The 576,716-nt window shown below is 41.9% G+C and overlaps 2 protein-coding genes across 3 annotated transcripts; one reads left to right on the forward strand and one right to left on the reverse strand.

Moving 5' to 3' along the window:
- Nucleotides 1-315: 315 nt before the first annotated feature.
- Nucleotides 316-68,984, reverse strand: ATF7IP (activating transcription factor 7 interacting protein). 2 transcript variants are annotated; one of them, XM_033162206.1, is made up of 15 exons: nt 68,717-68,984; nt 42,267-43,357; nt 34,531-34,611; nt 31,414-31,559; nt 29,931-30,068; nt 29,440-29,505; nt 27,937-28,010; nt 26,942-27,030; nt 23,319-23,969; nt 23,001-23,086; nt 10,262-10,331; nt 8,181-8,333; nt 7,481-7,666; nt 6,977-7,089; nt 316-5,022 (listed from the first exon to the last, which is right to left on the reverse strand). In XM_033162206.1, the coding sequence occupies exons 1-15, from the start codon at nt 68,731-68,733 to the stop codon at nt 4,606-4,608; spliced, it is 3,378 nt and encodes a 1,125-aa protein (XP_033018097.1). In that variant the 5' UTR covers nt 68,734-68,984; the 3' UTR covers nt 316-4,605. The 2 variants fall into 2 exon arrangements, with proteins under 2 accessions (XP_033018097.1, XP_033018096.1); XM_033162205.1 differs by having other exon boundaries at nt 8,181-8,336.
- Nucleotides 68,985-216,561: 147,577 nt separating this feature from the next.
- Nucleotides 216,562-484,140, forward strand: GRIN2B (glutamate ionotropic receptor NMDA type subunit 2B). Its single transcript, XM_033162191.1, has 13 exons — nt 216,562-217,284; nt 272,942-273,370; nt 349,021-349,619; nt 402,975-403,089; nt 447,410-447,618; nt 448,198-448,369; nt 449,765-449,918; nt 451,476-451,601; nt 455,485-455,714; nt 475,104-475,264; nt 477,747-477,934; nt 478,461-478,699; nt 481,028-484,140. The coding sequence occupies exons 2-13, from the start codon at nt 272,960-272,962 to the stop codon at nt 482,924-482,926; spliced, it is 4,503 nt and encodes a 1,500-aa protein (XP_033018082.1). The 5' UTR covers nt 216,562-217,284; nt 272,942-272,959; the 3' UTR covers nt 482,927-484,140.
- Nucleotides 484,141-576,716: the final 92,576 nt, after the last annotated feature.

Genomic DNA, 576,716 nt, shown 5'->3' on the forward strand with positions numbered 1-576,716 from the left:
TTAAATAGAGAGGTATCCAAAATAAAGTTTAACAACACATTTTTGTGTCTGCCTCCCTACATTTTTATTTGCATCATTGCTAGATATAACATTTCGCATTTGACTATTAAAAATAAATTCAATATATTTAGCTTTTTAGTACACACATAATTTTACTTGAGCACCTTAAAGAGAATATTCAAGTTAAGAGAAAAAAGGAGTGGGGAGCCTTGAACACAGGTCAAGTTGCTGTCATAGGAAGGATCGTGGTCAGCTTTTTAAAAACAATCCAGTACTGTTTTGATGACGAGAACCAACCACACAAGACACCGAAGGTTAAAAACCCAGTAGTTTATTTCAAAGTATAAATCTCAGGCTTGTCAGACAAAACCCCACTACAATTAACACGTATACAGACACTAATCTACAATGCATACAAAAGTCTGGGAGAACTTGCCATTGCCCTGCTTAAAATGGACTTTTTGGTACGTCCTACATTATCTTTATTTACACGTTCTTCTGTAGAAGGAAAAAGGGGGGAAAGAGTGCAAGTTTCCATAAGGAGTTTTGTAGGAGTTTATTTGCCAGTGGCTGATAAGTTACTGAAGTCCAACAAAGTACCTCAAGGTTTTGGCTGTCCAATTACTTTATTTACAGATAAAACTTCAACTTAGACAGCACTTAAAATATATTTTCAAACAGGGAAAGCCAGCACAATAATGTGAGAAACCATGTGTTATAAAATATTGATTAAATTCAATGATAAAATATCACATTTTAATTTGTACTCATGTCTACATTCACCTCGACATAAAACTGGTTCCAAGAAGGATGGGATCACTTGTTTTTGGCAATACTAAAAGACTTTCCTCTGTGTTAACAAAACACTGTGTGCCAAAACACACTAAAAGAAAGCAGTATTTTCAATATATCAAGCTTTTGTTTTCAAAAAATCTAGGTTTTTTTGCTGTTGACTGAATAAAAATACTAAGGGGGTTCCATGTAGACTTTTGTGTACTGCAATTGTAGTTCTCCTACTTAATACTGTAATGTGGCAATTTGAGGGAACAAGGTACTTATAGGCTGACCTTACATGTAACATGGGTTCTCAGATCACAGACCACTTAGTATTCAACAAAGAGCTTTAAATGAAAAGGTGAACCAATGTGATTTATTGCAGCACAACTTGCATTGTAATCCCAGCAATATCCCAGACAGCAATAGCTTTGCCACTATTTCTCATGAGTCCCTTTTGTGCAAAATGTACCTTAAGTAGCACTGTAATCATGCTAAAAATGCAACCCAGAGCTAATCTTAGTGCTTCAGCAATCCCTGAAGCACAAACTTCTTATGTTCAGAGAACACTTGCCAACCAGCTTGAACACTCCACCTTTCCCCATTAAGTGGCAAGTACAGAAAACATATGCTGTACATCCCACCCCTTCCAAGTCTCCAGTCTCCTAGCCACTGAGGTCTTCCTGAAAAGGCTTTCTAGCTGTAATCTGAGAAATAAAATGGGAGACACAAACAAACAAGTTAACCTAAGGGACTCACAATAATTTAGCAGCAATAGTCACACCACTTTCTCATTTTAAAACAGTGAAAACATTTCACTTGTCCTTTCCTAAGACATGGAACTTGTTACTAACTAGAACATGGATTCTCAAGTATTAAAGGCAAAGAAGAGAAAACAGCAGAAATACAGATGGAGACATACTTCAGTATCACATTTAAATAGAAGTAGAAAACAGAATTTTCAAGCATGGGCCAGCCATATACTGCAGTAAGGAAAACATGGTGGGTGGGTGGGAGAAATACTGACACAGTAAAGTGTGGACACTGAAATCCCTCCCTGCCCCCTTTCTTTTCTTTAAGAACTTTAGGTTTGCCTAATCCATAACACACAGAGAGAGTGCTAAACTGAACAGTTTCTCAATAAGCACAGAGTAGTAAAATTCCAATGACTCTGCAGCTTGGTATTTGTGCAATCCAGTTTAGCTTATAATACTTTGATAAAAAGGAAAGATTATTTTCCAATGTCTGTTACAAAGTTTTGTAAACTCTAAATTTCTTTGGGGCAAAAGCAAAAAGAAATACAGCACCAGATACAAGGCCAAAAAGTCACTAATTATGAGCTCCTGATGACAACTAACTCAATTCAAGCCTGTTTCTGCTTTTCCCTCTGTGGTGCCCTACACAATTTGCCTTACCAGATCAATTCTGCTTGAGAAAGTGGAAGTCCCACTCCCACAATAGCCTGACTGCCATTTTCTATTCACAGATCTGAAGACAAAGTCCCAAGGAACGCATCTTGGATCCAACTTAACAGAAGCTGTAATTAGTACACATTATAGCTGATTGATAATGGAACAGTATCTAGTCCTAGAGAAAGAAGAGTAAGCAACAGTAAAATCTTAGCTAATTATCTGCTGTATCTCCATAACAAGGGGCAAGAGGTACAAAGTATGCAGATGTACTTTTCTCAGACCAGGGTTCACATTTTTCTCCTGCATATATTTAGGGAATATTCATCCAGGTTTTTGTCCCCCTTACTGGTGGCAGGGTCTTGAATAATTGCTGTTTAAAATGTGACCCAGCTTCCTCCAGTGTTGCAAGCCCTACAAAAACACATTTCTCTTCAAGTTGCACCCAGGCTTGACTTTATTGCCCCAGTTCAATTAAAAAAAGTGATGAGGAACTTCTCCAGAGCTAAGGACCCAGTGCAGATAATAAACTACATCTTTGGCTATACATAACTGATATTGTTGAGTCAACAGCAGAGTGGTAAGTCCCTTCCCCATTAAATCTATTTTTGTAATGAAATTCTCCCTTGATTTTTGGTATACTTCCAATGGGAGTTGATTCCGCCCCCCCCCCCAACATTATACTTATTAAAATTAGAGGTGGTCCTAAAATACCTGAAACTGAGAGAAAAAAATATCATTTTTGTAGGTGATTGCATCACTGTTAGGCAAGTGAGACAAAGCGTTGAAATGCCAGCTGTTTGCTTTGGGGGTGAAGTATTCCATATACATACGATCTAGCTCTAAGATAGTTCTTGACTTTAGTCATTAGATAGATAAGCCAGAAATTTACAAGAAAAGCTTTCATGTCACTCAAAATGAATATAACTCAGAGGACATAAGGCGTACCATATAAAAAATGCAAGGAAATTTACTTGGTGTTCTCACAATAAGAGAATTAAGACCCTGTCTTTCCAAAACACACAGCATCAACAAACTTTAGACCATCCTCTTACAAACCTTAAATTTCAGTTTCAACTCTTATCAGATTTGGAGTAACAAGTTAAGGAAACTGCTGGAACCTGGGCAGTCAATGAAGTGGGAACAGCTGCCACCCACTTCCCAACTGGAGCTGATACACCAGGAAGACAATAGATGTGCTGCTTTTTTCTGGAAGACGGCACAGTGAAACTTTCTTCAACGTCTGTCAGGTGTGGTTCAAGTGTTCGTGGTGGGCACTAACTCTTGTTGGGATGTAAGGACGTGGAGGTACTGTATATTGTGTTGGCTCAGCCATTGAAAGAATGAAAGGTTCTATTAGAAGATTGAGTTGATTGCTTTCTTTTAAGCGACATCAGATTGGCTTAGCACAGCAACCAAAGTGTTCGTGTATATGAGGTGAATGAAGTGTCTTAGGCTGGCCACATCTCCTTTGGCCAATCCACAGGGCGCACCAACTTCCCAAGGAGAATTGTCAAATACTGTCTGCATGACCCAACTTCACAGACCAGTCAGAACTAGCAGGTTAAATGATGGCCTGAATGATCTCAAGTGGGAATTAACTCAGGAAGGTTTTGTGTGCTACACTTTCGGGGAATCTATAAGGGAAGGTTATGACATTCTGGGGCTAAGAAGAAAAAAATGAAAGAGCAAAAGAAGAAAGAGCGCACATGATGTGTGCCTACATTTACTTTTGAAATTATTGTTTTAAGGCACAAATAATTTTTTTTAAAAAAAGAGGACATAGAGATGAGGATCAGGAAACTACTGGAAATGCAACTGAAGTTTTCTATAAATCTGTTTTCAGACTGGCTTCAGATTGCTCCCTGGTTTTGGTGGCAAGTATTCTGCAAACTAGCCAGAGGGCTGCTTAATCCCCTACCCCTCAAATAAGCAGACACACCTACATTTCTCAAGCAATGGCCACATACAAGGTCTTTTGCCTTCTACAGGCTGTGCCTTGTAAGACTAGTCACTGTGTTCCAAAACAAAAGAAAGCAAGACCCTGAAACTTGACTTCCCTCCTAACCTGACCCTTGAACACTCCTCATGCCCTTTGGCCTGCGCATGACACTCCTGTTCAGCCCACATCAGCTGGAAGCCAAATTCCCAGGGGTCAGTGTCTTACGGCTTAACAGGCAGAGCAGCTTGTGAGGGAAGGGGAAAGAACTTCGTACTTCAAGAGCTTATCAGAAATACAGGCTCTCCCACTGCAGGCTAGGAATTTATTTTGGTTTTGGTTATGGAGTTTGTGTAGTGTATGACATTGCTGTCCAAAACAATCCTGCAGGGGGGATTTTTTTACAGTGAGTTTCATGCATGAGAATAAACCAGAGTAAGCCACAATTGTGGGGCAAAAATAGAAGCCTTCAGAGTCTGAAGTTTAACTGCTTTGAGAAGCAATCACATCTGTCGACTGGGGGTCACAGAAGGGTCCAAAGCGTCCATAGATGTCTTTAGCACGAACTGCAAAGTAATATTTGCTTCCAGAAACAAACTGTGTAAGTGTGCATGCCATAGGCAGGGGGAGGGCCTTTACTTCCCCTATCTTTTTCCACTGAGAGGGCACAGTAGCACTGGGGTCCTCATGGTATGCATACAGATGGTAGCTATCCACACTGGCACAGCTCCGGTCCACTTCCAAAACACTCCAGGAGAGCACTATGCCATTCTGACTTTGTACACGCGCTAGCTTCAGGTGTGGCTTCTGCGGCAGAGAGGTGTTGGCAGCTTCAGGAGGCAAGCGTGATGGCTGTGGGGCCTCTGGCAGTGGGGCTGGGTGCACAGGCCGCAGTGGCTCCTGAGAAATAATGAAGAGGCGCAATGAGGTTGGCAGAGGAGACTGTCTCATCCTATTGTCAAAATATACATTACTGCTCTATACCCTCTATACGTATGATTGTACAGCTACCCATCTTAGCAACAAAATCATCAAGTTTGCTGATGATACCACTGTGGTGGGGCTCATTTCTGAGGGGGATGAGTACGCCTATCAAGACGAGGTGGAGCGGCTCTGTGGTTGGTGCGGAGAAAATAATCTGGTTCTTAATATCGCTAAGACCAAGGAACTGGTAGTGGACTACAGGGGGGGAAAGGTGGACATTCAGCCCTTGTATATTGGTGGGAACTGGGTGGAGAGGGTGGCTGTATTCAAGTTTCTGGGTGTTACTATCGAGCAGGGTATGACCTGGAGCGCGAATACCATTGCTCTGGTAAAGAAGGACCAGCAGAGACTCTATTTCCTCAGACTTTTAAAGAAGAACAATCTGAGTGAGAGACTGCTGGTGTCCTTCTATCGAGGCAGCATAGAGAGCATTCTTGCATACTGTATCTGTGCTTGGTTTGCCAGTTGCACAGTTACCGGTAGGAAAATGCTCCAGAAGGTCATAACCACAGCCCGAAAGATTACCGGTCATCCTCTCCCATCTTTGGATGAACTACCGGTATATAGCTCCCATTGTCTCAAAAAAGCAAACAACATTTTACAGGATTCATCTCATCCTGGATATAGTCTGATTGCACGGTTGCCTTCGGGCAAGAGATATAGAACAATTAAATCAAGAACAAATAGACTAAAAAACAGTTTTTATCCAAGAGCTATAACTATTTTAAATGCTGTAACCAAATGATATGATCTTGGGGAGTCATGATGGATGGTATGTATGTGTGGCTGTAAATGTATAAATGCGTATATGTGGCTGTAAATGTGGGATGGGATTCAATTTTGTTGTACTATGTACAATGACAATAAAGTATCTATCTATCTACCATCCAAGCATTCCCAAGACCAATTCTCAGAAAACACAAGATTACGTTTAAAACTAGCAAACCTGAAATGACAATAAAACACTCCTGTGTTTCAAGGTGGAGAAGGAGTAAAGGCTGAAACCTATTTAATAGTGGCCTATTCTTCAAAGTGGGAGTAGCTAACTCTCTGCCCACCTCCAGCCCCTCTAAAAGCTTCATTATGGCTCCCAACTCCTCTAAAATTTATCATTCTAAAAAAATGCAAGAAAGAGCTGCAAATGATGTGTCCATTAAAGTAACCAAATTAGTCTGCTGCAGTGTGTGGTGTCACTTTGAATGAAGAGCTGACAAATATGCAATGGGGACTATCAGTATACACTGCATATTACACCTTGTGGGGAGTAAATGTATTGTGTGAAGAAACACTATTTTGTCCACCCTGAATCTCCCCACATGCAGCTGCACTAGATGACCTCATTTCTAGTATTAGAAGAGAGGGAGAAAAGTTTTGCTTTATTCATTTTCTCCACACTCATACAAGGGTATAATTTTTATACCCTTTTATTATTTCCCCCCTTACTTACCTTTCCCCCCTAAATGACACAGCCTCCAAAGTTGTAATCTTTCCTCATTAGGGAGTTGCTCCAGCTACCGATTATTATGGTTGCCCCTTTCTGCGCTACTTCAAGCTTTACAATATCCTTTTTAGGATACGTGAACCAAAAATGTACACAGCATTCCTATTGTGTGGTTTCACGATAATGGAGTATAATACTTTCTTTTAAAATTTGTTTTTTATTGTTTTATAATAGTTTCCCACCTAGAACTCTTTTGAGAAAGATAGGGTAATATTAAATAAATGAATGAATGACCATTAAAATAGGGACTGTCCAGCTGTGCCAGTTCCACATTGCTAACAGATACTGCTAACAAACAATAGCATATATGACATGGGAGATAAACTCTTCTCCAAACATTCATCTCAAAAACTGGACACAGGTGCTTACTGAATGTACTTGAGCTGGCCGATGGTGAACTGTGAGTTGAGGTCCTCCAGATCCCAAGGTTAGCCCATTGTTTACAACATACGCAGTTGTCTGAGGCACTCGTACTGTCACACCTAGAGCAATACCAAGGGAAAGGCACAATATGTTAAAGAAGTTAAAAATATAATTATACATTGTGAGAAATTTAGCTCATTTATTTGCTTAACACTGCAAACCATCACAAAATATATTTGGAAGACACAAGAAGATAGCATTAAAACTTGCCATAACTATACTTTCTTTTACATGTACATAGGACGTTAGAAAAACCCAGTCAAATATCACATACACCCCAAAGTCAAATCTCAAAATGCTTTGAATATGTATGTTTGCACCTTGCTTTCTGGGCAAACTTTCTGCTGCAATATATTTGTCTAATTCTAACAAAATTGGCAGCTCCTTTCGAACCAAGGTACAGCTGCACATCTGCTAAAATATAAACCTTTCTCTGATGGATGAGCTTACCAGAGTTTTGTGGGTTGACCTGCCTTAAACTAGGGCTCTGCATGACTGTGGTTCGCACAGGATTCTGTCCTGATGTTGTAGGAAGAGTAGTATAGACTACTTGATGGTTAGCAGGGGCTCTTGGTACTGGGAGCCTGGCAGGAGTCTGAGTCACTGGACGATGGGTTACATTCACAGTTGTCTGGGCTAGAAGCAAAATTGTAATAAAAAGAATATAAAATGTTCTCAGCCTAGAAAGCATATGCTGCACAAAAACAAAGCATACAAATCAAGCAATTTCTCATAGTTCATTGACACTTAAATTTAAATAATGTGATTTACCGAATAAAGAAAAGATTAAAAAGATAGCTTTCAAAATTACTGAATAACTACAGTAAAAAATTTTTTATAAAACCCAACTGGATTCTTCAGAACACAGATCAGTCTTGTGGATACACACAAATGTCTTTCTCCCCAATAATTTTCTGACCCTCAGTCTGTAAGTTCACCAACCCTTTGGTGATTAATGGACGGAAGCTCTTCAGAGCTAAGTAGGCATTCTCATAGTAGTTCCCTCCAGGTCAACAATATTATATTGCATCATTTAAGTGTAAAAATAACATTTTCTATAGCCACCTGCAAATACTGCATCCAAGAGGCAATTCACTGTTCTGGAATCTCTCTCCTTCCATACTGAACTATTTCCTTTCCCTAGTCTTACCTGTGGGGAGAACATGTATGGTTGTCTGAGACAGGCCAGTTGTTGGCATGCCTGCTTGTTGGAGAGGGCTTGTCTGTACTGGCTGCAGAGGACGAGCTAAAGACTGGGTTGACAGACTCAACGCAGGTACAGATTGGTTCTGCTTCTTGCCACCTGCTTAGGAAAGAAAAAAAATCAATGTGAAATTATAAACAGAAACAAGCAGCTGAAAAACTGCTGAAAAATTTGCTGAAGTGGCAGTCAATTGCAACACAGATTCTCCTTTCAGTTTTTACACTGTACATGAAATAAAAACATCAATTAAAGGATCTCACCTGTACAGTTCACAGCTTTATTTTAAATGCTCAAATTGGGGCCAACAACTAAAATATTGTAACCCAAATGGGCTTTGAAGGAATAGATATAATACCTACCCCACTGTCTGTTCCCTGCTCCTCTAAAGATAGATTACCTAACAGAGTGGGGTTAAAACTTAGGGAGTTTTGTATTGCCCATACATATAGACTGAATAACTTTCCTGGTGACGATGAGTTTACTTTTATCTCATCAAGGGGTCATAGTGTAGTTGATTATTGTATCTGTTCTCTAAATCTACACTCTGATGTTAACTCCTCTTCTATCGGCCCGAAAGCAAGATGAGCACTGCAACCACATAGTTGCCTTTGACTGGACTTAACTGTCCAGGAGTCCTGTACCTTTACTTATTGGAGTCCATACAGAAAGTGACCACTCCTCCTTACTTCTGACTATATAATGTGACCCAGCAAATAAGATCTTGAAGCCTCGTAACTCAGATCAGGCCTCTCATTGTATTCTGAAAAGGATTATACAATCCCCGCAATTTGAAGGGGTGGTTGCCAAATTCCTGGTCTCATACAAAATATTACATTTGAGAGCAACCGTTACTAACTCACATTCTATTAATGTAGTAATAACAACATTTGGATGACTTTGTATGATTTTATAATTTTACTATTTTAACTTATGCCAATAAAGGCTAGCAGTAGTAGTAGCTTCGTTTTATAAGGTTTCAGAATGTCTGTGAATGGCAGCAATGACCACAGTTCAAGAATATTACACTAGTCAAGTATATGTATGAAATTTCTGAAATCCTCAAGACATTGTGTCAACTGCCTTATTTAGAGTTATATAGGATGTAGCAAGATACACTGGGAGCAAATTCCACATTTAATTAAACATAATTATGCCAGCCAATTTCAATGGGAGTAAATGTACATGACTGTAGGCTCATAGCTCCATTATGCATGTGTTTAAGGGATTATTGGGTACTGCTCTACAAGGTACTCTTGTTTATTTACATCTTCTAAACCAGGGGTGGGAAACCTCCGGCCTGCAGGCCAAACATGACCTGTCAGGGGTTCAAATGTGGCCTGCAAAGCTGTGTTCTCCAAACCATGCCTGTCTCACACCTGAATCCACTATGTCTGCACATTTCATCCAATATAAAAATGGGAGAAAGTTTGATATTTTCCACTGTGAGTGAGGGTAGGAGGCACAAAACTTGGACTAGAATAGCATGAATATATTCACATAATGTATGGCTAATGAATCATGGGTTTATTACCTTTAGGCACAAAGACACAATATAAGGACTAGCACAAAATTATGGCTAGAATCAGCTACAAACCACAACATTAAGACATCTAATTTAAGAATTGATGAACACTGGTTTTCAGCAGCAAATGTGCTTAACCCAAGTCATGAAGATAGAAGTATTTAAACATATAAGAACCAATATCTAAACACTAAGTTCGGATGGTGGGAACAATCCTATGCACTCATGGAAAACACATTCAAACAGGACGGTAGGATATCTGCCAAAACTTGAACATACTTTAATGATGTAAGGACACACTGCACAAATGTATTACTAATACCTACATTAGAATTGCTGCCTAGAACACTGGATGGTATTTTAAGTTTAAAACTTCAATAGTGCCGTCTGATGGAATCTTTTGACTTGGCAAATATTTATGATCTTTGGCAGTTAATATTCTTCAAAAAGCAGGAGAACCAGTTAGTCAAAGTCCATCATGATTCATGCATATCTTCTAACTTACCTTGAGAAGAGCCATCATCTTCATCATCCAGTGTGAGATCAATTACTCCACTGCCTGTGGCCTTTCCACCCTGGAAGACAAATATTTATTTATTTATTTTTGTTGGTTGGTTGGTTTTTTTTACTTCTCCGCTCCCTTTCCAACGAAGTGTTAAAAGTAGCATGCAATAAAATCTAAACTCTTCACAAGAAAACATAAAACAAGCTCAATAAATCCCAGCAAATGCCTTGACAAATCTAAAGGGTTTTATCTGACAGTTGAAACTATAGAAATAAGCAGACAATTGAAGGAAGTCCTTTACTTTTCAAAAGACATCACTAAGGTAGTTTGTTCTACATATACGGAGGGCAACATAGATCTAAAGCAGAGTAATGGAAGAGAGATTATGTGGCAGATTCAAGTTCTTTAAGGAGGAAGGAAAATATATGATAAATACTCATGTTTACAAAACTATTTTTTTAATGTTTAAACATTATAGAATGTTAGCATATCTCTACACAGATAAGAGTGGAAACTTCAGTACCAGAGACGGAAGAACCAAATAGAAGCTTCCGTCCCTCCTTTCTCATAACATGAAAGCATAACAAAAGATCAGGCGGTTCCTGCAATGTGAGAGGTGAAAATGCCAATAACCTCCCCCTTTTCCTATCAACCATTGCAAAATCTAACACGTTTGCAATTTATGTACATATGCACTCAGTTGTTCTTTGTTAACAACTTTAGTCAGTGCATCCTGGCATGTAGGACACTTTTACAAATTCCTCTTTGGATGCATTCTCTTGCACGATGAAGCTTAATTTGTAGAACCACAAGAACTATGTATGATGTTTAAGGAAGTGAGGAAAAGCAAGCGACCTCTAGTGGACGCTGAGGGTAAAATATATAAATTAATTAACACAGAGAGACAGGACCAATTTCAAACATGCCTCACAAAGGACCAAAAGCTGTGACATCAAGTGAAAGAAGGTTATCAAAGGCAGATATAGAAGGAGAAGGGGATATGGCAAAAATATTGGCAGAATTAAGAGAAATGAGAGAGATGAAAGAAAGTGAGAAGAACATTGGGTAAAAACTGGTAGAACTAGCAACAGAACAATCAGGTCAAATGAAGGAATTGAATAATAAGATACACACAGTTGAAGAACAAACAAAATGGGTTCAAAGAGATGAAAGAGGAAATGAAAAAGGGGGGAAATTGAAGGGGTGGATAGAGGAGATTATTAAAACACAGGAGTCCACGCTAGATAAATTGGCGTTGGTCGAAATGAATCAAAAAGCCCAGTTCAGAAACCATCTGTATATAACTATGAAAAATAAGATGTAATAATCAGATGTGTTTAAGTTCCACTTCGCACAAACTTATGCTTACTGTTGTCTGTTTTCTACAAGACCAATAAAATAAAAATTGATTATACAAATAGCATACACCTGAAGTGCTTTTGCCATCAGCTGCATCGCTACCAAAACTGGCGTGGGCGTAAATTTCAAGACCTCCAGATTTTTTCCTTGTAAGCCTTAATCTTACAATGTGGGTGGAGCTGTAGGTTAAACCACAGAGCCTAGGGCTTGCTGATCAGAAGGTCGGTGGTTCGAATCCCCGCGATAGGGTGAGCTACCGTTGCTCGGTGCCTGCTCCTGCCCACCTAGCAGTTTGAAAGCACGTCAAAGTGCAAGTAGATAAATAGGTACTGCTCCGGTGGGAAGGTAAACGGCATTTCCGTGCGGTGCTCTGGTTCGCCAGAAGTGGCTTTGTCATGTTGGCCACATTACCCGGAAACTGTATGCTGGCTCCCTCGGCTAGTAAAGTGAGATGAGCGCCGCAACCCCAGTAGACATGACTGGACCTAATGGTCAGGGGTCCCTTTACCTTTACACCTTAATCTGTAATGCATAGTGCCCTTTAAATGTCTCATTATGTGTTTCAGCGCCTTCCAGTCTTGAATTGTGGGGTGATTTGCATATCTGCTGAGCAGATTCACACTAACAGCAATGTCTGGTCTAGTACATCTTGCGATAAAACTGAGTTTACCTAATACACTTCTGAAGAACGTGGTATCAGGAAACTCATCAGCAGTATTGTCATGTTGGTAACCTGTAACCATGGGGGTGTCTATAGCATTGGCATCAATCAGGTTCAACTTTTCAATTACATCATTGACTTTTCACGTCTGATGTAGTAAAACATAACCCTGTGCATTCCTCTCTACCTCTAGAGAGAGATAATTGCTGACTTCTCCGAGAACTTTCATATTGAAGTGTTTCTGCAGCTTTGTGAGTGTTTTTGTATATATTTTCATTTTTCCACCAAAACAAGGTATCATCTACAAAGCATATGCAGTTACAGGTAGGTAGCCATGTTGGTCTGCCATAGTCAAAACAAAATAAAATAAAAAATTCCTTCCAGTAGCACCTTAGAGACCAACTAAGTTTGTTCTTGGTATGAGCTTTCTTGTGCATGCACAGTTCTTCAGATACACAGCATATGCAGTAGTTTGTGCTGTTTACACTCTTGCACAAAAACACAAGAATCAGCCTTCGCTTGTTGAAAACCTAAGGAGAACAGCACTTCTGTCAGGTTGGTATGCCAGCATCAAGCGCTTTGTTTCAAGCCATATGGGGATTTTTTTTTAATTTACAGACATAAATAACAACAAATAAAGTGTTACATATTCCAAATAAGAATTCCAGAATTCATACATATTTCATCATGATATATCTTTTTCATATATCATATATATTTCCCCTCCCTCCTACTCCCCCCTCTGCTTCCCCTCGCCCATGTGTGATCTCATACCTGATAATTCCAGTTATTGTTACATTTCCAGTTGCATTGTTTTTAAGTATGTCTATTTTTGACTTCAGATTACTTTCTGTCTTTCTTTTCCCATGCGCTTTCACACCTCATTCTACCACAATTTTAATTCAGAGTAGTACTTCTCCATGTAATCTTTCAGCCTTTCCCACTCTTTAATTAAATCTTGATTTGAGCGGCCCCTGATGTTAGATGTCATTTTGGCCATTTCAACAAATTCTATTAATTTACATCTCCATTCTGCTAGTGTCGGGATCTTATCACCTTCCCAGTTTTTTGCGACCAGCAGTCTTGCCGCCGCTGTAGCATATAATAATTTTTTTTCTTATTTTTTTGAATACTTTCTGGTAAAAGTCCCAACAGAAATAGATCTGTTTTTTTATTATTAAAAGGGAGTTTTAGTATTTTCTTTAATTGTTCATATATTTCATTCCAGAAGGGCTTTATCCTCTTACATTCCCACCATACATGAAGAAATGTACCAACCTCATTTTTACATCTCCAACATATATCCGATTGTTTCCTATAAATCTTGGACAGCTTTTCTGGTGTGATTACTAGCGGTAAAACATTTTTATCATATTTTCTTTTATCGTGGAGCACGTGGTGAAATTCATTTCAATTGTCCATAATTTTTCCCATTTTTCCAATTCAATTACCTGACCTAGTTCTCTTGCCCATTTTATCATAACCTCCTTTGTTATCTCCTCTTTTAATTCCCATTCCAGCAAGAGATTGTATAATCTAGAAATGGTCTTTTTTCTGGGCTGGATGCAGTCCAGCGATACAGAGATTTTTGCAGCTTACAGACCATTCCCTGTTTTATCTGCACTCCATCTGGCGGTAACATGTAAATATTTTCATCAAGAATGCCATATAAAAATGCTGTATTAACATCATGATGACTAATAGTCATACCTTCCTCAGCAGCAATTTTAATCAACAGTCTAACACCTTCAAATTTCACAGTTGGTGAGTATGCTTCATGATAATCCTGATCAGGTATTTGAGAAAAGCCACATGCCACTAGCCTGGCTTTGTACCTGACTATTTTACCGCTCTGATGAGTTTTCGTTTTGAAAATCCACCTACTATCAAAAAATTTCATGCCTGGTTCAGTTGGAACCAATTCCCATGTGTCATTCTGCTTTAGGGAATTTAACTCGGCTTTCACTGCATTTAGCCAAGGTTCGGCATCCTTTGCGGATAAATTTTGAACCTCCTTGAAGCTGGTTGGTTCAAAAACTGAATCTGAGTTGCTAGTAGCAGCTACATCAGTAAAAGCTGCTTTAGCAAACTCTTGTGAGTATTGCTTCAGTGGTTTCCCCTTGTAGCTCTTTTAGAACTACGCAAGATTCTCAGGTCCTCTGGGTCTGGTTTCTCCTTCAGAAAATGATGACCTACTGTAAACAAAGGTGCTATGTACAAATCAGTGTCAGACCCATCTGATTGCTTAAGAGAGGCCTTTACACTTTGATAATCTGTGTCAGTGTCAGAATCTGGATTAACACTAGCATCATCATCAACAGAATCTGCCTCTTCCTCACTTGCATCTGCATCTTCATCACCTGAAATGGGATGACACTGAAAAATGCCACCTTTGTCCCATTTCAGGTTGCAATCCATGCTTCTGGTTAACGTATCACTTTTGTGTCAGTCATCAACACGCGATAGGAACCTTTTATGTAGCCTAGAAATATGCCATGTTGGCCACGTTTACTTAATTTATTGTCCTGCAGAATATGCACCCATACATCTGAACCGAAATTTTTTAGACGTTTCACATAAGGTTTCTTCTTGTAAAGCATCTCATATGGGGTTTGATTATACAGGTATGAAAAACAGGATAAGGCTTCAGCCCAAAAGGGATTGGGTAGGCCAGAATTGTGCAACGGAGTCTTTATACCTTGTTGCAGAGTTTGATTCACTCATTCGCACAAACCGTTCTGTCACGGAGACCTGGGTGTAGCAGTCATGTGCTCTATGCCCTGTTCAGTAAGGAAATTCTCAAACTGCTCTGAACAAAATTCTCCACCCCTATCAGTAAACAAGCAGTGTACGTGCTCATCATGTATGTTTCTAAGTCATGCACAGAATTGCTGAAACTTACGAAAAAGCTTCAGATTTCTTTTGCAGTACATAGACCCAAACATATTGAATAGGAATCTATTACCGTGTTTCTCCTAAAATAAGACACCGTCTTATATTTTTTTTCGCTCAACAAAACACAGTATGGCTTATTTTCAGGGGATGTCTTATTTTAACCGTGTCGCATCGGTACGCTGCATAGCCACGCCTCTCCAGGCTGTTTTAATGGGAGGTACCACGTCACTATGGCTTATTTTCGGGGCATGGCTTATTTTTGGGGAACGGCTTATATTTCGCAAATGCATAGAAATCCTGCTATGGCTTATTTTATGGCCATGTCTTATTTTAGGAGAAACAGGGTAGTACCATGAAGAAACCTCTAGAGAGTGCTAGAGGACCAACTAAATCAGCGTGCATAATTTCAAAACGTTTCTTGGCCTTCTCTACCAGATTTTACACCTTTGGGAGCTTGCTTGATTTTGTTCTTTGCACATGAAACACATTTCGTATGATAAGGACATTTCTGCAATTTCATGCCCTCAACCATGCTTGGTATTTTGGCTATTGCCTGAAAATGTAGGTGGTCAAATAAACTATGATATGCATGTATGCACTGGTTATGTAGTTTCTCATTCTTGCCTACAGAAATATTACATGCCTTGTCAGTTGCTTCAGCATAAAGCAATAGAAACAAACCATTAATACATTTGGCATACAGAATAAGTTTGTTGTCTCGAAGTATTTCACATCGAGACCTAGTGAAAACCACTCTAAAACCCTGAAAGGTAAGTTGAGAAACACTCAAAAGATTATCCAGAAAATGAGGAGCATACAAGACATTCTTAATTGTAGCATTAAGGCTCTTTAAAAACACAGTTCCATGAGCCAAGCTTTTTAGAACAGTTCCATTCGCCTGATGGATCACTCCCTCTTCTTCCTCAAGATGAACAAAGAGATCTTTATCTCTAGTTAACAGGTACAACCAGAGTCGACAACAAATGCTGAACGTGTACGCAGACTCGAGATCAAAGTCTTTGATGCAGCTGGCCCTTGGGGTTTTTGTCCTCCCCCCCCCACCTCTAAAATTTCTTTTCTGCTCTGAAGACTTTTTACACTGATTCTGAAAATGTCCGACTTCCCCACAGGAAAAAACAGCACCACGTTTTGAGAGCTTTAGCAGCACTTTCACTTTCCCCTGTCGGAAGCTTGGGAACATTTTCAACAGCCTTGTCCCGGCTTTCACTAACAGCCTATCGGTGGTCCCACTCATTTAAGAGCGTGCCAGACACATGATCTTTTGTTAACTGGTATGTTGGCGATCTTTTGTTAACTGGTATGTTGGCAACGTTGATAACTGCAGCTATGGCATCATAAGAGGCATTAAACTATTTATCATAATCATCGAAAACACAGCCTCTGAAATCTGCAGGTCTCGTTGAATATGCTCCTGTCTGAGACATTTTAATTGGGTCAGATGGCTGGGCAAATCGCCATCTTTCTCTAATTGCAGCCTGCATAATTTTTTAAAGAAAATCACACTGGAGCCAGCACCTTGCCTCAAATGCATATTCTCAACTTGTCCCAAACAGCCTTTGCAGTCTCTTGACCTTCCAATTTCACCAGCAAATGGTCTGAGACACTCAGAATAATCGTCCCCCTGGCTCTCATGTCTGCAGCATGCCACGCTGGCACTCAGCCACATCTCCCTGGGGGAGGGGTCTTCTATCGTATGGTGTAGCTTCTCCCTCTGCAAAAGTGCTTTCATCTTCACCTGCCACGTTGGATAGGTCTGGGGCATGAGGAGAGGAAAAGATAGGGCCATTTGGCCAGAATGTGCACAAGCCATGTCTGCTTTGAATTAAAGTCAAGACACTTCTCTCAGTGCAGCACAAATAAGCGTTGGCTCCTACAAAAGATTTCTCTTTCCCACTCACGAGAAATTAACAGGCAAGCAGGGACGCTATCTTCTTCTTGGCAGCAACATACCTCCATAAATCAAGCAGTGACAGCTCTTGGAAAATAGCTCCTGCAGAACAACTCCAGAAAGCAGCCACATTGCAGCTCACAGCTTCTGGGCCCATAACTGATGTTAGTACGCCCTGTTCAGCCCACATCTTTAGCGCATGCATGGGCTAGGTGACTGAAGCACCTTCACCGACCTTCCGATCACAGGAACATAGGCACAGCATTCCTGGAGAACAGGTCCTGGTGCAGTGGACTCACATCTGCTCATTGTGAGCACCTCAAACTCAGCAGAGTAACGGAAGCAAAACTGTGGAGGTTTTGAAGCATACCTAATTTATTTATAACAGTCACTACAAATCACTACAGACATGCATGAGAAGAGCAGCTCTCATACAGCCATCTTATCTCTACACAGGTAAGAGCGGAAACTTTTCAGTACCAGAGAGGGAAGAACCAAAGAGTAGCTTCCACCCCCTCCTTTCTCATAACATGAAAGCAAATCAAAAGATCAGGCAATTCTTGTAATGGGAGGGGTAAAACTGCCAACAAGAGGACGAGATGGTTGGACAGTGTTCCTGAAGCTACTAACATGAGTTTGACCAAACTGCGTGAGGCAGTGGAAGACTGGAATGCCTGGACTGCTCTGGTCCATGGGGTCACGAAGAGTCAGACACGATTAAACAATAACAAAAGTTCGTCTATGTTGGCCAGACTACTAAATCTGCATTCAAATAAACACTGCCAGCCCACTGTACGATTTTAATCCTTGAACTTGGCTGTTTCTCTATTATGGATAATGATTCAGATCCTATCTGAGGCTATTAAAATTGGTATAAAACACGGATAAAGGACAGAACTTTTGAAATATTCTATTTACACTCCACTGAATCAAATGCTTTTTCAGCATCTAAAATAAAGTGAGCTTTCTTTTATATTATGAATGTTTATTAGGTCCCTACTTTCCAGATATTGCTATTTTACTACTACGGTAGTACTTACTAATACTACTAAGTATTAGTCTTATTGATGTCGGTTAACTGGAGACATTGTTCAGCTCAATATGGTTCTTTCAAGGCAGACATTTAGCTTGGCCAATGACCAGTAACTGCTTCATTCTGTCTCACTTTGCCTATATATAAAAGTATCAGGAAAAGAAAATATTAATGAAAAGGGTTATAAATCTTTCATCTACATGGGATAAATCTTTGCAGACTAGTAACTGCATTTCTATTACTTATCCAATCGTATAGAAGGTCTGGATACTCAGCTCACATATCTTACTTGCTTTAACCCATATATACCCACCCACTCAACTTGATATGTGGAACTGGCAGTTTTATAAGTGTCACATAATGTCTGTTCTGCATTTGTGAGGAACCAATCTTTCATTGTGGTAGCACGTACACACTTGAACTCCCTGCCTATTGGTATTAGGTAGGTACATTTGTTCCACTACTTCTGGTGCCCAATAAAAAAAATGTTGCTTACGGAAGCCTACACAGACATGTTTTAATATTAGTACAAAGGTGGCTTCCGGTTCCGGTCTGAATAGAGGCAGCTCCCACAACAGGGGGAGATCGTTGGCGAAGGAAAAACAAGGATGCTTGAGGGTAATTATCCTTGCAAATTCCCGAGGGACAAGGGGGAACGGGCTTCACTTGCAGTTCATCTTGGTGCCTGGCTCTTGCTCTGGCATGGATTGTGGGAGGCAGGGAGGCGCTGAGTGCAAAAGCACTTTGCCTGCTGAAAACCCTGCAACGCCATTAAAAAACAGAGGTTCTCCTGTTAATTAATAATAATAATAATAATAATAATAATATTTATTATTTGTACCCCGCCCATCTGGCTGGATTTCCCCAGCCACTCTGGGCGGCTTCCAACAGAAACCAAATACAACAATATCAAACATTAAAAACTTCCCTAAAAGTTTAATTGGACTAAAGTACAGGCACATGCTAGAAAAGATGAGATCATAAACTGCAGAACATAAACTGCAAAGACTTTAACGTTTGAATTTGAGATTTACTGAGTCATTTGCAGTTCAACAGATCACTCTTCTTCCCAAACTGAGAGGGGAAATGGTGAAAACAGGTTATTTATTGGGACAGAGTCATTTTTGCAGCTGTTGTTGAAGTTGTAAAACAATGGAGCAATGGATAATTTTTTCAAACAACAATGGAATATCATCTTCACCCAAGGCAACAACCAGTGGAAAGAAAGACATAACATCTTACCAGGACAGAAAGAAACACCAGAGACAAAATAACTGCCACACACAGAAAGAACAAGGATATTGTTGCGTGTAAACCTGGGAACCTTAGCTCAATGGTGTGTCAAAGATCAGACGCAGTAGTTGGAGAAATGGAAAATAAGTTTTATTGCTGACAGCAACAGGCCCAGTGGTTTTCTCCCAAGGACTGAGCCCCGAACAACAGTGCCCTGGACTTATATACCTTTTTCCAGACAGCTTTTAGGCATTACATATTCATATACTGCAGCAAAACCAAACCAATCAGCTTGGGCATCACCCTTCCTTTGTCCTTTTAAAGATTACTTCTCTTTTAATAGTTCAGCATTTCAGTTACATTTACCATATTAGGCATTTCCTATGATATAAGCAAGCCAAGCCAAAAATCCCCTTCTGGCAGGCAAAGCAAAAAGCCCCCTGCTACCAGACATCCTGTGTGGAAAGCACCCAACTTTGATATCCTGTTTTGAAAAAACATCTTGTGACTATGAGACAGTTATGACTGTGATCGATGTCTTCCCTTGCAGACTGAAAACACAGCTAAATATATATGTTTTTTCAGCTAAATATACAGCAGGAAGGCACAGTGAGAGACACAGCAATTTGATTTCCTAAACAAGGCACAATTGTAAGGCATAAAGAGTTTCTGAAATAAGGCACAAGAGTGTGAGGTAAGGTAAAGGTAAAGGGACCCCTGACCATTAGGTCCAGTTGTGTCCGATTCTGGGGTTGCAGTGCTCATCTCGCGTTACTGGCCGAGGGAGCCGGCATACAGCTTCCGGGTCATGTGGCCAGCATGACTAAGCCACTTCTGGTGAACCAGCGCAGCGCACGGAAACGCCGTTTACCTTCCCGCTGGAGCGATACCTATTTATCTACTTGCACTTTGATGTGCTTTCGAACTGCTAGGTGGGCAGGAACTGGGACTGAGCAATGGGAGCTCACCCCGTTGCGGGGATTTGAACCGCTGACCTTCTGATCAGCAAGCCCTAGGCTCTGTGGTTTAACCCACAGTGCCACCCGCTGTGTGAGGTAGAGGTATAATAATATGCTTTCTTCAGGTAGCCTTGCCACAATATAGTTTGAGTTCCTCACTTGTAGTTTTATAAATCATTCAATGTGTCAACATGAATAGAAGTTATTAATATTGTAATTGTTGTATAAGGGATTATTATTATGACCAGAATGTTATGCAAATTAATAAGATTCTGGAATGCAGAAATAAAGCAAATAATCAAGTCATCAATTCTAGCACATTATCTAAATTATGTAATTTTGTATTTGAACTATTGGTATTAATAATTGTATTATAAATTGGTATTGTTATAATGAGGGTATTATTGGATTGTAATTGAAAACTAATAAAATTTTATTATTATGGGGGGAAATCAGTACAAAGGTCTGGTAGCTTGTCACAGTTAATTAATACAAGGTCTAGGCAGGAACATGTGGCTGCTTTAAATTTTGCTTGTGAGCAACACACACATGACCACATGCACTATACAAAATGAATATTGTTTTAAAATAAAGAACAAAAGAGGGATGGGGGCAAATGAGCCAAGATAGTCACTGGTCCAATATTGCAAATTTCCCTTCTTCCCTCTTTAAAAGAATTTGTCTTTTAACGAAGGATGAAGGAAGGACTATGCCACACCCACCCAATTCATTCATTGAAATCAGTATCTGAGATACCAGAATGGAAAAATAATCTTTGACAGTACACTCATATTTTTACTAGCTAAGACAGTCCTGACTTACTTTATTTGTCTTGACTTCTCTGAACTTTTTAGAAATCAGCTATCCCAGAGATATATTTTCACCCCTTTAACGATATCCAAATCTTAGTGTAGTTGCTCATTGTCAGGGAACTGCCATCGGGCAGTGGGAGGGGGGCTGAGGCTCTGTCAGAGTACAGAGAGCCCCAACGCCTCCTGGACAGCAATACCTCTTCCAGCAGCAACGCCTCTAGTGGGGAGGAGAGGGAAATGGGCAGCCAGGTGGAGAAGGGGCTTGGAGACGCTGTGGAGAGCCCCAGCGCCTCATCTCGTCTGGCTGACCAGGAGGGAGGTACGACATTTCCGTCGCCCCAGTTGCGCAGAGGTGAAATGCAAAGAGGGGAGGAGGAGACTCAGGGTTCCGAAATTCTTGTGTTCGGGACATAGCCAGAAGGGGCCACTCCCAGATTCTGTGAGTGACTGAGACGGACATGAACTTGTTTGCTCTGCAATGTAAATAGTTTGCACAATAAACCTGATAAAAGACATGCCAGAGTTTCTGCCTTGTTACTCGTGAGTAACCACCACTAGATCTCACACTCATGTTTTCTACTCTTTCATTTTAATATCCAGCAATTTAATTTGATTTGTATTTGACTGATATAGCAAAAGGTACTAATCTGTAAGAAATCTACTTATCTGTAAAGAACATTAGTCTCAGCTAATTACTCTGTTGGTTTACAGAGTTATCTCATTCCTTGTAAGAGTTTCAACAAAAAATAATATTTAGAATATACTGTCCCCCATTACACTTGTTTAAAAAAGGGCTATCTAAGGTATCTAACTGTTGGTGATGTAATAGGGACAATGCTTCTCTAAAACATATTTTTCCATTGTTCTATATTGAAAGATTTTTGGCAGAAGGTAACTGAAACGATCAACACAACTGTACAGAACAACCTTACATTTACAGTGCACAATATCCTTTTGAATTATATACTCAGCACATGGAACCTTACAAAAGGACAATATGAGTGAACTCTCTGCACCCTTACCACGGCTAAAAGACTGATACTGATGAACTGGAAAAATAAAAATGCAGCTCCCTTCTATGATTGTATGGAAGACTTAAACTAACTCACAACACATGAACAACTTGCATATAAACACAGACTTGCCATGGACAAATTCAATGATATTTGGAATCCATTCTTACAAATACTGTAATAGGTTAAGATCTGGTGAATCACATTAACAACTTTGTTAAGAAAAGAAAAAGAATACTCTTGTAATAATTACATTTTAAATGCAACCCTAACATTTTTAGTTAAGATCTTTTCTGTCCTAAAGAAAATGCCTCTGCAGATTTTTTATCTCTGCAACCATAGGAGTCTCCTTTTAATGCCTATTTTTTCCATTTTAATGTTGTCCTTATATTTGTTGTTCATTTTTACAGTCAATAACAAGTTAACTTTTTAACTTGCAGAGTCTCTTGTTCTTCCATATAAACACACATTTGCCTCTTCTCATAATTTAGGGTACATATACAAGCAGTGACCATTTCACACAGGAGTTCCGTTTCCGCCCCCCACGCATGTAGGTGGAGCACACATAAGGTCTTATATTCAATTGGGTTAGGGCTTTTCAAGCTTTAGATAAAGATCTGTGTTCCTTCACAGATGAAGTCATTTTGGCATGTAAGTGGTAAATAAAATAAATATAATCTTGTATATCAACTACTTGTCACATACTGGCATAATTTTTTTAGTAACATTAATTTTCTGCTAGCATTTTGAAAAACAAAATCTATATACTATATTTTTATTTGCTAAAAATGTAACAACATCCAAGTTGATTTACTGAATGAAGAAGAAACTGAAACCATATAAAGAAAAATAAAAACCAACCTACCTGTGCAGCTGTCTCAGGTGCTTTTTTATTTGCTGAAATATCTGCTGGTGGCAGCGAAGGTGGTAGCAACCTGGATGTTTGACTCTCTGAAGGAGGCGAGAAAAAAACCACATTTCATTGGCTATTAAGCAATGTACTTTATAACACATATACTTAGTTTAACAACAATCATCGCAAACACTTAACTGTCAATCATATATGGTGAACTGAATACCAAATATGGAACTTTTAAAGTTCCGATTTCTTTTAAAATCAACATGTTCCCCTGTACACCAGTTTTCTACCCGAGTGCAAGTTCAGTGGACATATAAAACTTACCAACTCTGGGTGTTGCTGCAGTGCTTGTTTCAGAAGGAGTTGTACTGCTGAAGGCTGACAGAGGTATCTTCATCTGTATGGAATTCCTATTGATGGGAGGAGTAAACACCCCTGATGTGCTTACAGTTGCCAAAGTAGTCCTTGTGGCTTGTGCAACAGGGTGTGCTGTTGATACAGCCTGCACAGCTAGAGTTGTCCCTATAGAACACCCAACACTGGCTGGAGAGTTCCTCTGAATGTTAGAGCTGGGTACAGATGAGCTGCTTGGTTTTATTGAATTAGTCGATGACAGAGACAATGGAGTTTTGGTCAAGTTACCAACATTAGACTGACTTTGTACAGGTATAAATTCCACGTTGCCAGATTGCTGGTTAGTAACCAAAGTACCAGTATGGCCTTGCAAGATCTGAGGCTGGGAGGACATTGCAACAGGTACATGCAGTATTACTGGCAAAGACTGCAATGAAACAGACATTGGCTGTGCGCTCCCACCAGTCACTTGACTCGTGCCAACTACTGTTGCTGTGTTGGTCGCAGGTAGAACAGGAGTTGACAAGGAGCTAGAAGTCAATGGTGCAGAAGTGACAGGAGTCTGTGGTTTGGGATGTCCACTGATGGTTGTCTGTGGAGTACTAAGAGTGGTAGCAGACACTACAAAATAGTAAAAAGATAATTGTTGTAAAAATCTGTGCCAATTGAACTACTTCCATCAATACAGTAGAATAGATATATGAGGTCAAGATGGACTGAATAAGCCTGTACAGGATTGGAAACAGGAATCATGATTATAGAGAACATTCTTTGGAATTCACTCATTAATTTGAACCTTTTTCTGTGGTTTATTTCTGTAGATCATGGCACCAGTAAAGATGCCATAGCTTAATAGAAAATATACCCTTCAATTAACTATTTTAACCTTAGTACAAGACCTTATCTTAAAATGTATTCTGGAAGGCACTCTAAATATCCTGATCTCTTAATGCTTAATTTAAAGAACAGCACAGGAAGCTAGTATTATCAGTAAACTTAATTATCACACCCCCCCCCATAGTTCTGCATAGACAATAGACTCTTCACCTAAAAGTAATCTCAGGATTCAGGAAACATATAGATAAGCAAAACAAAACAAAATAAAAAATTCCTTCCAGTAGCACCTTAGAGCACCTTCCAGTAGCATGCACACGAAAGCTCATAACAAGAACAAACTTAGTTGGTCTCTAAGGTGCTACTGGAAGGATTTTTATTTTATTTTATTTAGTTTTGACTATGGCAGACCAACACGGCTACCTACCTGTAACTGGAAATATAGATAAGCAATTAGTCATTTCTCACTGGGGTCATGCCCTTTCAAACTTCAAAATGGCCATAGTAAAGAAAATAGCAGATAGAAACTTGTAGGAAATCTATCTATCTATCTATCATGTAAAAGGTGGATGTTTGTGGCCGATTGATCTTCTCCATAACCGCTTGACCGATTCCGTTGAAATTTGATCACAACGTTCCATGGCCATATGGAGTTGAGCAAGTCCTGTCCCGAAGCGCAATTTTACTGTGGAGCTCGAACGGAGGAGGCGGCAGCGACAGGAGCAGCAACTGCAGCGGGAAGGGCTGCCAGAGATGTGCCGCCCTTCCACTTCACCCGGTTCCTTCTCCTCATCCACCCAGCTGGCCCGGCTCCTGGCATGAAGAGCAGGCGGCTCAGGCAGCAGAAGCGCTGCCATTCACGTGCTGATGGCGGCGCAGCGCGGCTCCAGGAGCTTCAGCGATTCCACACGGGAGAGGCCCCAGCTACGCCCTTGCCCCGCACGGGACCAGGCTTCGCCGCATGCTGACGTGGAGGCCCCAAGAAGACTGCTCTACCACCGAGATCGGTCCAGCTATGCCATTAAAAGCCGCGCAGAGGCCGCCCCCGCCCCGTTTATATCTAAATTTATATCTAAATCTGAGATATAATTCAGATGGTAGTCTGAATTTTTTGAAGGAAAAAAGGTTTCCCATGAATGTTACTTCCTTCTGGCTGCTCGTGGCAACAAAGCCTCTTTGCAATGAGTGAGGCAGATGTTTTGCAAACTGTGTGCAAATGGTGGAAACTGAGCAGTAAAAAAGTTTTAGCTCTAGAAAGCTCTGACTGATTCATGTTTCCCCCTTGATTGGCAACTTTTAGAAATTTTTGAAAGATCTTATGACCAACGGTTTACAGCTTTGAATTTGATTTGTATGATTGAGGGCTTGAAGCCCCAAACCATTAAAATCTGTCCCTGGATTGTTGGCAGCAACATCTGTGAATCCCTAAATTTATGTAACACTCCCCTTCCTTGCATGCAAAGCCTTGGTCTATTAAGTTTACGCTTAATAGAACAGAAATTGGTTTTGCAAATTCACAGGGTTCTTGTGCTACCTTTGTGGAATTCCCAAGTTTCATTGTTTCTTTAAAGTTTGGGTGACTCTGTTCCTGTGGTTGCCTTGACACATTATTGGCCAACAGCATTCGTTGGAAGCCACTGGAAACAGAATAAGACTAGCATTCTATATATTACAACACAGAGGTGTATGTCAAATGTTTTCTTTGAATATGTACTCTATCTGAATATTTTCTATGGGTCTAGGTTTGGTAAAGACTGTGGCTGTTTCCATCTATAGTTGTGCCCTCAAAAGCTCTTCTGGTCACAAAGCTTCTGATGCAAGAGCTGTCTGTTGCATCAGTACCTGCATTGATATGGATGTTTTATTGGTTTCAGAATTGATATGGACAATGCTCTTAGGTAAACATTTGTTGTAGCAGTTTGGATGAGTACTATTTAATTACACCTGAGGATGCAGGCAAGAGCAGACAAGTTTCTAACAGAAATCTTAAGTTGCAACCCTTGTCTTCCTTGGCTTCTAATGGACTAGTTGGCATACACTGAACCTCTTAGTGAGCAATGGAGCTTAATGCATCCTTCTTGGAGGATGCCAGAAGAGAGATGTAAGGGGTGCAACCCTGGACTTTCCAGTGGTTTTCAATACTACAGTTTTCTTCTAGGTTGGAAATTGGGGGGGGGGGCGCTGTGTTGTGGTGGTTCTGCTTCTTTTCTTGACAGAAGGTTATGAGAAGTGGTGCTAGAACAGTATTCTTCCTCAAAGTTCTGTTTTTTTCTTCTGTGCTCTGAAACAGCTACATGAAACAACTGATAAATCTGAAGTATAGGGCTCTGTGTCATTAGAATCCTTATGGCATGTAGCTCTTTCATTTATTTCAGATGAGGTGGTGGCATCCCTAAATACACTATTGATATCAGGACTGATGTATGAAAGGAGAGGCTAGGGGAAGGGACGAGAGAGAACACAGGAGAGCAGAAGTGTCCCGCACTAAGCAGAAAAACTGAGAGCAAACACTTTGCATTTCTGTGTTCATTACATCTCTATAACAATAAATGGTGATCTGTAGTAGTGAATAGACATTGCTTCTATAATAAGACATCATATAGTGCCATCACTGAGTTCAAAAAGGAGAGCAGCATCTGCTGCTTCTTTTGATACTCATAACTGTCATCTGAAAGATTTATTCTAAGGCACTTTTCCCAGAAAAAAACGGGGGGGGGGGGGAGGTTAAATACATATCTGAGATGTGAAAAACATTCTACCTGTATTCACAGGGGACTGTAAAGTATTTGATGTGGTATCTCCTACATTTCTCTTGGACTCCAGCATTTGTCTCACTGTGCCGGCATTTCTGTGGAATAAAAAATCATGTTAGCTGTACCAAGTACTGGAGGTGAAGCAAAGAGCAGTACAGAGGAAAGGTTTTTGGAATTTGAAGTAATTTATCTCTATCCATTTATTCAGCAGTACCTCACAATATCACTGGTTCCATTGTATACAGTATGTGCAAGAGTGTAATAAGCCACCCAGAGTGGCTGGGACAACTCAGTCAGATGGATGGGGTATAAATTATCATTATTATTATTATTATTATTATTATTAAGCTGAATTCCTGAAAAATTGAGAACAAAAACTATTATTGGCTCTCATTTTATACAGGTATGTTAATTGTTGATGACTGCATGAGAACTGATAAAAACATTCATATTTTTAACAGCAGAAAAGAACAGGGCACAACTACCCATTTCACATGTCATTATACACCATAGTGAAAAACAAACTATGGTTTAATGTGAACTAGCAGCATGTTCAGTGGTTCTTGCTCTGTCTCTGTGCTGCTGGCCTGCCATGAACCTAGACTTGTGGTTTGTCTTCCTCAAACAAACCATGGGTAGTAAGCCAAGAACAGGTCTTAAGATATGCTCATGGTTTGTTTGGAAAGAAACAAGCTTGGATTTGGATGTCATGAAAAGTCAAACACTGGCTTGTTTCCCAGCAGAGGTGCAGCAACAGGGAGGAAGTGGAATGACAACATGTGCACAGTGTGCACTAGCATGCAGCTTGTTCACATTAAACCAAACTTTGTTTTTAATTATGGTTAAATATGATGTGTGAACTGGTCTAGTATATAACAGGAAAACTAGTCAATCAGCCAAGATATATTGTATTTTTATGCAAAAGTGTCATTCCAAGTACATACAAGGCAAGTTCCACAAATCCACAATATGAGTGTAACAGCTACATTCTCAAAGCTTACCGATACGCCACGCTGTTGATACTGCCTGTGTCACCCACTGCTTTTCCTGGGGAATGTGGTGTGTTTTGTAGATTCTAAAAAGTAACACAAACCAAGGTGAGACCTATGTCCTCAAAGTCACACAGCATACATGACCACTCCATCCACCAGGTGTACTTTTTTACTGTCAGGACTCCAAAATTATTAAGTTACTTTGTGAGAACTTCATTATACAGTTGACTCACAACTTGCATATATTTAACTTGTGCAATTGCAGCTTTATGTCAGTGATGGCTGGCCAACTGAAATTACACAAATTAAATGCACACAAGGGCCATCCAAGATCTTGTGAGAGCCTCCCAAGCACGTATGAGAGCTTCCCAGAGCATCCTCCTTCTTTTTTTTTACCAATTATATTTATTAAATTTTCCAATTATAATAATCACATCAAATATTCCAATTTTACATATGAATATCAAATAATCCAAATAAGTCCAAATAAACTGCCAAATTATTAATGTTATGCGACTTCCGACGCTTCAAACTTTTAGGAGTCTTAATCAACGTCAAATTTCCGTTGCCTTCCATAGTCCTCCGATGTTTTCCATACCCTTTCTGATGTTGTCCATTCTTCTTTCACGCCACTGAGTTGTTTCAATCCCACAGCATCCTTCACTGCCAAATCCAGAGTCCCACTACTCCCACCAGACAAGGCTGAAAAATTGGGTGGAGGGTTGCCTGGGGAGGATAAAATGCCTCTTTGCTCTGGTTGGTGCAGTGAAGAGGCCTAAACTGGGGCAGTTGGCTGTCACATGGCAGCAGGAGGAGAGTTCAAGATCTCACAGATCCTGTTCTGGCTCTGCCCCTCAATACCCCAATTCAGGGGTTTCCGCTGGTGACACTTCTGCTTTCCCATTTGGAAGGGGGCACTAGGGATCTCATTGCCATCTCAACCAAACCCCCTCCAGAGCAGATCAGGTGTTAAATAACAGAGCAATTCCAATCACGGACTATATTTTTGCATCTCAATGACATTCAACTTCTGCCATCCAGTTTCTGCTTTATATACCTGCTAACTAAGATTTCACTTCATCCATCTAGTGAAGTGGGCTTGAGTCCATAAAACTGAATAAATTTACAGTGGTACCTCTGGTTACGTACTTAAATCGTTCCGGAGGTCCATTCTTAACCTGAAACTGTTCTTAACCTGAAGCACCACTTTAGCTAATGGGACCACCCGCTGCTGCTGTGCCGCCAGAACATGATTTCTGTTCTTAACCTGAAGCGTTATTTCTGGGTTAGCAGAGTATGTAACCTGAAGCATATGTAATCTGAAGCGCATGTAACCTGAGGTACCACTGTATTAGTCTTTATTTCTCCTTCTTACTTCAAAAAGAAAACTGTGGCCTTTTGAGTTCCTCACTGTGAGCTATGGTCATTTCAATAAAGTCCAATTTGATTACCGCCAAGGTAATTTTTGATCTAAACAGTAATCAGAAACATAATAAAAATATCTGTCCTTACTTCTTGTCTTTTCTTTGAATCCTCTCTGGCTGCTCCAAAACGTCTAGTTAATCTTGCAATTTTAGCCTTTAAAAAGAGAAATATGACAAAGAAATCAGATACGATCTCAAAACGTATTTTAGTTTAATTCAATTTATTGCTTTAATGGTTAGTCATATCAACAAATGAGGTCAAAATAATAAAAATAAAATAAATACAATTCCTAGGCTCTGTGGTTTCTTCTGTGAGAGTGGTTAAACTGTAGCTCCTCATTCAACACAGCTTAACAAGCATTTCCTAAAAGAACCTTTTCTTTTGCCAAAAACTAGCACTAAACTGATATATAGATTTTATTTGAATACAAAGGATAAAACAAACACAAAACCAAAAAGAGAGTACCAGTATCTGAAGGAAAAATTACACATACCAACAAGAGCCTTACTTTTTAATGTTGAAAAAAATATTTTTTGAAAAACAATGCCACAAAGTCTTAAACAGATCTGCATATATACCTGTAATTCGGTAAGGACTGTTTTATGTCTCTTGCTACATTCAATCTTATCTACTCTGGTTTTCAGATCTGCTAGATTTTTATCAAACACAGCACACTGCAGTGTGTTGAACTTTTCTTCTAGCAGCCGCTCGATGACCTACAAAAACACATGAAAATGCTAATATTAACATTTTATATACAGTACAATTAGCACATATGTCACTCAGCATTACAAAACTCTTTATTAGGTTATCTAATTAAACTTTATTTTAGTATTTAAACAAAACTTAAAAGTCAATAATTAGGTTTTTGCTTGTTGATCCTGTAGTTTCATTAAACATGTCTATGAAAAATCTTTTTTGGATCTCAGTGTCTGCAAGCAAGTGAAGTCATTCTCTGCATTCCTTTTTTGGATCCACACCTTTAATGGTTTTAGAGGAAGTCACACTTGTTAGTTTGTCGTGTTTAAAATGCAACTATGTCCCATATTTATTTGTAGACTGTATTCTTTACAATACTGATTATATCTACACTTGCATTTGAAAAGGGATTTCCTCTTATAGTTTAGAGCACAAAATCTGCAACTTATTTAAGGGTAGCTATTTGTATATGACATAGAAAGTTACAGATAGACAACATCTTCCAGTGTCTTTCCAGCACCTACTAAAGACTTTCCTCTCCCAATAAGCTATTTAAGTGGATATATGTATCCCAGTTTTGATCACAATGTCAATGAAACTGTATTTATACATTTTTATTGTTATTTTGATTATTATATTATTATTGGGTGCATTATATAAATCACCTTTACTGATTTGCATATAAGCAAGCATCCACAGGGCTGTACTACACGTGGCATACAACTTGGATAGAGAACTCTCCAGATGTTGCTGGACTACAACACTCATCATTCCTAAACCATCAACCATACTATCAGTCTAGTCTGAGACTTTCCTAATCTCACATGTTTGGGATTATATTGCATGAGCATCTTGATACGATACAGCAAGACCCTACTTAAGCCATTTTATAAGATGTTTAGAATACATTCTTAATTTGTAAATTAACAAGTCAAATCAGTGGTGTTCTTAGGACTAAAGACTTAAACCAGCATTCTTTGCAAAAAGAAAAGAAAAAAACAACCACCACCCCCACAACAACCAACAGGCAGTCACCCAGAAACCGGCCAGTGGTCCACGGTCTACTCTGTGTTCACCACAGATATAAGGAGCTAAAGAGGAAGAATGTATTTCCTGGTTTGACTGTTGCCAAACTAAATATGAAATATTGGGCTACTCCAGTATTAAATATTTCTATCTGATGGGATCAATGGGAACATAATATCAGTACATTACAACAGTTTCCTTTCACTGAATTCACCAAAACACAGACAAATATTCTGATCTTCAAGACAAAATGTTTGTAAGTTTGATGCTGGTGGAAAAGAAGTGTTTGAAATTAAAAGGCCAAATGTGTGCAAGATAAGAGGGAATCAACTGTACCTTTTCTAGTTTCTGATTAATATCTCCTCTGGCTGTAATTTTTACTTCAAATTCTGCTTCATATTCTTCATCCATATGTCGACGGCGTTTAGAATGAACATTGTCCATATCCTCTGATTTGGAACGCTTTCTTCTAGATGCCTCACCTAGAAGGATACAGCACACTCTTCAAGGAACTCTACCGACCACCAATATATTCTTCATTCAAGACAAATAACTTGAAACATAAAGATTCATATGGTTCTCTCACTGCGAGAAGCAAAGTTACAGGAAACCAGGTGGAGGGCCTTCTCAGTAGTGGTGCCCTCCCTATGGACACCCTTCCTTCAGATGTCAAGGAGATAAAATAATTACACAACTTTTATAGGAAACATCTGAAGGGATTCCTGTATCAGGAGGTTTTTAACACTTGGTGTTTTTATTATGTTTTTAGATATGCTGCAAGCTGCCCAGAGTGGCTGGGGAAACCCAGCCAGATGGGCGGGGTATAAATTATAGAATTGTTGTTGTTCATCAGTTTAAAAAGGAATACAAAATGCATGGCATAATAACTTTCACTTATTTTACTGCATTGTTGACTCAGTGGTCCCACCTCATCAATTACTGCCAACACTATGTCACATATACTCATGAGGACTTGAATACGTTGTTCTGAGGTCTGTTGTAGCCCAGAGATTCCGTAGCAAAGTGGCAGTTGATTTGTCTGAGAACTAGAAGGAGGCCTTGAAACACATTTGCCTCCCAGCTACTCTTGTCCCAATAGCACATGCAACACACATCAGCAGCAGTTGGGGTGAGAAAGTCCTGTCCAGAGATTGACTTTAACATCTGGTTTGATTGTATTTTAAATGTATTGAAAGCCACTTGGAGAACTTTGTTAAAAGATGGGGTGTAACTATTTTAAGATTGATTGATAAAATAAAAACAATTAAGAGGGAACAAAGAGAGCCAGTGTGGTGTAGTGGTTAAGAGCGGTAGACTCGTAATCTGGGGAACCGGGTTCGCGTCTCCGCTCCTCCACATGCAGCTGCTGGGTGACCTTGGGCTAGTCACACTTCTCTGAAGTCTCTCAGCCCCACTCACCTCACAGAGTGTTTGTTGTGGGGGGAGGAAGGGAAAGGAGAATGTTAGCCGCTTTGAGACTCCTTCGGGTAGTGAAAAGCGGGATATCAAATCCAAACTCTTCTTCTTCTTCTTCAAAGAATTAGAAGGAGAATTGGTAGTTTCTTAACTCATATGCATAAAGAGTAGAGATGCTGGGAACTGGCAAGAATCTTTGCAGTCTATTTTGTAAGATTATAGTAATTTCCAGGCAAGTGTTAGTACACATCATTCTAATAACAAACAGGTGATTGAGCACCTATCAGATTGGAAGCAGAACTGGGCCACCCCAAAAAGAATTTTATACAGACTGATGGGGACTCCTTTAGTATACATCAGTATATAAAAGTGTAAGCTAATGGGGGGGGAATTAAACAGAAACAAAAAAGTATGACTAGGACCCATGAGCTTCCAAGCCATGTGGAAAATTGAGGTGTCAAATGATAAAGCAGAAGAAAAATTGAGGAGAAAATGAGAATATGAAACCTCTACATTTGAAAAGGAGCTGTTAGAAAATAAGACTAAATTACTTTCTAAAACGTATAAATTATTATTGGAATGGATACGAAAGATGAACAGTTCAAATCAGTGATGATACACTGGGCAAGAGATTTTGGTTATAACATCCAACTGGCAGCATGGGAGAGGCTATGAAACCAGGATTTAAAGTTTACAGCATGCTATATAGCAGGGATGTCCAACCAGTTGACAGGTCGATCCCCTGATGATCACGGTCAATCGTGGGATCCCTATCAATAGGTGCTAGTGAAAAGCAATGGAGTGAAAGTCCCCGCCCCCCTCCTCCGTTTCGTCAAATGGGCAGTCTTTAATTGTATTTTGCTGGTGAGTTAAGAAATGAAAGTAGTCGTTACCGCTCCGATGTCGTATAGGTGAACGATGCCCCCCCCAGAAGGTCAACAACTTAGGTTCCCCTAAACCGTAAGTTTTTCTTTTAGGAGTTTTGGTGCAGAGATTCCAAATTACCAGAAGGGACTATTTATGTATGCTACTACAGCTGCCCAGATTTTGTTAGCTCAGAGATGGGAAGAAAACACAGCACCTACCAAGGAAGAATGGCAGAAAAAACTGATGGGCTATGCTGAAATGGCAAAACTGATCAGAAGAATTAGGTACCAGGAAGAGTCAAATTTTAATAAGGAATGGGAAAGTACACAATGTAGCTGAAAAATTATTGTAAATAATTAAAATCATTAGTAGGATTGATATAATACTTGTAGGCAGTGCTTTTTTTCTTTTAAAAAATGTTTAAAGGTTCTCTCATTTTGACTCAAGAAAGCCACCATTTTATAGTTCAAATTGGGGAAAATAAATATAGTAAATGGACAAAAGCACAAAGATTCACAAAAGGTATGCATCCTCCCGCAGAAAAAGCACTGCTTGTGGGTAAAAGTTGAAGTATGGACTATTTAAAGATTTGATAAACTTGGAGTAACAGAGGAGATGCAGGAGAAAAGCATTGGCATAAGGATCCACAAAAGTGGGGAGGGAAGTCAAAGGGGATTTGTTGATTATATCTTAATTGCTTTCTGTTGTTTGTAAACCTGAAAATGCAAAATAAACTCTTTTTTAAAAGAAAAAATGAGAAGGGCTGCTCCATTCTCTTTTAACGATTTGCGGAATGTAAGGGTGGGGAGATGTATCACAAGGGTAAAAACTCTGCTCCCCTTTACCATACAGGGATGTTTCAGGAAGAAGGAACAAAAAAAGACTACCTTTTAGCCTTTCTCACTCATCTGCTATATAGCTCTGGAGCTTCTAGTACTATAACACATAGCAAAGCATGGCTAGATAGGGAAAACAAAGCGTGAACAGCACTACAAAGCTCCTGTTTCAAGTTGGCTGGCGAGAAGCACTGCTGTTAAGACGGTTGGAATATATGCCAACATTTTAGTGAAGATACTACGGATGTACACGATTTCCAACCGTGTCTGAATATAGGGATGCAGCAATTCAATTCCTTGCAGCAAAACTATTTCTCATCTTTGCCATACATACCTTTTTCTGGTGGTCTCTCTTCCTCCTTGTCATGCTCCTTTTCTTCTACTTTTCCCAGTTCTTTTTCATCATCTTTGACTTCTGCGAGAAAGATAAACCACTTTACCTTATTGAACAAAGCCTCACCAGTTATGTGTTGAAAAATATGTTCACAGCTAAACACACAGAAAAAATAACATGAAATTTTAGTTTTAAAAAACCCAAACACCATTACATAGTTACTGTGGGAATTAAGACTTTACAGTTATGCAGAAGAGAGCCCAGACCATTTCACCCTTTCCCCTGCTATAAAAACTAAAAAAACTCTCTTTTAAAGTTTAAATAAGTAACTTTTACTCAGTGTACAGTGGTGCCCCGCTAGACGAATGCCTCGCTAGACGAAAGGCATTCGCTAGCGGAAAGGCTGCCCCGCAAGACGAAAATGTCAATGGGGCTGCCTCGCAAGACGAATTTTTTTTTTCTTGGCGCGAAAACCTCTGCGCTGCATTGCCGCTTCGCTAGACAAAAAATTCGCTCTACGAAGACACTCATAGAACGAATTATTTTCATCTAGCGGGGCACCACTGTACTTGCACTTGTTAAATATACAAGACAGACAGGTGTAACTTATGTTACCAACACATATTACATAGATCTGTATCTAAGACAAAACTATAACAAACTCCAAGGCAGACAGCAGCACAGCAGTTCAGCTGCTCTCACACAAAATACTGTTATTAACTGTCATTACTGTACCAACTGACATAACTGTCTCAGGCATATGACATCATGGAGTTCTACAGTCCTTGAGAGCAATAACCCTTTAGTTAACATTCTGGATGCTTTCATCCCAGTTACATCAACCAGTAATATCTTAGCATTGCTCCTCGAGCAAATAAATCATTGATCTCGAAGCACCCCCAACTGTGAATTTTCTCCCTAGGGGAGTGCAACCCCACCCAGGGCAGGCAATTGACCACCTTCTTGGACCATGCATCCACAATGACATTTTGCCAGGATTAAAACTGAGCTTATTGTCTCTCATCTGTCCCACCACTGCAGGCAGGTAATGAATCCAGGGCCTGCACAGCCTCTCTGGATTCAGATGTTATAGGGAATTAGAGTACTAACAGCACCTTGCCCCCAAAAATATTAATGACCACTCCCAGCAGCACTATATAGATATTAAATAGCATTGGGTATAGAATAGTACCCTTGCACCCATAGCGTAACCACCATGGGGCCAAAGAGTGCTGCTTTCTGGACCAGAACCACTGTAACACAAATGTCCCCAATTTCCATTCTATGGAGCTGTTCTAGGATAACATCATGGCCAACGGCATCAAAAGCCACAAAGAGATTTAAGTTATCATAGCTTATTTCATAATGCAGGTTAACTGTTGGACTGGGACCAATCAAAGGGAGTATCTCTTCACTGTTTACAAGAGCAATTCAAAGTGCTCCTGCTTACTTTAAAATCTCCTATTCCAGGCGAACTTTCAGAACTACCACCTCTGTATCAGCACATTGGAACACAGAGGTAACAGTCAGAGGCCCACCTTCAGGTGCCTCCACTATCAACAGTGAAGCAAGAGCAGATTTTTTTAAAGGCAGGTGGTGACTGGGAAGAGGGCATTCTCAGCTGCGGCACCTTATTTATGGAATTCTTTTCCCCAAAGAGGCTCTTTTTCATGCCAGGTAGCGGCTTTCTGATTTTCTCAGACGCTTGACTGTAAATACTATAGGAGTCTTAGTGCTGCCAGTTTTATCTATTTAACTTTTAAACAGTAAATGTTTTGATGTGTTTGGCTTTTATTGTTATGAGCCTCCTTGAGAATGTTTTCACTGATAGGCAGCATAGAAATCATCTGAATAAATAATGTGTGAGTCTTGGAACAAATGTTCTTGTGTAGTTGAGGTATTAATCTCTCTCTCATCACAACCAGTTTGTTAGCTGGTTACAGAGTAGCTTATCTTTCTTCTGCACAACGTCTCTATTCCACCTTTCCTCAAAGGACTTCAAGGTGGCATGCATAGTTATGGCCTTTCCTTGCAACAAACTTGTAAGGTTAGTCTGAGAGGCAGGGACTTGGCCCAAGATCACCCAAAGAATTTAACAGCTGATCACTCAGGCCCTAGTCCAGATCACCAACCACCCCACCACATTGTCTCTCCTATGAACACAAACCTCATGAAGGTGTATGGGCCAATTATGATTGCCCACACACTAACAAAGTTCTAAGGGTGCAATCCAGGAGAATTCATGGATTTTGAACAGTGTGATGAAGCCAAACTGCTCAATTCTAGAGACTGTTTTGAGTTTCCTGAAAAGAATTATATAGATTCACTTCAATCCAATTTCTGTCCTTGTTTTGAAACTAAAATGGCAAATGGACAGGGAGAGTATAGACATCTTAATCCCCAGTAATTTTCAGTAGCTTTTGATACTACCAGCTATAGCTGCAGAGGTCAATTTCATCCTCCAGTCTGTTAAACATTTACAGTGGGGGGGGGGGAGTATTCAGAGATTGATGTGCATTATAATGAGTGAAATAAGTATTTGATCCCCTATCAACCAGCCAGATGTCAGGCTACCTGCTATCTTCACTGTATGTAATGAGCTGAGATTAGAAGCACTTGCTGTAAGGGAGAGGTCTTACCTGTAATCCCAGCTCGTTACAGTACCTGTACAAAAGACACCTGTCAAGAGAAGCAATCAATCCAGCAGATTCCAAAGTAGCCACCATGACAAAGACCAAAAAGCTGTCCAAGGATGTCAGGGACAAGATTGTAGACCTGCACAAGGCTGGACTGGGCTACAAGACTATTGCCAAGCAGCTTGGTGAGAAGTTGACAACAGTTGGGGCAATAATTCGCAAATGGAACAAACATAAAATAACTGTCAACCTTCCTCGGTCTGGGGCTCCATGCAAGATCTCACCTCGTGGAGTTGCAATGATCATGAGAATGGTGATGAAGCAGCCCAGAACTACATGGGGGGAACTTGTCAATGATCTCAGGGCAGCTGGGACCATAGTCACCATGAAAACAGTTGGTAACACACTATGCCGTGAAGGACTGAGATCTTGTAGAGCCCGCAAGGACCCCTTGCTCAAGACAGCACACATAAAGGCCCGTCTGCAGTTTGCCAATGCACATCTGAATGACCCAGAGGAGAACTGGGTGAAAGTATTGTGGTCAGATAAGACCAAAATCGAGCTCCTTGGCATCAACACAACTTGCCATGTTTGAAGGAGGAATGCTGCCTAAAACCCCAAGAACACCATTCCCGCCGTCAAACATGGAGGGGGACGTATTATGCTTTGCGGGTGTTTTCTGCTAAGGGGATAGGACACCTTCACCGCATCGAAGGGACGATGGACGGGACCATGTATCAAATCTTGGGTGAACACCTCCTTCCCTCAGCCAGGGCATTGAAAATGGGTCAAGGATGGGTATTCCAGCATCGTTAAATCGTTAAATCAAACTTTATTCACGTAGCCAACAGGCCATTGCGACTAAAAAATACAGATAAAACAGATAAGAATACTGGAGAAAGACCAGTCAGGTACACAAATATATAAAAATACTGATAAATCATATGAAACCCCCAGGCTAAAAGGCCGTTCAAAGGTGGCCTCGTTCGAGTTATCTGTCAAATTGTGGCCCTTAGTCTCATTGCCCTTTGTTAGCGGACCAGAACATCCAGACAACAGAGAAGGTCGCCAGATTTATTGAGAGGGCAATGAGACTAAGGTATTCCAGCATGACAATGACCCAAAACACACGGCCAAGACAACAAAGGAGTAGCTCAAGAAGCAGCACATTAAGGTCCTGGAGTGGCCTAGCCAGTCTCCAGACCTTAATCCCATCGAAAATCTGTGTAGGGAGCTGAAGGTTCGAGTAGCTACACATCAGCCTCGAAATCTTACTGACTTGGAGAGGATCTGCAAAGAGGAGTGGGGCAAAATACCTCCTGAGATGTGTGGAAACCTGGTGGCCACCTACAAGAAATGTCTGACCTCTGTAGTTACCAACAAGGGTTTTGCCACCAAGTACTAAGTCATCTTTTGTAAAGGGATCAAATACTTATTTCACTCCTTATAATGCATATCAATCTCTGAATTTTGTCTTCGGTTTCTGGGGGTTTTCCTGTTGTTATTCTGTCTCTCACAGCTACAATAAACTTACCATTAAAATCATGGACTGGTCATTTCTTCATCAGAGGGCAAACGGGCAAATTTAGCAGTGGATCAAATACTTTCCCCCCTCACTGTATATCTAAATTATTTATGGAGGCACTACAAACCTGGCTAGATAGTGCAAGGTGGGGCAATTTTAGACCAATCAGCTCCAGTAGAAAGTAAAAGAGTACAGGTGTAGTCTATAGGGATTTTATCCTTTCAGCCATGTATCCCCTATGAAGTATAACCAACTGTGACTTCATGCACTTTGCACTAGGTGCTAAGGAGGGCCTGGAAAATCTGTTAGCATACTGCCTGTTTTCTTGTCTAGCAAACTCTAGATGTATACAAAGAAGTGTGCAGCTTGTGTGAAGGTCTTTCCAAAGCAGTAGTTCTGAGAAACATCTACATCCACAGCAACTGACTGAAGCATTTAGCTTAGTATCTGATAGTTGCCATAGAACTTTCCTAATAAACTGTTGACATAGACTATTAATTTGTTTGTACAAGCCAAATATAGGATGATCAGTTGTAACAATGATACATTTATCATGGACAGATTATTTTCTGATAATCTTATGGTATAGTGATGATGGAAGTGGAGATGTTCTTACCTGCACCCACTGCATCCAAAGTGTCATTCATCTGATTTCTTCTAAATATGGTAACACAGGTTGTAGAAGTACACTAACCCAGAAAGTATGTCCAGATATGTAACTGGTTCACTGTTGAGATATTCCTCAAAGGCACTTCTTAACAGTTCCACCACTGAATGTGCAAAGGATCATGACCAAAACTGGGGTGATGTACTGAAAAGGCCCCGATTTTGGAATGCACTTCCAGGGCAGTGTTTGTTGGCTTTTTGGCATGAGATGGAGAACCTTTTCCTGGAAAAGGTGTTTTAGAACTTACTGATTTCGTCTAAGACTTACTTACCCTGGCTATTTGGTTTTTTGTATGCGATTTTTGTTACATGTTAAATTGTTAGCTGCTCCGAGTGCCTTCCAACTAGTGGAGCTCAAAAACAACTGTTTTATGTATAGAACTTCTTAGGATTTTGTTCAAACTAGATGCTACGATCATCACAGTTGTTTATATTAGTTTGTTTTTATTCTTTCCACTGGCTAGTTGCATCCAGTCATGAGACATAGTTCCAAGGGTTAAGGAAAATATCCCATTCTTTGGGAAAGGTATATGACATTAATCTTTAAAAAGCAGTGGTCATTATTGCTGAAGAAGTCAACTTGACATCAAGATTGTGGCCATCTCATTTACGTTTGGAGCACTAAGTAGGAAGTGGCTGTGGCTGAGGCATTCTTTGTGGAAATAATATCAAAGCAGAGACCATTCTAGTTGCACTGATTGCAAAGTTTAGTTGTGATCCAAAATATCTCACCTATATTTGAAAATACTGACCATTTGTTCTTCTGGGCTTGTAAAGGTCTAGAGATTTTACACAGTAATTTCACACCCATTAGTGTCTCAGAATATAGAATTACGAGATATTGTCCTGCATTCCTCAAGAGTTTGATACTGTCCCCAAACACATTTACATGAAGTCTGTAGTCAAATTTATGTCCATATACTCCTCAGTATGCTGATGATACCCAACTGTATTTTCATCTTCTGCTCATCCCAGAGCAACTGCCTTCACTGTGAACCAATGTCTAAGCCCTGTAATGCTGAGTGAGGGTAAACAAAATAATATGAATCCATATTAGACAGAGAAGATGGGTGGTACTCTTAATTTGAGGGAAGTTGAGTTCATACTAACTGCTAAAGCAAGTTTGCTGTCTGCAGTGCACATCTAACTTTGCTACTTGGTGTTCAGGCGGTGCTTTTTGTCGGAAGTCCTGCATATCAGCTTCAGGTAAATCAATTCTACCCTCTTCCTCAATAATTGGTATCTGACCACTGTAATCCATTGAACCTCAAGAACTGTCTTTTAAGCGCCCTTGAAGGTGATGAGTATCAGCAGATTGTATAGACCATAGCTACACAACTTTTGAACGATCTACAGTACCTGTATTATGGCTTCAAAATTTATCAAGATGGTGGTGGTAGTCTATAAAATACAACTTTGCACTGAATCCCTTTTCCTCAAAAGGGAAAGGAAATAGCATATATAGCATGCTTCTAGACAGGAACTTTGTATCAGAAACGGACTGTTTGGATTTAGTTTTTTCTGTGTGCACCACTGGAATGTGACTGCCCATACACTTCATGTTTCAGAATTTTCCATAGGTATTCCACTATTCTCACTTGCACCGATGGACAGTCCTTGATGAAATATTTACGCTGTTTCCTGGCCTCTCCCCTAAACTACTACTTCCTTGGCCTCTGCTGCCTTTTCCTGTTACGGGTGCATGTGTAGTTCTGTACCTGTGTGCAAGCATTTTCAAAAACATTTCTAGCCCGCCCCCTACTAGTTAAAACCTCACATGTGTTGCAATCTTAAGAATATAGATTCCCCATAACTGAGTAGTGGAAATTCAGACATGTTTTCAGCATAAAGTAATTAGTGAAACAGGCATGTTCCTATTGTTTAGACTGCTGGTAACAAAATAACTAGGTTGTGCTCATATGGTAAAGGCTTGTTTTTACTTAATGGAATTTCTGCAGGAAGAGGAAATTCCAATTTTAAATGTTAAAAAAATACAGGTTGACGTTTTCACGATGGTATGTGGACAATGTGAAAATCTTATGTGAATCAACAGCACCAAATTCCACAATAAACCTTGATCTGGAAATAGTCACTGAAGTATTGCAGCTGGCAGAATGGGGAATGAGATTTCCATCTCAGTCTATATCTATATTGGGTTTGAAATTACTCTTACATATGAAATTGTTTTATATATGTTTTAATGTTGATGGCTTTATTATTAAAATGCTTTGAGAAGATTTATAGGAAATGATTCACAAATGAAACAAAATAGCTAAGTAAACATTGAGTAGAGACAGCAAAACTAGAACTAATAAAACCCAGTCCGACTGCATTCAAATATTCTATAAAGCCAATAACTTGTCAACAGCAACAAAATCAAGCTTTCTATTATCCATGTGTTGTAACTAGAAACCACAAGTAGTAACCAGTAGCATATGTCATACATGTTTAGGACAGCCTTCAAACAGGACTTGTTCCAGGTAAACCAGCAGTTTGCTCTGTAGAACTCTTGAAAGAAGCATGGCTCTGTAGTCTTGTGCTGGCTTTCTCTCTTCCAATTCTGTGCTTGTTGTATGTTAAATTAATTTTAACTTAAAAAACAATATTTAAACCATCCATTAATAGTATAGCATAAAAGCAATAGATAAAATTCATACTAAATTTAACATTAACTTGTCCATTTCTTTGTTCCAGTTAACATGCTTTTTATATGATTAGCACCTACTGAACATTAGAGTATGTTGCTCTAATAAATTAATGTTACAAGTGTGTGGTCAGTATTGTACTGCTGAATAGCACATTCCCTTAAAAAAAACAACCAAGCAAATTTCCAAGAACACAGGCAGATAATTCAGAACAGTCTTGAAATGACTTATTTTTTAAAGAAAGGAAGAAAAAATATCACTCACCTGAAAGAGTTGAATCATTTGGCATTATCACTTCAGTTTCTTTAACACAACAGAGTTCCTCTTCATCTGAAAGTACCAAGAAAGCTTCTTTGGGCAAACTTTCGCTGCTTTCATGTTTGGCTAAAGGATTTAATGGGTTTTCTGCTTTATCTTCTGCATCAAAGTTAGGATTTTCTACTGGAAGCATAGAAGACTTGGGGAAACAACTTAATTCACCTGCTGGAGCCAGCTTTTCTAAAATTGGAATAATTTCCTCTGTTTCCATTGTGGCTGTATTTCCCAAAGTGTTTTCTGCTGGTTCATCTTCCACAGCTTTTTGAGTGCTGGTCTCCAGAGGTTCTGCAGATTGAGTAGCTTCCTCCTTTGGATTTACATCTGTATCAATACTACTAGATATTGCTTCCTCATCAATGTTCTCTTTTACAAGAGTTTCCTTGGTACTCTTTTCTTCTTCCATAGGTGTATCAGGAGCAAGAGCTAACTCATTTGTTTCTATTGGTTCTACTGAGCTGTCATTAATATCACAGCTTACTTTGCTTTCCTCTTCAGGCTCGCTTTGTGTGGCTTTCTGGTCCAAAACGTCTTTTATACAATTATCTTTGTGGTCCAAATCATCATTGACTTTGACTTTGTCCTGCAAGTCATTATCAATATTACAGTCAAGCATCTGATTTTCAAGATCAGAGCCTGGAGTAGTGCTAGCATCCTCATGTTCTTGCTCCGAAACAATGTTCTCAGGGGTTAGGGTTTCAAGTTTAGGAGTCACGTCACTAACCTGGTTCTCTTTCACATCTGGACTTTTGGCATCAGTGAGTTCTTCAGAGTCCATTTTTTGTCCTTCAGAGTCAAGGGATAAATCTTCTATGCCATTCACTTCTTTGCCCTCAGCACATTCAGAAATGAGTAATGGGGAATTAAGATCTGAATCCCCGTTTTCATGTTTCCCATTTAACATCTTGACCTCTGTGGTTTTCAGAAGTTCCTCCTTTACCTTATAGACACTCTCAAGCTGCTGTCTGTCACTTGCTTTCATGGTTTTGCGGGCCTTATAAATCTTTTTTTGATGTTCTTCATTGTTCTCCATCTTGATTCTGTAAAGGTATACATTTTTAAGAAAAATGAATGTTAATGCAACACACACACACACACACACTTTACAAAGACCACCTTGTTCCATTTTTCTGGCTTTGGTGTGGTTGGTACATCAAGAGCACTGGTATATATTTATTGTTACTGCAAAAAAAAGTCTGTATATTCCTACACTTATAAAAACAAAACATTACAAACAGTACACTTCTCACTGAAAAAGGAACAAGCATTTTACACATGTTCCCTTCATATCAACATCCTTTGTGGATGCTGTGACACAGCAGATCATATATTCTGTAAATTACGAATATTTAGTATGGGTCTTTGGTTTCCTTATCATGAGCAAACACTATTTTGCCCATTAACTACCAGCTGTTGATTCTGGAAAGTTCTAAGCACTTTAAACCTTCAAGTATGTGATCCTGCTGTCCTTCATATAGGAAAGAATCAAACAGAAATCTTTAATTTTCCAACTGTTCTTCTAAAGCAAATACACTCACACGCATATACAAAATGCATGAGGGCTGCATGACTAGAAGATTTGAAATATGCTCCCAAGGTAACAAATGTAATAATAAATTTCATACCATTTTAAAAAGTTTAAAATTGAAACAGAAAAATTTGTCACAGCAAAATGTATCTTTTCCCAGGAAATATGTTTTTAAGCAAAAAAAAAGGGGGGGGGGAACTGGATTAAACATGATTTGATTTGGTTTTATTTACCATCTTGACTTAAAAAATAACCCACAAAGGTCAGTACACAAATATGGTTAATTATTCTGTGAGCCTCAGTATGACAAATATATAATTATTATTATTTTCTAATTTGCTCTTTTGCAGAACGTAACTCCTGAAGTAGTCAAACAAGTGTAGGAACTTCAGACTTCACGTAGGCTGAGTTCACACATCACATTAAACCTTTCTGAAATTCTGCTTTATAGAACAAACCATGTTACAGCCAAGCAACAGATGGTCAAAGAAACTATGGTTTGCCTTGTCATACTCTGCTCTCCTTCCATCCCACCTACTTCCTGCCTTTAGCTATCTTTCCACCCAACTTCCCTGAACCTTTTGTGGTGCTTAACAGCTGATACAGCCTCATCACATCACCATTTCTCCTCCATGGGTTGTCTGTGAAAGCAAGGGTATGGGAAACTTGAATTTCTACAACTGCCATCAAATAGTTGCTTTCCCCATCTGCTGCTCCAAGAAAGAAATGTCCATGCTCCTTTGTAGTTTCTTCTATTCCTTTCCTCTGCAACAACACTTCTTATTTTTCTTCTCTCAACCAACCATCAGTTGTTACTATGAATTCATTCTGTTTAGTTTGGATCACCTACGTTGGAGTTACCAGATTTCTCTGCTGTCAGCAGGGTTGAAAGATTGCTTAATAAGAAGAACTTAGAAAAGATGGGAGTCGGTAAACGATTTCTTAATGGCATTAATGCCATTTATACTGAACAAAAAGCAAAAATTATAATAAACAGTGTGATATCGGAGGAAATTAAGAGTTGAGAAAGGAACAAGACAAGGGTGCCCTATCTCCCCTTTATCACAGTCCTGGAGGTCCTTCTGAATATGATTAGATTGGAGAAACAGATCAAAGGAATAAAGGTGGGAGAGAAGGAATACAAATTGCGAGCCTATGCGGACGATTTGATGTTATCCCTACAACAACCTGAAAGCAGTGTCCCCAAAGCTTTAGAGATAATAGAACTTTTTGGACGTGTAGCCAGCTTCAAATTAAATAAAGTGAAAACCAAAGTACTGACTAAAAACTTGAACCCTTTGCAGATACAGAAATTGCAGGACCATACTGGCCACAATTTTGTAAGAAAAGTGGAATATCTAGGAGTTAATTTAACTCCAAAAAAATCTAAACCTGTTTAGGGATAACTATGAAAAAGTCTGGGCAGAGATAAAAAGAGATATGGAGACATGGTCAAGACTGAAACTTTCTTTGATGGGCAGAATAGCTGCTGTAAAGATGAATGTGTTACCAAAGATGTTGTTCCTATTCCAAGTGATTCCAATTATTGACAAACTAGAGTGTTTTAAGACATGGCAAAAGGATTTGACGAAATTTATCTGGCAGGGGAAGAAACATAGAATTAAATTTAAGATTTTAACAGACTCTAAGGAGAGAGGAGGTTTCGCCCTGCCAGACTTAAGGATTTATTTTGAAGCAGCGGCCTTTTGCTGGTTGAAGGACTGGTTCAAGTTAGAGAATACTGATGTGTTAGACTTGGAAGGTTTTGACAATGTATTTGGTTGGCACGCATATCTTTGGTATGATAAGGTAAAGGCCCACAAAGCTTTAAAAAATCATATAGTTAGAAAAGCCCTATATCAGGTTTGGATGCGAAACAAAGACTTATTGGAGAAAAAGACTCCCAGATGGGTATCACCTGTAGAGGCCAAGGCGTACAAAAGACCTAATATGTCTGCAAGATGGCCGAGATATGTGGATATACTGCAGCAAGAAGGTGAGACTTTTAAGCTGAAAAGTTACGAACAAATGAAAGAAGAGGTTACCGACTGGCTGCAGTATCATCAAATTCATGAAACCTTTAGACTGGACAAAAAAAATTGGTTTTCAAATAGAGAAATCAAAGCTGGAAACAGAGTTAATTGAACCGAGCTCTAAAAACCTTTCCAGGATGTATAATCTATTGCTAGAGTGGCATACAAAAGATGAAATGGTTAAATCTGCAATGATAGATTGGGCAAAAGACATTGGACATAATATTATGATGGATGACTGGGAGAGGTTGTGGAAGGAAGGTATAAAATTTACAGCTTGTAATGCATTGAGAGAGAACATTCTGGAAATGATATACAGATGGTATTTGACACCAGTGAAGTTAGCTAAGATATATCATGCTACAAGTAATATGTGTTGGAAATGTAAAAAAGTGGAAGGTACCTTTTATCATATGTGGTGGACATGCCCAAAGGTTAAGGCTTTCTGGGAGAAGATTTACAATGAACTTAAGAAGGTAATGAAAATTACTTTTAGCAAGAAACCAGAGGCTTGCCTTTTGAGCATGACCAATCATGAGATACCCAGTCAGGATAGTGTTTTTTATGTATGCCACAACAGCTGCTAGAATTTTACTTGCAAGAAACTGGAAAGGCGAAGAGCTCCCGACAGTGGAAGAATGGCAGATGAAGCTGATGGACTTTATGGAACTCGCTGAACTGACCGCGAGACTCCGAGACCAGAGGGAGGAGATGGTGCAACAAGATTGGAAGAAATTTAAGGATTATCTTAAAAATCATGAAAAGCTAGATATTTGAAGCAGAATCGGTTTGTTTAATTGGCTTCAGCTAGATGATGTTAGATGAAAACAGTATACAAGAAGTAATGTTATAAACGGTTTAGAAATGTTTAAGGTTGATTAAGTAAGGAAATATATATGATTAGTCAGTATTTTATTATTAAGAATAATGGTGAATGTTAAGAAAATAGTTACAAAGTTACCAAAGTATATTAGTAATGAACGCAGTTGAGAGAATGGGGGAAGTCCCCTAAAGAAGATTTGAAATTAGAATTAAACAATGATTTATCTAGTGTTCCTGTTTAGGTATGTATAAGTTTTCTTTTCTTATTTTTTATGTTGTTTTAATGTATTTGTTGTGTTTTTTGGTGTTTTGTTAATTGTTTTTGGTTTTTTGTTTGATGATTTGTTGTTTATTGTAGAAAATAAAAAAAAATTATAAAAAAGAAGAAAAAGACTGCTTAATACACGCTTAAGTAGTTTCTCCAGTTTATTATAGTGACTGTAATGGAACGGAATATCATTTTGAACCTCCCCCCATATTTGACACCCATTCTTGGGTTTCTGCATTTTATTTTTGTGTGTCACTATCAATAAGTGCTACTTGGAGAAAGTCATTTGTTTTTAAGACAGCACTTCATCACCAGATTAATTTGCCCACCAAAGCCAATCAATCACCCATCATTCGAAACATCTCCAAAGCTATAGTTCAAAGAAGTTCCATTTAAGTTTTTAACTTCCTCTCAAGCCGCAGCAGCAAATCAAAGCAGGAATGGAAGAGTTGGGTTCAGAAAAGGGAAATTATTATATCAGCCAGTGATGTCGTACTCGGGAAATGTAAAATAAGAGTTGCTGAGAGCAGTTACATTTTCCAGAAACTCTTCCCTAGTGTCTATGTTGCTTATGGGGTGATTTGGACATGTCAATGAAACAAACCACACTTAAATACCGTATATACTCGAGTATAAGTCGACCTAAATATAAGCCGAGGCACCTAATTTCCCTACAAAAATGTGGGAAAGCTTATTGACTCAAGTATAAGCCGGTTCACCTTTGCCACTGTGGTAGAGGAGGAACGAGCAGCCCAAAGCAGCCCTTTGGGCTGCTCCTTCCTCTTCCTCCTTTGCCGCTGTGGAGCTCACCCCGTCGCAGGGTTTCGAACCGCCATTCTTCTGATCAGCAAGCACTAGGGCTCTGTGGTTTAACTCACAGCGCAATGTTCCCTTGTGTTATACAGAGAAGGCTGGGATCCTGTCCTGTTTAAGCAGGAGCCAGGGAAAGTGAGCACCTGTGGGGTTTTAATACTTCCTTGATAGGCTTTCTGCCTTCTGGGGTCTAAAGTTTGCATTTATGTGAGCAGTTCAGGAATGGAACAAGCTGCCTGGGGAGAGTAAAGAACCGCTGTTCTTGTACACTTCTTAAGGAATGGTTGACTTGAGTATAAGCCGAGGGCAGCTTATAAAGCACAAAAAGTGTGCTGAAAAACTAGGCTTATACTCAAGTATATATGGTAAGTTAAGGAGGTGCCAAAGCTCACATGCAATACTGGACCATAATTGAAGTCAGTAAAACAGCAACAAACCATGGTTTATTTTCCACACACAAACCATTTTAACAAAGCATAATTATGGTACTGAACTGAGTTAACACGGAACACTAATACATTTTTTATTCTAACATTTAATTAAACTGTGGTCTAATGTGATGTGCAAAACAGACCTTGGGAGGGGATTTTTTTGTCTTTTGTCTGTGCAAAACTCATAAAACCATTTAGTTGCACATGCACCAAATTGCTCATCTTGTAATTCTGCCACAATTTTTTTTAACAGAAACTCAGATTTGCCAAATGGCCCCAAACAAAAAAACATTGAAACAAGTATTGTAAGCTAATATAGCATTCTCCCACTACAACTTGCCAACTTGTTATTTATGTAACAAAAACTGTTATACATACTTAACTTTCCTAACAGGATGAATGTAGGTAATTTTCATTTTGCAGTATGAGTTAACAAATTCAAGGTTTCATGAAGAACATAATCAAAATTCTGGCTGGCTGCCTTAGACTTATTTAAATTTGCATTTATCATTAAGATATTTATCATTAAGATATTTTGACTGACACACATAAATATTTAAGCCTTATCATGACAGCCATATTATGTGACCTGTAACTGATAATCATAGAAGCTAAAACACTTAACAAAATAATTGTAATTTTATCTTTATTTTGTCATTCACGTATTTACGTAGAAATTTCTCTATCTTGCCAAGGATCTAGAACTTTGTTGAAGGTGTGCAACTCTGTCCATTATGCAATGTTTAACTAATAAGACAACAAATGAAAGATGTTTTGTTAAGCTACCTATATATCATATGCAGTAAAGACAGGTTTTACAGTACAATTTCAATCCACATCCACAAGGGTGCACACTGTAGCCACTTAATAGAACACAGAGTACTGAAGGGAATAGGACACACAAAGCTGTTGGGGATTTAGTCACACAGAGCACTTGAGATAATTTGGCCATATTCGTGCAAGCCAATCAGCGGTTCTCTTTCATATATTTTCTGGTTCTAGGAAGAATAGAAGAATGGTAAAATTATTTTCTTACCTGAAAATAGGTGTATATTCATTTGATTCTGGGAGATCACACTCATCTTATTCAGTGAGTAACAACTTCCATACTTTAAGCCTCTTCAAAATGGTGTTATGATGCACATGACCAAGTTCATAAGAAAGCTAAGCTAATTTATGCATGTACATAAGGCAGTAGTATCAAAAAAGATACTGCATTGTGAGAGTTTTGATCTCTTCTAGTGTAAGCGAGGATTCTCAAACTGCCCCAGAGACGACTGGTATTTTAATGAAGTTTATGTTCCAGTACTGTTTGCTTTGACTCAGTGCATCCAAACACACCTCTTATGGTTATGCCCTTATTGGTTGTGTGCCAAATGAAGAAGTATCACAGTAAAATTCAACAGCTTTCCTTCAAGAAAATGATGTTTTACAGTACCACGCATAATGCTCACTTTAGAAAAGTATATAAATGCATAAACAGTAGTGAATAGTAGTGTTGTACCTAAACACCACACATTCTCATTCCACAAGAAGTCACATTAATATGCTAAACATTTTATCCTTTTGTATAAAATCACCGCGACCACAAAAGATTCCTCAAGTCATTGCTCCCCCCACCCAGTGTTGTAGCTGCAAGTGCTTATATGGTAAAAGGAGTGTACCACTGGATCTTAAAATGATACCCAAAAGGATCCTTGCTCTACCAATGAGGTAGTTTTCCTTCCCCTCCCCTCCCCCATGTTTTTCCCTTAAGTGAGATCACTGCTGCATGGCAACAAAGAAAGTATTAGCATAGCTGCTGTGGATTAGCCCATAATCGTAAACTCATGTGAGGAGCTCTTGAGTAGCTGAAAGGGTTAGCCAATCAGCTGCTAGTATTTTGAGTTTTGCCTGGCAACAGGGGGGAGACTGTAAAAGGATTCTCAAAAGGCAGCAACATAAGCTAGAATACAAAATGACTGCATACAGTGGTTCTCTACATAATATAAGTACTCTAGAACAGCACTGCGACTGCATTCACAAAAGGATAGTGTTTGTCCAAAGCGCTAATAGAATCTCTACAAGAATAAAATTACCTATATAATCATGTAGCATTCATGGTAACCCTGCAATTTATTATTCCATATAATCTAGACAAGCAAAACTGACTTGCATGTAGTAATGTCTGCAGAGAAATTAAGGACAGTCATTGGCCAGTGTATCTAGTTCTAGATAAAGGGCCGTAAATTCCAGCCTTGCAAAAACAAGAGTACAGAACAAAATGTTCCCTTTCTAGAATCTGGCTGGAACATTTCCAAATTGCCTATTAAAATTCAACGTTATGCATACCACACAAAGAAGATCTGGGAGCGTGTTCAGTGTCATATGGAAGAATCAGTGTTCTAGATTCATTTTCATATTTAATTTCATCACATTCTGTAAATACATTAGTTTTTCATCAAAAAATGCAAAATATATATTTTTAATAAGCTTGATTTGAGCTTTTAAAATTATGTATAAATTTAGAAAAAATGAACAAATATCAATTTACATGGCACAAATGTTCTCTACTACATTAAATAAAAATGAAGTATATCTCTTTGAAAAAGAAAAGCATGCTTGTCGCAAACAAAGAGGAATTATGTCTAATTGCAAGTTATCGCTTATGTATCTTATTTTTACCTCCTAAGCATTTAATTGGGCTGTTTAAGCTATTGTACACAGAAAACTATTTCCTCCTTTACACAATATTCAGCATTCCAAAAGAACATTTATGAGGAAATAAATAAATAATGGTAATAATAGTAATAATAGTAATAGCACTCCTCCTCCCCCTTGTTCTTTGAGACCTTGTAATTTCTGAAACATACCCAAGAGGGAGCCAGCTGTAGCCACACTCTTAGTTTGTGTTATCTTCACACAGGGAAAATAAATGGACAGCTTGCTTCATTGTTACCGAGTTCTCTCCCTGTATAATTTTACCTTATCCGATTGGCTTGAGGAAGCAGATACTCAACTACCAATCAGGAGTATGCACTCTCATATCTGCCCAGCAACAAGAAAAAGATGTTACTGCTGAACATTTAGATAATCTCTTATTTTCAGACAATAACTGCTGAATAATTAGAAAACTTTAACTGCATAATCCTTTCAAATGTTTTTGTTAAAGGAGTCTGAAGACCACATTTAACTGACATTTTAAGCATAATGCTTAAAAATGGTTGCTTACAAGAATATACAGGAAAATGTGGAACTGGAGGTTTTCACTGCAATTGATTCAGAAATGGTGAGAAACAAGTAGCCAAGCCCAGAGTTGAACTTACGTATGTTTTCTATTACTCAGGGTGCAAACTGTTTTCACCTTGAAACCTGCACATTCCCTTTCAGTTAAGGAGACATGAGAACATTCCATTCAACAGAAAAACAAAAGAAAGAGAAGTCCAGAGGACAAGCAAACCATTTACACTTCATTTTACCTCAAAATTCAATAACAAAGTTGCTTTTGAAATTCTCAAATCTACAGGTGTTTTCAGACAACAGTTGTCTCCCTAGCAGTTACCCACAAAACACTACTACAGTGGTACCTCAGTTTTTGAACGTATAATCTGTTCTGGAAGACCATTTGACTTCCGAAACGTTTGCAAACCGAAGCATTTACTTCTGGAAAACTCAATACAGAAGCCATGTGGCACATTCGACTTCTGAAACATTCGAAAACCAAGGTACCACTGTATTTCTTACTTCATCAGAAGCAACAGCTATATCAGGCAGAAACGGAAAATGTCACTGTCCCTAAAGTTAAATACCACAAATAGCATGTGCAAAACTAATTATTTTCACACAAACATGCAGACATCAGCTCCCAGAGTTAAAAGAGGCATGGTAATACGTGGCTTTTTAAGTTTAAAATGAAAACAACTCTCTGGTAGGTTTTCAGTTCCTAATGAATATATATACTCATTTTAAAGAAGCAAGTTAATATTTACTTACATGATACTTAAAGCTATGCAATACTTAGCATTACCAATGTATTGCAAAATATGGTAATGTGCCAAAAGGGAGAACCTACTATTATGTACTCATACATTTTGTACCGATTTCTTCCATTCATGTACTATAAGCTGAGTTGATGCAAGTGTGACCTTTATATTTTGGTACTAAATATTTAAACTCACAATAGTCTGGTGTCATCTTTAGTAGCCCTTTGAGGTCACTAATAAAATTTCATGGGAAAACACAAGAGAAAGGATGTGCAAAAAATACAGAGATTCAACGTTAAGAAACTAGCATTTATAAAGTACCATAAAGTAACGGTAGTTTAAATATTCTAGTGTAGACTTTAATGTTCATGATCGAAAAATGCAATTTGAAAACCTTGCCCAAGTTGTAGCCAATTGATTTCTCAGAAACATCTTACTTGCATACTTCTTTTTCCCTTAGATTTCCTTTCTTCAAGGAAGTGAAATGCATCTGTTTGCGCATGCACAGTCAGACACTGAGGTCACTGCCAACCTCCCACCAAAGTCATAAATGTGTTAAGTAGGCAGGACTACAAGTTTGGGCAGCGTGACAAATTAAAGCCTGGTTACAATACTGAGTTAGCTTTTCTCCCTGGTATCTTACTTGCCTACATTAAAAAATACAGTATTTTGCACGTGTAAATAATATACCCTAATAAGGAGCCCCCTGAAGCCATGTTGTCATCTTATCAGCAAGCCGAGCAAGTAAACTTGACTAGTCTGATGTCAGACAACTGGACTGAAGATTTGCATAGTCACGCTGGTTGGCTCCTGAAGATCAGTTTGTAAAAGCCCATGAATACCAGAGGCTGAGAATCAGCAGGAAGCACAGAAGATCTGCCTGGCAACAAGGCTAAAAATAGAATCAGTATGAAGCACTGTAACAGTATGAAACCAGGAGCAGAGCACAACTCAAGCCTTCCTGCCTCTATATGCAAAGTTAAACAAATAGAGAGGCATACTCTTCACCAAAGATTAACCCCTAATGCTCTCTAAATAGCATAGGCAGATCAGCATATATATCATGCATGCACAGCAACCTTTTGTGCACAGTCTTCACAAATGTACTGAACATTTATTCTCCCGTCGTATTTTCTTTTTTAGAATTAAGGAAGGAAATACTTCCCAAACATCAGGTATGCAAATTATGTCAATTCCATTTGCACATGTGGGCCATTCCATTGTCACGGGTGGGACACTTGGACCATGTTTTTTGGTATTCACACATGTGTAACAATGTAAATATACATAAAAATTAACAACCAAAATTTAAACTATGTTCTTAATAAGATACTGAACATTTTACTAATTTTTTAAATTATTTTTATAGATATTTTTGACAATTTTATTAAATGTTAAAGTATTGTCACGGGTGGGACAAAAAAGGACACGGAGCTTGAGATACGTTTGATTTATGGAAACACTCTGTGAGTTGGGAGGTGAATCAATGGCAAACTCAGCATATCTGTTTAAATCAATGTTTATTGGTTACAACTATGCAATCAAAAATAAAGTTTAAGAAATTTAACGATACAAAATTAAGGGGAAAATGCTGTCACGGGTGGGACAATCATCAGAAAACTTTTAACTTGAACACTTCTGTGAAGACTACGTGGGTGGACTTTTGAAAAGAAGGTCCATAAACTAAACTTCTTTTGTCTTTAGCTTTTAAAAAAATGGTTGGACTGCACGTTTGGAATCTTCCTCACCAAAGTCCAGCGCTCATCTAGCAATCTTATCAGGCTCATTTTTCATGGAATGGCCCATGTAAAGAATAATTCCAATTGTTTTCATTCACCAGGAACCAATATTAGAAGAGTAACTAGCTGTTAATAGTCATGTTAATATGTAATCTTTGTACCATGTGTTTGAAATTAGCCAGGTGCCAGGAGCATTTTGCACCTGACCATCAGCTACTTGCGACCAAGTGAAGATACCTCGGTGCTAGGCTGGTGCCTGACATCTTCACCATCTGGAGGTGCATGCCTGGGGACCATTGGATCTTGACTATTTTCACACACTAATACCACATCCTGAAGAATTCCATCAGTTTTATTTTTACCTGCAGAATTAGAATGAACTTCAGGAACCAAAATGCATTTTCTGTGCAGCCTGAAGCTTATCTTCATCTTATCTTCAATAGTTTATCTTCACTTCACTCCTCCAGTCCTGGGGTTGGGATATCTCAATCCAATGGCTCCCCAGGATCATTAGCAGTCTGGACATCTGCTGGGGAATCCTGAACTCCATGTTGCTCTTTCTGAGGAGACCTCAGGTTTGAGGTATGAACAGCACTGAATCCTAACCAACCAGGAGAAAGAGGCAGCCTGCCGCCAGGGTGAAGGCTGAGGCAGAGGCAAACCACTAGATTTGCCAGTATGAGGGTACTTTTTAATTACACATTTCTTGGATATGAACATTCTTGTACTTTCTTAGATAACTGCTTATTTAATGAATTATTTGCTCATGTTTTACATCAAGCTCTCAAAATACTCATGAGGTTTGCGTACATGAAACAATTTGCACTGTAGTTTTCTTTTAAAACATGGGTTTTCTGTTTGTGTATCTGCACAAACAATGGAAATGCTGGAGGACTTCCGGTTGAGCGCGGAGCCGCCATCAGTCGCAGGTTTCGCTCGGCTGAGCAAACCTGAGTGCGGCAGGGACGGGGTGTCTTCTACAGCGCAGAAGACCACCAAGGAACCCCAAATCGAGAGTTTTGGGGGCATGGTCGTCCGGCGGGTGCTAGAAGGGTGCTCCTCCCTCCCCGCTAAGGCTCTGTTTTGAGCCCCCGAGAGTGAGGGAGTGGAGCCCCGGCACATCGGACATACCGCTTTCCCTGCCTGCACGAAGCTGCGATACTGAGGGGCTACAGCGTTTCAAGTAAACAAAAAATGGACAAATGAACAAATCTGAAGAGAAAACTGTAAGTAATTTGATTTGATTTGGCTTCGGAGGGGATTCTAGAAACGGAAGTCAATCCCTCTCTGCTGAGATTAAGAGACAGTGCGACTTTGTAGCTGAAGCTATTTTCAATGCGATTGAAACAAAGAAACTTTTGTATGGGTGTTTTTAGCTTTAAAAGTGGATTGGATCTATTTTCCTCTTTCCCAGAGGTCCAGATGGAGTGGATACTATAAATTTTAGCAATAATTAAAAATAAAAATGGCGTACTTATGCAGTAAGGATCTACGTAGCAAGAAATAAATTGTTGTGACTAGCAACTTGAAGCTCGACCTTGAGGTGACAAAGGGAGAACTGTCCTCGCGGTTTGTAAAGCAAGCTTTGGAAATTTTGCAGCAAGTAGCCGTGGGAAACAACAGCATTGCACAATTGGCACATAAAGAATTGGAGATTGAGACTGTGAACAATTTGGAGGACTTTACATTGGAACAGAAGGAAAAGGAAGAAGGGAACAGTGACAATGCTGAAAAAGAGGAGTTGGAACAGGATACACCAATTGGAGCTTTTACGCAAGAAGAATCTGACAGTGTTAAAGACTGGTTCCTGTTGCCACTGGATTGCGAAAAGACTACAGGCCTGCGATTAGTTGGACAGTTACAGGATTTTCTTTTTCATGTCTCATGGGCCGGGTTCTTTGAAAGGGAGGGTATAGGGTAAAATATTAGAATTTTAAAAACGAAATGGTATTTCATTATGGTTATGACAATTGGATATGGATACTGCGATAACGGACAATGCTTTGAAAGATAAACTCTGGGACCATAAGGTCGGGAGGTGCATGAGCAATATGAAAAATTTTGGTTAAGATAATGAGAAATTACAGAAGTATTTTGAGGCGGAGGTAGAGAAATGTTTAACAGGTAAAATGATGAGATGGGTTTTAAATTAGAGTTTAAAAGGTAAATAAAGCTGGAACTATGTAATAATTTGGAAATCAGTAAGGGGGGGGACTGAGGAAGTCATTGTAAAGGAATAAAGATTGGAATTTAATTGACTGGCCCGGGAGGAGGGTCAGCGTGTTGTGCTTTGGAAAGTATGTGGTTAAATGTAAAATGATTTTTGCTACCTCTGTGAGAGGGGGGTTTGGTGCGTGTTGCTCCCCCTCGGTGGGAGAGGGGGGAGTCTGGAATGTTTAACCATGTATTATAATGTATTGGCTTTAATTGGTTTTTTTAATTGGAAAATCTAATAAATTCTTTAAAAAAAAACAATGGAAATGCTGGCCTTGTGATGAAACATTAAGAGTTTTAACTGGAATTTAAAGTCAACATGACACTACCATCAACTTCACTGGTCAAAGCTAGAAGGTCCCTGCACTTACGTGTGCCCTACTTACACGTGATTACGTATATACTTTATGCAATTTCATTTATGTGCACAGGGGCCCCAGAACACAGCCCCCAAGTGGGGAGTCACATGTAATGAGCGTTTGGATAGTGGAAAGTCTGAGATCAGTCAAACTGAGAAGAATCAGTCGTGTGTTTCATAAATTGGTGGAAGCAGGTAAGTTTGTACAAATGCTTCTTCTGGTAATTGGTGGTAACAGCTTGAATCCCAGCTTCCACGAGCAGAATTTCACTTAGAAAACAGTTTTTTGTTTTACTCCCATGTGCCTCTCAAAAAGACACTTCTGATGGCTCAGGGGCTCTCTGGAAAAGAATATGTGATGTGACATGGAGAGATTACAGTAGAAAGGGTAAATCAGGAAGTCACTATCTGCTTGCCCACCACCACTTTTGGATCCAAGCTATAGTTAAAAATATGCTAAGTGAACAGCACACTTTTAGGATCCCATTGTTTTTATCTTTTTTAATTGTTGTAAGCTTGAACTATTTGTACAATTGCATACAGTTGCAGCGGTAGTGGCACTGGTAACAAAATCAGACACAGGATACAGTGGTACCTTGGTTTACAACCATAATCCGTTCCAGAGGTCTGGTTGTAAACCAAAACAGGTTCTAACTAAAGGCGCACTTTCACCAATGGAGCCTCCCCTCTCCCCCCCAAAATTGGTTGAAATCCCCCAAAAATGGGTTATAATCCAAAAAAGGGACACACACTTCTGGGTTTGATGTGGTTATAATCCAAAATGATTGTAATCCAAAGCGGTTGCAAACCAAGGTACCACTGTATTATGATTTATATGTTAAGGTGGCTTCTGTAACTGTTTTGGCCCTGACAAAAGGCACTATACATTACTTTTACAGTTTTAGTACCCAACTAAAATAAGCAGATGAACAAATAATAATAATAAAATTCAGAAAGAGGCCATTGCTGATTGGTAGAATATATGTGTTGTATGCAAAAATCCATGGCGTCTCCACTTAAAATAGCTCCAGTAGCAGGCCTGGGAATGGCTTTCTCTCTGCCTGAGACCCTGAAGAGCTGCCAATCACAATAGTTTCCAGTTTTTCCAACCAAAGTTCTCCAGATGTTTTGGACATCAACTTCCATGATCTCTTACCACTGTCAATGCAGACAGGGGATGATGTACATTTTAGTTTAAAGTATCTGGTGAGCACCAGATTGAGGGACAATGGACTACTAGGCAGTCCTGGGATAGATGAGGCATCCATCTTAAGGCAACTTCATATGAACTTTCAATTCACTGAATTTTCAAGAAAGACCAAAAAATGTACAAGGGTTTTCTCCTGTTCCACTATTTCGAATAATATTGCTCACATGCTTTTAATTCACCACTTTCCTTGATTTTTTTTGCCTGGTGCTTAGGCCTATATAATTTAGAGCCAATATTTACTTCCTTCCTTAAGAATACACAATCATATTTAGCTCAAGAATAACGAAAGGTTTAACCTGGCAATAAATCTGCCTACAAAATGAGTGGTTCTGATGTGTAGATGTACAGAAGAAAAGAATATACTCTCAAAGCTTGGCTGCTGCATAGCATGAACAGATTATGATGGCAGGATAATAGGCAATACTGAAGGAACATCCTCACAACTGGCTCAGGTAGCAAAGCATCATTTTTTTGCCCATTAAATGGATGGAATTACAAGTTTGCAGAAATGAACAACATTCTGAAACAAAACCAAGATTATTTCCATTTTAAAACAAATCAATATGATTTACCCATCTTTTTGATGATGCAATTTACTATCTTAAGAAAGAATGATGACAGAGAATCCTGCCCAGACCAACACAACCAGGGACTGAAATGTTCAGGGCAGAGATGGAACCAACCATGTTCATCGGTTAGCTTAGCTCTGGATCACCAAAACTCTTTGCAATACTTAACTTTAGCTTCTTTATGCTACCACATCTTTTTATGATTCAAAAGCTATTGTACAAAAAAGGGTCAGAAGAGAAATAAAAAATGTATCAATGTTGAAAAGTAAACTAAAATTAGATTCTAAAATAAACTAATAATTGCTTATAGTAATAAGCTTTCAACTGAGCAGCCCACGAAGGAAGTATTGCTGCAGCAAATAAGATGAGCAATTTGTATAGCATGAAGGGCCACAACACATAGCAGGTATATTGCCATAAGTAATTTACCTTTTACACTTGTTATTCTTAGACTATCATTTGGTTGATTTTTAAAATGCAGGAGGGGGACTGCTACTCTAAAGTGTGAAAACAGTAACTAAACCCTGGAAAAAACTTTGAGAGATAATAATCAACTTGGGCTACTGGTTTATTTTTTAAAAAAACAGTTTGCCGTCAAATTTCCAGTACTTCTTCATGCACTCTTGAGGGCTAGAAACATCAGGATAACCTGTGAATCTCAGAATTTTCCTGAGAAGCTAAAGGCCGAACATAAGCTTTTTGAGAGGGGGGGGGAGGATCAAAAGGTAGTCCATATTTTATCTCCCATGCCTGTATATCAACTCAGATACCATACCATTGCAGTCACTTTTATCATTTTTCTCAAATATACACAGCAACTCCCAATATTTACTATTATGTATGTTGAAGGACACTACAATTTCCCGCCAAATGGACTTACACTGATAACAATGTGGATTAAAGCAAACCCCCTTTTATGACAGAACCACTGAACTTGCTCAGACATCTTATATCAGAAGCATCACTGCCACAATAATCTGTGACTCACAAACAACCCCAAAAGCTCACACATATTCTCCTACAACACAGCAGAGCATACAGCTTTTAAAATTCATGATTTTTTTTTTAATGTAGCAAGTTTGCAGTAAGATCTTGCCAGGGCCTATGAAAATGTTATGAAGGAACTGGTTGTCTTACCTGGAGGCAGGTTGACATACATCAAGAGAACTTCCTCCTCAGCTCAGCAGCTTACATATCAAAACAGTAGAAGAACACTTCTAGGTCGGCCATCTTGAGAACAAACCTTATTTGTCTTCACACAAGCAAAACATACTGCACTTGCAAAACATACTGCACTTCACACAAACAAAACTAAAACCTGACTACTGTGTGACATTTCCTTTAGTCACCCACATCTATAGAATAGCACATGCTGAGATTTTTATTTTCACAATAAATGCTCCTAGAGGAATTGCATTAGCTATTATAAAGCACGTAGTCTGCAAATGCCAGCTGCAATGGAAAGTCTTCAGAATGAGCCTATTTGTACTGCTTGCTGCAGTGCTAGCAGTTGCCTGCCCAGAAGTGTGTGCAGTGCGATACCTCCCTCATGCCATGCAGAAACAGGGGAAAAATGCATATCAGAACTCAACAGAAAGCAGTACATTAAAGCAGATAGAGAAAAATCAGTGTCTGCATGCAAGTCTTACTTCTGGATTTATTACTTAATAAAACTAATATATCCTTAAACAACATACTATTATCTACTACAATGCTTCAGTTTAGGAAACAAGCTTGGGCTTTACAGACAAGGCAGAATCCATGACATAACTCAAAGCCAAGCAAGAGTGCAGTTATAGCTGTACATAAAGGGGCCTTCGTTCTGTAAAACAATTGCTGCAGAATATTGCAAGGTAAAACATTCCCTGTACTCCATGTCCCATGATTGGTTCTGAAGATATCATTTAACAGTTTGTTGACAAAATGCTCAAATAAGAATGCTATTTACTCAATACTTTCACATATCTAATAAGTGTTTAACACATGAAATATCTCAACATGCTTTGTATGAAAATGCATGGATTTCTCACTCATCTTTGATTCCTAAATATTCACATAAAATTATGTAATAATTATCAGTTGCCTCTAGTCTCAGAAAATTCCAAATATGATCTATTGCAAGACATAGTTTGAAGCTATGTATACTTTACAAAACAAGACAATTTAGCTTATTGGAAAATATATGTCCTTACTTTTCTCTCCCTTTATGACTAATAACATGGTATGTATCTCTTTTCCAGTCAGTTTGAATTTTGTAGGCTACCTATTTAGAAGTGTATTAAAATACAACTTTATCAAGGGTGTAATGTTGATGAAATATAAGCTATATTTATTTCAGTTAGTGGGTCCTTTTCCTTTTCAAAACTCTTGAGAATTCCAATGGTCACGACTTTTTGAAACAAGTTACCTCACTAAAACACCATTGTGGTTTGTGAAAAGTCGAGATCTTTGGATCAATTTTACAAAGATGTATACTGGGCGGTGTGTTATCATTTAACCACTGAATATTTCCTGTAATTGTCTAGGGCATCTTTGTGACATACCAAATAATGGGGGTGGGGGGTGGGGCCTGCAAACTGACCAGGGTTTCATTAATCCCTTTTATAATGGCTAACGGTCAGAGATTACGGGAGCTGAAGTACAACATCTGGGGGCCACCCTTAAAAGAATTCTGTTTTTTTCCCCCCCTTTCATGTAATTCAGCAGTGAGGTATAAAATTCTAATCCACTTTATAAACTCTTTGTGGGGGAAATGGATTGAATATGGGATATATTAATTAATCAGCTGACAGGAAATGACAAAAATTATCAATCTGAACCTATTTTATGATTTAAATATCAATTACCGCCAAGTTCAGAAAGGCAGTATCTTCAGTTACGGCATTTTCTGGTACCTATGTGGCCTATCTATTTTGAACACTTAATCTGTTGGATAGAATTACAGGATCCTTTCAAAAAGTTAAACTGCTGTGTGTAAATGCTTAACAGAACTTTGTAACAACTCAGAGAGATGTGGAATAGGGGATTAGAAGATATCACACAGCCTAAACAATGGAATATTACTTTTGAATCTATATGGAATGTTTCCTTAGACTTGCGATTGAGCAAGATCCAGCCCCCCCCCTCAAGATTTCAAGTACATTGGACTCCATCTCATTTGCATAGAAGTATGGGGATTGACAGCAGGACTTTGTGAGCCCTCATTGTCATTAAGAGATTTGTACTTCAAGTCTAGAAGGGTAAATATCCACTGTCTATTACATAATGGGCTGAGGATCTCACAGCACTAGTTACATTTGAACACACATCATATATAGATGTATATTATCTATCTGGACATTTGGAGAGCTTATATTAGCTTACATGTTTAATCTAAGATATATGTAATATTGGTTATTGAATTCAGATTGTAAACTGATGATGTTTGTTACTATTAGTATATACTACCATATATACCAGGGATGTCCAAGCGGTCATCCACAATCAACAGGTTGATCCCTGGGTGACAGTGGTCAATTGCGGGCTCATTTTCCTTCGCAGGGAAAATAGAACATCCAGGCCCCCCCCGCTTTGTCCCTCATTTGTGCACGATGTCAGAATGTTTCGTAAGCAATTTATGGCCCCCCATCACAAAGCACAAAAAGTTAGGCACGCCCTAAAAAAAAAGCAAGCTCAACAACTTTGGCCTGCCCCCCCCCCAACGGGTAGATCACTGCCAGTTTACAAAACATTGTGATCAACACTACTGGATGCTAATTTGTTAGAATTTAATACATTTTACTAATTAAAGCTAGTTTAATGTTTTAAAACTGGCTTAGATTTTATTTATTTAATGGGTTTACATCGTACCCTTCTATTGCTATAACATACAAGGTGGATTACATCACCTGAAGTAATATACCACATCCATAAAAAACACCACAAACAAACAAACAAAAATAAATTCATTAATCATTAGTGAAATTACACTCATTTATGAATGCTGGGAATTTTTTTAGTGACCAGGCTGACTGGAGTAAAACAAGGATATACCACATTTACTAGAGCCTAATACGTCATCAAATCTAATGTGCACCTCAATTTTCAGAACCTTGAAATCAAAAAATGTCTGGCATATTTAAATGTGCCATTGAATCTAATGTGCACTTAATTTTCGCAATGTTGGCCAGAAAAGGTGAGCATTAGATCTGAGAAATTCTGGTGGTCTGAGATTATATGAAATCTCAATCTGTTGTGTTTGAGCAATGTATTATTCTTTCAGGAAAAATTAAGCATATTATTCTTTACACTAATCCTGGGATCCAGTAGACAGGATTGGTTGAGTTAAACTAGGTTTTCTGATTTTTGATATGTAGTGTGTGCATGCCCCACCCAAGGGAGGTGCGGATGATTGTGATCTTTTCAGTGGTGGCACCCACATCTGTGGAATGTTTTTCTTAGGAAGTTGTACAGGTAATCCTCATTTTGCATGGGGTTATGTTCTGGAGCACGCATACGCCAGCTCCACCTCTTTTGTGAAGTCTTTGGGCTCCTTCCGGGTTTAGCACCATACATGCATGCATTATTGCGTGTTATTCAGATATACCCAAATCAGTTGTTGCCTGTACTTGGCACCATCGTTAGCACCAGGCTAATAACTTTTTGTTCACCCAGGAAATTGGTAATTAAGTTGCCTCTGACTGGTTCATCTTTTAGTTAGATGGATAGGACTTATCCTTATTAATATATTACTGGGTGAAGATATTTTATACATTTTGCACTGTTCTTTTTTAATTTTATTGATTTTACCTTGCTTTTATTTATTGTATTTTATCTTATTAAATTGCTTTGAGACTTGCCTTCTGTATAAAGTGACTGACAAGTGTAATAAAGTTTTTAGATGCTTTAACTACTGTTTTGTGATGCCCATAGTTTAATGCTGCTGCACACTGTCCCAGGCTCCTACAGAAAGAAGGAAGGGTAGTACATTAAACACAATAAACAAAAATAGTATCAAGGGATCTGTAAATAAATCATTATCATTGTGGCAGGGTAAATGCCTTTAACTCAAGTAGCCAATAATTTCCTCTAAACCTGTGGGAATACGCTTTAGCATCTCCCGTGCGACAGCCGCTGCGCTGATCCTTCCGCGCTGCCGCGCAGAAGGAAAAAGAAGATCCGGCCAGAATTGGAGTCGGGATCCCTCCGCTCCTCCAAAAGCGCGCCAGGAAGCCTCTAGTTAACGGCTGTTAAGGGTGTTTCCCGCCCGGAAGGGCTTGTTAATGCTGAGTTGTAATTGGTTGGTGTTATGCTGATGACAATGTACAAAACGCTAATAAATAGCCCCTGCCTCAGTCTGAGGCGACGGAGAGCTCGCTCGCTACCAGTGAGTGCACTTCACGAGTTGGCTGCAGTCTATTTTGTTTTCGGCCTCCTTCTGCTACTTCGGCCGCCTTTTGCTTTTCTTGCTGCCTATCGCTTCTTCAGCCCTCTTCAATTCCTCCAAATCCTCACGATCTTCAAGACCTTCATGACCAGCTGGAGTAGGTTACTCTAACAACTGGTTATCCCAACATAAACCTTTTCTTTAGAAGAAAGGTTTTGCTGGAGTAAAAGAATTCAACAATGCAGTCAAAGTGAATTTTGAAAAATGATCTCATCCCAAAATCTGAAAAAGAAATTACTTAATAATTCTGTATAGTCTAAGTAGGAGTGGTAATAATAATAATAGTAATAATAGTAATAATAATAATAATAATAATAATATTTATACCCCACCTATCTGGCTGGGTTTCCCCAGCCCTTCTTCGTGTTGAATCTTCAGCTGGGGGGCATTATTTAAGAGGGGGCTGTTGTTGATGGTGGGGTTTTTTGTATCTTTATTTTGGATCTTATTATTTACACAGAAATTGTTTAATTTGGTTGAGTACTTTTTGATGCTATGTTTGTAGTTGTGATTTTTTTATATATTGCAAGATGACTTGAGTGTGGCTTTAACTTTGGAAAGGCGGCCTACAAATAAAATGATTGACTGAATTTACCAGTAAATAATGGAATCTGGTCATTAGAAATAATTTCCATTATTTCTCAAAGGATTTCTAAAATGTTTATCAACTTTCTTACATTTGACTTTAATATGCAATTTTGTTCATTTAAATACTGCTAAGCTTATTGCCTAGCATATTTATAGCTCTGGTAAGTGTTGTCATTCATAATTTGCCCAGCTTGCAAGTCTCTCTCCTCTGGATTTTACCTGATGCCCACCTTATAGAATACTGTCCTGAATACCAGTAGTTCCAGGCAGAACTCACTGTGAAATGCCTGAAGAAGGGGCTTTGTAAATTTCTGTAGCTTTGCTTACTAATTCAATCTTAGATAAGCAATGAAGAAAGGCATCTAAAAGACATTTAATACTTTAGTTTAATAATAGTTTCTAATAATAATTCTGTCTGGAAAGTATTTGTATTTCAGCTGTGTTTCATCAAATATTTTTCTTGAAAAAGACTTCATGCCAGACTAGCAAGGAACCAGAAACCAATTGGAAAATACAACAGGCATTAAGCAGCAATCTTGCCTGAACACTTAAAATGCTCAGAACTTTCCAGAAACAAAGGGTGGTAATAACTAGGCAAACCTTTGTCTATGAAAGGAAAATCAAGAGGTCCACCCTTTCAGTTTAGTTTAAGAATCCAAATTTGCACAATAAACACAACACATGACCTATAATTTTCCTCTGGCTCATTGTTTTTTCTAGAAACGCATCAAAACAATGTAGTTGATGGAAGGTCATTGATTCAGTTTTGTGAGATGAGTGTATATTTGATTTTGGTCGTATTGATGCCATTAAAATATGTGAATGTATTTTAAAAGTTCTTAAAATTATGTTTCTTTTAAAAGGGAGACATAATATAACCCTTTAAAAATAAATCATGTTTTATTCAACCTAGTTTTAGAAGAGTAATCCAATAATGATTTTTTGGAAACCAGGAGTCATGTAACATTTTTGCAGTACTATTTTTAGTGTTGATGAAATGATCAGTTTGGAGACAAAACTGAATTAAATTTATTTGCTTTAATTTCCAGCAGAATTTTACCCCTCCCTTGGATACATCCAAATGAATATTATGAAGGAATAAATGAAAAACCTATGTGGATTTTGCAAGATCAGTCTACCATCCAGTTTCCTGCCAGCACCTTCTTGCATAATCCATATAGATTTTGAACAAGTCTATAGCTATTAAAATGGTAACTATTATGTTTGTTTGTGAATATCAGACGAATCAAGAGCAAACACGGCTTTTGAAAGTCAACGCCATCTCATTAACGGATCATGACAGCGGAAATGGTATTCATTCTGCATAAAGGGCAAATCATCTTGGAGTGCTGATGCTGACAATATTCTTTAATCACAGGAAAGATGGGAAATAATGCAAACCCCATAATCAGACTTTTACAAACACTCTCAACCTTAAGGCAAACTAATATTTCAAAGAAAAACATTTTATGACTGTCACTTTAAGTGTCCCTTTATATAGTCAGTTAAGAGACACAAGAGACACAAACAGTCATCAATCTGGTTGTGAAACATCATAAATATAGAATAAATTGTTTCACTATCTGCACTCTCCTTAACACTGTAATTGTTATGCTGGTCTTCCCTGAAAGTGTATATTTATGACATAAAACTCTTGAAAATAATGTGCAAGCGAGAAGATTTTGAGAAGCCAATGGCCCTGCAGTCAACATATTTGGGGATGATTTAATCTGATCTGATTGTCTGTCTCTCTCTGTGTGTGTATTCAAATGAATTCCAAAGTGGCTTACAAACAATAAATAATAATATGATAGAACATCACAAATGTGGCATAAATATATAGAATATGAATCAACTAACTACATCAGAGAGATTTAGGCAAAGTGGTGCCTAAGCTAATTATTTTATATCCAATAAAAAGTTAAGTGCAGCTGAATCCCATTAATTCACATGGTAGTGTCATGCTGAAATCAACAGCAATCAAAACACTTGGCCTCAGCTGCATCTCACACAAAAATATGTAACATACCTGAAATTCACTTATCCCATGGAGTAATAATTGAATCCAATTAGGCATGGGGAACCTCTAGCCTCTGGGCCACATTAATTACTAAGCTAATATTTCTTGAATACAGTATAATTAAAATAGTCTACCAATACGTAAGACAGCAAATGGAAACTCTAGGATTTTTTTTTACTATACCTGTGCATTGTCCTCATTCAACTGGCACAGTACTGAGAGTCAACAGGGGGGAAAAAACAGTGGCATAAAGATACAGCCAAGCAAAACCATTCTGGTCTGCGCCCTGATAATTATTCTCCTTGTTTCCAGTAGCTGAGATATTACAAAAAGTTCCAGATTTAATAACTAGCAAAGAAATCTAGCTAATTTTTACAAGAGACCTTCCAACATACCATTTTAATTATTTGCAATATTTAACAAAGAAATTCAACTGGCATATAGGTAAAAGTATGAACACGAAACTTAATGAATACTTTAAAACTTTAGTGAAATCTAAGATAATTTTTTCAGTAGTATTTTTACTATTTCAGTTTTATTACAACTATCAAATTTGCCACAAGACAGAGTGGCTGGGGAAACCCAGCCCAATGGGCGGGGTATAAACAATAATATTATTATTATTTATCATTTATCATTTATTATTATTATTATTCCCTTTCAAGGGAAAAAATGTCAAATGAGTCCAACTCACAAAGCAATATTATACAGAAAATATTAGTATGAGAATGCAATAAGCCCATTTAACAGTTACAAAGGAAACGCATTTAGTTCAGGGGGAAACTGCCCACTATACTACTTGAGATCCATAATTCTACAAATTAATGCTACCTACTGAGAAAGAAGGATCATCAGTTTTGATAGGGTAAGTAGAGAAGATATGGTTTGTTTCCCCTGAGCCTTTGAGGTGGCAAGGAACACAAACCCCATGGCTCCTCCCCAGAATGGTCATAAGAAAAAGGGGAGACACTGCCCCCCACTGTCAGCACCATGGTGCTTCTGTTAGCAGAGTCAAGACCATGAGCAAGTTTTCCCCAGGTACAGAACACTGCTTTGCTTTCCCAGCTACTCCAACTATTAAGAATTAGGTCCACTGAGATTTGAATTGTTTCCAAATTACAAAACAGTGTGACCATGTTGGGAACTCCGTTTTAGAAAGATACCTGACATTTTCCCTTTTAACTGTGGTGTACCTCTTGAGAGTCCCATGGACTGCAAGAAGATCAAACCTATCCATTCTCAAGGAAATCGGCCCTGAGTGCTCACTGGAAGGACAGATCCTGAGGCTGAGGCTCCAGTACTTTGGCCACCTCATGAGAAGAGAAGACTCCCTGGAAAAGACCCTGATGTTGGGAAAGATGGAGGGAACGAGGAGAAGGGGACGACAGAGGATGAGATGGTTGGACAGTGTTCTCGAAGCTACTAACATGAGTTTGGCCAAACTGCGGGAGGCAGTGAATGATAGGCGTGCCTGGCGTGCTCTGGTCCATGGGGTCACGAAGAGTCGGACACGACTGAACGACTGAACAACAACAACAACCTCTTTAAAAAATAAGTCTATGTTCTTATGTAGACTTCACTTACGGAGGACATAATGCGCGACATGTTGAGAGAAACATTCACACGAGAACATTCTGCTGTTGTCAACTGTGTACTTGTAGGTCCTGAGTTTAGGAGCAATATTCAGCTTCTGTCCATAAAGCCCATCTTTTTGAAAATAGTCTCCAAACTGGAAGCCTAAATGTTTCCTTTCTAAGCATGTGCTGTCACTTACTTCATTCTTTGGGCCAGTGAAAATCTTCAAGGTATACTTAATATATTTAAATAAAAATATATGCCATAATTTTTGTGTTTAAAATTAGCTCATATCTAAAATGGAACAGTGTCAAGCTCTAAAACTTAAATTTTATTTTTATTATTTCTTGTAATACAGTAAATTCTAAAATTATTATTTCTGACCAACTATACACTGGATAAATGCATAAAGTAGTCAAGTAATTATTTAGAAATACAATGGGGTTCTATATTCTTCCAAAATTACAATAATCTAAGTATCTCAAGAATTTAAGATTTTTAAAAAATGTTGGTCATTGCGCTACTGCTTCATCCTTTATACAAAGTTGAATACAAAGCTAGCAAAGATCCACTATTTTCTTTTTTTAAAAAAAAATCAGCTGATTCCGACTCCTCAAAATGGTGGCAACACCAAATTACAGCGCCTTTTAAGGACAGTGACCTTTGACCCCAGCAAGCACTTCCACAGTCCTTGTGAAACACGCATATAAAACTTACCTTCACCAACAGCTGAAAATTTAAAAATTACACACTTTGCCAATAATTAGGGTTTCTGGTCTCACACTTGGATACACACACATCCTGAACTATGTATAGAAAAGCAAAATCCAGAATTGTTTCTTACCTCAGAATCTGTAACATGTGACTTCACCAGATATGCTCATTAGCATACAGGCAGGCTAAACAGCTCCAGAGAACATTTCGTCAGCCATTTTGAGACTGCACTGTTTCAGCTACACTGAAAGTGCGACTAAGATGGCTGCACTGTGTGCATTCAACAGCAGCCAGTAACAACGCAGCAGTGTGTAAAGCACTTATCACAAAGCACCTCCCTCCTTACAGAGTAGTACACACACACAGTGGCTATTAGTGCACACGCTGCAGAGATGCTGCAGTATCTTGGAGCACAAGTGCTACAGACAGAAAAAACTCACAAGGCACAAAGACTGCCTCCGTGAGCCAGTCGGTAGATCAGGATATAACACTCCAATCCAGATCTGAATCCAAGCAGCTGCAAGTCCATGTCACATATTATTGACAACAGGAATGAAGCCAAATATTACTGGCAGGCAGGGAATGCTACTCAGGAGGAGCCAGATTTCAGTTCTTCTCTCTTTTCTTAAGGCATTAGAAACCCTACTCAATTCATTCACTATAAGCATTACAGAAGCATTTTTCAAAAGTTGTGCAGGGGAACAGGTAATTAGGTTTTTTCAAACACCAATGAACTAAATTCCTTCCTTAAATACGTTCTGGTTGAAAGACCCACAATAGACTTCTGTCTAACATAGGATACTATGCAGAGGTGCAAAATTGCTTTAACAGAAGCATATATGCAAGACAGGTTAAGTATTTGCAGTAACTTTTCCCCTTTCAGCCAAAAAGGACAGAATAAACATAGAATAGAACAGAGATTAAATATACCTCATGTCATAATAGTAGATTCATAATTTGTAGGCTTGTTGTTCATTCTAGGTGAAATCATTTCAGCATGATTTCGGTGACCAAGTATAATATAGTTTTCCTTTCTTTCTGCATGTATATTTTTATTGCGTATTTTCCTACCTTATGCATGGAGGATTAAAAACAAGAAATTCAACTAAATATCAGAAGTTAGCAGTAGCTCCCTCCTTATCATACTCAATGATTATGAACATAAGAATAATGTAGATAGTGTTTAGAGTGTTGCACCTAGAATCATAGAATCATAGAGTTGGAAGAGACCACAAGGGCCATCCAGTCCAACCCCCTGCCAAGCAGGAAACACCATCAAAGCATTCCTGACAGATGGCTGTCAAGCCTCCGCTTAAAGACCTCCAAAGAAGGAGACTCCACCACACTCCTTGGCAGCAAATTCCACTGCCGAACAGCTCTTACTGTCAGGAAGTTCTTCCTAATGTTTAGGTGGAATCTTCTTCCTTGTAGTTTGAATCCATTGCCCCGTGTCCGCTTCTCTGGAGCAGCAGAAAACAACCTTTCTCCCTCCTCTATATGACATCCTTTTATATATTTGAACATGGCTATCATATCACCCCTTAACCTTCTCTTCGTCCAGGCTAAACATACCCAGCTCCTTAAGCCGTTCCTCATAAGTTATCGTTTCCAGGCCTTGGACCATTTTGGTTGCCCTCCTCTGGACACGTTCCAGCTTGTCAGTATCCTTCCTTTTCACATGTACTGCTCTCAAGCCAGGTGTCACCCATCCTGTATTTGTGCCTTTCGTTGTTGTTGTTTTTTTGCTCCCTGTTAAAATTCATCGTTTGCTTTGGCCCAGTTGTCTAATCTGTTAAGGTCATTTTGAAGTGTGATCCTGTCCTCTGGATTAGCCACCCCTCCCAATTTGGTGTCATCTGCAAACTTGATCAGGATGCCCTCAAGCCCATCATCCAAGTCATTGATAAAGATGTTGAATAAGACTGGGCCCAAGACAGAACCCTGTGGCACCCCACTAGTCACTTCTCTCCAGGATAAAGAGGAGCCATTGATGAGCACCCTTTGGGTTCGGTCAGTCAGCCAGTTACAAATCCACTGAATGGTAGCATTGTCTAGCCCGCATTTTACCAGCTTCTTTACAAGAATATCATGGGGCACCTTGTCAAAGGCCTTGCTGAAATCAAGATCCACAGTGTTCCCTTCATCTACCAGGCTTGTGATTCTGTCAAAAAATGAGATCAGATTGGTCTGACATGACTTATTTTTCAGAAACCCATGCTGACTTTTAGTGATCACAGCGTTCCTTTCTAGGTGCTCACAGACCATTTGCTTAATGATCTGCTCTAGAATCTTTCCTGGTATTGATGTCAGGCTGACTGGGCGGTAATTGTTTGGGTCTTCTCTTTCCCCCTTTTTGAAAATAGGGACAACATTTGCCCTCCTCCAGTCTGCTGGGACTTCGCCTGTTCTCCAGGAATTTTCAAAGATTACTGCCAGTGGTTCTGAAATCACCTCTGTCAGTTCTTTTAATACCCTTGGATGTAGTTCATCTGGCCCTGGAGACTTGAATACATCTAAACTAGCCAAGTATTCTTGTACCACCTCCTTACTTATTCTGGGCTGTTTTTCCCCTGCTGAATCATCTGCTCCATAGTCTTCAGGTTGGGCATTGTTTTCTTTTTTGGAGAAGAATGAGGCAAAGAAGGCATTGAGGAGTTCTGCCCTTTCTGTCTCCTGTTCGCATTTCACCATCCTCTCCTCTAAGTGACCCCACTGTTTCATTGTTCTTCCTTTTGCTACGGACATACCCATAAAAGCCCTTTTTATTGCTTTTAACCTCTCTAGCAAGCCTGAGTTCATTCTGTGCTTTAGCTTTTCTGACTTTGTCTCTACACGTGCTGGCTATTTGTTTGAATTCCTCTCTGGTGATTTACATACATACATCATTGTAGAAATTATTGCTATCATCCCTGTTTGAACATGATAAGTCTGAGGCAGAGATCTAATGGTTTGCCTGAAGTTGCATAGCAAGTTTGTGGTTGTGGTTAACATTTGAACCAGAGACTTCCTGGCTGCCAGCTCACATTCTTTATTACTAGGCTACACCACCTCTCTCAAATACAGCAATCAAATTACAGATTATAGCTGTCTTCACTAACTGAAATATAAAAATTATAGATAAGCAGCACTTTCCAGGACTACTATGGTGCAAAAACATGGGTCCTTGTCGTTTTTAAGAGAGGCTAACTGAAAGAATCACTGATTGTTCAAATCATTGTTCTACAGATAAATTCTGTGATTTGCTGACAATTTGCTTGGCATCCTATGTAAAATTCATGAATGTCAATGAGATCATCTGATCCTGACTTCAGCAGTTCAAGCATCTATTGTAATGTGGAACGTTTTGCTGACTGTACCACTTCAGATTCTACCAGGGGGAGGAGCATATCTGAATGCTTTCCAGTTTTTCTTTTAACCCCCTCCCCAAACTCATCTCAAACTTTATTTCCATTGACAGGGAGGTTTTCTTTATTGAAAGAAATAGCAAACATCAAGACAGAGGCTTTGCCCAAATTTGTTTATGAGCCAAATGGGCGAGGTATAAATAATAAATTATTATTATTATTATTATTATTATGGAGAAAAGAGAAGGGGGTTATATCTATGTTTGTAAGAATACAGTGCTAATGCACCCTGCTTGCTTGCACATCACCAAAACCTGGAACAGGCACTCAGGTGATGAGCATGCATTGCAGACATGTCCATAAAAGATAATTTTAAGCAGTCTGTAGACAATCCAAGAGGTTAAATGTAAACCTACAAAACAGTTATTCAAAGGCTGTACAGGATTTCGACACTGTTATGTACTGAAGTTCTCACCCTAGGCCACTAGGGGTGTTGTGTATATAGTTTCACTCTGCCCACCGTGACTACAGTTCTCACTCAGGTCCACAACATGCAAATGAAGGATTGAGAGTGCCGTTCACAGATTGAGTAGCAAGAGAGTTGTTACTGTTGCATGTTACTGAGTATTATATAAGCAGGCTGGCTGAGCCCTTCAGTCCAGTTCTGTTCCAGCCTGAAAATAAAGAGAGCTGCTTGGAGAATCACTGTGTTGTCTGCTATGTCCACCCACTACTTAATAGACACATTGTCCCCTCAGTACAAAATGCAAGCATAGGGCAATGAAGTAAAGAAACATGTTCAGCAATTTATACTTTTTAATTACTTGCTACTAGCAACATGCTTTGAGCTCTAAGGTACTATCTTCAAAGATTTATCTGTAATTAAGTTTTGAATTCATTTTGTTTTGACTAAAACACCATTCAGCTTCATATTACAACCATTGTAAATATCTGAATTATTACTCAATTAATTTTGCTATTTTAAGATGTTTACAAATTTCATGTTTAAAGTATGCCAAGTGATTTTAAATTACAAAATCTGAATAATAATGACAGATATGATATGAAGCTGAACACTTTGAAAATCAAAACTGGTAAGTTTTTTCTTTAAAAAATCTGGTTTCAACATTTTAAAAGATTTATTATCTCTGGTCTTACTCTACTGCTTCTAGACCAGGCTTCCTCAAACTCAGCCCTCTAGATGTTTTTGGCCTACAACTCCCATGATCCCTAGCTAGCAGGACCAGTGGTCAGGGGTGGTGGGAATTGTAGTCTCAAAACATCTGGAGAGCCGAGTTTGAGGATATAGTGTCAGTTATTACAGACCAAATCTTGGCTCAAAACGTGGAGAAAAATGTGGGTAAAAAAACGATACACAAAACTCACTTTGCAACATGTAAACATGTTCAAAAGATACCCTCTCCAGGAATTCAGACTGTTACTGTGCCAGGTGTTTCTCCAAACAAGATTCAAAGCAACTAGCATTACTACACAAGCTTGTTCAGAGCACTATGGATTGTAATGCAAAATTCAATTCAAGGGTGTGGTGATTTGAGTTTTTAAAAAGCGCTAAACATAAATGTTGTATGTTTATCTTAAATCTTGCTTTTTGAACATGGCAACTGCTGACTCAGAGCTACCTCAGCCTTCCTCAATGAAAGGATTTTTATAAGCCACACAAATTGGCTACCCCATCACAATATCCAAAATTATTAACCTGAAACAAGCTACCGTGGACATCCTGCAAATGCAGCTCAAACTGCTTTCTACTATGCAACCAAATTTTGAGAGTTGGGGGAAAGAGTTCAGGCCAATCTAGAAATAACAAGGGTGTTTGGCCTTGATTCCCCTTGATCTCTACAACTTTCAATACCAATTCATTTTTCCTGAATTGATTATGTGGTATGGAAATGAGAGGCCTTGTATTTGGTGGTCCTACTTCTACTTTACTTCCAGGATGATTATACTTCAGTCTCATGGCAATTATACTGTCAGGGTTCCACCCTGTCCCCAAAATTACTGAAGATCTTATAAAGCAATCATTAGAAGATTTAGGCTAAGGAGTCATCAACACAAAGACAATATCCAACTCTATTTCTCTGCAACTTCCAAGTCAGCCTAGATATGACTACCATTTCAATAATTAATTTTCTGAAAATGTGAATGCTCGGGAACCAGCAGTATGTTATAAAGAAGATTAAGAAGGTACATTTCTGGATTTTGTTAAGCAGCTGAGTATGCAGTATAGCTTCCAAATGTGTGTGGCCTTCATGTTATCAAACCAAAACTATTTTTAGATTTGTAAATATCTTAATACTAGATACAAACTGGTTTGGATCTAGACTTAGTAATGCATGACTATGCCTGGATTCAACTCCATTTTTCAGAGTTTATGAACATGTCTGATTTCATTTAATGTGAATGGGTTTTAACTGTAAGGACGTTCAGTGGTTGCTCATGAGAAATCAGCCGAACGCAGAACTTCTAAAAACTAAATTCTTTATTGTGCAGATATTTACAGTGGAGCAAAAGTTCAAACGTCCATCTCATCCCTCCGCAGAGTCCAGGAATGAGCCCTTCCGGTTCTTGGTCCAGCAAAAGAGGCGCGGGATTCTGAACCCCCGCCTCCCCCTTCCACGTCTTTCCTGTCTGCGAACTCGGGGCGCGGGAACCTGTCCCTGTTCCCCGCTTCCCCCTTGGTGCTCAGGCTCTGCGATCCCTTCACAGCCCCTGCAACGACTTCCTGCCTCCAACTCCCCCTCCCCACTGGAGGAATGGTTGCTTCCTCCTGAGGAAGGGGATGACAAGCTGGTAAACAACAGGGGCGGTTCCCTGTACTGCAAGCGATCCCGGGATGCTACCTGCCGTGGGGAGGGGGGTTTCCTGACATTAACATTAAATAACAATGAATTACAAGTCTTTAATGAGTCTCAGTTGTAAACTAATCATTTGTGAATATGTGAAACAAAATAGAATATAATAAACACAATATTATTTTGAATCTTTTTATAGTGCTTTTTAATGCAACTTAAAATCTTGCATTTGTCTTCCATAGTTTTTTGGAGAAGAACAAAGCCATGGCATTGAATTATATAAGTCAGTTCTATTTTTTTTTAAAGTATTTCTTTTTCTCAGAGAAAAACAAAGGAAGAACCACTTCACAAATTTCGTATTAGTTTTCGTAGAACATCCACAGATACATGTGATACAGTAACAATGCAATGTGCATGATAACATCTGAGAAATATTCCTTCAGGGTACATTGCAGAAAAATCATTAAAAGGAAAATGGGTCAAACAAATACTAATGAACTCAATAAAATTAATATAATCAGGGCCAGCATTTCAAGCTTGGAATCCTGGTCTTGCACAGAGCCAAGTGCAATGGCACATTGTCAGATTCATTGAAAACCCTAATGAAACATGCATAATGCCATTTTTTTCCCTGGAAAATTTCCCAGTATCTTTACATTGTGGCCCAAACCAAATAATATACATCATGCTAATAACAATAGCTGAAAATATTTAAACAAATTTTTTGATGCGGTGTGTGGAAACAGAGCACATTAGCTTGGCTTGTATATTGTTTTTTTAAAATCAAAGTTTTATTCAAAATTATTTTTATTTGAATGCTTGACATGCATACATTTCCCTTGTTTACATTGGGAGAGCGGATGATTGTGCTTATTCACACTAATTTTAGCACCTCCAAAGAGTAGTGTATATTTTCAGTAGTATAGTAATCTGGAAAAAGATAATATATTTGAAACGACTCAGTTTGACTGGTATTGGATCAATTTATGAGGTTACTAATTAACTTTATGAAGAAATGAGTTTTCTGAAATAGCTAATTTTACATGAAAAACTACAATACAGTGGTACCTCAGGTTAAGAACTTAATTCATCCTGGAGGTCCGTTCTTAACCTGAAATTGTTCTTAACCTGAGGTACCACTTTAGCTAATGGGGCCTCCTGCTGCCGCCGCACAATTTCTGTTCTCATCCAAGCAAATTTCTTAACCTGAGGTACTATTTCTGGGTTAGCGGAGTCTGTAACCTGAAGTGTCTGTAACCTGAAGCGTCTGTAACCCAAGGTACCACTGTAGAGGAAAATTGCCCAGAATATGGGGGGAAGGGGGCTATCACGCATCACTTGACTATCACAGCCTGCTGATTTTAGATTACAGTAAGAAGTCCCAAATAAATAATATACAGTAGTACCTCAGTTGTGGAAAGTAATCCATTCCGGAAGACTGTTTGACTTCCGAAACGTTTGACAACCAAGGCGCAAAGGGCTGTTGGCAATTCCCATTGAGAAAATTGAAAGACACGCCACGTAAGCCGTTTGACTTCCAAGGCACGTCCAAAAACGGAAGCAATTACTTCTGGGTTTTCGGTGTTCAGCATCTGAAACGTTCAGCTTCCAAGACGCTCAAAAACCCAAGGTACCAGTATAATCAAGGGAGCAAGAAGTTCCAACTCACCAAAATAACACAGGCCACCTCTTCCCCAATTCCCACACATTAATATCATAGGAAATTGCCTTATACCACTGATCCATACATCTCAGTATTATCTAGACCAGGGGTCCCCAAACTAAGGCCTGGGAGCCAGATGCGGCCCAATCGCCTTCTAAATCCGGCCCACGGACGGTCCTCATGTTTTGACATGAGTAGAATGTGTCCTTTTATTTAAAATGCATCTCTGGGTTATTTGTGGGGCATAGGAATTCATTCATATATTTTTTTCAAAATATAGTCCGGCCCCCCACAAGGTCTGAGGGACAGTGGACTAGCCCACGACTGAAAAAGTTTGCTGACCCCTGATCTAGACTGCCTACCCATCCTCCAGGGATGGAGCATTTTGTATGCCTGCTAGGGAATAAATCTGGGGTCCTCTACATGTGGCACTATGGCTGATCTGTGGCTCTTCTCTTATGATTTTGTCCAATAAAAAACAAGAACAATCATAAATGGTTCCCTCAAAACTTTGTTGAGGAAAGGTATACAGGACTCATGTTACAAGGACAAGGCTATCTCCAGTTGCATCCAGGATGTTCCTGACAACTAAAGACAATATAGATACACTTGTTGATGATTACAGGATTTTCTTGGAATATTTGTATCCTACCTCTCAATTTCAAATTGTAGCTGATTTGTCATACAAGAAGTGGAAACTGGATTTGTCATACAGATAAATGTTACTTCATTGTCCGGGCTAAAACAATCCCAGGTGCCAGGTTGGCCAGGCTGTGTTATTATACTAGTGCTTAAGATATTAAACAATTGACACATGAAGCAGTTTCCTGAACTTTGAGTTCCTTAAAAACAAAAAACAAAACTTTCATACTAAAAATGAACCTGCTCTTTTTCTAGCATTCTCCTATTTAATATTCACTACTGAAATAATTTTTTTGAAAATTTTTCACTATTAAGACATTTGCGACAGCGCTACACAACACTAACCAAAAAGAGTCCAAATAGAAGGAACCTGAATATAATAACATCATTAGCATGATTACCTGAAGATTTGCAAGATGAAATTACTACCTATTCAGGATAAGTAATGTAATAACTTAGGTAATGATATAACAAGAATAGGAAAGAAAGTGAAATGCAAAGATGCAAAATTTAAGTTTGTAAACCATTAGGCGGGAGCAAGGGAAGTCATTAGGCTCAGTTGAGCCAAAGAGATTTAACAAGAGGATATGATGTTACGCAATGTGATTATATGTAAAACTAATAAAAATATTATATATAAAAAGAAAGAACCTGAATATAAACACCAAAATGACGATAATCTAGAGAGTGCAAAATAGATTCTGCACTATATTCATGATCTTCTCACAAAGGAGTTTAGGACAGGCAATCGACGGGCATGTTTTGGTTGGCATCCTTCTGTCTCAAGAGAGTGTGCCTCTGAGAGGTAAAGTCAAACTGCTGTGTTAGCAATGTGACCTCCTGGGGCACAAGCCTGCGCAGTGTGTGTGTGTGTGGGGGGGTCTTCTGCTAATACCCATGGGGGAACAGAACCCCTGCACAAAACAAGGATTGCCTGTACATTAAATTATAGAATCTTTTTATTGATGCCTATGAGCAACTCTATCTTCTGCTCCCAGAGTAATTTAAAACTAAATGACTTTAGATAGAAATGGCTTCTATCCAACCAATGAACTGATCTTTTCTACTCTTTATATGTTTTTGTCTTCCGGTTCCAGCCACACAATTCTACTCCACTGCCCCCACACAGTGTCTCAGTCTCCACAATCCATCCTATTAAGTCATTAGATGCTGGGGCAGGGTCCCCCCCCTTCCCTTAGATTTGTCCCTGCCTATTTTTTGAGCTTGTACCTCAAGTCTGGAAGTACTGCTGTCTTGTGTGTTTCAGTAGTACAATTTTGGTGACAAAAAGCACAAGAATAGGGAGACTACACAATGGTGTATTTTGTACTATGATGTCATAATAATGAACCTGCGTCTTGTATGATATAATCAAATGAAAGGTGGTTTGCAAATATTTAGGTATGATGAGCGCTACATATGCAGTCTTCAGTACATTGCATATTTTGATTCAGTCCATAATTTTTATTTATTACACAATACATGGCTTTTTGGTGACATAGCTTTATTAGTGACCCACTCTCCTCTCTTTACAGCTGTAGAAGTTTTCACTATTAACAACAAGTAGTTGCTTAATCATTGCAGTTTAATAAATTAACATTATAAACACCAAAGCTCAATGCAAATGGCCATTTAAGGATACTGATAGACTAGCAGGGGTTCACAAACATGTCCAGCCATGACAACTACTCTCCTTTGCCTCCTAGTTCTCAGCAAACTGAAGAGCACTTTGTGGAAGGGAAGCAACCACCTCTCATTTTATGCTTCAGATTGTGAAGGGGGCAAGGAACAGCAGAAATATCTTTCACTGCTCAGAAAAGACACCATATTTTCCCTACCTTCTCCAGACCACCCCAAATTCCCCTTTATAAGCCAGGACAATTTCGGAAAGGGAATAGAGTTGGTGCAAACAAAATAATGGTGGACAGTAAAGCAAAATTTGTGGGCTTCTGAAGAAAATGTGTAACAATTGCCATTTAATGAACCACTCATTATAAAGACAGTATAGTCATACCTCGTGTTGCGTACGCTCCGTGTTGCGTACGTTCGGGTTATGCACCTCTGCGACCCGGAAGTCCTCCGCAGAGTGCGTGCGACACATGGGTGCGTGCAAGCATTCTGCACACTTCGCGCATGCGCAGAAGCGCAAAAACCTGTGAACTTCCCAGTTTTTTATCTTTTTTTTTGTTCGTGTTAGGTACGCCAGGGTTACGTGGCGCGACCCAGAACGGATTCCGTATGTAACACGGGGTACCACTATAGTATCTACTTTTCCCCCCTCTATTAAAGTTTAGGAGTCAGAAATATAGACTATTAAAGTGCAGTCATACCTTGGGTTACGGCTGCTTCAGGTTGCTTGATTTTGGTTTGCGCGCTGCACCGAAACTGGAAGTAACAGAATGGTTACTTCCAGGTTTCAGCGCTCACGCATGCGCAGCACTAAATTGCACTTTGCGCATGTGCAACAGCACCAAATTGCGTCACGCAAGTGTGCAGACGCAGCAACGTGGGTTGCTAACACGCCTCCCACACGGATCACATTCGCAACCCAAGCATCCACTGTAACTGTAAAAAGTAAAGTATGTGTTTTGTTTGTGGGTTTTAAAAAGAAAAAAAGTTCAAATCCCATCAGTACTCTGGAATATCTAGATAAAGAGAGACATTGGGAGTGGTTCAGCTGAACAGCCACCTTAAATGCTCTGCGCTATTGTCAAGGAAACACCCATTCTAACCTCACTCTGAAATACAAAACAACTATTAGCTTTGGATACAATAGGAAGGAAACACCCAGTGTTAAAGGTGGGGTTCCCCCCCCCCCCGTCAATGTTTGGCAAATTGGGAAGAGGAAACTTGCATTCTACTCAGTGTTTTGTTTCAGCTTCAGATCCACCAGTCTAAACTGACAGAGCTGATCAGTTGGACCCTGCAACCCTTGTTTGATAAATCAAAGTTGTATTCAAAATAAATAAATAAATAAATAAATGAACTATAAATAAATAAATAATTGTCCAGTAGCACCTTATAGACCAACAAAGTCTGTTCTGGTATGAGCTTTCGTGTGCATGTACACTTCTTCAGATACACTGAAGCAGAAGTCACCAGAACCTTATATATAGTGGGAGGGTGGGGTGGGGTATTTCTCAGAAGGGTAGTAAGAGATGAGTGACTGGCTCAATGGGTATGCAGATGACCAAAAATAGCTTTAGCATATGTAATAAAACAAGGATCCAATATCTCTATTCAGACCAGGTCTCTCCATAGTTTTCAGTTTGGTAATAAGTTGTAATTCAGCAACTTCTCTTTCAAGTCTATTTCTGAAATTCCTTTGTAGTAAGACAGACTGTGTCAGACCAACATGGCTACCTACCTGAATCTAGAACCAAAATACAATATAATGGATAAATCAGAACACAAAGCCATCTCTGTTCAGTCATGAAGTTTAGCGAGTTTGTCTACTCTCATCACAAAGTGTAACCTACCTTACAAGATTGTTGTGAGAATTAAGTGGGAAACATCTTATGCATGTTGCTCTAAATCCCTTGGAGGAAGGGAAGAATATAAAAGGGGTGAAATAATTCTCTGTGGGATAGGCTAGTGCAGTGTTTTTCAACCTTTTTTGGGCAAAGGCACACTTGTTTCATGAAAAAAATCACGAGGCACACCACCATTAGAAAATGTTAAAAAAAATTAACTCTGTGCCTATATTGACTATATATAAAGTAATTTTTCAATTTTTCCCACGGCACACCAGGCAACATCTCGCGGCACACTAGTGTGCCGCGGAACAGTGGTTGAAAAACACTGGGCTAGTGGTTTTGCAACTGATATTTTCCCTTTAATTTCTATTATTTCTGCACTTTATATTACCGGTATGTACTCCAATCCAGATATATAATGCATATATGCACTGTTCATTGTTCTTGAAGGACAAGTAATAGTAAAACATAACACAAACTACCAAGTATAAGTTCTGTTTAGTGTGAACAATTCACACTGCACATCACATATCCTACGGAGTTCATTTAACTAAAAACTGAATTGGTATATTTAGTGAGAAAAAAAATTAAACAGTTGGATGATGAACAGACTTCCTTAAAAAGAGCATACAGACAGAAACTTGAGGCATGGTATTTCCCTCTATTCCACCTCCCCACTTGGAAGCACAAAGGCCCCAGGCTCTAGGCTCTTATATGGAAGTCAGAGGTATGTGTGCACTTCCCTCTTTCATTCCAACCCCCCTCCAAGAATCAAAGATGGCTTGATAGAGGTACGGAAGGCGCACACACTTCCTATTTCCCCATAATAACTTGGTGCGCTTGCCCATGTTCCCAAGGAGGGACAGTAACAGAAGAGTATTCTTTTGTGCCCCATGGGGATCCCTTCACATGTGGGGAAACTGCACTTGCGCATGGGAGGATTATGCTCACACCACGAAGCTTCATAAAAGACAGCCATTTTGAGCTTAACAGCAGTGCATTTTGCTCTACAAAAACTGTGTCCAGAATACAAGCTAGTTTTTTATGTATAGATATAGAAAAGCCACTCAAGACTATGAAAAGTATCAGAAGATGAGAACTGGAGTGTGGTGGGATTACTCAGATTTGATAATTTACAATTTTAGCAAAAAAACTAATAAAAACTCCATACACTTATTCAAAGAAGTGGAATGGTCTCCCCCGGGAGGGTTGTGGACTCTGCTTCCTTAGAGATTTTTAAGCAGAGATTGTATGGCAATCTGTTACGGGTGCTTTAGCCGAGATTCCTGCATTGCAAGGGGTTGGACTAGATGACCCTTGGGGTCCCTTTCCAACTCTACAATTCTATGACTCCATGAAATAGATTTTTATTTTCAATTTCCTGCACCTTCAATCTTGCAATAACTTTATGAGGGTTCTTATTAGAAAAGTTCTAATTGGGCAGTTCTGACATAACATACATTTATATAGTGCTTTTGAGTGTTCAACAAACTCAAAATACCTTAATTAATTTGGGATATAACCAGGCCAGACATTATGCCACCATGTAATAAAAGTATGCTTATTTATGCAGATCTCTCTATTTAATATGAAAGTTAATATGAATAGGTGTTGCTGTTATGTAATAACAAGGCTTTTCCTTCCGTTCTTCAGGTGCCAACCATTACCTTCTCCCTCCTTCAAACTCTGGCACAATATTTCTGTCAACATCATCACGAAGATATTTTTACTTTTACAAGAGCAGACTAAAGGCACACTCCCTAATGAACATGCACACAACAGCCTACTGCTATGTTGAACCAACAAACTGTATATCACAGTTGCTGCTTACAACAACTGATTTCCTGGATGCACATGCATAAATGGGGTCAACACATACATTCAGATTTTATTTTGTAGCCTATCCTGAGACAATAGACATCCTCAAAGAACTACCCTCCTAGTGGGCCATGACTTGCTTATCATATAGCCAGTCCCAGCAGCAAGCCTGTTCCAAAATTAAACTTGGCAGCTTGCAGTCCATGAAACCAGAAAGGCAGAAAGCCTGCTGTCATTAGAGTGGCCCCACCAGATGGGCGGGGTATAAATAAATTATTATTATTATTATTATTATTATTATTTAACACTACACAAATGGTGACTTAGATCGCATTTTCCTCTAGCACTAAAAGTATTCTGGAACTTTCTAAATGGGGACATGAAAGTAACCAAGAAATGTAGCCCAATCCAATTTTACTTCATTCACCCACTTGAAATAATCATTTTAGTAAGCTAACAGAAATAAAAAGGTCCTATGACAGCTGTCTGATTAATCATAATGAAGCAGCAGCAACGGAATAAAACTTTTCTTAAAAAAAAAATAAAGAAGACTACTTGCATTCAACCAACCAACATGCACAGAATACTTTAAGTTAAAACACTAACCGATTGCTCCGAATTCCACCTTATTCGTCCTCGTGCGCTTAAAAGCAAAGGGAACGGAAGTTCGCTCGTAAGCCTTAGCTCCTCGTGGCGCCTCTCCACCCCGCGAGAGCTAGAGACGAAGGCTTCGCGCGCGCTTACGCACTGCGCATGTCCGGGAGCAAGCACTTCCTGCCAGCAGAGAGGGCTCCTCCTCCTCCCGGCCAGACAGGCAGCGCGTGGGTGGGGGTGGGGAAAGAAGCAACCAGAAGCTACCGCTGGGGGCAGCAGAGCGCCGTAGGGAGCCTCCAGTGCAGCCGATATCCGTGAGAAGCAGGTTGGAGGAATCCTGGAGAAAAGGAGAAGCCTTCCCCTCGCAACAAAACGCTGCCTGAGGTGACTGACTCCAGTTGCTTTCTGGTAAAACAGCCGTTGGTTGCCGCCGTTTCCGACACAAGCCCTGACTTGTACCCAGCAGCCCCGCTCCCTCCCTGCCCTTCAGAGTCCGAGTAGTACTTGCGCGCGCGTCCGCCGCCGCCGCCGCCCGCGCTTTAGAGCTCTGCCCACGGTCGCTGCCGTCTGCCTCCGCTGCCGCCGCCGATTCAAAAAAACACAACCTACAGCATACGTTTGGCCGTTATGCAAATGAGCACCGATCTCTCCTCCCACTCCTCTTTGGCCACACCTCCTACCGAGAAGCGGGGGGCCGGATGCGCCGAGCTGCTTTTTTTCCGCCGCCGGCCAATCCGCATATTAGCCGTTTCAACAGTTATGCAAATGAACCACAATTATTTAGCATATTTTGCTCGTTGCTCCTCCCTCCCTCTCGGATTAAGGATATTATTGGTCAGAGCACCGAGAGGCTGATAAGGGATTTAAGGTGGAATGGCAGTGCTCACTTGCTCCCAGTTAACTAGTGAGGACGGGGGTGGTGTTTCTGGGGCTTATAAAGCGAACGGAAGGAAGTTAAGAAGTTCTCTCCTTCTGGCTCAGCAGGCGCTGCTTGCTTGTAACTGTATGTGTGAGAATAATGGTGTGTTCCTGGGGGGAAGCTCCACCTTTTAGTCGGACATCAGTCACTAGTCCTCAGCGCCTCTTCCCAATTGCAACTGCTAGATCAAAAAATAAAAGAAGGGGCACTGCTGTTCTGTGCAGGCATAACAAAAAAATGTTTGTTGTTAGGTACTGGTGTCCTAACAACACCAGTGTTGTGTTTCTAGCACACGCTTTTTACTTTTACTTTTATCACAATAGTTGGTGCCCTTAACACAAAATTGGCTATAAATATCGATACTGCAGCTAGGTGATTATCTAATTATTTACTAAGACTACTTCCATGTGTTTTATTTTATTTATTAAGTGTGACTTTTAAATTGTTTATCCATAATTACCTAGAGTTGGGGGGGGGAGGTATACTAGGACATGAGTTTTAACTGCCTGTGTAAAGTTTATTGTTTTAATTTGTACACTGACTTTATTTACAGGAGTTCTTTATGTTTTTCTCTGTTGCGGAGCTCTCATTCCCCAGCATATGAAGTAGTTTTTAGTGCTAACAAGCCCAGTACTTCATGAAGGAAGGCAGCACAATATCTCACAAATTTTACGGATCAGGATTGCATGAATGTCATGGGCACTTGCATGACTTCTGACTTACGGTATTTCGTCAATATTTTTTTATTTGTCCTGAGTTTATGAACTCTCCCATTCTATTTAGTGCCAGGAAAGGAGTGCTAATCTGGCAATATTTTTGGGGGGGATGCAATTCACAGCTGCTCAGTTTTGTTCAATCCTGCTTTGGGGTGGGGGCACTAAATAAAACCATTATTCCTCTACAAATCCTGTGTGCTTAAGGTTGCCATACGTCTGGATTTATCCGGACATATCCAGAATACTGCAGTTGGCAGTAGTGTGTGGGCAGAAATTGGGGAAATGTCCGGAAAATCTGGATGTATGGCAGCCCATGACAGCAGTGCCGTTTTTGCCATTTCTCCATAAAACTAGCTTTGTGTGTGTATTTTTGCCCAAAAAGCTCAACAACCTTTTTCAGTTTGAAATAAGGCAATTCTATGTGTGCTAGTTCACTGCCAAACCTCACCTTCAGAACTGCCTGTAGTAATGCTGTTGTAAACTGCTCTGAAAATCATGTCAGGATGAATTCAGCACAGTTAAGAAGTTGTGGGAGTATACAATACTGGAAAAAAGCATTTTTGGTGCACAGTGGTTGATCACGTGGAAAATAGTTGAGAAGCATAATTCCTGCCAGGTTCAGTATTGGATCAGCACTCCCAGCTGGCCTGCCCTATTGTGTGCAAACACATGAATGCCTCTTGAGAACAATGATTTCTTTTCTAAGCCATTACATGTTGACTTTTATCAGGGATTGGAGTATATACTGCATTAGAAATGGCCACCATTTAGAAAACTGCAGGTGTAACAATAGGAATGTTTGCTTACTTCTGCTTCTGTAGTCTTTACAAAGCAGTTCATACTTCAGAATAGAAGTCTCAAGTCAATTCTCAAATTCAGTAGGAAAAAGGAGAAGAGAGTACTAAAGCTCCGATCAGGCACTCCCTTCCTGGCCCATGTGATGGAATGAATTTTGGGTTGGTTTTAAATATGCAATAATTAGTTGTGTTATGGCTGTTGAATTTGTTGAATGTTTTAAATAATGTACCCAGTGCTTTTTTTTCTAGAAAAATAAGTGCCGGTATTTACCATGAAGTTGTTACGATAAGTGCCACACTTTTAACAACAACAAAAGAGCGGTGCCGGTACTGCATACACTTAAGTACTCCCTGATGGCTCAGGACCACAATACCTTAAGAACTGCCTGGATCCTGCAATCATCATATGAGGTCCTTCTTTGTCTGCCGCCTCTGCAAGAGATCAGGAGGATGGCAACACAAGAATGGGCATTTTCTGCAGTGGCTCTCCGATTATGAAATGCTCTCCCTTGTAAGACTCAACCTGGTGCCTTCATTGCATATCTTTAGATGCCAAACAAAAACATTTCTGTTCTTCCAGGCTTTTGGCTAATTAAACCATCTATGGCCTTTTAAACTGTGGTGGGGGGTATTGTTTTTGTTTGCTATTATTTTATGCATAGTTGTGTTTTTATATTGTAAACTGCCCTGTAATCTTCAAGAGAAGGCAGTAGTGAAATTAAATAAATAAATGACAAGATACAGCAGTGGTATACCCTGCCAGCAGAGCTGTTCCGCCAGTGATAGTATGCTGACAGAGTTGTGGGCAAAATGTAGGTGTACAAGGAAGAAACACTTATATTGCTTCAATGTATGGCAACGTTTTCCCTTGAACGGGAAGGAAGGAAACAAAATGTAATTGCCTCCATGTCAGCAACCACCTTATTTTCATCTGCATCCTGAAGAATAGGATGCAATGTAACTCGTCTCCCAGAGTGTACCATGAGCAGTACAGTGGTACCTCAGGTTACATACGCTTCAGGTTATAGACACTTCAGGTTACAGATTCTGCCTACCCAGAAATAACGCTTCAGGTTAAGAACTTTGTTTCAGGATAAGGACAGAAATTGTGCTCTGGCGGCGCAGCAGCAGCAGGAGGTCCCATTAGCTAAAGTGGTGCTTCAGGTTAAGAACAGTTTCAGGTTAAGAACGGACCTCCAGAACGAATTAAGTTCTTAACCTGAGGTACCACTGTATGTATAAGAACAAAAGAACTCTGCTAGATCAGAAGAAAGGCCCGTATAGTCCAGCATCCTGTTCTCACAAAGGCCAGTAAGGTGCTTGTAAAAATGCCCACGTCCAAAAGCTAAACACCCCCCCCCCCCAATCTTGTGATTCACAGCAACTGGTATTCAGCGATATACTGCCTCTGACACTGAAGGTTGTGCTTCAAAAGATTAGCAAAACAATACAATTCATTAAAACCAAATTTAAAGCATTAAACATTTCATACCCTAAGCTAATAATATCAAGGTTCCTTCTGAATGTTAATAATAAAAGAGACAGACATACTTCACCAGGGAGAGCATTCCACAAATAGAAGAATGCCTTACCTAGGTTAGCAAAAACTCGTAGCACATAGCAGCAACACCACTACCAGCAATGGTATAGGGAATCTTTACACAACCTTACCCACCTATCAATCACATGACATCAGGTAACCTCTTTCTGCCTGTGTTATTCAGAATCAACCTGTGAAAGAAGGATTTGGATTTGATATCCCGCTTTATCACTCCCCGAAGGAGTCTCAAAGCAGCTCACATTCTCCTTTCCCTTCCTCCCCCACAACAAACACTCTGTGGGGTGAGTGGGGCTGAGAGACTTCAGAGAAGTGTGACTAGCCCCAGGTCACCCAGCAGCTGCACATGGAGGAGCGGAGACGCGAACCCGGTTCCCCAGATTACGAGTCCGCCACTCTTAACCACTACACCACACTGGCTCTGCAAAATGCCTATGATCAGCTGGTAGTCTGAGAGTAGGGTACTATTTGCAATGCCTTGAGAGTAGGGTTCAGTATTTGCAATGCCCTGAGTACAGTGATTCCAAAGTGCCAGCAATCAGTTGATCAGCTTTTTACATTGGTGGTGCCTACAAAGCAAGCAGCTAATTGGCAGTTCCTAAAATCTTATCTATATGCCATCTTCACTTGACCCACACCAAATAGGAAGGCCTGGTGGGCCTAATTAGGCTAGTGGGTCAGAGTTCTTCACCCTGATCTCAATAATCTGCTTCCTTCTGGCATACCTGTTCCTGGCCAGCCACCAGCCTTTAGATCAGGGGTAGGCAACCTAAGGCCCATGGGCCAGATGTGGCCCAATTGCCCTCTCAATCCGGCCCATGGACAGTCCGGGAATCAGCGTGTTTTTACATGAGTAGAATGTGTCCTTTTATTTAAAATGCATCTCTGGGTTATTTGTGGGGCATAGGAATTCGTTCATTTATTTATTTTTTCAAAATATAGTCTGGCCCACCACATGGTCTGAGGGACAGTGGACCAGCTCACGGCTGAAAAAGGTTGGTGATCATATACAAATCTACATATAAGTTACTACAGATAAAGGTTTTTAATAGCCTAATAGGTGGGGAAACCTTTTTGGTGTTGCTATTGTTAAGCAGTTGCAAATTAGAAACACTTTCCTATCTGCTGCAAATTACACCAAGATCTACTGGTAGATCTGGATCGATCTTTCCCCACCACTGCTGAAGACATACTTGGTATGTATGTGGGAGAGGACCTTCTCGGTGGCTGCTCCCAGACTTCAGAGTTCCCTAGAGAAATAAGTCTGGCTCCCTCCTTGTCCTTTCATGGCATTCTTGTTCCAACAGGCTTTTGGGAACTGACTTATTTTAAAGAAATGGGCTGGTGCTATGATGATTTTATTGTAATGACCTATATGTTTTAATAGATTATAATTTAAATTGCTTTTTAATGGTTGCTCCCCCCCCCCAATTTTAGCTGTTTCTATTTTAGCTTTAAGCTGCATTGAATCAAGGGAAAAGGTAGAGTATAAATATAATAATAATTTATACTCTCAAATTCAATATGCATTTCTGTATGCAGATTTATTGCCATTTTCATGTGAGTAGCACATGGTGCTTGTCTTGTGAATTGCAACTTGCCTTTGATCTAATTGGAGATACTAGAAGAAAGCATCTTGCGTCTTCTGTCCTTTAGTTTGCAGAAACTAAGGCTATAATCCATCCACTTACTTTGGAGTAAGTAGCAATGAATGGAGTAGGTCTAGCTTCTGAGTGGACATGTATAGGATTGCACTGAAAAGCATTCATGCTCTTGAGATAATAAAGATAATATAGAATCATAGAGTTAGAAGAGACCACAAGGGCCATCCAGTCCAACCCCCTGCCAAGCAGGAAACACCATCAAAGCATTCCTGACAGATGGCTGTCAAGCCTCTGCTTAAAGACCTCCAAAGAAGGAGACTCCACCACACTCCTTGGTAGGAAATTCCACTGCCGAACAGCTCTCCCTGTCAGGAAGTTCTTCCTAATGTTTAGGTGGAATCTTATTTCTTGTAGTTTGAATCCATTGCTCCGTGTCTGCTTCTCTGGAGCAGCAGAAAACAATCTTTCACCCACCTCTATATGACATCCTTTTATATATTTGAACATGGCTATCATATCACCCCTTAACCTTCTCTTCGTCCAGGCTAAACATACCCAGCTCCCTAAGCCGTTCCTCATAAGGCATCGTTTCCAGGCCTTTGACCATTTTGGTTGCCCTCTTCTGGACACGTTCCAGCTTGTCAGTAACCTTTTTGAACTGTGGTGCCCAGAACTGTGGTGCCCAGAACTGGACACAATATATAACACAGTAAAGAGATTTTCTTTCCACTGTATAAATGGTGTTGCATGTACTGGTGCTCTTGCATAAAATTCACCTCTCCTACAGATCAGTCTACATCCCAATCCCAAAGAAGGGCAGTGCCAAAGAATGCTCCAACTACCACACAATAGCGCTCATTTCACATGCTAGCAAGGTTATGTTTAAAATTCTACAAGGCAGGCTTAAGCAGTATGTGACCGAGAACTCCCAGAAGTGCAAGCTGGATTTTGAAGGGGCAGAGGAACCAGAAACCAAAATGCAAATATGTGCTGGATTATGGAGAAAGCTAGAGAGTTCCAGAAAAACATCTGCTTCATTGACTACACAAAAGCCTTTGACTGTGTCAACCACAGCAAACTATGGCAAGTTCTTAAGGAAATAGGAGTGCCTGATCACCTCATCTGTCTCCTGAAAAATCTCTATGTGGGACAAGAAGCTACAGTTAGAACTGGATATGGAACAACTAATTGGTTCAAAATTGGGAAAGGAGTATGACAAGGCTGTATATTGTCTCCCTGCTTATTTAATTTATATGCAGAATTCATCATGTGAAAGGCTGGACTGGATGAATCCCAAAACGGAATTAAGATTGCCGGAAGAAATAACAACCTCAGATATGCTGATGACACAACCTTGATGGCAGAAAGTGAGGAGGAATTAAAGAACCTTTTAATGAGGGTGAAAGAGGAGAGCACATAATATGATCTGAAGCTGAACTTCAAAAAAACTAAGATCATGGCCACTGATCCCATCACCTCCTGGCAAATAGAAGGGGAAGAAATGGAGGCAGTGAGAGATTTTACTTTCTTGGGTTCAGGGAGGCAGTGGAAGACATGAGTGCCTGCCGTGCTCTGGTCCATGGGGTCACGAAGAGTTGGACACGACTGAACAACTAAACAATGTTATAGGAATTTTAAGGTCGTAGATACATAATAAATGCTCATAAATGTACCAAGCATACACATACATAAATATACAAACCACATGTCTGTAGCAGCACAGGAAGACAGTTCTGACACCATTTTGACTCCCAAAACTGACCAAATGTTTCTCTGCAAGGAGGGAGGAGGTGAAAGAAACCTTCCCATTGTCTCAGGAATTAAGTAATTACCACCCCAAAGTAATGGTCAGACTACCAGGAAAGGCAATCAGATAAGGCATTATCAGATTACCTGGCAGACAGGAAAAACAACAACATTCAAATTTCTGTTGTAGACCGCCTCTTCTGTGATGTAGGTAGGATGTATGGGGGGGGGGTTGATCTTGGGCTACACCCCTTCTGTGATGTAGGTAAGAGGTTTCTGGGGGGGTGGTCTTGAGCTCCAGGGTAGGCAATTTAAATGTCTATATAAGGGCAGGCACACCTTTGTTCTGGTCCTCCTCCAAACTCCTGTGTGTGAGGGGAGCACCCTGTTGCAACAGCTTTAATAAAGATCAGTCTTACTAGCTGCTTTGCTTCTCAATATTCTCTGGTTGGCCTCTGTTATTTTCTCCTACTGATCGAGAAGCTACAAAGGGCAACAACAACAACAACAACGAGATAATCTTCCTACTACAAGTATTTCATTTCAGTTCATTAGTCTTCTTGATCTTATAGGAGGAGGATGCTACTTTGCATAGGTAGCAGCTGCCCCCCCCCAGCAGAAGCCTTCACCCCCAACCAAAGCTTCCCCCCCATAATGTCCTGTCTTGGGGGGTATTTTTACCTGCTATCTTGCACTATCTAATGGTTGGAGGAGGACTGGGAGTAGTGGGTTGCCAAATTACATTCTTTAGAAAAATAGCATGAGACTAAGCATTAGGTACAGGATGGTACAACTGTTCTTTCTCATCAACCCTCATAAACAACAAGCCTAGTTGTTGTAGTTTCTCAGTAATTCAATCCAAAACTTTAACCTTGCAGTTTGTTAGGTTTGCTTAGTTTTCTTGTGGGTTTGATAAGTGAATTTTAAAAATGAAATGTATCACACATGTGGATGTCACACTGACATCCTACGCCCCCAGCTCAAAGGTCAAGTATGTTCTCCTTAATCTCAGACAATGCAGACGAGTTGCAATTATTCAGCTGTCCCGGCGAGGGATCCCCTGTGCATGGCCAGAGGTGATTGTTTTACATTTTCATGTATGAACCATGCCACTGAAAATGTACTCATGCTAATATTATTTTTCTTAACACAAACATACAGTCACCAGTTGTCACTATGAATACACCTTTAGAAACAAAGGGTGCACAGGAATTTCAATCACTCACCTTTTGGCACCATTTCCCACAATGAAAGCTTTATGCCATAAACGTTAGTCTTGAAGGTGCCCCCTGGCCGTTCTTTTTGCTGCAACAATCTACAGTGGCTACCTCTCTAGAGGTTGTCTCTAAAACCACATCCAGACCAAGCAACTCTTTGGGTTAATTGTACAGTTGGGCTGGTCCAGGGATTTGTAAAGGTATTGTGCAAAGGATACAACACATTTGGCACAGTTTATGAAGAATCCAGATGTGCCTCCATGTTGTCTGTGATGTTGTACTATCCCTTTCCTTTTGGTGATTCTTCTGGGAAGAAAAGAATGTTGGCAAATGCATGCCACAGCAGAATTTCTGAAGCATATCAACTTTTAGCATCTTACATCAAAGTTTCATTGTAAAGTCAGACTACTCTCGCTATCACTTCTGCTAGTGGTACTAGTTTCCCCCTAGGAACCTACTTTTCCTCCCCCAGGATTGTTTCCATTTTTCATTTTCCCCATACCAAAGACTGTTTCAGTGCTCTTCAACTCAATTTTCTCCCCTCCCCCAATCATTCCAGTTGTTGCTTTCCTAGCTCTCTGTGGAATGCTCATGCCTTGAAGCCCTCACAGTTGCTAAGCAACATCCCTCACTTCTCCATGTGGCTAGCTTCCATGGCAACATCTCTCTATTTCCTTTCTTTCAGCTGTTTGCTACCATAGTACCCCTGTCAAAGCAACCATCTGTAGCAGGGAGCAGCCAAAAAATACCATGAATTAATTCCATTTTCACCTTGCTCTAATGTTTTGCAACAAAATGTCTCAAATGTCTTGCTTTGACCACTATCAAAGAGACATAATTTTTCATTTCACGTGCAGTTGTTCTCTAATCCTAGTTTATTGCTCTAATTATCTTCAGTCATCACATTAAGTATGCAAAGTTTTTTTTTTAATCCAGTCTCATTCATCATCAGAAAAATTCTGGGGAGGTAGGTAATTTTTATTCCCATTTCACAGATTGGAGAACTTTGACTGATCCAAGGCCATTCACAGTTGACATAAAATCTAATCCAGGATGAATACTTGCCCCAGGGACTCCCAAGGAACTGGTACTCTGTAAAAAATGTTTCTCTGCCACTTCTGCCCCACCCTACCCCCTTGTAAGGCGGTGTTGGGTCGTTGTGTGAGAAAGCTGCCTCTGCAGTTCCCTTGATGCCAGAGCCCAGCCCTGAACGCCTGGCCCAGGTGTGGTTTCCCTCCCCACAGCTCTGGTCTTAATGAGGGAACCTGTCGTTGGGGCACCTCGCTGCACTTCTTTATCTTGAGATCAACATTAGCCTGTGGAAAACACCTGTTCACGTATCCTTTAGACTGAAAAACCCATGATGCAGTGTAACTGCATGACAAAAAAACATCCAGCATCTTCCATGTTCCGTATTTTCTGGCGTATAAGACGACTGGGCGTGTAAGACAACCCCCAACTTTTCCAGTTAAAATATAGAGTTTGAGATATACCCAACCGCAGATTCTCCACCCGGCGTATAAGACGACCCCCGACTTTTGAGAAGATTTTCCTGGATTAAAAAGAAGTCTTATATGCCAGAATATACAGTAAGTAAGAAATCAATCATTTTGTAGAAAAGGGAGCATACATCAGAACCTGCCATAATTCAAAAGAGCAGATAGCTTTTCTATGATATTTACTACTTGGTTTCTGAAAACATAATTGAACCCACATTTCTTTTTGGATTTTCACATCCCTCGTGCAGATGAAAGTAGTTTCAATCCTTTATTTTGTGATCTTGAAATACACAATTGTTAGACACCTCTGTACCCCTTCATCTTCCACAAAGCTTTTAAGGAAATGCTTGTAAGGTGCATTGTTATTCATGAATGGTGTGGCAAAGAGTAACTCAGTTCTGAAAATGTTGATGAACATCAGCAGCATGATTGACCAGAGAGACCTATAGTCATCTTATGACAGCTGGGAACCCTGGGAGTGTGACAAAATCAGTGCTGATGGAGCTTGAAAATGCTCAGGTGTATCAGAACTCCCCCAGTGGAAAAAACGCCCGAAAGCAGGCAGCATTGGAGAATGTCGGGGAAGGAGCAGAACTAAGAATCCTAAACTTCCACAGAACTTTGTCAAGACCCCAACAATGTCATAACGTTATGTTATGCTGGCAAAAGAGGTGGTGTGTTTACGCTCCCACTGAAGTAAATTGAAACACCAGAAAACACTGCCTCCACCAATTCCTATACAGCCATGACAGCACAGCATTGTAAGGATACAATAGGTGGAGGGAGAACCACCTTGAGCTACTTTGAGATAAGGCAGGATATACATGTAGTAACTAGTTCTACAGCTAATCATAGTATACAACAATAGCATATTAACCCCTTCCATGGGATTCTGCCTCTAATACAGGTGGCAACCATTTTAGATGCATCCAATTGATGCATGATTGCTAATGCACAGTACAAATGTCACTAAGTTCTCACCCTCTGTCCCTTCAATGTTGAAAACTGTGTAGGCTAAACAAATAACCCCCCCCCAACAGATAGTAATGGAAGATCCTACACAGGAGATACATGGTACATTTGAAACTAAGAGAAAGGTCACAACAGCACCCAGGACCCTTAGCCCTGCCAGTTAATGATTGGCAGAATGCTGCCTTGATTGCACTGAGGCAGCACTCACAAGGTACATATGTTTGGGTGGAAGTTAATATCCAATGAAATAAAACTTTGGGTGTAGGCCCAAAATGAAGACAAATTATTTTATAAAGGACTTATGAGACAGGTTGATGGATTTTTCATATGAGAATTGTTGCATTATGGGAGACTGGAACGGGGAACTGAACTGGGGACTGGAATGTCCCCAATACAGGACAGAACTTCAGAGAAAAATATTAAAATTTCCCAGGGTAAACTACTGAAAGTTTTCTTTGAATTGATGGATAATTTAGAACTTGCTGACATCTGGAGAATTAAAAATGGTGGTGTAAATGAATTTACATACTGTACTTCTCTGAAAGACACAAATCTTTCTCAATAATAAATACCGGTATTACATTGTTGTCTAATATGCTGGCTACTGGGGTGTACAAAGTTGACATATTACCAAAGACTTTTTCAGATCATAACCCAGTTATGACTTCCAAAAGGAAAAATTGTTTCTTTAGATTGAGGCTTAATGAAACACTTTTACAACAACAACAACAACAACAACAACAACAACGATTAAATGATCATTTGAGAATAATTTAGATAAAGACATAGGGATACAAATGGTTTGGGATGAGACTAAAGCTTCCATAAGAGATTATTTCAGATAACATAATTTTTTACTCAAAAGAAATACAGGAGAAACTACATTTTTTTTGTCTGAAATTAGAAAAAAGAAAAAGAACTGGAATGATCTCCAACTAAGATAAATATTATACTTTGCAAATTAAGATGTTGCAGAGACAGTTTTCTATGTTAACAATGCTGGAGAAAGAAACAAAATGAATTTTGCTAAACATTTTTTTTTTTATTTGCTAACAACAAACGGGAAATGGTTGGCATATAAATTTCGGAAGGTGAAAGAGAGGAAAGTGATATTGAAGTTACAATATGGAAATGCTATAATAACAGATAATAACAGATAAGACAAATATGAAGAAAGTATTTCATCAGTATTATTCTTAGTTGTATAAAGGTCAAGTAACAACAACAACAAAAGGCAGCAACTATACTTTGGAAGTCCCTGCTCAGTAATATTAGACAGGCATCCTCACTATGCCTGTTAAAGCTTTATTTCAACAAATCTTCTCCAAGACATAATTTAGTTATGTATAATAGTTTTTAGTATTTGCCACTGCCACCTTTGCTTTGTTGTTAATTGTCTTCCTTCTGGTCCTTCCTTCTGGCAAAGGTGCAGTGGTAAATCTATATATATATATATATATATATATAAATGTTCCCGTTGCATGCGCGGGTGTTACTAACTTGCTCCGTAACCGCTGGACCAAACAGCATCAAATTAGGACACGGCATTCCATGACCATCACACCTGACATACCTAAAATAAAGAATAAACGCCAAAAAAATTGGCGAGCCTATTAGATGACACCAGCAACAGCACTGACATCACAACCAGCAACCAATAGAAAGGCGCCACCCAACTCCCGAGGCGACAACTTACAGCCGCTGCCTCAAATGGCTGTCCGCCATTTGTATGCATGGTCCTTGCCCCCCTGAGAATGGGTTTTGTGCACATGCAAAATTATGAGCATCAGCTCCATGCAAGGCTGGAACCTGGGGAAACTATGTCCATTGATACACATCTAGAACACCATCACAAATGCGCAAAGGATGTGAGTGGTAGGGATGTGTGACCACCAGGTGCTGCAGAGTGAGGATCTGTTTTTCCCCTCCTGCATTTTGAATGTTTGTGGGAGGTTCAGATGAATCTCCTAAATATCAGACAGGTGAGAGTGCGGCAGAGTTCAATAATTCTGCAGACTGAGGCAAGGTGTAATATTGAATTCCTGGCAGAAAGGAGGAAAGTGTGAATGAACCATCTGCTGAATACTGCTTGGAGTTTCAGCCAAGCAAAAAGCCCCTCCCAGGAAGTCAGCTTCAATGAGTCTGCTTACAGTGGGTCTGTTTTCTCTCATCTCTCCCCTGAGATGTGTTTATTATGTTTGCAGGTGGGAGGTAGAGGAGGCGGTGCTTACAGGCAGCTGGGAATCTTGTTGCAAAGCTTGGAATGGAAGAAAATAGACTCTGTATAGCCATCTTTGGGCATTCTTATGAGTTTTAAGTACATATGCACAGGAGGGGCATGGGGTGAGTGTGCTACCTTCACCCCCTACTCCTTTGCGGTTCTAGTTGTTCTCCAACTCACAGAGGGCAAATGTATGAAACAATGAACACCCTGTACTTACCAGGTTTCAGGTAAAGATATAGCCCACCGCGATCATTAAAAAAAAGACATTTCAAAGCATTCTGTACTAAAATGAAACAATAAAAAATATTATGAAACAGTAACTGGATATGGGTGCCACAGCTGTATGAGGATTTGGGGATCACATGCCAGCCACCTTCTTCTGTGATAGGTCACTGGGGCTATCTTACTTGTATCTTAGCAGAGACCCAGCAAGACTTTGAGCACTTTCACTTGTAATGAAAAACCACGGTTCCTGGGTTATAGTTTACTACAAGCAAGGAGCATGCTGGTGCATAGTGCCCAATTGCTCCTGCTTCACTCCTACCCCAGCGTGAAGCAACAAAAGCAATCCAGGAAGCCTTCGCTTCCCATTATGTCCAAACAAGGAATCTTGGTTTGTTTCTCCCTAACAAGCTATGATCACTAGCCATCCTGAAGTTATCGTTTGGTATTGCCTTATGGATTAGGAAACAACAAATCACAATAGGTGATGAAGCAGTGGAGATGCTCATTCATGGAAAGCTACAAAAAGCCATAGACAAAATAATAGTAGCCATGCTGGCTAAGAGAAAAATTCCAAAGTCTTTATTACGGCAACAACTTTTTGACCAACCAAAATATCACAAAATAGTGTCTGAGCTTTGAGTTCCCCCAAATGCTTCCTCAAGTAAATAGAACAATGGGGGGGGGGGAGAGAGAGAGTTTGCTGATACTGAAGCCATGGGGTCTGCATCCATGCCCTCACAGTCTTCAGATGGAATGAGGGAGTTTCTAACAGACATTTAAATGAGGTTGTTTAGGTGCAGTGCAGATATCAGGTTGCATCAAGGCCTGCTGGGAACAAGAAGCATAACAATGGTCTGTCTCCCACCTCAGGAACTAAAAAGCAGGCAGTTACTCCATCCTTATGCAAAATACAGGTTTCTTCACAAGTGGAAAACAAAAGATCAAGAGAAATGAGCCAGGCTTTATGTTGGCAAGAGGGGGGAAATTAATTTAGGCGGTGTGCTAGGTAAAAAGTCAACAGAAGTCAAATTGGTTATCTTTACAGTGGTACCCCGTGTTACGCACGCGATCCATTCCGGATTGCACTACGTAACTCGGGCGTGCTTAACACGAACACCCCCCCCCCAACAAAACCCCCGGAAGTTCGTGCGTTTTTGCGCTTCTGCACACCCGCACGTCACACGCACTCCGGGGAGGACTTCCGGGTCGCAGAGGTCTGTAAGTCGAACGTACGCAACATGGAGTGTACGCAACTCGAGGTTTGACTGTATTCCCAGCAGGAGGGAATGTTCCCTAGTAGAACAAAGCCCCATCTCCAGGTGATGTAAAATCCACATGGCCATTAGGAGGATATGCTCAAAAATTCTGAAACTTTTATATTGAATGAGAAATATGAGCTAGTTACTATGCACAAGGAAATATGGGAGCTAGAGGAAGAAAAAGCTCAACTTGGTGACCATTTAACCATTTGTTTATGTCTTAATTATTTTATTTTATTTTATTTTCTGCAAATAGCTGTTGATAGAAACATTTCAGCTGTCTGAGACAACTGGATGACAGGCAGGAGCAGCCCTCCCCTGAACATGTTCACCTACTTTGCTTCAGCTCCGATAGGACAGGAATGGTTTTTGTATGGAAGGGTTCATGGGCGTAGCCAGGATTTATTTGGGGGGGGGGCAGAACTGAGTTATCTGTGAAGCAATTGGTCAGTAAAGTCTTTTTATACTTTACGCCCAAGGAAGGGTTGGTTTTCAAGTGTGTTACAATAACTAAAACTTTATTTTCCCTCTTCTCTACCACCCTTTCCCCTCATATGTCATTTAAGTTCTAAGCCTCAGGGGTGACAATATATTAAAACTAATGTTTTGTCTAAAAAAAATCTCGAGATGTAACCATGTTGGTAAATTGCAGCAAAAACAGTCTTATGGCAACTTAAAAGATTAGCATAAGCTTTTGTTGATTTAAAGTCCACTTTTATCAGATGCATGAAGTGAAATTGCAGGCGGAAGCTGTATTGAGGGGGAAATTGTAAGGTGGGAGTTGAATGGCAATGAGATGTAACAATTACAGCCAGTGAAGATCAGAACATAAATGTGTGTTAAATACTCTCAAATTGTACAGATATATCTGTGTTTCTTGTGAATGGTTCCCTGTCCCAATAGAGATGTTAACAGAAACTTCAACACTGCTGAGTTGATTATTACTACAGTGGTACCTCGGGTTACAGACGCTTCAGGTTACAGACTCCGCTAAACCAGAAATAGTACCTTGGGCTAAGAACTTTGTTTCAGGGTGAGAACAGAAATTGGGCAGCGGCGGCACGGTGGCAGGAGGAGGCGCCATTAGCTAAAGTGGTGCTTCAGGTTAAGAACGATTTCAGGTTAAGAATGGCCCTCCGGAACAAATTAAGTACGTACCACTGTAATCTGATACTGCTACTGCAAAAGGGTTGTTTTTTCTAAGATGCTCTGGGCTAAAGTGCTTTAACTGATAGACAAATAAACAGTTTATATATGTTATTTTGGGATGGAGTTAATATCAATGTACTTTTAAGAAAAACATTACTGCAATACCAGTACTGAACAAATTATCCTACTACAGAATAGCTCAGAATGGGAGTCAGTTTCTTTCCCTATTGAAGCCATGGGCATAGCCAGGGGGGCACCTGCCCACCCAATCAAGTAAATAATTAAAAATACTTAACTAAAAGTAGAAATAATCAGAATATTTAAAATTGAAATGCTTGCTGAGGTCACTTGGGATGATGTTGTGGTGCAATCTAGTGAGGCAACTGGAAACCCAGCTAAATGATAGGCATGGCTTCCGCAAACTGACCCATCGCATTGCAGGCTCGGTTCTGGAGCAAGACAGGTGGGTATCCTGCCCCCCCCATATTACGCTTTCCATGTGTGTCATCTACTTGCCCTAAAGGTAGTTGCAACATTCTGACATACACAAATAAGGAGTAGCAGGAAAGTCATGGGATAGATGTTATGTCGTGGGTTCTGGTAGCAATAAGTCCAGCAACACTTCTTAGTGAACAGCTCTTTATTGTAAGGATAGGACAAGACTGGGGAATAGGGGGTAGGGAAAGCTCTATTTATAGACACACTGGTACAGAGGGAAAAGATACATTTAAGCGGGAACCAATAATATTCAAACTTTCCGGCGGGACCCAATCAGGCTGTGGATTGTGCTTGTACTCTTTAAATTGACCAATGACATTACTCTACCCGGCTGACAGAATATCTTACTTAATACACAACAATAGATAAGAGGAAGAAGGAAAGGGAAGTGTTTTTATTAAGAACCATTTGGTTGTACCAAGGCAAGTTACAATTACTTTTCTATGCCTTTCCTGGAGCGAAGCATTTAATGGAAATAAAGCACAGACAGTCTGACAAAAGAGACCAGAAAATGTACAGTCAATGGCTCTGAACAATGTTCATGCTTTTGAGGGTCCTTTGTAATGAAATTGGAATTCTTTTGCTTGACAATGCAGAGCATGCAGTCTTATTTGTTTTGCAATTGTGTGCAATTCAAAGGAAGACTCACATTGTGAATGGAGAATGTTCTTTGTGGGTAGTTCATTGTATGCTAATTCTTTCTCCACCCCCTTCTTATTCTGAAGGGTTGCTGATGTTCCTCAGTTCAGAGGCTGGGATTTGAGAGAAATCTTGCATCAACAGCTCCCACCCATTGTTTATTTGAGGTTTGCTGTTCCTATTGGCCTGCACCTTAATGCTCCCTCTACTTTTCACTCCTTGCAGGCACGGCTCACTCTCCTATGCCCAAAGGGTCTCTCAAGAGGGAAGGAAAGAAGCCAGGCATTCAGAGGAAGCTGATTTACCCTGTGCCTATTGCAGGATGCTCTGCTTGCGCTAGCAGTTCTGTGCTTCATACTGAAAGCTATCTACAAACTGTTCCCTATATAGCACTGTCATAGGCGTGTCCCAATAGACATGCTACAGGGCCGTCTAGGATCATGGGAGAGATGGAGCCAGACAGGCTGGAGCCACAGGGTGGCGGGTGGCAGCCCAGTCCTTAGCTATTATGGGAAGCTGGCTGTGAAGACTAATTCATACAATCATGTATCAGATGAAGTGGGCTGCAGTCCACAAAAACTCCTGCCACAGTAAATGTGCTGGTCTTTAAGGTGTATCATGACTCTACATTTTATACAATCTGCTTCAGGGGAGAATCGCAGATTGAGGGCACTGAAGTAGGCTGAAATATCCCTGGCAAAATCAGTGGCTTTTTTGGTTACGATTTATTCATCTGCGCATAAATGTATACCACAGTGGCAACAGCACTCCTGCCACCAAGGAATTCATCACCATGATACCCTCATTCCATCTATCAGCTGTTTGGGAGGTTGTAGACAGGGGAGAAAGGTGCATGGGGATTTTGCCTCACAATCCTGCTTCCCTCAGCCAGCCCAACAGCTGTCTGGTGGAACAAGGGTGGTGTGGTGAATACAGTAACAGCAGGGGGAACAGGACAATTTATCTGCCCATTCCTGTCCTGCTCAGATTATTGGCACTGTGAAGGGCTCAATGACCCCTTCAGCAATTCCCAGTGCCAATCAGATGGGATTACTGCCCAGATTATTAGCACTGGAGAAGATCTGAAGAGGTCCTTCCAGCACCAATCAGCTGGGCTCCAAGAAAGGAGTAGGGAGGTGACTCCAGCACATGCCTCCCTCCTGCTTGCTTGTGAGTTTGTGTTTGTCTACCTGGGTGTATTTGTGTGTGGCCCATCATTCAATGAAACCCTCCAGGCCAAAAGGGTTACCGACCCTTGATATAAAGAATAGTAGGATTCTAGTTTCTGATATACAGAGCAGTGGGATGAAGTGGAAAGTTTGTACAGTGACCAGTGCACAATGCCCAGTGAATATGAGAAATGAATAATGGGTTTGGGGTTGAAACATACTGGAATTTTTGTGCCCTTTAAGCAGGAGGTGGGTTTCTTATGAGAAGAACCCCAAATAAGAACCTTTGACAGTGTTTTCTGATGCAAGGTTTAACCAGCTTTTCAAGCATTCTATAATGTACTTGTAATTACATTATTATAATTTCTATAATTACATTTTTATAATTTCACACACACACACACACACACACGAATGGTTGTTTGCTTTGTTGACACTTCACCGATTTAAGCATCAGATGTGAAAATGCTAGAGTAAGAGGTAAAGCAATTTCCCATATCTGTGTCCACCTACCCCAAATAACAACTTTCAGATGGGAACCAGAAGTAAGGAATAGTGTTTTCTTACTTCTGTGGTGGTAGCAACAATGGTTTCTGCTATGCTAGAGTCCATTATTGCAGCTTAGTCCATGCAGCAATTCAATAGTGTTATATGCATATTGTTTACTCATTAGAAAGTTCCATTAACCAAAGCTCCCTTTCAAGGTTAATTAGAATGTTTGTGTTCGTAAGGCCCTTCTGCTTTATTCCTCCTTGCTTATTGTAGCTGGAGGAAATAGTGATTAAATGCCCCTTGAACAGTCTCACTTAATTGTTCCAATGTCAGTTTCTCTACTTATGTGGGATGCAGTGGGGGGGGAGGATTTAACCACTCTCCCCCCCATTTTTAGCAAAAAATTTTTTGCTATATTTCACTATGGAAATATAGAAAACAGAAAGGGGAAATTATTCAACTACATCATTAATTAAGCTCACACTGCAAAACCAGAAATTGACACAGAGGTAATTAAGAGACACACAGCACACACAAGCTGCAATCAACGGGCAGCAATAAAATGGGCAAGACCTGAAAACAGGAAACATTGTTAAAATCACAGGACCTTTGAAAAACCTCAGTAGTGCTTTACTACTTGTTCCACACTGCTGTTCCAGTTCCCTTTTTGTTGTAGAAAAAATGCTACAAATCAGGTCTGAATAGTACAGGAGGTCAAACTAGAAAACACAGGACTAAAACAAGTTTACATCTGGATCCTCTGTATAAAGTGATTCAACAAAGGATGACAATTCATAGTACAAAGCAATTAAAGTTCCTTTTCGAAGGAATAATGCAAAACTCTCCTAGTCTTACAATCATTGTAAGCACACAACCTCCCCCTCCCTCCCTGAATACACAAGCAGATGGGATAGAACAGACTATGTTTAAGACTGATGCCTAAATATCCTATTTCTTTATGTGTGCTGAAACACACTGATGTTATGGTTTACTTCACATTACTTTCCATAGACTTTGAATCTAACATGGCCATGGAAGGTTTCGTCAAAAATCTCTTCATTCTTCTATACCTGAATGTACTTGCATGTGAATGTAATAGTGAAAGATATGTTCGATATGCAACCTAATGGACTTCATAAGCTTCAGCTTTTTATTTAGTATTTATTTGAAATATTTATAAACAGCTAAACATCATAATACCATAGAGGTATACAACAGTAAAAATTAAGCAGGTTGAACACTTAAGAAAGAAAGAAAGAAAGAAAGAAAGAAAGACTGTGAGTAAACTCAATCTCCAAGGAAAGCCTATTAAAAAATAAAAAAGGTTTTAGCTTTCAGTGAAATATATACAATGTAAGAGCATAGGCTCAATGGGCAATGTGTGCCACAGCTAGCAGGGGTCAGCAAACTTTTCCAGCAGGGGGCCGACCCGCTGTCCCTCAGACCATATGGGGGGCCGGACTATATTTTTTTTTGGGGGGGGGAAATGAACAAATTCCTATGCCCCACAAATAACCCAGAGATGCATTTTAAATAAAAGCACACATTCTACTCATGTAAAAACACCAGGCAGGTTCCACAAATAACCCAGAGATGCATTTTAGATAAAAGGACACATTATACTCATGTAAAAACACACTGACCGTCCGTGGGCCGGATTTAGAAGGCGATTGGGCCAGATCCGGCCCCCGGGCCTTAGTTTGCCTACCCATGACTTAGCCTCTATGCACCTGCATTTTGCTTGGTCTATCAGTCGCAAATCCTTTTCCTCTGCAGGTTGTGGGAACTCTGAGACTCGGGTCAATGCTGTATTAATTTTTAGTAAGATATATGTTTTTAAACTCTAAGCTCTTAATTTGGATAACTAGGCCTTTTGCACAGCTCATCTTAAACTGCAGAGCACAGCCTTGTGAATGTTTAACAACAATTTAGTCTCCCCCCCCAAAAGGCTTGATACTAGTTGGTTGGCTTTGGACAAAATCCATCTCCAACTCTAATTTATGCCACATCACAAAATATGCTGTTACATTTTTTGCATACTGAAATTTGTTACATAGCAATTTGCCTTGAAGAACTCATCACTATGTAAAGTGCTGAATGCAGATAAAGTTCAGCTCCTTACTTAGCCATCAAGACGGAAGCATACAACAATTCTGCAATGCCTGCAGTTTTGTCATGTGTGTTGGAGAGGGGATCCCAACCAACTTGTATCATAATCTCCATATTATCATATGGGGGTTGAAACCGATAGGTGATTACTTACAATTATTTCTTATGGGCTTTCAAACTGCCACCTACTAGAGCTTTATTAGTAACTGAGGGTAGTGCCCCTGCTCGTTGTGCTTGCCAGCTCTCCTGTCACTACTCTCACATACCTGCTAGAGCTTCCACCTCCCACCCCATGCAAATGCTAAACTCGCTTTTCACCTTCCCCACACCTTCAGGGTGTGGAGCCCTCAAATATTTTATAGTATTTACTCAAATATATCCACTTTACTCAAACCTCTACAGAGGTACCTCTGATTACGTACTTAATTCGTTCCGGAGGTCCGTTCTTAACCTGAAACTGTTCTTAACCTGAAGCACCACTTTAGCTAATGGGGCCTCCTGCTGCCGCTGCGCCGCCAGAGCACGATTTCTGTTCTTATCCTGAAGCAAAGTTCTTAACCTGAAGCATTATTTCTGGGTTAGTGGAGTATGTAATCTGAAGAGTATGTAACCTGAAGTGTATGTAACCCGAGGTACCGCTGTACTACTGTTTAAAACTGCCATTTCTCTCTCAGTTCCTCTGTCCCAGCTTTACTCAAACTTTTCCTGTTGTTTTAAACCACTGGCTTTCTCCTCTCAATGTCTCTCCTTTCTTACTCCCAGGCCATGGCCACTGCTGTCCTGCAACCTGCCTTCACTACTTTTCCTCCTACCCCAGCCTGACTTTATGCAAATCCATTGAATAAGGATTACAGTTAAAGTTCCACACTTGAAACTTTATAAATTACCTAATATACCAACACAAATGAAATCACAAGATTGTAGCTGTTATATAAGGGATTATTAGGCTATACCTGAATGGAAATGAAATTATTAAGATTTTGGAATGCAAAAGAATTGAAATTGTTGAGCTTTTCTAGGATTTTACCCCAAAGTTGTTGACCTTTTTTTAGAACCTGTGGGGGCCGGATTAAACTGACCGACGGGCCAGATTAGGCCTCCAAAACGGACTTTGGACATGCCTGCTTTAGCAGATCTTAATATAGTTTGAGTGATAATTTCCTCCCTTAAAGAGTCAAAGGGGTGCTTATAGTATAAGGCAGGGGTCCTCAAACTTTTTCAGCAGGGGGCCGGTTCACTGTCCCTCAGATCTTGTGGGGGGCCGGACTATATTTTGAAAAAAATATATGAATGAATTCCTATGCACACTGCACATATTGTATTTGTAGTGCACAAAAAACAGGAAAAACAATACAATATGACAGACACGCACACAGTTAGAAATCTATGACGATCAAATCAGGCAAGGAAATTCAATAGACAAGAAAGGGGACCCTCTTTGAAAATGGATCAACTGGAGTGGCAGATGAAGTTAATTGACTTTTTGGAACTCGCAGAACTGACCGCGAAACTCCATGACCAGAGGGAGGAGAAGGTGGAAGAAGATTGGAAGAAGTTTAAAGACTACTTGAAACATCGTGAAAAATTGACTTTTTGAAGTGAAATCAGAGACAGATATAGGCGACAGCAATTTAATGTGAGAATAAAATAGAAAATGAGAAAGTAAGATAAGACTTTTCTTTGCAATTAAAGTAATGGAAGTTTAGAATATATAATAAAGTTTATAAAGTTAAGATAAGTTGTTAAGATAAGTTGTTATAATGTATAATGAATATGAATAGTTAAGGTGAATGATTAATAAATAGCTACAAAATTACTAACGTAAATTAGAACTGAACGCTGGAGAGAGGACGGGGGAAGTCCCCCCTAAAGAATATGTAGAATAAGATTAAGATATAAAATAATTGTTGTTGTTTTTCTTTTTTCTTTTTCTTGCTTTTTTTTGTTTTTTTCCATTTGTATTTCCTATGCTGTATTGGTTTGTTATAAGATGTAATCAATGATTTTTGTTTTTTGTTTTTTGTTATTTTATAAAATCTAATAAATGCTTTATAAAAAAAAGAAAGAAAATGGATCAACTGGAGCTTCCGGTGAGGTGCCATACCGTTCAGTCGGGAGCTCTCTCAGCTCCAAGGGGGCTCCGGTGTTTTCGGGCTAGGAGTGACCGCAACCGCGCTGCGGGCTCCGTAAAAACTTCAGGAGGGGCGTCCTGAAGGCTTGGGATCCAGCGGGTACCAGACGTGCCGTCCCGGCTCTCGAGTAGACCTAGTAAGGTCTGCTTGAGCAATTGGGGCTCCGGTGCGGTACTGAGGATCTACCATTTTCCCGATTACACGAAGCAGCGACCGCTGACAGACTTTGAGCGCTTCGCTTTTCCTTGGATCTGAATTAAAAAGAAGGACTCTAAGTACTGAACACAATTTGTCTTTTAAATTTGAAAATTTGGCTTATGGAGAGAGATTTAAAGAGGAAGTCCGTCTCTCTCTGACAGCGGCAAGATCAAAGTAACGTCACTGAACTGAAGCCGCGAAAGACTTGCTTTAAAGCTGAGCGCTGATTTTGTAGACTGCTGAAAACCCTGTTAGGGGTATAAGATTGAAAGTATTTGTGATTTCTTCCTGTGGATTACAAATTTTAAGAAGACACCGCTCACCCTCTGGATTAAGGAGTCCGGGTCAGTTAGCGGGCGGCGATTGATACTTTCCAATTGATTGTTTCCGATTCTCGTTTCCGACTGGTTACTTTGTAAGTTTGGAATTCTGCTACTGTTCAAGTGAAACTTTTTAAACTTTCTGAATTTGTCACGCTGGAGTTTGGATTATAAGTTACAAGTTGTCTTGGATTGCTATATTTTTACCCTCATTTTCTTGACTTTTGAGAAGGGCAAAACTTTGAACTTTTGGAAGATATATCTTAAATTGTTGGAGTTGGATTGCATGGGACTCTTGTTTTGAAAAGACTGTATGGTTGACTGTTTGCTTTCTGGCTCAGCCTTGAAAGCCACCTGGAGTTATTTGAAGGATTGTTTTGGTTTCAAGCCTTCACAAAGTAAAGTGACCTTGAGTTCCCAGCAGCAGACTGCTTTGATATGGAAGCGGCAACACCACTTGGTTCTTCAAGAGCAATAACAAAACAGCTAAAGGAGGATAAACAGAAGGAAGAGCAGAAAAGAAAAACTTCTGCAACTAAATCTTTTGAAGAGCAGATGCTAGCAGCCTTTGAAAAAGTTAATGCATCTATTTGTGCAGTGTCAGATAAATTAGAAGAATCTACAGAAACACTTCAGAAATCCATTCAATCTGTGGATAAGACAGTGAAGGAAAATACTCAAGAAATTAAACAGATTGGAAAGGAAGTCAAAGTATTGAAGGAAGAATCAGAACAATTTAAAGTTAAAATCACAGCTGTGGAGAATAGAGTTGAAAAATTGGATACAGAGAAATTTCAAAGGCTTGAGAGTCAACAAAGAGACGTGCAGGAGTCTTTGGCTTTTTTGCAGCTAAGGGAAAGGGAACAGAACCTAAGACTGAGAAATCTTCCTGAGCTGGAACAAGAAAGCCTTAAGGAGTTTATAGTTAAAGAGTGTTCTGCTTTTTAGGAACTGGAAGAGAGTGATCTGCAGACATTCATTGTGAAGGCCTATAGATTTGGAGCCAAAGGCAAGAAGAATACAAAGACTGTGAATGATTGTATGATAGTGTTTCAGAATAAGCAACAGAGAGACCAGATCCTGGACTTTCATTATAAAAACAACTTGGTGGTACAACAGCATCCTATTATTATTTAAAAGGACATCCCCAGGTACTTCTTAAATTTAAGGTTTGGTTTTTCTGACCTGGCAGCCGAATTAAGAAGAAGGAATATCCTTTTCAGCTGGGAGTTTCCACAAGGCCTAACGTTCAGATAAAAAGAAAGAAGGGTAAGAATAAGATCGATTGAGGATAAACAGAAGTTCTTCACACAGCAGATTTTAAAGGCTCTTCATTAGATTTGACAAGACTCTACCCACCTGTACTAGAAAGACCGGCACCAGGAGAAGAAGACAGTGAAGAAGAAGAAGAAGAAGAAGAAGAAGAAGAAGAAGAAGTTGGAGGTACCGCCTAACAAAATGATGCTGAAATTATTGACGTGGAATGTTCACGGTCTGAACCAGAGGCCCAAGAGACACAGAATGAATTATATATTAGAAAAAAAGAATCTGGACATAATTTGTTTGCAGGAGACACATGTAATTCGACAACATAGAAAGATTTTACAAAATAAAAAATTAGGACAAGAATTTGTTTCTTCAGATAAGGTCAAGAAGAGAGGAGTTGTAATTTATGCAAAAGAGAAATACAACCCAAGACAATTGTTCAAGGATGAAGAAGGGAGATACATTGTGATTGAAATAACAGTGCAAGGTGAAAAACATTTTAAACCTTAAGTACAAAACTTATTCACTCCTAGAGAAAACAAATATCTCTAACAGGAGGGCTATTTCAGAGAGCTATTTCCGAGTCCCATTGAGAAGAAAGCGCTACCCAGGCTTTCTTCTTGTCACAAGTCTGACTGGTTGACCCTTTTCACAATTTGGGGCATGCTATGGGTGGCAGGTGGCGCAGTGGGTTAAACCACAGAGCCTAGGGCTTGTCGATCAGAATGTCAGCAGTTTGAATCCCCGCGACGGGGTGAGCTCCCATTGCTTGGTCCCTGCTCCTGCCAACCTAGCAGTTTGAAAGCACGTCAAACTGCAAGTAGATAAATAGGTACCGCTCCAGCAGGAAGGTAAACAGCGTTTCCGTGCACTGCTCTGGTTCGCCAGAAGTGGCTTAGTCATGCTGGCCACATGACCCGGAAGCTGTACACCGGATCCCTCGGCCAATAAAGCAAGATGAGCACCACAACCCCAGAGTCGTCCGCGACTGGACCTAATGGTCATGGGTCCCTTTACCTTTACCTTTTTATGGTTCTTTAAGGCGCCTGGCATTAAGACTTTTGAATTTCGACTTCAGGCAGGTACTCCCCTAAACTAGGAAACAATAACTTCAGGACCTAGTGGTCCTTCCAGTCTGTATCCTTCCGGCTAATCAACTGACCAACTGAGGTGGTCACAGCTGTTGGCTCTCTCCTAGCTACTAAGCTGTCAGTGGCATGGGTTTTCTCCCTTATTCCCCTTCTATATAGACATTCAATAGCCTGGGAGCCCACAGCAACTGTTTCCTGCCTTTTACAAGTTACAGAAAGGACTATCTTGCAATTCGGACGCCAAGGGCAGAAAGGTCCAATGACGGTACAGAGAAAATTAGGAAAAGGACGTCCTTAGGCTATGTCCAAGGGGGGATAGGACAGGGGAAATGGAAGCAGAAGAAATGCAATATTTGCTACCAAAATTGGCCCAATGGTTAGAGCCAACCTGGCATCAAGAGAAAATAGAGCTCAAATTCCTTGCTGTCAGGTTGACAGGAACGAGCATGGGGTTCTCTCTCCTCTAACATTTACTTTTACAATGCATGAGACTGTTGCCCCATGGGTTGGGTTCTCTTCTCACAAGTGACATTTACAAAACAGGAGACCCCTTCCAGACTTGGCTCTCTCTTTATACCATTGGATAAGCCAATACCAAGTCCGCAAAAAGGTAAGAATAGAAAAGGATAGTGCAGAGAGAGTTTTCCGTTGCTGTGGGTTGAGAGAACCCGCCTGCTACCCTTTATCCCATGCAAATTATACTCATTTCTGCATGCGCTATTCCTGGTGATCCTGGGAACTCTGACTGGTTGTTTTAGGCCAGCCCAACAAAACGTTGCTTCCTCTGGTTGAACTCACTGGAACTCCAGTTATTTCCAGACCCTGGGATCTCTGGAGGACTGGTGGCTCCTCCTGGCAAAGGCCTGGTGCGTGCTGGGCCACCAGTCCTTCCTTGCCCCCAGAATCTGGTCAACCAAAACTCCTTTTTTTTTTAAACAAAATTTTATTAGCATTTTCATAATATAACACAAACCCAACCCCACACCTACAAATACAAAAACAAATACAAATACACATAAAGTCAGGATTCTTCTTCTTATTTATATACCTTACAAAAAAAAAAATTTTCTAGTTCTGAATCTTGACGTTTGACTTCCCCCGCCTTTTCACCTTCGGTTTTAATTCAATATACTATTTCCTTAACAACTTTTCTCTATAAAAAGATTTAACTTTGCTTAAAAAAAAGAAAACATACTTATCTCAGTCTTTGCATTATAACCTAAATCATAACCAGATATTCTTGTAGCTAAACTTATTTCTTCTGTCCTTTATCATGCTGCTTTTAACTTAAAATTCAATATCTCCTTACTTATTTAAAATAAACTTGTAATTAACAGACTTCACACTCCGATTTCGGATACCATGGCAGACCATTTAGATTATACATTTAATACTTCAACCCACTCCCCCTCTATCCATTGTCTTTTTCTGTCTTTCTCCAAAACCAGATCTCCAATTGTCTTCCTCTGAGTGTCCACAGATCCAGGCAGCATCCACAACAAACCCAGCATCGAGCCTCAGGGCGTTCCTCATCTCCATTCTGGGCTCCTCCGTTCCTTTTTCTCCTTCTTCTTGTAAAAATCTTAATTCCATGTCCCTTGCCCCCGAGCTGCCACCTCGGAGTCTGGATATTGTAAATTTTCCCATTTCAGGTTCCTTTTCCCGGATTTGCCCAGCCATTTCAGACCATCGTCCAAGCGCCCCTTCCAGCTCTTTGCCAAGGCTTGATTCCATTGTGTAGAACTTTTGAAAAGCCTCCTCTGTGGAAAGTGAATCCTTTTTATGAATAATTCCACTCAAGACTTGTAGTTTCCGATTAAGCAATTCCATCTGCAAGACAGTGAGCATTTCCTCATCCTTTAAATCAGAGTTCGATACCAGTGCGAGCGCAAAGTCCAGCATTTTAAGAGAGAGGGTGAGTATCAGATTTCAGTTCCTGTCTCTTCCTTCCTTTGTTTCAATTTTTTCCCACGACAAACCAAGTCGCCGCCATTTCTCCGAAGCCGGGGTATAAAGACCAAAACTTCAAACGGAGATATTTTTCCCCCAGTTAACCCCCAAAGGGAGATCTCAACAGACTCAGTTTTCAAATTCCAAATACTTTCTATTGATTGTTGTAGCAGCAGTCACTTAAAGAGTTAATTTCTTTCACCACCCGAAGGGAGGGAGGCGGGCTGCCTTTCTTCTTTCCCCCAGATCGTTCCAAGAATACAAAGAGTCAATCAATTACTCACAGCCTCTGGGTTCTTAACAGCTCCTTAATGACAGGTAGAACTTAGACGCTCATCACAGGCTTTGTCGCCGCATTTACATCCCGGTTGGGGCATGTCCCCTATAGCCCGGCTCCGTCGTCCCTTCACCCCCACTCCCCCTTTACAGGGGGAGCGGGGGAAGGGTTCGGAGCCACAACGGGCACAGCCGGGGAGCCCAGGGTGCGGGACGCTCTTCCCGCACCCCAACCGGAGCCCCGCTATGCGGCTGCAGGGCTCCTAACCCCCGGGATGAACTGGGTGCTTCGCAGCCGAAGCATCCCACGACCACCCATAATGGCGTCAGCCGCCGGAAGTCGTGGTCAACCAAAACTCCTAGCTGGCTCGCCAAACTGTTATAAGAAAAAACTGCTCCTTTATCCCTTATGGGGTTTACAAGAGCCCACATAGAGTCCTTATGTAGGTTTTCTATTGATAGGAGAAAATAACAGAGGCCAACCAGATAATATTGAGAAGGAAAGCAGCTAGTAAGCATGATCTTCATTAAAACTGTTGCAACAGGGTCCCCTGCTCACCCCACGCATGGAGGGAGGACAGGAACCCAGAACAATGGTGTCCAAGCTCTTATATAGACATTTGAAATTGCCTCCCCTGTAGCTAAAGTCTACCCCCCAAAACATCATACATACATCACAGAAAGAGGTGGTCCCCAGAAGAAATTTGAGTGTGTTGCTTCTCTCCTATCTGCCAGGATACTTGATAATGCCTTATCTGATTGCCTTTTCTGGGTAGCCTCATCATTCCTTTGAGATGGTAAATAATTAGTTCCTGAATCTCTTACGCATATTGATAGTGTGCTTAGCTTAACAGATACTTGCCAGACTGTGTTTACAGGGAGGTGTAAGCCCCTGCAGTCCAAAGACAATTGGAAAGCTTTTCCCGTTTCCTTCCTCCTTGCAGAGAAATATTTGAGGTCAATTTGGGAGTCAAAATGGCTTCAGGATTGTTCTTCTGTACTATTTCAGACATGTGGTTTATATACCGGTAGTTATGTATGTATTTGCCTTGTACATTTATGAACTCTATTATATATATATATATATATATATATATATATATATATATATATATATGACCTTAGAATTCCTATAACACTTGGAAGTCGAATGGAATCCGTTCCAGAATGTTCAACTTCCAAAACATTCAGAAACCAAAGCGTGTTGCAGGAAGCTCCTGCAGCCAATCAGAAGCCACAGAAACGTTTGGCTCCCAAAAATAGTTTGCAAACTGGAATACTCACTTCCAGCTTTGCAGCATTTGGGAGCCAAAATGTTCAAGAACTAAGCTGTTTGAAAACCAAGGTATGACTGTATTTTTCTCCAGTGTAAGCAGCCCTAGTGTACTTTTCTCTGGTTGTTTATTGTGAAGAGATCCAGAGAATCCAGTGCACAGCCTTTCTTGCTCTTTTCTAGACAACCCCCCTTCTCCCTTTCCCCCTGTATTAACCATGGTATTCTGTCATATCGGCACCATAGTAAGCTTTAACCAGGATTTGCCAAGAAGCTTAAAACCTGCCTTCAAATTCTGACTGAGTGAGATCATGGTTAAAATGAACTCTGATGTAGATATAACACCACACTCTGGTTAACGCTGAAAGGTAGTAAGAGGGGAATTTGTGTGGCAGAGAAAAGGGAGAGGGAGCATGTAAGAAAACACAGTGTTCCCAATCTGTTATCAAGGTTAAAAGATCAGGAAATGTGCCTGCACTAGGCTACTTATCTGAGTTTGAACTGTTTGAATAGAAAGGCTCAGATACAGAAGCTGTTTTCAAAGCTGACTAGGAATAAACATCTGCAAAGTGTGTTTCTCTAACTATTGAGTTATGCTTTGAAACACTTGGAATTAGGGTGCAGAGTTTACAGGTCAAGCAGTATGTCTTCTAGAAGGGACCATATGGCAGTGGTTCCCAATTGGCTAATTACTGAGGACCCCCTATTTTTCAAAAGCCAAGTCATGGAACCCCTACTTTTGAATTTTTTTATAACTCTATGGTAGTTACCCGTGCAAGGCAATTTTAAAAAAAGAAAATGTGGGGTGGGCCTCTAATAAACAAAGGATTTTAGATAAAAAAAGAAGAAAAGTAAAGGTAAAGGACCCCTGGACGGTTAAGTCCAGTCAAAGGCGACTATGGGGTTGTGGCACTCATCTCACTTTCAGGCCGAGGGCACCGGTGTTTGTCCACAGACAGCTTTCCGGGTCATGTGGCCAGCAAGGGGAAGGGATCCCTTACATTTTTAAAATGATGAACATGAACCCGTCCCATGGAGCAAACCGTTTGCACTCTCTCCCCCTCCCCAATTGCAGGAGCCCAAATAAACTGTGTCAGAGGTTTTTGTCCAATCCCAGCTCACTTGCAATCCAGTTTCCAGCAACTTTCACAAGTTTTTCCCCTGCCAGCCAGCAGGCCCTGGTCAAGAGCAGAGCCTGGGTGATTGGTGGATCATCATTGGGGCTTTCATTGTGCAGTTAACAATATAAGTGAGTCCCTGGCAGGGGATGGTGCCGTGAACCCGCTGGGTGTGTTCCACGGACCCCCAGTTGGGAACCACTGCCATATGGCTTTTCATCTCAGAATTCTACACTTCCTATGTGCTGCCTGAGCATTGAAAACGTATGTTACTGACTGTCAAATGGGCAAGCTTACAGTTTAACAAACCAAGTTAATGTATACAAATAAAATCAAGTGATTTCTGTGCTGCTCTCAGCTCTTTCGCTGAAGGATAGGTTGCTCACAAGAGCACAAACGAAGAACAACGCACCAGGGAGGAGAAATACTGTGCATTTGGCTTCATCAAAAGCTTTTGCACACAGCCCTAAAACCTAGTTTTGCACACGGCCCTAGCAATTCTGTTGGCCAAATGAGAAAAGAGGCAGGGGAGAGGCTTCTAACTACAGTTGCCGTGAAACTGTTGGAGGCAGTTTACTTATGCTACTGGGAGTGGCTATGAGTTTCACATTCAAAGTACAGCATGCCAGTTTCGACAGCAGTTTTAGAGAGGTGTGGTCACAAGTAGCTTCAGCTGTTTTTAGCAGGGGGTGTGGTTAGATTTAGCTCTTGTCTGCAGTGGGGGAAAGGCTGGGGAGCAAGCATTCTACTTTGCATGGATTGCCTGATAGTTGCCAGAATCATTTTTTTCCATTACTACTATTATTTTACTGTTTCACTTGATAAAAACAATAGGTACACCATAAACAGGCTTAGAAAATGCCGTCTTCTCAAAATGTGACTGCTAGCTGGAAATCTGGATTAGCTACCCCTCCCCCCACTGCAAATTGTAGAACGGACGTTGCTCTCATAATACAGACATGCAGATAAACTTCCCCAGGGTCATGGTGAGATATATATATACTCATCCTGTACATGTCCTGAGGGGAGTCGCTCATCATGAGACTTGCTCTACCAGACTAATAAGTTATTACAACATTCATCTACCAGTATTGGCGTTGATCCCTGATCCAGTAAATAGATCATCTGGATGTGGTGCAACAAACCACTGTTTATGCTGAAATCTAGTTATTGCAACAATCAGTGTGAAAGAGCAAATAAAAACCAAGCATCATACGAGAATGCCAGGGGTGGCCTGAGGCATTTTGCATGCTGAAAGATAAGGTTTAAATATCTCCCCAGAATATATCATCCTGACAAAAATCACCTCCCTCGTTGTTACCCTTAGGGAGAAAACTCCCACTGGAGTGTCCCCTCCCCACATAGAGCTAACTGTGGGGGCGGGGGGTTGTTTTCATCAGGATCATATTGGGAGAAGGAAGGGTTAAATCTCTCCCTATGCACTGCAGTTGAAATGAAAATCATGTTTCATTACTTTGGCTATTAAATAATTTTTAAAGAATATTGACATACTGTCTAATGGCATGTTTGGCTCTGAAATAGTAGGTTTGTTCAAAAACAAAAAAACAACTGGACTGTTTATAATTATTTCACCATATATTTAAATTGGTGTACCGCTTATCTGTGTTTCACAACCAGCTTTTATGAAAACAGCAAGGACAGCATGCACCAATTACATGTCTCTTGCACAAGTCCCTCTATGACCATTAAAAGTGATTAATGAACACAATGTGATTGTGCAACTCCTGTGTACAATACAACCCTGTTAAGTGAATTGAACAGTGCAGAAATAGGTGGTGGCGACAGCACATATCCTTCTTCCAGCTGTTCACAATCTAGTTTGATCACTTCACAACAAAAAATCGGCTGAGGAAAACAAGCGACATTTGTCTCCGTAGCTAGGTCACATGGTGGGAAAAAAGCAGTGGATCAAGTGCTCTCTGACCTATTTATATAATCTTCAGAGAAACAGTGTAGTCCCTTGGAAGCCGCAAAGATCTCAAAGAGAATACTAAATTATACATATATCTCTAAACAAAACTTTTTTTAACAGTAAATAAAAGGGATTGGATCATTTATTTAACAAAACTTGTTTTATGATTCAAATAGCACATGGCTCAGTTAGAATTGAAGCTCCTGCACCAACAGCCTCTTGTTCCTGAGCTTCCCCCGTCATCTAATCGTGAACGGCAGATTAGAGTCGGTGAATGACTCATCATTTAAATATGCACTGTGGGAGGAGGGGAAGTAGTGAGCTAGCACTGGCATTGTGCATGCGAAGAGTTTTCACATGTTTGAGCAATGCAGTTTGAGCACTATTTCTGGGCAAGAAAAAGCTCTTCTTGCACAGCCTCCAAAATGATTCTTGCAAGGAATGACATTTTGTAATTTAATTAAATGCAAATACACTTTGCGCCCCTTTTGCTTAAAAAGAAATATGCATGTTCTTCATACGCTATTGAACTACTATTGATCCCTCTCCCATCTTCAGTTTGTGATCAGAGACCACAGTTTATCTGCAAAATATGTGAACACCTTGTTCTCCCTCTGTCTTAGGTATCATAAATTCAAGCATACTAAATCTTTTCTATTGTAGTTTTAATATAATGAAACAATGATGTATTAACACTGTATAAAAACCACAAACTAAACTTGCATTTTTATTTTTATTTTGCATATATGTAGTATCATGGCAAGAAATTGGACCTATTGGAACTAGAATATACCCTGTTTTGTAAAACATTGAATAAAATAGTTATTTGTCGACCCATGAATTCATAAATAGTTAAGCAGATAATGAATGGAGAGTAACCAAAGGAAAAGCACATCAAAATGCAAAATAAACTCTTTGAATCAAATACAGATGTTTCAGCCAGAGTTCATGTTAGAATAGGAAATCTAGCTGAATGTTCCCGCAGAATAAATAGGGGGCTGGGTGAGAGCATAACAGGAAGCCACAACATTTTCATTTCAGCAGGGCTTCCTCCCTCTCTTCCTCGCTCCCCCCCCCCCCGCCCGGTTAGTGCCGGACAAGCAGAGTACTGCAGCAGGAGCCACAGAAGATTGGCTCGCCTACCTGCTAGCAGTCACAATGGAAGCAGTAGTTTACTTCTTAACCCTCCCTTTGGAGAACAGAAAGAAGCCTGCAACCTTGGTACAAATTCTGCTGCCAATACAGGATCCTTTTGCCATTTAAAAATAATTACTGGGGAAAGGTGTTGATTAAAACAGCCATTTTGAATTTTGCGCTTCTAATCTGTTAGATATGAAACCAGCCATTTTGAGCAGACATATATCCATTTTGTGATGGCGTAATGTTATTGTCAGTGCTTTTTTTCTTGGGGTTCTTAAGGGTATGCTGTACCAGCACCTCCCCTTCCCCCCAAATTAAAAGTGTGGCACTTACTGTAACAACTTCATGGGTGAGTACTGGCACCTTTTTCCTAAAAAAATAAAAAAGCACTGGTTACCATGCACTCTTTCCTCGGAGTCATAGTCAAAACTATCCTTTAAAGGCATATCAGTTAGTCTTTAAAGCTAAATCATTTTGCCATTTTTGCCACAGAGATTAATAAAGGGGTAGAGCAGTCCTGGGATTAATTCCATTTACTTCCATAAGCAATCAAAACACGGTTAGTTGAACTAAAACGTTCTTCCATCCTCTTGCATTGCTAACCCATCATCCACTCCCATGTTGTCAGATTTCCACATCCCTACACCGTTGAAGCTACGTACCTCAGATCTTGGATGCTGTTGCACTCTCAACTGCCTGGCACCCTGCAGGCCTAAACACCATAGACAATGCTTGTTCTGAAGAGAACTAACTTTTTAATAAATAACTATGCAGAGTGCCCTTTAGGCCAAAGATTCAAATGGAAAGGTTTCCGCAACAATTTAAACTACCACAGAGAGTAGCTGCATAGTACAGCATAGGTAGTGTTCTGGACAATGTACAAATATGCTGTCCTCTTTGCTCTCTCCTCTTCTTCCACTCTTTTTAATTTACAGTGTGCTGTGGTGGATGGTAGGTTTGAAAAAAAGCAAGCATCTTTCCTGCCAGCTGCTTCCCAGGCTTTGTAGTGAATGGAAGTCTGGATTAATCCCAAATGTATAAAATCCTTTCACATATTTGTTAAGTGTCTCTTTGGTCGAGGCCATTGAATGTGAATCGGTTTAATTGGTTGAATGCTCAAATATAATCCTGATATTTTAACTTTAATTACCTTCCAGTTTAAATTCACCAAATATATTATTCAAATCATTGCAGTATTTGGGCTGAGTGTGATTTTGGCTAAAATTCAGGGCTAGGTTGACTTCCTGGTGGAAACAGAAACAGACACAAGGGGCCGAAACCAAGAGACAACTACTGAGGTGTATATAGGTCGGATAGAACATGTGATGCTGTTCATCTGGAGGTTGGATGTGTTCAAACATGCCCATGTGCATAATGATCTTCTCTGAACCCTCTCAAACACTGTGGGAGTGAAAGTTAATGAGTTAAAGAGCCTTTGTCTTTACTTTGTGGATATAAGTCAGTAGATTAAGCCTGTCTAGCTAGTCCACCAGCATTTCTTCAGTTCAAAATATGCCCCTGGTCAAAATTAGCTGCCAACCAGGGATTTGTTATTTTGTCTAATTGACATACAAAAACTCTACTAAAAGAAATCTGTAGCTGTTAAAATATCAGGGCCCTAATTATCCTATGCAAATTGCCGTTGGAAGGCTCTCTTATTTGATACCTCCAATAATCTATTATGGAAAAGAGGAAGGGGACATCAAATTTGTTGTTATTGCTGTTGTTTCTATATCACCCTTGAGGATCACAGCATAGTGTATAAAAAATAACATAGTAACAAACAAAAATAATAACCCTCACATGTTTGGAGCCCCAATCCAGTAAAAAGGATCAAAGTGTGTGTCCCGAAGTGCTGAAGGACAGTGCTTTTTGTCTTAAAAAAAATGTATAGGGGTACTGTACTCTCATTTTGACTCAATAAAATCACCATTTTATAGTTAAAATCAGGGAAAATAAATACAGTAAATGGACAAAAGTACAAAGATTCACAAAACGTTTAGGGGTATGCGTACCCCTGCGTTCCCCCAGAAAGAAAGCACTGCTGAAGGGTATGTGTGTTTCAGTAAGGAGAACCACCTGTTTCTGTGTGATTATAGCAGGAAGCATGTTGCCTTTTAAAAACTGGAGCCCAGCAGCTCTTTACAAATAATGTTATCACAGCAATTAATTCTGTTTCAGGATTATGAGTTCTTGAAACCAATATGGCTCAGTGCATAGTATAAAGTAAATTAAGGGCACTTTCACCAGTGCAAACATTTTTGTCTCTCTCTGTCCTTATATCCTTACAATAAAGTTAAAAAAAAAGATTCTGCTGAATAGAATGTGTATACTTGATTTAAAAAGTGACTCTCTTGTGCTTTCTATCATATACTAATATTCGCAAGTGATACTAGTCCAAGCTGCACATACACCTTGAAATATAGAGATAATCATAGGGATGTTAAAAAGTTGTAATGCAGATGCTAACATTTAGAATCTTCAGGTCTTGGGTTAAGTAAATTACCGTATTTTTTGTCTATAAAATGTCCCTATGTATAAGTCCCCTATTTTTGGGGACTCAGATTTAAGAAAATGGGGAGAGATGGCCCTGTGTATAAGACGCCCCCTAATTTTTGACATTATTTTTTAAAGGGAAAAAACCTAGTCTTATACACAGAAAAATACGGTACACACTGTTCACCCCTTTTAGGGGGAAAGTTTAAATCATGCCAAGCAGTTGTGTGGGGAGTGGGGAGCAGGAGGAGCTGAATCTAGCACTCCCCACTCCACACTGAACACATAGGATTTCTATATTTTTTCTAAATGGCTACATGCATATAGCTGCAGATGCTGGATTGAGCTGGAAAATTGCCCATGTAACTTCCATTTGCAAGAGTGACTTCCCATCCAGCTGGAGATTCACACTGAGAAAATGGGTTCTATGCAGTCATAGCTCCTAGCTTGAGTATAACAAATGTTTTCCTGTTATTTTTTCTTTGGTGATTTTTTTAAAAAGGTATTAATTTACAGAGAGCTACACATTTTATTTCTATTTAAGAAGTGTTTGTTAAGATGGTTTAGATGATAAACAGCACAATGCATTGCTTCTTTATTCAGAAGTTTCACTGGAGCTTATTCCTTTACAGGTGTGTTTAGGATTGCAAACTAATAAATCAAACCTTTGCTCACAAAGAATCACAGATATTGAGCTTACTTAGCATAACCAAACATGGATGTAATGCTCAGTAATTATACACACACACACACACACACACACACAGGTGGTGCTGTGGTCTAAACCACTGAGCTTGCCGATCAGAAGGTCGGCGGTTCGAATCCCCATGACGGGGTGAGTTCCCGTTGCTTGGTCCCAGCTCCTGTCAACCTAGCAGTTCGAAAGCACGCCAAAAAAGTGCAATTAGATAGATAGGTACCACTCTGGCGGGAAGGTAAACAGCATTTCCGTGCGCTGCTCTGGTTTCGGTTTTCCATTGCGCCAGAAGTGGCTTAGTCATGCTAGCCACATGACCTGGAAAAACTGTCTGTGGGTCAGTAAAACATTATTCAGCAGGCCTGCATAGAATGCTATGGATAAATAGTCAATGGGAAAGAGGTTCAGAACTAGGTGCTAACTGAAGGAATCAACAGAAGATGGCAGTTTGAAATGACAGAGTGACAGTTGGGACAGTGGTATTAACATTAGAAAGCTTAAGTATATGGATTATTTTTAACTCCATCTGTTATATGGCAATATTAGGTAATTAATATAATAAGATTTTTTATCACAAAGAATAAGAGGTAACATGGTGAGTTTTGGACCAATTTATCTTGGGGCAGTAGCTATGGAGATAATATCAAATTATTCAACCAGCAGGATGTAGTCATAGCTATATGTCTATTTGTACATTGCTGTTTTAACTGTTGTTTTTATTGTGATGCAATCCACCCCTCCCTGGGACATTTTGTGACAGGCTAGAAATAAATATGCTTAATAAAATAATTAAATATAAATATTAGCCTATAGTAGAAAGAACAGAGTCAATTATAAATGCAAATATTTTAGTTGCTTCAGATTATAGTGGCTTCATGAGGGAAATGCAGTGTTGTAGTAGTACCTCAGGATTGTTTTGTTCAAAGTATTTTGCCAATATGGAGATCCATTCATTTTGTACTAGAAATATGTGATATTTGATGTCAAAATCACATATTTCTGCAATATTTTTCCATGCTTTAGACAGCATCTCAGTGTAGCGTGGGCCAGCTGCCAGCCAATGAGTCAAAATCACTCATAAAAATTTTCCATGTAGAAAACTATTTTGCCAGCCTGATTAATACTGAGGGATGGAGACATGGAGTCAGGGGTATTTGAATGTGGGAGGGACTTAAGGCAAGTGAACTTAAGGCCCAAATTGGGGGAAATGAGTATGGTATTTGAGAAGAGCAGCATTGGTTGGAGCAGTATCTGGAAGGTTTGAGGATAGTGAGTGGAATCTCCATTATCAAATTTGATAAATGATGTGCCAAAAAACAGGCTCATGTGATTGATAAGGTTAGACTACCTTCCTTATCAGCCCCCCCCCCCAGCTATAATAAAAACAGAGAAATTGGGATAGTGGACATCTGTGGTCTAAACCGCTGAGCCTAGAGCTTGCTGATCGGAAGGTCAGCGGTTCGAATCCCAACGACAGGGTAATCTCCCGTTGTTCAGTCCCAGCTCCTGCCCACCTACCAGTTTGAAAGCACGTCAAAGTGCAAGTAGATAAATAGATACCGCTCTGGTGGGAAGGTAAATGGCGTTTCCATGTGCTGCTCTGGTTCGCCAGAAGTGGCTTAGTCATGCTGGCCACATGACCCGGAAGCTGTCTGTGGACAAACGCCGGCTCCCTCAGCAGTGGCGGAGCTTCATGCTCCAGCACCGGGGGCAGAGAGCAGGCGGGGGTAGGGCTGGTGTGTGTCTCAGGGGTGTGGCATTTGTTCTGGGGGCGTGGTGCACCACGTTCAGGGGCGTGGCGCCCAGTGCGGGCGGGGGGCGGCTGTGATGGAACCCCACCACCCCCTCTTCCTCCGCCAGTTTCCCTCGGCCTATAGAGCGAGATGAGCACCGCAACCCCAGAGTTGTCCGCGACTGGACCTAACGGTCAGGGGTACCTTTACCTTTACCACAGATTTTGTCAGACGTAACATTTTTGTGGTTGAATGGAAAGCTGTGCTTTAATTCTGTTATGGGTTTGCAGGAGGCAAGGATCCCCTAAAATTCCTGGGGGCCAGGTTCTCCCCATAATATTTGAAATTGGCTTAAAGAGGTGCCATCAAAGAACAAAGGCAAGTGGCCGCAGTGATGTGACCACAGGAAAAAGTGCTTTTCACAGGAGGCTTTTGAAATGGAGGTTGCCAGGGTAACAGAGGGGATGCTGGAAGCAGAAGGGGCTGTGTTTTTTTCTGCAAAAGCTGCTGGGAAGAATAAAAGTAGGAAGAACTACATGCACACTGGCTGGGAGAGGCTGCACTGAGAGACTTAGGGCCACTACAGGCTGCTGCTTTGGATCCAAGCTTGCTGAAGCTATGAGAGAAGCAAGAAGAGACACTATTAGGGTATAATGCACCCCCTCAGGTGTAAATATGTGTAAAAAAAATTAAGACACTAGTCTCCACTGTGCCTGCTAAACTGCCAAGACTCCTGGAATCTTGCTACCACTTGGCAAGATTAGGGTATATATAGAAAGTTCAAGATATAGGTAGCTTGTTGGTGTAATTTGAATAAGGAGTGAAATTGCACCAATTGCTTGATCTATGTCTTGAGCTGGCATGCCCCCCATGTTTGGATCTTGTTATCTTGTTTAGAGATAGAACCCCAGGTCTACTGGGTAGCATAGCAATATTATAAGGTCAAAAGTCTGGCTTGCTGACTCATCTACCCTCATTTTATCTCAGGAATGTGCATACATGCAGAGACGGGTATAAAAGTCAAGGTTGCATTGCATTCTCTATCTGGGGGTGATGGGGGAGAGTCTGGGAGCCCCTGTGTTAGGTGTACACAGCAGTGTGAGCTAGCATGGTAAAGTGCTAGTGGATCTCTCTGTATACTTGTTTCTTTACTTCTAAGACCAGAAGAACAGTATTATAGTAGTTAGTATATTTGTCTTGTCTCTTTAGACAATAAACACTTTATACATTAATCTTAGCTGAGTAGGGAAGGAGTTTTTTTTGAGTGGGAACTCTGGAGAAAGCTGACTATTGGAAATCAGGAAAGCTCTGGTGTTCTGCTGGAAGACTTTGCTGGAGTTAAGCAAACTCTGCTGGTCACACTGGTTGAAGTGTGGTGAAGTACCAGTAGATGGTGGGTCCATGTCTGACAGGTTATGGGCCAACTGACTTTCAGAAATTGTAACAGGTTATGGGCCCAGGACACATCTGCGAGAGCCCAAGCAAGCCAGCGAGACTCTAGAGTGCTCCAGTTGCAGCTCCCCAAGTACTGTTTGCTGGTCTGGTCTACAATAAGGTGAGAGCATAGCGGCCTGTTGGTGAAGTGTGTGGTGGTATCACTATGGCTCAAGGAATGCACTCCGGTTTGTTACTTGAGAGAATGAATGGTTCAAACTACTCAAATTGGAGTTATAAAATGGAGATATTCCTGAAGAGAGAGGGAATTTGGACTCTTGTTACTGACCCCCCAGATGATGAAGAAGCCTGGGCATGCCACGATGAGAAGGTTCAGGTAATCATAGCCTTGGGTGTTGAAGACTCACAGATATAAATAATTTGGTTCCTGCCAAGAGCTAAACATATGTGGACTGCCTTGCAAGGTGTTTCATCAGCTTGTATATTAGTTTCAGTGGAAACAATTACTGTATCTCTAAATTCTGTTGACCCATATCAGCTGTGGGTGAGATAAAACCTTCATAGACTAAAGTTACCTCCTATGTAGAATTAAACTATTTCTTAGTAATTTAACTGTTTTGTATCTTTATTTTGTATCTTATGATTTATGTGGAAATTGTTCTATTTGGTTGTGTACTTTTTGGTGTTTTGTTTATTTTTTATGACTACTAATTTTGTTATGTTTGCAGTTATATAATTTTGTATATGTTGTAAGCTGCATTGAGCATGGTTTTAACTTTAGAAACGGGGTATACAAATGAAATGATTCATTGATCTTAAAAATTACTCAATGTCAATACAGATGAAGTGCATAATTATTATACCCACAAGGTGGGTGTCTGTTGGTGACTTGTGAAAATCAGTTGGTAGTTCACCAAACCTCAAACAGTGTGTTGTATCAGCAGAGCATGAGGAGCCCCAGCAGTCTTCAGAGAGTTTTCAGAGTTTCCTGCTCCCAGCAGAACAGTTTCTTCCAGAGTCTCCTTTTAAGGGGAAAATTTATCTCCCACCAAGTTCAAAGTAACAAAGTGTTTATTGTCTCCAAACACAATACAAAGCTAAACACTACTATCTACTATAAGAAGTTCTTCTGGTCTTTGAGGTAAAGATATATATGTACAGAGATCCACTAACACTATTAACATGCTAGCTAATGCTGCTATATAAAACCCACAGTCTCTTCCCCTGATTCTCACAATTCAGAGTCAGACCCTGACAGCAAATAGGACAGGAAAGGGACAAGACCAGGATAAGACAAAACATAATGAAAGCAATAACCTAGAGACTATTATACCACCTCTACATGTAGGCTAAGGTTACCAGACATCCCCGTTTCTCGGGGACAGTCCCCGGATTTACAAATCAGTCCCCTGACAAAATCCATCTATTTAGTAGGAAGTTGAAAAGTGTCTCCAGATTCATTGAAAAAAAATCTGGTAACCTTAATGTAGGCATATTTCCTGAACCAATAGGAGTGTATGACTCAGTAAGTCATACACTCAACCTTATCCTACACCATCCAGACACGGTGGATGTGCTCCTCAATACATGAGACCAAGTACTGTGTAATTTAGCTCATTATATCGGGTGAGAGAATCTGTGTTGGAAAGAGAGATTCTTACTCTCTTGTAGCAGAGTCAGCACAATGGTGATTGCTCCATGCACAATAAAACTTGGTTCAATTTATATCTGCCCTTATCCACTTTAAACTAATGTTTCCCACAAAAATACTTAGGCTAGAATAAATCACAGTCATTTAGCATAGCTAGTAAGTGAATATTTTACTCACAGAGTTTTCAGAAGTTACAGCAAACAAATCTCCATCTGTGAGCAGAAAAAAATGAATAAGATAAAGGTTCCAAATATCTTAAGAAAATAACTTGGTCAAAAAGGATACTGCAAACTTTGGGCTAGTAAAGATGCAGGCTATAAAATTTAATTTTAAAGATAGAACCAGACAAACAAATACATTATGAATGACACCTGGCTTTATAACAGTACCCATGAAAAGGATCCAGGGGTTTTAGTAGACCACAATCTAAACATGAGTCAGCAGTGTGATACAGCAGCTAAAAAGGCTAGTGCAATTATTGGTTGAATCAACAGAGGTATAGTGACCACATCTCACAATGCAATGGTACCAATCTGTTCTGCTTTTGTCAGACCTTTCCTGGAGTATCATGTCCAGTTCGGGGCACTGCAGTTTAAGATTACTGGAATGTATACAGAGGAGGGTGACAAATATCATGAAGACCTGGAGACTACATCCTATGAGGAAAGGTTGAAAGAGTTGGATATACAGGTATATAGCATAAAGAAGGGTTGATTTGGAGGCAATATACATGTTGTGACCATTTTGCACGCATCCAATTGACGTGTGACTTCCAACACATGGGTCCTTTTTGACCCAGAAGAGGGTGGAATGGGGGACCGAACAGGTGGTGGAGCAGGTGTAGGGCAGGCTTATGTGCACTCTGCTGACATGCATGGGGGCTAGGAATGGATCCTCTGTGCAAAATTGTTGCCACCTGTAATAGCCATACTTGCATAGTTGAAGAGCTGTTACATAGATTTCTGTTGTTCCAGGGAGTGGGTCCTGAACCATTTGGTTCAAACTACAAGAAACAGAGTTTACGTTAACATTCAGAATAACTTACATTTGTCAGTGGGACAGAAGTTTTTAAGCAGATGTTGAATGGCAACCATCAGGGATTTCCTGCATCATTACGGGGTTGGACTAAATGACCTTTTGAGGTATTTTTCTGCATGCACTCTGATTCTATTAATCAAAACCAGATTTCACAAGACAGTTTCAAGCATTTTGCTCATATGTTACATCCAGGGTACAGGCAGTATTATCATAATGATATTGTAGAATGGCAATGTGACACGAGCTAATTCTTAGTTAAACTTGTTTGCTTTTTCTTTAAAAAGTTGTGTATGATTCCAGCAAGTCAATGGACTGAAAGTAATATTTGTAATAGCTTAATAATACTGTTTCTTCCTTAGGTATGGAGAAACCTGTACATAGTGAAAGCACAGTTAGATTAACACAAAGGAAAGAGGAAAACAACCTGAATAAATCAGTGATTGATGGTATCTGATAATGCTTCAGGGAAGAAATAGTGAGAAGGAGGTGAATGTATTAACCCATCCCCTGCCTGCTGATTCTTCCTGTCAAGTTCCCTTCCTCTGGCTATTTTGAGCCCATTTCCCCCTGACTGAGTTCTGAGACCAGAATAAGCTTAGCTAGGGGAAAGCAGTTGGGGTGTGTGTGTGTGTGTGTGTGTAAGTGAGTAGGAGAACTGGTTGGTATGAGAAGGGTTAAACACCTCACCTTCCCACTTTTTTGATTCTCCCCTATTCTTGTATTCATATTACCTCATCAAACATGGAACACATGTCTGTCAAGGTAATATGTAGCTGCATCCTTGGATGTGCGGGAAAAAATTCAAAATAGCTGTGGAATATCACACTTCAATTTTTTATTCATTCATGATGTAAAAATTCTAGTCTTTAATATGTGGGGTGTGTGCGTGTGCATGCGCACCTTTCACACGAGATTCTTATTTTTGTATATTTAAAATAAAGTTTGACCACTGTCTTGTGACTATTTGTTTTTGCCGGAGGCAATTTCGACTTTCAGTAGTTGTGGGCAATTGTTAAAACTTGAAACAACAGAGAAGGCATATCCAAGGGTAACACAAGAATATTTGCATAATTTAACTTTCGAAACAAAAAGGAAACACAGTCTGAGGAAATTTTTTGATTTTGTTAAGAATGGGGTAGACAGAACATGCATCTTGCCATACCAGTGAATAACATGTATTATTTTACAATATATAAAGGATAGTTTACAAGCAGAAACTTGTCTTTAGAACAGGATATTCACATTATGGCACAAATGAACAATTGAAGAATAAAAATAATAGACCCTTAACTTTCTAGATAATTAACACTAATGTACTTTGCAGTGTTTTAAGTTATATTAGGGGGTTTTTTTATCAAGAAGCGCATGCATCACTCTAAGGTATGTATATTTGTGTTGTCCCTATATTTGTGTCGGTGGAGCTATAAAGATATGCTTCTAATTCTGGTATTGCACACACATTTCTTGCGCATGATGCAATATGACCTTTGTTCTGCACATGGGCTTTCTGCCTGCCTCAGTGCTTTGGGGGAGGGGATCTCACCCACTGATGTTTAACCTCATTACTTTGCTTTTATGTGAAGATATGGGAGCTGTGCAGCCTGTATGTTGTTCACACATGACTATATGTGCAGGTGGGGTTCTTTGTGAAATGTATTTGTGGCAGGCCCTCTCCTTTTGGTGTCTGTACAGCACATTTCTATTGTGAATGCGTGTGAGAGACAAAAGGAAAATGCTCCCCTCCCCCCCTTTCCCACATTCACTCTGCTGGCAGACAAGCTGGCACCCCTCCCCCACACTTTGGTTCCACACCAGCTGCTCTCCCTGAAAACCGATACTTGAGAGGCCTCTTTTCCCCCTAAACCAGTTCTAGCTGGAAGACGGAGAGAAACAAAACCCAGGTTGGATTCTGAGCTGGAGCTGCTCTGGCTGCCCTTCCTGCAGGCAAAAACTCCATCTCCAGGCATAAAGCTTGTCCACAGCTTCCATGCAACCCTGCTGCTACTGGCACTTGCTCTGAGCTCTGGCTCCAGTAGCATATTCTAGCAGGGACTGCGGCTCCTGGATCTTCTGGGAGTGATCCAGTCCAGAGATTTCAGTCAGCTTTGGTGCGGCAGAACCTCAGCCTAAACAACAGTTGATGTCTCATTCCAGCTCAGTCTCAACCAGTCTCAACCGGCTCAAACCGGCCCTGGCCTGATAGAATGGCAGCTGAGTCTGAGCCGCCTCTTTTCCTCCCACGAATTTTCACTGCCCCACCCATAGAGAAACAACACTGAGGAGAAGCTTATTTCTATTTTTACGTGGGGGATTCGGTGCTGCCCTTGAACTACTTCGTAGCCCACCCCAATAATATGCAGAGATGCAGAATCCCCCACTACTCCTCTGAATAAAGTCATTGTTTTAACCCACAGGACCCTTGTGAGCAAGGCATACCCTGACTCCTGTCTTTTTCCCTCCAAAATCTTTGGAGGAATACTTGCCCACAAGCACAAGTGCTCCCCCCCCCCCACAAACTTCCCATAAAGCTGACCATGGTAGTGAATCTCCTTCGGAGGGGGCGGTTACTGGTGTTTACTGGCCCCTCTCCAGTGCATGTAATTTTTTGGTCCTTCAATGTTCCTGATAAATGATTGCATGCTATCTCATCTGCAGCGCCTCCACAGCCCACAACACTAGCCCCCACAGCCCCCCTTAGTAATAAAAACCTAAAGGATTTCCAGTGTCAGATGATATGGCATGTTTCCAGCAAGATATCCATTCTTACATAAGCAGCCCTCTATCCTTGCATAACTTTAGAGGAAAAACCTCTTAGCAGAACATTAAATAATGAGGCGGACTACAGTCTATGCTTTTCCTCTGGTAATATGTTCCTCTCTTGGAGGATGGCAGGAAATGAAAGTGCTTACTATTTCTGCATAAGAAATCCAGCAATGACACCCTCCTGAGAGAAATGTTGCACCTCCTTAAACAAAAAATATCAGCTCCCCCCCCCCACATATTGCTTCAAAGTAACCCGGAGTCCAGGAGGTCATTTACACAAACTATTACCCTGAGATAGCAACCGCTTAATTTCTTTCCATCTCAGATCTCTTTGTATTATCAAAGGGCGTATCAGAGATTGAAGTGGGTTTGAAAGCAAAGGAACAGCTCCTGGGTGTCTCACCTCTCTTGACCTTGTGAAAGCATGTACACTCAATACCTGTATAAGTGAGAAGGGGCTGGGTGAAATTTCCCTCCTCTGTTAGCTGATGTCTATGTGTTGTGTTCCTTTAGGGTTGTTACACTGACATTTGAGACAGCAAACCGGGTATGCTGATGTGAATTTGTTGACTCAGGGAAGCTATGAGTCAAATTAGCCACGTTTATAACAAAGGGTGGGTGGGTGTGCACATGATCATGTAAATGAGCCCAAGCTAGAACTGACAGACCCTCAGAGACCAAATGGGGGGAAATCGTATTTACCTCTCCACAGATCATCAGGCTGCTTCACCGCCCTTTCAACAATTTATACTCACAGCACCCCTTTGAGGTAGGAAATAGTTACTACATGATTTTACTGAGACATTAGGACCTGAGAAATGCCTATAATGTGGTTAATGTGCAACAACACACAGCCTTTTACATGCATTGCAGATTTCCTATATTAATTACCTGAAGCAGACCTAATCTGTATAGAACCAACCGTATGTGCACCTGAATTGCTGATGTAGAATTACTTAGATGTAGGAATCTGATTACTCGTAAAAAAATAATAATAATGTCTGTTTCCACACAAACAAAGAAAATTTGTGGCAGAACAAGACAAAATATAGACCTCCCAAAATCGAGGTTACAACCTCATACCTGTAACACTATCCTCCTCTGGAGAAAATAACAAAATATGTGGGTGTGATTGTATTGTAAAGGTAAAGGGTAAAGGTACCCCTGACAGTTAAGTTCAGTCGCGGATGACTCTGGGGGTCCGGCGCTCATCTTGCTCTATAGGCCGAGGGAGCTGGCGTTTGTCCAGCTTCGGGGTAATGTGGCCAGCATGACTAAGCCGCTTCTGGCGAACCAGAGTAGCGCACAGAAACACTGTTTACCTTCTCACCGGAGCGGTACCTATTTATCTACTTGCACTTTGACGTCCTTTTGAACTGCTAGGTTGGCCAGAGCTGGGACCAAGCAACGGGAGCTCACCCCGTCATGGGGATTTGAACTGCCAACTTTCTGATCAGCAAGCCCTAGGCTCAGTGGTTTAGACCACAGTGCCACCCTCATCCTGTTGATTGTATTGTAGCATATAAGAAAAAATATATATCAGAGACCCAAACTGGCTGAATGCCCACATCCACACTAAACCAAGGAACTGATGTTCTATATTGTTGTTGTTGGCATCCATCTGTCTCAAGAGACAATGGAGGCGAAGTCAAACTGCTAGGGTGCAAGCCTGGGCAGTGTGTATGAGGTTGCGAAGCTGATAGTAAACGGTTGCCATACATCTGGAATTTCGCTGTAATGTCTGGGAAAATCTGGACGTGTGGCAGCCCATGTCGGAAGTGTAGAATTTGGCTTCAAAAAAGCTCAAAAACTTTTTTTTGCAAAAAAGAGGAGGAATTTAGTGTTACTATATCAGTTATTCATGAAATCACAGATCATGAAATCACACCATATGTGGCACAGAAAAAATTGCATTGGGATTAGAAGGGTGGATTTCAGTCTATAAAGAAAGAGAAAGGGCAGTGGATGCTATGAAATTAGGGTTCAAGAAGAATAAAAGTACAGGAAAGGGAGTCCTTCCTATTAGGGTGGGAAAAGGGAAGTGGAACCCCATAATAAATGTTTATGGTGTATAAAATCTTATGATTTTTAGAGATGCTTCTTAATTTAAGTTCTTGCATGTCAAACTCTAGAGGATATTCAGATTTTGTCAGTACAGAACAAGGGATAATATCCTAATTTTACTTTAATCAACTCTGCAGAAAGCATATTAAGATATTTGTGTTAGTGTTATATATATATATTTTTATTAAAGATTTTCTTGATTTACAAAGGTAGTACAATCTCTCTCTCGTATTTTTCCATATAACATTTTTACTGATTTGTAAAAATGTTATATTAAGATATTTGTATCTGGGTCTCACAGTATTATTTTCACACATTTAGAAAAATAAAACTTAAAATTACAGGTGTGAAGTTTACTTGACTGCCATGTTATACATCTGTTTTAAACAAGGAAAAGCCTAGTGATCCTTAGTTAACTAGGTAGTCAATCTAATTCTATAAGAGTTTTTGACAAATGGGAAGGAAGCAACATTTTACTCTGTAACTTGACACCAGGGAGCACATATCCCAAGTGGTTTTATTTAAGAGGGACAACTCATTGGGAGAAAGATATTTCCCCCCCCCCTCTGTGCCTTGATTAATGTTATTGAAACAATATTTCTTAGATATACTGAAATACTTTTTATATGAAAAGATGGTGTTCTCTTATTATTCTTTATTATTTTTGTAGTGTGAAAATCCACTCTGGAGTAGAGAACTACATTATACCTGGTTCTAATCAGACACTTAAAGCTGTGGTTCAGGACAGGAAATTCTCAAACTTTTCTTGTCTAGCCCCATTTCTTCCTTTGCCTATTTCATCTTATGCTGCTTTTCATCTCTTGAATGCACCAAACTTCCATTTTTTTTTTACACAACTGTGCCATAGCCATGGCTTTATTTGGATATGCACACATGTGCATTTGCATGTGTAGTCAAAATATAACCCTGCTCTTGCACGTTTATGCCCCACACACCACCTCCCTAACTTCAATGCAGGGCCACTAAGCACACAGCATCTAAAGTTGCCGATTGCTAGGAATCATGATCAAGCATCATCTTTCTCTTGGGCAGCTTCCTCAACTGTGGGGGAAGGGGTGCCTCTTAAGCAGCAGCAGTTAGTTATGTTGTCTGTCTGAGGCAGTCACATCCTTGTAGCCAATTTTATGGTACTGTGGGAGACGCTGTGGGAGATAGATGCAGTTTCCTTGTGATCTGACTCTACAGTGGTACCTCGTGTTACGTACTGTCCCCCTTATGAATGCTTCGGGTTACGTGTTCCGCTAACCCGGAAGTAAATGCCTCTTGTTGCAAACTTTGCCCCAGGATGCGAGCGGAAGTTGCGCTCTGGCGGTGCGGCGGCAGTGGGAGGCACCATTAGCGAAAGTGTGCCTCATGTTACGAGCGGTTTCTGGTTACAAACGGACCAGAGGTACCACTGTATATAGGGGAAAGTTGTCTATCTTGCTCTCATAAGCAACAGAAAAAAGACAACATATTTAGAAATCGTAACAACTGTATATAGCACTTTCAGCATTCAAAGCTATTCACATACATCACCACAACAATTCTTACAATATCCCTTTAAGCCTTTAAGGTACTATTATTCCCATATTATGCTAGGGTGAGGTGCAGTGGTAAAGGTGAAAGGTAGTAGCTCGCCTAAGGCCCTCTAGTACAGGGAGGTCCAACTGTTCATACCAAGTGGGCCAACTCACTTCTCACACTGCCCTCCCAAAGCCAGGTAAGTGAGGCACTGGGCTTTGGAAAGGAGGTACGAGGCTCTGGCAGCGTCCCAGAGCTTTCCCACTTCCTTCCCCAAGTTGGAAAAGTGCTAACTGAGCTTTGGGAAGGAGGTGGGAGGACTCACGTCTCTGTCCCATAGCCCAACGCCTTGCAGTACAAGAGCTGGGGGCGGAGAATCAAATATTGCCGAGAGCTGCCCCAAAAGGCACTGAGGGCTGCATGTGGCCCTTGGGCTGCGTGTTGGACCACTCTGCTCTAGTGAGTTTGTGGTTATGATGAAATTTGAACTAGTCACCTCCTAGAGCTCATTCTTTTAGTGGTTACACTATACCAACTCTTTCAGTAAACATTTTGAAATTGACTGTTTTGTGTCTGGCGTTTTCTGCCTGATTTCTCTGAAAAGATCTATAGGCAGACTGCTTATACTATCACATCCTGCAGTAGCCAATTTGACACACTCTTGGAAGTTTTAATTTGTCTCCCTCTGCTGGCCAAAGGTACCCTTTCCTTCTATACACATTCCTAGTTATTTTATGTTGCAAATGTTCAAGAGTATAGTGTTTCCATTGCTTCATTGATGATTTTAGCTTTTTGCATAGGCCTATTCCAACACGCTTCAGCCTTTCATTGTATATGTGTTTTGTCTCTGTGTGAAGCTGTGTATTTAAAAATTAATGGGAAATGATGGGTTATCATTCACCTTCAGAATATTTTAATGGAACTTAAAATTAGCCATGTGTCAGAATGTAAGCCAGAGGGAAATTGCTAACTAGAGTGTTACATTTCAGTCATGCATGAAACACTGGAGAGATGCCAAACATAGTACAAGGCAAAGGTGAAAGCACGCACTGCCTTGGGGACTGAAGGAAGTCTAGATTCTGGCAAATGGAGCAAATTTGTCAGCTTCTGAAAACAAAGCTACAGGAAGCTGTGAGGAGCTGGGAAGCATCCAGTTTAGGACAACTCTCATCCGTTAAGGATGATAGTGTAAATGTTTCAGGTCATCAAGATGGGGATTGGGTGTAACTTGACTATAAAGAAAGATCACTGCAATTTAAAGTGATCAAAAAGTCGTAGGAGAAATTGCACATGTTTAAAAGGAATCTGGAGAGGGACACAGTGGCCTGGTGTTCACATAACACTAGGCTGTAATTTGTTTAGCCTAACTATGGTTTGTATAAAATAAAAAAATTCTTTCCAGTAGCACCTTAGAGACCAACTAAGTTAGTTCTTGGTATGAGCTTTCGTGTGCATGCACACTTCTTCAGATACACTGAAACAGAAGTCATCAGATCCTTAAATATAGTGAGGGAGTGGGGAGGGGTATTACTCAGAGGGTGGTGGAAATGGGTGATCAGCTGATAGGTGTGGAAAACCTGTTGACGACTCTTAAGGGCTGCAATTAGTCTTGCAGGGAAAGGCAAGGGGTGAGATGGCTAAAGATAGCTTTGTCATGTATAATGAGATAAGAATCCAATGTCTTTGTTCAGACCAGGTTTCTCCATGGTTTTAAGTTTGGTAATTAGTTGCAATTCAGCCACTTCTCTTTCCAGTCTATTTCTGAAATTTCTTTGTATTAAGACAGCTACTTTGAGATCTTTTATAGAATGTCCTGGGAGATTGAAGTGTTCTCCTACTGGTTTCTCTGTCTTGTGATTCCTGATAATGCCAACAGTGCCCTTCAGCTCTCTATATTGGACAAACAGGCCAAACCCTACGCCAAAGGATAAATGGACATAAATCTGACATCAGGAATCACAAGACAGAGAAACCAGTAGGAGAACACTTCAATCTCCCAGGAATTGTTTTAATTATGGGTTGGTTTTATATCTGAACCCAGTTACCTTGCTTAACCATAGTTTGTTTCTCCACCTCTATCCCAAACACCATGTCTACCAACTGTTGCCACTCTACAAGCTGGGATGGGACTCATTGTTCCCTTTCAGTGGCCACTTTGAACCACTTGCAAAGCCAGTTTCAAAAGGTGGAGAAATTAGGCATTTGCCAGGACTGACCATCCCAACAACACTACAATTTTCATTTTGCATGGAATACCCAAGAAGCAGTATCAGAAAGTTTGCAGACCTTGTTTCTTCCTGCTTGCAGGGGCCCACTATGGACCCCTCGCCTAAAAACCTCATAACTTTTGGAGCTGGCATTGCCCAACTGCTTTGCTAGCAAATTATATGCACCATCATCACTGCCATCTCTACAAAACTGCTGCTACTCCATCAGCTGGAACAGGTCCTGGATCTTTCCATAGCAGACTATGTAAGGACTATACTGTATTTTCCCATGTATTAGATGAGGTTTTTTGACTAAAAAATCATGTCAAAAAACTGGGTTTGTCCTATACGTGGATAGTGGCATAGAGGAGGTGCGCGCTCTCGGGAGCGTTTCCCACAGTGGTGTGGAGGCGAAGCTGCACGCAGCCAGCCAGCTGGTTGGTGGCCCGCGCTCTAGGGAGCTTCCCGCCCATAGTGGCATGGTGGGAGCGGCTGCCCACTTTGCCAATGGCCCTGCTGGGGTCATGTTGTTGTTGTTTAGTCGTTTAGTTGTGTCCGACTCTTCGTGACTCCATGGACCAGAGCACGCCAGGCACTCCTGTCTTCCACTGCCCCCTGCAGTTTGGTCAGACTCATGTTGGACTCATGCTGGGGTGATGGCGCACATGCAATTCCCCCTAAAAAAACCTCAACAACTTTGGGCATCTCCCCAAATTTTCTTTAAATTTAGTCTCCAAAAATAGGGGGCGTCTTATACACGGGGGCGTTTTATACAATGCATATGATATATGCATTTTATTAAAAAGTGTGGATTTATAGGGTGTGGCCTCCCCTTTTAGATGTGTGTTTTTGTTTGTAGTCAAAAATGTGCAAGTTGTATGGGAACTGAACTAGAATTAAGTATGTTTTGAGAAACATACTTAATGTTTGGAATGTATGTATGTTTGGAAGTAACAGGAGCAAGAAAAAGTGAGTCTAAAGAAATGTATTCATTTCATTTGCCTTATATTTCCTTGAGCCATCCAAATATAATATTTATATTGACAATGCTTTGGGGTCAGAAGCAGATACTGAAGAAGCTGCTGTTACAGGTAGGTAGCCGTGTTGGTCTGCCATAGTCAAAACAAAATTAAAAATTAAAAAAAATTAAAAAGGCACTCAGGGCAGTGTACAAACAAAGTAAAAGGTTTCAATAGCAGAATATTCAAGGGCCCTTCCAAAATTTGTGAATACAGTGGTACCTTGGGTTAAGTACGCTTCAGGTTAAGTACACTTCAGGTTAAGAACTCCGCTGAAGAACAGAAATCGTGCTCTGGCGGCGCAGCGGCAGCAGGAGGTCCCATTAGCTAAAGTGGTGCTTCAGGTTAAGTACGCTTCAGGTTAAGAACGGACCTCCGGAACGAATTAAGTACTTAACCCGAGGTACCACTGTACTAGCGATTTTCATACAACATACATAGGTAATTTTATAAAGTTTTCTTAAGCTAATCTTACAGCAGCATGTTCAAAGGTAGCAACCTCTCCACACAGCCAATACCCCTTTTGATGTGTGGGTGGGTGGCTTCCACCACTTTTGGGCTATTTCTTGGGAAGCCTTGTGAATGCAGATGAAATGTTTGCTCAATTTACTGGTCTCTACTTTTGCCTGGCACCATTTCCCCCCTTTTCTTTCCCCCAGCTATGCCAGAATGAGGGAAGGACATATAGCCTTCACTCTGATTTGGCTTCATTTTGATGATATGTACTCAGTCAGGTGTGGTTAGGGGATTGCATCTTCAGATCAAGGGCAAGAAAACACTGGTTTAATTTAGCTTCAAAACTTTCTAGTTCTGCTGGAACTTGCTTATTTTAGTTATTTTTTATATTCTGAAAATGGTGCAAGGATTAATTTAACTTAACAAACAACATTCCTTTAAAGATTAAGGGGTGAATGAAACAAAGATGACTTTTAATTTTATCTATTTAGCTGTTTATAAGCTACAGTAGCTATCCTGTATTCCCATAAAATGCCGGAGATAGCTTGCAAAATGTTCAGAAACAGAAATATATATAAAATATATCACATCAAAAAACCAAGATATCCCAGCAACAGAAAACAACAAAGTTTTAATCAAAGTTCAGTGGGTAACCTTGGGCCAGTGATGAATTCTCAGCCTAACTTTCTTCACAGGGCTGATGTGAGGATAAAATGGTGCTGGTGGGGAACCATATAATCTGCCTGGATCAAACTGAAGGAAAGATGGGATATACATGAAATTAAGAAATAAACGGCAGCAATAAAACACGCTGAAATGCTGAGCCTGGGTGTACAGAAATGTCTTTGCCTGGCATTAAGTATATGAATGTAGGAAGTGTGCTGCAACAGGAAGTCCTGTTCTACCCTTCACCAACCTGGTTCCCTTAAAATGCTTTGGATGGCGACTCCCATCTTGCCTGACCATTGGTCTTGCTGGTTGAGGCTGATGGAGCCCAAAATATCTGGAGAGCACCAGGTTGGGGAAGTCTGCCCAGCACAATGGATCTCAGTAAGTGGGGGGACCCAGAGAAGGGCTTCAACAGAAGGTCTTAAGATATGGGCAGATCCTTAATGTTAGGTCCTTTATCATTTTGTTTCGGCTATTAACTTCCACGTGCCTTCCTATGTGCAGATGGCATGGTATTCCTTTCTTTTTCTTCAGTAGTGTAGAAAAGACTGTAATACACCAAAGGCAATTACTGTAAATTATGTTTTCTGTCATTTGAAAACTAAAGTGGTAGCTTCTAGTCAGAGGCCAGGTAGCACAAACGGTAAATTGATTCTCGCGCAATTGAACAGGTCAAGTCTTTTGATATCTATGTGTTTTCCAGTTCAGATGGCTGGAGGAAACATCTGCTGGAACATATTAAATTTAAGTTCAAATGGTCTGTTGCTAGGACACAGGCATTCTAGAAAACAAATGGGGGAAACAAGTTTCCTGTGTTTAAAAAAATCCTAAAATTGAAACTTTAGTTACAGATCCTTTTTAGAACTGAGATTTTGGTTTTTGGCAGTACATGGAATACTTCCGTTTGTGTGCTAAATGGTGATGCTACCTGTACTTATGATTTATTTGTATGCATTTAATTATTTGGTCAACTTTATGAGTATGACAACGGATTAATGCCCTAAAATTTACTTCCTGCCCACTTCAATTCTGAGTTCATAGCTGCCAACCTTTCCCTTTTTTTGCGGGAAATTCCCATATTATAACATTGGGAAACAGCAGGGAGGGGTGACAGCTATGTATGTAGCTGACACTGATTTGGATATCTCAGTTGTATAAACTCTCTTTGGACTTCTAACTAGTGGTAGCAAAAACAGAATATTAAAACAGATTTTAAAGAGAACAGAAATGTTTAAGTTTAAGCATAGACTGTATATTCATAGATGAATATGAATATTATTTTTTTGCATAGTCAAAACCATTGCAAAAACCAAGATACCCAAAACAAAATAGATACATCTTTATGTATTAATGTCTTCATTAATATTAAAACTGTAATCTCCCTTGCAGGTGGTATATGACCCCAAAAGAGGTTACAAGTAGAAAAGAAACTGAATTGCCCATCAGCAAACAATTTGTATATTATTTAATTTAAGAGACTTATTCTCCCTTTTTTGTAGTAACGTCTCAGTTTAATTTTTCATGTTGCAACAGTGTATGTGGCTAGGAAAATCAACTAGTGCCAATAAAAATTAACTAGTGGTAAAGCTAGTTCAAAGATGAACTTCTGTGCTATTTTATTCTGTTTTAACCAGTATGATTAATTCACCCCCCGCCGGTTCAACCCCCCCCCCCCGGCCTTACTTACTGCTGCTGAAATCAACTTCACATTCCTTTGCCCATTGCATTTTTCCAAACCTGTATCTTGGATCTTGGATGCATTATCTTTCCTTTCCCTATTATTTATAAGCAGTGCTTCCCCCCCCCAAAAAAAAACGTTTAGGGGTACTCTCATTTTTACTCAAGAAAAACACAATTTTATAGTTCAAATCGGGGGGGAAATAAATACATTAAACAGACAAAAGTACAAAGATTCACAAAATGTTTAGGAGTATGCGTCCCCCACGTCCCCCCAGAAAATGCACTGTTTATAAGTAAGTAAGTAAGTAAGTAAGTAAGTAAGTAAACTGCCCTATACCCACAGGTCTCAGAGTGGCCCCCAAGCTGGTGCTTAGAAGTTATTCTGATTCCTAAGTTTTGCAAAAAAGAAAAAAGAAAAAGGCATTCCTGACTAAAGTACTGCATAAACACTGAATATTAAAACTTTATACAAATGATAGAATCATAAAATTGTAGAGTTGGAAGGGACTCTGAGGGTCATCTAGTTCAGCCCCCTGCAATGCAAGGAATCTCAACTAAAGCATCCATGACAAATGGCCATCCAACAACTGCTTAAAAACGTCCAATAAATGAAAGTCCCACCTTCTGAGGGAGTAAATAATAATAATAATAATAATAATAATAATAAATTGGGACACTATACTTTGGGTGATGCAGCATAGAATAGCATTAGCTTTTTTTTGCTGCTGCATCACCTTCTTGACTCGTGTTAAGCTTGTGGTCCACGAAGACCCCTTGATTCTTTCCACATGTGCTACTAGGAAGTCAGATGTCCCCCATCTTGTATTTGTGCAGATGGTTCTTCCTGCCTAGGTACAGAACCTTAAACTTGTCCCTGTTGAAATTCATTTTGTTACTTTGGAACTAGTTCTCTGATCTGTTAAGGTCATCTTGATTCCCAGTTCTATCTTTAGTGGCATTGGCTACCCCTCCCAGTTTGGTGTCACCTCCAAATTTGACTTCATCCAAGTTCTTTATAAAGACATTGAACAACAACAGGCCCAGAACAGAACACTGTGGCACTCCACTTATCACTTTATATACTACAGGATGTTTAATTGCCCTCTCCACAACTGAATGGTAACTTGCACAAATAAATTTAGCAAACTCATTGGCATCTTTGTGGTGACCAAATTGAAAACTGAAAGATGAAAGAATTTTCAGTGCATGCTGGTCTGTCAAACACTTTTGTGCCAATGCTGCCATCTGCTGGGCATATGTTGGCAATGCAGCTTCACAGACATTTTAAGAGGAGAAAAACATTTTTTAAAGCTTAAAGCAAAATAATAGAAAAATAGAATACAAGAAGTGACTAATAGGCAATGAATCATTCATGCTGCAGAGAGGATCAACAGGAAACAACAGAATGCTGAGAACTATGCATGCTTCCACTGGGCAACCCTAGGACTGGAGCACTCATGCAGTGCTGCTAGTTTTGAAGAAAAACAGGAGTCCTCCTTCCTCCTTGCCCCAGCCATGTAGCCCTACTGTTATAAACAGTATTTGCTTGCTATGCACTTTGACATGCAAAGCTAGCACTAGAGCAATTACTCCAGCCCATTTTTTAAAAGTTGTGATTGAATGCTGCCTTGGCTCTTTTCTTTTTGGCTCTTTCCCCACCCCCGGTTTCATGAGGCCAGGATATTATGCTACCAGCAGTCATTTATATCTTGTGGGAGTGTTGTGAAAAGTGCAAATAATGGCCTTTGGGATACATTTTACTCAACTTTGTTGATTGCAGAATAAACATATAGGCCAGAAAACGGCCTGGTAGATTATGGTTAAACATTTATTAACAATAAGAGCAGTTTGACAGTAGAATAAGTTACCTGGGGGGTGGGGGCCATCTCTCACTGGAGGTCTTCAAGCAAAGATGGGAGAACCAACTTGGGGATTGCAGTGGGGTGGGCAGTCTACTCTATGGTTCCATGTACCAAATTGAGCTTGGATCCACAAGCTTGCAGCCGTGGCGACAGTTGGTTGATATCAATCAGCCAGATCTGTCCTGGGTAAGCTTATTAAGTCTCAAGCAGGAGAGCAGAAAGGTTAATGCTTTAGAGTTCCTCCACTTTGGAAGCATTTCTATTTGTTTTTCAAAGGCTGCAAGGTGTTCCTAAAGGAAAAAGGGCAACTGTAAGTGAAGAAGGAATGGCGAATGGTGTAATCAGTGAATCAGAGAATTGTAAAGTTGGAAGGGATCACAGGGATGGCAATAAAGCAGGTGTTAGACATTTCTGTAATTCTTTTTATGAACATTCTGGGCACAGAGAATCTTTGCTGGAACAGTGCCACTTCTGAGATGGGAAGTATGTACTTACTTATTTTTTTTGCGTCAGCAATACTACAAAGAAAGTTGTGGCGGCAATATTGATTGAAGTAGGGAGAATCATTGGCCCATTGGATTGCTTTGTTAAACTTTGAGGAATAAAAGGTGTTTTCTCTCTCCCACTTTCTCCCTTCCACACACCAATACTCAGTGGTTTTATTTCCTTAAAAAATGTGTAAGGGTACTCTCATTTTCCTACTCATTTTGAAATACAGCACTGCCTCTCAATGAGGCCAAACTTAGATTCACAAACTGTTTAGGGGTATGCGTCCTCCCAGAAAAAAAGCACTGCCAATACTTGCTAATTTATTTATATGACTGTATATTTAAAGTTGCCCATTGTCAAACTGGCTCCAACATCCTTAACTGATGAATACAGGAGAATATTGCATCTTTACATAATACTACCTCAAATTTTTCAGACTTTGATTTTCAGTCTGGAATCCCCCCCCCCTTCTCTCTCTTGACAAGGCACACGTTTTTATCAAAACATTGCTGAAATGATTTCAAATCACAATCTGCTGCTAATTATTTCCACATTTCTCAGCACAAGGTATGTTTTCAAGTAGATCCAACATCATATGACATTATCTTTCTAGAATTAGAGATCATACAGTTCTACAAGCCAACAAGATACCACACAACACAGAGAATGATGTTATGTACATACATAAGAAGTAGCAATTGTCATGCTCCTAGTGCTCAGGTTCTAGGATCTGGGGTTTGCTGACCATCACTTTATGGTCCAAAAATGACAGGGTTCATACCAAGGAACTAATAGTAGGTCAAGAGAACCAGATGCAGGTACACAGCCCAAATAAGAGAGGGATCTTCTTCCAAATAAGCAACAGAATATCAGGAGACCCCAAAAAGGTGTGCAGAAAAGGCTAAGCCAGAGGCATGATTGAAGGCATCAACATAGGATTAGGGGTTTAGAAGCAGACATGTAGTTAGAATCAGCCAGGGGTCAAGGTCCAAGGCAGCCCTCAGGGAAGATGAGGAGACATCTACACACCAGAGAAGAAGGTTGGGGCTTTAGAGTTCTTGCTGTACAAGGATAGGTCCCTTGCTCAGGCAAGATGATGATGTAGCCTGGATGGCACTCCTAAACCACAAATCTCAGCCAGCCATGCTTGCAACAGCACTTGAGCACTCGTGGACCAGGAGGTAGGCACCAGAGAATTGAGCAGCTTGGAGCTCTGCCCTGAAACATGGGCTTTGGTGAGGGGGTTGCATATCTCTTATGGGAGTGGGTTTCCTTCCGTCTGCTGTGTTTGGTGGGTGTACTCAAAACTGTCTCCCCAGTTTGCCTTTTCTGCAGGTTCTTCTCCTACTTACCGGTAACCCTACAGGGATTTCTCTAGCTGGGTGGCTACAGATCCACAAGCATAGGGTCCTCTCCACAGGGTGGGGATATCTGCCATATCATAGCTCTTCTAGTTGGCACACCTGTAGGTTAAGATTGCACTGTTACACAAGGCTTAGAGCACTTAAACAGGAGATTAACAAGAAATTGATTATTAATATTACACTTTGTCCTTCAGCAGCAGGCCCCAGGATACAACAATTTAAAATTCAGAACTAAAACAGTTAAAACAAATTACTCTGGTAGGAAAAGGGTGGGTCCTGAAAACAGACGTGTCAGGCCTCAAAGGCCAGAGTATGCAATTTATGTTAGCATCTGATCCTTGTTAATGCAGAAGAGAAAGCTGAGGGGGGCATTTGTAATGCACATAAACACTGAGAACAAAGCAGATAGTTCAGTCCATAGAGTAAGAGGCTCTTAATCTCAGGGTCATGGGTTCGAGTCCCATGTTGCACAAAAAGATTCCTGCGTCGCAGGGGGTTGGACTAGATGACCCTTGTGGTCCTGTCCAACTGTACAATTCTGTGATTTACCTTTTCATCACAAACCTGACTGCAGCAAGATTTAATTTTAGCCTCCGTGTGTGAAAATACCTTTGATCCAGCAATAGTAGCTAGCAGAAGTTCAATAAATAAAACTGCATCCAGACACTTGCTTAGTTCATCTCCTGAAAAGTTGTACTCCATTGTTCTTGTATTTTAATAATGCACCAAGGCCAATCAGCAAACCATCTTATTGTACTAAGCACAATGTAACTGTACAGTTCAATAGCTCTAGGTATGGTGCTGGGAAATGCTGTGGTATCATGGAGTAGTGAGAAGTGTGGGGCAGTACTGGGGTGGAGAGGGCTGTTTTTGGCATGAGAAAAGAGGGAGGGAGAGGAGAAAGAATTCCTTCCCCCTTGCTATCCTAGCCTCTTGACATGCCGAGACAAAGCAGGCAGTGACGGCTTTGCTTGCTCTGTAATTTTATGAACAACGGAGTGTTGGCGGCAGTGTTTCCCTTTTTGTATCTCTATGAAAGTTTCTTAAAATGAGGATTATCCTCCCACCCAGCAGCTTATCCTTGCTTCAACCTCATGGCTGGTGAAGCCACGTTGTGGAGTCAGATCCCTCTGCTGCCTCCATGACAGTGAACCCCCCTGGCTCAGAATGCAGCGGGGATGAAGGGGGAGGAGGGCTGAGCAAAGGAGGTGCTTGGCGAGAATGGGGGCCCCTGTCAGGCTACGCCAAGAGAGGGAGGAATTCAATTTGAGCAAGTTTATTTCCAGCACAGCCACATCCCTTTGGAAGAGTTGAGGAATTGCCCTGTTGAATCGAGATGTGCCACTTGACACCTGCCAGGGATGGAGCCCATGTCACTGTGCCAAGGGCTGACCCTGTATAGGAGGGTGAAGCTGCCTGCAGGCTCAGCTGCGCTTCTTTTGTGACCGAGTGGAATTTGTTCAGTGGGAGGACTCCATGCAGTGCTTTTCTCATGTGGGATTCAGATTGCAAAATGAGCGAGAAAATGCTGGTTTAATCCATCACGATTACCTGCAAACCCTATGCTGGGCACTAGAAGGGCTTGTTCTGAAGTCTTTCATTAGCTAATATATAATTTGGGCTGAGTGACTGCCATGGCATTAAGTTACGAGCTCTGCTAAGTATATTAAAAGTTGCGAGTTTGGGTAACGCAGACCCAGTTCAGAACACAGTCGTGCCGCCTGAAACGACTTCAGATCATGATTCAGAGTCAAGCCTCCCATGTTTGGTCCGTGTTCTCAATGGCAGAACGATGAATAATTCCAGTGTGTGTAAAGTGAAGACTGGTATATTTTTGCTGTCAATCTGAACTCGGCAAATGAACTTGCAAGTAAAGCTCAATCAATGGAATTGCCCAACTGATTCATTTGGTTTGGCAATACTCATTCACAAAGAAGGATCCGTGTCGATTAGGTAGATTTGGCAAGAGGAATTGTAAACTGCTATGTTGGGGTTAATGCTTTTTAGATTTCTTCAAAAACGCCTTTCTATAGAGAACTGTTCTCTCATACCCAAAGCAGAAATTTGTCACCATGGCAACGCAACAGACTTTGTGGGTGCTCTGTGGCTGCTGCCTGTAGAATTATCCTTGAAATGCTCTTTATTTTTTAAAATTCTGACAGGCTCGAGACCTGTGGGCAACGTGTTTTATAAGGAGATCTGAGGAAGGGCTAAGAAATGAACCTCTCTCTTCTTCCAGGTGTTTTATAAGGCTCGGGCCAAAGTCATTAGCTGGATCTCATTCCCTATCTTGATGTATCTTCTATATGGAGTCCCTCTCCAAACTTGGGCAAGACTGTAATTTCCTTTCGAAATCTATCGATACCACTTTTTGACCCTCCTTTGTAACTTTCATTGTAGGCGAGCAGAAAATATTTCAAAAATTGAAAAGAGTGCTGCCCACATTGCCCAAAGCCACGAAACAACACGAGAAAAGTTTTTTGCTATGCGAATGTTATTGTATATTAAATGATTACTTTTTCCTCAGGGCTTTTATATAGCTTGCATGCTTAATGATCCTGATTGCTGGTAGTTGCTAGCAACAGAGAACATCCCACCAGCTGGGGCCAAAGGAAAAAGGCAGCTTTAAATGTAAGCCAGCATAAGAAAAAGAAGTAGGCAGCTGCCTGGCACAAAGGAACTGTGAGGCGGGGGGGGGGGTTGCTTGAGGGAACTACTGCTGACTGAGGTACTTGCCTTCACATCATTTTCCTCAGTGTACATTTGCAAACAAACACATTATTTGTAAATAAACAAAATGAAAGTCTCCAGTAATCACACTTCGACACTGTAGAAAAGCTTGAAACAAATTACACGTGAAAGTAGCCGGTCTGTATGTTTAAAATTCACCCCACTTATGCATAGAGTGTGGGATCGGAAAGTCTGTTCTTAAAAGCAAATATGGAATGTGGGTGAGGAGTGCTGAACTCTCCCCCTGCTTACCTGTTCACAGCTTTTATCTGAGCCAGGCTTCCTTCCAGTGATGGAGTCTAGCCGAGAGAAAAGGGAAGCTGAAGGCAACCAGGGACAGTGAGCCACGTGGAAGGAAGAATATAATGTCTCTACCTATTCTACCCTTTTTGCTCTTGAAATTGGACCTCCCATTTTCTGTAAGATTGGGTGATCTGGGTTTAAATACACACATGTGCTGCTATCATGTGTAACCAGTGGAGGTTGGTTTCATGGGGGAATGGGGCACTGACCCACCAGCTACAATCTGCCCTCAGCTAGCACCCTCTTTCTTGCCTACTTATCTAACAACAAGTTGAGGGATGACACTGGCTGCCAACTTCCTTGGTCTCAGTTTTGCTATTGCAGGGCCAGCCCAATACCTTTTGTGTTCTGAACCCCTGGCCTATCTGGCAGCAAACCAATATGTCAAGTCCAGTGCCCAAAGGCTAGGGGTGAAACCACACAAGTAAAGTCCAAAGGACAGGAAACAGTATTGGGTCAAGCCAAGCTGAAGTCCTGCAGTCAGGACACAGTCCAGTCAAACCTGAAGCACAGTCCCATAGAGGTCCAGCAGCATCCAAGCCAAGGTCCACCAACATGAGCAGTTGAGCAGAAACATCATCTCAGCTCCGCTTCCCTTTTGTACTTTGCGTGCTGATTGCAGCATCTGGGCTTCATGAGGCATGTGACCCTTACTTGTTCTCATCCTACTCCACCTCCTCCCAGAGCTAGTGAGCTCCACCTGGCCAGCTAGGGAGCTGTGCTGTGGCCCTTTGTCTGCCTCAGCCTCTTGGAGCATCACTCCTTCTGCTCCCCATGCCTCAGAGCCCACAGTGTTCATGGGGGCATGGGCCCATCTAGCTCTGGTGGTGGGTCCTGCTGCTCTGGTGCTGTGCATTGACCTCCATCTCATCTCCATCCTCTGTCACCCAGTGAGTACTTCCTTCCCCATCCCCTGCTTGCTCCAGTCCTGGATATACTCCTTGCCAAGATCCTCTTCCTCCTCCACATTGTCCTGCCAGTTCATGCCATTTTGGCACCTGAGGCAAACCACAAAACAGCACCCCACCCTTCCCTGCCAGGGAAGAAGGCGTGAGTGAAGATCTACATCAGGAATAAGAGGGCAATAAAGATCTACATTGGAATCTACTGCCCCTGTGGATCTTGCCGTCAGAGGCCAGTGCCCTGAAAAACAAAACTGGTTTTGAAGGTGCTTGGGGAGCTGGAGGGGGGACAGCAGAGGAAGAGGAACTTCAGTTGTGCACATGGAACTCTGTTGTGTGAGCAGATCTGCAGCATTGTATATAATCCTTTGTTTCCATCCTCACTACAACCAAGGGAGATATATTAGGCTAAAAGATGGTGCCCAAGGTGACCCAGTAAGCGTTGTAGCTGAGTGGGGGTTTGAACTCAAGTCTACTAAGACAAGTCCAAAATTGTATCTATTGCATGACACTGAATTCCACAGGCTGGATGCACATTTGTCCAACCCAACCTTGGAAGGTTACTGTCATTGGTTATTTTATCACCAAAGCTACTTTCAAAGATGTTGGTATGCAATTGAGCCCATCCATTTATTAAGATGAATGTCAAAGCAACCCTCACCTTTGGAGGCTAGTCAGGTCAGACTAGTGATGATTGGTAGCTGAAGTTTGTTCTGCTGCTGCTTTATATTAAATAAATAAACTGAGTACAGGTGATCTTAGAACAGGTTTCCCCATATAAGACACACTTTTCGCTTCACGTTGGAAAAAGAATGGAATGCAAGCAGCATTTTGTTGCCAAGGTGTGGGCAGCCATCTCATTTGCTACATTATTTTAAGTGTTTGATCATCCTTCACATTTCATCAAAAAAAATTCTGCTTCTCTATCTTTAGACTGAGAGATGGGGACAACTTCCGTTGATAAGGAAAGGCAAGCTTATTGTGACCGTTAGATTTCTGTATTGTAATTATGTTATGCACTAACCAAGTTTGTGCAACAGAAGCCTATGGTTTACTCAGAAGTAAGTTCTATTAAGTGAAACTAGAATCCCATACTTATAGATATAATTATATTTATTTATCTCACTGTAGTATTTCCTTCCTCAGTTGTAGTGTTGTGCACATGATTATTGTCCTGCTTTGCACGTCCTGCTTTATCCTTAAAACAATTCCAAGATGTAGGTTAGGCTAAGACAGGAATGGGGAACTTGTTGCTTTTTAGATGTGTTGAACTCCAATTCCCAGCCCTAAATAGCATTGCCTGTGATCAGCGATGATGAATCTGTAGTCCAGCAACATCTGTAGGGCCACACCCAACCCTGGACTAAAAGTGACATACCCAATATAGCCCAGTGAGTTGAGCAGAGATTTGGACACAAGTTTCCCTATACCACGATAACTTGTCACAATTCATCAATCCACCACTTATAACCTGGTGACAATAAGATGTTAAAGTAAAGATGGTTGTCACCGTTAGAAGCAAAAGCCCATAAAAGAGCAAATATGGATAGACAATGGCCGAAATATAGTGACATTTTGATACAAGAAGGAGAACATTTAAAATTGAAATCATATGGACAATTGAAAGGACATGTCACAGACTGGTTACAATATTATCAGATTAATGAGATATTTAAGTCAGATAGAAAAATTGGTTTTCAGTTAGAAAAATCCAAGTTGGAGACAGAATTGATAGAGCCAAAGATTTAAAATCTTTCCAGAACATATAATTTGTTGCTCGAGTGGCATACTAAAGATGAAATGGTTAAATCAACAATGATAGATTGGGCAAAGGATGTGGGGCACAACATCATGTTGGAGGACTGGGAAAAACCGTGGAAAACAGGTATAAAATTTTCAGCATGTAACTTGCTTAGAGAGAACATTATGAAGATGATGTATAGGTGGTATTTGACCCCTGTTAAATTGGCAAAGATGTATCATGGACAAAGTAATGCAAATGCAAACAAACAGAAGGAACTTTCTTCCATATGTGGTGGTTGTGCCCAAAGGTAAAAGACTTATGGGAAAAGATTTATAATGAAATGAAAAAAGTGTTGAAAAACACATTTAAAAAGAAACCAGAAGCCTTTTTACTGGGCATCCTAGGCCAAGAAATTCCAAAATGTGATAGAACTTTATTCATGTATTCCACAACAGCAGCTAGAATTTTGTTAGCTAAAAACTGGTAGACAGAAGAATTACCAATGATTGAAGAATGCCAGATGAAAATGATGGACTATATGGAGCTCACTGAGATGACCGGGAGACTTTGTGACCGGAGCGACAATGCGGTGAAAGAAGAGTGGAAGAAATTTAAATTATACTTTAAAAACTATTGTATGATTGAAAATTAGATATAATTTGGAAGAAAAGCTAAACTGTAGATATAGAGTTTGGTTATGATTGTAGGAATTGTGAAGGTATGAGTTAAGATACTAGATAAGATTAGTGATATTTTATAGTAAAGTAAGATATTTAATGATGGTAAGAAGTTACTAAAGATGATGGACAAGGAACGCAAGAAGTGAAGATGAGAGGAAGTCAAGATACAATGTAAAGGGCAGAAGTTAGTGAAAATAATATGTTTTTCTTTTTCTTTGTTTATAAATGTAGGTTTGCTTTTTCTTTTATGGTTGTATTATTTTGTATTTGTTTGTTTTATTGTTTTTTGTTAAAAAATTAATAAATATATTTTTAAAAAGTTGGTGCCAGGTGGGCCTTATTGGGGCAAGCATTCCATATGCAAGTTGCCACAACTGAGAAGGCCCTTTCTTGTGCTGTTGCCACCCTCTTCTTGGAATGGGCACATAGACAATGGCAGTGCTTTTTTCTGGGGGTACGCATACCCCTAAACATTTTGTGAATCTAAGTTTGGTCTCATTGAGGGGCAGTATTTCAATATGAGTAGGAAAATGAGAGCACTCCTAAACATTTTTAAAGAAAAAAAGCACTGGGCAAGGGTCTTAGAAGATGAACCTAGGGACCAGATCAGTTCATCTCATAATAATAATAATAATAATAATAATAATAATAATAATAATAATAATAATAATTTATACCCCGCCCATCTGGCTGGGTTTCCCCAGCCACTCTGGGCAGCTTCCAACAGAACATTAAAATGCAACAATCTATTAAACATTTAAAGCCTCCCTAAACAGGGCTGCCTTCAGATGTCTTGTAAAAGTCTGGTAGTTGTTTTTCTCTTTGACGTGTGGTGGGAGGGCGTTCCACAGGGCGGGTGCCACTACCGAAAAGGCCCTCTGCCTGGTTCCCTGTAAGGCATTTTGTCACGTATTTGGGCTTTGAGCTGCATAGCGGTTTGTAGGTTAAAACCAGAACTTGGAATTGGGATTGAAAACATATCGGCAGCAAGTGCAGCTGGTGTTATATGGCCAGGCCACTCTGCTCTCATCAGGAATCTGGCTGCTGCATTCTGCGCCAGCTGATGTTTCTGGAGAGTCTTCAGAGATAGCCTCATGTAAAGCACATTGCAGTAATCTCACTCAGAGGTTTCCAGAGCATAGATTAATGAAATCAGATTATCCCTGTCCAGACTAGGGCATAGCTGGAGACAGCTTCACTCTGTTTTTGGTATGTGCCTTACGCTCCAAGTTGAGATGAAGAAGCTTATATGGAAATAAGTAATGCTTTAAAAACATTTATCTGAACCCCAACCCCTACAATTTGATGTAATGTTCAAGCTTGTCCTCACCGTCTCTTTTATGCAGTTACATTGATTGTTTTCAGTACATTGCATACTTGTGTTTCTCCCCCAACCCCACTGGCTCATTAGTGATATTTCTGGAGGTCTAGTTTCCACAGTAACAAGCAATTACCATTGTTCCATGGACTGCCAAAGTTACCACAAGCAACACAGAGGGAGATGCATTACTTTTCTATATTGGGATAAAATGCTTGCACACTTCATGCTAGTCAGTGCGTGCCAGTACTGACGCATGTTCCTTGCTATTGGCACATCACTATCCTCCTTCTGCAGCCATCACAAGATGAAGATGCACTAATGCTATCTATCTAAATGCCGACTACTTTGAACATCAGTGGCAAAAGTCAATGTTCCCCCAAATAAATCAGGAATTCCTGAGGTGTATGGCGAGTTCTGGGCGAGATCCATAATTATTTCTGATTTTGAAAAAATGATTGTATATTGTGGGGACCATTTGTGAATTCTGGATCTTTGCTTTACACTTGTGTGCATTCCTGAGAAGATGCTCCTGGAGAGTTAATGGAGTGCAAATTTGCTTTCACCTGCTGTTACATCTCATATTGATTGTTACTGTTAGAGCATAGACATCACTGGGAAAGGGCTGTAGCTCTGTAGGGGAAATACCATATGTTTTGCATGCAAAAGTTCCCAGGTTCCATTCTGGCATCTCCAGGTATTTATTTGCTTATAGGATTTCTTACCCACCCTTCACCATAAGGTCCCAGTGCAAGTTGCAACAATATAAAAATACCGTACTAAAATCAGTTCAAAAGGTTAGCATCAGAAGAATATGGTGGGTAAAGGGGTGCATCTTCAGCATATGATGAAAGCTACATAATGAAGGTGCCAAGTGCACCTCTGTGGGGAGGGAATTTCACAACCATGGGGCTGCCACAGAGAATACACACTCATGGGCTGCCATTCCCCAAACTTCTGGAGGCAGTGAAACAGCCAGGAAGTCCCCCTCTGCTGATCTTAACACCCAAGAGGGTCTGTATGGAACAATGTCTATGTTTTAACATTGCAAACGCCCATAATATTTTATTGTGTGATGTTATAAAAACAAATAAACAAGAGGCAGTCTTTCAGATATTTGGGGCATGAGTAATTTAGGGCTTTAAACACAAATGTGAGCACTTTGAATTTGGCACAGAAAAAAAATGTCAACCTGCGCATCAGTTTAGAACAAGAGCTATGTGATTTCTAAATGGGACCCCAGCCAGGAATCTGAATTTTGGACTAGTTGAAGATTCCAAGTCCTCTTCCTGGGCAGCATCCTGTAGAGCACATTGTGAAAGTTTCTGGAGCATTGTGACCAAGTTGTGTCTGTTCAAAAAGGACTATAAAGGGTGAAGCAGCTGAAGCTGGCAATGGGTACTCCTAGCCACCAAAGCCCCCTGAGCCTCCAGTAAGAATGCTGGATCCACAAGCAGCCCCAAAGCTTTGGATTTGCTCCTTCCAGGGGACTGCAACCTTGTCCAGAACTGGCCATCTCTACACCTTCCCAGACCTGAGAACACATAACAGATGTGTGATTGCTTTTTCTGTCTATCTCAAAAGACAACGGAGAAGCATCAAACTTTATAAAAACCAAAAGAAAAGCCAAGCTTATCAACTTTTAAAAAAAATCATCAATCTCTCAAGAATTACTTGATGTGATAAGATTTAAGTGTTGCAATCCATGCTTGAGCACTTCCCAAAAAGGGTGTGGAATCTTTTTGCTCTAGCTATTGAAATTGGACTGCCTAGTCCCTATTGATCAGAGTAAAGTTGATGCCAGTTTCCTCTTTTAAGGAAAGGCTTGTAATTCTAAAGGGTATTGCTTAGTTTAGGACAGCCATTTAGAAAACAATAGACACCTTCTGCTTCTACACTTCATGCTTGCATAAAGCATAATAGATGTCCCTCATTTCAGAAAGTTACCAGCACTAAAGGGTCTCAAACTGGCACCCTCATTCCCAGGAGGGGGCTCATTGGCGGAAAACTTGTTGTCCCTTCCAATTATCCCTACCCATGGCATTTCTGCTTGACCACTGGTGACTCTTCTGACTTTGGTTTCAGCAACAGTCTACCGGTACTTGGCCTTGCTTGGGGCTGAAACTTCTCAGCCTGTACTTCCTTTCCAACTACCTGCAGCCTTGTGCCACTCCCAGCTCCCTGCCCCTACTCCCTGCTCTGTTTGGACAGGCTCTTTGGGGGCTGGCTATGACCTTGGCACTATTTGACTCTGGCTATGATTCTCCATGGCATCAGCAGCTGAGATTTGACTGCCTTGCCTCTCTCTGGAGTCTCCCAGCTTACTGGCTGCATGTCATGCTACAAGGGAGACCCTGCAAAGACTCCCAGGAGCTTGCATGTGTGAATCCCACAACTCCAAATGATCCCTGAACCCTGATTTTAGAAAGACAATCCAACATCTGACTGCAGACATAAAAATTGAATCGAGTATGACCAAGCAAGGCATTTGTCTCTAATCCTTGCTATATCTTGATATAAATTCATTTCCTCTGCTTTGTACACTTGCTGCCTACTGGTTGCTCCAGCAATCTTTGTGAAGCACCACCTTCCCTTGTCCTTCATTCTTGAAGAAGAGACAGGAACATTGCCTGGGATACTGTATCCTTCAGATTTCTGTCAGGATTGAGGATTGAGGAATAAGCACAGAACTTTGCCTCATATATGCATGCTAACAGTCAAAGACGGTTGGTCCATAGCACTGTGATTCCTGTCAGAAATGCCTATGTGCTACAGTAGTTAGAAAATGTAGTTAAAGCTACATATTGGCACATAGGCCAACTATCGCCCAGTCTCAAATCTACCATTCTTAGGCAAGGTGATTGAGCGGGTGGTTGCTGAACAACTCCAAGCAAGCCTGGAGGATGCAGATCATTTGGATGCCTTCCAATTGGGATTCAGGCCTCATCATGGGACTGAAACTGCCTTGGTCGCGCTGGTTGATGATCTCCGGCGGGCTAGGGACAAAGGTGATAGCTGTTTCCTAGTTCTGCTGGATCTCTCAGCGGCCTTCGACACCATCGACCATAACATCCTTCCGGACCGTCTAGAGGGACTGGGAGCTGGGGGCACTGTTATACAGTGGTTCCGCTCCTTCCTCCTGGGCCATGTTCAGAAAGTGGTGGTGGGGGATGAGTGTTCAGACCCCTGGGCTCTCACTTGTGGGGTGCCTCAGGGTTCTGTCTTCCCCATGCTCTTTAATATCTATATGAAGCCGCTGGGAGAGATCATCAGGGGGTTTGGGCTGGGTGTTCATCAGTATGCAGATGATACCCAGCTCTACCTCTCTTTTAAATCAGAACCAGTGAAGACGGTGAAGGTCCTGTGTGAGTGCCTAGAGGCTGATGGAGGATGGATGGCGGCTAACAGATTGACGTTGAATCCTGACAAGACAGAAGTACTGTTTTTGAGGGACAGGGGGCAGGCGGGTGTGGGGGACTCCCTGGTCCTGAACGGGGTAACTGTGCTCCTGAAGCACCAGGTGTGTAGCCTGGGAGTCATTTTGGACTCACAGCTGTCCATGTAAGCACAGGTTAATTCTGTGTCCAGGGCGGCTGTCTACCAGCTCCATCTGGTACGCAGGCTGAGACCCTATCTGCCCGTGAACTGTCTCGCCAGAGTGGTGCATGCTCTAGTTATCACCTGCTTGGACTACTGCAATGCACTCTATGTGGGGCTACCCTTGAAGGTGACCCGGAAACTGCAATTAATCCAGAATGCGGCAGCTAGACTGGTGACTGGGAGTGGCTGCTGGGACCACATAACACCGGTCCTGAGAGATCTGCATTGGCTCCCAGTACGTTTCCGAGCACAATTCAAAGTGTTGGTGCTGACCTTTAAAGCCCTAAATGGCCTTGGTCCTGTATACCTGAAGGAGCGTCTCCACCCCCACCGTTCAGCCTGGACACTGAGATCCAGCGCCAAGGGCCTTCTGGCAGTTCCCTCACTGCAAGAAGCAAAGCTACAGGGAACCAGGCAGAGGGCCTTCTCAGTAGTGGCACCTGCCCTGTGGAACGCCTTCCCATCAGGGGTCAGAGAGATAAACAACTACCTATCATTTAGAAAATACCTGAAGGCAGCCCTGTTTAGGGAAGTTTTTAATCTGTGACTTTGTATTGTATTTTAATATTTGTTGGAAGCTGCCCAGAGTGGCCGGGGAGACCCAGCCAGATGTGCGGGGTACAAATAGTGTATTATTATTATTATTATTATTATTATTATTAGTGTCCACATGCCATCAGCGATAAGAAGATAGCATCACATATCCACCATCAATTACCACTGAATACCCCACCATTTTCATTGTTATTCACCCATGAAATGGAGTTTTAGAAGAAAGCTAATAAAGCCCAAGTGGCTCCCTTATCCTAGAGAACATATCTGGTTTCTCTGGTTCACATTTTACTATTGTGTGTTATTACAAAATTCTCCAGATTTGCTTGAAGTACGACATAAGTGCATGTATACATAATCAGAAAACCACCTCAAAACAGTGAAACCAATGAGTTATCTTATGTCATATCAGTTATGTAAACAATTATTGTGCGAATCAGTCTTTATTCACAGATTTGCCTCTATCACATAAGCCACGATCATGGCTTAGTATTCAGATATGGTGCAGAAATGTATGGTTTCTACGCTTCATGCTTCCATAAAGCATAATAGATGTCCACAGAATTCTGGTGAACATGTAGGTAAAGCAGGAATATGCAAAATTTCACTAAAGAGAATCACACATATACACATAACGCAGAACACCAAGAGTATGTTTCTCTTCCCTCTACTCAAATTTTCATTCCTATTTCTCCTATGTTCCTCTTCCTTTATACTCAGTTATTGAGATGATTTAGCACACATCCTTCCAGTCCATCCAAGCCGGCCCATCTTCCCAACTACTGTCCTTTTCCTGTATCGAAGACCCTGAAGGCCCAACTATCATTCTCTGGTTCCCATGGCAATGACAGGGACAACTAATCCCAGAGTTCATTGCTTCTGAAGCCAAACATTTTTTTTGGAAAACTTCTGATGTTTGAGTTCCATATGAAGCCATCAATGAACTCTCTTCCGTCTTCTCCCAGAGAAAGTACTACCTCATCTGGTTATCATCATTAATGGCAGATTGAAAACACACACACACACACACACACACACACACAGCAATTCTGTAGAAAAGAAAAATACTTATTTTTAAAGTTTTGCATGCAAGTTTATAGAAATTTAAGGGCACCCAATATTTTTTCCAGATACTGTACAGTATTTTGCTTTTGAAGGTTTGGTGTCATGAATGCTAGTAGCCACTAAGTGGAGCTGTTGGGCCACAGTTTTGACCGATCTTGAAAGAACATATTTTGAAATTGGAAAGCAGACCATATGCTTACTGGGGGTTGGGGTGGGAGTGGTTGATGAGCACTCATAACGGTAGAAAAATGGTCTTCTTTGATACAGGGTGCACTGGAAAATAATCCATATGCATTTTTCATGCATGACAACTGTTCTTTCTTTGGTAGCTTTGGTAATTTAAGACTGGTTCAATGAGCGGAAGCTCTATTTTGGCTTTATTAGTTATCTGCTAAAACTCCATTTCACGGAAGAATAACAATGATAATGTTGGGCTTTAGTTCCAGGGCTTTAGAAAATTTCTCTCAAAAGATGTTAGAGAACCTAGTGAAGGGTCTCTCAGGTGGCTTGTTCTGTTGAAGGGCAAGTAACAACAGAACTAAAATGATAATGATGTCTTCTTAGTGCTTTGGAAGTTTCCACTTCCAACACAGAGCTGGCCCAAGACACATTGTTGCTGGAGGTGGCGGGAAAGCGAAATGGCTTCCTCCATGCCTGTGGTTAAAATCTGACAGCTGTCCATTTGCTTCTTTCTGTTGCCCCAGGTGGTGGACTTCACTGCTCCTAAAGCAAGGGTGGCCCTGCTTCAAATTTGTTCATAAAGAAGATGAGAGAGAAGAGTGGACCACAAATTGCCACGACTCCTGTGAGTGAATCAATGTGGGCAAAGGTTAGCTAGCAATAACATAGGAAGGTGATGCCAAAGCTCCAGAAAATGTATGCATTAGTTTAGGATATTTGGATTTCTAACCCATGCCATCAGGAGCACAGGGTGCCTACCTACGTATAACTATACTGATAAAATCAACACGAACAAGATTGAAACCAGAACCAGCAACAAAAATCAGTAGAGCAAAGAGTGATATCAAACTTCCTGACAGCTATGTGCCAAAGGCATGAGGGAATTAATATATTTTCAGCTGTCACATAAAATATGGTAATGTGGGGGGCAGCTGAATCTCCACCACGTGGGAGTTCAAGAGGGTTGCTACCCCATCCAGTAAAGGTCACTTACCTAATTCTTGGACCTGAGAACTACCCTGCCAGAGTGTCTCTGCCTCATCAGGATTCAACAGTTTATTGGCCCTCATCCAACCCATCACTGCCTCCAGACACCAGTCCAGCACTTGTATAGATTCTCCTGATTCAGATGGAATGGCAAGTTAGAGCTGAGTGTTATCTACATATGGTTGAAAATCATCACACACTAAATCTCTGGATGTCACCTCCCAGTGTTTAAGTAGCTTGGAAAATAGAAAAAACAACAACAATAAACTCAGCAAAATAAAATACCCAATAAAAGGGCAATATATCAAAGTGAAATTGTTCATACTCATTTAAGTAGCACAAGGAGAACCTGACGAGAATGCACATGTGGTTCTGAAAGTCACCAGTTCTGATTTATTTATTTTAATAAAGGAAATGTATTAGGAATAAGTGATCCAAATTAGATTAATATAATTCTTTTTGTAAAATAAAAAATTGATTTTTTTTTGGGGGGGGGGAAATCCAAGCCCCAGACAGTAGGGATGGCAGCATAAAGTTTGTGAGATAATAATTATGGCCAAATTAACCAATTTTACATTGACAAGAGATAAAACACTGTATAGATTTTGGATGGAAATAACTCCCCCCCTTTATTAAGTATTGAATGAGTACGCACAATTTAAAAATCTAACCACAGTGTTGTTTATTCATGCTGTAATAATTATTTTCTATTTAGAAACTGTTTTAGGGTGTGTAGTGTTGCTTTTTTGCTCCCCACCCCTCGCCTTCTTTTTTCCTGCTGTTAACTTTTTTAAAGAAAGATTTGATTTTTTAAAAAGTTGATCTGTCTTCCTTACTGTTGTGCAATAGAAGGAAGGGCAATAGATGTTAAAAACAGTATAGGATTCAAAGATTTAGGTGTAGCAGCCAGAAATATTTTTACTCTCTTTATCATGTCATTAAGGAGACAGCATTAATAGGTTTGGCAGTGTGTACTAAAAGCCCATGGGTAATCAACATTTTAGTTGCAACTTCAGGCATGGCAAACCTAATTTGTAATTTGTCTCGCAAGCCACGCCCACCCAACCCATGCTCTGACACCTGACATATGTGAGGTAGGTAAGGACATGGCTATAAAGGTGCAATGAGGAGTATAAAGGGAGCTCTCAATTGTTCCTTTACAAGTGGGGCTCATGGACAGAGTGCTGACAGAGAGCTCCTCAGTTCAGCTGTGCCAGGGAGTCCCCTATCTGGGAAAATGCCCACTTGCAAGTGTGGTTTGAATTCAAACCATGCTTGCAATAGGACAAAGTAGGTGAGCCCCTTTGCAGCGAGCCCCTTTGAAGTTGCCATAATGATGTCAGGTGATTGATTGATTGATTGATTGATGGGTGGCCCCGCCTGTCAGAATGGCTCATGGGGAAGCTGAGGTTCCAGCCCACTGGCCAGAAAAGGTTTCCTACCCCTGTATCACTTCATACATTGTCCTAAGTGTGATCTCACCATGGAAAAAATGTAGAGCAGGGAGATATGCAGTCAAATCCCAGCGTAACTGTATACACAACCATTACTGGAAGCTTGGACAGAACTCTGTTGCTTGTCCTCTTGTCTTCATCTAGATACATGACAAAAGAGACAAGCTACTGCAAAATCTGTAGGGCAGGTCAGAGGCTCAAACCAGAGGCAGTCTGTAATATGAGGTGGCAGGGAAGTAGTCAAGCAAAAATAACACAGAATAGCCTAGTAACTTCACTCACAGATGTTGCTTAGAGAGAGATATCAAAATATGTTATGTGAGAAATATAACAGGAAGTGGAGAATCAATGATTCCCCAAATCACCAAAGTCCCAGTTCATGAGAGTTCTGAGAGGCTCTCTTGCTAGGTGCCTGAAAGTACTGACAGAGCCCTCCTTTGACCATTGTACAGGAGACTGAGACTTATTCTCCAAACTGTTTTCCTATTGGAAGCACCTACTGGCTGATTTAGTAAGTTCTTCTTTGCTTTTCCTTAGTTAACATCCATGGTGCCCTCTCTTGCTGACTGGGAAATAACTCCATAGCAAATGGTATCTGATAGATCACTCAGAAGACATTATTCCTTTAAATAGGAAAATATCCACAACAGAGAGCCAACAGAGAGTCATTGCCTCTGCAATGTGAGGCACATTGCTGAAAATTTTAAACCAAGTTGGCAAGCAAACTAGAAGACTAGGGAATTCCTGTCTCTATTGATGCAAAGGGACTTGACCATTACTTAGACAGCAATTAACATGGAGAGTATTGGGTGTGTCAGAGATATCAATTTGCTTATGTTTGAAAGGATGTTAGCATGTTCAAACCAGCAAAAAACTGGTAGCAGTAGAAATAATCACATTGCATTTAGGCAGAACACCATGGAGATTTTAAAAATACTGTGTGCATGATAGCTTCTCTAGAAAAGTACAGTGAGTCATTTCCAACTGCATAAGAAAATATACTGGTACCAAGTGAAACAGTTGTATGTTTGCATGATGGAAGATGCAACCAAGACAAAACCCAAGAGGTGCTTTTCTTTATGTGCTATGTGTTACTTTTTGTGGCTGATGAAGTGAACTCTAGTCCATGAAAGTTAATGTCATAATACAATTTGTTTGATTAGAATTATCAGAACTTGGCAAGGTAGAGAATGAAACATGTGAAAGTATCATTTCAGGCCACCCCAATCCCTGCCAAGCCTTGCACAGGATTCCAGGGGTATTGGCCCCCAACCAGGGTCTCTGCTCCTCTGGAGAACTGAAAATGTGATGGAGGCTGTTGTAGCTTTAAGAAATATGGTTTATTCACATATTTACACCTGAGTTTGGATGGAGGGCATTTGGTCTTACAGCATGGTCATCTCAAGAGGGGCTTGTTCCCCACAGCAGTGCAGTAGGCCTACTAGAGTTGAAGGCACCTCTTCCAGCCTGCCTTCAGCCAGCTTGCCCAAGATGAATCTCTCTCCTTTCCTGTTCCCAGCACGCCTTGCTAAAGACACTCTTTTCCTTTCCCCTCTCTCACACACCCCATCACCTTGGAAACCTCTGTCTGACCAGGCCCAAGTATTTCTCTTAGATGGGTCATCAACACCTTTTGTCATGTTAATGGGTTTGCTCTTCATTAGCCCAGCCAGGCTGGTTTGCAAAAGTCAGCACTGAAATTGCTTGTCTGGCACAGTTCTGCAGCTTGTATTTCTCCCTTCCTATCCCAAACAATGAAAATACTACCATTTATTAATTTCTATGGTTTGGGGAGGTGTTCCCCACACCTATAACAGTGTAAAAAGGTAAAGGGACCCCTGACCATTAGGTCCAGTCACGGACGACTCTGTGGTTGTGGCACTCATCTCGCTTTACTGGCCGAGGGAGCCGGCGTACAGCTTCTGGGTCATGTGGCCAGCATGACTAAGCCACTTCTGGCGAACCAGAGCAGCACACGGAAACGCCGTTTACCTTCCCACTGGAGTGGTACCTGTTTATCTACTTGCACTTTGAGGTGCTTTCTAACTGCTAGGTTGGCAGGAGCTGGGACCAAGCAACGGGAGCTCACCCCATCGTGGGGATTCGAACCGCCAACCTTCCGATCAGCAAGCTCTAGGCTCAGTGGTTTAGACCACAGCGCCACCCACGTCCCACTGTGTACTGGTGGAAATAAAAGACCTTAAAGTCCTTAATATTGAGCTGGCTTGCCTTTAATGCAAAGCCAGAGGTGGGGAATCTCAGGCCTAGGGTCAAATGAGGCACACCATGCTTCTTTTTCTAGCTGCCACCAGAGCTAGAAGTCAGGTGAGATGGAACAAAAGAGGGTGCTTGGAGGGTTGTGGGTGAGATAGAGGTGGAACAAAAGCTTGTGGTGGTTGGGACGAGGAGGATCACCAATGTTACTATGAGAGGGGTTGGGCTTGTCATACTTCAGATGACATCACTGGGTGCATGATGGAGTCCAATGTGGGTTATAACAAGGTTTGGAAAAAAATGAACCATTTCCATAATTTGGGGTGGGAGGTAAATTCAATTTCTGAAACCTAATCCTGAGCCAATATCTCTCCTAGAAACTCAGGTACCAACTTAGTTTATTGCATGCCAAGTTATTAGTCTAACCAGGAGGATGGAAGGGAAACGCAGTATTTGTTCTGTCACTAATTCCTGCGCTTGTTGCTGTCATCTGCAGAATATCTAATCTGTTCAGTCAGAATTAATGGCAGAACATGGTTGGGGCATGCTATGAACCCTGTCAGAAAAGACACTAGTCGGCTGAGAGTAGGAGACTTCCAAATGAAACACAAACAGAATATAAATAAGAAAGGCCAGCACCAGAAGTTGGAGAGTACAAACTAGGATCCTTTAGGTAAATTGAAATGCGTTCAGACGTTATACAAATGAATGGAAACATGCAAGACCAAAGTGCTACCGGTAGAGTAAAGACTGGTGTGTATAGCAGATACCCTTATGGTGACAACTGTTTAAGTGTGTCTTGTGTGCAACATTACTGGCCTTATAAATGTATCGCCTATCTTCACCAATAGTAAGAACATCTTTGTGTCAGACCTTACTTTGTGTCAGAACTTACTTTGTTTCATGTTGTTTTCAGTTGTTGGCATGAAAAAGGTTATTGATCTGTGTAACTGTTTAATAATTCAGGCTTTCCATTCTTGAACTGTGAGCTTCTATGGTTAAGAGTAAAAGGAACAGGTGAATGAAAACTATTCATAATTGGTCATGAGAGAGACAACACTACTCATATCACAAAAATTCAAATTTGAAATATTATATTTGCATTGTTTGGAACGATAGGTACAGATTCCTCATGAGGCTGATTATATCAGCTCTGGACAAAGATTGAACTCAATGATTTGAAATGGTGGTATCAGAGATAAAAACGTCAGTTAAATGTGTTAAGACTGACCAATATATTTTTCTGAAGCAAAAGAAAAGAAAAGAAAAGAAAAGAAAAGAAAAGACCACTAAACTACAGAGAGGCATTCAGCAATGAATTTCCACGCCTAAGAAAAGGAAGGACAATATGCAATATGCAAATTAAGCCACTTAGATTTGGGAAACTGGAATCTGGCATTCCCAAGGGCAGTGAAGTGAGCACCATGAAATAATAAAGTGACAGTTCACCATTACAGTCGTACCTTGGTTTTCGAACAGCTTAGTTTTCGAACGTTTTGGCTCCCGAATGCCGCAAACCCGGAAGTGACTGTTTCGGTTTGCGAACTATTTTTGGAAGCTGGACATCTGACGGGGCTTCTGCAGCTTCTGATTGGTTGCAGGAGCTTTCTGCAGCCTATCAGAAGCCCCGCTTTGGTTTCTGAACGTTTTGGAATTCAAATGGAATTCTGGAACAGATTCCGTTCGACTTCCAAGGTACGACTGTGTTCAATATCTCTATTTGAAGAAAAAATTAAAAGTTGAATGCATAAAATGCATAAATTATATGACCGTATTTTTCACTCCATAGGGCGCACCGGACCATAGGGTGCACCTCATTTTTAGAGGAGGAAACAATAAAAAAATATTTTTTCTGGTTTTCCTCTTCTAAAAGCCCTGTTTTTTTGAGGATCAGCTAAAAGTTTTGCAGCTTTTTGCAAAGGGAAAGCCTTGTTTTTTTGAGGATCAGCTAAAAGTTTTGCAGCTTTTTTTGCAAAGGGAAAAGCCCTGGTTTTTTGAGGATCAGCTAAAAGTTTGGAGCTTTTTTTGCAAAGGGAAAAACCCTGGGTTTTTTGAGGATCAGATAAAATTTTTGCAGCTTTTTTTTTTTGCAAAGGGGGAAAAGCAAAGAGGAAAAGCCCCATTTTTTATAGGGTTCAACTCACATTTCTGAGGCTTCTAAAGGAAAGGGAGCCTTTTCTACAGTTTCCAGACAGATAATCTAATCAGCCAGTCACATGTCGCTGGGGAAACAAACAACCTCCCTCTGCAGCACATTCAACAATGGAGGGCGGGGCTGAAAGGGAGCCGGGACTCTTATCTCTCTCCGGATCTCTTGCTGATCAGCTGCTGAGCGGGGTCCTTTCAACACCCCCTTTTCTCTTTGTAAAATAAAAAGCACTATCTGCTTTGGGCCCCTGGGCAATTCAGCTCCAGGGACCACCATTCGCTCCATAAGACGCACAGATATTTCCCCTTACTTTTTAGGAGGAAAAAAGTGTGTCTTATGGAGCGAAAAATAGGGTAAACCAATATCCTGAATCAACTTGGCCAGTATGCTCACCATGCCACATTGGTTGTGTGAATTGGCCCCTAATTACGCTACTATAATCTCCAACACTGACATAAAAACTAAGGCTCAAACCAAAGCAGAATTACCAAGGCGAATCAGGGCCTTGTATCCACTCTGCAGCTTGTCAACTACCTGTGAAAAAAGGTCATGCTAATCATAGAGCATTTTCATATGTGAGGCTGAATCAGTCTGTAACACAAATGTAAAACACATCTTGGCTGCAAATGTAAATTTGGTTTCCAAGGGTTAGTAGTTGTGTTAATCACTTGCAGCAAAAAGAACCAAGAGTCTTGTGGTACCTTAGAGACCACACAATGTTTAAAACCTTCCTGTAGCCAACGTAGTCTATGAAAGCTTATGCCATAATAAGTTAGTTTTTTTTAGGTGTCACAAGACTTTGTGGTTTTTATATAGATTCAGTTTTTCTTCTTTCCTATATTAACATGACACAAATAGTGAAAAAGAAGTCAAAAAGCGCATCTAAGCCTTACGTATGAACATCTATTGCTGTGATAAATTTATCACCTGCCCTTCACCAGCAGGTCCCAGGTTGAGTTATAAACATTTAAAATTCAGAATTAAAAACAGTTAAAGCAGATTGCAATCAAAGGAACAGGGTAGGTCCTGAAAAGGCCAGCAGTGAGCAAGCACAAGATTCCCATGGGAAAACCACACATTCCACATGACCTCCACCCCCAAACCAAAACAGCACAACTCTGAGAAAACCTCCAAGAAGAAATAGATTGTTTGTGTGGAATCAGTTCCACAAACAGAGCTGATATTAAGATGGAACCTAAAGAGCATGACTATATTTTTGAGAGGGACATCCAAAGGAGAAGTTTGCCACGTGTCATTTCTATCAGTGAAGCAGTAGGATGGAACAAAACTGCACACGCTGAACATCTTGCCACGTAGTCATTGAAGACACATGTTCCTTAATTTGTTCAGAAGTTAGTAATCCTGGTACTGATCTGCAAATTCATTTTTAGAGTACTGTTACCATTTAGATCTGAGAGAATAAAAGGCATTAATGATCAGAAATCTGATCAGGAGATTAATACAATTGGCAGAACTTGGCAGGATTGTACTGACGACTGGTATGCCAAGTACCGTAGGAAATAATTTATCACTTGGTAAGCTGTTGTCTCCATTCACTGAATCGTGCACAACAGCCCTCTTTGGACTATATCACTTTAGAATGTAAGTGTGAAACCCATGGTGGAAAACTCCCTGCTACTGAAAAGTTAGCTAGTCAGGGAGAAGGCTCTAGCTTAGCTTCCTCCCTAGTGAGTTAGCTTTCTGCAAGCAAAGAATTTTATTCCTGTGCTAGATAATTCAGTCGTGTTTCCCTACCTGCATTCTGAAGTGGGAAGTTTCTGAAGTGATCAGGCAGACTGTATTGTGTCCTTTTTCTGAATGCAGAGATAACTTTCATTGTGTTCTGATGCTTTAAGTGTGAAAGCATCAGGTTAGACAGCTGGAAAACAGAAACGACAAAGGCCACCAAGTTTTCTTTCATAAATCTCCGAGAAACTTGTTTCTTTTAATGGCCAGAAAGCACAACTCAAACTCTCCACTCTCACCGCTTGGAGGACTAGCGGCTCGCATGTTCCAACTGAGGCATCATGAGGCAAAGCCAAAATACGTGCTTTGTTCTGGATCTCGAGCATCCCAGCAATGGCCTTACCAATGAGCCTTAATTTGTCTGTTAAAAAGTAAGATTGCGTGCATCTTTTTAAAAAGTCCAATTCTTTCGTTTCAAGCTAAAAATAGGGTGACAGAGGGACCGTGGGATAAGCAGCTGGAGCGGAGCGATTCAGTTGCCATAGTAACCAATGAGCCATTTAGCAGTACTTGCCTTGGTTGTATAGTTGCTAGGGTTATTTTCTTCTCTTCAGCTATGTGGGGAGAGGGGGGGAGAGGGGGCTTGCAAAGCACCATAAATGTCCAGTTTCCTCTTCTGCACCTCCATAACCAATAATGTCATCACCCCCCACCGCCATGCAATGATGTTCTTCGTTTCTGGCTGTGTCAAAGGTTCCAGGCAAGACTGGGATTCAAGAGATGCATTTGTGTGAGGGTGTGTGTGTGTGTGCATGTGCGCGCGCATACAGTGTGTCCCTAACCTCCCTTTCACAATTCTTTTATGAAAACTTTGCTGTTTAATCAGAGGAGGAGGACTTAGGGTGTACTTTTATGTATCAATGTAACTGCAGTTTCTGAATTAGAAATGTCTTGTGCAGATTTCTTGTTAAGCTTATTCATTCCTTGCTGTTCCCCTCCTTCACTATGTTCTCTCATTGCATCATAAAGGGTAGGCATCAAAGGTTGGCATTATCAGGCAGCTGCCAAGGCCACGATCCTGGCAGGTCCCCCACTGTTGACCTCTCAGACCCCATGGCTTGGCTGCTCTTCCTTCTTGCTGTTTGTTGTTGCCTCTTCCTCTGGCCTCTCCAAATTAGTGAGCAGTGAGAGGAATGAAAAGGAGAAGGAGCAGTCTCTGATTATACAGACTGAGCCAAGAGGAATAGGTCAAGCGAAGAGGCAATGGGCTGATGTGGTTTTAGTGTAGCGCGACTGGTTTAGCTGCACCGGGTGCTGGCACCACAGGGGGTGCCACAACAACAATGTAGAATGGAGTGTGGGAGGCAGGGAGGCAGCACCAAATTTTAGAGTCACACAAGGTGCCACTGAACTTTGAGAGCCTGACGTTCGCCACTGCAGTGGGGACAGTAGTGAGAAGGTGCTGAACCCACTCAGGAATGAGGCCTCCTAAGAGAATCTTGGCCACATAATGTCCATTGTCCACTGATGTCATGGCAGCCCCTCGAGTATTACCTGCATGTACTACTACAACATCATCATCATCATACTGTATTTTGTGCAGTGCTTTATCTAGGCATCACTTTTCAAGCTTGCGCACACAAGAAACAGTAACATTCACACGAAGGCCGGTGCTTCGCCATGCAAACGAACATTTATTCTGAGACATCCTTTGTCTCAGAATAAACTGAGGCTCATTTGAAGCTCGAGTAGGATAGTTTTATTGTAGGCCCTTTTAAGTAGCTACTTCACTGAGACTTATAAAATGCCCCACTAGCACTCACGCTTGCCATTACATAGAGAAAATATTGTTTCCATCATCAGTACACGGATGCCCTCAACAAGTCATTTTTCGGATCACAGCAGGTTCAAAAATTGCTGACTGTGTTGTGAGCAATCACAGCTAAGTTAATCTCTGTGGTCCTCTGGGGCACACTGTATTTTTGTATCTGTGTGGCAGTCTACCCAGTAATGGTCAAAAGTAACTACATGAAAAAAATGCCTCTGTGAACTGGGCCCCAGTCTCTGTGACCCTTTCAGTTCAAAGTTGCCTGGGTAGTTTGGGTAGTGTGGATAAATGGGACTGATGCAGTCCTCAGCCCCCTTTTCCAACAATACTGCAGGTCAAGACGGAGAAGAAGCAAGGAACCTGGCTGTCCCAATGTTGTTGGCCTCCAACTCCCATAAACTCCAGACCAGAGGGTCAAAGATTCCCCACCCCTGTCTTACAGTTTGGTGATTTTATGCTAAATTGGAAGCACAGGAAATCAGTAAAATGAGTGTCTGCACAAATGCAGGTACAATTATTACTTTGGGGTTTGTTTTTGTCTGCGTGACTGATGGCTGTAAATGCACAAGTGCCCTCCCTCTAAAGTTGCCATTGGGACATATATTTAGACATTTTGTCCTGTAAGAATTGCAGTGTCCTACCTGCTCATTTAATAATGCAGGCTGACAGCTGGACCTTGGCATCAATCAGGAACAATCTTCAGTTGCTAACAACCTGAGCAAGACTGCATTGAGTAACCTTGAGGTGCAAAGGCTTTGTGTCCCATCCCTAGCGGCCCTGATTGATTCCACCAGGCTACAAGTTCTTCATGAGCCTTATTAACACCAACTGCTTAAATGAGATGAATAATTATGAAGCAAATGAAATGCACTCCTTGGCAATACTTTGTGACCTCAATTTTGTCAGGTAATTGAATGGTATGCGGGCAGACCAGATGGGATAAAGCAAGAATCAAGCAAACACTGTCTTAAGATACAAATAGTTTTCAGGGCCATTCCTACTATATTAGACAACATGAGGCAACTGCCTCAGGTGGCAGATGCTGAGCAGGACTAGCTGTGGCTACTACCTGCCCCCAGCCAATCCTGAGCTCCACCTCTGGCTATTCACTGAGGCCACTCTGCAGAACTAGGGCCCCAGAGAAGGGGCTTGCTTGCTTCTGGCCAGAGCTGCTGCCAGGCTTGCCTAGTTGCCTTCTCCCAATATATCACAAACAGCCCTGTTGGGAAAAGCCTTTGAGCAAGACAGCAGCCGGCCCAGGCTGCACAACTTAGCAGGCATCACACCTGCACTGCTTTGCTCATATGCTTTGCATATTCTGGTACTACATCACTGTTTGTTTAGGTGGGCATTAAGTGGGTGCTGGGCAAGAGATTAGAGGACAGGTGTGGCATAGAAACATAGAATCCTGTTGCATTGTCACTAGTGCAAAAGCAAGGGTCAGCTCCTAGTAGGGAGAACTTTGGTTTGCTTTGCATTTTAATATAAACCTATATAATTCATACTTTCCGAAATAATATGCAAGCTGAACTGCAGTGATCCTTCTAAATTCACCCTGAATTTTTTGATGTACTTGTCCAACCAAAAAAAGTGTACAAAAATGCATGCACTGAGGTGCATACCATGTTAGTGAAAATGACATACAACAATGTATTACATTAGGGGGAAATAGTTTGCAAAAATGTAAATAGTATAAAATGCAGAACTGCATACAAAAATATGTATAGTAGGAGAAATGTGCACTCAAATGATGATGGATTTTCATGAGGACTTAAAAAAGAAAATCACACGCTGATGCGTAAATGTGGCGAACTGAACCTACTCTTGGAAAAATGAGGAACTGAGAGAAACTGAAATTGACAGATGGGGTTGGGGTGGGGTTGGGTGGATCTTGTCCTTTGCATCAGGCAACAATGTATCTTGAACTAGCATGCTCTTCTTCTTCTTCTTCTTCTTCTTCTTCTTCTTCTTCTTCTTCTTCTTCTTCTTCTTCTACAAAATGGTAAATAAACACTTGTTAATGTTTTCATAGCTATTTTTTTTAGTTCTTGGCTACATTAGCAGTTGGATGATGAATACATCTACTACTTTTGGAATTTAACTTTATCATTGTAGAGAAAAACTTGTTTTTGGAGAGTAGGAGTGCTTCTTGGGCAGAATCTTTGCAAATGCCCAAGGGTGTGCTTGGCAGATTCTAAGTCAGATCTTACAAAGTTGTTATTTTGCAGGCTAGTCCTAAACATGCTTACTCAGAAGCCAATGCCACCAAGCTTAAGGGAAGGGGTACATTCCTGTAGGCAGGGACAACCCTCCACAGAAAAAGCCCCATGAACTCCTGTCAGCATGGCAAATGGGCTCCCTGCATCCCCAGGCACTGCAACCACCATGGGATTATTGCTGGACTGTGCTGGGACTGCACACAAGAGCCCTATGGAAACAATATTTGACTAAAACCTGGCTGCATATTCTCCTCAAAGCTTAGGGCTTCAGGGATAATGCATTAGTTTTGCCTTGGTAGTCTTTAATACATAATGATATGATAATGTCAGACTTTAAGCGTTCAATTACTTTTGTTTCTTGATCTATTTATGGATCCACTTTTTTGTTTTTGTTTTTAACAAGCACTGGATTGTAGATAATCACTGCAGAGCCAGGAAGTGAAACTGTCACTGTGATTATTGTCAAAGAGGGATAGGTGGTTAACTCATGTCTGGGCAAAGTGGACATATAATTGTAAGTGACCCAAAGGAGCATATAAAGCAAGCGTCGTTGCTTCAGATGTTGTTGGACTCCAACTCCCACCAACCCCATGGCCAGTAAGTCATGGATGATGGGAGCTGCACTCCAGAAACATCTGGTTCTCCACCCCAAATATATAGTATCCCCACTAGAAGAATGGATTGGGAATAGCTATCTAGCATGGGTCTCTGATGAAGGACTCAGTGGTGAGGCTGAATCTTGTGTTGTAGACTAGAGTTATGTGCTGTATCCACCACTCTGAGCCAGCACAGTTTGTTGTCCATCATCTCTACCTCTCCATTTTTCTATATTCTGTATTATTATTATTATTTTATTATTTTATTAAATATATCGGTTGCTTTTTCTTGCCAAATGCAACTCAAAGCAACTTAACAACCAAAAAAATTCTGTAGTGATTCTGATGTGAGCAAGCAAAATGTAGCATAACAGGAGAGAGAGAGATGCTTAAAAGATCAGGGCCCCCAGGAATAGAGGAAGGACAAATGTGATTCTTAGTCCCTTCCAGCACATACACATCTCATGGAAGGAAATAAGCTTTAGGATGGGAAAAATGAATCTTGCATCACCAGCTTGTGGCTGTGATGAAGAAGGAGATGCTGAACACATTGAATGTCAACAACAGATGGATGTTCTGCAGTGATGGTACAGGAAAATGGATGGCTTCCCTGCAGAAACTGCTCATCCAACACAAAGGATAAACAATTTATCCCAACTCTTTCCCCACCAGTAATAACCCTGCTTCCCTCAACTCTTTTAATGAGTATATTTTGCTTCCCCAACTTTCCATTGGCCTGATGGCTATTCTGGTGAATGACTGTGATCCCCCTGTAGCAGAGAAAGAGACTGGTAGATTGTCCTTGGGTGAGTTTCCTATTTTTTATGCAACTGCTTTGAGTTTGATGCCAGTTCAGATTTGGTTCTGACCTGACATTGTGACATGAGCCTGGTCCTCTGTGGTTCTTGCTGTCTTAAAGCAGTGGTCAAGAATAGTCCTTAGGATAGACAAGCAAGTCAAAAGTGCATCCTAGAGGACAAATACTCTGGAAAGGAGTCACAGCTGCTAAATCAGTCAAGTGGCCCCAAGAAGTCACTGCTCATTGGATTAGGAACTGGGCAGTTTGCCTGCTCTGGACATGGTTGCAATCACTCTTAAGGCGCAGGTATGTCCTAGGTAGGTGCTCACTGAACCATCTTTGTCACTAAAGGCCCAAGTGTCTGCAGTGGCTAAAAGAGTACCGGTACCTTTTCCAGCTTTGGCTGGTGCAGCAGAAATGGCTGTTCCTCAGCAGTGGTGGCTTGGCCATAGTGATCCATGTTTCAGTAACCTATTGTAATGTGCTCTATATGGGGTTGCCCTTAAGGCTGGTGCAGTAGCTGCAATTTTTACAAAAATGGAGTGGTTAGGCTGCAAATGGAAGCAGAATGCCATGATCATATAACACGCTTGGGGATCCTCAGGCATGGAGGTCTTCAGAACTCACCCCAGGCTGTAGCTCCATCTAAGCCACACACCTCATCAAGGTTTTTTTGCCTGGCTGGAATGGGTCCTTGAACTCTGATAATGCTCCTTGCTTGCTTGGATGGTGGTTGGAGAGAAGTGTGTGTGTGTTTGTGTGTGTGTGTGTGTGTGTGTGTGTGTGCAAAAACAAGTTTACTGTACAAAAGTGAAATTCACATTTGTTGCTCCATGCACTTTTGGCTCTGGCCCCCACCCACCACTGACCTAAGGTTGCCAGAAGGTTGCTCAGAATTGAATGTGGATCTTGGGCTGAAAAATGTTTCCCACCTCTGCTGAAAGAGCAACACTGGCTGCCAGTTTTCTACTGGGATACATTTAAGGTTTTATGGTTGGCTTATAAAGCCCTGATCAATTAGGAGGTGGCACCTGTGGCGCTGTGGGTTAAACCACAGAGCCTAGGGCTTGCTGATCAGAAGGTCGGTGGTTCAAATCCCAGCAATGGGGTAAGCTCCCGATGCTCAGTCCCAGCTCCTGCCCACCTAGCAGTTCGAAAGCACGTCAAAAGTGCAAGTAGATAAATAGGTACCACTCCGGCAGGAAGGTAAATGGCGTTTCCATGCGCTGCTCTGGTTCGCCAGAAGCAGCTTAGTCATGCTGGCCACATGACCTGGAAGCTGTATGCCGGCTCCCTCGGCCAGTAAAGCAAGATGAGTGCCATATCCCCAGAGTTGTCCGTGACTGGACCTAATGGTCAGGGGTCCCTTTACCTTTACCTGTGCCCATATAGACCAGCTTGGCTACAGAGATCTCAAGATGTAGCCCTCTTGGGGAAATATATTTGGTGGCAACAGCTTATAGGCCCATATCCCACTGGAAGTAAGACAGGCACCAACCTTGTTGAGTTTTCTGCTTCTTCTGATAACACATTTATCAAACTTTTGCAGGTTACTGATATGTGGTGGCTCCATGGTTAACTTTTCCAGGTTAGCATCATTTATCAGTTCTGAAAATGTTGTCTCATGGACATTGTTTGAATCCATATTTACTGAGTAAATGCGAAAGTAGTTGCAGTTATACATGATTATACTATTTTTCTCCTTTGACTGTTTTCTTTTTTTTATAAATATATATTTATTATAAGGCTTTTAAATTCCACACAAATTGTCAAAAAATACAATCCCAAACATTTCCCCCTTTTTCTACCTCCCGCCCCCTACCTCCCCCCCAGGACTTCCCCCAGCTTCCATAACTGTTTTGTTAATTCAATATTCTTTCTGCATATTGTCCATTTAAAATTTTGTTCCATGTTGTTCCAAATCTTAATTGGTAATAAAATTTGTGTTTGTTTATTCAAATCCTGCCAACGAATCTACCTAAGTCTGTTTGTTGTTTTTTTCAAATAGTTTGTAAATATTTCCCAATCTTCTTTAAAGTCCCGGTTGTCCTTTGTTAATTTTGCCATTTCTGCATAACTCATCAGTTTTTCTTGCCATTTTTCTTTTGTTGGTAATTCTTCCTTCTTCCATCCTTGTGCTAACAAAACTCTTGCCGCAGTTGTGGCATACATAAATAAGTTCTTTAATTTCTTTGGGATATCTTGTCCTAAAATCCCAAATAGGAATGCTTCTGGTCTTTTGATTAAAGTCATTTTGAACATCCCCCCCAATTCATTATATATCATTTCCCAATATCTTTTCACTTCTCTACATTTCCACCACATATGATAAAAAGTCCCTTCTTTTTCTTTACACTTCCAACATATGCTTGACCCAGTTTTATACATTTTTGCCATTTTGACTGGCGAAATATACCATCTATACATCATTTTCATATAATTTTCCTTCAATAAAGAACAGCCTGTAAACTTCAGATTTACCTTCCACAATCTTTCCCAATCTTCAAATTGTATATTATGTCCAAAATCTTGTGCCCATTTAATCATCACTGATTTAACCTCCTCATCTTTCGTTTCCTGTTCTAGCAAGATGCTGTAAGTCTCCTTTGACTGTTTTCTTGATTTCTTTCTGCATCTCAAGAAAACCCTGAGAATTTTGGGTGGGTTGGGCAGTATCGCACCCCAACTACTAAATTGCTATTTATGCTCAGAGCAATTCTGTGAAGAATTTTGTTCTTCTTAAATTTTTTCCAGTTTCCTGGACTCTACACCCCCTTGACATACAGAGCAATATTTTTTCCTCCATATACCTGCCCCTGCCTTTCCCATAGATTTTATGTCCACTGTAACTGCATCCCACTGACTCTCTCAATTCTAAATGAAAGCTGCACTGTGTAGTTCTTGGTATTGCCAGCAGTCCAGTTCCACTGAGTTTTGAGTGGCATCTGTCTCTTTTGTAGAAGCTCAGCTTATCTAAAAGTGTTTCCTGGTACCAAACCCTTCTAAACCCTGCTTCTTTCCAATGTCATCAATGCCTCACAGCCCTGATTTTGTAGTTGGTCATGGGCGTGGAGTAGGCTGCAGTTCTGAATATGCTGCTTTTGATGCCTGTCACTTCAAGCTCCTATCTAGGTTAGGCTTCTGTGAGACTTCCTGGCTTCTTCAGAACTGGGTGATTTCCATTGGTATTCTATTGTGCAGCATTCTGAAATGTATAACAGCGTGGCTTAAGCCAGATAACCATCTAAAATGCATACGAGCATAAAACAGAAAATACAGTAATGAAAAATAATCTGCTAGTTGCTAAGCCCCTATCACTAATGCCAGCCAAAGTGCCCCCCTCAACAGTCTGATGTAGAAAGTCAATGAAACGCAGCAACTCCTCAAGATTTCTATGTTTAAGTTATGATCTATATTTGATTAAGTAAAGCTAAGTGCATCAAGAAATATGGTAAATGTTAATGGAATAAGATATAAAGCTACCTATAACATATATACGATTTGGAAGACAGTGGAGGGAACAGGGGAAGTCCCCTGAATAGAGAAGAATGCAATAAGTAAATTACAAAGATAAGTGTTGGTTAAGGTTAGTATATGTTTTTCTTTACGTTCGTTTATATTGTTATTGTTTTTATTGTGTTTATGTATTGTGTTTTTATGGTGTTTATGTTTATGTTTATGCTATGTTTTTCTTTGTTTTAATGGAAAACAATAAAATCTTTATAAAAAAAAAGAAACGCAGCAACTCCTCAAATACGATGCATTCCCTGCATAAACACTCTCGTAATAGAAAACTGTATATATATAATTATGTGTCAAATACGCACATGAGGTTGCTTTGCTACCTGCGTACAGAAAATATTTATCACATTTGAAGCGGTCCTCAGGCCTTCTAAGATTTTGCTTCATGATTTTGAAGTAATTACAAAATGGGGTTCTTCGTATTCTCTTATCACACCTTGCTCAGTGCTCCATGACTTGGGTTGGGCGTGAGGTGGTGGCAAGTGGTGCAGCCATCGGATAATGTCACCTCAGCATACATTTTCATTCTGGGAGAATTGCTCTGGTTGTGTTCCCATTTCCTACCTGTTATGTATTAAGATTGGCTGCAGTTCTCCTCACTCAGGGCCACCAGTATGAAGGATTGATAGCTGCCGTTCACTGATGAGTTAGTTGGGACTTGTTACTGTTGCAAGTTACTTAGTATTATATATGGCGGCCAGCTACGCTGTTGTGTCAGACACAAGGAGCAGTTCTAACTGCTGGAATAAAGAGCTGCTGATCTAAAGAGCTGTGTCCTTCATCCATCTTTCCCACAACTTAACACTACCAGAATTCATTCCCAGACTTTAGCTTAGCACCTGACCCCAGGAGCCTTTTCAGGTTTACTGTCTGGAGCATGAGACATGATCCATAGTCACCCATTTGTCATACACACTGTCTAGACGCCTTCCATTATGGTTCCACTTCTGTCGTCACAGGGACGTCACATTTCTCTACATGCTGGGCATTCTGCAGTAAATGTTAAAAGTTATTCACTGGAATAATTTATCCCCCAAATTATTGTATTTGTGGTCTAGGGTTCCTTCCAGCTCTATAATTCTATGGTTGGGAATGGCTTTCCTCGGAAACCCTGAAAATCCACTGCCTGTCAGTGTAGTCAATACTGTGCTACATGGATCAATGGCCCGACTCATTACAAGGTGGCTTCCTATATTCCTAAGAACACACCAAGCCCCCCTTTCCTTGTCTATTTCATTGGGGCACATGGTACAGGAAGGCTTTCCAGAGGATTGTGCCCATGAGTCATGTCTGTTGGCTATTGCTTCTACCGATTCCCTCAGTGCCCTCGCCCAGCCCACTTCCGCTACCTGAGGCAGCCACCTGCCCTGTGCAGTAAGGGTGCTTTTGATGAGCTGTGTGGTTCTTAGTTTTCAAAAGAGGTTGGAGGCAGAGCCCTTGGCGCTCTATAGGAGGGTGCTGAGATGTAAGCCATCATCAGCCTGAATCATTATTAGCTGGCCTATCCATAAGCCAGGTGAGAGCTGCAGCTCCTTCTCCCTCCGCAGAGCCAAGCGTGTGTGTATGAAATTTCTCCGTCAGAGTGTGCTTGTCACCAGCGGGAGGGTGGGAGCTTATCTTATTGTCATCTCTGCCAATGGGAGAGAAGTCCATTACTAGAGTGTGTTTGCGTGCATGAGTTACTGACTGAGTCAATTTGCAGTGTTGTAGAAGTGCAGGAGGAGATTTTAATGCCAACTGTCTCTCACCTCTGCCTCCCTCCGCTCTCTTTTGTTGCTTCTTTTATTTTTCTTCAGATGTTAATGGGCGATTGCTGATGCTTGAATCCAGTCGTACCATTTCACAAGTGGAAACTGCACCATCTAATTCTTTCTTGTCCCCCTCTTCCTCCCCCCCTCCAACTTGACAGCTTGCTGCCAAGTGGACAGATGATGGTCTGGGAAGGGGAGAACAATGCCAGACACTGGGATTATTTCATGACTTTTGTTGCGGTAAGAATTTTTTTTTTAATTGCTGTTTTAAAGCGATCATGAAGAAACTTCAAGTGCATCCAAGCAACCGACCGGAAATCTATGCTTCTCTGCTATAGATCTTCTCACTGAACTGCATTTCCAAAGAGGCACGAAAGGGTGTCACTTCAGGAGTGACCAGGAAGCAGCTTGGCAGGGTGAGCTGATGGCTTAAGGGCCTCACCTGCACAGCCATCCCTGGAACAGAGCTGCCGAACAAGCACAGAACAACAAGGTGTGAGATGCCAGCAGTCCACTGCTAACCCACAGTTGCCAGGACAAGATTACCATGAGATACTGTGGAGAGAACGCTACAGAAAGAGACAGAATTCAAGCAGAAAAAAGTCAGGGCACTTTTCTTTTGCTAAAATACACCATAGGAGCTTTTATCTGAGATGTGTGTGCTGGGAGGAACAATGTACTGTAAACTCCCAAGTATTCAGAGGTCATTTGTGTGTTCCAAAGCCTGAGTTTTAAAAAGAAAGGAAGGAAATATGTGTGTGTGTGGGCACGCACGCGTATGCGTGTGCGCGTGCGCGCACACAGACACACACACCTGCCTGTTTAAGGCACTACGCTGCATAAACAGTAGGTACTGGGGCCAAGGCATCTTTTGAACTTAGGTTGAGGGGACCCAGACAGCATTTGGCCCAAGCTGAAGTGGCCCTGAGATTGCTTCAGTGCCCCACCCCCAGGATAAGCACCAGCCCCGCCCCTGCCTGCTCTCCACCTCCCACCCTCCCCCCGGTGCCGGAGCATGAAACTCCGCCACTGCCTCTTCCTCAACTCAGATATTGTCAGAAAGACAAAGCCAGAGTTTAGAGTAGAGTTTGAGGTGAACTAGAAGTACAGCAGCAAGCTGGTGTCTGTCTGAATCCAAGGCTATGGCTATGGGAGAAACAAGGCTCTCTTGGGGTGTTAATGCTATGAAGCCCTCCATCGTAGGCTCAGGTCGCATATATGTGTAAATAAACCATATCTTCACTGTGCCTCAATTCCAAAGGAAACATGAACCCTGGGTAAGTGCCTGAAACCCCTAAAATCTCACACCACTCGGAGATTGGGGGTGGTGTGTTACAGTATCAACTTGGTCCTGGGAAAATCCCAAAATTATTGGATGCTTATGCTATGCTCAGTTATATTCTGGTGCTGTGGGCCTCGATGGAAGGACAATGTAATTAGTCTTTACATGCTCTTATTTGTGGCCAAAGACTAGTGCTGCAACACTGGAACAAGCATAGGTCCCCACCACCAAATTACTCACTGGTTGGAAGATTTGTCTATTCTTGCAACAGGGGAAAAAGCAGGTGGCATGAAGACAATGAACATTGACATTTGGGGTCTGAACTTGGGATTGTTGGTGTGATGTACATGCCCAGTGGGCTCTGCTGGAGCATATCCCCCTGTTTTTCTCCCTCCTTCCCCGACCCAACCCCCCTCCCTGCTTTTAGTTTTGTTCTGGTCATATTTACTTTATCTGTATGATACTGTATTCTGAATTTCTATGATCCATTGCTGGTCTTTCTCTTCTTTGTTTTTATTGTTTTTATTTTTTGACTGTACTGTTAAAGAAAACCCCAAATAATTTTTTTTTCAAAAGGGGGGGAGACATGGCACAAAAAGAAAAGAGATTTGGAGGGGGTGGCAAATTTAGGCTGCAATCCAAACCCTACTTACCTGGTAAAGGTAAAGGATCCCTGACAGTTAAGTCCAGTCGTGAAAGACTCTTGGGTTGCAGCGCTCATCTCGCTTTACTGGCCAAGGGAGCAGGCAGACGTTTGTCCACAGACAGTTTTTCTGGGTCATGTGGCCAGCATGACTAAGCTGCTTCTGACGAAACCAGAACAGCGCACGGAGACGCCATTTACCTTCCTGCCGGACCAGTACCTATTTATCTACTTGCACTTTGATGTGCTTTTGAACTGCTAGGTTGGCAGGAGCAGGGACCGAGCAACGGGAGGTCACCCCATTGCGGGGATTCAAACTGCTGACCTTCCAATTGGCAAGCCCTAGGCTTAGTGGTTTACACCACAGCGCCACCCTGCGTCCCCCACTTACCTAGACATAAGCCCTGTTGAATTCAATAGGACTTACTTCTGAGTGGACATGGTTAGGATTGCATTTTAGGCACTGCTTCTTAGTTAAAATTAATGTACTACTGAATAATACTTGGTTATTATTAATCTAGTTGTGCAAATTGCAGAACACAGAAGCCTGTGGGTTGTCCTAATGAAGATGTAACAGTATGCATAGCCTGCTTTGAGACTCTCCAAAATTGTTCTGCTGAAGGTATTTTCAAAGGTAAGACTCAATTCAGCTTGTCTGACATAAAATCATTTAATAGTGAAATATATAATCTACACTGGGTAGAGACTATGCGTTCAATTTGTCTTCTGCCTTTTTAGCAACAACCATGCTTTCCTCAAACATAAAAGAGAAGCTCAGAGGCATTTTTTAGTTTTACATGTAAAAGCATTCAAAGGGGTTACTGGGTGATAAAAGTGCACTTTCTTCTAATTCATGCCACAGAGTTCAGACAATGGGCCAGTTGTATGGATAGTGCATTTTCTAAGAACTGTGTCTATAACCATATTCTTTAGAACTTGGGAAACTTTTTTTTCTCTTGTGGAAAAGAAGCAACTGGAGAGATTTGGGAGAGTGGGAATAGCAGGCAGGCAAAGGGTTAAGTACTCTCTCTCTCTCTCTCTCTCTCTCTCTCTCTCTCTCTCTCTCTCTCTCTCCTTCCTCTCCCCCCTCTATTCCTGATTAGGCTACTCCTCTCTAAAGTGGAGTTTCCTGATCCATTTTTGCCAGTGTGATACTGTTAGATGCATTTGTGTGAAATGAAGACTCGGGACATTGGGCATCAATCAGTAATGCTCACAAACTTTCAGAAGAAACCATTTTTAAAAGAAGTGTATACAAATTTACATGGTCTCTCACCCCCCCTTAATTCTCAGCCTTACTCTTGTGGTAAAACCTCACAGGCAATTTCTTTACTTGGGGTTGATCCACATGCACATAACAAGCCTCATTAATCCCTTCCAAAATGCGTTCCTGTGTTTCTAGAATTATAGAGGTGGGAGGGACTTTGGAAGCCACCTAGGCCAACACCCTGCTCATGCTCAGCACAGGATCTGTCATGCAGGATGCGACTGCAGAGTCTTGTCACTTATGTATGTGCTTCAGCACCTCTCATGAAGGAGAGCTCACCACCCCCTGTGGCAGCCTGTTCCACTGTCACACAGCATTTTCAAGTTGGACATTTCTCTCAGAATGGTAGTCAAAATTTGCTTTCCTAATTAGATGGTGGTTCTCCCCCTCCCCAAATTGCACTCCTTGTCAATGCTGTTTTTGTTTTTCAGGTTCACACTCACACTATACACTTGACTTCCACCAAAGAATTTCCCTGGGAACTGTGGTACAGCAACAATTCTCAACACCCTTAAACAAACTACAGTCCCCTGGATCTGTTTGCTTTAAATGTGCTTTAAATGTATGGTGTGGATGTGAAAGCTACCTATTTTCATGAAATGACGTGTGTTGTTTACTTCTGACTGTTTGAGCCTAGGAAGACAGAACTTGTTCCTCCTCATCTCAGAAACAGCTGCACCTACAACTTCTCGCAGGTTTCTAAGGAACCACCCCCAACAGATCTTCAGGTAAGAATCTGAAGTTACTTCAGCAATAGAGAACAAAGCTAGTGGTCGGTCCCATGTTATAATCAGAAAGTAAAGTGCCGTTATGAATAATATAGCCAGCAGGACTTGTTTCTTTGGGGCTTTGTGTTTATGAAAAACTCTTGTCCTCCCAGCTCAAGGACTTAGAGGGGCTCGTTCTTCATAGTGATGGGAGTTATTAGGCCAGCAGGAACCCAAGATTCACGGCAGAGGGATTTTGCATTCAGTGCACACCAAATTAATTAAGCAGAAAAGAGCAAGTGCGTGATGGGAACGAAAACACACTTCCTTGTGGCTTGCAAGGAGCTTTGCTCCGAGTCACTGAGGTGCCACCAGAAGGCTTTGAACTGCAAATACAACCTCGTACAGGGAACACTTGTCTTTCTATGTACTTTGCTCCTTATCTATAATTTCTTGTGCACCAAGAAGGAACAGACAGGACTCATTTCCTCCCATGTTCTGAATGTGTACTTAACACAAAGAGGACGAGGACTCTAATCTAGAGCCCGGCTCCTGCCCTGCTTAGCAGGTGGCTGCATCTGACATGATCTCACTCCACAGCCTCCTTTCTCTGCAGAATGTAGGCTAAAAATCTCCTCCATGATGATTCTCTCGTAACTAAGCAACCCAGGAAGTATCTGCCTGGTAAAATATAAATAAATCTATATTTGTAATATGGAAAGAAAACTGACAGCCATACTTAGCTCTTCTCAGACACCTGCTCCTTGAGATCCCGAAGTGCTTCATAAGACCAACTGGGTTTCAGAAAACATATGAGGAGGGCCGGCACCATTGTCCCTGTCATACTGGGATGGAAATGCTGCCCTCTGGGCACTTGTAATCACCCATGTGGCTCCCCTGGCTTTGGAGATCTCACCAGACTTGGCCCACACTCCTGTCTCCAGTGGTCAGGGAGCAGTGTTCTGATTACATTGTCAGGGGAGAGAAAGTTGACCCCTCTCCTCAAAATGAAAGCATCTGATTTAGGTTCTGAGAGCTATACCCAATACCAGCTTCTGTGCTTTTTCGGCACTTTCACAAAACCATGGAAAGGATACCGATTTCTGCGTATATAGGTATGTGTTTGTGAAGACTCACTTTTTTTGCACCAGCGCTCTCCCTGCAAAAAACTCACCCTTTAATGCTGAATTGGACACGGCGCTTTAAAGTGTAGCCCCGTGCCTAGAAACACACAGCACAAAAGGAGGTCTGGATAAGCCCTGAGACAACTGTGGGCAAGTATCCGTCGAGCAACATTAGGCAGCTCTGATTACTGTGCCTAGCCAGTAGGGAGGAAAATGCTCTTCTAGCTGGTGCAAATTCAGAGCATTGGAAGCTGCTGTACAGGCCTCCCCTACATGTCAGTATGGGATGGACCAGAGCTCAGCATGAGCAGCCTTTTCTTGAAGCCATTACATATGCAAATGGTTGGGGCAGGGAAGCCCATCAATCTTTCTTACCATATTCTTGCTGCCCTTATGACTGGCTTTCCATTTCAAAATGCGCTCAGCTTACCTTTTGTTCTGCTTGGAAACCCTTTTCCTCCCTTGTTATCTCCTCTTTCCCTCCCTATTCTCTTCTTCTTCCTCTTCCTCCTCCTCCTCCGCCTCTCCCCCCTTCCCCTTTGTTATTTTGCATCTTTTCCTTTCTCAGCCCACCACCTTTTGCCTTCTCTTCTGTTCCTCCTCCTATACCCAGCACATACAGAACCTGGCAGAATTGCAAAAAACGGATAATTCCAAATGGAACAGCTGGTGTGTCCTCTGAGTTGGGAGTGAATACGGGAGAACATGAAAAGCACTTATTAAAAATGAGGTGAAGAGCGGGGGCGGGAACAAACCAGAAGAGAAACACAAGGATAGCTTTTAGAAAAGTAAAGGGGGAAAAGAAAGCTGCTGGCATTTAGTGCTTTCAAAGTCTCGTTCTCTCCAAGCAATAGGAGACCCAGATGCCTCCTCTGGGACAACGGGGGCTCTGGGCAAAAGGATGGGGGATGCAGCTGATAGCTGGGAAACCAGTCCTGCCATTTGATTGCCTGCTACCAAGCTGGGGTAACCATGATCTCTGCTACATCTACAGCAGGACTGGGAAACTTCAGGCCCAGGGGCAAATATGACTCTCTGGGTTTCTGTCTACGCCACAACTTCTCCTCTGGTCACACGGCTCATCAGCCCAGTTCCAACCTTTTCTCAAGTGCTCAGCTGATCACAATCCACAGACAAATAGCTGTGGAGAGGTCTTTCAAGTGGGACTCTCTGGAATTGATCGCTCCACTCTGGCACAAATCCCAAATTGCCGGCCTACACATTAGGCTAGCCAAGGGGATACCAGTGGCAACGGCAACTTCCATGTGGGACCGCTCCATACTGCAAGCGTAATAATATGTAGACTGGGTCATTACACCGATCAGCTGCATCATGCAGAGAATCTCCAGCCACCACCAGCCACTCAGTTGGTAGAGTATAAGACTCTTAATCTCAGGGTCAAGAGTTCGAACCCCATGTTGGGCAAAACATTCCTGCATTGCAGGGGTTTGGACTAGATTGCCCTTGTGGTCGCTTCCAACTCTACAGTTCTGTGATTCTATCCTCTATAGTACAGCAGAGGTCCACAAACTGTGTTCTGCAAGCTTCATTCAGGTGGTCTGTAGCGTGTCTGTGAAGAGCACTTAGATTCCATGGATTTCAAATGGTAATATGAAAAAGCACAATATTAATAAAAGCAGCAACAAAAATACAATTTACAAAATCATACAGCATTCTGCACAATGTATTACAATTGCCGCAGTAGGCTGAAAAGAATCATTTAGAGGTCCTCAGTAGTTTTCAAGCAGTCCATGGGGGGATTTTTTTTGTGGGGTCCACTGCATTAGAACCTTTGCATGTGATGCAGAGGATCTGCATAGTGAGCCACTCAGCATGTTGGCTTGCTTCCTCAATTGCTCCTCCGCCAATGAGGGGAGGAAGGAGGTCCCTCCCCAACTCTCCCTCCACCTGGACCCCCCTGCAACATACCCCACACTATTCTCAGGGAATAGCTTATTCCTAGGAACAAATGCTGGTGCTGGGCAAAGGGGATTGCAGAAGGAGAAGGGAAGTGGGAAAGCCTTGCTCTGTGAACAGAGCAATTGCCCCTTGCATGGAGCGGTCAGCTGATTCCTGTGTGATGTGTAGCTCAGCCTTAACTAACACTCCTTGGACATTGTTCTCCTTCGACCATAAAATGGCAAGAGAACATTGAGAAATTTGTGCTGGGCCGCTCTTTAATCAATATCCTTCTCCTGATGCTTCAGCACAAATGCCTAGGCATCCTCTAGATCAGTGAATTTCAAATTTCATACTCACCTAGGAAGCTTTTCTCCACAGATTTGTCTGCTGGGGCCCTTCGGTGTATGTTTGCCATGGCATCCCTGTGCATTGGTAAGGATTCTGGGACTCATTTAAGGACAGTCTCTCGATTTGCACAGTGCACTGACCAGCCCTATATTGTCCCTTGCTAGAGTCTCATGTGGAGAAGAGAAGACTCCCTGGAAAAGACCCTGATGTTGGGAAAGATTGAGGGCACAAGGAGAAGGGGAGGACAGAGGACGAGATGGTTGGACAGTGTTCTCGAAGCTACCAAAATGAGTCTGACCAAACTGTGGGAGGCAGTGGAAGACAGGAATGCCTGACATGCTCTGGTCCATGGGGTGATGAAGAGTCGGACACGACTAAACAACAACAACAACAACGTCATTGCACCCTACAACAGGCATAGTTCTTGTCTGCTGCTGCACATTGAGTGGAAAAATCAGTAAGGGTAAATAAACGATCTGCTTGACTATGGTTATTTATTTTATTAATGGATTTTCCAGCCCATCTTTCAGAGCACAGTCCTCCCAATGCTTTAAACAGAATAAATTAAATAACACAAATAACTCCACCCCCAAACTAAAAACAGTGGCACTTACACTTAAACAAAAAAGTATTCAGAGTGTTGAAAGGCCACTACAGATGGGGCCATATGTACCCCTCTGGAGAGAGAAATTCATAGGTGTGGGGACACCACTGGAAAGGCCTTGTCCCCAATATCCATCAGCCTGATGGGCCATTTCAGAGGGCCAGAGAACAGGGCCTCTGAGGTTTACCTTAAGACCTGGGCAGACTTGCATGGCAGTCTTTCAAATGACATGATCTCAAACCTTTCATAGAATCATAGTATTGTAGAGTTGGAAGGGACTCTGAGGATCATCTAGTCCAACCTCTTGCAATGCAGGAATATGCAGCTGTCCCATATGGGGATCAGACCTGCAACTTGTACCATGCTGTAACCAGCTGAGCTATCTAAGCTGACAGGTTTCATGGTATAAACATTAAAACCAACACTTAAAATTACCAATCTTCTCATTGGGAAAGCCTTTGATAAGCTGCACAGTTCTTGGGAACAGAAATGAAAATTGCTTCATTTGGACTGGAATGTTATTTGATGAGGTGAAGGGGTAGGCAGGGTGACTGTGTGTTAGCAGAAAGCCATATTTATTTATTTTTTGCATAGTGTTGCCTTTATTTAGATCTAACAAGAATTATGCACAAGATACTTGCTCTACTGCTCCCTTATTAGTGCCTCCTTTTTAGCAGCATGGTGGGTTGCAGCTGCTCATCTGACCTCTGGTCGGTGGCATTGCTGCTGCTTACTGGGAGGCAGTGGAGGAGGGACAAAGAAGCAGGGAGTTTGTGCCTTGCAAATGCAGACAGGAGCACCTGATTGGCTTTGCTGGCATATCTGCACTGTGCCAATCTCGCTGCTGCCTTGCCCCTTCCCCTCTGCCTTCTGGTACGCAGCAGTGACACAACCAATGGCCCCACTGCACCATCCACTACTACCTTTTGGGTTTTGCTTTACAATGTGCTGGATTTTTTTGGGCCAGCCCTGTTTGAGTCTATGCCAAATTTTTGCTCTTATGAATAGATTCATCATAAACCCAGATCGCTACAAGCCTGTCATAGGCTGCGTTAACTGTTTTTGTACACAACCGTTGACAGGTGTGCTGGTGACCTAGATGCTTGGTGAACTTATTGCAGAAACTAGTGACTGCATACTCATTCAAACTGGATCAGTGCTCTCTCTCTCTTTCTCTCTCTCTCTCACACACAGAAACAAGCTCCCACAAAAGATTGTTCGCTGGCCTTAATGTTTGAATATCAAATTTTGTAGCCATAGGGGGGTAGAATTCACTTTAAGAACCCCTTAAATAGGTCACAATTTGTGAAGCAATACTGCTTACAGATGTAATAGAAGAGAGAATCAAAACACCCATATTTCCAAAATGTTGATTAAAAATGAAATGTTGCTCAATGTGTACAACGGCTAAAAAAAATCAGTGTGGGAAGATGTCGTGGTTCAGCAAGGTCCGTTCTTGGGGTCCACTTGAAAGATTTTGTACTCCTAACAACAACAACAACAACAACAACAACAACAGAAAACAGGTAACATTTTTTAAACAGGAGGCTTTAAACATTAAACATGGATAGGCTTGTTTAATGTTTTTTGTTTAAAAATAAAGGAGTTAGTTAATCCTGTTGAAAATTGTAGAGAAATTAATTTAAAGCAAGCCTAAATTTTTGAATGTTATAAAGAAATAAGGGAGAAGCTTGAGACATGTATTATTTTCTCACAATCAGGCATGCCATATTTTCTACATCTAGATTTGAAATGAAACATTCTAGGTGCCATATTTTCCTGTCTATAAGACACCCCCAGAAGCCCCCTATTTTGGGGGACTCTGATTTAAGAAAATGGGGGGGAGAGAGATCTATCCATGTATAAGATGCCCCCAAATTTTGGACATTATTTTTTAGGAAAAACCCTAGTCTTATACATGAAAAAATATGGTATATATGGCAGTTAGCTGACAATTCAAACATGTATATACACTCCCATTTGCTACACCCTGTGTGCTTCCACAGCTGGTTTGGGAAGCAGTGTATGCACAATGTTAGCCACAATCCATATCTATCCTGTAGTTCCTTATGGGAGTCTGCATTTTGATGCATAATCCCGCTAAACCAGCTTTGTTCCTTATTGAGAAAAAGAACAATGTAGCTGCACTGTAAGCCATTAAATGTGTACATAGCCTGTGTGGGCAAGATGTCAAGGTTCAGGGAGGTTAGAAGATCTGCTGGCCAGGCCCGTCTTAGAGGGATCAGCCGCCCTGGCGCAGCGATCCCTCGGCGCCCCCAGCCTGCCGCCTCTCCGCCCGCCTCCCTCCCGCGCTGGCCGCCCCTCGGGAGGGGGGTGGTGGGCGAGCGGGGGATGAGGGGCGTGGCGTTGGAGCAGGCGCTCGCGCGCCGGCGGGCGGATGATGAGGGGCGGGCGGGCGGGCTGCAAGCCGGCCGCCCTCGCCTCCCAGAGCCCCAGCTGGAGTGCTGGAAGGTCGCGCAAAGCCCCGCGCCGCTCCAGCGCTCCAGCTGGGGCTCTGGGAGGCGAGGGCGGGCGGCTTACAGCCCGCCCGCCGGCGCGCGAGTGCCCGCCTGCCCGTGGGGGCGGGGGCGGGTTGGGGAGGAGGAGCCCGGGATGGCGGTGGGCTCGCGGGGGCGCCCCTGGGGCGCCCAGCGCCCTGGCGCACCGCGCCACCGGCTTCTATGGATGAGACGGCTCTGCTGCTGGCTGAGGAGCTATAGCATTTGATGAAAGCCAGGCTATATGAGATATGACGGTGCAGCAACAGTTTCATTGAGATTTTGCTCACTTCAGATTTGCTAGTGGAATGTCTGAAATGGAGTGGAGTCATGGGTGAGATGTGTCTGGCACTTAAAACAGATCCTATACCAACAACCATGTCCCTGTTGACAGTACCACTTTCTATTAGTAGCAGACTTGGTATAGCGGAAATTCCTCTTCCATTGACTTCAATGGGAGGGTGGAAATTAAATAAAAACTAGCTGTCCCTGTGTCAACAGTTTGCCTGCCATGTTGTAACATGGATATGGTGTAACTCGGCACCCACAGCACTACCACTATATAAACCCTATAGAGAGACCATAACCCAGGCAACAGGATACATGGTACGGAGTCCGTATCTTTCTGATCTCATGTCGTGCATGCTCAGAGCTCACAAGGAGGGAACTTTAGGGATGGAAAGCTATGGAGAAAGAGCGTTTTGCACAAAATAGCCTGGCCTCACAACACAGATAGGAACTTGATTACATTGCCAACACTTCTCTGGCTAGAACTCAAACAGCAAGGGACTGCAGACATGAACATCTAACACCTCTCCAACAAATGGGGGTTGCTAGGAGGGCTGAGCACCCCACACAGGTAAGAGGCAGCACATGCCACCAAGCATAAGTGTTGCAAATGTTTTCCACATCCCCCCTGGACCTTGGGTGAGAGTCAGGAGGCTGAGAGGGAAAGAAAAATGAACCGATACTAGGCTATATTTATTAGTAGCTTTGCATTAAAGTAGCGTTTTCACATTTAACTGTATATTCTTGCAATGTTTGTTGTTGTTTAGGTTGTCTTCTGTTGCTTTCATTTCCTGTCTACTTGCCTGCTGTGCAAGGGCACTCGCCACATGGTGGGTGCACCTGCCATCTTCTCTCATGGGTCAAGTTTCGGGAAAGCCTCTACTTCAGGCGTTCAGCAGAGCCAGACCTGCACAGTACCACCCAGGTGGCCCTGGGTGCCAGTGAGGAAGCCCAGTGGCAGAGCTAGCCGATCGGGTGCCTGGGGCGGCGCGTGTGGTGGGGTCAGCTGCCCGCGGGGCGGAGCGAGCCAGAGCAGGATGCTCCACAGGGCCTCCAAGGAGTCTGCCTGCTTCCTCCCCCTCAGCCGCCCTACAGCTGAGGGGGAGGTGGCGGGCAGACTGTTTGGGGCAGGAGAGATGCGCAAGCTTGGGCACGCTGCAGGCCCCGTGGTGAGTGCTGCCCAGCATCTTGTCACCCCCCCTCAGTGGTGACACACGGGGTGGACCACCCCCAGCGCACCCCCTTCCTCCGCCCCTGAGGAAGCCACAGTGCTTCCTTCTCAGAGTTGTTTCTCAAGCATAGAATAGTATGCAGAAAAACACATAAAAGGTACCCAGCTGATGTTTGAGCAGAAAAAGGTGCTCAGGAAATCACGACTAAGTAGGCTGCTCATCTCTAATATGCAGGGAGTGGGGATCTGTGTGCGCGCATGATGTGTCATTCACTAGATAGGGAAGGAAAGCAGTGTTTGCCTCGCATCTGAAAAATTTGCATCCACTCCTATTTGAAGACACGCCTAGGAACAGCCTGAGTTGGTTGGCTTTACAGATGCTCTTGAGGCATAATCACAGGTGGCCTGAAATGCAGGGGAGGGAGGCTGCCCCTGGCCCACCTAAATTGCACCCCTGCTCAGCTGGGTCAAAGGCAGAGTTTGGAGGTGAAGAAATGCCACCCCCTCCTATCAGCTTGAATCCGTTTAAAACAAATCCTGCAAATAAAAAAAAAAAAGGTAAAAGTCATTCTGGAAAGCAGTTCTATAATTTTCATTCCTATTTTTTAACCACCGGTGTTTTCCCCCTGCAGAAGGAAACTTTACAAATAAATTGGCTACAGAAGCAACCCTCTGTGCAAATTACAAGGGAGAAAGGAAAGAGGAAGGCAAGAGCTGCAGCAGGATTGCACAAAGAAAGGCAGAAAGGAGCACGAGAGATTGTTCATTGTGCAGGTATGCAGGAAAGCAGGGTCCTTGTCTGCTTTGGGCTATAATAATCTTCCATTTTAAATACTGCACACAGAGGAGCTGTTTCCACAGTTCTCACTGAGCTTAATTTGGAAACCTTCCTTACCTTAAAACACTCCACTGCTGCCAGTATGGTCTTATCTAGAGGACCTGGCCATGCCTCAACTGCATTTTAGCCTTCACAGGATGCTCTTCCAAGTTGTTATCCAGTCCAGATGATATATTGGATGGAGAATGTAATCTGCTGAATGATGTGCATTCTGGCCTATGAGAGAGGAGGAGCATCCAGCCTGGAAAGAGAAGTTAATTTTAATTTATGCAGGGCAACAATGCTCAACACAGTACATTCGGCTCTTTTTTTCCAAGGAAATAATTTGGCCATATTTTACGTGGCTGAAGAGGGTCTCCGAGTGTCAAACTCAGGCAACACCTCCTGTTGCAGCCCATTTGGAAAAGATGAAAAGACGACAGATGCCAAACTGTCTCAGCTAGGGAGGCCAATTGATGATATTTTCTTAAAGAAATGTGCTAACAAAAATGACAAACTATTAATTGTGCCCTTCCTTTTCCTTTCTTGCTTTGCAGAAGGGGGGGGGGGGAGTTAGGACAGCTGGCATTGCAGCTCTATCTACCACAAAACAAGGAAGCTCGAAAGGCTGTCAGTCACAGATGGCTTAATTAGTCCTCAGAGGTAGTGCAATTAGACCCTTCCTTCAGATTCAAGTTTTCCTCAGTAAAGATCATTCCAAAGCTAATAATACATAAAAGAGGAAGATGAAAAGGAAACTAAGAAGAAGGAGGGGGGGAGGAAAGAAAGTGGAGAGGGGGCAGTGAAAAAAGTAGAAAGCACTTGGGCAAGGAGTTCTTAGCATATAATTATTTCTTGAGCATTTCCTTTTCTCCACGGCTCTAAAGCAATTCAGAAGAACTGGTGGATGTTGCATGGAGAATGAACGCAAATTGGCTTGCTTGAAATCACAGCTTGTGGAACCTCTCAGGCAAAAATCTGCTTTAGGAGAGGAGTTTTTGAGGGCCTGTGCTGTTATCCAGCAGAAAGCACCCCCTTTATGGGGTGTTTCCTGGGTGGCGGGAGATGGTACTATTGGTTGCACATGGGATGTGGCACCCCAGGCCACACTGGTTACATATTTGGAATAATGCTTGACCCAGCATGGGCATACTCAATGGCGCGTGCAGCCAGAGGAAGCTTGAGCAGAAAGCAGAAGGGACTGGAGCCCATTTTGCACACAGTGCAGAAGCAGAGCCAGGTTTGTCACTCGAGAGATTTGTACCTGTGTGAGATGCCTATTTGCAAGTGTATTTGTATTTGTTTCTTTCAAAATGTTAGGTATACACTTGAAACATCTTGAGTACACACAAGTAAGAGAAAGCTCTTGTCTTGGGTAGAATTCAGGTGAAGTTTGTCACAAAGGGATTAGAAAAACTGAACCAGCCCTTTTCTTCAAAACAAAGATATGGCTGGAATGAGCCTTCTCTTTACTTGCATCAAGTCACCACTATAAAGCGGAAGCTGCTTGCCCCATTCCATAATTCTGACAGTGACTGCATCCCTTACCCTCTGCCCTGCTTGTAGGATGACTTATCCATTTGAAATTATGGAGGAAGTAAAGAGGCAGAGTAGTATTCCTTAAGGACATAACTTATTTTTATGTGGTGGTTTATTTAAGGCACTTCCAGGCAGCATAGGTACCAATGCCAGGATACAATGCCTTGAATATGAGGACTGATCTTTTGAAACTTTAATTTGATTACTCAAGCTTAAACAAGTGTTCATTGATGTAACACAGAGCACTACATACCAGTTTAGATATCTTCCAAATTTTACTAATCCTAGTATAGCTGCCTTTGAAAGACTGGTGTTAAGAGACATACAGAAAATAGAACAAAAGTCTTCCAAAAGATGGCATATTGATGTTGGCATGAAAAGGCTGTTTTGGATTCCTTGGCCAACAACTCAGTTATTAAACCAGCAATGAGGGTTCAGCAGCGGTGATTCTGAAAGAAAAAAAAAGGATGATTGCCTGGATATACACCACCAACGTATTACACATTAGAACCAGTAATTCATTGGTGTGGAGGAGTCATGTGTTAGAATCACAGCTGTTTCAACTCTGTTCCTATGTAAGACCTCTGTCAAACCTTACTCAATATATTCATCCTTCTTCTATGAATGGAAAGCTCCTTATTTCTGGATCACAGGTTTGGATTTGAATTCAGAAGATTTTTTTAAAAATAAGATACTATGTCCTCTTAGAAAACTAAAATTTTCATATTGATAATTTTATATATCCCAGTGCTTGAATTTCCAGCCTGCTTGGCTGCGCTTAGATACAGGAGTATGTAAGAGAATTTCAAGAGATATTTTAATCCTATTATTGACTGTGGCCTCATATTGTGCAGTCTAATATTGTTCAATAGGTGATTTTCAATAATATCATTTTAGGATTTATAGCAATTATACTTCTGTCCAAGGAAGAAAAATTGACAAAGAAAAATTGAGACAATAAAGATTTAATAGCTGCATTCCATGCATATTCTCCAGTTGGTGTCTGAAGAAGTACAGTACAAAGAGAGGCTCAGTCCTGGAGATCTTTTTCTGTATTGTTTGGAGAATTGTTTTATTGTCTGCATGTGCTGTATTGTTTGGGGAATTGGATTGTTGAATACACAGTGGCCGCAGCTTGTATCTTTTGTATATGTTTATATCAATATGAGTTTTAATTGGGTCCCTGTGACTTGATATCTTTGTTACCTTATACTGAGTCATATCATACAAGCCCAGTATTGTCTACTGGCAGCAGCCCTTTCCCAGCCCCTGGAAATGTTGGTGGTTCAACCTGGGGTCTTCCTCAAGCAAGGCAGATGCTATAATTCTGAGTAGCGGTTCAATGTGGACTTGATGCTGCACATTAAGCAAGTTCTTCTGTGAACATGTGTGGATTAAGTTACTGCCTATCATATAATATATTTACTTATTTAGTTTACATTTACATCCCACCTTTCTCTGGCCCAAAAGGTAGCTTAGGCATTTAAAAAAAAACTGTGGGAAACTGCAGTCAAACATAACTATGCATAAGTGCTAGTTAGTGCATGAAGGGGTTAAGACCATAGAACTCTGTTCCTAGACTCAGCTTGGTCACATCCTCTCTTCTTCATGAGGGAGGAAATGAAGTTTCTTCTCTTCCTGTTCCTCACACTCTCTTCTTGCCATGTAATGTACTAGGCTGGATGTGTCTGAACAGGATCCAAGTTCAGACTGCATGTTTGAAACTATGTGCTGCATTTTACACCCTGTGATCTCCTTGTTGCTGTGTGGATTAGTGCATTAACCAGACATTTGGATTTAGTAAGTAAATCTTTTAAACTTACTTAAAAGTGTGTGGTCTGTTCATTGCCAGAGGGGTAGAGAGAAAGGGGCAAGAGCTGTAAGGAGACCGGATGTGCAGAAGGGTTTGTTTTATTACACTCAATGCTGCCAGTTAACTTTGAGAGCGTTTTTAACTCTCTCCCACTGGAGGCCCTGTATTTTGAATCTAGGCGCCCAGCCAATACTTCTGTAATTATGTTGTGGAGGTAGGGGGATGATTAACAAAATCAATCCTCCTGGCAAACTGGGAATATCCCCTCACTCATCCAAGTTTAGAATATTCCACCATTCTTCAGCAGAGTTTTTTTTTCTTTGAGAAAAATAAGTGACTCATGTAAATGTAAACAAGCTTTAATAATAAACTAAGAGAAAACTGTAAAAAAAAATAACATAATGAGAGAAACAAAAAACAAAAACATGAGGCAAGTGGCAAGAAGAGGCAGTTGGTCCCTCTTAACTGACATTCTTAACTGAACACACACTGAACGGAGGGGCTGATTCCGGAGCATAACCCACAAGCCCCGCCCACCAGATATCAAGCATTCTACTATTCAAATTAGGCTTCAGTGTTAATTACTCATGTGTAGGTACAACAGTGCTAGTTCAAGCACTAGGAGCAGGGTCTACCATGACCTTGTGGGGCCACTGTAGAGGTGGCACCTGCTGTCCTCTGAATCAGATTCCACCTTGATTCTGCCTATCAGCCTCCTAAACTCCTCTTGCCATGCCCTGGCACTTCCACATTTCTTCACTTTCTTCTGCTGCTGTTTTATTTTGTTGGTGGTCCTCCAAATCAGGGTTTTTGTGTTGTTGTTTTTTTTTGCTATGAAGCAAAGTTCAAAGCTGGGTAATCCTTCAATCCAACTATCTGGCAGATTTCTTAACATTGAGAACAAAATTTAAAGTCATCTCTAATTAAATGTGGACTTGGGGACTACTTCATTTCAGTGAAGGCAGCTGAACTGTAAAGGTCCAAAACTGACTCCATAAAGAGGAGTCGGCACGTCCTACAGCCAAGATGACATGGCACAGGCTTTGAGTTTGGCCATTTCCTGATTCTTCTTTTAAGGCAACGTGTGAGTCATAGAAAGTCAAACCAAATTATGCTTGAATAGCTGAATCAAGAGGTAAAATAACAATATTCAATTAACTTGGATTTATTCCAAGTTGGCTTGGTATGATGCTTTACAGAGAACTTGTGAATCATTAACATTTGAGTGGTGGTGGTTTATGGTGCCTGGAACATTGCTGGAACTATATAAATGTTAAATAATAGGAACAGCACTGCTTGCAGCAGAGGCTGTACTATTGGCTGACCAAAACAACCTGTACGCATAAAAATATGTGAAGGGGTGTGTGTGTCCATGCGCATGTGCATATCTGGGTGAATTAATAGGGAGTGTGCCTCATAGTCTGGATCAGCTGGGACCAAATCTCTATTCTCTAAGTATACTGTTATAAAATATATCTGTGTTCCAGTCACCAAAACACTCATTAAAATAAGCCCCACTCACTTCAGTGGGTCTTACAGTGGGAGACATCAGTGGGGTGGCAGAAAGAATTTACAATGCTGTCCCAGGTATGTCTACTCAGAAGTAAGTTCCACTATGTTCAGTGGACACTTACTCTTAGGGGATAGGATTGTAGACTAAAACCAATTAAGGAGTTCACTTGAGGGATGGTTCTCTAAAGAAAAGGCTGCCAGGCCACTGAAATTATATCTCATTACAAGATAAAAAGTATTCTAGCGCAAATTACAGTGAAGCCTGCAAAATAAATATTAAAACACACTTTTATTGCTCTGTGAAAATGGCTTGTTTGCAGTAGTATTTTCTATACTCTACCTTTACTTAGCAGCAATTTGGATATGGTGAAGGAAGTATGTATCAGACTGCAAATATATAATAACTGGGAGCTATTAAATTGCCTTTTTGTTCTGAGGTAGCTGACCAGAGTTTGGCCTCTTTGAGGCATCAGTTTCAATCTTTTCTCTGCATCATCACAAAAGCTGAACAAAATAATTTCCAAGCCATTTTCAATTGCATTTTATGTTTCTTCCCATTGCCATGACATTTATTTTTTCACACATGAGATTGTTTGGGTTGTACAAAGGAAATGAATGCTTTTATTCATGGTTCTGTAGTTGAGACCTATGAGATGTAGCTCTGCCAAACAAGTTGATATGCATGGTGTTGGTGCAACATCACACTTTGTACCGTTGTGCTGGTGTTGCAGCACAGTGACTGGGATGCTGTGCTCATGCATTATCAGCAGCTATAGTTGCCGGATGTTACCTGGGACTGAAGAGCCGAAGGAAGGCACATGGTACTTTCTGTCACCAGCCAGGTGTGCTAGGGTCACCAGAGGCTGCACAAACATAACATCAAGGGTGAGGCTAACCTGGCATCCTTCAGCCAGAGAAGGAGCTAGAGGGTCTTTGCTTTGCCCCTCTGTGCAAGAAAGAACATTCTGCTCAAAGTTCCTGATGCCCAAGGACTGTGTTGCACCACTTCCCCTCAGCTATGTGGTTCTCTGGCCCCAGCATCTGACCTACCTCAATCTCCCTGCACCAACTCCTGTCTCTCACTAAGCCCTGAGCTGGGTTTCTGCTAGGTATTCTCAACTCTCTTTATTGTCACTGCCATCACAGATACCAAGTATCTGAATGACTCCACATCTAGGGTAGCCAGTCAAGAGGCCTGTGCATATGCTGCAATAGTTTAATTGATAACAGAAGTAATAAAAGCTTTGATGGTAATTCAGTGCGCAGAAACACAAGGTTTCAGTTGTACACTTTCTTGGATGTTAATTTGGTTCATATAAAGACTCCTATCTAGTCTACCCTTCCAAATATACCTAAATTAAATCCTCCCTCACCATTTATGCCCAAACCATGACTAGCAACAATGCTGATCTCACTAACCCTGCCATAACCAACCAAACACCCTCTCCCACATCCAATCACCTTCACTTCCAACTTTCCAAGCACTGTTTCTCCTCTTTCCAAAGGAACCCTTACCCTACTTCACCTAATATACTTACCTACACATTTAGCAGATAATACCGTATTGGCCCAAATATAAGCCGCACCTGAATATAAGCCGCACCTTTAAAATTCAAGGGGGAAAAAGAACAAAAAAGACAATACCCGAATATAAGCCGCTCCCTTAAAATTCCACAGGCACTCACACCCGTTTTACTGTATGTCTGTTTCAGCAGTGATATTGTAAAAGCCAATTTTTGTAAGGTCAAAAATTTAAGCCACACTTTAACTTTTCATGGTCGGAATTTGGAAAAAAGTGAGGCTTATATTCAGGCCAATGCAGTACTATCCCATATCTGTTTACCTTGATTCCTCTAATATTTACACAATATCATTTACATATACCTCAGAACATTGCAGACTTCAAAATTAAAAGGATGCATACTCCAGGCCCTGTCACTAACCAAGACACTCAGGGCCACTGGAACGCTCACCTCCATGCCTCCCAGAAAGATAATCATAGTAGGAAGACCAGTTGGGCCCCATTCATCACACACCTTATGGGGAAAGGGGATACAAACAAAAGGACTACTAAAATCATATGTAACATAAGATCCAGTAGGCACTTCCTTAGGGCTGCAATACATCCAGAACTTCCCAGAGATAGATGGGATTTGGTCATTGGAAGCAGTGTCTGGTCAAAAATCACTGGAATGTCCTGGAAGTATAGATTTTGGCAATCCCCCCCCCCCCGAAAAATAGCTCAAAAACTTATTTTTTGTGATTTTGCAAAAAAAAAAAAAAAAAAAAAGTTCAGCAACTTTTGTGCCTGGACTTTGACTTTTAGAAATATGGAAACCCTACTTAAACTAAGAAATTCACATCTGGACATGCCAAATGAAAAACTAAAGGAATGAAGAGTTGACACCATTGTTTCCCTTCCCCTTTCCTTTTTCCTTTTGCTTTGTGTCTATTAGATTGTGAACCTGTAGGCAGGGACTAACTTATCTTTAAATATACGCAGAGCACTTAGAAAATGTTAGGTGCCTTGTATTTTGAGGGATGGTGGTGATGATGATGAAGCCGTGTAGTGACGGCATGTGTTGCTATCATGTTGCAGAGAAGGGTGTGAAGACATTTGGCCAGTATTGGGGACAAGGGCAGGATTGGAGAGAACTTGTTTACATATCCCTGTGGAGGCAGCCTTGTCAGTGTAACCGCATGTATCTACAGTAGCATAGCAAGTTTGTACAACCTTTGCAACATAAGGACTCTTGTACCTTTCGGATGTCAGGTAGAGAGAATCGTGGCAGGTGTACCTTTTCAGACTTCTGTTGTGCTGTGAAATGACAAAGCTGCACCTGCTGAGATTCTCTCTCCTACACAACGGTGAAGGTACAGAGGCTCCTGTCTTGAAAGGCTGGCCATCCCTGTAGTATAATAAGTTGTTATAATGGGAGTGTAGCTACAGCAGCATGATGGATTTGTCCCATTTGCCTTGTACAGGATGCTACACTAGCGATGTCAGCATGTGCCGCTCTCTCTGCAATCGCAGTTCTGTGTATCGGTTGGGCTGGAGTACGAAGCTAGATGGCTGAGAGCACAGCTCCTTAGCCGAGTCAGGTCTGATACCTGCATTACTGGAACAGAGCAGTTCCGGTTTTACTGTGGCTCCATTTAATAAACCATGGCTTGGTGTTACTTGCAAACAAAACCTAAGTTGCTTCTGCTGATTTCTACATCCCGTTTTGGTGGATACCAGCCTTTTTTGCTTTTAATTGTGACCAGTAGATAGATATCCGACACATGAATAGGCCAAATCTCAAACTTGAGCACACATGCATGGCTCTTGGGAGCCCTTCTTTTCATACTGCCTACTGACCCTTGTGCATAATAATAATAATAATAATAATAATGGCTTAGTGCAGGTGTGGAGAACCTTTGCCCCTCCAGATTTTGCTGAACTATAACTGCCATCATCCTTGACTGTTGGCCATGCTTGCAGGAGCTGATGGGACTTGTAGTTCAGAAACATCTGGCACACCAAAGGTTTTCTATACCTGCATTAACAACAACAACCACCTGCCCTTCACCCTAAGGCACTAGAGTAGGTTTCAACAATTAAAACACAACCCACTCACAGAAGACACACATCCACATAAAATTTTTGTCATATGTAAACCTCTTTTGCAGGTAATAATGAAGGGCTCTACAATAAATCAAGGGCCACACACAATTAACAAGATATCTGAAAGACAGAATGTCAACAGGTGAAGTGGCTTAGCCTGTTGATTTTCTGCCTGTCACCCAGCTGTTAAAAGCACGAGAACCCTGCTCTCTCTTAATGCCAACTCTAAAACATGCTGTGAAGCCCTGGACCTCAATCCTAGCCCAAGCTGCATCACTGAAAACACACACACACACACACACACACACACACACACACACACACACACACACACAATGTGAAAGGCCATTCTAAGGAATAAATCTGATCTGTAATCACAATGAATCACACACAGAAGTCCCTGCTGAATTTGATTTGGTTGCATCATGGTGCATCCATGGTAATCTTGAGACAAATTAGGTTGAGAGGTTGTGATGCCTAGGCTACCCAGCAAGCTGGCATTGCTGATTTCAAGTTTTTTTTAATTTTTTTTTAAAAACAGCTGGAATTTGATCCATGATTCTTCAAACCCAACAGTTGTGTGTGTTTTTTTTTTTTTTAAAAAAACCCAAATAACCTTTGAAACACAATTCTAAAGAATATGCATCCCTATGTGGATTTTTAAAGAGGTATATATTTTCATTTATTTGAATGGCCTGGGGAGAATTAAACCAGGAGTACATTTTATATAAGTTTTCATTTATATGAGGCTTCACAAGGGACACAAAGTATATTTGGATAGCTTGAGCTTTTAAATAACTGTGGTTTGGGGAAGTGTTTCTACTGAATTCTATATACCATGACTGAGGGGGATCGTTTACACAGGAATAGCTATCTGTGCTATCCGATTATGTATTTGAATACTGTGTGTGCTGTTTGTCTTACTGTGCTGGCAATAGGTGCGAAGGAAGCATTAGCTACACCGCTGATATGACATGAGAGGAATTAGCTCTGTGTTGATTGTGTAACTACAGCTCCTAAGCATGGCAATATTTTTCTTCCACAGAAGAATACAGCTTGGCTTACTTATTTAAATCACCTGAAGCCATCTGCTCTGTAGATTCCAGGTTCATTATTCTTTGCCTGTGGCGCAGTGATTTGGATTTACTGCTAGCAAAATGTCTGTCATGATAGGTGTGAGTGGGTGGGTGTTCACAGAGGGCCTGTATATTTCAGGAACACAAAGGTGCAACGAGTCAACGTTCAACAATGTGTATATTGTACCTCAACACCTATGAAATTCCTATCACTGAAGTCTGCACCATGTGACAAGGGTGAGGGGATAATTTTGTTTCCAGTGCAGATGTTTCCAATCTGTTCCCATAGGAAAGTATAGCAGCCTCAAAGGAACCTTTATTATGTAGAGGGAAACAGCCCCAAAACTGGTGGTGGTGGGAAAGGTTGGGCTAGAAATCAGATTTCATCCCTATTGGCTGTACTTGTCTTCTGGAGCTCAGTGGGAACCTTTGAAGACCAAGTCAGCACCTATACACATAGTCGCAGAGTCAAAGAATCATAGAGTTGGAAGGGACCTTGAAGGACATCTAGTCCAGCCACCTGTTCAGTGCAGGATCTTCAATGCAAAATGCAACTACAACGCTCCTGACATGGCAACTGAGCCTCTGCTTCAAGTATCTCAAGCCAAGGAAAACCCATCATCTCCTGGGGCAGCCTGCTCCTCCACCGAATAGCTCTTACCATTAGAAAATCTATCCTAATGTTTAGATGAAATCTGCTTTCCTACCACTCTCCATTGGGACTCATCCTGCTCTATGGAGTAACTGAGAGCAAGCCTGATGCTTCATCTTTGGCATGAGAGCAATTCAGATATTTGAAGATGGCTATTGTATCTTCTCTAAATTTTACCTTCTTCAGGCTAAACATAGGCAGGCCTTTCATTGTTTCCACATAGGGCTTGTTTTCAGTCCCTTCGCTATCCTGATGCCCACCTATCTCTTGATCTTCATAACTTTGCCTCATTTCTATTTCTTGGTCATGCAATCATGGGGTGCAACCTGCGAATTGGCTGTATGCAAAAGAATATTTCTGTATCTCTTTCTGCTTCTTAGCTCAGGTAAGGCATCCAGTGGGCATCATGCCTTCCCACAAATTTGAACCTAGGCTTCCCTCATCTAAATTTAACACCCCAGCACTGCACCAACATTATTGTGTAGGTTAATCTGTTGAGAGAGCTGCCTTGAATCAGGAGTGTGTACTCAAGAACAATTTGCCCATTTCTATCCCTTTGATTAAATGGGATGAGGGCTTCCTGCTTTCATAGATGCTTTCACTGATTCAAGGGATGAAGCTCTTTGAATTAACCTTTGTAGAGATTTGAACCCACAAGATACCCTCTCTGGTGTAGAGACATTTGTTTCCTAAATGAACAAGTAGAGGAATAGAGCAACAGCGTAAAAATCATTTAAAAGGGAAATGAACAATCATTTATAGAAGCAAACCGGCGAAAGTAGCTTTGGGAAGCCAATTCTGCCCGGGTGAATGGGGCTGTGTAATAACCATGTCTAAGTATGAATTGAGTTATTTGCATTAAAGAATGACTGAAGAAAATTGCATAGATGGTTCTTCTCCCCCCTTCCCCTTTTCCTCTGTTAGAAAGGAAGGAGGTGAAATGTGTGAAAAAAGTAAGAGCTGCCAAACATAAAGCTCTTTGGGGAGGAAAAATATTAGACACAAAATGTGTCCAAAATGCATGAATCAACCTTGGTAATGAACTGACTGTCCCCATGCTTGAACTCTATTAATGCTACAGATCAGAAGCACAAAGACTCTGGGGAGAAGGGGGGCATTTTGGTTCTCCTTACTGGGAGACAAAGGGTGTGCTTTCTGAGAGTGAGTTACCTTTGATTGTCCTGCATTCCTAATCATTCCCAGCCTGCAACCCTGGCCCTATTCACATGCTGCTTGGGTCTCCATTTCCCCGGTGCACTTCCTAATGGATTCCAGAGCTCAGGAATGAGTGATGGACCCTGGCTTGGTATTTCCATCACTGCTTGTTTTTGCATTCATTATCCTTGAGAAACCAGCCCGCCTCATTACGATGTAACTGTCTTGCAGAGGGAGACTGGGAGCTAGCTGGCTCCTTAAGAGCGAAGGAAGAGGCAGGAGGGAGTCTGTTTCCCATGAGATAACATTATCTTTTTATTAAAAGAGTGAATTTAGTGCTGGTGAAAGGCTGGCAGACCCTAGAGGATGAAGTCCTTTATTTAGTCCCGTAACAGATTCAGCCCAGGCAATAGCCACGCTGCTCCTGTCTTTATACTTTAGCCAGGGGGCTCTGATGATTTGCTTCATGCTAGCTTTTCCATCACAGAGATTAATCTCCATGTAAGAAAAAAAGTGTTTACTTTGTAATGTATAAACTGGAGTGTGAATTGGCTTTCTTTTGTTCTTTGCTGTGTTTTATGTTCAGAAAAGTCACACAGGCAGCTTTCCTGACCAAAAGGACACTGACACTTGTTCCCCTGTTTACACATAATGTGGTGCCTGCCCCCCCCCCATCTTGGGCATGGGCAGAAACAAGCATGTGATGTGTCCATGTGGAAGACTGTCTTGAGTGAAGATGCAGAGAAATCAGACTCGATGTCCCTTCAACAGTACTAACTGAAGGGAGGAAAGGTAGATAGAAGCCCTGTGCCATGGGAAGTATATCAAGACTGATTTTGGGCATGTAAAAAAAGTTGGGACTTTAGGAATACAAACTGACTAAACTCTTGAATGCTCCCTTCTAATGCAGGACCTGAAGCAGGAACACACAAACAAAATGGCAGTGTTCATACAACCCTATTCTTCCATTCTGTCTCCATGTAAACTTACATCGGATGTTAATTAGGAATAGATCTGTATGACATATTTTTCATCCCTAACATAGACTTGTTTCCTACTTAATATTGTTAAAGTTAAAAAACACCACAACAAATAAATGAGAAACTAGTTGTGAAATTCTTTCACCATTTCCAAAACAAGATTTCCCTCTGCTCAATTAAGTCTCTTTTAATTTTATTGTGGGTGGATTTAGGGGGCTGGATATGTGCATGAGCTTTATATTGCTTTTTAAATGCCAAGAGAGAGGTATATTGCTGTTCCCATAGCTCTGGGATACCATTTAAAATGTCTTTCTGGGTCTTGGGTTGGGTGGGATTCTGGCACTTTCATTTCCAGTGCAGAACAAGTATTTCCCAACCTTAGAGACCAGGTTTTCTATCAAAATGACTCTGATAAAACTAAATAGAAACAGGTCACTTCCTATCCATCTAGATTTTAGCTGGCAGAGATCAAAGTGAAACTCATTTCTTATTTTCTAAATTAGACAATTGCCAGTTTAATAACTGGCTGTGATGTGTAGAGCCACATTTAGTTTCAACCATCATGTGATTTGGCCTGTTCTGGTTTTTATCATAGCTCCACTTGGAGAACCGCCTCAGGCAGCAACTTTTGGGGTACTATTTAAGGACAACAAATTGTCAATTAGTTTATTGTTTTACTACCATTACCACCATGGGGGTGGGTAATTTAGTTTTTCCGCCTCAGGCACTCAAATGTCTTGAGCCATCTCTGATATCACCCACATTTTAATGTGAAATTGCTATTACTTGGAGACAAACAACTGATTGGCAATCAGGTTGCCTGAAGAAAAATCCTCCCTCTTATGTTTTCCAGGTTCACAAAATAGCCTTTTGAAAATAATTGCCCCCCATAGCCTTTTGCAGGATTCTTAGTACTGAAGAAAAATAAGAACTACTGAATGCCAAGTAGTTTTGAATAATTTTGTTCTATATAAACTGTTTAAGAAATGCCACTTTACTTAAACTGTAGGTGGAAGCAGGTATAATTGTCCATGCTATCTAGAGAGGAAATGGTTCTTGGAGCAAAGAGAATGCAACATCCCTCCAGCCAGATGAAAGCAACAAATATATTTAATGTTTCATTGGAGCTGGAACTGTCCAACTTAATTTGAATATTCCACTAACAGCTTTCTGTAACCTGCTGCCTTCCATATATATTCAACAACAACTCCCACCAGCTCAAGTCAGCACTGGAGGGTTGCCATAGGGAGAAGGACTGCGGGAATTGGTTATGGTTTTAGTTAATTACTTAGGAGAAGGATCTTATGTACAGATGATCCCCCCTTTATCTGAAAACTCGTATTTATCTGAAGTCAATGTGCAGCCACATAGAATTCTGTGATGCTATAATTACGGGCCTCTTCAGATTGTGTTTCTGCTACACATTTATTGTATTACAGTTATTAATTTGTCAAGGATAATCCAGACAAGTATCACTCCTTTGTTGGTATATCACATTTTCCCAGTACTCAATGTGGAATAATTTGCTACTGGGAAAATATTATTTTCTCTCGTTGCCAGCATGTGAAGCACAATAGGGAATGCAATATGGAGGTTAGTTTCATGGGTATCTGTTGAATAGTGACAGTGGCATTGCCAGTGACTGAACACTAGACTTTGTGTCTGTACAGCTTTGTGAATGCAAATAAGAAGAAAACAGAGTATTTAAATTTCAGTCTGGGAAGAGAAAGCTGGATGGATCAGGTAAGCGAAATTTGGAGATTGCATCTTTTTGGGTGGGTGGCTGGAGGTTCAGTTTAAAAAGCACACACACACACACTTTTTCATATCTTAAAAACAAGATTTTATTTTTTAAATCAAAGCTATCAGATTATACATTAAAAGCCCAGGGGTGGGTGGGTGGGTGGGGGGAAACATCACTGGCTAGGGTGTAGTAGTGACTCATTTGTGTCAGGGCATCCATTCCCTGGCTACAGCCTTGCAAATAACCATCGTGAGTACAGCTCAGTAAATGAATGAAAAATATTTTACCAACTCCTGTAACATAAGTGTTCATGCTGTTTTCTTGAAATACCTGTTGCTGTCAGTTCACTGAAGAGGGCAAGTTGCTTTCTCCAATGTATGGTGCCAGATAAATGACATGGCATTCTGCTTGTCACTGGGGCTCTTGGTTCCTGGAGCAAACAAGGCCTCTGGATCTTGATGGAATTCTGTCCTATCCCTGGGAAACATTCTGCAGTGAACCTAGGATGGCCAAGTCAGGGCATGATAGCTGTATGCAACATCTCTGTGTTATACTCAAAGCTTTAATTCTCAAGTTTTGTAAACCCACTCACCCACGACCCAAACAGGACCTGCTATTGACAATTTAACTATGTCCATTTTCTCCTTGGCTTCTTCATACTGTAAAGAAGGATGAATGTGGAAGTAAATGGCTACGGTTTTGAAAATTTAGGTTGTAAACACATCCTCAGGGCCAATGAATATTGTCTCCATCAAGCTGCTCTTAGCACCTCTCCCCACAAGAAGTCAGTGTCAGATCCCTTCCACAGCTACTTTAAACTATATACCTCTCTGTTTCATTAGGCCAAGATGTTTGTTCTTTTATATGAAAAAGGTAATGGCTTTTGAGCTACCAGCAGACATGTAATCTCAACACAGCCAGAGAACTGAATATAAAAGCTGGGGACGATTTAGCAGCTGAGAGTTGAACTACCTAACTATATAATCTTATCTGAGTCAATCATTGGAGGTGCTATTGTATAAATAAGCCCCCCAGTCTCCCCAATGCTTCTTCAGCTGCCAACCTCACAGCTGGAGGGATGCCACTTCTCAGAGTTCTGAGGAGCAAAGGTATTTCTTTCATTTAGTTAGCCAAATTCACCCTTAAGATTTAAAATTCTACTACTAGCCAGGTCTGTGCGGTGGGAGTTGCCAGGGGCAACCAGAGAATTCACTTTAGGTAGGAAGCACCGGAGGACAGTTGAGGGTGTCAGTTGGTGCCGAAGAACTAAATAAACCATATAGGATGGTACAAGAGGAATCATTGTTACTCCTGTTTGGCTCCTGAGAAAATAAAAAAGAGGTAGACTCAAATTTACACCTGCTTCTGGGGAATGTCTGTCGAAATCTCTGAAGTGGCTTACAGAAGAGAAGAAAGAAGCAAATTGGGTGCTGAGCTACTTGAAGAGGACATGACCACTGAGAAGTGTAAATATAAATGTGCCTTTGACACCTGTGGGTCCCCTCAGCTGGACTCTCTTGAGCAGGGCGTCACGTCCCCTTGTTTTCAGGATCTTCCTTAGTAGCTTTTGTTAATGTGAAAGGGCCTTGAACCAGCTGAAGAAGAAAAAGCCAAATAAATTTAAAACCTCAAATGTTTTAAATAATTAGATGAAAAAGAGACATTTTAGAGGTTTCAGAAGAATGGGGGACAATATGAAAATTGGAAGCATCTTGGGAAAGCAGAGACATATGGTAACCTTAAAAATATACCTCAGAAATTCTGATTTCACTGTCAAAACAGGAGTTGTGAGCCTTCTGCAGTGATTAGCTCTTGGCTTTCTGAATAAATTGATCTTGCATCATTCAAAAGCAAAACTTTAATATGAAATTATCAGATAAGTTTGCCTACTTCCATAGCAACCCAATCATTTTGATAAAGTGTTTTTGGTAGATAATCTCGGCAGTAGTCAGCATCACAGTCACAGAGATTCCCCTCTCCCTGCACTGGTGGCATATAGCCAGGAAACTGAAGTGTTTGGAATAATGGTAAGTAATATTTTGTTCCTTTATACAAGCCTGGTTAGGTAAGGGCCTTTGTGTCAGATCCCTCTGGGTGCAGGCAGCAGCCCTCAGTAGCATGAGCAGCAAACTAGATAATTGCTTTGTTGGTTCCCGTCCAATAATAATTTGTTTCTTGGGAAAAACTTCAAAGCTTAATCCTAAACTTAAATCCTTCCTTCCTTGCTGGAATTTTGATTTAGTTTTCAATGCTCTGATGAAGCCTTCATTGTAGAACTCAAGGCATTTTTTAAATGCAACATAGAAATAATAAATGTTTCTTATTCCTGGTGGCTCTGTGGTATGAAATACAACAGTTGGAATCTGATCTGTACTACAGAATTTAAATATTATTTACAATTCTAGTTTCATAACGGCATTCCAGGCAAACTTATTTCCTTAAGGCTGTACTTCTAACTCTGACTAAAGTATTCCTGACAAAATTGTTTGAGGGAATTTGAACCTGTGAACTTCATAATCTGCTTTAAAATTTGCATATCATGGATATAGAGTGTTGGATATGGAAGACCTGGGTTCAAATCCCCATTCAGGCATGAATCTCACTTCCACTCCGTCTAACCTCCTATTAGATCTTCTTGGATTTGTAACTGGAGCCTCCTGGTTTGTGTACTGGTGTTGCTTGTGATTAGTCACTTGAAGCTATATCGTGGAAAAGAAGGGCCACTATTGTCCTCAGGTTCCAGGAGTGATTCACCATCTCTTAACAACACGTTAGTTTCTCCTTGACCAAGCCTACAAGTCAGACCTCAGGGTTTAGTTCTTTGGCAGCTTTGTTTTCAGCTTCATTGTCCATTTACCTACTTGGTCCTCCACTATATACCTGTCCCAGTCAACATTTTTGATGGACTACTTGGCTATGGCTATGAGATCAACTCTGCCCCTAGAATGACTCTCCTGCATTGCTTTAGGCCAGTTTCCTACATTATGCCATAACTCCAGTGCGCCATCCAATTCTGATTCCAGTTGGTGCCATTATCTTATACTTTCAGCCCTTTTTGTGTTTGGCTCTTGATTTATAAAATGTGTATACCACATTTTATAAATCAAGAGCTGGACCATAAAGAAGGCTGATTGCCGAATAATTGATGCTTTTGAATTATGGTGCTGGAGGAGACTCTTGAGAGTCGCATGGACTGCAAGAAGATCAAACCTATCCATTCTTAAAGAAATCAGCCCTGAGTGCTCACTAGAAGGACAGATCCTGAAGTTGAGGATCCAGTACTTTGGCTACCTCATGAGAAGAGAAGACTCCCTAGAAAAGACCCTGATGTTGGGAAAGATGGAGGGCACAAGGAGAAGGGGACGACAGAGGATGAGATGGTTGGACAGTGTTCTCGAAGCTACTAACATGAGTTTGGCCAAACTGCGAGAGGCAGTGAAGGATAGGCGTGCCTGGCGTGCTCTGGTCCATGGGGTCACGAAGAGTCGGACATGACTGACTGAATGACTGAACAACAACAACAACAAACTTTATGACCCATCCCTGATACATACCGTACCTCATGCAGCTGATGTGAGGATAAAATGTAAATCCTTGAACTCTTTGTATGAAGTGTTAGACACAATTGTGAGGAATAGTCTGAATTCCTCTCCAAATGTAGAACTATGAAACTATGAATTTAGCTCCTACTCTCAAAGACATCAAATAGCTGGGCTCCTCACATCCCCTTGCTGATAGCAAATGTTTTCAAACAAAAAGCTGCATATGCCACACCAACTTCTTATTTGGAATGAGTTTCATTCACAGTCTGAGAACCTTTATATTGAGATTCACTGAATTGAATTAACTCTTGCAGCCTTTCCTAGACCAGCAAAGCTAAACCTCCTGTGGCTTTGCCAAAAACCTCCAAGCAAAAATCATTATGTGGTTATTGGAAATGAACATATGAATGAAACAAGTATTCGGTGTAGTGAATCATGACGGAAGAAAGCAACCACCTGAACTGTCAGATTAAATATGACAAAAAACTTGGTGGTGGCATATGTAACAGACTACTTCATAACTATTAAAGCATAACCTCAACCTGAGAAAGTTTCACAGGAAGTTGTTAAGTACAAATGGCCATGTCTGACCTAAGCCCATAACATAAAAAGGAAAACAAAAATGCTTTCTGCATGTTTCCCTATTCCTTTAAAAACAAATAAAGCAAGAAATCTGTGAAAAATTTCCCTGTTTCAATATGAGCTTCAGGATTCCTCAGTGTTCATAATCTATATAGTGCAGTGTTTTTCAACCACTGTTCCGCGGCACACTAGTGTGCTGCGAGATGTTGCCTGGTGTGCCGTGGGAAAAATTGAAAAATTACTTTATATATAGTCAATATAGGCACAGAGTTAAATTTTTTAACATTTTCTAATGGTGGTGTGCCTCGTGATTTTTTTCATGAAACAAGTGTGCCTTTGCCCAAAAAAGGTTGAAAAACACTGATATAGTGCACTGACCGTAAGATTCAGTTGAGACCCTGATCCAGTGCATGGGAAACAACCCACCTTGATCCAAGGGGCTTTGTAGGCTGCTTATTTAGGCTGGAGTCTGTCCAAGTCTGCTTCATTTTCTCCCGTTCATTATGGTGATGGTGGTGAACAGCTGTGTAACTCCCCCCACCTTTTTGACTGAAGTGGATGAAATTTGCAGGCATACTAGCCCTCCAGTTTAAAGTTTGATTTTTTAAAAAAAGGAATTGTCTATAACTTAAAATTGTGTGTGGCATTAGATGAAATTTGCATGCAAAATCATTTATTCTGAGGGCATGAATCCCGCCAGATTTCAGACGTATAATTGCTGTGGGTTTTTACTCAATAGTACCTCTTACAGTTTTGGTGGGCTGCAAAAGGAATCACTTACTCTTCCTAATATTTTGTGGGCAATTGGTCTAAACATTATAGACATGAGAAAAGTGCCCATAGGAAAGAAACCTGTCAAATTGTTATAAATTGGTCCAGGGGCTTCTTATTCCAGGCACTCTAGGTTTTTTCAGGGGTAGAAGTAAAAAAAAAGCCTTGCTTTCTGCTGGGTAAAACCATTCAGTGACTTCAAACTGGACCTTTTGGTCACAAATGGAGTTCTCCCTCTGCCATTTCCCCAACAAGACAGCCTCCTCCAATTTGTGGCCTTCATATATTTTGGACCACAACTCCCATCAAAAATATTTTGGTCACTCCCGGACTGGAGGAGCCTTCTCTGTAGTCTAGGTGGGGGAAAAAACAACCCTGGCTAAGTAGATTGGATTTTAATTTACTTAATTTAATTATTATTATGGTAGGGTTTGCATCATCATCATCATCATCATCATTTCTTCTAAGTTGGGATTGAAGGTTGCTTACAGTTAAAAACAACTTTATAAAATACAAAATTATAAAAACAAACCAGTTAAAAACAATAATTAAAATAGATCAGAACACACTTATAACCAGCAATTAAAATAGTTTGCCCTTTCAGCAGCCCAGTGATCAGCACCATACCTTAGTTTTCAAAGGCCTCTCTGAATAGGAAGGTCTTAGCCTGCCAGTGGATAAGAGGGAGCTGATCTGACCTCTCTTGGGAGGGTATTCCACCAAATACTATCACCAGCAACAGAATATTATTATCATAAGCTCTGTAGGGCAGTTGGTGTGTGGCCAGAGGTTGGTCTCATGCCCCTTTTAACATCATAACTGTATGGCTTATTCAGATCACACACATACAGAAACACAGAATACTATCTAGTGCTGATTATTTTTTTTAAACAAAGCAGAAATTCATACGGGCAGGGATTAAGCCAATCCTTAATATTATAGCTTGGAATTAGATCTAACACTCTAGAAAGATTATCTATATCAACCTGCTCAAGAGTTTTCATTCATTTTTTAAAATGAAAAATGAATGCCTCTTGTTAGCCAGGACATTTCTTAAGATGGATCACAAGTCTGATTCACTATGGCAACTCTTACATTGCTATGTTTAACTTGCTGCAATTCATTCACTCTAGGTAGTTAAATGACAGCGTTTGTTCCCTATTTACTAACACTGTGCCATTATTTTTCGGTTGTCACAGAAAACATGTTATAGGAAGTAGACTCTATTGAACTAACCCTATCAACTGCTCTGTCAGCAGTTCAAGATTTAGGGTGTAGGCCAGCAATTGTTGCGCCTATGTACTGCCTATGGAACAGCTACCTTTTCTAAATGCAGCATAGAAATGCTGCATGAAGCTGTTGCGCAGCTTTTAAGTGAAGGGAGAGGGGCAGGGTAGGTGTGGGATGCAATGTATTGTTAGAAACTAGTTAAATAAGCTTAGCTAAAACCAGGAATTTCCATGTTTGGCACAGTTCAGGGGAACTGCTGCAGCCTGTATTTTTCGCTTCAATATTCTAAATGTTATGTAAATACTACCATTTATTGAAGGGACACGGGTGGCACTGTGGTCTAAACCACTGAGCCTAGGGCTTGCCAATCAGAAGGTTGGTGGTTCGAATCCCCACGATGGGGTGAGCTTCCGTTGCTCGGTCCCAGCTCCTGCCCACCTAGCAGTTCGAAAGCACGTCAAAAGTGCAAGTAGATAAATAGGTACCACTCCAGCAGGAAGGTAAACGGCGTTTCCGTGCGCTGCTCTGGTTTGCCAGAAGCAGCTTAGTCATGCTGGCCACATGACCCGGAAGCTGTCTGCGGACAAACGCTGGCTCCCTCGGCCTATAGAGTGAGATGAGCGCCACAACCCCAGAGTCGTCTGCGATTGGACTTAATGGTCAGGGGTCCCCTTTACCTTTACCATTTATTACTTAATATTCACTAAGAGACTCTGGGACCCTGGCTATAACTGTATTAAAGAGGAAACAGAGTGAAGGGTGCCTAGCCAGGCAACAGAAGATCCAACTGCTGTCACTCAGCAGTTCTTAGGAGGCCCAAGTGCTGTGTCTTGTTCCTCCTGCCCTGCCCTTGGACCGTAAAAAGTCCTGCAGTCTTGGGGGGAAAGGTGGGCATTGCTATCACTGAATCAGGGGCTTAGGTCCCTGGACTTTTGCAGCAGGCCCTCCCCACTTTATTACTTTGCCTACAGGGTTCTGGGTACATTGCAAAGCACAGTGCTGGTGAGACCCGGCCATTTATTTTTCCTTGAGGCGTGTATCCCTCAAAATCAGGATGTGCAATTGTGCATCACAGCCCTGTTGCCCTGAGTTCTTTAAGTACCTAGAAACACCCCTGCATCAATCGGCATATGTGCTAGAGGCAGTAGAAGCTGTTACAGTGTTCTTCTAGTACATTTTTTCTTTAATCTATATAAGCTGCTGTGGAGATCCTGCTGGACCCAAAGCTGGGATAGAAAACAAAATACTAAAGACATTCCAGTTTTCATAGGTCATACTGGTGCAATTGGCACACCTAACATTTAGTAGTAGCTTAATAGGACTGCAGCTGCCAGTGTGACATGATGGATGAACTACACTTGTGATGCTTAGGATACCTCTTTCACTGCATGACAATTAGATCTTCTGCGCTTTGTTGTAGCTTGGTGAGTCTTTGTGGGATTATATAGGATGCACTAAATCCCATTCAACAGCAATAAAATAAAATAAAATAGATGGGAATTTAATGATTTTCACAACGTTGGGTCATTTGTTTTTAGATGTTCCTTTTAATGCCCACTCTTTACACTACAATTCAGCCCCCCCATACACTGGGATGGGGGGCGAATAGGTCATTTGGGTGGACCTAGGTGTCGTTCCACCCAGCACTGCAGGTCTCTGCTGACTTCTGCCCGCGAAGTGACACCAGCATCACTCCACCAGTATGGAGCTCCCTGCTCTACCCACAAAAGTGCCACCAGTGGAATCCCCGATGGCAGCAGCCCACAAATATCCCTAGTTGTTGTGCCACCAGCCCCAGGCTGGTGCAACAATTTCCCTGCTCCCTCACTTTCCATCACAGCCATGAATGTGGTGGCGGCGGCCCCACTGCTCCATCAAACCCCACAGCTCACCAGCTGAAGTTTGGGTTGCAAGCTTAACTATTAGGAAGCACTGAAAGTGCTCTGTCCTCTGAAATTCCATATGCATATAGGCCTCCTGAAATTCCTACTCAGTCTTGATCTCTCTGTTTCTCTGACTGTGGAATACGCGTATGTTTCAGGTTTACAAGAATTGTGTCATTGTTATACTTTGTTTGATAGGTGGATAACAGAGTGGGAGTTGGTGATCTGATATACAGGGCACAAGATGGTGTTCCTTTATGACAATGGAATTCATTGCCTCTATGACATCTAAGTTAGAGAAGAAATACTTCACAATAAGCAAAAAGGGTGTACTATTTATTGGGATAATTTGGAAACTACCATTTTCTTATACCGAGCCGATTAAATTCTGGCCTTTACTTACGTCATCCTGTATATAATGGCACCAATGGACAAGTTACCGTTATAGAAAGATGGCTTACTGGACTGCTTTTCATCTAATATTTTCACTTGGGGGCGGTGGCTACTCTGTAATTTCAACAAGGGCAGGAGGTACCAAACTGTTTTTCTATGAAAAGTTGCCTAAGGCCCCAATGGCAAACACAGCGGATGAATACAGAAAGCTTTGGAAATATCTTAACTTCTCAGGAACAAGAATATGTGCAGTGATCTGTTTTCAGTGAGAGATCTGTAACCAGTTACTTCAGCTCTAGATTTCCTGCTTCAAGAAGGAAGTCCAGATAACCAACAAGGTCCCTCTGACGCTGTGGTTCCCTGCTCCCTCCTTCATAATGTTCAACCCTCCTCACAACCTGTTTCATTTTTCCATTATCTCCCCTTATCTCTGCTCTCCACCATTCATCCAGAATCTCTTCATAGCTCAGGTTGTGCACACACATGGGTGTAGCCAAGGGACAGGTGGGCGGAGGGGCAGCCCCCCATAAGTAAAACAATAGGCATACTTAACTAACTCACCAATCACGTTGGTTCCTGGCTATGCCCATTACCAGCTTAAAACACAGCCAAGTTGTTCTCTTTCTCAGTTGAGGTCCGATGGGTGGGGGGAGAGCACATAAAATGCAGTATTTCATACGAAACGACAGGATAGAAACAAACAAGTGGTGGGAGTGCACTGGAAGTAATCAGGAGTGGTTGGTGCATGGCCAAAATCCCCAAACCTTCCCTCATTAGCATACTGCCCCCAAAGCAGAAGCTCAGCCTTCAAGCACACCATACATTAAAAGCTCATGGCTTCCTGCCATTTAATTTTTTTATTAAAATTCTATACCACCCTTCACCTGAAGATCACAGGCGGCTTTACAATATAAAAACCACAAAAATATACAGCATTATAACAAACAAAAACAACACCTGTGGGAATATGTTTTAAAGTGCTCCTGCACTTGTTTTCTTTGAGGTAATCTTCCGTGCATTGCAAGGAAGGTAAAAAGATCCGGCAGAGGTTTGCTGGCTGGATCCCTCCGCGCTGGGGGCGAAGCGCGCCAATTTAGTTTTGTTGGCTGTCAGTTAAGAGTTTCCCGCCTAGAAACTAGCCTAGAAACAACGTTGTGATTGGTTGTTGTTAATGTTATGACGATGTTTGACTTCCTAATAAATAGCCTCTGCTCTCTGTAGCGTGTGTGGAGAACGCGCGAGACAAGCCAGAGAGAACATCAGTGTGAGACAAGCCAGAGAGAAACCGAAAGAGAAACCGAGCCGCACAGAGCAGTTGAGAGCTTCTTCACCATTGACTGCAGTCTCTTAGTCTTTATTTCTTTTATTTCAAAACGTTTATTTGGCCTTCTAAGTTTTGGCCGCTATTTTGTTTAGCCTATCTTTCCTATCCGGGAACCTCCGGAATCTCCGGAACCTTCAGAACTCATGACAACTAATCTTCGGAAACCTTCAGAAACCTCCAGAACTCATGACAACTACCTTCAGATCATAGCCAGCGGACCCTTTCACGGCCAGTGGGAGCAGGAACTCCGGGAATTACTGGTCGTCCCATCTGCTGGCTATCCCCACAAACACCCCCACAGTTTAAAAGGCCATAGATTTCAGGTAGAGTAGTTGTTTCTGCAGTCTGGTGATGGCCCAAATAGATGGTATTTTTCTCCTTGTGTGCTGGGTTTTTGTTCAGTGAACAGCAGTTGTGGTGGTGAGAATCTAGATTACGGTTGCCATCTTTCAAAAAGTAAAACCCAGACACAAGTGTTGTTGAGGTTTTTTTTGGCAAAGTTCTTAAGCTTTTTTTTCTTTTCAAAAATGAAGTTTTTGAGTTATTTTAAAGGAGATTCATCTTAAAAATTGAGACTTCCAACTTCAGTTGCCATACGTCCAGATTTCCCCAGACATTTCAGCAATTTCTGCCTAGACACTTCTTCCAACTGCAGCATTCCGGCTGTGTCCAGGAAATTCCGGACATATGGCAACCCTAACCTAGACAGGCAATGCAACAGCTGAAGCATCTTTCCTCCAAACCATGGTTCAGATAAAAATCCTTCCAGTTGTTCTTTAGTAAACAAAAAGTCAAGCCCACAATGCCATTCCTGGCAAGTGTCTGGAAAGTTGTGTGGGTTGCACTTTTCTAACACTATTCCCACAGAGGGCAATAGCTAATTAATTGTAACTGAAGAGTGAGCTAATCGTTTGTCTAATTCAGCAAGTTTGAAGTATCTCTGAAAGTGGCTAATTGTCAGATGAATATGCACCAGCATTAAGAAACAACCACAACCACCGTGCATTATAATCATACTATAGAAAAATGCCCAGCAATCGTCAAAGTGATCAAGCTTTAAAATAGCAGCAGTATTCTCCAAACTACCTTTATTCTGCCTACCCTGTTCTGTATGAGTCTCATTTATACTTTCTCAACCCTTTTTGAAAAATCTTAGTATTTTTCTAATCATTCATTTTTTTGTCAGTTAATTTCATACATAAATTATAGGTTGCACGACTGAGGTTTTGTTATATCTATTTTCCTTTAAATTTCACCACAAACCTTTTCTCGCAGCCTACTGGTCTTTGTATGCTATTTATTATTATATATATCCTCTTAATCTCATTTTCCTTTTCATCCTAAATTTCCCTGTGGTCAAAGCCTGCAAGCCTTACTCATGCTAATAGCACTAACTCAGTGGTCTACTTTCATAATTGTGGCAAAAGAGCAGTTAGTTGTTAATTTATTTAATAACACCACCACCCCAGTGCCATAACCCACATAATTTCCTTTAACCATTTTCCCATTATACTTACATACACATTGGTCCTTCTGATATGAATTCAAACCCCTTGCATAGCTATAATGGCTCCTGCCTTTGGGAAGGTAACAATCAAAATGTCTTTCTGCAATTTATTTTATATAATAGCTCTCTCTCTCTCTCTCTCTCTCTCTCTCTCTCTCTCTCTCTCTCTCTCTCTCTCTCATACACTCATAAACAAACAACTTAAAGCAGTTAGGAAAATCAAAATCTTTATGTACTGACTCAAGTTAGGTAATCAGACAGTTATGTAGGGCCAACAGCATGCAATGAGGATCATAATGTGCACCTCATACTTTTGAACACATGAAAATAAAGAAATAAATAACCATTTTTTATATATATATAGGCAATGGAAATGTTGGAAAAAAGAAGTCCAGATTGCTTTACCCTCCTTGAGAAAGCAAGAGCATAGCTGTGGTTCAGTGTGGCACTCAGAAGACAGGAGCTCCAGGTGTGAAGCAGTGGTGACAGTCAATAATTACAGACCTTGCTGCCTAATAAATATGCCATTGCGGTGATCACAGGTGTAAATTAAGACATGTCACTGCACACAGTGCAAAAGTGTTTTGTTTTAAAATAACGCCCTAAGCTGCTGTACACATATATTGTAAGCCTGTTCTGCCATGGTACTGCAGGGATGTAGTACCGTATATACTTGAATATAAGGCGAGTTTTTCAGCACATTTTTTCTGCTGAAAAAGCCACCCTCAGCTTATACTCGAGTGAGGTGGGCGGCGGTGACGAGAAAGGAGCCCTTTTGTGCCGCTGTCCCCACCGCTGCCTTTCGCAATGGCAGGGATCGCTGCGCTGTGCCTCTCCCAACCGCGGCTCCAATCCCTGCCGTTGCAAGAGGCGGCAGTGGGGGTGGGGGGTGGGGGGAGCAGCAGCCTGAAAGGGCTCCTTTCTCGTTGTCGCCCGCCTCTCGGAGCCCTTTCTGGCTGCTCCTTCCTCCTCCCTGCCACCGACACACTCACACCCTGTTTATGCTTGAGTCAATAAGCTTTCCCGGTTTTTTGTAGTAAAATTAGGTGCCTCGGCTTATATCCGGGCCGGTTTATACTCGAGTATATAGAGTATGTATTCAAAAAACAACAACCCCCCACCCCAACTCATTATAATTAAGAGTTCTTCTACCCCGGCAGCTTCTTCCTAGTTATGACAAAAGCCCCGGCTTTAAAAGTAGGAGTTGCAGCCCCACCACTAGCCTGTTAAAGAGTGCTTCCTGGCCGCTTTGCCCATTGCGCCTGTCTCATACCTCTTGTCATGAGTTTGCCAGCCCATTCCACTTATGCATCTTTCAGTGAACATCATAATGTTTGACGGAGAGCTGCATGTCTATAAGTAAAGTGGGACACACTGGGAGCTATGGTTAGTTCTAGCTTTCTGCTTAATGTGTCCATCTTGTTTACAGTGATGGGGCCTTCTCTTCACATGTTACAGATGCTTTCTAGAGGGATGTATGATCACCAAGTGACAACAGTGTCTGCTGTGTCAGTTGACCCTGCTGACAATCTGCTTTTGAAAATAGTGTCTGAAGGTTATTTAATTATTTGTTTAAAACACAAAGAACTACCCCTGCAGCATGCTCCACATTTTAGGCTACATACTGAGTGTGTGCCCTGAGTCAATGTCTGTCATAGGTGCCAATTCCCTGGGTGCCCGAGCACCCACAAATTCCCCATGAAGGGGCCGGGCACCCACAAATTTCAGTGCCAGGGCCATGCACTCTGCATGGCACCCACGGCCCCAGACACCCATGGTCGCGGGGCCGAGTTGCCACTCCTGTTGTCTGTCTGTTCCTTGTAGCAGAATTCCTTGGAAATGTCCCATCACCTTCTTAGTTTCTGGAAGAAAAAATATTACCATAACAGAGATCTTGAAAACTGAAATGAGCAAAACCATAATCAACCCTAAACCCCCTGCCTCTTAAAAAAGCTTTTGTCTGCTAGGACAAGGAAGGCGCTGCTTTGTTGCCTTGCCTAGCTCATGCGGAGGTAAAGAAAGGAATCTCTAGTTTACACCTTTACCAGATATTCAGCAGTCCTGGTCTGATGCTAAATAGTTTTCTATTAACTTGCAAACTGAGTGAACCATTCAAGATCCTCTCCAGCTGGAAGTTGACCCTTTTGGCCACCCACCCTTCCTTCATAATTGATGGCTTTTGGTCTCTGACGTCATGCACACACAAATGCGAAGTGCCTGACACGTGTGATTGCACTGGTTTAACAGGTGACATGGTGGAACATGCACCAAGTGAAAAGGTTTCTCTGTCACAGAACTTTGGCAGATTAAACATTCTACGGCCTTTTAAATGTGTTTGTGGAAGTGGGGGTTATTGGTTTGTTTTCATTTTGTTATGTATTTTGTGTTACCATTTTGTATTTTTATGTTGTTAACTGCCCTGTGATCTTTGGATGAAGGGTGGTACAATAATGTAATGTAATGTAATAAATGAATAAAGTAGGCATGTGGATGATACCCGTGTGTAGACCTTGGGTCACAGAACATGTTCTATATGTGGGGGAAGCACTTGCGATCTTGGGGGGCTCAATCCTGTACAGAGCTTAGTGTGTCTAAATCTACTGAAAAGAGTGTGTAGCACTGAGCTTCTCTCTCTCTCTCTCTCTCTCTCTCTCTCTGTGTGTGTGTACTAGAAATGTCAGGGGGCTGTGTGAACCCACCCCATAGTCACAGTCACCCAGTTATGCTAATTAGAGACTGGTAGGGCAGGTGAAACTTTCTGCACCTTTTGAGTGCATATTATGGATGAAGGTGGAATTCCTATATAGTCATGATTTTGAGTGTGCAGCCATACAGACCATGAAGGGATGGCAGTTACTTTATTTAACTAATATGGTCTACATGGATTTCTTGTTTTTATCTTGTTTTAATCGCATGAACCGCCTTGAGACCTGCAGATGAAGGGTGGTATACAAGAGTTAATAAATAATAGTAATAATACAATCCAGAGGTGTGGGAAGACGTTTTCCACAGGTGTGAAGATGCTCCAGATCCAGAGCTCCTTTGCCCACAATGCTACTGCTCTGTTTCATTTGGGGAGGGTGGAAAACTCCGTGTGGGGAAGGGGCCTGACTCTCTTTTCAGCTTTATTCCCCACCCCACCGCTTGGCTGCTTAATGTTGAGGGTGGCCATGATGTGCCCGCCTTATTGCAGAATAGCCGCGGTGGTCGCTGAGTCTTGCTGGCCTCCCTTTCTTCAACCGATCTCTGGATCGGCGCTAGGGAAGCTCCAACAGCAGCAATCCCCTCGGGCAAGGTAGGCAAGAGAAAAACCTAAGTGAGGACTCTGTCCTCTCCAACACCCCTGAGAAGCTCTCCGGGATGGCGAGCGGAGGCCCAGCCTAGCCCGGGTCACCGATTGCCCCCCAATCCTGCTCGCTGGCGCCGCTTCGCGGTTCTGCCGCTGTCGCCAGTAGGAGGCGCTGAGAGGCTTGGGCGAAGCCGGCGCTTTCTGCCGCGGGCTACGTGACTTTGGCAGCTGTCTCAGCCAGTGGCTCAGCAAGCGAGGCGAGGATGCCAGTCCCAGAAGAAGAAATGCCTCCTCCGCCTCCATTTCGATGCTGAACGCGCGTGCGCGCGTGCACACACACACACCACAGCAACACTTGTACACAACCAGATTCATTGCGTGGAGGCGTGTGAATGCTGGAGACTATCAGTAGGCGGTATGCCCGGGAGAGTGACTCTCCCCTGCCCACCGCCCTACCTCCCCCCTTGGGTACCCAGGAGCGTTTGCCTTGCGCCCCAGAGAGTCCACCTTACGCGAGACGTGGCTCCTTGGTTCCTCCCACCCCACCTCCTTCTCTCTCGCCATGGTTTTCACCTTCCTTCCTTTCACCACCAGCAACACCTCCGAGGAATTCCGTGGATTAATTTTTCCTGTTATTTATGATTGCAGAGGAGGACGATGCGCACGGGCATCTCTTTCCGGATTGCGCTGAGCCGCGATCGCTCGCCCGTTTGAAGAAGACCCGCGCGTGAGCTGCGCGGACCCGAGCGTGGTCATCTCACTGGCCCTCTGCCCCCCCCCCCCTCCCCAAGAAGAAGGAGAGAGAGAGAGAGAGTGGAAGGAAAAAGAAAACCACACACACCCCAGCCCAGGCAGCTCCCCCGTGGACTTGCCAGTTGTTGCTCGTGGGAAGAGGCTCTTGCCGGTACGTAATGGGCTCTTCTCCTCTAGTGCACGATGGCTTGTTGGCGGGCTCGTTGCTTTTTCAGCTGGGATTGGGAAGACCGTGCCCTAAGCAGCCCGTGTCTCGATCGCCTCCCCTGCAGCAACAACGCCTAGCTAACAGGTAACCGATGGACGCGGGGAAGGGGTTGCCGGAGATGCTGCTGCTGCCATTGCTCCCGTAGACGACACGTTTCAGGTGATGGCTATGGGCAGCAGCCCCGCGTGCCCGCCAGCGGCGCGTGTGGCATCTCCCCGCCACCTTTCCAGAACGCCAAAAATGCAGCCTCGCTGCTCAGGCCCGGAGACCCCCGCCCTCCCGCCTCCCATTCATTCATTCATTCATTCATTCCCGGGGGTTGGGGGTGGCGGTGGGTTGAGGAGGAGCAGGGGTAGGGGGTGGGGAAGCGACCGCCGACATGTCAGCAGCAATGCAGATGGGTTGGGAACGGCACTTGCTCGCCAGCGAAATGCTCCTCGGCGAGTTGGGGCTGGCTGTCGTGCGCACCGCGCTCGTGTGTACGTGTGGTGTGTGCGCGCGTTAGCGGGGTTCTTCTCATCGGTGGTTCTTCTTCGCTCGCACCGTTTCTCCAGTTCGCCTCGGTGCCCGTCCCAGCAACGCGCACAGCTAGAGCATCTCTGAAAATATTATAGAGCCGTGCCAGCTGTTGGCCATTCCTCTAGTGGGGGCTGATGTGGGGAAATGCGTTTCCTTGCCATTCTTGGAAACGTGCTAGTGCCTCGCTACGGGAGCGATTCGGTCTTTCTCGCAGCCCGCTCAAGACCGACCCTTTCCCCCCTTTTTTCCTTTTCAGGAGGGGACGCCTGGGGAGTAATCATGCTTCTCAGAGGACCAGCACCAACATCCTGCGACATCCAGAGCCAGCCCCTTCTACTAGGGCTCACAGGATATATATTATATATTTCTATTGTATTATCTGCATCCTAGAAGAACCATCACGATTTGGTGTTTTTTATGATCTCTATGGATCCTGCATTTTATGACCCTCCTCTCCACACGGTCTGATTCATCTTCGAAGCCGATCTCTCTCTTCCTCTATCAACCTCGTTTACATTTGCACCGCTTCAAGACACAAAGATTGCCAAAGCCGAGCCTTCTTGCAAGAAAAAAGATTTTTCTCCCCCTCCAATTAGAAACATATTGCATCGCCCCCTCCCCATTTGCTCCCCAAACCTCATTCTTCTTATGTGGATATGCAAGCAAGAAGAGGAGACTGGATACTCCCAACATGCTCACTCCCTTAATCTGTCCGCCTAGAGGTTCTGCTTCTACAAACCAAGGTAGGAGGAAAAAAAAAAAAGACTTCGCCTCTTCTTTCTTTGCAGGAAAGGTGAAGAGGGGGTGGCGGGGGTGGGGAAAAGAAAATCTGCCATGGAAAAGTAGCAACTCATGTTTAGGGCTCATTGGTACGAATGGCACGAACCACCCGCCCAGCAGCAGTAGCTCAAGCTCACAAAAGAGCCAGCCATGCTGTTAGGAGAGCAGGTACAATTTTAAGATGGGGAGCCGTGCAGACATGTTGATTTCTCCTTCGCTTGGCTCCTCAGATGAGGTGGAGCAAAAGGAGGCAAGCCCCCCCCCCAGCAGCTCCCCGCCTGTCACGACGGTGTCGCGGCTCCTCTGGCGCTTGCAAAGGGGGTGGGGGGTGGGGCAGGAGGCAGGTGTCTAGGACAGGATCAAGATGGACTTGCCTCTCCCCCTGCACGCCCAAGTCCCCTGGCCTTCGCGAGCCGCTGGGGCAGCCGCCTCCTCGCCCTCCCCCGGCGGCCAATCGCACTGTGCAACATGGTAGTGGGCTGGCAAGATGGTGCATTCAGTCTGGCTGGAGCATGGCAGCGGTGGCAGCAGCAGCAGGCCCTAGAGCTGGGGGGGGGGGGAGGCCTGATGCAGCGAGGCGACTTCTCCCGGGACGGGCTGCTGGCCACTGGCCTCCAGGGGGCTTGCCCTCAAGAGAAGGGGCAGGAGCAGAGCAGGCGGCCCAGGGAGTGGGCAGGTGCAGGAGGGCTGATCCACGTCCAAGCCCGCCAGGACAGGCTGCAAAAACCCACTGCATGCTAGTATGGTTATTTATTTATTTATTGAAAGCTGCTTCTGGTTTGCATTTCTGGCTGGTGGTTTTCATCCCCGAGGTCTCCGTCTTCTTCCACCCCTGCTCTTTGATCGAGCCATGCAGCCTGTCTCTCTTTCTTTCTCTCCACCCACCCACCCACTTCACACACGCGTTCGCGAGCAAACTGCTCCTCGCTAGATGCAAAATGGCTCTCTGGCTGCTCGGCGATGCCTACGCGACACACATCCCCCCAGTGCAGGCACGAGAGAAATTGGACGTGCTCGTTTTCCGTAAGATGGTGGCAAGACAAAGGAGGACGGGCTCTCTCGCGAGTGGGTGTGGATGGCGAGGCGCTGCTGTTGCTGCCTTAGGAGAAACGCGAGCCAGGCGTTTTAATCGCCATCCAGCCGAGGGGGCTGCCCTCTTCTCCGCTTCGGTTGCCCCTACGGACCGGTCCTCGGCCCCTTCCCCGTGCCCCTATGCCTCCCTCCACCCCACCCCAGCGGCTCAGAGTGGCTTTTTTCTATGGCCACCTTCTGAGCAGGGGTGGGGGTGGAAAGGACTTAACTTCCAGGCCCCCTCTGGCTCACCCCCAGATGGTCTCCCTCGGGCCCGTGAGAGGCGCCCTTCCCGGCCCCCCGCCGGCCTCCCCGCGCTGCCCACGTTCCCCGCAGCCGCGAGAGGCTGCTCGCATTCCGAGGAAGACGGGGGTGGGGGGTAGGAATCACGGCCGCCAACGGCGAAGCCGGCAGTGTGTAGCAAGGACGGCGGTGGGCCCGGTGGCCTGGCTCCGTCCGTGCCTACCACACCCCCTCGGGCTGCCTTTGGGCGAGACGAGTCGCGAAGGACCGCGCGGGGGTGAGGCGGGCGGCGGAGGCTGCGCGCTTCTTCGCGTCCCCGAGGGTAGCGGAGGCTCCTTCCTCCCTCGTTCCCCCGGGAGCGTTGGGCAGGAGGGCGGCGGGGCCAGGAGACGGAGCGCGGCTCCTCCGGCGCTCTTCTCCCGTCCCCGGCTCCGCGCTCGGCGAGGCTGGCGGCCTTGGTGGCGAGAGAGGGAGGGAGGGGCGGGGGCGAGGGAGGATCCCCCTCCCGCCACGTTTGCCTGGCGCGTCTATAAATAGCGCAGGATCTCGGTGACATCGGCCTGCGTCCCCCTCGCCGCGAGTGGGAGTCTAAAGTTTACCTGCGCGGGGAGAGCGCGCGGGCGGGCGGGCGTGTGCGCGAGGGGCGTGGCTAGCTGCCTCGGAAAGGGCAGGGCTGCCTCCCTCCGCTCTCTCGCTGGGCAGGTGTGCGCGCTGCTCAAGGGGCTGCTGCTGCTGCTGCTGCTGGGCGCCTTCTTCCCTCCTCCCCTGCCTTGCGGCACTGCTTCGGCGCCAGGGGACCGGGGTTGGATCCGTACCCTCGTCCGGCCCTTCGGGCTTTCCCGCCAAGAAGCGTTCGAGGCTGGCGGGACGGAGCGGACTGCCGAGCGGCTGGCGGGATCGGAGAAGCGCCGGCTGCCTTTCCCACGCCCCCTTCGTCGAGGGCACCTCGACTCCGGAGATATTTCTTCCTTAGGATTGCTGCGGAGCACAGGGCGCGGACTTGAGAGCGCAGCTCGCTCCGGGAAGGATCCCGCGAGCCGAGGGACGCTTTTCCTCTTTTGCTCGAAGGGCTGCAGGCCGCGCCACGTTGAGCGGATGCCGGCATGGGGCAGGAAAGCGAGGCTGGGCAGCGCTGCGGAAATTCCGCGCAGTGGCCGCCGCCGGGCGGCGGATGGGTGGCCTCAAGCGATGCGCTTGACTTGCGGAGAACTTTCCTCGATGCACCTGAGCTGCTCCTTCGGTTCTCCAGCGATTCGCGGTTACTTTTCGCTCGTCATTCCAATGCACGAATGTAGACGTTTCGATGAGGCGCTTAAAATATAGTTTGGAGCTTTCCTATTATTTGTGTCATAGAAGTGAATGTGGCGTGAGAGTTTAGAACGCAGAAAGGAAACTGGATGCACATTCTTACCAAGGTCTGAGTTTTAGACTCAATGCAAACTTATTTAAGCTTCACATGTGAAAATATCCCTATATGTGACTAGAATGCAGGTTGCCAGTGGTCATAGGACACTTAATGCACCTTTCCCCACATCTTCACAAACTGGAATGGACACAGTTTTAGAACTTGCCTCCCCTGCTTTCTATCTCCATCAGTAGCAATCACCCATTCAGGCAAATAGGATAGGAAGACTGAAATGCAAATCGTGCATCATGAGAGCTAATGTCACTTACTAGGATTCTCTCTTGCTTTAATAATGCTCACAAATGATGCTGTGGAAGGAATCCGATTGAAAGGTATCCAGAGCCTCACTTGTGAAAATGCCATTAGTCTCTAAATCCTCCAGTTCCAAAGCAGTCCAAACATAGGGATGGATGAAAGCAAGCAAGGGAGGGGGAGCAGCAGCTCCAGGTCCTCTGTACTCAGGTGCACAGCTTGACTTCTTCAGTTCTCTTCAAACATTGATTAAATGTATTTTCAGCCACCGCTTTAATCTATTCTACTTCATGCCACCATTATTTGCTAATTCTCTTGCTTGCATCAGTTACAAGTAGTACAATCAACCAACAACAGAATACATCCAACAAAATGTAGGCCTCTCAAATGACAGTATGGTTCCCGAATAGCTTGGGCAAATTGGCTGTGTGGGAAAAGCATACAAAGCCACTTCTATCCTTGGATCTGGAATAATCTGGTTAATAATCTGGACCTTCATTTCCCCCACCCCATTCCAATTCATTGGATGCCTGCTGTTAATTTGGTGTGTGGGTTGGTGAACTTCAAAGAAGCTTCAAAACATAAGAGCTCTGCTGAATCAGACTAAAGGCCTAACTTGTCCAAAAGTGAATTCCCACAGTGGCCAATCAGGTGCCTATGCTGATCCCACAAGCAGGACAATGCAACTTCACTGTCCCACTCATGATCCCCCAAAGTTTGCATTCACAGGCACACAGAGACTGATACCTAAACTATGAATGCCATCATTGGGACTAATAGCCACTGATAGCCTAATCCTCCATGAATTTGTCTACTTCCCTGTTAAAGCAGACCAAATTGGATGCCATTGCAACATGTTGCAGAAAACAGACGGGGTTATGACTGCAATAAAATTACGAACTAATTTGTACAAAGTCTGACTAGTGACAGAAAATGGGCAGGCAGATGAGGAAGTGAATGGTAAATCAAGGACAAAGGAGTGGCAGATATCTGTGGAAGGTCAAGGTGGGAGGTGTGACCCTATAGTTAGCTGTGACTGCATTAAAAATGACAGCAGAATTACCTGTTCATTCACAGTGAGAGATACAAGCATGCACATATTGATAGGCATAAACTTCAGATGCTATGTAGAATAAAACACAATGTGATACACATACATTCAGATGTATACACACATTATTCCTGGGACAATTTACCACATAGATAAAGAACATCCAACCACAATAGGTAGATGAAAATACGGAATACATATCATGCAACATTACCATGAATCCACTCTTGCATACTGACGACACAGAAAGAAATGTACACTGATACATGCACTCATAGATGAAGATGATTAACTCCCGAAGTGATCATATGTAAATATAATAGCTATTTAATGCCAAGGCCAGGCTTGAAATATTTGAAGTAATTGCCTTTGAATCTGCAGCATTTTTACAGTGATTACTGGAAGTTGTTACAGGACATTTATTCTATGCAGAGATCTCAGTGTAGAAACTACCACACAATGTCTGGCACCCATTTATACATATTGTATAAACTACTTGTTTAGTTTGCTGTGTTTCGACATGTTGGGAAGTCACAGGGCAAGCAGCTTCCAAAAACTGAAAAATAGATACTCGTGAATTCTTTGGATCTACACATTTTTTTCAGTAGATGCAGATTATTTCTATATCAGAAAAATCTCATCCGTGAAGTGGTCTTCAGACAAAACTCCAGATAATCTGGAGTAGGGAGGGATAAGGCTTCCAACCAAGTGGATGTGTGTCTTTCAGGGAAGTTTGAGCTGCAGCAGCTCTCATTTTAGAAATCAGGGCTGCAATCCTCTGCACACTTGGTAGTAATCCCTATTGGACTCAATAGGATTTATTTGCATGTGAGCATGCAGAGTTCTGTGCTGCAGGATTAGTACAGCAATGCATATCACAAGCAGTGCATATCACAAGCAGTATTACACAAAAAAATCACACACAGATGGCTCAAATCTAAAAAGTGCACAGAAATTAAAAGAAAAATAGAAAAATATTGACTATTGCTGCATCCGCTTCCCTGGAAGATCTTTTAACTGCAACACTAAAAATCACAGTAATTACCTTCATATTTTTCCATAATGAAAGAACCATTAAAATAATGTTTAAATGAAAATATGTGATGCTGACACACATATATTTTAGTTCATGTAGGTGCAGTCAGAATGTATATTATTGTCACCGGACAATCCAGTCTTTCCTGAGCAGTGCACAAGATTTCAGGGGTCCTGGAACTTAACTGGGGTTTGTGTATCCTTTGGAAAGGAGGCACAATGGAGGCTGTATTGTATTTATGAAATATGGTTTATTTACATCTGAGTCTACGATTGAAGGAGTTTCCAGCATTCACACCTCAGGAGTGGCTTGCTTCCTGCAGGAGCACCGCATTGGATTGAAAGGCACCCCAAGCACCACCTCTGTGTATCTCTTCCAGCTTGCCTCTGCCACTGCCAGCCTGCTCAAAGTTCTCCTGCCTGGCTTTTCAAATTTTAAAAGGCCTCTTTATTATTATTTGTTTAAAAAGACCACATTTTTTTCCTTCAGCCTACCGTCACTGTGTACTTGGAACTCCCCCTCCCAGCTTACACCATCAAACATTGAAATCCTAAACCAGGCCATTGTATCTGTGCCCCAACCCCTCATGTGAGGAGGGGCTCATACTCTTCTGCTTCAGCACAGGGTAATTGTTTGTGTCAGTCACACATTGCCTTCCTTTTACTGCATTATGGTTCTCCTCCCCAGGTAATCCTGGCTAGGAAACTGATTCAGCCTGCATTTCTACCCTGCTAAACTGTCTAACACTCTAGAAGATTATGGTAGCCCAGGACTTTTAGGGGACTCTACTCCCCGCAACTAATATCAATATATATACACTGGGAAATATTGTGTATCAAAATTCTGTTAGCTGTGGAGTTTTTAAATAGTTGTAAGGTCCACTTCACATCAACATTTCTGACAGAGATAACCAGCATCTACGGGAAATGTTAACATGTAGAGTTTATTCACACACACACACACACAACTTGTTGGGTACGATGACCTGCATTCCATGCCCCATCTTACATCCTTGTCCCTCCTAGGGACATTGTGGTTCCGTTCCGTAGCTGATGGGCTCCGTGTGAAACTTTTTCGCACCCTAGTGATGAAGCTCCTTGGCCACTGCAGTGCGTGTCCTCAACGTACCTGCTCAGAAGTATGGGCCACCGAGTTACTTTACTCCCGGGCAATTGTGCATATAGGATTGCAGCTGGATGCTCCTTGGAAGCAGCGCACGCTATAAATACCCCGAAGAGACCCCCAAAGCGACTCAGCGGGCGCCTTATGCGGGCTGGCAGCCACGCACGGCTTCCCTCTCGCCCAGGAGGCTCGTTTTTCCTTTCCCAGACGAGGCGGACCAAGCGAGGCCTCTTTGCCGTCGTTCCGGCCGTTCCTCTCTCCCGTCTACTCCAAGGCGATAAATTTCTGTCCTGGCAGGCCTGGCCTCGCCCAACCTCTTTCGTCCAGGCCCGGCCGGCAAGCAGGCGCTCGCGAACCGCCACGAACCCCGTGCCGAGCCCTCCTAGCGCCGCGCGCCTCTGCTCGCGCCGCAGTAGGGCAACAGCCCCTGGGGGCAGCTGGGCGGCGCTGTTGCTGCTGGGCACGTTCGCAGTGCCAGGCGCCTTCCTTTGCCGACGACCAGAGTCTCCCGAGGGGCTTCTTCCCCTTCCCACTCTTGGGTTTCGTTCCCTCACGCTACTGTCTTGCGCGCGTGCGTTTGCACTTCGTAGGGTCCACCAACTCCCTGTTTCTTTTTCCTGTCTCTCTTGTATCGAATATAGCCGTGCCTTACCCTCCAACAGTATCTTAATCATACCTTAATATTTATTATATACGCTGCTGAGGCTCCCGCAAATCCTTCAGAATAAGGTGAGGGTGATTAATCAGAACTCGTTTCCTTCCACACCTGCCACACCTGACCTTTCCTGCCTCCTCCAGGGCCTGCACAGAGTCCCCTCCCTGCAGCGCGTGCTGCGCCACCGACTGCCATACCTCGAGGGGATCACAAGGCGGTAGCAGCGCACTCGCGTCGCGTTCCCAAACTGCTTCCTCAGTACAGTACTGTTCACTCTCTCGTGCGCTCCACCCTTCCGTGCACACTTATCACTCCCACTCCTACTCCCCTCCCTTATACACATTTTATGCTGATTAAAAACAACAAAATACCCTATAGCGCCTTAACGACTAACGCTGACTAGTTGAAACACATTCTCCCCCGTTTGAGAGCTCACGCCAGAGCTGGCTAAATAGTAATAGAAAATATTAACAGCATTTTCTTTCATGTTATACATGAGGATGGCAGTAATTCGAATCCCTATGACTTGTGAGTAGGGGTCGAGGGCAGTGATCCCTTAGACTGGATTAATTCATCTGAAATAATAAGGCATGTATGCGGCCTGCCTCAGCTGTCCAAATCTACACCCCGGCTTATGCCTTCCCACCCCTCTCCCATATTCAGAGCTGCCTGTCCTTGGCATTTCACCTCCGGACTCGCATCAGACTCCTGACCCAACCTGCCCATCTAGCAGCCAGGGAAACTCTCTGTCAGAAACCTGAACGGCACAGTTCCCCTCTCGTGCCTTTGTCCGGGTTGTTTCATTTTTTTTTAATCGCCTCTATAAAGAGGAAAGCGGCTGCTGGCTAATCCGCCTCTGCTGGGTGAGACCGAGCGAGCTGGCCGCAGCCCAGGCAAACTGCTCCACCTGCTAGCAGGCTGCGAATGTGAGCAAAGGCTTCTTCAGTCACTGGAACAGTGAAGTTCAGGGGAGTCTGCTGTCTGAGCTCCTTGCTTGCTCCCTGGGATGATCGTGGACTCAAGAGACCAGTCAGAGGGATGTTGAAACCATTGGCTGTCTTCATGATCACGACTTCATTGATGAGGAAATAACAGTACTCTTCGGTCCATACTGAACTGTGAGATTTTACTTTCTTGCAAGCTTTCTTCATTTCCTTTTCCCTTTACCTTACCTGTATAGCAGGAGTCCTCACGACTCTCAGTCTTCAGCAGCACTGATTTGTGGGAGTCATTGCATATCTGATGCAAGCTGCCCTGGGTTGGTTGCACATACTCAACCTGCACAATGTGCAAGAAGTGCAGGCGCATGCATGGCAGTACTTGTTAGAAGTTGTATTGTTTCTGGGCGGCCCTGAAGTACAATCCTTCTTAGACAGGTACTCTCTGTTGGCACAAATTCTTTTTTACCCCTGGCAATAAGGTGGAAATGCTATAGGGTTTTGTTTCCCTTGGATGAAAATTCGTTGCTTGTTTGTTTTTACTTAGAAGCAGAAGCTATTGGAACCAGGCCAACTCCTAAAAGCAGCAGTCAGCTCCCCGATATCTGTACATCACATTTCCAGAGAGAGCTCTTTCACCCAAGTTAACTTACAGCTCTTAAAATTCCCTCTTTCTCTGTCTCCAAACCATTTCTCTGCCCCATACACTATATGTAGGGTGTTATCATCCTAAACTCTGATAGCATCACATTTGAAAACCTGGAGAGAGATTTCCAGGTATCAGGAAGTCACCCCAGCCAGATGGGTGGGGTATAGATAATAAATAATAATATAATAATAATAATAATATAATAATAATATAATAATCATCATCATCATCTCTTTTTATTGTTTTCCATTGATGCAGTAACAGCTGCTTCTCCTGACCTTAACAAGCTACCAGGTGCTCACCCTGTATCTGTAACAGGTGGAATTTTTTTTTAAAAAAGACAGGGAAGTTGGAATCCTGACCTAAAAGGAAAAATCCAATAGCAATGCCAGTGGTGCGAATTTTATGTTCTCTGACTCAAAATTCATTTCTTTTATTTTTGCTTCATTCAGGGATAGGGAGTCTGTGAGTATTTGGATGTTGTTGGGGGCAAGTCACAATCTCCAACTCTAATATGCCACAGAGGATTATTTTGATTTCTTCTCTCTCTGTGTGATATACATACATACATACATACATACATACAAAATGGTTGTTTGGAGTATCAGTGAAAGCTGTTAAACATTTGTAATGTTTCCCTCTACTTAAAGAACAGTTTGGTACCTTCCATTAGCTTTTTTCAATCTATTTCCTGGATATCCCATGCAGAAAGTTGCTACAGATACGGGCAGTTTCTTGTATGGAAATCCTGTGTTTCATAATTAATATTTGCTCAAATATTCCTTCTGATTATTCTATACTTTCTGTTTTTGTAACAATGGACCTCTTGTAAGCAGCTCTCCAGCATTGTATTAAGAGCAAACAGGAAACAGTTTGCTCTAATCATTTGCCTGCAACACAGACTTCATTAGGAAATGTTCATGGACTATGGAGAAAGGTAAATCTTATTTCCATTTCAAATACACGAGTAACTATTTCAGGGGAAGTGCCAACTCAACTGGCTCATTCTGAGGAAGACTATTGCTACAGTGAACAAATGGTCATTTTAACTACTTTTCTCTCAAAGAAAGGAGAGGAGGCTGTGATTTGAAAGAGAAATCTGACTCCAAACTATGTAACTAAGGATGCAAACCTATGAATTTTTACATTGGGAGTAGATCCTATTGAACTCACAAGTGAGACTTACTTTCAAGTAAATGTGCACACAGCAATGCAAACATACGTAGGGCTGTTCAGCTGTTTAACTATGCACAATGGCAATAAAATTTATGGGATTAGGATGCACAGTGAGAAACACACTGGTTCTATATAACAGCTCAATTTCTGATCTTTTCTACGTACAGTTTGTATAGAGTAATCATGTTAATATTTATTTCTGTAGTAAGCACTAAGAGGAGTACCGCTTAATGCTTACTAGGAATGAAAAACATAAACACAAGGAAGTTCTTGACTGACAGTTTCTTTCTATGAAAACTGAAATTCCTAGTTATTTCTGATGCCATAGATTTCTTTTGTTAGAAGGGTAAATGTGGTAGGTTTTTCATAGGATCGTGTTGCAGTGATTTGGCAGCAGAGTGCCCCCCTTCACTGCCTATATATATTGTAGAATAAGCAAAAACAGAGGTTAATAATTTTTCCAAATTCAGGTCCTGTGGGGAAAATGTGATGAAGATTCCACCCCTGCCCCAATTAAAATTGCTCTGCAAATGCTATACTAGGAGGGAAGAAGGAAACCAATATTAATGTTCTCATATAACAGAGAGGCAGCGAATGAGAAAGAGATACCATGTTATGCGGAGTGAGGGGCTGATGCTGAACTACGAGCTTATGGCAACCTTGAATTATGGGGTAGTTTAACACCCCCATACTGCATGTTGGGGGGGGGGTAAATACAAGGCTGATGGGTTTATGTGAACCTTGTAATCTAATTTAATTTAATATGATCCACTTTTAATAACACATATTGCAGATTGGGAAGAGACACTAGGAGAACCTTGTAATGTAGTCCACAGTTGATATCGCAGAATGGGGTGGGGACTTACAAGAACCCTACCCAGTATGATGACTTGCAGTTTTCAGATGGGGGCTGAGGTTGATAATGATCTAATAAAGGCTTGAAGAACTGTCACTTACTTGATCTTTATTAATGAAATACAATGTCATCGATACGGTTCCACACTGTGATATGAGAGCCAGTGTGGTGTAGTGGTTAAGAGCGGTAGACTCGTAATCTGGGGAACCGGGTTCGCGTCTCCGCTCCTCCACATGCAGCTGCTGGGTGACCTCGGGCTAGTCACACTTCTTTGAAGTCTCTCAGCCCCACTCACCTCACAGAGTGTTTGTTGTGGGGGAGGAAGGGAAAGGAGAATGTTAGCCACTTTGAGACTCCTTTGGGTAGTGATAAAGCGGGATATCAAATCCAAACTCTTCTTCTTCTTCTTCTATGATACTGAACAACACACATTTTTATCAAGATACAGGCAGACAGTGGAACAATTACATGAGATAATGATATTGACTGTGTACACACCATATATTTAAAGCTGATGGCTTGCCCCAAATAATTCTGGGAACTGTACCCCCAAGCTACAATTCCTAGCACCCTTCACAAACTAGAGTTCCCAGGATTCTTTGGGGAAAGTCATGTGCTTCAAATGTATAGTTTGTATGCAATCATGAACAAGTACAAAAAAAGTTACAGCATCTGACTCCTACTAACCCCAACCAGCATGGCCAATAGTCAGGGATAATATTGGTTGTAGCACAGCAACATCTGAAAGGCCACAGGTTCCCTATGTCTGGACTGAGACCTTTACTATGGCATAAGGTTTTTTTTTTGGCAGAAACCATTAAGTGTTATTCTGTGTGTGTGTGTGTGTTTGACACACACCACACACACACACACACACACAGTGAAAAACAAGGCAAATCAGGATGATTTGGGCCATGAACTTACTGTGAATAAGGTGTCTCAGTGGAGATGAACTATCCCCTAAGCTTTGGAATTAGCACGAGGCATCTGTTTTTCCAAAAAGTTAACATGTAAACCTTTCCCCTGTCTCTTTTCTGAGAAACAAAACCAAACTATCTGGGAAACACCCAGAGCTCCAGAGGGGAGGCAGTCAAGAGATATTTTGTTTTGGGGGACAGTTCTAGCTTTTAACCACAGTGAATTATTTCCAATGCAACTCAAATCACAGTGATTGGAGGTGGGATGTTGAAGTAAATAAACAGACTTGTTCTTCACATGAATTGTGATTCTCTTCTGAGTTTCGGACCCAAATAATAAAATTGGAATGCCACATAACAGATCAGACTTCTTCCAAATATTGTGGTCACTGTAGTAATACAGCTTTAACTCTCTCTCTCTCTCTCTCTCTCTCTCTCTCTCTCTATATATATATATATATATATATATATATATATATTTACAATAACTATATATATATATATTATTTACAAACATGCATTTCCATGGGCTGAGAGAAAAATTGTAGAAGGCCATAATATCAAGAGATAGTCTGTGATTTTTCTCATGCAAAGTTCAAATGTATATAAGGAAAGGATTGACTCCGTTCACAAGAGCAGCCATTGACAATATTCCTGTGTTTGCTGTGCTAATTTAAGGTCTGTATTGGGAGAGAAAATTTTGGCCTTGATTAGCTGAAAGCAACACAGTCAAACTTACTGATACATTCATATTCTTCGGTTTCACACTGGGACCCTCTCTTTGAAAGTCCTAAACTTTTGTTAGTATGTTTCTGAATGTAATATTTTGATGGCAAATTGTGTCCATTGGGACATATTTGCATTGGGGACTGTTTTTTCTTTTTAGACAGCAGAAAGTTTGGTTGGGCTGTGATGGGATAGATCATGTTGGTGGATGAGCAGATCAATGAACTCCTGGTTGCATATTGTTAGGTTATTAGCTGGCATCTTGGTATTTTGCAGGGCCTAATCCTTGGATTCTGTCTCTATTAGGCGGCCTCTCATTGCTGTTGAGTAGTCATTTGAGATTAGGCAGCTGGTTGTATATCAGGCTGCAACCCTAAACCCTTTACCTAGGAGTAAGCCCCACTGAATTCAATAGAATTTACTTCTGAGTAGCTATGGCCAGGCTTGCAGTGTAAATGTTATTGCATATGCATGTTGAAAACTTGAGCTCAGCAAAAAAAAAAAAATTCCACAAAAACCTTGGGCTGCAGCAAAGATGAATCTAGTTAAATTGCCACCTCCATTACCCACTCATCCCACAACTCAAAGCCGCTGCTCAGTTAAATGCAAGTGCCTTGTACCCCATTTATTTGCACAGACACATTGCGCTCTCCCCACTGCTAAAGGTGAGATCGCTGATAAAACAGGAAACCAGTGTGCACTGGTAGTCTTTCCATTTCTATGGTTAAAATTTGCAGCCCCACTCTGCACATGCTTACTCAGAAACAAGTCCTTCCGAGCTCAATGTGCAAGTGTGGAAAGGATTGCAGCATTAGTTTAAAATGGAATTCACAGAGTTTGAAAGCTAATGGTTGGTTTAAACAGTAACTATAAGGAAATTGCTGTCTGGACCCCTCTGTGACTGCCTTGGCACCAGGGCTTCATGTCCCAGGTGTTAGTGTGCTTGCAGTGCCATATGGAAAGTCTGCATTTTAAACCCCCATTTGCCCTCTCTCCAGTGGGCTACATGCTAAAAATATTGCAAAAACGTTGCAAAGATTAGTGTACAGTATTTTTGCAGTGAGTTTTATTCCATTTTACTTAATTCATTTTTCAAAGCTATTAAGTTTTGAAAGTTAGTTAATAAACATTGTTTAATACTGAGTAGTTGATACCTATTAATATAAATTAAAGTTGCTATTAACCCCAGTAAGACCTGAGTTAGCAACCACTTGGCCAACCCTGTCTCTTGCAAGTGCCCCTCTCAACTTAACATGTCTTTAAGATGTCACTGCTTGTAATATGCCGTGTCAACTATTAGGGGTTAAATAGCTCAGCTAATAATGTGCAGATAAAAATCAGTTAGGCTGAAATGGTTCTGAGTAAAGATAAGTTCTGTCCCGAGAAGCTATTAGAAGTATTTCCTTTAATGTAGGTTCCACTGCCAGATTGGTTGAAAAATACTGCAGAATTGGTGTATTGCTTTCATTTGTCATACTTTCCCCCTTCTGGTATTCCTTGTAACTAAGAGATGTGGCACTTTAGAAGCAGAGGGGTGGGGAGGGGAAGCAGGGCAGAAGGTGGGACTTACATGACAAATTTATCATGAAAGTTATTTGGGGAAGCTTCATACATTGTTCTCAGTGCAAGGACTCGGCCCTGGGATATATGAGGTAGGATATTAATACAGAAACTCCACCCCCGCAAAAGCACCATACACCATTGCATAGTCCAGGCTTCCTCAACCTCGGCCCTCCAGATGTTTTTGGCCTACAACTCCCATGAACCCTAGCTAGCAGGCCAGTGGTCAGGGATGATGGGAATTGTAGTCTCAAAACACCTGGAGGGAGGGCCAAGGTTGAGGAAGCCTGGCATAGTCTTTCAGTTCCTGTTAGCACCTTTTATTGACACTGGGATGATGCATGAAGAATAGTTAAGCAACGGTGCCTGCAGTCTTAACCAATCTACATTGAAGTAAACTCCTATGTACATGGGATTAGAACTGCAGCCTGTGTAAACCTGCTGTAGAATTGTGGAGTAAATCCCACTTTCCCTGCATTAAGAATAGTTAAGGTATAAAGCTGGCTCAACTTTTTGATGGAGGTTACTATGAGATTGGAAGTCATATGTGAATCCCAGTTAATGCTAACTGCAGTTAAAACTTGTTGCCAGCGCTTCCCTTAAGGTGGGAGGGAATAATCTATTTACTCCAGAAAGGGCAGAGGTTTGGGGAAGGTAAAGTTCGGCCCTAAGCTTGCCTTTAGCCAAGATAATGAGGGATCCTGTGTGATATCTGTGTGATATCTGTGCTCTATGTTACACACACATTAAGTAATTTTGCGGTGGCAGCACTGATGGCAGTGAAGCCACTGCTTTAATATCCCAGAGGAATGTAGTTGGCAGAAGGATCTCTGGGTGCCATTGGCTAAGCTTTTCCTATTAGAGCCCTGCCCTCTGTTTCTGTCAATTCAATAGTTGTGCAGAGGAGGGAAGCTAACCAAGAGCAGCTTTTTTCACATCTGCATGAGAAGTTGCACCAGCCCAAATTCCTTATCCTGTGCAAATACAAAGGGTATGGGGGAGCACTTGCTTTCTTTGAACTTTTCATCACAGGTTGATCTTAGAGAGGAGTAAACAAAAGGACCTAGGGAAGGATGATAATAAAAAAGCAAAGCTTTCGAAAAGAGAAAGCAGAAGGTGGATACATGACATTTTGATGGGCAAAGTCCCCAAACTGATGGGTATTATTATTGTTTGATATACAGTGTGTGTGGGGGGAAATAACAAATATACAACTGAACAGATTTTGAGGCAAAAGACTTGCAAAGAGAGGCCTGAATAGTACAAGTACATCCTTACATTCTGAAAGACAATTTAGAATTAGATTTACTTACAGTGTGTATGGGATGTTACTTATCAGTCATTGCAGGAGGCATATCTCAATTCTTGATTTGTGACCCTCAGATGGTCTGAAAGCAAGGGAGTCTAATTTGTGTTCCTCCAGATGTTGCTGAGCTCTATCTCCCTTCAACCCCCAGATAGCATTGGCAATAGTCAGGAATGATAGGAGCTGGAGGGCTGCAAATTAGCCATCCCTGTGTTAAAGAATGCTCAAGTCTATGACTTGCTAGCCATTGCTACTAGGAAGGGTGTAAAGAGTACAGGACTATTCGCACCTCTCATTGTATAGAAGAGGGAATTTTTGAATGATATGCTACATCTGCTGCAATTCCCTCTTATAAACAACTATTAATGCTGGAATCCTGTTCTCATCTGATCACCCTGTTACCAAATGCTGGTCAGGACTCAGGAATAGTTTTCCTGGTTTTGCTGTACATGGAAGTTTAACATATTGGAAGCACTTTTATCCCAGTACATTAGTTAAAGTAGATATCGCAGTGGTTTCTGCTGTAATTTTGTTCGATGTGTATTTATGCACTAATTGATTGGAGCACTTACTGAGATAGACCCAGGGTGAGTACATTACATTTTCCTTTTCCTGGACGAGACTCACTTTCTGCAACAACTGAGATGGTTATTATCTTTTACTTTATTTTGTAAATGTTTTACATTTTTAATTCCAGACTTATAGAATTTGCCAGATCTATTAACTTTTTAAAAAAAAATTAATAGGGGTTTGAAATTGTGTTAGTATGTTCTGCAAAATAAATGCCCATGATTAAAGCAAAGAGTGAAATAGGCTCTCAGGTTCAGTTCAAGAGTGCCCAACTACTCTGTTTGATAGACTCCAGTTAGGGCATTTAGAAAGGTGTAGCTTTTCTTCTATGCATTCTTCATGTTGTTATAACAGCAAAATCAACAACGTTATGTTTTCCATTACCATTCAGTATAGAATAAGGTCTGTAATTAATAGCTCTGTGATTATGCTGTTTGTTAGCTGGGGCAGTTCCTTGGCATCCCTGCTCCTTTGTTCGTTTGTTGGGACTGACCTTTCCCTTCCCTTTTGAAGCAACCTTCCAGTAGATTTGCTAGCCAGCACAAATAATTATGGACTTTTCATTCTCATTACAGAATTATTAAATGTTTAATTTGGGCATTGCATTTTAATAACATAGAACTACACAAATTTAGGAGAACGAGTCATCCATCCAATAACTTTGAAATCTCAGCCAATCACACTGAGCTTTCAGAAATGCTACTGTGGGCAGAGACATAAGTGAATGCACCACTAACTTTTTTTAAAAAGGGCAAGGTCCAATTATTTGTATTAGTCATTAAGAACAGATCATGAAGTAATGGGTTTCAGATGAGGTGGGAAACACTTAGACAACACAAAAGATTAAACGGTTACAGGAAGAATATGTGAGGTTGATAGAGCTACATCTTCTGGTGATATTTAATGTTAGAACTGGATGCCCTGGTACCCAATTACAGCTCAGCTCTCTTGTACATTTTCCTTGGTGGACATGGAAATTGAACATAATAATGGAGTGGGGGCCTGTAACAGTGATATCTGTCACTAGGAGAAGCATATCTAACAACGACAGTAAGTTGATCAACATAGGAAACATCAGGGGTTGAACTGTCTGATAAACTAAAATAACTTGCCTGTTTGATGTCACTCAGTATTGCTTCTCGAACTGTATTAACCATCAACTGGATAACCTCTTCACATATGGTTTTGCATAAGCATGATGACTGACCAGAGCCTTTACCTCCATACTGATTTATGTGAGCACACAGGAAGGGATCAGCTCTGGCAATTAATTCAAGCAATCCAAGAACATAACCATTGCTTGGTGAACCAAATATTTCATTGTCTCCCCTAAATACCAAGCCACATTCTGCTAAAAGGGAAATCACTGCAATAACTCGCTGAAGTACGTGCCTCCAGTAATCCTGCTCTGCTTTGATTTGCTGTCAGAGTTTTGATGTGAGCATTTGACCACACTTTATTGATAAGTATGTTAGCTTAGAGTCCATATGATTTTTAGAATTTCCGTGGGTTTGAACAAGAAAAGTGTGATGTCAATCATTAAATCCAGTAGAAGCTAAAGCTGTAGTTGAGGTAGTTTGGTTACAGAAAAGTTTGCACCAAAACAGGAGACCTTTCCTTCTTTTGGAGAATACACTAGCCATTATCAAGGGTAGGTTTCTCCATTTACTTGGGTGGAATAGAATACCGGTAAATTCTTTGAACAGAACCAGGCTTGGTTTTTGCATGTTTGTTTCAAAGTGGTAAACGCTGCAGCTGAGTGCTGACATTCCAATGGAGCTTTCTCAATCCAGAATATTTCCTTGTTATTTGATGTGAACCGCAAACCTGATTTCTCTGAAATCACTAGTAGCATGTGCAGTTGGTATTTTTGTGTCAGTAATGCGAGGTTTTTCGCTGAAATCATCTGCTTTGTTTTCCAATTCTTTAAGATAGTAATGCGCTTGAACGGCTTCTTTTGGTGTAACTATCTCGTGGCATGTTCCTTCAACACCTTGTGCTAATTCTTTGGCTGTAGGTCCTGTCACTTCATTCACACTTTTCTCCAGAAGTTTCTTTACTTGTAGAGTTAGTTACTGACAACAGTTCTCTGTGAAGTTCTTGGGAGGCCGCATTCTGTATATAAACTGATTGTTCTACAGTCTGCTCAGACTGGTCACTGTAGTTACTTTATTTTCTTCTTTTTGTAAACATAAATGTATTGTATCTGAGGGTTTATGTAGGGCTGTTTCTGCCTGCTGCACGAAGCCATATGGTGTGAGATTGGCTTTAAACTTTTGAGTATTTCCTTCTGTTATTTTTTGCGCTTTCTTTTACTAGTACCACTTCCATATCGTTTATTCACCATTTCCACCAAAAGTCAAAATTAAATATTGTGATTCACAGTGATATAAAAGCATCATCATGTGTTGTCAAAATGCATGCTATAATGATAGACAGTGATCTGAACTTGTGTATTGCTTCATTGCTGACTTTAAAGCTGCTCAGAATCAAATGATAAAGCCTCCACAAACTTTACTAAACAGTAAATATGCACTAGTGTAACTGTCATAGACTCCTACGTCAAGTGTTTAATGTTACTAAGCAACTGGGCCTAGATAAATCTGCCATTAAAAAAAAATGGACAAGAGGCAAAGGCTCCCCTAGATTATGAGGCCCTGGGCTGCGGCCTGCTCAGCCCTTATGTAAATCTGGCACTGGCTCTTGTGCTGAGGCCCTGCTTGCATGTTTTCCCCTGGCATCTGCTTGGTCACTGTGAGAAGAGGATGCTGGAGTAGAAGGGCCATTGGCCTGATCCAGCAGGCTCTTCTTATGTTCTTATGCACATAACAGAAAATCAACTTGTATTCAATCACTGCATTTCACCTAGAAATGCCTTTGCAATGCACTGTAGCAGAAGGAATACACACAGCAACACATCAGATGAATAGTTGTATGCATTTATAAAACAAATCCAAGAACTTGCGTACATGTGCCCATTTTCTAGTTTTGGCTCTAATTGGGGGGCGTCATTGGTTATTGCTTTCCATGGTCTATGGATGCCAGGGGAAATTCTCCTGTGATAGATGTGGTTATTGGAAACATCTGAGAATGATAATGTCCCCAAGGGAAAGCCTAATGAAAGTGACAAGATGACACATCTGTTCTTTTGGTCTTGCACTTCACTTGCTTACATTCTTTGTACAAACTGAAGCTGAAATTAATCTGCAATTCACAATGACTACAAAAAGGGGGGGGGAGTGGAAGAAGGAAAAGAAAAAAGAAAGTGGAGCATAATGGGACTTGGAATATCAGTGAATCAAGCAACACACCATATACATCCTGCTTATATCAGCATAGGAATTTCCCCAGTTTGCATTTGGAAATGCTGGGCAGTCTTGAGGAAAATCTTCTGAAGACATATGAAAATGGGGAAAGTTGTATTTATGAATAAGCTACAATCTTGGGTTTGCCTAAAACGCTAATGATTAGAAGAGAATTTCAAGACTAGATGTCTGAGAAAGAGGCTGTCAGTGTGGCATTTTGGAAGTAATGGCTGCCTAGGCTGTATGTCAAAATTGCTGTGAGTTTCTGAAACAACCTCATACTTCTCATGCATATGGCAGCTGTGTCAGGAGCGATAGTGCATTTTTAAATATATCAGATGAGAATAAGTGAGTTCTTGGAAATGAAAGAGTACACTCTTATAAAATATGATTTTAAAATTTATCATAGTGCTCAATCAAAATAATGCTGAACCAAACCCCACTTTGATTGCAAAGCTTTTCATTTTAGTGATGCCAAACTAGAGTTTTTCTAGATTTCAACTCCTGTATGGCTTGACATATGTTTATATTTTACGTAGGCATTTATTCACTTGCAAGCATGTGCACCAAGGATAAGAGCATTTTGAACATCTGGAAGGCATGTGATATGGTTTATACATAAACGAGCTTGGTTCTATTTTGAAAACATGTATTTTACCTTATACTGATCCAGACCGCTTGTACAGTCAACCCAGTACTGTCTAGTCTACTGTTTTAGGCAGCAACACTCTAAGGTCTTAGGCAGATGTGTCCAGCTCTGTTCCCAAATATCTTTTAACTGGAGCCATCTCAGGAGCATACCCAGAGGCTAACCGGGTTGGCCCCTGTCAAGGGTGCAGGCCTGTCTGTGTGTGCATGCAAAAAGCCCTCCACTCTGGCTGCCAGGTGAAGGGATGGGGGTGGAGGGCAGCTCCTTGCCAAGGGTGTAATAATAATAATAATTTATTTATACCCCACCCATCTGTCTGGGTTTCCACAGCCACTCTGGGCGGCTTCCAACAAAAGATAAAAAATACATTAAAACATCAGTCATTAAAAACTTTCCTAAACAGGACTGCCTTCAGATGTCTTCTAAACATCAGATAGTTGTTTATTTCTTTGGCATCTGATGGGAGGGCATTCCACAGGGATGCATGGGAGCCTAGGTGTGCCTCTGGCCCACCTACCTGCAAAACACATGCTATATATTAATGAGCCAGAATCCTTCTGATAGGGCAGTTAATTTTTTATTCTCTCATTTTCAAATGTAGGTTCCAATATAGTTCTCAGTTAGACATAGTGCTTGCTATAGAGTCCAGTATTGGCAATGTTAAAGTTCAGAATTGTGGAGTTGAGAGAACATGACTCCTCCACTTTGGAGCTTTCCAGCTGGTTATAAAGTCCAATTATCCAAACAGTTCAGTTTCGGCTTATACTTAACTTTCCTGGCACTGGCCCTACTGCCTTCCACACAGCTGCCCTCTCTCAATGAAACATACTTTTTGGTGACAATGAAAAAGGTTGCTGCCCTGGCCTTTGTTAAGGTCTTTGATCCTTGACATTTTGGGACTCAGAGTCCTAGCGCTGTGTTTCAGAGCCTAATGAAGGCCACGCAACAGTATCTGTCCTCATCACTGCCACAAAATTGTCAGTGAAAAAGTGAAGGAGATAGTGGAGGCGGGTGAGAGTTGGGAAGTGCACATGGCTGTGCAAGAGGTGGGATCTCTAGACCTTGCTGTGTTCATGCTCCTGATTGGCATTAGGAAATTTCACTGCAGAATGTTCCTGACCTTAAAATTAACTTTCAAGCCTGTTCCTAACCAACTTCAATTTATTTTTATTTTTAAAAACTATATCCCCGCCCTTTTTCCCAGATGAGCCCAGAGCAGCAAACAAGTGATAAAACAATAAAGCATCTTAAAAGCAATTGCAGTGCTGATGCAGACTGAGAAAGATCTCAAAATGCAAGGCTTGTTGAAAGAGGAAGGTATTCAGTAAGCACTCAAAGATGGACAAACACACTCTCAGCCACAACTCCCTCTTGGATATTCAGCAATGCCAGATCTAGCAACATCCCCAAGCTGCAAACTGGTACTTCAGAGGAAGTGCAATCCTATATGCATAGGTCTTCAACCAGTATATGGAGACCCATAGGTGGGTCACAAAGCCACACCAGGCAAGTTGTGGCAAAGCTGTCATCACCATGCAAACCCTTTAGTTGAGCCTGGAAGCTGCAGCCCTTTATTCCCCTTTAGCTTGTTTTAGGGAAGCCCATATTGATTTGAAGCTTGCTCATCGTTCAAGTATGCCTGGGATAGGAAGAAATGATAGCCATGCAATCCAGCTCTACTAGGTATAATCTCTTGGAGCTACTACTTTCCCCACTTCTGGGGAAATTACCATGTCGAAGCATCTTGGATAACTTTGGTTTTCCCATAAACTAGACAATTACATTGTGTCTAAAAGGAAAGTCAGTTTATGCAAAGCAGACAACTATGACTGTGGCAACAGTGTTGCATTGGGATTTCTAATAACCATTCCAATATCAGTTCATTTAGCAAGGACTAATTCAAATATCAGATTACCATGTCAAATTAAGTCTATTAAGTTCTGTCCTGTTTATGTGCGTGCATAAAATTAGACAGTGTTCTGCATGGAGCTTTTGGACAATGGGCTGCCCACCCCTGAACTTGAGATAGTTACAAATGGCATATTTCAAAGTGTGAATTTGACTAGAGAGTGTGCATATTGTTCAGAGAGTGTACAAAAACCTGTTGAAATATGCAAGTTCCCCAAGGCCTGTTGGAGAGTATATATAATGATTGAAAAATGTGCACACAGTTTCCTCTTAATGGGTGGGTTTTTCACACATTATTCTTGAGGTATGGTGAATGCACACAGTGACTGGTTATGCACATTACCCCTACCATACATATCAGTGGTGGGGAAACTGAAGCCTGTGGGCCTAATTAGGCCTGCCACAGCTGCCAGTTTGGTCCACAAGGCAGCTTCCCACAAACCATGGCTACTTGCCCCCTCTGCATTGTAGGGGGTTGGACTAGATGTTCTTTGGGGTCCCTTCCAACTCTACAACTCTTTGATTTTATGATATTTTCTTTGCAAGCAGGGCTCCCATTCAGCTCTGATTGGTACTCCAATAGGATCCATGGCACTAGGGAGCTCCCTAGAGGAAGTGCTTTGGGTTTAAAGCACTGGAGTAAGTGCTTTGAATCCAAACCACTTCTTCTGGAGATAGGGAAATGAAGTTCCATTTAGAAAAAAACCTCTCTGTTCAGAAACAGAGCGGTTTCCCCCCCCTTTCCAGAGCAAGGCTCTTTGAAGGTACCCTTTGAGTGACGCTGGGTTGGTGATTGGATTGGTGCTGAAAGTACATTTCAAATGAGGTTGCTGTAATTTCTAATCAGCTGATCGGCAGTTACCACCTTTGAACTTTGACAGATGTCAACCACTAGATGTCATTACAGTAGGATTGCAACTTATGCAGATTTCACTTGCTCTGTTGCGGTTTTATGCATGTGATGGCTAGCCAGATGCAGTCATTCAAATTAAATGCATGCAAGGCATAGGGGTTGAAACCTCTTTCTTTACTGGGTTTTCCTGGCACAGAAAGAGCTTTTAAGCTTCCTACCTTGCTTACTGGGCTCTGAGAGACTATTGCTTGGACTCTCAAGGCCATCGCAAGATCTTGCACCAACTCTAGAAGGTAAAATTTCTTATGCGGGTGCAATTCCGCAGGGTTGTTTTGCCTATATGTAGTTTTGACTTTTCATGTTAAACACCCCCCCTCCACCCCGCTGCTGCCCACATGTAATCTCCATGCAAGACATTACCTTACTGTACAATGTTTGGCGATTGATAGATTGGTAGTCTCACTTATCTGTCAAAGTTGACTTTGTTAGGGTTGGGGATTTTGGAATCTGGCCCCTTCTCTGAATCCAGTTCCTCATCACCACTCCACTGGTCAATACAGGCTGCATTTTGAAAATACAAATATGTTCCTTAGTGCATTAGTGATCTGTCTTTTCCCCCAGTGTAAGGATTATAAAGATATGAAGTGTCACATTTTCTGATTTTTCTAGTAATTGGTTCCTTGAGCCACGAGCTGGTGTAGTACGGTGGGTGAGAGGTGGCCCTCCTATCTCCAGTAACAGGAGTAAAAGTGCTCACTTACCATACTGTGCTGTTGTAAGGATAACAACTAGATAATGCATGTGAAGTACTTTGCATAATTTAAAGTACTACATGCATATTAAGTGCTATGTGTGTACAAATCTTAGCTTTATCCTTGCTGAGAAATTCAAGAGTAGTCTATAGCAGCAAAAGCAACCAAATGTCTTGTGGCAGTAGCCTTTAGATTGACCCTGTATGTCCTTGTCCCCCCTGCCTCAGTGCTGGCCATTTCCTATAGTTCATCTTTCTGTGATTGTGGTGTTTCCTCCTTTGGCTTTATGTACCACTAGCTGACCCAGCCACACATTGCTGTTGCTGATTTGGTGAAATGGAAAATAAAGTATAGTATAATAGAGAAAGCGTATAGTTTCGAATACCTTATTTTGCTGAAGTGTAGGATTTCCGGTGTCTGTTGTGGTGTTCCGTTTTTGTCTTTGTGCGTACAACTTCTTATTAATGTTATTCCAGTTTTGAGGTGTTTTGTTACGATTGTCTTTATGGGTTGTTTTGTCGTTTTTGATGTGTCTCTGGAGCTGGGCGAGGTGAGGCAATAAATGGTGGACAGGGCTTTGCCGGTCTGTGTGGCTCGGCTCTGTACAGGTGGTGGAGCCACCGTCGGAAACTCACTGCCTTTGGAGCTGGGCGAGGTGACGCCGTAAATGGCAGATGGGGCTTTGCCGGTCCGCGCGGCTTGGCTTTGTACAGGCGGTGGAAGCGGTGCTGGAAACTCGCTGCGTGTGGAGCTGGGTGAAGTGAGGCCACAAATGCGGCTTTGCTGCCTGGCCTGGCTATGTGTAGGCAAAGGCAACAGCAACGTCTCTGGGCAATCTGCCATTGGATGGTGGCAGTGACGTCCGAAGAGGAGGAGGGGGTAGAGACAGTTGTACTGTGCTGTAGCTTCTAACATCCAGTGGAGGGCGCTAATTTTTTTTGCCCCAAATCATATTTTTACCTATTAAAATGTGGTATCTGTACAATCTAATTACGTATGATCACTCCCATATGGCCATATAATGTTGTGTCCAAATTTGAGCAAAATCAGTCAAGCGGTTATGGAGCAAGGCGATAGCAAACGAACACCCAACTTGAACATTTATATATATATATATATATAGATAATTCTCTATTCCTACCTTTTGTGTCTGAACCAGGCAAACATAGTAGTTGCTTTCTATAAGACTTAACCTTGTCCAGCTAGAAGAGTTTCTTTTATCAACACACAGGTGATGCCAGCTGGACACAAAACCCACTGCTACTGTAAAAATAATGTGGAGGGGCAGCAAAACACACCCTTATAGGTCTTTTAAATTCCCAAACTGCAACTCAGCTACTCTCGTTGAAGTCCCATTAATTTCAGTAGAAATAGTGAGATTTCAGTTGTGAAGGATGGGAGCCAAACTGAGTAAAAGAATAGCTTTGAAGTTCAAAGTGCACCATGAGAATAAGCAAGATAAGGGTGTTAGAGAGGAGGTTTTCATTCAGAGCTAACAGTTAAATGAGTCTTGATGTGTATGCAGATGAGCTAAGCTGCAGCTCATATATTTGCTTTAAGCGCTTTGGCTTCATACTAGGTATGCTGGAGGGTGTTTTAAAATCACTGACTTTACACACCATTGCATCACGTCTTTCTCTCTGCTTTGCTTAGTATTTACAGCATTCTTTGCATTTCAAAATGTGTGTGTTGAAGTGTTATTTATATTTATATTGACAGTTTCGAGCTTTTGGAAACTTTGTTTAAAAAGCAAGCATTTGCTAAGGAAAATGCCACGTATACTATAGTAGTCTGCAGTGTAACTTGGGGGATATTTTATTATGAACATGGCATGTTGTTGTTGTTTAGTTGTTTAGTCATGTCCGACTCTTTGTGACCCCATGGACCAGAGTACTCCAGGCACTCCTGTCCTCCACTGCCTCCCGCAGTTTGGTCAGACTCATGTTGGTAACTTCTATAACACTGTCCAGCCATCTCGTCCTCTGTCGTCCCCTTCTCCTTGTGCCCTCAATCTTTCCCAACATCAGGGTCTTTTCCAGGGAGCCTTCTCTTCTCATGAGATGGCCAAAGTATTGGAGCCTCAGCTTCAGGATCTGCCCTTCCAGTGAGCACTCAGGGCTGATTTCCTTAAGAATGGATAGGTTTGATCTTCTTGCAGTCCGTGGGACTCTCAAGAGTCTCCTCCAGCACCATAATTCAAAAGCATCAATTCTTTGGTGATCAGCCTTCTTTATGGTCCAACTCTCACTTCTACACATCACTACTGGGAAAACCATAGCTTTAACTATACGGACCTTTGTCGGCAAGGTGGTGTCTCTGCTTTTTAAGATGCTGTCTAGGTTTGTCATTGCTTTTCTCCCAAGAAGCAGGCGTCTTTTAATTTCGTGACTGCTGTCACCATCTGCGGTGATCATGGAACCCAAGAAAGTAAATCTCTCACTGCCTCCATTTCTTCCCCTTCTATTTCCGGCTTGGGATTCATCCAGTCCAGCCTGTATTCAGGACTTATTACAGAATGGATAATAATTGTGCTAGGCTTGTTACTCAGAAGGATTCCTCAAGTTGATAGTTTGATTCAATTTGGGATGCTGGATTCTTATTCCAGCTTAGACCCAATTTGCTTAGAAGTGAGAACACATCTTTATCAAACATATTAAATGACTCTTTGACTGTTGCATGCCCACCCTTTTACAGTATGTTATTCAGTCTCTCTTGAAATAGTTGGCTGGTTCTTGTGTAAAAATAGTCACCATCTCTCCCCACCCCTCCCCACAATAAAAAGCCAGACAAATTCAAATAAATAGGCTCATGTGGAATTTGCAGGATACCTGAGTGCGAGGGGAATGAGCTGGATTTTACCCTGATTCCTGAGGCTTTTCATCTTAAACGGTCCTATGTGGTCATGGACTATAGAAACATTTGGTCATTTTAATACCTTTGCCTACTCTGAGAGTCTGGATGTAGAATAATTAATTCAGTCACTTGACAGCTAGTTGTGATGATGTCAAGGTTTCTATGCACGTGAAGCCACAAAGTTACCTTGGAAGTGACCTCATCTGTTCATCATTTATAAACACAAGATATATAGGGTGATATTGCTCTGTACATCACAGAGGACATAAGAGACCAACAAGCTAGGAATCCAGAAAGGGACAGACTTCTCCACAGAATCACTGTGAGTGGTAATGCTGGGCTCCAAGAGTAGTTAAGTACTGGGGACATAAAATTAACCCACTGTCCAAAAAGCCCAGGGTGATCTTGAGATGGGAAATGAAATCAAAGGAGGCATCCAGAGGAGGAAATGCTGTAGTAATGGGTGATTTCAATTACCCTCACATAGAATGGGTGCTTGTGTGTGCCAGTCACTGCAAAGAGGTAAAATGTCCAGATACCCATAATGGCTGTCCCCCTTGACTATTGATCAGGGATCTGAGATGTGGTGATACTGGATTTAATTAGAAGTGGTGCCCAGGAGCAGAAGTGGGATGTACCGGTACATGATGCTGTTGAACTGATTGGGGACAATGACCATAGTGCTGTCAACTATATGTTGACATATAGTCAACATATATGTAAATGGATAATTGCCAAGGAAATTCAACAGCGTCACACTGACCAGAAATGGACATTGTGGTCATGAAGATTTTCACTTAGTGTGCAGCAGCTCTGTGAAAGAGGCAAATTCCACATTAGAGATCATTAGGTAAGGGATTGATAATAAAACTGCCAATATCATAATGCTGTTGTACAAATCCATGGTGTGACCACTGTTGGAATACTGTGTGCAGTTCTAGCAGCTAAACTTAAAAAATAATATTATTACACACTACCTCAATTTCTGATTGGCAAGAGAATCCAGGGGTTCCAAGTGTTTATCCAAGATTCAGTTTCCTTGGGATAAAGGTCAGCAGAGGCTGCAGCGTCTTTAAGATATATAGTTATATATATAGTTTTGTTTACTCCTATACACTGAGCATAGGATGGAAGGGCTCACAGCATTAACACTCCCATAGATTTGGCTTCCCATTAGGTTTCCAGGGGAGCCCAAAGCCACAGCTTATGTTCAGCACAGAGCAAGGCATGTCTCTCCCTCCAACTCCCAGCCCTTCCGCTTGCACACAACAACTCTTACTGTTGTTCTCCTACATACCAGCCAGGACAAGATTATCAGTGGCATGGCATTGTTGTTCTACCTTCACTGTTGGAGGCAAGATGCCTCTGAATACCAGTTGCTGGGAGAACACAAGAAGGAAGAGTTGCTGTTGCACTTGGGTCCTGGCTGTGGTCTTCCTGTTGGCATCTGGACACTGTGAAAACAAGATGTTGGACTTGATGGACCTTTGACCTGATCCAGCCGAGCTCTTTATGTCCAATAAACAGCTCCTTAAGGATTTAGTTGATTTAAGCAACTTCCCTTCTTAGCAGTTGAAGCTAGAAAACTAAGCAAAAGTTTTTTTTTTATATAAAAATAGGTAATTTTAATGTCTAGACATAGCGGTCTGATAGGCTGCTGATAGGCTCTTTAGATGGTCATGTGAATTATCTGTACTGGCAGGGGCGCAGATGACCTTTGAGGTTTTCCCCTACTTTGATTCTACTTCAAAAGGTTGTCAGTCAGGCCTGCTATGTTTGACAGTCTTCCTGCTTACTCTGTTGAGTGAGGCTCTGGACTTCTGTCCCAAAGTCCTGCCCTCATAGCTAAGAGGTAACAGATAGATGTGGGGCAGCCTAATACAAAGTGACAAAGGAAAGCACTTTTTTTGCAGCTTATTTAACTTCCATAGGCCGTAAATTCCTTTTGATATCCCAGAAAAGCCTAGAGTATGATGGAATAAAGGAAACGGTCAATAAATCTCCATGCACAAGCAGTAGAGGTGCCTGGGATAGGAGATTAAGTGAATTAACAGTGCTTTATCTTTGCTGGGGTGAGTACAAGAATTATGATGGAATCTGTCATGTCTCAGTAGAATTTGCCTTAGGCACTACCCTGCCTTTCCACACCCTTTAGTGGGACAATGTAGGAATATGAACTGGCGAGGAAAGAACAACATAGTGTAACCCTCTGCACATTTACTTGGAAGTAGGCGCTACCGTGTTCACTGGGGTTTATTCCCTGCTTAAAAAAATTATCGTTTTAAGATATTATGTGTGTGGAAAACTGAAGTTAGGGCTTGGATAGACAAGGCAACAATTTCCAAGCCCTCTCTCATGATGGCTCATAAATGCTTAAAGCTCTGCAGTCACTAGGGGGAGAAATTTAGCAGTTTCTTCACATGTTGGTCTTCACACTGAAATGGAATAAGCACTATCTGCAAAGGTGTATATGAATGGCTAGTCCAGGCACAGGCAAACTCGGCCCTCCAGATGTTTTGAGACTACAATTCCCATCATCCCTGACCACTGGTCCTGTTAGCTAGGGATGATGGGAGATGTAGTCCCAAAACATCTGGAGGGCCAAGTTTGCCTGTGCCTGGACTAGTCATATATTTTTAGCCTCTCTTAATAGCTACATATATAGCCTCAATTTTCCAGTTGGCAGCAATAGTTCACCAGTGCCTGAAATGCTGGGATTAAGATTTCTAAGGGTATCTTGGCACTTACCAACAGAAACATTGGGCCCCCTAATGTATAAAAAGATTGTGCTTGGCGATATGAAAATGTTTCCTCATTTTATTTGTAACGTTTTATTTTATTTTTATCTCACACTTCTTAGATAGAGTTAGAATAAACACTGTTCTCTTGGGGTGGTGTGGTTGGGGGCCAGTTGGCCCTACTGACTTTTATTATCAATCAAACCCCCATTCCAGGCAATATGTAGAAGGGTGTATGCGCACACACAGAATGCACAGATCATTGTACCAAAATACTATGTATTTTGATAATATCACAGGGGGCAAAAGAAAAAGACCTTATTTACATCAATGGTCCATTTGTTAGGCCAATCATCACCACCATCATCTTCATTCACTCTGTTGGCTATTCAGCAGCTGCACACCTTTGTGGTGCAGACCCAGCTACCCCCCCCCCTTCCAGGAAGAGTCTGGGGTTGGTCTCCTCATCAATTGGAACTCAGTGGTCCACCCCTCCATGAGTCACAGTACACATGTACTGTGCACTTAATGAGATTGCCTTGCTCCACATGTGCCCACTTGACCTCTTTGATCAACGGAACTGGCACTACTACAGGTGCCACATAATACCTGCTCTGCATTTGTAAGAACTTGACCGTTTAGTGTGGCAGCACCTGTCCTTTGGAACTCCCTGCCAGTTGAGATCGGGCAGGTGCCTTCACTGTACTCTTTTTGGTGGGTGCCTGCAAAAACATTCTTGTTTAGACAAGTCTACCCAGATGCTTAGAGAGTTGAGGTAATTTTTGTTTGTTTTGGTATTTTAACCTTAGTATGTTTTAAAGTACGGTTGTGGCTTTTTCTTGATCTTATTGTTTTATCTTTTTGTAGAAATCACTTTGAGGGTGGTTGTTTTTTTTTTTTTTTTACAATCAAGTGGCGTATAAATTTTATGAAATAAATAATAAGAATGTAGCACTGCCTCATACTTAGGGCTTCATGGCACGCTTGCCAAAAACGCTGGCTACTACTACAGACTTGGAGTATAAGAAGTTGCAGAAAAATCTTGCAGTTGCTGTTAATAATGGCCCACAAATATGCATGCTAGCTAATAAAGGATTGGAGACTATGTATGTAGTATCTGATTTATATATTACTTCTATGGCGTAGTTGTTTTTACAAGGGACTGCTTTGCACATGAGCAAAGAAATGACGTGATTTGAGTGGAATAAAAATGGCCACGCACAAATTATACATAAGTCCCTTACCATCCTAGTAGGGGACAGTTTCCCGTTGAAGGGAAACTATTCTTTTACAGCGTTGGACAGTGAAGATGGAATGCAACAGCTATGCTATCATTCTTTGCCTAATAATCTTTTCTATTTCTCCACCCCCAGCCCATTACAGCCTTTCCATTTATTGGTATTTTTATGTCAGTGGATAGTATTTGTATGGAAAGCTTAATTTAATTCATATCCATTCTTAACTTTCTTTTGGTTTCCTGCTTCAACTATCCTGCCTCCCCTCCCTTCATTCTGCCACTTTTTGCCTTATTCAGCAAAGAGAAGCAATTTTAACCCTGGGATCATGGTGGAATTCCCTTGGGTGTTGTTATCACCTCAGACTTCTTCAGAGATAAGCACTTAAGAGAACACCCATGGGACTGCAGAGATGAAAAGCAGAATTGATTGAAAGGATTTGAGGGTCTCTCTTGATAGAAACTTGATCCTCAAGCAGCAAAGGAGGAAGTTAAACACTCTGGCTGATTTGTCAATGTTAGGATGGATGCAGCAGGAATTCCCAGGGCTGTAGCCAAATACAGGCAGGAGTGTGCAGAATGAAGGCAAACCCAAGGAGGAATTGCTTCATATATGTATTATGGGCATCCTGGAAGTCCTGCCCCTGTGGCCCCTAGTCTTACTGTGATTCAGTTGTATCACATTCTTCCTCCTCCAATCAGTCATGGTACCGTTTTAGCCTCGGAACAACTAAGAGAGATTAGGCTGAGATTTGCCCCATGCCATCCACTGATCTTCAGGGCTGAGCAGAAATGTGAACCTGAGTTTTCCATGTTCAAGTCCAACACTTAATGGCAACATGTAAGTCATGGCAGAGGTCACAGAGTGACTACTCCTTTGCATTATCCCCCCCCCCCCGTCTCACTGTGAACCAAAGAATATGATAGATACAGGCATTTCTGAAAACTCATTTGATTTCAGGTTTGCAGATTTGCTGAGAAATTACTATAGGCAGGCACTTTTGTCAGTGAGACTTTCAAGAAGATTGCTTTGATAGGTGAATGGGATGCATGATTGTGTTGGGCATTTGACCAAGCCTGTTAAATCACAAACAATACTCACTGGCTCCATTTTGTTCGCTCTTTTCTCTCTCTCTTTCTTTTAAGATGATGTACCTTCAGGACACCTCATGTTTCTGCTATGCTACCTCTTCTCTAGAGTACCCATTCAGTGCTGGTTTGAAGAGAAGCAATGTCATCCTTTCCTCAGTGCACTACCATGTCATTTCAGGAACTTTTCTAAGTTTTGTTTTTTTAATTTTAACTTCAGTGGTGGAATTTCATCCAGATAGTAGAATCATAGAATTGTAGAGTTGGAAGGTACCCCAAGGGTCATCTCGTCCAACTCCCTACAATGCAGGAATCTCAACTAAAGCAAACGTGACAGATGGCCATCCAACCTCTGCTTAAAAACCTCCTATGAAGGAGAGTCCATCACCTCCTGAAGAAGTCTGTTCCACTGTCAAACAGCTGTTACCACCAGAACGTTCTTCCTGATGTTTAGTTAGAATCTCCTTTGTTATAATTTGAATCCATTGGTTTGGGCCCTGCCCGCTGGAGCAACAGAAAAGAAGCTTGCTCCATTATTCATGTGAAAGGCCTTTATATATTTGAATATGGCTATCATATATCCTCTCAGTCTCAGTCTTATTTTCCAGGCTCAACATATTCAACTCCTTCCATTGTCATTCATAAGGCTTGGTTTCCAGACCCTTTATCAAGCTTCTTTTGAGGTGGTACATGCTGGTACCCCATACTGCCACCTCTCCCCCCCCCGCCACCATCTTTCTTGCCACTGCTTGCCCACCCCCCGCTCTCTCCCCCCTTTGCTTCTTCTGCTACTGCTTCCCGTGGCTGCAGGCACAGCTTCCCCGAGGTGCTTTGGTGCAACATCTCACTACCATAAAACAGTGTGCTCAACATGCAAGCCTAGTAGTTAGCATTTCCCCATACCCTTTTGGAGAGGTGAGCCATTGCTGTAGCTGCCTTGCCAATATGCTTGTCCAGCTTAGTGTCAATGGAGAGGTTGCTGGTTATGCATATTGGTGGTAGCCAGGTAGACAAAATCATCTACCATCTCATCTGTGTGGTCACCAATGCTGATGCACAGAGTGCTGGCAACATCCTGACTCAAGATGTTGGTCTTTGTCAGGCTGATGGTAAGGCTGAACTCCATGTTGGTTTGGGCAGGGGCGGAGCAAGGAGGGTGCATTGGGGGGCGGGCTGCCCTGAGTGCCACCCGGGGGTGACACTCAGCGCGCCGCTCGCGACTCCCAAGCCTACAGCGAGCGATGGCCATGATGGCCCGTCCGGGCCTCTGGCAAAACGGCAAAGCTCTCCCCCTTTCCCCAGGCTCGCTATAGGCTTGGGAGGCCGGGGGGGGGCACCGCTGCCCCACCGGCCAGTAAAAAGCCTCACTCGGCAGCTTGCTCGCTCACCTGATTGGCACTTTGCTTCCTTCCCGCACGGGCTGCGGGCAGAGGCGAGGGGTGAGCCAGGGAGAGGCATCAGCAGCCCAAGAGAAGCGTCCCCTCCTGCCCCTCTGCTCCGCCCGCAGCCCGAGCAGGAAGGAAGTAAAGCGCTGAGCAGGTGAGAGAGCAAGCTGTGGACGGAGCAAGGCTTTTTACTGGGTGGCAGGGCAACGGCGCCTCCCAAGTCGCTCAGTAAAAAGCCTTGCTCCGCAGCTTGCCGTTGCTGCCAGCAACCCGCTACATAACGCGCATGCGCAGTATCACTGTGTAGCGATGCTACGCAAGCATGCTATGTAGCGACGCCCCGCCCCCCGGGTGCACGTTGTGTTTGCTGCTCCAGGTGCCCGAGCGGCTTCCTACGCCTCTGGGTTTGGGCAAAATGGTTGCTAAGACTATGTAGAGCTTCCACAGAGTGTGCTGGCAAGGCTGCATCATCTGCAAGCAACATCTTTTGGATAAGGGCCCACCATACTTCTGTCGTGGCGTGGAGATGTTCTAGGTTAAACAGACCCCCATAGCTCCTTGAATGGATGTACACACTGTTTTAAATTGAGCTGAAGGCATTTGAGAGCAGCAGGGAGAATAATATGCCAAAAAAGAGAACACAGGCCTGTTTCACAACACTCTTTATAGGGAAGGCATCCGAGGATGAGCCATCATACCGGGTGGTGCAACACATGTTCTTGTGGAAGGACACAATAATCTTGTGGAGCTTAGGAGGGCATTCTATCTTATTGAGCAGTGTGAGGAGTCCTTTTGGGCTGACAAGGTCAAAGGCCTTCATCAGTTCTATGAAAGCGATGTACAAGGGGTGTCTCTGCTCTTGGCATTTCTCCTGCAGCTGATGCAGTGAGAAAATCATGTAGGCTGTTGACCTCTGAGCTCTAAAGCCACATTGTGACTTGGGATAGAGCCTGTCATTGAGGCTGGCTTTCAGCACTTCTGTTGGGATTCTCTCTTGTCTTGGGGCTTCACCACATGCATGGGAGTTGATGCTGTTCTTCAGCTCATTAAGGGGGAGAGGGAGGGAGTTCCAGCTCTTCCAAGGCAGGTAGAGTCTGGATGCTGTCAACTGCTGCATCAGCAATGATGTTTTGGGGAAGGACAGTTCATGATAGTGCTCTGCCCATCGGTTCATCTGCTTGCTGCAGTCTGTTGATTTTCATGAAGTAGTTTTCCTGACTGTTGATTCAAAGGCTTTCTTCATGCATTCATACATTTTGTGAGTGAAGAACATGTTTGTGATGCAGAGGCAGTGATACAAGCAGCCTTTGTCCGTTTTTGTTCATGTTGCCGGTGCCAAAGTTGCCTATGCAGTAGTCCCATGTGTGACACTTCCCCCCAACTCTGGCATTGAAATCTCCCAGCAGGGGCAGGTGTCTGCAACCTCGGTCCCTCCTGACAGCCTGGTTTACTTCTTCATAGAACTTGTCCATTGTTTGTATGTCAGAGCACATGGTGGGAGTGTAGATGCTCAAGATGTTAACTGGACGAGGTGGTTGAGAGGCAGAGGAAGAGCAAGTGTTCTGAGCCCTCTGTTGTCAGTTCTATTGCAGACAGAAGAGAGTTCCTACACCATATATATGTGGTTCTTCTCAATACCCTCTTTGCCATAAAAAGGCATAGTTCTTCTGTTGGTGGTTGCCATTAGAAGTGAGTCTATTTTCCTGTAGAACACTTAGGTAAATGTTGAGCATTTTCAGCTCACAGTCAATGAAGGCCATCTTCCATGAGTTATTGACCTGCAGCAGGTCGGTGGACAAGCTAGGACACATGGCCCTGATGTTCCAGCTTGCTAGGCGCAAGAGGGTTTGTTTCTGTTCTTTTTTGTCTCGTCTAGTAGTTTGGTCCACTTGTTGAGTCATACTCTGAGCTCCAAGCACCCATTGAAGCAGGCAGACAGTGACGGGCCAGCACTTTTTACCTTTTTCTAATTTCTCCTGAGCCCTGGGAAAAGGCATCACTTGATGAACAGTCTTGAAAGACTGTGAATAGCATGTTGGTTATTTTTAGAGAAGTAATTAATTCTAAGGGGGAGGGGGGGAACTTGTCCCAAACTTTCTGTTTTTCTCTCTGTGTCTGTATCTACATAGGGATTTAGCTGCCATTCCAAGCAACTCTGTAAATAGAAAAACCTTTAACAGGGTATGTAGTGAAACTTAATACACTTGCAAGCAATCTCACAAATATGATACAAAAATGGATCTCTGCATCGACTAACCCTACGGCACCAGCCTCATTTTCATGTCCCAAGTGAGAAGCAGAGTGAGAAGTAATTAGAGAAAAGAAAAAAATGGGTAAAGGAGGTTTCCCTTTAAATCTAAAAAAAGAAACCCCAAATGCTTCAGTCTCATTTCGGTGATATGCCCTTGGTGTTGTGAGTGCTCAGCACTGCTATTCACAAGTGCTGATGCATAATTGAACTTTAATTTTTAGTGATGTGATTGGTATACAAGGGGGTGGGTGAGCTCTCTTTGGGGGGCACACACACCATGTGTTTAAAGCAGGCTATGCCATAGACCCATTTGCTAGCAAGAGTTAATACAAATGTTATTTGGAGGAGAAAAGAAAGTTGGTACTTCCTTTTAGTAAAGCAGAGTGAGGGAGAGTGAAAATGTGTAAATGCTTTTATTGAAAATGTGAAATATATTTTTTATCTTTTCTATAAATGTATCCACAAACTTGGATACCTTAAATTGATATTGTGGTTCTGAGTTAAAATGGTTGATCGGGTTTGTGCAATAGGTTGTTGAAATCTAACTATTCATTTATGTGCAGTATACGTATTATAGTAATTCTAGCAGTGCACTTAAGAGGGCACCTACAGATCGCTAAGTAAAGGATCTGATAACAGTCACACAATCATACCTGGTATTTTTAACAGGAATATAATCTGGAGGGGACAGTTGGCTAAAGTATGTATGCTTTTAATTTATTAACAGTTTGTGATTTTTAAAAATACACATAGGGATCAAACCCACAAAATATTTTGAAGAATGTTAACAAATAATCAAGTGTCCAGAAGTCTGCTCAGTAAACTGACTAATTGGCTATAGACTTGTGATCCTACTTCGTGAATGTTGTATTTTCAGTTAAGTTAAAGTTATTAGACTGCTGCCTTCCTAAATGATCGGGCCACTACAGGGGCTTAAGGATGTTATCAGTTTGAATAACTGAATTTATTAAATACAGAATAAGTGAACCAGGAAGATAGAAAGGCACAAATCATACAAAAGTATATATTAAGAATTAGTTAGATTAAGGGTTAAAAGTCCCTAGATAGAAAGCAGAATTAATTATATTCTGTGGCCTAACTGCAAGCATTGCAAAGCAGAGCAGAGCACTCATGCTTACAAATTAAATTTAGTGAGGACATCTTTGATTTTAAAATGAGGCCCTGCAATGTAAAGTGTCATCAGTAATAGTATGTTATATCTGCACTATTTAATGAGCATGCTTATATCAAGAGCAGATTAAAATTTCTAGCAATCTAGGAGGTTATCCACTTTAAAGAACTTAACATGGATTATATAATTCTCTATCTTAATACTATGGTTTTATACCCAATGTTGGATAGGTGGTGGCCATCACAATGCTGAGTAGCGTTCCTGTCCATAGATTTTGTAAAAATATTGATTGTGTTTCCACTTGCATCGTTCATCTTAAATGTCCCAAAACAGACAAACTGAAGTTAGCGTTGGCATACCAGGAAAATTCTGCATATGTTCATCATCTCTAAACATTCTAAAAAAGGGGTCAGCAAACTTTTTCAGCCATGGGCCGGTCCACTGTCCCTCAGATCTTGTGGGGGGCCGGACTATATTTTGAAAAAAAATATGAATGAATTCCTATGCCCCACAAATAAGCCAGAGATTCATTTTAAATAAAAGGACATGTTCTACTCATGTAAAATCACGCTGATTCCCGGACCATCCGCAGGCCGCATTTAGAAGGCATTTGGGCCGCATCCGGCCCCCGGGCTTAGTTTGGGGACCCCTGTTCTAAAAAATGTTGTCATGCTATTGGGTTCTTCCCAAATGGCTTACCTTCTGAAAGAATAATAGAATTGCAGAGTTGGAAGGGACCCTGAGGGTCATCTAGTCAAACCCCTGTAATGCAGGAATCTCAACTAACTCATACATGACAGGTGTCTACTGTCATGGGACAAATCATTCCATGACAAAACGATTTTGTGTTAAAAGGAATACTAGAGTGTAGGCCAGTGCTCCTAACTTGGAGTGGAACAAGAGTTGCATCAGCAGTTGTATCCATCTGAAGTATAAATGGTGCTGCTGTGCAAAACCCAAAGTCTGGGATTAGAGTATTGCAAGCTAAATAGAGTTATTTAATCACTGTATTTTACTCCTATGGCAAAAAGCAGTTCTTGGGTCAGACATTTGGTAGGAAGTAGAGAAGAAAGACAGGGATTTCATGGAAGACACAGCACAGCTGGGAGTGGACCATTCATTAGTGATGAAGTCCAAGCACTGGAACATTTCTAGTTCCCAGATATGAATGCAGGAATACACAGAACAACTTCCATTGGTCTTTTATTTTATTTTTTCATAGTTTTTGGGCTTAGATTATATTTTAAGTTTTTAGATTATATTTTATTGTTGTTTTGGCCTTCCAGTAATGACTTGGTAATGCAGAACGGAGGATTCCCCCACCCCCCCAGGGCAAGACTTTTATCTTTAATAGCATTTTATTTTTCCCCACCATCGTTTCTCCACCCTTTACCTTGCTTAATAGAAGATTCCCCCTCCCCCATATTTTCCATCACAGTCCACTGTCACAGCTTTTAGCATCATCCTCTTCATGGGAATAAGCCCTGGAACTCAATGGTATCAATGACAACAAAGCAGCATTAGTGATTTATTGGGAGACTGGATGCAATGGATCTCTCTCTGTTTTCCGGTATGCTGGCCAAGCTTGAAAGAGAGATGTGTGCACAGTAGATGATTCTGCAAGGATCTGAGACCCGCATCTGCCAGGGAGGAAAAATATCCAATACATTTTTGGTGTATCCTGGGTTGTTCTATGTTAACTATGGACATAAACTTCATAATTTAAAAAATAATTCAAAAAATGTTTCTCTAAATATAAAACAAAGGTTGATGTGAATTGACGGCAGTTTTAGAAAGAGTATGTCCCAAGGTGAAGTATCATGACCATCCTTTTCTCTCCCATTTGTGACATTTTTAAATAAACACCGATCACAAAAATTTAGGGCAATAGGATGCAACAAACAAAAACAATTGCGTTTATGCCAATTACTGAGTAGGTGTCTCATTTGCACATCAGATGTTAACATTTTTGCTCTTTTAAATGTAACCAGTTTTAAAGTCATATAGCTGAATACAATGAAGACACTGAATTCATTTCAGATTATTATTAGAATTCAGGATCAATTTAAAGATGTACATTAATATGAGCTGATTTGAAAATTAAATATAAACGACTGGAGCGCAAAACATTTTGTTACCCTTGCCTAGATGGATGCTGAAATTTGAGATGCAACAAATTAGCTGGGAAGGTTGGCTCCCCAGGTGAAATACTCACTGGCTTTCCAGCAATATCTAGTCCCAACGTTGCATTGATAAACAACAGCAGCTTCTCCATCAGATTAAATATTTAGGAATTATAGGTACTGTAGTGGCATGTTATTCCTGACAGTATCCTTTACACATTAAGTGCTTTCAATGCTTTGGAAGTATTTAGCCACGGTCTGAAAATTAACTGCACCTTTCTAACATTGGGTCATCCCTCTCTCATCACTTTCTCTCTAGACCAGACATTGCTTTTATCCCACTTACTATTCTTCTGTTCTTCTTGGCTGCTTATGCATGTGCATGTCATGCATTAACCAGTTTGCCGCATGTTCAAACTAAACCTGGACTGACGAGAGTGCAGTGGAAGAGCAGCAAATGCTAGTTGCATGTTAATGAACCCGACTGAGAAGCAAAAGTAAAGCACTATCAGCCACGGAGAACAGAACTCCTGAAGCACATTTCATTTCTTTCCCTCTGTGTGGAGGTATTTGCTCAGCAGTTTCCTTCCAGGGTGTGCCACTCAGGTATTCTCAGGTAATAAATGAAGGCACAACCAAACATGTATCCTTTTAAGTTTGAAATTTCAGTCAAAAGAAGCATGTGAATGAGCTTTATCACATATGTATGTACCTATTCATCGCCCCTTTGACTGTGTGAGCCAGCGAATTCAGTTTAACCTGTTTCTATGCAACTTACTGCCTTAGGGTATGTACAGATGTACATAATTTTAGCAATGACGCTACTGTAGAAATGTGCTCACTACATTTTTAGACAGATGTATAACCTTTTCCTTTGAATCAAGCTCAGGAGAACCCTGTTTTACCTTATTGGAACAGAAATATAGAGCTGATTGGCCAGCTCTGTGACCATTCAATAGCATTCCCCAACTACCCTTGGAACAGTGTGACATTTGAAACAAAGGGATTTTTTTTTTAAAATAAACAACAGCAACAAAAAAGTGCTAAACAAACATTTGAATGAATAAGCATGTGAAGCCCATAAATGAAATTAAATAGACAATCCAACTAGAGCAAGGGCAAAGAGGAAGAAGTCACTCACAGCCACTTGCATTTGCAGGTACATCTGTATGCATCTTTGATTACGTCCAAGGCAAGAAGATTATTTGACAATGTGGCTGTAGATGTATGGAAAATGTTACACTTGAAAGTTTTGGTCCCCACATAGTGGCTACTGCAGCTGCAAAGGGAGCTCAAGTAGCACACGTGTATGTAGAATATAGGGAGCAATAATCAGGGCTAGGGTTAATGTCACTCAGTGCTACAAAGCAGTTTCTTTTGCATATTATGTTGCACTGTCGAAGCTGCTGAAATCTACAGCAGTTGCCCTTAATGACTGTGGCAAGTGAATACAGAATACAAATATATTCAGAAGAGAAAGAAGTTGCTATAACTGGTGATGAGTCTATGTTATGTGCCCACCATTGCAGATCATGCTTCAAATTAATCAGTCTTCTTTAAATTAATTTTGTTTGGCTCCTTAAATGCCATGGCTGTTTTAGTTGGCTTTGCATTGTTAAATTGCTTGACTGGAATATTTAGGCAAATGGGGCACTACTCCATCAACCTCAGTGTGCCTTCAGCCATCCAAGTGTGCCTGCCTTCATACTTACAAGCAGTCCAAGAGTGGCTGTCACTTTGCTCCCCAATCTCAGTGATGTCCTCCTGGTACTCAACGGATAGGAGGACAGGAACAAAACTAGAACTAGTTGGCTGTGCCTGCCATTGGTGCTAGCCCCACCTACTGTTTGCCTTCTGCCCTACCCTATGCACAGTAGCCAGTACTGATATTGTTCCATATCCTCTTGATCCCTCTATTTCCATAAGTGCTAATTAAGTTAGCAAAATGATTTCATTTGGTTATGTATGGCTATGTATCATTGTTGTTGGTATCCATCTGTCTTGAGAGACAATGAAGTGAGCCTCTGGGGGTGAAGTCAAACTGCTGCGTTAGCGGCATTGAAGTGACCTCCCCAGGACGCAAGCCTGGGCAATGTGTATAGAGGTTCCAGGCTGCCCAGACAAGAAGAGCCCCTTCTCAGCCACGCTGGTGAAGTCCAACAGAAAGCATAGCAATATGCTTGGCATCAGCTTGTCAGAAGGAGGCACACAAGGCACCATCCAACCATCTTCGGGACTCCACTCCAGATTCGTGTAGGGTTTACTCCTTAGCCTTTGCTTCTCCCAAAGATACCCCACTAGGTAGCAAAGGTTTAGGATCAGAGTATTTCTTCTCCTAGATGGGCTACTTTCCCAAGTTCTGCCCCTCACTTCCCCCTACAGCATATTCAGAACTGGCCTTCTTGAGCATTGGACCCACTATTGTTCTTGTCTCTTCAATCTGCCAGAACATGTCTTCTCATGAAGGGGACGTCCCATCAGCTTCCCTCACCTGGCTTAGCTGGCTAGTTGAAGCCATTTCCCGGGGTGTGGCCGCTGTCACATGCTGACAGCTTCTGGGAGCTATGGGAGAGAGCTGAGTGCAGGGTGGGGACCAAAGGTGGAGAAACTACCCAGAAGGAGCACAATGTGTCCCTCGCTGGAGGTATTACCTCTTCCCTAATACCCCATACACCCCACACCTATGTATGAGAACTTGTAATAATTATATCCTCCAGTGGGGTGTTTGTTGGTAGAGGCCGGGCAGTTCACTCTTGGGGTAGTGAGTGGGTTTTGCCTCCACTACACTATTATCTCTAAATTACATACATATGGCCCTCATTGGGTGTAAGTATAGGGATACACTCAGGGACACCACTAGGAGAGATCTTGGCCTGCCCCTGCCTCAGTGCCGAGGAGAACAGTCAGACTGAACTGTATCTCAAATTGCTGCCTGTTTAGTTTGCTCTGTAGAACTCAATGATTGCTGTTGAGAATGGAGCCAGCTGTAATCTGCATAGTTTTGTGATAGCCACATACCATGACATGTCTAAGCAGAAATCAGCGTCAACCAGTTTTCAGGTGTCTGTTGGTTCACAACTGGCTGACCTTGATTTCTGCATGGACATGTTGAGAAATGTGGCCTTTGAATAACTCTACCAACATGGCATGAATGACTTTTGCCTTGATACTGTAAGTGGTGCCCTGATGCATACAAATGCTAGTTATGCCACAGTTTCCTTTCCTCTCTTTATTTCAGTTACCAGACCCAATTGTCCTTATTTTAATTTACATTCACTGGATGTGAATGCCAGTAGGCTTAGGGAAAACATCTAAAATAATATATATATATTTTAAAAAAGAATGGACTGCTACACAAGAAGTACAGAATGAATTTAATTCAGAATGGAATAAAACAGTGTGGTGCACTTTACGATGGGTAATAACTAGTGATAGGCAAATGGGTATGATTTATATTTCATGGAATATAGGACTGGATTTCTGGGTTTGTCTCATGAGCACTTCTTTTCCAGAAAGGATGCCCTTTCTACAGTAATTTGTCACAACTTGTCTATAGTGGTTCTTTTGTAAGTTTTGCTCTCCATCCCAAGATGTGCACCTGTAGATTTTCTTTCATCTTAACCTGTAGGTGACTGCTCCCTTTTCTGTCTTTTTAATGTAAATATTAACAACAGAGAAGCTGTGGGATTGACAGTTCTGACATTTGAAGCCCTTTATTTAGAGAACAAGAACAGTATGGATGCATATTTCTATTTGCAGCCTCAATATGCTTCCCACTCACCTTGTGCGTGCATTGCCTGGTCAGTCCTGAATTTGGTCAGAGCAGTAGTGCAAGGGTACTGTCGTGTGTTTTGTAGTTTTGAGGCTGCATGAACTACTATAATATGCAGTGGAAATTGTGCAAAGGAAACCTACTTGCTTGTAGTGTTCCATTTCAGTTGGGTAGCCTAAGGTCACATTCACACATATAAATTGTTAGATATACACCTAAAAAGGTAAATGGTGAATGCAAAAATATGTTTTCAAATACATTACCGGTAACCATGCATTTTCTTTCATAGAGCTGTTAAGGTGTCAATGTGAGGAGAGGTTCACAGGCTGATCTTCCACTGTCCCTCCTGTATGTTTTCCCCATTGGGGCAAAAAGCAGGTTTGAGTAAGCCCCCCACCTGCCAGTACTGCTCTCCCTTGTCTGAATTGGATCCCCCTAGCTGCTTTTAAGAAAAAGTGAAAATATGTGGCACATTGATATAGGGTAGGAAATGTTCCACTTTTAGAAATGCATTATTTCATACGGTTCATAACATACTTAATAAAAACATGTAAGATTGTTCAACTCGAATGGATACAATACCAGACAAATCGAAAATCAAAAGTTGCACTTATCCTTTTGCAGGTAATTATCCCTATATTATAACTAGAATTTTCATTCTAATCTTGCCCTTAGGTTTGTTGCCACATAAAGTGTGAAGCAATTTTCGTTAGAGATGTTAGCGTAAATAGGAGCTTCAATTCTTCGTTTTAGCAGTTTGTATTTTTATTTTGAAAGGACTTGTTTGTGCATGTGTGTGGCCAATAGTGGTCTTTTACAACAGAACTCTGTAAGGACCTTACTTGTAAAGAAGCCGACCGGCAGTCTTCACCCTTTGCATTTGTAATAGTATAAGGCAGTGGTGACTGGTGCTACTCAACAGTGTCTTCAGTTCTGCTTCCCTCCCCTCCACTGCCTACCTTGTCCCTTTCATGTAAGGGTCCCTCAGTTTCTCTCCCCTCTTTCTCATATTCTTTTGTTTTGTTTTGTTTTTTGTTTTGTTTTGGTAATCACCAGATTATTCAAGTCTAACAATGTGTAACCAGGAATGGTGAATGGATTGATTATTATTTTGCATTTCCTGGGAGGCATTGGATATTTTCCTCTTGATCCTAATTTGACAGTCTTTTAGGTTGCTTTGTACGACCAGTGGAGAATGGGCAGAGGAATAATAAACCCTAAGGGTTGATTTTAGGAAAATTTTAAAAGCAAGATTTTATAAGATGGTACATTTTCACTGTGGTCACAAGAGTTTGTAAGGCAGGAGAACATTTTCTTCATGTCACCTGTATAATTTCTTTTTTTTACATTGGCATAGGAATACTTTATTGTAAATTAAGTCAGGTCTCTAGAATTGCACGAAGCAGTCCCATCTAAAAGTGGATCAGGGCCAATAAGAATTGAAGCTTCCTTCTGAAAAGAATGGGAAAGTGTGGAAGGCTGAGCAGGCTTGCTGTGTGTGTGAAAGAGACAAAGAAAGAAAAATGTGGATGCACATCTTTGTACGTGTCTGAAGGCAGGCAGAAGGGAGTGAATAAAGTAGGTACATTACTAGGAGAGATGACTGGAGCGGAGAGCATAAATGAGCTTGACAGGCAGCTCAATTTCTCTCTGGAGAAAAGGAAAAGGGAGGGTGCCTAATAGAACAATACAAGAAGGCAGCATTGGCCAGCTGAATCTGCACTTTCATATAACTCCTTTGAACGCATTTTGCCTCTCCCTTGCCACTCCCATTTCCCAATGTGCTGCTGTCACTGGCCATTGTGGCTTTGTGTCTTTCTGTGTGTGTGGCTTTATAAAAAGGGCATTGCTGTGTAGCATGGGAGAGGCTAGCAAATGCCACACCGTCCTTTTGAAGCTGGCTGTGCCTTCTAACTGCCACCAAGAGTAGACCTTGGAAAGAGCCTTGAATTGTCATACAATCACAGGTACAGCATGGTCCAGTGCATAGCCCTAACGTATAGTGAAAATATATCATATCCAGCAGCTTGACAACTTCTCTTCACTGATCATTATAACTGAAGGACTGAGAAAGAGACTGGGGAGTGGAAAGAGAAGAAAGGGAAGTGACGAGAAAGTGTGTAAGAGGGAAAATTGAAGATAAACGGAGGGAAAGGCAGATGGGAAGAGATTAGAAAGACTGCAGAGAACACAAATTAAGCAGTTCTTGCTGAATCAGTCTTAGAGAATCGGTTTTTTTAAAAAAAATTAAGTGGGCTAACTGGTTTTAAAAGGAGTGGTGCCCTAATCAGATGCATGTTTTTCACATATGCATTACAAAGATGCCTGCAAATGTGACATGGCGGCTGGCAACACCAATCCTTCCATGTGGGAATCCCTTGCAGATGACTGCATTGCTGGGAGAGGCAGCCAAGTCGTGTATCCGTAGAAGTGACCAGAGGAGAAATGACCGCTGGGAGGAACGCAGAGGGAAGAAATGCCATGGTGCATCTGCAGCAGTACAACTGGTTATCTTCATCTGCTTCTGCTGCAACAAAACATGTCTCACACACATCAGTCTCTACAGCCACAGCAAGCACTGCAACTGTACAAGAGCTTGACCTCACCCCCAAAGGCGCACTCCTCCATTGTCCCCAAGGCATATAGATAATCAATAACAACAAAGCTTTCCCACATATTGGGAAGAGCCTATATTCATGCAGTGGTTTCATAGTAGGAGACATGACTACCCCTGCAGCAAGAGAGGCCTCTTTCTTTTATCCCAATCTGCCCTGTGTTAGGGTCATGGCATAAGAACAGAATTGTTTTATTAATTCTGGGGAAGATTGCCACTACACTGGTACTTCTGGTTATGAATTTAATTTGTTCTGGAGGTCCGTTTGTAACCCGAAACCGTTCTTAACATGAGGCAGGCATGCTTTTGCTAATGGTGCCTCCTGCTGCTGCCATGCCGCTGGTGCGCTACTTCCACTCACATCCCAGGGCAAAGTTCGCAACAAGGGGCATGTATTTCCGGGTTAGCGGAGCTCATAATCCGAAGCATTCGTAAGGAGGGCGGTACACAAGGTCCCACTGTATTTTAAAGTGATTCGCAACTTGGACTCCTCCTCCATCTGAGCACATGATAAAGCAGCCACCCTATTCTAAACAATGTAGTCTATGTCATTTCCTTTCGTAGGGAGAAAAATGGAGCATATTGAGGGATGGAGGAGTAAGAGAGCTGATACAGGGACCAGGTTCATTCCTGGTATGCCCAAGATGGGTGCTGGACCAGTTTCCTATCATGCCACCAGCACCCATAATTTGCTAACATCTTTGGGAGGCCCCAGAGGTTCAGGGCCCTAGGATTATACTCTAAAGTCTGACCCTGACTGGAGCAATCAATGAGCCATGGGATGGCCTCAGGGTGAGCTCACTGCTCATACCTCTGAGATCCAACATGGTGTGGGTTTTTCACTTTCCTGTTCCTTGCATAACTGATCAACAGCGAAAAGGAAATATATGGTGCAATGGTATCCTATTGCACCCCTTCATGTGCTATACATTGCTGGGAAGAAAAAAAATACAGAGTGGTGGCAGTTTCACGTTTCTTGTAACGTCTTGTTCTGCCCTCAGTTTGCTCCATTATAGAGTGGCAGCTGCTGTAAATGAGTCCTGCCGAGTCAGGGTGGATTGTCCCCCCACCAACCACCTGGCAGCAAGAAGCAGGATTACATTGCTTCCTACTTATCCAAAGGCACGGGTCCTCCTGGCATTATGCATGGCAGTTCCAGTTTGGCCCTGCAAGACAAAATAGAGGAAAGAGCATGCTTTCCAAGCTGCTATCTCTTGGTATTTATGCACCAGATCTGGGCAGTGTCACAGTGACCTGCTGTTTCACTTAATGGCTTTTGTGTGTGTGTTAATTTTGCTCCAGCAGGTCAGTTGCTATGTGCCAGCTCATATAACCCAGACAGGACTAACCCCATCCGTAATGGTTTGGCACTTATCTTAATTCTCTCTGGCTTGTCATCTGAAAGACCAAATAAAGCTAGCTTACAAGAAAAGGTTAAGAGAACTAATCATCTTTGGTTTGGCAAAAAGATGACTGTATGTGTGGCTTGATATGACAGTCACAGATAGGTATTTTGAAGGACAGAATCAACATATGGTGAAATGAATTGTTTAAGCTAAACTACAGGAGTGTAATTAATATAATAGGATAAATCTGAGAGCCAGAATTTTTTTAGTCCGAATTATCACACAACAGTTCCTAAGGGTGTGCTTTATTAGAATGTGGGATAATCTTCTAATGGCAGCAGCCCTACTGCTTGAATCGTTTTAGACTGTATAACTAGTGAGGGAATATTCTATGGAGAACAATCCTGAAATTGACCAGGGGAAAAATGAGATTATCAAATGGAGGCATTTCATTTATAATTTCTGTGACACAAGCAGTGCTTTTCTCTTCAAATCCCTGGAAGCTGCTGCCAAAACATCTATTTTCCTATGTGTAAATTACATACATGGGGCAGGCTTGAAAGGAAGGATTAACTTTGGTTCTGTTACTATATAAATTATCCATGAGAAAATATGCATTCTTCTTAGTGTGTGTGTGTGTGTGTGTGTGGAGTGGCAACAAAGGGAAAGAGATACATGAAGCTGTAGAGAGAATATGAAACTTTGCAGTGTTTTCAGGGCTTGCCTAGTATACTACCTAGTGACTAAATGAAGTAAAGAGCCAAAGACATTGTAGTGTCTAGGACACAGAGAAGCTGGCTGTGGTGGTGGCATGGACTGGCCATGTTTATTTACAATGGCATTTTGATTTTGCAACACTGAGCTATGGTCATGTGGGCTAGCACAGTTTCTACTAATTTATTTATTCCATTCATTTATTCTAGCATTTCAGAGCAAAGCCCTCCCTGGAAGCAGATACCATAAAGCAAAAATAAAACAATTATTTACAAAATATATAAAACAATTAAATAAAAAACCAACAGCAGCAGACTAAAATAATATGCATAGAGCCTAAGCCCCTGAAAGCCTCATGATTTTTAAGGAACGTTTGGGTATTATTTACAGGATAGATTAACTGATAACAGGAATATACCGGTAACTAATGCCCACCCACCCACCATCTTCTCTCTCTCTCTCTCTCTCTCTCTCTCTCTCTCTCTGTCTCTCTGTCTCTCTGTCTCTCTCTCTCTCATGCATGCACTGGAACACACACACACAGACACACACACACGAGAGAGAGAGAGAGAGAGAGAGAGAGAGAGAGAGAGAGAGAGATTCTAACTTGTATGGTAGAACATCATACTTTTAGTAGCCTGTGCTATCCCTGCAAAGAGATAAGTAGGTCTAAGATGGACAAGCATTGACAAGAAACAGGTACAGGCTAAAGATAAGTCAGGACTCTGACAACCTGACAAGTTACAAGAATAAGCTGTGACAAGTGCACATGGATGGGTAACTAGCCTCATCTGAAATGCCATGCAGATTCTTCCACATCCACCTCTGCAGCTAGAGAATAGGTTTGCTGTAGCCTTATGGACTTGGAAGTTACACTTCTTGCTACATTAGCCCCACTGGCTTTAAAAATAAAAAAGGAGGCAGCGGAGGAGGGTGGCAGCGGGGAGAGACAGCTTTTTCCTGAATCAACCAATGACAAAAAGGGGAGATTCAAACCTTGTTTCCTGATCAAGTATCCCTGACCTCTTTAGCTTTTTGTCAGTCATTTAAAGGTTCTCCATTCCCCCCCCCCCCCGAATTGGATAGTTTCTCCCTTTCCCTGCTGTCTTCCGTTAGGGAGATTAGTATCCACAGAGCAGCCTTCACACATTTGGGAGCCTTGTTTGTCTTAGGTATGGAACATGAGAACAATTTTTTTTTGGTCAATTAAACTGTGATTGTTTCATTCAACATATATGAGAGCAGGGGCCCAATCCTTTCTTGCCTGAAGACATTTGAAGAGAAAATGCTATGATTTATATATGCACACAAAAATTCATATACAGGTACATGCTTTGTACTTAGTTTCGCTTTAGTCTTGTAAGAAGTGATATTTACAATACAATCCCATCAACTGTCAGCTACTCTGTGATTCTCAGGGAGGTCGCAGAGAAATTATTTGGAATTATGCAGCCACTGAAATAAATTGCAAACCTTTAGTTTGCTTCAGGAAGGCCATTTCTCAAACCTGGAACTCAGCACTGGTTGATAAGATAAAGCAATATAGTGTTCTACCTAGCCTTCAGGCACTTTGGGTCTGACTTGAAAACCGAGGCAGGTTTTCTGACCCAAGCCCTTTAGTAATTAAAAGTTTATGTAGTTATAGAGGGGGAAAGAGGGAGATAAAATGAAATGAGAACTGATGAGTATAGGATTCAATCAAAATCTCAATCAAATTTCACATGTGGTGGATATGTGAACATATAAAGCCCTTCTGGCAGAAAGCATTGACAGAAATAATATTACGGGTCAGCATGTGGAATGCACCTCAAGTTTGGGTTTAACTATTTTTAAAGAAGGGCAATCTGACCTTTCTTACAACAAACTCATTACTTTTCTTTTTGTAGCAGCACGCCTACTAAGAGGCACAGAAATGGAAAGGATTGGAACATGCATTGAATAATGCAAATGACGTAGATGATTTTGTTGAAATTGTGTTTTCAACATGCTTTTATAAAATACTTTACTGATAACACTGAAGAATAGCAGCCACCGAAATCACAGTTTGGACTTGGGCGAACTTAATTAGATTGATCCGTCCTTTAGGGGGTAAGTTGGGATTTTGTTTTGGTATCTTTTCCCTTTTTTTGTAATTGTTGTTATATATTGGAAATCAATAAAACTAAATTTATTTATTTTTTAAAAAGAAAGAAACTGGTAAAAAGGCTGATTCAGAAGAGAAGAGAGTCAGAGTTGATCCAGCATATTTCAGCTGATACTTTATACTGAGCCAGCACTGTGGGTATATCAGAGTCTGAAGCCACCAAGCAGGCAGGGTTCAAAAACCTGCTACTCTACCAAAAAGCTGGTCTAATAGAAGATTTAATATGTCAGATTCTTGAATCCTGGATCCTTTGAGATGTGTGGATATTTGCCAGGCTTTCATCCACACAGACAAGGGAAATGAACGGAGGGTAGAAGGAATGTTGCACTAAAGAACAGCTAAACTTAGCTAAATTGTACCAACCTCTTTCTAAAATTGAGGAACAGCTTGTGGGAGAATGCTCTCTAGTCCTCCAGAATGAACCATTTTAATTCCTGCTCTGAAGGGATCTTGCCCTTGCCACACTGTGTGTCAGGTTTGGTTACTTGCTTATAGATGTCAGTAGCCTCTTCTGCCCTGGCTCCTCACTGACTGAGTGTATTGTTATTCTTTATTATTATTAGTTTCAGTTATCAGTGCCCAAAGTGAACATGGCATTTTACAGACAAATAAAATATGTCAGGAATTTATCCCAAACAGCCTTCTATCTAAATGAGGCATTGCACTCTTACATGAACGACACTATCTTCTTGCATTTTTGTTTGTGTGGAATCCATTGCAGGGGGGTGGGGGGCAGGAAGGCTGGTCCTGGATAAGATTACGGAAATAAAATATAAATTTAATCCCCCCCCCCATGAGGCTTAGATTGCCGAAGAGTGAGGCAGACTTGAAAGAGCAGAATGATAATGATTTTCAGAGTGGTGGAGCTGATGGGGACTATCTAAGGAGTTATTTCACAGTTAGTCTGATATACCAGCTAAAGGTATTGAATTGTGTCTCCCAAACATAACTGCCCTGCTGAAAGTAACTCCGCCGTTTAATTCAAATTGTCCCCCCCCATTTTATTCAACATGTGCCCATGCCATTACCCCATGCCTTCTGCTATCCCACCCCCCTAATACCGGTACTTATGTACCTGCAACTGTGTATCATATTGTAATGTCTGTTAAAACAACATAACAGCATCTGATCCACATTAGAACTGACTCCTCCAAACTTCGGAAGATCTGTTAGTCCCTGCAGCCTTACTAGAAGTTGCCATTGTCCCCCAGAATCACGATGGATCATGTGCAAGAGCAGTGGCAGACTTGGTACTATGGTGCCCTGTGCAAGGCCAAAATTTGGTTCCCCCCAGTCATTCCCAAAGGCAGGTAAGGAGGCACTCAGCTTTTGGAAGGAGGTGCGAGGGCTTGTTAGGGTTGAAGAAGAGCCCGTCCACCCCCTTCCAAAAGTACTAACGAGACTTCGGGAAGGAGGCATAAGTACTCTAGGACCCTGCCAGAGCCTCACACATCCTTCCCTCGCCTAGCAGGCTTTGAGATGGTGCTCACTCGCACAGCCCTAAATCTGCCCCTGGCAAGAATGTGCAACCTGCTGCTACTGCGTTCTGTGGGGAAGGAATTTTTTTTGTTTCAGGAAACCTCTCAGTACAGCTTATTAATCAGAAGCACTAATAGCTATAACCTCCCAATCCTTCATTTTGTCAATTTATAACCATGCTGGAAAGTATTGCCAGTGAAAGAATCTTAAATACAGACCTCTACCCCCCAGTAAACACTTAGGAATAGGCCTGATAGGATTTTGGTATCTTGCATTTGCACACATTGGCCTCAAAATCACACCCCTTATTCTTAAATCATATCCAGTCATTATGTTACACAGATTTTAGAAAATGAACATTTCTATAAGAACAGGTAGTCTGTGGTCATCTCCAGTGCTTTTTTTCTAAAAATTTTTTGGGGGTACTCTAATTTTTCTACTCATATTGAAATACTGCCCCTCAATGAAGCCAAACTTAGATTCATAAAATGTTTAGGGGTATGCATACCCCTGTGTCCCCCCCAGAAAAAAGCCGCGGACATCTCCAAACTGAGGATCCAGAGCTCTCCAAATCTAGAACTGTGTTTTCCATAATGCCATTAGTAATAGGCCTGTGCATTCTTACAGTTTTATTGATATTTGCATTACAGGTAACCTTTATAAAAGTACAGTGTTAAATAAAGTTCTCATAGCATTTTGGTTTATTAGTTTGATATCCTGGCTAAATTCCAGCCTCAGTAATTCTGCTCACCGGAATTCTCCCTGCAGGTTCAATTGAAAAAGTTATTTTTCATTTCTTCTTGTGAGATAAGTTCAAAGTAATTGTGGAATGTTTCATTGCTGTACTAAACCAAGCTACCTTCTATCACACAGAAAGCTGCATTTTAAGAGCAGAAGGTATGTCATTTTATAGGAAAGGAATAGTGAATAATAAATATTTTCCCTAAATTGGTACTGTTGTGTCTTTGTGAATAGACATGTTTTGCATGGAGAAAACCAATTATTCAAATATATGCTGAAGCCAAATTTACACATATAATGCTATATATAAGCAAAACAGATAATTTCCTGTCCAGTTTGCTGTTTCAGCTTGATTGTTTTGGCCAGGAAAAGATCAAGATGCCACTTCCAAGTTTTTTTTTTTTAAGTGTCACATATCTAATTCTGCACAGATGCTGAGGCCCCCCCCCCCACTTGATGGGACACATGTTTACTTCGTATGTACTTAGATATGTGGTGCCTGGTTACAATAAATAAAGTCAGAGGCAAGTATTATTACATCTTCAAATATGAAAGGATCAATTGTTCTCCTTGTCTGCTGCGACACAAAACTGGAGTGAATGCTTTCCCAAGTGGCTACAGAGTCTGCACACAGAGGGACTGGCACAGATCATGTGGCCCTTCAGAAAGTGCTGAACCACTCCCACCTTGCTGGCTGGAGCTGATGGAAGTTGTAGCCCGCCATCTGGAGGGTCACAGATTCCTTGCTCCTGGCATGAACTTGTAGAGCCCTGTTTATCAAGTCCCAACTCATGATGCACTTTGGACTTAGAACTATAGAATTGTAGAGTTGGAAGAATCCCTGAGGGTTATCTAGTCCAACCCCCTGCAATGCAGGAATCTCAACGAAAGCATCTGGGGGAACAGGTGAGGTCCCTGCAGACTGGAGGTAGGCAAATGTTGTGCCCGTCTTCAAAAAGGGATGGGGGGAGAAGACTCAGATAGCTACTAACAAGTCAGCTTGATGTCGATGCTAGGAAAGGTGTGTTCATAGAACACATAATTAAACTGTTGGTCTGTGAGCACTTAGAAAAGGATGCTGTGATTACTAAGATCAGGGGTTGGCAAGGTTTACCAAAACCGGCGCAGTGCTGCGCGGGGACTCACTTCTGCGGCACCGGAAATTGTGTCTGTGCAGACGTGATTTCCGGTGCCGCGGAAGCGAGTCCCCACGCCACGCTGCGCCAGCTTAGTGCAGCGTGCGGGGGCTCACCGACAGGGCGGCTCGGGGCAGCTTGTGGGCTGGTTAAATGATCCCCGTGGGCCACTTGTGGCCCATGGACCTTAGGTTGCTTACTCCTGACTAAGACCTACCGGGGGTTTCTCAAAAACAAGTTATGCCAGATGTATCTCATTTCTGTTTTTGATAGAGTTGCAAGCTTGGTAGATCAGGAGAAAGTTGTGGATTTATTTTTTTTAATTTCAGTAAGGCTTTTTGGCAAAGTCCTCAATGATATTCTTGCAGAGAAGCTGTTAAAATGTGGACTGGATGAGGTACCGGTAACTGTTAGGTGGATTTGTAGCTGGTTGACTGGCCGAACCAAAGAGTGCTCATGAATGGTTCCTCATCATCCTGGGAAAAGTGACAAGTGGGGTGCCGCAAGGTGAAGAATCACACCCTTAATTTCAGGGCTGTGGTGGCTGACTTGAAAACATATTGGTAGGCAGCTGAATTTTTCTTTTTTAAAAAAACTTCTAATAAATTTTTTCATAACTTTGATTTAAACATATTAAACTGCTAGATAGATTTTTCCTGTTTCATATTGAAACTGTTATACCCTTAGGCTATCTCCACAAGTACCACAATATTTCTGGCTATAGATGTGGTTGAGTTATGGTTGCATTACAGATTTCCCTGTTGTCCATGTAAGTTCCTGGGCTGGTAGAATCTACCCTTTCTGCTTTAGAGAGTACTTCAATGTAGCTGCAGTGTGAAGAGATGACTGTCAAAGCTACTCACAGCATTGCAACTAGCCGTTGCATAACCAAGTGTAATACGCTAAGAATACTAAAGGGAGTCACAGGAGAATGGCAAAAAAAACATTAAATGTGTGAAAGAGCATGTGCGGTGTGCATTAATCAGCTGTCAGTAGTGAGGACTGCATTCCCTTGTAAAAGAACTTAATTTACTGACTTGTAATTAGAGGGAATAGTCTTGCTACAATGAAGTTAGCTATTCATTTTGTTACGTTCTCAAAGTCTTCTCCCCCCCCTTTTTATTAGCTTGTTCTATGAACAGAAGTCCAGAGCAGTAAAAATCAATGGATATGTCATCCACTCATTTCTTTCAGCCTTTAAGTGGATTTGGATCCTTCTTTGAATTGTAATTATGCATTTGTTTGTTTTGTTTATTAATGACAGGACAATGTGTACAGTCCTGAGAATGACATATTGAGGGTTATGGGTGAAGTGTGCGCATGTATATTCGCGTTTGATTTCAGGAACATTAAACTATAGCAAGGTAAATGGTAATTAAATGATCAATGCATTACTGTGTAAGCAAGATGCCTTATGAGTTCTGCTTTGAGCAAATGGAATGTTAAAAAGTTGTGTTAGGCTCTTTGTCTTTTATCCCAGGGGCTGCATCCAGACCACGATGCCAGCCTGCTCTAGTGGCTCCACCCCTTCTGCCATTGGTAGAGCCTGGTTAGTTAATTAACAAAGGAGTTAATTTGCAGCAACATTTAGCTGCCATTGCCCAGCAGCTGGTCACAGTCGGGTGACAGATACATAGGCCAAATTAGGTGCATGCACATGTTGACCATTACTGATACTGCCCAGTACAGTATACTGCTTTTTTTCACTTCATGAACCACTTCCTCTCAGTGTGTCTAAATGAGAAAAAATGGGGGGGGGGGAAACCACCATACTGAAACAGCTCTACCATCTTTTGTTAAGGGGAGGGGGAGGAGGAAGAGAAGGAAAGCTGGAGTGATGGAGGGTGGGAGAGGTGGGGGAAGAGCTGAGAAAGTGGCACAGAGAGGGGGATAAAGGGAGGGAGGGAGGGGAGTAGAGGAGAGGGAGAGATGAACCAGGTAGCTCCACCTGCTTTTGGCTCTGCCCATTAATGGCTTTGCCCCCCTGGACTTTTCTGTGGGTCAACTTCCTGAATTGAAAAAATGTTTCCTCACCTTGCACTGCAGTCCTAGCAGTTAGTTTACAGTGGTACCTCTGGTTACGTACTTAATTCGTTCCGAAGGTCCGTTCTTAACCTGAAGCACCACTTTAGCTAATGGGACCTCCCGCTGCCGCTGCGCCGCCAGGGCATGATTTCTGTTCTTATCCTGAAGCAAAGTTCTTAACCTGAAGCGTTATTTCTGGGTTAGCAGAGTATGTAACCTGAAGCGTATGTAACCCGAGGTACCACTGTATTAGTTATAGATTGCCATCAATATAAATCCAGTAATTTGTTACTTTGGCTGTTGACGTTTATCTGGTTTGTAATGGAAATGAGTGAAGATTTGGGTGTGGGTCATGAAGCCACGAATTCCAGCGGTTCCCCTTGCATTCCTTCAATCAGCTTCTGGCATAGCAGAAGGACAAGAGCTGTTTTAGTATGACGTAATGGAAATCCCGGCACCTGGGATGTTTTGTTAAACACAGTAGATATAGAATTACAGATTAGATCAGATCATAAATCTGAGAGGTATTTTTCAGTTATTTTAATTGGATGAGTAACATGAAACTCTAGTTTGTGCATATGACTAGACAATACTTCTGCTTTTGCTGATACTGACTGCATCTGCGTCCACAGGGCAAACCTCACTGCTATGATTTTCAGGCTGGTAAGACAATAGTAGCAACATGTACCTTACTGAGGAGCTCTGAGGATTAATTAGTTGCTGCTTGTAAAGTGCTTTGCAGATGAAAAGAGCTCAATGTTATTAAAACAAGACACACTAAAGTATCCTGTAGGGAGTCATCTGGCACTAGCAGGGTTGCACTGATGACCTCATAGGTCTTCTTCATCACTTCAGTGCTTAGAAAAAAGAAGCCAGCATTTCCAGGGAGTGAATCAAAATTATATCAGCAGCTCCATTAGCTTGAAGGCTTGGAGGTAACTGCTCTTCAGCCTTGAGAGCAAAAGTAATCACCCGAAGATGCTAAGAAAGGAAAATACGGTACATAACTGGCTGTGTCGCCTGCTGACTGATGTCTTCCTTCAAATAAAATTAGGATTGGCAAAAAGTTATCACTAGCAATTCTACTGCCTGAAATCTTGCATTTATCTCCACAAGAACTACTTTATGGTCATGTAAATAATACTGGAACAAAAGATACTTCAGATTGACCAGGAGCGACTGTGTTAGCTGGAGGGAGGCAAGTCCTGCCTTCTTCTGCCTTTTCCCTTATCTTTAGAATCTTTTGCATAAAGGCTGGTGGAAGGTTCTTTTACAAAACTGATTGGAAGTGGATACAGATTTTAGCATAAACAAAGTGTAGATTCCAGACACACTCATTTCAAGTGGATGAGCAGAGGACCCTGATGCTCTGTCACTGATGAACATGTAATTCTGGGTTAGAACAACAGTGTAATTATGACTTGGGTTTTACCACTGTTATTTAATTCTTTTTCCTGCTCTTATTAAGCTTCCAGATATAGGCCAACGTCGAAGAGCTTTCTCCAGTTACCACTAAAGTTGAAGCAACAAGTCCAGAAATTGAGCAAGAGATTGGGGAAGTGGGGCAGAATTCAATGGCAGAGCACATACACTTTCAGAATGTCCTGGTTTCAGTTCCTGGGACCTCTAGTTAAAAGGAGCTTAGGTAGAAGGGCTGAGAGAAGACTCCTGCCTGAAACCCAGGAGAGTCTCTGCTGTAGCCTTTGCTGAGCTAGATGGACAAATGGTCTGTTCTAGCATAAAGCAGCTGCATGTGTTCAACGTGGCCAGTGCTCTGATCCATAAAGGGAGCAAATAATAAGGAAGCTAACATGACTAATTTTCCTCTTTTTTGTCTCTTTCTAGGGAGTGCAAGAGCTGAAAATGAGGCCCCGAGCAGAGTGCTATTCTTCAAAGTTCTGGCTTATGCTGGCAGTCCTGGCGACAACAGGTGGTGGGGCCTGGGCCCAAAAGAACCACCCCAGCATTGGCATTGCTGTCATCTTGGTGGGTACCTCTGACGAAGTAGCTATCACAGATGCCCATAAGAAAGATGACTTCCATCACCTCTCTCTCACGCCTCGTGTGGAACTGGTGGCCATGAATGAGACAGATCCCAAGAGCATCATCACCCGCATCTGTGATATCATGTCTGATCGGAGGGTTCAAGGTGTGGTGTTTGCTGATGACACTGACCAGGAAGCCATTGCCCAGATCCTGGACTTCATTTCTGCCCAGACCCTCACACCCATCCTAGGTATCCATGGAGGCTCTTCCATGATCATGGCAGACAAGGTAAATTATTGCTTCTTCCTATCTCAACCATTAGAGTGGAGCTTGGAAATTAGCTTCTTCATTCACAAAATGCATACTGTTTGTTAAAGGCACTGCCAAACTTGGTCAACTGCATTGAAAGAATTCAAGCCCTGACTATCTAGATATTTGTCACTGAGGTTCTTGGAACAAGCAGCATCTTGTCCTTGGCAAGTGAGGCAGATCTGTCCTGCTTTGCTTTCTGTCAGTTATTACCAAATACCAGGTCTGCAGAATTGGGTCTATGTATTTGACTTTGTGGGAGTGGCAGAAAAACCTTCAGAAGCTCACTGTGCTGTCCCTCACCTTCTGTGACCTTGCACAGTTACAATTCAAGGCCGAGGACACTGTGTTGGTGTGGCAATCATTATGCCCCATTTTAACCACTCATTTGCCAGTGTTATGGCTCATAATACCAGGCTAAAAACAATTAAATGCATGTTGTTAAAAATAATGCATGAGGGTATCAACTGGGGAGAGTGTGTGTGTGCGCACTGGGTCTGCCACCAACATCCCTGCATGTGCTACCCTGCCACCTCCTCGCCTGATGTGCAAAGATCTGAAGGAGGGCTCTAAATGCCTTCAGTTGAACATGGCTAGAATCTTCTCCAAGATCTAAAATAAAGACCCTGTGCAACCAGTGTGCCCAATAGAAGAGAACATTCTAACTATGTTCATTAGTTAGCATCTTCTCCTGCAGAAGATTAGGACAGGATGGTTTAGGGGTGGCCTTGGTACATTTGCATGCCAGCATTCCCTATCCAGGGATAACTACACTTCCAAACCAAGAAAGAGTGAGCACATACATCCTGCAGACCTATGAAGAAGAGTTTGGACTTGATATCCCTCTTTATCACTACCCTAAGGAGTCTCAAAGCAGCTAACAACCTCCTTTCCCTTCCTCCCCCACAACAAACACTCTGTGAGGTGAATGAGGCTGAGAGACTTCAGAGAAGTGTAACTAGCCCAGGGTCACTGCATGTGGAGGGGTCCACTGCTCTTAACCACTACACCACACTGGCTCTCTATGACACCCCCCCCCCCACACACCCATAAGAAGCCTTGCTTATTTTAATTGCTTTTTCTTTAAGAAGAACATTAAGAAACCAGGATGATAAAACTGGAAGTGCCACAGATAATCTGAATTTCCCACCAAAGACCACAGGAATAAGTATTTTGATTTCACAAAACTGTCATGGACAAACCATTAATAAAACCAGCTTTCCTGCAAAACATTCATTAGTTTTTAACACATGTAAAAAACAGCAACAGAATATGGAATTGGTTTAATTTAACATTCCCCTGTCCCCAGGGACTGTTTTGAGGAAGTTCAGTGATAATCCAGAGCATCTACACATATATCCAGTGCTTTTTTTCTGGGGGGACGCAGAAAACATTTTGTGAATCTAAGTTTGGCCTCATTGATGGGCAGTATTTCAATATGAGTAGGAAAATGAGAGTACCCCTAAACACACACACACACACACACACACAAGCATTGCATATATCAGGAGATATGAGTAGTTTTCTTCTACTTTGTAGATTATGATGATAAACATGTGTTTTCAGAGAATCATAGAACTGGGTCCACAGATGACATTGCTCATTCTATCCCCAGAGGATTGTCAATCCACGTTATAGATATCAGTCTATATCAGGGGTCGGCAAGGTTTATCTTGCCTGGGCTGGATCGGTCCCATAGAGATCCCTCCATGGACCGGATTGTGTGCGCGCATGAGCATGCCTGCCCACGATTTTCAGCGTCTGTGTCTGTGCAGATGTGATATTTGGCATCTGCGCTTGTGCAGATGTGATTTTCAGTGCCGCGGAAGCAAGTCCCCGTGCCGCACTGTGCCAGTTTAACACAGCGCACGAGCAGGCAATTCGGTTCGGGGGCCCGTCAAACGACCTCTGCAGGCCGCTTCTGGCCCATGGGCTTTAGGTTGCTGACCCTTGGTCTATATAATTGGAATTATGATGTGTCATAAACACAGAGCAAGTCCACTCTAGAAAGTGTGGTCATTTTGTAGTCATTCATTCTTGTCCCCAATCTGCTTTAATATGAGAAGCTCCCCACTTTATGGTGTTAGCCCTCTCCCCCAATCATTTGTAGAGTACTACCATTGTATCTAAGATTAAAAAGTCAATCTAATAAGGTAAGTTCTCAGTTCTGGTATTCATCTGTTGCTCTTCTGTATACCTAGTCTACTATGAAGAGGTCTTTCTAGAATGTGGATAATGGTAAATGATATTCAATCTACCAGCAGTTTGTATACAGCTAACTTATGTTTTTGATCCCACTAGCAATACCCTCCTTAATATATCTAAGACATATGCTGCCTTGTTTCCTCTTTCCTCTTCATCTTAGTGAAGTTTTTAATGTGTGACATTTTAATGTATTTTAATCTTTGTTAGAAGCCCCCCAGAGTGGCTGGGGAAACCCAGCCGGATGAGCGGGGTACAAATAACAATTTATTTATTTATTTATTTATTTATTTATTTATTTATTTATTTCCCTTCCAGCCAAAGAGTCTCAAATGATAACCAACATGTTTATTCTTTGTGTCCCTACAGATTGGTGTTTTATTGTGGGTGTATTCCGTAACATGCTCTTAACACAACAATAGTGCATTAGTGCTGGATTTATTCTGCTTTATTCTCAATGCATCTCCAATACTACCACATTATTGCTTTCTGCTGGACAAAATAAATAAATAACCAGAACATTTGTGGTATGAAAAGTTACTGGATTTTTAGCATGAAGCTACAGGGAATGTGTTGATTGGAAATGAAGCAGTATGACCACTCCAAAACTGTTGCAGGAACAAACAATATTAAAACCAGTACTGTCTGCATAATGTTTAGCATTATGAGCACAAGTAATCATAAATGTGCAATAAAAAAAAATCTGCTGAAGTCTTGCGTCTCTAGTGCAATGCCATAGGACCCTTTTATACATCCAGTAGAAAAAAGTAGCAGAGCTTTTCTGGATTGCCCCACTTCAGGCTGTAGGTGGGGGAGGCTGTGTGTTTGAATGCTATCCTATGGGTGAAATTCCCTGAAAATAAGAGAAAACCCCCCACACCATGTCAGGGAGAAGGCTAGGTTGAATCAATCTCTGCAACATACTAATTTTGTATGTGCAATAAGTTTTAAAGATGGGAAGTGGTCAAACTGGTGTTTCCTGCCATCTGGACCCTAGAGTGATACAATCCTGGAAAAGATTTGCCATCTGATTTTGCTAAGCATATAAGATGGCCCATACTGCTTTGTATTACTGAATATCATATCACGGTGGGACGCTGAGGATAGCTGAGAGATGGAGGAGCTATGTTCCTTTGGACTGCCTGGCTGAGAGATAAAATGGCACTGGCAGCTATAAGGACTTGAGCCCAGGGAGCCATTGAAAGAGGCAGTGTATGCAGCAGTTCTGTCTTACAGTCATGTCCATTGTATAAGGTGGTGTCAATTTCATTTCTGGGTTAAGCACTCATAGAGCTATGTTCTCACCATGCTGCAGAGAGACAGCTTCCTTCCCTTCCCACCAGGACATGCAATGAACTGGTTGGGCAGTGGGCATGGGTTTTCCCCTTCTGCACACCTAGAAATGTACACCAACAGTTTCTGTGGCTCCTGCTAGCCACCAAAGGTGCCGAAGGCATGGGAAAGGAAAAAAGTAGGACCAGGCCCAAAGATGCTTCACCAAGAATTTGGTTGAGGTGAGGAAATACACACACGCACCCCCCCACACTGATTATTTAAAAAAAATCAGTTTGTGATTGCAGCTTCTTCTTTCTACCAGCACCATCAAAAGGAAAATAAAAAACACCAACTCAACCAGAGCATTTGTCTATTTAGTCTTATACTAGGCAAACTCATGTAGCAAAGACTTTTGTTGTGGGTTACTTCCACACACATTTGGTAATTTGTGGTAATTTGTTTTATGCTGCTTAATTGGGGTGATGGAAATTGATAGCTAAAGAGCAATTGACCAATGGGAGGCATGCAGGCAGGGGATGCTGGAGGAACAGGAAATACATGCCAGAAATTGCCCCTAGAAGATGAGAATTAGGATGAAGATGGGCATGATTTTTTCGTGTAGTGATGCAGAGTCAAAGGGATGCTGGTTAAGTATGTGACTGGCAGAACAATATGATATGGAGCCTGCTATTTCAGCCAACTATAGGGAAAATTTAGAATGTTAGGCTTCACAGGTTCCAGGATTCTTGACAGTTGCATATTATGGAGCCTTTACATTGCTACAGCACTGCAAGACAGCTTTAGGGCTTTCTCAAATGAGGCATGCATATTGTCCAAGAGAAGCCTGCCATAGATGTATCATAGTACATACTCCAGGGAAATAATGTTGGATTTATTCCCTGATTAAAGGAGCCCAAAGGAAATTTCTTTTTTATTCACTTTGCCCTGAAACTATGTTGAGTATAGGGTACGAACAGCAAAGGAGTAATGTTCAGGCTAGATGCCAGTTGTCATGACTCTCTTTTCAGGGGACTTGGGCCTACTGAATTTGATAGAATTTGATAGGCTATTAAATAAATAATCAAGGGTAGAATGTCCAGTTGCAAATCTATATGGAGAATTTGATCAAGTGAGACTTACTCTTCTACATACCTGTCCTTGTGAATGTAAATTATCACTCTTAATACTTTGTGTTGCCTGATAATTTTGATGAAAAATACTAGTAGAAGACAGGCTGCAAAAGAAGATGGAGGTGAAATAGCCCACTAACATTTGTCAGAGGAAAACATGTCTTCTTTTAAATTAAGTAAGCCAAGCATACATAGTGTAGTAATGAAAATGCCAACTTCACGCTAATCTAGTGTATACTCAGCCAAATGATTTATAAAATATTGGTTTCATCTTCAACACATTCTTGCAGCACGGTAAATATGTGAATTCCATGATACTTATGGATACATGTTAAAGGCATATATCTACAGTTGCATGGTTGTACCTGTCTATTACTATGTCTGAGATTTATATTATATTTCTTTATATGTGCAATTGTTAAGAGTTGTGATTATTTTTCAGCCGGTCACGTTTTGTGTGTTTGGCATAACGTCAGCTGTGATCTTGGTTCTTTTGTGTGTTTTTAGCACGGTAAACAGTAACAAATTTATTATGGCATAATCTTTCTTTAATCCACAAAAGTTTATAACATGTTAAATGTGTTGGTCTTTAAAGTGCTACAAGAGTCATGTTTTTGCTGCAACAGACTAATATGGCCACTGTTTTAGAAGCTGTTAACGTGGAAGGCACAATGTATAGTTTCCTATAGCCCACAAATACTTTTTTCATGTTTAGAATGTTGCAAATGTACGCATTTTGTATTGTCACTTGGCATGACATGCTCTTACGTTTCCAGATGAAAAACTTCAGAAACAGAGGCAGGAAGCAGAGCATGAAACAAGCAAACACTTTGAAACACAAAGTTAGATACCAAAGCAACATAGGGCTTGCCTACACTTCTGCTTGTCCCATGCCTAGAAGGCATGACTTTGAGCAGTTTTCTGCTTATCCCAGTGGTTCTCAAACTTTTTTCTCTGGGCCACACTTTCAGAATAAAAATAATGTTTTGCATTATTTAGGATGAAATTGTAAAATGGTGATTTTTATCTTGTATTAAATGTTTTCTCTGCTGCTGCTGAACCCACTTTGATTCAGTGAAGAAATGGGCATGTATAGATAGTGTTTATGTGAGTGTGTGAGCGCACACACACTACTGTTGGGGAGATTGGATAGGGGTAGTCAGGTGTCCTCACACACTGCAGTCCTTTTGAAGTGGCATTTGTGTTTAAGTGTGTGTGTGTGTGTATTATATGAATTGGTCAGGCCTCTTAATGTGGCTCTCAGTAATATCACTGAAGGTCATGGTGATGTCCACATGTGAGAAAGAAAATATTTGAGCTTGCAAATGGCTCTTAGCCAGTCAAAGATAGGATGGGTAGATCAAAGGTTGGGGAAGTGCAGCTCTCCTACAGTTCCCCAGCAAAGTGTTCAGAGTATAACAACCAAGACAACATTAACTAATATGGCTAAAGTGAACAAAAACCTCTTAAAAAACCACACATTTGCTCCAATATGGGACCCAGCTAGCATGAAACCCTACAGAACCACAGCTTCAGTTAATTTGATGGCCCAACGCTCAGACCTGGCCTCTTAAGTACATTATGAATGGGGCAGCCGGGCAGGAGGAGAAACTAGTCTTGTCTCCGGCTCCCACAGTGCATTGTCATGGACTCTGACAGTGAACCTGCACTATGTATTCTGTTGTATTGCACACCTTCCTGCCTGCCAAGCCCTGCAGTCAATCTACAACTGGATCTGCACATACTGGGTCTGCAGCAACCGACAGAGATTCCACACGTACCTTTTGCCCAGTCTTTCCAGGCACAGGTCCACGCTTAAAAGCTTCATGTCTGAGCATTGTTGCTGTTGTTTTTGCCCTGGAGCAAAAACCTGCAAAAACCCACTCTTTAGCACTAAAGCAGAGCAAATGTCAATTTGGGTTTTCTGTGTATTAACGTTTGCTCCGATCAAACTTTAAATAGCAGTTGTTCATAGGGAAAGCTTTGGAGCAAAAAAAAAAGCGTGCTCGGACATGGAGCTTTAAAGCGCAGACCGTGCCTGGAAAGAGCAGAGGAAAGGTACTGTACCGTAAGTGTGGATAAGCCTTGAGTCTATAACAAAGCCTGAATATGTGTGACTGGAATAATCACATATGTTTACTCCTGCCTTCACTTCCCTCCTCTTCCTCTGTTCTTTTCCCCATGTGAAATTACAGTTTGTAAGCTCCTCAGGGCAGGGAACCTATCCTATTGCGTTCTGTAGAGCACCATGCACATGGATAGTACAATAATAAGAGCAACCACTCTGATTATGCTGGTCAATTATCTCTGGTGGACTAGGGGATAGAGATGAAAGCTGTTTCCTGGTGCCTTCATTACATATCTTTAGGCCCTGGGAGAAAACCTTCTTCTCCCTGGCCTTGGGGTGATAAAACAATCTATGGCCTTTTAAATTTTGTGTGTGTGGAGGGGTATTGTTTTGTTTGTCATTGTATTATGAATTTCTGTGTTTTTATATTGCAAACCACCCTGTGAACTTTGAATGAAGAGTGAGTGGTATAGAAATTTAATTAATAATAATAATAATACAGGCACCTGATTGTTGACTGACCAAGAGCAGATACTTGTGGTCAGTTAGCAGTTTTATGGCTACATTGTGCTGACTTCACTATCCCTGCATCAAACGTTACCAAACGACACCTGCCAGTAAAGGCCTGGAACCCAACCTCCCCTCCCAATGCATGCATACATGCACTTACCTTGGTTGCTTATTTGTGGTGGCAGCAATTTATTAACATTGCACCACCCCTGACTGCTGCTGTGGACCATAGTCTACTCCTTCCATCACTGTCACAGAATTGGAGAGCAAGATGGATGCACTCTGCCTTGCTGCAGAATCATCTCATGTTTTCAGGCTATTAAGTATCTGGCTGAGTTTATTCGGATACATAAAAGAACTGAGAGTCAGCGAAGGATACTATCACCTCTTTCATAAATATATAAGAAGTTTAAGTGGGGAATGTCAGAATGTTTTCCCTTGCTTCTTATCACCCACTGGATGCTTAAAAGTGATTGTTAAGGCTCCACTAAGCAGACATCCAGGCTTTATCAGCATTGTATCCACTTAAAGCATCAAAGCATCCATCTGATGGGGGGCTTTGGGGCACTGACACTAATGTAGCTGGTCTCCCTCTCCCTTTTTTGTTTCATCCTATATCCATGTGCCTCAGCTTCAGGATCTATCCTTCCAGTGAGCACTCAGAGCTGATTTCCTTCAGAATGGGTTGGTTTGATCTTCTTGCAGTCCATGGGACTCTCAAGAGTCTCCTCCAGCACCATCATTCAAAAGCATCAATTTTTCGGCAATCAGCCTTCTTTATGGTCCAGCTCTCACTTCCATACATCACTACTAGGAGAACCATAGGTTTAACTATACGGACCTTTGTCTGCAAGGTGATGTCCCTGCTTTTTAAGATGCTGTCTAGTACTGGAGATGCTCTCTAGCTGAGGCTCCAATACTTTGTCCACCTCATGAGAAGAGAAGACTCCCTGGAAAAGACCCTGATGTTGGGAAAGATTGAGGGCACAAGGAGAAGGGGTCGGCAGAGGACGAGATGGTTGGACAGTGTTCTCGAAGCTACTAACATGAGTCTGACCAAACTGCAGGAGGCAGTGGAAGACAGGAGTGCCTGGCATGCTCTGGTCCATGAGGTCATGAAGAGTCGGACATGACTAAACAACTAAACAACAACATATCCACATGCAAGACTATAGCTCTCCCAATCATGATTGAAGCCCACAGAGGAGCTGCTGGGTGGCAGGGAAGGATAAGACTATAGAGCAGGAGTGAGGAACCTTTGCCCCCCCGACATTGTTGGAATCCAACTCCTATCTGGTTCAGTCAATACAACTAAGAGCCAAGGACGATGGGAGTTCAAATCAAGCAACATCTGGAGGACCATAGTTTCCCCATCCATAGTGTGGGGTATAGCAAATAGGGGGTTGTAGCAAAAATGTCATGGAAAGGGTGGGTTTTGAAAGAGCTAAGGCAGGTGACATGGTCTAAGAGTCAGTGCCAAGTGTATAGGACAGCAAGGGACTAAGGGCAGCTGTGGAGAGAGAGAGAGAGAGAGAGAGAGAGAGAGAGATGGGGGAGGCAAGACCATGGAAGGCTTTGAAGGTAGAAAAACACCTCACCGGTTGCCCATTTGTTGCCACTGGAGCTGCCTCATCTTGCTTCTGCTGCTTGGAAGAAAAGTGCTTTATGGCTGAGTGCCTGACATGGAATATGGCACAACCTCTTTCTTTCTCAGACAACTGGCTGCTGGATGGTTCATTCCTCAACAGGAGTAAGGAGGAAGAAGGGAGAAGGTGGCAGTGATGGAGGCCAGCTGGTGGGGAAATAGCCCTGGATTAAATGATAGGCTACCCAACATAGGAATCTGCTTTACACTGAGTTAGACAATGGGTCCATCCAGCTCTGTAGTATCTTCACTGACTGGCAGTGATTCTCCAGAAGCCTCTATCAGATGTGCCTGGAAATTCCAGGGATTGAACCTGGGATCTCCTGCATGCATAGCAGATGCTGTAGCACTGAACTACAGCCCTTCCCTACAGGCACATACTCATTCCAAAAATGATGTGTTTGCAATTCCATGAGCCTCTTTTTAATGCCCACCTATATCCAGCAGAAGGAGATCAGGGACTTGCAGGTGGGCAGAGTCAGGATTTCACTCTTCTTATCAACTTCCAGGAATATAAAAAGAAAGCAGTGCAATAATGAGCCTCTTCTCAAGCTTAGCCTTCAGTGGCATTCAGTCTGACGAGTTTGATTGCCACTGTTCAGTGCTAAGGACCCACAGGCCAGTTGTAGCTCATAGGCTGCCTATTGCTCACCTCAAACATAGGACTTCTTCCTTAGCCTTTTAAATTGACTTGGAATGAATGAAATGCAATTGTTGGTGCTTGTGTGTCTAAACTGTGAAATATATCCATTATATATAAACATCTCTCTCTCTCTCCCTCTCCCTCTCTCTCTCTCTCTCTCTCTCTCTCTCTCTCTCTCAGCAACTTTAGCTAACCATGAATCGTGATTGGTTCAGGTTGTTTAAGTCCACACTACTTCTATTAAAAATGTCTTTCAAGCCTAGATTTGCTCACTAAGAGCATGTGGGAAAACATCTAATCTCACAATTGCTTATTTAGCCAGATTGACCAACGCTTTAAGAGCTGTGCTGCCACTATTGCTAATAAGCATTATATGACATTTTCTTTTAAATATGTGTGTTTCACACACACATTTATTAAATCAATTTGCACTATCCACAGCTGGTCAAGTAGATTAGATTCTTGATTGTGGAATAGGCAAACCTTTATTATAATCTAACAATCTAAATTAATTTAATTCAATATTTCCTTTGCCCCAAATCGGCATCCAATTGAAATTGAAACTCTAGAGTGTGAAATTGACTTATCCTGCTTTCTTAGATCTTCAAATCATTCATTGGTAACTGCAAGACCATAGCTAAGTGGAAGAGCTTTGCATGCAGAAGGTTCCAGGTTCAATTTCTGCCATCCATACCTGAAAAGTATCTGTGCCATGAAAGGCCTCTACCTGACATCTCAGAGAGCTACTGGCACTTAAATCAGTGCTTAGATATACTGTTGATCTGACCCAATAAAATGCAATGCCTTATGCGCAACTCACAATTGTTTTTCAAAGAGTCACTTACTTTCTTTGCCTTCCTCCCATTATTAGTTTGGAGGGAAAGGATTCTAGAATCTAAGAGAATTGACTACTGTTGTTGGCATCTGTTTGTCTCTAGAAACAATGGAAGAATGTGTCATTTAGGGTAAACTTAAACTGTTGGAAAGTTACAGTGGCTGTAGAAAACCAATACGGGAGAGGCATGTTTTAATGCAAGTGGGGCAGATGAAGGTGTCTGGTTTCGTGGCTACAGGTGCACCATGACATTTCTTCTCCCTCTCCTCTTCCTAGCAGTCATTCCTCCTCTGATCACTGCTGTGGATACATGACCTCTCTGTCTGTCTATACATCACCTAAAAATGGAAGATACTGGGAATATGACAGGCTTGTGGCTATAATAGTAATATCTACTAGCCAAAAAGACTACTGTGGAAGAAATAGAATATTTAAGTGGAAAATTCTCACTATTAAACAAGTGTATTGTGATATTTTTCATCTGCTGGGATTGAACTTGTCCTCTGAGTAGTTTACTGTGAGCCATTGGCATGGAGGATGACTTTCCACAACCTTCTTACCACAATCCGGCCAGTAATATGTGTTTGTGTGGGTGTTATTTGGATAACTATTTCACTACATGGACACCCAAACTAGGCACAGAGGAAAATGGTTTGTCATCATGCAGTGTAGCCCTGTAGGTCAGTCATACTTTAAAATGCAGGATAGGAAGCAGGGCACAACAATAAGTTTTTTGTATGGTAGACCAAAACTACTAAGAACTTGCAAAACAAAACCACCACCCTGGAAATTATTGAACTTCTGCCATCTGTCCCAGTTACAGTTTCTGAACTATCTTCTGGGTAGCCTCATGTATAGGTCATAAAAGCAGTTCAGCCTTAACATTACAAAGAAGCCTATTCTTTAGCACAACATTTTATCTACTTAGTAAGTCCTTTCTCTTCTATTAAGGATGTTTTGCTGGATTTTCTGTTATTCTGAACAGCAGGTGACAGATGATTTCACTAACTGCTCTGTGGCTCCTTGTATTTTCCCCTAGGAAGCAGCTGATATTGACTGCTGAATAGACTGATAGTTTGTAGGGTTACTGTATTTCTAGGAGGTGAGATCAGATAAACTAGATCAGTGTACTGTTGTTTGAATGAAAAGTCACTGATGGAAAGATTATTATTTTTTAAATATGGGTTAAAATTGTCAAGGTATTCTGCAAAATATTGCCAATAAGAGAAACAAAGTTGAACAAAAACAAAACAATTATTTAGACAGGTTAGCGGAATGTGTTTCCTCATGGTGAACAGTGCAATCCTGCAGAGAAAAATACATTCTGTTGGAACGTAAAGCTGTTTCAAAATAGGAATGGACAGTGCATGAGAAACTGCAATGCAGAGACCAACTGATCCACAACCAGGGTGGGTGAGAGGTAGATAATAGGAAACTGCAAGGTGAGCAAGCTATAGATGCAGAAATATATGTGGAAAGGGCAAGTTGTAAAGAGAATCTGGTATGATCAAAGGGGGAAAGTTTCATTAAATGTAAAACCTGTGAGGCAATTTACAAAAGAAAGGGAGATAGGATTTTCCCCCCTTTCTGTGCTCTGATGTGCTCCAAGCCATCTTTCTGTGCTCCAAGCCATCTTTGTCAAGGTTTCACATGTGAATTATCATCTGAAGCTCCAGAAAGAGTTGGATGGGCAGGGGAAGCAAGATGAATGCAGGATGGGATGACAAGGAATAGAGAAGATAGAAACTTAAGAGAGTCATTGTGTCCAGAGTGTAGGGCCCAGTTCTGGAAATCATTGTCTCAGGAATCTCTCTAGTTCCACAAATGCCTTGCTGAACGTGACTGCATCAACTTCAGCAATGCACAGTTGAATACCTCAGGTGTGCACATAAGTTTATTTCTATCTGCAACAACAGAGAGAGAGAGAGAGAGAGAGAGAGAGAGGGAGAGAGAGAAGATGTGACGGGAAGAACATGTCTAGTTTCTAAAAGGGCACCATATAATAAATACTGACAATCATGTGTAAGCTTTCTTTATATTGTCAGCAGCAAGATTTGACCTATGCACTTCAAGATATGAAGCAAGCTTATGCAATCTGATTTACAAATCTATCCCTTGCACCTTGGCACAAATATGTAACAGTTCATGGTTTACCATGTATTCAGTAATATGATTACAGATGCCTTGGTCATGAATGCACATCTAATGCTCTGTAGGTCATAGCTTGTACCTCAGGATGAGTTATTACTTTTAAGGCTCCAGAATAGGCTGACAGCCATGGAAACTGATTTTTCTTGAACCTCTTCCTTTTGAATTCGCACTACTCTCTTCTCATACTTTATCAAACTAGTTTATATTTTTCTATTAACTTGGTTTGAACACACTTGTGCTATTTCTGTCTTGTGACTATTTCTACACATGTTGAGTCTAGGGACTTCTGAAAACAGCTTGGCCTATAATCTATCTATCTATCTATCTATCTATCTATCTATCTATCTATCTATCTATCTATCTATTTATCTAACAAGTTGATAGACTACTTTAAAAGTCATTGGGGTGGTACATAAGATAAAAGCAGAATAAAACACAAGTCCCAAAAATAGTAAAACAATTTCCATAAACTCAAAAAACCGTATTTACAAATTATAAAAATAGTAAAACCATCTATGCAGGTAATACAATTGGTATTCCATAAATAACTGGGTTACACCCCAGGGAAAGCTGTCTTAAACGAAAATATATTCAGTCAAGTATCTAAACATACCGGTAATGGTGCTAGGTGCCTAGGTATATATCAAATCATTCAAAAGGCTTGGAAAATATGTTCATAAAGTTGACTGAATAAGGATGCAATCCTGTATATACTTTCCTGGGAATAATCCTCATTGAACTTAATGGAACTTACTTTTTCTTAGACATGAATAGGGTTACATTATAAATTAATCTAAACAGAAAATTAAAGATCTTAAAAACAGACCAGTTGAATCTGCCCTGGACCTGAATAGAATAGATCAGCTCCTGTAGCTGTAAATCTGAAGTCTGGTTCATACAAACAAGTGGCACATGGTTTTTCTCTTCCTCACACCCTGCCTCTCCCTGTTCTGCCTGCCACCCTCTCCTTTTTACTAACTTAATTACCGGTACTGTTTGCATAGTGCTTTGAAAATGCGAAGTGCTGTATAAATGCTAACATTTCTTTCTTTCTGGCTCTTCTCTTTGCATATGGCTCTTTGTATTCACTTCCCTTTGTGAATGTGCAGGTCTAAATTATTTATAAGCTTATAGAGTAATTACGGAAATGATTTAATTACCGGTACTCAGTTAACACAGTTCTTTGCATCACAGGCTCAACCTGGGTGGCAATCTGCTTGCTGCAGAGTGTCATTGCAGAAGGGATTAAGTGGAGGAAAAGGTGTGGGGAAGGGAGAAAGGAACAACTGATACCCCACCTCACCCGCACTAACTTATCAGAAATGGCTTTTCTAATACGAAGGAGTGACTTACAGTGATTATGTTGACCACACTGGAATGATTAATCAGATATTTGTTGCAGCTATAGACAGCGGCCATTCTTTTGATTTCAGAGGTTGGAGAAGAGTGGCTGTTGTAGAGTCACTCTCTATAAGATTGCCATTACTCACCAAAAAGGGTTTGAAGGCAAGGGGGAGAATCTATCTGCCGTTACATTGGCACCTTGATCTAGTTTCCCTTTTGTTTGACAGTAAAGCAGAGGCGTAGCATGGGCGGGGGGCAGTGGGGCTGTGGCCCCAGATGCACAGGCAGGCACATTGGTCTAGTGGCCAAGTGGATGGAGGGCAGCAGGCAAGGAGCCTGTTGGAGGCGGGCTCTGTTCACCCTCTGTGCATGCCCTCCTGGTGCGCATCCTCACCCTAGCTGCCCAGTTCACTAGGAGGGTGCAACACTTGCCCGCCCTTGGCTCTGGCAACCCACACTATGCTGCTGCAATAAAGGGCTTATTTGGTGGGAAGGATTTGCCTTTTGGAGAGTGCATACTCCAGTAGCCTGGAAATACATTCCTTTATCTGGATATTGCTGGCACCTATATTTTTATATCATTATTATTAATGTTTGTATAACATTTTTGTAGGACTAATCCTATTCAAAGTGGCATACAATAGAGGGACAAAAGCAACAGAATTAAAACACTACAAACATAGACACACAATGAATTATCCCACATTAAACACAAAAGCTGCAGTATTCATAAAACAACTGAAAATAGCAGAGTACTAAATATTCAAAATGGTGATTTTCATAGTCCATCTAAAAAGCTTCTCAGTTTCATTATGTCAGTACCTGCTCTTCTAAATGTTTGTTTTCCTGTTGTTTCTCTTCCAATTTTAAATGTTATTATTACTTCTTTCCTTAACACTTTTTGTTAGTGTCAATATCCTGCACTATACAAGGTCTTTATAAAAAATGCAGAAGTGGAGATAACAGTGATTATATTTGTCTGGAGAACATAGTATAGAACGTGGTTTTTAACAGACCTTTGAGCCATCCTTTCCTTAGGTGAACTTGAAGGAATTGCAAGTTAGCATGATTTTACTGAAGAATTTTGTCTCTGAGCAATTTCATGAGAACATGTCATAGGTTATTTTATCATTCTTTCCTGGACACAGGTTATTTTTATAGGGTTTTTTCTGCTCTCAATATTTTGTCAGTTTAAGCAGTTGGATCTCTGTATGCATGTTGCTTTGTCTCAGCAACAATGAGGTGCCAAAGTGTCTACCTTAGGTGCTGTCCAAGTAGTGTGTGTGTGTGTGTGTGAGAGAGGGGGGGGACTAATTGTTTTTCATGTACAGTATGTCCACATTTAATAATTCTTGATCAGTGAAGCTTTTATGAACCCAAATTGTGTCCACTGGCTCCTATTCCCAAACTTGAAGAATGTCCACCTATTGCAACCTGCTCTAGAGCCCATTGCTATTCTACTGTTAAAGGAACCAAGTGCTGTACTGGTTAGTCAGTTTTGCCTATAAGGTTTCAGAGTTTGGGGCTTTGTCATTCTGTGTCTTCTGTATGGACCATGAGGTTTAAGGCAGAGATGGGGAATCTGCATGGCCAATTGTCAGGGATGATGGGAGCTGTAATCCAAGAACATCTGGAACACCACAGGCTCCCCATACCTGGCTAAGGGAAAGAAATGACTCTAGGGATAGCACTGGCTTTTCATCTGCTATACTGCCTTCACAGCACTGTGTGAGGAAGGGTCTTTTTTCTTACCTGTAGATTGCTGTTCTTTGAGATGTGCAGGGGATGTAGCTTTCCTGGAATAGTTTCTGAACCATAAATCTCAATTCTGAGATCTAGGTCAATTAGATAGCTTCAAACCTCAGGGATGGCTTTCTACTGTTAATTCCTTTAACGTTGTCTTTGTTCCTGGTCATTTCTAAAATCATGTACAATACATTTTTTTACTGGTTGAGCAGCGTTGATGTTTGGGCTTAGTCTGGGAACTTTGGTATCTGCTCACCTTAGTATCTTAGCAACATGATGGTGCCTCAAAGATGCCACAACACTCTCCCAGTGCTTCATTGAAGAATGGAAATTTCTTTCTCTTTCCCTGCCAAGAGGAGACAGTAGTTTTACTTGTAGCTGGGTAAAGTACTAAATTGCAAACTAAAGATGAAGAAATGATTATAGGGTAAGACAGAGGAAGGAAATTCAGATGGTGGTATTGACCCTGGCTTGCCACTCAAAATGATTTCTGTTTTGATGATTGATATTAATAAGGAAATGAACCACATTCAATATTGAAGAGGAAAAGTATAGGAAGCTTTAAGATAGAAGCCATACTTGTTTATATACCACTAAACACAACTTTGGATACATTGGCTAGTGAGCAACAACAGACTGAATTTCCTAAATATTTGTATCTTTGTGGACAATCATGTTCTATGGTATCTCTTCCAATCTGATGTATAGTAAATTGTAGTTCTGGCTAGCAGCTTCCAACTGCAGGGAAAAATAATAAAGAAATTAAGATTGCAGCAAGTAGAATAGGTGTGAGGATCTGACACCATTTGGGAACAGTGCTAATGTATTGTAGCCATTTTCTGTATTCTCTCTGTCCCCCAAATTCATATGACAACAGCCTATTTGCCTGCATCCATGTATGTTTGCCCGGATGTATGTCTGCAATGCTCAGAGGGTGGGAAGAAGCTGTTGCAATGTGTCTTATGCTACCAAAATGCCAGAAGCAAGCTGGCGGCTCCCTCTGTGCAGCAGCTATAAAATATAGACACTCTCTTGAATAATACATTGGCATTTTATTAACTAGCAGTAGCATGAGCTTTAGTTAGTTATTCTCTCTTTTCTGTTCCTCTAGTTCATGCTAGCGGGAGAGATATATCTTAAATTATTGCTAATAACCAATGTTGAAGGGGCCATATGCAGCAAAGGGTAAGACTGTGAAGGTGTTGTTCAGCTGCATTTCTCACGCGGCAGCACCACTAATCACTGTCGTCTTGGATATGCAGTTTCTGTAATTTGAAAAATACACTGAGTGCAAAAGGATTGTTTTTCTAAAATTAAAAGTAACTTCTGAAACAAATCTACTCAAGATGGTTCAATAAGTAGATCTCATCCTTCCGTCTGTAACTAAACATTTGCACAATAGGATACTCTATTGTTTTCCTAGAACATGTTGTTCCTTCAGTTCTTAACATGGCAAGCATTTTCATCATTTCAGGATGGCAACTATACGTAGCATTATCTTCAGTCTTTTCTTCAAACTTCCTTGTTTTATTTTGGTTCACAATAAACCCATGCATTGCAATGCTGATTCTTATATCCAGAGCTCTGTACTGCATTATTATTATTATTATTATCATTATTATTATTATTATTATTATTATTATTATTATTATTATTTCTTTGCCAGGACAATTCAAGTTCTGAGACTTCTACAAATGATGCACATTAAATTTACAGAGATTTGCTTGCTTTAATCTCACCCTCTCTTTTCTTGTTGCCTCTTTTACTTCTTCCCATGACTGGGATTCTATTTCCATTGTTGCCTATCTAAAAATTCCTTAAAATATAATCTTTTATCTTGTTTTTACTTCTATAATATCCCCCCCATTTATCATTATAAAATGGAAAAAATAAAAGGTTTATCAGCTTGATGTGCTTTATAAATTACACATTTGTACATCCTTAGCTCCCTTTCTGTTCCCCTGCCCTCTTCTACCTTGCTCATTTTTGTCCGCAAGCCTCTGAGCAGGGATGTGAAGTGCTCAGTTCTGTGAAGTGCTCAGTTTATTTTAAGCTTTATGCTGCTGCTGCTGCTGCTACTACTACTACTACTACTACTACTACTACAGTATTCATATGTTGCAAAGAGCTATTTAGAATAGAGTAGCCTCAAGGACAAAATTGCTTCAAAATCTAAAACAACAACAACCCGAAACGCATTAGGTCAATGAACACCCATATCTTTCCTTAAAATATTCTGAATGCCCACATACATCAACTTGTATTGGAACTCTCAAAAAGAGCAAACTGTTTTCTAATATCATGCTATATATTTTTAAAGCTACTTTTTAATAACACAAATTTATTATGGAGATATACACTTCACATTTCAAAAATATACTCGCATTATAAAAGTTTCATTTTCTTAAAACTTTATTTTTTGAGTGGGCCTAATATATGTACTAACCGCCACGAATGTCTATTTTATACTCTTTTAAGGTAGTTGAATGTGTAAGTTTTCAGGGCATTGAGGGATATAGATTTCAGTGGCACTAGGAGCAGTTGGTGTGATGGGTAAGCTACCATCTTCACCCAGCATTGCTGCAGTTCACCTGGATAGGGAGGTCTGTGCTGCCACAAGGGAAGAGCCAATCTCCTCCTCAAGCTGGTGCTCCTGCACAGCTCCACCTACCCTGTCCTAAAAAGCTGCAGTGATGCTGGTGTTGAGTAGGTGGTTCTGCCCTATCACACCAGGTAGCCCTGACTAAAGGATCGAATTCAAAAAAGAAATTCATCACATAGAAAAACTGAAGGTTATAATCAAGAAGAATCTAGATAGTAGGTCAGTTCAGTAGATGTACAATTATGGACATGCATATGCAAGGTCAGAGGAGCATATGTTTGGATATAAAAAGTATGAACAAGAAATATTTTCATTTGTCATTTCACTGAAGAAATCACTTGTAAGTTAGCAGGAAAAGAACTATTTATAGTTCTTGATACCAGTAGTGGATTTTTTTGGGCAAATTCGGATGAATGACAGAAGTTCTAGGTTCTGTACATTCAGTGCAACTTTTGACAGATAAAAGGTTTATAAGATTACTGAGTTTTACTGGATGTAAATCCACGAAATTGTTTCCAGGCAGTTAAAGAGCAGCTAACAAAAGCTGCTGAATGGAACTGAGTTCGTGAACCACTTCTTTGCAAGATTAGGTGCAGAAAGGCTCACCTATTGCACAGGCAAAAAATAAAAAATAAAATAAAATCTGTGCTCAAATAGGAAAATAAATATTGGTAACGATGTTGGGCCATACATAATTCCATTTATTCATCTCTGTAAAGTCAGTAATGGTGGAAACAACCCATAATCCACAGGAGCCATTTTTTTTAAAAAAATGTTTGCATTATATACTCCAAGGAATCCAAGGATGGTTACTAACATTAAATATCAAGCACAGGCAGACAGGTAACAGTTGCTGGTGGTCTATCAAGGGCATAGGTGAGCATATGAAACTGTTTGTAGCACAAGTGCCTGTGTGAGTCCAGGAAAGGTTTTGGTCACTGAGATACCTGTGGCTACATCATTGTTGTTGGAATCTGTCTAGCATGAGAGACAGTAGAAGAGAGCACCTACAGCCATTGCCTTAGCTGCCTTGCCAGTACACTTCTCCAGCTCAGTGTTCATGGAACGGTTGTTGGTTATGGTGGAACCCAGGTAGACATTTGGGTTTGTCTACCACCTCAAGCAGGTGGTTACCAGTGCTGACACATAGAGTGCTGAAATAAGGTGTACCAGATACAGTGTGTGTGTGTGTGTGTGTGTGTGTCTTACACACACAAAATCAATGCACACACAATGCAAGAAGAGGAGCAGGGAAATGAAACCCAGGACAGCAGCCATTTTAGGATCAGTTGTTGTAGTGTTTCACTGTGTTAAGTAAAGTTTTATTGGTTCCACACTTCAGTCTCCCTTGGCGTCATTTAATAAAGCTTGCAGCAGCAAATCTTGCAGTCGCAGCCCCAGGGAGGTTCAGAGTGAAAGTTGGTGAGGGGGATAGAGGAAGCATCATGGGGCAGAGAAAGTAAGAGTAATGTTTAGTGTCATTCATGGGCTAAAGCAAACAGAGTTTTTAAGGCAATATTTGAATAATTAATTAATGACCAGAGGGACGAATCTTGCTCTCAGAGCGATAAAATATGCATTGTGTGAGTTTTAGCGAACAGTCGTTCCTCCCCTCCTCTCTCCCTTTCCCTCGCTCCCACTTGGACCAGATGATTGATTTCAGCACCCACTCTGCTTGCTTCTAGCGCTGACACAGTTGTCTGTTGTGTCACTGAAATAATTTCTGATGCTGGAGATCGGTGACATTCTGTTCACTGTTGGAGTACTTACTATAAACAGCTCTAGCTACCTCATCTCAAAACAAATACAGTAGGAAACTGGAAAAAGGTTCAGAAAAAGAAACTGTAATAACCATGGGTATGCAAGACTTCCATACAGGGAGAGGATGCCTTAGGACAGAAAACAGGCAGGAAAGAGGTAATAAAATAAAACCATTTCTGTGTGGTTTTGAATAACAATGACAGGAGAAGAGCTGCTTATTCTGGTTAATATAAGAACCAGAGAGAACCTACTGAAATTAATGCACATCAGATCTAAAACAGAAAGGGGGTGTTTTGGTTCTGTGCACAGCTCACCAGTGAAACAATGAATGAGCTGATAGCCTGTAATATAATCAGATTTAAAATGGGCTAGAGGTATTTGTGAAAATCAGGAATATTAGTAGGAGCCAGCTAAAATACTCAGAGATGGCATCTGTATGGTTCTATGCAGACAGGATCCATCAGAAGCTCAAAGTGAAAAACGAAGTATTCTATTCATGTAGTTCTGAAGGACTAACTCACTGCTGGAGAAGACACATTGCATGTAGGTGGTCCCAGTTTCAAGCCCAGACCTCTATAGTTAAAAGAATTGCAGTAGAATAGTTGGGAGATTCTGTTAGATTTTGGAAAGTCCTAGGCACAGTACTTGGCTAAAAGAACCTAATATTTACTCAATGGCCCCATTTAGACATAACCCAAAACTGTAGCTTGTTTCAAACCAGAGGCTCTTGCATCCCCTTGTGCCTTTTCTCTTCTCCCACATGATAGTGCAGGATATTAGAATCTTCTGCTTCTAACTCACAGAAAATCACCGTCTCTATTTCTTTCCAAATGCAAACTGTAGCTTGGTCACAAATCAGGAGCCTACATCATGTTTCAGTTATATTGTTAGGGGAAATTATAATTTGGGCAAAATGGCAACCTATGGTTTACCTTAAGTATAAGCAGAAGCTTCTAATCCTTTCCCTCTCAACTGCTATGGTGCTGGAGGATGTTGCACTGCAAGTCCCATGTGACCCAGTCAGCATGTCCAATGGGGAAATATGATGGGAGTTGTAATCTAACAATATCTGGAAGTCCACAGGTTCTTCATCTGTGGTTTGAAGAGTTATCTGAATGTGACCAGTATAAGGCATTTCCTTTATGCTTTCTTGCCTATTTCATTGTTTGCATTGAAATCCTTTTTAGAGGCAATTCTCTGACTGTTGTTTTCATTGAGATAGGTGGTATTTATATTTTTGAATCCAGTTCTATAACTTACACACCCACTGTATTATTTCTACTGTTTCTTTACATGGTTATTGGCAATGTTTTGCTGATCAGTGATGAATGTGAGAGAGCTGTTTCTGATAACTTCATTAGATGTTGCTGGTTCTCAATATCTGCCCACTCTCCTTGAATTCACTTGCTGAGAATTGTGTTATTAAGAAAAACTAGGTGTTTGCTTATTCTAACACTTCATTCAGTCCTCTTTGATTTCAGCGTACTGCCCAGGGACTGACAAGCTAGAATAGCTTGCCCTTTGAGTGATAGAAAATGTGTGTAACATAGATTCCTGGACATAAACATTTCCCATGATAAAATGGACTAGAAAATCTGCAAGAAAGAAACCAGTTGGTACTATAATCTTTCACTGCATAATCCCATTTCCCCCCTCTTCTAGAAGTTCAACCATTTAACACCACAAATAGCCAGTTCTTTAAGCTGTGGGGTGATTCAGAGTTGCCATGGCAATGAGGGCTGTCGTTCCAAATTAGGACATGTTCCTGCTGCTTTTTTCTACATGAGCTTTCCTCTTGTCTTATCTCTCTCCTTTACTATTTTCTTTTCTTTTTTCTTTTAAAAATGATGCTATAGCTGAGAATGTTACCAAATTTCCCTCTCACCCCTTGAAAAGGACAATATTTTATGAGTCTGCGTGCATTAAGTCCCATGAATCTTGTGCCAAAACAGGCAGCTGTGCCAAATTTCACACTATGTAATTTAAATTTACTTGTCCTGTATTGAACTTGTGGAAGTGATGAACCAGCCCCCTTGTGATCTGAGCACAAGGGGCTTATTTAGAAAAAAAAATGGATAATTCAGAGCTGCATCCTGGACTGTTTATTTTCTGTGAGACCAAAGTTATTCTTTTTCACATAGCAGGCCTATCTGGTAAATAGATCAGTGGACGAGGGGTAGTTGGCGACTCCAAAAAAATGGAATACTAAATGTTCCATCCACCCTTCCCAGCCCTCTGGTCCACACAACTAAAGTTTGTCCTGCTTGCTCTAGAGCAGCTCTGCCCATGGAAGACAAATATTGTTTTCTGCACAATAGCTGTGTAAACACCCTCAGGCCTTGGGCGGGTCACTATTGGAAACAGATTACCTGACGAGATGAATGGAGAGAAATGGTGTGCCAAGACCACAACTTGAGTACACAGAATTTCACTGAACCACTCCTCTGATTCTGCATTTGCTGATATACCCCATACATGGTACTAAAGGCTAACTAGTGAGGTTGAGAGAGGCCACAGAATAATGAAATAAAGAGGTAGGATCTGAGTACAAATTACCAAATTCCAATAATTTCCCCATTAGTTAACTTACTTGAAATTATTTTCCCACCTAGATTCCCACAAATCAATTCTCTTTCAATTAATTTACCACTAAAATATTCTTTCCTCATCTCACCCAAAGTAGGACCCCCCTTTCCTCACACTCAAGCCTGCCAGAGCTCTCGTTCCCAATCCTCTATTCTCTAATCTCCGTTTTTCAAAGGGTGGGACTTAGAAAACAATGACTCGGATGAAGAATGTAAAGTAGGCAGTTGCTGTCCAATCAGCAGACATACAGTGTGGCAGCCTGTCCAGTTTGCCTCTACTGGACTCCTTCTCTTGGTTTCTCAACTTGTGTTGATAGTGTCACTATCTAGTTTAGTCACTATATGACACTGGACTTTGCTGCAGCTCAGAGGAGTGTGGGATTTCTTGCTGTTGTTCCTGTTCTTGTTACAGGTAGGTAGCCGTGTTGGTCTGCCATAGTCAAAACAAAACAAAACAAAAAATTCCTTCCAGTAGCACCTTAGAGACCAACTAAGTTTGTTCTTGGTATGAGCTTTCGTGTGCATGCACACTTCTTCACATACACTGAAACAGTGTATGTTCCTGTTCTTGTTTAAGAGGGGTAATACAAGTTAGTTCCCAGCTTCCTGACTGGTGTCCCCTCTGTGTCTTCTATGCAATCACGTTGTTGGCAGGGCGCTGCTCTGCTTTCCACTGTAGGGACAGGCAGGGAGTGAGCCCTGCAAAACTCTTTTTGGATTTCTGAGCTTAACATCAGCACCCCTCCCTGAATCATTTTACTTTCAATGTAAAACCCATTTTACATTGAAGAGAAGGAGGTTGGCTGAATCCCCCTGTGGCGTTTGCCTTTCTAGGGAATACACATGAGCAGGAGTGAGTAAGGGGTTAAGTGGCTGACCCTAGGCTGTCCAATAAACAGAGGGGGGGAGGAGCTAGGGGCAGCTGAAGAGAGTCAGTTAGAGTTGAGAGCAGTTGATGAAGAGCTGTTGATAGAGAGAGTTGGTTGGTGGGTGGTTGTTGATTGTGAGGGTTGAGGGTGGGGTATAGTGGTGAGCGTAGGCAGGGTTGTAACCAATATCTTAAGTTGTTGAAGTTTTAAAATAAACACTTATTATTTTGTTTAAAATTGCACCCTGACTGTGAAAGTTATTACCAGGGAGGGGATCCTGGTTGGTGGCAGCAAAGCGCCGTGGTGGCACAGGGATCAATAGTCCGTCAAACGACCGGGGACCCTGTGTGATCGGCACAAAACTGGCGGCAGCGACGGGATAAGATCAATACGCCGGCAGGAGACATCAATAAGCCCGTGGAGGGATATTGAGATCGTTGTGCCTGTTCACCACAAAATTGGCAGAAGCAGCTGGGGTTAAACAATACACCTGGAAGGGGAAGGGTAAATCTGTGAAGTGATAACCTAGCCCGGGGGGGGGGGGTGTAGTTGTGGTTACCCAAGGACGCTGCAAGGCTAAGATAACAAAAGGAGAAAAGAGAGCTCACAAATCTGTTCTGGCAGAGAGTTTTGACTTGGGGTCGGAGGAAGTAAGCTTAACGGGTAGAGAGAAGACCCATAGTAGAACTTTGAGACCCGAGTCTGGAGAAACCTAGCCAGGGGGAACAGTGCTGAGAGGAGATTTCTCTTATTTTGTTAATTTAACTGTCAATCCTCAATCACACAATATGCCACCTAAAAAGACAAAGAACCCTGTGAGGGAACCAGCTCAAGATAGCTCTGAAGGGGAGGAAAATGGGAATCCTCTGAGGGAAGAGCAGAGCTTAGAAGATGAAACTAATATTGTTCCTGAGGCGAGAGAGCCACAAGTTTCTATAGAATTAGAAAAGTGGAAACTAGAACAACAATATAAATTTGAATTAGAAAAAGAAAGAATTCGAGCTGAGCAGGAAAGCAAAAGGGAGAGCGAAAGAATGCAATTTCAGTTGGAAATGAAGAAACTAGAATTAGCAGCCATGGAGAATCAAAATAACAGTAATAACACCAGTAGTCAAACAACAGGGAAGGTAGATTTAAAGCGATTCCCTGAGTTCAAGGAGAAAGATAGCCCAGAGGCTTTTCTGATATCATTTGAGAGAGCCTGTAAAGATTTCCAAGTGAAGGATGAGGAGAGAATGGTGATCTTAAGGGCTAGAATTAGTGGGGTATTGGCAGAAATATACGCCCAAATGACAGAAGAACAGTCAACAGACTTTGAGATGTTTAAACAATTAATTTATACGAGGTTTGGAATTACCTCAGAACAACTAAGAAAAAAATTCAGGAGTGTGACAAAGTTGAGAGAAGAAACGTATGCTCAGTTGGGGGCAAAAATTACAAATTACCTCAAAAAATGGTTAGAGCAGGAGGGTGCGGATTCAATTCAAAAAATCAGAGAGGTTATTGCGTTGGAGCAATTTTATGCCACCATAACTGGGGAGCTGAAATATCTTGTAAAGGAAAGAAGTCCTAAAACCATCCAGGAGGCAGCAACCATAGCTGACCAAATTAATGAAATTAGGGACCATGGATTTGATAGTCCAAAATTTGGCGGGAAATTGTGGGGGAACCCCAGAAACCAATTTCAGTATGCTAAAGGAAGCTCTTCTCCGGTAATAAAAAAGGGAAACATACCACAGTCAAAAAGCCCAAGTGACGTGGGCCAAACTAACACCCATACCTCTGAGGTAAAAGAAAATAAATCTAATTATACTGGGGGAAGAGATATGAGGTGCTGGTCGTGCAATAAACTGGGTCACAGAAGCTTTGAATGTAAGACTGGTGAACAAGTTAAATCTGGGAGCACAAACACTCAAAAACACTCTTATTGTATCCACTCAGTAGGGCAGGGTGAGGCTAAGCAGGTTGCCACGGAAACCGAAGCTCTAGCTAGGCCTGAGACAGAGGAGATTCCTGAGGCTTCAGTAATACACTGTTACTTGATTAAACAGAATGATTTGCTCTTGAGAAAGTCAGGAGAAAATATTTGGATTGAAAACAAAAAATATCTAGGGTTAAAAGATACCGGATCCCAAATCACAATTGTTCATCCTGAGATAATCAATCCCGAGAGTATAATTCCAGGAAAAACTATAGGATTAAAAGGAATCGCCAAAGAGCCAGTTAGACTCCAAATGGCTGGGGTAAACATTAAGTTACATGACTGGAGTGGAAAGTGGCAAGTGGCCATTTCAGAGGAAATCCCCACTGCGGTGCTTATCGGTTGGGATCTCCTGGAGCATGTGCAGAGTGCGTTTGTTATTACCAGCTCCAAGGGGGGCCAACTGTCAACTGATACTGAGGGAAGCGAAACAGTTGCCAATGAGGGCAGGACTCAGAGTCCTCAAGTTGAAACTTTGAGTGAGCCAGGCTTCCTAATACCCTTTAAAAATACTCAAAAGACTAGTTTCTCTCAAGAACAAAAGAATGACATAGGACTAAACAGCTGTTTTGAGGCAGCAAAATCTACTGTTCCATTAACCCCTGATTGCCCAGAGAGGTTCTGCCTAGAGGAGGGGCTGTTATATCGTGAAGCCCTTAGCACACCTTATAAAGGGGGAGGAGGAAACCACAGACAACTAGTGGTTCCTCACATGTATAGAGAAAAAATCATAAAGCAAGCCCATAATAGTATTTTTGGGGCACATATGGGGATAACTCGGACCAAACAAAGAGTGGCACAAAATTTCTATTGGCCAGGAATGGGGAAGCAAATTAAAATGTATTGCCAAGCCTGTGACATTTGCCAGAGGCGGGGATCAGGTCAGCACAAAACCAAGGCAAAACTGTGTCCTTTACCTGTAATCTCCACACCAGTCCAGCGGTTAGGTCTTGATTTTCTGGGACCCTTGCCGCGGGCAACTAAACGGGGAAATAAATACATTTTAACGATCATAGATTTTGCAACTAGGTATCCTGAAGCGATAGCCTTAAGAAATATAGAAACTGAAACGGTAGCGGATGCACTAATTAACTATATGAGTCGCTTAGGATTCGCTAGTGAGTTGGTGACAGATCTAGGCCCATCTTTTACATCTAGGCTCATGAAACGGCTGTGGGAAGTGTGTGGCATCACCCACATAACTTCTAGCCGTTATCATCCGGAGACTAACGGATTAGTTGAAAAATTTAATGGGACATTGATGAGAATGATCAAAGCATATGTAGCAGAGAACCCAAACGATTGGGACTGTAAACTACAACCTCTGCTATATGCTTACCGTGATATTCCCCAAGAAAGCACTGGGTACAGTCCCTTTGAACTCTTGCTAGGGCGCAAAGTAAACGGGCCTTTAGATCTCCTCCGAAGGAATTGGGAGGTTCACCAAGAGAATGACCCAGAGTCAGTGGTGGAGTATTTATATAACCTTCAGAACACCCTACGGCAGTCTTTAGAATTAGCTGGGGAAAATCTTAAAAATGCCCAGTTAAAGCAGAAGACCTGGTACGATAAAAAGGCCAGAGAAAGAACTTTTAAACCGGGAGATGAAGTATTATTGCTACGACCCATAAAAGGGAATAAATTGCAACTAGCCTGGGAGGGACCATATCAAATTGTGGCCAAAATAAATAATGTAAACTACCTTATCCAGCAGGGGGATGAGGGGCGCAAGGTAGTTCACGTAAACATGATTAAGCCTTACCAGAGAACCGAAAGCTGGGCTCTCTATGCTATCCGGGATGACCCAGAGGAAGCAGAAATACCATGCTGGGAGGGGAGAGGGGAGCAAGAATGTAACATACAAGAAGTTAAGCTAGCCCCTACCTTAACCCACTCACAGCAGGAAGAAATAAGAAACATCCTACAAAAATTTAAAATGATTTTCAGTAACACTCCAGGACTAGCAAAAGGGGTAGTCCATCACATTGACACTGGAGAGGCTAAGCCCATAGCAGTAACCCCTTATAGGATTACCGGGGAATACGTGGCGAGAATTCGTAAGGAAGTTCAAGAAATGCTGAGAGCAGGACTGATAGTCCCCTCAGAGAGTCCCTGGGCAGCCCCAGTTGTACTTTTAGACAAGCCTGATGGCTCTGTCAGATTTTGCATTGATTATAGAAAATTAAACCATGTCACTAAAGCGGACGCCTACCCAATGCCCCGTTTAGATGACCTTATTGAGTCTATAAGCCGATGTCACTTCATTACATGCCTAGACTTAACAAAGGGTTATTATCAGGTACAAATGAACTCAGGGGACCAAGAAAAGACAGCTTTTAGAAGTCCCCTAGAGCTATATGAATTTACAGTCATGCCTTTTGGACTAAAAAACGCCCCAGCAACTTTCCAGAGGTTAGTGAACAAAATCCTGCAGGGTTTAAGCGAGTTCACAGTTGCTTATCTCGACGACATTGCCATCTATAGCCAAACCTGGGCTGAGCATAAAGAACATCTAGAGACAGTATTGCAATGGATTAAGATGGCAGGCCTGACAATTAAAGCTAGCAAATGTCAGATTGGGGGCTCTGCAATTAAATACCTCGGACACATGGTGGGTGGAGGAAAGATAAAACCTGTAGAAACCCAAGTAGAGGCAATCTCAAACTGGCCGACCCCCACATCTAAGAAAAAAGTCAGAGCTTTCCTAGGCCTAGCTGGGTACTATCGTAAATTTATTCCACGATTCAGCGAGTTGGCCGCCCCATTATCGGACCTAACTCGGAAAAAGGAACCAGATAGTATCAAATGGACAGCTGTCTGCCAGCAGGCGTTTGATGCCCTAAAAAGTGCCTTGATGACTGGACCCATCCTCGTCACACCCAACTACGACCTGGAGTTCACCATCTACACGGATGCGTCCAATGCCGGGATCGGGGCCGTGTTGTGCCAACCGGGAGAAGGAGACGACCTGCATCCCATCATGTATATAAGCAAAAAACTGTTGCCACGAGAAAAACATCTTTCTACAATAGAGAAGGAATGCTTTGCCATCGTCTGGGCGCTGCAAAAGTTAAAGCCATATATTTGGGGTCGAAAATTTACACTATGCACTGACCATTCCCCCTTGCTATGGTTAAGGACGATGAAAAATAACAGCAAACTAATGAGGTGGGCCCTTTTATTGCAAGATTATAATTTCACCATCAAGAACGTGAAAGGGACCCTAAATGTAGTAGCCGATGCGTTGTCCAGGAGTCCAGATGGAAAGGGTTAACCACGATCCACGAACATCCTCTTTTGTAAATAAGCTCGTTATGTGAATGTCTAATGTGGTACATGCTTTGGCCATAGATTACAGTTATTGATAAATATATTGATTTATTTGAAATAGGTACGTAAGTATAAAAATGTCTGATGTCAAGTGTTTTAGGCAGTTTGATCAGGAGTATAACTCTGTCCAGTTATCCCTCCTGAATCAAACTTATTTAAGGGGGGAGGTATGTGGCGTTTGCCTTTCTAGGGAATACACATGAGCAGGAGTGAGTAAGGGGTTAAGTGGCTGACCCTAGGCTGTCCAATAAACAGAGGGGGGGAGGAGCTAGGGGCAGCTGAAGAGAGTCAGTTAGAGTTGAGAGCAGTTGATGAAGAGCTGTTGATAGAGAGAGTTGGTTGGTGGGTGGTTGTTGATTGTGAGGGTTGAGGGTGAGGTATAGTGGTGAGCGTAGGCAGGGTTGTAACCAATATCTTAAGTTGTTGAAGTTTTTAAATAAACACTTATTATTTTGTTTAAAATTGCACCCTGACTGTGAAAGTTATTACCAGGGAGGGGATCCTGGTTGGTGGCAGCAAAGCGCCGTGGTGGCACAGGGATCAATAGTCCGTCAAACGACCGGGGACCCTGTGTGATCGCCACACCCCCCTTTAAGATGGTGATTTGTTAAACTGCAGGTGTCTGGAGCAGAATTCAGCTTGGTTTTTTTAAAAATTTTTTTTCTTGTTTTTACCTTTATGGAGATATCTCAAAAGATGTCCAGCTAATATGTATAAAGGGCTCCATTGTTAAAGGGGCAGTCTTCCAATAGCTTCTATGGTTGCATAGTCTTCCTTTATACCCTCCAATCATATTCCTGTACCCTTAAACTCCTACCGGCATGCTCCCCCATTCCAATTCTACTAATACTAATTGTGGGATGAGGGAGTGTTCAAACAGCATGGCGTTGTCTTATTGGATAGTGACAACTGAAAACATACAGTGTTGATGTCAGAAACAGAACAGCAGGACTTGAGGCAAGAAGCTCGGGCAAGTTGGCACTTTTCAGGAGATGCTGGGAGTTGATGTGGAAAATTTCATTGTACCAGCAGTTTTGGGTTCCCACCTGAAATTTAAATGCCATCAGGCTCTGTCCTCTCTCAGACATCAAAAAGGTGCAGGGGTAAAAAGCAAAACAAAACCACCAATCAAGAGTGAGAATATTTATGAAATGTTTGATATACACATGTTCTGAGGAATGTTCTTTAAGGAAATTTGAGAAAATAACTGAGACTTAATTTTTTTTTTGAAAAATTGCTTCTGAACTTAATACAATGAACTGCCCAACTACTTTCTTTAACAAAAGGCAAGCCATTATTTCAAATTATCAGATCTCTTCCATTTCTAATTGTGGTATACATATTTCATTTAACTTGTCTCCCTTCCCACAACGACAAGTGAGTTAGTAGAGAAAATCTCTTGATAATAGTTACTTTTTATATTTGCCATAAAACAAACTTGCACATCCCTTCTCAGCCTAGGCTGATGGTGGTTCAAAAAAGCAAAAGAAAAAAAGCAAACTTTATGGCAAAATTTTAAAATTAAGGACTTGCAACCCTTGGCTTCCAATGAGACTGTACTGTTGACAGGTGGGAAGGCTTGCTTTAACTTTTCCCTCCCCAGCTGCAATGTCCCACCAACATTGCTCCTTCTCTACTATTTACAGGTAGGTAGCCGTGTTGGTCTGCCATAGTAAAAAAAAAAAAAAATCTTTCCAGTAGCACCTTAGAGACCAACGAAGTTTGTTCTTGGTATGAGCTATCTGAAGAAGTGTGCATGCACACGAAAGCTCATACCAAGAACAAACTTAGTTGGTCTCTAAGGTGCTACTGGAAAGAATTTTTTATTTTGTTTCTTCTCTACTATTGTTAGCCTTAGGGACAAAAACCAATTGTACATGCATGGGGTTATTTTTGCCCAGGATTGCAGCTGAGAAGAGAAAAGTCACCCCTCTCTGTGCACTGCAGACTTGATGGAAACCAGACCTACCCCATGCCTAGTATTAAATAAGAAAACCCTTAAGATGTGGTTGCTAATAACATGTTTAGCATCACATGCCATTTGGTTCTTAAGGATGTAGATGCTGAGCTGCCAAATGGGTACTGGTATTTTTTCTATGAGTTGTTTCTGGCATGGTCTGGCATCTGGATGTCATAGTCAAAACCCCCAGCTTGCACCCATGGCTGGTTCTCATGGACAATGCTTGTTTGGTTCTTGGCTTGAGCCCAGTGTCTGCTCTTTATCCTTCAAGTGGATTCATAAGCCTCAAATCAGATTTGAACTGGTTCTGATGCAGCACATTCATGTAAAAATAAGCATATGGATCTATTATGTACAAAGCTTGAGTATTCAGGTTGCAAAATTGTGGCAGGTGCAGTGGAATCGTTATATACTTACGAGTTGATTTTTGTGTGAATGCCAAAAACTAAAGTGATGCCCATACTGTGATTTGGCCTTTCTTTTGTGAGAAGTTATGGCTGACATAATCTTTGTTCTGACATCACAAGTGCCTTTTGCTAATGTTTCCTTCCTGATGGCATGCCAGGTCTGCTCATGCAGCTGCAGTGGAGTAATATCTTACACACCCCCACCTTCAGGGAGGGAAAAGCACATTGCTTAGAGCAGGGTTCACTCAGAAAGACGTGGAAGAGAGCAGCTGCATCACTGAAGAAACTTTAGCATTGGCCCTGAAGAATGTCAGGAAAACAAATGCTGCCCAAATCCTTTCCTGACACCCCCCCCCTGCACTGAAGCATGTGATGAAAAGGAAAGAAAGGGACTGAATGGGATGATAAAGACAAAATCCGGACCTCTGACTGCAGGAGAAGTGGAAGTTCTTCTTACGGGGTTTATCCAACCCAAGTGCTTGCATTGATGGGCTAATCTCCATAGATTTGGTGAGCCAGTTCCAAAAGTTTAGATGCTTAGTCAGACCTTTCCTGATTTGAAGACAGGTTGGAAAACAGCCAGGAACAGACTTTTCTTACAAGATTTCCAGTGCTTCATCATTAAAGCTGTGCTTCAAGTACGCTGAAAATAGCTTTTCCTTGCAATACGTTGCTACCTTGACTTTCTGTCCCAGCTGGCATGCAGGGACAACCACAATAATGAAGTGGCCTGGGATTCAGGAGTGACTTTCTGGTCGTTTCTCATTTTAGTTTAATCTCTTCCTGTCATTCCAGATATGTTTTCATTCTGTCCTTGCAGTTTTGTGTTGTGGTCCTGTGTGCGTTCTCTGGAATTTGCAAGCTGGTAAACTACAGGGCTGAACATGAATGGAAGAAGTAGTAGCAAGTGGGAAATGTGAGCTTAAAAACACCTGTAAGTGAGAGACGGAGTATAAGAGTTGGAGAGGAAATGAAGCAAACAGAAAAACTGGTACAGCAGGGAAATTTGCGGATAGCACTGTTTCCAAGAAATTGCAGGGGATTATTTAGCACTTAAGTGCCAATCCTAAAATGGTTTGGGGACTTGAAAAAAAAACCAACAACCTTGGCAACACAGACTAAGGGCTTATTGATAGAATCTGAAGAACAACAATATTTACATAGCACCTTCCTTAAGTGCCTGAAGTGCTTCATCTGCATTATCTTAGTAATCAATACAGCGGTGTAATATATGCCAGTACTATCATCATCCTCATATTATAGACGGAAGATTGGGCTGGAGAGATAGTAGCTTGCTACTATCACTGGGTGAATTTATGACTGAGCTGAGATTTGAACAAGAGACCTCCTGAGGCACTTCCAGACCTGTCAGTAGTTTTGGGTGGGATTCAATCCCATACCAGCTACTTTAGGTTGTGTAGTTAAAGTTGGTTTGACACTCGTGTGCAACATATCCATTTATTCCCCCCACCCCCCCACCCCCATTATTGTTTTTGTGATGAGGAAAGTGATGGGGAAATGCCCTGGAAAGTGTGGGGGCAAACAAATCAGAACGGATGTTCAGTAAATACCGGTAGGTCATATGGGAGAGACCCTGGTGAAGTGAAGTCCATGCTTAGGAGTTGGTGCAGGTGAGCTGTGAGTAAGCAAGCTGATTGCTAGCTCGGCAGAGGCTCTTTTTATTAGCAAGAATATGCACACGTTTAGGAACAGTTTGACCTTTAGCACATTTACATCATGAGCTGACACATATGTTTCCTCTGATATTTGCAAGACTTGCTCCACCACGTCATGTTCCTACCAAGTGGAAAGTGAGCCATGCCTCTGCAAAAGGAGGCAAAGGTCACAGACAGGGCACAGCAGACCACTGAGAGAGCAAGAGGGTAGGTAAAGGACATGGCGTTCAGACAGCTGTGGCTTTCCTGTGGGCGGGGGTGTGCCTCGCGCCCAGATGCCTGGTGGTCAAGCTGTGGCTTGGGGTGGAGGTGTGCCTCATGCCCGGTGGTCATTCCTACACCATGGTTCACAGACTATGCTTTTTTAACTTTCCTGTTATGCAATCTCTTTCATCACAGTCACAGTGCCTGCACGTGGCAATGTTACATGTGAATTAGGCAGGCACATTCCCCACCCCATCCCTGAGCAAACTGTGAACAGAACCTGACAGAACCTGATGAGCATGTTCATTAATCCATCTGAGGAATGTTGTAGTCCCTGTGTAACATTTCCAAATGGAGGCGCTCATCCAATTGCTTTTAAAAGTCATTCTGTGAGCACAGAACATTATGTTGGAAGTGGCTCAAAGTTAATCCCAAGCCATCTTTTTCATCAGGCTGATGATGATGTAACAGTTTCCTTCATGGGAATGTTTTATTAGGGTTTTTTGTGGAGGAGCACTTAAATTAGAACTGAAAATACACATGGATTTTTTAAAAAAAGATAAAATCTTGTCTTCTTGCCTTTCAAATCTTTTGAATTATAAGTCTCTAGGCAGACCTTTCTCTTTTTATTCTGTTTGTACAATGCATCATCATTATTCCATTGTCTCCTACTCACGTATCTCTCCTAAATAATTTGCTGGGATTTGGAAATCTCACTTAACATTTTCCATGTACATGCAGAGTCCACAGGAGGAAGCTAAAAGCACTCTGGTGCTGTTGACATGAGTGTGCCCACAGAACATGAGTGCCTGTGTCCTACGACGGTAAAGCTGCCTTTCGGACCCAGGCTACTATTCTACTGCTGTCTATTCTGACTGGTGGCAGCTGTCAGTGAGCTATTCCCCATGCCAGTGACATGAATGCGTTTGATCAATGATCACCTGGATTTCCTGAATCTGCAGGATTTGGGAGCCATTTGTGACCTTGGAAACAGCTGTTGGATATGAGATTTAAATCCCAAACTTTCAGGAATTTACTCAAGTGTACTTGATTAGGCCTACATTTCCAACATCAGAGCAAAGTATGGATTGTTTTGTTCACACATGCCCATTTCCTTATCCTTTTATAATGTAATATATTTCCTCTTATATAGTACGATCCATTCCCTTCCACCAATTTAATACAAACAAATGATGAAAGCCTTCTGGAAAACATACTAAAGATTAGGAATAGCATCAGCCTGAGTCTTGCTAAGATGCTTGCAACTAGTGCACTTTGTTTGGAAGTAAGAACTGAGGGCTGGGTAAGCAAAAGCATTAAAAGCAATGTGCTTTTCTCCAGGAATGGACAAAATTCAAATAAACATTTGTAAAGGCACATCTCTCAAGAAGACTGGAAAAGTAAATAAAATGATTCGAAGGGCAAATCCATTCAAACAGGTCAGCATTCTTGTAATCCTTGCTGAATATTAAAATCCAGACTACATTGCTTTCCTGGACATTTCCATCGACATTAGTGTTGTTGTTCAGTCATTCAGTCATGTCCGACTCTTCGTGACCCCATGGACCAGAGCACGCCAGGCACACCTATCCTTCACTGCCTCCCGCAGTTTGGCCAAACTCATGTTAGTAGCTTCGAGAACACTGTCCAACCATCTCATCCTCTGTCGTCCCCTTCTCCTTGTGCCCTCCATCTTTCCCAACATCAGGGTCTTTTCTAGGGAGTCTTCTCTTCTCATGAGGTGGCCAAAGTACTGGAGCCTCAACTTCAGGATCTGTCCTTCTAGTGAGCACTCAGGGCTGATTTCTTTGAGAATGGATAGGTTTGATCTTCTTGCAGTCCATGGGACTCTCAAGAGTCTCCTCCAGCACCATAATTCAAAAGCATCAATTCAAAAGCATCAATTCGACATTAGTAGATGGCCCTTTATAATGACCGTGCATCAGTTGATAGATGCTGTAGGATCTTCACAAGGTATTAGTATAATTTTGAGTCATGGCCAGAGAATCTTAGCAGTCTGAAGGAAAGACAGTTAATATTTGAAGGGCATACAATTCTAGTTAAAGGGACGCAGAAAACTGCTTTATACTGAATCAGATTATTGTTCCATCTAGCTCCTTACTGTCTACGCTAGCAGTGGCTCCCTAGGATTTCAGACTAGAGTCTCCCCAAGCCCTACCTGGAGATGCAGGGAACTAAACGCGCGACCTTTGGCACCCAAACTAAGTGCTCTATCACTGGACAATGGCCCTCTCACTTCCCCCCACATTTTAAGCAAATCACAGAGGAGACTCTGTAAACAGGTAGATCAACTCTGTGTCTTATACAGCATTAAAGTTTCAATTTGGTAGTCATTTTATATAAAGAAAAATGAAGGTTGTGTTTAGGGGATTTCAAGGTCCAAACTAGATGTAATGGGGCTATGTCTGTTCACAAATCTGCCCTCTTATTGTATAAAGCGGAGATGGGATGGGGACTGAATTTTTACACCATATGTAGTGGCGCTGTGGTCTAAACCATTGAGCCTAGGACTTGCCGATCAGAAGGTTGGTGGTTCGAATCCCTGCGATGGGGTGAGCTCCCATTGCTTGGTCCCAGCTCCTGCCAACCTAGCAGTTCAAAAGCACGTCAAAGTGCAAGTACCGTAGATAAATAGCTACCGCTCTGGCAGAAAGGTAAATGCCGTTTCCGTGCGCTGCTCTGGTTCACCAGAAGCGGCTTAGTCATGCTGGCCACATGACCTGGAAGCTGTCTGTGGACAAACACCAGCTCCCTTGGCCAGTAAAGCGAGATGAGCGCCGCAACCCCAGAGTCGGACACGACTGGATCTAATGGTCAGGGGTCCCTTTACCTTTACCTTTTTATGTGTGGGTGAATGTGGGGAATTTTGGGAGGGAAATTAGACTCCATCTGCTGCTATACATATAAATGGGCACACACATGAATAAACAGTCCTGGATGTCTCAGTCATGTCATTAGTTTCCAGCACCGTAAAATACAAACTGTTGCTTGATTCTGATTAGATGCTGACTTCCTGCAGGTTCTGGAGTTTAACAGAGAGATGTCAATTTCAGGATCAAAACTCCACATGGGTGGGGAAAAAGATGAGTTTTTAAAAGGCAAACAAAAGGAAGTCAACATATTTCAAGGAGAAAAATGTAAAGAAGCAAATGAGAAATCAGTTAAGCTATTTGCGCAAGCTTATTCTATTAGAAATTAAGGACAGAAGTTGGTTGGATGTGTTCATTGGTATGTATGAGTGGATTTAACTTGCATACCTACATAGGTAGTTTCCAGTCGTTGTATTTCTAGTGCACATGCAGTGGTTATGTGTTATTAGCTTCAGCTCATGTTGATGCCTGGCATGAACATATCAAAGTTCCAGGGCTCGACTGCGCAACCAATTTCAAAGTGGTAGGATGCAAACTCCTGTGATAACAGTTTGGTCTGGTTCCCAGGAAACTCTTCCAGTGCTTGTGGTTTAGTACTAAAGCACTGACCCAAATATGAGAACCTGCTGTCTGATTACACCCTGACAGTGCATTGATTAATATTAAGTGTTTTCTGGTGCCCAACGTTGTACTAAAGATGTGTTTTTTCCTTTGCTGCTTTCTGGCCAGACAGTCACTTATTCTGGGGAACATAAAGCTAACATTTTGGAGATTATGAAATTTACACTTAACTAATATTTATGAAATTATGTATGCATCAGTACTCCCATACCAGGCTTGTTAATTAAAATGCATGAAATGGCTCTTACAACTACAAAACTGATACAAATATATTTTTAGAAAGTCGGAAAATCAGTAATTAAGTTCCCATTAATCCCTTGCAATATTTGGTTATGAGTTTTGTGGGGGTGGGCTGTATGCCTGAGACCCGTTCTGATTCCTGGATCCAGCAGGGATTCAATTCTTGGAATAGCCAGGCTCAGAGGGGTAGCGAGATGCTTGGCTGCGGGGGCGGCGGCAAGCCAAGCGGCACCCCTGGGGGCGGGGCATCACTCCTCGCTGGCCTGCCCGGCTCCGCCCAGGGAGCCCAGTGGCGAAAAAAGCCGCTGAAAAGGGGCTTTCCCCCTTTCAGCGGCTTTTTTTGCCGCTGGGCTCCCTGAAAGGAGCCAGGGAATGAAGAGGGGCGGGCCAGCGAGGACACCCCTCCTTGCTGGCCCGCCCCTCTCCATTCCCTGGCTCTGCTGAGGGAGCCCAGCAGTTTCCGCTCAGGGAGCCCAGCGGCAAAAAAAGCTGCTGAAAGGGGCAAAGCCCCCCCTTCAGTGGCTTTTTTTGCTGCTGGCTGGAGGCGCCGATCACGGGGGTTGGGGCCCTGCCCCGAGTGTCACCCCCCCAGGGTGCTACCCGGGGCGGAACGCCCCCCGCCCCCTTGCTCCGCCCCTGGCCAGGCTAGCTTCCTAGTGAGGTAATGGCCCTCTAAATATGGGCCTATAAGGTAACAAAAGAAGTGGCTCTGTGCCATATGGAAAATAGGTGGGTCCCCTTCAGTCAACTTGCTGGTAGTTAGAAAGACAAACAGCAGAGTTGAGATTTGGATGTGTGAGCTACAAACGAGAAGTAGAAGGCTGAAATCTGTGAGACAGAGCCATGCCTGATTTCTGCTGGAATCCAAGGCTGTGGCTTGGGAGAAGCAAGACCCTCTTGGGATGCTAATGCTGTGAGCTTCTCCATCTTAGTCTAAGGTTTTTTATATGTGTAAATAAATAATATATCCAAAAGACACCATAGTCTCTGCTGTTCTTCATTCGGAGGAAACTGAATCCTGCATAAGAACCAGGAACCCCTGGAATTTTGCAGTGCTCAGAGATTGGGGTGGCATGCAAGACTGGTGTCAAAAGTGGGATGCATGTTTTCTAGAGGAGGACCTGTGAGCAAGGTGTGCCTGAGGCAAGTTGGAAAGAGGAAGAGCAACACACTTTGAGTGGCTTGTGTCAGGGACTGGCAGGACTCTGAAGAGTGTGGGGCAGAGGCAGGGACTAGGAGAGTGACCCAGAAGAGGGGATCAGTGATTTATAGGATTTGACGCCACCCACAAGGCAGGAGCCAGGAGAGGAAGGAGAGTCAGAATAGTCCAAGGTGGAGGAAGGAGCCATGAGACAACAGACAAAACAGTGGATTAAAAGGACTTAGTTCTACATTCTGATAGTTAACTTCAGTTTTGGAAGACATCATTCCAAGAAAAAAAGGGCATTTCAAAGGGCATTTCAACAGATCCCTTGCCTAAGATTATTGTGTCTGTTAAGTAAAATAAAAGGATTCCTAAATGGAGATACATTTATTCCTTTATTGTGTTTTGAAGACACCATTCTGTATCAATAGCCAGGAAGGAGCTAGTCCAGCCCCCTTTTTTTTTGCCAGAGTATACAGTACCCTTTAATCATTTGGAGGGGGTGGGCATGTGATGTGAAAGTGGGTGTTGGGGAAGAAATATGCTTTAGTTGCAAAGGGGCCTGAAGGCACAGATTCACAGTGAGACGTTTCCATGGCAGTGCTATAGAAACCAGGTTTTGTTGCTTGCTACTTCTCAGAATGGAATTTCAATGCTTTGTGCAGCTTTGGTACTGTTATGAGTTTGTGGGTGCCAGACCTCTATATTCCTGGGTCCAGTAAGTTTTAGAATTTTATCAAGGCTTGGGGTATTTAAACTGGATATTAGACACTTCTAATCCCTGGATTCAGCAAGTTTTAACAGCTAATTAAGCCAGGCTAGCCTCTCCATTATGAGAATAAAGGACTTGTGCTAGACATCAAATTGGTGGGCCCTCCTCCCACAACAGATAATGACAGAGTTTAGAGTGGAGAGAAGGAGAGATGTGACCTAGAAGGAAAGCAGCAGGCTAGAGATAGAGTGAGGGAGAGCAAAGTTAGAGAGCATGATATTTGATACCTGTTTGAATCCAAGGCTATGGGAGAGAAAAAAGACCCTTTTGGGGTGTTAGTGCTGTGAACCCCTACATTGTAGACTCAGGTTGTATATATGTGTAAATAAGCCATATGTTATAAAGACACTGCAGTCTCCACTGTCCCTCATTCCTGAAAGGAAACATGAACCTTGGGTGAGTGCCTGGAACCCCAGGAATCACCACTCGGAGATTAGCATGGCATGCAACCGTACAAAAAAGAAGCAACTCTTTAGAATACAGTCTTTTACATGTTGTCTCACGCTACACTTCACTATATTCATCACCTAAGTCACTACTCTACTTGTGCTAATACAATCTGTGACAGAACACTTTTTTTCTTTTTTAAAAGGCCTATCTTTTTTCTTATATGTGGCTTCTTTAAATAAATGTCATATAATCCTAGAATTGTAGAGTTGGAGGGGACCCCAAAAGTCATTTAGTCCATTCCCCTCCAGTGCAGGTATTTCAGCTAAAGCATCCATAACAGATGGCCATCCAACCTCTGTTTAAAAACCTCCAATGAAGAAGAGTCCACAACCTGCCGAGGGAGACCACTCCACTGTTGAACAGTTCTTACTGTCAGAAAGTTCTTCCTGGTGTTTAGTTGGAATCTCCTTTCTTAATTTGAACCCATTGGTTTGAGTCCTACCATCCAAAGCAGGAGAAAACAAGCTTGTTCTCTCTTCCCTGTGACCGTCAAGGTTTTCAGTTTGGTTGACAAATGGATATATTCTTTGTTCTACCGGTAATTTGAATATACCATATTTTTCTTTTTTCTTTTTTAAAAATAATATTTATTAGAGTTTTCCAATTATATCCAAATACAATCAAATTACAACACCTGATTAAATTTTTCTAACCCCCCTTTCTCTCACCAAGGGGAGCATACCAAATAAACCCCCCTCTCACTGGGGTAAAAACTTATGATTTGCCAATTTAATCACTTACAGTTACACATATCATCTTAACCCCCCCCCCGGACTTCCCCGACTCCCACCCGTTGACTCCCAACTTGAACCTAATTTGCAGTTATTGCCAATTAATCCCCATACTATTTCTCTCTTTCTTACATTTTACTAATATTTCTTACAGAATACTTTCCCAATTTACAAATCCATTTCCTCATTTTTAACAATCCTCCACCCTCACTGTATTTCTAAGCATTCATTGTTTATACCCCAATCTATTTCATCAACCTAATTAAAATTAAATTTACCTTAAATCCTTCCCCCCTTTATCTCACCGTTCATTTTAAGACCATATCATTGTCCATTGCCATTCCAATTGTCAAACCATAGTAACAAAAGAGTTTCCACAAAGTTCATAAGACTTTTCAACCTACCCCCACCCTCTCAAATACCATAGTTCCACAGTCCTGGGAAACTGTCTTGTACTCCATTCTTATCTCATATGTCCTTGAGAGTTTTTCAACAATCAAAGTCTATACCGCCGTCTGCCAGGAACTCTTTTTTCCTACAGTTTTCCCATTTTTTCTTCTTGTTGTTTTCTGCCTCCTGATCTTTCTACCTTTGCTCGACGGGTTGAATCCACCATTTTTTCCTCGGATTTTCTCCTCTTCATTGTACTTTTCCTTATAGCTCTCGGAAAAGGTCCTAAATTCTTTTTCCTGCACAGCTAAGTTCGCAGCCGGTACTGTCCCCGTTAGCCGATTTAGCTGATTAATTCCATCTGTTAACTTGCACAAAAATTCCAAAACTTTAATTTTAAAATCCTTAGACCATTTCCTTTTGGGCATCCTCAGAGTCCATAAAGTCCATAAAGTCCATAAAGTCAATAAAGTCCATAAAGGTCAGTAAAGTCCTTAAAATCAAGCAAGCTTATGCAGTCCAAATGATATCTCAAAGAGAATGCAATAATCTCTTCAGAGCTTCAGAAATTTCCTATTTACAAAATCAATAATTTGCTTCGGAATTCAAAATTACACTGCCTCCTTCTTCTTCAACGTTAAGGGAACTGACTTCCGTTTTTAGAGTTCCCGAAACTCCGAATTTAAATCAAATTTCTTATAGTTTTATCCAAATCGGTACTTACAAAATCCAATTAGCTGAATTTCAGAAGAATTTGACGCTCTCTCCCCGCCGGCTGCCGCTACTTCCGGCTGTGAGGCTAGCGATAAATCCACAGCCCCCGCGCCTTCAACCTCGCTCGTCACGGCTGCCCTTACTAGGGCAAACCGGAGAGCAAGGGAGGCACCCTGGGGGGACCCGCCGGATCCCACGGCACCAGGACTCTCTACCTGGTGTTTCTGGGGCGCTGAGGCGCAGTCTCGACTCCCCTTTTCCCCCGCAGCGACGGAGAAACCTCGGACGCGAGGTTTCTCCCGACCAGCGAGGATGGCGCCAAACTGGAAGTCTGAATATACCATATTTTTCAGTAGGCCTAACTGCAACCTGAGTTTGTATATGCAATCAAATGCCAACAGTGCCCTTCAGCTCTCTATATTGGACAAACAGTCCAAACCCTACGCCAAAGGATAAATGGACATAAATCTGATATCAGGAATCACAAGACAGAGAAACCAGTAGGAGAACACTTCAGTCTCCCAGGACATTCTATAAAAGATCTCAAAGTAGCTGTCTTAATACAAAGAAATTTCAGAAATAGACTGGAAAGAGAAGTAGCTGAATTGCAACTTATCACCAAACTTAAAACCATGGAGAAACCTGGTCTGAACAAAGACATTGGATTCTTATCTTATTATACATAACAAAGCTATCTTTAGCCATCTCACCCCTTGCCTTTCCCTGCGAGACAAATTGCAGCCGTTAAGAGTCGTCAACAGGTTTTCCACATCTATCAGCTGATCACCAATTCCCACCACCCTTCTGAGTAATACCCCTCCCCACTCCCTCACTATATTTAAGGGTCTGGTGACTTCCATTTCAGTGTATCTGAAGAAGTGTGCATGCACACGAAAGCTCATACCAAGAACAAACTTAGTTGGTCTCTAAGGTGCTACTGGAAAGAATTTTTTTATTTTGTTGCAACCTGAGTTATTACTGTTGCAAAAACTGTGCATAGGATGGTCACTTAATAGGGTCTATTGGTATTGCTGCATTGTCAATCAGGTACTAACATCAGGAGTATTAGGCTGATCTTAGGAACTCTGAGTAGAGTTGTAGCTCATAGCACCAAATATTATTCTTTTGGTCACCAGCAAGACTAGAGAGGGATTAGGAGAGAAATAGTAGCTAGGAGCATCACTCTTCTGGAATTCAATTTATGAAATTGCCATGACATTATCATTTTGCAGACTTGGCAGCCATATATTCCTCCTTTCTGAAATGTTGTTTAAATTAGAGTCAGACCCACACCTACCAGAAATAGTCAGAATATTCACTCAAATTTTATATCAATAATTTTCAGCTGCCTGTACAAAACAAATGCATTCTTTTGTGAACATTGTTGATAGAGAAAGGCAGGAGAGACTACAGTAATTTGAACACTTATGGAAAACAATGACCGTGTACTAAAACTGGCAGTAAAATAATAAACACATATATGCAGATTCTAAAATTCTGCAAGTGAATCAAATCATTCAAGGGGCTATTAATATAATATCCTTGTTTCCACAAATTCCCAGTAATCTGATTACTAAATAGGACAAAAATAGTATGGTTTTCTGAAAGTTTCAACATAGTGTGTCAAACAAAAGGGAAATTGAGACCATAATGCAAAATAGTTCTTTTAGTGAAAAATGTACTGTAAATCAGATCATCAAAATTAGCATTCCCACTTTGAGTCTGCTTTTACAAAATTGTTGAATAGGATAATTTTAATGGAATGCATGGACTTAATTTCTTAACTTGTTTTGACATGTTTAAGAACACCAACTGATTTGCTTTTTAGCCTTAGAATCTGCTATTAAAACGAAGGATGTCAGACATATAAATAAAAACCTTCTTACAGTTGCCTTAAAAGTATTATATGTTACATTTAAGGCAGAATTGTTAGAAATCTCAGGTGTTTAGTATTATTAACTACCTGGTGCTGCTCAGGAATTCTAAGAAACCAATAATAATAATAATAATAATAATAATAATAATAATAATAATAATAATATCAGCACTCATTTGAAAGGTTAAGGCTGCCATCTTGATTCAAAATGTCATCTTTGCCTTGATCTTAAAAACCTTGCAGAATTTGGTTATTTTAAGAGGTGTCCAAGTACACAGCAAACAGTTAAACTACTTTTGAAAAAGTGTACTAGATACTAGCCCTTTGGTTAAGTGGATGAGGAGGAACCCACTGTAATTAAATTCAAAAGGTGAAGGTGTTGTTGGAAGGGAATGACTATGGTGTGGAAAAGATAAGCCTGCTTATCATCGATGGGTTTACAGTTATCCTATTTGTGCCTAGGGCTTCTTCCAGACCCAGCCTGTTACTTGAATGGAAAGACCAACCTTTGTGTGGAGCACTTCTCCCTCCTTAGAGAAAGTTTTAAAAGGCCATTCACAGGCGAGAACTCCCATAGCTGTCCCTATATAAGCTCACCTGCCAGGCACTGTTTACCATCTGCTGGGGACTAAGTTCACTCACAAGAGATGGCCAGATTGGGGTCAGAAAGAATCCCTGCAGACATTGCCAGCAAGCCACACCTAACTTGGTGCCCCAACAAGCTGGTTGCCCTGGTAATGGAGCCTGTATCTTGGAAGGGCAGAACTGGACAGGAACGCAGGTGGGAGGAGATACTCTGTTGCTATAGGAACAGAGATGCTGCATCCTTTGCTGCAAGCCCTGGCTCTCTCAAAGATGGGTAGCAGATACTTGCCAAGTCTTCTGGCAAACATTTAATGGTGGAGGCAGTGTGATACGTTGCAGCAAGGCAGAGACTGGAAACAGGGTGGTGGAGAGAGAGAATTCCTTCTCCCTTTCCCTGTTTGCCTGTTTAGGGAAGTTTTTAATGTTTGATATTTTATTCTGTTTTTAATCTGTTGGGAGCCACCTAGGGTGGCTGGGGAAACCCAGCCACATGGGCAGGGTATAAATAATAAATGATGATGATGATGATGAACAACAGAGAGACATTAAAATTCAAGACATAGAATAATTTAAGACTGTAGGACTCACCTTGTGTTTGAGGCAAACTTTATGAGCCCACAAGACTTGTATTTCTGAGCCCCAAAATATAAGTCTTGTTGACATCACTAGGAATAATGTTGTAATATAATTGTGTGCAAACCATAAGAGGAATCACTGGCTGTGAGCATCTCCAGATGTCCTGTTTATTCATCCTGATTTGCTTGCACAAACTACACTTTATTGAGCATTCACTCTGATTTGTTTATGGGGCAATTAAATGACAATGAGCATTCTTCCTGCATTCTTCATGATGCGCAGGGTGTTTACACATCTTCCGCTACACTTTTGTTCATCTCACATTTTTAAATGCACTTCCCTGTCATTTTCCAAACCACAAATTGTCCATTAAAAAAATAAAATAGATGTGTTCCAGTAAGGTAACAGTGTGCTTTAAGCTGCTTTAAATGTGCAAGCCTAAATATCCAGAATGCACTTGAATCTGTCTCGCAAAATACAGAGGCTCAGGGTGCTGCAGACATCTTTGGTAAGAACTGAAAGCATTCACAGGTATCTTCCGTTTTCCTTGGCTGTGTTCAACGATACCTTTTCATTCTGAAGGATGGCCTGTATTACATGTGCAGAATGTCTTCGGCACTGGAATCAGCTGTCTGGCCTTGTCTCCTTTACTCTCGCTTTCTCCTATCCTTGTCTGGAAAATTGCCTTCTGCTTGTGATATTCTGAAACAAGGAGGCTAATCAAAGGCCCCTTTCTGTGGAACAGGGACACTAAGTGACAAGATTAATTTTTGTAATCAAGCAACTTAATTTGGACAATTCCCCTCCACGCTTTTTGCTTGCAGAAAATAAGGCAAATCACATTCTGGCTAGAACCTTTCCCTCCGCATGCAGCAATTCATTTTTTTCTCTCTTGTTGAAAAGGATAAGGTAGTGATCCTTGGAATAGGGGTCTGAAAGCGGGGTGGGGTGGGGAATAGAGGAGACAAAGTTTCAAAATTAAAATGATGCTCTTTGGAAAGAGGACTGTATTCATCTGACTGATGAGGATTTTGTTCCTTTCCACTTGGAGTGCAGTCAGTGGAGCCATGGATGTAACAGTACAAATATGTAGCATTTGCAGTATGCTTTCAGAGCACTCACATACATTATCTCAGTAGCTACTTCAAAGAGCACATCAACATTACTGTCTTAGAGAATGTGTTTCACACCGAAATAACTTTATACAATCTGATCCCCACCTCCACCTTTGGCTGAGATAGGCCTGGAGACTTTTGGTGTCCTTGTAATGTTTGCCATAATTACAAATATGTAAGCAGAGCATGTAGGGACATGGGTGGCGCTGTGGGTTAAACCACAGAGCCTAGGGCTTGCTGATCTGAAGGTCGGTGGTTCGAATCCCCGCGACGGGGTGAGCTCCCGTTGCTCGGTCCCAGCTCCTGCCCACCTAGCAGTTCAAAAGCACGTCAAAGTGCAAGTAGATAAATAGGTACCGCTCTGGCAGGAAGGTAAATGGCGTTTCCGTGCGCTGCTCTGGTTTCGCCAGAAGTGGCTTTGTCATGCTGGCCACATGACCCGGAAGCTGTACGCCGGCTCCCTCGGCCATTAACCCCAGAGTCGTCCGCGACTGGACCTAATGGTCAGGGGTCTCTTTACCTTTACAAGCAGAGCGTAAGTTCAAGTAAGCACACATACCTATAAGTAGACAGCATCAGATTCCCAAAGAGAATCTGAAGCAGGCATCTTAAACTTCAAACTGCTGTTTTCCTCTGAAACATTATTATTATTATCAATCATTTTATCTCTATACTGATTTATATTTAAGAAAAAAATTCAAAGTGGTTTACAACCTACATTAAAACATCAAATAAAACAATCCAGAACTGAAGAAAGTCAAGTATACATTCAAACAATATAATTAACAGGAAAATAAAACATTATATGAAAAGATTTCAAAATAAGACACTGCCAAGGAAGTCAAATATAAAATGCACATTTAAAATGGCATCATTAGCAAGAGAATGAAATATTACTTGGGACTGCACTAAGAGACAGCGAAGATGGTCTCCAGCCTCTTCAGCAGCCTCAGCTTTTGTAGCTGGAGTCCATCAGAGCCCTGCCCTCCTAGGCATGGAGCAGGTCTTCCAGATTTCACAGCCAAGATGCTGTAGAGCCTAGGTCTGTGACCCCCACAGCTACAGAAGAATTGATCCTTCCCAGCACCATCCATAAACATTCAAGGAACATTAAAACTGTTTTGTTAAAGGTCCTTGCAATCAAGCTAGCCAAACCCAGGCCATTACCCTTGTTTGATGCTCCGAGTAAGGGCTTCAAAGCCTTCCCCTTCTGCCTTTTAAAGTCCTCCTTTTTAGTTTCTCCCTGCAGTGTTTGTAGCGTCTCTTTCTCTGCAGGGGGCATCTTCAACTCAGCTAGATCCCCTGCCATTTTTTAGCGGTCAGTTTGTTTACAGCAACAGCTCATGACATCATTTACAGCTCTCTCCATCTTTGTCCCTTTCTTTCTCCTGACCTCTTACTGTGTACCACAGTTGCCTAGAGAATTTAAAATAAGACCCCAAACTTACAGCAACTTCTTTTGGAAGTTTAAATAACACAATTTTTGTGGGGTTAGTGGCAGCAGCACCTGAAAAATATTGGGTTGATAAAAACTACACAACATCCACTTTGCACTTCATGCTAAACCATGGTTAAACGAGACATGTAGGAACAAGAAGGAGCTGCAGTAAACCTTCAGCTTGAATGTACTCCATCCCCTCCCCTTATCCCAGTTTCTCTGAATCTCAGTTTGCTGTGTAGTCATCCCTAGCTACAGTCAGTTTCAAAACAAGCTAACTTTACAATTTCTGGTTTAAATTACACAAGAAGCTGAGGTCCAGGGAAATTAAGTTATCACTGCTGAATTCCCTCTCCTGGCAGGAGGCAGTAAGGGGAGGAAAGTATGGAGTATGGAGCTTGTTCTGCACATCTCACTAAGCTAGGGACTTGGAACCTACACTAAGGCTCCATCCTCACTTCAATTTGTCCCACGACTTCAAGTGATTTCAAGTCACAGATCTGAAAGGTGTTGTTGTTGTTGTTTTGGTCCAGCTACTTTCCCTGGGAAACCCTGCTGTGTATTGCTGAATTGGAACAAACGTCAATCGAGTATTCTGCAGATTTTCTGCAGTAAATAATGGGTTTTCCCAGGGAAAGCAGTGGGACAAAAACTCGTAACCTCTCAGACCCATGACTTGAAATCACAGGAAAATTGTGGATAGGCCCTAAGATAATTATAGGACTGGAGGATGAGCTTAATTAGACCTGATCTATTGAAATCAATTGATCCAAGTTACATTCACTGATTTCAAGAGCCTGTTCTGAGCATGGGTGTGTACACAGTGTGATAATGTGCATTAAATGCTGGATGCAGACACCTTTTGTGGGATGCTGTACACATAACATCATCCTTATATCTTCTCTCTTCCACACTATTTGTCAGCCTAAAGCTCATTCTGCTGGAATGGTACTGTTAGACAGGGGCGTCGCTAGCCACTGGGCTGCTGGGGGCGGCAAGCCCAGTGGCACCCATGGGGGCGGGGCGTCGCTCCGTGCGCATGACGCTCCCCACAACGTCGCTCCCCACAACGCCTCCGCGCGGGCCAGTTGGCCCGCCCCTCTCCCGCTGCGCTCCGTGAGTGGAGCCGTCCCGGGGAAAGGAGAGGGGTTGGGCCAGCGGGCCTGCCCCTGTCCTTTTGCCCCGGGCTCTGCTCCCTGAGCACAGCGGGCAGGGAGCGGCGCGGCGGCGCGTGGGGAGTGGTGGGAGGGGCCGTCGCAAGTCACCCCCACGCACCGCCGTTCGTTCCGTCGCCCCGGGAGCAGCAGCACCGCACACACTGTGCGCCGCTGCTGCTCCCACGGTGACGGAGCGAGCGGCAGTGCGTGGGGGTGACTTGCGATGGCCCCTCCCACCACTCCCCACCGGTCACCCTGGGAGGAGCAGCGCTGCAGGAACGGGGTGCTCGCTCGGCCGAGCGAGCACCCCGTCTGTGCAGCGCTGCTCCTCCCGGGGTGACCGGTGGTGCGTGGGGAGTGGTGGGAGGGGCCACCGCTTGTCACCCCACGTGCTGCCGTTCATTCCGTTGCCCCGGGAGCAGCAGCACCGCACACACTGTGCGCCGCTGCTGCTCCCACAGTGACGGAGCGAGCGGCGGTGCGTGGGGGTGACTTGCGGCGGCCCCTCCCACCACTCCCCACGCACCACTGGTCACCCCGGGAGGAGCAGCGCTGCAGGAACGGGGTGCTCGCTCGGCGGAGCGAGCACCCCGTCCGTGCAGCGCTGCTGCTCCCGGGGTGACGGAGGGAGCGGCGGCGCGTGGGAGTGATGGGAGGGGCCGCCGCAAGTCACCCCCACGCGCCAAAATGTTACGCCCACCTAGGGGCGGCCCGAGGGGCGGCCCGCCCCCCCCCGCCCCCACCCTACGACGCCCCTGCTGTTAGATATAATTATCCTTTGATATTTATCTGTTTATTGACTAGTGCAGAAATTATAAACTTTTCTGCATTGAATAGTAGTAAAAAATAGAATATAAAACATAATACAGATAATAAAACAGTGCTTTAAAAAAGAATCCAAAAAGAATGAAAAGTCGCAGAAATAAAGTAGACTAATTTGGGAAGACTTGGGAGAAAAGAACTGTTGTCAACAAATGTCCAAAACATAATGTTGGGGAGGGGTTTGCTTCACTTCTAGGGCAAGGTAATTCTAGAGAGCTGGTGTCACAACACTAAAAGCCTGTGCTCGTGTCACAGCATGCTTCGTCACTGGGGCATGCAGCACCATTATTTGGTGGTTATGGCTGGGTTATTTGAAAAGTCTTGCCGTATCATTTGATTTGGAGACTGGCTATGCAGTAAATAAATTGTGCTTCTGTTTCTGCTTATGGCACACACAACAGTTATCTTAGCTTCCTTCTACTGATAGTATTAAAAAAAAAAAAAACCAACAACTTGGTATGTTGACAATATTCAAACTTTAGCCCTGGTTTTTAGTTAGGGCTGATTGGGTCATAAAGTATGAATTCTGTTGCTTTGTTGAATGAAAAAGGGAGATAATTTTGGCTTCAACACTTGCATGCATACATTTAGTTTTTGTGAGTACTCATGCATATAGTATTTAAATTTGCTTTCCATGAATGAGCTTGAAGTTAAAATGCACAAAATGGTGTTGTTGTTGCTTTTTGGCAAGTAAAATATCAGGTTTAATGAGGTCAAGTTAAATGCAAAAGAAACAAGCACCATTAATTGTTTTCCACTCCCTTTTGCACAACTGTGGTTGTAATCTGTTTAAAGGTAAAGATAAATGTACCCCTGACTGTTAGGTCCATTCGCGGACGACTCTGGGGTTGCGGCACTCATCTCGCTCAATAGACCGAGGGAGCTGGCGTACAGCTTCCGGGTCATGTGGCCAGCATGACTAAGCCGCTTCTGGTGAACAAGAGCCATAGCTGTGAACTTTTCCTTTTTTGTGGGAAATTCCCTTATTCCAGTGCCGTTTCCCATTGCAAAAAAGGAAATGTTGACAGCTATGGCCATTTCCCAATGCAAAAAAAAAAAGGAAGGTTGATAGCTCTGACAAGAGCAGTGCACAGAAACGCCGTTTACCTTCCCGCCAGAGCAGTACCTATTCATCTACCTGCACTTTGAGGTGCTTTCGAACTGCTAGGTTGGCAGGAGCTGGGACCGGGCAACGGGAGCTCACTCCGTCGTGGGGATTCGAACTGCCGATCTTCTGGTCAGCAAGCCCTAGGCTCTGTGGTTTAGACCACTGCGCCACCTGTGATTTACTCAGAAGTAAATCACATTTCTGACTAAATGTGGCCAAGGCTGGGCTGCACATTGCTGGTCAGCACCAGCAAGTCTCACTTTATAATGCCAGCCTGTTCTAGTTACTGAGATTTGCACATGACTCAGGTTAGTATGATTAGGGCAGAAGCAGCTACAGCATTAGTTTGAAAGACAAAATCTGAGCAGCTTGTTCAGTTTAATAAGCCACTTTAAACCTTCCTTCCAACTTCCCACACAAGCATCTGTAGTGTACGTTAAAGAGACTGTAGTGGGAGGAGACTGAGACCAGGCACAGGAAATCCATTTTATTATGTTCTCTCTACAAAATAGTCTGCTTGTTTTGGGTAACTGTGAGCTCAAGAACGTTGAATGTTAAATCTATCAGATCCAATGGAAGATTTTAGGACTGTGGTCCTACACATGTTTCCAGGAACAGGCCATGATGCTGAGTACCAAGATGTCAGCTGCCTGCTACTGAATAGCTGCTAGTTATGCATAATAAATTTTCAATTCTTGTGACTCCTTGGCAAAATGCTGGTCAAAGGGGTCTCTCTTCCAGCTTCTGCTTAGCTGGTTTTTGACTGTATGATCTACTACAGAAAGAGTTAGACTGAAACCATGTTGTCATCTGAAAAAAAAGAAAAGTGTTCCCCCTTGGTGAGAAGGTGTACATAAGAGCAACCTATCCTGGAAGTTGAAAATGAGAGTGGTTGCAGACTGGCTGGCAGTGCATCTTCAGTTGGAAAAGCTAGAAACACAAGTAGGTTATGTGCTGACAGTTGTACGTTGTGTTGCATGCCACTCCAATCTCCAAGTGGCGAGAGATTCCAGGGGTTCCAGGCACTTACCTAGGGTTCATTTTCCTTGGAATGAGGAACAGTGAAGACTGTGGTGTCTTTATGATATACGGTTTATTCACACATATCTACAAACTGAGCCTAAGATGGAGCTCACAGCATTGACACTCCAAGAGGGTCTTGCTTCTCCCACAGCCACAGCCTTGGATTCCAACAGAAATCAAGCATGGCTCTCATTCTCTGGCTTCTGTTTGCTTCTAGCCCAGCTGCCACACAACTCAGATCAGGCTATTGTCTTTCTCACTACTAGCCAGGTACCCCCACCCATTTTCCCTCTGGGTCAGAGCAGCTTCTTTGTTATACAAAGGACTGTACTTAGGTGGAAATGAGTACCCTTGCCTGGCTAATTCAAGGATGGAATCTTCCATTAGATTTTAACCCAGGATCCAAGCATTATGCAGCCTACCTCCCCCAACTCGCATCACATAAAGCCTTGCTGATAGCTCAGTTGGTTAGAGTGTGGTGCTGATAACACAAAGTTTGCAGGTTCAGTCCCCATATGGGGCAGCTACACATTCATTCCTGTATCACAGGGCGTTGGACTAGATGATCCTCAGGGTCCCTTCCAATTCTATGATTCTATGATATGGTTCCTGAGATTTGATTTTTCTTTTGTTGTAAAAATGAATTCCAGCAGAAAAGTACTGATAACTGGTAGGAAGTGAAATGAGTGTCTTTGTAATACTGTGTGTGTGTGTGAGAGAGAGAGAGAGAGAGAGAGAGAGAGAGAGAATATGTGTGTGTGTGTGTGTGTGTGTGTGTATGTGTGTGTGTGTGTTAAAATGAATAGAATTTGAATGTAATTTGCATAATAACTGGACATTGTGTACATTCACCAGGTCTCATGGAGAATGTGCACATAATCCTTCCATGAAGAGGGAATTGTGCACAAGTGGCATTATTCAGGGGATGCACACACAATCAGTCATTGTTGGTGTGTCCTGACAATAGCTGGTAGCAATTAAAGAATGTAACAATGCACTGAGAGCCCTCAATAGCTGCTTTGGAATGGACTTTGTTGCTGCTGTTGTCATAGTAACAAAACTGAATATCTAAATCAGGACTCAAATTCCACAATGTTCTTCTCTCCTCCTCCTTTCTACCACTCCAAACTGGCAAAAGGCTGAACAAAATTTAGGAGATTTGAGGATGAGTGGCATAGAGTGACAAATTTCTGGGCATTTCAGGCAGAGTATGATAATGGGAATGAGGAAATCATAGTGGGGAGTGTGGTTGTCACTTTATAAACCTACAGTTCACTCACCTTCCATTCCCTATGGGTGGGCAGACCACATAGCTGCCCACAAGCTGTGGAAATCTCTTTTTCTGGCAGGGAAGTTGGGTAACTCCAGCAGTCATTAGCACTGTGATAGCCCCATCTCATAACTTCCAAAAGGCAATAACCGCACCTTACCTGGCTGTGTACTGCTGGTCAGAGTCACCTATCAATCAGAACCCACCTGGGTCAGGAGCCCTTAAAAATGGAATGCTGCCAGCCGTCAGACTTCTGCAATTTCTTCTCACAATTTTATTAGTCAGGCTCAGAGCCTATGTTCTCCTCTACATATATCTTGAAATATTGTTTTCATTTACTTCTTCACATAGCAAACATAGGATTGTAGCCAGTAGTAGGATTGTAATGGCTGAGAAATAAGGTGTGCTTGCTCAGGGGAACCCCAAGTTTTTCAGAAGTTAAAAAACAAAATAAAAAACATAGCAGCCCAATGAAGACTGAGCATGCTCAGTAGCCACAGAGTATAGAATGACAGTTTAGTTCAGTTCAGGTAAAACTTTTATTGCTTGAGGTCAAAGGCCAATGCAAAAATTAGGAGAGGCTCAAAGGGTAAAACAAATCATGTTGCAAATAAAACTACTGAAAACAGTATGTATATAAAACACAGTAAATAAAAACCAGAGTACAGGATAAACAAGCAATAAAATGGGCTAAAAAGCAGTAAAATGAATAACAGAATTATCAAATCAGGGTATTGCCATTACAATTTATAGTCATCACTAGTGTCACTTTTGCACAGATCCCTGCAGCAGCCAGTGAAAAAGACACACCCTGTAACAGCAGTGTGGAATCTCCAGCCTGTTATTTGGCCAGTCCTCCCTATTTGTCTAGTGAGGTCAGCCAAACCACACCCACTTGCTCTACACCTGACATCAGGTGTGGAGCAGGAAAATATGGGGTTTGGAGGAAAGTGGTTTTGCAGTCATTTTCGATCAGCTGATTGACAATTCTTGCAAAAGCTCTTATGTAGCACTTCCCAAGTTGCCAACAACCAGCTGATAAATAGGAAATAAAACAGAGAAGAAATTTATGAAGAAGAAATGTATGAAGTGTATATAAATGTATATAAATTATAAATGCATCTTTATACATAAAATGGACATGACCAAGTTATAGTCAATGCAATTTTAATTTATGATAATGTAAGAAGATTTCTGGGTTTGGTGGACCCCCAAGATCCTTTGGGCCTTCAAGTACCTGGCTGCTCTTAATGGGCTGCTACTGGCCAAAATGATAAAGAAGGGAAGATGCTTCATGAATTAGTATTCCAATCTCTTCAAATCAGCTTGGTGGTTTCCCCCATCAATTGATATTTTTCTACTTGGAGTAGTAATTTGATAGCTATCTACCATATGAGCAGCTTGCTTCAGTGAAATCCTGAACATGTGGATATATAAAAGTTGTTGAGACTTTATTTGTCTATGGCTAAGGAATTCTTGTTTACTTTTGCAGAACTTACCATCCATTTCATATCTTTTTTGCTGAAGAAAGGAATCTTACTTTATTTGAGTATTCAAGGCTATGATTAGATCTCCACTTCTGAGCCCTAGCAGTAGACTCAGGTTAAAGCCCCAAACAGAAGTTGAGCAAGGGCATTTTATACTTTCTAAGAGGTCTAACCAGGACTTTATTAGTGGGATGAAACTTTAGTTAGGAGAGGATACTGAGCTGAAGTTGTCTATTGGAGACACTCTTGAAGAGAATCTAATTGAGTCTCCAAGGATAGTGCCCTTTCTACCTTAGAGCAGTTAGCTATCATGGTAAGATTGGACTTGTTAAGAAACAGACTTCTAAAACTAAAGAGAGAAAAAGACCACTTACCGTTTTTGATGACAGTGGTAATTGTGATGCTGTCAATTGCCCACAGCTGGTTGTGGGGGTTAATGGGATTTCCTACCAAAATTTGAATTGGCCAATCATGGCCTTTCTGAGAGGTGAGGCTCTGGGGATGGACCAGGTGAAGCTAGTCTTTACACAGGTCCACCTTCACAGCATATAAACTGGCTGTGCTGGGAGCAAGTAGTGCAGTTGGCACTGGACGTCCCACTTGCCCACCCCGTATATTGTGGCTCTGCCCAAAAGTGTGTGTATGGCTTTGCTGTGGAATTAATTGGTTGCCGTATTCAGGGCCAGGAAGGAATTTGCCTTCAGACAAAATGGGCCTGTCTGGGGGCTATGCCTTCCTCATAGCAACTTTCCCAACTTTTGGTGGAAAAAGACATTGTCTTTATCCAGGTTCAAATTTCAGGGTATCTTGGTAAAGGGGTCCAGGGGGAGGTTTCTGTCTGAAGGCCCAGGCAGAGACTAATGGTCCACAAAACTCCCCAAATGGCGACCTGGCAGGATTGTTCTATTTGATTTGTGTCATGGGGGGATACTTAACCCAGGATCGCCCCTGATGAAGTAATCAGCCAGCAGTTGGGCTGGTTGATTCAGGATACATACCCAATGCCTATGCCAAAGCCTACTGACATCTGTAGTCAATAAAGTTGTGGTCATTTTGATCCCAAGCTGTTATCATGTCGTTTTTGTTGCTTTCATGCCTCCCATTCCCCTCATGCCCTTGCCCTAGTAGCCTCAGGCTCACAGCACCTGCGCCCACAAATCCACTTTCTCCTCCCTTGGTAACTTCAAGAGTTATTCTAAGAATGATGTACTAATGTATCATTCGTAGAAGGTTTTAGCCTACTGAGCTAAAACCACCAGGGGGAGAAGTTGGATTCCGGGAAAAACGTTCCCTGCAAATAATATAATAGAAAATAATTAATGAGCAACCCCCTTAGTATTAAAAGAAGAATGGACACCCAGGTTTTCTGGAGACACACAAAAGATTTAACAAATTTAAGAAAGCTTTCTAGTAAATTTCCCCGATTCCTTTCCAGTCTTTACTGTCTCATAATGGAAGTGTATTTGAAAAGAAAATCGAAAATTCTTTCTAGTAGCACCTTAGAGACCAACTGAGTTTGTTCCTGGTATGAGCTTTCGTGTGCATGCACACTTCTTCAGATACACTGAAACAGAAGTCACCAGATCCTTAAATATAGTGGGGGAAGAACTATATCTGAAGAAGTGTGCATGCACACGAAAGCTCATACCAGGAACAAACTCAGTTGGTCTCTAAGGTGCTACTAGAAAGAATTTTCGATTTTATTTGAAAAGACTAATGGGTACCAAGATGAAATGATTGCTTTCAGCTGGGTTTAAAGTTTCTCTGCTGGAACCTTACGGGCTAGAATAACAAATTTTGTGATTTGGATTGTATTACTTTACTCTCTTTTTGGCCAAAATTTAATATTTTCTGCTTACTAGAAACACAGACCCTCATTCATTACAGGGGCATTGTTAACATGCAGTTCCTGTGGTTAAAGCTCATTTGGAAGTTGTAGAAGAAAAGAAATGGAACCTGGCAGGGGAGCGGGGAAAAGTGGAATGATTTACTTGGGTGGAAGGTCTGTTTGGAACCCTGAAGAGGAATCCTCTTTTTAAGGAGGATACATTGCAACATTTGGGTGCAGGTTCCACCTCGGTCAACCATTTCCCACTGAATATACCTTTGGTATATTAAGGTCTCTTTTGTTTTTATATAGTCTTATAATAATATTGCCTTAGATAAGTGCAATGCAGTCTAAGAGGCCTCAGTTATCCCAGAATGAGGCAACAAGGAAGTTATTGGGCTGTTGCCCATGGGATCATGTCACATCTACCCATTTCACTGGTTCTCAGTATGTTTCAGGGCACAATTCACCTCTGACTCTACTAGCCTGTGTTGCCTTTCTGGCTGGTGGAGGCACTTCTTGCTGTCCCTTGGGTGCATGCTGTTGCTTTGTGGAGGCATGAGATAGAACCTGCTCAACAGCTGCAGTCTGGCTGGGGAACCTTCTTTCTCCGGAGGGATGAAAGGCTACTTATTCTGTGAGTTTCTTTCTCTAGCTCAAAACATATGTTCACCTGGCCTTATGGTGACCTGTGCTTGCTGTGCTTTCATACTATGACTGTTCAGGGAATCTATTATTATTTAACTTGTGTTTTACAGTTTAAAATATTTATCATTACTTTCATGTGTTTTTTTAATTGAGTCTTTTTGCAACCTGCTTTGTGACCACACATTGGAGAAAAGCAGTATGCAAATATTGGTAATAAAAAAATAAACACATTCAAAGTATTGGCAATGACCTGTAAAGCCCTACATGGCTTTTGTCCAGGGTACCTAAGAGGGTCCTCCCCCTATACCAACCTGCCCTCCTGCTAAGATCTGGTGACCCTCTTGTGGTGGGGGCATAATTGGTTGGGGCAAGAGAAAGGGCCTTCTCAATGGACACACCTAGATTATCGGATGTCTTGTTCCACAAGGTTTGCTTGTGTCCCCCCACCCCCACCCCCCCACCCCATTGCCATTTTCTGCCAATTAGTGAAAATGTTTTTCTCCTCATTTACACCATAACTACAACTAGTCTGATTTGAGATTTATCCTTAGTGTTTCACAGGGCTTTGGTGTAATGTTTTAATAAGCATTTTTTTTTACCTGCCTTGTCACCACTGTACCTTTGCAAAACCTGCTGCTTCAAGCCTTTTCCCCAGTTCTGGCTGCTTGATCCCTCCACCAGTGCCTTCTCAATGTCTGTTGTTTTATCTTGCCACCTGGTTCTACCTCTTTGGGTGCCTGGGTCTAGCTGTAGCTGCTTGTCCATTGTGATGCCTTGCTAATTTCTGCCATACCTAATAGTTCATATAGGAGTTATTCTATGTGTATAATGCCCCAGTTTAATTGCTTATAAAGTAAGAACATTATTTCCTATACATCTGAAATTTGGCAGGTCAGATCCATTTGATGGGGACTGAAAAGATCATGCCAGCTGAATAGAAGACACAAAAAGTTATAGGCAGCAGAAGAGCAGCTGGGTCTCCCATCAAACTAAGAATGAAATATGAGTCAGAATGAAAATGGTTGAAATTTATAATGAAATTAATGTTATTCTAAAGAATGAAAAACAAAATCATTGAAGATTTTAAGAATGGAAATTAATGGAATAAAGAAACTCCCCCCCCTTACACATCTCCTAATTCACACCCCTAATGTTATTAGGGGCATCATAAAGAAGAGTAAAGCACCAACCAACTTATTTTTTTGCAAGTATAGCATCACATTCTGCACAAAGCAAGCAGTAATTATGAACACTGTGGGGTTTTTTGTTGTTGTTGTGGGGGGCGTGATGTATGAACATATTGAGGAGCATAATCCCAGGGTCCAGACTAGAACTTAAAAAACTTTCCTTAATCAAAGCTGCTGTATATGATAACTTGATTTGCCCACTTGAACCCCATTGAGAAGGGAGCATCTTGTACTTATTTCTCTTCTCATAAGAACAGTTTCTTTTGACCCTTTCCAAAGCAAATTACACTGTTTATTTGGATCCTGCTGTGGGAGGTAATGAACTGCCTTTTCTCTGCCCAGTGAGTGAGTCCAGAAGAATGTTTGTATAAGCCACACCTGTATTTTCTGTTTTATATTTCTAACAAATCCCTTTTCCTTAGGGGTATGGTAGGACTTTGACTCCTGTTTAGCTCATTGATTATTAACGAAGGTTGCAATTAGATTCAATCACACTCTCCTGTGCTCTCTCTTTCTTATCCTATTCTATGCTAGAGACCAGTGGTTATCTGTAAGAACCATGGCCCATTTCACCTCTCCCCAATTTTCTGGTCCTACTCTCCAAAGGACAGCAAGTTTCCCACGGGCATTGAACATGCTCAGCCCTCAGTGGGTTGATTTTGGGGGCCCCTCACAGGGTTCCACCCATACATATATATTTCTTAATTGTGCAAACTTTAGAGTTGCCCCACGCCTACTCATATATCCTTTCTTGTGTGGATGGTACCATTTTGCCTACACAGGGAGAGATCCCTACTCAGTTTGCTATTAAAGTAAGAACATAAGAGCATAAGAAGACCCTGCTGGATCAGACCAATGGCCCGTCTCTCCCAGCAGCCTGTTCTCATAGTGGCCAACCAGATGCCCATAGGAAACCCATAAGCAGGATATGAGTGCAGCAGCACTCTGCCCACCTGTGATTCCCAGCTACTACCATTTCTGACAGTGGAGGCAGAACATAGCTATCATGACTAGTAGCCATCAACAGCCTTGTTGTCCATGAATTTTAAAGCCGTGTGAGTTGTCTCCTGTGGGAGTGAGTTCCACAGTTAGCATATAGGATTTGAAAGGAGAGCCATAATCATTGCTGAAATGCCTGTGCATCAAGTTAAATGATTGAAGGATGAGAGAATATTACAGGAAGAGAGAAGAATGGTTATCTATAAAGTAGTATTGGTGGTCTTAGAAGATGTGAAATGCTGGATGCAATATTTTCTTTCTTCTTTTATATCCTTGTTTAGCTTTCTTTGTTGAGTGCTCTGACTGGGAAGACATTCTGACTGAATAGCCTGTTTCTTTCTTACTAGCTGTAGCTCCTGCTGCTGCTTCTATCTACAGCCCATTTTGCCATTGTGACAGAGTGTGGTTAAGAAAGAGAACAGACAACAGGAGATGCAGGAAAACAAGATGTTTCGGGTTCTCTTTTAAGCTTGCAAAAGAGCTATTTCTAAACCTTACAAGCCTCTCCCTGGTTTTTCTTCTTCTTGCGGGACCCTTTATTGTTAATACTGCTATCCCTGCGTTTGGCAAACAAAGGCAAATGTTCCTACTGCTCAATGTCTGTGTCAGAAATCTTGCGCCACATGTGCCACTGATCTATTTTGCTCCTCTACGTGCATCATTCTTAGAGAGAAAGCTGCAGCTCAGGCTGAATGGCTATTAAAAGGGGAAATTCTAAATCTGGACAAGAATGGAGGAGGAGGAGAAGGAGGAGGATAGAATTAAAAGGAAAATACTTGGTTCTGGTTGAAAGTTCCCCCACAGTTTGACATACTTAAATTCCAGAGTGGGTTTTCCCCCCACTTGCATCTATTTTTTTATGTGTGATACACAAATCACATACCAGTATCTGTAAGTTTTGTTTAGGTCAAATCAGCAGCAGAGTTTGTCTTCATTAAGCAATTTCTTGGTCTGCTTTCTGTTGCTGTGAGTTTGTATGAAAGAAGTTTCAGTAACGTAAAAACGGAATGGAGTATGGTTGTGTGAGAGTTTCACAGAGGTTAACTGGTCCATCTTCAATTCAGACCCTTAGGTGTGAGTGGTTAAAGGCTCTATAGCTGGTACAGACTGTTCTTGTTACGGTAACTCTTTATGCTTGGAATGCATACCTGTCTTTATCTCCACCAGGCCTGTCATCACCACTGGCCACCCTTGGACACCTGTGATTCCTGCTGAGCTTCAGCTCTGGATACTCAGCAACTATGACCACCATCTTTCTTTTCTCTAATTGGAATGCCCTGGGGGGTCCTTTGTTTTGGCCACTGTTGCACACATATGCCAGGGTTGGGGAGACCCTACAGAGAAGACAAAAATAAAATAAAATAAAAAATTCTTTCCAGTAGCACCTTAGAGACCAACTAAGTTTGTTCTTGGTATGAGCTTTCGTGTGCATGCACACTTCTTCAGATACACTGAAACGGAAGTCAGCAGATCCTTAAATACAGAGAAGTTTTTGCAAGATAGGGGGGCTGCAGGGGAAAGAAAGAATTACCAAATATTCCCCCTCCCTATTATGTAGATGAATGCCTTCCATCACTGAAGCAACACTAATTGAATTCAAGCACACATCTGCTTTTTTAAAAAATCCAACACCCAGCACTGTTTGAAGGGAGCCTAATTTTTCATCAGGACCACAATTGTGTAGGGAGAAGAGGTTTAACTATTCTCTCCCCAGCCATGATTGTGATGTAAACCAACATTATTTGCATGCTGAAATTATCATTACAATGGCACTTTTAGCTAATGATCATGAGGTGCAGTGGGGAATTTATGGCTGGGAGGAGAATTGTGGCTAGTGAGGGAAGGGTTAAAGCTCACTTCCCTGTGGCCCTGGTGAAACAATCCTGCCATACCAAGGCTATCTAACTATCTTTCTATATGTGTGTGCGTGCTCACACACAAACACAATCAAACACTAGACCTGGCTGCTGCTGGCTGCACAATTACGCTTACTTCTGTTTTCGTTTTCAGTTCCTAAGAGTCATTGTGGTTCCACTGAGCAGGATCATCTTTTGCTTTAATAGAGAAGATAAGCTTTACTTGAGTAATATGCAAACCCAGCATCTTTCTGCTTATTTTCCTGATCAGTGGTGGCAAGGGAAGCTGTTACTTTCTCTGACTTGGCCAGATCCTAATGGCGCAACAAACGGAGTGTGACAGAAGCATGGGAATGGGTGTGCGCAGATGTAAGAGAGTATAGTACCTGCATCATATTTGTATTTTCTTGAACAAGATTGCAAAAACACCTTTCTCGGGATATCAGAGACAACAAAGGTTGAGTTGGGAGTATCTTGTCTCCTGTAATATTATTGTAAATAGATTCGTGAGCTTCACTGGTCTCAGTCTCTCATTCGTGGGGAGGGAGAGAATCAATAATCATTTAAAACTTTAAAGATCAATTAGCTGAGCAAAGAAGGTGTAACAGTAACTTTCTGCTGCACCTATTGCTTGCTGGTTGATTGGAAAAGAAATCTAGATAAGAGGGAAGATGGATTTTTTTTTTACTGCTTTGCTTTTTTTTTTAAACACTCATGGTTATTAGCAGCTAGGTTTTTACTCTCTGTCCAAAACAAAACAGTGACAGAGCTTGATGTATGTCACTTGGCAAGGCATTCCGCAGGGTGGACTTATCTTTTACGGAATTTATATACTGTCCTTCAACATCAGTTTTCAGAGTGATTTACAACTGAAATAATATATAAGTACAAATACATGATCAAAACAGCAGAAAAACTATGAAAGTGCAAAGCCTCCAAATGGCTTATTTGGTTTGTGATAGCTTCCAGGGGTCAACTGTAGAGTTACCATTTTGTATACACACTCCCATAATGCTGTGCTTAAGACTTATGTTGGCTGCATTTTAATTTTTTTTCTACTCCTGCCACTCCACTTTTCAGTTTTGATCAGAAGATTAGACAGAGGGACTAAAGCTGCATTCAGGCATTTTCCTGAGCACACAATGGTTAAAAGTGTGGCTGAGGGCAGGGATAAGCCTGCAAGCCTCACCCCGATGTCCCCAAGTTCTTCAGCTGCACCTTTTCACTCAAGCAAGGAAGGTTTGCATGGGGATTTTACTCATGGTTGCATGAACTCGAGAAACCCGTTTTCAGTTCTAGAGCTTAACCATGGAGCATATGAACAAAGGATAATGCATTTGCAGACATCCTATTTATCATCCCTGAATCAGACTCTATATATCTGGGTTGAAAGGGCATAGTCTGCCAAGGCAGAGAATGTTGGGCCTTTCATCTTGGTTGTCTCTGATTTTTTTTTTTTTTACAGATTCAGCACTGCATCCAGGGTAGTGTAGACCCCAGTGCATGGCCAAAGTCCCAGTGAAAGCAGTGGAACTTAAATAAGTTGTGATTTACTTGTCCAATTGGTTTCAGTGGGGCACTTGATTAACTTCAGCTACATTGAAATGATGCCATTTGGGATATCAGTGTTCTGCTCACACCCGTGGAGTGTGGCATGTTTTCTCCCACCCCCCACCCCCAATTTAAACATATATTGCTAGCTCTGGAGAAGTTCAGATGGCTGTAGATGCATTTCTGAACTAAATTAAAAATGGAGTTTTGAATCACTTTGAAGCTTTCTCCTCACTACTTACAATAACATGCCAATGAGATACTTGATTAAAGGAAAGCATGGTTAATTTAGAAATGATAGTATAAATATGACTTCAGACAGCATATAGATGATCTGTGGGATGTAATGTTCCTTGATGACCTGTTAGAAACCATGGTTGCACTTGCCAAAGCACAGGGTAATTTAATATCTATTAATGCTGAAGGTATCTTGAGTTCAATGGGTTTCCTCTACTTCCAAGTTGTGTGTATTTAGGATAACAGTCTGTTACTTATGTAACACACACACACACACACACACCCCACAACTAAATCAGGCAAAAGATTGTTAGCTGAAGAAGCTACACCAGTTACTATCCTCATGATTTTAATTGTGCTGTGTAGTAAGGCATCAACTTTTTGTGAACTTTTAGTATAACCTTTTCCCATATAATAAATCAGGAATACCATAATCATGCCTTGATCAGGAAGACAGAAAATAATTTTTGGAGAAAGTGCAGTTTCCACAAATTATTGTCAAGTGTGCAGGGTGCTTTGTTCAGTCGTTCAGTCGTGTCCGACTCTTCGTGACCCCATGGACCAGAGCACGCCAGGTACGCCTATCATTCACTGCCTCCCGCAGTTTGGCCAAACTCATGTTAGTAGCTTCGAGAATACTGTCCAACCATCTCATCCTTTGTCGTCCCCTTCTCCTTGTGCCCTCCATCTTTCCCAACATCAGGGTCTTTTCCAGGGAGTCTTCTCTTCTCATGAGGTGGCCAAAGTACTGGAGCCTCAACTTCAGGATCTGTCCTTCTAGTGAGCACTCAGGGCCGATTTCCTTGAGAATGGATAGGTTTGATCTTCTTGCAGTCCATGGGACTCTCAAGAGTCTCCTCCAGCACCATAATTCAAAAGCATAAATTCTTCGGTGATCAGCCTTCTTGATGGTCCAGCTCTCACTTCCGTACATTACTACTGGGAAAACCATAGCTTTAACTATACGGACCTTTGTTGGCAAGGTGATGTATTTGCTTTTTAAGATGCTGTCTAGGTTTGTCATTGCTTTTCTCCCAAGAAGCAGGCGTCTTCTAATTTCGTGACTGCTGTCACCATCTGCAGTGATCATGGAACCCAAGAAAGTGAAATCTCTCACTGCCTCCATTTCTTCCCCTTCTATTTGCCAGGAGGTGATGGGACCAGTGGCCATGATCTTAGTTTTTTTGATGTTGAGCTTCAGACCATATTTTGCGCTTTCCTCTTTCACCCTCATTAAAAGGTTCTTCAATTCCTCCTCACTTTCTGCCATCAAGGTTGTATCATCAGCATATCTGAGGTTGTTGATATTTTTTCCGGCAATCTTAATTCCGGTTTGGGATTCATCCAGCCCAGCCTTTCGCATGATGAATTCTGCATATAAGTTAAATAAGCAGGGAGACAATATACAGCCTTGTCGTACTCCTTTCCCAATTTTGAACCAATCAGTTATTCCATATCCAGTTCTAACTGTAGCTTCTTGTCCCAAATAGAGATTTCTCAGGAGACAGATGAGGTGATCTGGCACTCCCATTTCTTTAAGAACTTTCCATAGTTTGCTGTGGTCGACACAGTCAAATGCTTTTGCGTAGTCAATGAAGCAGAAGTAGATGTTTTTCTGGAACTCTCTAGCTTTCTCCATAATCCAGCGCATGTTTGCAATTTGGTCTCTGGTTCCTCTGCCCCTTCGAAATCCAGCTTGCACTTCTGGGAGTTCTCGGTCCACGTACTGCTTAAGCCTGCCTTGTAGAATTTTAAGCATAACCTTGCTAGAGTGTGAAATGAGTGCAATTGTGCGGTAGTTAGAGCATTCTTTGGCACTGCCCTTCTTTGGGACTGGGATGTAAACTGATCTTCTCCAATCCTCTGGCCACTGCTGAGTTTTCCAAACTTGTTGGCATATTGAGTGTAGCACCTTAACAGCATCATCTTTTAGGATTTTAAATACAGTTCAGCTGGAATATCATCACTTCCACTGGCCTTGTTGTTAGCAAGGCTTTCTAAGGCCCATTTGACTTCACTCTCCAGGATGTCTGGCTCAAGGTCAGCAACCACACTACCTGGGGTGCATGAGACCTCTATATCTTTCTGGTATAGTTCCTCTGTGTATTCTTGCCACCTCTTCTTGATGTCTTCTGCTTCTGTTAGGTCCTTTCCACTTTTGTCCTTAATTGTGGTAATCTTTGTACGAAATGTTCCTTTCATATCTCCAATTTTCTTGAACAGATCTCTGGTTTTTCCCATTCTGTTATTTTCCTCTATTTCTTTGCATTGCTCGTTTAGAAAGGCCCTCTTGTCTCTCCTTGCTATTCTTTGGAAATCTGCATTCAATTTCCTGTATCTTTCACTATCTCCCTCGCATTTTGCTTGCCTTCTCTCCCCCGCTATTTTTAAGGCCTCATTGGACAGCCACTTTGCTTTCTTGCATTTCTTTTTCATTGGGGTGCTAGATACTTAAAATGTTTCAAACCTGTGGTGGTGGTAGTGATGATGATGATAAAATAATGGAAATGAGGAATTCAGAGGTTGTTGCTTTGTCTCTTCAGCCTGATCTTTGAATATAGTGCCTTACAGAGATATCAGCACGAGACTACTATCACCCCAATGCTGTATCTTGGTGATAGTCTCCTCCTCGAGAGGTCCAGAGGGTGGCAACATGAGAACAGGCCTTCTCTGCAGTGGCTCCCTGTCTATGGAATGCTCTCCCCAGGGAAGTTCGCCTGGCGCCTTCATTATACACCTTTAGGTGCCAGGGAAAAAGTTCCTTTTTAACCAGGCCTTTGGTTGATCTTATTGACATCCAACAACCTTTTAGAATATGGCTTTTTGGGGGGTGGGGGTGGGTTATTGGGTTACTGCTTTTGGTTTGATTTTATATGTTGTGGTCCTGTTGTGAACCGCCTGAGACCCCCGGGTATAGGGCAGTTTATAAGTTGAATTAACAACAACAACAACATTTTGTAAACCACTTTGAAGTTATTTTGTTTTTAGTTTTTTTAACAATCGAGTGGTATATACATTTTCTTTTGAAAAACCAGAGTACTTTCATAATGTTTCAGGGTGGTGACCTGAATGAAAGATTCACTTTCACTTTATGTTGCACATTATAAGCTGCAGTACTGCAGACAGTGTTATTCTGATTCTTTGAAAAAGAAATGTAAAAAATTAATGCAGGGATAAACAAAAATCAGAGGAGTGTTGCTGCAGGCTAGTCTATGTCAGTGGTAAATGAACTCTTAAGTAACAAAGATCCCACTTTCATGTCAGCTTTCTTGTAATAAATGAGATTTGAAGAATATGGAAAATTTAATTATACGAGTCTATAGCTTTCTTTTTGAACTTCCATCCAGAGTTCAGTTGTTGAATGAATTAATCTGCACACCAAAAATGTGAGGGGAATGATGCCTTCCTTTGTTTGTTGTTTTAAAGGTGGGGAAATGGGTGGATTGTGGTGTGGCTGTACACTTTTGGTTCCCTCCCTCCCTCCCTTCCTTCCTTCCTTCCTTCCACAAAACCTTTGGCAAGCTGCCCAAATACCTGAGTTAAAAGAAAAGACAATTTCCTTATAGGTCACAAATTCATTTTATAGCAGGGTTGAACTTTGGAGAACCTCCAGATTTGGAGCATCTCCAGAAGTCAGCCATCTCAAGGAAAATGTGATCTCTATAACACCTGCCATCACTTTACCTTAGAAATCATCTGCTTTCCTGTTTCATTTGGTTTCATTCCAATATAACCATTACTGGGCTGATGCAGGTGGGTAGCTGTTGTTTTTAACCACGCTTCCCATTTCTATCATTGTGTACAAAAAACCTTACCAGCATGCGAGCGGCCATCTAACTGCAATTTCTTTGCTAGATTATAGAATGGCCTAAACAACCAGCTAACATTAATGGGCGATGATACTTGAACATCAAGAAATCAGGAAACTCTTTCCTCTCTCAGGAAAAACGTGGCTCCCGGGGTGGGTATCAAAAGAACAATCTTGTCACAGCACCATACGGCAGCTGTAGCAAGTTCCTTCATTAACGGTAAAGGTGCTTCGATAAATGCAGAGATCACTTTTGCAGAAACACAGTGAGGGAGGCATGATCACCGAAGGCTTGCCTCTTAGCAATTCAGGATTCCACAGGGGCCACTGAAGCAGAAATGAGAGTGTGCAGCAGAATTTGTTTCACTTTTCATTGGTTTCCGAGGTCATCAGATGCCTTCATATGATTGTTGAGGCTCCATAGATTGTACTGTGTGAAGACATAAGAAGTTCTAATTCCAGATTTCAGTGGTCAGGTGCTGTCATAAGAAGATAGGAAGAGCCTATTGGTTCAGGCTAGTGGCTTACCTGGTTCAGCATCTTGTTCTCACAGTAGGCAAGCCATCATTTGGCATGTTGCCATTGCTTTAGGAAAAATAAGGAGAAGATGGATGGACAAAGCACTCCCTCCCTCTGCCACATCTGGGGAAAACGGGTGCTAAGCTACACTGACAGGTTCAGGGGCAGACTGTGGTCTTTCAAATTTCAGCGGTGCCCTTTGCCAGGCCAAATTTGGCACCCCTGCCTTTTACCTTCTGTTCTGCTCAATTCCTTACATCATAGCTGTGGTGCCCAGTGAGGCAGGCTCCAGCTGATCTAGCTACTGTGGCCTGATCCACATCTTCCCAGTGATTTCTTGTTGTAAGGAAGGTGATATAGCAAAGCATTTTTCCAGGTACATTTCTTCCAGATGGGAAAACACTCCAGAGTTGGGATGTAAGAGAGACTCTTTAAATATTCAGAAGTGTTCCATGCTTCTGCCTCAGATCCATAGTTTGCTTGTCATGTATTTTAATGCTATAAACCACTCTGATGTATTATTTCCAGAGTTGAAATGGTTAGAAATTGATAAAAAAATAGTGAAATTTGTTGTCCTAGCAATAGTCCCTTCAGAATAGATTTTCAGTAAGGAAACTTGTTTGCGTTGGCCAGCACACTGTATAGATTGGATCCAAATCTCACTCAGCTCCTCAGAGCTAAAGAAAGGATGCTGATTATGGATTCAGAATGAGGGAGCTTTGTGGACTCTGGAGGAAGAGGATCTGGCAGTAGAATATGCTTCAGGCTTTTGAGGATTTTGTGAAACATTTTGCTTTTTCTCTGAAGCACCTAGCAGTAGGATCTGTGTTGCACACAGCAGGGAGGGATAGATGAGACATAACTATGGAATAATAGTTGGTTGGATTCCTGCAGACAATGACGGCGTTATCCCACTTGAATTAATCATCACTCAGCTCTAGCCACACTCTTCCACCTGAATAAAAGCCAGTTATTAGCCCCATTATATTAGAATTGGACCACATATAATACCTTTAAAGTGTTAAATTATGTTATTTAATCAGAATTTAATCTGAAATTTTAACGTTCCCCATAATTAAAACAATGCATGTATTTGGGAAGCCTACTAAATCAATTATCTCAGTACTGTAGCATTTCATTAGTTTTTCAAAGGATGTGTGTATATTTTCTAGAACTAAACAAAACAGTTTGAAGGTTCAGGCAATTTTTATTTAGCACCAATACTGCATCAAGTCTATAAGACATGGATTATGTGACTAGACTCTGGCCAGGCAAAGCATATTTGTCCCCATGGAAGAAGACAGGTTTATTCAGTATATAACTGAAATACTTTACTGTTGAATTTAATGTGGGATTAAAATGTTTGAAAAGGTTGCTGCAGCTATAGAATTTGAAGGATATAATAGGTTAACAGGGTAAGATTTATTTAGTATTAATGCTTGTAGACCTAAGTTTGTAGATCTTTTTAGTAAGGTGGGGTAGGATTTGTCCTTTCTATTTTTTCTGTTGGATAAATACACCTTTGGATTTTTTTTCTTTTTGCTCTATTGTGTTTTATTCTGTTTGGCTTTAAATGGTTCAGAAGCTGTTTGGTATTTTATATATCTGTAAGTTGCTTAGAGACTTTTTTTGATAGAAAGTCATGAATAAATGCAACAAATAAATAAACCAGTTCTAGAAAATACCATCCTTTTAACCTCTTCATTTCCTGAAATTGTATAGCTACAGTCAGCTGCCTTTTCAAAGTGACATTTAATCCCATATTAAATTCTGTAGTGAGGTATTTCACTTATGCGCTGTGCAGATCTGTCTCTGCAGTGGAGATGAATATGCTTGCTGCCTTTGAAAAAGTTCCCTTTGCCCCAGCCTGAGAAGAAAAATGGTAGTTATCCCATATTATTTTGCACTGAATAAAGTGGGTGAAACTGCACTTGAAAATGACATAGTTCTTTTTGCCTATGAGAATAGAAATAGTGTATACTCAAACAGCTCATATCTCTTCAACAGCACACCAGAAAACAGTAATAAATTACTGTTGGAACTTCCAGCAATAATTTACAGCAAACAACTACTGATCAAGGTGCAAACCACACACCAGTATGAGCACATAAAGCAGTAGTCCTGGCAGTAAACCAGTGATAAAATGCCAATGCAAATGTACCCCTACATTTGATTCATAGATCATGCTGGTTGACCTATTTCTTGTGGCAGATAGCAGATGCACCAGAAGCAAAAATACAATATTAAAGAAGTCATAATATATTCAAGCTCCATAAAGAGTCCCAAACTATAGGTTTAATTCCAACATAATTTCAAATGCCTTAATAAAAGATCTAACAAAATTTTTTGGGGGATCAGAACCAAACCTTCCAGAGAGCTACCTGTGTTAGTTGGTTGCTGCAAAAACAGCAGAGTCTCAAGGCACCTTAAATTTCTTCTGGCATAAACGATCCTTGAGTAGCAGCCACTTCATCAAACGTGTGAAGTGGCATCCTCTGAAGCACAGGAGGGAAAGTGTAAAATGGCAATGAAATGCAAAAATCAGAGTCTGTGACCAGCACTTATTCATTTGATTAGCAAATCTTCCCACTATCAAGTTATGTGTTAAGATCTGTAGAGGAGCCCTCCTGATAGTCCCACCACAGAGGCAAGTGGGGTGTGTGGTTACCCAGGAAAGAGCCTTTGTCCATTATTCAGAGCCACCTGAAAACACACCTATGCACCCAGACTTTTATTGGGATCTGATATTATTCATATGACTATTTATTTTATTTAACAGAATTTAACATGGCTATTTACAATGGCAGTAATTGGTGATAAGACTAAATTAGCATTTGTTGTCAGGTAGGAAACTATGATTTAAAATTTTTTTTTTTTTTTTTTTTTTTAATTAAACAAAATTTATATACTGCTTGATTGTAGGAAAACCTCTAAGCAGTTTACAAGAAATATTAAAATAGTCAATAAACATCTATGTGTCTGGATTGGCTTGTTTTAACAAAGGTGCCACAAAAATACAGCTATTTATTAATTTAGTGGATAACTCAGTTGGTTAGAGCATGGTGCTAATAAATGCCAAGGTTGCAGGTTTGATCCCCGTATGGGACAGCTGCATATTTCTGCATTGCAGGGGGTTGGACAAGATGTTCCTCAGGGTCCCTTCCAACTCTACAATTCTATGATTCTCTTTATTTCACTATTGTCTCTATTCAGACTCATACAAATAGAATCAATCTTTGCTTTTAATTTCCATTCAGCTATTTCATGCCCCCCCCCTCAAATTCATCTATTTGGGAATGGTAGTTTTCAAACTTCTTTCTCCATGTAGATTATATTTTGGATTTGAATATTTTTAAAATAGCAATATTAATATTTTGTTTATCAGGTGGCATTTATGTGTTACAAAACCTGTGGTACTCAGTGCCAGTACTCATTTCTTGATAAAAGTGCCATGGGTGCCAGCACAAAATGTCTGCAATGGACAGTAAAAAAAAAAAAGAGGGGCCGATGCTCTGTACTGGTGAGTTTTATCATACAAAAGCATTGGCAGTTAACCTGGTGAATATTAGACAAGCATATGTTAGAAAATAATATTATATCTCTGGACAGTTTCATATGGTCTGTTTATTTAGCATTCATCCTGATTTGTTGACATGGAGATTAGATGGTGTTGGCTATTTAATGAGCCCCCTTCATGGATCACTGCCTTGTCGTGGCGAAGGGGCTTGAATTACTCAGGCAAGCTATGGACAGGTCAAGATGGACAGGTCATAGCGGAGAGTTTGGACCAAACGTGATCCACCTGGAGAAGGAACTGGCAAGCCGCTCCAGTATCCCTGCCAAGAAAACTCCATGGACAAAGACAACAGGCATATAAAAGATATGACGCTGGAAGATGAGCCCCTCAGGTCGGAAGGCGTCCAACTTGCTACTGGGGAAGAGCGGAGGACAAGTACAAGTAGATCCAGAGCTGATGAAGCGGCTGGGCCAAAGCCGAAAGGACGCTCAGTTGCGGATATGCCTGGAAGCGAAAGGAAAGTCCAATGCTGTAAAGAAAAGTATTGCATAGGAACCTGGAATGTAAGAACCATGAACCTTGGTAAGCTGGATGTGGTAAAAAATGAGATGGCAAGAATAAACATTGACATCCTAGGCATCAGTGAACTAAAATGGACAGGAATGGGCGAATTCAGTTCGGATGACTATCATATCTACTACTGTGGGCAGGAATCCCGTAAAAGAAATGGAGTGGCCCTCATAGTCAACAAAAGAGTGGCGAAAGCTGTACTGGGATGCAACTTCAAAATGATAGAATGATCTCGATACGAATCCAAGGCAGTCCTTTTAACATCACAGTAATCCAAGTTTATGCACCAACTACCAGTGCTGAAGAAACCGAAATTGATCAATTCTATGAAGACTTACAACACCTTATAGAAATGACACCAAAGAAGGATGTTCTTCTCATTATAGGGGATTGGAATGCTAAAGTAGGAAGTCAAGAGATAAAAGGAACAACTGGCAAGTTTGGCCTTGGAGATCAAAATGAAGCAGGGCAAAGGCTAATAGAGTTCTGTCAAGAGAACAAGCTGGTCATCACAAACACTCTTTTCCAACAACACAAGAGACGACTCTACACATGGACATCACCAGATGGGCAACATCGAAATCAGATTGATTATATTCTCTGCAGCCAAAGATGGAGAAGCTCTATACACTCAGCAAAAACAAGACCTGGAGCTGACTGTGGCTCAGATCATCAGCTTCTTATAGCAAAATTCCAGCTTAAACTGAAGAAAGTAGGAAAAACCACTGGGCCAGTAAGATTCAATCTAAATCAAATTCCTTATGAATACACAGTTGAAGTGAAGAACAGGTTCAAGGATTTAGATTTGATGGATAGAGTACCTGAAGAACTGTGGATGGAGGCTCGTAACATTATACAGGAGACAGCAACGAAAACCATCCCAATGAAAAAGAAATGCAAGAAAGCAAAGTGGCTGACCAATGAGGCCTTACAAATAGCGGGGGAGAGAAGACAAGCAAAATGCGAAGGAGATCGTGAAAGATACAGGAAATTGAATGCAGATTTCCAAAGAATAGCAAGGAGAGACAAGAGGGCCTTTCTAAACGAGCAATGCAAAGAAATAGAGGAAAATAACAGAATGGGAAAAACCAGAGATTTATTCAAGAAAATTGGAGATATGAAAGGAACATTTCGTACAAAGATTAACACAATTAAGGACAAAAGTGGAAAGGACCTAACAGAAGCAGAAGACATCAAGAAGAGGTGGCAAGAATACACAGAGGAATTATACCAGAAAGATATGGAGGTCTCATACACCCCAGGAAATGTGGTTGCTGACCTTGAGCCAGACATCCTGGAGAGTGAAGTCAAATGGGCCTTAGAAAGCCTGGCTAACAACAAGGCCAGTGGAAGTGATGATATTCCAGCTGAACTATTTAAAATTTTAAAAGAGGATGCTGTTAAGGTGCTGCACTCAATATGCCAGCAAGTTTGGAAAACTCAGCAGTGGCCAGAGGATTGGAGAAGATCAGTCTACATCCCAATCCCAAAGAAGGGCAGTGCCAAAGAATGCTCCAACTACCGCACAATTGCACTCATTTCACACGCTAGCAAGGTTATGCTTAAAATTCTACAAGGCAGACTTAAGCAGTATGTGGACCGAGAACTCCCAGAAGTGCAAGCTGGATTTCGAAGGGGCAGAGGAACCAGAGACCAAATTGCAAACATGCGCTGGATTATGGAGAAAGCCAGAGAGTTCCAGAAAAACATCTACTTCTGCTTCATTGATTATGCAAAAGCATTTGACTGTGTCGACCACAGCAAACTATGGCAAGTTCTTAAAGAAATGGGAGTGCCGGATCACCTCATTTGCCTCCTGAGAAATCTCTATGTGGGACAAGAAGCTACAGTTAGAACTGGATATGGAACAACTGATTGGTTCAAAATTGGGAAAGGAGTACGACAAGGTTGTATATTGTCTCCCTGCTTATTTAACTTATATGCAGAATACATCATGCGAAAGGCTGGACTGGATGAATCCCCAACCGGAATTAAGATTGCCGGAAAAAATATCAACAACCTCAGATATGCTGATGATACAACCTTGATGGCAGAAAGTGAGGAAGAATTAAAGAGCCTTTTAATGAGGGTGAAAGAGGAGAGCGCAAAATATGGTCTGAAGCTCAACATCAAAAAAACTAAGATCATGGCCACTGGTCCCATCACCTCCTGGCAAATAGAAGGGGAAGAAATGGAGGCAGTGAGAGATTTCACTTTCTTGGGTTCCATGATCACTGCAGATGGTGACAGCAGTCACGAAATCAGAAGACGCCTGCTTCTTGGGAGAAAAGCAATGACAAACCTAGACAGCATCTTAAAAAGCAAAGACATCACCTTGCCGACAAAGGTCCGTATAGTTAAAGCTATGGTTTTCCCAGTAGTAATGTACGGAAGTGAGAGCTGGACCATCAAGAAGGCTGATCGCCGTAGAATTGATGCTTTTGAATTATGGTGCTGGAGGAGACTCTTGAGAGTCCCGTGGACTGCAAGAAGATCAAACCTATCCATTCTCAAAGAAATCAGCCCTGAGTACTCACTAGAAGGACAGATCCTGAAGTTGAGGCTCCAGTACTTTGGCCACCTCATGAGAAGAGAAGACTCCCTAGAAAAGACCCTGATGTTGGGAAAGATGGAGGGCACAAGGAGAAGGGGACGACAGAGGATGAGATGGTTGGACAGTGTTCTTGAAGCTACTAACATGAGTTTGGCCAAACTGCGAGAGGCAGTGAAGGATAGGCGTGCCTGGCGTACTCTGGTCCATGGGGTCACGAAGAGTCGGACACGACTGAACGACTGAACAACAAATTTAATGAGCATTCACACTGGTATATTTGTGGGAAGGCTAAATGAAATTGCAACAAAGAAAGTGTGATCCCACCTCAAAATAGCAGTAGTCTGGAAGTACCCTCAACTGGGATTATGACAAATTAAATTAGTTATTTAGCTCTTGATTCAAAACCTGAATGTTATCTTCAACTAATGCCTCTCCTTCAACAATCTCATTCTTAGTAGTCATTGTAGCTGGAGAAGCTGCAAATAAAATAATTGGAGTTGTGAAATACTAAAGAACCTGTGTGTGGTTTTGAGCCATGGATATGTTTTTTTAGAATCTCAATCTGATTTACTTGCTGTAGAAACACTTCTTTCCCTCCATGATATTGCCACTCTTTACCTGATAGTTGATCTCACTCTTGTGATTGCTGATTTCGCTAATTTTGTTAAAGTTCATTTGGGTAGTTGAAATGTCACGGTGATTAAACTCAAGAGCATTTTGCTAGGTGCCAGAATGAATTGGTTTGAACAATCTTAGCCCCTCTGCTCGAACTGAAGTAGCCTCCTGCTGATGTTACGATAATAGGCAAAATTACAGTGGCTGTAGAATAGCGACTACATGCCTTGTGAACTAGCCTATGACATTTTTATGTGGGCTGGTTGGGTGTATTAAACAATGGTAAATTTAAAAGGAGATGGTTTTTGTAAAGAGTTTTCTTTTCTTCATTTTAATGTATGGAAAAGATAATGGGAGTAGTATTGTTAAAATCTAATTTTAATTCAGGGAGATTTCAGTGTTGGGAAAGAAATAATCTAAATAATGCTTGCTAACATGTATATGATTGTGGATGCAATGCAGATAAAGCAACAGGCAGAAACCCCTGAAATCAACCGGACTAAAACACACTGCCAAACTCCTGTTACAGTTGATTTCAGTGGGATTTAACTATCTCTGGATTTCATATGGATGGATGGATGGATGCATATACATACGGATAGTGTTTATGACCCATACTTTATCCACATCTGCTTTTTCTCCAGTCTCTGCTGCTTCAGCCCCCTGCCAGGTCATTGACCCACTTTTGAAAAGTGTTGTTGGAGTTTATAATTGGTTTGTCAATTTGGTGGCAGTGTTGGTGGTGTGCCTGCTGAAGCAAAAACTGATGAAAAAGTCATGGTGTGCATGCATATCCACCTTGAAAATTATATGTATATTAAATTCTCTCTCCCCCTCCGCCCCACCTTGCAAAACATTAAGACTTCTGCTAGTGAGAACCACCTAGGTTTACTCCAGATGGAAACTGAAAACTCTGCTCTAGAAAATAACTGCTCCCTGATCTCAGCTTCCCAAACACTTCACTGTCTAATAACTACAAATCTTCACAGTAAAAATGCTTGCCACAGTGGAGATTACAAAAACCTGTAATACACTTCTTCAATCCCACCTACATAACCATGTTTTCTCATTTATTTAGATGCAACCCCTTCCAAGTATTTATTGGTAGTCAAAACACATAAACTGTGCTCATTTATCCCCCTCCAGTGGGTATTGCATATTTTGTGGCATATAGGGTTGTCGTATTTTGAAAAGCATAAAAGAGTACACATTTACATACCCATGAAAAAGAGGACATGTCCTGGAAAAAGTGGACATATGGCAACCCCACTTTTAGCCCTGGCATTTCTGTAGTAGTTTCATTTTAAATTACAGAAAATAATAATAATAATAATAATAATAATAATAATAATAATAATAATAATAATACTCCACCCATCTGGCAGAATATATATATATATATAAAAATAAAAAATATTGATTTAGTGACAAGTGCTTATAACCACACAGGCACATTTCCCTCTTCAAAGAATTCTGGGCACTGTAGTTTGTTCAGGGTTGCCAGGGTTGTAACTCTACAAGGGGTAAACTACAGTGCTCAGAATTGAGGTGAACAAATGTGTTTTGAATGTGCTTTAAGGGCTTAGTGCGTACACAGCTTAAGCCAACAATGGGCTGGACTAATGTCTTATGTTGGTAATGAACTGGATGAGAACCAAGGGCTCCATCAGTCACCCACTACTTGATTTAGCCCTTTACCGCAAACAATATTTTTGAAACGGTTGCAATGCTTTGCTAAACTGTAACCTGAGCTCCTTGTGGAAAGCTTTGAAAATCGCTTTTACCACCCACCCCCTCCAAATTTCTGTGTGTGGCCTGGGACATTTTATCTCTGTGTTTAATAGGAAAATGGGGACAGAGGTGGCCTGGTTCTCAAAAGTTCTCCTTGGATTGGCACAGGATTTTCCTGGGCAAAATGTTGATCTAAAGGGTCAGAAATGTGTCACTCCATCCATCCTACATAAGCCACCCACCCAGCACACTGCTTTCTTTCTTTTTCCTTGTTTTAATTTGGCAGTAGCAGTAATAGAATAGACACTTTAACCGATGGTCAGGGATGATGGGAATCTTGGACTCCAGAGTTGGAGCAGGCTGGTCTAGAATGTACATGGTGAATGGGGATGGGGAATGGGGGACAGGGCAATGGTCACCAACAGTTTACTCTGTGGGAAAGTTGTTGGACTAAATCGCTTTCCCTCCTTCAAATTCTTATTGTAGGATTTAAAGAAAACCAACCAGCAATCTGTGAGCATCTTGTATTTTGCTGTATTACACATGCATAATTATAGGTACAGCCATGCACCTAAATGCAAAGCAACAAGAGCATGGTTCCCCCTTCCCTATGCTATCCACATATTCTGCCATTTCCTTCTTTTAACACCTGCTCCTTCTTTTCTCCTCTTACAGGATGAATCATCCATGTTCTTCCAGTTTGGTCCATCAATAGAACAGCAAGCTTCTGTCATGCTCAACATCATGGAAGAATATGATTGGTACATCTTCTCCATTGTCACCACCTACTTTCCTGGCTACCAGGACTTTGTCAACAAGGTCCGTAGCACTATTGAGAACAGCTTTGTGGGCTGGGAGCTAGAAGAGGTGCTCTTGCTGGATATGTCTCTGGATGACGGAGACTCAAAGATCCAGAATCAGCTCAAGAAACTCCAGAGTCCTGTCATCCTCCTTTACTGTACTAAGGAAGAAGCCACCTATATCTTTGAGGTGGCTAACTCTGTGGGTCTGACTGGGTACGATTACACTTGGATTGTACCCAGCTTGGTGGCTGGAGATACAGACACAGTCCCCTCTGAATTCCCCACTGGACTTATCTCTGTGTCATATGACGAATGGGACTATGGCCTTCGCGACAGGGTGAAAGACGGAATAGCCATAATAACCACGGCTGCTTCTGACATGCTGTCTGAGCACAGCTTCATTCCTGAGCCCAAGAGCAGTTGCTACAACACACAGGACAAGAGGATCTACCAATCAAACATGTTAAATAGGTAAGGGAAATCAGCATAATGGGTTGTCAGTAGCTGGCATGTTATAGCCATCACAATGGATATGTGTCTTATTGAAGGCTTTAGGAAGAAAACTTCCAGCTGGGTCTGATTTCTGAGGTAAACAGGTAATCTGTCATAGTCCTTTGTTTCGTGTACAGTGTTCATTTATGCTAACTCAAGAGTAGTTTGGAAATTAATTCAGAATGAGGAACTGGTCGATTATAAACTCATTGGTTGTGTGGCAGTCAACAGAAAATAGAAGCAGAGTAACAGCTTCATATTAACAGTGTTTGTTTGTACACATACTTAAGGATGAAAGCTATTTTTGTTAATTTATATGTGAGGGCTTTCTGCAAGTGAGCTGATGTTCAAAGTTATAAAGTACAGTACATTATTAAGATTTATCAAAGAGAAAGCTGTAGGTGCTATATAAGGAGAGGTGGGTTTTAGACTGGCTTGGCAGGTCAGTAGCAGAGGGACCAAGAATATAAGTGGCAAGAAAGAAATGTCTTAGGGCAAGAGTGACAAAGGAAGTGAGGACACTCATGTGTTAAATGTACTAGGAACTGAGTTATTCATTCATTCATTCATTCAATATATTTATACTCTGCCTTTCTCACATGTTGGGATTCAAGGTGACTTACAGGTATGACATTTAAAAACAACATTAGAAAATAAAAAGTAATAAAATCAAGCTAGCTAAAAACAGTAATTAAAATATATCAAACGCACTTTAAACCAGCAATGATATTATAATAAAGGGAGACAGGGGACATTTGGGAAGTTTTCTGATCAGTATCGGGTGGTGTGGTGGGACTATTCCGCTCCCCTGACCTCCCTCCGACTGAGTAAGAGAGAGTGGGGAAGGCATGAGGCGGCGGCTAGGTCAGGGTGGTGCAAACACAACATCAGGAGCACTGGATTGTTTTTCCCTGGCCTCACCCCTCACAATCTCCATCCTACTATGTAGCAGTGACTCAGCTGGAGGGAGGGTTAGTCCCACCATGCTGTCCACTGCTGTTTCTACTCCTGAAGCATAAAGCAGCCTCCCCCATGCTTGGATGGACAACACACTTGCACCAAATGTGGCCCAAAGGGAAGGACAGGACATCCTGCAATAGGAAGCACAGCTGTCTGCTTCTTGCAATATGAGCTCAGTCATTGGCTGTGCTGCTTTCTGGGTGCCTTCTCAAGACAGCAAAGGGCTGAATGGCCAGGGTGGCAAGGACATGGCAGCAGAAATCTTCACTACAGTTTTGGCTTGCCACAGCCAGCCCTTAATGGATATCTTTTCCAGGAAGGACTCAGTTAATTTTAAAGACCAGGATAGGAGGAGATGATTTCAAATTACAGACCTGAACAATTTGGCCCCACTGATTGTGTGGCTTTAAATGTTATAGCAGCTCTGTGGGATAAACCCACAAAAAGGAATCTCCCACTGACAGTCTTGTAGGGATTTAAAGGGTACCAGGTTCTTATTGATTTCAGCAGCATGTACTTCAATATAAATGTGTCAAAAGTTGTGACCTTAAAAGGTTAAGCTAGGAGTGAAGTCTGTGTCTTACCTGCCTATAAAATCACTACAATTTTGTTATTGTTGTGTTGTTGCTACTACTGTGATGGTTTCAGCTATCAGGGAAAGACATCTTTGTACTGTTGTGCAGCAAGGACAGTCTTGTTTTTTTTTTTTTTATAAATAAACTTTATTGCTTATTAAAAATATTCTTACATGTATGAATGGATAAATACAGAAAAACAAAACAGAACAAAAACAAAACTAACATATATCTACATTCATACATATCTGCATTCAAAGTCAAAAAAAAAAAAGTAAAGAACAAAGACAAAGAAAATAAGAGAAAAGAGAAAAAAGAAAAAAGAAAGAATAAGAAAAAGGAAGGAGAGGAAAGAAATCAAAAGATCTCCAATTATCATACATAAATTAAACTTCAACAATACTTCCACTGTTTTAACAACGCTTCATTTTCCAAATAAGTAGCCTTATTATATCTGTCATTTATATTATTCCTCAAGTTTTACAAATCTTCCGATCATCACTTTACTGACTTTAATTCCTTTCATTGTTCTAAACACAACCAATATCTTCTACTCGTATCTTGTTTCCCCAAATATTCATTAATATATTTCCATTGATTTTTAATTGTTTCTTTAGAAGTACCTCTGATATAGTTCGTCAGCTTCGCCAGTTCCAGATATTCTACTACTTTACTGAGCCATTCGTCCTTTGATGGTAACTGATCACCTTTCCAATATTTGGCCACAAGCATTCTTGCAGCAGTTGTCACATAAAGAAAGATATTTATTCTATCCCTTGGTATTTCCTTGGTTAGAATTCCCAATAAGTATAGCTCTGGTTTTTTACTATACGATATTTTAATCAGCTTTTGCACCTCTTCATGAATCATTTTCCAGAATTCTTTAATTTTGGGGCAAGTCCACCACATATGGAACAGCGTCCCGATCTGATCTCTACATCTCCAACACTTGTTGTTCCTGGATTTACTGATCTTGGCTGCTCTTTCTGGTGTTAAATACCATCTATGGTGTACCTTCATGAGATTTTCTTTTATTTGGTAAGAGGCCGTGAAGTTAATGTTTTTCATCCAAAGTTGCTTCCAATTATCATATTCAATTTCGTGCCCAATATCTTTTTCCCATTTTATCATATTACTATTTTTTATATGTGAAATCGACTGTTCACCTTTTATTATTTTGTATACTTTGGATAACACTTTTTGTTTACAAGTAATTATTTCATCTATTTTTGTTACTTTATTTTCAAAACCTCTGTTTTTTAAGTCCGTTTGGAATACCGCTCTCAGCTGGAGATATTCTAGCCAGCTTATTCCTAAAGGTCTTAAATCTGCATAGTTCCTTAATTTCGGGTTTTCTTTCAATTCTTCCACTAATTCTTTATATGTGGGCCAACTTCTTTTAATCGTATTTTTAAAGCTTGAGGTCGCCTCTACCGGTGAGATGCACCAAGGTGTTTTTTGCATCATTTTTGGTTTAATCCTTTCCCAAATTTCAAGCAGGGCTTTTCTTACCAAATGATTATTAAACCTCCTGTGCAATTTTAATTTCTCATAGAAAAGGTACCCATGCCAGCCGTAGAGCTTGTCCCACCCTTCCAATTCTAATATTTCTTTATTTTCTAGTGTGATCCAATCCTTGATCCAGATCCACCCTGCTGCGTGGATCTGGATCAAGGACAGTCTTGTTAAACTAAGGTTTAAATGGCAATCGGTAATATATTTACAATTACTTGCATTGATCCAGAACCCTTTTTGCACGGGGGACTTCTGTTCTGTTCTGTTCTGTTCTGTTCTGAGAGGGGGGCAGACTTTGGTCTTTTAAATTTCAGCAGTGCTCTGTCCAAGGCCAAAATTTGGCATGTCCTGCCTCTCACTTTTTTGCTCAGCTTAATTCACTACTTCATAGTTGTGATACCCTGTGGTGTCCTCTATGCCCAGTCACGCTGGCCTAGATCCACCTCTGATTCTCTCTTGTGCACAGAATCCATTTCTACTGGGCATGCCTTTGTCTTACAGAAAGTCATGGGAAGCCCCTGCATGTAGTCACAGTTATAGTCAGAATTTAATTGAGCCAGCTCAACCCAGCGGTTGCATCGACCAACACGTAGTTTGGATCCTGCAATCGCCCACAGCGGTTTCCAAGGAAAAAAAAAAGAATTTAACCTTAATATTACTTGATATTAAAATTGCCAGGGAGACATAGGTTAATGTTTGCCTAAATTTAAGTATTTCTAAAATCCTGGAAAAAGTATCTATACTTGTCATGAAACATTATGACACTTGTGTAGCTGCCACTGACAGTTGGAGTCTCAGAACTTTTCCTTCCCTCAGTACTATTGCCCAGTAATCCAAAATGTGTGATGCCACAACATTGGCTTGATTCACACATAAGAATGGGATGAAATTCGATTCCACTCACATTTAAAGGCCAGCCTAGGTAGCTTTCACTTTCTAAAACAGCACGTGATCCAAAATAAAACAATCTGTGAAAACTTGTAGTTCTCCAAATATGTGTGATGCAGTTCTCTAGCCAAGTAATGTGTCCATAAATGCATGCATATACTACGGTAAATTGCGCATTAAAAAATGGAGATATAAGTGAAAGCGGCATATCAAAATGTATTTTATTAGATAAAATTGCTCTGAAAAAATGTATATATTAGGATAAATTCATACCAAAATGCTGGTGAATTTCCATGAGTATTATTATTTTTTAATTTGCAAACTGATGCAGAAATGTGGAAAGCTGAGTTTAAGTTTGGAAATATAAGAAACTGGAGGAAACCGAAATTGATACATTCACCCCACTCTTATTCTCATGTTGTGCTGTGTACAGCCTCCCAGATGCTTTGCTCCTCCCTGCCTTTTCCCTCCTTTGCCACACTGAGCTAAGTTTGCTTAACATGCCATCCAAACCACAGGCTCCTGGTTTAGCTCTAACCAGACTAACCACAAGCCATAGCCAAGCTTTGTTGTTTATGATTCATGGCTACTCTTGCAGAGCTAAACCACGAATCTGGGTTTGAACAAAGTGTAAAGCCAATCTCAGGCTTAGCTTGGCACATCACAGCAGCACCTCACAACTGTCACCTCAGACAATTTTTCATTTCTCAGTGTTATGGGGGAGAATAGGGAAGATATGGGCTTGTTGCTTTTACTGCCAGCTCTGCATAAAGCAAAACTTCTTGTCTTGGCCTGGGGGAGAGGAGGAGATCCAGAGCTGACAATGCAAAGAGATTGCAGCCAGCAAAATAAAGCCTTCAGTGAACCTATGTGAATCTATGTGTGAGATTGTGTCTTCTCTGCAGATGAGCTATCGCAGTTGAGAATGGAACATATAAGCAGGAGGTCTTGCAGTTCTAAATGAAAAAACTAGCGGCAAGGTATCGCTCTGAGGGACCCGTATTCTTGGAAGCTGTTTCTCCTATCCAGTTTTGTTAATATTGGAGGCACACTGCAAAACCTCTTCAAGGTTGTGGGGGAGGAACAGAGCTAAGTTATACTTATGGGCTTGGTAGACTAAATGCCTGCTGCAGGGGATGGGAGCCCTGATTTTTCAGTTATTGCAGCAGAAATGCCATCAGTTCAAAACTTCAGAAGCAAGAGGGAACTTCTGAATTCATACATATGAAACTTTACATGGTCTCTAATTGGAGGATTATATTTGGTATCACTCAGCTAGAGAACATGCAACATTTCTGATTATTCCATCCTCAGTGTTCTATAACAGCGATCTTGAGTACAGCATCCTTTAGAGCAGTTGCACAAGGCAGAAGTCAGAAAGTTTAGCTGTAAGAATTTGGTATACTGCGTTTTATTAGTCATTGTAATACAATACACTTCAGCAGGCTCCAGAACTCCTGAGATTTTTCAATATATATGTTTGTGTGACTTGCCTCCTAAGCCCACATACGTAACTCTGAATCGTGGCCTGTGACGAGGGAAAACTTGATGGAATTACTGGTTGCCTCATGTCTCTTAGGGCATACCTTGTTCTTAAGTTAGAATTCTACCCCTGATCTTCAAAGTTGGTCAAAGAAGGATGACTCCATAGAAATGAAATGTAACAGTTTCCTATTTGGTATGCAGAATTCTGATGAAATCAAGGGAACTTTAAACAGTTTGTTAATTTGTGATGAATAATTGGCCTTGACAGCAGAATAATAAAGTAAAAAAATGACAAAATCTCTGTTACTTAAGTAACTAACTGCTGGTAATTTTATCATGTCAAGGTCCTGTAAAAGAATTAGATTAATGAAAGAACATCCCTGCCTATTTTCCATTTTATTAATTGACATTCCTCCCTCCCCCCACAAATGTTCTTACTATATTCCAAGCGATAAAAATAGAAACGGCCATGCTGCCATGGTTTCCCACACAACTTTAGAGTCTCTTTCCATTTTCTTTGATGCAATTTCACATAAAAATCTGGTTTGACAAAAGACCAGCCCAGTGCGTCCCCTAGTGGTTATGTCCTGAGGGGAAACCCTGACAATAATCATGGTCATTAGGAGATCATTGCAAACAGCAGAAGTGTTAACTTGTAGCTTCCAGCCTGAACATCAATTCAATTAATAACCTCAAAAAATATCTTGCAGATTCACAGTTTGACTAAACTGTTTGTTTCATTTTTCCAGGCCTAAGCTGCCAAGCAATCGCAATATTCCACTTCATAAGGGAAGCAGCAATTTATAAGGAAATGTTTCCCGCCTTCCCACATTTAACAATGTGCTTAAACAAATGCTTAGCTTTTTTTATTAAAAAAAAACTGCATTCATTTTGATATAAGAATTAGTGACCCCAGGTGTATATTTTTATTGTTTTAATAATGTTTTAATATTTCACTTCAATTGCATTTAACCTTTCAGAATGTATTAGTCTTGATTTTTGTGTGTTCTGCATTTGCAAGTTTCCCCCTCTTATATGCTGCATTCCATCTCTCCCTATCTACCCCTGAAAGTGGTACAAACGGCAGGATGTTTTAGTACCAGAGTGTAAATCAGCTATCCTTGAAACTGAGACCCAGGAAGAGAATTTTATGATGCTGTTCCCTCACTGAAGGCTAGGTTGCCAGGGTAATGCCGGACACCCGAGACCTAAAATGGTCAAATGGTCTGGGCACATTAGGGCCACTTCAAAGTGATGCAGGGGTGAAGATACCAGTATGGAGCCATGTGTGCTTTACTTTTCATGACCTGTAACCTTTCCTGATGTATGTAAAGATGTTTTATGACTCTTTGTTGGCTGCGTTTGAACTAATATATAAGCTTTTGTTCTGAAGTGCCTTGGGGCAGACCTTCTCAATTGGCATGTTGAGTTGAGTGAGCTCTGACCTATTGCAATAGCTATAATAAATCCCTAAATCTGGATGCTGGACTTGAAAATAGTTTCCTTAGTTCTGTGGTTTATTCTAAAGGTGGTTGTTCCTTACCTGGGTTATGAACCAGGCGGTGTAGAGGTGAATTCTTATCACAATTTTTATCTGAATGGAAGCTTGCAGCTGCTTGAAATTGGTGCTGCAAAGATATTGTAAAGCTCATTCCATGGACTTTTGATGGCTACATATGAATATTTTATCACACATTCTACCACTGATTTTATCACTCATCCATAACCAATGTGTGGTATAATCCTCCTTACCACCTGTTAGCTTGGTCATCTTTACTTTAAGAATAAAACTGAAGTCACTCCCTAAGAGTGACAAAAAGGACTTAGCTTGAATGTACAATTAGTGGTGTGGTAGCTGCCAAAAATGAGGAAAGCTCTTTCTGTAATGCAGGACCCAGAAGGCTGCGGTGTTTTTCTATCAGTGTTAACTGCCCCTGTGGGTTTTTGTGATTTCAGATTTGTTTGCTAGCCTGGGTAAAATGGGTGCAATCTCAATGCAGCCATCTGGACACCACTTCACGCAATCAGCTTTCCACATGGAGTGCCGCGCACGTATTTCTGATTTTCTGTAATCTTTATGTGAAAGAATAGCCTATTGCCTGCTCACATAACTATAAAGCAGTTTTTTTCAGTGTTGTAAGAGATTGTCCTGATATACCAATACTTAAAACATACAAACCAGGAATTTCAAGCCGTACAGATCTTTCCAACTCTGTTGAGTCATCCACAGGTCACTGTGAGCACCACACACAACGGACAACATCATACCTTCAATTTCATTTTACATAACATTTCACAGATAACAACTGTCATTTTTTGTATCTGTAATGCCTTTATTTTTACCAGTGGTGCAGCTAGGCAAATTTAGTCCTCAAAAGTAATAGTCTTATGGGGGTGCATTACTTCTTTCCCCCCCATCATTTCATGCTTTACCACTATTTCTATAGTCCTAATATGTTAGAGCAAAATAAGTTTTCCAGCCCTGATTTTTTTTAAATCTGAGCATGTGCAGTTTCACAAAATTAACTTAAATCATAGTGCCATCACAACGAAAAGGGAAAACCAAAGGTGCCAGGCAAAAATGTTCCTCTTCAAACAGACCTTTGGCTGACTAACATCCTATTATACTTTTAAATGTGTTTAGAGGGGTATTATTTCATTTTGTTTTTGTTCTTGTTTTTATTATGTATTTTTCTCCTCTCACCATTGGAATGAGGGGAAGAAACCTGCTTTTTGCAGACATTGGCAGAGGGACCTCTCTTGCACATCAGTGCCTGTAAAATGCAGGCTTCTTTCTGTGCTGCTCCTACCCCTTTCCTGCCACGGGGAGGGGAGAAATAAATACTTTGATAGCCCTATCCTGACTGCTTCCTAAAATGCTCAGCACAAGGATTGTATGAGCCGCAGGCAAGGGATTTTGACAGACGGCCAGGGCAACCCAACTATTATGTGATGTCATAGTGACATTGTGTGATTGACAGGTGGGTGTCCTTTGCCCTTTGTCAAATTTGGCCTGTGAGGCCAATCCTGAGATGGATCTGGTCCATGAAGCCAAAATGGTTCCCCACTGAGGAAACAGAAGGATTTTCCAAACACCTTCATCTTCCCCAGCTGCAACAAAAGATGCCTCGGTCTCTACAGCCACAGCAGGTGCAAACTCTCCCCAACAATGTATGCCAACCTTCAAACAGAATACTGTCCTCTGTAAAGTAGGACACATAGCTATCCATTCACTATCAGGTGGGTAGTAACCTGATCATAATAGGTTTTTTGAAACTCATAATAGATTGGACCTGATTGTGTTTATTATATCTATAGCCAGTGTTACCAACTGGGACAGGTAGTTATGGGGAGATGGAAGTGAAAAATAGGTGATGAACAAGATGCAATAACTTTGCACAGTTTTATCTAACAGACATCCTGTTGAATTTAATGACAGAACTTCCCTTATTTTTTACAGGTTCCCCCCCTCCTTCCCCATTATCAGAATTTAGATCCAGGAATCCAGCTACATGAATAGGGGCCAAAGGTTTTTGTAAGCTAGACCTATTTCTGTCAGTCTGTTTTCAGATGGCGCAGAACTTTCTCAACAACTTTTGCTTTACTCTGCAGCTTTGCAGCTTCTCATGCTCTTATTCAGCCAGAGGCAAATGTTTTGAAAAATCTGAACAAAAACAGTTCATCCAATTTTGAGTTATGACAGTGTGAAATAAATGCATTAGTTCTGCTCTCAAATAATTGTTCAGTTGTGAGATTTTTTTTTGGGGGGGTGAATAATTAATTCAAATTGCCTAAGTTTTAAGCATTCAAACTCAGAGTGTATAGAATATTTAGTGAAGAATGCCTTCCTTGAGAGGCTTGGAAAAATGATTTTGAAATAAATGTATTAGCTTCTGCAGATAACACACCTCGCCTTAACACGATGGCTTTGGACCCCCCCTCCCTTTTTTGCATTGTACATCCTGCATATGTCATTTTTCTAAAAATTTGGGTGAACGTCGCTTCCCAATATTGAGACATTATTTATCATTTATAAAACAAATATGACTTTGAAAAATTAACACTATGGAGAGAAAATCTATTAAATTGTCTATTTCGCCCTCTTCTCCTGCATCATTTATCTAGTAAAATATTGAATTGTACAGCATATTCAGACATGAATTATGATTTTCCTTTGCATGTTGGAACACATTTAAAAGCCATACATTGCTTTAATCAGCTGAGTAAAGACCATCATCTGAAAGATGCTCTAAAAGAGAATATAATGAATAGTATGCAATAAGCAAAGCTTTTTAACGGATAGATGAAGCCTCTTAGAAGAGAGAACCAGCTCAGTTGGGAGGTTTCTCATTGGCGGAATGGACAGGCCGGCTCGGATTGGAAGTGAATTTTTACTCTAATAGTATCTTAGATTAGAATCATTAAAAATATCTATATGGAAACAATTATATGGAAATGAAACAATTAGTTTCAATTTGCAATTATAATGTAATATATTGTTAAATTTCTTATTAACTGGGATGAATTTGTTTTTCTATTCCCTTCCTCCTATTTTTAGCAACACTGCCCCCATTACTCCTCACGCTTCTTCCTCTCAAGCAGGAATATTGCCATTTATATTGTTAACTTTGCATCATTCATGTTCCCTATTGTTTATTTGTAATGAGCCGAAGTTATAGCATTTTGTATTTTGAAAGCATGAAAGTAGAACTAACTGCTGAAATGCAAACTACTCTGGTGTGAAGTATTGGATCTGGGTTCCACAGGGGTGTGTTTGCAGCATGTAAGTGCCAGAAATCAGCTTGGCTCTTAACAAATTATTCTCTTTAGGATCTTTTAAAATTACTATTACAAATGTTTTCATGTCTTCCACCAAAGCATTCAGGGTATGGCATACAGAGGGCTTTTAGGAAGGTGGAGTAGGGCAACAGAGCTATGGGCAGCTGCCCAAGGATGCCAGGTTTTGATGCTGCCCCTGGGGGGCTACATCAGGGGTCTTCAGACCTTTCTTTGTGCTTAGTGGGCTTGATTATAGATACAGTGGTACCTCGGGTTACATACGCTTCAGGTTACATACGCTTCAGGTTAGGACTCCGCTAACCCAGAAATAACGAAATAAAAAATAAAAAATTCCTTCCAGTAGCACCTTAGAGACCAACTACGTTTGCTCTTGGTATGAGCTTTCATGTGCTTGCACACTTCTTCAGATACCAACGCTTCATAAATAATGCTTCAGGTTAAGAACTTTGCTTCAGGATAAGAACAGAAATCGTGTTCTGGCGGTGCAGCGGCAGCGGGAGGTCCCATTAGCTAAAGTGGTGCTTCAGGTTAAGAACAGTTTCAGGTTAAGAACAGACCCCCAGAACGAATTAAGTACAGTGGTGCCCCGCTAGGCGAATGCCTCGCTAGACGAAAAACTCGCTAGACGAAAGGCATTCGCTAGCGGAATGCTGCCCCGCAAGACGAAAAAGTCAATGGGGCTGCCTTGCAAGACGAAATTATTATTTTTTGGCGCAAAAACCTCCGTGCTGCATTGCCGCTTCGCTAGACGAAAAATTCGCTTTACGAAGACACTTGTAGAACGAATTATTTTCGTCTAGCGGGGCACCACTGTACTTAACCAGAGGTACCACTGTGATGGTTGGACAGTGTTCTCGAAGCTACTAACATGAGTTTGGCCAAACTGCGAGAGGTAGTGAAGGATAGGCGTGCCTGGTGTGCTCTGGTCCATGGGGTCACAAAGAGTCGGACACGACTGAACGACTGAACAACAACAACAACAACAACCACTGTATCTCACCAAGGAGCAGGTGCAGTTTGGGGGACTTGGTTGCATGAAGCACAGAAAAGAGGATCCAATTGTAGCAGGACTAGCTTTTGATGAAGGATAGCAATATTAATCTTGAATCCCATGTGGGGAAATAAAAAGTTCACAGAGGTGCTCTAGTATTGGGGGTGGGAAATACAGTGTATCTGCATCAGTCAGCAAACTGCTTTGCTTCTTGTCCTGGATTGCAATAAGCCCCCTCACAACAATCTTTGCCCTGACTAAGCATATTTGGTTTTTAAAACACACACACACACAGACACACACACAGACACACACACCACTTGTGTTTTCTTCCAACCACGACTTATTCATCCATGGAAGGCTCTCTTTTACCCAGTTTTGGAGAATCATAAGTCAGGCTGGTGACAAGCCACAGGGGACCCTTGGCATGTGGTCAGTCTAGTTCTATTGCTGCATGCTACCACCACACGCTACTGCGGCTGCATGCTGTCACTGCCATGCAGCAGCACCGTATGTGTGGGACCGGGCATATGCCCATAGCACTGAACCCGGAAGTGATCCAAAGAGTCACAAAAAAGGGCAGAACCCAGGGGAGGGGGGAGACACAGAGTGTTTGCAGTCTTTTTCAACGGTGTTTCAAATATATGCGATTTCACTTAAACACGTGGTGCCTTGGAACATAACCCCCATGTGAACTGGGAGTTGCCTGTATTCCAATATGTATGAAGTAAGGTGTGGGTGGCTATTTTGCTATAATTTCAGCAACTCGGCAGGTCCTGAATCTGTGCTCACAGTGAAACCACTGCTTCTGCTGCACTTCATCCATTTTGATATACAAGCTTTTCCATACATGGGTTGCCTCATGTGGGAAAGAATCAGACACAAAGCGGTGCACCTTGATAAGACTCAAACTGGATAGGGCTGATCATAGCAACAAAACTGACCATGAATAATTTCTGAAAGCACTGTGAAACTGAATTTAATACAAAGGCCATGGGAGGTGGCTTGTTTGTTCTCAGAATGTCAAGGCCACCTTTCCACATGAAGGTGCTCCATAGTGTTTGAATTGTTTTGAACACCAACAGCCATACTTGGTTATCATCGTGATTTGGGGGCCCCAGTAGTTTTGATTATCAGCATGAAAACCTTATATTGAAGTTCCAGTTGTCCCAGCTATTCATCAGCAGACCACTAAAGTGTACTTGTAGGAAACTGGTAGAAAGGAGACTTGAGTCTAAGAACAAGAGAGATGAATGCTTGATGATCACATAAAGAGCTTATGGTCCTTGTGGAATCCTGCCCACCTAGAAGTTCGAAAGCACATCAGAGTGCAAGTAGATAAATAGGTACCGCTCTGGTGGGAAGGTAAACGGCGTTTCCGTGCACTGCTCTGGTTCGCCAGAAGTGGCTTTGTCATGCTGTCCACATGACCCGGAAGCTGTTCGCCGGCTCCCTCGGCCATTAACGCAAGATGAGCGCCACAACCCCAGAGTCGGACATGACTGGACCTAATGGTCAGGGGTCCCTTTACCTTTTACCTGTCCTTGTGGAAACTAGCTCAGGACCAGGTGACCTACTTCAAAGGGTATGCACCATCAACTATTGTGATTGAAAGCTCCAGTTCTAACATTTGGTAGTTTGGAAGAACTTTATTGCACTATGCACTATTCTTCCTAGAAGGCGATTAGGAAATAAGATGTGTATATCTGGCTCACAAAAAAGCAAGGAGGAAAACATATTCTGTCCTAGTGCTGGCCATGGAAAAACAAGGGCAGCTGCTATTACTGTAGCCATTTAAAGAAGGGGGGGAGGGGTATGCATACCCTTAAACATTTTGTGAATCTTTGTACTTTTGTCCATTTACTATATTTATTTTCCCCAATTTGAACTATAAAAAGATGATTTTCTTGAGTCAAAATGAGAGTACCCCTAAACATTTCTTTAGAAAAAAAGCACTACCCAAGAGCATTGGTTGGGAACAGCACCCACTAATTAAGTTTCCTAGATGGGTAAGTACCTTGGACTGGCATATATAAGGCCTGTGGGTGTTGCTTTCAAGAAATAGTTAAAACCTTGTACAGATGTTATGCTAGAGACTCACATTCAAGTGGTCATAAGCATAAGTGAATACATGTACCTACGCAAAACATGCTTGTGTGGGAGAACCCCTTAAAATCTGGGGTGGTGACTGTATTGTTGTGTGAACAGTTGAACGCAACATTTGTGTCCAAAGTTTGTGCATGTTTGTGTCGTAAGTTAAATCAGCAAACCACAGAACAATGGTGCATATGTTTACTTTTTTGTCATTAGTGTTTTTGTAGCTTTTTCTTGCCTTCTTATGTCCTACCTCACCCCCATTGCTGAGACCAGTTGGTATACTATCTGAGATAATTAGATCAACAAAGTACATCAATAAAATGACCACATATATACTGAACAACACCCACAATTAAAACCACATGTTTATGGTGTATACTGATCACATGCGTATTATTATATTATATTATATTATATTATATTATATTATATTAATGTCTTAACAGGGCTTAAAACTCAAGCTATAGGTTACAGGCCATAAATCTTTTTGGTCAAGTTGGACTCCTTTTATATCGTCTATAATCCCACACTCCAACCACCAATTTGTCACATGTCTATTGGGAAAGTTCAGCTGGGTTAAGTAAGGTACAGCAGTTGAGCAGGATCAGAAATCCTTGTGTTTCTTCTATTCTGTATTGCTGGGCATATACAGTGGTACCTTAGGTTACAGACGCTTCAGGTTACAGACGCTTCAGGTTACATACTCCGCTAACCCAGAAATAACGCTTCAGGTTAAGAACTTTGCTTCAGGATAAGAACAGAAATTGTGCTCTGGCAGCGCAGTGGCAGCGGGAGGTCCTATTAGCTAAAGTGGTGCTTCAGGTTAAGAACAGTTTCAGGTTAAGAACGGACCTCCAGAACGAATTAATTTCTTAACCTGAGGTACCACTGTACCTGGCTACTGTCTGTTTAGTTTGTTATGATAATGTTGTCGATTTCTTTTGTCCACTTTAACAATGTGACGCTTCTGAGACGCTCTGTCTTTTGTAGAATATGAAAGTAAGGGTATCAAAATCAAAGAAGCAAATAAACAAAAGAAGACTACATGTTACATGGAGCTATGTGATTATTTTCTTTTGCATTTTTTAAAAAATGAAAAGCCAAAATTTAACCTGGGCAGGCTTTTACCCAGGATAGAGGCAAGGTACATAGATGCATAATATCAGTATAATCATTTCCCCTCTGGTCATTTTCCATGCTAAAACTCTGTTTCCACCCATTGAAAAGAAGAATATAAGATTCCACAATTCCCCCCCCCCCCATCCTTCCCTCACAGGGGAAAAATGAACTCAGTAAGAATGAATTTGAGCTGATGAAGGTAGAGAAAGGGTTTAAGTATACTGTTTACCCTTTCTTCCACTTTGCCAACTCACAGCCTGCCCAGGCTGATTGCAGCTTGAAAAACAAGAAGAAACAATAACTCCATCTAACATATGGTTTGAGTTTCAGAAATGCTTATTCTTTTCTTTTCTTTTTTGCAAATCATGTTTATTGGTTTCTTTTAATTTACATTCATAGAATCACATTATAACATCTCAGTTCTCCTGTGGCTAAACATGTATTTTTAAATAATAATGAAGAAAACAAAAACAAACATTTGTGCTTAATTGCTTGGTTCATTCATATTCCTTTTATGTAAATACGGAATTCTGTAAATTCTGTAAAGGAATACAGAAATGCTTTTTCAGGGTTTCTTCCTTAACCACAGATTATACATTTTTAAGGCAAGCTGACAAGATCAGAATATTAAGATAGAGTCTTTTGGTCTGTCCCTCTGCCCAAAATAACCAAAAGTAGACACAGTGCTGAGGTAGGTGGAGATGTTTTAACTAGAATTCTGATAGAGATGCAAATTGCTCTGTTCATCAGATGAATGAGCAAGGAGGAGCAATAAGCTGTACAGATGAGCTGTGGTGGGTGGGCTTTATGTGTGTGAGATGTGTGTCCTGTACATTGTGTGGGCATGGCAGTGTTGTATGGCTACACTCACTGATGGCATATGGCCCCAGAGTGTTGGCCAAAGCATGTTTGTCACTCCTGTATAAATGTTCCATTCTAGAGCAGATTAGGGACTTTGTAAAGTCATCCTACTCTTCTCAATAGGTAGGCTAGGTACAGTGCTGGTACACAGACATTGTTCCAGCAGCTTTTCCAGCCTAGCATGGGGGTGGGGGTGGGACTTGAGCTGAAGTTGCTGGAGCCACACTTCAGATTCAGTTGATTCCTATCAACTGTCCTCATCCAGAGATCTTGTATTTTGTGCTCGAGTCCTACCTGCTGGAGTAGCAGAAAAGGAATGTGCTCCATCACCTATAGTAGTAGTAGTAGTAGTAGTAGTAGTAGTAGTAGTAGTAGTAATATATTATTTATACCCTGCCCATCTGGCTGAGCTTCCCCAGCCACTCTGGGCGGCTTCCAACAGAATATTAAAATACAATAACCTATGTGTCAGCCCTTCAGATATTTGAAGTTGACTATCGTATGGCCTTTTAATAACCTCATCTCCAGACTAAACGTACTCAACTCCTTCCATCTTTCCCCACAGGGCTTAGACACCATGTTCGTTGCCTTGTGCTTGACATGTTCCAGTTTGTCGAAGTTCAAAGTCTGTGACTGCACTATGCTGTTATGAGTTGGGAGGGGGAGAAGGCTGTACGCTGAGACCCTTCTAATTTTTGGATCCAGCAAGTGTTAAATGTTAATTGTCTCTGGTCTATTTTGTTTGTTTGTTTGTTTGTTTGTTTGTTTTTGGAATCCTGCAATGTGTTTAAGTTTTCACTCTGCAGATTACATTGGAATCTACTCTGGATCAATATTGAGTAGAATTCCATGACATTAAAATCTAAGCAAGGATTCAGATTATTGAAACAGCCAGACAGGTCTCTTGGTAATGGCCCTCTAAGTATGGGCTATTAAGGTAAAAAAGGAAGCGGTTCTGTGCAAATGTGTGAGCCCTCTTTGGGTGAGCCCCCCCCCCAACTTGCTGGTAGTTAGTTAGAAAATACAAAGGTCAGAGCTGAGTTGTGTGTGAGTAAGCTAAAAGTTGAAGGAAGAAGCAGGGTGAAGCCTGTGAGGAAGAAACATGCCTGATTTCTGCTCACCTCCAAGGCTGTGGCTATGGGTGAAACAAGACCCTCTTGGGGTCTTAATGCTGAGAATTCCTCCATCATAGGCTCAGGTTGTATATATGTGTAAATAAACCATATATCATAAAGACATCACTGTCTCTGCTGTCCCTCATTCCAAAGGAAACACAAATCCTGGGTGAGAGCCTGGAAACCCTTGAATCTCACACTGTTTGGAGATTAGGGTGGCATGCAGCAATATTTTAAAGCAAATTCAAAGCACATCTTACCTTCAAAGAATTCTGGGCACTGTAGTTAAATGCCTAAGAGATTTAAGAAGTTATGCGTTTCAGTTTTTCACCACACCAAAGGTGGCATGACTTTTTCTAAAAACCAACAGAAAACATTTATTTCCTCCAGAAATGTATTTCTTTGCCATTGTACCACTTGGCAGGGCATTGACTCCGCTTCTCTGCGAGTGCCCTTGGAGAGGCTTTGTTTCCCAGCTAGCTTCATGGAGGACTTACAGAAAAAGATAATAGAGTTATTGCCAGGGTATGTAATGTACAGTAACAAAGCTGAACTCCACAAATGGCAATTCTGAGAGGTAAAATGTGTTCCTGCTCTCCCCTGAGAGGTTACTATTTTCAAGGAATTTATTATGGCTTGAAGGGGTGCAAGGTGTGTGTGGGGGGGGGGGTTGTGCTCCTCCCATTAGTAATATTTTAAATAGATTATTCACACCGGCTTTTACTCCTACACTGTTTTAAAGAGAACATTCTGAAGAAAGGCCTAAAAAGACCTTTGAAAAAATATCGGGCACATATTCATAAAGAAAAGAATTATGTACTGAAATGCTGGTATTTCAGCTCTGTTGTGGGGGAGGAAGGGAAAGGAGAATGTTAGCTGCTTTGAGACTCCTTTGGGTAGTGATAAAGCGGGATATCAAATCCAAACTCTCTTCTTCCTCTGGGGGTGGCCTTTATGCCTCCAAGACGGTGCCCACTGCATACTGTGATCTTTCTTTCTTCTTTTCTATCCTCCATCCATTTGTGTCTTCCTTCATTCCTTCCTTCCATATGTCTCTCACCCCCCTCACCCCCGACTTCTCCTCTCTTTCTTTGGATACAAACAGGAAATTCTTTCTTTCTTTCTTTCTTTCTTTCTTTCTTTCTTTCTTTCTTTCTTTCTTTCTTTCTTTCTTGTTCTGTAGCTCTTCTTCTCAAATCTTTCTGTGGTCAGGCTTTATGAGTTGTATCTGCGTTCCATCTTGCCCCCCCCTTATGGCTATACTTGGGGTCTCTTCAGCTGCTTCATCTTCCCTTTCCTCTGTTTATATACGTTCCTTAAGGTCTTTCCCCCATTAATATACCAATTGATAGTTTAAGTATCTTTCTTGCTGATGTAGTTTGCTAGAGTAAAACACAGGAAGGGAGAGAACTGTTGAACAGATCAAGTGCCTCTCAAGGTCTGTGGGCTCTCCTTAGCTGAAGATCCCTAAGCATTGGCTGTGAAGCAATCTGTCGGTGATGTTGCAGTTGCAGGGTCCCCCTCCCCCCTGCAAAAAATCTGTATGTGTGTAGGGGGCTGATGTGGGAGTTTTTGAGAGATTAGACAGGATTAGGTGAAGGAACAGAGCAGAGCAACCTATTTTGGTAGGTATCGCTTCAAACATTAACTTGTTAGAAACCTCAGCCATAATGAGTAAGTTTCAACTGAGTCTAGGAGCAGATCTCTTAGATGATATAAGATGTGGAGGTGAATAGCCCTTATGGAAGTACTCTAATGGTAGCCAACTCAGTGGGCCGCTGCTTTGTACAGCTATTTTATCTTCTTGTTTACTTTGTAAAATGAAACTAAGTCCCAGCTAAATATGTAAGCTTTGTGTTTAGGACTGGCAGTGAGAAGAACTAGCTTCCCAAACACTTCCTTTCCAATTTCTTTTGCCATGTAATTGATTTGGAAAAATCTAATAGACACACAGCAGTAGGGTGCCTTCTGTGTAATTCGTCGTTCTGAAGATTAGGTTATTTTCCTTAAGAGCTTTGGAAGTTGGTTTCAGCTGGGTGGAACAACCTGCGTTTTTCTTCTTCTTCTTCTGTCCACAGCAAGGCAGTTTCAGAAAAGCAGAAAAATTTAAATAAAAGCAAGGTGATCATTGATGCATTTCATACCCTACTTCCCCATAGTCTTGAGGCATTAAAAGTATTTTGAGTCAAAGGCTGTTCTAGCACCATGCTCCGGAAAGTAAATTAATTATGACTTGACCAGCTGGAGGTTAAAGCAGGAACTATGATGGGTGGAAATAAAGTGAGGAGAAATGCAGATGGTTGTCAGCAGCATAACTTTGATCTTACCTTGTTCTAGTTTGTAAAGATTCTAGAGGGATGTTCAGACATTCACCTGATCTCTTGTACTGCTTTTAATAGAATTTTGAAATGTCTTTGTATTGCTGTGCACAGTCCTCATAATTTGTGAGGGAGCATATACCTGTAAATACTTTTTTAAACAAGCAAGCAAGCAACACACCTGGGGTAAAAATGGGGGGGCAGGCACATGCAAGACAACCCTGCCCCAATGCCCCCATGCATATGGCCCCACCCACTCAGTCCTCCACCTTCCCTGTATCATGCATGAAAATTCTACAAGGGTTTTCTGCTCATTTTCACTCTAATGCAAGTAGAACGGCTTATGTGATCAGGAACTCTTCTTTATTGCCCACCTCTCAGGCACCTGCTATCAAAATGCTATCAGGCGACCTACTTTTGCCTACATGGTTTGAAAGTAAACCATGTAGGCAAAGGCATAGAATCAGAGAATTGTGGAGTTGGAAGGGACCCTGAGGATCATTCACTCCAACCTCTGCAATGCAGGATTATTCAAATGTCCCATACAGGGATCAAACCGGCAAGCTGTGTGTTATCAGCACCACACTCTAACCAACTGAGGTATCCAGGCCTCGTGTGCATAGCACTTTGCAATTACTGACAAAACTGTGCACAGAGATTTGCACAAACCCCCTTCCAGTCCACTGTTATATACCCCACATATACGACTTCAGGTGTAAGGCAGCTGCACTTGGCTTGGCTTAATATAGACCAAATGAGGAGGACTGGCAGGTCTACTTAGGCCCACAGAGTGGAGGTTTCCTTAGTGCCTCTATATTATATACTATTTCGAGTATGAGAGGTTCTTCATTATTGCTGGCATTTCTTGTGCAAAGGCAGACAGATCCATTTGGGAGTGGCAGCGGGAAGGAAGGACAGATGCCATTATAAATAGGAACGTTGAGTGTGGGCGCCTGTCACAGGAATCCATCTGTCCGTTGACAAAATGTGTGGATTGAGTTGTGATGGTGGGCAATCTATCACCACTCACTGCCACCACTACACTTCCCTAATATTTGTGTGTTCAATGGATTTTGGAAGGAGTTCTGCCTATATACACATGTACACACAACCGTATGTGGGTAGTACAACTTCTGACATCCATTGACCGTACAGGCCTTGGGGGAGTGTGGAAACGGCATGCAGTGGTGTTGATGGGCTGGGCTAGCCCATGTGGAGACAGTGGGCAGGGCTAGACCACACAGTTCCTATGCCTACCCCACATGTTCTTTAATGAGAGGAGGAGTTTGTGTGAAGCTTCTGATGGTTATCTCAAGGAGAATGAGAGCCAGAGCTGCTAATAAGAGTTACTGGACTAGAGCATTTGTAATCTCATCTTCAGTGTGCATTAAAAAAATTGACACTAGATCCCAAGGACAGGGAACAGTGTCTAAAGGGCAGTTGTCACTTGTGTATAATTAATATACCAAAATATGCTAAACTGCCATGTCTGCCTATAAATACAAATCAGATACTCAGATGTCAAGCTTAAGCAAAGGGAAATAAAGGAAGATAAAGGAAACCACTTAATCTTCTACTTTCTCAAAACAGACAAGGAAACATGGGCAGGAAAGATGTGGGGGCGGGGCTGTATTTCTCTTGTAGTGGTTCAGAAGAAATGGTTCTTGGTCCAGACAAAACAAATTAGTTCTGTGCAGATGTTCCAGGTTCTGTAGGAATCACTTAGATGTGACAGGTCAATAATTTTGCATCCAGCCCAATGTTTATAAGCATTTCATTAGAAAGGGTGAATCTTTGAATCCAGGGCAGGATCTAGACACATCAAAAAAGCGTTTCAGGAAAATTTGTTGTAAACTTTATTATGAGAAATCACATTGGTGAAAGACAGGACTCCACAGCGCCATCTGGTGTCACTGTGTTATAACACATATAAATCATTTTTTCTTTACTAATGTAGCAGAGTCCCAGGATATGAGATCAAGTGAACAGGAATATGTTAGAATTAGTGGGGTAGTTTGATGTGCTGCTTTTTCTTATTTAATTCTTATTTTAATGTTGAAATAAACTACAACTTAAATATCACTTATTATAACATAAAATGAACATCAACAATGACTAATTGCATGTCTTTTTGACTGAATCCTGCTAAGTCATACATGGACTAGATTCACTGAAACCAATACACATGACTAAATTAGGTCTGTTTATTTCAGCTGGTTTTCTCTGTGTGTGACATAGATACAAGCCTTTGTTTTAATGATGTATTATTTTTTCAACATGGATATGTTCAGAACCAAATGTCCAAAATATATTGTGATGTCTTTTTTTAAGAATGCCTGGCACTAAGAGCTAGACAGGTTGGATGTTGGGAGAGGGTTCCAGCAGGGTTGAACAGGCCCCATACCAACTTAACCAAGCCACACCATCATTCACTGCTGGGCCCCTGGGTGCATTTCTGTATTGGGCAGTAGTCCCACTTTTGAGTCGATGAAAGCAGAGTTTAGCTCTCATTCTAAATCACTACTGCTCACCCACCACTGAAGTGTGTCTAAAGGCCCGGTGGATGTGGGAATCGATTTAGACACTAGGAGAGGATATATTGCTTAGTTATTATTCTTCCTTGCTCATGTGAGTAAGATTAGCAGAGTACCATCCTTTGCAGCTTAAACTTGGAAGATAAGACAAAGTTGATTTAACCTTCTAGAAACAAAAATACAAGATGCTTTAATGCAGAGTGGATTTTCCTAGTATTACCCTTTTTCTTCCCTTTAAAAACAACAATCCCCCCCCACATTGTTTTGTGAATAAATAAATGTAGTATTTACTTACATAACCTAGGTATTGAAGCAGCAGGTACAGCAGCAATATAACTTACTATTTAAGTTATTTAAGATAACTATTTAAGATGGGCTTGAGAGCATCCTGATCAAGTTTGCAGATGACACCAAATTGGGAGGGGTGGCTAATACCCCTGAGGACAGGATCACAATTCAAAATGACCTTAACAGATTAGAGAACTGGGCCAAAGCAAACAAGATAAATTTTAACAGGGATAAATGTAAAGTACTACACTTGGGCAAAAAAAAATGAAAGGCACAATTACAGGATGGGTGACACCTGGCTTGAGAGCAGTACATGTGAAAAGGATCTAGGAGTCTTGGTAGACCATAAACTTGACATGAGTCAACAGTGTGATGCAGCAGCTAAAAAAGCCAATGCAATTCTGGGCTGCATCAATAGGAGTATAGCATCTAGATCAAGGGAAGTAATAGTACCACTGTATTCAGCTCTGGTCAGACCTCACCTGGAATACTGTGTCCAGTTCTGGGCACCACAGTTCAAGAAGGATACTGACAAGCTGGAACTTGTCCAGAAGAGGGCAACCAAAATGGTCAAAGGCCTGGAAACGATGCCTTATGAGGAACGGCTTAGGGAGCTGGGTATGTTTAGCCTGGAGAAGAGAAGGTTAAGGGGTGATATGATAGCCATGTTCAAATATATCAAAGGATGTCATATAGAGGAGGGTGAAAGGTTGTTTTCTGCTGTTCCAGAGAAGCGGACACGGGGCAATGGATTCAAACTACAAGAAAGAAGATTCCACCTAAACATTAGGAAGAACTTCCTGACAGTAAGAGCTGTTGGACAGTGGAATTTGCTGCCAAGGAGTGTGGTGGAGTCTCCTTCTTTGGAGGTCTTTAAGCGGAGGCTTGACAGCCATCTGTCAGGAATGCTTTGATGGTGTTTCCTGCTTGGCAGGGGGTTGGACTGGATGGCCCTTGTGGTCTCTTCCAACTCTATGATTCTATGATTCTATGATTCTAAGTTACAAAAGTACAATATGTAAGTTATGCAAGTTAAAAAAGGATGCATGTGCGGTCAGCTTGGAAGCATGATGAAGAAAGAGAGGCTCCCCAGGCAGGAAGAAAGTATGTAGTGTTACAGCTTCCTGCCAAGGCAAACAAAGGAAGTGATGTCACAGAGTTCTTTCTAGTAAATTTTACAGGGAAGCTCTGTGAGCCTTAGCCCCCTCCTGTGCCTCTCTGGCAAAGCATGAATTGTTGGTTTGATTGCAGTAATGTCCCACAGTAGAGAGTGGTGGATGATGGAGAACACAAGTGGTGGTAGCCATTGCCAGCACAAGTAGAGTTGGGCCCTGCCCTGGTTGTATGGGCATTGGGGGGGGGGCAGGAGACCCATCATCAGGACCATGGCAAGCTCCCCTCCTCAGTTATCTGGTGCCCTCTATGCCCGTTTTCCTCTTTTCTTGTGCCTCAAAGTTAAGCTTCTGATTGGCTTCCTGATACATATTTTTGGGAGGGAAATGACTTTTTACAAAACGTTCCTGAATTAACTGTCAAATGTCATGTTAGAGAGAGAAAAAAGTGGTGTAAGAGCTGGCTTTTGAATGCAAAAAGTGAGAGGGGAATGTAAGCTTCAGTAGATAGCAGATGCAGAAGGAGCCCTTGAGTTGGCAAATCATCCTATATGGATGATTTGTCTTTCTCAGTGGTAAATGTGTGATGTGGAAGTGGATGAAAAAGTATGCATCAGCTCAGATGAGCAGATGCATGTGGGTGAATTATTAAATCATTATGTGCTTGGCCAAATCTGGTGTCCAGTAAAGTAAGTTCGTTCTTCCTTGTTTTTTGTTCATGGTGTGAAGATCATGAAGCCTGAAACCTGTGCTTTGCTTCATGCTGTAAACTCAGCAGGAACTCTGAGGAAGCAATAGTTGGGCACTGCATTAACTTCTTCAGCTCTGTAGGAGATGACGACAGCCTGATTCCCACAGGGGTTTTCAAGAAAAACTTCCACCTCTAATAAAATGGTGAAGGGCATTAGTCCTAATTAAATTGGGCTAATAAGACACATAAATATATGTCATCACTTCCTTTGCTCTCATATTACATATTGCCACTGTCTGGCTGCCTTGTTTTTCCTCTTTTGCTTTCCACTTAGATCTTGAGTAGATGTTTGTGTTGCAGTAATGATTTTGCTTTAAAACAAGGTTAGCAGCAGTTTTGCTTTCCGAGAGATAAATGCTATGAAGCTTTTGCATGATGGCTCAGAAGGAAGAAGGGAAAATAAATGTTTGTTGTGGAGAAAAGAAGGAGATGCTGAAAAGGATTTGGAAGTTGGGGGGTAAAGACTGTATTAAAAGGAGTACCACATGAAGGAGAATGGCTGGCAGCTGAAAAGAAACAGCACAGCAAGGAAAGGATTTATGGGGGAAAGCAAAGCCATTGGTTTTTAGTAGAAAATAAAGAAAGAGAGCTTGGGAATGGACAAGAATTGACTTTCATTGTAGATCCCCAGTTCCCCTTTCTTCTGCATCCAGCTCTGTATTCCTTAAAGTAGAAAAGAATTCACAAAAATTTACAAAATTTACAACAGGCTCACCTTTTGCCACTCTTCTAGCATCCTAATAATTGGAATCACACAAACGCTTAACACGTGGTAGCCATTAAAAGTGGTATTGTGCGGCTGGGGCACACCTGTGATGTTGACAGGGAAAGAAACTCAGTGTGTGACCTTGGCCAGTCTTTGTCTCTTAGCCTAATTTACCTCGTAGGGTTGTTGTGAGGATAAAATGGGGAGAGGATAAAACATTTGAGTTTCTTGGAGGAAATGGGGTATAGAAATGCAGTTAAAAAAATAAATCTGCCAAATGAGTAAAGTAGCAGCTATCTCTAGGAACACTCTACCAAAGCTTTTATTCTTTTTCTCTGCTGCACCATTGGAAAGAGATTACTTCAAACTTAATTTGTTATAGAAGAAAATACTGCAGTTTATGTGATCAAAGAAATGAAGCAGAATAGCAAATAAAAATTATATCAAAGAACATGGAGGCATCAGGATACCAAATAGTATACCAAATAAATAAATACCAAATAAATAAATACCAAATAAATAAATACCAAATTTAATAAGATATTATTAAGCAGTAAAATTTTCAACCGTTATTGATTGGATCAAGAATAATGATGATCCACTGTTGAAAGCTGAACAGGAAGTATACAAAATACAACTATGGGAAATGCTTTGGCATACAACAAAGACAAATATATACAACCCAAACTTTATGGCCTCACCAAAAGCAATATCTTGGATGATCTCAGTCCCAAGAAATGAATCATCTTAGGGTGATGTCCGCCCAAGTCACATGCAGAGCAGACCCATTGAAATCCATTGACATTCAGTATGACTAAGTTGGATATCTCCCTTAGAGACTGAGAACTATGCCACAGGGGTGCCTCTTTTTTTTCTTTTTTACACCTTCCCTTGTTTAGCTTTTAAAATCAGAACAATAAGGCACCCTTTTCAATGCTCTAGCCTTTCCTGAAGCTGCTGCTTTTATTTTATTTAGTAGTTGAAGACTGTGTGTTCTTCCTCTTCAGCACGGGAGATAATATCTTCCCTGACTTTTTAAATACCGTATATACGCGAGTATAAGCCGACGCAAATATAAGCCGAGGCACCTAATTTGACCACAAAAAACTGGGAAAACTTATTGACTTGCGCATAAGCCGAGGGTGGGAAATGCAGCAACTACTGGTAAATTTCAAAAATAAAAATAAATAAAATTACATTAATTGAGACATCAGTAGATTAAATGTTTTTGAATATTTATTTCAAAGAAAAACAGGGGCAAGGAGTTCCATAGGCTTGACTCTGCACCACAGGAATAAGCGTTTTCTTTTATTTGCCCCCTCCCCTCTTCCAACAGTTAGGCTTTCCTTTTTATTTCTTTGGTGTATTTTATGTCCAATATTTCCATCCCCCTACAACCTCTATCAATAAATGGGACTGATTCCTGAGTGTGAGGGGGTTTATTTTCAGGCCCTTTTCTTCCCTCCCCAAAGAACCCTCCCTTCCCAAACAGCCAAGCTGTGAATGGATCCAAAGGAAGATAAGAGTTGCAGAGCTCCTGTGACCTTGCCTCCTCCTGGGCTTTGCAGAGAGGAGGGGGGCAAGAGCCTCTGTTCCTTGACTTGGGGGTCCTCCCTGCACCCTCCCCTTCATCCCAGGGACCCCCTCTTCTCCCCAATGGACCCTTTGCAAGATGAGCAGAGACTCACTGGATTCAGGAGGCGCCAGGGATGCAGCACATGCAGAAGAGAGAGACAAAGGCCCCCTCCTCCTTTTGTAGGTGGGCTTGGTATTTCCTGACCTCTCTAGGAATCCCACTCAATCCTTTTTAACCCTTGGCAAGCCAGTGCCCCCAGCTTCTCTGATCCTGTCCTGTGCCTTTTGCAGGAAAGAGCTTCTCTCCACTTCTCTCCCCCCCCCCAACTGACAGAGGGGGAAGCATTGTGCAGTGCTTCTCCGATCCTCCATTCTGTGCCTTTCTGCTGGTGAGTGGAGGCAGAGGCGTCTTTACCCTTCCAGCTTGTGTCTGGAGGCGCTAGGACCTCGCAGACAGCTGCAAACGCACGGGATGGGATCCTGCGCGATCGGAGGGATCGGAGAAGAGGCGTCTCAGATCTCCATCCTGCGCATTTCCTGGTGGGGTGGGGGGGTGGGGAAGTGGAGAGAAACTCTTTCTCTCTGCTTTTCCTACCCAACCACCTCACAGACAGCTGCAAACGCACAGGACGGGATCGGAGAAGATGCCCCCGTCCTGCACATTTCCCGGTGGGGTGGGGGGAGGGAGAGGGAAGCGGAGAGAAGCTCTTTCTCTCTGCTTTTCCTTCCCCACCGCCCGCCTCACTTGCGCATAAGCCGAGGGCGACTTTTTCAGCCCAAAAAATGGGCTGAAAAAGTCGGCTTATGCGCAAGTATATACGGTAATGGGTGAACAGCAGTATGGCAGTCCCTCCCCTGTCACAACTGAGGCTCTCTCTTCCTCATCCATAATGTAGAAACACGGCACCTGACGATTGCCTTTTAAATGGGAACATGTGGAACTATTGTGCAAGGGGAAAATGTGATTAGCTAGGACACATATTCACTATCATCTTCTGAATGGCATGTCCACTCTTTCTGTCCTACAGCCGAAAGGTTTTGCTTTCCTTGTCTCTCATCTAGGTGCCCGGCTTCCTTCCTAGTTGCCGCAGCAAGTACCCCCTCTCCTTTTCTGAGTGAAACTGTGACTGTGTAATGCGAACTACATTGGTGTTAATTGCTTGAATGCTGCTTCGTGGACTCTGCCGTACCTTGTTCTCTTATCCAGCAACAAGGGGTACTCAGTGGAATTAACACAGCACATGTAAAATGGATGAAAGAAAGGAAACGCACCGTCTAATTAGACTGTGGAAATTGCTGTTGCAGAATAATATGAAAGCAAATAGCTTAGTAAGATTCCAAGAAGAGATTAGAGACTCCTCTGAACAGAACAAGCTTTTGTAGACATAGTAGGCGGGAAAGAAATGATAAGGACGGTGGATTCCTAGGACTGTTGGAAAGTTAAGTTCCAATATGTAATGCATTGTGTTGAGCATAGGAAGTTGCATTTATATGAAGTTTTGCAGCATCCATGGCATACAATTCTGTTCTGGCATGACAACTAGATATAGGCCCAAGGCTGGTAACTGTGCTTTGTTAATGGCTGAGCTTCATCTGGCTCTAGGGATGCTTGACGAATTTGATCTTGTATATTCTGATACAAACTGACCCAATTCTCACCTCCTAAACTAATGTGTGGATTGTAACTCTTAGTTACTCACTGTCTTCTGCATTTTCTTGAACATTCTGACACATTCCTTGGCTTTATAAAATTATCAGATGACCTTTGAAATGCACATTTTAAAAGAACATGCATTTGGAAATGAGTATTTTGAGAGGAAATGCATTTATATATTCAAAAACATAATGTGTGAATTTTCGCACATATTTTATATTTAAAAATGCAGATTAATGCAGAAGTGCAACAGAATTAACTAATGGGGAAACACTTGCAAAAGTGAATGTAGGCATTCATTTGGTAAAAAAAAAATGCAGTCCAGCAGAGGACAGACAAGAAAGAATATATATGAAAGTATCAGTTTAATTATGATTTACCCTTTGCCACAGTTAATATTATTTTCTTAATATGAATTCTATTGGTCAGTAGGCCAAATGATACATGTTTATTGTGATTGGGTAGATTATCTTCTCTCCTCTCTCTCTCTCTCTCCCTCCCTCACCCCCCACCCCCCACCCCCAACCTAAACATTCAGTGAAATGGGGGAAAATATTTCAGAAGGAAGAAATAACCTATCTATTGTTATGGCAATTATCTGGCATCACTTAATTTTTTTCGTCCGTTTCAAAATGTTATAAATAAGACACAGTTTTGCATGAAGCCTGTTAGCTGTGGTTTTCACATTTAAACTGGCAGTATTGTTTGGGGGTAATAGACAGATGATGCTAACTGAGTTGTGCTTCTCTGCTGCCAAAGACCATGGAATCAAAGCTAAGCAAAATGCTGCGTCAGAGCTGGGACTTGTCCCCCAACTGCAACGGACACCAGCACTACTGTGCCTTTACTGGCTGTTCCTCTGCTCTTGCATAAAAAATGTCACAGCAAAGTGCTTTGACGGAACTGGCATGGACTGGTCAGGTGACCAGTGTTGGCACCATTCCAAGGGAGGAAGAAAGGACTCATCTGAATTCCCCAATGACAGCCTCTGCTAGAGCTGAGTGGAATCCCCCAAGCATCCCCATTGCTCACAAAGCACAGTCTTACCCCTAAGCCCAGACTGGCCAGCCTAGGGTGAGATGGGGGCAGGAGGCGAGCGGCCGTGAAGCGGTTTTATCTGGGGACCGAACAAGAAAATCAATATTTACCTTTTCTGTTTTAAAAGTGCAGTTTGTATCCACATCTGTTCCAGGTGAATACAAAAGCTGTGCCTTACGTATGAAAAGTTGGGGGAAATGCTGCTTTTATACTAATAAATGCTGTAATGAACTCCAGCACTGAATATGCTTCCCTCACGTCACTTTATCCCAGAGTTGCTTTTCTGTGAAAGCACCAATGAGAGAATGTTCGATAATATCAGACAATTTGATTTTCTTTGAAGACATTTTAGAAAAAAGAGCCCCAAAATCTCATTTTAAATGATTGGCCATTTGATGTACCATAGCAATTTACCTCTTAGTGCTACTGAATCTTTGCCAGTCATTTTATGCCCCTTCCTTGCTACTCCCTGTCACAGCAGGGCTTCATTGCACAAGTTTGAGAATGACCGATGGCATTTCAGTGCTGTAAGGGTTAAGGATAAAGGACTGGATGAGAGTCAATAAATGGAAGTTCAATCTAGATAAGACTGAGGCACTGTTTCCCTTGACCCATGGGAGGTTGCCTGCTCTTGGTGGGATTACACTCTGTCTGAAGGAGCTAATATGTAACTTGGGGGTCCTTCTGGATCGTTGCTGTTGCTTGAGGCTCAGGTGGCCACAGGATCATGGAGTGCCTGGAGTGCCTTCCATCTGCTTCAGTTGGTGGTCCAGTTGCAGCACTATCTGGACAGGGATGGTCTACCTTCTGTTGTCTCTGCTCTGCTAATCTCTAGGTTAGGTTACTGCTACACTTTATACGTGGGGCAGCTTCTGAAGACAGTTTGGAAACTTTAGCTGGTGCAGAATTTGGTGGCCAGGTTGCTCACCAGGGAACACAGTTTAGGCATTTTACACTGATCCTGGCCCAACTGCACCGGCTGCCAATTAGTTTTCAGGCTCCATTCAAAGTGCTGGTTTTGTGGGATCATTTATTCATCACCCCCATTCATTTAGTCCATTTATAGACCCGTACTATTTGAAAGATCAGTTGAGAGACATGTTTTTTTCCTGTTGCAAACTCTAACTGCAAAGGGGGATCACTGTTGGGCCTCAGATGAGTTCCACATTTCTGAGGATCCACATTTTTAGCAGTTATCAGTGGTGCTTATATGCAGAACATGGAAGTAAGTAAGGGGTCAGATACACCATAAGTAACAATATTTACTGAATAAGGCACAGTCTCAAATCCATCACTGAAGTCTTTATTGTAGCTAAAGCAGAGATCCACTGAACTGGTGTGATATTTCCTTTTTAGCTTTGATTTTCACTTTAAACTGGTTGTATCTAAATTTGGAAAGGTAACCTCTTTCAAGTTGACAATTTTGAGAAGGTAGAGTTTAGACCCAGCTCCCTAAGGACTCCTGCTCAGTAAGTAAACCTGGGACTCCATCTGACTCAAAAGAATTTGCTAAACCACATTACAGCTGCAAGTTTTTGCTTTGGGTGGGAGTCCAAATTCTTTTCCGAAGATTTCTAAGGAGCTAGTCAACAGGTTTCATCCATAAATTACAGTGAATAATAATGAGAATGGTGTTTCTAAGACCAGCACAATCTGTGGATCTTTTATAGCTATCAGAAACAGCATCTTTGGGAGAGGGTAAGCTCCTGCTTTCATTGGGAGCCTTTGGAAAAGCTGACTGCAAACAGATTTTCACTGCCCCAATGTGGACTTATGTCAAGCTGTGCCCAATGAAAGCTGACAAGCTGACAGACTAAATCTGTCAATGGAATATGGGGGGAAAGGGGATGTCTCTTATGCCCATCTTAGAGACATGGATACAAAATGTAAGGCTAGGGAAGGTCTTGTAAATGATACATGTTTATATTTGGATAGTCTTCTGATGCGACGAACTGTGTGGGGAGGAAAAAATGTACTAATGCCGAAACATACCGTTGATTTTAAACCCTTTTGACGCAAACAATCCTTTTAAAGCAGTTTTCTCTCTCTTCAAACTAGTATTCCCTTTGTATCTGAATATGATTGGCCAAGTGTTACTTCCAAAGAGTTCAGTATGGGATGGGAGTGCAGGCAATGCATGCAGGCAGGGGTTGCCTTGTGATCTGGTGGCTTAGCATTGAGTAGCCCAGAATTGGACAGAGTTTGGAGGCAGTAGAGCTAGGTAATTTTTTTTTTCTGGCAACAAGGATACTTTTGCATGTTCTGCTTCTCCTCTTGCTTTTTCATTACTTGCATTAAACAGATATTAGGAGAAGATCAAAACCTGACTGATGCATGGAAGATTAGTTAAAAGGTAAATGGGGGGGGGGGAGTTTGGAAGGTCAGATCCCTTCAGAGAGCTTTGAGGTTATTTTAAACAACTATAGTAGAAGCTCAACTGAAATATATGCCACAGAGCAGAAAAGGTAGACACACATCCAAAATGACAGCAGCAGGAAGGAGGGGTGTTTTTTTTTTTAATGGAATCTTGCCTAAACAGAGAAAGTAAGGAGGAACACAAACATTAGCAAAAATGTCATTGGAACACTGATTAGGTGTGTGGAGCATTAGTGAAAATTTCAGATATAGAGCACTTTTTATAATCTATTAAGTAAAGGCAGCAATTTATATTGCAGCTGATGAGGGAAACATCACTATTCCAATGGTCTTTTGTGTAGTATATGCAAAAAAACTGGAACTGAATATGTATAGGCATACATATTTAAACATCTGTGTACACATGGTTGGGGAACCTGATTGGCTCAAGATTCCCAGATGCATGTCAATGTATGTTTAAGGCAATGTGTACAGGCATATTTTATTTCCAACTTTACATCTTTGTAGTGGAAAACACCAGTGACTAGGTGTTTCCATCAGCAACTGTGATCTGTGTTCATATGTTTGTCCATCTTAAGTCAACTAATGGACTGTTCACACTATGGAATTTCTCCAGTTATTTGCCTACTTGGGTGTCTGACTGCATGGAGAAGAGTTTGCGTAATCAATGTCTTTTTCTTGGCAGCTTGAGACCCAAGAGTCCACTGGAGAGAGACTGCAGTCACAAGAGAGAGATTGTAGTTTGCAAACAATAGAGTCCTCGATTAGGATGGCTATATAGTGAGCCAGTGAAGGGCAGCTGGAGAGAGGAGTGGTATTAACCCCCTGCCCATTGACTTTGTGGGGGGGCATATACGAAGATTGCAATGCCACTTCCTTCTTCATTCAACTGGGACATGTGCAAGATGGAAAAGGTGTGGATAACCTAACCAAGGGGTGCATTTTCAAACATGTAGCAAATAACCACGCCCACCCTTGTGAATGGCAGGAAATAGAACCAATGTAGATGAGCATGAACGATTCTGTACTGAGAAAAACTACATTTATGTACTTCAAAGGGGTTCATGTGTTTGCATCGTAAGTCAGGGAATCATCTGAATTCAAGAACTGAAGGCCTGCAGACAGCTCTGAAGTAAACAATGTGTCCTGATAGACTTCAGAGCAAAACTATGCTCTAGGCAGAGCCTGAAGACTCTGATTGTAAATTGCTTTGAGTTGGCTTTATTTAATAAATAATAATAGTAATTTCAAGATCTACCCCTCTCTCAGTGAGGGAGAGTTGATGCTCTGACCTGGAACTTAGCATTCCATTGATGCTCTATAGTTACGGTACTTGCCAAACGTATTTATTCATTTTGACTTATGTGCTGCTTTGTGTCTAAAGGCTTCAAAACTGCTTACAACTGCAATACATTAGTTTTATTAAATTGTTACCACATGTTAACTAACATAAAAATTGATTGCAGTGGCAGTGCGATGGGGATGCATCAGTTACTAACCTCAATGTTCACAGTATGTCTGGAAGTCAAGGTGTGTTTGGATTACCTGAAATGCAGCTGGCAGCTGCCCATCTTCTTGTAGATGTTGGAAGGTGCAGCCATATTCAGCCTGTTCTGCATCAGTTGCATTGGCTACCAGTTGTTTGTTTCCGGACTCATCTCAAGGGGCTGGTTTTAGGCATTAAAACATTGCATAGCTTGGGGCCCTTAATTCCCACCTCCACCCCTGCTATTAAGAGTGCTCTGGGTAACTGCAGCAAGCTATCATTCATATTTCCCCACAATGCACATTGGCCTTGCACCAGTGAAGCATCTCTCTGGAGCAGAGCTGTCAACCTTCCTTTTTTTTTGCAATGGGAAACGGCCATAGCTGTCAACTTTCCCTTTTTTTGCAATAGGAAACGGCGCTGGAATAAGGGAATTTCCCACAAAAAAGGGAAAGTTGACAGCTATGCTCTGGAGAGACACTGCATTCAGGCCAATTGTGGAGTTCAGTTGTTCACTACAGCTACTGCAGCAGCCTTATACTCCACTCAGTATCGCTAGGACCCATTTCTGCCATGTGCCCTGTTGCCACTCACCGCTGTGCACCCTGCTATTATTCTTGCTACCTGTTGGGCCACCCATAAGCCTTTCACTAGTTGAAATCTAGTCAACTAGTTTTCTAGTCCATTCTATCCTTATGGTGCCTTAGGATAATAGTTGCAAGAAGTTGAGCTTCCTTAGCTATGGCTCCAAAACTTTGAGACCCTCACCCTTAGTAGGATAGAAGAACTAGGCTGTAAAACCTACTCCCACGGCTTTGGTTTTACAGCCTAGTTCTTCTATCCTACTAAGGGTGCGGGTCTCAAAGTTTTGGAGCCATAGCTAAGGAAGCTCAACTTCTTGCAACTATTATCCTAAGGCACCATAAGGATAGAATGGACTAGAAAACTAGTATTTGTAACTATTTGGCTTTTAGAGGATCATAATCTAAGTGCAGTGAGAGATTTCACTTTCTTGGGTTCCATGATCACTGCAGAAGGTGATAGCAGTCACGAAATTAGAAGACACCTGCTTCTTGGGAGAAAAGCAATGACAAACCTAGACAGCATCTTAAAAAGCAAAGACATCACCTTGCTGACAAAGGTCCGTATAGTTAAAGCTATGGTTTTCCCAGTAGTAATGTACGGAAGTGAGAGCTGGACCATAAAGAAGGCTGATCGCCGAAGAATTGATGCTTTTGAATTATGGTGCTGGAGGAGATTCTTGAGAGTCCCATGGACTGCAAGAAGATCAAACCTATCCATTCTCAAAGAAATCAACCCTGAGTGCTCACTAGAAGGACAGATCCTGAAGTTGAGGCTCCAGTACTTTGGCCACCTCATGAGAAGAGAAGACTCCCTGGAAAAGACCCTGATGTTGGGAAAGATGGAGGGCACAAGGAGAAGGGGACGACAGAGGATGAGATGGTTGGACAGTGTTCTCGAAGCGACTGGCATGAGTTTGGCCAAACTGCGAGAGGCAGTGAAGGATAGGCGTGCCTGGCGTGCTCTGGTCCATGGGGTCACGAAGAGTCGGACACGACTGAACGACTGAACAACAACAAATCTAAGTGCAACTCCTATATTGACCAAAATATTTATTTGCATTGCTCTCTCTTGCATTCTCTTGCACCTCAAGAATAGTCAGATGCTAACTTAAAAAGTTCATCATAGGCCCCAAAGGAGAATTAAGATTATGGGGTGAAAATGCTCCAACAGGTGCAGTATATAATCATTTAAAATAAGTAATTGTAAATGAAAAATACATCCACAGTAACAAAAGTGAATTTCCTGCTAATATACCTTTTATCCCAGGACTACATAAAGCAAATCTATTTATTTTTAAAATAGTTTTTCATTATGTTTCACTCATAATGCTCATGTTAGTTTACTTAAGACGGCAATGTATCTCAAAATTTAACACAGCCAATCTCTTAATTAAGGCATTTGAGAATTCTTTTGGTATTTAGTATAGATCAGTATCACTGTTACAGTAATGTAAAATGACATTGCTTCATTTTCTTGGTATACTGTCCCTTTTAATATTGTTAACAAGTCTATTTTAGGGTCTAAAGTAATTTTTTCTCCAAACTTTAAATGGCCTTTAATATTTGCTTCCCAAATCCTCTAGCATAGGCACTGGACTACCAACAGTGGACAAAGGAGATTTAAGTCTCTAGTGTGAAAATTCCCCCAAAGGTATAATGCAAAGTTTGGGCCACCAGTGAGCAGAAGTTAGTCACCACTAAATCTCATTCTTTTCCTTTCAGTGGGACTTACACATGGCTTACTTGGGTGATTTTGTGCCCTTTGTCTTTATTGCATAAACATCTGTTGGTGTAGGAGTAGGCAGTGTTTTCCTGCTGACATTTAGCTGAAAAATTCTATGAAAATTAAATACAGTAATACAACAGTTCTAACACTTCCAGAATGTTCAGAGTAAACATACCATCTGAAAAAGTGCACAAAGAGCAAGAGTTCTGTCAGAAAGTTACAGCATTTTGCTGAGTACTTATTTATTTGAATAATTTATACACCACCTTTTGTTCGGAAAAAAAAATACTAAGTTTGTGTGCAGCCATCTAAAATACAGTTAAAATCAATATGTTACAAAAATAAAATAAATGATACTGCATAATACATCAGTGTCCACAAATAGTTCAAAGAGAAATTAGAACTCATGGCATCCAAAGGCCTGAGAGTACAGTACATAAGTTTTCAGCAGGCCCTCTCAGGACTTCTGACAATTCAGAGGGGAAGCAGTTCCATTTGGGAGTGGGGAGAAGCACAACAGGAAAGGCTGTCCTTTTGGTCACTGCCTGGTGGACTTCTGCAAGCTGGGGTATGACCAGATCTGAGGGATCAATCAAATCTATAGAGGAGAAGGCATGACCTCAGGCAGACTGTCATCAATAAAACCTTAAACAAAGCCCGTATGCTTTCTAAGGATTCACTTTACATTTAGGGATGCTTGAGAATTAAATCCGGATTCCAAAGAAAACTCATTGGATCTGCACCTCCTGGACTGGTATAAACTGCATATCAGAAGTGTGGATTCCGAAGGAGAGCTACAGTCTGATATGCATTTTAGTCCAGGAATGGTTCATGGGGCAGGCATTCCCAGCCATGTCCCTCTTACAGTGTTCCTGATAGGGATGGCAGCAGCACCAGGCGCTCATTGCTACAGGGCAGTGCTATTTTTCTAGAAAAAGGGGTGCTAGAACTCACCATGAATGCCTCCCTTGTCCTCTTATAATGGCAATGGCGCCCACCTGAGAGGTTCTGGAACTGAGTTCCTGCAAGTTCCAGCTGAAAAAACGCCTTGCCCCCCCATCCATCTGCATGCCCCCTTGAGGGCCTGGGGTACCCCATTGTTTTGAAGCAGATATTTGGAGGGAGGGAGGAGTTCAGGGGCTGCAGGGTGAAGGAGAAACAGGTGAAGCCCAGTTGCACAAATGCCCCCCTGCTCATGCTACTTTGAATCTCACCCATTGCAATTATCAACAAATAATGATGATCTCATTTTTTTAAACAAACAATAATCCTCAGCATACTGTCATCTTTAAAAAAACAACAACACCAAACCAAACCCTTCAGATTTTTAATCCTAATAGCAACAGCTAGCTTGAAAGGTTTAATGTGGAAAAATTGATCAGGTTTATTCAAATTGGACATTAGAGTTCTTAATTATAGACATAAATGAGAAATTTTTTCTTGGGGAAAATCTATCAGAAGTTGGCAAAATGTGACTGATTCTTCATTTGAAATTATTTTAAAAATAGTTTTGTTGGTACAATTTTAATGGTGGTAGAATTAAATGAAATTAAAGTATAAATCATATATAAATAATTTGTAGTATGATAATTGTTGGTGATGTCACATAATAATGATCCTTTTCATATATCATATAGTGTTTTACTGAAAATATTTAGAAATAATTTGGAAATAATTTAAAAGGTCCACTTAACCCCAGTATAATACATTTGGAATATTTAAAATATACTGTTGCAATTAGCAAATTGTTTACTAACGGCAAGAAAAGATGTATTGAGCAGCCCTTTTAACAGAAGGATACAAATGAGTCCAGACTGTGGCACGGCTAGGAGAGCAAAAAAACAAAACAAAACAAAACAAAAAACCACACCAGCCTCTCTTGGACAGATGTATTGAAAAATTGCTTTTTTTTAATCCACCGGAATGTCAAGACGACCTTACATATTTTTTTCACCTTTTTGATCAGTAGGAATGATTGTTTCATGTAATTAGAAACATAGGATGCTGCCTTATACAGAGTAAAATCACTGGTCTATCTAGCTCAGTATTTGTTGACATAGACTGACAGCAGTTCCTGAAGATTTCAGACAAGAGTCATTACTTTCTGAGACATTTTGGCTTAGTCCTAGAAGTCAGACAGGGAACAGGAGGCAAGGGGGGCAAAGAGGTGGAAGGTGGTGAAGGAGGATCAGAGTGGGATAGGTGGGTGCCATGATGCATTTTGTCCCTAAGAGCAGTTAGGCCAAGAGGCAGGCTTCAGGTGTGCCTACAAGGAGGAGGGCCTTGGTCACAGACTAGTACCAAGTTGGGCAAACCTCTTTGGCAGCTCATTGCTTAAGGCAGCCTCCTTTTGTCTGTGGAGCATGCAGTGAAAGGGAAGCTAAGTCCGGGTATAGTCGGGGAGTTGCCAAGTTTTATTCAAATTACATCTCAGACATCTTGCGGCAGGCTTGTGAAAATGAGGAGGATCCAAGGAAAAACGAATTGACTAGAAGAACAGCTAATAAGTTAGCTGATTTTTTTTTTAAAGTAGCTAATTTATGAGGAAGGAACATTTCTATATTGCTTCCTGCAATTACAAATGACATCTTAGTTCTTGAACCATCTGGGGTGTGAAAGCAAATGCATCTGCGTAGCCCAAATTGATCTGAAAAAGATGGAAAGGAAACTTCTCTCTGTGGAAAAATCATCTTCCCCACGCTCTTCCCCATCTTCGCTCTCCATTTCATAATGTCATTTACAGGTCTGTCCACCCCTGTATATGCCCTATACTTGGTTGCGTGTATAAATTGTGCATTTTTGATGTTTTATTTATTGCTTATAATTACTACTTTTGTTATGTTGTATGTATTTTTTTTCATGTTGTAAGCCGTCCTGAGCATGGTTTGAACTATGGAAAGGTAGTATACAAATAAATGTATGTATGTATGTGTGCATGCATGCATGCATAGTTCCACAAAATTTCATTCAGCACTGATGAGATCACTGCACTGGGCTTTGGGTTTCTTGTTGCTCTTGACCTGCTGGGAATTTTACCTGCAACTATGTCGAATGAAGTAGTTCTTTGAGCAAATCAAGGGGGAAAGATGCATGGTTTGGCTATATGTGTAAACCAGGTCTTAACACTCTTCCTGGCCTCTTTGCCCCCTCCTTCTACTTCCCTCCAACCCCTTTGCTGGGATCTTGACTTACTTTGGCAGTTAGCTGCGTATGTAACAGGGTTGCCATGGAAACAGTATCCAGCACACTGCGCTCTGTCTCTCTGTTCTCTCTTGTCTTTCCTATCCCACCCTCTTCTTCTGTTTCTGAAGCCTGTTGCCATGGAAAAACTTATAATCAACTAAAATTCTCAGATCCCCTTCCTTTTGTTTCATACATTAAGATGCTTTATCTTGAGGAAGGCTTAGGGACAAGGCTTCAGTTTCCTCTTTAAAAATCACAATACCTTCCTGATGGTGTGCAGGTGTGTGATGTCTTGTGTCCTCTGTGATCACAGCAGCATGTCCTGTCAACCTGCCTCAGTATCTTGTATGATACTGCACAGGATTTTTTATTTTTTTATTTTTTGGGAGGGATGCTTCTTGGACTGCTACTTGATGCTACAAATCTCTTGGCCAAGCAAAAAGAAAAGAAAAGAAAAGAAAAAATAGTACTCATATATTAGTACTCTCTCTGTTGATGAACCCATATTACTTTCCCATAATTCACAGGAATGAATACAAAGCTCCCTCTGAGGTAAATTTGAGTCATTCATTGAAGCCCATTGTCAGCTAACTTTTGGATATGTTGTCCCACCTCATGTTCCCATGTATGCTGCATTCCCTGTTTCCCCACTCCTACTTATGGGGCTGTAAGGAAACAGTGTCATGAATAGCAAACATTAAGAGTATTTGTGAGAGGTGAAATTAATTTGTTGGAGTTGGTGTGGGTAAGGAAAGGTGTTATTATTGCACAGGCCAGAAAGGTGAAAGTAGGATGACAGTGGTTATGGTAATGATGAAAAGCAACTAGCAGTTCAGGTGTTGGTAGTGAAGGGGAGTCACTGACAACAATGGCAGTTTAAATAAAATGACACTGAAAATGGTTGTGGCTAATTGGGGACATGACTGTGATGAAGAAGAGGATCAGACTAATGGAAAATCTGAGATGTTTGTGCCTGTGATTTAGGATGCTACTGTTGGCTCTGGAGTTGTATTTGATTTCAGTGCTTTTATTGAGACATATCCTAAAGCTGTACTTCAGCTACATAAGAGAACTGATTTTATCTTCTTCTTTTGTCTTTGCCTCATGCCTCTCTCACAGTTTCACTCTGTCTCTTTCTCTCTAACACACAGTTTTATTAATATTGTGGTCTTATCATTTAATTAGTCCTGGGAACTGTTTAAAAGTGGTATAGAAATCTAACAAACAAATGAATACATAGTATTAAATGAGCTGGTTCTGATAAGTAGTCTCAGCCTATTGGTTCCCTGACGAACCATGCCCTCTTGGAAGGTGAACTGTGAACATGATGTCTCAGGAAAATAAAAATGAACTTAAAGGAAGTTTGGAAAAGTGGTTTGGTTAGGAAAGGGTAAATAGATTAAATCCAAAGTAATTTCAGAAGCTTTAAAGAACATGTTTCTATGGAAACATCAACCCAGAGAGGGAGGGGGGGGAGAATAGAGAAAATTGCACATTCCTCTGCTTTTCATTTGGGACAGTAAGGTTGCTTCAGACAATATGTTGGTGCAATTTTTTTTGGGGGGGGGGGGTCTGTATGATGCCCGAGTCCCTTCTAATCGCCAATCCTCTAAGGGTTAAATCTAATGGAGAATTCCATTGTTGAGTTAGCAAGGCAAGGGGCATGGTCGCCACCTACACAAGTACTACATCAGTACAGTATGGGCACTACAGGGGTGGCTTTGTGCCAGAGGACATATGGGTGGGCCCACTCCATCACCTGGCTGGTAGTGAGAGAGACAGAGTTGTATATGAAAGAGCTGGCCTAGAAGCATGCAGAAGCCAGAGAGACAGAACCATTCTAGATTTCTGCTTAAATTCATGGCTGTAACTATGGGAGAAGCAATCCCTTCTGGGGTGTTAATGCTGTGAGCCCCTCCATGATGCACACCGGTTCTTTCTTCTGCTGTCCTTGGGATACTTTCCAATTTGGGCCTTCCAGGTGTCAGAACCCGACCCCCTCTGTCCTTTCTGCATTATCTCTTCTTCTTGAGCTACAGAAATACATCTGCAGAGAAGGGAAGGTTTATTCTGTCTATGACTATTGCCAAGGTTTAGCTCTCTTAAAAAGTAAAGACCCTAGTCCACTTGTAATCTCCCTTAATAAATAAATCAGAAAGCACTGAAACAGTCCATAAAAGAAGAGAAAGTTGGTTTAGATGTTAACCTTGTGATGTACATGATTCTAACCCCACCTGTTCCTTTTCCTATAGGGAAAGAAGCACAAAAAAAATTCTCACCCCTATATTCAAACATCACTTCTTAGGCCTTTTGCATGGAATTGTTTTGCCACAAATTCTACCTGACACTTCCCAGATGTTCTCCCCAAACAACCAGATGCACCTACATCCCTCAGCTGAACAAGCCGTCAGCACCATAGTAGTTGACGTGCCACAGGATGCTGGTGGAGCATGGGTTGGGGTGCGGGGTGAGTGATACAAGATTTGGCAGTTCACCTGTGATACGCACCAGAAAACACTAGGAGTCTAATCTGGAACTGAACTGAATTCATTTGGGTCTCTTAGATTGCTCTTCATCTCTCATGAGAACAGGCTGTTCTGAGAATTTTTAAGGTCTAAAGTTGAGTCTGAAGTAAGCCTGCACGTCAGCGCATTGTGAGGATTCCAAGGTAAAGGTAGATGAGATGGAAGGGAAAACATGTAGCATGTATGTATGTATGTATGTATTTTATTTTATTTATGGACCACCAAATCAACGATGTCCTATGGGCGTTTCACAATTTACGTAACTGTTTGCAGAACAAAGGTGTGGCCAAGATGCTGAGCCAGGAACTCGAAAAGTTTCTTTTGCTATCTCTTTTCCTGATGTCATTTCTAATTAGGAGGCCCTTGTCATCTGATGAAGGATGACCATATGGAATAAGAATCGGAAATCCTAAGTTGATTGACATACATCTTTAAAAGGTGTTTCAATCAACATAGGATTTCTTCTCTCCATCCCTTTTAGATTGTCGTCTAAAAGATCTAAAAACAATGCCCATGGATGTTAGTGCTCTGTCTTTAAGATTCATCTGTTCTCAACTGTTATTTTTTGTCAGCTCATCAGCACTCTTTCTCTCCATTCTCAAAATGCCTTTGTTTCCTCAGAATTGTGCTCTGCATATATTGCCAAGAATAAAATTGATTTTCTGGGGTTTTTATTTTTGCATTTTCCTCTTGCTTCTTTTGTTTATATGTCAGATTCGGTCACATTGAAAATAGAAAGGGCCCCCTGCTACTAATATTGGAGCAGTGTTTTTGTTTTGTATTTTTTTCAACTGCTTGTTTTTGGGAAATTGTGAACCTTAGAATAAGCATGCAGTTTTCAGACTGGATGTTCATGACTCTGTATTGTAACAACTACTGACAGAACACTGTATTTGTCTGTGGGTTGTGTGTGTGTGTGTGTGTGTGTGTGTTTAAGTGTATCTGAGAGACCTCTACTGGCTGAATTGGGGCATTTTTCAATTTGCCTATACTATGGCTCAGGGTTATCTCAGATTTCAAACATACTTCAGATCTGTATTACAGGTAATGTTAATGTTATGTTAAGCAAAGATGGCTTGCTTCAAGCATTAAATTAGTAATGAAATTAATATGAAAATTAATTTAATCTGTCATAGTTGGTCTTGTGTACACCCTGATCCCAATTAGACCCTTGCACGTTTAAAAGAGCAGGCCCAGATTAGCCTGATCACTGCAATGTAGGGCTGCCTTCTTCTGTCAGAATACTGTAACATCTGTCTACTCAGACTAGCAGTGGCTTGCTAAAGTTCCAGGCAGTGAACTTTTCCAGCCCTGCACCCTGAAGTGTTTATTACAATAAGAAATGCCAGCAGTAGTGTGGTGCCAAATTCAGAAGTATAGGGTCCCTTCATGATAACCATAGTCACACCCTTGCACAGCCAAATTATACAACCTTCTAATATTATACAATAATAATAATTGGGGGCATTATAATGATCAGTGCAGATAAGACACATGCTGCCTTTCAGCTAGATCTAGTTACACATACATGGGCAAATGATTTGGGGTGCTCCAATATCTTCTTTCAGAGTGACTCAAGTTATGTTTTCTTTGAAGTTCCATTGTTCGTAACAGAAAATGCACACCATTATCTTGAAACTGAAGCAACTTGTGCTTTCATTGTTCCAAAATGCTGAACTTTGGTTTCCTGTGTGAGTGGGGTGGGTGAGTGTTTTCGATCAGGTTAGCCATATTGATTTGTATGCTGTTGGTAGATTTTTGTCATTGTCTTGTTGGGCTGCGTGTGTGATGAAGGGGAGCCATACCGGGGTGAAGGCGTCTTCTTCTATTTGTCCCCGTGTCAGTTTCAGCTTACTGGTTAGTTTTTCTAGTAGGGCTGTTTCCCATACTACTTGGTACCATTGGTCCATGCTTATTCCTGACAGGTCTCTCCAGTGTCTGGTTATGATGTTTCTGCCAGCTGAGAGTAGGTGGGTTATGAGTTAAACCACAAATGAACAATCACACCGTACGCCAACCCCGACCTCTCTCACCACTAAAGGAGCACAAGCGAACAACAGAGAACCTGCACAAACAACGCTGACACCAAACCATAGGTTACATATATTAAGTAAAATAGAAACATCGTCACCCCACCACACCCATCTCCCCATCCTGCCCACCTCTTTCCCCCTTTTCTTCCTAATGTCTCAACAAACGAAACTGATTTGTAAAAATGTTACATGGAAAAAATACGAGAGACATTGCACATACCTTTGTAAATCAATAAAATCTTTAATAAAAAATACTTTAAAAATAAATTCTGATCAGCATTCCGTAGAAAATAACTTCATAGATGTTTCCTATTTTGGATATTCAGAGGCTCTTTGAAAATAAACTGGCCATGCATAGAAACAAAAAACAAAACAAAACAAAATGCTGAACTTTGGAACATGCAGAACAACACTTCCTCACTGTTCTTCTTTTATTCAGGTAAAACAGTAAGGAAAAGCATACAATCTTTGTTTTTCAAATTAGTAAAAATACCTCACCTGGCTGTTTGATGTTATATGCCCTACTTTTATAAAACAATGTTAAACAATGCTGAACTCTTCTACCCACTTAGAATCATAGAATCATAGAGTTGGAAGAGACCACAAGGGCCATCCAGTCCAACCCCCTGCCAAGCAGGAAACACCATCAAAGCATTCCTGACAGATGGCTGTCAAGCCTCTGCTTAAAGACCTCCAAAGAAGGAGACTCCACCACACTCCTTGGCAGCAAATTCCACTGTCGAACAGCTCTTACTGTCAGAAAGTTCTTCCTAATGTTTAGGTGGAATCTTCTTTCTTGTAGTTTGAATCCATTGCTCTGGGTCCGCTTCTCTGGAGCAGCAGAAAACAACCTTTCTCCCTCCTCTATATGGCATCCTTTGATATATTTGAACATGGCTATCATATCACCCCTTAACCTTCTCTTCTCCAGGCTAAACATACCCAGCTCCCTAAGCCGTTCCTCATAAGGCATCGTTTCCAGGCCTTTGACCATTTTGGTTGCCCTCCTCTGGACACGTTCCAGCTTGTCAGTATCCTTCTTGAACTGTGGTGCCCAGAACTAGACACAGTGTTCCACGTGAGATCTGACCAGAGCGGAATACAGTGGTACTATTACTTCCCTTGATCTAGATGCTATACTCCTATTGATGCAGCCCAGAATTGCATTGGCTTTTTTAGCTGCTGCATCACACTGTTGACTCATGTCAAGTTTATGGTCTACCAAGACTCCTAGATCCTTTTCACATGTACTGCTCTCAAGCCAGGTGTCACCCATCCTGTATTTGTGCCTTTCATTTTTTTTGCCCAAGTGTAGTACTTTACATTTCTCCCTGTTAAAATTCATCTTGTTTACTTTGGCCCGTTAACCTAAAAGAGACTTTTGTTCTGTGAATGGTTAATGAGTGCTTAGACATCAGCTTCTGCACAGTTGGAGACTTGCCTAAGCCTCTTTGCAAAGGTCCATCTCAAATGCCTGCTGAGGCAGCCAAGGCGCAGTCACCTGCTGTTGGAAGAAGAAGAAGAAGAAGAAGAAGAAGAAGAAGAAGAAGAAGAAGAAGAAGAAGAAGCAAAAAAGGAGCCCATTTGCACAAGCAAATAAGCAAGATCCTGGCTGCTTAGGAACAGGGTCAGTGCAGAGAGTAGTGGCATGGAGGTGTAGCTCCATTGGCCAGCAATGGTACATATCCTAGCAAAAGAGTGACTATTTAAAAGTCGGGCAGGTGAGACAAGCAGAGGTGCATCCAGAGAGGAAGAAAACCAGGGTGAAGCACTTTTTCCTCTCTACGCCTGGGGCCTAGGCAGAAGCCCCGGGCAAGGGGTGGATTACCAGCTACTGGGTCTATCTCATGACAAGTGAATAATTTAGAAAGCAGAAGAATACCTGATTCAAGTTCACTGAAAGGATTGAGAGGCAACACTTGGTAGCAGAGAACTGTGAGTGCAAAATATGTAATAGAGAATCTAGTAGTCCAGAATAAAAGAATATTTTTTCGGTATTATTTATTTACTGTATTTATACCGTAGTGTGCTTTTCAGCCTGAAATCTCCCATATGCATAGGGATACATGCAATTCGCCACATTCACTGCATTATTGTGGATTCTGTTTTTCCCCAAGTTGTGTCACATGCTGTAACTTTTTTTTATTAATTTGGGAGGGAAGGTATATCTCAGAACTTTTAATTCCAAACTTTTTAATGCTTTTATGGAGTCTTATGGCTTGCTTTTGAGTCATTACCTTTATCAAATAAATATGCAACTATTTGAATTTTTGGGATTGAGGAAAGTCTGAAACCAAATATATACTGGGTGGGTGGCTTTTGTTCCTTAATGTTTCTAACTAGTGTCTTTGATGCAGGTCTTGATAAAACATCTCAGTCTAGATTATCATGGATCATTGGTACGAAATCCTTCCAGAAGGAGTCCCTAAGAGCAGACAGCATGTGACCCTTTAGTGGTTTTTGAATACAGAATAAAAACTGGGTTTACTGCACCCAGCAGAATTAGAAAGATTTTAAAGCCTCATATATTTGCTGCATATGTTACCAACATAACCATTAAAAAGTTAGGAAGTCATTAGAGTCCTCATCCAACCTTTGCAACCTACAACTTGTGACTTCATCATCCTAACATTATTTCACCCACATTTACCACCCACTGCACACATGCCTTCTGTCTCCACATGCCTTCTGCTTGAGTTCAGGAACTGGGCTTCTTTCCCAGTTCCTTTGTTTTCCCATGTCTCTCTCCCTACATTTGAAGTGCGGGGGACAGCAGTTCAGTGACTTTTTTTTGGTACATCAGTGCTTTTGTCCATAAATCATCAGTTCTGCAGATATTGCTTTCATTATACCAAATATCCCTCAGGTACTGATGTCTTGCTGCAAATACGAACCTCTACTGTGGCTATTGTTTGCCTCTGCTTCAAGTTTCTTCATCACTTTCTATTGCCCATCTATGGGTCATACACATTTCCTCTCTTTCATTGCTCTCATCCAGAAATGCTATGCACATCTTTCCTTTTAAACCTTTATTGAACTGCTTGTGAGAAATCATCCATTTCCCCCACTGCTCCCCAGGCACCCTATTGCATATTCCATGAGCATCTATTCTTCTTATACATCCTGCAGTTGCAGGTTATCTCCCCTCCTCAGTGTCTCTGTGTTGAGACAAGCCACTGAGCCAATAGGTCAGGCTTGCAACGATGGAGAATGGAAGCCTGTTACAGAGCTAAACAAATTATCAATTCCCCTAACTGAGGGAGAACCAAGTTTTACGAGTTGATTTTTTTTAATTTTTTTTTAGAAGTCAGACTTCCATTTGTTGTATTATCAGAAGATGTAAAGCGTGCATGTATGTGTGTAGCCTGGAATTTTCTGTATGGTGACTGTGTTGAGGAAAACAAGGTAACACTTTAATGAGGAAACATGTTTAAATATTTGATGTGTACAAATTTTCCCAAAGAATTAGAGAATTCATTTGCTCACTGAAGCATTTGCATGTCCAATTGGGAGACGAAATCTTACCAGTGAAGTGTGAAACTGCTTTGAGTGCAAAGCTTAGCATGCTCCTTTCTCTGGGGTAGCACAAACAATCCTCTCCCCCACCATTATTAGTTTTGGTTCTGAATGAAGAATTGCCAAGCAAATAAGAGCCAATTGGTAATATATTTTGCTGACCATTGGCGTTAAGGAAATAAATGACTGGCTGATAATTCTAAGAGATCCTTTGTAGAATTCTATACACGTGCATGGTATCTCAAAGCTGTGATGCTTAAAATCCCAGGATCTGATCATTGTTTGGAGGCTGAGAGAACTGTGCAATACTGCTGCTTGTGAGAGATGTTCAATATTGAACATTATTTTTATTTAAATGCTGTTTCCTTAAATGCTAAAACACAACTACAAAAGTTTGATGCTGGCATTTCACAGCTTCCCAATATCACAGCCTGAGGACATTTGGTAAATGGCCTTTAGTGTTCTATCTGCAGATCTCAATTCTTTCACTACCTGGATAATCAAACTGCCCATGAGGGCTGATTTTAGCAAAGAATCAAGAAAAAGAATTAAACAGATGAAGCAGCGTTGGAAAAGGCTTGAAGCCACTTTAGATTTTAGATGAACAATTTTGCTTCTTTAAAGTAAGGTAACGTCTTGCAGCAAAGAACTGTACAGTGGTACCTCGGGTTAAGTACTTAATTCGTTCTGGAGGTCCGTTCTTAACCTGAAACTGTTCTTAATCTGAAGCACCACTTTAGCTAATGGGGCCTCCCGCTGCCACTGCGCCGCCAGAGCACAATTTCTGTTCTTATCCTGAAGCAAAGTTCTTAACCTGAAGCGTTATTTCTGGGTTAGCAGAGTTTGTAACGTGAAGCGTAGGTAACCTGAAGCATATGTAACCCAAGGTACCACTGTACCTGTATATGGCACCCTCCTCCACAGTTTTTTGTTTGCATTTTAATGAAGAACTACCGGTACTAAGTTGCACTTCTCAAACCAGTACATGAACTGAAACACAGCTATACTTAAAATCCATACTTTTCCAAATTTTGCAGTACAGCTTTCGAACTGCACAATGTGTACAAAAATGCTCATTTTGGGGGGGGGGGGAAGTGTGCACATTACTGAAAATGGTCAAAGCTGCATACAAAAAAAAGAAGAAGTGTGCATGCACACGAAGGCTCATACCAGGAACAAACTCAGTTGGTCTCTAAGGTGCTACTAGAAAGAATTTTCGATTTTGTTTTGACAAAAAAAATGTGTATATGAGGGAAAATATGCACTAAAATTCTGGTGAATTTCCATGATGAATTTTTAAAAAATGCAAATTGCTTATAGAAATGTAGAGAGCTGAATTTAAGATTGGAAAAATGACAAATTGAGAGAAACCCAACATGACAGATTTGTCCATCTTTAATCTCACAGCGTCAGCTCACACATGTGAGGGGAAAGTGACCATAAGCAAGACTCTGAGATCATGTGAGTACAGCATCCAGCAGCCTAGACTCCAAGTAAATAATGGCATTTTTGGACATATTTTGCAAAATATGCCTATGATTTCAGACTATTATTATTATTATTATTATTATTATTATTTTATTTATACCCCAGCCACTTTGGGTGGCTTCCAACAGAACATTAACATACAATAATCTATTAAACAGTAAAATCTTCCCTAAAGAGGGCTGCCTTTAGATGTCTTCTAAAAGTCTGGTAGTTGTTTTTCTCTTTGACATCTGGTGGGAGGGCGTTCCACGACGCGGGCACCACTACCGAGAAGACCCTCTGCCTGGTTCCCTGTAACTTGGCTTCTCGCAGTGAGGGAACTGCCAGAAGGCCCTCGGCACTGGACCTTAGTGTCCGGGCAGAATGATGGAGGTGGAGACGCTCCTTCAGGTATACTGGACCGAGGCCGTTTAGGGCTTTAAAGGTCAGCACCAACACTTTGAATTCTGCTCGGAAACGTACTGGGAGCTAATGTAGGTCTTTCAAGACCAGTGTTATGTCTCAGCGGCTGCTCCCAGTCACCAGTCTAGCTGCCACATTCTGGATTAGTTGTAGTTTCCACGTCACCTTCAAAGGTAGCCCCACATAGAGCACATTGCAGTAGTCCAAGCGGGAGATAACCAGAGCGTGCACCACTCTGGCGAGACAGTCCGCGGGCAGGTAGGGTCTCAGCCTGCAGACCAGATGGAGCTGGTAGACAGCTGTCCTTGATACAGAATTAACCTGCATGTCCATGGACAGCTGTGAGTCCAAAATGACTCCCAGGCTGCGCACCTTGTCCTTCAGGGGCACAGTTACCCCATTCAGGACCAGGGAGTCCTCCATACCTGCCCACCTCCTGTCCCCCCAAAACAGTACTTCTGTCTTGTCAGGATTCAACCTCAATCTGTTAGCCGCCATCCATCCTCCAACCGTCTCCAGACACTCACACAGGACCTTCACCACCTTCACTGGTTCTGATTTGAAAGAGAGGTAGAGCTGGGTATCATCTGCATACTGATGAACACCCAGCCCAAACCCTCTGATGATCTCTCCCAGCGGCTTCATGTAGATGTTGAAAAGCATGGGGTAGAGGACGGAACCCTGAGGTACCCCACAAGTGAGAGCCCAGGGGTCTGAACACTCATCTCCCACCACCACTTTCTGAACACGGCCCAGGAGGAAGGAGCGGAACCACAGTATAACAGTGCCCCCAGCTCCCAACCCTTCTAGACGGTCCAGAAGGATGTTATGGTCGATGGTGTCAAAAGACTATTTGTCCATGGCTCTCCTTTTCTGTATCTGGCAGTGGGATAATTCTTGCCACATGAATAGAGCAGGCTTATCAGCTGTCACACACGTGCCTCGTGTCTATCTGCCTATTTAACAACCTTAATTACAGTTATTGGTGATACACCCAGGTTTCAGTGATACAAACCAGGTCAACCCTTTCCTCCATGATTTAATCATAGAGCATTGATGTTTTATTTAACAGTGTTGTCAGATTAGGGGAGTTATAGGCTCCATCACCCAAATTCTGCAAGCTGAGAGGCAGCCAAGGAGAGGCAAGGGTCTTCTACTAACCAATGAAATTAACATATAAACATATGTGGTCACTGGCTACAAAGATAATCACTTAATACCCTTTCCCAACAAGGATGCTGGTAAGACTAAAGCACACAGGGAGAGGGCACAAAATTTTTATGTGCAAAATCTCAATGCTTTTCAGAGAACTGAAATAACTACATTTCCCAAGCTGCATAAACAGAATACTTTAATTCCATTATACTTCTTTTTTAAAACTTGCAATAACATACAAATATATTAAAGTGCTTTTTACTCCTACCTGGCAGTACTTTGCAAAATAGTGCAATGACTGACAGATAAAGTACATGATAATTAATAGATGCTAACGGCTTAAATGCATGCAGTTCTTAGCAGCTTCATCGTATATTATGAAGTACATAACAATTTGTAGATCATATATTTTGAAGTGCATACCAATGCATGGAAGCTAACAGTTAAAGCTCACAATTCATTGCAGTTTGATCATATACTTTAAGATACTCTAAAATCACCTCTCACCAGTCCTTGCAGGGAGCCACTCTTTTGTCAACAATAATTGGCTTCTGCCACCTCCTTCGGTCTGGCCTCTCACCCCAGGCTCCCATTAGAGTAATCAAATAACCAAGAAACCCGAACTGGTCTGTTGTTGTTGGCAACTGTCTGTCTCAAGAGGCAATGGGCTGTGCCTCCGGGGGTGAAGTCAAACCACTGTGATAGCAGCTACTAAGTCACCTCCCTGAGGCGTGAGCCTGGATAGTATGGCTGCCCAGATGACAAGACCCTTTTCTTGGCATCGCTGATGTGGTCCAAAAGAAAGCAGAGCACTATGTTTGGCACCAGCTTGGCTGCAGGAGTTGCCAGAAGGAGGCGTACAAGGCGCCATCCTTCCATCTTGGGGACTCCACTCAGGATTTGCGTAGGGTGTTCTTAGCATTTTCTTCTGAAAATATCCCACAAGGCAGGGCATGTTTAGGATCAGACTTTTCCTTCTGCTAAATGGGCTACCTTCCCAGGTTGATGAGCCCCATCTGCCCTTCACTTCCCTCTACAGCATGTGCAGAAGCTGTCTTCTTTACCGTTGGACCCACTATTGGTCCCATCCGCTCAATCCGCTGGAGCCTGTCTTTGCATACAGTAGAAGTCCCTAACTCACCAAGGGTTTGAGACCCATTGGCTACCCACACCTGGTTTAGCCAGCCAGTCGAAATTGTTTCTTGGGTTGTGGCCACTGTCACATGTTGACAGCTTCTAGGAGCCACAGGTGAGAGCTGAAGTGCAGGGTGGGGACCAAAGATGGACAAACTACCTCAGAAAGAGCATGATGTGCCCCCCACTGGAGTAGTACCCCTAACACCCCATATATTTAATGCACATTTAATACAACTCTATTTGTTGTGTTAGTTATAGAACCCACCTTGGGTGAGATCCGGGGAAGGAGCTGTGCTCCATGTGTGAAAGGCAGATTGGTTTCACATCCACACACCCTAAGGCTGTCTACATACCATACATTTAAATCATATTTAAAGCACATCATTTCCTCTAAAGGACCCTGGGAACTGTAGATTACTGCACAGAGAGCTGTAATTTTCAGGATTCTCTGAAAGAAATCACATGCCTGAAATGTATGGTATGTACTTGACCCTAGCGTATGTATGTGAAACCAACCTACCTTTTGCACAGGGCAGCTCCACCCAACACAGCTCCTTCCCTGGAGCTCACCCAGAGAGGGGTCTATTACTAATACAACAAAGAGAATGCTTCCTGTTTCTCACTCCTCCCACAAAAGATGACTGACTTTGGTGTAACCCCATGCTGTTGAGCAGCCCACTGCCCATAGCAGCACCTCCTTTTATCCCAAGGTCATGCCCAGAACTGACTCAGGTGCTGAGGAATTCAAGGGTCAGCCTCACCTCCTTTTGCTTGCATTTTGGAGCTGCTAAAAAAATTCTCAGTGCACTTAAAAGCAGCACAATTCCTCGACAGGGCAGATGTTCCAGGAGGAGGGGGGGGGAATAAAACAAAACAATCTGGCACCCCTGTTCCATTGTTGTCAGCTCTGCTTCTTCTTACTCTTATTGACTCAGATGATGCTGGGGGGCATTTTATGTTTATACACACACCACACCCTGTAAGCTATTGAAAGCATTATGGGCCAACATCAGTAAGATTTGTTTTGGCAGAAGCTGCATTTTTCACATATGTCTCTACTTTATCATAAATAATGCTTTTATATTTTGCATCTCGTAGTTGAAAATCGATTCATGAATAAAAAAATCAACATATATTCATAAGCTCCTCACAGACCAATTCTATGCAAATTTAGTCAGAAATTACTGTCATTGAAGTTAGTGGAATTTACTTCTAAGTAAGCATCTTTAGGATCAGGCTGTCAATCATTCTGAAGATTTCTTGTTCAATGAGGCATTTTACTTACCTTCATCCTTTCCATTTTGGTTTGCTCTTTCTAACTTCTTTTTAAATCTACATTGGCTTGGATCCAGATTCAGAGTTGTCCTTCTGTGGACAGACAGCCTTCTTTTGTGGATGGAAGGAACTGAGACTCCTGCTGGAGAAGGGAGGGTTTTTGGTTTTTGGTTTTCCAATTTCCCTCTGCTGCCCCCAGCACCACTTCCCATGCTATCCCAAAGGGCCCCCGCCTTTTCAGAGGGCACTCGAGGCTTCAAGGGGACATTAAAAACTTGCAGAAATTGCCTCCCACCCTTTCTCCAGTGGGAGCATCCCATGAGCAGAGTTCCACTCCTGGGACTTCTGGATCCAAACCACAACGATGACAGTAGTACAGAGATCAGTGGCTTAAGGTTATAACAAATCTTCATTTTACAACACATTAAATGTTTGTATTTCTATGGATTCCTTTTGTGTCTCTACACTTCTTTCTGTTTTGTTCTCAGCTGCTTCAGGCCAGCTATTAGGCGAGTGGGATCCCGAATGGGATCATGTCTTTGTGGACAATGAACACAGGAGCCCAGGAGCTTCTGGACTTGCAAATATATTGGCTGGCAGGGACATCATCTGAATTAAAAGTGAACATCTCCTTTGTCATGGATGCAATAAGGGAGTTCCACAGGAAAGCTAAATGAGAAATGCTGTTGTACTAATGTTATGGGCAAGCGAAGCAAAAAAGTATTTTAACTTCCAGCAAAACATCATACAATATATAGTAGAATTTATATGAAATGTTGCAATATGAAAAAGAAGAAGATGAAAGTTACATCCATATGTGATGGGACTGTGAACAAGCAAGGACATATTGGCTAAAAATAAGAAATATGATAGAATTAATAACATGCCAAATTAGAGATGGATCTGTTATTATCTTTATTAAGCTGCAAAAGGAATTTAACTTTGCAGCATTGCTAAAAGCTTTTGTACACGATAGCAGCAGCAAGAATATGATATGCCATAAAACAGAGATTAACATCATTTCCTTCTGAGGAGGAATGGGAACATCAAACGTATAACTGTGCAGTCATGTCTGTTGGTGCAATCTTAACCTTGGCTGCTGGTGCAACAGGACCCACACTGGGCCTAATGCTGTCACATGATGCAATGGATTCTAGGTTGGATTACACAGTTGGTTAACCAATTATATTAGAGTAAGTGAAGAAAGAGTAAAAATAGATCTTTGTTGGAGTGAAAACTGTTTATTGAATTTTGGCAAAATAAAAAGTACATACTTTAACAAATATTACATGCTTACTTAATTTGTTTTAATAGATTAGTATAGTGGGTGATAGTCAATGCTAGTCCTACTCAGAGTAGTCCCACTGAATGTATAATACTCACTTAGGTTTATTAATGTCAATGGAACTTCTCTGAGTAGGTCTTAGTTGATTGAAACCCAAAGTGTAAAGAATACCACAGGTGCATATAGTGAAAAACTCAATGGGCTGTGTCTTCTCTCTGAGAAATCCCCTCCCCTCCACCTCAACTCAACTCAACTCAACTCAGCTGAAGGCAAGCAATTAGGCTAAATGCCTTTCTTCCAATTAGCATTTTACTGAATTTTTAAAAAATATTATTTAAGTGTTGTTATTATGCAGAGTAATTGTATACATGTTCACATATTTATACACACATGACTATGTGATAATTTCTTTGCATAATAATACCTATTTCATTTATTTAGAAAATGAAATAAAATAATGATGACATTTTCAATAGAAATTTAGCTAGGAGAAAAAACCATAATCACATCACCAAGGCCCAATTCATGAAACAGGTGAGATTGTGTGGCCTGCTTTCTTCAGAAGTCTTTGTATATCTATGGATTCCTTTTGTTTCTCTTTCCTTCTGTCTCTTCTTTCTTTCTCCTTTCTGATTTGTTCTCAGCTGCTCCAGGCTAGCTATTAGTGTTCTCAGTGTTTTTTTACACTTCAAATTGTACACCCTGCTGAGAGAGAGATTCCTGGTATTCTTGCCATGTACCCTAATTTTGTTATCTTCTTTTCTCTCTATTTCTTCTCTAGGTACCTGATTAATGTCACGTTTGAAGGGAGGAATTTGTCTTTCAGTGAGGACGGCTACCAGATGCACCCAAAACTGGTTATCATCCTTTTGACGAAGACGAGGACGTGGGACAGGGTAGGATATGTTTGGTAACTCTCAGGCTAGGACCAGGAGGCAGAGGGGTAGAGATGTTCTTCTAAGGGCTAGTAGAGTTTCAAGTAGAGTTTGCTAGCCATTTCCCATCTCAGAGGTTCATTTGAGACAGCTGTTTACTGAATAACACATGAGCATGCATGGTTAATATTGTAATGAGATGCTTCTTTGGTTTGCCTGAAACTTCCATAGGTTTTATTTTATAATCTGTAGTTCGTAGCCCTCCTGTACAATAGAACCCACGCAGAGATGGAATCACCTGACGAATCTCCAGTGAATGTTGCCAGTCCAGTGATCACGTGGTGTTATTGTGTTAGTTAACCCTTTGCATTTTACATGTAAAGTTAACATACCCAACGACAATTATGATGCGTTGGCAAGAAAGGAGGGACTAGATCAGTCTGTACATCCCTGCAGTTGTGGCTCCCCCTACGAATGAGCATAAACTGAAGCCTGACGATACTGTGGTTGCCATCCTGTGTAATTAGGCTGCGGCCCTATGCACACTCAGCTGGGAGTTAGCTCTGTTGAACACAGTAGGACTCACTTTTGAGAAAATGTGCGTAGAATTACACATTTAATCCCACTGAGGCCAGTGAGGTTTAAGCAGATTAATTGTGAGCACAGTTGCAGCATATGAGAGGAGATACTTTATTTTTATTGAACTGGCTCTATCAAAACATGATGATGGGAGGCTGAGAGATCATCGGCAAGGTGACCACAACAGTGTCATGGTAGAAATAAATGTAAATGTTCTATCTTGTCTCTCTTTAGTTCAGAACCTCCTGTATACTAGATATGCTGCATGTTTCACATTTCATTAAAAAAAAACTATCTCAGATGCACAGAGTATTAGCTTAACTTGTTAGGTATATATGTACAAAGAGAAAGAAAATGGGTAACTTGAGCCCAAATGCCATGAAATGCAAACAGTTTTCTCTCTATATGTGTGTACATACTCTCACATACCAATGGAGCATAACAAGTCATGCATCTACAGTAATGAAGCAGGCTTTATCCCATGAAAAGCTTTTGACACAATCTATTAATCTCTAAAGTGTCACAATCCTCTCTCTCTCTCTCTCTCTCTCTCTCTGTGTGTGTGTGTGTGTGTGTGCTTGATGTAACAGAGTAACACAGCCATCCCTCTGCAATTTGTCACCACTGATAGATAAGAAGCCAAAGGAAAACATGTAGAGCCGAGAAATGCATCATCAGCACACTGGTGACAGCTCAGGCCACTTCCCCTGGAATTTTCCCTAGTTCTTGTAGCCTCATGTTTATTTTAAAGAGAGTGGATGTCAGAAGGAATAGTGGCCCCACCCTCACTCCAAGATACATAATGCAGACAAGTGGATAATGAGTAGTCAGCTATAACAGCTTGGTATGATTTCCCTGGAAGGAGTGAACGGAAGAAAGGAATTAGATGGTATTCCGTCCAGCCCTGGGAACAGCATGCAACCCATTTGAGCAGAGGTGGGTAACCTGTGGCACACCTGGTGTTGCTGGACTGCTGCTCATATCAGCCCTGACCACTGGCCATACTGACTGGTGATAATGGGAATTGGAGTCCAACAACATATGGAAGGCCACAGGTTCCTACCCATGCCTTAGAGCAGGCATATGCAACCTTCGGCTCTCCAGATGTTTTGGCCTACAACTCCCATGATCCCTAGCTAACAGGACCAGTTGTCAGGGATGATGGGAATTGTAGTCCAAAACATCTAGAGAGCCGAAGGTTGCCTATGCCTGCTTAGAGGCTGATAGATCTTGCCTTATCCCTAGAACAGGCATAGGCAACCTTCGGCTCTCCAGATGTTTTGGCCTACAACTCCCATGATCCCTAGCTAACAGGACCAGTGGTCAGGGATGATGGGAATTGTAGTCCGAAACATCTGGAGAGCCGAAGGTTGCTGACCCCTGCCCTAGAAGCATCTGATCCCTGTTCATCAGTAGAAGCGTATCCTTCATGTTTTCCAGGCTTGTATCATTTTAATATATGAACTTTCTGAGATGCTATCTGACTCTCTTTTGCCTTCTTTCAAACATTCTCTATCCTTTCTCTATTCTAAGTATGAATAGATAGAGAGTGCCAATCTTTTCTCTTAAAGAGACCTTTTCTTGTGCACTTCATCTAGCTCACTCTGAAATGGCTGACATCACTTTGGCAACAGACACTGCAGGTGTTCTTTTAGGACTATGTGTGTGTGAGAAGAGCATTCTACTGCAGCTACATCACTGGAGCTGGAGACTTTTAATGCTCAAGATTTGATTTACACTCGCCCTCAGCAAAAGAATGGCCATTTCAGTGAGCTCTCTTTTTCATTTGCTCCTTAGAATATAAGCTTAATAAAACTAATCTACTCAGTTTTGATCTGGTAACAGTCTTAATCCACTCACATAATAACCTAGAGAATGATCTGAAGACACATGATGAGGGCCTGCTGCTGATGCTGAACCAGTCTAGCACTTCAAGCTTCCTGGATGAGAGACCATGGGAAATATACATGTTCAGCTCTGAGCTGTGCAAAGGAAGGGTGGGGTAGATGTGGAATCATATGTAATAATAGCAAACTCAGTTCTCTGAGTGCCTGTCCCTATAGCCATGTATCCACAATAGGGAATTCTTAGCAGGCTTGGGGGAATTCCAAGGTTTGCAGAAATTAAAACAAAAAAATCTTTTTTTTGGGGGGGGGGGAAGCAAGGTTAAATGGGCAACACCAAAACAGCCCACTGAAGGATGAACAGTGGGTATGGTATGCTGACTGATGGAAGGAGATGGGGGACAAATGAAAACTGGAAGTGAGGGGAGAGAAATAGTGTCCTGGAAGAGGGCACGGGTGGCTGGAACCCTGAATAAGAATACTCCAACAAATTACCTTTGCTCATATGGAAATGTGACCATTCTCTTCATGCAATTGCTCATGCAGCTCTTCTTTGCTGAATGCAAACATTGAGCCTGGACACTCTTACGCACACCAAAGCAAACATCATGCAGATTAAGTTTCTTTATGCAGAGCACCAGCTGCACATACCTCCAGGATAGCAGCATCAATACATTTTAGGAATCTGTCATTATGCTTTTCTTGCTGAGCATTTCTAACTAGCTAGGAGCACAGTGAGTAATCTCCCTGGACATAGGGGTCTTGGTCAATGTGGTGTCAAAAAACCCAAAAACAAACCCTACATCAGGGAATCATGCGATCTCAGTGTACCTTCAATTGATGTGAAGGTTTCTATTACTTTCAGAGATTCACCTTACTACAATCAAGCACACTGCAATAATTTAATAAACAAATTAAGAGACCTTAAACCTTGCACTTAAATTCATCTTAGACTCTCACAAACTTTAGAATGCTTTCAGCATTTTAGACCAAATGATGACCTCCTTTTCAGCATTTCATAACTAAATTATGACATCCTTGTATCTCATAAAGTCCAATCTTTATATGTTGTATAATTACAACCTATAACTTTGGTGTATGTTATTATACAAACCCTTTCATAGATTTTGTGTAGCAATGCGAGTCCAGATCAGCACTGTCACAATGAGACATCTGACATCCACAGTCCTTGCACACAATCTCATTCCACTTTGCAAGGCTGCCTACTCCCTTCAGTAGTTTATTAATAAGTTTGTCCACTGATTTCTACTCTTGTTGCATGAACCGAAGAGCATTACAACTGATTCAGCTTGGAATTTTGATGTTTCCCCTTCAAGAACATCTTCAATTTCTGTTTGCCTCCATATTTAGAAAACTGGCAGAATCATGCTGAATATTAATTGTTTCTTAATGCCTCCATTGTAAACATGTGTTGCTTCTCCTTTTTTTCTGGACATATTCAAATTAACTCTTAAAATAAAAGTACACAGGACTGTCTGCTTTCTCTGACTACAAAACCCTTTGATCCTTCAGGGGCTTGTAATGTGTGCTATTATTTCTGCTTCCTCTCAGAAAAGGTCGTGCCCGAGTTTATAGGTATCCTCTCCAGGGCCCTGCAGGAATCACAGATACCTGGGAAAACATCAAGACATGGATCGTTCATAGCTGATTGGTGCAATTCTTTTCATCCGCAGTAGTTAGGTTCTGAGAATAAGGTACACAAAGGAAGAACCAAATCCCATGTTCGTAAGATCGCTGTGATGTAACTCTCAGTAAGGTGGAATGTACCACATGTCACTGCATCCTATTTAACCTAAAAAATAATTGATTGAGTCTTTTCCACTGTGTCAAAAAATACTCCTTCTCCATTTGCTGCTATGCCAAGCATCAAGGATACAACATCTCAGTAGGGTCCAGAATCTTTTAATAAGTTATGAGATGCATATTCTATTAGATATGTGCTATTCCCAGTGCTCTCAGCAGAAGCAAGGAAGCATTGGAAACCTCACATTTTTGCTGACCTTAATTATTAGGACAAGTCTCCTTTGTATCTTTCTTGAAGAAAACTAGTAAATACATCTCATGTCTCCTTCTGTTCTTCCCATGATGCTTCCTTATCTTATTAAATGATGAATGGTTTTTCCTGGATGATGCTGTACAAAAGGAAGTATGGCAGACTACAAAAATGAGTCTGGTCATCTATTTCACCACAAGGACTTGATAATATATTGTATTAGTTTGAACTGGGGATACTTGAAGAATTTGATGTTTGTGAACTCCAATGCAAACTGATCAGATCTGCTCCTTCGAGACTGGTGTGCAGTTTAGTCTTTCTGATTTACTTACCCATAGCTTACATGCCACATTAAAGAAAGAATATTGGTGAAGATTATTGTCTGGATTTTCCTGTTACAAATAGCGTGTCCATAAGATGATTGATATCTTTAAATTTTGACTACTCAAACATTGTTAACAATCACTAAAACAATCTTAGCTTTTTTAAAAAAATTATTTAAAGGAATGGATCTAATAATTGAAATGCAATAGAATCTTAAAAGGGTAGCTTTCCCATGAAGCCCCTCAGCTTCTGAATAGGAAAAGTAACTAATTATAAAATTTCTTGGTCAGGTTCCAAACAGTTTTACTAATTTTTACTGACCTACTTTTGTTGTTTGAAAGAATAAGTTTATCAAACATCTATTTTACGACAAATGCATATCTTTTACCTCTGCCTCTATTATAGGGATGCCACTAATGACTTTATGTGAAAATTGATGCCAGATCCTTTATTTTTAATATTTTTAATATGGTATTGTTTTAATTATTGATATACACTATAGATACATCATTAACAGAATACAAGCAAGAATCAAACGCGGAAACTGATTGGGATTCTCCAAATGACCTTTAATAAATTATTTACAATTCAGTTCTTTAATTTAAAGCTGACAGTCACATTAGCAAATAATTAAACAGCTTAATTCTCATACTCATACAGTTGTAAATCTATAACATCTGGCAGAAAAACCTATGGTACAGTGTGGAATAAAGACATTCCTTCTAAACAAAAAGTGGTCCTGTCAATTATTCTGTTATCTTGACATAAGAAAATATGTTCTCTTAGCTATCAGGGTATCCTCCCGACATCTGTTATCCCATTCTGTAATAGATGGAATGTTTCTAGATCTCCCATTTCCTTGCATACAGAATTCTGGTTGCTGCTAGTAAGTAAGAAAGCATTTCTACATACCCAAATTTTACTGATTCCTCCAGGTAATTTAGCAAATAAACTATTGGATGGAGTAGAACTCTGTGGTCCAGAATCCTGTTCAACTTATCTTTAACAGTTCTCCTTTTTTTTTTTGTCCATTCACATTTTCAACATGGGACTCAGCTGCATTAGTAAAAAAAAAAAAGGCATAACACTGTGACACCAGATGGTGCTGTAGAGTTTGATCCTTCGGTGATGTGATTTTACACTATGAGCTTTACAACACATTTTCCTGAAATGGTTTTTCTTTATGTGTCTAGATCCAGCCACAGATTAAATCACTTTCCCTTCTCCTGGTGGCATTTCTAGCAAGGAGCTGGATAATTACCATTTATTTTGTGTATTTTTACAGGGGTAGTATATCATTGGGACATGCGTTTAAAACAATTTCTCCGATTCCCATATTTTGGGATCTAAGACACAAGATCCAAAGCTTTTCCCACACTTCCATCAGGATATTTTTGCTGTTATTCTGTGCCTACTTGATCATATGGTCTTTGACCTGTTCTTCCTCTGTGTTGTATTTGAACTATAATTAATGACCTTTTGCCAACACATATTTATTTGTCTTCAGTGTAGGCTTTTCAGATTGTCACATCTCTTGTATAGCTAGGCCTTGGATTCTAAACAATTTATTCCCCCCACCTCTTAAACCTTCTCTGCATTTCTATCATCTTATCCACAATTGATTCCAGGCTCAACAAATAGTCTTTTATAATGGTCCAAAATTCTCAGTAAGTTAGATATTACTGTATTATCTTTAACCTTCTGTGATCTTACATTAGGATGCCTGCATAGTAAATTTTGCTGCAGGATATCAGTGAGCTTTTGTTCAAAAAGTAACATCCCATCATACGGGCACACCATTCAATATATCAACCAACTAAGGGCACTTGCGGCATATATTAAATTTAAATACAGCACTTGAAGCCCTCCTCTTTCCCCCCTGTTGTATACCATTGCCTTTAACCTTGGCTTTTTATTATTCCATATAAACGTCGTTGTCATTTATTGCCATTTATTTATTACTTAGTTATTTTTGCAGATTTTTGCATTTACAGATGTTGAAATGAAAACTAAAATTTTTATATTTACAACAGCAATCCTATATGAAAATGAAAAAAAAATGTGGGCTTTTGCCATTCTAGCAACAAATATAATTATTCTTTACATAAGTGTTTGTAATTGTTGTTATAAAGGTCCTGTATCGCACCTGATAATCTTATACTCAAGTATGTTACTGATTTGGTTGTCCACTAGTAGATAGATATGATTTTCATGTACCGGTATTTGCTTTTTATGATCAGTAGATATATTTAAGCCTTTTATTTCTGTTTAGTCTATGATTCAGTCTGTATCCTGCCACTTTCCCGTATATTCAAATTTGAGTCTGTATTCCTTCAGCAAAACAGTGGGTTCTGTTAGTGCAAGTACTATATCATTTGCATATAATTTAATTTCCCCCCTCTTTCTCCTTCATTTTAGCCCCAGAAATGTATTACATTAAATCTCAATTCTGTTGCCAGAGGCTCAGTGGCTAAAATGAAAAGAAGAGGAGAAAGCAGGCAGCATTGCATAGTACCTTTGGTTAACCTGAGCTTTTTTATTATTAATTATTTCTTTCCTTCTTTTTGACAGTGACCCATTTATACAGATTTTTTCCTATAGTTGTCAGATCCTTTAATGAAGTGTGCACGGTCCACAGCATTCAAGAATTAGGCTGCAAGCCACAAAAAAACGTAGATGCCACACTAAGGATTGCAAAAGTGCACTGCCTATGCTTAAGATGGAAAAGGGAACAGGGATCGTGCACGTTTAATAGTGATGTTTGTAGCAGGTGTGGTTTGCAGCTGTGGAAATTCACTTTTCCACACAACTATTAAAGGTGCACAAGCCCTGCCTACTTTTTCATTGCATGGCCTAATTTTTCTTCTATTAGCTGCCACTGAGGATTGTGCCAAAACAGCCATTTGGAAGCTTTTGCCGAAAGGCAAGATTTTACAATCAGAATGAATTAATTTTGGGGGGGGGGAGGGAACAGCACGTGCTCTGTCGCCAGGTAACGCTGATCCTATGTCATTTTCAGCTAGACCTGGCACAGGAATATTATGTATGGCTTTTAGAGCAACCCTGCAATAAATTAAGTATCGAGTTCTGAGTGGCTTTTGTTTGGGCTGAGTTCTGTCCAAAATAGCCTTGTCAAGAGGTATCAAATAAAAAGGGTTTACAGGTGCGGAGGTAGCTCTTCATTTCCTCAAAGGACCTCATACAGGGTATTTAATGTATTATTTTTGTATTACTGATTTAGTAAGTTGGTCTGTGACCGTAAAAATAAATTCATTCATTCATTCACCTTTTAAGTTGAATTCCTGAAATAAATGAACTTTCCCACAATATTATAATTTTTCGAGGATCACCTGTATCTTTTGAAAGCCAGAGTGCAGTCTTCACCAGCTAGGTGGCCTACAGATAACCAGGGGTGGTGGGAATTGTAGTCAGGTTGTCAAAGATTGCTATAGTGAGTCATGTCTCCCAAATCCAGTGGAAGCACAGAGGCTGCACTGATCAACCCAGCTTTTGTGACTCATTACCATCAATGCTGTCTGAGATTAATTTTTCTGCTGGTATAACACAACGGCCACAGGAGTGTCCTGTGAAAACCTATTGCAGAATTCACCTCAGACATAAGCTGCAGTCACATTGCATGGACAGGCGGAGTCCCCCAACCCCCAGGCGACCCCCGAGTGGAATAATGACACAAGACAATGTGCTATGGGATTTAAATTGGCCACAACTTTATTGAGATTCAGATGTAGGGAGACCTTGGCTCAGGCACTGGGCATTTATCCTTCCCAGCCCCCAGCCGGGGATCTGGGAAACTTCAGGGTTATCCAGAATATGCGGGGATTGGGCTAGCTCTGGAGAACATATGTTCAAGCAGATAGCCTGCCCCCCGTTTGCCGCCACTGGTGGGGGAGAGCAATGACAACCTCTTGGCGTATGTTCAATGCCTCCCCCCCATACCCCTTTAACGGGAACCCTGGTATCGCTGCTGCACTGGAGGCGTGGAGTCACTGCCCCACGCCCCCCCCCCCCATTTAGGAAGATGACTAAAGGATTCCGCCCAAGGCCTGAAACCACTAAAGTTGTGACGAATTGATATGGGAAAGGCAAAACCTGCCAATGCAGGGAAATTCCTTTCCGGCCCTTCAACAGCGGCCTTGGATTTGATATCCCGCTTTTCACTACCCGAAGGAGTCTCAAAGCGGCTAACATTCTCCTTTCCCTTCCTCCCCCACAACAAACACTCTGTGAGGTGAGTGGGGCTGAGAGACTTCAAAGAAGTGTGACTAGCCCAAGGTCACCCAGCAGCTGCATGTGGAGGAGTTGGAGACACGAACCCGGTTCCCCAGATTACGAGTCTACCGCTCTTAACCACTACACCACACTGGCTCTCCAGCACCTGCGTACCTGTGGAGAAGAGGTTAACCTGCAAAATAAGCATTAATTGAGGGAGTGGAGGGTGGGAGAAGCTCTGGAGCCCAACTGCTGCTTCCTGGTAAGCTACACCTTCTGTTGTGTGGGCTAGGTAGTCCCTCCCCTTACCTGGCCAATCCCATGGCAACGCCTCCCCCAGGCGGGATTGGGCGCCTAGCTGGGGTAGGTGGAGACCCCAGGTATCAGATATCCCTCCTGGGGGAAGGCAAAGCCAGTCCGAACTACTAGGTGTCGCCCAGGAGCTCAAGGGGCTGCGTGCGGCCACGCAAATGCCCCCCCCCATTTGATGTGGGGAGCGATCATTGCAGTTAATTCCATTTTTCTGACATTTTCCTAACTGCTAATTTTCACATTATTTTTGAGCTCTCACACAACGTAAAAACCACTTCCAGAAATATAGCAGAATATAGCATCAGTTTAGCACTCATTATTTGTTTCGAGGGGAAAAAAGACTGTTTGTGAATTACATGGAAATGACATGCAATCATCATCTGAGGCCCATGTTCATTTACCTTGTCTGTGAGAGGTCCAGAGGGCGGCAACACACACACACACACACACACAAACAGCTTTTTCTGAGGTGGTCTCCCAAGGAGGTACAGTGGTACCTCTGGTTGTGAATGGGATCCGTTCCGGAGGCCCGTTCGCAACATGAGCAGAGCACAACCTGAAGCGCTGCACATGTGTGCGGTGTGATTCGGCGCTTCTGGGCATGCACATGATGTCATTTCGTGCTTCTGCATATGTGCAGAAGCACCGTACCCGGGAGTAACCTGTTCTGGTACTTCCGGGTTCGGCGCATTCGTATCCCATGACGAATGCAACCAGAGGTATGACTGTATATCTTTAGGTGCCAAGCAGAAACATTTCTCTTGTCCCAGGCCTTTGGCTAATTAAGCAGTCTATGGCCTTATAAAGTGTGGGGTGGATTGGAAGCTTATTGCTTTTGTTTGTATATATTTTTGTGTTTTTATGTTGGAAACCTCCCTGTGATCCTCAGAATAATGGTGGTATAGAAATTTAAGAAATTATAAAATACTACACAAATAATAATTAGTGCTAAGATTGCACAATATTCCACTATATTGATGGAAATTGCATTTATATAGAATGAAGGCTCAAATATAATGCAGATATTAACAGTTAGGGAAACATCAGGAAAACAGAATAAACTGTTGTGTGAATGCAGCCATCGATTCACTGTGTTAGGCAAGCTGTCATTCTCCCAGTCCAACTCTTGCCCCATGCCCAACATCTAGCACTGGGGCAGTCATACTGTTTTTCTTTACTGTATAGTGCTTTGGCATTGATCATTGCAATAACATACATGATGTGCTTAACCACTTGAGATGTATTTATTACTGTTTCAAGATACACACACAATGCAAGCACTTTCTCTCTAATTTGTTGCGGCATTTTTACATATGTAGCGATATTTTAAATTCATGTTGCTGCATCGATTGTATCAGGCAAGTGGAAAAGGACCTGCATCTCTCTGGGAGCCCCAGGTGCTGCACTTTACATGCATTTCTCTATATGTTGGCACCTTCAGCTTTATTGTAAATCAGTGACGCCAATAAACATCACATTTTAACCACAAATGAACAAGATGAAGCATTGAGGCATTGTTGAATGAGCCCATCCCTGCTATTTAATACATTTTGCTGGGTACATCAGCAAATAGCAACAGGAAGAAACAAGGGAACATTCATTGCCCTAACATTTTCAAGCTTGCAGAAAATCAGGAGGAAGAAAATCTAACAATAAGAGCAGGCCTAGCTTGTGCTTAAGGAAACTTGCAGAGAATAAAACTGCTCTCAGAGCCTGAGGATGTGTTTTCGTCTGTTCTGTTCCATTTGCTTGAGACTGTGTCTCATTTTGACGTTGCTTCTTGGCCTGAGAGTCCTCGGCTTTTTTTTCGTTTGCTTACTTGCTGTGTTTCACTAACAGGAGATGATTGTTTTCTCCTTTGGACTTTTGGAAGGGTGCATGCCTTATTTTACTTGCATATTCAGTGTGCCCTGAAATTTTTATTTATTTATTTATTTTTAGTGCTGGAGGTTTGCTTTCATTGAAACGTTAAACCGGCAAAATACACTATTAATACATCTTCTGTTGTAAGTTTCACTCAGCCTGCCAAGAGCCGATTCCCCCACCCCAGATATTGGTTTGGTTAGCCCTGTTGTTGTTTCCCCCCCCTCACCTTTTTACTGCCATCGCAAACCAAATGTGTTACCTGCCATCATCCAAATATTTATTTGCAGTAGGCTGAAAAACTTGGTTTGTTTTAGTTTTAGTGTAGCATTTCCCTCTCTCCTCCCCACCCATTGGGACATCTTTTGGATGTAAAACGTTGTCTCACTACTTATATATCCAACTGATTACTGTGCTCTGCTGGAAAGGGCTTCCTGCAGGTAACATCTCTTCAGGAGGTCTGTTATGTTACAGGTAGGGCCTTACATGTGGTGGCTTCTATCCTTTGAAACTCCTTCTCATTACATACCACCTCTGTTATATTTTTGGCACTTATTGGAGATTTCCCTTTTCCAACAAGCCTTTTAAGTGGGCATTTTAATCAGCATTGCACTTGAAATTGCATGTTTTCATTGTCAAGGTTTTTATTGTTAAATCACTCTGGAACTTATGGAAAGGGATTTATAAATGATAGAAACAAATAATTTCTTATAATTTTAAGGACTGCACTTTGTCTATTGTGCTTCTGTTCTGTGTAATTCTTTGGATTTTTGTGGTATTTGCTACACCGCCTGATGGGCAGTGGTGGTTACTGTATTTACAGTGTGCTCAAGTTACACTCACGTTTTGTGAACTCCTCTGTGTGTTTGATGTCACTGATTATGAATGTAATGTATCTGTGCTGTTTGTTGTCCCCATGCCCAGACCGTATTTTCCCTGAGTCTGAAGGATTTCCAATCTGCCATCAGTAATGTTAGACACTAGTGTTCACTCTTGCATTGCCTCATAGTTTTGCTTGGATTTCAGTTTTCTGATTATATTCTAGAGCTGTGCCATCTTTCACAGAGTCAGGATTTTTACAGGGTTTTAAATTTTAATACTCATGAATTTACTGTGCTCCGTAACATCTTCTGTTCTTATGCACCAAGGTATAGTTTAGTGATAGCTATATTCTTGTCAGCTTCACCTGTGCAACAGTTTATGACTGACATATTTCATATCCACTATAGATGATGACAATGTATCTTTTTATTATACTGTTTGTTAAGAAGGATCCTAGATGCTTCACAAAAAAATTAAATACAGGTATTCTTTCAGCATTGCTTACTCTTGACGTTGAGGAGTAAATCAGTGCTGCAAAATACAGCCCTCTGCAGTAATTTGGAATAGAAAGTGAGGGATACTACAGTACCCAACTGCCACAAACAAAGAAGGAATTTCAAGTCAACAGCACATAATTAACTGAATTGCAGTTTTGCTTGCAACCCTGAATTATCATCACCAGCTTTAGGAACAACTACCAGAAGATTCTAAATGACAATATGTGGCCAGCTTCTTTGCTTTGCACTACTTCTATGCAACATCATTTGAATAAATTTATTTTTTCAGTTCAATATAGGTATGTTGGCTCAGGAGTTGTTGGGTCATATGGCTCAGCACCTGCTCAGTCCTGCACTGAGGAGCATGGCTGGATTTTAGCTACTGGATCAAAATTTGCTTAGCTTATATGAGCTCTTTCCATGTCAGAGTTGTCTAGACACAACAGAATAGTTCCTGTTTTTCTGCCAGGAATGAAGTATATCAAGGCACAGTTAATCTATACATGCCCCAAGACTCATCCCTGGTTACCTCAATACTCCAGTGGGTGCCCTGATTTCCTCTGGACACTATCCAAGCTGCTATTTTTCACCCATAAAGTCTTCAGTGGTTTGGGCCCTGCATAGTACATTAGTGACAGCCTGTTCCTCATGTTCTGTTACCATTAGTTCTGTCACCATTAGGGCAGCCAAGATCACTCTCTTCACTTTTCCATCTCTGCACCCAGGGCCAAACTAGATGGGATGTTAATTGTGTGAATGCCATTAATGTGAACATCTTTAATAAATACAATAACTGTGACAAAGCTTCAGGATTGTGGAGTAGGAGTTTAACTCTTTCTCCTTCTCTACGTGCTACAGGCCTGGTAAAAATCACCTATTTGAATCTGCTGTTTGTATTTTAGGAGACATTCCCACCAGGGGCGGAGGAAGGGGGGTGCGGTGGGGGCAGACCATCCCAGGTGTTTTTGCTGAGGGACTGTTCAAGATGCCCTGAATACAGAACAGGAGAAATCGAGAGATACATAGCTGCCCCGGCACCTTACCTCTCCTTTCTCCTGTCAAAAAACTCAAGAAGGGCGTTTACGCTTGCCAGAAGCGCGGCATTGCCCACGCCAGTGCTGGAGGGGCTCTATAAAAAAATCCCATACGCCCAAAGACTCTGCGTATGCCCACTAGGGGAAATAGGAAGCCCTGAACACTCGTTCTTCAGATGCCCTCTATATGAAGAAGCTCGAAGGGAGATCATGGACCCCATACTGGTGAGGTTTGCAAGCCTCCCAGAAAAGCAGTTATACAACCTGCTCTTGTTAGGTAAAGACCCGATGATTACCAGGGCGGTTGCCAGATTTTGTGTCCAAATTTGCAGATATAGACCTTCTTCTCAGCCCATCTAAGTTTCTCCTCAATGGAATCTCGAGCGAGCCGGGCTCAGCCTTCTGCAGACACTATTTTAAATCTTTAACATTGTAATGCAATTAATAACTTTCTTTTAAATCTTGCTCAAAGAGTTTTATATATGTAACATCCCCGGAAAGTGTTTCGTCAAAGGGATCCGCTGTATTTATTTTTATTTTTACTTTACCTCCTTTTTAAGAGCTGGTCTTCGACCGTAATAAAGAATGATTTGATTGCTGAGGGTGGTGACTTTTGGTGCACTGCCCGCCTGCAACTCCCAAGCCTACCCCAAGCCATTGGGGGAAGCTGTGCCACTTTGCCTGTGGCATTCCCCCTTCCCCCTTTGTTTTGACAGCTTGGGGGAGGCTTGGGAGTTGTGGGCAGGCGGTGTGCCGAATGTCCGTTATCGGCAGCTCGCTCTGCCCCTGGCTGCAGGGTGCGTGCGCTGCTCCATGCACCCGAGCGGCAATCCCGCACCCGGGAGGGCACCCTCCGCACCCCTCCCCCCTTGGGAGCACGCCCACCCTGGGCAGTGTGTGCATATGCTCTGCCACTGGCTCCCACTGGTGTCAATGAGGCTTCGCTTGAAATGCAAATAGTATCTTAGGAAGGGTGGGTGTTTTTTTGGTTGTTGTCTGGGCCATGGCAGGGAAAGAATGAGTTAAACTCTCCACCCTACAATCTCAAGGCTTTGAAGTGGCTCCTATTTACATAATAAAAAAACATGCATGTTAGACATGCATTTTATGTCACATCTAGTTTGGCCTGCAATCTGCACCATGAAGATGCTTAGAGACAGGCTTTCTCAAATGCTTCTGTTTCCCACATTAGTGCCAAGGCAGTTATGCAGGTTTGAGAACCCTGTGTTTTGCCTCATAAAACATAGTTCTGCCCACAAAGTGCTGGGGATGTATGTTCATCCACCCCACCTTACCTTACCTTCAGTCTGGATTTCATTTTTAGTGTTTGCAGCTTTGATACAGGGCTTCACCCACTGCTTTATTATGGGAGAGGATGTGGAGGAGAAAAATAGATGAAGAAAGATTAAAAGCATAAAAAGATAATAGTAAAACCTGCACTATTATAAATCCCAATTTAAATAAAAAAAACAACCACCTGCCTGAGATATCTGCTCCCCACACCCCTGTTTTAGGCACTATGAAGGATTATGTATTCTAATGAATTCCCCCATCTATTAGGCAGCTGAGGTTTCTCAGAGGTTTACACTATTACTGAAAACAGCTTTTAGCGTGTGTATAAATGATGTGGTTTTGCAAAACAAAGAATAGGTGCAGTCTTTAAAGTAATCTACAAATATTTGATGGGAAACGTGCAGGAAAACAGGTTTATTTGGGATGATCCAAGATAAATCTTTCCAATCTTTGAATTGGGGGGGGGGGCGGGTTGGATAAAACAAAGCTACAGAAAATGCAGACTGAATATACAGTACTAACGTCTTCTATAGTGGTGATATCTGCTCAGTTGTAGAACAACTTTCCAAAGGAAGTGAGGATTCCCGGGGGGGGGGGGGAGAGTCCAAGCCATTGGTGGTGGTTGTCCATTGGGACTGGAAGGACAGAAGGCAGGGAGACCAACAGTAGGTGGAGCCTAAGCCAATAACTTTCAGAGCCTACTGCTAATTGGTTGTAAGTCAGGCAGCTAGGAGCTGCCTGAGAATGGTGGGGCAATACCCCATTTGCCCTAATCAACCAACCTCTGCTGATGGTTACCAAAATATCACCCCTGTGCTTGCTAGACCACATCCCACAGTCTACAAGTCGACAAGACCCACATTCTAGGTGCTGTTCACCTGATCCCCCAAACGCTGAAGGGTCTTTTTTCTAATTCAGAGTAAGTACACTTCTCCTCCTATAAGGAATGAACTGTCTCACATTAGATTCTGTTCAGAATGATAACCCTAGCTCACTTATTCTATGCTAGTTAAACTAGGCTTTTTCAGGGGTTATGGCCTGCAGTTTTAGAATTTTTTTTAATGAATAAAAATTGGTGTTAGAGTACCAAGGGCATGTGTTCTGTATGTGGGTCAGTGTTGGTGCTGACCTTTAAAGCCCTAAACAGCCTCGGTCCAGTATACCTGAAGGAGCATCTCCACCCCCATCTTTCTGCCGAGGGCCTTCTGGCAGTTCCCTCACTGCGAGAAGCCAAGTTACAGGGAACCAGGCAGAGGACCTTCTCAGTAGTGGCATGTGTCCTATGGAACACCCTACCACCAGATGTCAAAGAGAAAACCAACTACCAGACTTTTAGGAGACATCTGAAAGCAGCCCTGTTTAGGGAAGCTTTTAATGTTTAATAGATTATTGTATTTTAACATTCTGTTGGAAGCCGCCCAGAGTGGCTGGGGAAACTCAGCCAGATGGGCGGGGTATAAATAATAAATTATTATTATTATTATTATTATTATTATTATTATTATTATTATTATTTGGGAGACAATCTAAGTCCCCAATTTTGATGAGACATATATCTCCTTAGTTCCCCGCTTTCACTGCATTTACAGTGAGTGCTCTGTTCTCCCATGACTTGCAACAGATGTTTAAATGCAAAAGTGTTCATTTTTGATCTGTACATCTTAGTGGAGTTTGGGCCAGCAGATATTTTATTCTGATAGTGTAACAATCTTTATTGAACATTTTAGTTTTCATAGCAAGCCACTTCTTCTGTCCTTCTTTGATGCCTGTTTTGAAAAGCCCCTCTTCTCTTTTCAGTTAAATATGAGGGAGCATACAATACATTAAGAGCACATTTATAGCACCCACCCCAAGAATTTTGGGAACTGTTGTTGTTGAGGGTGCTGGGAACTGCAGCTCTATGAGGGGGTAAACTACAGTTCCCATGGTGTGTGTGTGCTTTGAATGAATGGTGTGTATGCAGCCAGAGTGTTGGTGTATGACCTTTTTTATTTTGGTAAGGTGGCTTGCAAAATGTTTAAATTCATTGTGCCCATAAAACATGTCACTTTACTATTCAGTGCCTCTCTTTGCATGCTGAGGCATATAGCTCTCCCCCAATGCTTGCTATCCATGCTCCACTTATATTGATGGAATTTTCCAGTGACTCCCCCGCCCCACAACAAAAAATGAAAATCGGAAGAAAGCAACTCATTGAAATACATTCTTAGAACACAGCTGACTTGGCCAACATCTGGATTTCGATCAAAGTATTTAAAATAACTTGAAGCATTTGAAATTGCTGCATGGTTACAAACTACTTCACAATAATTGCAGGCACACAACAATACAATTTAATTTCCAATAGGGTGCATCTTACAGATTCTCCCACTAAATGTTCCATAGAGCTAAATAACTAGATTCTAGGGCAGATGTACGAAATTTTGTAAAAGAAAAAATGCTTTTATTTATATCAGGAGAAAAAAGTGAAAGTATAGTAGTTTTAGATGGTTGTTTTGGAAATTTGCAGTGCATTGGCAGGCTACACACCAGCTTGTGGACATTGTTCTATAACTATAACTTCTATAACATTCTTCATACCATCTCAGGACTATTTAATTGCTCATCTTCCAACATTGTGTATGCAATCAAATGCCAACAGTGCCCTTCAGCTCTCTATATTGGACAAACAGGCCAAACCCTACGCCAAAGGATAAATGGACATAAATCTGATATCAGGAATCACAAGACAGAGAAACCAGTAGGAGAACACTTCAATCTCCCAGGACATTCTATAAAAGATCTCAAAGTAGCTGTCTTAATACAAAGAAATTTCAGAAATAGACTGGAAAGAGAAGTGGCTGAATCACAACTAATCACCAAACTTAAAACCACGGAGAAACCTGGTCTGAACAAAGACATTGGATTCTTATCTTATTATACATAACAAAGCTATCTTTAGCCATCTCACCCCTTGCCTTTCCCTGCAAGACTAATTACAGCCGTTAAGAGTCGTCAACAGGTTTTCCACACCTATCAGCTGATCACCCATTCCCACCACCCTTCTGAGCAATACCCCTCCCCACTCCCTCACTATATTTAAGGATCTGGTGACTTCTGTTTCAGTGTATCTGAAGAAGTGTGCATGCACACGAAAGCTCATACCAAGAACAAACTCAGTTGGTCTCTAAGGTGCTACTGGAAAGAATTTTTGATTTTGTTTTGACTATGGCAGACCAACACGGCTACCCACCTGTAACATTCTTCTATAAATCTCTCTCATGCCATGCTGTTCCCATTCATTTTTATTCCTGCCCACATTTCTGTCTATTGCTGCTTGCAGCCTCATATGCAGTTTCTTCACATGGGTGGGCAGGTAGAAGAAGCCTCCCTCAAGTCTGGATTTGGTCCTGTCAGTTGCTGACCTGTAATTACTGTAGCTTTAAAAAATGATTTGGATTGAAGGTTGCAAATAATATGGGCTATAGGTTAATGGAAAAGAGCAAATTAGAAAGATGTTGGAGTTACTCTTGTAGAAAGTGCTTATGTCCCAAGAGCAGATCTAAAAATAATGAATAAGCTTTTTCTCTGCATTAGTTTTTTAAGTTTTAATACAGTGCTTTACCATTTTCATCCTGTAAAGTAGAGAGCCATTTCTAGGTGCCTTGCTTTGTTTTGTATGCCAGCTTGGGAAGACACAGTTGAAGGTTCAGGCATCCACATTAAGAGTATATACCTGTACTCTGTAATACCTATACTGTAATCAGATGCACCTGCTTCTTTGCAATATTCTGAGGTTCTTGTAAATAGGCATTGAAGAGACATTAGTTTGGTTTGCAGTTTGAAATCACTGGACCTGTATTATATATCAATTGGAACACAACTGTCAGTCAGACTAAGCATTTCTCTGAATTTGGAAATTATGTTTAGATTTAAAAATATGAACACTAATGTTTATTTAAATGTGGGAGGAATGCATACAAAAATGTATATTTTAGGAGGAAATGCACTGAAAAGCAGACAAAACTTGTACTGGGGGTGCTTATAAAGTGAGTACTACTTAAGAGAACAATTGTTGTGTGTGTTTTTATTTAAAAAATAAGCAAGAATCAGGATGGAATGGTCCTAGGATTGAGCACAAGCTGAACTAACACAGAACAGAAATAGGTTGATCTGCTATTCCTACTTTACAGTTCTGCACTGTTACCTGAATTAAGAGATTTTTTTAAAAAAAGTTATTTATTTATTTATTTTTAGCCTGGCTTTCCAACAGTACTTGTCCAAGGTAGTTTCCAAAAAAAGTTAAGAGTAATAATACTTTGAACTGATCAAAATTTAGTTAATGGAAACAGGCATAAAGGGAAGTGCAAATTCTTAGTATGTGCAAATGTAACAGTGCACAGAATTGTGACCTTTGACTTTTGAGGTCCCTCTGCAAGAGGTCAGAAGCCAAGCATCAGTTCATATGGAAAGCTACACTTGGGGTTGGGGGTTGTAATTAAAACGTGTATACCAAAAATGTGTGGCAAAAATGATTTCCAAGGAAATTCACTAGGGAGGACCTATCATACTATCATATTCACAGTGTCTGATTAATATTAGCACATTATTATATAGTGACAAGTAGATCACATTCTCTCTAGAGCTTTGCAAATCACTATCTAAAAATGGCTTTTCATATGTGCCGACTGATAGTCATATAAGATCAAGCAATTAAACATGAAGTACAGGGTAGTGGAATGTTTAGGTTCAAAATATCCTGTGGTAGTTCTCTCTCTCTCTCTCTCTCTCTCTCTCTCTCTCTCTCTCTCTCTCTCTCTCTCTCTCTCTTACACACACACACACACACACACACACACACACTGCCCCCATGAGAAGTTTGTGCTTACACTTTACTTGAATGAGGAGAATTCTTTTACAAGCTCATTAATTATTTTCAAGTTATTATGATAGGGACCAGCCAAGTGATTTTTTTCTTTTTAAGACAGCAATGGTAGCAAACCACTTCAATTGTGCTTTGTTCACTGAATGAAATTATCTGTGGCCTCAACTGAATCTGCCCATGTTAGGGCGATGCAGGGGCATACAATGTTGACTTTCCATTTGGCACTTGCTCTTAGCGTGGAAACCTCACCGCATTGGAAAAGCTGTCAGCTTTGCAACATCATATACATACACTGTAGTCCTCTGACAGCATATGGGATGATGATAAGAGGATGCGGATTTCAGTGCCTGTGGTACCCAGATAGTCCCATTTCTAAATTTCTTTATGCTCTCAAGACCTCAGAAAGACAGGAAAGACAGGAACAGGTGGCTGAAATGAAAAAGTGAGGACCCTTTTTTTAATTCCTTTGCTCTCTCATGCAGTCACTCAGTTGTTTTATGGGGGATTGGGCTCAGCAAATGCTTGCATGAAGCCCATTACCCCTTCCATAATGTAGACAGAAATGTGTATCCATTTGATAACAAAACAAAATCGAAAATTCTTTCTAGTAGCACCTTAGAGACCAACTGAGTTTGTTCCTGGTATGAGCTTTCGTGTGCATGCACACGATAACAATGTACAGTAGTTGTTTTTCTGAATCTAAAACAATCTGAATGCATGCTCAGTTTGTGTTCCTAGTTAGTAAGTGCTTACAGAATACTAGTGAAAGCTTGCTTTCTGAACTTGTCATCAGTACATATAGACAAATTTTTCACCTTGAGGAATAAAGGGACTTGTCAAAGGAACACATGGAGTAAATGTTGCTATTTAGAAAAAAGCCGTGACTTGCTAGAACCTTTTTCTGAAGGTTTGTGGAAGACTAGATTAACAAGGCGACGTTTGGTTGAGAGTGTTAGTCTCATTTGCAGAAATGAAGACAGTTGACTGATACCTAGAATAGAAAGAGATTGTTTATTTTTGGAACATTGTATTTTAGGAACATCCTGCAAAGTAAAATCACAGAAATTTAAAGATCCTGTCCTAGTTTTAAGGGTCTTGGTCCAGAGAGTCATGGAAATCAAGACATATTAACCATGTCTGGAAGTCATTATAAATATATACATATTAAAATGCCAGAAGTGAATGAGGGCTCGGAAAGCAAATAAGTAGAAACACATGGAAACTAGGCCAGCAAATATCCTTTTGTATGAGCATAGTGGAACACAATATCAAAGTTTTTAGCATGGGGCAAAAATGTTTCTGTTGCGACACACCTTAATTCTGCAGAGAGGCCATTCCAGAGTGCGGATGCACCACAGATAAGGCTCTCTTTGCTGTGGCATGAGGGACAACTGCACTCTGTGGCACATCCAGAAGGGCCTCTATTGGTGATAAAAGTAAATGCAGTTCTGATAGGTCTTTTTTTTTTTTTAAGAGAATAAAATATGCATAGGATATGCAAAACTTATAAATCTGTGAGGTCAGATTTTTAAGCGTTCAAAAGGTCTGGTTAATAATAACAATAACCCAGAGCAGACATTGGGATGAGGACTTTCCCTGTGTCCTCGTGTAAGCTATTGAAAGGGTCTGGGTTACCCATTTCCCAGTTCAGTTTTCCATCCTATACTTTCCCTGTTCTCGTCTCACTGGCTATGAACTGTGCTCCCTTTCTAAGAGCAACCCAGCTGGGACTGAGGTAGAATTGCAAATCTGCCTGCTGTGCACTTTCCTAAATGCCTTTTTAAACAATCTCAATAATTGATGAGCACCCAGGCCCTTCTCCGCGCGAAAGAACACGGGCGGTATTCAGAACACAGAAATGCCATTTGGCCCATCAGAGCTCATCCCAGATACAACACCATTTCCCCAGGATACCATTTAATTGTTCTTTCCATGAAACCCAGTGGCTTTATGCTTGTCTCAACGGTCTCAGTTGCTTCGACTTCCTTGATGCAACGCTCCTTGCACGTGTTCTCTTTGTTAACTCCAGTCAGCAAAACTGAAGTTCTCTCTGGCCCTGTTGATACTCCTCCCTTTTTCTGCAAAAAATAAGGCATTCTTGTTCACCACTGGCAATCCTGTCTTAAAGGTTCATCTTCGTAGTAGAGTTCTTGGGATCAGGCACACACTTGCCCAACATATCTAATCCTTTGCAAGCCATGCATTGCTAAAGTTTTTAGAACAGCCTTGTCTACTTGCTCATCTGCATTCCAGACAGGGGCAGTTACAAGACCAGTTCAGGGAGCATTGTACACACCATCCTGGGAGTAATGTAAATATGGGGCGGCGGGTCATGCCATACTCTTCCTGCTTGGGGGGTCTGGATAGGGCTATTTCATCTCCTCAGCTTAATACTATAGCACAGGATAAGGTACTTAAGATCTCACACAGACATTCCCCATACTCTCACCCCAAACCATTCCCATCAGCCATCACTTCATATAACTATCACCCAATGTTGTGAAGTTAATATTTAACCAAGGACCAGGTCAGGCAGAGTTACAGAGTTGTGGAGAGCCTACATACATATAAGCAAAGTGATGCAGCATCAGGCACTTAGGTTATATCCACATTCATGGCTTGAAACTCAGCGAGGTCATTCCCCCTGCTGTGTCGCAGGATGCATTTGCACAGTGTTGTTCACATAGAATAATAGAATTGTACAGTTGGAAGGAACTCCTCGGGTCATCTAGTCCAACTCCCTGCACTGCCATAAATCTCAGCTAAAACATCCCTGACAGATGGCCATCCAACCTCTGCTTAAACACCTCCAGTGTCCTAAGGGAGTCCGTTCTGCTCTTGAATAGCTCTTACCAACAGAAAGTTCTTCCTGATGTTGAGTTAGAATCTCATTTCTTGTAACTTGAAGCCATTGGTTTGGGTCCTACCCCCCGGAGCAGGAGAAAACAAACTTGCTCCATCTTCTGTGCGACAGCAGTTTACATATTTGAAGAGTGCCTGGTGTGCTCTGGTCCATGGGGTCATGAAGAGTCGGACACAACTAAACGACTAAACAACAACAACAGAACTGGACACAGGACTCCAGGTGGGGGTCTGACCATGGGAGAAAAGAGTGGGACTATTATTTTCCTTGACCTGGACATTATACTTCAGTTGATGAAGCCTAGAATAGCATTAGTTTTTTTTGGGGGGGGGGTTGCTGCTGCTGCATCACACTGTTGATTCATGTTAAACCTGTGGTCTACTAAGACCCCCCAGATCCTTTTCACATGTACTACTGTCATGCCTCCATCTTATATTTGTGCAGCTGTTTCTTCCTCCCTAAGTGCAGAACCTTACATTTGTCCCTATTAAAATTCATTTTGATAGTTTGAGCCCAGTTCTCCAATCTGTTGAGGTCATATTGAATACCAATTCTATCTTCCATGGCATTAACGACCCCTCTCAGCTTGGTGTCATCTGCAAATTTGATGAGCATGCCCTCAATTCCTTAATCCATTGTTTTTAAAGACATTGAACAATGGGCCCAGGACAGAACCCTGTGGCACCCCACTTGCCACTTTTTTCCAGGATGATGAGGAACCATTAATGAGTACTTTTTGAGTTTGGTCAGTCAACCAGCTACAAACCCACCTAACACTTACCTCATTCAACCCACATTTTAGCAGCTTCTCTGCAAGAATATCATGGGGGGGACTTTGTCAAAAACCTTACTGAATTCAAGATACACTATGTCCCCAGCATTCTCTGCATCCACCAAGAAATGATATTCATCTGGCATGACTTACTTTTGAGAAACCCTGTTCTAGGACCTTTCCTAGTATTGATGTCAAGCTCACTGGTCTGTAGTTACCTGGGTCCTTCCACTTTTTTTGAAGATGGGGACATTTGCCCACCTCCAGTCTTCAGGGACCTCACCTGTTCTCCAAAAATTCTCAAAGTTCATAGGCAAAGTCTCTGAGATTACATCCACAAGCTCCTTTAGTACCCTTGGATGCAGCTCATCAGGCCCTGGAGATTTGAATTCATTTAAAGTAGTTGGTGTTCCCTTACTACCTCTTTTCCTATCTTGAGCTGTAGCTCCCTCCTTACATCATATATTCTGTTATCACCAGGTTGGGCATCACTTTCCTATTTGTTAAGCTGTGCATGCATAACTGCTGTTGGAGTATGCTCACATGATCACTTACTCTTCATCCAGTTTTCTAGGCAGATTGAAGCTGGTTTGAGGAGAGGAAAACACACCAAACAACAGTATTTCTCAAGAAACTACAGGGTCAATATGGATTGTGGCTAACATTGTGTAAATGCGGCTTCAAAAACTAGCAGTGGGAGTGCACTGGATGCAGAGTAAGAGTGATGTGAACATATCCACTTTGCCTACATTTAAAGAAACAAGCTGTACTTTTGTGATGTTCATGCTTCACCTTTTCTCCACAATGCAGTAATAAGTTCAGTAACCTGAGGCTCCCTCAGTGTTTCCTGCTCTGCTTTTTTGAGAAAAGGCTAGTGGGTTGACAAAGGCATCCTATGAAGGAGGAACACAAAGGGAAGGGAGTAGACAGCAAGCTCTGCTGTAGTGTTGTTGATGTGAACAACTAGTATGAAGACCTTAAATTGTGTTGTAAGCTATCTTGGGCAACTGGAAAATAAAGGTAGGTTTAAAAAACATAAGATAAATAAATGATTTTTATTTGAATAGCAGGTGGAAAGTATAATGAATAAACTGTTTACGTCAGTTTGGAATGGCAGGCTGAAAGGCATTGGAAATCCTTGTATTAGAGATGGGAGTTAGCAAGAGACTATTAGGGACAGACACTGTGAACCATAGCTGAGGCACATGGACAGGGTTTCTGTCTGTTTGTGCATATATATGTAGCCTAAGGGGTGGGGAGAATGGACTAAAATAGCAGGGGATGCTATGAAACTGATTTTGTCAAGTGCAAAATTCATCAGCCAGGTTGCTCACCAGGGCAAAACGGTTTGAGCATATTGTACCAATCCTGTCCTGACTGCACGGGCTGCCAATGGCCCCATTCAAAGTGCTAGTTTTAAACTATGAAGTCTTAAACGGTTCAGGACCACAATAACTAAAGAACCACCTCTCCCCATATGAACTGACCTGGACACTACAATATTCATCTGAGGCTCTTCTTTTGTGTGCCTCCTCCAAGAGAGGTCTGGAGGGTGGCAACATGAGAACGGGCCTTTTTTGCTGTGGATCCATGTTTGTGGAATGCTCTCCCCAGGGAAACTCACGTTACATATCTTTAAGCACCAGGCAAAACATTCCTGTTCTCCCAGGCCTTTGGCTAATTAAGCAGTCTATGGCCTTTAAAACTGTTTTGGGGGGAAGTTATTGTTTCTGTTTGTTACTGTATTGCATATTTTTGCCTTTTTATATTGTAAACTGCCCTGTGATCCTTGAATGAAGGGTGGTATAGCTATATAGAAATAATGAAGTATTGCAGTGTCACAAGTTGTGACTCTTGGAGACCATGTCTTCCAATGAGAGCAATATAAGATGGTAGAAGGGGGTGAACAGGGCAATGGAGAGAATACAGTCTGCATTGTGGAACTGTGTGTGATGGAAGTGTGGAGCCCTGTCAAGCTAAACTGTCAGCATTGGCATGTTGCAGTGCTGTTTATATAGAAAAAGAGGTGCCGGAACTCACCATGAGTTCCTCCCTTGCTCTCTTATAATGGCAATGGCACCCACTGGAGAGGTGCCGGAACTGAGTTCCAGTGAGTTTCAACTGGAAAAAAGCCCTGGCATGCTGTCAGAATACGGCTCCCTCTTTCCACTGCCTTCTCTCATTGTGTTATGTCTCAAGCAGTTTATTTAGTAATTTCCCACATAAAACAATGCCTCTTGTCAAATTTCTGTGTCGAAAACTCGAGCAGATTCTACTGAGATTATATGGCTAGGACATCCCTTAAGTGTTCCCTAACTGGAAGAAAATTCCAGTGTCCGAGAACAACTAGCAGAGCAGAACCCAGTGTGGATGCCCCAGGTCAGAATTGATCAGTTGTAGACAGGAATCAAGGTTCCCGAGATGGATTAAACTCATTACTTTATTACCCTCCTCCTGAACCTCTTGCTACTGGAAGATTTGGCCTGAAGTAGCTTGTTGCCAGTCACAGAGCTTTCATCCCAAGGCACTTGTTCTCATTGTTGTGCCAAATGCGAACTCTTGAAATCTTTGGAAGTTGTTATTCTTAGCAGGGTTTTTTTTTTTTTTTGCGTATTCAAGGGAGGTTACAGTATGTGTAAAAAAGGATGGTGATTGAATCTATCTCTTCCCTGTTTCACATCCCATGGATTTATCTCCATATGAGAAGCATTTACAGACGCTCCTGCAATGCAAAGCTCCTGCGTTTATTTTCATGTGTTTACAGGCACTGTTCTTGAAATTAACCTGATTGTCAGCTTTTCTGTGGGAGGACTCTGTGTTCTCAGTGTCTATTGATTTGGACTCTATTTCTGCTATTGTGATATTAATGTTCAGGTACAGAGCACATGTCACACTATACACCGTTTAGTCAACCTTAAGCAAACAGACTGATTTTCCTTTATTAATTAATTCTCTTAAATTTTCCTTGCCACACTGGAAATGTTTTCAACCCTGTTTTCCTTATGAGAAAAATGAGCACATCTAAACAGGGTTTTAAAAAAAAAATGTGCAGAAGGACTTGCATGCACATAAGGGGACTTCTTCTTCCTCTCATCCCCCCCTCCCAACCAATTGGCAGCTCCATCCCTTCACTCTGTTGGGGTCTGATTCTGCATTCAGGTGGGCTGTTGGAAGAGTAGTCAATACTTCTCAGAAAGCCCTGTGGTAGGGTTGCTGTATGTCCAGAATTTCCTGGACATAACTGGGTTTTGGCCATTGCAAATAGTGTCTGGGTGGAATTTGCTGAAAATCCAGGGTTATGGCAACCCATATCAAAAGTGTAGACTTTGGCGAATTCCATTAAAAATCGTTCAAAAAGCTCAACAGCTTTTGTGGATTTTCACTTTTTGAAATATAGCAACCCTACCCAGTGCTAAAACAGGAATATGACAGCCAAGTCCATATGGGCTTTCTTTTTTTTTTACCTGGCAAGATAAATCACTTCTTTGTGAGCTGTTTTTCAGACCCTTGGCTTCAGAAAGGTCTGCACAGTTCCATAACATGCAGTCACTGCTAGAAGTTATACGTTCTGAACAATTTTATGGTTGGTAGGGGAAGAGGCCTTGTGGTTTGTTGCAGAAGGAGATCAGAGCCCTCTCAAGACGACACAGAATAGTAACACAGCATTCTTGTAGATAAATTAGCTTTTCTGCAGCAGTTTCAAAAGGGTGAAATTGCGGCATGCGGTTGTTTGCACTGCTTAATCAGTGCACCAGTGTATTCTTTATGTTGCTGCCTGACTTTCGGGAGCATTTTGTGATGCAGATGACATGCAAAATTCTATGCAAAATGCTGGTGTTTAGAAGTGTATGAGTGAAACAGGTTACTTGCTGGATTCCACAGATTTCAGCTACTTTTGGTCTTTTTACACCATTGTGTGCTAGTCAGATTTTGACAGGTGACCCTTGGCCCTTGCCTCACCAGCTACCATCCTCATGCTGTGGGGGCTGCCACTTCATATAAAGGCATTCAATTGCTCATCCTGTGCAGATGCACCTGGCTTGGTTGGCACTAAATAAGCACAGATTTGAGTAAAGGCAGTGCCGTTGTTCCTTAGAGGGCTGGTATTCACCTTTGTCCTAAGTAGATACTTACTTTTGTCTCAAGCAGTTAAGGTAATCTTCAGTCCAAGTTTGGCTTGATTTGCTCAAATCAATAAGTGAAATTCAATCCCCTGTGTCCTTGACATCTTCAGGCCACTGACCAAATGCCTCCAGTTTCCTTGCTTCTCCAGCTCCTTTTCATACACAGACAGATGCTCTTGTCCTTTGGTTCTATTAGGCTTTCCATAGCCCTCTTTCTGCAGCTGCCATGATACCAATTATATATATTGTTTTGATTGGAAGAAATATAAGGGAAAGGTAACGTAAACCATTAGCAATATGACTTGATATATTTATATCAGCTTGCTTTATATGTATTTGTCTTAAGTTAAAATGACTTATCATAAGCTGGCTTGGCCAGCCTTCCCTAATTAAAGGTCCCATTAACCATTTCTTGATTTGTTCCTTCTCCCTATATCTTGCATTTCCTGCAATCCCTGGTTTATAAGACAGGCTCCTTCTTTACAGTCTCACTTTTTTAAACTCACCAAGAGTATACCATACGTGCATTTTAGCTTTTGCTGACTTAAGGGGAGAGAATTGTCTAAAGATTTGTTATAAATCTCCCTTGTGAAACTAGCAGGTGAATTTGCCAGAGTAAATCCTTATAAGGAAATTTATTAGATGGTTTGTTTTCCCCCCAAATGTCTGCAGAATTTGAATTTCCAGATATTGAGCTCAAAGATGCCTCTCCCTCCCTTACACTGTATTTGAAGGCCCTGTGCTAGAGCTGGTGAGAAACAGCAGTTCAGCCCAAAATTCATGAAACTGAGCTGGTAATTCAGGGAGAAATGGATTTTGAAATGGCTCCCCCAGCCTCGTTTCACTGATTCATTTTGCTATTTATGTATTATTTAAAATATTTTTAGCCTGCCTTTCTTCGTGAATGATCTACCCCAGGGTAGAGTAGAATAAGCAATTTAAAACTGTAATGAAACATGAATAAAACACAGTCATACAATACAAGGAGGGCCTCAGCCTTTAAAACACAGCCAGCTATTTCTTAGTACCCCAAGAAACTAAGAAAAAAGAAGCCAAGAAAGCAAAAGAAGGAAAGAAGAGAAAAGATGGCATGAGCCATACATCAGATTGATAGGAACATAGAAAAAAAGAAAGTTGCTTTATTAGTCCATCTAGCTCCATCTATCTGCAACTATTGGTTCATCAAACTTAGCATTGTCTTCTCTGACTGGCAGTGGCTCTCAGTGGCATAGCATGGGGAGTGAGGGGGGCCATGGCCCCAGGTGCAGAATTTTGAGGGGGAACAACCCAGTGCCCCCCACAGCAGGCTCCCTTGCCGAGGCTGAACGGCTGCTGCCTTCCAGAGTCGCAGGGAGGCAAGCCACACCTGGGGTGGGCCTTCAGATCTGTGGCAGCGCCTTCTTCTCCTTGTGGCCAGTGAAGGGAAATCTGCCCCTGGGTGGAACTCGGCCGGCCGGAGCCCGGTCTTTTCCTGGCCCATGCTGATCTTTCCCTGGGGCCTCCCTCCTGGCCTGTGTCCTTGGGGGAGGCACTTGGGGGAGGAGAGCCAACCTCTTGTTCGGGACCTGCTGGTGCTTGTCCTCGCACTGTGTGGCCAAGGAGAGGCAACTGGGGAAGGGCTGCATTTGGTACCTCAGCCTTTTCTCTGCCATCCTCCTACTTGGCCTGCTGTAGCTGTGTCTCAAGTGTTGCTGGGATGCTGCCAAGCCTGCCAAGGAGTTCCAGCCACTGCTCCCTCCAGGAGCTCGCTAAGATGGGAGGATGAACGCAGGACCAAAAGGCGACCTCTGTGAGGAGCAGCTGCTACAGTGAAGCCCGCCTGTTGCCTCCCATGCAAGGCCCACAAGGAGGTTAGGGTGCACATTCCTTGCCTTGCCCCAGGTGCTGCCAACACCTGCAACACCACTGGTAGCTCTCCCTGGTTTTAGGCAGGGGTCTCTTTCCAATTGACCCAAAGATGTTTGGGATTGAAACGGGGACTATGCTCTGCCACTGAGACATTTGCCACCTACTTTAGTGTGTTTATCTTGGAGCAAGCCTTACTGAACTCAGAAAGACTAACATCTGATTAGACATGTGCAGGATTGAAGATTATAGACATCTGTATTCTAGTGTATGGAAATGTAACTGAGTATTCCCCCCCCCCTTCTTCATTATCACTCACTTTTTTTTTCTTTTGTTCCCTTTTTGTCACTATAAATGAAATTCTTCTAAAGAAAAAGAAGAATACATGTACAGGATTGCACTGTTAATCTCTGATCACCCGCAAATTGGTCTTTTAATCCTTTGGGTCTCCTTTTGCATGACATACTTTTGAGGTTTAGTGAGACATTCTTATTTATTCCTTATTTGCCACTTCACATAAACAACACACACAACAAAATTAATGAATCGAAACAACCCATTTGGATGTGATTGAAATGGCTGTGAAATGATCATTATTTTGAGACAGCCCTACACTTAAGTAGGCTATTTTCTGTTGATAGATTTGAGACCAGATTTTGGATTACGAATTTGCTTGATTACGAACTTCTGGAAAACCTGGGGTTTGGCAAATGCAAACATCGGGTCCAAAAACAAAGTTTGCAGAAGGAAATTCACTGGATTGTTATATGTACAGGCCCTAATCTAGCAAACTTTAGTCCTAATTTAAGTGTTGTTGAAATGAATTGGACACGTTAATGTGACAAATTTGTTCTGTTGATATCAGTAGCCCTTATACCCTGGATTGGCAGGGTCAATTTCAGCACTTTGTCACAGCTCAATGCTGATACCTACCCAGGACCCTCCTTTCCCTTCCTTTTTCTGACCCAGCAGTCTGAGCGGTTGGGCCTAGCCACTATTTATATTTCCCACCCTGACATAACTTTGTTCTGGGGCATTGTGAGAGATTAATATGGTTAGACCAAGCTGTCCAGTACTGATTGGGGTGGGGATACTAATCCAATGTTGCAAACCACAAGTACGTTCAATGAGATTTGTCTACATTTGTAGCTGCCATCTATTTTGGGTGCCATGTAGCCCTCCAGTAACGTGGACAAACATAGTCAGTCAGCAGTTGTCCGATGTGGGGACACTGCAAGTGTTCTTTGGCAGAGGCTGAATTGATTGACTGTTATTGGCAAGGAGTTATTTTTGGGAGGCAATGATAAGAACACCCTGTGCTTCTGTGAGTTTGGCTCTGCCTTACAAGGTTATTATCCAGGAGTTTAATCAGAGACTGTCAAATGCATAAAGAAAGTGGCTAGCGTCTTAAGCAGTGTCTTTCATATGATGTAAGCTTCCGAGGTACAAATGAAAGCAATAAGAAATAAAAACTCTGCTTATACAGGCTTCTTCATTGACTTTTTGAGCTCCTTTTATGACAACGTATCTGTATCTTTAAATCAAAGTTATATTTTATCCTACCCTTGTTCCTTTCTAAACTTTCAACAATGCTGCACAGTAGTAATATTGTATACATTTCTCCTAAAGGCTCTCCAAGCTCTTTAAATCACTACTTTAGTCAAGAACACTTCATATGTGCATCTATTAAAATCCAGCCTTTTTTTAAAAAGAAAAGGAAATGTGATAGGTAGGAAAGCTTTTTAAGCAATGTGCAGTGTGTTTATAAGGTATAGAATTAGGCATTGGTAGAGCCTACACAAAAGGAGCTGTGACAAAGACACTAGAGTCTCCAAAGGCCCAGGGCACGCATGGGGGAAGGATTCCTTTTGTCTATTAAACTGAGCATGTATTGTAGCAAGTTTATAATAACTTTATGAGAGTGGGTGCAATCTGTTGAAATCCCCAAGATGAAATACAGGCAATTGTATACAGGGAGGTGGAAATAAGAAGGCTGGAACTGGGCTGTAAATGTAGGTTTAGGTACTGCCTATTGGGACTGGTAGGGCAGAAGACAGAGAGCTCAACAACTGGTGGAGTCAGAGCCAATGACTGTCAGAGCCAACTAATATTAACATCCTCCTCCCAGCTGAGTTCTACAAGAGTGACTCTGAGACAGAGAAAGAGGAAACACACAGCTAGTGCCACCCCCTGGACTGAAAGAAAGAAAACAGGCAGGTGGGGTCTGACAGAAGGCAGACTGAGGTTCATGGACAGTTCCCGATTTGCCCTAATAGACAGCCTCCCTTGGGTTTAGGTAAAAGGCAAATAGGGCCCAATCACAAAGCCTTGACTGAGCTTTCAGGCTTCCCAGGCCCGTTTGGGGGGTGGGTGGGAATCTAGGTACACTTTCCCCAGGCCTCAGAGGGCTAAGCAGGGATCAGCTGCTTTTATTTTTGAGTTTATTACTTTACTCTAACGCAGTGATGGTCAAACTTGGCCCTCCAGATGTTTTGGGACTACAACTCCCATCATCCCTAGCTAACAGGACCAGTGGTCAGGGATGATGGGAATTGTAGTCCCAAAACATCTGGAGGGCCAAGTTTGGCCACCACTGCTCCTTCCCCAGGATTCAGACATGCTCTGCATAGGCCAGAGGTTTCCCATGGACATCTGGTTGGCCACCATGAGAACAGAATGCTGGACTAGATTGGCCATCAAGGCTCTTCTTATGATACAGTTTGTCCATCTCTTGACATCAGCTTATTTCTTATGTAGGCTGATATAAAGTAATTAAGTAAGTAATATCCAAAGTTAACTATAGGATGCATTTCAGAGAAATGAATGAATGGTATTTCTTGCTTAATGACTGGACCCCTTGTGTCTCTAAGCAGAATAAAAATAAAACCAAGTGTACATGATTAAAGAATTGTAATGCTTTGTAGATCCAGTAGTTTGGGGTTAAGCAGTTTCATACATTCACATACACTAAAATGCATACATAAAAGACATCCAAACTCAAACATTTGTCTCATTGATGACAATGGAGAAGAGCTGAGCACTTGCTTAAATCTCTCACTAGCTATGAGAATTAAATGCACTTTCTTTTGGTTGGAGAGTGCCCCAAATATTTTACTCCTGAGCAGAGAACTCCCAGATGTACAAACAAGTTGCATTTCAGTAATTAATTAGTTCTGCTCTTTGGCTTCCCTTGCATATTAGTAACATTTTAGCAAAACTGACAAAGGACAGACGGAACATTTGCCTTTGCATTACCTTTGTAGAGGTTATGAACACTTAGGTCATACATCATATCTAATTTTTAATGCAAACCTTGGGGAACTTATCTTCCCAGCAGCACATGGTTCCTCATAGCCTGGGAGAAAATTCTGCTTGGCTGTATCTATAGCTTACACAAGACTCTGTGTATTTTATATATCTGCAAACTGTTTTAGCTTGTTGGGCTGAAAAATACTAATATTGATGAAGGGTTAAGTGAAAAGAAAAATCTATGACTAAACAGAGTTGACCTTCAAAGTTCCAGTTACAGGTAGGTAGCTGTGTTGGTCTGCCATAGTCAATTTTTTTTTTTAAATCCTTATAGTAGCACCTTAGAGATCAAGAAGAAACTTAGTTGGTCTCTAAGGTGCTACTGGATGGAATTTTTTTATTTTGTTCTGACCTTCAAAGTGTTCGACTTTTGTAAATCTATTACAGGTGTCTTCACTCAGTATGAGTTTTTTCTGACATATTTGTATATATGCATAGATTTTGGAGCAATTTTTTGTATGTTGACATTTACCTGTAAAAGAGGCTCGTGTCTTTCTTGCCCCTTAGCAAGATGCTGCACTGAAATTCACTCCCACCCCACCCCCCGCCAACAAAACTCTGACCTCTTTTGCTTCCTCTTGTTTTGCTCCCAAGATTAATCCCCACAGGCCACCCCTGAGGAAACTGTTCTCAGTGCATTGACTATGTAGGGGTCTTCTGCTGGAATAGTCTGCACTAAAGAATAAAATTTCTGCTCCCAGGGAACAACATGTGATGGGGATAAAAGGGGGGGGGGAGATCATTTCTATCAGCAGGATTTTGAATTTTTTAGTGGAACTTGATGTTTCCATAACAACCTCTTGGAGTTTCAGATGTTTAGGTAGGCAACTCTTTACAACAGCTATTGAACTGTTATCCTCCTATACAGTCTTTATCTGTGGCATCCATTCATTCTCATCCATCACTTTCTGTCTCTCTGACATTAGCAATTAAACTCAGCATATAAACCATTTACGGTATTCTCTTCTGGTTGTTGTTGTTTTTTTTTTAATCCTGCAAGATTTTTTAAAATGTATCCGAGCTGTTTTTTCTTTAAATGTTGACTTGCAAAATCTGTTAACTTCAAATTTATGAATTTGGATTTAAATTATTAAATTCGGACTCAAAATTCAAAAAGTAATTTAGACTTGGACAGTGTCTGTTAGATAGTTTCTGGTTAGCATTTAAGGGAATGCTTTTTGATTGTTTAAGACATCATTCAGTAATTTGTCAGAACCTATCTGCATTCTATCTGTATCCACATCGGTAAAATCCTGGCTAGCATTCCCTTCTAGCCAAATCTCAGTTTCATTGTCTAAGGCTGCATACTTACTTACTTCTGACTAAATGTGAAGAGGCTCACACCATGTGAGGTGCCATGTTCTGGGGAGGGACTTGTAATCTGTTGTATATCTCTGTTAGTTCTGAACAGGGTGCAGAGAGCCATATAGCATGATGCCAGCCAGTTTTCTTTTGCTCTTCATGATCTTCTTTTTATGGGGAAATATATATAGTCCTCTGCAATTTAAGAAGTAACTTTCACAGATAACTTCTCCATGGTTGGCACATTCAGTTCCATGTCACATAGACTGAACATTTGTTCCACTTAGTTTCTGGAGTGAGATATGTGCCTTACAGCTTCAGTCTCTTGTTTGTTGTTGTATGCCAAATTCTAAATACTGCAAGATATCAGATATGTTGAAAACTGGATATCAAACACTTGGCAGGTATTCATTATCAAAATAAGCAAAGAGAACTTTAAAGACATTTATAAATGCAAATATATTTGAACTCTGGAATGTACATCTCTGTAGGCAATATATGTAGCAAGCCACATATGCAGGCTATATCTCCCCGAAATGTATGTGCTCTGCATAGATGAATAAGGCCACAGCCGGTAGACATATTGCATGAAATTTCAACTTGGAAATGGCAGTTCCTAGAATATTCAGGAGATGATCCATTTACTGATACTTCCACAGACATGTTGGGTGTCCTTGAGCCAGCACTCCTCTGTAGCCTTTCCTTTCGCCTTTGTGCCTTGATGCCCTCATTCAGTACTTTGCATGCTATCTGTACACATTCTCTTCTCTCATGTTTGTCGTATATCGCTTAAAAACATTTGGGAGAGTTTTTTATTTTGAGTAATAACAACTGTTTATATAGATTGTTGAGTGCCCGATACAAAGTCAATGGGCCGTGCAGATTATTTATTGTAGCATGTGGATGTGAAAGATGAGGGACTGGGGGGGAAACTGTTTGCCTTATTTGTGGGAAGTGTACGTGGTAGGATTTGTGGATGGTGACAAAGGTGGTCATTATAGATTGATGAAAAGGTAGATGTGCTGTCAGATTTAAAATGTTAAAAGAAAAGGGGGGAAAGCACACTCCAAAATGAATAGAATATTAGAGGCGAGAAAACAGGACTGGATAAAGAGCACTTCAAAATTGGACTAGTCAGAACATGGAGAGATTTTGTGCTTTGATTCCATATCCTGTAAAACAGGTACTATCACTAAAATCAGCAACCAAGAAATGGACATGTGATTTGGATGGACTATACAAGTGATGTGTAGTACCGGTATTTGCAAATGTGGTCATGAATGTTGGATATTATTTTGAGATACTGATCATCTGCCAGGTTGGCTCATTATAAAACATCTATCTTCCATGATTTGATCATGGATGAGGTGCTATACCTGGTGTATATTACCGAGATCTGGGTGAAGGACAAGCTGGAAGTCCTGGCTCCCCTCCTGAACACAGTACTCACACACTCTGCTTGAGGAAATCTGAAAGCAGGGGTGGCATGTTCCATTTAACCACTTGAGGCAAAACAGGAAGTGCTGCCCTGCCACTGCTGCTGCCGCCACCATGCCATAATAGTTGTTTATCAGACAAGGAAATGGGGGCGGGGGGGGGGAGAGAATAAAAAGTGTTTGGGGTGTCCATGCTATGAATGAAGGAGGGAGGGGGTAAATGGATGGGGAATGGTGGGTGGGGGAATTGTTTGTTCATGTATACAATCAGAAACTTTCCAATACATCTGAAGAAGTGTGCATGCACACGAAAGCTCATACCAAGAACAAATTTAGTTGGTCTCTAAGGTGCTACTGGGAGGATTTTTTTATTTTTTATTTTGTTTTTTTCAATACAATGTTAGCATGACAGCAAGAGCAGCAGCAGCAACAACAACAACAGGAACACTTCTGCACATGCCACAGTGGTGAGAAAGATTCCATCCTGAACGTTCTTAAAACTGTCATCTTGGTCCACGGTGTTCCTTTGAAATCCCAACTGGCAGGCAGATGACAAACTATTTAAACAGTTTTAGATAAAGCTCTTTCACACCCAAACACACACACACACACACACACACACACACACACACACACAATGCATGATCTAGACTGGTGTGCTGCTGGAAGCTCACTCTTGCCCTGCCCCTATGCCTAAACATTGTGTTCTATCCTGATTTAAGAGGAGCAGGATAGAGAGGTGGAAAAGACTCAGTGCCCAGAGAGACTAGAGGTCTAAGGTCTGCATTGAAGTGTAGCCTTTCCCAGGTGCTTCTTACCAGGTTGAAGTGAGTAGCAGCTATTTATCTTTGAGGCAGACCCAGAGGAATGATTTAAGTCAAGCCTCCAAGAAAATGTATGAGAGGGAGCAGTTCTGTGACACAGGCATACACTTAACTGCAACTGTAAAAAGCTTGCTCACTCATGCACGTAGTGCCAAACAAAGAAGTCAGCTTTGTGAAATGATTCTCGAGTTTTCCTCATCCCTCGAGTGAGCATGAGACCCAGAACTCTTCTAGTAAAAAATGCTTAAAGCATGTGCTAAGTCTCTCAGAACCATGAAATAGGCTTAGATGATGTGAAATTTGAAATAAAAGAAACTATACTTTCAATGCATACTAGTTGCCTTCCTGATTCTGATCGATTAAGACACACTGCCACCACTGTTTCAAAATATTATCTGAAAAAAGCAAGAAGCTAGAATTGTATTTTTAAAAATTAATGCTGACAACTTCTTGCCACTGATAGGAATCTACAGATTTACACAAAGTTATTTGGCGAGGGTGCCCATTTACAATATTAATGCTGCTTTCTTTTTCTTTTTGGTAATTTTGCATTAAATGCACAGCGCTACCTTCTTAAGTCAACGAAGCTGTTAATTAGGATATTGTCATCCGAGACATCTGTTTTGGTGCATTAACATTGATTAGATTATCTTTGATGCTATTCCCAATTTACAGATGAGGAAAATGAGCGACAGAGAGGTTAAACAGCTTATCCAAGGTCACAGAAATAGTAGGCACAATCCAGCTGCATGCTCTTTTCATATATAAATAAGTGAGCCTTAAAAAATGCTTTTTTTTTTTTTACTGGATTATGTGCAGTCTATTGCAGAACTCTGAAAAAAAAAACCAACGGTCAGGTGCCCAAGCCGTCTGTGCAGTGCTTTTGGAACAAGTCTGTGTTTTCTGTCTGAAAACTTAACAGAAGCAAGAATGTACTTCCTAAACGTGACACTGTAGCAAGTAATTTTGGGGGGGAGGGGAGATATTCCTTATTCCCACAGGAACCCCTCACAGTGGATCTTTCTATTGGCCTTGCTCACTTCAGAAAAACAACCTTAAGAAAAGCAATCTGCTTTCTTCTGCAACCTTGTATGCTTCTTTCTTCCTTGCCCACAGTCTGCCTTCAACATCCATTCTCTTTGGTCTGCAGTTTTAAGGCAGTGACTGATCCCAGAACTGCCCAGGTTGCTTGTTAGTTAAATAACCTGTGCCTTTGCCTTACAAGAGTGGTCAGTGGCTCTTAGATAGTTCTCCTGTATAGCAAGCAAATTCATTACTTTTCTAATCAGTAATAGCGCTAAACTGTCTCTCAGGCCATGATGTAGATTGGCAAGATCCCCTCCTGCTGACAACATGCTTGAAAAAACTTGAGTGAAAGGAAAGAAAGCTCAGCAAAAAAATATTGCTCAAGAAGAAAATCCAAGGGGGGAAAAATCATTAGGAAAGGAATTACATGCCTAGACACGTACTATGTGCAGAGACAAACCTGTATAATGCAGATTTTTGTGCTTTCGGAGTTTGGATAGTTTCATACGGCAGTAGAAACTCTCTGCTGTTGTAAAACATGAACCCCAGACTTTCTGGCATGCTGTTCATAGCTAAGATATAGTATAAATATCACTGACAGGGATAGACAAAGTTGCGAATTTTGTTTTCTCTTAGTTTCTTGTTTCCCCAATCTTACATTCAGTTCTCTGAATTTCTGCAGCAATATGCAAATTTTAAAATAAAATATATTCATGAAAATCCAGCAGCATTTTTGTGCAGATTTTTAAAATGCACTCATTTTTGCATGCACTTTTGACTAATCTACACATTTTTGTGGGTAATTTCCACGAATACAATGCATTTTTGTTTGGTTTTTTACTGATACATGCATTTTTAGAAACACTTCCCCTAATATATGTACTTTGAGGTTTGGGCTGAATTACTTTATGCTGCAGGACAGGGAGAGCTATTGAGATGGCCTGCCCTTATTAAATATGATGGATTCCTGAATTGGGGGGGGGGATTTCTCAGCTGGCAAGGCTGCAACTCCTGCCAAGTCTCTTGTGACGTGGGATGGTGAGATTCATAGAATCATAGAATTGTAGAGTTGGAAGGGACCATGAGGGTCATCTAGTCCAACTTCTGAAATCTTGGAAACTTTTGTGTAAAGGCATTGACATGAGTGCCCACACAGTTGCTGTGAAGAACATAGGTCAACTTGGTGCTCTAGTGACACCTGCCTGCGATGAAACAGGAGGATCAATGGCTAGAGCACAGGTGGTCTAAATCTTGTCTGAACCTGACTGAACACATGTGAGGTCACATTCCCACACCTACAGGGCTTCAAGGGGCTGTCTGGCATAGTTTTTGTTGTCTGGCGAAGAAGACATTGCTCTGACACTCTTGGCAACTCTGACACCTGTCTTGTGCTTTCTAGGCACAGGTTGGAGAGGAAAACAAAATTGCCGTTTGCTCTGATTCAGTGCTAAACTGCAGGAAAGCACCGGTCAAACAGAAGTGTGGCTGAGCCCTGAGCCTCGTCTAAAGGAATCAGAAGTTAGGGGACACTATTTCATCTTGCAGCAGTGAATTCCATACAATGATTCTATGTGGTGCGAAGAAGCCCTTGCTTCTGCCTGTCCCGAATCTATTTGAGTATATAAGAAAAGCTCTGCTGGAATCATTCAAAAGGCCCATCTAGTCCAGCACCCTTTACTCATGGTAGCCAACCATGAGGAGCCTTCAAGCAGGACTCCAAGTGTAATGGCGCTATTGGAATAAATTTCATTGTATGATGCCAAATTCTAGAATTAGGAGAGGAGGGGAAAACTCCACATAAAGGCCTTCAACTTGTAGATTGAAGACCAGTGCTTGCTTAAGCATACCACATGAAATCTACTTTTTAAATCACTTACTATGTATGTATATATATATATGGTGGTAGGGCTACTGATGCAGCCCAGTTGTGAGTTCCAATCTATCACCAGAAGACCCCCAATTTACACAGGGTGAAGCAGTAATGATACCTTTAATTCTCTTTGAACATCTATATGAAGGCATATAGCACAGTATAGGAATGCTATCAACAAACCCTTTATTATAGTAAATTAAACTCTATTAGTTTTCACTACTTGTAAGGATTCTACCATCCTGAACAGGAAACCACATGGCCTGTCTTCAGGAATATTTGTGAGCTTGCTTGCCATAAGGTACCAAAAGACATTAAGAATAATTTAAGGGTGCACCACATATGACTCCTATAGTCCTTATCACTTTTGTGGCATTATATTTGATCCATTGTGCTAAACATAGAAGCTTTTAAAATTTACCTTGTTAAACTCCTCTGGCTAATTAGGTCAGAGGGCATGATTTTAGCAGCTGCAGAAAGCATGCAAATGGAGCAATAAATAAGGAAACCCATAATTAATGTCTTTTAAACAAATTGGCAAGAGTTGCATAAATGTCAATCGGGGGGTGATATGGAGAATGCATTTCTGGGAAGTGATTATTTTATTTAAAGAAGTGAGAGATGAAAACTAAATACTCTGGTTTCTCTTCAGATCGTATAAAATAATGACATTTCCTCTTAAGGACATTTATTTCCTGCACATCCACTTTGGTAGGTGCTATGCGAATGTGAATAAGCAGCGATCTCTTTAGCTCTGTAGCTGTCCTGTTCTGCAAATTTTAAAGCCCATTAATAACCACCACCTGTTTTGCAGGTGTAGTGAAAAAGAGAGATTTTGCCAGGTGCTGCCGAAAGGTGAACTTGAAGCTTGTGAAGGAGCACTTTTCATTTTAATTAATTCTGCACGTGAAGCTTCCACCAATATTAATCTCCTTTGACCAACATGGTTAATTAATTATCCTAAGTGTTTGTAAACAGATTTTATACATACTCCTTCTCCAACTGTTGCATGCTGACCTCTTTGATGACGTGTAGCTCTAATAGTGGAGACATAAAGAATAGCAGAGATGCTGCCAACGGGCTTCCAACTAAAAACAGAGCATCCACTGGGTTGCATAAAACATAGCTTGACTGACTGAACAGGGTACTCAGGATGAGTCAGGCAATGAATAAAGTTACTTGGGGTGCTTCTCGTTATTCCTTTTGCACATATTAAGATCAACACAAATGGATTTTTGCAAACTGAACCAGTCTGGTGAGTGATTTAGCACATGCCCAGTTGCTGTTGTTCATTCCAGTTCACTCAACTCATCTGGAGATTTCCAGTGGGTGATAACGATTGATTTGGACAGATTGAACAATTAGAAGACCAATTCAATGTGTGCAAGTGCATGAAATGAGTCAAGCATATATAAACATGTTGTGGGAACCTGCTTTCTTTGCGAAGCCCCCAAAGTTCCAGGTCCATGGGAACCTTATGCTGTATTATGCAAAGTCAGAATGCTGTAGCTCATTATTGTCTGTGCGCCGAAATGCAGGGGCTCTCAAGGGTTTCAGAAAGGGGACATTCCCAGCTGTACTTCCCTAAACAGGAGGTTTACGGATTTACAAGGGTGACTTCTAAAAACTGCACAGGGAGTTACCACTTAGAAGGTGAGCTGGTGCAGTGCGAAAGCCATGGCTGTAACAATGTTTGTTTGTACAGCCTTTCAGAATTATCATTATTTTAATTGGAAGCCTTAGCTTTTCATTACTTTGCCTTGAAAAACGTGACTTTTAATTCTGTTAGTAATATTGCTATCTTTGTAACACATTGCACCCCCCAAATTGCATATAATATTAAATGATACTGTGGATATTTTCCCCCTTCCACAGTGCCTCCCACCTCAGATTTCCCTCCTGTTTTTATAAGAGTCAGTCATGCATGTTCACATCCATGCAAATGCATTATCCACCTCAAATACGAAAGGGGATCCTCTCTTCCGATCCAGTTCTCTGAGGAATGAGTTTTTAACATGATACCTGTAGCCTACATTTAGAGACTCAAATCTACCTGTTAGAAGTGCTAAAGTGTTCATTTAAGTACAAAATGTTAACTTGTGTCAGTGGTATTTACCTGGTCCAACACACACACACACACAACTTTCACTTTCCCTCTGTTTTGGGCAATTGATATGAGGCTTATTGGAATGGAATGATTTTTTTTACATTTCATTACTCCTCTAATAGGCATGCAAACAGGTTGTCAGGTTGTAGAATGCTGTGTTTTCTGCACTCATGTCCTTGCTATGCCTTTCTCATCTAAAACAATGTGATGTCTGATATACACTAAAAAGAAAGGAATGTCTCTCACACCAAGATCCTCAGTAGTGATCCCTACTCAGTTCTGAGACACTTATTTCCAAGTAAGCTTAGAGTACATAGGATTGTAACCACGCAGTCAGAACCTCTTTGCCTAATAATACTTATTTCTGGGTTTCTTCAGTTGATAGTTTGCTATTGACAGGTGACTGGATGTTGCCTTAATCATCTAAACTCTGAGGCCTCATTAAGACACAGAAATGCTCTTTTAATGTTCACTCAGCCATCTGGAGGTACTTGCCTGATGCCTTGAAGGGATTGTAGCCACACAAAGTTCCTTGTTTGTAGTGTGTCAGCTTGCACACAATGCCATATTTGCCTAAAGCCGCTAGCACAGACTCTGAGCATCCTTTGTACTGCAGATTGGAGCATCCTCTGTCATGTGAACCATTTAGCAGTTGCAGTTTTCCACTACATGTTTGCTTATCCTTGAACATATCCCATGTGGTTTTGTAGAACATCTACACGACTGACCCAACTATATGGTCAGGGCTAAAGGAGTCTTACCAGCCCTACCACCTAAAACTGGGTGCTGTTGTTGTGAAAGAGACTGATAGGGGCTTTCTGTTGCCCCTGTGGTTAAATGTTTAGATGCACCTGCCACCCATGTGGGATTCTGTAATGGGGGTTTGTGCACATACATGGAAGTCCATCAAAGTGGTTAAACCTTCCACCAGCAACTGAAGGTTTTAGCAGTGTTTTACATAGTATCACCTCCATACATTGTACAACACGTTCCACACTGCACATATATGCCAAGATGAGTTTCTAGGCTTCTAAACAAACCCAAAATTCATAACACTACAATGTATTTTAGTGCCTACTCAGGAGAATGTCAGACCCACCTACCATAGTTCTTGTAATACCTATGGATTTGGCCTAAGTCCTTTGACTATTCAAGTCCTCTGTCAACCCTTTGGGATCCTGAGTAAGCAGGTCACCTATGCCTGTAAATGACTTTTATTCCTTTCTTGAAATAACTTGTTTACTAAGCCCACATTGGAATCTCTCTCTCTTTTTAAAACCTTAATTTGATATTATTTTTAAAAGGAGCAATAAATATTCAATCATCTGGGTGCTGTTAAATTCAGAATTCAAAAAAAATCCTTGATTATACTGACGTAACCTTTGACATCCAAAGAGGCTATAATAAGTGCTTTTGTTCAGTGATTCTAAAACATCAGATGCAATAGTAGAAGAGGGTGAACTGACAGGCATGAGGAATTAAAGCCCACAAAGCAGGTAAAGAGTGAGCAACCAACGTTCACTTTAGTCTTCCACCCACACTGCTCCCGTATTCACCTTGCCTTGACCAAACCCCAGTGGGTGGAGGTTGAGGGAGTCACAGCCACAAAATATAGGGGAGTTTGTTCAGCCTGTGCCCTCTTGTCTCATCTGCTAACCAAGGCAGTAATTAGTGTCAATGGTGATGGAAATAATGGGCACAAAGGCAGGACTTTTCATGTCTGAAAGCATCATTGATAGGTATTCTGGACTTTCTATGGGGAATATTGCACCTCAAGGAGCATTAGTCCTAAACATGTAACCTTGGGAATGGATCAGAACCAATTTCAAAGAAATAATTTTTCTATGTCTAGTGCTCAATGTAGAAAACACAGTAATGCCAAGTTCCCAGGAACTTACTTTGGGTATTAATGGAAGATGAAGGTTCATAATGTCATACATAGTAGCACAAAAATAAGCTTATTTAAGCTTCCTGTTAAAATCAAAGAGTGAATTTTGTATTGTTTTATTTATCCTTTCATGTATTAGATATAGCAAATTATGAGCAATTATTGAGAGAAACGATGTGCAAACAATTGGAAGCTGAATTTTAATCGGTTCCTTTAATTTTTGTTTTCTTTTTCTTTGTGTATTCCTTTTTTCTTTTCTATTTGATTTGTGTATTGTTCTTTTTCATGTATTTTGTATTTTAAATAATCTAAATAAAGCTTATTTTTAAAAAAAATAAAAAATATTGTCATATGTTGCAGAAAACTGAACAATATATTCTTTTTTCTTTTCTTTTTTACATTTTTGTAGCAAAATCTTAAATGGGTGTTTGTTAAAGGTATAATAGGTATAATAATAATAATTCAGCCAGGGAACATGGCAAACCTTTATCTTTGCAATGTGGTGTTAGCTGTGGTAACATCCCATTCAAGTACAGTACTTCATATAGAAGCAGGGGTTACATTCCTCTCAAAGTCAGCATTCAGCTTTGCTCCTGGATGTCCAGGGAGTAGTGCCACCATGACCAGGAATCCTCTTAAAAGCTTCAAGCTAATCTGCAGCTGTTCCCTTTTCTGGAGAAACTGGGCATGGCCATTTATCCATGTGCCCTAGTTGCTCCCAGGTTAGATTATTGCAATGCACACTACCTTTGAAGATGGTTGAGAAAGCAGCTTCCAGAGTTCTAAATGGAGTTTGCAAGTTAGATCATATTATTCTGATGTTCCACTGGTTACCAGTTTGTTTCTAAACTGAAGGTGCTGACTTTGACGTTTCAGGCCCTGAATAGTCTAAGACCAGGGAATCTCAATAATCACCTACTCCCGTATGAACCTGATCAGAACACTGAGATCTACTTCTGAGCCCTGCTCCAAGACTTCTTGTTGTTGTACTTGGGCATAAGAGACAGAGCTCTTTTTGTGTGACACCTTCCTGAGGATTGTGCATGTGTGTTTGGCCCCATCGTTGCTTGTCTTTTGAAAAACAGCTGAGGCTTTTTGTTTCAGTGGGTTTTAATGGGATGCTGCTGCTTCATTTAGACCAGCTTCATTTTTGGATCAGGGATGAGTGAGTAGTTTTAAAATTAATTAATCCAGACATTCAGTTTTCATGTATTTCTACAAAGTTCAGCTGACCATGTGGACTGTAATTTGGGGTGATGGTTTTAGCAATGATCTCTTTCTGTTTTTCCATTGCTTCAGGTGGGATGGTGGAAGGACAAGCGTCTCAAGATGAAGTATTATGTGTGGCCACGTTCTGAGCTTTACCCTGACAGTGAGGAGCGTGCGGACGACCATCTTAGCATAGTGACCCTAGAAGAAGCACCGTTTGTCATTGTGGAAAATGTGGACCCCCTAAGCGGTACCTGTATGAGAAACACTGTCCCGTGCCAAAAAAGAAATGTGACAGAGTAAGTGCCAACAGGATCTTTCTCCAGCTGATTCCTCCTAGCATGTTCCTCTCCACAGCAGCAAAGCCAGCTGGACTGTCTCAGGCTGGCTTTGTTGCCACTTGCCACTAACTCAACGTTCCAATCAGCTTGGCTCGTTTCAGCAAAACATCAAGCAGAGTTTTCAGCTAGGGGTGTAATGGAGAATGAAAGAGAGAGTAGCCAAGGAAAGAAGTAGGGCATAACAGTAGGCAATTTTCAACAATTCTAAATTGTATCACTGATCACAATTGTCCAAATCACATTTTTGTTTGAAATTAGCACCTTTGTCTAAGAAAAGGAAGATGAAAAAAGGAAAATGACAAGAATATATTTTCAAAATTTCTGCTTATAACATTCAGTTTCTGCTGAGAATGCCACACAAACTTTGAATTCGGAACTAAACATGGTAATTCTGTGTTTTTCAAGGATCATGTGGAATTTCTTAAGATTAAATCCACTTTCTGAGTGCAGCATGAGGGGGGAAATGGGCCATATGTTTTTTGTTTTAAAATATCATTTATCAGTTACACTTAATCATTTTTTGTTGTGGCTGTTTAGCAACAAGACGGATGAGGAGACTGCGTACACCAAGAAATGTTGCAAAGGGTTTTGTATTGATATTCTCAAGAAAATCTCCAAGTTTGTCAAGTTCACCTATGACCTTTACTTGGTAACCAATGGTAAACATGGGAAGAAGATCAATGGAACATGGAATGGAATGATAGGCGAGGTAAGCCATGAAAGGTATCTGCTTTTACTTACAGGCTCACCAACAGACTGAATGAATTATTTCCCCCCTATGGCCAGGTGATACTTGTTCTTGGGGAAGAAATAAATTGAGTCATGCTTTACAAATCTGTGTAGCAATTTTAATTTTGCAATTGGGAAAAATTATCATCTTGGAATTATCATCAAGCAAATTTGTGAAGTTGTATGATATTATATATATATATATATATATATATATATATATATATATGCAAATGTAAGAAAAACTATTTTCTGGAACAAGCAGGAAACGAAGAGCAATAGAAATAATGTTGATTTCTGCTGCTTGTGGTCCATTTACTGCCAGAGTATTTCTCAGCATGCGTTTGGAAGTTAGATGGAGGAGGTGATATGAGATATGACAAGCAATAACACAAAGGGAAACACCAGTACCTCGTGTTGCATACGCTCCGTGTTGTGTACATTCGAGTTACACACCTCCGCGACCCGGAAGTCCACACAGCGCACGTGATGCGCGGGTGCACACGGGTGTGCAGAAGCGTTCTGCGCACTTCGCGCATGCGCAGAAGCACAAAAACCCCACAAACCTCCGGGGTTTTTTGTTTTGTTCGTTCGCGTTACGTACGCCCGGGTTATGTGGCGCGACCCAGAACAGATCGCGTACGTAACACGGGGTACCACTGTAATGTTTAAAGGAATTTTGCCACCTTTCTCCAAGTCTCTAAATCTGTGGGCAACAGCTCAGTCACAGGGTCAACCCTTGACATCTGCAGGTAGCACTGGGCAACATCGCTGCCTGAAACCCTGGAGAGCTGCTGCCACTCAGTGTAGACAGTGCTGAGCTAGCCTCCTATGTTGTTCCTAAATGTACATCGTCTCTGATCCCAACACCCAAAGTGTTTTGCAGGTGTGTGTATATATGTGTGTACACAAATACTGAAACCAACCCCCAACCAATTGGTTGCCTTAAAAGGGCACACTTGTGTCGAGGGCTGTTGTTTTCCAGGGAAATGAAAAACAAGGATGGTCCTTCCCAGTAATTATTTTTTTTCCTTTCACTGATCTGACCTTCCATTCTGAATGTTCAAATATGATGTGAAGTAATTCTTAGCTAGCCTGCCACTCTTTATCACCTCTCTTATTGCACAATGTGCCACCTTCCTCCTACTTTCTTTTTCCTTTATCTTTCCCAGTTCCCATTTCCAAATGTGATGTCAACACCTTTTGCCCTTGCTTTCTCCCTTCCTGCCTCATAAATATAAAACCTTATGAATGTGTGGCAGCCTGTTGCTGTATTAACTTACCCAAAAGCATCCTTTATTCTTGAACAAGTTCCAGCTCCTGCATGCTAGACTCTAGTCTCTGCGTTAACTATTTTTCTGTCTCCTTATCTCAGGTGGTTGACAAACGTGCCTATATGGCAGTGGGATCCCTTACCATTAATGCGGAACGCTCAGAAGTGGTAGACTTTTCTGTACCCTTCATTGAAACAGGCATTAGTGTAATGGTGTCGCGAAGCAATGGGACTGTCTCACCTTCTGCCTTTTTAGGTAAAGTTTTTTAAAATATATATATATATATATTGAGGCAAAGTGCAGGGGAAAACATTTTAAGAAAAACAACCAGAATGTTTGCTGTTCTTTTTCTAATTTAAAAAACAAACAGCACACAAACACTGCTTGAAAGAAACTTTATACACTCTGAAGTTCAATCCTGAACTAGATTTAAGAACCAGGTTCTAGATGTGAAAATGAAAATACTAACAACAACTTCAGAAATATTGATCCCAGGTTCCAGAACTAGAAGTTTAATTATGTTCAAATACATTTCTTCAGCTTTCCCCTGATCTTTGCTTCCCAAAGCCTGGAATTGACCTATGACAATCATTTGGCATCCCAGCAGTACGACATGCAGATGTTCAGAAGAAGAAGCTTTTCCTATCACTTTGCCTTATATCCAAAGAAGTGAAGGCAGAGTCTCTTTCTTGCTTTCTTTTTTGAAGTTTATAAGACTTTTTGTGTGTGCAAAGCCCTCAAAGCACCATAAAACTTAAAAATCAAATGAAATCACAATGGCAGCAGAGAAAATATACTGACAAAAAAGCTAGATACTAATTTCTAGCTGGCTAGTCCATTTCCATTCTGAGGATATACATCAATATGGCACTCTGTACCAGTCTACAGAAAGGGAAAGGACTAGGATGGCTTTCTGGGGCAGAGAGTTCCAGAGCCTGGGTTAAACCAGGCTGAGACTCAAAGCAGAGTGAATAACAATGGAGTCACATGCTCCAGACAACAGGATCCCAACATCAGCCTGAAAGCAGTATTTTGAACACATTTCAAAGACAGAACCACTAGAACATATTGCAAAGTGCTGCAATCGCATATTACCGCCTCTCCCCATACTAACCCACCCAGTCCCTGCAAGAAGGGCCTGAGGCCCTTCTTCGTGTGAGGTCTGGAGGGTGGCAATACAGTGGTACCCCGCTAGACGAATGCCTCGCAAGACGAAAAACTCGCTAGACGAAGGCATTCGTCTAGCGGAAGGCTGCCCCGCAAGACGAAAAAGTCTATGGGGCTGCCTCGCAAGACGAAAAATTTTCGTCTTTTTTTTTTTCCGTTTTGCGGAGCGCGGCTGTCATTGCCGCTCCGCAAGACGAAAAACCCGCTAGACGAAAATTTTCGCAGAACGAATTATTTTCGTCTAGCGGGGCACCACTGTACAAGAACTGGCCTTTTCTGCAGTAGTTTCTCGCTTGTGGGATGCTCTCTCCAGGGAAGCTCACCTGGCACCTTCATTATATACTGTAAGGTGCTGGCAAAAACTCACTCCTGTGTAAGTTCTGTACCTGAAAGCAACTGCCATTTAGAATAACCGTAACTGTAAAGAAACAGTAACCAAATCAGTTCTGGGTGGAATTTAATGATGGGATCTTCCAATCTTTCCACCCATATAACCATTTCTGCTTGCCAGATGGAACAATACGAAGGGAAAAGGCCCTTTCCATAAGTAGAAGTCCTTGCACTTGGCTTCCACTGATGGGGCTGGCTTGTATTTTAGGGTAACATGGGAAAGTACCTACAAATTTTCTTTCTTTTTCTATTTAGAGCCATTCAGTGCTGATGTATGGGTGATGATGTTTGTAATGCTGCTTATAATCTCTGCGGTGGCTGTCTTTGTCTTTGAGTACTTCAGCCCTGTGGGATACAACCGGTGTCTGGCTGATGGCAGAGGTAAGGAGACATATCTTTCAACATGCAACGATTATGGTCTTGCTTGTTTAGCTTGGCTTCATTTTATCCTCCTGTATATATGTCAACCATTTACAGATTTTGTGTTTTCTCTGGGTAAACAAGGAAAGAAGTTGAATCAATAGGTTCACAAACAGCAGAAAATTTAAATGGATCTCTTTGGATGATTGGGCATTTGCATGGCTCACAATACAGAGCTACTAATTTCTAGCTGACCTGAAATTATCTGCCTGACCCTATGTGTGTTTGCTCATAATTTCTCCAAAGTAAACATGCTACTTTGTTAAACTGAAATATATATTCCCTTGGACAACTGTTCACATTTGAATTGGTACCCAGCAAATGTGCAAATTTTTGCAAATTTTGTCATGCATATGAATTTTAACGTAATAAATTTGCAACCCTTGATTGCTTTTCCTACTCTGCTTGCCTTGGCTGTATAACTGGAAATTTACATGACGACCATGATGATGATGATATTACAAAGCAATGTAATGTTACATTCATCTATCTCTCATTACACTAATTGCATTAATGGAATTATTTTCTTTCAGAGATTCACCCAATGTGCCTAATGGAGAACCTCTGCACATTAACCCCTTGCAAATTAATTCACATCTAGATTGTGTGTCAGTAGAAGGACAGGGACAAGAAAGTTACAGTAATCTAGGGTTGCTTGAAGCAGCAGAAACGACAAACCATCTCTACTGTCACACTATACTGCCTCCATAAATTTGATACATATTAACCATTAATTTAATATCCTCGGGTGGGTGGGGGATGTAGATGGAGTAGTTGCGGGGGGACAGGGAGCAAAAGGTGCAAAGCTGTCTGATTAGAGAGTTGATTTATGAGTGAAGGGCAAAGGCAGAATACAGAAAATAAGTGAAAGCACTTGGATGCTGGTAAGATACTGGTATAATTCCCTTGGCTTCGTTGAGCTGTGAAATGGCCCCCTACGTAAGACCTTCTGGTTTACCCACAGGCTGAAAATATGAAGATGCTTGAACTGAGATATTTGTGTGAAAATCTTTTTACCCGCTTCTCAAATTTGCCCTGAACGTATCTATGCCACCAAGTTTCTGAGCCCTGAAGAAAAGAGATTTTGAAATGGAAATTTAGTCAGAGCTTTATGTATAGTCATGCCAAAGGGAGCTGTTGTCCACAAGCTGTGGACAGCATACATGGACCAATGCACATATCTAAGGAGATGTATGCAGAGTTGTGAATATTCATGAAGATGCTCATGCTGAAATTCCTGTATACACACCGTGCACATATTTTTAGTACAGGTAGCAGAACAGATTTAAATGGTGAGTAGCTTGAATGAATTATTTGGGGCAAAACTGGATTCTATATGTGAAATGATGACATACATTGTTATGAGAAACACGCATTGCACAAGGCCAATATGGATATGTTCATGTGTGTTTTCTGGATACCAAATGCTACACAGAGTTTACTGTGTGTTTGCAGTTGTTTGCATAGTCCACATGATGTTAGCCCATGCAACTTAATGGGATTTACTTCTGTGTAGTCATTGAGGATGATAGTCATATCTTCACTGTTAAAGTATCCTGAAAAGGTACTCTTGCTTTATAAATCTATGGTGATTCTGGAAGAAGAAGCAGCAGCAAATATAGACCATGCAAAACTGAAAATATGCAATGTTCAACAATGTTTCTTTGCAATTATGCAGTGGAGCTAGTTTAAAGTTTTATTTTATTTATCCATTTCCCCTTTAAAATTTTCCTTTAAAAGTTCCTTACTCGCTTCCTCCAATTTTTAAAATGCAAATTATAAACATCAATACAGAGATAAATTAATTTGCATGCAAAAATAAATGTTGATGAAATGCTTCACTGTTAAGTATTCAAAAAGCCAAAAAAATGCAAAATGAATGTTTCTCATAATAACTTATCTCATCTGCATTGCATATGTAGGAGCCAGATTTGCCATCAGATACATTCATTCAATTCTTATTGAAAGTCAGCTGGAGTTGTGGCACATAAGCCTGCATTAATAAGCATAACTAATAGACTCTGTGAACTTGGTTTGAGTTAGTTCCATTAAAATGCAGACGGGAAAAGAGCAGCTGTGTGAAGGAACTCTCTTGGCCTTGTACTTCATTGCATGGATGTTTCTAGTTGTTTAGATCACAGTGACCTTGTAGGACTTAAAGAACTTTTTTTAAACCTGTGCTCACGCTTACTTAACAGAACAACAATAGCTATGATACCAAATGCCACAATTTGTTATAGAGCTAGAGGCGTCATGAAATTTCTGTTCTACTCATGGGAGTGCTCCTGAATGTCTAAAACTCGTGATGTGAAAAGGATTTATGTGTGCCTCTGTTTGCAAGTCATACATAAGAATGCCAAGACTCAGAGAGCAGCACTGCATACTCTCATCTTATGGGGAGGCACGTGTATCCCTTCCTCCCTGTTGCAGTTTAGGTTGCAGGAGTGGCTTGTGGAGTTAGTTGCTTCAGTGACTCTATTTACAATGATGTTTCGATAAACAAAAATGCATGCATGTATTGTTAAGACAGATGACATTTTGTTATACCTCATCTGAGGTACTCAAAATGACCTTTTAGCCTCACAGCAACCAAAAGATGATGACTAGGTGAGTTGCCCAACGTCACCCACTGAGCTGAGCAGCCAAGGGTAGATTTGTTTCCAGGTTTTCCACAGAACGTTAGGGTCCTTTTACTCATTTATTTTGTGGGATCCAGGCATATTTATTTAAGACACTTTTCTGCTGCAGGACTGCCACATTTCCCCTGCATTCCACCTACAGCATTTTGTGGATGGGAAATGCAAATTGTTGTCTTTTGTTACCATAAATAATGTGCAGAATGTGGCCACTGGAATTCCATTGTACCCACCTAAATGTCAGTGTCACAACAAATAGAGATGAGCAATGCACCCCACCCTCACTCATTTACTATGTTAACACAATTTTCTATACTTTTTAAAGTTCAGCTTTTAGAGTTGTGCTTTCTTGGGGACTGTTTTTACTTTTTGTTAGAGGATCATTCAATCCCAAGAACACTCTTGTAGCCCTCAAAAGACAACAGGTGAACATCAGCAATGCCAAGTATTTTTCAATAATTTTTATTTTCTTTGATGTGCTTTCCCTTTCTAGGGTTGGAAAGCACATCCGTTTTGTTTTGTTTTGTTTTGTTTTGTTTTGTTTTGTTTTGTGTAGTAAAGAGGAGTTCCCCTACCCAGAACACTAGTCAGGCTATCCCCAAGCATGACTGCTTTCTTCAATTACATGGGGGACTGGGAAGCCTATTGGCTGATAACTGATTGGCCCCCACCGTGAAACCTGAAACCTGCCACTGATGCATCAAACTGCCAAACCATGCTTTGATAACTGGGAACATCCAACAAGGTCGTGCCATCTCCCAACTTCCTCCAGCTGCATGAATTTCCCTTTCTTTCTCTAGTTAGTGTTAACTGCTAGGTTTCATTGCTACATCTGAACTGGCATAAGAACAGTTACCACTGACCATAGTTAGCTTCTAAACCAGAGATTGAAGTAAACTTCTAACCCTGGTTTCAGTCTCTGCAATTCTATGGACACTTACCTGGGAGGAGGTCCTGTTGGGGCTTACTTCTGAGCAGACATGGTTAGAATTCTGCTGTAAATTAGTTGATATTAACCAGGAAGAACAGAGAAAGAGAGGAAGAAAGTGTGCAAATTTATGGAATTCTTCCAATTTACCAACCTATGTTTGGGCAATCAGACAAAGTGATATGTAAGAGAAAAGGGTCATGATTTTGTACTAACTACTTGGAATGACGGACTTTGCCAGTCTGATGACTATTTCTGCTTATGTTTTTGGTCATTTCAGAGCCTGGTGGTCCTTCTTTCACCATTGGCAAAGCTATCTGGTTATTGTGGGGCCTGGTATTCAACAACTCTGTGCCAGTGCAGAATCCCAAGGGAACTACGAGCAAGATCATGGTGTCTGTGTGGGCCTTCTTTGCTGTCATCTTTCTGGCCAGTTACACTGCCAATTTGGCTGCCTTCATGATCCAAGAGGAGTATGTAGACCAGGTGTCTGGGCTGAGCGACAAAAAGGTAATGCATTTGCAACCTCAGAGGGTTGCTTCCTTGTCATGAAATCCTTTTGCTTCTTCTCTGATTTTAATTGAGTGCACCCTGAGCTTGGTTAGCAATAATGCAGCCATAATTTAATTTATGATGTTAGTAATAAATAACATGATAATTCAAATAATAAGAAAACTCTTTAATTCTGTTCTGTATGTGTGTTTTTAATTGATTTGTGAATATCTAAACCCAAGTTTCTCAAAGTATAAAGTGAGCATCCCTATGTGTTGGCATCCTATAACTGTATGAGCAGTTGCCAGGAGAACAGAAACGACCTCCCTGATAAACCCAGATTTTGTATATATCTTGACTGGGCAAAGAAACAGAATGTGCCTGCTCTCTTCTTAGCAACTGTGAACTAATAAACTAGTGCTCTGCCTCCCATTCCTTCTGCTACCCTTTAATCCACTTGAACTCTGCTTGGGGCAAGTATGACAAATACAACATTTTGTCTTTGGCTGATTTTGTTCTCTTGTTTTCCAGTTTCTATAGGCATTTCTCACAAGCTGAGAAGTGTTGCACAGCAATGCTCTGAGAGGTTATTATTATCTTCCCTGTAAAGAGGAGGAACAGACACTGATATGCTTAAGTCCATGGCAGAAATAGGATTAAAGCGCGCGCACACACACACACCATACACAATAGCCCACTCCTATGCATAGTTATATGGAAATTCTGCTATATTCAGTTGGTTTTATTTCTAAATAAGTGTGTACAGAATTGCAGCAATAGGTTATATATTTTAGCATGAAGCTTCAGAAAATGGAAGAATATCAGCCCCAGAATATCCAGTACTTAGGCTGGAGAAAAAAATACCCTCATGCAAGTTAATGTAGTTACAATGTACTGGTAGTCGATAATTTGGGGCTCTGCTGTTATCGGTGAATGAGGGATGGGGATGCAACCCTGAAAGGAAATCTTCCCTCACCCATTTTCTTAATATTTGTTTCTTCCTTGCTCTCATTTTCTGATTTTTTTTATTTTTTTATTTTTTGCAATTGTGTGAATTATAGATGCAGATGTTTTATGGTAGGCTGGGCTGTGCAGCAGCATTAGACAGAGGTGGATTCCTTGTGCTTATGGGTCATAGCTATAGATGAATATAGTGTTGTAAGCTCTAGTTTATCATTAGTGCATTGGTTTATTTTTTAGCAACAATAATAATATTTATTAGTTCAATATTGTTTTATCATACTTTGTCTGATATGCTGCAAGAGTGGCACTGCAGTCTCCTAGATTAGATGTCCTCAAGACAGGTGTCCGTAATATTTGTGACCTCCTCAGTGCCTTTTTTATTAATCATTCTGTCCCATTTTGACCTCACAAACCATCAAAGATGATGAGTCTTCGGTGGTTGCTGATGGATGAAATAGCATATATAAGAAGCACAGCGTTATTGTTGGTAGATTCAAATCCTGGGGGAAAAGGCCTTTCTTCCTATGTTTCTCCCTCTCCCTTTTGAGATATTAAATGCAATTTGTACCAAACAATGGGCTATTCTTTACCTTAAGGTGTATTCTGGATTTCAGGTTCTTTGATAGATGGCCAAACTTCATGTAATGTAAGGGTTCTGTGGCTGGAATTCCTGTTGTCTTTTCCCATTACAAAAAGATCTGTCTGATTTGGAAGAGGGAGTTTAACAATTTTTTTATGTATGTGTTGCATCCACACTTCTTAGCTCCCCATCTTTTCAGAAAGTCCTTCCCTGGGCAGCCAAAGAAGAGGAGGTGAAATGGTCTCAGCACTTTCCCCCACCCCCAGCACCAGAGGTGTAGCAACTATCTCTCCTCTCCTCTCCTCTCCTCTCCTCTCCTCTCCTCTCCTCTCCTCTCCTCTTGTCCCGCAGCAGTGCCCAGGCAAATCCTTCCAGAAAGTAGGGGAGGAGTTAGTATCATAGCCAATGAAAGTCAGTGGGTCTTTCCAACTGCAATAAATGCTCTATGCTGCAGAGCTTGAAGATAGATTATAGTCGTCCCTCTACTTGCATCAGGATGGCAACCCACAGCTTTGAGGGCTGCCTGCACATTACACTTTGTACCTTTATTTCTAGAAGGGCTGAAGACATGATGTTATAAAACAACAACTCAGTGTTTGAGGCTTCTGCTGCCATGAGCCTTGGCACAACTGCTGCAATTGTACCATCCCTGTTAGGACTGCATGGATTCCTATTGCCTGGGATCCAAACAACTCACTATATCAGTCACAGCTCTGACCTCACTTATTGGCTAAAAACATTGAGAGGCAGGAACAGCCAGGCTGGCTCATTTGAAAGAAATTATTCAGAAAGGTATCTGCATGTTATGATTGATAAATTTCTTATTAGAAGGGCTAGAAACTTCTTTGTTTAATGAAAGCTCTGAGTCTGGTACCTCCTTCAGGGATGTCAATGAAGGCCTTCATGGGCCCCAGGTTGGTGATCTCTGTCCTAACAGATCAGCCTCCACTGATTGTTTCTCCTTCTTCCCAATTACAAACAGTAGAAACAATAAGGAAACTAAAATGCTAGAATTCAACAACCTCAATTCATTGCTTGTAGTCACATTTCAAAGCTATCCTCTCAGTTAACAAGGCACACTAATGGCTTGGAGACCCCTCAGCGCCATGTGGCCCTAATGCTGCACACACCTAGAATTCCTTTCTTCCTGGGAGCAGCAACATTGACATTGTTGGAGCTGTTGGGGCTTGTAGTCTGCTGGTGTGGCCTTCCTATTCCAATCTAGAACATTACTTCCCTAAAATCCCTTGCATCCTAATTTTGATTTCTCTTGCTGTTGTTTGAGTCTGTCTTGAGTGTTAGTTATGAGGTAAGTCTTGTCCCTTCACCCCTGCCCCCATAAATTCTGGCCTTAGGTGTGATTGATTTAAATCCAGTGTTAAATGCTTGAAGACTTCTGCGTCAACAGTACAGTATCTTGCTTAGAATCATAGAATTGTCGAGTTGGAAGGGACCTTAAGGGTCATCAAGGCAAATTCCCTGCAATGGATGTGGCTTGTATGGGAATCCAACCCACAACCTTGGCATTATCAGCACCACACTCTAACCAACTGAGCTAACTGCCACTTGAGTGTCCAGCTTAGTGACAGTATTCTCTGTGCGCTTGTGTGTGTACCAGTCCAAGACATTTTGCTGCCTGTAGTGGAGCAGAAAATGGTGTGCATGCACACGAAAGCTCATACCAAGAACAAACTTAGTTGGTCTCTAAGGTGCTACTGGAAGGAATTTTATTTATTTATTTATTTTGTTTTGACTATGGCAGACCAACACGGCTACCTACCTGTAACTGCCCCACACCCAGTTAGGATCCACAGTACCTAAGGCCAGTCAAATTATTTTGGCATCAGAGGCAAAAACATTCATCTCTCCCCTTCTCTAACTACTAGAGAAGTGTAATGGTAATAGCTATTGAATTATTTGGCACCATTTAAAGATACCAAAAATAGATTGACTCAGGTGGCTGCCTCACTCTTCCTAATGGTAAGGCCAACTCTGATATTGTTTGTCTGTGGCCACATTCACACTATACAGTATATTTACAGCGCTATGGTACCACTATAAACAGTCATAGCTTCCTCCAGGCAATTCTGAGAGCTACAGCTTGTGAAAGGTGCTGGGAGTTGTTAGGAGATCCCTGTTCCCCTCACTCTTAATAAATGTAGCTCTGGATAATTATAGATACCCTGTTTCCTCCCAGAGCTACAATTCCCAGAGCTACACTTAACAATTAATCCCTCTTCCCAGGGAACTTTGGAAATTGTAGCTCTGTGAGAGGAATTGGTGACCCCCCAACAATTCTCAGCACCTTTCACCAACAACAGCTCCCAGAATGCAGCTCACTCTTCATACAATGCTTTGCTTGTGGCAGGTATAATGGAGGCCATTAGCTCTGTTGCTTTTGAAACAATTAAACAAATTATAGGGGGATAGGTTAATCAGAAGCTTTTACCTGTGATAGTGAATAGTGATGGGGCAGTGTACCTCTGAATATCAAATGATTCTTGAGAATGAAAAAGGCAGGGTTGGTCTCACCTTCACATCTTGCTTATGCTGAAACAGAATGTAGAATTAGTTGGGATTTTCTGTGAGCCTAGCAGGGATCTTCCTATGTTCTGATGCCATAGCTAAACCTAGTTTCATCATTCTCATGCCTCATTTTTGCTGAACCTATTTTCTTTCTCTAGCAGATAACTCCAAAAAAATTCCCATGTAGCCATGCCTCCAATTATTTCCCCCTTCAGTTAATTGTTCCCTTAAATATTCATTTCCCGGTTCCTTATTCTTTAAGATCAAAGGAAAGGGCCAAAGGTTAAAGGACAAATTGGTGATAGCATATCAGGCAGGTGTTGTTCATGTCTCTGAATGTATACATTGACAGAAGATGCTGAACCTATTTGAAATAAAGGAGTTATTTTTCACAACAGAAATAGGATTGCAGTGTATTTCTATGATTCTATGCTTTTTGGTACAGTTGATTTGTCCATGTTACTGGTTTTTAGTGTTATTCTTTTCAACATTTTAATCTTAAAATCCAAGGCACATAAATCTTATTATTCGGCTAGGCCCCTGGATATGAAACATAATCTAGCAAAACACATCCTTACCTTTAAACACTTGAACAGCCTAGTTTAAAAATCAGTAGGGTTTTACTTAAAGATAAGTACATCCTCATTGTTATAGACTGGGATCCTAAGCATACTTTCTGTGAAACTAATCTCCTTTCAAATCAATTAGGCCTGCTTTTGAGTAAATATATTCAGGATTGAGGTGCCAGGCAGCACTTTCCAGTTCTTAAACTATGGAACACTTGTTACAGGAAGAGATCTCACCTAGCTACCTGGGTGGGGAACCTGTGACTCTTCAGAGGGTTCTGCCATTATCACTGACCATTAACTATGTTAGATGGGACTGGGTGGGGGATTGGAGTCTAACAACATCTGGAGAGCAACAGGTTTCCTACCCCTGATCTGAATTCTTCATAGAATACTTATCACATTAGCTGGGTGCTTCAATTTTACACACTGTTTAAGGGCTGCTGTTACCATTAGGAAGTAGGAAGAATAGAAGTGATTTATGAGGCCTGTGGACAAAGAATTGCAAATCAAGATGTACCATTGAGTTTTCAGATTTGGCCTTTTAAGTTGCTTGTGCCCTTCGATAGAAGCTTCTTTGTTGGAAGAAAATAGACTGGTTAGTTATAAAGTTATGAATGTTTAAATACACCAACGTGTGATATATTTTTTGTCTTTCCTCCCCCCCCCCCAAATCTCAGCTCAAAGTGGAACGGCTTAAAACAGTGGTATGACTGTGATGTGCTTTAGCTTTGACTCATTCCTCATAGGATCCTCTCTCTTCCTCAACGCTGCAGGGATTAATGGTGGTAAAAACTTGTAATGGGACTCTTCAGGATTAATGGGAGTACAAATGTGTTTTTTCTCAGTACCTTAAGCAGATAAAGCCTAAAGACATACAGAGAATAGGCATGCTGACTTTTGGACTTGGTTTTCACTCATGCTGGAAGAGGGGCATGTGTGAAAATCTCCCAATAGGCTACACTTGAGGCAAGATGGAAAGAAATAATCAGCACATGATTTAAAAGATTACAGTTTCAAGGTGCGGCTAACAGTAATTCTGTGCTGTCTTTTCCTCTTATCTCGCTTCAATATTACATGATGGGTTTTGGACATTATATTTCTGCTCTTGTTCCCTTTGAAGCTTCCCATAAGAAAATAGGAAAATGTGAAGCTCCATTATCCTGAGTCAGACTATTGGTCCATTTAGCTCGGTATTGTTTATGTTGACTAGCCGTGGCTCTCCAGGGTCTTAGCTAAGGGATTTTCTGCCTGGAGATGCCAGGGACTGTGCTCTACCACTGAGTTAAATAAGAAGAGCCCTTCGAGGTCAGACCAAGAGTCCACCTAGTCCAGCAAGCCAGATGCTTCCAAGAAGCCTGTGTAACTAGAACAGTCAACATGCATTATTTTCTTTTGCTCATACCTGATATTCAGATATTCTCTGAGCCTGGAGATTCCATTTAACTATCGTAGTTAACAGCTGTTGATAGACCTGTCTTCCATGCATTTGTTTAACCCCCTTCCCTAAGGGCCGGATTAAACAAGACATTGGTGGTCCAAAATCAGATGTCCTGTCTCTTTTAAAAGCAGCCAAGCATGTGCAAATTTGATCAGGACCACAGCCAGGGAGGAGGGATGTTAATTATTTTCTACCATGTTGTTTGCCCATTTAAAATCCCCTCAAAGCTGCTATTTTCTCTGCTGGGCTAACATACAGATGTCAATGCATTGAGACTCTGGCACTCTGCATAGCTGGCTCTGTGCGTAGAAATTTTGTGCACTGGAGGATCATTGTAACATATATTTTTGCTCAGGAACCTCACTATATTTCCCAGTATCTCTGGTGCTGATGTGCAAAAACCATTCATTCCTCTCTCACGTGATCCCTTATCTCTGCCAGCATGGAGAAGTTTGGAGTTTGGATGCTTTAGTTGAGCTTCCTGCTTTGCAATGGGTTAGACTAGATGATCCTCAGGATCTCTTCAAACTCTACAGTTCTATGATTCTATAAGTCTTCAACTTTTATGCAGTGAAGGGATGGTGTAGCCTAGCAACAAGGTCAATGTAGAGCCTATGTAGTAACTTGGTTGCAAGAAGCTTCTCTGATCAGAGATTCAATACAATCAGAGAAGAGGTTGTGTAGCTCTGAATTACTAAACAGTCTAGTTAACACAGAGATTGCATAAATTTGGATTCTGCATAGGGGTTCAGTCAAGCTACTGAACCTACTATGTGCACTTTACTGCAGTTGACTAAATGTGATGGAAGATTTCTTTGCTAATTAGATCCCTGCTATGATTTTAGCCATTTTAGAAGAACAACCTTCTTTAAACCTGCTATTTTTAGCTTCCTTTTATGTTCTTTTAATCTCAGAGTTCCTTGCTAATTATTTCTTTTCTTATTCCCAACTCAGTGATATCACTGACTACAATTTACAGTGACCACTATTAACATCTTGGTGCGAAGCACAAGTCATATTTGAGAACACCACTGCACCAACATTACACAGGAAGCACTTTGGTTATATGTTTCACCATTAAAACAGGGAAGAAGTGAAGGTCTCAGAATTTGCTTTGAGTTCCTGGCTTTGATTCCTTACTTAGGATCTGGTAAAGGTTTGATTTTTTTTAATGCAGTGTTTTCTTACAGCCTTGAGGTGCTACAGCAGGGATGGGGAACCTATGACTCTCCAGATGCTGTTGGACTACAATTCCCATCATCTCTGACCATTCGAGATCCTGGCTGGGGCTAATAAAAGTTAAGAGTCAACAAGGCCTGGAGCAGCACATGTTCTCCACCCTTGCAATGCATTACATCATGAAACTAGTTTAAAACTCCTACAAGATAAATGAATACTGAATTTGGGAAGTGTTTTCTAATCCAGACTTGACTTTTCAGACAGGAAACAAGCATAAAAAGCGGAGTGACAGTTTAGTTGAAATTCGTTGTCAGAGATTCATGATGAGGACATGGTGGATCCTATCCATCTCAAATTCCTGTCATAAGGAATATATCAAAAGGGGGTATGGTGGACACACAATGGCTTCTAGTTCACTGAGCAATGTGGTTGCATATCTTGGGACATTCAGCATATTGGAGGCAACATGAGTTACTCATGTCAACATTTGGAAGATGAAATCTTCCTCTTTCTTATAGACTTTTGTATAGACAGGCTCGACTCCAAGTTTGTTTGGGCCCTTGGTTGCAAGGAAATTGGTGGATCCCCTACCCCTTGGCCATTTAGTGCCACCCATAGCTACAGCAATTCCCATTTAAGCTCACAAAAGGGCAAAAATGTATGAGAACTTACTAAATTAAATTACAGATGAAGGGAGTTTCTGTCTGCTTTGTTTACTGGCTCTAGTGCGTTTCAGAGCTTTGTGATAGGCAGAGAAGCAACAGGTGCAGCATTTGAATGCATCACGATGCATCAAGTTTAGAAGGAAAACATCCCTCACTGGATTTCTTGGTGCCCTCCAGCCATAGCTCAGTGGTAGAGCATCTGTTTTGTGTGCAGACAGTGCCAGGTTTGCTCCTCAGCTCCCTCAGGTAGGGCTGGGAAAGACTCTGAAACGCTGGATAGCCACAACCATCGTAGACAATAGTGAGCTAGATGGACCATTGGTCAGGCTTGTATAAGGCAGCTTTGTAAGTTCCCCAAAACAACAAACTTCTCATCAACAACAACAACAACAACAAAAATCCTTCCAGTAGCACCTTAGAGACAAACTAAGTTTGTTATTGGTATGAGCTTTCGTGTGCATGCACACTTCTTCAGATACACTGAAACAGAAGTCACCAGACCCTTATATATAGTGAGAGGGTGGGGAGGGTGTTGGCGACTGTTAGTGACTGCAATTGGTCTTACAGGAAAAAACAAAGGGTGAGATGGCTAAAAATAGCTTTATCATGTATAATGAGATAAGAATCCAATGTCTCTATTCAGACCAGGTCTCTCCATGGTTTTTAATTTGGTAATAAGTTGCAATTCAGCAACTTCTCTTTCAAATCTATTTCTGAAATTATTTTGTAATACGACAGCTACTTTGAGATATTGTATAGAATGTCCTGGGAGACTGAAGTGTTCTCCTACTGGTTTCTCTGTTTTATGATTCCTGATGTCATATTTATGTCCATTTATCCTTTGGCATAGGGTTTGGCCTGTTTGTCCAATATAGAGAGCTGAAGGGCACTGTTGGCATTTGATTGCATACACAATGTTAGACGATGAGCAAGTCGTCAACAGGTTTTCACACCTATCAGCCAATCACCCATTCCCACCACCCTTCTGAGTAATACCCCTCCCCACCCTCTCACTATATATAAGGGTCTGGTGACTTCTGTTTCAGTGTATCTGAAGAAGTGTGCATGCACACAAAAGCTCATACCAAGAACAAACTTAGCTGGTCTCTAAGGTGCTACTGGAAGGAATTTATTATTATTATTATTATTATTATTATTATTATTATTATTATTATTATTATTATTTTGTTTTGACTACGGCAGACCAACACGGCTACCTACCTGTAACTAAAACTTCTCATTAGAAGACAGTAATGAAAGAAATGAGGGGCAGATCAAGTGGCGAACAAACAAAAGTAAAAGAAAGCTCCTTATCTTCTCACAAAGGCAGTAGTCTTTAGATTGAACCCCTAGACTTATTTATTTACCAGAGAGTACATTTTACAGAGCACACTGGGACCTTCTCCTGAAGAAATGTATTTGGGGTTGGGTTGTAGGATTGATGGAGATGTAAATAACATGCTACAGTTTGGCAGGCGTGGCATCTATCAGGCAGGTGAATGAGCAAAAGAAAATAACTCATATTGAATGTTCTAGTTACACTCCAGATATCTTATCCACAATGACTTTTCATTAACTCACATTAAACAGTACTTTAGTGAGAGGTTTATAGAGACTTAGTAATAATAACCAAAATGGTTGATGAAATATTAACAAACAGTTTTTTCATAGGTCGGGGGGGGGGTAACCAAACTTCAAATTTCTAGGGTGTTTGGAAAACGATTGAATTGGGAGCTTTAGCATTCTGATAACTGCACAATGCCTGTGTTTGTTTGTATTTTGTATTTTGAAAGGCTGTATTTTCCAAACTTATCATAGCCACATCCCTTCCCTGCAATCACATTGTTGCCAATTTTGTTGTTTTATTTAGATATTGCTGATAGCACTATGAACATCATAAATCAATAATATTATATTTAGCTGTTGAAATCAAATATTGCCTATCATGTTCCTTCCAGGAGTTTGAATAAGCCCCGAGGTTATCTGCACCTAGCAAAACAGTAGTACTGCTTTATGGAAACTCAAAACCACAGCCTTGTACTAGAGCTTAAGTCAGCACTAATTTAGTCCACAGCAGATATGATAAATCTAGACAAAACTGCAACATAAACACCTCGTGCACCAAACATTTACCCCTTCTGAATATCCCCCAAATGCAAACATCCTTGTTAAATTGCCATGTAAAATTTTAACTAATTCTGTTCACTGTTTAAAGACGAACTTTAAAAAGTGACACTTTCATTTTAAAAAGCTGCTTCCCCTCTGTGTCTGGAAGAGGAGCTATAGCTAAATAATGCTGCATCTTTTCTTTTTTGCCTCATGAATAACTTACCAAATACTGTAATGTAAATTGATTCTGCTTTTTCCAAGACATTGGCTTCAATTGTATGAACCGTAAAAACATCCTTTATGTATCTGAAGAAATGTGCATGCACACGAAAGCTTATACCAAGAACAAACTTAGGTGGTCTCTCAGGTGCTACTGGAGGGACCCAGGTGGCGCTGTGGGTTAAACCACAGAGTCTAGGGCTAGCTGATCAGAAGGTCGGCGGTTCGAATCCCTGCCACGGGGTGAGCTCCCGTTGCTCGGTCCCAGCTCCTGCCCACCTAGCAGTTCGAAAGCATGTCAAAGTGCAAGTAGATAAATAGGGACCGCTCCGGCGGGAAGGTAAACGGCGTTTCCGTGCGCTGCTCTGGTTCACCAGAAGCGGCTTTGTCATGCTGGCCACATGACCCGGAAGCTGTCTGCGGACAAACGCCGGCTCCCTCGGCCTATAGAGCGAGATGAGCGCCGCAACCCCAGAGTCGGACACGACTGGACCTGATGGTCAGGGGTCCCTTTACCTTTACCAGGTGCTACTGGACAATTTTTTAATATGGTTATTCTTTGGAATGTTACACTTTGATGTTTCTTTAGTACACATTTGTTCTTACTTTTTTAAGTGAGTTCAGAATAACGATTGATGGTTAAGTTGGTGCAAGACATTTTGCTGCCTGAGGCAAAAAAGATGATCCACACACACCAACTACATGCAGGTGTGGCTTGCCCAGTGGAGCAGAGCTGCCACAATAGCTTCTGGGTAGCAGTATCACTTGCCACACAGTGGTAGGGGTGAGGCACCAGCAAGGCTGGGGCTGTGTGGGTGCATAGGTGGGAACACTGGATTGGCTCTGCTAGTGTGGTTGCACAGTCCCAACCTTGCTGCCATCTTGCCCCTTCCCATCCCTGTAAGCAGCAGTGATGCTGCTATCTGGAAGCTATCGTTGCAGCATCACCCTGTCAGGTAAATGCATAGAATTATGGGCTATTCCTGATTCTGTGTTCAGAAGGGGACTGGACTAGCAGTGGAATTCTACTTCAATATTGGCATCCTCCACTGCATCTGAGGACAACAGGCCTAAGTGCAGGGGTTGCATGACAAACAACGTGACACATGCAGTTCTGTCTTCCAACAGAGGAGAAAGAAGGGTGTTGAGAAGGAATGGTTGCATGGTCTAATTCCAGCATCTCCCACCCACTGGTGGGGTTGGCCATGTTCCCAGAAGCAGTTTTGCATGTGTTCATTTATAAGTGCCTTCTCTCTTGTTCTTCATAAATCTGCATGGAAATCTGCATTCTTTGTAACTTATTTCCTCACAGGACGCACATTTTTTGACATATCTTTAGATAAAATACACTTTTTAAACTAAAATATACAATTTTGTATGCACTTGGGCCTAAAGTTCCTAAAAATCCACCTTCTACATATGACCTATTAGCAAGAGAACATATTTGCTTTCCCATGTTGTTCCATTTGAAAGTGTTAAGGTACTCAAACCTGCAATGGCTCCTGAGGCATTCACCCTTTATGTCAGAGGTGGAGAACCTCAGGCCTAGGAGCCATATGCGGTCTTCCAGGCCTATCAGATTCACAGGACTCTCCCTAAGCCACACCCACTCCCTGGTCACACACCCTCTTCACAGGCCACACCCCTCCCTGGCCCTGCTCCACACCCTCCTTGAGTGTTTTTGCCTAGGTAGAATGTGTCATTGAACTCTGGTGATGCCTCGTTCTTGCCTGGAGGGTGGGTGGTGGGGTATGAGCGTCGGTAGAAACTAGCCCACTAGGCAAAGGAAGTTTTGCATTTAATGCTCTGCACACTTTCTCCTCTGGCCCTGCTTATCTCTGATGCGTGGCTCCTGGCAGATTGTCCAGAAGGAAATGCAGCCTTTGGGTGGAAAAAGATTCTGCCTCCTTGCTTTATGTCATCATCAAACTCTGGCACAAAAGAGGATGCCACCAGCAGAGAAGCCTTGTGAACTTTCATAATGACACTATGTGACAAGATGCAACACCCCCTAAAAGCTTCCGTATTTGGGGTCTTCCTGCTGTTTCTGGCACAGAATTGTCTCTGCCTCACCATGCTCAGCCTTGCCTCCAGCCTCTAGCTCCCTGGCCTGGCAAAAGTACTATGATGGCCTGGTATGCACCAAGCCTTGATAGGCAGCTAAGGCTTTCCAGGGGGAAGAGGAAGCCACTTTCCTGGTCTTTCACTAATTTTCCCAGTTCTGCAGCAGCAGAGTCACAAATTCTTTTCACAGTCCGCCCTTTTCCTGGCCTTTTAAGGCTTATTGCACTTGCAGGTATTACAGGCTCAAAATAAATTGGTCCAAAACACTAGCTCTTAGGGGCAGAAATGAAGTTATTCTTGGGGGGGGGGTTGTTTTCTGATAGAGAGAATGATTTCTGTGCAAAAATAAGGCATTTTCTTCAGTCTCTTCCTTCACTCCTCTAGGCCCCATGGGTACGTGAGTGGCAGCTGGTTCCCTTCAGTGTTACAAACACAAAACCTGCAGACTAGAGATGAATATTTATGTGTGTTCCTGTCAAGTTTGCAGCCAAAGATCTCAGGGTTTGGGTATCATATGGATCTTTGCATTTAAATTTCAAGATTTCTCTGCACTGGACTGCAGAGCTGGATACGGTGCCTGGGGGATGGGAGTGGTTGCAAGTTGCAGAGGTACAATTGACATTGATTGAACAATTAGCAATTTTTTTAAAAAAGATGCTGGGGCTCATATCTTCAAGATTTGGATTCTACAGCCCTAGGAACATGAGGTGGCTCAGTGTATTGGTAAACATACATGTAGCCTATTGTTGGTTATTCCTAGTGTAGCGATGCAGCTTGGGCTGAGAGTGCTGGGATCATGGATTTGGCCTGCACTTTATATATGGTACTAAAATGTAGCTTGATACTTTGTAACACATACTTGTGATCCCACATCCCTTCCCACACCCACCTACCTACCGCTGTGCAGAGTAAAGCACATCTAAGTACTATTGATTTTGGAATGACTTACAGGTACAAAGTCATTTTTGCCTTTCTAAAAGGTTTTTATTTTGTCCCTTTGGAACAGATTCTTGTGTTCTGTGCAATGTACCTTATCAGGCTTCTCATGTCTAAGTGTTTTTTTTAATGTCCTGTATTCCAGTAAATATTTCCCCCCCCCTTCCATCTATTAGCAGTATAGAAACACTCGTGCCATCTCCAGTACTCCTTAATCCACATTTCTGCACATTACTGGTGGGGATTTTACCTATTCTGCCAGCAGAAGGGATTGGTATTACACACAAAAGTGTACCACCCCTGCTGGTAAGGATCACAGCTATTTTCAAAGAGCTCTAAGTTTTGAACTATATGTACACATTGGCAGTCTGATGTTTTTTACAGTAGGAAGTGATGGAGTATACTTTGGGGTGCCGTACGTCCGGATTTCCCCAGACATATACAGAATACTTTAATGTCCAGATTTTCACTGTTTGAAATATGGCAACCCTAGTATACTTTTCATATAACTGCTGTGTCCATGTATGAAAAGTTTACTGTGTGCGCACCGCATAGGTCCATAGTTTATATGGTCACAAGTAGAGGTGCCACAAGGTTGGGTGCATTGGGTGCGGTCCGCCGCAGGTGCCACCTCCGAGGGAGGGTGACAAAATGCTGTGTGGCACTCAACGTCTGTGAGAGACGGTGTGGCTTTTGCACACGCAGGCTTCCTGCTTCTGAAACGGTCCCCAGAAAAGCTCAACAACTCTTGCTCTGCCACAAAAGCTCAACAACTTTGGCTCCCCCCAAAAAGAGCAACAATTCTGGCTCCCCCCAAAAGTGTCAAACCATTTTTGCAGGCAAAATATGTAAATAAAATAAAATAAAATCCGGGGGGGGGGGGGTTACAAGACACTTTCCACACCGGGTACTACCTGACCTTGCTACGCCAATGGTTACAAGTTTGTGGGGTTCCTCGATTCCCCTCCTAATTCTGGGATGCCAGATAATGAATGAGAGACAGACTTTGGTAATCTTTCATCATATGGTGCTCTGTGCAAAGCCAAAATTTGGTGACCCCAAATAATCTTCTCAATTATGGATCCTCTAAATTTTGTGCTGTTTCGTTTTGGCACCTTTTGTGGGGGCTGAGTGTCTGAATCCAAGGCAGGACCCTCTCAGTGTGTAATGCTGAAAGCCCCTCCATCATAGCTCAGGTGGTATATATTTGTCAATAAACCGAATTATCATAAAGACACCACATTCTCCACCATGCCTCATTCCTAAAGGAAACACAAACCCTGTGTAACTTGCCTTACCCCTGGAATCTTGAACTGCTCAGAGATTGGGGTGGTGTGATACCTTTGCTACAATATCAATACCAGGTTTGACTGCTAAGCAACTTTCACTTGTCTCCTTCATTGTGCCCGTTATTAGATTGGCAAAAGTAGCTACTAAGCCACGCAAAATGCCTCTCTGCAGCAGTGAGGAGGGAATTTGAAAGGCTTTGGCATAATTTCCACCTCTTAATGCTGATTTTGGGCCCCTGGTTTACATCTCGGCTCACTTTTCCCACCACTACTTCTCTGTGTATGGATTTTAAGGAGTTTTCGTAATTGTCAGTGCTAAAGTTTACTGCTCATAAAACCCCAGAAAGCATTGATTGTGACTTGGGTAAACCAAGTAGCATATAAAATCTTACAGCAGTTCAGCCTGAAAAGAGTTTTATGAGGGATGAATTTACCAGGAGCAGCAAGGGGCCTGCAAGATGGCTGCCAGCCCATTTCCTACCCTTTTCTACCAAAATAAAATAAGAGGAGTGAGAGTGAGATGTTCTCTGTACCGTAGCCATCAGTTAAACTTTGCTGCCTTTAAATATGGTCTGTTCAATACATTATGGAATGAGGAGCATCACTTCAAATGAAGGGGGATGCCAGCAGCTCTAGAAAAGATTTGGAAGCATCTTCGAGACAAGTAGCTTTGTGAGTCTGCTACAGAAAAAAAGTAACCAAGTGTCTTGCGGTACCTGAAAGATTAAAAGGTGTATTATGGCATAAGTCTTAATGGACTAGAATTCACTTTGTCAGATGCATGAAGTGTTATATTCAGTTGTTTGGCCACAAATAATAATAATAATAATAATAATAATAATAATAATAATAATAATAATAATACAAATAATAATACAAATAAAATTTTTAATATACCCTGCCCCAGTGTTTTTCAACCACTGTTCTGCGGCACACTAGTGTGCCGCGAGATGTTGCCTGGTGTGCCGTGGGAAAAATTGAAAAATTCAAGAGAATTACTTTATATATAGTCAATATAGGCACAGAGTTAATTTTTTAAACATTTTCTAATGGTGGTGTGCCTTGTGATTTTTTTCATGAAACAAGTGTGCCTTTGCCCAAAAAAGGTTGAAAAACACTGCCCTGCCCTTCCCGATTTAAAAACCGGGCTCAGGGCAGCTAACAGCCAATATAAAACATTGATTAAAAGCGACTTTAAAAACAGCTTAAAAACAGCATAAATGTAGCATCCATGTCAATAAAATTCAAAAAAATCAGGGTCATTTTTTTTGGGGGGGGGGACCCAGTTCAGTAAACATCAAGTGATCACCAGGGCTAACTGGCCAAGTTGGTCCTGCTAGGGCCAGCAAGGAGACCAGGGAAGAGTTTAAATGTGGGGTCCCAGAAAGGTTTCTTCATAGAAAAAGGAAAGGGAAAAGGGAATGGAGGATCAGGCTAATTCATATTGAAGGCCAGGCAGAATAGCTCTGTCTTACAGGCCCTGCGGAAGGAGATCAAGTCCTGCAGGGCCCTAGTCTCATGGGACAGAGCATTCCACCAGGTTGGAGCCGTCACTAAAAAAGCCCTGGTCCTGGTGGAGGATAATCTGGCTTCTTTAGGGCCCGGGACACTTAAGCTATTATTATTCATGGACCTTAGGGTCTTATGCGGGACATACCAGGAGAGGCGGTTCCGTAAGTATGAGGGTCTTAGGCCACATAGGGCTTTAAAGGTCAAAACCAGCACCTTAAACCTGACCCGGTACTCCACCAGGAGCCAGTGCAGCTGGTAGAGCACTGGGTGAATATGCTCCCACGGCAAGGACCCCATGAGGAGCCTCGCTTCAGCATTCTGCACCCGCTGGAACATGCACATGTGGGTAGAGGTTATAGATGGAGCCATATTCCCATGAGTTGCAAAAACTGCGGTCTGTGAAAATTCTGTGTGAAGCTTAAGATAAGCTAAGTGACCATTCATAACACAAGTAATTGGGGATAACATAATCACCCTAGCTTTGCTATGTTAATTAACACCTGTAGCAGGCCTGGAAGGTAGAAACTATTGTCTCAGAGCCAAAACAGACATTAATTGCATGGATTACAATTTTTTTAAAAATTGCCACCCAGCATGGAAGGAGGGTGTGTGTTTTATTGGAACTACAATGCACAAAGAAGGGAGAATTAACTATTTCCTCCCCAATCACAGAACACCACCATTAAACTGCAATCAGCATTGGAAGCAAGCTCCATTAGTGCCAATGGGAACCTTTTTGTAATACTAATTGTGGTGGAGGGCCATTTTTGTCAGACTCATGGGTGGGGAAGGATTAAAACTTTGCCGTCCCAATGAAAATTATTAAATTCCATACAAGTATTGTTGGGATATCTGAGAAATGAGACAGGACCAAAGCCACTAAATCCTCTAGGCAATTTCTGTTCCCATTTTCCATTTCAATCATCTCTGGTTTAGTTTCATTCCTCATTTCATTGACAGTTCCTTCTAACCTTGTCAATTTTGTATCTATTTTTCCTCTAATACTACTATTTTTCATTAAATTACTTTTGTTTGCTCTGTAATCATCTGCTTAAGAATGTCCACAGTAAGCAAGGACCCTGAAGATCTCGTTCTTTCTTCCAACTCTTCCATAAGATATGGGGGGGAAATGCAGTACATTAAAACATACAATAATTTGAAATACTAAAACAGATTAAATTTCACATAGACGATGGGCCTTGTGGTGTGTCCTGGGTAGGAACTAGGACAATGTAGAGATATGAGAGGTGTTCAGCATTTTTCAGTATACAGTGGTGATTATGTATATGACCATTACCGGACACAGTATTTGCCCAAAGTGAACCTGGTGCATGGAATGCTCTTGTCTCATCTCGATAGTGGGGTCAAAACTTATTGAAGTGGAATTTCTGAAGGATCTTCTGACTGTGGATCTAGATAATGATGTCCTCAATGAAGAGGAGGGTACAGAAGCTAGAAGAAGTGTTGTTCTGAATCAGCCACAGAGCATATTATGAAACAATGTGAATACTCACAGCAGTGCTTTTGACTGGATGATGTATGGAAACTGTTCAACATATCAAATTAAGACGGGGATTAGAACCCCCTTTACTCAAAATCCATTATGTGAAGAAAGTGAAGGCAGCAGAGGGAATTAATGCAGACATACTTATTCTGCAGGGGGCTTGTGGATATGGAAAATACTTCCCAGAAGTATTTGTAAACTCCTGTCTTCCCCTTTAGGAAAATGTGCAAAACATTCTTAAGAAATCATTATCTTGCATTAACATTTTTGATTCATGAACTTATAACTTGAAGCTCTTGCAATAGATGATACTCTTTCTTTGAGAAATTATTTCCATAAAATGCTATAATGTTTAGTAGGAAGACGAGTCACTGTATTTTTTCAATTCAACTTCAATGCCAGGCAATTTTAAATTTACATAAATTAAAATGGATGATACATGTGGATCTCACTGATTTAGATTGTAGACCAGATGTAGGGAACCTCTGGAGTTCCAGATGTTGCTGAAGTTCAACTCTGATCATTCCTGGTCACCAGCTTTGCTTGTTGGGAATTGAAGTTCAGCAACACCACATGGGCGGGGTGTGTGTGTGTGTGTGTGTGTTTCCTACACCTGTTTCAGACCATGCCAGCTGAATGTTCAGAGAATCATTAGGACCAAGTAGGCTTTCAGATGATATTGCTAGTTTTAGTTCCAGTGTAATTATGGTGCTCCTTCTGTATCAGCTGTATTTTTCTATATTCTTTATTTATTATTGCCTTTGGGTCCCAGAAGAGAATTGCAAGTAAAATGTTGGTCATGATCATGTGGGGGAAGGGAGTTTGTTTATACAGTACTAAAGACTCATGAGGTTGTATGTAATATAGTGTACTTCTGTTTACAAACATGCATTGCACTCCCCACTGCACACACAATGAGACCCCAACAAGTATGAACTAGGCCATTCAGTTTTGGGGAAGAGTTTACTTTCCTTCCTAGAAAAAAAAATGGCAGCAATCCATTTATATAGGAGAAAGTAAAAAGTTGGACTAATGGATATTGTTATGCATGTCTAAACTTGCTCCCTGACACTGGTAATGCCAGTGGACTCAGCCAATGGGAATCGTGAGCATCCTACATAGACTAATAGAATTGTAGAGTTGGAAGGGACCCTGAGGATCATTTCAGTCCAACTCTCTGCAGTGCAGGAATATACAGCTGTTCCATATGGGGACCAAACATGCAACCTTGGCGTTATCATACTCTAAGCAACTGAGCTATCCAGGATGTCTAAGCCTACTTATCCTTACATAGTTGCATCTCTTCATCGGCATACTACTATTATAAATTAGAATGTTCTTTTGTGTGTAGATTTTTTTAAAATGGCTGGTCAATCCCTCCACCATCTCAGGACTGGCAATCACATTTGAAGATAATTTTAACAGTGTCGTAGAAAATATTCTGCTATTTAGGGAGATACGTTGTTCTGTGTCAGCTTTAAAACAAATATTACAATTGAAATACATTGTATGTGGTTGCAAATGCAGCAGGTGATTTCACTGTTTCCCATGCTTTGGTTTTGATAGTGGAATCGCTGTACCGCTTTTTAATTCAGCCTCTTGTCTCTTTGGCAGTATAAAGTGTTATAGGGAAAATATCAAATAAAGCTACTGCATCATGCATGGTTCTCCTTCATGAACATGTATATCTTTTTGGATTACAGTCCTTATGCATGGCATGCTGTGGCCTGGTTGCCAACATGCCATTAAAGCTCTGAAATACCTACCAACTTGATATCCCAGAAAATCTGGTTCTCTCTCAAATAACCACTGAGAAAACAACTTGAGAGCTTTTCTTTCTCTCTTTTTCTCCAGTTCCAAAACCCAAATGCTTTCTCACCACCTTTCCGCTTTGGGACAGTTCCTAATGGCAGTACAGAGAGGAACATTCGCAACAATTACGAACTGATGCACGCCTACATGGTGAAGTTCAACCAAAGATCGGTGGGAGATGCGCTATCCTCATTAAAGACAGGGTGAGATTGCCTCTTCCCTAAATACTAAGGTTGCTAATGTAAACCTGTGTGTATTATTCTCTTGGGATTTTTAAGAACCTTCTCCCTAATATTCCTGCTGCTACCGTGTTTCCCTGAAAATAAGGCATACCCATAAAATAAGCCGTAGCAGGATTTCTAAGCATTTGCGCGATATAATTCATACCCCGAAAATAAGACATACTGTAGTGATAGGCGTGGCTTTGCAGCGTACCGATGCGTAGCATTTAAGAAGACAGGCAGCAACTGACGTAAAAAGGAAAATAAGACATCCCCTGAAAATAAGCCATAGTGTGTCTTCTTGAGGAAAAATAAATATAAGACAGTGTCTTATTTTCAGGGAATGTTGTTTACCACAATGTTGTCAAGAACAATTTATCCCATCCATTATTATTAATTTTTGTTCTTTTTGGCTACATATGTGCAAGTAATATAACAATGATTCTTCCCCTTCTTGCATCAATGCAGACTTTCTGAAAAGCACATTAGCTGGTGGAAATATTGCCTTAAGCTGCAATGCAATAGTTGGGGCTAGACATCACCTAAGATTCTTTATTATTGAAATAACTATGATATTATCTTAATCCCTAATCTTAATTGCTATATAAAAATATTAGTAAATTGGGGATCCTAACCACAATTATGTGAAAGCTGCATCTTTTCCACAGTAAACACACACACACACACACACACACTATACTTGTGTAAACTCACAGGTAGCCCTATTCGATTGATTCAGCTCGTGTTCTGTATCAGCGCATGAACTGGGAGCAGGACTACACTGACTAACCTTGCTCTTGATGTCACAGGTGTTTTATGAAGGAGTCAGTGATAGAATAGCAATCTTCTGAGGAAAAACCAGTTGTGGGGTCTTCTGTGTTCACTAGCTGTAATTTTTGCATACAATGAATATATTTCGATTATGCCTTTGGCACCTGCACATAAAGCACAAATGTCTGCAGGGAAGAGGCCCTCACATGTCACGCTGTGCCTCAAAGGCTTCCTCCCTGCAGATGTGGATACTAGGGTACAGCTAGTCGGTGCACATTTTATAATGGGAGAGGGTAAGGGCCCCACTTACGCTTTGCTGCAAGGCATGATTCAGGTTGCCTGAATAGAACTTTTAAATTCTTGGTTGCCAGGGAACCATGACTGAATCATTTTGCAAAGGCTCCATACAACGTCTGCACCTATGTAACTGGCTTGCCATGTGACTTAAGTTATTTCTCAACAAGTTTCTTTTTGGGGGTAGCTGCTGCTGTCCCAGAAACCTTCTGACCCACCTGGCGAGCTATGACTTTTCCATTACATTTGAGGCTATTAATTCCTATCTCTCCTCTTCCTCCTCTACATTGCCCAGAAATCAGATTATTCTACTGGTGGATGGAGGACTACTTATACACAGTTTGTTCCCTGGAGAATGCAAATTAAAGTTTTTATTTGTCATGCTAGGCTGCTACTCACCTGATAACCTTTAGCAAATAAGGATAATTTCCAGGTGACCAGACAGTGTAGCTTTGGGTCTATTTTTCTTGTTTGAGGGGGAGGGGAAGGGAATATCACTATGCCACCCTTTCTACTCATATAAAGACAAACTACACATTATGTAAATCCATGTGGAAGTATTTGAGCAATAAAGACAGGAAATGCTTCATGGTGCAAACAGAACAAGGCTGCAATTCTATCTTCGAATGCTTCAAAATGTAGCTGGCGCAAACACACCCTTATTGCTGGGACTAGTAATTTATTTTTCTGATTGGGCACTGATTCTTTTTTTCTTTCTTTCATTTGAGGTTAGTGGGACACCATAAAGCTAAAGTTACTGCCCTCATAGGGAGACATAACTTGATCTCCTAACCACTTGTCATCTTTAAAGATGCCCATGGGATTCTTCCCATAAGCAGGGGTCCTGGCTGAAGCTAATTGGAGTAATTACATTTTGGTTAATACTATCATTCCAACTGTTTGGTTGGGCGAAATGGTCTGCTTTGCTTTCTTAATTCATGACTTAGTTGTGGCAGGAATGCTGCTGAATTCACAAGCTGAAGAAGAAAGCGTTGTTCAGTCATAAATGAAATGGTTTAGATTGGCTGCATAGGCATCTTTAAATCAAGGTTAACTAAGTTGTGGCCTTCCAGATGTTGCTAGACTCTCATGATCTCTGACCATTGGCCATACTGACTGCGCCTAATGGGAACTGCAATCCACCAATGTCTGGAGAGCTACAGTTTAGCACCCTGTTTAGATCCATTGGAAGATGCTGCAGATTTGTGTGGTGATGCTACAACCTGCCCTCATCTCAATGTTGATTGTTCCCAAGCAGTTGTTCAGCCTGGCTTCCTCTGTGTTTGGTTACCTGAGATCACATGGGAGTTCTCAACTTCCTTCAGCATCACATAATGATTTAGGTCTGCACAGACTCTTCTCTTTACTTCATTCTCTCTTGTTTCTTGACATCATGCAGGAAGCTGGATGCTTTTATTTATGATGCAGCTGTGCTAAACTACATGGCTGGCAGAGATGAAGGCTGCAAGCTGGTGACAATTGGGAGTGGGAAGGTCTTTGCTTCAACGGGCTATGGCATTGCCATCCAGAAGAATTCAGGCTGGAAGCGGCAAGTGGATCTGGCAATCCTACAGCTCTTTGGTGATGGTAAGTGATCTGGATGAGGAACTAGGAGTGCCTCTCCATTGAGTGAAGCTATTATCCCCTACTTACCACTAAGGCTAAGACAACAACAACAACTAGCCAGCAGCAATGCTATCATTTTTTTGTTACTCACCCGTACTATGAAATTCTGGTGTATAGTGGCTATTCTACTTTGTAGCAATTATTTATAAAAAATAAGTTTATATGTTGACCCACCACCCCACTGCCCCAGTATAGTTTTCAGGCTAGGTAAATCCAACATACGGTAAGTGGAAATTAAATTTGAGGACTGGAGGGTTAGGGCTGATCAGTTCTATTTTTCTAGAAAAAGAGGTGCCGGAACTCAACATGTTCTCTTAGAATGGCAGTGGCGCCCACCAGAGAGGTGCTGGAACTGAGCTCCAGTGAGTTCCAGCTGAAAAACAAGCCCTGGGGAGGATCTTTCCTTTCTAAATAGTAGCTCATGAGAGGAAAAGCTGCACTTTTCACCCACTGTTCACTCTGATTCCTTCCCACCCATCTTTTCCAGGTGAGATGGAGGAGCTAGAAGCTCTCTGGCTCACTGGCATCTGCCATAATGAGAAGAATGAGGTAATGAGCAGCCAGCTGGACATCGATAACATGGCCGGAGTCTTCTATATGTTGGGAGCAGCCATGGCCCTAAGCCTCATCACCTTCATCTGTGAACATCTCTTTTATTGGCAATTCCGCCACTGCTTCATGGGTGTTTGCTCTGGCAAACCTGGTGTTGTCTTCTCCATCAGCAGGGTGAGTACTTTCAGCCTCAAGGAAGGAAAGCCACCATCATGACCATTCCCTCTATCCATGCCAACTCAGGCTTGGAGTTTTATTATTCAGCAATTTTATCTATTATGCTACTAGACCTCAAACTAGCCTTTCTCATTACTTCCCCTTGTGCCTATGGCTGTGATTTTTGGCCTCTATGTAAGAGGCATTTGGTCTTGAGAGAGACAATCTAGGAAAATAAAATGGAACTTTGAAAGGTTGGGAGAATCCAGATTCTTGGGACAGTGGCCTCAGCCACTTCTTTAACAAGGTGTGCATAAGTTTTCTGTAATTCTTGGTAATTTATCTGAAAGAACAAGAACATCCTTGCCATGCAGCAGCAGCAGCAGGCAGAAGCCGCCTGATTCAAGCAGCACTGTAAGAGGTGCTTGGATGAAGGCAGGACCTGGTCTCTGAATGGTACAGCAAGACTTTTTCAAGTGTTGGTTCAGGAGTGGGGGAGTGGCCACTATTTCAGCTTTGCTTCAGAATAAATGTCTTGGAGAATAATAATGAAAGACTCAAAACAAGAAGGGGGTTTCTTTGGAGCACAACATTGTGTAGAACTCTGACTTTCAGGTAACCCCCCCCCCTCCCATGTTTATGAGCAGATTTTACAAAGGACACTTAGATAAAAAACTTTCTCTCTAGCAAATAATTTCTGTATGAATTTCCTTGAATTCAAAAATTCTTTCCCTTTCATTATTTCAACTATTATTATTATTTATTTAGTAGATTTTTTTATCCCCACTTCAGCAGTAACAATCACAGGGCAGCATACAATAGCTACACAACAAATAGTCTCTCTCTCTCTCTCTCTCTCTCTCTCTCACACACACACACACACACACACACACACACACACAATTATATTAGTACATTAAAAACATTAAAACAGCAGCTATCATTAGATCAGAGCCTGATAAATCCAATTATTTCCAAATGCTTGCAGAAAGAGATGAGTCTTCAAACTGGCAAAAATGTAACAATGAAGGGGCAAGCAGCACTTCCTGTGGGGTGGCATTCCATAGCCAGGGCACCACCTGTCAGAAGGCCCTGCTACTAGTTATCACTCTAATTTGTGAGCTGTGGAAAACATACAAGAAAGCTCATTTCTCTGTCCAGTTAGAGATTATGAACTGCATAAGGCTGCACTGACAGATCCCACCCAATATTATTACATTGTGTGATGCTGCACTAAGGAATCAGATGCTCCTGCATAAACTGCCTTTCACTTAATAAATTCGTCATTTTGAGTCTTCCTAGGATTAAAGATGATTTGGAGGTGACAATGTAAATGTTCATTGTTAAAATATGGATTTTTTCATCATTTCTTTGTTTAACAGACTAGGCTCCTGATTGTAAAACTCTGATCCATTTTAGGATGCTTTTAAAATGCAGAATTCTTTGACCAGAAAAGTCAAACTCAGACAAAGTATTAAGACAGCATAATTCTGGTTGGGAAAATCTGTTTTGTGCAACTTCCTAATTTATACAATTCTTTATCAGGACTAGGGAGAAAGAGCTGGAACTAATACAGCAATTGTTGGTAAGAGTCTGTGATCAAGATGAATAACAATAACTAGAGGCTATGCAGAGGGTCAGGAAACTGTGCCAAGTGAACCAATATGTTGTACCTCTAAAAGTCATGTCCTGACAGTCTCAAATTTCTGACTGGTTATATGTTTCCTCAGACCCGTTTCCAAGATCTGTAAACTAAACAATATTTGCAAAGGAAGGAGTTGGGCTCTTTTAGGGTATTCTAAGTAAGAAGTATCACCTTGAATCACGCCTAGAAACTAAATGTAAACAAGTGCTGTGGATCAAAGGCTTGTCTAATGGCCCATCTGCAGTAGTTGGAGATTCAGAATAATCTCATGTGCATGATTACAAACTGTCTGAAGCGCTTACCAGGGCATTGGAAAACAATGATCAAGTCCTGCAGCTAGTGCATAAGGTGTAACCCTTAAACAGTATTCCTGACCACAGCACTCCTGAGCATCTGATCTGTAAGAAAAATCTGCAACCATGTCTAAAAAAAGCAAACCACTTCAATAAAGGTCTGAATAAATTTCTAGATTTATTTCAATTTAATAATGAAAGGGCAAGGGATAGAGGGGCAAAGGTGGAGAAAGATTAAAAGTGGAAGAACCATTATGATAGTGTCTAGATTGTCTCATCTCCCAATGATATCCCACTGAGGATCCTATTTAGCAAAGGACAAGGTTCTTTGTCTCAGTCTTCTAAGCTCTGCAGCCCCCCTGCTGGAATGCTCCCATGCTAACCTCCCTTTGCTTCCCCCCATTGCAGGGTATTTACAGCTGCATCCATGGAGTGGCTATTGAGGACCGCCATTCTTCCATGAACTCCCCCACTGCTACCATGAACAATACTCATTCCAACATTTTGCGCCTGCTCCGAACAGCAAAGAACATGGCAAACCTTTCAGGTGTCAATGGCTCACCACAAAGTGCCCTGGATTTTATCCGTCGCGAATCCTCTGTCTACGATATCTCTGAGCACCGCCGTAGCTTCACTCACTCCGACTGCAAGTCTTATAACAACCCCCCCTGCGAGGAAAACCTCTTCAGTGATTATATTAGTGAGGTGGAAAGGACCTTTGGTAATCTGCAGCTGAAAGAAAGCAATGTTTACCAAGACCATTATCATCACCACCATCGCCCCCATAGCATAGGGAGCACCAGCTCCATCGATGGACTATATGACTGTGATAATCCACCCTTCTCCGCACAGCCTCGATCTCTCAGTAAGAAGCCATTAGATATCGGTTTGCCGCCAGCCAAACATGGCCAGTTAGGTGACCTCTATGGCAAGTTGTCTTTCAAGGGTGACCGATACAGCGGTGGAGGTGCACACGACGATTTGATCCGTTCAGATGTCTCGGACATATCGACTCATACCGTGACTTATGGCAACATTGAGGGCAACGCTGCAAAGCGGCGAAAACAGCAGTATAAAGATAGTCTAAAGAAGCGCCCAGCCTCGGCCAAGTCACGGAGAGAGTTTGATGAGATTGAACTGGCCTATCGCCGGCGTCCCCGTTCCCCTGACCACAAGCGCTACTTTAGGGACAAGGAAGGGCTACGGGATTTCTATTTGGACCAGTTCCGGGCTAAGGAGAACTCACCGCACTGGGAACATGTGGATCTGACGGATATTTATAAAGAGCGGGGAGATGACTTCAAGCGTGACACTATAGGGGGAGCAGGGACATGTACTAACAGGACCCACCACAAACATGGGTCGGGGGAGTTTGGAGCAAACAATGAGCACAAGCACAGTGTTGTGAGTGGGGTACCAGCGCCATGGGAGAAAAACCTCACCAATCTCGATTGGGAGGAACGCCCTGGCGCTAACTATTGCCGCAGTTGCCCATCGAAGCTGCATAACTACACTCCGACCGTGGTGGGGCAGAACTCCACCCGCCAGCCATGCATCCGGTGTGAAGCCTGCAAGAAGGCCGGAAACCTCTATGACATCAGTGAGGACAACTCCCTCCAAGAGCTGGATCAGCCATCTGCTCCTGTGCCCGTGGCAACCAGCACTTCCACTACCAAGTATCCTCAGAGCCCTTCCAACTCTGCCTCCAAGGTGCAGAAGAAGAATCGCAACAAGCTCCGCCGGCAGCACTCCTATGACACCTTTGTGGATCTGCAGAAGGAAGATGCCGCCCTGGCCCCCCGCAGCGTCAGCCTGAAGGACAAGGGCCGCTTTTTGGAGGGAAGCCCCTATGCCCACATGTTTGAGATGCCATCCAGCGAGTCCACTTTTGCCAACAACAAGTCCTCAGTGCCCGCCACCAGCCACCACCACCACAACAATCCTGGCATTAGTGGTGGTTATATGCTCAGCAAGTCGCTCTACCCCGATCGGGTCACTCAAAACCCTTTCATCCCCACTTTTGGGGATGACCAGTGCTTGCTCCATGGCAGCAAATCCTATTTCTTCAGGCAGCCTGTGGTGGCAGGAGGGCCCAAGGCCAGGCCAGACTTCCGAGCCATTGTCACCACCAACAAGCCGGTGGTCTCGGCCCTCCATGGGGCTGTGCCAGCCCGTTTCCAGAAGGACATCTGTATAGGGAACCAGTCCAACCCCTGTGTGCCTAACAACAAAAACCCCAGGGCTTTCAATGGCTCCAGCAACGGGCATGTTTATGAGAAACTTTCCAGTATTGAGTCTGATGTCTGAGTGATGGGGAAAAGCATGGGAGGGGATGGTGCTGGAAATGCAACGTGTGGGAGGGGCAGGTGGTGGGTTCAGACCTAGTTCCCATTTGCTACTCTTCTGCTACTCTTTTTTTCTTTGTGGAGTATTGGAGTTCTGCTTAGGCAGCGCTGATGCGAAGTGCCACCTCTTTCTTTCCCCGGATCCCCCATCCCCAATGATCTCTTTTCATTTCTCCACTCACAGTTCCATTCCTGGCCATCACATGTCAGAGCTTAGTAGCTTAGCTTGTGTTTTCACAGTTGGGAAAGGCAAAGGCATGGTTGAGGAGAGGCCAGCACACGAGTGGGAGCAATAGCCGCAGAGTTTGGGGTTTTCTCGGCACCAAACTGTGATGGTTAGTACAGATACGAGAAGGTGGCCTGAGGCGGAGAATGGAAGAGATAGAATGGGCATGAAGAAGATACAAGTCTTCTTACATATGTACTTTTAAGCAAAATTGATGGGACGTGAATGGTGTGGGATCAACTTGATGCATTTTATGTTGATTACATGCAAAAAATCAGTTCTTTTGTGAAGACTGTGGGTTAAAGGCTGAAATATGGAGTTGCATATATACATATATATATATATATACTGAAGATAAAAATGTATTGAAATCTTGGTATATTTACCAGGGGGAGGGGAGGTTTGATATGTATGCAGATCTAGCCAGTAGTCCAGTCAACAGTAACCCAGTGAGGTTACTTCTGCAAGATGAATTGGAATGATAAAAACAAATGCCAGTGAAACTTTCAGCAAAAGTCTTGGGAAATTTCAAATGTTGGGGTCCCAGGGGAGGTTTTGTTGCAGGTTTTGTTCTACTCATGAACAACTTGTTAATTTTGAAATGGTGAAATATCAAATAAGCGTTGGTTTATGCACAAGCTTAAATGTGAAAATTAATTGACACGAACCATCGTAAAAACATGAGTTTCTTATTGCTACGATATTTAGTAGACAAACACAGCAGAGCAAACCTTTCCAACGCAAGGGAACATAAAGGGCATTGAGTGAAAAGAAGAGCAGGGTTGGCAACTCAAGCTCCACTGTTGTTCTGATGAATTTAATCTGGCAGGGAGAAGGCTCAACCATTGCTCCCTCCTCTAGCATATCATGCAACACGAGCAAGATGAATAATGGAAAGGCTTTCTCTGCTGATGGTGTATTTCCTCTGAGTAGAAAGTAGAAGAAGGCAGTGGTGGTGGTGTTGGTGGTGGTGGGAATAGGGCCAGCACAACTCAGACATGTGTATATGTGTATTTATTGAATATATTCTTATATTTGATAATTATAGTGTTGTGGAAATACACGGCTTGTCTTCCACAGGGCATGAGGAGATGAATCATCAGATCCTACAGATGCTGTGGTGACGACTGGAGAGCAGAGTTGGAAGGATGTGGGGAATATTGTTATGAAGGGGACCGGCAGGTTCAAAAGTGCAAAAGCGGTATCACTTAGCATCTTGAGAGTTGTTCTGGCCCTGTCCTCAGTGCATATGGTACTGATAACAGCAGTTTGGCTACCAAGGAGGAATAACTGTAAATGCAAGTTAAAATGAGACACTTGTTAGAAGCGATATTGTTTCGTTTACAGCAGGAACCCTCAGGTAAGGGCAACAGGTCCATTGTTGCTTCCCAAAAATGTGGCAAAGCACCTCACTTTTTCATGGGTCTGTTGTTCTGCTTTCCTAACTGGAAAGGACTGTGAAAAGTGCTCTTTGGCTATCTTGGGCACATTGCGGTAGAACTGAACGCATGGACAGGCACAGGCCCTGAGCTTTGGAAGCAGCCATTCTTTTTCGAGCCACATTTCCTGCAGCTGATTCTCCTCTCGTGTATCCTTCCAACCATACCCTACTTGGCGTTATCTTAATACCTTTCTTGCATTTAAGCCAACAGAAGGCCTTGTTTTTTTGGTAGGCAGAGGCCAGGAGGAAGGGCCTGAACATTTTGTGAAATGGGATTCCCCCACCTCCTCTGGATTTACTAAGCAAGTTATGGAAGGAGGGACGCCCTCTCTGTGGTTGGAGGAGTAGAACGCCTTGTTGTTCCTCTCTTCATTCTCCTGTAAAGAAAATAATGCTTGCTTAGCAGTCTGCAGAACATGGAGTGAACCCTCTGACAAGAGCAGTTGAGAAGGCATTCATTTCATTTGTAAATATGGTTTTCTTTTCTATTACATTTTGTACAAACTAGTGCTTCTCTTCTTGTGAATATTCAGGTTTGGAGAGAAGAGGGATTTTAGGTTGTCCTCCCACCCCTGCAACTTTGAGGCGATGCGTCTGGAAGTTGTTTGATGTGGGCCCAGGCTGTTAAAAATGGGGGAGAAGGAGAGAAAACTGCATGCATTGAATACCTCTATCTACACACCTGCCACCTTTTTTCTTCATGGTTCAAAAATATATTAGATCACCTCTAGCCTTGCTAGCAGGGCTTTCATGTTCTAATGGAAGCACACTATATCTCCCTTGCTTGATTCTAAACTCCATACCATAACCCTTCTCTGGAATCTGGGTCCTGGGCATTGTGCTGTTTTCCCTTGGTGATGAAGCAAACCATCATTTTGAATGTTCAGTTTAGATCATCACCCAACACTACAGGGACTTCTCCAAAGTTAATGTTGGCTTGGAAACCTTGGGACTGGGAAATCTCCTCAGTTTACTAGTACTTCTTAAGGCTTATTAAGCAGCTGGGTTTGATCCTACTGATTAAGCCTGCCTTTGGCAGCTATTTCAGTATTCCCATACCTCAGCTGAAACCAAATACAGTTGAGAATGGTACTTCGGAGAAAATTAAACTGAAAAACAAACCAAAAAGATGCTAACTGAACTCTCAGAATGATTCCAGATATTTGTTTTGGATGACGGTTCACTACGGTTCACATTTTCTTATAACCTTTTTCTCTGACCCTAGCTCAATTTAAACATTGAATGACATGTTTACATTTATAGTGTTTAGGTTTGATAATATTAAAGTGCTTTACAAATTTTAATTTGTGTGCACAGAGTGTGAAAATTGTCTGCTTAAGGATAACAGGAAATGTTGGAGGACTTTCAACAACAATCCATTTGCAGGTGTCTTGTGTATTGCCTTGACACATGAAATGAGCCTCTGGCTTTCTTTCCCCTTGTCTTTCATTTGAAACATACATTTTTCTTTCTCTTGAAATTTGACCAAGAGGGAAAGGGTTGGTTGGATCACACACACACACACACACACACACACACACACACACACACACACTTCTTGGAACACTGATTACAATTTTGTAATTTAAAATTCCGAGTGTTATTTCACTAAAAATAATCAAGTGAACATAACAGGAAAATTTAGCAGCAGGTGCTGTTTATGCTAGAATGGAGGCTGTGATGTTGGTTGCTTAACTTGCCAAAAAAATACATGAGACTTTGTACGAGAGGCCAACAAAAGTGAATGTTTATTAGCTCAGAAACCCAGTTTCTTCTTCCTCTTAGAAAAAATGGGATGTGCTCCTAATATTTCTATCATTTCATAACATTGATCCCCCCCAATGAACTAAGGGTGCTTGTTTTGCATGGGTGAATGGTTCTGTACCTGAACATACATAATGTAACTGGTATGTTTTTTTCAGTCTGGCATATCTTGCCATTAATGTCTTTTAGGAGGATATATTGAAATACTTTCTAAATGCTCATACTTCTGGAGTCATGGCAATATGTATGTAATAAATGTTATGGTATAAAGGAGGAAAAGATGGGGTGGGGTGGGGGAATGGCAGACTTCCCAAGCTGTTAGACATTAGTATGGCATGCTGCCGGACCACTTATTCTGGCATTCTTTAATGGAGGTGGTATGTCTGCCAATGTAGCAATACACCATGTTATGTTGTTATGTTATGTTTTATGTTATATCCTGCCATAATGTGTGGTGCTCCATAAATTTGGTGAGTGGGATATTATGCATGACACAAGCATATCAAAGAAAATGGGTTGTCCCTGCATCAGCACTAATCTACAGGTTTTTTAAAGTATACTGCCCCTCTCCATCCCCACCCCATACTCCCTTGCACATGTAAATCAACTAGTATCTCTCATACTTGCCAAAATCCAACACAATCCCAATTTGGGCACAGGTATTCTGGCAGTTTCTTACAACCCACTTCCTGCCACTAGGAGTTCTTCAAATTCCTTTAATAAAAATCTACATCATTCCTAAATACAGTCATCATTAGGATAATCAAAGGCTAGTTGCACAGAGGAACTATTTTGTTCCAGGATGTTGTCAGAACAAACATGTATGCCTCATGAGTTTGCTTAGATCAAGCATGGCCGTATCCCTTCTTGTCCGAAAGAGCTGGCAGCCTATTCATGATTGTACTCCGGATTGCCCACCTGCTCCCAAATGGGACTTGTGTTGGTTTCATTCCATCACATCCATCAGATATAAGCACATGAAGCTACCTGAAAGATCAGGCCCTGAAGTTCCTGGCAACAATAGAAGAGGACCTCAACCCCTCAAACTTGCATTTTGCATCCTCTCCCATAAGTGCTTCCCTACAGTTACATATTGAACATACCAGGTCTGTCCAAGTGGAAAACGTCCACTCCACTTCTGGACGCTGCTCGAATATGAAGAAAGTAATTAGTGGGACACTAGCTTTGTCCCCCAAGGGCTTATTTCCAGTTTGTAGCCAAATAGGCTTCCAAGCCATAATTCTGTTCTTAATATTCCCTACACCCTCACCACTGGAAAAGTTGGTTAGGGTTATAACCGCCAGTTATAGATCCAGACATATAGCATCATTTCCATTATGGATGGGTTTCCATTTCTGGCACCCATCCAGACAAACCTCAAACTAAACCACCTCATTTTTAAAACTTTTATTTTAAATACTTTGAAGGCCTGCCCTTTCCAGCCTCTGAATGTTACCAATTTCCCTTTATTGTTGACAATAATGTGAATTAGTGTAGAGTACATCTTGACAAAATTAGAATATTCTCTATTAGCAAAGTCCAGTAAAAACAACAAAGCAGTGTTATGAAGATTGAAGATCACTTCACACAACCAGACCAGCTTGGTGATAGACCAGTGAACCAAGGAGGGGCATAGACAAGGGGCACCCCCATAAACTTCAACTTAAATTGCCCTCCTCCGTGATGAGTTGGTGGAGTGAGTGGATCCAGGCTCAGGTCTGCCTGTGGTAAAGCTTAATCACATACCCAGCTCACATGTCATGCCACCTGCGAAGCTATGGGGTGTGCAACGATTTGACCACGTGTCAGACCGAGCTGGATCCATTTGGTCAGCAAGCCCATCATGCCAATTCAATCATTTGCACTGGGCTCAAGATAAAATCTGTGTTATCAGTTATTCATAATTTAATTTATTTAACCTATCACAAGTGGTTGTAATGAATACCACAGTTAAGTTCTTGGAAGGTCCGACCTATTCAATACTGAATTAACTGCATTTCTTTCATAAACACGTGTGTGTGTGTGTACGTACACACACACATACACACACACCCCATACTAAAAAGCTGAATAATATATATGTAGGTCTCACATAACTTCAGCAAAAAGCCTGAGTATGTATGGACACATCTCAAATATCAAAATCAATATATTTCAGCAAACGTTTTTGACTCTTTTTAGTCACAATAAAGCATTTTATCAAAGCAGAAACAATGCAACATTTCCTGACATTGTTTTTAATGTTATGTATTCATGTTGTGCCATATATATCATCCGCTTATTTGATTGCGGTTATATGTAAATATAAGTGTACATATGTACAGGAGCTAATTACAGCAGCTATATTCAGGTTGGGGGAAGAGGGTAATTTTTTTATATGTACAGTATTTCCATATTAAGCAAAGGCATGGGGAAGGGGAATTGACTTATGAGTTGTGGTTTTCCTTGGTCTGTGGTGTTTGAAGTTGTTTCAGTGGTTGCTTTTGCCAGTTTGGGAAGTTTATCTGGATGTTCTATGTGTGTGCTAAGAAAGGGACTCATGTTGGGGGAGGTTTGGGGGCTGGTGGCGGGTGGGGAGGAAAAGGGTGTTAATAGTTTCCTTAATTAGAACATGTATTGATAGCTAGAGATTACATGTTTGAGATTATATGTTTGAAACACCAGGCTACCCCTTTCCTTAGATTGTCTATCTTTATTTTTTCCCCTCTCCTCTGAAAACTCCCATGTTTCTATCCCTTCCTTTTCCTAGGATGTTAGTAACAGCCACCATTTCAATATGTGTGTCTTTCTCTGACATTGTTTAAGGGTCTTCTTCACCCACTTCTTCTGCAAGGAAAAGCCATTTTCTAATATCCCTCCTACACAGCAGGTTGTTATTCTGGATCTTCTACATAAAACCCATGTCAGAGCCTCACTCCCCATGTTCAAATCTGACCATAACCCCACCTTACTGAAGTGTGTTCAGATCCCTTCCGAGGTTTTGTACCTCCTTTCTTTGTCCAGTCTACGCTGCTTCTTTGGCTGTTACCTCACCCCTCCAGTGTGGTATAGTGGTTAAGAGTGGCAGACTCGTAATCTGGTGAACCGGGTTCTTGTCTCCGCTCCTCCACATGCAGCTGCTGGGTGACCTTGGGCTAGTTACACTTCTCTGAAGTCTCTCAGCCCCACTCACCTCACAGAGTGTTTGTTGTGGGGGAGGAAGGGAAAGGAGAATGTTAGCCGCTTTGAGACTCCTTTGGGTAGTGATAAAGTGGGATATCAAATCCAAACTCTTCTTCTTCTCTCTTGCTGTGCATGTGTGATTTTGGGCATCTAAAGATTGCATCTCTTTTCCAAGCAGAACCCTTTGATTGTGAGTAGTAAAGCTAGTGTGGTAGACTGAGTGGAGTGTTGGATTTGTCCTTCACATCCCTACTCAGCCATGAAGCTTGCTAGATGGCCTACTCTTGGAGAGATGGAATGGGATTATCCTAGATATGCCACCCTGCACTATTTGAAGGAAGGGCAGGATTTTAATTATTTAATATAATTAAAATATAAATAAACCTGTTATTACCTAGCCGCCCACATGCTAATAGGTACATTTCTGAAATCACCTGGTATTGCTCTTCAGCTAGTCAGGTAGCAGCAGAACAGTGATCTCCTTGGAAAAGTTCTTTTGACTCTTTTAAACAGTTGGCATGATTTGACAACTGAAGCATGGACACAAAGCCAGGACTTGTTTCTTGGTGTGTAATATTAGATATGTAAATTCTTTTTATAAACTGGCCTGTTGCTAATCAAGTGTTTTATAGATCCTGGTGTGTGGTCAGAATACCCAACGCTAACAAATGCAAACAAATTCTTCCCCCCATTGATTAGTCTAATGAGACATTCATTGTGGCTAAAGCCTGTTTTAGAAAGGTAGTGGTTCTTCCTTTGTTACTCCAAGCCCATTTGAAATTGTTTAATTTGCTGTGCCTTTTGCTTCATCGCTTGCTCTTACCTGCTCTGTCTTTGACGCTCAAGAGCCATCAACTTCACCATGCTTTCTCTCATGAGGGTCCTTATAAATCCCATCAAATGCACTTTGTCAGCCTTCATTTCAACCATCTAACATTGTATTACCTTAAAATTGCCTTCTTATTACAAGAAGTCTTGTTTATAAGTCTTTAAATGGTTTGTTGCTCATCTTTATGTCCTCTCTAATTTTCTCAACACCCTTTTGTAAAAGTGCAAAATAAAATCAAAAGTATATCTAGTACACTTACCCTCCCCTGTTCCCTCTTGCTACTGCCCTTGTTGTCTAACATTAACCGTTTTGACACCCTGATGTTGTTATCCAAAAAAACAAGACGAGCCTGCTGGATCAGGCAAGTGGCCCAGCTAGTCCAGCATCTCACAGTGGCCAATGAGATGTCTATGGGAAACCTGAAAGCAGGACTTGACCACAGTAGCCCTCTCCCCACCCTTTATTCCCAGTGGTTGGTATTCAGACACCTACTGCCTTCAACAGAATAATGAGCTCCTTCCACAAAGTGGCCAATGTTCACTCCCCTCTTCATTGAGCCAGCCTGACTCATATCACAGACCTTCTTTTATTTCCAAAGGCTCGGTGTCTGAGGGTTTGATTTCCATTTGGGAGGTACGGTTTATGCTGAGTACGACCCACCAGAATATTCTCTCGCACAAGCTCCATTGAACACTCCTTGTGCTGGATTCCAACCTTTGTTTGTAAATAGGTGCCTCCTCCCCTCCCCCCCACTGCATTAAGGGGTGTTCCTGTGTTACAGACCTGTCACAATCCTCACCTGCTCATTTTATTTTTGGTCATCTACAAACGTTCTTAGCATCAAGTTCATGTGTTTTAGGCTACCAATAGTGGTGTGGAAAACAATGGCCTTAGAATGTTTTCCCTGAGAAAACAAAATAGAAAGGGCTCGTGGTAGTTGGTGTTTTCTTCAGCAGCTGCAGGTTACCAAGGAGCTGCTCTCATCCTTCTGTCACATGCAGAATAAGGATATTAATGTTTTGTTTGGCTTTCTGAACTGTGTATTGGGGTGGGGATATGGGTGCATGCCAGCTGACCATCTTCTAAAGTAAATTGGGGTTCAGGGTAGCCTTTCAGCCCAACAATTTGCCTTTTCGGGTAAAAGCATCTGGATTTGCATTGTGCCTTTGTATTATTCTTACTGATCTGGAAATAACTTTGCTTAATAATATTTTCCCATGGAAAACTGGTAATTGAAATCTATTGGTTGACCAGTTCTCTAGCCAGTTAACTAGCTTTATTCGTACTGATTTTTACCATAACGTTATGTAATGCTTATTGTGTGCCTTTCATTTATGTAGCAATTTACAGGTCAATCCCATCTGCTTGTTTTAATAGCAATTTGCAATTTTCCCAGCTCAAGTTCATTTCACCCTTTCTACAAACCCCAATCACAGAATGCTGCCTAGGGGCAGGGGGAATCTTGCGTCCCTCCCTCCCTCTGGACCATATAACTACTCTTGTGTGACCTAACTGCGCTACAACTAAGGCAGGGGCAACTGCCTTTATAGAGATCACGTCCCAGAATATATACAAGGTTGTGGAACAAGCCATGACATTTTATTGACTCTGTGACCCTTCCATCTAACCATATGAGCAAACGTCTAAGAACTGGACATGGGGAGTTCTGTCTGGATAAATAATGTGTAGACTATCATGAAGAGCCATGACTAAAGCCAGAGAGGATGCTGATGTTTCTCTCTACTGTGATGTAAGCTCCACTTGCATTGTGGTTTGCGAGAGGGAAGCTTGAGAGTATATATAGTTTTATCTTAAAGGTAGGTGTTAATTTTTGAGATTTGCTGTAAGCAGAGAGCAAAAGTAAAGCCTTGTGGAACGAGTAATTATTTTGCCAAGTATAAAACTGTTTAAAGCTCTTGTTTGGGGGCTCAATGGGTGTGGCAAAGGACTTGGGCCCCCCTCTGAAAGGTTGGTTTTACAACTCTAAAGTCCTGTGCACACATGGTGCACATTTGCCACCTGAATAAAGTGGACTGAGAGTAGCTTTACATTGTACATATAGCTAGATTTGTAGACAGGAAGGACTAATGTGTGGCCTATTTTTTGTGCAATTCATGATAGGCAGAAGAGATTAAGAACAGATTTTAAGGATTCCTTGTTAGCCAAACATCATTCCATAGAAGTGGGAGAATTTGCCCCTCTGCAACTTGGATTCTGTTATCCCCACAACCCACCAACTCCCTTATGTTCTTAGTGGATGGTGATGTCAGATGTAGGGCAATGTGTTTTTCAGTATGTGGACAGTATGTCACAGATGCCTCCGATCATCACTGATGACTGACTATTGCTGTTATGTACAACATTTCCCCTCCATGCTGCTTCTGTTTCAGCTACCAACTGCATCATCATCCTTGTTAGTGTGCCAGGCTCTTTTGCTTTGCAGCCAAGGGCTGCACTGTCTGCAGCACAGCACTTTGCTTTTCTGCCATGTCTTCCTTATTCACAGCTGGGTGCCAGGCTTCTTTCACTTGGTGCCAAGCTTCTTTCTGCCTTGCTACCAACTGCTGTGGTGCATACATCACTGAGTAACCTCTCATACATCTCAGAGGAAACATTGCTTGGAATGCCCTTTGGGTGACTCCTGAGACTATGGCAAACCCATCAACACCCTTTAATTAATTGTTCATACTCTGTTGGTTCAATTTGCACTATTATCATGGCCACCTTTACTCTTTAACAGGATGAAATTTAGACTTTGAGCCATAAGCTAAGTCTTGCTAGCTAGCAGATAACTGATTTGGATTTAGGTTCATGTGTTTCTTTGCTGAATAGTGCAATTGCTAAAAGGCATATTACAGCCAGTACCTAATATCCTGTCTTGTTACAAGACTCTGGCAGGGTCATGGGGGGAAAGTGGGAAGGTGCATTTATTGCAATACTCTCATTTCCCAAAGCCAGTTTGTGGATTGATAGGAGAGCTATGTGGATGGAGGTCAATCTTCAGCATGAAGCACTGCAGGGACCCATTTTCCCCCTTCATGCCTAAAAAGAAGCTTTTGGTGGGGATATACATATTGGGAAGGCAGCACCAGGAATGGGTTGAACCTCCACCCTCCTGCAGCCATGATCAGATTCGTCCTTCCCATGGCTGCTTTAAGCCTAAGCAAGAAACACTTGAGAGGTTCATTCATAGGTCTTTGATATTAAGATGCAAGTTAGCCCAGAGATACAGAAGAGAGTTGGGAAAAGGAAAGCATAAAGGAGGTATAAGAGGCATGGGAATGGCAGGAGCAAATTCTCCTTATTGTCCATAACATTTCACAGTCAAATATTTAGTTCCTAGTATAAATCATTGGCTTTGGAAGCCTGAATCAATTACTGTGTTTATTCAAACAAACAGGCAGGCACACACAAACCACTGTGAAATGTGTGTGCATGTTGTATGCATACTTTTAGCTAAGTCAGGGGAGCTCGGGTGGGGGATAAAGGAGGCGTAGCCTGCATTACAGCGTTAAGATAGTTTCCAGTCTGTGTTGTCCAGACGGGAGGCTGTGTAATCTGTGTTTGTAATGTGTTTGATGGCAGGACAGTTCTGAGAGCAGAGCTCTGCAATATACCTCTCTGGTCTTTTGTGCATCAGAAAGTTGCTGTTCTGTCTCATGCTCTCTCATTTGGGGTGGGGGATGGGGCTTTTCCAATGATTAGGGGGCAAAAAACCATGGATCCTATTCTAGTTATATAGTGATGCTAGCCCTGATTCCAGAAGCATCTTCTTCCAAAATCACTGATGAGGGAGGAACCATATTGTGGGAGACAGCAGTTCTGTTGTTCACAGCTTTCAAAAAGCACAGCTGAAAAGAGTGGAGCCAGCAAATAGGTTTTTAAGCGAAATCACGTAAAACATCCTCATTGGCAACATGTGTTTGCCTTGCTTATTGAAGTTTTGTTTAGAACTAGTACAGAATGGCTCCACCATCACTGCAGTAGACGGCTGATACAGGGCACAGTAAACAAGGGCATTCTACAAAACAAATAGATGAAAATGGTAAATGCAAGAATGTCATGAGCTGTGGTGGTGAGTGAGCACATTTCTCACTGGTGGTATTGCAGGTACTGTGCAGTCTTTGCCTATGCTGCTTGTGCAAATGCTGCAATAGAGACGCTGCTAGATCTCTAGATCCCATATCACAAATGAGTAATGACAACACACTTACAGTCCAGTTCTGTGCAGCACTCTGTGCATCTAGGAGCCTAACTATGTATAATATTAACAGAATGATTTACAATCACATTGCATGCTATTTTATGAAAAAGAGTACAGGTGCAGGGATGTGAATGTCAATAAGATCAGAGTGCACAGGATGAAAGGGTTAAGCTCTACTCAGATGCAATTTGCATGAAATTTCCCTCCCTGCCCAGCGCAGCTACTCGCATTACATACTAAGCTCCCATTGGCATCAGTGGGGATTCTCCTTCCCCAATGGTAATTTTTGTGTTGGGGGGGATTTTATGGAGATTGTGCCAAGAGGAGGAAGGATCCTGATAACAGTTGTTTCCGCTGCACTTGATATTTAATTTTTAACAACACACAATGTGATGGCTAATCACATCATTATTGTAACGTGTAGTTAGGCCCCTAAAGCCACTGAATTTTGTGGGATTAAGCATGTCAAACCTGGTGTAGAATTGGACCGTGAATGTGCTTTAACAAACTGATTGTCTGGAAAGCCCCCTCCCTTTTAAAAACTAACTGGGAAATTTCTAACAAAACTTTCCTAGTGGAAAAAAGCACTTTGCCAACATTTGGCCACTAGTAAAAGGAAAAGAAAAATGTCCAGACTGAAATGGAGCTTAATTGATAATTTAAACTGACTAAAATGAATGTTTTGTGTATGTGGAGTGAATGGTGAGACCAAGTTAGAATGATTCATCTGAAACAAAAGAGATTCTGAATATGAATGTAACTAAAAATGTAGATTTCCTTCTTTTGTCTGTATTATAGAGAGAGAACACAATTTTCAATTGACAGAAATAACAATTTCAAGCAACATTTCCCCAAACAGCAAGGAACGTCGGCATGAACCATATTACTGTATGATTCTAGGCTTACTGCTGTTCAAAGACCCAATGCTCTTCTTCATCTTTTCTCTTTTATGGGTTTTCACAACTTCCCTATCCTCATTCATAATGAATGGCTAAATCCACCAGGTTGTCTCATTCAAAATCTAATTTCTGTACATTTACTTCAGCTAGTGTGTCCTTACTGTGTGTGTGTGTGTGTGTGTGTGATTGATACATAGAATCACTATGATTGATTATATAGAGTTCTGTTAATCAAACATGAATTGCTGATGGTCCTGAATATTATATTGTGCTATTTACTTATTTACAGTATTTCTTAGTCACCTTTTTAAGTGGGTGGGTGTCATCTCATAATAGGGAATGGAGTGATAGTTGAAAGGATTGGAGGAAGCAGGAGCTATGCATATGGGTTTTCACATAGTGACTTGTGTATATCTGAGCCACATTCTCTTTGAAAGCATTGTAACATATATTACAGCTCAGTCTTGCCCTTCTCTTCACCTCCATTGGTCTTTCTTCCACTGTTTTCTGGAGCTAACATTACTGGGGAAGAGGGGGAAGACAGTTTTCTGAAGCCTATGCAAGTTACTGAGCACATCATATACATTCCAACACTTGGAATGTCAGCCATCTGAAATAGACTGTCAAGTGATGAGACATTTACCACACTTCTTAATCTGCTCAGAAATATTTAGAAACTGTGGTAATAAAATTCATCACTTGGCAGGATGTTTCAGTTGACTGGCGTACCAAGCAATAAATATGTACCTGGTAAGTTACCAATTGGTCCATGAACATCTGTAGTCACTTAAAGGGAGTATGGAATTCATACGGAACAAGATGAAGAGACAGATGAAAACAATATATTATTCCTTAATCTCCCATGTGTGTAACCAGATGCATGCAAGTGGTGTTTGGGTGAATAAGACCCACATTGGAAACAAATTCACTCCAATTTAGGTGGGTAATTGTAAACTTTGGATCAAACAATGCATTCCTCATTTATCACAATCGACAACCTCCAAAGTGCCATAAACAGTTCCAAAATACGTCTGTCAAGGAGAACTGACAGTCAAGACTTCTGGTTAGAAGTCATAGTTAGTTGATCTGGTGGTTATAATATGGATAGTCTTTTTTCAGTTTTTAGATTTAAATCTGGTAGAGTTGAGAAATTTCTATGAAATTCTAGTATGAGAGATGGGAAATTGTGTTTGAAGTTTTAAAATAATTCACATTTGCCCAGATACCTTTGTCCATAATTCTTGGAGCTTCCTCCGATCGTTCCAGCTATTCTGCATTATGAAATCACACCCATTCACAAAGAAGGGCAACTCAGAAATCAGGAGAGAAATAAATGTTCCTCTCCAGTGAAATTCCATTGGCACTCTGTGCCATGTTCTTCTGGGTATCTCCAACCACTGGGGAATACACGGATTTTCCCAGTCTTTTGGTTAGAGTCAATAAATCCCTCCTGTGTTGAATCTTGTCATATATTTATTTTTAATGTAAAGAGAACAAAGATGATGGCAGCAGGAGGATATGGGATGACTGGTAACCCTCGCTGCAAAAAGAAAACTTACAAATATTTAAGAAAATACCCTTGAAATATTTTTTTTTGGGGGGGGGAATGTGAATACTTTTTTATAGAAAAGCTAATTTTTATGTAGCATGAAAGTCACCAAAATAAAATAATCAAGAACGGAAGTTGTGGCAAGAAATTTTGTTGATGGGGGAGGTGGTGGGAAAAGGGGAGGTTGTGGGGAAAAGGTTTGTGTGGAAGGGAGGGGAGTTGCAATGCATGATGGGGAGTGGGGTGGGGTTAATGGCAGTCATGAATGTTCATGTGTTGTTGAAACATGAAGCACCTTGAAGTGAAGGTCATCTCTTACTAGGGAAGGCAATTGTGGTACTTGTAGGACATTCCAGGGGGTGGCTTCCCTGACTGGCACGCGACAATATGTGTACAACCATGGCCTCTGCCAAACTGGGTGCATGAATACTGTACACCATTTTGGGGCACTTTGGGGCAAAAATTGTCTACAATTTGGGAAAATAATAGGCTGGGATTTCACCAATGTGCAGCATATCATGTTGCCACCTCGAGGGGAAATTTCCTGAGGGAATGCAAATGTTGTTCAGAGAACTTGCTCCCTGCCTGCCCCAGTGGGTTGCTGGCAGTTGTGCATGTCTGCTTCCTGTGGTTTGGGGCCAATGGATGATGTGAAAAGGCTGGCTACTCATTGGTGGCATTCCTTGGAGGTTGGCTGCTTGATTGGTCCACTGCTTTCTCCAAATTATCGTACCGTAATTTTCCTACCCCAGGAGCTCCCCACCAACCACCTCTTCTCCCTGTCAGAGAGAGTTGAGAGATTTAAGGGGATGGGAAGCTGAACGTTTGTCTGCCTGACTCTGCCATGGAGATGGGTAAAGGAGAGAGGATATTTTCTTTGGGGCTGGGTGGGAGGAAGGAGAGGGGGTAAATATATGGAAATGCAGGTGAAATTATTTTAGGGAGTGGATCTCTTCAAGGGGAACGATATGGGTTGGGATCTGTATAGTAAGTTAACTGGTTGGCCTTGTGTAAAGTTGCTGTTGTGATGCAGCAGTCAATGTAGTGTCAAAGAAATTGTACTTAAGGGCTCAAATCCCACTTCTGCCTTGTATTGGGTGTGTGGCCTTGAACAAATTGATTGTTTCCAACTGGTCCAGCACTGTTTACAGCAGTGGCTTCCCAAATGCCTCTGCAAAACTTACAAGCAGGGCATGAAGGTAATGGCATTGTCCGTTCATTTTTTATGCTTTGCATCCTGTTTCCCTTACCTGAATATGTGTTCCAGAAAGTTTTCTCCACCCTCAGTATCTTGATCATATAATCAATCTCATGTGTGACTTGACCTGTGGCTTGTGGTTTAGCTCAGTTTCTTGAGGAATCTGTTCTGCACATGGGGTTCCCATATTTTCTCTGGATTGTTGATCTGTGTGGGCCTGATATCATTGTATTGCTTGGTGACTGGCAGGAGACTTGTATTATTATTATTATTATTATTATTATTATTATTATTATTATTATTAAGCATTACCTGACCAGAAGGTAAAATTAAAATTCTTTGGTTTTCCAAAAGCATTTTATGTGCTTTCTAATCAAACATAGATTTGCCAAGCTAAATGTTGTCCAATCACAAAAAATGATAGCAGATTTGAATTCCTCACACCCCAAAACGTATTTTCAAGGCTCTTCACTGAAGAAATTTGCAAAAATTAAGTTTTACCCCTAAAATGACACACCCAACTGGTGAAATGTATAAAAGGCAAAGGGTCTGTTTTCTTTGATTGTAATGAGTAAAAAGACCCACTGTTCTCTTCAACTCCTTAAACATGTGAACTCTCATTAGATATTTTGCAAATTCATACGCTGCACTTATCTTCTGTGGTTTAAAGTTTATTTTTTGTTATTTATTAAATTTATATACTCCCAGAGTCCTTAACATGACCACAGCTTGTAACACAATACATAATACAGATACTGTAAAGGCTGAACAGTATTGGGTTGTGAAAACATTAACATTAAAATTCTACAACCCTGTAACCATTCCATTTTCCCCTTTAAAAACAAATAAACATCTGAGGAACAATCTGGGAGAGCTGCTTACACATCTCCCATTCACTTCAGTGGAGTTTGTGCAGGAGAACTTCACTGGAGTGTTGTGCCCCAGTTTTGTTTTTGATGTATAACTAGACTTTTAGTTGCATCTGTTTTGGTGTTTACCATCTTGCAAGCATTCCATTAGCAGAAGCATATTTTGAAGCACCAACTAGCACTTGTTGCTTGGCTTTTGTACTGTGCATCCCTGTGGGTTTTCTGTGTACATATGTTCCCTTGCCCTCGTTAAACCTATCCCTCAAAGTAATCCCATAATTTCTGGCGTCCCTCCTGATCTGTCTGATTCCAGAAATAATTTGATCTTCATACCCAAATGGACCACTGGCCAAGATCTTAATACTGAATCACAGGAGGCAAATCTATTCATCCACTCTGCATGTACTGCCCAGCCAGTTCCTATTAGGCTTTAGTAGTACAGCAAAAATTGGTTGGTAGTTTTCTGAAACAGGTTGTCTTATTACTTAAAAGAAAAAATGGAAATGTAGTAAGACTCCCCCCTTCCATCCATTCTTTAATCAGGCGCAGGGCAGGTGATAGGTTCTACTTTACAGAGCACAGCCTTCTATATGAAGGTATCTTTTGTTTGAACGTCTGTCTGGTCCATGTCCATTTTAAAGAGAAAGGACGCTAAGAAGAGAGCACAGCAAAGGCCTTGAAGGAGGGAGAACAGGAGTTTGGAAGTTGCCCATCAACAACACTGGACGGTAGAATCAGCTGGCACACAAGCCATCTCGTCACAGTCTTTCCCAAATGACATGTACTGCATTTTTGCATAAATTATGGAAATTGTTTCTAAATTTGTATCTATACATATAAATTGTTGTTGTTCAGTCGTTCAGTCGTGTCTGACTCTTCGTGACCCCATGGACCAGAGCACGCCAGGCACCCCTATCTTTCACTGCCTCCTGCAGTTTGGCCAATCTCATGCCAGTTGCTTCGAGAACACTGTCCAACCATCTCGTCCTCTGTCGTCCCCTTCTCCTTGTGCCCTCCATCTTCCCCAACATCAGGGTCTTTTCCAGGGAGTCTTCTCTTCTCATGAGGTGGCCAAAGTACTGGAGCCTCAGCTTCAGGACCTGCCCTTCCGGATAGGCCAATTTTATGCAGCTAATTATTCCCTTTTCTCCTCTTTTTTGATGATGCATAAGTGTGCTCTTGTGGTGGTTAGGTAGACCGGGCTCTTTTCCCTAAAATACCAACACACAATAAGGGTTTGAATGTTGCTCCATGTAGGCTCTACTGAGTTCACTTCTTCTCTTATTCTTCTGGGTCGGTAAGATCTTAGACCAAAGAGGAACAGATATTATTGCCTCTGAGCCGCTGTGTGGAAAATCACCTTCCACCATACAAGCAGAAATTCCTGGCATTTTGTGGCTTTCTCTGCCCTATCTTAACCACTAGCTATATATCCCTCCCGTATCCAGAAAAGAATGGCTTCCCGGGCTGCTTCCTTATCTGAACTGCTAAGCTGAATGCCATGAAGCATTTTCTGCTGTTCTCTCCGATTAGCCAGCCTTTGCCAAGGAGGTGCGAAACTGAGGCCTGGACATCAAATCCTCTTGCTCAAGGTTAAGTACGGGCTATGCAATTGCCCTTCAGCAGCTTGCTCTCTTTCTATTAGCTGTGGTGGACACTGCAGAATGTTAAGTGAGTTTCTCTGTGTGAGCGGAACTCTCTGAAGATAAGTAATGTGGGAGATTGTGTACGTGTGCCTGCATGCAGAGGGATTGTGGATAGTTTCAGTACTTTTTTCAAGGAGAATTTCCCCTTAAAACTCAAGCAAAACCTTCCCTACACAGTGCAAACAATGTGGTTGCCATTTTGGGTGCTCTAATGCATCTCCCACCTACGGCCAGATCCAACATGCTGGTTTGGGAGGTTGTGTCATTTTTTCCTGTAATGTCCATCACTGATGCCCATATAGGCAGCCCAGGAGAGTGAAGACTGATGCATGTCATAAATGCAGGTTAATGGGGGTCATGACAACAGGTTTGCAAATATCTAACAGTATGGTTTCAAAGAGGGAGAACAACTGTCTGACAGCCAATGAGGGGCAGAGGCGAGGTGATTGGTATACAGCACACAGAAGGCTTAGAGTACCGGGGGGGGGTCATCATTGCTCTGCCTATACTAGTTTGTGTTACTTTTACTGCCATGATTTCTCCCACAGATTTGTGAGCATTCTTTGTGAGAGATTCCTAAACCCACTCAACTATATTTCCTTGGGGAGAAGGAAGGAATGATCATGTTTGGCACAGATATGCCCATTGAGTATTAAGGGCTAACATGTAGTGACAGACCCTGTTTATAAGTAGGTAATTATCTAAATTATTTTGAATTATCTTTGTGTCTACAAAGTTGTGGCCCAAAGGCAAACCTTTCTCTCATAGCAAACGTGCCCTTTCCAATTTCTATGGTGGCAAAAACAAATTATTCCTAAACAGAGAAGTATCAAGCAGCTTTCCACCGTGAGAAAGAAAAGCAGTGCTATATTTCATTAGATTAAGTCATAATTCAATTGATAGGGACACATTTAAATAATGTGGCCAAATTTAAAACAATTCAATCTCATAAAGTCAGACAGCTGAAAAGGGGGATCTCAAAGGGAGGATGCTCGAGGAACTTGGCAGGCTGAAATCTGAAGTGGACTTTGTTTCTGGGATTAGAACATAGCCCTCTGCAGAATCCAGGCTTCCACCAATGAGGTGGTCTTTCTTTTCTTTTAAAATCCCTTTGTTTAACAGGCAATATCTGCTGCATGCTATATGTGGCTGCAGGTCCCTCACAGGGCTACTGTATGGGAGGAAAATGGCTGCCCCTGTTTAGGGGCCAAGTTTGCCTATGCCTGATCTAAATGGTTTCTAAACAGGTGTGAAGATTAAGACCTCTCCTTTGATTCACTGACTATCTAGACATTAACCTTAAATGTGTTTATGTTAAGAGTTTACATTAACTGGTAAATTGACAGATGCTATCATTTATATACATTATGCAAATTGTTTGCATAATCTTGCCTTGTACACAATTACATAGTATTTGCTGATGAATAAATTGGGTATTTACAAATAATACAAAAAGCAATCAGAGACTGCAGGCTATGGGCATGATCCTGGCCCCATTCCATCACTTTTAGGGCCAATTGATTTCAGTGAGAAAGTTTAAATTTATCTTTCATTGCCTCACATTTAAATCAGTGTGTCTATAAAGTGCTTAAGTATGACTGGATCATACTTTGGGAGCACCACCTGCCAGGAAATCTCCTGCACAAACTCTATGACATCAATGGGAGTTATGTGACTCCATTGCCACTCATTTCAATGGGGCTTGCACAAGAAAACCTATTGGTGAATGGTGCTTGTTATATACTTTATATTGGATTTCAGAGGGAATGTAAGAAGTCTGGAGGATTGTGAAGGTCCACACACTAGCTCTCTAGGAATCCAGTATAGGATCAGTGGTTTTGCTGCCTGCTTCAGGAGTTACTTTGCTTCCACTAATACTTGTGTATACTTCAGCTATTGTGAAGCCTCCATATGACCCTGCTCCTCTTTCATCTAAAGAAAATGAATCCTTTAAGCTCTGTCCCTGGACTAATGACTGCTCAGGGACATTCCTGGCCCAGGGTGCCTTACTTATGCCTGGTCCAAACCAATAAGTCTTTATCAGAGGGTCCAACAAGGATACTCCACTCAGACTGACTGCTAGTAATTCTCCTTTCTTTCCACCATCCCAGTCACTTATACTGGACCCTTTCCCAAGCTTAGGCAGATAGGCTTCCTGGTCTGAAGTGCCTTCATAATTCATGGGCTTCTGGATCACTCCTTCTCTTGGATTGTGACCCTGGAGTACAACACCTGTAAGGGCCTGAGCTTTCATAGGCTGCACATGCTATAATACAGTCAGCAAGGGATTTCTCCTCATCCATGGCCAAAGCTTGCAGTCAGTCATCCTCCAAGGCACCTTGCATGTTCCCTTGTACTTTTTACATGTTCTCTACCACTTTCCCCTGACTGCAGGCCTTAGCTAATCTACCTTTGTACCGTGATCTCCAGTTCTTTTTCATTTCATGGGACTCTCCCCTGGCTTTTCATTTGGATCACTGCTGGAAACCCCCAAGGTAGACACAGTCTGTTGTTTCTCAGCTACTAACTCTGCAACACATTCAGAATTGATAGGGAACTCCTTAGCTATCCACATGGCAGCTCTTCTGTTGGGTCTCTGGGCCTGTCTTGACTTCCTTGTAGCTGACGATCCAGTAAAGCTCTTGTCTCTTGATATGCCGCCTCCAGACTCTTGTTTGAAGTTGCTGTAATTTCTGCTGCTCTCTTCTTTTTTGGCTCACACCAACTCACAGTTTTCCTCCAGGGTGCGTGGGTAATTTCCTTCTTTGTGACCAATCTTAAGTGCTTTCCTCTTCCTCAAGCAGTGGGAAGCAAAGGGATAGCATCCCTCTATTTAGTTTTCTTTGGAGAAAGAGCATGGGATACTTAGGGTATCTTTGGTAAACTGCTTATTTAACATACAAACAGCAAGCAGGCTGTTATAAAATAGGTGGCACAGCCTCTAAGCCCTAGATTAGATTCCCAGAGCACAAAACTATGGACCCACACAACCCTCTGAGTTGCCTTGAATTCTACTAACTCGCAGCTGAAACTCCCTGGTTCATGCTGTCTTTACCCCCACAGTCAAACTGCCAACACATTCATGCAGAGCTTTGTCTCCCTACCTGCAATCTTTCCTTTTGTTGTTCTTTTTGTTGTTCTGTCTGCTGAAGGTGAGTTCTCCTATGGTATAAGGGTACATGAGTCTTCTGACCACTGAGCAATGGGAGGGGGGTTTACAGGGGACACACATTCCTTCCAGTGCTGTAGCACCATCCTTTTGCCCATCAAGAAGGCACACAAAGTGCTGCTATGTTGTCTATCCATCGAGGTCCCTCAGCGTGGGAATATAACTAGTACAATGTGAGCATCTGAGAGTTTTAAGTTCCATCCTGCTGGTGAATTGCCTAGCCATGAGCTGATCAGTCCTGACTTACCTTCACACAATCAGCTAAACATGGGTCACCAAGGGTCAAAACAATAGGGAATAGGGATGGGTCAATGGGAAATGGCCACAAGCCAGTGTGGTGATGCTTGTGCAGGCCTCTTTATTTCAGTAGGTTTGTGAATGCATAACGCTAAACTGGATTAGAACCAGTGTGTGTGCAATTTGCACACATGTTGGTGAAGCATGCTTGAGAGTCCAGCTAGTTCTTGAGTTCCAGTTATACGTAGGTAGACGTGTTGGTCTGCCATAGTCAAAACAACATAAAAAATATAAAAAATCCTTCCAGTAGCACCTTAGAGACCAACTAAGTTTGTTCTTGGTATGAGCTTTCGTGTGCATGCACACTTCTTCAGTGTGAGTGTGAGAATTTCCCTTACCTTATACTGTGTTTTCTTTGCTGGTTGGGTTGGAACAAGAAGTGCAAACAAACCTCTGCTTATAGACATTTCTTATCCCCGTAAACTCCAGAAATCCTGCAAAGAAAGGGGAGATTTCTCAACTTGATATCAAGAGGTTTGGATAAGCTCTGCTTCTGTAGTTAAGCTTCCAGGGGGGCTCTTCTGTACGGGATCTTCAAATTTGATTTTCCCCCAGACACTGGCTTGTATTGCCTGCCCCATGGGGTAAGGTGTTCTCTCTGAATACTACTACTACAACACTGACTACATATTTTCTCCTCCCCATCGCAAAAGAAGCAAACTGTGTTATTTACAAAGGTGTGCTTGTGACAGTAAGACTTAATTCGATTTCATAATCATATGCTTAATTCTCTCAACATGGTCACCGGACTCCAGTCCTAAAGATACGGGCCTTGAGGAATATCTAGCTGTATCAGGATAGGACTATCGCTTTAAAAGCTGCTTTTGTGTGATTAATTGGCCTGGCCTTTTGAGGCAAATGGTGGAGGATGGCTAAACAATTCCAAAAGGAGCAAAGACTGGTCACCATCCCTATCATTTCTGTTAGTGCAATTGAGGGACTTGGTTACAATATGTAGGAAAGCATGCAGTTAGCTTTCTTTGGGAACTGAATGGGCATCAGCGATGAGGATATAATGTAAAGATGTGCTGTTTATTAGAAGGAAAACTTTCCCCACTTGTAACTGACCTGCTGTGTATACATCTATTTAGATTCAAAAGAAAAGTCTCAGCAGCACACTGTGTTCAAAATAAATTTCCTTCTCTCAACCTAATTTTGGATGACCTCATCTGCAAACATCCAACAAGGAACTTGTAATTCTTCGTTTATGTCCTTTATCTGGTATAGTTCTTCCTCAGTATCAGCTCGGTTGATCAGTTTCAGTGGGAGATCTCAAAGGCGAGTGGTTGAAATCCGGTCAGTATTTTGCAAGTGAATTTAACAACTCGTTTGAGTAAGAGAAATCATTTGTTGTCTGGATCCATCAGTACTTTCACGGTGGCAGGGGGCATTCTGGTTTCAAAGCCAACATATTGACTTTGGGGGTTAATAATTCAGACACTCGAGAATTATTATTTTTTTAAGTATCAATATTTGGATTTGTTTCTCTTGTTTTTAAATACTGTGTAATGGTACAGGTTAAGTAATGCCATAACTCTGCACCCCAAATCCAGATGGTGTTGAAATGACTATATATATATATATATATATATATATATATATATATATATATTCACAACATTTTATTTTTCTGAGTTGTTTAGATATTTTTAAACACCTGAAAATTTTGTCTATCTGTTGAGCATAAATAACTTAACAATATCTCACATTACATTTGTATTGAAAAGCTCCAGTTGACCTGTGGATTGCATTCCAAAGCATTAATAGCATAGGATGTATTTAAAAGAACTCGGATGATTTACAAAATGGAGTTTACACTGCAGTATGTATGAGTAAATAGTGATGGAACTGTCCAATGGAAAATGCACAGATTGGGTGTTTCCGCGCTGTGTTTTTAGTGTCTCAGGCCAGGAGCATCCCTTTGCCATCTGTTTGCACAATTTTAGTGGTTAATGTTAAAGTTACAACTTAACTTTTTATCATTTCCAAACGCATGGAAAGTGTAGTGTGTGTGTGTGTGTGTGTGTGTGTGTGTGTGTGTGTGTGCAGTAGAATTTTATTTCTTTGTTTTAAATTGGTTTGCCTTTGGTTCCGTTTACATGGCATGTGCAGCAGAATGAGGTGAAATGCTTGCAACTCCATCCACGCGGTTTCCTCTTCCATTTCATCATGCAAACCGTCTAATATGATGAAGAAAATGTTCCGAATAGAAGAGATTGGTGGAGAACAGAGAGGCACCCTTCGAGGCTGAGATTCCCAAAGGTTGGGTATGAACCTGCCTTTGACCCAAATGAGGTGGCTGCTCTTGGGTGTTGTGAGGAAATCAGCACGGATATCTCCTATTTGTAATACGTTTGGGAATCCCTGGCACAGGAGACTGGGTGCCTTTCATGGAGATTAACACATAGCATTTTCTTCCTTCATCTCCTGGTGTTTGCTAAGCTTTTGAAATTAAGTTAAGGCTGCCAGCCATCAACCTTGAGGTGATGCCTTTCCTTTTAAAATGGCAAGGCACCATGCACAGATGCTGCAGCTAAGCTTCTGCCCCTTTCCTCCACCCATCACTCCAGCCTCCCTCATCTCCTGGTTGCAGTAGATCCAAATTTAAGACTTACATTTTAAGTCGTGCTTGGTGCAGGTGGTGGTGGTGGAGGAGGGGAAGGGTGGGGGCAAAGGGACTCACAGAAGAATGGTGTTGGTGCCACAATGGCTGCCTGTGTTTTTTTTTCAACTTCCTTGGAGCTTTGAAAGTGGTAGGTGTGGTCTCCGGGTTGATGGGCGACACTCCTAAATTCAATGCCTGAGCCAAATGAGATGGGGTGGATGGGGCCTGGGGTGGTTTTGATTTAAATTTTTTCTCTCTTGGTTGGGTTCTCTGGACTCCTAGTTAGTTCAGGGCATGACATTCTTTGTGGGCAGGAACTGAAGTAGGGAGGGTTGAGAGTCAGGGAAAGGGTTTACTAGCTTAGTGTCCAATCACAGCTTTGTTACCAAATGGCCATGTTGGCCCAGAGTATTTTCAAAATGGCCGCTGGTGCTATTTAAGCATATATCAAGGGAACACTGCTATGGATCCTAGTTTGGGGTGGGGCAGGAGGACAAAGCATTCTGAATGCAAGCTTGACGACACAAAGGCATCCAGTGTGGGGTTCAGGCAGAGACTTTGAAATGCAATTTCCTCACACAACTAAAACGGGGGAAGGAGACATCATTATTACTTTCCCAGCGTAGCGCCTTCCCAAGGGAAAGCGCCGTCGAACTCAGGCTTGCCTCGTCTCTCTGAGGCCCAAATCCCACTACCCCCACCAATCACTACTCTTCTTTCTCCCAATCCTCCTATGCCCAACACCTCCCCCTCTCCAATTCTTTTTTCTGTAAATAGCTATTTCTGATTTCGGACAAGCAGGGATCGATAGATTCTGGAGGGGGGAGGACAATTGTTTTACTTTTTCCCTTTCTCTTAATGATTTTTGGTGTTTGAACTTGAAAAAATAGTATATATTAGTGTGTGTGTATGTGCGTGTGTGTCTATATATAAAAATATATATACACACACATACACAGGTGACATCAACATACACACACACACACATACACACATACAAATGGATCCTGGTCAAAAAGAAAGTCGTTGATTTCCCCCCATTGATTTATCTTGTTTCTCACTGGGAGTTGTTTTGGGAGCAGATGGTTTTTGGGGGGTGGGTGGGTGAAATGTATAGATTTTCAGTACAGCATTGCTCAAACAATGCAGGGGAAAAAAACTTTAAAAGAAAGGGGGGAAGGAACAACAACAACAAAAATAAAACAAAATGAGAAAACTTTGTGATGTACAGAATCTGTAAATAGTCAAAGATTCTTTCTCTTTTCTAACAGCAAATTATTTCTGTCACTTTATATTCAAAAATAAAGAAACCTACCACAAAATATCAGGGTAAAAAAAACAAAAAACCACAAAGCCCAAGAATCAGAGTCTTTTCTTGCATGTGGTGATGAGTGCCAAAGTGTGTTGTTTGGTGGAATTGATTTAAAAGCCTGAAGCACTGGAGTTTGTGTGAGAGGATGGATATTGCGTGTGATTCAAAACATGATAACCCAAATCTTTAAATTGTTCTATAAATGTTTGTAGGGATATGGAAAGCCATCTCTCTCACTTCCCCTTTCAAAATATGGAGGAAGCTACGGGAAGCCACCTGTCATGGTTTTGAAATTAATGTTGCGGTGTGTGTAGATGAAAAGAGGCTATTTAAATATATTTCACATTGTCTCCCTCTTCAGCCTTTCACAGATTGATGAGGGAAAAGATCAGCAAGTTCAGACTCCATTCACCAAGGCAGAATTCCCCACAATCCCCTCCCTTGCCCTGAAGATCTGTATAATCCAGTGCCCAGCTTCTGCGAGACCTGTTTCAGGCAGCAATCTGATGGCCAGAAGTGTGTTTTGCAACACAAACTGAATGCACTGTCTCTCAGCAGGGGTGCCTCTGTTACAGACACGGCACATGCCCTCAGGCGTAGCTGGAGCATTGCTTCCAAAATCCAAAGAGCAACTCAACATGAACATCTAAATACAATTAAATAGAAATTCAATTAAATAGAAACCTGAATAATTAAGCACATGTCATCTACACCTTGAAAGCCCCACCCTTTCTTAGGACTGATGCTATCAGCCAACTTTTCACTATGCCCTGGTTAAAATTGGGTAGGGCTTCCTCCTGAGGCCAGATTCCAGCCTACAGTTCTCCAACTGCCTATTCTCTGATCTAGATCACAGTAGAGGGGCTGTTAGCCTATTACTTTTGGCAAGTGTACTATTCGTGTGCACAAATAGTTGAGCTGTATACCCGTACTGTTATTCACAGGTAATGTTCACTGAGTGTACAATTTGTTAACCTGTGTAAACAAATAGCTGAGCTGTGCAAATCAAGAGGTGTACACTCTGTCACATAGACACATGCCCAGATTGCACCTCTGTTTGGTGTGATGTGTGAACTAGTCTTATGCCACGATGAACAAAAACCAGGAAGAAATGCTTCCTGATTATTAAAGGAAGACCAAGCAAACAAGCACCCTCTATTCTTAACAAATTAAAAGAAAAGAGGAAAGAAAATGACACACTCCTTCCCCCCCAGAAGATTATTTTTAAATACAAAAAATTATAACACAGATCTTATAGGACCATGTCTGTAAAACTAAGCATTGGAAAGATGTGTTCTCTATTTCAACTTTTTGCTGAAATAGCCACATTTCTATCACTCACATAAAATACCTGTTGGCTATGTTAGTCTGCCACAGGTTCAAGGGGGAGGGATAATCCCAATCACACAAAAAGCTTTCACGTTTGAAAAGGCCATACACACCCATTCTCATTTTGTAGCACCCTCTTTTTCAGTGTTTGAAATGGGGAAGGAAAGTTGTGTATGTTTGTGTGTGTGTGTGTGTGTGTGTGTGTAAGAATGAGTTGAATGAGTTTAAAGATATGTGTGTCTGGAGAATGAGGGTTATGTGTGTGGGCTGGTTACTCCGGATAAGTGAATGTTGGATGTGAGAATGAGTAGAAAACAACTACTGTCTGCACTTATTATTTAAACTGGTGTGCATGTATATTCTATAAACAAGAGTAAGTACTATTTTTTTTTAAGTCAGGTGGATGAGGCAGGTGGTTAACCATCACTACCCTCACCTGACAACTTAGTTGCTATTTCAAAGTAGAGAATGGCTTTTGCAACTGTGGGCACATCTTTCATTTGCCTTCGCTATGAATGATGCCTTCAAAGCATCACAGAATTATCCATGTTCTCCTAAATAAGCTGAACCAACCATTCCTCTGGGGTTGCTGTGTGTTTCCCAAATACTTAGGAAATGGAGGTCGGGGGCTGATCACTATTTCCCCATGAAACAATGAACCATGTCTGAAGAGGATTTTGTCAGCCCACCCCCCACCCCCCGATTCCCTGGATTTGGATGTATGGTACAGTTTTCATCATTACTTGGCAGGATTATGCAGCTGAGAAACTTACCATGTGATCATATGTATGCTGTGAGGAAGGGTCCCAGTAGGCCCACACAAGTTTAATGCATGGGGGGCAAACATTGCAACCATGCCTTCTGCCACCAATTATTCCAAAGGAAACAAATCACTGTTGGTGTGGTTGACTGGCATAAGAAAGGGCACTATGTGCGCTCTCATGTACATGCATAATGCTCTACCACTGAGATGGTACCTGGCCCAATCACTACTTGCATGGATCTTGATATGGGTACATCTCTGTACATGCATATAAAAGTGAATACATGAGTGAAAATAGCATACAAAATGCATTATATTTGGGGAAATTGCCAAAATGTGTACAGGAGTCAAAACTGCATATGAAAATGTATTTATTAGGATTAATTCACACTAAAATGCTGGTGAATTTTCAAGAGGATATTATTTACAAGTTGCTGGAGAAATGAATTTAAGATTGGGAAAAGGAGAAAAGGAGAGAATAAAAATGGACAGTTCCTCTCATTCTGATCTGTATAGCAGGATTCTCAATTGCTATTGATTACTCAGAGCAGCAGCTGCAGCAAATTCCTCTAAGGGTGCATTCACACATCACTTCTTTGTCCTGGATACTCTTAAACTGGTTCGGTGTGTCAATCCCTAGGTTTCTCCTTGCTTGGTGGAAGAAGGTCCAATAAATCACAAGGTCCAAAGTCTCCACCCTTTGGATGGGGAGAATACTAGAAATTGAATCACAGTTATGACATTTGCCTATCAGTTGCCCTCCATGAATGTCATCATATGCTGCCCTGTGATTTCTCTTCTGAGAGTTCTTCTGGGCATGTGGCTGCTTCTTGGTTTTTCTTCTTTGCTTCTTAGTTCTGCTTATACTCTGTAAGGTGACATGATTAGACATCCTCATACTTACTTCCTGCAGGCAGCCAGGTGCAGCCCATATTGCAAGCATGGGATGAACTGAAAACCCCTCTCCCAAGACATCCACAGACATTACACCCAGAGAGGTAGGAGCAAACATCCCATAGGGGCAGATATTGTGATGTGCTCTGTCCAGGGCTATGGATCCCCAAAAGAGAGCAAAATTATAAAAAAGCAGGATTCTTTATATATTATACTTATTACACAACTGTGCATGTTTCCTACTTTCCCATAATTTTTGCAGCTCCTGCCAATCATTGGAAGGGGGCAAAGTGTAGCATGTAGCTCTTCCTGATCACCTCTTGAAACTTTGTTCAGACTTCCCTGCTCTGCTTCTGAGATTTCAGTAGGCACTTCTCACACTTCCCCCTGCATATATGAACAGAAAGTTTTGTTTTGGTTTTTTTTTTAAAGAAAGGAAAAGAAAGGAAGCCAAGGTTCTTATACAATGGTAACTTCTGCACCCATTATCAAACTTTGCACTTCCACCGTGTGTGACTACAGAAATGTGGAACATCTGGCATATACATTGCCGTGGGATTGTGTTTCCCTCCATTGCTATTTTTCTAGGAAAAGAGGTGCCAGAACTCAGCATGAACACCTCCCTTGTTCTCTTAGAATGGCAATGATGCCCACCTGAGAGGTGCTGGAACTGAGTTCTGGTGAGTTCTGGCTGGAAAAAAAATCCCTGTGTCCCGCAAAGAAAGGCAAGAACTTTTTCAGCAGGGGGCTGGTCCACTGGCCCTCAGACCTTGTAGGGGGCCGGAATATATTTTGGGGGGGAAATGAATGAATTCCTTTGCCCCAAAAATAACCCTGAGATGCATTTTAAATAAAAGGGGACATTCCACTCATGTAAAAAACACACTGATTCCCGGACCATCTGCGAGCCGCATTTAGAAGGCGATTGGGCCACATCCGGCCCCCGGACCTTAGTTTGGGGACCCCTGGGCAAGAAGAACCAAAACTAAAACCAAATGAACTATCTAGAGATATATCCACAAGAAGGATCATTAATCCCAAAGCACAAAAGGGAAAGAACCACACCACCCTTAAAGACACTGAGGTGTGTTTGTTGCTGTTTTGCATCCATTCACTGTGTGCATCACACCACTCACACTGATTCTGGGATTCCCCTGGTCTGCTACATATCAGTGCAGACAATGGAGAGGTACTGTGTGCAGTGCAAGAATTGAACTAGTGCCTCAGAGCCCTGGTTTGGGAGCATGGGAGGCAGGTGGCAGGTTCTTAGTGTCTAGCTGGAAGGGAGGTGCAGAGTTTGGGCCTAAACACAGATACCTAGCTTCATCCAGGGCATCTTGATAAAAGAAAGCCCCTCCCACCCCATCCCGCAACCATCCATAGTAAATAGGACAGTCTCACAAAGAATTGCATTTCAGGGAACAGCAGTGAGCAGTATTTCATCTGCAAACGTACTGTACCACTTTCCGAGAAGAAGGAAAAGAAAATGGGATGTGTTTGCAGAACAACAAAGAATGATTCTCTACACTGACATAAGTGGATAAGCTACTGTTGATTACCTGACTGTTGGTGACAGAGCTCAATTGCAAACATCAGTGCAGGACTCAAAAGGAAGCTGAAGAAGGAAGTGCAGGTAAGTTTCACTCTCTGGTTCCCTGTCTTATGTGAAGTCACTGCTAGATGTAATGTATTACAACTATGATAGTGGGGCTTGGTGGGGGGAGGGGACTCCGGTTCAGTAAATGCTCAGCTAAGATGCTGTCAGAGAGCCTGTTATATTCTGGCACTAGCATAATTTGGTGGCAGATTTGCTGTTCTCCTCAGGACAGAACTAGACTAGAATGATCAGGGAACTTATCAGGACCCAGTACCATCTGGCTTCAATTTCAGGCATCTCCTGGGGGGGGGCCTGAAAGACTCCTGCTTGAAAACCTAGAGAGCCCTTGCCAATAATTATGGACAATGCTGCGCTAGATGAGCCAATTATCTGAAGCAGAGACAGTCTAAGACACTTCCTAAGCAGTGGCCTCCTATTGCTATGCCAAAGCCTGCAGAAATGCACTCAGAATGGCTATAATACAGTTTTCCATTGCACATTTATTTTGGTTGCGAATGCAAGGAGCATTTTTTATGCATTTAAAGTTTTCCCCTCTTGCCCTCTACGTCTCTCAGTCAGTAACAGATTGCCATATCAAAACAGCGTCCATGGTGAACAGGGGAACACACACAAATACAGCACCCCCTTATTTATTTTAAAGAAAAGAGTAAGGAAGGATACTGATAACTGAACTGTAGAGTTGAAAGGGACCCCAGGGGCCAGCTAGTCCAACCTCCTGCAAAACAGGAATCTCAGTTAAAGAATCACTGACAGATGGCCATCCAACCTCTGCTTAAAAACCTCCAGTGAAGGAGCGTTTGAGACAGTTTGTTTCACTGCCAAACATCCTTACCCTCAGAAAGCTCTTCCTGGTGTTTAGTCAGAATCTTCTTTCTTGTCATTTGAATCCATTGGTTTGGGTCCTACAGTCTGGAGCGGGCAAAAACAAGCTCGCTCCATCTTCCATGTGACAGACCTTCAGCTATTTGATGGAGAGTTCGCTAAACAGCCGGGGTGAGGGGCATCAGGAGACATTTATGGAAACATAAAAAGGAATCTTTCTGAGTGCTGGTTGGAAGAACCTATGGAGAAGGTGCCATAGGTCCATATGACAGCACATGAGTTGTATGCAAATGGGCTGAGGTTCAGTTCCTGTCTTCTATGGGTAGGGCTGGGAATGATCCCTGCCTGAATTTCTAGAGAGCTTCAGCTAGTCAGTGTATGCAGCCAGTACTGAGCTGGATGCATCCATGGTCTGACTCAGCACAAGCCAGTTCCCACTGTTCCTGGTACCTCTTTAACAAGGTACATGTTTTTATGCAAAGAATCTGGAAAGGAGCAGGCTAATCAGGGATGAACTGTGACAGGACACATGAAAGAACTGCTGCTCCTTCTCATATTTCCACCGACACATCGCACTGCAGGCAACAGCATTCACTTTCTCACTTGCTTTCAAGGCCGTTTTCCTGGCTCAGTTCCAGCAAGTATAATTAAAGCCAAGTTATCTCAAAATGCTACCTGCATGTCAAAGTGTGTAGGGCTGGTTTTGTTTAACCTTTCCGCAACTCCAGCACCAAACCGACAAATCAGATTTTCGACTGTTCCAGCTTTTGGTGCTGTAACTCATGTTAATTTGTTAGTCTATTACAGTACATATGAATAAAATACAGACATTAGCATTCCGGGCATATAAATATAATAATTTAACATTCAGAAGAGCCATTAGAGTATAATTTATTCTCACCTGTTTCAAGCAGGCCTAAATGATACATTTTCAAAAGTGTTGAGTGATTAATACAGCACACTGCGCAATATGGCAATAAAAGTGCTTCTAAATATAGTACATATTCAATACGCAACAGAAATCATAGGGGATGGTCTTCGTTTTTTAATCCAAGAGAAAATAGCCTTTGCCTTTTCTCAGTAACAGCAGCATTTGCCAGGAACACACATGACAAGGGTGTCTGTGTGCTCCTTTTATATGGATCAGTACCCAATTCAGATTTAGTTTTCAGCAACCAGTTTGCTTGCAACAACCTGTGGCCTCGGATGCAGGTGTGCATGAAGGATGCATCCAGTAAATTTAATTCAGTTCTGAGACACAGATTTGAATACTGCTTTCCACCTACCCATTTAGAGGGCTGATCCTCTGTATTTCCCTTGTTGGATTGGAACATCGTCTTTAAGAGACCTGAGTGGGTCCAAGGGCTGAGACCAAAGCCAGGCTGACAACTTTTCCAGGAGGCAGATCAAACACATTTTTCAGGTGAGGAAGCTTTTATGCCAATGTCTTAAGCAAGGGTGGCCCATTTCAATTTACCACCTGAGGTAAAACAGGAAGGTGTCGCCTTGCTGCCAAACCTCCCCCACCAAAGCCTTCCTTACTTGGGTTGCATGGTGGTGCCCACGAAGTGGTGGCAATGATGGCGGATTCTGGCAAGATCACATGACACGCTGCCACTGGCAAAGATCATCACAAGATCCATAAGCGCTTACGCCAGTGGCAGTGTGTCCGTGTGAGCCCCAGCACTTGGGGTGCCTCAGCCCACATCAGTAGTGGGTCGGCTGTGTCACTGTTGGGAACCACCAGCCATCAGGCCTAGCTAGGCCACTTCAGCCAAATCTCACCCACTTGCCATGCACCTGACGTTATATATGGATCCAGTTCCCCACCACTATCCCAAGAAATATAGGGCTGGATCCATCAAAGGAACTGCCTTCAATTGGAGATGCTGAGCCTATAAGCTCAATCCAGAGAGAACACATAAGCCATAGTTCCAGTTACAGGTAGGTAGCCGTGTTGGTCTGCCATAGTAAAAAAAAATAAAAAAAAAAATCCTTCCAGTAGCACCTTAGAGACCAACTAAGTTTGTTCTTGGTATGAGCTTTCGTGTGCATGCACACTTCTTCAGAAACACTGAAACAGAAGTCACCAGACCCTTATATATAGTGAGAGAGTGAGGAGGGGTATGACTCAGAAGGGTGGTGGGAATGGGTGATTGGCTGATAGGTGTGGGAAACCTATCAGCCAAATCACCCATTCCCACCACCCTTCTGAGTAATATTGACTTCTGTTTCAGTGTATCTGAGGAAGTGTGCATGCACACGAAAGCTCATACCAAGAACAAACTTAGTTGGTCTCTAAGGTGCTACTGGAAAGAATTTTTTTATTTTTTATTTTGTTTTGACATAAGCCATAGTTTTCCCTCCAACCCTCCCCACGTTCTCCTGGGTTCTTGGCCCTGTTAGAAGGATTGCAATACACTCAGAAATGCCAGAGTTCCAGAAAGCAGCAACCTGCCCCAACCAGTCACTGCTCACAGCTCATGTGACCCTCTGTCCTTTGTACAACACAGTGATGCCTTCTCAGGCTGGTTAGGAAACAGAGACTGCAATCCCATGCATCCTTACTAAGTTTAAGGCTAGGCTGCAAGTGACTCAGAGGGGCTTATTTCTGAGGACAGCTGTTTGGAACTGGGCCATGAGCTGCAAGGTCTTATCATCTAACCTTGCAAAGGTTAAATGCCCCCCAATTACTACTTCCCTCGACTTTGCATATCTTCTTCCCACAAACCACCAAGGAACTTGTGCTAAATCTGGTCCCTGCAGGACTCTCAAGCTGCCAAAAAGGCATTTAGTCCATAAGAACTAATAAGTTCAAAAGTGACAGGTGAAAACAAAACTGCCTTTAATCAACTTTGCTAACTGGAGTTTCCAATATTGTTATTCTCTCGCCCTTCACAATCTCAGAGTACAAAATTCCAAGCAGGTGGCTGCTATGCAGCCTTCAGAATCAGAAGTTTAAATAGTTCCTGCCCTGCATTTCTAAGCACTTCATGTTCAAGGAGTGTGGGAGTAGACGGTATCAGCCAATCGGGCTGCTCTGTTTCTTCCAGCCCACTTAGCATACGCAATACGGTAATCGGGATGTGTGCTGTTCTAGGAGGCTGGTGTCTGAGCCAATTCCTCAGTCAGCAGCACCTGCGTAACTAACATGGCATTTTGATGGCTATCTAGCCCGCACCAGCTAAGCTGTTTCTACACCCTGTCATCATGTGTTTCCAGGTGGTTGTAAAACAAGCGGAGGTGTATGGATACAAACAGAAGGCTGAGCACAGGGAAGGAGAATAGCCTAATTAAAAAAAAAAAAAAGAGGGGGGGGGAGCTGGAGTTGCCAAGGTCCAGATTATTGTAATCGAAGGAAATCGCCTGAGTGTTTATTACAAGGAAAGGCTGGGAGATTTTTACGCCACCAGAAATGGCTGGCTATAGAAGCCATTAGCTATTGGCCATTTCCAAACAGCAAAACAGCTGTAACAGCTAAGACTGCCTTTAAACTCATCTTTAAAACGTATGTTTTCTCAAGCCTTCCTGGACTCTCAGTCTTCATTTTTAATTTTTGTTGTATACCCTGTTCAGTTTTATTTGTGATACATAGTTGCATTTTGATTTTAATCACATTTTATTTTTTGAAAATAGTATTTTCTCTCTGTGTGTGTAACCCATGTACAGGATTTTTTATTTTATTATTGTTACGCACCACTCCAATCTCTGAGCAGTGAGAGATTCCAAGTATTCCAGCACTTGAAATGAAGGTTGGTGGAGACTTGTGTCTTTAGGTTATATGGTGGTGGGTTGTTTTTTTTACACATATCTACAATCACAGTATTAACACACAAAAAATATTAGTTGCAGCTTTGAATCCAGCACAGAACAAGCACACCTCTTTGTCTCTAGCTTCTAGCGATTCCGGCTCACTCACACATCCCACTCTGTCTTTTGTTCTCCTACCAGCAGCTAGTTGTTGCCATTTGTCCAATGGCAGAGAGCAACTTCTTTGGTTATGCTAATCATGGTGCTTAACTAGCCAGCCAAAGCCATTACCTACACAAAGGAATTGATTGGGCAAGCTTGCTGTCTTATGTTCAGCAGCCACAGATATAGGCTCCCAAGAACTAATTGCAATGTCCCATTCAAGTGCAGTTGGAATGCATGATCACTGGTATTTTGCTAGTCCTCTGGAATGCAAAGCATCTTGTTGTGCCATCTGTATATTAGTGGCTCACCAACAGACACTTTGAACACGTCCACACATCTTTAACATGTGCACATTTGTGTCTCTCAAGAGCTGATTTTATAGTTGCAGACTTTTCTCAGTTCAAAAGCACATGTCATGTTCTGGTACTGTGAGCACCCCTACATGGCACCTGCTAGTAAATACACTTGTTAGTCCAACTTTTCCACATGGGACCACTTTGCGCCTCTCAGTCAGAGAGACTAGGTTCAAGTTAGCATTCGGAATACCCTTGTGCTGATTAGGCTAATGCACTTTGAGGAAATGCACTTTTTAAATATTACCTTGGCACAGCTTTTGCCAGGCAGAGGAGGGCTCACAAATGTCTTCCTTTGCTATTGCATGAAAAGCAGTACTTCTGCAAAGCACTTGCTTTAACGGCACAGCGATCCTTGCACCGGACAGTTGCATTACGTGGAGACGGTCTCCACATTTATTGCAAACAACTCCAATCTCCACTGTTTGTTTTCCCTTATATTGTCTTTTTATGCCTTGATATGCATTTTTAATTAGATGCGCCTCAGTTCTTTCATTGCTTTTCATTTGGAAAACACACTTTTCACTAACTCTGCAAATATTCACTACTCTTTGGAGGCCAAATCTCTTTGTTTACAACAAGAATGCTTTGACCTGGTTATCAGTTATACCACACATTTGCTTTTTCTCGCTTGACTGTGCAACTGTTCAAATTCACATGAATTTGCATGTGTGTCGGGGGGGGGGGGAGAGGAGGTATCAGGAATGGGGAACTTGTGGCCCTCCACATTTTTTGGACTTTAGCTCCTATCATCCCTAACCATGGGCTGTGGTGGCTCGGGGTGGTGGGAGTTGGGGTTCAGCATTTGGACAGCCACCACCCCTGGTATATAGGGTCATCAGGGGGTCCAACTGAAAAAATAAAATTTTGTATAATGAGAAAGTGGTTGACATTCATAAATTATACTTTTGAAGGAACAGAAGATATGCAACATTTCATACTCTTGGATTCATATTATTTTATTTTGAAGGAAAACCAATTCTGTAGAGCTCTGAAATGGAACATGCTATTCATTTTGGATTGGGGCCTCTTGCCATTTTCCTGTTGAAAGGCACATGCTATTTGCCCCTGAAGTAATCAGCACATTTTAAAGACAAACAGAAGCAGGAAGTATTAATATTAGGGAGGCACATTCAATGTATAGACAAGTCTACACAGACATGCAATTTTATTATGTATATTTGATATAAAATGACTGGATTTTTCTCTCTTTTGATAAATTTCATGTTTATCTACCTGTTTTTCAAGTATGATTCCATTGGCATTTTATTGTGACTATTTTGTATTGTTTCACCTAAAATGATCCTGCTGAAAGGTGACCACGTTTCTGGTGAACTTTGTTTCTTTCTCATTCTGTCTCTCTCACACCTCACCTTCCTCTCTGCTCTCCTTGCAGACCATTTAGGGACATAGGAAGTTGCCTTACATCAAGTCAGGCTAGTGGTCCATCAGGCTTAGCATTGTCAACACTGATGGGCAACAGTTCTTCAAACTTTCAGGTGGGTCTTTCAGATGGAGATGCCAGGGATGGAAACCAAGACCTTTGGCATGCAAGGAAGATGCTTTATCACTGAGCTACAGCCATTCCCCAAAGTTAATTTTGGAAATCCCAAAGCACTGCCACTTCTTTGCAACACAGTGTGCCAATCTGATGGGTTCGCTGGAGGTGAAAGCAGTCTCGCTTTATTAATATTGGTTGCACCGGCAAAGCTTGTTGTGATCCTCCAACAACATCACCCTGAGAAGAGTGTGTGTGTGTGGGGGGGGGGTTGTTTCCATTGCAGATGAGAACTTAAGTCAAGCAGGTGAAGGGTCAGGCAAGGTAAAGTTTCTAGAAGTTTGCCTCTGCTAATGAAACAAAAGGGCAGCAATACTTATGGGGCAATTAATGATCCAGCAAAGACCCAGCAATTATACTCTTTACATAATTTTTCATTTGGGGGTGGCATTCTAAACAGAACTATCCCCTTCCCTCCTTTCTCCGACCAAGTGCTTTTTAAAATTGGAGTTTAAAAAGCAGTTTGCAGTGCTAGGCAGGGAACAAAGGCAACAGCCACTATGGACCATGCTGTGACATAAATACGCTGCCCCAGTTTCTGGCTCTCTTAAGTGATCGATTCCATAGTATTGCCTATACAGAAAAAGGATGGCAACTGCCTTTACCCACACTTTAGAACAGCAAAGGCACTCAATTGGTATACATTCAGGGGGCTTTTTTCCCTCTCTCTTTTTTGGCAAAAAAACCCAGGCTGCTGCTTTTGTATCCAAATGTTTGCTCATCCCTCATCCTCAGTAATAAGACAAATGCAGCCAAGCAAGGCAAATGAGAGGTGAGGCATCAGCAGAGCTATTTGCCTAGCTAATTGCAGTCAGTCAATCTTGCCTCAATCCCTTCTTCCCCCTGCAACATCAGGGACCCAAGGGATGTTGCTGGACCCAGTCCAAGTGCAGATATGGGCTTTCTTAACGTCTTATAACATAACTTACCTCATTTCATCCTGATGTTTCAAGATCCAGATTTTTTAAAACAAGGAACACTCTGTGGGGATCTGTTTCACCCCTCACACCAGTTTAATAGGTACAATATCTGTTTTTCTTTTCACTGCTGCTGGACTGTATAATACACTGGCACGTCGGTCAAATGTCTGTGTTTAGGCTTGGAACTGGATCTTACCTTTTCCTTCTTCATGTATCTCAGTCTTCCTCAACCTGGTTACCTCCAAATATTTTGGACTAGAATTCCCATCAGTGCCAACCAGCACAGTTGTCTTGGCTGAGTCTGATGGAAACTGTAGTGCTGGGTGAATTTGATGGGAGTTGTAGTCAATGCCATTGAGCTTTCAGCGCCAGCTAAAGACCTGGCTTTTTGCCCAGGTCTTCGCTGGAGTTTAATGACAGATTGATGTGATTGTTGGGGTTGTATTTCTCTCTGTTATATTGTTGTTTTAATGGAGCTGCTTGCAATGAAGAGCAGGAATAGAAATGCTTTTAATAATAATAATAAATAATAATAATATAGCTCTAAAGATCTGGAGTGTACTAGGTTGTCTTATAAAGTGCATATTGAAATTCTACACATTTGAGCAAGTTGAAAGTGAAGGGCAGTGTGACAATATAACTATAGGGGGTTATTTTAAAAATTAAATACAAAAGCATGCATTGCAGACTAGAAAGAAATGCACACCTAGAAGAGAATATTTTCCTCTTGGGGAGCGAATTTCTCTAGCAGTGATTCACTCATTTGTCTTTCTCACTGTTCAATATACTCTGAGCAGTTTGCCAATACGATGACTGCAAGATTTTGCTCTTCTCTTCCCATTGTTTCCTGCCTTCCAAGTTCTCTTGGGGCTTCAAATGGTGCTTGAGGAGGGCATGTCATGTGCAACTCAAGTCTTTCAACATTTGCTAGGAAACAAGTCCCATTAATTTCCCTTTGGGCAACAAAATGTCTTGGGCCAACCAAGAGAGTAGATTTCCTCAATATATAATTGGCGCAGTGTAATATGTGGCATAACATAAAGAGGCAACAAATTTTGTGCTGTAACAAATTGTATCTTGCATTCATTAACCACCAGCTGCCATCAGTTGGGAGGAGGTGGAAGAAAACATGCTTGCCCCACTTCCCAAAACCATGTTTGCATCCTGCCAGCCGAGGAGCTTGAACTTCCATGGTAATTTATCTAATTTGGGACAGAAGGAAGTGGCCACACACTGAGGACCACTGCCCAGCCTTGAGTTGCACTTCACATCCTTGGAGCTGCTCCAATGGCCTGTCTGAGTGCTTCATGAGGCCGGCCTGCTGGAGCAATTAATGCAGTGCTAGGGAAAGGGAGCTCTGCAGTTACTCAGGAAATCACTCAGCCATTCCCAGCAGCTCTGACTGGAGCTCTATCTATAATTGAAGAGCTCTGGGAGGTTTGCAAGCTAGTGGTTCTCCTCCAATTAGGGCTAAAAGGCTGCATTTATTAACAACTGGCTTGTTTAAATAGCAGCACTTCAATATACACAGTGTGACTGAGGAAGGCACTGGGAAACTGAGAGCTGGGAGAAAAGGTCACACACACACACACACACACTGCTCCCTTCCACTTCAGCAGGGTCTCAGTAGCTGTCCACTTACTGGTGCTGAATGGCTCCTGGGATGCAATCTCTTCTGCACAGGAGAGTTGGCACTTGCACAACCATGATCCCAGCCGTCCTCTCTTGCATTAATTAATTAACTCGTTCTCAGGCCACTGAGGTTTGTAGTTTTCACTCCAAAGGAGCATCAGCTGAGGTCTTGTGGAGGAAGCACCGAAGGGAGAGGAGCATGTGGCAAAGTGGAATGCCGTTTGGCTTTCCTGGGGGTGGGGGGGCCTGAGTGTGCTCACATGGTGCTTGTACTTTTCCAACACAACAGGCTTTCCCACTTTCCACCTTTCCAGAAGCTTTTAAAATTTGGCTTTTAAAATTTGTTCAGAAGTCAGCCTCCTCTCATATCCTCAGTTTTCTCTGAAACATGGGAACGATGTGGAACTTGAGGCCTTCCAGATGCTGTTGGACTCAGATTCCCATCAGCCTCAGCGAGAAAGACCAATGGTCAAGAATGATAGTAGATGTAGTCCAGCAATAGCTGAAGGGCCACAGGTTCCCCAACCCTTACAGGGTCTGTGTGCTGGAAGCAGTTTGTTTGTTTATTTATTTTTAATGCAGAATAATCTTTCAAACACTAAAAGCCACAGCGCTAAATGTTGAATGACCTCAAACTTTCCTGATGATGCCCCTGTTTTTACCCCATAAGCTCTTAATCTCCCTCCAGAAAATTTCACAGCCAAGTTCTCTCCGGAATAATTCAGGATAGCTCTTGCTCTTGCCCAAACTATATCTTGACCTCTGGGCTTCTGTGTAAAACACACACACACACACACACACACACACACACACACACACACACACCAAGTAAGAAGTTTTGTTGGAGAACTGCAATAAAATGTGCCCTCAGTTCCTAACAAGAGGGTTCTTCTTCAGAGCTCTAGACAGAACTTGAGCTTTGAAAGGCTCATTAGGAGGAGGGTCCAAGACGAGGAAAAGAAAAACACTCTGTCACCCCACACAGTGCTATACAGTGCTAAATGGCTGAGGATGAGGCACAGTCCCACTGGAACAGTGTGCAGATGTGGCAGGGCTGTGGCAAGGTTCTCCCGCACTGAACTCACTGCCACTGGGGCAGGGATGTCTGCAGCCAGGAGGCCAGGTCTATGGTGCTGCCCTCTGCTCCAGTTATCCTGCCTGAGCTTATGAGGTGCTTCACCATTGATAACAGTAATAATAATGTATAATGAAAGGGAGATGGACAGAAAAGAAAAGGCAAAATAAAGGAGGGACAGAGGTTAGCAGTGGAAGATGAGATGTTCTCAATTTCAAGGGGAGAGGTGTGCATGAGCTTGTGTTTTTAATGCAGGTTACCCAAATAGGTCTGTCCAGGTAACTCATTACATAAGAATGACTGCCTGGATTGATCTCTAGACCTTGAAATGCAGAAAAATCCCTGGGTAATGAATGTTATTATGGGGTCAAAGCAAAAGGAGCACAACACACTCTGGGTTACTCTCCCAGCCCTTCTTGGAAATATAAGAAATCAAACCGAGAACTTTCTGAATGCAGACTCTCTGAAACTAAGGTACAGCCCTCCACCCGCCCTTGAAATTTGTATCAACTTTGGGAGGCAATCCCACCATTGGCACTAATGAGAAATTGCTTCTATTTTTATCATAATATTTAAATCAGATTAATGGAAATTGAAAAGCAAAACATTGAGTCAGCTGTAAATAAAATTTGTTCCCCAAGTTTTATGGTTTAAATACAACAGATAACAGGGTCACTTATATTTCAAAATTAATACAGTAATTCCAGTCCAATGCAGGGCCTTTATGTTAGCCCGACTGAACGTTTTCCCCTCAGCTTTTATCAAGGGCAGATATTTAAACACCCCCAGAAATTATAGACATTGCGGATGTTTTCTGAATGTGCTGGACACAGTAGAACATATTCTTTTCTACTGTCCATTGTACAACCAGCTACGCAAGTGCGTGCTATCCCCACCTTTTTTTGGTAGTCTAACATCATGGCACAATGAAAACATTAGATTCTATCTGTCTGTCATTAACCCAGAAGTAACTGCAAGGGTGCCTGAGATTTTATCAATAGTATTTCTCAGAGTTGTGAATGCCACTATTTAGTGGGAAGAAACTCCAATGAAAATCCTCATTATTACATGGCTATTTATTTGTATATATTTTAAATTTTTATATATGGATGTTTTATGATGGCCTATATTTGTAACGTCAAATAAAAGTTTGGCGAAGTAAGTAAGAGAAATTTCTTCCAATCACCCTGAAGTGTCTCTAGTGTTAACATCTCCCTTGCTTTTGAGCTGGGGAGAAGTGAATCAACAGTCCTTTTGATCAACTTCTAATTCCTTCTCTCTATAATTCTCCTTCCCACCCACCAGATCAGCCGGGGCCCAAAATACTTCCAGCCTTAGAGATTCAAGAGAGTAGAAATGAATGGGAAGTTTATCAATGATAACCCAAACCATTTAGTTTGCTGTTTTCTTTTCATGAGATATACAGGAAAAGATAGAAAGATGGAAAGGTCAGCTTTCCTCTGTGGTTCCAGAAGCAATATTATGTTCAGGCAAAGGCCACATCAGTATCCGTCAGTCAGTTTCCCCCCTGAATTGTCTTAAGCTTAGACTTTCTCTTTCTCTCTTCTGAGACCTATGAGACTTTTGGGGACCAGTGAAGCAGAAAGCAGAAGGCACTCTTCTTCAGAGCTATACGGAACCAGAGAGTCTGGAAATGCAGCAATTAAAAGTGCTGTCCCTATTTCATCTTCTGCTTCTTGCAGCCTCTGACTAGATGCTAAAGTAAACTAATGACACTTAGAATTGTCCTCAAAATTCTCCTGATAGTGAACATCAGCATTTGACGGGCAATGATTGTTTAACAGCAGTCAGTATTTGATGGTATCTGCCTCTCAGCTGACATGTGGTACTTTGTAAGTGTGGTCTAACAGACAGAGCTGCCTATTGATTTCTCAGGGAGGCAAAATCAGCACCAAGCCTACCACTCCAGAGCGAATGGTAACTGTGCCGCTGAGGGAATCGCTGAGTAGTATGCAGTCTCTGCATTGCACTGCACCTCTATCTTTCCGAATGTAGCACCAATTAAGTAGAGGAAACAAAACATTGCATTTTAATTGCCCTTTGTGACGGCTGCTAGTTCCCCAGAGACAGATTCTGCGGAGGCTTTTTGGGGGGGGGGCAAAGTCCAGCAGTGCCCTGAGAAATATTGAAAATTGAAGACATCAGGTTTGGCAGAAGAAAAAAGACCACTGCACCTTGGCTAAGGGAATATTCTAAAGGAAGCTTTCCAAAGCTAAGGGAGAAGGCCAGTTTGCCCAATTCCCATTAAAATGTTAGGCATCAGAAAGACTCGCGGGCCTTTCCCCTGAGCTGTGGAATTCCCTTCCCACAGAAGTGCATCTGCCACCTTCATTGTATGGCCCTTTTACCAATATGCAGAAGACATGCCTCTTTGCTCTGGCCTTTGACAGCAGATATAGATAGACAGAGATATTAGATTGGAGAGAGAATAGGATGCACCCTGACTATAAATGGTTTTAACTGATTTTAATCTCGTATTTTTACATTATTGTAACCCACCCTGGGATCTTATGGTGAAGGCCAGGAAAGATGATGACGGTGGTAATGATGATAAGTAATAATTTTGACCACATTTCTGTGTGTCCTGAACACACCCATATTTTTATTACATATTAGGCAGATAAGGAGATGTTATAAGCTGCTTTCTGGCAGCTTTGATGGTTCCCCATTTATTTATTTTCTTTTTCTGAAAGTTCCAGGTTGCTGGTCTTTTCTCCTACAAGCATCCCTTTCTTTTCCTAGCAAGGAAGTGCTGAAACCGCCTCTCCCCCCCCCCAATACATTTATAGTTAATTATACCAGTCTTTGAGATCACATGGTTATTTATCCGGGGTGGGGGGTGGGAATAGGCCTGAAGGTGGAGTGACATATACTCATTTCTTGCAAATGCTTGCTGTTGTATAGGTGGTACTCCTTCCAGCACAGCTAGGACATCACTTCTCACCATTTCTGGTTATATGCTGACCTGGCACCCCAGCATATCCCCATTGATTCCTGTTTAGGTACAAGCAAGCTTCTCCTTGCTTTCCAGAATGTTGACATGATGACCTCATTCACACCAATATGTCAGCTAAGTCCTCTTAAACTTATACCAGTCTTGCCTTTAGTTCCGGGGATGTTGTTTGATGTGTATATGAGATTTCTCTCTCCTCCATAAGATTAGAATTCAGAATCTTTCAATGAAACTGATTGGCAGTAGATTTGAGACATGCAAACAAACCTGTGCAGTTCCTCACATGCTAATGGTCTCCTGAAATTCTCCACCTTGTTTGTGGATAGAGAAACGGAGGTGGACATTTCATCATATTTCTCCAGGGGGAAGGAGAAATTTTCCAACAGTTTCTTCATTTGTAGTAGTAGTAGTAGTAGTAGTAGTAGTAGTAGTAGTAGCAGCAGCAGCAGCAGCAGCAGCACAGCCTCTCTCTATTTCTTTAAAGAATTGTTCCTGGTCATTGAAAGTGGCAGCAACTATGTTTTGAATCCAGCTCAGTGTCATGGACCTAGTATTGGTTTGGGTTATTGTGTATTGTGTATGAAAGAATTATGGCCAACACACACACAAAAGATGGTGGAGACTATTTAAGGAAAATGCAGCAAAATGCTCATTGCTTGAGTGTTGTGGGGGGTGTTGTGTTGTTATTGAGAAAAGTAACGACCTCAGATTTTTTCTCAGAAAAAATGACTCCTCAACTTTACTTTCTCAACACTATACAATAAATAGATGATAGACAGATAGATAGATAATCTGTTTCTCTACCATGTCCCCTTTTGGTCATTCTTTGCCACAAACTCTAAAAGGGCTAGATCTTTGAGCCTTTCCCCGTTGGGAAGACACTCCCTTTTTATACACCTTTCCCAGTTCTCCAGTATACTTTTTGAGTAGGGAGTACCTGCAAACAAAGATAGATTGAGTCATGTGATCATTTTCAGGTTATAAAAATGAAATCCCCTTCATAAATGCATTCCACTTCTTTGCTCTTGAAATTTCTACTGTAATGAGGGTTAAACAGGTATCCCCCCCCCCGTGGTAAGGAGGGCTGTGAAATTTAAATGTCTGTAAAGAGCTACGATTCAGCTAAAGTTAAATATGAACAAACATTATTGTCCTTTATATGAATTAGTACAAGATTTGGCATCAGGGAGCCTTGAAGTCTTGCTGCAATTCTGCTCTTGACATATTGAATGGCTTTGGGCAAGTCAAGCGGACTCTTTCTCATTCCCTTTCACCATCTTTAAAGTGCGAATAACAATATCTACCTTCCGATCTGAGCTCTCAAGGGCATTGTGCAGATTAATTAATACTTGGCAATGGCTGTGCATGTCTTCAGAAAAGAGCATTAAATACCAGCTGTTATCAGAATGTCAGTGTGCCTTCCTTGCGCTTATGGTTCATGTAGACTGACGTGCTGATATATGACGACTTCATGTGGGTCCTTTGGCATCCCTTGCTGGGTATTGGTGTCAGGCACAATTCACTGATTTCCCCAAGTAATGACAGCTTCTCTTCTGTCTGATCTACAATCCACTGGTGGATGCTCTTGTAATGAGCTGACACCTTCTTCCAGAATCCTACCCAGGCTGTGGAAATGTCCTCCATTTATCCCAGCCTCTAGCACCCTGGTGTCTTCTAGGAATTTAGAGTACAACTTACAGGATGGGAGCTGTAGTCCAAGACAGCTGAAGGACATCAGGTTGGCAAAGGCTGATTTAACCTGTGTACACCAGAAACCTTGGGTGGCCCTCACTTGCTCTTCCAAACACAATGCAACACCTTTCCTTCTGCCAGACTGGAGGTTTATTTGTCAAGGGTTGCCCCAGCTACTTCCCTCAAAGCTTGACTCCTGCCTTTTCTAATTTCCTGGTTCAACTATTTCAAAGAAGCATCCCGAAAATTCAAAATGAATTTCCAAAGTGGTGCACAAGAAATATGAATTAAAAATGAAAACACGTTTCAAATCCAACCTCAAATATAAAACTGACTGAGCAGAAGCAGGACAGAAACACAACACCAGAAGAAGGAGGAGGAGGAGGAGGAGGAGGAGGAGGAGGAGGAGGAGGAGGAGGAGGAGGATATGCTTGGTGAATGTTGTCGCTCCTCTCAGAAAATGGACATCTCTCTCTCTCTCTCTCTCTCTCTCTCTCTCACACACACACACACACACACACACCATTTTCACAACCTGGGGTATGGGGAGGTGAATTGTGCAGTGGGGGAGAGATTTTATTACAGCTCTAAAAATCAGAACTCTAAATAGTGGCCAGCAACAAATATGAAGCCAGTTGTTCCAATGCTAATCTGGGGTCAGGATGGAAACCAACCAGTTTCTTGTCTCCTTTCTCTGTTAATGAGCTTGCCTCTGATATGAATTATTCCTTTGCATAAATGAACTTGCATTGCTCTGATAGATGAGATGCAGCTGTTCTGAAGGACTTGGCAGTCCCCAGTTCTTGATAACACACTAGTTACATCTCTCAAAATTCAGATTGTGCCTCCCAATAAATTGAACATCAGAGGCTTTCTTCGTCATCCCATAATTTTCTTCTCCTGCATTCAGCAGAAATGTTGCCAAGGCTTCAGCATCCTTTGTTAAAGAGAGGAATGGGTTTACTTGGAATCAGCACTCTCTGCTCACTGAGGGATGCAACAAGCGTGGCATAGAAGATCCATGATTGGTACCCTAATGGCATCGTTTATGATCTAAATGCGGCTGCATGGGGAAGGGGCAGGTGCTCCAGTTCTGAGCAGAGCAGCAATTCGGGAGTGTGGGTGTGTTATTTAACTCTTTCTGCCCACTACTGCTTCCCAGTTGAAACACCTCTCCCCCCCCCCCCAACAGGGGCTGCTATAATTAGCCCCACAGGGGGAAATATGTGCATGATACAGGTAAAGATGCTTGAGGGATTTGATCTGGTACAGAGTCAGAGTGAAGAGATGGTGATGGAAGGCAAATGTGCTGGTGGATCAAAGTCAGCACAGTGGACCCAGTGCATTTGTACCATGCCAGTTATGCAAGTGCTTCTCCTCTCCCTCTTCACTATCCCAGCATTGTGCCCTGCAGTCCTTATTTAACTAAACAAACAGCCAATACAAAAGCAAGACCTATTTATCTGGAATTTAACACGTTTGAAACCTTGAGTTCATTGGGTAGGGTTTCATATCGCCTGAGGAGCATTTGAAGTTCAAAGCTGGCACTGCTTCATTCCTTCTAAAAGCACAGGCCTTGGGTGCAACAAATGCTTCCTCCCAGGTTTCTGATTTATGTTGAAGAAGCCAAGTACTAACCACAGAATAATATAATAATAATTTATTATTTGTACCCCGCCCATCTGGCTGAGCTTCCCCAGCCACTCTAGGCAGCTCCCAAACGAATGTTAAAACAATACAGTGTTAGATATTAAAAACGTCCCTAAACAGGGCTGCCTTCAGATGTCTCTTAAAAATAGGATAGCTGCTTATGCAGAATTTTCCGGTAGGAAACAAATTCCTAGTCACAACAATAATGACAAACAGGTTTCTTTCTTTCTTTGTTACTATAGAGATGGAAAGAAAGAAAGAAAGAAAGAAAGAAAGAAAGGAAGGAAGGAAGGAAGGAAGGAAGGAAGGAAGGAAGGAAGGAGGGAGGGACATGGTGGACATGTGAAATATCTCCCTATAAGACTATTTTTTGCTCAAATTCAACCAGAAAAGAACTGACAAAGTTTCCTCTTGCAGAGAAAAATCCACCACCGAGTGTCAAGCACTGAGATACACACACACACACACACACAAACATTCCTTATGCTTAAACTCTCTCCTTCTCTCCATCCACCTGTATCCTTTCCAAGATGTCTGCTTCTTTAGAAAAGCAAATCTCTGTGTAATATATAGACAGAAGAAGAATAAACAACAGAGAGGCGCCCTGTGATATTTGTGTACGAATGGGGAGAGACTGGCTGTCATCCTGCAGGCTGGAGAGCGCTCCTTGTGTGTCAAATGTTGGCTTCTCCCCTCTCATCAAAATGCCTTCCTTACACACTTCCAGAGGGACTGGGGCAGGAGTAGCACGTAATTAATTTTTATTGTAAGAGTTCCCGTCTCTGGATGATATGTTTGCCAAGCCGATAAAGTCTCCAGAACGATCACAGACTTAATTATGAATCTCTTTCCAGGGAATAAAAGAAAGGGAGTGGCTAGCAACAAAAAAATGCCCATTGAAAGGCGGTGGTGGCAGTGCAGGGGGGGGGGTGACTGCAATGTAAGAATTGACAGTTTCTGGTGAATTTTCTGAGGGTGAGGTGTTTCTTTCTTTCTGAGAATGATTGGATTTCAAACCAGGGGCCAATGTGGAGCATGAATGTTAATGCTATGAAGACCTCTGACATAAGTAACAATGATGACTCTGTCCCATGAAGACTTTAGCTCTTAAATCTGAAAGAACTATTATTTTATTTCTATCCTGCTCCCATACCCTCAGAACTGGGACTCAAGGTTGCTCATGAAAATTAAAACAATTGCAGATAAAACACGTAGCTACAAACACTAAGATAGCATAAACTATCTATGAAATGTGTGTGTGTGTGTGTGTGTGTGTGTGCGCGCACACACACACACACACACGCTAAAATCCAGATCAACACCACCACCACCAATAACAACACAATGCAGCCCTTTCCTTAAAAGCAGTCAGTTCTCAAAAGTCTCCATTTGATCTTCAATTCCTGGCCTCTTTCTTCAGGAGTACTCGTCTTTCCACCTGCTTGCTCTTGCTTCCCCAGTTGAAGAGTTTGCAGGGATTTGCATGCCTTTCCTTCTCCATTCCTTGTTTTTTGCCCATTACTTACTAGGTGAGATCTGCAAGGGACAAGAGGAGGGCAAAATGTATGAAAGACGTGATGTGAACTGCTCTGCAGGCCTCCGAAATGCCTTTTCTGAGACTTTTCTAACTTTCCTGTTAACCTGGTTGCTTCATGCAGTCATCATGTGATCTTGTCAGATCTCAGAAAGAAAGCACTGTTGGATATGGATGGAATTTGTTTTGGTGACCTTCAACTCAGGTCAATGAAAGAAAGTAGAAGGGCACTAGAGTCAAAGGCAGTGTTGCACTGGTCTACCATGGGGTCGAAAATGAGAAGGAAAATGAGTTTTAGCCTCAAAAACATTCCCCTCAAAATTCTCTGAAAATTTTGATGGTGAATATTCTCCGATTACTTTCTGGATGTGTGGATATTCAACTAATATTTGATATTCACCATCAGCACCCAAAGTTTTTGGAGTAGTAGTCAACATTTTTGACAGTATTTGGTATGTAGTAATCATGATTTGATAGGACTTGTCTGCTGACATGCAACGGCTGTCAACATTTGACAGTATCTGACACTGGCTATAAGACAGCCTTTGACAGCCAGCATGCATTAGCAGTCAATATTTGACAGTTGCTGATAGAATAATTGCAATCAAATTTAGTAAATGTCGCATTAACTTCTGTCACCCAGCCAGTTGAAGCAGGATTCAATTTTGACACCAAAACAGAAACTGAGAAACTTACTTCATTTTGAAATTTTGCCAAATTTTGTTTCGGCTCAAATTCTGATCCAGCAGTGACACGTTCATTTCCCCATGAACATGGGTACTAGTCCTTGGCACTTGTATATCTTTAAGATTTCTCTGGCTTGTGACAAAACTTAATGGGTGTACCTTGAATTGTCAGTTCAGGCATTCATATTACATACACCATTTTATTTATTTATTTATTTGCTATTTGCAGTGCTGTGTCCTCTTCCTTGCTCCTTGGAGCCTTGCTTGGATCCTTGTATGTTGGGAACTGTTAACCACTGCCTCATGTGGTAAGCTCCATAACTGCAGCCTCTTGGGGATGAGCTTTGTAGATCTGGCCTGGCTTCTTCCACCTATGCTGGCCATTGGTTCTTCCTGGGCAGGAAGGAGTAGATGAGCACTTCTTTTCCAAGCTGAGTCTTGCTGGCACAATGTCTACACAAGCTCTCGTGTGTCTTGCATTTCTGATCTTGATCCTCGGTTCTGACCTGTGCCTTGTTCTCCATTCCTGCACTCTAGTTTGCTGTTTGATCCGGATTATTATTTAGTCCTCACTCCTCACTTGTCCTCCGATCTTGCCTTCTGAGTTGCCTTCTGCTCCTGATTGCTATTTGGTCTTGATTCACAGGAGCACATGATGCTTTCTTGTACCAAATCAGATCACTGGTCCATCTAGCTCTGTATTGTCTACACTCTGACTAGCAGCAGTTCTCCCAGGTTTCAGATGCGGGTCTCTTCCTGCCTTATTTTGGAGACTGAACCTAGGTCCTTCTACAAACCAAGTAGATATTCCACCACTGAACTATGACCCTTCCCCAAGACTCCTGGCTTGTTCTGTCTGGAACCCAGGACACCTGGCACTGCCTCCAGGTTGCCTTTGAATCCTAGTGCCCCTTCCAGTTTGGGATCTCACCTCCTGGCTTTCCCCAAACCACTTCCCATGACCCAGCCCTGACACTCTGTGAGATATGTTCCTTCTCACAACATAGGTAAATTTCAGTGGCAATCAAATGATCCCCACAGAATTGTACACACAGATCTCTCAAAGAATGAGTACTTAATCCTGGGAGAATGTTCTTTTGCCTCTATATTGAATCCTAGCTGTGGAGGCATTCCTTTGTTCAAATTCAGAAAACAATGATGCCCAGAATTTATCTTAATCACTGTGCATTGGCTCTCAAAGGATCTTCAGAAGGATTCGCACCCTAAAACTGATAAGCTGCTTGCATAGGAGGTTTGCATGTAGATATCACGAAGCAGCATAAAGCATGAATCACACTGCAGTCTCAAGCTGAATGACAATCTGGCCTGGCATGGGGGAGACTGTGAAGTAGGTAACTGTGAAGGAGTGGTATGGGCCACACTGTGTGTCAGCTCCAAATCTGTTAGATCAGATATGTATCATAATAGGGCCATATTTAAATGCTGCCTTGACTGTGGCAGCTGCTTCAGCAGAGCTCTGTCCAACATGCTCTACTATATGGAGAGATTAAGGTGACATGGCAACTTCCTTTGCCACTGTCACCACAAGGGGTTGTTTGCCCCTCTGGACCCACCTGATGTGAGAGGAGCAGCATGCTGAATGGGCTCCTGCATTGCAAAGGAGAGACATAGCTAGTGGAAAGGGCTGTAGCTCAGTGGTGTAGCCTTCTGTTTTACATGCAGAACATCCCAGGTTCAATTCTTAGCATCTCCAGAAAGGGCTCAAAATGTCTCCTGCTGTAAAACCTGGAGAACCTCAGTTAAGGCAATACTGAGGTAGATAGATCAATGATCTGACTCTGCATAAGACAACTTCCTAGGAGCATATGGATAATGTTTGAATCAACCTAAAATGACATAGACATCTAAGAGTCACTGATATTTCCAGATGACTTCAGCTCAAGCCCACTGCACACTCTGAAGTTGCACCTTGCAGCAATTACTTACTTTTATTTAGGTATTTGTTCTATTTATATTCATTCTATTTATAAATAGAACCCTTCTGTCGAGGAGTATGAAAAAGTGTAGATGGTTTTCCTAACTCTGTGAGGCAGGTCAGTTGAGAGATCATCTCAACATAGCAAACAGCAAGGAGATTGCACGAGTGAGCTTTGGTAGGTAACTTTGCATCCTGCAACACAATGAATCATTTCACCTTGGGAAAATCTTATTTAAATACTGGCCAGACGTGCTGGTTTTGCTTTTGCAACATCTGACAGGATCGCAGCAGAGGTGGCATGGCTGCAGGCGAACAGTTCCTCCTTGTATGGAATCTTTTGGCTTCTCCCATGACGACGGCCCTCAGATCCCTGCTTAGTAACAAAGAGATTTTCCTTCTCTTGAGTCTTCACAACAACAGCCTCACCCACGTAGAAACCAGCTCATCTTCTGCAAATAAGTTTCCTATAGGTCTCTAATTTCAAGAACACTCTAGTTGCTTTAAGGAGTTGTGTGTGTGTGTAACAATTGCAGGAATATGACAGGTAAGTATTACATTTAAGTACAGCACGAGAAACCAGCTGTCTTTAAATCTATGAGACTTTTCTTTAAATCTGTGAGATTGTCATTCGACTCTCCAAAGCTATTCAATCACATGGCTGGGTATTCTTCTCAATCCTCTCACCCAAAGTAAACAAGCAATATGACCCGGTCAACATCTTGGAGCTTTGCTTGGGTTCTACACCTCCTGCAAGATATGATAAGAAGGGCTATTTTCTTTCTGCAGGATGGTAGATAACAACTTTACTGGTCATTACATATGTAGAATCCTATTGGGAAATGTAGTGATTCCAAGATGGCTGCGACATAAAAATATCACTTTTTTCCATATCTAAACCTGACCAACTAATGTATGAGAATATGCGTGGTGTCATTTCTGTAGCTTTTGCGGTCAAGGAATCATTGAACATTAAAATATATATTGTTTCAATACAATGGGCTGGACCCAGATTAAGTTAATTGCATTACAATTATATTGAGGCCAATGTGAAAGTTAGTTGTGACTTACTCAATAGAACCCAAATGCAACTAATTCAGTATGGATCCAATCCATTTAAAATACAGTCATACCTTGGAAGTTGAACGGAATCCATACTGGAAATTCATTTGACTTCCAAAACGTTTGGAAACCAACGCACAGCTTCTGATTGGCTGCAGGAAGCTCCTGCAGCCAATCAGAAGCCGTGGAAGCCCTGTTGGACGTTTGGCTTCCAAAAATAGTTTGCAAACCACAACAGTCACTTCCAGGTTTGTGGTGTTCAGGAATCAAAACCAAGCTGTTTGAAAACCAAGGTACGACTGTACAGTAATCATGTTATAATTTGTGTCTGCTTTCCTTGTTTTCTTTACAGGTACACTCACCTGATACAATGTAATAACCCTTTGAAATGGAAGCAAATCATAGATACTGTACAATGACCAGGTCTAGATAAGTCAAGTTCTTTCTCACAGCCACCCCCACCCCCAAATAGATTCACTGACCAATTATTACATGATGCCTCGTTAGTGTTTTCTCAGAGAATTAAAAATATTGACAAGCTACCCACATACATTGATCTAAATAACCTTCATGAAGGCCACAATGGAATGGAAAACACATTTCTTCAAGGAAAGCTATGTTGCATGAAAATGTGCATTGCTCTACAACTTTATTAAGCTGCAAGGAGCAAGAAAAACAGGCAGAAGGGGACATAAATGAGCAACTATCGATCTGGTCCAAGTTTACGCACGCAACAAAATAAGATATATGTTTTGCTGCAAATGTTTGGCTTTAGCTCACAATCAGAGCCGTCTCATCCATTGGGGCTGGTGGCGCGGCGCGCCAGGGCGCAATGGCCTGGAGGGCGCCTCCGTCCTCCAGCCCCGCTGGCAGTGCCTGCCAGCAGTGCCCTCTGACTCCCGGCAAGGGAGCTGGCCGGCCACGCCACGCCCTCTGGCTGCCCAGCAGAGCACAGGAGCACAGCTCTGCGCGCCCTTCCAGCGCTTCCGGGACGGGAGGCGAGGGCGGCCGGCTCGCGCTCGCGAGGGCGGCCGGCCGCCCACCCGATGAAGCACAAGCTGCCCGGCTGCGCCGCGCCATCCGGATGCGCGCGGGAGCGCGAGCCGGCCGCCCTCGCCTCCCGTCCCGGAAGCGCTGGAAGGGCGCGCAGAGCCCTGCGCCGCTCCAGCGCCACGCCCCTCATCCCCCGCTCGCCCACCCCCCTCCCAAGGGGCGGCAAGCGCGGGAGGGAGGCGGCGGAGAGGCGGCATGGCAGGGGCGCCGGAGGGATAGCCGCGCCAGGGCGGCAGATCCCCTTAAGACGGCTCTGCTCACAATGCACAATTAGAATCTATAATGTTCCAGCTTTTGATGTAGACAGGATGGTCTAACAGTGTGTGACTGAACAACAAAATGGCAAACTAATGGCCATGCTGCACTTTGGTGAAACAACAACCTTGGAAGTGAAATATCATACATAATGTTTATTTGGTTTCACAACCAGGGCAAGTGATTTCATGATGAAGAACAGAAGTTATTATGTTTGAAGGGGTAGCTTTTATTGACGCAATACACTGTATGGAAGATGCTACGATGAGAGTGCATGAAACACACTTCTTATTCAAAATGGAGGCACTTACTGAAATGTACAAAGCACAGATCACAGAACAGCTGAGGACCTACAGTCAAGACCCTTATAATGAGTCCATATCTGGCTGTGTGAAAGGATTATTTCAGATTTGCCAAAAAATACTGCGAAACGTTCAGGAAGAAAGCGCACGCGCGCACACGCGCACGCACACACACTGGTAAAAGTTCTTAGAGAATATTACACTGAAAATATACAAACCCCGATTCATGTTGCAAGAGTGATTGGACAAAAAATGGCTGAGCACATCAGTACTTTTAATAGCCAATTGAACAGTCATCAAATTAAATCTGTTCTCCAAGCACTGGTTGTTGTTATGAATATGATCCTTTATTGATCATGCATCAGAAGAATGGATGATGTTATCACCCAAAGCCAACTATCACAATATCACAAACGATGGTGGAAGCAAACTAGAGGCACAATGAGAGATACCAGACTGACAAAGAACCTCCTTTGCCAGTATCCTTGGTAGTCTATGAGAAAGTGAGTAAAAAGGAAATTATAGTAACATTACAGAACCTTGCCATGTCGATCTCATATTTAATTTATTTATTTGAAGCATTTCTTAAAACCCTGCTCTGCAACAGAAAAAGGCTCTCAGAGTGGCTTAACAAATATCAGTAATAAGACAGTTGCTCCTTCCATGATTAAAATCAGAAAGACATGACCCAAAAGAAAATGGGATTGGGGGAGGCAAGCCAGGAGAGGGGAACAAACACAGGGACTAGTTCTTAGTTATAAAGTTCTTATAACAACCAGCTAGAATGGAAACAGTTTGAACTGAGGAGGATCAGAAACCTGAGTCGATGGAATAGCTCTGTTCACCTTCTCCCTTCTGCCAGGGCTTGGTGCTACTGCCAGGTGACCCCGAGGAAGGGAGCTGGCTTCTTAGCAGAGGAATGCACGTCTCATCTTTCAATGCCTGTTCTACAACTAAATGATTCCCCCCATTTATTTTGTTTGTTTGTTATGTTTCCCCATTATTTTGGTGAGCATGCCTGTAACACATATTGCATCAATGGAGTGATGTAAAGATAAATAAACCTGCTTCTGTTTTACTCAGAATGTATGTGAACGCTCATAAACAGATTTCCCAGCCTTAAATACAGGTTCAGATTCATCTCCAAGTATGGCAGGGAGAGACCCCCTGTCTGAAATCCTGGAGAGCTGCTGCCAGTCAGTGTAGATAATGCTAGATAAAGCCTTAAATACCATAGATAATACTGAACTATAAAGTCATATATAGCTCAGGACCACAATACCTCAAGACCACCTCTCCATATCAATCTACCTGGACCCTGTGATCATCATATGAGGCCTTTCTTTGTGTGCCTCCTCCACAAGAGGTCCGGAGGGTGGCAACACAAGAACGGGCCTTTTCTGTTTGTGGAATGCTCTCCCCAGGGAGGCTCGCTTGGCACCTTCGTTATACACCATTTAAGCGTCAGGTGAAAATGTTCCTCTTCAACCAGGCCTTGAGCTGACTAATATCCTTATTGTTTTGCTTTTCTTCTTGTTTTTCTTCTGCATTTTGTGTTTTTATCCTGTATTATTATACTGTGAAACACCCTGAGATCTATGGGTGAAGGTTGGTATATATTACATATTTATTAAATCAAATGAAACACAAAAAACCCCACCTTCTTAATCTAATAAATAAATAAATAGACGGAACAATGGACTTGGTAAAAAAAACAGCTTCCCGCAGCTAGTGTGCTGTCAATACTAGGAAGAGTTCTGTCCATTCAGACTTCCCAGTGAAGGTCTTGCTTCTCCTTCTCTCCCATGTTTCTTGAGAAGAATGATGGTAGCTGCTTGGGGTAGCTCAGTCAGTAGAGCATGAAACTCTTAGATTCCAGGGCTGTGGGTTTGTGCCCCACCTTTGGCAAAAGATTCCTGCGTTGCAGGGGGTTGGATTAGATGACCCAGGTGGTCCCTTCAAACTCTACAATTCTGTGGCACGCCTGCAATAGAGAGGGGAGGGAATTATTTTCTCTGAGCATTCAGCACTATTGCCTTCTTGAGACAGGAGAACCAACCAGCTGGGCTCTTTATTTATATCAGTGCAGCAGATGGAGGGACCCTGGCGTAGACAGACTCTCTTGCTGCTCCAGCGTTGCATCTCTTCCATTCACCAGATCTGCCACCTAGAGAAAAGTTTCTGGGTGGAAAAAAAATCAAAAAAAATCCAGCGATCTGCTCAGAGCCACCCACACTGAACTTCCGGCACAGCAGAAAGAGAGAAAGGAAAGAAGAGGATTTTGTGCCCTTCCTTGACCCTGAGAGCTTGCCTCCTCATTTCTCTCGGTAAAGTTACAGACCCTCTCGCACAGTTGGTGCACTTTGCTGCAAAAGAGGGGCGGGCGGTCAGGGTGACGCTCCAGCTCCCCCTCCCCCTCCCCCCTTTCTCCTTTCCCTGCTGGCAGCCAAATAACACATCTTGTCTCCGAGTAATGTTGGTGGTGTATAATTTAGGAGCTATAAATAGATGGATGTTATTAAGAAAAGAAGACGACGACGACGGAGAAGAAGAAAAAGTCGCACACATATTCACATGGGCCCTCCTCTTCTCTGGCCTTTCCAGGCATATACAGAATCATGGGGGGGGGGGTCACATACTTGAAATGTAATCCCTCCCCACCACTGGGATTGTGCCCCTCCCTTTCCCTTGCTATTCTCCGCCTTCCCTTCCTCAATCTGCGCCTGCCAGCTTTGCCCTTCTTCTGCATGTGCTTTCTCTCTTTTCCCAGCCATCTGTCACAACCCACCTGTTTCTACTCCTCCCCTTTACTTCCTGCCTGCCTCTCCATCTTCCACTTTCTGTCCTTCGTGATTTTTACCAGTTGCATGTGAAGCTCCCACTTGATTTTTTTTCCTTTGAAGGAAAAGTGTGAAAGGTACAGATGCACCCAGCAGAGAAAAACGAAGGGGAAGGGAAATATTAAAGTTCCTGAGAGGCTTTCAGAAGGCTTGCAAGTCCTGAAGAGAAGCAGCGGTGTCGCTAGGGGTGGGCATGTGATGTTTGGGGCCCCAAAGCAATCCCCCCCCCCCCGAGTAGGTGGGTAGATTGACTTTGGGGGAACTGAATTAGGGGGTAATCTTGGCTACTGGGGAGGATATTGATTTAGTAGAAATGTATTATTTTAAGGTCATCTAGCTATGATTTGGGGGTAATGAATGGGGATAACTGAAGGGCTGTTTTTTTTGAGCATAAATGGAAGATGAACTGATTTGGGTTGAACTGCAGTGGGATGCAGATTAACTGAAGGATTTACCTGGGATAATCTGGATGGGAAAATAATATTCTTGTCTTCTGTGATGTATAAATTCTAATTTTTCATCAATACATATACAGTACATAAAAACATGCAAGTGTTATGTAAATGTGTGCATATGGTCCTGTTCCCTTAAGTCTCTTAAGTACCTAGCATTGCCCCTGAGGACAAGACTGACTTACTTCCTCTTCCTGGCATCCAGGTCAGATACAAAGGCAGCACAGAAGCAGGAATTTCAGGACATGAATCTTTTCATACCGCTGAATGACAGGCTATATCTGTCAAAATTGTTCCTGCTGTGCAATGAGTTAAAAGGTCCAGGAGTCCTCTTATACAACTGGTCACCCTGTGTTTAGCCGAAATAACAAAATGGGTGTGGAGCTTAATATAGCAGCTTCTGATAAGCAAAAAATAAAAAATAAAAATGAGAAGGCCTTAAGCAATCCTCATAAGACCTGTCAAGGGTAGGACAGATAATTCCAAGGTGAAGACTGGAATTGATTTGACATTAGTTTGAACACACCTAGGGCTAACTCAGGAGACAGCTTTATGCGGTGGGTCTGTTGTGAGTTTGGTTGTTTCTTTACACAGAGGTCAGATCAGGGGTGCCAACTTGAATAGAATATGGGGGGAATATTGGGGGGGGGGGAGAGAGATAAGCCCCGTCCCACGTTGTGGCATGTACACAACATTTGAGTGGCAATGCCCATTAACGGGGTGTCAAATATTTTATTGGAGGGTCGAAGGGACCTCAGCCCCCAGGAGTTGGCTCCTATGCGCCAGATGTATGAATGCCCCAGCCCATCCCTGAAATGTGCCAAGGCAATATCTCAGCCCTTGGTCTCCTAGAAAACATTTTGGAATGCAAATTGAACTGGGAAGTGAAGAGTTCGGATCCAGACAGATTAGCACATGAGAATTACATTGCTGAATGAGGTTGAAGGACCATCTCACCCAGCACTCCCAGATGTTGTTGGACTACAACTCTCATCATTCATCCCCATTGGGGAAGATGGGTGTTGTAATACAACACCTGGGGTCCAAGTTCAAAGAATATGGTCCTACACAGTACACAAGCAAAGTGTGATGGTGTGTGTGTGTGTGTGTGTATGTGCTTAGCTCAGTTCCATAGTGAACTACCATAGGTAGATTTTCATTATGTTTTTCCTAATTATTTTAAAAAGTTATTAATGCTAGTGGTCTTCACACAGAGAGAGAGAGACGGCAATGAATTCTTTAAGTGGATTATCCACTGCATGTAGAAGAACTTTCTTTCGTTTTCCCTCTGCAACTACTGCCAAAGCAAGTTATAGGATGACGCCAAGTTCTATTATTCTGAGAGAAAACAATTTTTCTCTGTTCATTCTTTCCAAACATATGTCAGAATTGGTTTGGAGTAAAAAACAACTGATCATAAAGGCAAAGAGCAAATTTGTGATTTCTTTTCCAATGAGCTACCCAACCCTCTGCCCAAAGGATCCTGTCAGTCAGCCCTAAGTATCCTTCTAACACTAATTGCCTATCCCAGATCTACCTAGGCTCGTGTCCTTGGCCAGCTTCCCTCCTAATTGCAAGGGAAAAAGTGGTTCTTGCAAACTTAGTGGGGAACAGGAAGATCATCCCAAATGGAAGGTTAATGATGTACCACCTTCTGGCAAATGCTCTAGCGGAAGAGTTGTGTGTCTGCACCTGCACAGCCATCCTTGAACACAGAGAAACCTGAAAGGGAAGCTGGAGATATTATAAACCTCCCAAAGATCCCCAGCCATAGCAGCAATTTCAAGCAAATGTTGTCTGTTAATTAATCTGTAGTACAGGAGATTGTGTTTGGATCTCCCACCCCCTCCGTAATGGTCATCACAGGTGCTGTGATTTCTAATGTCACACAAATACCCCAGCTTCTGGAGAAAATCCTCACTTATGCAAATAAAATGAAATGAAATAAAGGTGTCAGCATTCATTTTTAGCACTAAAAAAAATGCAGAACATGTTTTCATAATACACATCCTGTCATCAAACAGCCGAGACAAGCTACCTGCCAATTGACATCCTGTAGCGTTTTCTGGAATGTAAGGTGTTCTGTATTTGAGACAACTTGTCAAATAAAGAAAAATGTGTATTTAATATGACAAATAACTTGCGCTGCTTTTTTCTCCATTTTTTTAAAGCTTGGTGAGTCTGCCTTTTCCCTGCATTGCATTCTGTGCAATAAGCACTTTTGAAACGGTGAGCAGCAATTATTGCCCCACAGATGGCTCAAACACGCAATTGCATGGGAGAGAGTGGCCTTATGCCCCCCCCTTTTAGACTGTAGAAAAGGGTGGGGGAAAGATATGTGCATCTGAAATACGAACGCTGTTTTGTTTTTGTTTTTGTTTCCTTCTTCCCCAAGATGTGCCAAGAACACTTAAAGAAGGATGAGAGACAGAAGACTCTGGACCCATTCAGAGAGACCTTTTCCATCCCTGACTGCACTTCTCATGAGCATGCCCCCCACCCCACCCCCACATTTGCATTCCCCCCCCTCCTTCTGAAGAAGCGTGATTGCATTTTCTGGCACAGGAAAAGCAATTGTCCCATGCAATCAGGTGTACTGCAGAGGGAAATCGCGTATTCGTGAGTAAGTGAACAAGCGGAGAGGAGCTAGCGAGATGAGAAGGGAACAGCTCAAGGTTGTGGGCAGCAGCGGTGAGGCCTCCGGAATGTTCAATGAGCCCCGCCGTGGCCCCCAGGGACCTTCCTGGGTGAGGCGAGAGAACGGAGAACAGTCACTGGACTGGAATGTATGATCAACAAAGCTGCGGGATCGGAATAGAATAGATAATGAAAGGAGCCCGGCTAGCAGGAAGGAGGAGCAGGATCTAAGGCCGCTGTAGCATTTACACTGAAGCAGGCACGCTGCCAAATTAAGCCACAGGCATGCTGCTTGCAGATCGCGACAAGAAGGTTCTCCTATTAGGTGCAGGAGGTAACTAAGAGGCAGAGAAAGGGCAGAGTGATTTCAGGTATTCTGGGCAGAGTGTCCCTGAGCATGTGCAGAGTGGTTCCCCCTTTTGCTTTAGGAAACAGTTCTATTTAAAAGCACAGATCAACGAATGTAATCCCAAGGTTATAGGAAGCAGCGAAATGGCATCGGAAATGTTGCATGGGTGCAATTCTTAAAAGTGTCCAGCAGGGATTACCTTGTGAGAGGTTTTCTTGTCAGGTGGCTATACGAGCAGCATCAGGTGAAAATGCCCTCCCCCCCCCCCCGCTGCAACCAGCTCTTGTTACAGCCACATGTTGTACCTTTTAGCAAGAACAAGAAGGAAATGGTACTTGCATCTCTCTGGCCGGTACAGGATAGGAAATCTCTATACGTAGCAGCAGGGCCGGCACGTCCATTAAGGCGAACTAGGCAATTGCCTAGGGCACCAAAATGGAGGGGGTGCTGGCCAGGCTTGTGCGGGGGTGGGATGGGCTAGCAGCAGCTTCTCCGCTGTAGCAGAGAGGTGCTGCTTGCCCCCTACACCACCCCCTGGCTCCCGCTAAAGCAGGCTTTGGGGGGGGGGACGGGTGAGCAGCAGCTTCTCCGCTACAGCGGAGAAACTGCTGCTTGCCTCTCCACCACACCCCACCTCCCACTAAAGCAGGCTTTGGTGGGCGGCGGGCAGCGGGGGGCGCCAGAAGGTGGTCTGCCTAGGGTGCAAGAAACCCTAGCACCGGTCCTGCATAGCAGGAATTCTCCGTGCGTGTGTGTGTGTGTGTGTGTGTGTGTGTGAGAGAGAGAGAGAGAGAGAGAGAGAGAGAGAGAGAGAGAGAGCATACATGTGCCTGAGTGATGTGATGTGTACATGGCAGCCGCATGAAGTCTATGGAAAATCCTACAGGATTCTCTGGAAAACAACTGCAAAACTCTGACAGGCACTTGAAGGGAGCTGCATTTTGGAGGGGACAGGTGGAAAGAGTCATTGTCTCTCACGGAGGGATGGACAGGAACAGTAGGAGTCAGTCACAGACACCATGATTCTCTGTTCCTCTGCTTTCTGTTTATGCTGATGGAATTTACAGCAATTGGCTATGATCTTTGCCTTTGGCACACAAAAAACCTCTTCAATGCAGTAAGTGCACTATCATATTTATCATCGCCAAGGGGAAGGGTGTAAAATGTACAATTCCCTCCTGTTCCAACCCTGTGGATAAGCAGTATACATTTTCTTGCCTCCGGAAGCTCTCTGTCATTAAGTGCAAGCGCATAGTTCTTAAGCATCTGGACCCTGGCTGTTCAAAGGTACCGTGCATGTGATTTCAGGAGTGGAAGGGAATCCTTTATTGTGGGAATGTTGTGGTAGGTAACCACAACTAGAGGAGTAATGTCCAATAACATTTCTCATAAAAGTACTGCTGAAAGAGAGAGATGTTTCTGCGTAGCTCTAAAAAGACATTGTATCCTGTCAAAATCCTTCTAGCTTCCATCAAAATCCCTACAGATGCTTCCCTGTCTAAATTTACCTCAATGTTACTTAAGGTGAAATTTAATGGCAATTGTAGCTCTAAACCAGGGGTACACAACCTAAGGCCCGTGGGCCGGATGTGGCCCAATCGCCTTCTCAATCCGGCCCATCTCTGGGTTATTTGTGGGGCATAGGAATTCGTTCATTTCCCCCCCAAAAAATATTCCGGCCCACCACATGGTCTGAGGGATGGTGGACCGGCCCACGGCTGGAAAAAGGTTGTTGACCCCTGCACTAAACAATTTAGACCCAGTCAGGCTTCTGCCTTTCTGCTCTCTCAGGACAGACTTATTGGCTTTTATTATACTACAAAGGTTGCTTCCAGTTGACACATTTAATGAGCATCCATCCTGATCGGTTTGCAGAGACATTAGATAACATAGTGTTAAGCAAGAGTTATTCGACAGTTTCCAGTGCATTGCCTCGTTTTCCTTACTGCAAAAAGTCTGATCTTTTGGGGGAAAGCAGGTTTGTTGCACAGGACCTCCACATCAGCTTCAGTTGTGCAGCCTGAATGTGACTGGATTAGAGATGGGAAGACCTGGGAAAAAACCAGAAAAATTGGGGGGGGGGGAACCCAGTCCCTCGCCCCTGTTTTTTTCCAAAGCCATTTTTTTTCCTGGAAAAAAGAAAAAAAATAGTTTGAATATTCCACACACTCCCCCCCCCCACACTTTTCCTGGGGGGAAAACAGCTTTCGAAAGAAACAGAAAAAACTCTGCCCCCTTCCATATTTTTCCATTTCCCCCCAGGCCTTCTAGCACCCACACTTTGGAGCTCCCTGCTGACTGACACCAGGCAGGTGCTCTCACTGTACAGTGGTACCTCGGGTTACAGATGCTTCAGGTTACAAATGCTTCAGGTTACAGACTCCGTTAACCCATAAATAGTACATCGGGTTAAGAACTTTACCTCAGGATGAGAACAGCGGGAGGCCCCATTACCTAAAGTGGTACCTCAGGTTAAGAACAGTTTCAGGTTAAGAATGGACCTCCAGAACGAATTAAGTTCTTAACCCGAGGTACCACTGACTGTACTCTTTCTGGCAACTGCTCAAAACATTTTCGTTAGGGCCAGCCTAGCTGAACATGTAGAAGCTGCATGTGATTTACTTCCTTTTAACCACTGCTGACTTTAGTCATCTTTTGAATACTCTTAAATGCCTGCTTTTAACTGTGTTTTATCAATCATTTTAATGTTCTGTTGTATATTTTTGTAAACTGTTTAGAAGCTGTCTTACCATCATGCGGTTTATTAAATTTCTAAATTGTTCTTCATCCAAGATCACTGAGGGTTGGCCTGGCCATTGCTAGTGGCTTCTCATCCTGGTCTGAACTGAATCACAGACTGCTCTTTGCAGCAACCCCCCCCCCCCATCCCTTATCACCAGCAGCCCACCAAAATATCAGTCTTACTACCAAATTGACAGCGGGACTCGGGCAACACGGCCTTGTCCGATTAGCCCCAGGCAGCAGCAGTAGCGGATGTAAGGAAAGAGCGCCGTTGGCTGTGTTCTTGTGCCCATGCTGTTCTTCAGAGCTGTTTCAGGAGCAGCTGCCTCATTGTGCGCAGCAGCGGGAAGCGACTTTGAAAAGGCCATTCCCCAAGCAGTGGCATCTTATTTCCCAGGTTTGGATTGTGTGTTCCTGGGGGAGTACAGTGGGTTGGTTTTTAAAAACCATTTCCTGAAGGCTTGTGGGTTTTTCACAGCAGGCACACTTGAGCCTTCCCCTCTCCTCCTCCTAATTTATCACTCTTCGTTAGTGCTGCTTTTAAGTCCTGGAATCGAAGCTCAAGCTCCTACATTTTAATGTAGGACAAAGGATGGGTTTTTCCTGAACATCTGTGCTTGTCTGCACACTTTCCCCTTTTCCTCCTGCAATTCCCATCTCACTGACTTTGATGAGAAGCAAGATACTTTTTTATTGGTTCTATTAAAAGTACAAACAATTTCCACATATTATCTTCCTATATACATTAAATGTAAGGCTGTCATCACACAGCCCCATTGGAGAATCTGGAGAGCCGCATCACAATCCTGGGTTTGCATCAAGTCATGGTGGGTGGGTGGGTGGGGGAGAGAAGGCAGGTTTTAAAAGGACAGTTTTAAACAACACAGAGGAACTGTGAGGGGATGGTGGGTTTCGGTGAAGTGTTGGCAAGCAACAAAATTGGATGGGAGGCCTCATGTTCAGATTCCTGCTTTGTAGGTGGGGGGAGGTTGGATTAGGTGACTTTTGGGATCCCTTCCAACTCTACAATTCTATGGTTCTATGGATCAATTAAAAACACAAGCAAGGGCTGGCAGCCCCTAATAATATTATTTCCATGTAGTATGCATTTAAAATTCAGGTTTCTTAAAGTAACCAGATATATACACCAGCACATATAACTGTATTCAAATACTTAGGGTATAAATTATTATAAAATGATGTCACATACATACAATGGGACCCAGGTGGCACTGTGGGTTAAACCACAGAGTCTAGACTTCCGGCGGCGACGCCATTGCGGGTGGTCGTGGGCTGCTTCGGCTGCGAAGCGCCCAGTCCATCCCGGGGGTTTGGAGCCCCGCTACCGCAAAGCGGGGCTCCGGTGGGGTGCGGGAAGAGCGTCCCGCACCCTGGGCTCCCCGGCTGTGCCCGTTGTGGCTCCGAACCCTTCCCTCGCTCCCCCTGTAAAGGGGGAGTGGGGGTGAAGGGACGACGGAGCCGGGCTATAGGGGACATGCCCCAACCGGGATGTAAATGCGGCGACAAAGCCTGTGATGAGCGTCTAAGTTCTACCTGTCTTTAACGATCTGAAAGAACCCGGTGGTTGTGAGTATTTGACTGACTTTTCTATTTTTGGAACGATCCGGGGGGAAGAGGAAAGGGAGCCTGCCTCCCTCCCTTCGGGAGAGAAAGAAAGTAACCAGTTTAAGTGACTGCTGCTACAATAATGGATACAAAGTGCTCGGAATTTGAAAACTGAGACTGCTGAGTTTTCCCTTTGGGGATTAAGTGGGGAGAAAATATCTCCATTTAAAGTTTTGGTCTTTACACTCTGGCTTCAGAAAAAATGGCGATGGAAAATTTGGACTGACGTGGGAAACAATTGAAACAAAGGAAGGAAGAGACAGGAACTGAAATTTGACACTCACTCACCCTCCCTTCCAAAATGCTGGACTTTGTGATTGAACTTGTTTTGAACTCTGGTCTAAAGGATTAAGAAATGCTTACTGTCTTGAGGTTGGAACTGCTTAATCGGAAATTGCAAGTCTTGAGTGGGATTATAAATAAAAAGAATCTATTTTCCACAGAGGAGGCTTTTCAAAAGTTTTACACAATGGAAGCAAACCTTGGCAAAGAGCTGGAAGGGGTGCTTGAAGGATGGTCTGAAATGGCTGGGCAACTCCGGGAAAAGGAACCGTTTGCTGGGGGTGGCAGCCCTGGAACGGGAAAATTTATAATATCCAGACCCCGAGGTGGGAGCTCGGGGGAAAGGGACATGGAATTAAGATATATACAAGAAGTAGAAGTATGGTACAAAGAAGCGGAGGAGCCCAGGAAGGATGTGATGTGTACCCTGAAGCTCGATGCAAGGTCTGCTGTGAATGCTGCCTGGATCTGTGGACATTTGGGACAAGAAGACAACGGGAGGATTGGTTCTGGCGAAAGACAGAGAAAGACAATGGACAGAGGGGGTGTGGGATGAAGTATTAAATGTAAAACCCAAATGGTCTGTTATGGTATCTGAATTCGGAGAGTGAAGTTTGTTAATTATAAGTTTATTTTGAATAAGCAAGGAGATATTGGATTTTAAGTTAAAAGCAGCATGATAAAGGACAGAAGAAATAAGTTTAGTTTTTATAAGAATATTTTGCTAAGATTTATGTTATAATAGGATGATTAAGAGAATTGTGCTATCTTTAATTGAAGTTAAAAAAAAATTATAGAGAAAAGTTGTTAAGAAAGTAAAATATGGATTTAAAACCGAAGGTGAAAAGGCGGGGGAAGTCAAATGTCAAGATTCAGAAATAGAAATTTTTTTTGTAAGGTATACAAACAAGAAGAAGAATCCTGGCATTATGTGTATTTGTATTTGTTTTGTATTTGTAGGTGTGGGTCTGGGTATGTGTTGTATTATGAAAATGTTAATAAATTCTTCTTAAAAACAAACAAAAAAAAAAAAAACCACAGAGTCTAGGGCTTGCTGATCAGAAGGTCGGCGGTTCGAATCCCTGCCACGGGGTGAGCTCCTGTTGCTCGGTCCCAGCTCCTGACCACCTAGCAGTTCGAAAGCACATCAAAGTGCAAGTAGATAAATAGGGACCGCTCCAGCGGGAAGGTAAACGGCGTTTCCGTGCGCTGCTCTGGTTCGCCAGAAGCGGCTTTGTCATGCTGGCCACATGACCCAGAAGCTGTCTGCGGACAAACGCCGGCTCCCTCGGCCTATAGAGCGAGATGAGCACCGCAACCCCAGAGTCGGACACGACTGGACCTGATGGTCAGGGGTCCCTTTACCTTTACCTTTACATACAATAAATACTGCATGGGGCTTGATTCTTTTTTCTATATTATGTGCCCAGTAAATCCATCATGCCCCAAGACAACACCCCAGCCTCCTTCCAGCGTTGTTTTTTTTTTTTTTTAAAAAAACACTTAAAAGGAGTAATTATTGCATACTATCTCCACCTTAGGCATTTTTTTTTGTAATCCTGGAATTTGCGGGTGCAACAGTAGTAAAAAGTAACACATACAGTGTATGAAATTGTTTTTATACATGCAATTGTTTTAGCTGTTTTGTATATGCAGCCATTTTAAATATGTTCTTTATTGTATTGTGAAACCACTGTGAGATGTTTCACAGGAAGCAAATGATTGATAGATGCAAAAAATAAATAACAACCGAGCATTAGCTATTAAAGTATTTAAATCTGTCAACATGATTGATTCAGCCTGGCACGCCCTGCATTCACTGACCACCTCGGCATCAGTGGCGACACTAGCAGCCCTTGGCAGCATATTGACACTCTATAATCTGCCCCAATGTTTCCTGAGCACTTGGCTGTTGCTTGGGAAAACTGGAGCAGATTGGAGCATTAGCAGCTGAAACCTTGCTTTTGAATAGACATGTATAGGGCTGCACTGCAAGTGATGCAGCAGCTGTGCATATCTTGGTTATTTAAAAAATAGAACCTTGTTTGGACTGAGCTTTTCAGCTCAGTTGCTTGTCACAACACTGTGACAGCGTTGGTGGCTCTTTTGCCTCTGCGGCTACCTGCACCCTTCCCTCAATGTAGAGAAGAGCCTCCAGCTGCTTTCACTGCTAGGATTGCGATATTCAAGAACGATCTTCCTGCAGCTAACGAGGCAGGGGTCTCTGACGTGAGAGAATGTGCACTGCCTGGAAGCAGAAGGGCAAAAGGCTCTCCACACCTCCCCCCCCCCCTTGCAAATGATAAATATGAGATTGCACTCACTGCATTAAATACGTTCCTCTGCTTCAAAAGTGATTGTGGAACCAAGGGGACCAGCAGTGCAGTATATCAGTGTTCTAGAGGAAAACTGGTGGTCTAACTTGGCTTTGAAAGTATGGCAGACACGAGGGTAAGGGATCGGCTTAGCGACGAAACAAAGACGCTTCGTGTAAGAGGACACTTGTTTCTAGAACTGCATCTCACCCTGAAAAAGAAGAAGAAGAAGAAGAAGAAGAAGAAGAAGAAGAAGAAGAAGAAGAAGAAGAAGAAGACCTAAACATTACAACCCAAATTGGGACATCTCTGGCAGAAGCTTGGATGCAAGAGGTGCAGTTCAAATTGTACCTCCTCTGCGGAAAGCGCCAATGAAAATGCAGACAAATGTTTACAGCAGCCAGGAAAGCAAGCAAAATAAAAACCACAGACCCAGCATATTCAAGACTCAGCAAAACCACCACCGCCCCATCAAGACTCTAAACAGCATCTTGCAGGTTATGCAAGATGTCCTGCAAAGGCAGCTCAGTGTGATGAGTGTAAGCATCCCCTTTGCCAAGAACGATCAGTCCAACCCACAAGCAATTCAAGAGTCAGATGTTCAGGGTTCAGTGTAGTTCGGCAGGTAATGTGTGTGTGCGTGTGCATGTGCGTGCATGTCACTCTGTTTCTGCTCCAGCCTCAGGAAAGTTGCCTGCTGATTTCCAGGTGTCGGAAAAGGTTATTTACTGGTATGTATGCCACTACTGTAGGGACGTGGGTGGCGCTGTGGGTTAAACCACAGAGCCTAGGGCTTGCTGATCAGAAGGTCGGCAGTTCAAATCCCCGCCACAGGGTGAGCTCCCGTTGTTCGGTCCCAGCTCCTGCCCACCTAGCAGTTCGAAAGCACATCAAAGTGCAAGTAGATAAATAGGTACTGCTCCGGCGGGAAGGTAAACGGTGTTTCCGTGTGCTGCTCTGGTTCGCCAGAAGCAGCCTAGTCATGCTGGCCACATGACCCGGAAGCTGTACGTCAGCACCCTCGGCCATTAATGTGAGATGAGCGCCGCAACTCCAGAGTCGGACACGACTGGGCCTAATGGTCAGGGGTCCCTTTACCTTTTATGCCACTACTGCAGCTCGTGTTTTGTCAGCCCCCAAATGGAAAATGAGCAAAGTCCCAACTAAAGAAGTTTGGCAACTTAAACTGATGGAATATGTGCAGCTTGCAAACCTAACATATAGGATAAGAGAAGAAGAAGAATATATGTTAAAAGAAGATTGAAAAATGTTTATTGAATATATGAAATAAAATCATGTTTATTTGAAAACGGCAGCATCAAGATAAATTCAACAGTGTAAATAATTTTCGATGGATGTAATAATGGAATACTGAATGGTTTAGCAGCTATGCAGGTATTTATGTTGTGCAAAATGAACCATGGAAAGAGAGGAAGGGAAGCCATTGATATTTTAAGGTTGTCTAAGTGAATATTCTAAAATGTAAAACAGAAATTTAATAAAAATTATATTAAAAAAGAAAAGAAAAGTTGCCTGCTGTTGCTTGAATCTGACCTAGCGGTCTCTATACTGCTTGAGTCAGTTTATATTATTTTTGGAATGTGTCACTCAACAAATGGAAACTATGCTTTGTGAGTTGAAAAACCAAAACATCCCTGGGGTTGTATATCTGCCTGCAGATATACAGGTGGCTTTGGGGGCATGCCATGTACCTATTCTGCATTGTCCATTAGGAGCCTTCTGCCACTGGCAGACAGAGCAAGTATTTCGCTAGGGTGTGATGGCGGCCACTCCCATTCTGTGTGTGGAGGGAGGGTGAACTGGCAGTGGACTCTTACCTAAATACTGGCAATGGGATAGCATCCTTCACTGCACTCCCCCTAAGTGGGCTAGTTTAAGGTGTGTGTATGTCAGGCATTGCACACACAGCTCTGCTCTCCAATGGGCAGAGGGCTATGGGGGAACGGCCGGACAAAAGCAATCACCCGGCCTAATGGTAGAGCTGATATGTGAAAGCCTTAGTTGTTGATAACTTTGCACTGTTTAATCCTCAATTATCTACAACCTACCTGAGTGATGCTTCTGATCGGAGAACGGCAGTTGTACATGTTCAGCTGGTTTTAGCGTGATTGGTTCCCCTGCACTGGGAGCTGAGCAGAAAGGCTGCTCAGTAAGCACTTGCCTGACAGGGGGCTCTGACAGGGGTCCTGGAGTCCTCCTGTCTCCTTTCCAAAGCCCAGCATGGTGCAAGGACTGGAGGAGGAGGATGGGGGCTAAGTGCCAAATTCTGACCTAGCTCAGGGTGCCATAGTACCCAAGTCCACCCCTGCCAGCTACATAAAGGTGGTGTCACATTTGCTTCAGGGACACTCAGAGAGAAAACGTCTAACAGCTGAAGAGGTGGAAACTTGTACATGGGGATCTGCCTTCAAACACCACACCAGCATCTTTCTCCCTGGAAAATTGTTGCCACGTTGGCATTCTTAGAAGCCATTTCACTTTATAGAAAGAAGGCGTCCTGTTGTGGCTCCTGCACCACTGACCCCCCAGTGAAAGAAAGTGGTCCTGATAAGAGGTAAGAAAGAGCCACTGGAAAACGGGCCCTTTGCCATTTCCTTAGGGGGGGTGCAGTGCAAGTAATTCGGATAGGGGCCACAGTTGCCAGCGGGCCTTGAGTTATGCAGCCTGATGGAAGAGAACAGCATCTGTTCCTTTCGTTTTCACTGTTTCAGGCCCTGTGACATTTTGGTTCGCCTGGAAAACCTCGGAGCTAGAATCATACACCCAAATAATTATTCCATGACTTGAAAATGATCTCCCTCACCCCCCTTTTCTTAAAATGTGTGTTTTAATATCAAATTATTTATAACCCAGCCTTGCGGTCAGGCTTTTAATGAAAGAGCTGCCAGAGCCTTTTAAAAGCTTTGCATTCACTCGACTGGCTATATTATGCTGAGTAAGGGCCTCAGGGGTTTTAGCAGAAAGAAGGGGGGGGGGGGAGACTCTTCTATTGCTTGTATAAATTTTCCCTCTCCACTTCCCACCCCACAGTCCACGTGTATTCTCTCTTTGGCTCTCTCTTTTCAGCTTACTCTCCCCTCTCTCCCACTTTATTTTTCTCTTTCCATGCAGGTCCTGCATCCACAGTCAGCATGCTTGGGAATCTGCCAAGGTCCCACAACCCAGCAGGGAGGGAGCCCATGGACAAGAGCCTTTGGGGGTGGCGGAGGGGGAGATGGCGGGTGTCTGCCCAAGGCCCCAGGATTGCAAATCTCATCCCCTCCCCTTTTCTCACTGCTTCCCCCACTTCCAAATTTTCACTTTACGAGCTTGTTTGGAATAGAAATGCCGCTGGAACTGATGTATACACATTAATTGATGATTAAACATGGTTTCCTCAACGCAATATGGATTTTTCTATCCATAAGAATATGTATAGCCCACAAGAGGGCAAATTTATACGGAGGGGGTGGGGAATCCTCCCCTCATCTAATTTCATCAGGCAATTTTTGAATGCTTCAGGGATATAACTTTTAATTCTAGAGTAGAAGATAACGAATCATTCCCTCCCTCCCTTTCCCCCCCTTTCTATTCCATATTTTATTCCAAAATATAAACAAACTGCTGCAGAAACTTTCTGCAACTGATGGTGGAGAAGGCTGCTACCACTGATCTGCTGATCAAGCAGAACATAAGGGCCAAAGTAGGCAACAATGTTAGTTCCCTAGCCATACCCTTAAGTGCAGGGTTTGGGGGTACTTGGTTTTTTCCACCATAAATGGCCAGCAGAGAGGGGCTGTTCTGCCTTTGGACCCCAGTGTGGGGCAGGGAGATGTAACCTTTTGCTCCCCGTTGTTCTGATTTGGATCATGAGCCCTGTAGGGGCAATTTGCATTGCTACCCCCTTCCCATTCACTTCTATGGCAACTCCCCCCCAGCAAATTACTGGTATATTCAGGGGGCTAATTCAGACTGGAAACACAGTCGGGGGGGGGGACAGTTTTGTTTTTTTGTTTTTTTAAAAACCTCCTCTCCAAACTAGGGTCCTGGTCTGTACAGGGGGCCCACACTGGTAATTTGCTTTTTAAAAACCACTTAAGAGCACAGATCTGGAACAAACAGATTGCCTAGATTGGCCCTGGTTGTTCTGGAATCGTAGGAGACACCAGAGTAGGTAGCTGCCATTGTTGCTGTCAAATCACATTTGATTTTAAACTCAGCCAAATGCATGAGACAGGCTAAGCAGACACGGCCCTCTTAAGAAATATGTCATGGAATGGTCCCCATAGACAGGACTGGTATCTGTCACTCTGCTGAACGCAACAAATATGAAAACAACAACCCAGATTTCTTCCCACTGGCATAATTTGGAAATGACATCACTGAAACCAAGGGAGGCTCCCCACACTTATGCCAGTGACAGATTTTGGTCATTTAGGATTTGTCTTTGGCAGAAGGTTTCATATTTGTTTTTTGCCTGACACTGATTGCCATCAGAGTGTTTTTCTGCTCCCCCCCCTCCCAGTTGAAACAGGGGGCCTCTGCAACAATTAGAAGTACTGTGTGACAGATCAAAGTAGGGACAGCATGTAGTGACACCCTGCCTGCCCCCCCCCACCCGGTATTTGCACAGCTCATTCTTCAGCAGGCTTACTTAGGAGGCAGAACCGTTCAATTCAGTAGGGCTTCCTTAAAAGTAAATGAGCACAGGATTGCAGCCTTAATGCTGAACGTATTCCCACTATGTCTTAGTGCCCTCTCTCCGGAGTGCCACAAATAGTGATTTATGGCAGCATTATGGTTCTTTTATCTTTCCATTTTGGAGACACGTTGATTTATCCCTTTCCTTCCCCTCTTCCCAGTTCCAATATATTGCAAGGTTTCAAGGCAAGGGAGGTTACAAAATATAAGCTTAATGTTTGGTGGTTGTTCATATCGCATGCCAGGGTAGCATAATCCTTTTGGAACTAAGATATTGATGGTCTCCTTCCTTGCACTGCTCCTTATTTACTCTGGCATTCGGGACAGGCAAAAGGAAGCACTTCCTCACACAGCGCATAGTTAATTTGGAGCTATTGCAGTGATGACCACCAACCTGGAGGACTTCAAAAGGAGTTCAAACAGATTCATAGAGGAGAAGACTTTCAGTGGCTACTAACCATGCTGGCTGTGCACTGCTCCCAGTTCTGGAAGTGGTATTCCAGTTTCTGGGCAACATGAAGTGGGGAAAGTGATGTTAGAGTCATGTCCTTGTTGGCTTCAACCATCTATCTGGTTGTCCACTGTGTGAACACAGCGCTGGACTGGATGGGCCTTTCATCTGATCCACTAGGGCTCTCTTATGGCATTGATTAGAACGAAGCATTTACTGCTTCTAAATGCAGGGTTGGCTGCATTTTGCTATTTTATTGGAATCCCTCTGGTCTGCTGACTTGTTTCACATTTACTGTGCAAGTTGTGTGATTTTTTAAAAATCTTATTTGTGGCTCAAGTATGCTATCTTGCTTAGGAACATATGATGTCTCTTGCTGAATGAAATCAAAGTCTACTTGGGTTGGTTTTACATTAGCCATTTTCTCTGGAATTGCTTTTCTTTTCTCACTTACTTTTTACCAGGAGTCCAAATGATGGAATTGAGAAATCAATGTACCCCAGTGTTTTCTGTGGTGCCCTCCCCTGTTTTTCAGACTTTAAAAAGGAAGGAAGAAATGCAATTGCTGTGGCATCCTGTCCAGTGTGGATTGGCAAGTGCAGTTGAGGCTCATTTTATTGCTTTCTGATAAGGGTTGCAGTGAGACTGCTGATAAATAGGCTGTTAATTCCTCTTATTGTTCCCATAGGATGGGTAATTATTGATTTTCTCTCTTGATCCTTTTCATAATATAATAGTGCTATTTTGTTATATGAAAGAAAACAACGAGAAAGCATCAGTTATTAGTATGTCTCACCCCACTCCTGCCCTTTACAGGAACAGGAAGTGATAGCAATAAATTAAGAGAATTTATTCAAAAGGGAATTAATAGGCTATTCATCAGCAACACTGCTATAGCATTCATGAGGAAGCAATAAAATGAGCACAACTAGCAACACAGGAAGCTTTCAATTAATGTTGGAAAGGATCTTTGTTGAATGTATCTTCCTTCTGATTAAACATTGCAAAAGGATCTTGGCCATGGCTGAGCACATTTCTAGATAATTTAGTGTTATGTTAAGTGGTATGTCAGGCCTGCTTCAGCACTGTTGCTCACCCCTGCTCTTTTTATTTTATTTTTCTGGGCCTGGCAAGTTCTAAACTGGTTACTTGCAGCTGCATCCATATTCATTACCCCAATGGCTCAGGGCCCAACTACAAACAGAGCACCTGACTGTGACACTGGCTGGGTTGTTGCCTCTTTCTGCACTGCCAGCTCATCCCTGTTGTCTTGTAAGCTTGCAGGGGATATGTAAGGATGGTGCAGTATAAAAAATAAATAGAGCTTTATAACTGTGGCAGATAAAGAAATGGTAATATATATTGAGCCTTTAGCAAAACAATGGCAACTTTGCCTTCCAGCAATCTTGTAAGGTCCAGGAGTAAGAACTAACCACAAGATTTGCTTCAAAACCTGGTTTGGTGCTTTGGAAAACAGGCTGCCTTAGTCCGAAGAGGTCAAAGTCTGAGTCTGCTTTTAAAAGATGGAGCCCTGTTCCTTCTCCACTGTTATGTGGAGAGCCAAATGTTCATAGTCCTCCACCCTGCTTTTGATGGATGATATTTGCAGGCATAGTTGACCAGAGTGGAAATAACCTGCCAAATCACAGGCATATATATCTAGGGGTTCCTATGTTGGACACCTTTAAAATATGTCTCTCCCAACCCCGAAGGACCTGCCCACAACTTCTAATTATTTTGGCAGAAATGGGTAAAATTTGCAGGGATGGATTCTGCCAAATTTCTGAAGGATATCTGCAGTGCTTTTCAGACAAAGGTAGCCTTTGCGGGGGGTATGTGTGTGTGAAAATATTTTGCTTAATCTCCTCCTGTGCTTTGTGAGCTTTCGTTAGGAAAATAGGAGACATGAGAGAGGTGCCCCTAGGTAAACAAAAAACAAGAAACCCTGCAAAATGGGAGACAAATGGGGGGCTTTGGTCTAGATACAGCACTTCTAAACTTATTTGCTTTCCTCCTTGTGGTTTCATTTGTGGACATGGGTTCAATGGCATTAGGTAGGTAGTCGTAGGTGGTATTACGCAGAGCAGCAACAAAGTGTTTTTATTTGAGGAGTAGACTGGTATGGGCCCTGGAAACCTCCGTCTCATAGGTCCATACTTCTCTCACCGCAAATCCTCCATGCCAAGCTGCGCCCTTCTCTGATTTGGTGTGTGTGTGGGTAAAATGATTGGAAGGAAAAGACAGGATATAAATAAGAGAGTGGGTTGGAATGATATGAGTGGTAGGTAAGCAGCCTCCAAAAGAACTCTTTAATGTTGTTGCTCTTCCTCAGAAGAAGAAACTGCAAAGTACAAAACCAATATGCTATCTTATTTCTGGCAATGCCCCCCCCCCGAATCCAGGTAAATCATTTCCTCTGATTATCATTCACCTCTTTCCATTCTCCTCACCCTAACATTTGTTGAACCTCAACTCACACTCACCCAGCCTGACTTTTTCCTTACATGGTAAGCTTAGAGATACTAGCTTCACTTCCCCAGACACTTGTCTGCAGGGTGGTGCTGTTTCATATCCAAGGCATTTTATCGGGGCCCTGCTTTGGCTCAGGGCACCTTATGCAGATCCTTCTTCATCTCAACTAGTCTCTGAAGACTCTCCAAAGCCCCACACTTTGTCCCTGGCCTTGGGAATTGCTGCACATACCTATCCCAGGGTCCTTTCCATCTCTTTATTCTTCAGGCAATTTCAAGGACTGTTCTCTTTCTCTATGGAGACACACACACACACACACACACACACACATGGGCTGTGACCCACGAAAGGAATAAGGGATAAACTAATTAATTCCAGGCCACAGAAGTGGAAAGAAAACAAATACTCTGCAATTAATCAGGATCGCTTGAGCCTGTCTCTTCCATCAGATATGGTAGGAAGTGCTAATTGCAGAAGATAAGACGCACAGCGGGAAGCACAGTGTTGGTTTCTGTACTAAGAGATGAGGAGGAGGATGCTTCACTGCTCAAAATGGTACAATATAAAGGGGACATAGGCAGATTCCCCATATCATGGCCATTCTGTTGGTTCAAGGGAAAAAACAGGTATGATGGGAGAATTGCCGGGTGTCAAGTTCTAGGTTTGCAGCAAGTATTCTTTGGTGATAGAAGCCCAGCATAGGAAAATACCACATTTTTGGTAAAATAAAAATAAAAATGGTTTACTTACAAACTCTCCAATGGTCAAGTTCATGTGCTTTTCCATACATCAGTCAGAAAAGTCGCACAGGCAGAAAAACTTGGCATAGTTGCAAAGCGGTGCAAGTTCCTAAATAATTCAGTGTCCTGTAAAGGTTCCTTCTAGGCAACTGAGGTAACAGGTGGTGGAAAGGGCCTTGTTCTTCTACCTGAGACTCTGGAAAGCCACTGCCAGTCAGAGCAGATAGCACTGGGCTAAATGGACAAATGGCCTGATCTGGTGTAAGGGAGCTTCCAATCTTAACAGGTGGGGAGCTAAAGCAGAATGGCAGTCAGTCAGTGGCGAAGCAGAAAAGAAATCACCGTGGCATATGCCTAACTATTTCGTGATGTGGGAGATGACTCTTCCATATCCTTCACGTTTCATTACAGTTCCCAAAACACATTGGCTTTATTTGGCCATGTTGATTATTAATGATAGTCATGTACCCTGAGACTCCTCTAATCATTTTTTATAAAGCACTCAAGGAGTAAATCAATAAAGTAAACCATGCAGCAAACTTAAAGCATTACTTAGTTGGGCTGCTAATAAGAATCAGCTGAGAAGGAGGTTTTAAAAAGCTTCTCATTCTCTTCTTTTTCTGACCCCCTTTCTCTCATGACTGCCTGCTCTTTTTGTTCTAAATCACCACGGAGCTCTTTGAGCTTGCTACATGGTTTGCATGTCAATGGAGAGGATGTGTCTGGATATATGAATCTATGTGATAGGCCAGAGTCAAGGGCTGGCGTGTGGGGGGCATCCATCAAGGGCCCACACCCCAGCCGCCTGGACCATTGCATCCTTGCTTGCTTATTTGTTTGCCTCCTGCTCTGGCTGTGAACAGTGGAGGAGGATTGCTTGCCTGCTCGTTGACTTTGCCTGGTAAGTGGTATCAATAGTTATTATTTTTGCAAACTGCTTAGAGGCTTTGTTGTTAAAAGGTGAGGAAGAGGAACAGCAGCAGTAGCTGCTAATGTTGGTGTTGTGGAGCAAGGCTCATTGCTGGGAGGAGGCTCATGGAAACTGCTTTCCCAAGGCTCCTTCCAGACTTGGAGCTGGCACTGTCCACGGGGAGGTGTACTGATAGACACATCATGAGATTCAGTTAGATGTTTGCAATTGATCAAAGATGCCTCTCGCCATGCTCTGCAAGGATAAAAATGGCATTGGTCAGAAAATGGAAATAACAATGCCTTTGAAGAACTGGAGAAATACTCGAGCACAGTGCATTTGCCAGAAGAAGGTATGGGTTTCTGTATGTCTCATTTCATTCTTCTCCCACTCCAGTGTTCTGCTATAGTTCTTACAATTGCTCTCCTTCTCCCATACAAGTCAATGGAAACCACTAATTTCAATAAATGGAATATATTTGTTGAGGTGTGCATTAGCTGTGCACATTTCTGAATATTGAGGCAAATCGTGGTGATTCAGGGCAGACTCATGTTCCTTGGTCTGATCACCTCTTTACAGGGCTAGCTGAGGCAGATCAGGAAGTGCCCAGCCTTCCGTCTAGCTCTGTTGCCTTGTCCTCCTCTCAATAAAGTTATATCGCAACCTTGCTTATTTTTAGGGAAATGAAACCATGCTGACTGAGGAAATACCCAGAGCTTGAGGGGTGGGGGGTGGGGAGATGTAGTGGAGAGGTGAGGATATTTTGCTTTCATGGTCTTGCTCTTAAGCACGGTGGTTATTTCCCCAGTGCACTCCAATCAATGAGCAGAATGGTTTGCCACGTGAGTTGTCATTTTCCTCCAAGTTCTGGCTCTGAGAGCAGTGTAAATGGAGGAGTTAGACAACTGGGATGGCCTGGTTCTTTCCCATTCATTCTTCTTCCTAACAACAATTACAATTCACAACTCTCCCTTTCTCTCTTGTTGTGGACCCTGCCCCACCGAAAAGCAGTGACTTTCTAGGTTTTTGGTTTTTTTAAAATACTGAAGGTAATATCACTAGCACATTAGGCCCTGGATCTATTTGTCTGAACTATAGCAGGTTCCTTGTGCTGTGGGTACTTTCTCAGGTGACCTCCATGTCAGGGTCAGTGAGATTCTGCATACTCCCTATGACCTCCTGAAGCAGGCTCCAGTTCCACAGCAGTGACCTCCAAGTGCTTCACTAAAAATATACAAGGTCATAGGTCAGTAGCTGGGTGCTTCATCCCCTTTTATTCATTCTTGAGCACCCAGTGGCATAATATTTGGGAATGCCTACATGTCATCATCTGTCACACAGGCAGGGCTCCCGCTGCTGACTTATGGCCCAGCTCCTCCTCCTTGTTGGCAATGCCAGTCTCTGCTCTGATCATGTTGGCAATGAGACTGAGAAGAGTTCTGTCCTCCAGAATGGAAAGTGGTGACAGTGATGAGGAATGAGGGGGGCATCTTGCCAAGCCAACCCCCCCCCCCCAAAAAAAATCCTGGATCCTACATTGGGTGCCTGTCTGAAGGGGCTTTTCCAGATCATCTTGGCTAACAGCCACATATATTTTATTCCACCAAGTAATTTGGATATAAACCAATAGGAATCCCTCAAAAGCACTTATGACCAACAAGACAGAAGATTGCAAAGCCTATAATTTCCTATGGCTTCTTTCATGTCCTTGGGAAATGGCAAGCCAAGATATATAACCTTTCTAAATGTGATGTGGCATTGTGGGTTATACCACAGAGCCTAGGGCTTGTCGATCAGAAAGGTCGGCAGTTCGAATCCCTGTGACGGGGTGAGCTCCTGTTGCTCGGTCCCTGCTCCTGCCAACCTAGCAGTTCGAAAGCACATCAAAGTGCAAGTAGATAAATAGGTACCGATCCGGCGGGAAGTTAAACGGCGTTTCTGTGCGCTGCTCTGGTTCGCCAAAAGCGGCTTAGTCATGCTGGCCACATGACCCGGAAGCTATCTGTGGACAAACGCCAGCTCCCTCGGCCAGTAAAGCAAGATGAGCACCACAACCCCAGAGTCGTCCTCGACTGGACCTAATGGTCAGGGGTCCCTTTACCTTTAAATGCGGTGTAAAGCTCAGAGTCTACCAATACTGCATGCTCTGGGGTCCAATACTGTGTCTAGTGTTTAGGTGCCGAGGTGCAGATATTCACATGTTGGTAATTCAGAACCAGCAGAAATACACATTTGACTTGGGCACTACACAGAATTACAACCCCAATTCTCTGGTAATGAGGGTGTTCTCTTCACCCCTTTGGCAGCTTAATATTGCCTCAAAGCAGATGTGAATTAGTCAGGCTTTGAAACACTTTAGTGCAAATGACATTTCGAGTTTGTTTGCGAGTATGCGGTGACATGGGCACTGAACTTTTAACTTTGGTTTTCTGAAAAACTGTAGTGAGTTATTCATCAGCAGGCATTTTGCAAAAAGGGGAGGTGTCTTCCTATCTGTCCAAATTCTTATTTGTCCCACTCAGCTTGCTTACTTGAAATTGTCCCCCAAATACTGTACTTTTAAATGATACAGAGAAGAATCTTCAAGGTGCTTTGCATCCATGCATTATATGTAGAGACCATTCTAGGAATTTACAATTGATGTGTGATGACTGACGTGCAGGTCTTTTTGGATCCAGAAGAAGACAGAACGGGGGGTGGACTGGGGATGAAACGGGGGCGAGGTGGGGCAGGGTGGAGCAGAATTGTCTCTGGACACGCTGCTTATGATGGTGGTAAAGCAGTGTGTGTGTGTGTGTGTGTGTGTGTGTGTGTGTGTGTGTGTAAGAGAGAGAGAGAGAGAGAGAGAGAGAGAGAGAGAGAGAGAGAGAGAGAGAATGTCTGCATCATTGCAGACCTACAGAGCGAACCCACTTATGAAGTTGGGTGAAGCAGCCAGCTTGGTCAGTGGAAGCTGAAGAGATGGGGCACCCATGGGGGCCCTGCCCTGACACCTCCACTGCTGGCAGAGAAGCACCACTAGTGAAAACACTGGTTTCCAACAAGATATTGACAAGATGGTGCAATAACTTGTGAGATTTTGGCACAATATCTCACCAGAAACAGCCATTGCCACTGTTGCTTCTTGGGCTCTGCCACACAACCCAGGTAAGGGCAGAGGGGCAGTTGCAAAACAGGATGCACCACCCCTGCAGACCTGCACCATTACAGTGGCCTCTGGGGCATCCTCTCATTTTGTTTTGGGAGCTGTGGCTGCTGCCAAGTCAGAGCAGATGACTTGTAGGCTGCTTATAGCCTGGGCAGTGTCCCTCCCTGAGCTATGCCAAAGCAACCCACAAGACATAAATCAAACAAGCTTAGCGACTGAGTGATCTAAGGATGGAACCCAGAACTGCGCATCCAAGGAATAAGATTGTGGCAGAGAGGGGAAAAAAAGATTGTGGCAGGGCTGGTTCTGCTATGCCACAGGCTGAAGGTGGCACCATGAGGTGGGAATAGATGGTGGCAGGAACTGGTGTGTGGATGGAACATAGGAAGGTGATTGATTCTAGGTCAGACTCTTTGTCTATGTAGCTCAGTATTGTCTACTCTGGCTGGCAGAAGTCTTTCACATCACTTTTTAACAGGGGAGAGTAGGGACCTTCCGTATCAATGCAATGAGCAGCTCTACTGCTGAACTCTCCTTTGGCGCAGCAAGACATTTTACAAATTGGCCTTAGAATAAATATTATCAGGGCCCTTTGGGATTTGACATCACCCAGTGACAACTGGAGGGCACCACTTTGGCTATCCCTGATGTAAATAAGGAGGAGTAATGATAATGATAGTGAACTGCTTGGTACTCCTTTCTCTAAGCTATTAGGACACATCCATGATGATTATGAGTCTGACAGCTTCTCTGAGCCAACCTGGGGCAGAATTAGTTAGTATCGAAAGAATTGGTTAGTTGCTGGTAATACCACTGGAGGAGTAATGCCTTAATGAGAAGGTTGTGATTATGCTTCCCATTTTGGCTTTCCTTAAATAGCCATTTCCCCACCTACCCTCCATTTTGAGACCAGTAACTGCTGCAGAATATGGTCTCCTTCTCATTGAGCGGAGCTTTGTGTAGGCAGCATGTTGCATTTATGTTCTGAAAGATGCACTGCCTGATTTGTTCATGTTCTGAAAGATGCGCTGCCCCCATAAAGCCTGAAATGGTTTGGGGTTCTGGTTTCCTTAGAAACTATACGAGTGTCTCTCTCTGTGTGTCTTTCCCTCTCTGAATCTACAGCAATTGAACTTATTATCCACCTGAACACTTATCCACCCTGTTTTAAATATTGAGGGGTTTCTGTTAGGACGTTCCCTTCTCTCCCAACCTACCCCATCGAGAGAAAACTTTGCCATTCTGGCACTTATTTCTCCCTCTTCTGGTGGAATCTGCCTTCGTTGGTTGTCTTACTTAGATAAGTGAGCAGGCATAGTGTGGGAAGCTCTTTCTTGCTGACAGGCTGAAGGAGTATTTTGAATATTAGTGCAAAAATTATTTAAGGAATCCTTTTGAATTATAATCTTTGAATCAATGCTTAGACCCTGAGATAGAGACTTTAATCTAAGTAGAAGCTGGAGTATCATTTGTGCATTCTGAAACTGGACTTTAGTTGCATCATGGCTCTGCTGTCTCTTCCATCTCAACCATGAAGATATGGAAAGAAGTATTTTTTGTTTTCAAACAGGCTATATTAGGGGTCAGCAAACTTTTTCAGCAGGGGGACTGTCCACTGTCCCTCAGACCTTGTGGGGGGCCGGATTATATTTTGAAAAAAGAAAAGAAAAAAAGAATGAATTCCTATGCCCCACAAATAACCCAGAGATGCATTTTAAGTAAAAGGACACATTCTACTCATGTAAAAACATGCTGATTCCCGGACCGTCCATGGGCCAGATTTAGAAGGCGATTGGGCCGAATCCAGCCCCCATGCATATTTTGCCTACCCATGGGCTATATTCTCAGCTATGGTGTCTTAGGGATATCACTGGGCAAGTGGGTCCTAATAATCAGATTGTGGTAGGAAAGGGCCAGAGGTCAGTACTAGAACATCTGCTTTGCAGGAAGAAGGTCCCAGGTTCAATTAGATATTGAATAAATAGGAATATCAGGGTGGTTATTGTTTTTGTTGTTACTATGTTGTGTATTTTTGTGTTTTGTGTTTTTACACTGTAAACTGTCCTGTGATCTTGGATGAACAACGATTTATAAATTTATAAATGTAGTAGTAGTAGTAGTAGTAGTTTTGGGCTTTGCAAGCCTTCACCTCTTTTTGTTGACCCAGATTGTCCTGTGCAAAGGGGGCCCTTAGCAAGATGCCTTCAGTGACCCCCCCATCTCTGAGTGGGACCACCCCCTTCTTGCCTTTGTCACTGCTACCCATTATATTGACCCCTCCCTCTGGACGCAACCCACACCACCACACAGAGGGGGAGCACCAGGCATCTGCTCCACCTCCTCATGTTTTTCGCTGCTTTCACGATCAGAGATCACAAGTGAGCAAGCAACCCCAGCAAGAAAGAGGAGTAGAAGGCAGTAGTGGATGGAGGGGTGGTGTAATGGCACTCACCTGACTTTTGGTCCATCCTATCACTGCTGTTTACTGGGAGTTAGAGAGGAAGGAGCAAGGTGGTGGTAAGGTTGGCGTGGTGCAAACACAATAGCAGGAGCACTGCATTGGCTCTGCCTATATATTTGCACCACACTGACCTCACTGCCACCTACCACCTCGCCATCTACCTCCCAGTGAGTAGCAGCGGCAACAACCTGACTGACTGGAGGTGAGTGCTGCTGCCCCACCACACCCATCCACTATTGACAGGAGACCCAGGAGGCTCTGGGAGTTCACAATTGCCCCCTGTGGTGCTCAGCAAGTAACCCAAAATGCAACCTCTGGCTTTTGAGAGGTCTCTGATGTGTGGCAGGAGAAGAAAGTGTGTGTTACCAAATTCAGCAGTATCAGGTGCTGCTTCAGCATGGAGACTGAAGTTAATTACCAACATGTTGAAAGACTTGAAAGCCCATTTGGGCTAGTAAAGTTGAGTATGCATGCTGGGAAATGAATGAATAAATTATACGACGGTAGCTCATCCTCTCTTGCTAATGCTAGGATTCCTATGCATGTTATTATGTACAGTAATTCACAGATTTGCCGTATGTAACTCCATTCAATCTACCTGTTCAAATAACCGCGCAAGTATAAGCTATTCTTCTCAGTGACCTAGTGTGGAGGAGTCTGCAGTGGTGAAAGGTATTTCATGTGAGGGTATGCATCCTTCACATCCGATGGTTTATTTTATTCACTTGCTAGGTCAGATATGAATGAATAAATGAATGAATGGATGAACACATTATAGCAATCTAATGATCCAAGCAAGATTAAGGATAGATTCACACAATTGATTTTTCTTCCTGCCGCAAAGTAATTTTCTTTTGTTTAATCAGTCCCTATTGGGGCTGGGTTTCATTCTCTCTCGGCACACTTACGTAAATCCTGTTGTGTGTGTGTTTTTTTAAGGCTTCACAAGTACGAATAATCATTTGTTATTTGTAAAAATGCCTAATAAATACAAGCCACTGTGCGTAGATAAATGGACGCAGGCAGGTCTCCGCAGCCTGCAGGCTTGCAGTCTAACGTGCTTGCCAGACAAAGAACCAAATGCAAATTAGATCATTGACAAGATGCAGTTCCAAGTAGATCTTGCCATAGTGGTGACTTTTGGCCTGTTTCCAAGGTGGGCAGAGGCAGGCATTTCTGGTAGAATGTTGCCCATCATCGGACAACACAGCAAAGATGGGCTCTTCAAGTGAGCAGGCCTCAAGACCAGCTATGGTGCAGATCCTTTCAGCTTGCATTAATGAGTTGATCTTTAGCTGTGGTTGTTTATTTGTTTGGCTTTTCTTCAACCCCCTTGAGCAGATTTCATGTTCCTTGCCTTGGCTCTGTACGGCTTCAATTATGCTGAGTGTTTGTGAGACTCTGCGTGCAGGGAGAGGCTCCGATTCATTACTGTGAAATGTGTTTGATCTCATCTCAGCTTTCCATTTGAAATGGAAATAGCTGCATTTGTCAGTTTGTCAGGTCCCCAAGTAATCTTCCCACCAGAATTACCCAACAGGCATCCCTCCTCCACTGCCACCGCTCTGGCAAGCTAATACTCAGCCCACTTCACATTCCCTCAGCCCAGCAAGACATTTCTCTTTCTCTTGTGTGATTTTGTCCCAAAGATTATAGTTTCTCGTTCATCATGACACCAGTTAAAAACCAACTTTTGATCTCTCCCAATACCCTGCGCCCCATACCCTACAGCATTTTAGCTGTGTATTTCCCATAAAGCATGCACCTGCCTTCCTATGAATTCTGTCTTTTCTAGAGGCAGGGCCATAGTTGGCAGCATAGAAAGAGACCATATGTTTGGTAAGTTAAAAATGGTTTACTTACAGACTGTTCAAAGGTCAGATTAATGTGCTTTTTTGCAGAGTAGCAAGAAAAGACAGGCAGTTTTACTTAGTTTCAAAATGGCTAGATGTTTCTAAATTATTTGTGTAGAAACAGATAGATGGCTTGCTAATGCCATGAGGTCTAAGCTTGGAGCATCTAGCATAGACATCCTTACTGGTAGGGTTCACATGGTGGGAAGCAGTGCTGTCAAGTATCCTGTTTTCCCCGGGAATCTCCCTTATTTCAAGCAGTTTCCCGCTGCTATCCCTTATTTTTTATATCCCTTTAATTTCCCGTTTTTTCAAAGGAAGCAGCTCCTCTCCCTCCCCCTGCTGGCCAGGGACTGGGAAGACCTCACTTCCTTGCAGCCTCAAAGCAAGCAGGAGCCATTTCCCGCGCTTACAGGCGTCGTAGCCCACGGGCAGCGTTTCCAAAATACAGTAAGCCTACTGCATGCGTTCACACCAGTGCCACTCACTTTTGCTTCTGGCTCCGCCCACCACTGCCATGTGACTGTCCCCGGAATAGGTGAGGCTGCTGATCCTTTATTTTCAAATCTGAAACTTGACAGCTATGGTGTGAAGTGATGTCATCCACATTTTCACTTCCTGAGTGCCTGGGGTTCAAATGTGATGCATTTCCTAATATATATATATTTTATCAGGCTGGGTTTTCCCAGACAGCAATTTAAATGACCTTTGACCATATCGCAACCCAACCTATGTCACAGGCAGAGGCGCCATCTTTTTACGAGGATTGAGGGGGCCTGTATGTGATGCTGTGTGTGACATCATGCGCGCAACAACATGACAGCGTGAGACGCCCGGACATCATGTGTGCAAAGTTGTAAGGAGTCAGGGAGCAGAGCCAAACACCCCCTGAATAATGGGGCGCCAAAACTGCCTCGGCCCATAGGAGTTGACGCACCTGGTCACATAATATTTATAAATGCAGTAAAGAGGAAGAAACAGATTGCCAGTAATTATGACCAGTGCTTCTCTTCTAGAAAAAAATTGCCAGAACTACATACCCCCAGAAAAAAGCACTGATCATGATCATAAATGTGTACTATTCTAAATGTGAACATGTTGGAATATTTCCTACATTCATCATAAGGAAGAAAGAGGGAAATGACAATGGAGATACCACAGATCTCCTAGAGAAAGTGAACTTAATTCATGATCTGTGAGGAAGGGCCTACAGATTTTTTATTCTTTGCCTTTGTTCACCATCAGGGTGAGACCTTGTTAACTAGTCCTTTCCCTCCTCCTGTCATAATCCTTCTGGCTCTTATCTAAGTTGGTTTCAGAGGTTATGCCTTACAGTGAAGCTTCATTTATAGCTCTAACTGTTACTGCTTGAAGACTGAATATTAAGAAGTACCACCAGCTTGCAATTACTGGTGACAGGATGGGCCAGTTTTTGTATTTCTCTAACTGTGGAGCAGTGGGAATTTGATTCATTTTGGAGCCAATCTATTACCCTTTGGCATCCTTTCAAGATAGCCCCATACCATAATTGCACAATAAGAAGAGAATAGAGGAGTTCAATTTATTCCATTAATATTTTTAAAATACTTTAATTACAATAAAAATGGAAAATATTTAATGTGAAAAGGACCTTGGCTTTATCTGCTCCCCTCATTCAGACTGCAGATTCTTACTCTCTTCTGATTTAGTCTGTATCAGTCTTCCCAGCTGCTAGGCACACACATAATTGTCTCATTTATTACTCTTATTATAGGCTACCTGTTCATTCCTAACCTTACCTAGTCCTTTGGATGTATATTTGCCTAGCACCTTGTGGGCCACTGGAAGCAGAATATATCTATCTATCTATCTATCTATCTATCTATCTATCTATCTATCAATCATCTCAGGGGTCAGCAAACATTTTCAGCCGTGGGCCGGTCCACTGTTCCTCAGACCTTGGGGGGGGGAGCAGATTTTATTTTGGGAAAAAAAGAAGAATGAATTCCTATACCCCACAAATAACCCAGAGATGCATTTTAAATAAAAGCACACATTCTGCTCATGTAAAAACACCAGGCAGGCCCCACAAATAACCAAGAGATGCATTTTAAGTAAAAGGACACATTCTACTCATGTAAAAGCATGCTGATTCCTGGACCATCCGTGGGCCAGATTGAGAAGGCGATTGGGCTGGATTCAGCCCCCAGGCATTAGTTTGCCTACCCATGATCTATCTATCTGTCTAGACTAAAAAGACTATGAATCAGAGTACAAAACTATGATCTTGATCAGCAGATAATGCTGTTCTGAATGCTGGCCAGCAATACCTTTAATAGTTGGGTTTCTGGTCAATGGTCCAGGATGGTCAGATGATGGTTTACGAGATGGTTTCTTGGTATTTAGGAACCTCTCTGTGATTTTGAATGAGACTCCCATTCGGAGAAGGCAATACCCTTCCAATTGAGAAGGAAGGAAGCAGCAGAAAATAGAGTTTGGAGATTTTGAATTTGAGGACGGGGGACAGAGATAGGAGGGAGAGAGGGGGAGTTGGCTGAAGGCTATGCCCAATAGGGTGTTGAGTCTCTCTCTGGGCATCTAACACATGCTAGCAGATTTGCTGCTTGTAGAATTCCCTCTTCCTCTCTACTTGTATTCAGCTTATAAACTTCTAAATAAAGCAAATATTACAAGGACACTTTATATCTCCAGTGCTCTCTTATACAAAGGGAAGTAAATCTGGTAGTGCTGCCCTAGAACATCTGACTGCTTGGAGAAGTAGGGAGGATGTAACAAAACAGAACATGTGGCTGAACATCTGCAGCTCTGTGATTCTGGCTGAACAGAGCCTAAGGACCTCAATTCCGTACAGGTTGTGCTTCTTGTTTGCAACCAGTGGCTCTGGATGTGAATATGCATCCATTCAATTCAACTGGAGAGAAGATGATTGCTGCAAATGCATCCACAGTACATACAAACCCCCCTTTCTTAAGTGGGGCTTAAGACTTTAGGTAATCTTCTGTACAGCTGGGCAAACTAACATTATGGCTTTAGCTTCTAAAGCAGCTCCAGTATGGAGGGGAATAAGAGAAAGGAGCCCGAGTATCATTCTCCAAATCTTCCATTTAACGATAGGAACACAGAAGCATTTTGGGTTGACAGTTGGGCCCGACAAAGCATTCCTCAGAAGAACATAGAAATGGACTCCCTAGGTCAGAGCAACCTCTCATTTGATATATGATCTGACAAACAGCAACATCCCTAACAAATACATTAAGCTTGCTACCAAATTCCACCTCCTAAACTAGCATTTGGCATGAAATGTGAGTTTCTGTCAAAGGAGAAAAATGTATAGAAGTCTCAGGCTGTGTACACATTAGTGGCTTAAAACACAGCTAGGTCGTTCTTTTTCTCAATTCGGATCAAAGCTGGTTTGGGAGGAATCACATCAAAAAGCAGCCTTTGATAAGAAGCGACAGGACAGATACAGGATCCTAAGGAATTGTGGGTAACGTCATGTGTACATTGCGCTTCCCAAAGCAGTGGTGGAAGCTCATTAGATGCAGAGTAAATGGAAGTGTGCGCTTTCTTTTGTTTTCAGTGCCAGGGCAACAGGACCATAAGAAGACCCGTGCTTGGTCAAGACAAAGGTCTATTGAGCTTCCTAGGATTCTGCTTCCTACTGGGATCAGGTAGATGCCTCTATAAGATCACAAAGAGAGCATGAAAATGATAGTCACCTCCAATTCCAAGGAATGGAAGCATCTCTTTTCCTCATCCAGACATGCAACAGTGAGGGGTGCGACCTGATGAGAGGTCTGAGGGCCAGCCAGGGAAGTTTGGAGGGCCCAGGCCTTCCTTTCCCCACCCTTGCCCTAGAATTTGTCCCCAGAATCTGCTACTGAGAAGCAAACAGCTTCTGAACATGGAGCCTCCACATAGCATTCAAGGGTAATAGCTTTCAACAAATTTTCTCCATTAATTTGTCTCACCCATCTAAAATTGTGGAAATCTCCATATCTTGTAACACCATATTCTTCACATTAGTTATGTGTTTTTGTGTGGGGGAGTACTTCCTTCAATCAGTCCTCAGTGAAACACAGATCATTTTCACTGGGTGATCCAAGTTCAACGAGCAAGAGGGAAATAATTTCTGCACCCTCTCTCCACACCATTCATACTTTCCTAAAGATGTATCCTGGATAGTCTTAATTTTTCTAAACTACAAAATGTCTCAAATGAGGATGACACTGCTCCATTTTGTACTTATATATTTTGGATCGCTCGCCCCAGCTGTTACCTTCTTAAATTGTTTTCTTTCTAAATGATGCTGTGTTTCTATGATGCCAGATTTCATCATTTCATAATGTGTAGCATACCATATATTGTGTATGGTGGCTCTGAGCCAGTAGCATGGCTGAGGGCAGGGGGTCGGGGTCAGGGCACCCCCGGCAGCTCTTACCTTGGGGGGGTGGCACCCCAGAGCCAGGCTGGCACACAAGCCCAGGCACCCCAGAGCCTAGTGCACTGCTCCCAAAAGCAGTGTGACCCAGGGCTGGGCTTGCAGCACACCAATATGCTGTGCGTGTGTGTGTGTCCCAGCTGCCAGAGGGCAGCTGAGAAGGATAGATTCCAGCAAGCACTGGCCCCACGATCGGTGCTGGACCTGCAGCACACCCAAGCCACTAGGTCTCTCCCAGGAGCCCTCCCTGCAGGCTCCACACTGCCTCAAAAGGGAGCACAGGGCTGGCATCTGCCCGCTGCCTCCCCCTCAGCTGCCCTCCACCTGGAAGGTGCCTGGGAGGGACGGGGCCATTCAGGTGCTGGCCCCACACTGCTTTTGCAGGCACTGTGGGGCCAGCGCACACACACCACGTTCCCCTCAGTCACCCTCCAGGGCGCTGGGGAGGGATGCAGCTCCAGTGGCGTGCCCTGCCCCCGGCATGCTGCACTACCATGGTCCGGCGCAAGCACCCCATGTGCCACCGGGGCTTTCTACACCACTGGGCTTAGCTGAAATTGCCTCATGGGCCAAATGTGGCTGGAGGTTGCCCCCCGTTGACTTAAAAGAAGAAAAACTGGAAATGAAGAAAGGTAATCCGGAGTATGAAACAATGTACATATAGCACCCACAAAATATGAAAAGTGTGGTGCAAATGAAAGCATAACTGACATAAATGTGTAGAGGCAACAGAGGAGTGCCTGGTACCTTAATTATCTACAGAATATGATATTACCCTGGCCTTTGGCACTTGAGATATTTATTTTTAGGACCCACACTATTCATGTGTTTTAAACTGTTTTTAACTGCTGGGTGATTTGGTGTAATACTAGGAAGACCAGCTGAGGTGCATTTTGCTGTGATCCAGAGATGCCTCTTCCAGTCACGCCCTCTAGGCATTTGGCTGTTTATGTTACAATGGTTGAATCATGGTTCAGGCCCCCACCTACCCTGGAATTGTTGCCAGTAACGGTCCTGGTATTTTGAAGATTCTTTCCTGCTGGAAGAGAAGGCTGGTCATAGTAACATCTGGCTGAGTTCTGGGACACTAACTTACCCAAGGTGGAATGCCTTAGTCCTCGAGGACTTCTTCCCTCCATCTAGTCACCGAGCATCCGCTAGCTAGTGCGCAAGAAGACAAAGCATTAAAAGTCAGAGGAAGGCATGCACGTCAGGAGTGCCTATAAGGTATTGCCTCGGATTCATCTCCCCCCAAAATGATAATTAAAGCTGCCTGTCCTTTCTTATCCTGGACACAGAAGAAAAATGAGCACCAAGAAGGGAGAGATGAAAGGGGGAAATGAATCTCTCCCTCCCTCTCTCTCTTGTGTGTGTGTGTGTGTGGTGGAAGGTGCCAAATTGGCAGTCTTTGAGGTATTCTGTTTGCCCGCAGCACAGCTAGCACAGATTGTGAGCACATTCTTAGCCCAGATCATCCCCTTGAGAATGAAGTGCTTGAAGTGCAATCTAACCCATGTCTTCTCAAAGGTACAGCCCTCTCTGTTTGGTGGCACTTCCTAGGAAGCTGAGTATAGGATTACAGGCTGGTAGTCTTCCTTCATCACCTACCCTTGTGCTACCAAAGTTGGACATATCTTGGTGCTTTTGTATTATGGTGCTGGAGGAGACTCTTGAAAGTCCCATGGACTGCAAGAAGATCAAACCTATCCATTCTTAAGGAAATCAGCCCTGAGTGCTCACTGGAAGAACAGATCCTGAAGCTGAGGCTCCAATACTTTGGCCACCTCATGAGAAGAGAAGACTCCCTGGAAAAGACCCTGATGTTGGGAAGGATGGAGGGCACAAGGAGAAGGGGAAGACAGAGGATGAGATGGTTGGACAGTGTTCTCGAAGCTACGGGAGGCAGTGGAGGATAGGGGTCCTGGTGTGCTCTGGTCCATGAGGTCATGAAGAGTCGGACATGACTAAATGACTAAACAACAACAACCTATCTCCAGTCTGTCGTCCCTACTATCACCACCTTCCACTGTGGCCACTGTGAGCAGCCAGTCTGTGGATGTAGTGGCAGTTCCACCACTCTTCAAATCCTTGCTGGGGGTGGGCTAGGATTATAGTCTGTGTTCTGATCCATGGGGATGTGGCTCAGGTCTGTTTTTACTGGAATTTGCAGGCTAAATTCCTCATGTACACATAATTTATTTATTGTGTTTCTATTCTACCTTTCTGCCAAGGAGCTGAACTGGGCACACCACCCATTGTGTACTGCTTGGCAGCTCCTCTTAGGTCAATGCCTTGGAGATTGATGAAAGCATCTCAGTGATTCAAGAGATTCATGTGCCTGCTGTGACCCGTGTACATAATCTGACAGCGGCAAACAGCTGGGATGGAGATATAGGAGAAGTTTGGATATAGGCAAAGGTAGAGATTTGAGAATGGGTATTCTGCTACAGACTCCCTCATGTTCAGGTCTTTCCAGATTCAGCCCACCCAAAACTTCCTTGCGAACAAGCTCATTACATATGAAGATTCTCCAAAGTACGTGGCTGGTGGATGGCACACTCTGCATTTCAACTACCCACCTATCAAATCAGGACAAAGATGAACCGAGGATAAACATTATTAGTTATCTGAGACATTTAAATATTGATGCACAGCAGGCATACAAGGAGAGAACAAAAGCTGCAGCGTATATTTCATTGCTGGGGCTGATGGGACTTTGACTCCAGCAGTATCTGGAGTGCTGTGGTTCTCAATCTCTGGGTAATGGGTAAAACCAGTTAAGGTTTGGGGGAAAGAGTTTAGATTTGATATCCCGCTTTATCACTACCCTAAGGAGTCTCAAAGCAGCTCACAATCTACTTTCCCTTCCTCCCCCACAACAGACACCCTGTGCGGTGGGTGGGGCTGAGAGACTTCAGAGAAGTGTGACTAGCCCAAGGTCGCCCAGCAGCTGCATGTGGAGCGGGGACGCAAACTCGGTTCACCAGATTACGAGTCTACTGCTCCTAACCACAGACTTCAGAGCAAATAAAAGGACAGCACAAACTGTTCTATGGAGGTAGAAATTGTGGGAGTTTGTTGGGTTGGAGAAGTACAATAACTCCAACTCCCATCAGCCCCATGCAGCATGGTTAGTGGTTGGGGATGATGGGAGTTGTAGTCCAACAACATCTGATGAGCTTTGGTCGCCCATAGCTGTCATAGTTTATGATTCATTTTCTTTTGTCTTCTACTTAGTTGTTCCCTTCCTGATCTCTTCTAATGTTCTGTTCTATGCCATCTCAGCTCTGTTCCTTTTGTTATCTCCGATACAACACACACACAGTTGCCATGGTGCTGCAGAGTGAGTTCATATTCTAATACATCAAATCCAAGGAAGAGGGAGAGCTCTGTTCTTGTATGACAGAGATTTGACAGGAACATGTTCATAATTTCTAAGATTTTTTTTGAGTGGGACAAAAAAGAAATGCTGGCATAGCATCACAATCTCAGGACAGTGATACCAATTGATGATTTGCATGTGTGAACAAGCCATTGGAGATCACGTCAAACTTTTTCTGAGCAATTAGAAACCATGTGATGTCCATGCACCTCTGCACTAACCTTAAGTCTACAGTTTTCCACAATAAATGAACTAAGTACAATTAAGGACACTGCTTAAGAGAAAAGGAGCACATGAAACATACAAGGTAGAATTACTGATGACTACTGTGATATGAAAGGTGTATGGAGTCTTGTATACACCAGGGGCAGCTAACATGGTGCCATCCAGATGATGGACTACAACTCCCACTAGCCCCAGCCAGCATGATCAATGGTCAGGGATAATGGAAGCTGCAATCCAACAATATCTGGAGGGACACATATTTCCCACCCCTGGTGTATACAATCGGTGCTCAATAATTGTAGTCTCAACCAAGACTACAACGGTCCATAAGGAGAAGATGTGAGAGTGCTGAATGACATTTGAGCTGTGTAGAAGCATATGACCCTTGAGCTTAAGTGCAGGGAGTCATCACTTCAGCAATGGAACCTCTTCTCCATAGTCTCCTTTACTGGCTAATGGTCTTGGTCACTGAGAAACACACACACACACACACACACACACACACACACACACACACACACAGCCATCTTCCCATAATGGTTAAGGGAAGAATGAAGGATGTCTTCTCTAGTCCACTGTCTTTGGGTATCCGGATGATGTTAGGCTTGCTCTTCTATGTCTTTGCTATGTGTGCTGATGTGTGTATTTCTGAATGGATGTGCATGGCTGAGCATGCTTCTTTCTACCATTGAGCTCTCTGTGTCACACTTCTCAGTTGAATTCACAAGAGCCTGCTGCTGGCTGCCCCTATAGTCCAAACCAAACCTGATAATTGATGCAGTAATCCTCTGGATTCCCTCATTAGCAGGAGCTAATGGCTGGTGTCTTAGCGAGGAACACCCGGAGCAGGACCAATTCAATTAAGCCTCTAATAAAGTCATTGTAAACTACAGTAATGATGGAGTTCAAAGTAGGGATTATGGAAACTGCTCGCAATGGTTTGTGACAGCAGCAGAGCCATCCCTCTTTTTCCTGGTAATTGAGTGCTATGGGGCTGAATGACTTGCCTGGAAATCTTGTCACTGGTTGTCTGGTAAAGTAATTTGCTAGGCTTGTGTGTCAAGAAAGGCTGATGATGTTGGAATTCTCACATGGAAGCTTCATAATTGCACCATTTTATTCTATGCTGTCATTCATTAAGGATTTTTGTTTGCGTGCTTTGTGGTGGAGCCGCTGGTAGCAATTGGCTGAGTGGCTGTGTTATCACAGAACGTTCACATTCATTCCGCAACAGAATATCTGCAACCCAGCTCCTGCAAGGAAAGCGCAAGTTGTTAAATTACTGGGATTTAAATTTCACAAGGTTCCAATTGTGTGTGGGCATAAAGAGGACTTGGGCTGAATAGAAAGAGATTCAAGGTGATAGGAAAGATAAGGGGCAGGGAGTCCAGAAGCTGGATGGCAGAAGGAAGAAGACAGTTTAGGAAGTGGAGTGGGAAAAGAGGAAACAGGGGCCTGCAGAAACAAAGGGCACAGAAGACAGGAAAGAAAGAGAGATTATAAAAAGTGGGATTATAGTGGGGAAACCCACAGACAATTCGTGCTGAGTTTTCTGACGGGAGTACTTTTAGTTTACATTTTTGCCCCTGTGAAAACCACCCCAGTTTTGGAAAGGGTGCTTGAAAGGGCACCCAAATGTGCATTCAGAGAGATGGTAATGCTACGAAAGAGACACTGCCCTCCTTCTGAATTGGCTTTGTTTGCCCTCAGTGTTGCCAACATGTCACCATATCTGAAAAGCTGAGTGAAGGTGGGCAATTGTGCTGACCAGGAAGCATCCAGTTGGTGAACAGAGTCTAAAAATCAGTGAAGGAGGTAGGATTTTAGACTTTTTGAAAGCTGTATATTTGTCCTGAAAATATTTAGGCAGCATTAAACAAACTTGCTGTATATATATTGGTGCTTGCCGAAACAGCTAATCTGTAATCCAAAGAAAAGTGCAGCCCTTTAGTTTTCCAAGGCCTTTGGTTAATGTGCTTCATGGGATAGTCAAGTGTGTCCCACAATGTAGGTGTTATAGACACTTTGAAATATACACACAAGTAAGAGAGAAAGAGCTTTTTACACTATTCCCCATAGGAATGGTATAGAAAGAATAAATGCTTTTGGCCCTGGTGTGTATTATTTTGCTTTAAAGGAAATGGCAAGAGAGAGAAGCAGTACAAAAAAGCATTTCTACTAAATTACACCTCTGGAGCTTGTCAGCTGGAATCCAGACAACCAGGAACTCAGCACACCAGTTCTTCTTCTGGGTGTCATTCACCACCCCCAGTTGCTGTCCCTTTTTGCTTTCCCCCACTTCCTGTCTCCTTTGTTCCTTTAATTCTTGCTTATAATAAAGAACACAAGGGCATTCAAATACAAATAACAGAGCACTAGAAAAGGAGGGGGGAGAAGGATGAATCTTGAAGAGGAATATGTTTAATACCCTCCTCCTTCCTTTCCAGATTTTACTCCAAAATTGTCTTCTGCAGAGAGAGGGGGCGAGAGAGAGAAAATGGATGGTTCTGTTCACATTTAAAGTCTAACCTA

The sequence above is a fragment of the Lacerta agilis genome, chromosome 10 (genome assembly GCF_009819535.1).
Source record: "Lacerta agilis isolate rLacAgi1 chromosome 10, rLacAgi1.pri, whole genome shotgun sequence".
Lineage (NCBI taxonomy): Eukaryota > Metazoa > Chordata > Lepidosauria > Squamata > Lacertidae > Lacerta > Lacerta agilis.

Bases quoted from the DNA above. Each gene is read 5' to 3' on its own strand.
- ATF7IP (XM_033162205.1), bottom strand. The intron at 23,087-23,318 runs GTAAGTTTTATA...CGCCTCCTTCAG, and splicing joins TGCAGCAACACCCAGAGTTG to AGAGTCAAACATCCAGGTTG. The intron at 5,023-6,976 runs GTAAGCACCTGT...ATTATTTCTCAG, and splicing joins GGCCAGCTCAAGTACATTCA to GAGCCACTGCGGCCTGTGCA.
- GRIN2B (XM_033162191.1), top strand. From the start codon at position 272,960: ATGAGGCCCCGAGCAGAGTGCTATTCTTCAAAGTTCTGGCTTATGCTG. The intron at 273,371-349,020 runs GTAAATTATTGC...CTCCTCTTACAG, and splicing joins CCATGATCATGGCAGACAAG to GATGAATCATCCATGTTCTT. The intron at 455,715-475,103 runs GTAATGCATTTG...CTTTTTCTCCAG, and splicing joins CTGGGCTGAGCGACAAAAAG to TTCCAAAACCCAAATGCTTT.